The 576,716-nt window shown below is 42.3% G+C and overlaps 1 protein-coding gene and 1 long non-coding RNA gene across 2 annotated transcripts; both read right to left on the bottom strand.

Annotated features, from left to right (window-relative positions):
• Positions 1-186,570: 186,570 nt before the first annotated feature.
• On the bottom strand, positions 186,571-511,229 carry LOC115138781 (MAM domain-containing glycosylphosphatidylinositol anchor protein 1-like). The gene is made up of 18 exons (XM_065025612.1): positions 511,145-511,229; positions 417,362-417,501; positions 387,742-387,916; positions 349,937-350,133; positions 340,576-340,708; positions 308,788-309,057; positions 290,554-290,669; positions 288,426-288,639; positions 286,799-287,095; positions 264,056-264,322; positions 263,416-263,564; positions 250,729-250,915; positions 248,496-248,519; positions 244,545-244,697; positions 242,385-242,546; positions 209,334-209,464; positions 195,884-195,992; positions 186,571-186,665 (listed from the first exon to the last, which is right to left on the bottom strand). Exons 1-18 carry the CDS (start codon positions 511,209-511,211, stop codon positions 186,571-186,573), a joined length of 2,886 nt encoding a protein of 961 aa, XP_064881684.1. The 5' UTR covers positions 511,212-511,229.
• Positions 511,230-523,637: 12,408 nt separating this feature from the next.
• LOC115138924 (uncharacterized) lies at positions 523,638-527,152 on the bottom strand. Its single transcript, XR_003865028.2, has 5 exons — positions 526,768-527,152; positions 525,864-526,124; positions 525,577-525,768; positions 524,852-525,344; positions 523,638-524,731 (listed from the first exon to the last, which is right to left on the bottom strand). It is a non-coding gene; the product is annotated as an uncharacterized LOC115138924 (long non-coding RNA).
• Positions 527,153-576,716: the final 49,564 nt, after the last annotated feature.

Below are 576,716 nucleotides of genomic sequence, written 5' to 3'. Positions count from 1 at the left end.
GGATATATGGTTTCCAGTTTGCATAGAGTACAGTGAAGTTCCTTAAGGGCCGTCGTGGTATCGGCTTGAGCGGGGATATACACGGCTGTGACAATAACCAACGAGAATTATCTTGGGAGATATTACGGTTGGCATTTGATTGTGAGGAATTCTAGGTCAGGTGAACAAAAGGACTTGAGTTCCTGTATATTGTTACAATTACACCACAAGTCGTTAATCATGAAATATGCACCCCCCCCCCCCCGCCCTTCTTCTTCCCGGAGAGATATTTATTTCTGTCAGCTTGACGCACAAAGAATTTCGGTGGCTCTACCAACTCCAACACTGTATCCCCAGAGAGGCATGTTTCTGTGAAAAAAAGTATGTTACAATACCTGATGTCTCTCTGCAAAGCAACCCTTGCCCTAATTTAGTCTACCTTGTTATCTAGAGACTGGACATTAGAGAGTAATATACTCGGAAGCAGTGGGTGGTGTGTGCGCATCCGAAGTCTGGCCAGAAGGTCGCTCCGTCTACCTGGAAGAAGTTTGGAACCACCAAGACTCTTCCTAGAGCTGGCCTCCCAGCCAATCTGAGCAATTGGGGTAGAAGGGCCTTGGTGAGGGAGGTGACCAAGAACCCGATGGTAAGTGTGACAGAGCTCTAGAGTTCCTCTGTTGAGATTGGACAATCTTCCAGAAGGACAACCATCTCTGCAGCACTCCACCAATCAGGCCTTGATGGTGGAGTGGCCAGACGGAAGCCACTCCTCAGTAAAAGGCATATGACAGCCCATTTGGAGTTTGCCAATAGGCACCTAAATGACTCAGACCATGAGAAACAAGATTCTCTGGTCTGATGAAACCAAGATTGAACTCTTTTGCCTCTTGCCAAGAGTCAGGCCTGGACAAAACCTGGCACCATCCCTACGGTGAAGCATGGGGGTGGCAGTGTCATGCTGTGTGGATGTTGTTCAGTGGCAGGGACTGGGACAGTAGTCAGGATCGAGGGAAAGATGATCGGAGCAAAGTACAGAGAGATCCTTGACGAAAACCTGCTCCAGAGTGCTCAGGATGTCAGACAGGGGCGAAAGTTCAACTTCCAAGAGGACAACAACCCTAAGCACACAGCCAAGACAATGCAGGAGTGGATTTGGGACAAGTCTCCGAATGTCCTTGAGTGGCCCAACCAGATCCCGGACTTGAACCTGATTGAACATCTCTGGAGAGACCTGACAATATCTGTGCATCAACACTCCCCATCTAACCTGACAGAGCTTAAGAGGATCTGTAGAGAAGAATGGGAGAAACTCCCAAAATACAGGTGAGCTGAGCTTGTAGGGTCATACCCAAAAGACTCAATGCTGTAATCGCTGCCAAAGATGCTTCAACAAAGTATTGAGTAAAGAGTCTGAATACTTATGTAAATGTTTTTGTTTTTCTTATCAGTTAGAGAAACTTTCTAAAAACGTGTTTTTGCTTTGTCATTATGGGGTATTGTGTGTAGATTGATGAGGAAAAAAACCTTTTTAATACATTTTAGAATACGGCTGTAACGTAACAAAATGTGGAAAAAGTCAAGGGGTCTGAATACTTTCCGAATGCACTATGTAATATGTGCAGTATGTGTAACAAAAAAGCTGTAAAAACAATCATGTAAAACAAAGTTACTTTTGTCCCCCGAAGAGGATGTTTTTATTGGATCAGCCAGTACATATAAAAAATAAAAATAAACTTTTTCCCCTTGATTTGGAGCGACGCTCAGAATTTGAATGGATTATCATGTCACTCAGTATATCCACACTCCCTAAGTCCCAAACAGCACACTGTTACCGTCTCTATGCGCCAGTAGTTCAAGCCTGGGGATGAAGTTAAAAACGCCATAATGGGACAGATACAACATTGCGATCTCCATACATCTCTATTTCTGGAACGTTGCTGGCAGGCACTTCCCTTAAACTCGATCTAAACTGTCCAATGTAGACAAGCGAGTCTAATTTCACGGTGGTCTGAAGGCTATTCCATGAGCTGAGGGCATAAATTCAGAAAGCATTTCACCCCAGCTCAGTGGACCACCAAAACCACCCAGTCCAGAAAGCGGGTCTGACAATTGCTGGATCTCCAGTTAATACGTGAGCTGAGGTAGTGGGGGAGTCTCTGAAGAATCGCTTTATATACAGTGCCTTGCGAAAGTATTCGGCCCCCTTGAACTTTGCGACCTTTTGCCACATTTCAGGCTTCAAACATAAAGATATAAAACTGTATTTTTTGTGAAGAATCAACAACAAGTGGGACACAATCATGAAGTGGAACGACATTTATTGGATATTTCAAACTTTTTTAACAAATCAAAAACTGAAAAATTGGGCGTGCAAAATTATTCAGCCCCCTTAAGTTAATACTTTGTAGCGCCACCTTTTGCTGCGATTACAGCTGTAAGTCACTTGGGGTATGTCTCTATCAGTTTTGCACATCGAGAGACTGACATTTTTTCCCATTCCTCCTTGCAAAACAGCTCGAGCTCAGTGAGGTTGGATGGAGAGCATTTGTGAACAGCAGTTTTCAGTTCTTTCCACAGATTCTCGATTGGATTCAGGTCTGGACTTTGACTTGGCCATTCTAACACCTGGATATGTTTATTGTTGAACCATTCCATTGTAGATTTTGCTTTATGTTTTGGATCATTGTCTTGTTGGAAGACAAATCTCCGTCCCAGTCTCAGGTCTTTTGCAGACTCCATCAGGTTTTCTTCCAGAATGGTCCTGTATTTGGCTCCATCCATCTTCCCATCAATTTTAACCATCTTCCCTGTCCCTGCTGAAGAAAAGCAGGCCCAAACCACGATGCTGCCACCACCATGTTTAACAGTGGGGATGGTGTGTTCAGGGTGATGAGCTGTGTTGCTTTTACGCCGAACATAACGTTTTGCATTGTTGCCAAAAAGTTCAATTTTGGTTTCATCTGACCAGAGCACCTTCTTCCACATGTTTGGTGTGTCTCCCAGGTGGCTTGTGGCAAACTTTAAACGACACTTTTTATGGATATCTTTAAGAAATGGCTTTCTTCTTGCCACTCTTCCATAAAGGCCAGATTTGTGCAATATACGACTGATTGTTGTCCTATGGACAGAGTCTCCCACCTCAGCTGTAGATCTCTGCAGTTCATCCAGAGTGATCATGGGCCTCTTGGCTGCATCTCTGATCAGTCTTCTCCTTGTATGAGCTGAAAGTTTAGAGGGACGGCCAGGTCTTGGTAGATTTGCAGTGGTCTGATACTCCTTCCATTTCAATATTATCGCTTGCACAGTGCTCCTTGGGATGTTTAAAGCTTGGGAAATCTTTTTGTATCCAAATCCGGCTTTAAACTTCTTCACAACAGTATCTCGGACCTGCCTGGTGTGTTCCTTGTTCTTCATGATGCTCTCTGCGCTTTTAACGGACCTCTGAGACTATCACAGTGCAGGTGCATTTATACGGAGACTTGATTACACACAGGTGGATTGTATTTATCATCATTAGTCATTTAGGTCAACATTGGATCATTTAGAGATCCTCACTGAACTTCTGGAGAGAGTTTGCTGCACTGAAAGTAAAGGGGCTGAATAATTTTGCACGCCCAATTTTTCAGTTTTTGACTTGTTAAAAAAGTTTGAAATATCCAATAAATGTCGTTCCACTTCATGATTGTGTCCCACTTGTTGTTGATTCTTCACAAAAAATACAGTTTTATATCTTTATGTTTGAAGCCTGAAATGTGGCAAAAGGTCGCAAAGTTCAAGGGGGCCGAACACTTTCGCAAAGGCACTGTACAAAAAGTAGCCAATGCTGGGGCTTTCTGGTGGTCAAAGACTCCCAGCTAACAGAACTATACAAAATGCACTGATGTGTGTTAGAATTGTCCACAGTGATAAAATGCAGTGCTGAACCTAAAGGTTTTAAAGCAGAGGCTGCCACATGCATGTGGATTGTATCACCATAATGAAGTACTGAGAGAAGCGTTGCTTGAGCAATCTTCCTTCTACTTTCCAAAGTGAGGCAGAATTTATTTCTATAAAATAAACTAATCTTAATTCTCAACTTTCTTGTCACTGTGTTTTAAAATAGAGCTGATCGTCAATCCAAATACATAAGTAAAATGGGAACTTGCTCAATGTGGGCTCTCTTTAATGTGCAAATACGCAGGTCATCATGGTCAATATTACGAGACCTAGAGAACAACATAAACATGGTTTTATTAGCATTTAGCACTAGTTTAAAATCAGTAGGCGATTTATGAATGGAGTCAAAACCATGCTGAAGGTCATGAATGGCCTGCTGTACTGAAGGGGCACAGGAGTAAATAACTGTATCATCCACGTAGAGACCAATAACGACCCCTGCGGCAAGCCTTTCTTAATATTGAGGAAACTAGATTTGATGCCGTCAGTAAGCACATATTGTGTCCTGTTTGTTTGATGCTTTTTATTAAACAATTGGACGGTAGTTATCCAAGGCGGAAGGATCTCCGCCTTTGTGTATGCCGTTTTCCATATCTTAGGAATAACCCCAGAAATATTTGTGAAGACAAAATATAGGTTAATGATTCTGCAATAAGTGGGGCAAAAAGCTGCAGCAAAAAAGGGTCAAGTGAGTCAGCCCCGGCTAATGTTTATTTTTCATTTATTTTTTAACATCAATCTTCAATAAGGCACTTAGTACATCATAGACATCAAATGGTTGAAATGAAAATTAGGAATGTGTATCATTCTCTGCAACCTGGCTCAAGGTGAGTGAAAGACTCCCTCTGCTGGAATTATTAAGAAGCTATTTTATCAAATAGGTGGCCAGCTGAGGCAAAGTGGTTATTAAAAGCACCATAAATGTCCAACCTAGCTGTTATGTGACCAGAGGCTGTCGTAACCTGCTGGTGTAATGAGGGGATGGAGTTTTGTTTCAGAGGTTTTACTACCTTCCAGAAGGCAGCTGGATTCCCACATTTCTCAGACACACAGTTCAAGAAGTACTGTATGTCAGCTTTGCTTTTCTAATCAGGGATAGACATCTATTTCTCAAGCATCTGAAGGATTGGCTGTATACTTATGAGGGGCGTTAGTCAAAATAATACCTAAAATAGTTGATTGTTTTGGGGTGTTTACAGTTTGGCAGAGTTGACTCAGTTATCAGCTCAGTAAAATGTTGCTCAATGAAGATATCTTTCAGCATATCAGAAATGAGCATCAACCAATTCAGATTAAGATCACCCCAAAATTAATAATTCAGATTTAGCATAGTTAGATAGCAAGTCAGAGAGTTGGCTAATAGCACAGACAGAGGGCGATAAATTCCCACTAGTGTAAATTGGGCATTTTTACCAAGGCCCACAGTTAGGACTACATTCTAATTGCTTTGGGAGAGAGGTAGTGAGAGATACAGAAACATTTAAGTTTTCCTTTGTAAATATGGTGACACCTCCACCTCTGCCAACTGTCAGATCAAAAAGCACTATAACCAGCCAGAGGTATTAAATGAACAGAATGTCCACATTGGTTTGAGAGGCCAGAGTTATAATAAAACACATTTTTGAGATCAAACTTCTGGCATTTACATGAATCAGGCCAATGTCACAGCTGTCGTATTTCAGATCAGATGGAGTTTCTAATACAAGCATACTATGCTCAGTTTGTGTTCTCTCACTTGCTATTTGAAAATACCATAGGGCTAGCTTGAATTAGCATAGATACAAGATTTTCTAGAACTGTACCATTGGGCCTATGCTTTGAGTGAGGATATGGCCAAAAACAAAGTCAATGATGGTTATCAGTTCCGGGCCTGCAGTATGATGATAATGCTGCGCATTTATGGTTGTGATTACCTGAGTGGAACTTGAGGAAGTAGCTAGGCATACAAAGGAAAATATACTGTATGACTAAAGGAGCTCAGCTGAGGCCGAAATTCAGCACTACTGGATGGACACCACCGTCACATAGAAATACATGGTTTAAACCATGACAGAGAGGCGGGGGTGTTCGTTTCATTGGAAAATGTTCATATTTAAAAACATATTTACCACTGCATTTTAACAAATACGAGTGGTTGAATTAGCATTATTTAGAGACCCCTGCATTTAGTGGAGCTAACGTCTCATTCGGGAGAGCTGAGCCCCTCCTGGCTCCCCTGTAATTCCCACCATGCACAAATACACACCGTGGTCTCTAGATGGCAGGCGAGCATAACATCTTGCAGCCATCCTGCAGTTGAAGACCATCTTACAGTTTTTCTTGATTGTTTGAACACGGAATGAAATTAGGAATCACAGGGCCAAAACAATACATTTCTGTGCAACAGTTTGTAATATATCATTGGTTTCACACCGAATGCAAATCCTAAACAATTGTTTGCGAAACATTTTACAAAAACAGTTGACAACTTTACACAAGACAGAACAATCTATCGTGTAAAGTAAATAAAAAGACATTTCTCATAGTCAATAATAATTACTCCCATAATAGTAAATCTATATCTCCAACATGTAAACCCTCTTTGCATAATCACAATCAGTCATACACTGTCATACGCTCCCCCTCTCTGGCGCTCGTTGTCGCCAGTTTTCTCATTATTATGCACACCTGTCACCATAGTTATGCCCACCGACGCCTCATGAGACTCACCTGGACTCCATCACTTTCCTAATTACCTCCCCTATATCTGTCACTCCCTTTGGTTCTTTCACCAGGTGTTATTGACTCTGTTTCAGTGTCTCATGTCTGTATGTGGCTTGTGCCATGTTTATTTTTTTAAATTTGACTCCCTGTACTTGCTTCCTGATTATTAGGACACCTCAGCCGGCTCGTCAGGCTTCCAAGCCTCGGTTGGCTCATCATGCTTCTATGCCTCGACTGATTCTACAGGTTCCCGCACCTCAGCAGAGGCGACCGGCCCACTCCTGCTCCCCATGACCGTCCCTCTGATCAGTGTCCTGCGGCTGGAGTGACGTGTGAGGGGATACTGTCATGTGTTCTCCAGGAAAGGTTGTAGCCAGTTTTGTTCATTTATTAAATTCACATCTGTACTTACTTCACAATTCTTAGTGTACATGTTACATATACCCTAGATCATATTGTTATTTCTCAAATTGCCAGCTTCGAGAGAGACTATGGCCAAACTGCTAGTTAAACAAATGAGGTAATAAGTGTTCCAGACTTCCAAAATTGAGTGAAATTTTTTACATCTCGCCTATGTTGATGATAAATTCATGTAACATCTGATACTGTAACTTTGAAATAATAGAACTGCATTAGAACCATTTTCTAGGCACCAACATGAGGTGTAATTGGGGAATTTATCACCAACAGACCTCTGATGGGCAGAATGATAGTTGAGAAGGGGTTCTTCTGTTCACTCTCTCTTTCTGGTTATGTTGAGACTGCTGTGGCTAGGTGCATTACTCAATTTCTGATTACAGATGTCAGGGGTGTGACTTTCACTGTGGACAAGGGGACATGCCACCCCCCACACACACTTGTCCCCCCCCCTAACTTTATCATTGGAATGTGATACAAAACGTAGCACCTGTGTGCTTTAGGACCATGTGGACGGGTAGGCTGTTTGGCGTGTTTAAGTGACTGGATTTAGGACCATGCGGACACGAGTGGGCTGACAGGCTGTGTGAAGGCAAAGCTTCTGGAAGGCTGGCTGGACCAACAGAGTTGAACATGGTGTGTACGTGTTGTGCTCTTTCACCGAGTTGTAAAAGGAAGCAGAACAGAAACTGCCTATTCTTTAGTTGACTGATGTAGCTGGCAAGGTAACTGCTGTTTAACATAACAGAAAGTACTAAATGAGTGTTTATTCGTAGTGCTGAACTAGTATTGTAACTGACATGCAACGTTAGCTAATGTTTCCTCTCCTCTCGACTGAGGTGACTGAATAAGTTACCACAGCCAGGTCAGTTCTAGCCTCTAATCTGTCACATGGTAATGATAGCCACCTCATATCTCTAACAGCAGTTTTAATGGGAATGTTTTGTAGCTTTTGTCACGTTTCAGAAGTAAATTAACTTGACTAGCTTTTGCCAGGTGATGTACCGTTGGAGAACTGGTCAAAAGTTGGCTTACATTAGCTTTTATTTTTGTCTCAATCAAACTAGACCTGAATCAAATGACACCATCGGCCAACCAGTGCAATGTGAGTTGTATTAGTCAGTATGTCAATGTACTGTTATTGATCTTTCTGTTTCTCTAGCTAATTCCCCAGTTTTCACATTGACAGTAATAACCAGTTCTAAAGTTAGTCTTCACTGTCATGGTGCACAGTAGAGGTCTGCGCTGGACCATTTTTAAAAACTTACATCCTGCTCCCGCCTACACCTGCTGCCTTTCTGTAGGACTCCCACCCGCTACTGCAAGAACTAGTCCCAAACCCAACTACAGTCCTGCAATGTTATTTTAGGCGTATGTGACGCAGCTCACTTGCCAGCCAAGGTCACAATTTTGCACCCTATAGGAAGTGTCAAATGTGCAAAAATAACTAAAGAAATTGGTTAAATTACCAGAGATTCTCACATGGCCCTTACATTGTATTACTGGGCTATATCAGCCAATATGCTAGATGAGGAGAGCAGACTTGGACTTTCTCTTGCGCTGTTTTTATAGCCTACCTTTAAGGAGTGGGAAGATTTTCAGACGGAGGAATGTGTGATCAATATTTAAGCCTATTACTAGGCAATGTAATAAAACTATAGCCTAATCGGAGGCCTATTTAGGAAGTACGTTTCCCTAGCAAGATAACTGCCACATTCTTTTCCGCCCATGTATACATGGGCTATAGCTTACTCTATTTAATTGAGACCACACGCGCACCAGATCTTGCCTGTATGGCTACTGAACTGGGCAGCAGCAAGATTGACAGAGACACTTGCTACATTTGGCATAGTCCTATAGGACAGCCTGCCTTTTTAGGAGGATGATTTGCAGGTACAAATAAATTGGTAATCCATACTTATTGAAAACGAAAGGAGCAACTCTCGCTCACCATATTAGCCTAACCTATGTGCGCGTTGTGCCTTTTCATTTTCAAACATGATTGTGTTTTTTTGACTGTACTTTGACTCCCGTTGGTTGAGCTCCCTCCACTTTTTATTATCAATATTTAGACACTGTAGTAAACTAGTTTGTCATGACGTGACCCTTTCTGGGTGTAGATTGTGGCTTCCCTATCTCCTACACCCAGGTTCTGTTATCTCAGGCCATAAATTCCTGGCGGAGACTCTCTATCCCCCTGGTCTTGCAGAGAGAGCCCACAGAGTGACCAAAGGATGTCAATTGGCTGAATTTCTAAATCCCCAGAATTTGAGACTGGAACAATATTCCTATTTTGTAGAATGTGTAAACGGTGGGTGGAGAAGCCAGCTACGACCCGGTCCATTTTGTTTCATGTTTGTGACCTCATGAAAGACAATACAGCCACATTAGCCCAACCCTGTTTATGGGGTGGCAGGTAGCCTAGTGGTTAGATCATTGGACTAGTAACCAAAAGGTTGCAAGATCGACTCAAAAAAAGAAATCTCATTCTGCCCCTGAACAAGGCAGTTAACCCACTGTTTCTAGGCTGTCATTGAAAATAAGAATTTGTTCTTAACTGACTTGCCTAGAAAAAGAGAAATACAGGTGCCTCAGTTATGCGGTTTGGATCTAATTCTTGTATAAAATGAATGAGTAAAGATGTTACTATTTGTGAAATGATGTGAGGTTAACCTATAATTTGAGAGAATTGTATTCCCTGTAAAGTTTCACTAGTCAGCGGCAACGGCCTGTGAGCACAGGCGTGGTCTGGCATCATGGAACCGCCTTTTCTACTCTTACGAATAAAACCCACTCCTGAGGAAATTCACATCAGACCATGCAAACCCCGGTGTAAGCCAAGGTTGCAATGGTTTTTGAATTCTTAACCATACCACGTGGAGCATTGGTTACATGGCTGGAAATGATTAAACTCTGAGACTATCGATCTCTACAGACTAAGAGCAAATCAAAGATACTAATTACTAGACTGCAGCTAGAAATTATGTAAACCTAGGATGTGAATACCTGCAACCTCAAGCCTCTGTTTTATGGGAAAATTTCTGAATGGTACTCTGAAAATCCATTCTAACCACAAATGATTTGATCTTCGGGGAAACGCAACCAGAGACGCTGAACTCTCCAGCAGACAGACCGGATTCCAACAGAAGACTATGACAAAAATAAATATATACTTGCTATTTTTCTCAAATGAGCGGCTGTTCATGTGCGAGGGATTAGCACCTCAATGAATAGAAATATAGACTTTCCCGCTCCTTTCAGTCTACACCCCCTTTCCTTTGTATACCAAGCCGTCATATCGGTTTAGCCCACTAGGGGATCTTCCCTATCATTGTTAATAACCCATATCTACTGTTTTATGCATTTCTTTAGTTTGTAAATAATCTCAATTTTAGTCTCATCTGACCAGAGTTCCTTCTGTATGTTTGGGGAGTCTCCCACATGCCTTTTGGCTAACACCAAATGTGTTTGCTACTTTTTTTTCTTTAAGCAATGGATTTTATTCTGGCCATTCTTCTGTAAAGCCGCTTTGCAGCTCCTTCAGGATTATATTTGGCCTCTGTGCCTGGTCCATGAGTTTGTGGGCGGCCCTCTCTTGGCAGGTTGGTGGCGCCATATTCTTTCCATTTTGTTTAATGGTCCTCTGTGGGATGTTAAAGTTCCTGGTATTTTTTAGAACCTAACCCTGATCTGTACTTCTCCACAACTTTGTCCCTGACCTGTTTGGAGAGCGTCTTGGTCTTCATGGTGCCGCTTGCTTGGTGGTGCCCCTTGCTTAGTGGTGTTGCAGACTCTGGGGCTTTTCAAAACAGGTGTGTCGTTTGACACTTAGCTTGCATACAGGTGGACTTTATTTAACTGACTTCTGAAGGTAATTGGTTGCACCAGATCTTATTTAGGTGCTTCATAGCAAAGGGGTGAATACATATGCATGCACCACTTTTCTGTTTATTTAAAAAATATGGCGCTGTACAACGTGACCGGTCGGGAGTAGGATGAGGCTACTGAGTGAAGAGCAAAGAAATCCGAACATTTGACATACTAATTGTAGGCTAATCACTACCCAAATGGATATTCAGTGACAAATCTGATTTCTCAAGAGCAGTCTCTATGCTTGTCTCAGAGCAGCGCGGAAGTAGTTTACCACACATGGGTAGGCTATTGCTTGTAACTTCAATATGCTTTTAAAATAAGACCTATAACTCAATACTTGTGAGTCTCATGTCACATACAGTATATTAAAATCATTCAATGACCTATAATTAGATTTGGAGGATTCTAAATTAATATATGGGGTGTTTTTCATTAGGGCAAATCAGATCTGTGAGAATATTTAAGGGGCTTTTACATAATTCTAAATTAGTTAATATTGCTTTGTTTAAAAAATAATGATATTTTGGAGATTTAGTTTTCAAACCCTAAAGTGAGGACTAAGGCCATTCTTGAACATGGGTTGAGACACTGTTACTAATTTTTAAATAAACAAGTTATTTAGAATTATTTCTGTTTTTAGAGGGAGATAAACCAAAAGCTTATCGTCGCCTCATGGGTCTCCCGGTTGCAGCCGGCACGGGTATTGAACCAGCATCCGTAGCGACAGTTTGCACTGCTCATGCAGTGTCTTAGACTGCCGTGCCACTCAGGCACTGTACAGTGTGACTAGTCGGGAGTAGGCTACAGTAAGAGCAAAACTAATCTTAACATATCCTAATTGTAGTCTAAGTTTCTCTTAGAATAAAAACCTTTAACAGTTTTAGTAAGTAATATTGAGTAGTAACAAAGTGTTTTTCCGTGTGTGCGTCCAGGACCGAGGAATAGCAATTCTTACACTATTGTTCTAAATTCAATCATCCTTCATCCTCATCATTCAGTTGTAAATCAATTTTGAAGTCGTGCACAATTATCAGTTTCCGTTTGGTTTGCCGGCCTATCACTGTAAGACGCCGTAGTGCCTTGGGACCCAAAAGCATAATGCGCTGGTCTGGAGCAATGAAATAGTGACGCAGGGTACCATACTAAACCACACATTACTTCTAAATCCTGTAGCATAATCACAAAACTTTTAGTTGAGCAACCACTGTAGCGGAATTACTCCGCACTGTTGGAAAATATATGGAAAATAGTCAACTGGATGGTGTTCAGAGATGGAAGGAAGGGGTTGAGTGGAGCTGCAGGATGAGGCAAAACAAACAAAATATAACTATTGTAAAATATGTGTATATAGTATGTATAAGCTGGAAGTAGAACACTTAATGTTGTCTGTTACAAATCCCTTTTGGCCCGACAGTCTAGGGGGGTGGTAATGAGACCCGTAACATAACTCATGCAAATTCTAATTGTGACAAAGTAAAAGTGAGAACGAAATAACCACGACTACTGAAATCTACCGTCAAACTCAGGGTTTATTAATAAACACACGGTAATGGGGGAACAGGAAAAGGGGCTGAGCTGGACCCAAGGAAAGAAACAATAAGTATTCAAAAACACCCCTAAGCTAGACTAGCCTACTTTAACAGCTAACTAACTAACCAAAAATACAGTGGGTGGTCCACCCAGTTCTAACTAGTGTATTTAACAAAGTCTACCTACGGGTAGTGTATGCCCATGGGCGACTTGTCTTGGTTTACCCTTTTCCCACCAGCAAACAAACACAATAACCAAAAACAATACTCACAGGTGAGGACAAAGTGCTATGGAGGTGCTCAAACAAGAGAGGTTAATACACAAAGAGAGTGAACCACAGAGACCTACAGACATGGCATTTACAGAGCGATTGAGCTCTAGAGCAAACAATTGACAGGGTTTTTAAACCAAGGGAAAGGAACTGTGATAGGGTAGGAAACAGGAGGAGGTGTGTCTTCTGATTGATGATTGGATTGGTGACTGATTGGGGAGTGATTTTCACCTGTGAGGGGAGAAGGAGAGAAAAGCACACAGGATACACACACAGGATACTGGTATCCGTAACATTGTCCATTAGTTTACGGATGGTATGGTTAGGGGAAAAAGGAAAATATATTTATGTGTGGAAATGATGCGGGCAATTACGTTGATGGAAGCCACAATCTGTAATACTAAAGTTATGTCAGACGGCACCCCGATACACAAGGTTTCCCCTGACGGATAATTGGTAGAATATAATAGGCAATATGTGGCCCCTAATTCTGTTAGCTGCTCTATTTATTGGAAAATGTCCTCCCAAGGTCATTGTTGATTAGGGGAGCTGTGTTCTCTGGCATGCTCTAACAGCTTCCAACACAATGATGGCCAAGTTTGTCTCTCAGGGGTGATGTAGGTAGAATATCAGGACTCCGGTTGACCCAGATGCAGACACAGCAGGTTGAAGTACAAGTGAGTTTATCGGTCAAGGGGCAGGCAAAGGGTCATGATCCGAGTCAGGAAGGTACAGGACGGCGGTCAGGCCAGTCAGAACTGGGAAACAACTGGAGACAAGTTGCTGGCTCCAGGTGGTGGGGTTGGCGGAGACGAGGCAATGAAGAGCCAGGTCCTGATTGGCTCGCTCCGACTGGCTGTTGGTTTTCATCTCCAGTTCAGAGGACAGGCTGGCCGACGACCCAATGAGGGTGCAGAACGTCTTCCAGAACCGGGAGGAGATCTGAGGACTGTGATCGGAGACCATATCCACTGGAAGTCCATGGATCTGGAAGATGTGCTGGGCCATCTCCTTAGCTGAGGGTAACTTGGGAAGGGGAACAAATGGGACAAACATCTGGTTAGCAATCCTGGCTGGGAATGCTGCAGCACATGGACCTGGTTCACTATACACCAGATGAGTGCAGCCGCTAGACAAGAGGTAGGGAGGGTGGTCCGACGGCGTAACAGCGGGGCTAGAGAGGTGTGAGAGCGTGTCCGGCTTCACATTCCTGGACCCCGGGCGGTAGGAGATGGCGACGTTGAACTGAGTGAAAAGCAGGGCCCATCGCACTTGTCTAGAGTTGAGGTGCGGAGATATTCCAGGTTCTTGTGATCAGTCCACACTATGAATGGCTGTTTTGCACCCCACCTCCTTCTAACCAGTGCCTCCACTCCTCCAATGCCATCTCGACCGTGAGTAGTTCGCAATATCCCATGTTGTAGTTCCTCTCAGCGGAGTTAAAACCAGTTATGCATTAGGGGGCGCTATTAACATTTTGGGATGAAAAACGTTCCTGTTTTAAACAAGATATTTTGTCACGAAAAGATGCTCGACTATGCATATAATTGACAGCTTTGGAAAGAAAACACTGACCTTTTCAAAACTGCAAAGATATTGTCTGTGAGTGCCACAGAACTGATGTTATAGGCGAAACCCAGATAAAAATCCAACCAGGAAGTGCCGCATTTTTTTAAACCGCCTCATGCCAATGACTCTTTATATGGCTGTGAATGAGCTACGAATGAGCTTACGTTTTCCACGTATTCCCCAAGGTGTCTACAGCATTGTGACGTCTTTTTAGGCATTTCCATTGAAGTATGGCCGTAAGGGACCATGTATAGCATGTGGTCACATGGTGTCTCCCGCATTTCATTTGCGATTTTCATGAATAGGAAAAGTTTCTAGGGGTATTTATGTCCGCTGCGTTATGCTAATGCATTTGAGGCTATGATTACGCTCCCGGATACGGGATTGCTCGTCGCAAGAGGTTAACTTATTATGGTGTAGGGGACTGTTGCGTCCCACTTGGGCAAAAAAACAGGAAAATGCAGAGCAGCAAATTTTAAAAAATGATATAAAAATCTAACTTTCATTAAATCACACATGTAAGATACTTAATTAAAGCTACACTCGTTGTGGATCCAGCCAACATGTGAGATTTTAAAAAAGCTTTTCTGTGAAAGCATAAGCTATTATCTGATGATGGCCCAACGGTAAACAAAGAGGGTAGCATATTTCAACCTTGCAGGCGTTACACAAAACGCAGAAATAAAATATAAAACCTGCATTACCTTTGACAAGCTTCTTTTGTTGGCACTCAAATATGTCCCATAAACATCACAATTGGACCTTTTTGTTTGATTAATTCCGTCCATATGTCCATTTATTTGAATTGTTTGATCCAGAAAAAAACAGCTTCCAAAAAACACAACGTCACTACAAAATATTTCAAAAGTTGCCAAATATTTCAAACTACTTTTGTAATACAACTTTAGGCTTTGTCAGATTTCAAGAAGGCTTTACGGCGAAAGCATACCATGTGATTTATCTGAGGACAGCGCCCCTCTTACAAAAGCATACAAACATTTTGCAATCAAGTCGAGGAATGACAAAAGTCAGAAATGGCGATAAAATTTATTCCTTCACTGTCTCTGCTTCGCTCACCTCCAATTCCGCCCTGACCGGCTCTGGTTCCATCCTTGGCTCCTTACGGTAAGCACGGGGAGTTGGTTCAGGTCTGACTCCTGACCCTGCCACACACCCCATGTGCCCCCCCCCCCCCCCAAAATGTCTGCCTCTCGGGCTTCCTTGCCAGCCGTGTTCCCTGATATCGCTGGTTCCCCTTTCCTGCTGCCTCCGCTCTCCTGGCTGCCTCCACCTGTTCCCATGGGAGGCGATCCCTTCCAGCCACGATCTCCTCCCATGTGTAGGATCCCTTGCCGTTCAAGATGTCCTCCCATGTCCATTCCTCCTTTTCACCACGCTGCTTGGTCCTTTGGTGGGTAGTTCTAACTGCTGTCGTTGGGAGAGAGAGGACCAAGGTGCAGCGTGGTAAGTAAGGTGCAGGTGACCAAGGTGCAGTGTGGTAATTTAATAAAGAATGAATACTTAAACAAAAACAATACAAGACAAACAAACAGTGCAACAAAACACAGAACAGAAAATAACTACCCACAACATATAGTAGGAAAACAGGCTGCCTAAGCATGATTCTCAATCAGGGACATCAATTGACAGCTGCCTCTGATTGAGAACCATACTAGGCCGAACTCAAAAAACAACATAGAAAAACAGACTGCCCTACCAACTCATGCCCTGACCATAATAAAACAAAGATATAATAACAGAACTAAGGTCAGAATGTGACAGAATGTCATGGGTGGTACTGGTAACCCTAAAATTCACGTAAAAAATATGTAAATAAGGTTTTACACCTTCAGTGTTTTTCAGAGGTACATTTTTGCCACTTAAAAGAAACAAATGGATTTTTGTCACTGTGGTGGTACCCTAAAAAGGCATTTGTAGTGCTAGGGCAAAAAACAAAATGTGCACGCAGTGGGGGCCCCAGTACAGAGTTTGAGAAATTCTGTCCTACGGTACACTATTGGCTGTAAGGTACGAATTGCAAGGGTACAATTATGTACCTACAACTAAAGGTAGAAATGATCTACATTACAGCATACCAATAGTGATGAGCGTTAGTACCGCTTAAAGAATAATCTAAACCTTTTATTTCTGAATGTGTAGGGAATAGGATGCCATTTGGGACATGCCCATCTCATACCTGCCATGGCAAACGCCACACTAAAATAAAGGAAAGCGATTGAGAGGCAAGAGCCTATTCCTTTTTCCTGAAGTTATTTTTTTTGTTTTCCTCTGTGTATTCATCGTGGACAAGTTAAAATGATGAATGGCCAATCAGTGTGAATGGGGAATGCTCCCCATAGTATCTGGCCACATCTGGTTTAGTCAGATCTACCTGTCTTACCCTGAATATAGAGTAATTTCTGATCTCCTCCCTGTACGCTGTCTCATTGCCATCGCCACCGTGTCATCTGCAAACTTGATGGTGTTGGAGTCGTGCATGGCCACGCAGTGAGATGAAGATGGGTATATTTAGTCTTTCAGTGCACACTGCCATAGAGCACGAGCATGCTTTCAGTCTGCCTTTCTAGAGGTGTGAAAATGCCAGCAGTTTGAATTAGGCCTTGACCAAAGAGCTTTACGGGTATGTTAAAACAAAACGGGAATGTTTCTTGGGGTATATCAGGCGGTGTTTTTATTTGACCTGACAAGTTGTTTTGACCTGCTAGAAAGCAATCTAAATGTGAGACCTAGGTTGGGTTGGTGCTCTGTTTGTGGCTGGTTGAGGTTGGTCTGTAGGGGGTGTCCTGAGGAGTAGCTCTTCATGGTGGGTCTATCTGGATATTCTGATATACTGAGATGTGACATCTTGGAGCATAATAACCGGCCTACTATATACTTGATGGGAGGATGGAGATGCAATATTTGATTACTCTTTGTGAAAGAGTAGTCTCATGCCCCTAGACACTTACTAAAGTTTCAACAAAGGCCTTCATAACACAACAAAGTCTGAAAAAGTCCTGGATGCATATACATTGGCTTGTGTTAGGAATAGAGTACACCAGATGAATGACAACGGAGACAAAAATAAAAGCATTGTATGAAACACATCCGAAAAAGTGGAGGTGAGTTGTATGATGTACACTTATTTGTAACTACAAACTGAGCTCTGACTATTTTACCTGATGTTTACAATCCTATTGATATTTTTCTTGTTGATTACAGACAGGGAGGAGTACCAGGCGATAAAGCAAAAGGTAAACATGCTATCCTTGAAAGGTTATCTCAATAGGGTCATGATGTGTTTTCTTTGAAATAACAAAGTTAATATTTGTAATCCTTTTTGTTTGGAGCATATGCCATATGTGTTGGAGTTCCAATATAGTTTGTTATCTAGGACTGTGCCTAACAGCTGAAATATGCAATCTTCAAATTTTAACGTCAATGTACTTTGTTTGAGAGTATATGAATCGATAAAAGGTGTCTGGATTCTGAAGTAAAAGACAAACTATTTCCTACACCACTACCAGCTGGTCTATTCTTAATCAGTAGTGGTTCGTTTGGATGTTCAGGACCAAGGTGAGATGGGATCGGGAGGGATCAGTGACCCTCAGACAGGATCTCTATGACCAGTGAAGAAGAATAAGTAAGCAAGTATTGGATTTGCCGTTTCGGTCAGGAAGCTGGCATTGATCTCAACTAAACTAATGGTGTCTCTTGTCAGTTCAGTGGGAGACTGTATAGCCGCTTGACACTACAATGACTCATTGGTTGATCTTCGGTTCCACAGGATGAGCTATAGAGGGAGAGATGTGGAATTGACCCAGGGGTGACAGCAACTTTAGCACAAAGAAAATTGTGTGTTAGGTTTTTACAAAATGTGTAATTAACACAAGCAGGTGCAGATTTAACACAAGCGACAACAGGATTACAATTTACAATACAGGAGTTTATGTTCCCGTCCACCCACCCCTTTTCATGTAGCTGGGAAACTTAAGCACATTTGACAGGCAGACATTATGGGCCCTATTCAAGTAAACCTGTAAAATCAATTTATGTGGTGATAACAATAATAAGGTGGATTGGATCTCAATTGTATACTGAATCAAGTAGGAAAGCTGGAAGCTGATACGACAACGGCACCAAGAGAGGAAGCCCTCTGTATAGAATCTCCATCTCACCAAGAACTTTGATGGTTCTCTCTGGTTCCAACATGAGCTTACATATCTTCACATACACTTGGCTGGCCCGTTCGCTCTATTTTGGAAGAATCCCTCAACTGGGATTTATTTTTATGGACTTCTCTCCTTAGAAGCCCTCATGTCCTCCTCTCTCTGCTCCTCTTCTGACCTCCTCACCCTCCTGTCCTGCCTTTTTCCTTTCAGCCAACTCCTCTCTACTTCGCTCCTGGTCTGTCCTCTCTGCTCCTCTTCTGACCTCCTCACGTCCTGACTTTTTCCTTTCAGCCAACTCCTCTCTACTTCGCTCCTGGTCTGTCCTCCTCTCTGCTCCTCTTCTGACCTCCTCACCCTCCTGTCCTGCCTTTTTCCTTTCAGCCAACTCCTCTCTACTTCGCTTCTGGTCTCTCTTCATCTCTCTGCTCTTCTCCTGCCCTCTTCTCCCCCCGGCATACAATTGAGTATTATTGTTTATTTTTGTTTTACACATGTTGTTTTGTTGACCCTCCAGCATGACAATGCCATGTATAAATCCAAAACTGGTGTATTCTTGTAGTGCAAAAATACTTAACTTTTTTTTTTAATGAAACTTGTTTGGATTAACCGGGAAACTAGTTTTTTTGACTGTAATTCATAGCATATATGAAAATAATAATTTGGTTTTGGGTAACAATTTTTATTTTATTTCAAATAACACAATAGCATTTTCTTTAGTTTTGTTACTGTAGGCTATATGTAAAATATAAATTAATTAACTTTTTAGTATCAAAATTCTTTTTAGTGGAGTGCCTTTGTTACGACTATGAAACAGAAAACAACATGTGTTGGCACACAGTAACAGCCTATTTTTATTAACATTTAAATTACCTGGTCAAAAGACGCCAAGTGCCCCTGATAAATAGTGAAGCTCGGTACAAAAGCAATAATGGCATCATATATAACGTAAATGTCGATGTGAAAGCAGTCAAAAATAGTGAATTACTGTCAGGTTGTGTGCATCTTCATGCAATGGCATCAGTTCGATTTCACGTAGCTGTTATCCCTTGTACTAACAGTTGACACCATTTTTGTAATGTTCAATTGCTTGACACACTTTGACATACCTTTGTTTGGCTGTAGTGCATAGGTCTCCCTTTATTGTGTTCCTGTTGTCTTGTAATTCTTCAGCACCATTGTGAAGTACAACGGCTGTGCATGTGCCTTATTTTGATGGGCTGATATAGGGTACATACCATTTATAATTAGAATGGATCAATACAATAGAATGGCCACCCTGTTCTTCATTCACAAATGGTGATTATCAACTCACCCATTCTCCCACTTTCTCCCCATCATACTTTACTTCATTTATTTCATCTGTTATATGTGTGAAATTAGTTTCGGTTCAGCTTCGATACAATTATCGGGGTAATTATCAGCTGGGCACTGCACTTTCAACTGTCAGAAAAAGGAGCGTAGCAGGCTCTACTCTTAGGATAAGAAGGGGCAATGGGGCAAAACCATTAATAAAATGGCATGCTGGTGGCAGGGAAGTCAGGGGCAGGAGAATGAAATTGGTATAAACTGAGTTATTTAATAAATGCTTACAATCTCTAAAAACCAACACACAAAGTGGGTAAAAACCCGTTACACACCATAATACTTGGCACCAATACATACAACGAACAATTCCCGACAAGGACATTGGGGGAAAACAGAGGGAAAATATACAACATGTAATTTAGGGATTTGAAACCAGGTGAGTGTGAAAACAAGACAAAACAAATGGAACATGAAAAATGGATCGGCGATGGCTAGAAGACCGGTGACGTTGACCGCCGAACACCGCCTGAACGAGGAGAGGAACCGTCTTCGGTAGAAGTCGTGACAATGCCCTCCTAAAACATGTTATATAGCCTTATATAGGAAAAGTCAAAGACAGACAGGGGCATTACTTCTTTAGTGATTATAGTGTTAACCAGTCTCCTCTCCATCTACACTGATTGAAGTGGATTTAACAAGTGACACCAATAAGGGATCATAACTTTCACCTGGTCAGTGTATGCGTAGTGATTTAGTCGACTCAAACACTCCCTTTATCCCCCTCATCTCCATGGCATGAGATGGACCGATCCATAGCGTTCATTACGGGGCTGACAGATGGCCGCCTCGTTTCGCGTTCCTAGGAAACTATGCAGTTTTGTTTTTTTACGTGTTATTTCTTACATTGGTACCCCAGGTCATCTTAGGTTTCATCACATACAGTCGAGAAGAACTACTGAACATAAGAGCAGCGTCAACTCACCATCAGTACAACCAAGAATATGACTTTCCCGGAGCGGATCCTGTGTTCTGCCTTTCACCCAGGACAACGGAATGCGACCCAAAACAACGACGTCGTAAAAGAGGCAAACGAAGCGGTCTTCTGGTCAGGCTCCGGAGACGAGCACATTGCCCGCCACTCCCTAGCATACTACTCGCCAATGTGGGCGGCAGGGTAGCCTAGTGGTTAGAGCGTTGGACTAGTAACCGGAAGGTTGTGAGTTCAAACCCCCGAGCTGACAAGGTACAAATCTGTCGTTCTGCCCCTGAACAGGCAGTTAACCCACTGTTCCCAGGCCGTCATTGAAAATAAGAATGTGTTCTTAACTGACTTGCCTGGTTAAATAAAGGTTTAAAAAAAAAAAAAAAAAAAAAATGTCCAGTCTCTTGACAACAAGGTTGATGAAATCAGAGCAAGGGTAGCATTCCAGACGGACATCAGGGACTGCAACGTTCTTTGCTTCACGGAAACATGGCTCACTCGAGAGACCCTATCGGAGTCTGTGCAGCCAGCTGGTTTCTCCACGCATCGCGCCGACAGAAACAAACATCTTTCTGGTAAGAAGAGGGGCGGGGGCGTACGCTTTATGGTTAACGAGACGTGGTGTGGTCACAACATACAGGAACTCAAGTCCTTCTGTTCACCTGATTTAGAATTCCTCACAATCAAATGTCGACCGCATTATCTACCAAGGGAATTCTCTTCGATTATAATCACAGCCATATATATTCCCCCCCCCCCCAAGCAGACACATCGATGGCTCTGAACGAACTTTATTTGACTCTGCAAACTGGAATCCATATATCCTGAGGCTGCATTCATTGTAGCTGGGGATTTTAACAAGGCTAATCTGAAAACAAGACTCCCTAAATTGTATCAGCATATCGATTGCGCAACCAGGGCTGGTAAAACCCTGGATCATTGTTATTCTAATTTCTGCGACGCATATAAAGCCCTCCCCCGCCCTCCTTTCAGAAAAGCTGACCACGACTCCATTTTGTTGCTCCCTGCCTACAGACAGAAGCTAAAACAAGAAGCTCCCACTCTGAGGTCTGTTCAACGCTGGTCCGACCACTCTGATTCCACGCTCCAAGACTGCTTCCATCAGGTGGACTGGGATATGTTTCGTATTGCATCAGACAACAACATTGACGAATACGCTGATTCGGTGAGCGAGTTCATTAGAACGTGCGTTGAAGATGTCGTTCCCATAGCAACAATTAAAACATTCCCAAACCAGAAACCGTGGGTTGATGGCAGCATTCGCGTGAAACTGAAAGCCGAACCATTGCTTTTAATCAGGGCAAGGTGACCGGAAACATGACCGAATACAAACAGTGTAGCTATTCCCTCCAAGGCAATCAAACAAGCTAAGCGTCAGTATAGAGACCAAGTAGAATCGCAATTCAACGGCACAGACATGAGGTATGTGGCAGGGTCTACAGTCAATCACGGGATTACAAAAAGAAAACCAGCCCAGTCACGGACCAGGATGCCTTGCTCCCAGCCAGACTAAATAACATTTTTGCCCGCTTTGAGGACAATACAGTGCCACTGACACGGCCCGCAACCAAAACATGCGGACTCTCCTTCACTGCAGCCGAGGTGAGTAAAACATTTTAAACATGTTAACCCTCGCAAGGCTGCAGACCCAGACGGCATCCCCAGCCGCGCCCTCAGAGCATGCGCAGACCAGCTGGATGGTGTGTTTACGGACATATTCAATCGATCCCTATCCCAGTCTGCTGTTCCCACATGCTTCAAGAGGGCCACCATTGTTCCTGTTCCCAAGAAAGCTAAGGTAACTGAGCTAAACGACTACAGCCCCGTAGCACTCACTTCCGTCATCATGAAGTGCTTTGAGAGACTAGTCAAGGACCATATCACCTCCACCCTACCTGACAACCTAGACCCACTCCAATTTGCTTACCGCCCAAATAGGTCCACAGACGATGCAATCTCAACCACACTGCAAACTGCCCTAACCCATCTGGACAAGAGGAATACCTATGTGAGAATGCTGTTCATCGACTACAGCTCAGCATTTAATTAACACCATAGTACCCTCAACTCGTCATCAAGCTCAAGACCCTGGGTCTCGACCCCGCCCTGTGCAACTGCGTACTGGACTTCCTGACGGGCCGCCCCCAGGTGGTGAGGGTAGGTAACATCTCCACCCCGCTGATCCTCAACACTGGGGCCCCACAAGGGTGCGTTCTGAGCCCTCTCCTGTACTCCCTGTTCACCCACGACTGCGTGGCCATGCACACCTCCAACTCAATCATCAAGTTTGCGGACGACACAACAGTGGTAGGCTTGATTACCAACAATGACGAGACGGCCTACAGGGAGGAGGTGAGGGCCCTCGGAGTGTGGTGTCAGGAAAATAACCTCACACTCAACGTCAACAAAACTAAGATTGTGGACTTCAGGAAACAGCAGAGGGAACACCCCCCCCTATCCACATCGATGGAACAGTAGTGGAGAGGGTAGTAAGTTAAGTTCCTCGGCGTACACATCACAGACAAACTGAATTGGTCCACCCACACAGACAACATCGTGAAGAAGGCGCAGCAGCGCCTCTTCAACCTCAGGAGGCTGAAGAAATTCAGCTTGTCACCAAAAGCACTCACAAACTTCTATAGATGCACAATCGAGAGCATCCTGTCGGGCTGTATCACCGCCTGGTACGGCAACTGCTCCGCCCACAACCGTAAGGCTCTCCAGAGGGTAGTGAGGTCTGCACAACGCATCACGGGGGCAAACTACCTGCCCTCCAGGACACCTACACCACCCGATGTCACAGGAAGGCCATAAAGATCATCAAGGACAACAACCACCCGAGCCACTACCTGTTCACCCCGCTATCATCCAGAAGGCGAGGTCAGTACAGGTGCATCAAAGCTGGGACCGAGAGACTGAAAAACAGCTTCTATCTCAAGGCAATCAGACTGTTAAACAGCCACCACGACACTGACTCAACTCCAGCCACTTTAATAATGGAAATTGATGGGAATTGATGTAAAATATATCACTAGCCACTTTAAACAATGCTACTTAATATAATGTTTACATACCCTACATTATTTCTCATATCTATACGTATGTACTGTACTCTGTACTCTCATCTACTGCATCTTTATGTAATACATGTATCACTAGCCACTTTAAACTATGCCACTTTGTTTACATACTCATCTCATACATATATACTGTACTCGATACCATCTACTGCGTCTTGCCTATGCCTAGGTAAACATGTTATATATATTTTGCTGGCCCCCAGGATGCGTAATAAATACAAATGTGAGTTCAAGAGACATGTAGCCCAGTGTAAAATAAAGAAATAAGCCTTTGTATGTTTCCAGAAATATCAGTCTGTTTGGAAGGGAAAAGGCCCAGTCATGTCAGGAGAGGGGATGGCAGATAGCCTGGTCTCAGATCTGTTTGTGCTATAGTCAACTCCTACGGTTGTAGTCAGTGCTGTAATGGAGGATAAACACATGTAGAGTTGTATTTACAGTTTTTTATTTTGCACAATCGTTAAACAAAGTCCAATCCATTCCTTTTAAATCCATAACGGGGGATATAAACTCAGAAAAAACAAACATTGTTTTTTCAGGACCCTGTCAAAGATAATTTGTAAAAATCCAAATAACTTCACAGATCTTCATTGTAAAGGGTTTAAACACGGTTTCCCATGCTTGTTCAATGAACCATGAACAATTAATGAACATGCACCTGTGGAACGGTCATTAAGATACTAACAGCTTACAGACGGTTGGCAATTAAGGTCAGAGCTAAGAAAACGTAGGACAATAAAGAATGCTTTCTACTGGCTCTGAAAAACACAAAAAGAAAGATGCCCAGGGTCCCTGCTCATCTGCGTTAACATGCCTTAGCCATGCTGCAAGGAGGCATGAGGATAGCAAATGTGGCCAGGGCAATAAATTGCAATGTCCGTACTGTGAGATGCCGTAGACCGCGCTACAGGGAGACAGAACGGACAGCTGATCATCCTCGCAGTGCCAGAACAACACCTGCACAGGATCGAGAAACATCTGAACATCACACCTGCGAGACGGGTACAGGATGGCAACAACAACTTCTCGAGTTACACCAAGAACGCACAATCCCTCCATCAGTGCTCAGACTGTCCGCAATAGGCTGAGAGAGGCTGGACTGAGGGCTTGTAGGCCTTTTGTAAGACAGGTCCTCACCAGAAACAACGTCGCCTATGGGCACAAACCCACCGTCATTAGACCAGACAGAACTGGCAAAAACGTTTTTTGTCTCACCAGGGTTGATGGTCGGATTTGCGTTTATCGTCGAAGGAATGTGTGTTACACTGAGGCCTGTACTCTGGAGCGGGATCAGAGGTGGATTGGAGGTGGAGGGTCCGTCATGGTCTGGGATGGTGTGTCACAGGATCATCGGACTGAGCTTGTTGTCATTGCAGGCAGTCTCAATGCTGTGCGTTTACAGTAGCGAAATGCTTGTTAATTGATTAGAAGGCAGGGACTTTCTCTGTATGAAGCACATACTGTAATGTTTCGGAGTGCAGGTATTGCACTTACTGGGCCATGGTACTGTGATCCAAAACATGGCTTCTACAACTAAATCTGGGCTAGGATGTTTTCAAACAATGACCTGTATGTCAAATGAGTCATTTATTCTTGATGATATGAAGCTGTATGTGGAGAGACACTCAACTTGCCTCTCCATCTATCCTGCATTTGATAGTTTGTGTATACAACAAAGTAGATAAGTAGCCTTGAGCTGGAATGGTGAGTGCCAAGCAGAGACTCATGGGGTCCCATTTTTACAGTGTTTGGTATGATTCAGCCAGAGAACGAACTCCCAACCTTCCAATCTCAGGGCTGACATTAGCCTCAAGACCACTAACATACCATATTGTAAAACGGAAGTTCACTAACAGTGGTTTTATGGTGTCATGATTCTATCGCAGATAGATCTAATATTGCATCCACGTGTGGACGCTAGTAGAAAGCTGTACATAGTGACAGATGGAGGGACAGCAACAGACTGCTCCTGTATTTCTGTCTTCTCCTCCCTCCATATCAATCATCTTCAACCTGGGATTTGGATCCTTACAGAGGCTCCTGACAAGGGTAATAAATCACACTAACGATGCTTTGAATTTTATTTCAATATCTATGTCCCAAATTCATGAGGGAAGGACGAGGTTAGAACAACAAGATTTGGAATCATCTATCTCCATTATCCAGATTTTACAGTGACATACCAAGACATATGCAGAACTGCATAGGAATGCAATGGAACAAGACAAAAAGACAATGAATACAGTAGTTAGTCTGTATTTTACATTTATGGTACTTTACAGATCGTCGACACACACTATAGAGAGTTGATGAGACTTCAAATCTTTATGGTGATAAGACTTTGGGCACCTGTGTAGCCGATGCGGAATGGCTACCTAGTTAGTTGTGTGTGTGCGCTAGCAGCGACCATCCGTGATCACTGGTCTGCAACCTAAAAGTAGTTGTTTCCCTTGCTATTTTTGTGGAAAATAATTATAGTTGAGAACAGAACATTGCGGGTTCAAGCCCAGTAAGGGATGGCCTAAATCGACACTTTAAACCTGTACATGTCGACAAGTACAAGTCACGACATGGTGTGAGATGCAGATATGCAAGTGGGTTGCATCAACCTGGTTTAAATTCATCTAGGATTATAGCTAATCTAGGTTTTATAAATCTAGGTTTATAATTAATCAGAGATGTTGCACCACTTAAATTTATTGATCCAGATTTAAATCTATGATTAACTGTTTTAAACTATGATTAGTGACATGTTACACCAATATATGAGGTATTTTGTGAGTTGGAATGAAGTATCTAGCCTACTTGACAAAAGAGGCAACAAAGTTGCTGTTTCTTGATAAAATAATAGCAATGTAGCCAGTGGTGACCCTAATTTTTTTGGGAGGTGCTTTCATGCTTTGCATGTTATTTTACAAAAATACCTATCACATATCAGTTTGCAAACAATGTAAAATAAAATATATAATTGAATTAATAAAGCCGCATACAAACATGGTCTCTTTGTTTTCTTGAGTAAGGCAGCTCCAAAATGGTGCTTTCTGTTGCGGTGGGTCAAGCCAGCAGAAAATACGAAGCGTTGCGTGGTGATTGGCTCAGTGTTCTGTCACTCATGGGGACACTGTCACCGCCAAGTCTAAGGGTAGAGCTAGAAAATTCAAGCCATTTGGGTGCTGGCATTGAGTTACATTCAGTGGAGTTCACTACTATTCAGTGGAGTGGCTGTGTGGTCCCAGGTCTAAGATTAAGGGTAAATTATCTTTTCCTAGTTTAAAATTATAAACATTCAACATTGGCCATGCTGTCAATGAAGCATGATTTGTACTGCGCACAAAACAACTGATAACTCGGAACTGTAAAATCTGACTTTAGTGATTTCAAGACATGTCAGGATTTGGCCAGGATTGTTCCGAGTTTGGCCACTAGATGCCCCCATTGTGCTTTTTTTTATCCTTTTTGTTTTCCCTTGTTTCCAGTTATTATTTGCACCTGTGCCTCGTTTCCCTTTAATGTATTTAAACCCTTAGTTTTCCGCAGTTCTTTGCTCTGTTTGAATGTTAGCACCCAGCCCCAGCGATGCTGTGAACATTTGTTACTCCAGTTGGACTCTCTTGTGGTACTCTGTTTTTGTTCTTGTTTATTTATTTTTGATTTATCTTTTGAAGCTTTTTCCCTGCTGTACCTATCACCTTGTGAATTTACCTTTTGACTTAGAGGATTACCTTTTTCTCTTGGAATTACTTTTGACGTTGTCGATTTATATTTTTGCCTGAAGAACCTTCCTTTTACTTTATTAAAACAATGTCTCAAGTACTGCTGTGTCTGCCTCATCTTCTGGGTTCTGCCGACTATTAGTGGCTCAGTTTGCTAAGTGACTGTTTTTCACACCGCAGACCCGAGTTTGTAACCGGGTCCTGACAGAAACACAGAGCCAAAATGAACCCAGAGGCAGCCAGTTCCCAGACGCGCTCACGCTATCGAACCGGGTCCGAAAGGAGGTCCTGCCAATCGGTTATTTGTCCCCAAGGCAGCGAGGACCCAGGTCCTTCTGTGGGGGCACTCCTCTCGCCTCACCTGTCCTCCGGGCGTAGGTCCATCCAGCGAAAGTTCTGGTGGCCCACCATAAAAGAAGACGTTGCCACTTTCGTCATGGCCTGTCCCGTGTGTTGCCAGGGCAAATCTTCTAACCTCCGCCCTCAAGGACTCCTTCACCCTTTATCTATTCCCCACCGACCCTGGTCTCATATCTCGTTGGACTTTATTACTGGCCTTCCTCCGTCCCATGGTAATACTACTATCCTAGTCATCATCGACAGGTTTTCTAAGGCGGCCAGGTTCGTCCCCTTGACTAACCATGTGTTCCGAGTCTTCGGCATTCCTCAAGATATGGTTTCCGACAGAGGTCCCCAGTTCGCCTCAAGGTTTTGCTAAGTGACTGTTTCTCACACCTGAGACACGAGTTCGTAACCGGGTCCTGACAAGACAACTGTGAACTGGGAAGATACTGGGAAAAAACTCAAGCCTCTTTCTAGAGCTACAACCTGAAGATTACTGACATCATCATGATTCAACCTTTTTTTTCTCTAGTTCCCAGTTGTTTTGAAAGCACCATAAATCCAGAAAATGCCAAACTTTGATGATAATTTTTTTCCACAAAGGACCACCGCGCCACCTTCCTGTTCAAGTGTGCACAGCACAACAAGGTGAATCAAAAATGTCCTGTATTCTGCTGCAAAAAAATTATGCCAGGGAGATATGTATACTGCAGCTAAGAAAGTAATACTCCATTTAGGTTGAGCAGTAAGCTGTTAGTAGCCCATGTGCCTCACCCTAATGTAGTCCATTTTCACCTCTTAATTTTGCCTACTGTTCTGACTTGGTGGTGCACATGTAGCCTATTTAACACCATAGTACCCTCCAAACTTGTCATTAAGCTCGAGACCCTGGGTCTCGACCCGGCCCTGTGCAACTGGGTCCGGGACTTCCTGACAGGCAGCCCCCAGGAGGATCAGCGGGGTGGAGATGTTGTTACCCACCCTCAACACTGAGTCGCCACAAGGGTGCATCCTCAGCCCTCTCCTGTACTCCCTGTTCACCCACGACTGCGTGGCCATGCACGCCTCCAACTCAATCATCAAGTTTGCAGACGACGACACTACAGTGGTAGGCTTGATTACCAACAACGACCAGACGGGGAGGACGTGAGGGCCCTTGGAGTGTGGTGTCAGGAAAATAACCTCACACTCAATATCAACAAAACAAAGGAGATGATCGTGGACTTCAGGAAACAGCAGAGGGAGCAGCCCTCTATCTACATTGACGGGACAGTAGTGGAGAGGGTGCAAAGTTAAGTTCCTCGGCGTACACATCACGGACAAACTGAAATGGTCCACCCACACAGACAGCGTGGTGAAGAAGGCGCAACAGCGCCTCAGGAGGCTGAGGAAATTCGGCTTGTCACCAAAAACCCTCACAAACTTTTACAGTATCACCACCTGGTATGGCAGCTGCTCCGCCCATAACCGGAAGGCTCTCCAGAGGGTAGTGAGGTCTGCACAACGCATCACCGGGGGCAAACTACCTGCCCTCCAGGACACCTACACCACCTGATGTCACAGGAAGGCCAAAACGAAGGCCAAAACGATCATCAAGGACAACAACCATCCGAGTGGCTGCTGCCAACATACTGACTCAACTCCAGCCACTTTAATAATGGAAAAATGTATGTAATCAATTTATCACTAGCCACTTTATATTATATGTTTACTTACCCTACATTACTCATCTCATATGCATATACTGTACGCTATACCATCTACTGCATCTTGCTATCTTGATGTAATTAAATGTATCACTAGTCACTTTAAACAATGCCACTTTATATAATGTTCTCATACCCTACATTACTCATCTCATATGTATATACTGTACTCTATACCATCTACTGCATCTTGCCTATGCCGTTCAGCCATCACTAATTTATATATTTTTTTATGTACATGTTCGTATTCATTCCTTTACACTTGTGTCTATGAGGTAGTTGTTGTGAAATTGTGAGGTTATATTACTTGTTAGATATTACTGCATGGTCGGAACTAGAAGCACAAGCATTTCGCTACACTCGCATTAACACCTGCTAACCATGTGTATGTGACAAATACATTTGATTTGATTTATAACCTGTTTTTGAGAAATGTAATTATCGAATATTGTAAGAGCTTTCATTGTCTGCTTATATGCCCCCTTTATTTATCCTACGGTTCTGATTTGGTGTACAGGGAGAACACTAACGGCCCATGTTCTGAATTTTGTTGCTGAACAAATAGTTATATTGACTACATCCGTCCTAGCTCGCTCATTTTAATGTCTTAATCGAAATTATAGATTGCCTCTTATCCGCTTGTTGTCCCCTTATGCCATAGCTTGTACATATCAATTGTCAGTAGAAACCACATTTGTTTAAGCAAGTCAGGCATATCAGCTGTGTTTTTTAAAAGGCAGTAAAGGAGGCTGGTTTTGCTGCCAGACAAGGCTCCGCTAATAGCCAGTTGTAGCAGTGGTAAGGTGTTGGGACTGCTGTTGGGACTCTGCTGTTGGGAAAGCTTTATGTAGGCCCTAACAGTTTGTGGCCACCGGTTGTCACCATTATTGTGCAATTAATGTATGGTTTTGTGTAGTGGCTTTGCTGGCATGCAACTCCCATTGTTTGTTGTTGGCCCCATTAAGATTTACATGCTAAAATCTCCACTGAATGTAGCACTGCTGCAACTCTACCGTGAAAGGTTCTCATGGGTTGGATGATTTGACATATAATGCGTTATTTTCCAGTACTAGACAGAGAACTAGTTTGTTAGCTACTGTAGCTAGCTAGTTTATAAACCACGCTAGCATAAAATGTAAGATATTATTGTCATTACTTAAAGTTATTTAGCAGTTTTTATTATTTGTTTGCTAGCCACCTGATCATGGCATGTCGAAGGAGTCCACATTTGGACTCCGCTTATGAAAAAAAACTATTGTCGGAGGAATTTAGTAACGTACTGGAGGATAAAAACACTCAACACAACTGTCAAATTAGAAGGAAGAAACGAATTAAAGAGAACAAGGACTCAAATCAGATGAGGGCGTGCTGGAAAAATGTAAAAGCGAAAGCCAAAAAGGATGCGGCAGAGGAGAGCCAGGGGCTATTTCAGACCGGAATGGGGCCACCTTCCAAGGGAATTGATCCTCTCTAACCAGAATTTATGCAAGATTATTTTCCCAGCTGTTTGGCCCTCTCATTTTAAAGAAGATTGAATATTGGGACTACCTCACTCATCTAAACTGGAACATCCATCGCAGTAACAGGTGCAATAAATCCAACTACTAACAGATCGGATTACTTCTAAAAAATGTATGCTATTTATCAACCAATCAATGTTCATGCAAAAACACAGCTATTACAATTCCGAAAATTACCCTGCAATAGAGCATGCTTGGAAATATGATATATGGCTATATGTAGAACCAGTCTTATTTTCTTGCCTTTCAATGAATCATAAAATAACTATTTATTCCCAAAAATTACCTTAGGATGTTAAAGGTTCTAAGTAGAACCATTTGCCTTACAAAGAACACTTGTCTTCCAAAAAGGGTTCTTCAGATCAAAACGGTTCGTGGTAGAACCCAACCCCTCTGCAAATAACCCTTTTGGAACTACGCACTTCCATTCAAAAGATCCACTGAATGCTATAAACCACACTCCCTTTTAGATGCATAGAGCAAAAACTAATAGGCACAATTAAATGAAAAAATGTGCATGGTTGTTGAATGGTTACTTCAGGATTTTATTCTGCAATAATTGTAGTAAATAAATAATAGGAGATAGTATTTTTTAAATTTATTATTCAAAAGTGTGGGGTCACTTAGAAATGTCCTTGTTTTTGAAAAAAGCTTTTAAAAATTGTCCTTTAAAATAACATCAAATTGATCAGAAATACAGTGTAGACATTGTTAACGCTGTAAATTACCTGGAAACGGCTGATTTGTTATGGAATATCTACATAAGCGTACAGAGTCCCATTATCAGCAACCGTCATTCCTGTGTTCCAATGGCACATTGTGTTAGCTAATCCAAGTTTGTTTTAAAAGGCTAATTGATCATTAGAAAACCTTTTTGCAACTATGCTAGCACAGCTGGAAACTGTGCTGATTAAAGAAGCAATACAACTGGCCTTTAGACTAGTTGAGTATCTGGAGCATCAGCATTTGTGGGTTCGATTGCTGGCTCAAAATGGCCAGAAACAGGGAACCTTCTGAAACTTGTCAGTCTATTCTTGTTCTGAGAAATGAAGCCTATTCCATGCGAGAAATTGCAGAGAAACTGAAGATCTCGTACAACGCTGTGTACTACTCCCTTCACAGAACAGCGCAAACTGGCCCTAACCAGAATAAAAAGAGTGAGGCCCCGGTGCACAACTGAGCAAGAGGACAAGTACATTGGAGTGTCTAGTTTGAGAAACAGATGCTTCAAGTCCTCAACTGGCAGCTTCATTAAATAGTACCCGCAAAACACCAGTCTCAACGTCGACAGTGGAGAGGCGACACCGGGATGCTGGCCTTCTGGGCAGAGTTGCAAAGAAAAAGCCATATCTCAGACTGGCAAATAAAAATAAAATATTTAGATGGGCAAGACAACACAGACACTGGATAGAGGAAGATTGGAAAAAAGTGTTATGGACAGACAAATCTAAGTTTGAGGTGGTTCAGATCACAAAGAGGAACATTCGTGAGACGCAGAAAAAATGATATTTTGCTGGAGGAGTGCTTGACGCCAACTGTCAAGCATAGTGGATACAATGTGATGGTCTGGGGGTGCTTTGGTGGTGGTAAAAGTGGGAGATTTGTACAGGGCAAAATGGATCTTGAAGAAGGAAGGCTATCACTCCATTTTGCAACACCATGGCTTACCCGGTGGCGCCGCTTAATTGGAGCCAATTTCCTCCCACAACAGGACAATGACCGAAAGCACAGCGCCAACCTATGCAAGAAAGATTTAGGGAAAAAGCAGTCAAGCTGGTATTCTGTCTATAATGGAGTGGCCAGCACAGTAACCGGTTCTCAACCCTATTGAGCTGTTGTGGGAGCAGTATCATACTAAAGAAGTGCCCATCAAGCCAATACAACTTGTGGGAGGTGCTTCAGGAAGCATGGGGTGAAATCTCTTCAGATTGCCTCAACAAATTGACAACTAGAATGCCAAAGGTCTCTAAGGCTGTAATTGCTGCAAAGCAAAGTTTGAAGAACAAAATTATTATTTCAATTAAAAATCATTATTTATAACCTTGTCAACATCTTGACTATTTTTCCTATTCATTTTGCAACTCATTTCATGTATGTTTTCATGGAAAACAAGGACATTTCTAAGTGACCCCAAACTTTTGAACGTAAGTGTCTATATTTTTTTTAGGGGGTAGATCAGCTTTAATATTGCAGATTGTAGCTTCCATCAATATAGTCGTCTGCATCGCTTCCAATCCATCACAAGACCTTTTTTGATATATTTCCTTTATTACCCTCCAACTATACCACCCCTCCCCCAATTGGAGCAAACTAGTGAACAACAACGCTTATTAGGCTTGTATTTCCAGTTTATCCATACTATATACATTTTATGGACAGTCTATTTTACAATAGTTTTATTGTTTGTTTTTATCTCTTGTTCTTCCTCTAGCCTAAACCTCTCCCATATATTTATGTCCATCCGGTTTGATTTCCATTTTCCATATCTTTCAAACTGTACTCTTTCAAATAAGTTTCCTAACCTATATATGTTTTACAGGCACAGTATGTTTTACATTGATTCTTGTTTTTATTAGTCCCAACCTTCAGTTCCATTCAACCCCTTCCCATCTCTCTCTTATCATTATCCATATTGGATTTCTAATTGCCATATATTTTCCAACTGTGCTGTGATGTTTCACAAAAGCTCTGAACCTTTCCATTCTCATTGTTTTTGATAAAAGTATTATATTGTTGATCGATTGTACACTCATCTATATTTGAGTCTCAATGTCTGGTTGATTCTGCTGGTGCTGTTTCTCTGTGCATGACAATTCTCCCTAGGTGTTACCATCCTGTGATAGTGGACATGATTGAAATCAAAATCCAACCTTCCATTATCCAAGGATCTAGGAATGTCCGTTTCTCAATATGTCGCAAATCTCCGTTTTGGAGGATACGGACTTAATTACCAAATTATGCTATTTACACTTTTTTGGTTTCAACTCCTAAAACTGAATTTAGAGAACTGAATTTGAAAACTGAATCTGATTGCATCTGAGAAATGTTCAATGATGGTGTGTAAACCTCATACACAGACAATGAATGTGATATCTACCATATTGAAACTGAATATTGAATTACATTTAAATATAATTTAAACTCTAATATTCATTCAAATCAGTTTAAAATCATGAAATACAAGTTAAATGTATGAATTCAATGATAAAAACATTTTGCATTGCAAATTCAATATCTTAATTAATACAAATTTAAATACAATTCTGCTAGCACTGAAATCACTCAATATGGACGCCTGACATTGTAGAACTTGACCCACCAGCTAATATTTTGTGGAAATGTGTGACTGTAGTATGACTGTACCTCCATAGTAACCCACCATAGCTGACATTTTTTGTGATTTTACTATACAGTGATGCAAGATACAGCGATGCAGAATGCTCTCTAATTATTCCGCTAGCGTATGAACGGTATGAGGCAGAGGACAGAATTTTCTCTCAGGATGTAATCTCTGCGAAACAGAAAGGAGAGAATGTCGCCAATCTCTGTCAGACATCTCTGCATATGGACACCCCTCCACACAGTTCTCACCGCTCAACGAGCGCCATTGTTTACCTTGACTATTTCCACAATCCACTCCAAATAATACAAACCCAGTGACGTTCTCGTGTGTGTGTGTGTGTGTGTGTGTATATGTGTGTATCATGTGTCCCTGACTTTCTGAATGGTTCATCTGGTATTCGATGCATCCCAATTGCCCCTGTCAGGTTCAGCCTTTTCGTTTTTCATCAACGGCGTGGGAGCATCGTGAGCTAATGAGCTCCAGTGGAGAGGGTCAGATGTTAACATGGACCCTCTCTCTTGTAAAAGTCAGCACAGATGCCAAATACCACTGTTGATGTGCTCAGGATCAGATGGAGGAGGACAGGGTGAGGTCTATCTGGGCAAGGGATCTATTTGTTAGTTCCTTAGCAGACTTGCACCGATCACACATTGCCTGTATTGCGTGGACGAGCGACGCAAAGTCATTTTCCGTAGTGGAGTGGCGGTCGGTGCTGTTTAACATGAGGAAGGACGATTGCGTTTTTTTTATGAGCCTTATTTATTTTACAGCATGTTGGATGACTGTCATTCATGGTCCATTCACCAAGTTCAATTTAATATCGATAGGTTTAGGTTACTACTGAACAAAATATAAATACAACATGCAACAATTTAAACGATTTTACTAGTAAAGTTCATGTATGGAAATAAGTCCATTTAAATGATTTGATTAGGCCCTAACCTAATTTCACATGACTGGGCAGGGGTGTAGCCATAGGCCCACCCAATTGGTAGCCAGTTCCAAGCACTGGGGAGCAAGGCCCAGCCAACCATAATATGTTTTTATCCCAACAAAATGGCTTTATTACAGACAAAAATACGCTACAGTTTCATCACCTGTCCGGGTAGCTGGTATCAGACAATCCCGTAGGTGAAGAAGCCGTATGTGGAGGTCATGGGCTGGTGTGGTTACACATGGTTTGCAGTTGTGAGGCCAGTTGGACAATTTGCCAAATTCTCTGGCAACAGCTCTGGTGGACATTCTTGCAGTCAATGCCAATTGCACACTCCCGCACATTTTAGATTGGCCTTTTATTGTCCCCAGCAGAAGGTGCACCTGTGTAACTATCATGCTGTTTAATATGCTTCTTGATATTGTACACCTGTCAGGTGGATGGATTATCTTGTCAAAGGTGAAATGCTCACTAACTGGGATGTAAACAAATTTGTGCACAACCTTTTAGAGAAATAAGCTTTTTGTGCGTATGGAACATTTCCGGGATTTTTTATTTCAGCTCATGAAACATGGGACCAAAACGTTACATGTTGCTTTTACAGTGGGGCAAAACAGTATTTAGTCAGCCACCAATTGTGCAAGTTCTCCCACTTGAAAAAGATGAGGCCTGTAATTTTCATCATAGGTACACTTCAACTATGACAAAATGAGAAAAAATCCAGAAAATCACATTGTAGGATTTTTAATGAATTTATTTGCAAATTATGGTGGAAAACTTTTGTTATTGACCAAATACCTATTTATCTCAATACTTTGTTATATACTCTTTGTTGGCAATGACAGAGGTCAAATGTTTTCTGTAAGTCTTCACAAGGTTTTCACACACTGTTGCTGGTATTTTGGCCCATTCCTCCATGCAGATCTCCTCTAGAGCAGTGATGTTTTGGAGCTGTTGCTGGGCAACACGATCTTTCAACTCCCTCCAAAGATTTTCTATAGGGTTGAGATCTGGAGACTGGCTAGGCCACTCCAGGACCTTGAAATGCTTCTTACAAAGCCACTCCTTCGTTTCCCAGGCGGTGTTTTTGGGATCATTGTCATGCTGAAAGACCCAGCCACGTTTCATCATCAATGCCCTTGCTGATGGAAGGAGGTTTTCACTCAATCTCACGATACATGGCCCCATTCATTCTTTCCTTTACACGGATCAGTCGTCCTGGTCCCTTTGCAGAAATAACAGCCCCAAAGCATGTTTCCACCCCCATGCTTCACAGTAGGAATGGTGTTCTTTGGATGCAACTCAGCATTCTTTGTCCTCCAAACACGACAAGTTGAGTTTTTACCAAAAAGTTATATTTTGGTTTCATCTGACCATATGGCATTCACACAATCTTCTTCTGGATCATCCAAATGCTCTCTAGCAAAATTCAGATGGGCCTGGACATGTGCTGGCTTAAGCAGGGGGACACGTCTGGCACTGCAGGATTTGAGTCCCTGGCAGCGTAGTGTGTTACTGAAGGTAGGCTTTGTTACTTTGGTCCCAGCTCTCTGCAGGTCATTCACTAGGTCCCCCCGTGTGTTTCTGGGATTTTTGCTCACCGTTCTTGTGATCATTTTGACCCTACGGGATGAGATCTTGAGTGGAGCCCCAGATCGAGGGAGATTATCAGTGGTCTTGTATGTCTTCCATAATTGCTCCCACAGTTGATTTCTTCAAACCAAGCTGCTTACCTATTGCAGATTCAGTCTTCCCAGCCTGGTGCTGGTCTACAATTTTGTTTCTGGTGTCCTTTGACAGCTCTTTGGTCTTGGCCATAGTGGAGTTTGGAGTGTGACTGAGGCTGTGGACAGGTGTATTTTATACTGATAACAAGTTCAAACAGGTGCCAGTAATACAGGTAATGAGTGGAGGACAGAGGAGCCTCTTAAAGAAGTTGTTACAGGTCTGTAAGAGCCAGAAATCTTGCTTGATTGTAGGTGACCAAATACTTATTTTCCACCATAATTTGCAAATAAATTAATAAAAAATCCTACAATGTGATTTTCTGGATTTTTTTCTCTCTCATTTTGTCTGTCATAGTTGAAGTGTATCTAAGATAAATTACAGGCCTCATCTTTTAAGTGGGAGAACTTGCACAATTGGTGGCTGTTGAATTTATTATGGATAAATGAATAAACAATATCCCCATTTTAAATAGAATTGTATCTAGGTAAACTTATACTCTGTATGTTTAAATAGACAATATGAGTTCATAAGAAGAAATTGTGTGACAGGAGAAAGGAGTAATAAAATGTTAAAGAACACCATTCCAACTGGGCAGGAACAAATGGGTTGTGGACTGTGTAAACACATAAGGTCGTTAGCCTATGGTTGACCCAACCTGAAACTTAGCTCTGGGGTTTTTAGATAAGGCAGTGAGTGCATTCCTAGGGTTTCTGTTAATTAAAACTGTCAGTTCAGTGGTGATCGATAATGTTGAGGGGGTCAAAAGTTATCTGGGAGTGTGTTAGTAAGTTAGAATGAACTTTTCACCTTACTTTGTCCTGTCGAGAGGAGGGGGTTCGGTTAAGGCAGTGAAATTAGTCATGATCTGTATTTAAACTGATTCATGTGTTTGAGTGGTAGCGCGCTCCGAGAATAAATTCTAATGACCTATTATTTAAAGACTGGTCTGCGTCTATTTTATGCAAACAAGAAATCTTACAAATTCTCATAAAATAGATTAAGGGCTTTCAATTGATGAAAGCACATTGGCATAATTTAATTATACTAACAGTGGCTGACTAAATACTTTTTTTTACCCCACTGTATATCTGTTTATTATACCTGTTGATACAGGACTTGTATGTGAAACTATTATAACTGAACATTTTCTTTCACAGTGACACTGACTCCGAATGGGAGCCCCCAGTGCCAAGGTGCCCGTCCCCCACTGAAGCTGGTTCATCCAGCTCCTGCCACAAGTGGTGTTCATCTGCCCAAATGTATTTCTGCAGGCATGGTTGTGCCTCAGGGCCAAAAGGGCACAGCATGGAGGTGTCGCTGTGTTCTTTGCTAAATGAAGTCCCCCATCACCTGCACCACATGCTTGGTGACCCTCTGCTTTACAGCAGAAAGAGACTGCTATCGCACCTGGCATCAGCAGCACAATATTGTGTAGAGGACAGAGGGTCTTCTAAATATTGAAAGTGTTATTTAGTAAATGTATTTTTTTTTTCATGTTTTTTCTCAATTTTTTGGTGGGGTAGAATACCATTTTGGTATTTTGTGTATAGTTATTCCTTTCGAAATGTATGTTCACTAATTTAGCCACTTGGGTACATTTGGGCTACTTGTGTGGGACACCTGGGTGCATATCCTTGGTTCTGGGCCTGAGCTACAGGCAGTTAGATTTGGGTATGTCTTCAGGTGGAAATTGAAAAAAAGTAGGGGGGTAGCTGTAAGAGGTTAAAAAATGCACTGTTGGTTAGAGCCTGTAAGTAAGCATTTCACTGTATTCTGTGCACGTGACAACTTTGATTTGATGTTACTCAATGATTGTTGGCCAATGTTACAGTAATGTTATTTCATATTGAAAGAACAGATTATTTTAGTTTACTGTAACCAATCATACCATATTTGTGGATCTTCTGCAGACACCGGCTGTTCACACCAGAACAGGAGACCGCTATTGTGAACATGGTGGTGGCAAACAAAACCATTAGACTACGAGAAATCCAGAACCACATAATTGCAGACAACACAATATTCAATAACATTCACCAGGTGGGCTTGTCTACATTGGACCGTGAATTACAGCGCAACCGACTCCAGATGAAACGGGTCTACAGGGTGCCATTTGAGCGAAACTCAGAGAGGGTTAAAGAACAGCGCTATGAATATGTACAAATAAGTACTATACTGTGAATTACTATCATATCAGTATTGTATAGACATATTATAGTACTGTAATCCAGTGTATTGTGCTTCACCATATTGACTGCTCTAGGTCTATGTCACATGTTCTCTGTTTCGGAGAGTCTTGGAGCTGGATACCGCTGCAATTCAGCACGTTTATATTTACATTGACGAGGCTGGCTTCAACCTAGCCAAAAGATGGGAACTGGGACGGAACATTATTGGACACCATACAATTGTGAATGTCCCTGGACAGCGTGGAGGGAATGTTACCATGTGCGCAGTCGTTAGCCAGCAAGGCATCTTCCATCATCATGCCAACCTTAGTCCTTACAACACCGCCCTTCTCATCTCATTCCTGGACACACTACATGGCATCCTCACTCCAGCCGAGCAGAGGGGTGGACCAGAGCAGCCCAGCTATGTTGTCATCTGGGACAACGTGAGTTTCCACCAGGCTGCTCTGGTCCGCAACTGGTTCATCAACCACCCACCATTTTTGTTCTATACCTCCCAACATATTCCCCATTCCTGAACCCAATTGAAGAGTGTTTTTGGCACGCATGCCTCTTCTCCAGGCAATGGAGGATGCATATGGTGAAGTTGATGTGGGGGCTTTCGGCGGCTGGATCCATCATTTCAGAAGATTCTTTCCCTGCTGTTTAGCCAGGGAGAATGTCGCTTGTGATGTAGATGAGGTAGACCAAAATAGAAGGCAGGACGCAGCCTAATGTCTTTTTTTTTCTTACATTTTGCATGTGTTTTTGTGTTTAGAGTTTTGAAAGAATGAGCCACTTTCATGTTTTATTTTTGTACAGAAAACCCTTTATCTTACTGAATGTTTTTCCTGGTTTTCTCCTGTTGGGTATGGAAAGTGTCACATTAAAAAATACTGCATTTTTGGAATAAATGACGTTTGTTACTGTATTGCATTTGTGTGTTTGTTTATGTATATTTGAGTAGGTGTACATTACTGTAACAATCTTTTTCAACCGGCAACAGTGTAACACTGAAAATGCAAAAGGCATAAACCTACAGATGGGATATGCATAGTAGTATTTTTTTGTTGAGCACATCAGTGTGTTGTTGGTTGGTAGTCAGATCTATTCATATGACACGTCTGTGTGTCATTTTGATGCAAAAAAAAAACATTTTGGAAAGAGAAAACAGTTTTGAATGCAGCTTTTGCTAAAGATTTGTCGAGGTTTGTGGTTGTGTTTTGGGAAAATGGCCCAAAGATTGAGCAGACGTGTGTAAACAATTGTGGAAAACTGTAAGGGCAAAGAAAATGTCCTTTCCGATTCCTTGTCTTGCGCCCGCATGCCCTAGTTTTTTGGATAACTTGCCTGTCCTCTTCTGCAAAAAAAGTATTTATTCTAATTTCAAACTAACCCCATGCGACTGGATACCGAAGAAGGACGGAGAAAATATTGCCAAGCTAAGGTTGGTTGAAAATTCTCTGTGTAACACCAAACAGTGCCTATCCTGTAAGTCCCAGTACTGGATATAAAAAAATCTTTGGTTAAATCACGTTATCTGGTGCTACAGTTCTCTGCACTTCACTACACTTGAGACACACTCTGTGTAGTTCATACCATATTATTATGTATGTTACTTTTACCATACACTGTGCCAATCTGGTTGAATACCCAGTTCTCTTTTAGAGTTAGCATTAAATAGAGTACACTCCTCGATATTTTAGGTTTAGACAAATAAACTTTCTTTGGATATATCTGAATGTCAGACATCGGTTTGCTGTTACACAGCCCTGTACAGCTTATATGGATTCATAGAATATATTTATAAGAGCAGACCACTTTTAAAGGTTGATCGAAAAGTTGATTGGTCTTATGCTGAATCACACTGGCTGTGTTCACACAGGCAGCCCAATTCTGATAATTTTTCCACTTTTTTTCACAGATCAGTTCTGATTGGTCAACAGACCAATTAGTGGGAAAAATATCAGAATTGGGCTACCTGTATAAACCGAGCCATAGTCCTTTATCCCGCTTCAGTACACTGGCAAGGGTGTTTGGCATGGTGGGTTGTGGAAGCTGAGACTCTTTGTGCTTGTGGGGAATGGTTTTGTCCTGTCTGCGGTGTTTGACCAGCTGGATAAGATTTTAGAGCTACCAGCATCAGAAATTGCAGCCCAAATAAATGCTTCACAGAGTTCATGTAACAGACACATCTCAACATCAACTGTTCAGAGGAGACTGTGTGAATCAGGCTTTCATGGTCAAAATGCTGCAAAGAAACCATTACTAGAGGACACCAAAAAGAAGAGACTTGCTTGGGCCAAGAAACACGAGCAATGGACATTCGATCGGTGGAAATCTGTCCTTTGGTCTGAGTCCAAATATGAGATCTCCACATATGTGGTTCCCCCAGTAAAGCATGGAGGAGAAGGTGTGATGGTATGGGTGTGCTTTGCTGGTGACACTTGTCTGTGATTTATTTAGAATTCAAGGCACAGTGTTACGAATCCCTTTTGGCCCGACAGTCTAGGGGGGATGGTAATGAGACCCGTAACATAACTCATGCAAATTATTATTGTGACAAAGTAAAAGTGTGCACGAAATAACCACGACAACAGAAATCTACCGTCAAACTCTAGGTTTATTTATAAACACACGGTAATGGGGGGAGCAGGAAAAGGGGCTGAGCTGGACCCAAGGAAAGAAACAATAAGTATTCAAAAACACCCCTAAGCTAGACTAGCCTACTTTAACAACAGCTAACTAACTAACCAAAAATACAGTGGGTGGTCCGCCCAGTTCTAACTAGTGTATTTAACAAAGTTCACCTACGGGTAGTGTATGCCCATGGGCGACTTGTCTTGGTTTCCCCCTTTTCCCACCAGCAACAAACAAACACCATAACCAAAAACAATACTCACAGGTGATGACAAAGTGCTATGGAGGTGCTTAAACAAAAGAGAGGGGAAGACACAAAGCGAGAGTGAAACACAGAGACCTACAGACATGGCATTTACAGAGAGATTGAGCTAGAGATTGAGCGAGAGATTGCTCTAGAACAAACAAATGATGGGGTTTTTAAACCATGGGGAAGGAACTGTGATAGGGTAGGAAATAGGAGGAGGTGTGTCTTCTGATTGATTGTTGACTGATTGGGGAGTGATGGTTTTCACCTGTGAGGGGAGAAGGAGAGAAAAGGAACACACACACAGGATACACACACACAGGATAACTGCATCCGTAACACTCCCACCCTTAAAAGAGCAATCCTAGGGGTTGCGACTACAGTATTTCAATGAATACTCACAACAAACCTTGCAAAACATACAGAAATCATTTTCACACACGAGACAAAGCATCTGCCAACACATTATCAGAACCCTTTTTGTGGCGGATCTCCAAATTATCATTTTGTACAATCAGCGCCCAACGCATAAGGCGCTGGTTCTGGTTGTACATTCGGTGGAGAAAAACTAAGGGGTTATGGTCAGTATATACAATCACGGGTAGGGCACTGGAACCAATATATACTTCAAAGTATTGCAGAGCCATCAACAAAGCAAGAGCTTCTTGTTCTATTGTCGCATAGTTTGTTTGACATTTATTAAATTTACGTGAAAAATAACAAACGGGATGATCCACTCCACTCTTGTCCTGCTGCAGTAGAACAGCACCAGCACCTCTGGCACTAGCATCTACCTCAAGTTTGAACGGTTGTTCAAAATCTGGAGCAGCAAGTACAGGTGTACTACATAAGAGTGCTTTCGCAGATTCAAAAGCTCTCTTGCAATCAGGGGACCATACAAATGGTCTAGCTGGACTAAGCAAATCGGTCAATGGAGCAACTACCGCAGAGAAATTTTTACAGAAGCTACGGTAGTAGCCAACCATCCCTAAAAAGCGGCGTAGCTCTCGTCTGGTGGTAGGTGCAGGGAATGCAGTTATAGCCAAGACCTTGGCATCAACAGGGCGCACCTGTCCATGGCCAACCTCTTTGCCGAGATAGGTAACAGTAGCCTTCCCAAACTCGCACTTTGCCAAGTTCAGGGTTAGAGAAGCAGCTGCCAACCGTTCACATACTACCCTTAGCGAGTCAACATGATCTGACCACTCAGACGAATAAATCACTAGGTCATCAAGGTATGCACTACAATTAGGAACGCCAGCTAATACGGAGTTAACCAGTCGTTGGAAAGTGGCTGGTGCATTTCGCATCCCAAAAGCCATGACTGAGTACTGTAGGAAGTTGTCTGGGGTCACAAAGGCAGAAATCTCAGAAGCACGTGAAGTTAACGGAACCTGCCAGTAACCTTTTAAGAGGTCTAACTTAGTTACATACTTAGCAGCACCAATAGTGTCGATACAGTCGTCCAGTCGGGGTAACGGGAACGAATCTGGCATTGTGACAGAATTTACCTTTCGATAATCCGTACATAACCTGGACGTACCATCAGGTTTAGGAACCAAAATGCAAGGAGAACTCCAAGGGCTTGAACTTGGCTTAGCCAGGTCATTCTCCAACAAATATCTCACCTCATCCCTCATTATCTTCCTCTTGGAAGCGTTGATACGATATGGGTGTTGCTTGATAGGTGTAGCATTTCCAACATTAATGTCATGTTCCAACACATTTGTGCGAGTAGGAACGTCATTAAAGAGACATGGAAAACTGTGTAGTAGCCTCACAATATCATTGGCCTGTCCATCCGTTAAATGAACCAGACCGGATTGGATAGACAGCAGCATTTCTGAGTTGGGCAATCTAACACACTGCTGCTGAGTATTGCGCAACTCAAGCCATCAACATCATCAATATGACAGTCCACTATCATAGCAGTAGTAGCAGAGGAGACAGCAGTACCTTCCTCTGTTTTTGAACTCTCTAACTGTGTGATGGGTCGGGTGTGGTAAGCTTTCAACATGTTAATGTGACACACACGAGATTGGCGTTGTCTATCAGGAGTTTGAAGCACATAGTCAGTTTCACTTATTTTCTTTTCAATTAAATAAGGACCCGAGAAACGAGCTGACAGTGAAGATCCTGGAACAGGTAATAACACCAGTACTTGGTCACCTGGCTGTAGTGGACGAGAAACAGCCTCTTTATCATAGTGTCTTTTCATGCTCCTCTGTGAGGAAGACAGAGCTTCCTTTGCGAGAGCACAAGCTTGGTGTAGGCGCTCACGAAAGCGACTAACGTAGTCCAACACATTCTCATCTCTGGTACACAACTCTTGGGACAAGAACTGTTCTTTAAGGACTTTCATTGGTCCTCTCACTGTGTGATCAAACACCAGTTCAGCCGGGCTGAAACCTAGGGACTCCTGCACAGTTTCACGAGCAGCAAACAAAACTAGAGGAACTCCCTCATCCCAATCTTTCTCAGATTCCAAACAATATTTACATAGCATAGACTTCAGTGTCTGATGCCATCTTTCAAGTGCACCCTGAGACTCTGGGTGATAGGCGCTTGACACACGGTGCGTAATTGACAAGGATTTTAACACCTGCCTGAAGAGCTTGGATAGGAAATTGGTACCTTGATCGCTTTGTCCCACCCTAGGTAACCCGAATGTCGTGAAGAATTTTATTAAGGCTTTACTCACTACCGGGGCTGTAATCCTTCTCAGAGGAATGGCCTCGGGGTATCTTGTAGCCATACACATTATCGTTAACAAAAACTGGTTACCCGATTTTGTCTTCGGTAACGGTCCGACACAATCAACCACCACATGCTCGAATGGTTCACCTATGACAGGTATGGGACAAAGAGGAGCGGGAGGAATAACCTGATTTGGTTTTCCTGTTATCTGACATGTGTGGCATGTCCGACAGAACTGAGCCACATCTTGTTTTAAACCCGGCCAAAAGAAATGTCGAAGGATCCGATCATAAGTTTTTGTGATTCCTAAATGACCAGACCACTGGTGATCATGAGCAAGGGATAACACATTTTGTCGAAAGGCTGTAGGAATCACTATTTGGTAAACAGCATTCCAATCTCCATCCGCGTCAACATGGGATTTCCATTTACGCATGAGGAGATTACCATCAATGAAGTAAGCCACGTTCTTCTTCTTCACATCTTCCAATGAGACAACACTAGAAAAAACATTTAGCAAGCTTGTTGTCAACCTTTTGGTTAGCAATCAGCTGCTCACGAGTGACTGGTAACTGTATTGCATCAGCAATAAGTTCAACGTTCTTTGATTCTTTCCTGGGCTGTTTGTCAGAGGTGATCAGCTTCTCAGAGGTATCACACAATCCATCTTCTTGATCAACCTCTTTGAACAGAACAGTGTTCGACAAATCTATCACGTCACCCTCTTGTCGTGCCTGAGCACGAGTGACAGCACAAGCGGGGAACACATGTGGATAACTCTGTGCCAGCTCATTCGAGAGAGAGTGGTCACTTTTATCCAATACTTCCAATACTGGTACTACCTTTCCTCCGGCAATATCGTTACCCATTATAAAGGTCACACCTTTCACTGGCAACATAGGACGTACCCCCACTCTGAATATTCCACTGATTAACTCAGAGTGTACTTTCACAAAGTGCAATGGCACTGGGACAAAACCCATTTCAATACCCTGCACTAACACACTGGAACCACAATATGTATCGTCAGATAAGGGCAACACATCAGACAATATAAACGACTGCGCCGCACCAGTATCTCTAAGGATTTTAACCGGTCGCTGAGATGCTTCGTCATTCGTTAGGGACACAAACCCCTCGAAAATGAATGGTTCATAACTGCGGTCGGGGACTGAGACTTTCAAACTACAGTTACCCTGAGGCGCCTGTTTTGTTGCAGACCTCACAACCGTACGAATTAGAGCAACACCTGTTGGTGGCTTGGCACGAAGAGGCATCCCTTGTTTGCGTTTAAGCAGGAAGCAATCATTAATCATATGTCCTACTTTATGACAATAGAAACAGGGACGCTCATTCTTCTGGCGTGCTTGATATACTACTGCTGGCCGACTAGGGCTAAAGGTAGGAAACTCAGTGGCTCTACTCTCAGTTTGAGCCGAAAACACACTCTTGTGCGTCAACTCAAACTCGTCTGCCAACACAGACGCTTCTGCCAGGGAGGATACTTTCTGTTCGTTTAGGTAAACTACAATGCGTTCGGGTAAGCAATTTTTAAACTCTTCCAACAAGATTAACTCCCGGAGAGAGTTGAAATCAGTTACCTTACTAGCAGCATGCCATTTATCAAACAGATTTCCCTTGTCTCTAGCAAATTCCACATAAGTCTTACTAGAAGACTTTCTATGAGACCTAAATCTCTGTCGGTATGCCTCAGGCACAAGCTCATAGGCACGAAGAACAGTAGCTTTGACCACTTCATAATTCAAACTGTCCTCCAGAGGTAGCGCTGACAAAACCTCTTGGGCTTTACCAGTTAATTTACACTGAAGTAATAGGCACCATACCTCTTCAGGCCATTTCAATGCTACGGCTATACGCTCAAATACACAAAAATAGGAGTCAACCTCTGACTCTCTGAACAAAGGTACTAAGGCAATCTGCCTACTAATGTCAAACGTGTTTGAGGACACAGCAGGTGAGGACGGCTCACAAACAGGCACAGTAGGACCGGAGGCTAGCCTCGCTGTCTCTGCCTCCAGTTCCATCTGGCGCATTTTGAACTCCAACTGCCTTTGTTCTCTGTCTGCCTCAATTTCCAAATGTCGTTGTTCTCGTTCTTTTTCTGCCTCTATTTTACACATCTCCAACTGGAGAGTCTCTCGCCTAATTTGGGCTCTCTCTTCCACCTCCAGTTGGAACTGTGCTAAACGGACATCCCTCCTGGCATCACCATTTGACAGTGGGGAGAGTGGATCAAAACGGGACAATGTGGCTGGTGTTTTAGCCTCTCCCTCATTATCAGACACCAATGGGCTTACAGGAGCAGCAACATCCCCTACAGGGGTAGTAGGCTCAGGCAGCGGTAACACAAGCACCTGCTCTTCCAACAATACATTTAATACTAGCCGTTTAACCTCCGCCTTAACTAAACTCTGCGGAATCGATACTGAATAATGGTCAGCCAAGGTCATTAAATCAACTCTACGACATTTGTCAAAAACCTCCCACGAAGGGTTATCCAAAAAGGATCTCAAATCAAAAGTAGTCATTTTACACTACTTCAAGTGCCAAAGAAAATAGCAAACACTAATGCTACTTCAGCTATGACGCTCAACACTGAACTATACCACTACAACAATCTACATGAGCGGCATGGGTGTCAGTTATGACAGATCCCGGATGAGCCCCCACTTATGTTACGAATCCCTTTTGGCCCGACAGTCTAGGGGGGATGGTAATGAGACCCGTAACATAACTCATGCAAATTATTATTGTGACAAAGTAAAAGTGTGCACGAAATAACCACGACAACAGAAATCTACCGTCAAACTCTAGGTTTATTTATAAACACACGGTAATGGGGGGAGCAGGAAAAGGGGCTGAGCTGGACCCAAGGAAAGAAACAATAAGTATTCAAAAACACCCCTAAGCTAGACTAGCCTACTTTAACAACAGCTAACTAACTAACCAAAAATACAGTGGGTGGTCCGCCCAGTTCTAACTAGTGTATTTAACAAAGTTCACCTACGGGTAGTGTATGCCCATGGGCGACTTGTCTTGGTTTCCCCCTTTTCCCACCAGCAACAAACAAACACCATAACCAAAAACAATACTCACAGGTGATGACAAAGTGCTATGGAGGTGCTTAAACAAAAGAGAGGGGAAGACACAAAGCGAGAGTGAAACACAGAGACCTACAGACATGGCATTTACAGAGAGATTGAGCTAGAGATTGAGCGAGAGATTGCTCTAGAACAAACAAATGATGGGGTTTTTAAACCATGGGGAAGGAACTGTGATAGGGTAGGAAATAGGAGGAGGTGTGTCTTCTGATTGATTGTTGACTGATTGGGGAGTGATGGTTTTCACCTGTGAGGGGAGAAGGAGAGAAAAGGAACACACACACAGGATACACACACACAGGATAACTGCATCCGTAACACACAGCATGGCTAACACAGCATTCTGCAACGATACGCCATCCCATCTGGTTTACGCTTAGTGTATGTGTATTGTGTAGTGTCATGACTTCCAGAGCCTGCTGATTGCAGTGACGTCATTTCCGGTCACAACTTGCAGACTTGTTTACGTGTTGCTGTGCGTTTTGTTGCCAACCTATTTTGCTACCTGACAACTTTACGGTTTTTACTTTTTAATTACCGTTTATATTTTTGTTTTTTCCCTCAACTTTTTCACTCCGGACGCTTTATCTGGACACGGTTCGTCAGGACCTCCAACAGCCGAAGCTAAGTAGTAACATTATTATGATGCCTTCTAATTGCAGTCGCTGTACTCATAATATACAGGAGAACAATCGCCTTACGGCGAGGATAGCTGTGCTACAAGCCCAGCTTCAGACGTAATCGTTAGGCAAGGGTAATTTCAGTGTAGGAAAGGATGAAACAGCGTCTGTGCCACCAGTAAGTACAGATAGTAGTATAAATCCCCTGGCACAGTCCCCGTAGCCGGACAACTTTCTCACGGTTTCTGGAAGGAAATGCTGTAGGAACGCTCAACCGGTGTCGCTCATTCAGCCAACAAACTTTCAACCGGTTTTCCCCATTAAGCAGGGAGTCGGAGTCAGAGGCCGAGCCTTCTCTTGTCTCTACTCCTCCCGTTACTGGGTCTGAGACGCCGAAACTTCCCACCATTAGCTCTGACAAATTTAAAACTCTAGTCATTGGCGACTCCATTACCCGCAGTATTAGACTTAAAACGAATCATCCAGCGATCATACACTTTACCAGGGGGCAGGGCTACCGACGTTAAGGCTAATTGAGTTTTGAAGATGGTGCTGGCTAAAGCTAAAACTGGCGAGTGTAGAGAGTATAGAGATATTGTTATCCACGTCGGCACCAACGATGTTAAGATGAAACAGTCAGAGATCACCAAGCGCAACATAGCTTCTTTGAGGAAAAGATCATGATTATTAGAAAGCAAATTACGGACTCCTCTTTAAATCTGTGTATTCCTTCAAAGCTCAGTTGTCCTGAGTCTGCACAACTCGGCCAGGACCTAGGATCAAGAGAGACGCTCAAGTGTTTTAGTACTATATCGCTTGACACAATGATGAAAATAATCATGGCCTCTAAACCTTCAAGCTGCATACTGGACCCTATTCCAACTAAACTACTGAAAGAGCTGCTTCCTGTGCTTGGCCCTCCTATATTGAACATAATAATCTATCCACCGGATGTGTACCAAACTCACTAAAAGTGGCAGTAATAAAGCCTCTCTTGAAAAAGCCAAACCTTGACCCAGAAAATATTTTTAAAAACTATCTTCCATTCCTCTCAAAAATCTTAGAAAAGGCTGTTGCGCAGCAACTCACTGCCTTCCTGAAGACGAACAATGTATACGAAATGCTTCAGTCTGGTTTTAGACCCCATCATAGCACTGAGACTGCACTTGTGAAGGTGGTAAATTACCTTTTAATGGCATCAGACCGAGGCTCTGCATCTGTCCTCGTGCTCCTAGACCTTAGTGCTGCTTTTGATACCATCGATCACCACATTCTTTTGGAGAGATTGGAAACCCAAATTGGTCTACACGGACAAGTTCTGGCCTGGTTTAGATCTTATCTGTCGGAAAGATATCAGTTTGTCTCTGTGAATGGTTTGTCCTCTGACAAATCAACTGTAAATGTCGGTGTTCCTCAAAGTTCCATTTTAGAACCACTATTGTTTTCACTATATATTTTACCTCTTGGGGATGTCATTCGAAAACATAATGTTAACTTTCACTGCTATGCGGATGACACACAGCTGTACATTTCAATGAAACATGGTGAATCCCCAAATTTGCCCTCGCTGGAAGCCTGTGTTTCAGACATAAGGAAGTGGATGGCTGCAAACTTTCTACTTTTAAACTCGGACAAAACAGAGATGCTTGTTCTAGGTCCCAAGAAACAAAGAGATCTTCTGTTGAATCTGACAATCTTAATGGTTGTACAGTCGTCTCAAATAAAACTGTGAAGGACCTCGGCGTTACTCTGGACCCTGATCTCTCTTTTGAAGAACACATCAAGACCATTTCAAGGACCGCTTTTTTCCATCTATGTAACATTGCAAAAATCTGAAACTTTCTGTCCAAAAATAATGCAGAAAAATTAATCCATGCTTTTGTCATTTCTAGGTTAGACTACTGCAATCCTCTACTTTCCGGCTACCCGGATAAGGCACTAAATAAAGTTCAGTTAGTGCTAAATACGGCTGCTAGAATCCTGACTAGAACCAAAAAATTTGATCATATTACTCCAGTGCTAGCCTCCCTACACTGGCTTCCTGTCAAAGCAAGGGCTGATTTCAAGGTTTTACTTTCTAACCTACAAAGCATTACATGGACTTGCTCCTACCTATCTCTCTGATTTGGTCCTGCCGTACATACCTACACGTACGCTACGGTCACAAGACACAGGCCTCCTAATTGTCCCTAGAATTGGAGCTGGAGGCAGGACTTTCTCCTATAGAGGTCCATTTTTATGGAACGGTCTGCCTACCCATGTCAGAGACGCAAACTCGGTCTCAACCTTTAAGTCCTTACTGAAGACTCATCTCTTCAGTGGGTCATATGATTGAGTGTAGTCTGGCCCAGGAGTGGGAAGGTGAACGGAAAGGCTCTGGAGCAACGAACCGCCCTTGCTGTCTCTGCCTTGCCGGTTCCCCTCTTTCCACTGGGATTATCTGCCTCTAACCCTATTACAGGGGCTGAGTCACTGTCTTACTGGGGCTCTCTCATACCGTACCTGGAGGGGGTGCGTCACCTGAGTGGGTTGATTCACTGATGTGGTCATCCTGTCTGGGTTGCACTTTGAGATATCAGCTGATGTACGAAGGGCTATATAAATCAATTTGATTTGATTTGAGTGGGACTATCATTTGTTTTTCAACAGGACAATGACCCAACACACCTCCAGGCAGTGTATTTGACCAAGCAAGAAGAGCTAGAAGCAGAGCTGCTATGTCTGTCGACGCCATCTTACTGATTTACCAATCATGGTACCAATAATTGTTCTAATACACCAGATGTACAGTGCCTTCAGAAAGAATTCAGACCCCTTGACTTTTTCCACATTTTGTTAGGTTACAACATTGTTCTAAAATGTATTTAAAAAGAATCCTTATCAACCTACACACAATACCCCATAATGGCAAAGCAAAAATCATTTTTTGTCAATTTTGCTAATTGAAAAAACCCTGAAATATAACATTTACATAAGTATTCAGACCCTGTACTCAGTACTTAGTTGAAGCACCTTTGGTAGCAATTCCAGCCTCGTGTTTTCTTGGGTATGACGGTACAAGCTTGGCACACCTGTATTTGGGAAGTTTCTCCCCAGACCCTATCAAGCTCTGCTAGGATGGATGGGGAGTGTTGCTGCACAGTTATTCTCAGGTGTCTCTAGAAATGTTTGATCGGGTTCATGTCCGGGCTCTGGCTGGGCCACTCAAGGACATTCAGAGACTTGTCCCGAAGCCACTCCTACATTGTCTTGGCTGTGTGCTTAGCGTCGTTGTCATGTTGAAATGTAAACCTTGACCCCAGTCTGAGGTTCTGAGTACTCTGGAGCAGGTTTCATTTAGGATCTCTCTGTACTTTGCCTCAATCCTGACTAGTCTCCCAGTCCCCACCACCATGCTTCACCGTAGCGATGGTGCTAGGTTTCCTCCAGAGGTGACTCTTGGCATTCAGGTCATTCAGGTGAACTCCAATCAAGTTGTAGAAACATCTCAAGGATGATCAATGGAAACAGGATGCACCTGAGCTCAATTTTGAGTCTCATAGCAAAGGGTTTGAATTATTTTGTAAATACATTTTTTTATTTTTAAAACATTGGCAAAAAAATGTAAAACCTGTTTTTGCTTTGTCATTATGGGGTATGGTGTGTAGATTGCTGAGGAAGTTGTTTTATTTGATCCATTTTAGAGTAAGTCTAACGTCACAAAATGTGGAAAAAGTGAAAGGGTCTGAATACTTTCTGAAGGCTCTGTATGTCTTAGAATGGATTATTGTAAAATCGCACACAGAGGAAGTTATTAGAATAATTTAGTATTTAACGGCAGAATACAGTACCCCTGTCAGCCTTCAACTTTGAGCTAGCCTGCAACGTAACTTCCTGGAGTTGCTCAATCTTTGCATGTTATGTCTCCATGAGACGCCATCTTAACCAACTTAATTTGGCGTTAATGCGCTGTTGAGTCTTCACATAGGAATCATATGATCATTGGCTTTGTCCATTCATATACAGTCATTGGGAAGCAAACACTGGGCTTCGCCTTCGTCGATGAGCAAATAGACATTGGCCCAATGTTGGCAGCCTACAGGCCATTCGCTAATCATCTTACAGTTTTACTCAACTGCGTACAATTTTTTTTTGCTTGATAGAAGACACAAAACTCATCAAAACAGCAGTTACATTCACCAAAATGATAAAATACTGGCAAAAATGCATTTACATTCATCAAAAGAACACGACTGCCTGCAAAAAGATTGACAGAAATATATATAACTCTTGAGTCAAACAGACGAAATAAAGTTGGTCCCATTTAACCAATAGATTTTTTTTGCAGTGGTTAAATCATGATGATCAGAATGGAAAGAAAATCATCAAAAGGTACAGAGCTATGGGAAATGAATTGCTTTGTATGTATATTTCACCAAACAATTTCACACACAATATAGACATAGACCTCAAACTACACCAAAGCAAAGCTCTGTAAAAGACTGTTATGATGTTGGAGATGACAACTGGAGTTACCTAAAGTTACTTAGAACTAACCTAAATTCATTCTCTGCCTTTCCTCATACCTGTAATGTTGTTAAAAATCGAATGCCGAACTCAACATTGAGACAAAGCTGAAACATCAACCCATGGGCGAGTCAGTGCCACATTTTCAGTGGTACTGAAATAAAAAATAATCGAAAAGTTATCTTGCCAATTCAGGTGTGAAATAAGCCTTTAAAAGTGCAGTTTTTATTGTATTACTTATCGTTAATGCCATCTTTAGAGTGTTTATCAATGCACAAACACGTTTTTTACTAAGTCATACAAAAGTGTTGCATTGCGTGAAGTTTAAAATGCATTATGTCATTACTAAATGTTTAATATGTGACTCACCACCTGGATTCGGTCTTATGTAGCAAAACATGAAATGTTTTTTACATTGGATAAAAGTAGAGCACCAGAGCTACAAAATGGTCTATCCACTCCTTTTGAAGAACACTGGGAAAGTAATTCTGCTTTGAAATTTGATCAACTTGTAAACTCACTTTTCAGAAAATCGCTCTTGAATGTTATGGTATCTAGCGAAGAGCTCTTCTTTGTCTACACCCATTCAGCATCGTTCACACCCTCTTATCTCGTTTCGCTCTCGGAGCGCACACTTGACGTTCTGGACGATTATTTGTTTACCTCTGGATAACATGAAAACAGCCTAACCAGCTCTGCTGGCAAGAATTTCATTACGTTTTTTGCAGACGTTTACTGACAGTGGCCATATTCAATGAGTGTTGTACACACGACACGTAACGTTAGCTAACGAGCCAGCCAGCTAATTTTAGATACTTAAACAACAATGAACAAAGTGCCAACAATGCCTAACACTAGGCTCTAAAAAGAAAAGCAAGCAGCCGTGGGAAACAAATAATAACCTCTGCTACGGAGCCAGCCAGCTAATGTTAGCTAGCTAACAGTACACTTTAGCGTAAGACATATATCTAGTCAGCTAGGTAAACAATGAACCTAGCTAGGTAAACAACGATCGCACACGCCACGTAACGTTAGCTAACAAACCAGCCAGCTACCGTTAGCTAGTTAAACAACAATGAACAAAGTGCCATCAATGCCTAACATTAGGCACTAACTAGAAAAGCAAACAGCTCTGGGAAACAAATTACACAACGTTAGCTAACGAGCCAGCCAGCAACATTTAGCGAGCTAGCTAACAGTACACTTTAGCTTAAGACATGTAGCTAGCTAGATAAACAATGAACATAGCTAGGTAAACAACATTTAAGATCACACACGTCACATAACATTAGCTAACGAGCCAGCCAGCTAACGTTAGCTAGTTAAACAACAATGAACAACGTAACAACAATGCCACAGTGCTGGGAGCTAACCAACCAGGTCCAATGTTAGCTAGCTAACATTAGGCTTTAACTAGAAAAGCAAACGGCTCTGGGAAATGAATAATAACATCAGCTAGAGATCCAGCCAGCTAACATTAGCTAGCTAGCTAACAGTACACTTTCTGTCAAAATTAGAAATGTGTAATATCTGAAAATGTAGCTAATTATCTTACCTGTATACATCATTATTCATGATGGACGCATCTCTCTGTCAGGAATACCATACCACAGTTGCCCTTACTTTGAAGATGTAATCCGGAGACAGGTGTTTTCTCCATCTCTTTAGCTATCATACTCTAATTCCACTGGTTTCAAAACTTGATCCTCCAGAAAGTAGAGAGCAACACTCATGCAGCTCCACTACACAATACATTTTTTAAAAGCCGCGTTCGACAAGATTACCAACACAGACTGACCAGCTCAAATAGACAGTAGCCTTGAATATGGCAGACCAATCTGAACTCTTCTCTCGGCATGTCCAGCCCACTCATTATCTAAGCCAATCATGGCTAGTGGGAAGGTTACCAGCTTTTTCTGTGGCTTAACCAACAGTGCACGCAATTTAACAATTTTATTCATATTTACAGATGGCATACAAGTTTGTTATTAAGGCACATGAAAAGTTCACATGTTCGCAAAGGCATTTCTGCCCAAAAACGCATTTGAATTAAAAACACTTTCTTTTCGTTGAAACAGCTCTCCTGTGAAATCATGATTTGTGACATACGCCTAGTTTCCTGAATCGGTTCACAAATGATATATTTTAACCTTGTTTTTTGTTACACAAAGACATTTGATTAATAAAATATTTAATCAGTTGCCTTCCTCAAATTAAGGGGATTATGACACAATCTTTGCAAGAGGGAGGGAATCTGATTTCACTGGTCCTCAACTCGCAGCTCAGTCATTTAATTCAGGATAAGTGGAGTTAGACGTGAGTTAACCTGCCCCAAAGCAGGTTAGTTCTGAAGGATTCGTTGCCATATATATTTACCTGGCTAAAAGGTGAGCCACATTCATATGACTGGTTATGCCAAAATGTCCCCACTAAGTCCTTAAAGCTGCTTTGTAGGATACCCGTCTGGAGTTCGTCAAGGAACCATCATATTTGCACCTTTGGTGGGTTGAAGGTTTCTTGGAGGAACCTTTAATGTTTCAATGTAGCGAAGGGTTTCTGGAGGAGCCCTGGACTGGAGGTGTGGCTTATTAGGGGTGCGGCTTATAGATACATATATATTTTTAGGCTACCCATGGGAGTAAATGTCATTCTTGTTCATCCGGTCTGTTTCATTGTGAGCACAAGTTAAGAGTGAACACTGACAATGTCGTAGCTTTAAAGAGGTTTACAGATTCTCTAGCCTATGCAATTTATGAAGTTAGTTACTTCTGTTTTTTTACTCTATGTAATCAGCACTGTCATATTATCAACCTTATATATATATATATATATATGCATGAAAATTCAAGGCTATTTTTATTTGCAGTGTACAAACTTAACATGATGAACAATAATTACATTTACTCTAACAAGTGGCCAAAAACAGCTATGTGAAATCCACGCCTCCAATATGCCATCCCTCCAATTATTTAAAACGTTAAAAATTGAACCCTTTCCTTTACAAAAAAGTTCAGGTTTGAACCTTTAGATAGGGGTTCCTCGAAGACCATTTTCAGGGAAGTGAAAGCAGCCGATATCATTTGACAGAAGGTTGTGAAGAAAGCACGGAGAGACTACAGATTTGTAAATTGGGGTAAGGAACATGAGTTGGATTTTGGAGAAATGACATCAGTGCGTACTCTGCAAGCAATGCAGCGGATGAAGGTGCAGCAAGAGCGTTGTGAATGGATAGTGTGGTTATGGACAGCGAGGAAGAAGAAGAGCCGAGTGTTGTGGGAAGATGTGTGTTGAGGAAGAATGTCGTCAGACAACATAAAAAATAATCTGGACCAGTAGGAGTGACATTTTTGGAGAAAGTGGACTCTTGACTTCTGGCAGGTCCCTTTTTGGTTTTCAGGGTGGGTGAGAAAGGAGTTGGGTGCAGTTGAATCAGTGAGTGCAGTTGAATCGGTGAGTGGACTTCTCTGTAGTGGACTTGATATTTGTTTGCGTTTCTTTTGACCAGAGGGAGCAGGCACTCAACTTGGGTCAAGATCTGTTTCTTGCTTTGCATTTGGGAACAGGGCACCATTGAAAGGAGTGATTTCTGGGGTAGAGTGAAGTGTGGAGGTGGAGCGATCGAAGTAGGAAATTCCTGGTGTTTGTGACACCCATCGTTACTTCGACGCAGACATGGTAGGGAGTGTGGTGAAACAGAGCAGTCACAGTCAGTCCTTTGAGTTTTGAGTCAGAATCTCTACTAGACAAAGTCATGTTAGAATATATCAGTAATCCCGTTAGAGCTTTTGTGCAGAATCCAATGCTCTGTTTCATTTGGAACATTTATGTTCATGTTGCAGCAGTGTGTAGTAGGGAGATTCCAAGATGTGGGAAGTGTGCAGGAGGGCATGGGGCAGAGGATTGTGTAGGTTCGGTGGATAAAGTTTGCGTGTCAACTGTAGGGGTGCTCATGTCGTTGGTGATCAGAAGTGTCCAGTGCGAGAGAGGCAGGTTGATGTGGCCAGAGTCAGAGTAGTGCTGACAGTGTCATATTCTGAGGCAGTGAAGAAAGTAGGAGGATGATTGGTCAAGGATGAGGGATCCTGAGAGGATCCCAGTGAGTAGTAGATTTGTGCCAGCACAGAGGGTTAGGGCAACAAGTGATTCATGATTCAGTAAGGTTGGCTTCTTAGCGTTCATAGCTATGGTTATCAACTTTACTGCAGAAATGGAACCAGTTCAATCACAGAAAATAGAAGATGTTGTGGTGGCAGCACCGGAGAAGTTTTTGGGGTATACAATATTTGACTTGAGAAGAGTTACTTGGTGTGTTGGGAGGTGGTGTCCCGTCCTCCCAGGCCATTGGCATGGTGCAGGAGAAGATATGGCCAAAGTAGTGGAATGAGGGAGTAGGTTTTTAATGAGTAGATGGCAGCTGCAGAGAAGCACCAAGATTTTATTGCAGAAGAGTTAATGGTGTGGTGATTTTTATTTTTATTAAATAAATGGTGGTATATAGGGGTAGGGTTAATTGGTGGTGGAATTTTTCCTTTCTGAAATCTGAATAATGAAGATCATTTAATGTAGGTAGGCTGTGACTGGCCTCACACTTCAGTAGAGTAGGTGGCAGTGCATGCACATTAAAGTTGGATGCGATCCGCCAACCCAATCCCAAAGAAGAAGGCTTTTTGAACTGAAAAGGTTCCCCGTGTGGGTTCTTCCAGGCTCCTTAACTTCTAAGAGTGTATGAGAAAAACTGTAACATCATAAGGTTGTTACTTTCCCTTACATGTTCCTGACTCCAGCTGTTACAGATACCATACAGCGCACTGACAGTATAGGCCATTCACATGTAAGATGTTGATAAAATGTACATTTGTCAATTAGCGGGATCACATTCGACAACATCCGTTGAAATCAGAGTGCGCCAAATTCAAAATACAAAATGATAATATTAAACATTCATGAAAATACAAGTGTCATACATCATCCTTTAGCTTAGAATCTTGGCAATCGAACTGCATAGCACAGCGCCTCACATTAGCATATTTTCCAAAACAGCACAGGCGTCACGAAATAACAAATAGCGATAAATTAAATCACTTACTTTTGAAGATCTTCCTCTGTTTGCAATCCCAAGGGTGCCAGCTAAACAATTAGTGGTCATTTTGTTCGATAACGGTCTTCTTTATATCCCAAAAATGCTGTTTAGTTGGCGCCATTAAATTCAATAATCCAGTCCTTCAATATGCATACAAAGGATTCCAAAAAGTTACCAGCAAAGTTCTTCCAAATGAGTCAAACAACATTTTTTATTAATCCTCAGGTTGTCTAATACCTAAATAAATGATAATATTTCAGACTGAGATTACTATGTTCAATAGCAAAGGAAAAGAACGAAGAGCGCGCCCACGTTCACACGCGCAAAAAGACAACTCAACTTGGAAAGACTACAAATACTTCTTAATTTTTCAAAACAACAAGCCTAAAACCTTGTATAAACACTGTTGACATCTAGTGGAAGCCATAGGAACTGCAATCTGGGAGGCGGAAATTAGATCTTTCAATAGCATTGCCTTGAAGTCATTCGGGGCTCCAAAAAATACATTTCCTGATTGATTTTCCTTGGGTTTTTGCTTGCTATATCAGTTCTGTTATACCCACAGACATTATTGTAACAGTTTCAGAAACTTCAGAATGTTTTTTATCCAATTCTACCAAATATATGCATATCCTAGCTTCTGGGCTTGAGTAACAGGCAGTTTACATTGGGCACATCAGACAGGCGGAAATTCAGAATACTCCCCCGACCCTAGAAAGGTTAATCTGATATGTTTGACTTCTTAAAATTAAAAGTACTCAGTGGACTTGGAATGTGTAAACATTTTAAATACAATCCCAGTGATAGCAAAGGTGGATCATTTAAACTGCTTTACAGGTTCAGAGGCTTTTAATTGCTTTCTAAATCGAAAAACTATTCACGTTTACATATTTCTCTTCTCCCCATTACCTCTCCCTGAGACAATATGCCCTGATTTCATACAATAAAGGAATTCCTCATAAAGTCAATATTATTTTACGACGTATTAGCTCATTATCTGCTGCACAATGTTTGCTCTTTTATTAGGCATGAGCACAGGAAGCACTCATAAATGGCTAAAATAGTTAAACATGGGGCATTAGAAAAGAGTGGGGCAAGAAGCAACTGCTTCATTGAATCTTAGCCAAACTACATGTAGGTAACATTGTTGTTCCATGTAGAAATTGTGCACCAATATTGGATTTTTAAAGCCTGTTATGTTAAATGAAGTACCAAATGGAAATATAGACCACATGGATATTGTAACGGTTTTCTTCCTGGGAAGGAGAGGCGGACCAAAATGCAGCGTGGTTATTTATAAACATCTTTAAAGAAAGATGAAAACATGAACACTATACAAAATAAGAAAATGTGGAAAAACCGAAACAGTCCTAACTGGTGCAAAACACAGAGACAGGAACAATCACCCACAAGATACCTAAAAGAATGTGGTTGCCTAAATATGGTTCCCAATCAGAGACAACGATAAACACCTGCCTCTGATTGAGAACCACTCCAGGCAACCATAGACTTACCTAGAACACTCAACTGAACACAACCCCATAGACTACAAAAACCCCTAGACAAAACAAGACACATAAATCACCCATGTCACACCCTGGCCTAACCAACATAATAAAGAAAACACAGAATACTAAGGCCAGGGCGGGACAGATATAACCACATACAGTATATACAGACCACATGGAAAATTCTATAAATCAACATTTTTATATGAATTAAGACTTGCTGAAGTGCCAAAAATCAGCATTTTGACATGTCGCTCCTCAAGTTTTTCTGACAAAGATTTTAACCCATTTAAACCAAAATAATAACTTTTCACCATCCTGGTAAAGGCCTCGTTACTTTGACGAAGTAATTTCACGTGACTAGTGATTCATTTACATTTGTCCCTCATTTTATTTGTCCCTTATTTTTTTCCCAAAAGAAACATTGAACATCCAGTAGTCAAATCAGGTGAGCTGGTTCTACTCTTTATGTAAATGTTCCCATGTTTTGTAGTGGAAAACTGAGTTGGTCGAGCATAACATGTCATCCCTGTTTCTTTAATTGGCACTTATTTGACTATTTTTTCTTAATTTAACCTCTTGAGATGGGAAAACATGTTGTACAAGTGTCCTTTATGACAGAATGTTAATAGTAGCTGAAAGAAAGTTGTTTTTTAACCAAATTACACTACCCAAAAGGCACTCTATTGGTGGAATGACCCAACACTAGCAGAACCAAGCAGGCCAATTAACATGTATGTCACTTTTTCGTATCACGAGAGGAACAGGGATAACCCTTGAGAACCTTGTGATGTTTAAGCGCTGAGGACTGAACATATACAGTATATACTATGTGACTTCTATTAAGTGGAATGAAGCCGACAGGACTGGCAAAGGCCCCTTTGAAGCTGCCAGCCCTTTCCCTCTGTTGGCACACTGACACTGCTGTGGTCCATGGGTAATTTATTCAGACAAATAATTAAGTAGAAGTCAGTGGTAGAAAACCATGAATGGCAGTGGAAGAGGCTGGTCCTCCTGCGTCTTCTTAACAGCATGTGTGGGATAACGTCAGGTACACACATTCAATAGCAAGTCGTTATGAAAATTGACCAGCCGGGGAGGAATTGCTCAGAAGTCTGTGTGCATGGAATAGCCCTTAGGTGCAATTACTTCTGTATGCTGAGCCCAAGCCAGGGATGTGGAATGGAAGCAGCTTCCCTTTTCAGCTGGTAAATAGTAATACAAATGCCAACACATTCACACAATTATACTAACACACTCGTGTACACACACACACACACACACAGTAATGGAGGGTTCTCCCTCTCTCTGCCACTCACTCATTGCATATTCCCTTCCTTGCACTCCTGTTCTCTCTCCCTTTCTCTCTCTGATTGCATTACAGCACCTCTATACAATTGCTAGACTCAAAAGATCATAAATGATTCCAAACAAGCGATTGTGGCTTAACAACCTCTTCCCCCTCTCTTTCTCATTCGCACGCACGCACACACACACACACACGTATTTACCTGATTTCTTTAGTGCCAATGCTGTGCTTCTGAGAAAGAATGGTTAATCTCTTACAAGTTCACTCCCCACAGGTGGTCTAGGCGTGTAGTCAAGTACATGGGATAGAGATAAACTTGAGGAACAGATTGACCTGTATTGTTTACAAATCATCTTTGCTTCTGAGTAGCCTGGTCACACGGCATAAGACAAAGAGCCTCTGAGATTGAACACAGTTCTTTAGTCCATCTTGTTCTTTTAGAATCTTTCAAGAACACAAGTGTGGGGAGATAGAAGAGAACAGAGGGGGGGGGGTAGTGAGGTGCTAAAGAAGTATTTCTCTTTTGTGGGGAAAACTCATTCTAATTGGCTGGGGCTTGTTCCCCAGTGGGTGGGGCCTATGCCCTCCCAGGCCTACCCATGGCTGCACCCCTTCCCAGTCATGTGAAATCCATAGATTAGGGCTAAATGAATTGATTTCAATTGACTGATTTCCTTATATGAACTGTAACTCAGTAAAATCTTTGAAAATGTTGCATGTTTCGTTTATATGTTTGGTCAGTATACATTGATTGATTGATTATTCTTATGCTACACAAAGATAAAACATACCATTTTATAAACTAATCCAATCAGTTAGTTAGATTTATTGCACCCCTTTACCAGAGTCCCTAGCCCTTTTTTGCCTTCAAGTTGACTATTTTTCAAAAACTAAATCTATGGAATTATTTAGGATGCTTAAGACAAGCTTATACTATACAAAATTAAACAAATTATTTGAACAACAGTTCAGAAAGTGTGGTTTCACATAACATTTTTAAAACAGTGTCTTCAACGGGATTTGACCTCAATCCCTCAGGTTGCTGAATATTCCATAGTTCCCTACTCTACCCGCTAAGCTCATAGTCATATGAAATATTATGTAAAAATTCCTACCTATATTTATAAGTATGGTGTCCAGTAGAGGTCGTGTTTGAAAGCAGTTTGGATCTGAAGAAAGCACTGGAACCACTGGAACCAGCGAAGTCTGTGGGACTAAACGGTTTGAAAAAGCACGTTGATCAAACAAGCTTCGGATGTTGTTGATGGCGTACTTCTGATAAAGTGACACACACGCATCGGCACCCTGGTTCGAAGTTAGCTGCTTAGTGATGTTGACAAGTGCCTCAGGGCTGCGGTATCAACCGTAACATCACTACCAGCCAGCATACTGTGACTTGCAGACCTGATGGCGGCCTGTCATTTGTAAACCAGGATTTTCCTAACACCACTATGTTGGGATAAAACTAGTCTATCAAAATTACCCTTATGATATATGTAATGTATTGTCATAGTAAAAAAAAATGTATGGTAACATTCGCCTAAGTACTTATTTGGTGAAAGCCTCAAACCTTCAAAAAGAAATAATTCAGCAAACATGTCTCTGTCACTAGCAAATAAAATCATGAGTGGTTATTCTACTTTTCACTTGAGAAAAAAAGGCACCATGCACAATATGCAAATTACCACCCATGCGATAGTGTTAAAACAACACCCCAAATAATTTACTGTAACAGTGTTTTACTAATAGGAGTTAACTTTAGATTAACACTAATATTGAATAGAAATAACACTGTAAATATGAATTACCCTGTAGTGTCACATTTTAGTAACAATGGCAAGCGTAATACAGTATACAAAATGTAACTATGAAGTGTTACATTAACACTCAAAATGTAGCACCATAATAAGACTGCTTTTTAAACTCTGTAGAGTGGGGCCATATGTTATCTGAAGTAGTGTTAAAATGAACTTTTAAGTGTTGATTTAATACTGCGAAATGTATTGTGTAGTAACGAGTGACTCTGGTGTCGGATTACATTAACAAGTCCAGCCTATTTCCAGTCTATTTCATTCCCTGAAAGGCCCTAACTTCTTGGCAGAAAGAAACCGTACGCACTGTCAAATGAAGGACAATGCTGGAAATCTATCTGTATCCACATAAGATAGTCCCGGCATCGTTCTATGACAAACACATACGATTTTATATTTAATTCAATGGAAGAAAACAGAGAGACGGAGAGACTGCCAGTTCCTCAATGTAGCCATTGTCTGTATTATACACTGAGTGTGCAAAGTATTATGAATGATGCTCTTTCCATGCAGACATTTGCGCTGTCTTGCACGAATTGGCAAATTCTCTGGCTATCGCTCGCATTGCCTTCCTGGTTATTTTCCTTACAAATAATAATGTTGGACATGTGTGCGTTCTTATCACAGTAAGTGCCTTATTTTCTGTATATTGTGCTGTCGTTTCTACTGTAGCATACAGTATATATGTATGTATGGAGCATAATGTATTTACAGTTTATTCACGTTGACATAATGCATTCCGATTATTGTATAGATTGTAATAATGGACACCTATCTGTGTAAAATAATCTTTTGAAGATTGTACTGATTATAATGAGCTAATGCTAAGTTTGTTTTTTGCCAGCTATAGGTGGCTTCATGTTTGATGACATTATGCAATGCATTCTGGGTGTCATCTAAACTTCTGTCAGACCAAAGATGTTATAATGTAACCTTAATATAACTAGCCAAGTCAGTTAAGAACAAATTCTTATTTGCAATGATGTCATACACCGGCCAAACCCGAAGGATGCTGGGCCCTATTGGACTCTCAATCACGGCCAGTTGTGATACAGCCTGGATTCGAACAAGGGTGTCGGTAGTGACGCTTCTAGCACTGAAATGCAGTGCCTTAGACTGCTGCGCCACTCGGGAGTCCTGATAATGAGGTAAAGGTTAAACTTCCAGAAGTGAATGAAGGGAAGTGAATGATCGTAGACGACACACCACCTTCAACATGCATACTGCAAACAGACCAAACTCATCTTGTCTCCTCTTATCTTTGTTTGACACTAAAAAACAAATATGGTGGGGCACACAAACTACCCATCTTCGGATTACTTTAGATTCCTAGAAAGTGTTTTACTCAATTATTTAGATTAATGGTGAGCTCACGCATGATGTGATGAAATATAAATAGTAATTACGATTAGCTAATTCATATTGTGGTTTCTGTCAGCCGAGAGTTATCTAAATATGACCGCTTGTGTTAAGTTAATCTTTCCTCAGTTAGCGCTAGGACTAATGTAGCCTGCATTTTCTGGTTTGGACATTTTCCGGTTTGGATGCTGTCACAACTTCTGTGAATGTCTGAACACTGCATCCAAAAAGAAACTGGTCACATTCAGGACATAACTTTGTAAGGACTGTACTTGTGCAAAATGTTTCTGTGAAAAAACAGTGTTATCTAGCTTAAATGTTGACTGTTGCGTCAATCGAAACTAGACGTTCTAAATAAGCATTCTAATCACACTGGTTTGAGCGTACTCTTTAGGGACCATTGTAGAATGATCACACCCGTTTGTTGGTAATTGTGGAAAAGTTTAAATGGTTCCTTGGAGAACTCTTGCCCGATAAAGAACCTTTGAGTTAAGTGTGGGATTCTTGATGTGGCATCTATGGTTCTTCAGAATTCTCAAAGGTTCTTGAAATATATTGAAGCCTGCCGATGGGTCCCTTTTATAGCACACAGCAAATTGGCTAGTGTTAACTAGTGTTTACATACTCACTTTCCCTTCCTCCTCTCTTTCTATCTCTCACTATGTATATTTTTCACACACACACACACACACACACACACACACACACACACGATACAGCAATTGTTTAACGTGATCGCTTTGCATCTGTGATGTGCCAGCTGTCATGTCTACCCTCTTGCTGGGTCTTGATTGAGTCAAACTGAAGTGGACCTTGTGTACTCATGTTGATCTGGGGAGAGCCTGACCCTATCAATACATGCTTACAACCCAGATGCTACTCAACAGGCTGCAACAGAAGCCTGCTCTCTCACTACCAGCACTGTGTAGCCAGCACACACAGTCTCATCTGACAATTGAGGGGTTTTAGTCTCACAACTGACAACTGATATCCTAATATGGATGACGTGCAACATATGCTCGTATAGGCCTGCTCATTAGAATGAAAATTCTCCATTGACAATGATATGTCACCTTTTTTTATTACCCCAATGCAATAATATTGGCATTTTGGAATAATGAATCTGCGTCATCCGCAGAGGCCTCAAAAATATTGAAATGATATTATGATTTCCCACAATAAAATGTACCTTTGGCATAATTCTATCTCGCCGTCTCTTAGCTTTCCTCACTGTAATAACACTGTCACGGTATGAGGTGCATATCACCTACTTATCTGTCTGGAAGCATGCTAATAAAAATCCAGAATTTGAATGATTTGAACTGTCTCGCAGGCTCTTTATAAGGCTCTTTATTTGACATGCCACAGGGCCCTTCCCAACCATATAAGAAATATATAAGAAGGATACTGGACAGCTGGAGAGGAAGGAAAAAAGACCAAGAGAAATAAACCAAGATGGTGTAGCAGTGAAGACGTGTTTTGTTCATCCTCCCGTGTACTTTTGTATTTTTCGTATTTTTTGTATATATATTTCAATTTTATTCAAGAACCTCCAGAAGCTAACCAGCTAATTAGCTACAAGCTATTTAGTCATTGTTAGCCACTGCTAGCGGCTTTTACCTTCTGCACAGATACCAGCCCTGTTTTTAGCCTGGATAATACTCGCTAGTCTACCAGTATCGGACTGTCTCTCCACAACAATGCCGGATTCCTGCCGTAATCCCTGGACCACTACTTCTGATCTTCACAGCTAGCTTGCAGCTAGCTAGCTCACAGCTTGCACCGTGGCACCCAGTACCAAGCTATCCCTGAGGCCCACCTCCCGGTCTACTCAGCTGTTCACCCGAACCCCACTCATACATGGCTAGAGTCCAATACTCCACCGGATCCTTGCTGTAAACTCTGGACCTTGGCACCGGATCACCGCTGCTACCGATTAGCTATAGTGGCTAATGCCACTGCCACGAAGCTAGCACCAGTTAGCTGTTAGCCAGGCGCATCTCCCGGCTAGCAAACTAAATTCTACAAAACCTCTTTCGCCATCTGGCTTGGATTCTCTGTCGACACGGCTCCCCGCCGCACCACCACGACTGGTCTGCCGAAGAATACCCGATCCGCTGTGCCTTCAACCGGCCTCCGTCGCAGCAGACGCTCCTACTAGACCCGGGCTACTAACTTTAAACGCTGTGTCGCCCGCGTGCTAGCGTAGTGGCGGCTTCCCTGTTCCATCTACTGCTGCCCCCTGGACACTGATCACTTGGCTACATAGCTGATGCCTGCTGGACTGTCCATTAATCAGGGTACTCCATTCCGTTGATTTATTTTTTATCTGTCGGCCCCAGCAGCGAACTCAGGCTCTGTGTGTAGTTAATCCGACCCTCTCTGCCTAGTCATCGCCATTTTACCTGCTGTTGTTGTGTTAGCTGATTAGCTGTTGTTGTCTCACCTGTTGTTTTAGCTACCTCTCCCAATCAACACCTGCGATTACTTTATGCCTCGCTGTATGTCTCTCTCAAATGTCAATATGCCTTGTATACTGTTGTTCAGGTTCCTCCCACACATGCGGTGACCTCACCCATTACAACCAGCATGTCCAGAGATACAACCTCTCTTATCATCACCCAGTGCCTGGGCTTACCTCCGCTGTACCTGCACCCACACCATACCCCTTGTTCATTATGCCCTGAATGCCCTGAATATATTCTACCACGCCCAGAAATCTGCTCCTTTTATTCTTTGTCCCCAACGCTCTAGGCGACCAGTTTTGATAGCCTTTAGCCGCGCCCTCATCCTACTCCTCCTCTGTTCCGCGGGTGATGTGGAGGTAAACCCAGGCCCTGCATGTCCCCAGGCACTCATTTGTTGACTTCTGTGATCGAAAAAGCCTTGGTTTCATGCATGTCAACATCAGAAGCCTCTTCCCTAAGTTAGTTTTACTCACTGCTTTAGCACACTCTGCCAACCCTGATGTCCCTGCCGTGTCTGAATCCTGGCTTAGGAAGGCCACTAAAAATTCTGAGATTTCCATACCCAACTATATCATTTTCTGTCAAGATAGAACTGCCAAAGGGAAGGAGTTACAGTCTACTGCAGATATAGCCTGCAAAGTAATGTCATACTTTCCAGGTCCATACCCAAACAGTTCGAACTTCTAATTTTAAGAATTCATCTCTCCAGAAATAAGTCTCTCACTGTTGCCGCCTGCTACCGAGCCCCCTCAGCTCCCAGTTGTGCCCTGGACACCATTTGTGAATTGATCGCTCCCCATCTAGCTTTAGAGTTTGTTCTCTTAGGTGACCTAAACTGGGATATGCTTAACACCCCGGCAGTCCTACAATCTAAGCTAGATGCCCTCAATCTCACACAAATCATCAAGGAACCCAACAGGTACAACCCTAAATATGTAAACATGGGCACCCTCATAGATGTGGCCCTCCAAAAACACCTCCGCTGTCTTCAATCAGGATCTCAGTGATCACTGCCTCATTGCCTGTATCCGCTATGGGTCCGCGGTCAAACGACCACCCCTCATCACTGTCAAACGCTCCCTAAAACATTTCTGCGAGCAGGCCTTTCTAATCGACCTGGCCCGGGTATCCTGGAAGGATATTGACCTCATCCTGTCAGTTTAGGATGCCTGGTCATTCTTCAAAAAGAACTTCCTCAACATCTTAGACATCTCAAAAAATGCAGAACTAAGAATAGATATAGCCCCTGGTTCACTCCAGACCTGACTGCCCTCGACCAGCACAAAAACATCCTGTGGCGGACTGCAAAAGCATCGAATAGTCCCCGCAATATGCAACTGTTCAGGGAAGTCAGGAACCAATACACGCAGTCAGTCAGGAAAGCAAAGGCCAGCTTTTTCAAGCAGAAATTTGCATCCTGTAGCTCTAACTCCAAAAAGTTCTGGGACACTGTAAAGTCCATGGAGAACAAGAGCACCTCCTCCCAGTTGCCCACTGCACTGAGGCTAGGTAACACAGTCACCACCAATAAATCCATGATCATCGAAAACTTCAACAAGCGTTTCTCAACGGCTGGCCATGCCTTCCTCCTGGCTAATCCAACCTCGGTGAACAACTCCGCCCCCCTCGCAGCTACTCGCCCAAGCCTCCCCAGCTTCTCCTTTACCCAAATCCAGATAGCAGATGTTCTGAAAGAGCTGCAAAACCTGGACCCATACAAATCGCTGGGCTTGACAATCTGGACCCTCTATTTCTGAAACTATCCCCCGCCATTGTCGAAACCACTATTTCCAGCCTGTTCAACCTCTCTTTCATATCGTCTGAGATCCCAAAGGATTGGAAAGCTGCCGCGGTCATCCCCCACTTCAAAGGGGGAGACACCCTGGACCCAAAATGTTAGAGACCTATATCCATCCTGCCCTGCCTATCTAAGGTCTTCGAAAGCCAAGTCAACAAACAGATCACTGACCATCTCGAATCCCACCGTACCTTCTCCGCTGTGCAATCTGGTTTCCGAGCCGGTCACGGGTGCACCTCAGCCACGCTCAAGGTACTAAACGATATCATAACCGCCATCGATAAAAGACAGTCCTGTGCAGCAGTCTTCATCGACCTGGCCAAGGCTTTCGACTCTGTCAATCACCATATTCTTATCGGCAGAATCAGTAGCCTCGGTTTTTCTAATGACTGCCTTACCTGGTTTACCAACTACTTTGCAGACAGAGTTCAGTGTGTCAAATCGGAGGGCATGTTGTCCGGTCCTCGGGCAGTCTCTATGGGGGTGCCACAGGGTTCAATTCTTGGGCCGACTCTTTTCTCTGTATATATCAATGATGTTGCTCTTGCTGCGGGCGATTCCCTGATCCACCTCTACTCAGACGACACCATTCTGTATACTTCTGGCCCTTCCTTGGACACTGTGCTATCTAACCTCCAAACAAACTTCAATGCCATACAACACTCCTTCCGTGGCCTCCAACTGCTCTTAAACGCTAGTAAAACCAAATGCATGCTTTTCAACCGTTTGCTGCCTGCACCCGCACGCCCGACTAGCATCACCATCCTGGATGGTTCCGACCTAGAATATGTGGACATCTATAAGTACCTAGGTGTCTGGCTAGACTGTAAACTCTCCTTCCAGATTCATATCAAACATCTACAATCTAAAATCAAATCTAGAGTCGGCTTTCTATTTCGCAACAAAGCCTCCTTCACTCACGCCGCTAAACTTACCCTAGTAAAACTGACTATCCTACCGATCCTCGACTTCGGCGATGTCATCTACAAAATCGCTTCCAATACTCTACTCAGCAAACTGGATGCAGTTTATCACAGTGCCGTCCGTTTTGTTACTAAAGCACCTTATACCACCCACCACTGCGACTTGTATGCTCTAGTCGGCTGGCCCTCGCTACATATTCATCGCCAGACCCACTGTCTCCAGGTCATCTACAAGTCCATGCTAGGTAAAGCTCCGCCTTATCTCAGTTCACTGGTCACGATGGCAACACCCACCCGTAGCACGTGCTCCAGCAGGTGTATCTCACTGATCATCACTAAAGCCAACACCTCATTTGGCCGCCTTTCCTTCCAGTTCTCTGCTGCCTGTGACTGGAACGAATTGCAAAAATCGCTGAAGTTGGAGACATTTATCTCCCTCAACAACTTTAAACATCTGATATCTGAGCAGCTAACCGATCGCTGCCGCTGTGCATAGTCCATTGGTAAATAGCCCACCCAATTTACCTACCTCACCCCCATACTGTTTTTATTGATTTACTTTTCTGCTCTTTTGCACACCAGTATCTCTACCTGCACATGACCATCTGATCATTTATCACCCGTGTTAATCTGCTAAATTGTCATTATTTGCCTACCTCCTCATGCCTTTTGCACACAATGTATATAGACTTTTTGACTTGTTTATTGTTTACTCCATGTGTAACTCTGTGTTGTTGTCTGTTCACACTGCTATGCTTTATCTTGGGCAGGTCGCAATTGTAAATGAGAACTTGTTCTCAACTAGCCTACCTGGTTAAATAAAGGTGAAATTAAAAAAATAAAATATATATTAATAATACAAATACAATATTAAGATAGTGAGCTTGGTTACAAGAGTTCGGGAACCCAAGATATCTCCTACCGGGTTCCGTAGACTCAAAGGCAAGTTCATTATGTTTATTCCGTCAATGCCAATCATTCATATGTGAGGTGAGTCATTTAATCGCTAGAAAACAAGGCAGTGACATGTTTGATAACGACACTATTTCAAATCTAGAGCGGTTTTTAAATGTGATATCCCAATTTCTGTGACACAAACTTTCTCTCATGACTCGTATTACTTAACACAAGTGATTACATACCTTAAGGGAAGATTTCGGCAGTACCTGTATGGTTAGTGAGAAAGTCCATATTGCAAATGTACGGTCCCTTACTAGACGTCCGAAATCGTTTGTAAAATTCGCGGACGGCGTCGGGCCGAGCGGCAGGGCCGGACCTACCAGGAAGTCATCAAATAAGCTTTGTCGGACATTCGGTTTCCGTTTTACAAAAATAATAAGATTTTGGTCATTTTTCCGCTGTCCCGGAAATTCCCACAAGAGGGCATAAGCAATCATATTGCTATTGGACAAAACATCACGATTCACGACGGGGCCTTATCTCGAAAACTGAAAATATTTAGAAGCCGAAACTCGGTGAGCGTAGGGGCGACATAATGGGCAGTTGGCCCCGAACAAGATGGCGTCTAGGCCTCAACGGTTTTTGAGTTATGGCCATTTATCTGGGATTAAAGGTCCAAAATGAAAATAGAGAAATTATTTTTCCACTTCATGTCAAAGTCAAGGAGCCTCCGGTGTCAATAAAAAAAGAACCAGCCATTTATCTAAGGTCATTTAAGAGATATCGTACAACGACACCTTGGTGATGTTCATGGATAGGTGTTTTTTTTACAGATCCAGTTGCAGGGTGTTCTTACGAATCTTTTTAACTTCATACTACACCCCCCCCCCCCGCATGCGGGTTCCTGACTACAGCCTCAAGCTCATTACCATAACGCAACGTTAGCGATTTCTAAAAATCGCAAATGAAATGAAATAAATATGCCTGTTCTCAAGCTTATCCTTTTCTTAACAATCCTGTCGTCTCAGATTTTCAAAATATGCTTTAGAACCAGAGAAAATCAATAATTTGTGTAAGAGTGGTGATAGCTAGCTTAGAATTTAGCGTTAGCATTTAGCACGCAACATATTCACAAAAACCAGCCAAGGAATCAAATAAAATAATTTACCTTTGAAGAACTTCAGATGTTTCAATGAGGAGACTCTCAGTTACATAGCAGATGTCCAGTTTTTCCTGAAAGATTCTTTGTGTAGGACACATCGTTCTGTTTTGTTACTATGCATTTGGCTACCGAAACTAACCGAAAATTCAGTCACCTACACGTCAAACTTTTTTCCGAATTAACTCCATAATATCGACTGAAACATGGCAAACGTTGTTTGAATCAATCCTCAAGGTGTTTTGTCATATATCTCTTCATTGAAATGCCGTTCCTGGAAGCTTGCCTTGTTCTCAGAATCGCATGGAAAAATACTAGTAGCTGAGTTTTACGCACCAATTTCCACGCAGGACACCGTGCGGGACACCTGGTAAATGTAGTCTCTTATGGTCAATCTTCCAATGATATGCCTGCAAATACGTCACAATGCTGCAGACACCTTGGGGAAACGACAGAAAGTGCAGGCTCATTCCTGGCGCATTCACAGCCATATAAGGAGATCATGGAAAACGTAGCTTCGGAAATCCTGTTCATTTCCTGGTTGCTGAAACATCTTGGTTTTGCCTGAAGGTTTTGTTCTAGGGCACTCACAGTGAAAATCTTTGCAGTTCTGGAAACGTCAGAGTGTTTTCTTTCCAAAGCTATCAATTCCATGCATAGTCGAGCATCTTTTCGTGACAAAATATTGCGCTTAAAACGGGCACGGTCTTTTTATCCAAAAATGAAATACTGCCCCTAGAGTCTTAAGAGGTTAAAGTGTGTTGCGGAGCTCTGCGAGATTTCTGTGATTTTCTATGATTTTCTGAAATAACACACACTCACTAAACCCTCCGTAAATAACTCAGTTCTTAACGTAAAGACTTAAAACTCAGGATTCTGTAAAGGCATACCCCAATCATGATATGAGTTTATTTATAGCTTCCTGTGCCAACCGGAAGTGCCTTAAATGGTGTCACAGTGGCAGTTTCCAAGGGTTAAAAAGGTCAGATCATTTCAAAACTTCATATGTGTGATTAGGCAACCCCCATAAACTGTAAGTCAGTCATTTCTCCCAACAGATGTCAAAGAAAAGCTCTCTCTCAAACACACACACACACAGAAACACACACACAGCAAGGATGGAGTGACAAAGTGCGGTGCTTAAAGACACACAAGGCCTAAAAAGTGGGTTTGGTGTCAATTGGTATCAGTTTGGTGTCAGAATGACATCTAATTGACTGATGGACACTGACTTGCTAGTTGACTTTTGTACATTAGCAATATGCCCCGCTTGACCGTAGCTCGCTCTGAGTGCAGCGACCTTGAAAAAAAGAAGGCGCAAAAGGAAGGCTGGCCCTCAATGTCATTTGCTTTTGGGTGACAGTGAGAGAACCGTTAGGGTGAGAAGCACAATTCGACCTCAGGTACGTTCCTGAGGTCCTCCCGATCCGTGCAAGCCTAACCTTGACCGTGTGGCATTAACCCTTAACAGTTAAAAGAAGGTGTTTACTTCAAAGAGTTTGCATTGACTTCTCTCCCCATAGGAATACATTGCCTGCACCTCTAAATTCAACCTGAAGCCTATGTGGGTTATGAATGCCTAATGAACCTGTCTTCTATGACAGTCCATCAGACCACTATGAGGTCTACCTGTGTCGATTCTAAACTTCCTGGAGCAACCGGAAGTGGTTAAATTGACCCAAAAGGTGTTTTGATGTACATAACCTTCAAAGGTGAAAATGACTACATTCAACCCAGTGTAGATCGTAGATCAGTCAATTCTTAACTTAAAGACTTAAAACTCAGGATTCTGTAAGTTTCTATGTCAATCAAGACATGGGTTTACTTATAGCTTCCTGTGCCAACCGGAAGTGCCGTTAATGGTGTCACAGTGGCAGTTTCCAAGGGTTAAAAAGGTCAGATCTTTTCAAAACTTCATATGTGTGACTAGGTAACCCTCATGAACTGTAAATCAGTCATTTCTCCCAACAGATGTCAAAGAAAAGCGCTCACACGCACACACAGCAAGGATGGAGTGAAAAAGGGCGGTGCTCAAAGACACGGAGAGCAGGCAATGGCATAAACATAATCTCTAGGCCGTGCCGAGTTCAACGAGATATCCCGCTTGACCGTAGCTCGCTCGGTCTGAGCGCAGCGACCATGAGAAAAGTAGGCCCAAAATTAAGCCTGCCCCACCACGTCATTTGCTTTTGGGTGACAGTGAGAGAACCTTTAGGGTGAGAAGCACAATTTGACCTCAGGTACGTTCCTAAGGTCCTTCCGATCCGTGCAAGCCTAACCTTGACCGTGTGGCATTAACCCTTAATAGTTAAAAGAAAGTGTTTACTTCAAAGAGTTTGCATTGACTTGTCTCCCCATAGGAATACATTGCCTGCACCCCTAAATTCAACCTGAAGTCTATATGGGTTATGAATGCCGTATGAACCTGTCTTTGGTAACAGTCCATCAGGCCAGTATGAGGTCTACCTGTGTTGATTCTAAGCTTCCTGGACCAACAGGAAGTGGGTAAAATCACCCTAAAAGTGTTTTTCCATACCCTGCCTGCAGTTTGATAGACATAGTGCATTCAACCCTGTGTAAATCCGTCAGTTCTTAATGTAAGGACTTAAAACTCAGGATTCTGTAACAGCATACCCCAGTGAGGATATGTGTTGACTTATAGCTTCCTGTGCCAACCGGAAGTGCCATAATTGGTGTCTCAGGGGCTGTTTCGAGGGGTTAAAAAAGTCAGATCTGTCCAAAACTTCATATGTGTGATTAGGCAACCCCCATGAACTGTAAATCAGACATTTTTCCCATAAAATTTAAAAGGAAAACTAAATCACACAGACACACAACTTGGAAGGAGGGACGTATTGGGGTTTGTAGAGACAGACAGTGCCTCCAATAGTTAGCTTTGTTCGAGCTAAAAACGAACCGTCAGACCTAGAGTTCCGAAACTTTAGAAACCTGTTCTAGACCTCGGGTCGATAGTGCGTGGTGAGTTACGTGGCTCTAGAAGGTTCTCGGACCGCGAAACAGCTTCGTACATTTGCAATGACTTCAATTCATTTTGACCATTACGAAAATGGCGACATTTAGAAATGTCTCAGAGACACAAGACTAGGTGCATTGCGACCGTCTCGGCCCATATAGACAGACCCCAACGTTTCTGTCCGATAGCTCATTCAAGGACCCCGTAGCAAGTCATGGAAAAAATTGGATTTTCAGCACCAATTAGGGTTTTGCTCGGACACCAAATGACCGATCGAGCCGAAACTTGGGATTCGGGGTCGCCTCAGCTAGGCCTACACATAACATAAGAAATGGACCCACAGCTAGAACGTAACTACGTGTTTTATGTTTTTTTTATGGTTTGAACATAAGGCGTTGTGAATTTTGGGCCAGCTCTGAAGTATGTGATAGTTGGCTACTAAACGAGTTGGAAAAAGTGGGTTTAGTGTCAGTTTGTATCAGTTTGTTGTCAGAATGATATCTAATTGACTGATGGATGGTGACTTACTGGTGACTCTTGTCCATTTGCAATATGTTTAAACAGTGAGGTACCATCACCAAAAGTGACATTCTGAAATCAACCCTAACGAGCCATTGAGATGATCCAGAATCACTGCCCAGCCATCCCGAGTTCATCGGGCCAGTCAATTTCACATTCCTGCAGGGTTTTTATAGCATGACAAATTCGTGATGGTACCTGCCCATTGAACCATATTGCAAATGCACAGTGACTTTGCAAAAGTGAGAAAACATAAACAAATGGACATGATGAAATCAACACAACGAGTGATGGAAAGGTACAACTATCACTGCTCGGCCATCCTGTGTTCATCAGACCAGTCAATTTTGCATTCCTGCAGGATTTTTATAGCATGACAAAATTTGATGGTACATGCCCATTGAACCATATTGCAAATGCACAGTGACTTTGCAAAAGTGAGAAAACATAAACAAATGGACATGATGAAATCAACACAACGAGTGATGGAAATGTACAACTATCACTGCTCGGCCATCCTGTGTTCATCAGACCAGTCAATTTAACATTTTTGAGCATGTCAAATTTCATATGGTAATTGTCCATTGAACCATATTGCAAATGCACGTGCACTTGCAATATGATTCTATAGTGAAAAAACATCACCTAATGGACATGATGAAATCAACACAACGAGTGATGGAAATGTACAACTATCACTGCTCGGCCATCCTGTGTTCATCAGACCAGTCAATTTTGCATTCCTGCAGGATTTTTATAGCATGACAAAATCGTGATGGTACCTGCCCATTGAACCATATTGCAAATGCACAGTGACTTTGCAAAAGTGAGAAAACATAAACAAATGGACATGATGAAATCAACACAACGAGTGATGGAAAGGTACAACTATCACTGCTCGGCCATCCTGTGTTCATCAGACCAGTCAATTTTGCATTCCTGCAGGATTTTTATAGCATGACAAAATCGTGATGGTACATGCCCATTGAACCATATTGCAAATGCACAGTGACTTTGCAAAAGTGAGAAAACATAAACAAATGGACATGATGAAATCAACACAACGAGTGATGGAAAGGTACAACTATCACTGCTCGGCCATCCTGTGTTCATCAGACCAGTCAATTTAACATTTTTGAGCATGTCAAATTTCATATGGTAATTGTCCATTGAACCATATTGCAAATGCACGTGCACTTGCAATATGATTCTATAGTGAAAAAACATCACCTAATGGACATGATGAAATCAACACAACGAGTGATGGAAATGTACAACTATCACTGCTCGGCCATCCTGTGTTCATCAGACCAGTCAATTTTGCATTCCTGCAGGATTTTTATAGCATGACAAAATCGTGATGGTACATGCCCATTGAACCATATTGCAAATGCACAGTGACTTTGCAAAAGTGAGAAAACATAAACAAATGGACATGATGAAATCAACACAACGAGTGATGGAAAGGTACAACTATCACTGCTCGGCCATCCTGTGTTCATCAGACCAGTCAATTTAACATTTTTGAGCATGTCAAATTTCATATGGTAATTGTCCATTGAACCATATTGCAAATGCACGTGCACTTGCAACATGATTCTATAGTGAAAAAACATCACCTAATGGACATGATGAAATCAACACAACGAGTGATGGAAATGTACAACTATCACTGCTCGGCCATCCTGTGTTCATCAGACCAGTCAATTTTGCATTTTTGAGCATGTCAAATTTCATATGGTAAATGCCCATTGAAACATATTGCAAATGCACGTGCACTTGCAATATGATTCTATAGTGAAAAAACATCACCTAATGGACATGATGAAATCAACACAACGAGTGATGGAAATGTACAACTATCACTGCTCGGCCATCCTGTGTTCATCAGACCAGTCAATTTAACATTTTTGAGCATGTCAAATTTCATATGGTAATTGTCCATTGAACCATATTGCAAATGCACGTGCACTTGCAATATGATTCTATAGTGAAAAAACATCACCAAATGGACATGATGAAATCAACACAACGAGTGATGGAAAGGAACAACTATCACTGCCCGGCCATCCCGAGTTCATCAGGCAATTCAATTTTGCATTTCTGCAGGATTTTTGAGCATGTCAAATTTCTTATGGCATTTGGCCCCCCCAAAAAATCCTTATGCACAAGTAAAAAAAAAAAAAAAAATTATGATAATAAAATACGACTAAAGTATGTTGATACAGTTCTTGTGTGTAATTGACACAAAATTCGAAAGAATGTCGAAAAACGGTCCAGAAAGCACTTTTTTTAAGGGTGTGAAGTTTTTTCCAAAATTTTGACATTTTTGACTTTTGACTTTTGACTTCGTATGAAATCATATTGAAAATGGACAAAACATATTCCTTATGCGCATGTAAAAAAAAAAAAATTATGATAATAAAATTGGACATAAGTATATTCATACAGTTCTTACACATGTATAATTGACAAAAAAAATCGAAAAGAATTTCGAAAAACGGTCCAGAAAGCACTTTTTTAAGGGGTGATAAGTTTTTTTACAAAAAATTCGCTTTTGGACGTTGACTTGGGTTACATATCCAATATGAAAAACCACGGTGGAGCGGATTCGCCACCTGTTGAATTTTTAAAGTGTTACAACTGGCAATTGCCATATGGCATTTGCAATACACTTTGCATGAATCAACGCCGAATTGGGTGGTATTGGACAATGTGTATATGGTTTGTCCGATGCCAATGACTTGCCATTCATTTTTGTCCAATACAGGGGGGTATTCCCTTACATTTTTAGGGAAGGTTTTTTTATTTAACTTCTTGCGTTGAGCCATCCCGGATCCGGGATCGTGAATACAGCCTCAAGCTCATTACCATAACGCAACGTTAACCTCTTACCTCTACCTGGGACGCTTGCGTCCCAACTAGAGCTCTGGAAATGCAAATGCGCTACGCTAAATGCTAAAAGTATTAGTTAAAACTCAAAAGTTCATTAAAATACACATGCAGGGTATCAAATTAAAGCTACACTCGTTGTGAATCCAGGCAACAAGTCAGATTTTTAAAATGCTTTTCGGCGACAGCATGAGAAGCTATTATCTGATAGCATGCACCAATACACTACAACAGAAAAGCACCGCACAATAAAATAGAAAACAGTCATTACCTTTCACCATCTTCTTTGTTGGCACTCCTAGATGTCCCATAAACACTATTGGGTCTTTATTTCGATTAAATCGGGCCATATAAAGCCAAGATATCGTTATATGTAGACTGTGTGATAAACGAAAAAAACAGCGATTTCACAACGTAACGCTATTTTTTAAAATTCAAAGTAGACAATAAACTTTCACAAAACACTTGAAATACGTTTGTAATGCTACTTTAGGTATTAGTAAACGTTAATAAGCGATAAAAATCATCCGTAGGCGATGTACATTCATTAGCTGTCGTCTTGGAAAAAAATTCAGGAGAGAGCTCTTCCGGAATGATCTGGGCGGAGACCGAGGTACGTCGTGCCCCTCTTCGGTTCAACCAAGAATCAAAGAGGATTAAATTCACAAAATACTCGACTGCATGGGGATGCTGTGGGAGTTGAATGCTCGGTCTTATCTAATTCGGCTCACTGTTAACAATTGCTGGAAGTGGCGCAAGGATATTTATTTCCATTTTCTGTGATCAGGTTTTCCTGCGCTTTCCGATGTAACGCACGTTATGTAATAGCCACAGTCGTGATTTAACCAGTTTTAAAAACGTCCGAGGGTTTCCTATACACACATTCTAACCATATGAACGTACTATATTCCTGGCATGAGTAGCAGGGCGCTGAAATGTTGCGCGATTTTTAACAAAATGTTCAAAAAAGTAGAGGGTAGGAGCAACTAGTTAACTATTCATGAAAATCGCAAATGAAATGAAATTAATCTATTTGCTCTCAAGCTTAGCCTTTTGTTAACAACACTGTCATCTCAGATTTTCAAAATATGCTTCTCAACCATTGCAAAACAAGCATTTGTGTAACAGTATTGATGGCTAGCGTAGCATTTAGCGTTAGCATTCAGCAGGCAACATTTACACAAAAACCAGAAAAGCATTCAAATAAAATAATTTACCTTTGAAGAACTTCGGATGTTTTCAATGAGGAGACTCTCAGATAGCAAATGTTCAGTTTTTCCTGAAAGATTATTTGTTTAGGACAAATCGCTCCGTTTCCTGCGTCACGTTTAGCTATGAAAAAAAACCTGTATCCAGGATTGTGTAAATCTATCCGCAAGCTCATTAGCATAACACAACGTTAACTATTCATGAAAATCGCAAATGAAATGAAATTAATCTATTTGCTCTCAAGCTTAGCCTTTTGTTAACAACACTGTCATCTCAGATTTTCAAAATATGCTTCTCAACCATTGCAAAACAAGCATTTGTGTAACAGTATTGATGGCTAGCGTAGCATTTAGCGTTAGCATTCAGCAGGCAACATTTACACAAAAACCAGAAAAGCATTCAAATAAAATAATTTACCTTTGAAGAACTTCGGATGTTTTCAATGAGGAGACTCAGATAGCAAATGTTCAGTTTTTCCTGAAAGATTATTTGTTTAGGACAAATCGCTCCGTTTCCTGCGTCACGTTTAGCTATGAAAAAAAACCTGTATCCAGGATTGTGTAAATCTATCCGCAAGCTCATTAGCATAACACAACGTTAACTATTCATGAAAATCGCAAATGAAATGAAATTAATCTATTTGCTCTCAAGCTTAGCCTTTTGTTAACAACACTGTCATCTCAGATTTTCAAAATATGCTTTTGAACCATAGCTAAACAAGCATTTGTGTAAGAGTATTGAAAGCCTAGCATTGCATTAAGCCTAGCATTCAGCATGCAACATTTTCCACAAGAACCAGAAAATAATTCAAATAAAATAATTTACCTTTGAAGAACTTCAGATGTTTTCAATGAGGAGACTCTGTTAGATAGCAAATGTTCCGTTTTTACAAAAAATATTATTTGCCAATTTATTTGAATAGGGATTTACAATGAAATGGACAGACTGAAATCAACACCAATGAGCGAGGGAGAGGAATAACTAGCTCTGCTAGGCTGTCCCGAGTTCAACAAGTCCAATTTTGGAAATGGAAATGTAATTTAAAAGGCTAATTGATCTTTAGAAAACCCTTTGCAATTATGTTAGCACAGCTGAAAACTGTTGTCCTGATTAAAGAAACAATAAAACTAGCCTTCTTTAGACTAGCATCAGCATTTGTCGGTTCAAATACAGGCTCAAAATGGCCAGAAACAGAGACCTTTCTTCTGAAACTTGTCAGTCTAATCTTGTTCTGAGAAATGAAGGCTAGTCCATGCGAGAAATTGACAAGAAACTGTGAAACCCGTACAATGCTGTGTACAACTCCCTTCACAGAACAGTGCAAACTGAGAGACAGAATAACAACAAAAAAATCCAGAAAAACACATGTCAAAAATGTTATAAATTGATATGCATTTTAATGAGGGAAATAAGTATTTGGCCCCCTCTCAATCAGAAAGATTTCTGGCTCCCAGGTGTCTTTTATACAGGTAACGAGCTGAGATTAGGAGCACACTCTTAAAGGGAGTGCTCCTAATCTCAGTTTGTTACCTGTATAAAAGACACCTGTCCACAGAAGCAATCAATCAATCAGATTCCAAACTCTCCACCATGGCCTAGACCAAAGAGCTCCATAAGGATATCAGGGACATGATTGTAGACCTACACAAGGCTGGAATGGGCTACAAGACCATTGCCAAGCAGCTTGGTGAGAAGGTGACAACAGTTGGTGCGATTATTCGCAAATGGAAGAAACACAAAATAACTGTCAATCTCCCTCGGCCTGGGGATCCATGCAAGATCTCACCTCGTGGAGTTGCAATGACATTAAAAACAGTTAGGAATCAACCCAGAACTACACGGGAGGATCTTGTCATGATCTCAAGGCAGCTGGGACCATAGTCACCAAGAAAACAATTGGTAACACACTACGCCGTGAAGGACTGAAATCCTGCAGCGCCCGCAAGGTCCCCCTGCTCAAGAAAGAACATATACATGCCCGTCTAAAGTTTGCCAATGAACATCTGAATGATTCAGAGGACAACTGGGTGAAGGTGTTGTGGTCAGATGAGACCAAAATAGAGCTCTTTGGCATCAACTCAACTCGCCGTGTTTAGAGGAGGAGGAATGCTGCCTATGAACCCAAGAACACCATGCCCACCGTTAAACATGGAGGTGAAAACATTATGCTTTGGGGGTGTTTTTTTGCTAAGGGGACAGGACAACTTCATCGCATCAAAGGGACGATGGACAGGGCCATGTACCGTCAAATATTGGGTGAGAACCTCCTTCCCTCAGCCAGGGCATTGAAAATGGGTCGTGGATGGGTATTCCAGCATGACAATGACCCAAAACACACGGCCAAGGCAACAAAGGAGTGGCTCAAGAAGAAGCACATTAAGGTCCTGGAGTGGCCTAGCCAGTCTCCAGACCTTAATCCCATAGAAAATCTGTGGAGAGGGCTGAAGGTTCGAGTTGCCAAACATCAGCCTCGAAACCTTAATGACTTGGAGAAGATCTGCAAAGATGAGTGGGACAAAATCCCTCTTGAGATGTGTGCAAACCTGGTGGCCAACTATAAGAAACGTCTGACCTCTGTGATTGCCAACAAGGGTTTTGCCACCAAGTACTAAGTCATGTTTTGTAGAGGGGTCAAATACTTATTTCCCTCATTAAAATGCAAATCAATTTATAACATTTTTTGACATGCATTTTTCTGGATGGTTTTGTTGTTATTCTGTCTCTCACTGTTCAAATAAACCTACCATTAAAATTATAGACTGATCATTTTTTGTTGGTGGGCAAACATTCAAAATCAGCAGGGGATCAAATACTTTTTTCCCTCACTGTATGTTTCCACTACCACTACCTTCCACTACCTAGGTTGTCCACATATTCTAAGTCAGAACCGTCCAGAGTAGTGATGCTGGACGGACAAGCAGGTGCGGGCAGCAATCGGTTGAAGAGCATGCATATAGTTTTACTTGCATTTAAGAGCAGTTGGAGGCCACGGTAGGAGAGTTTTATGGCATTGAAGCTCATATGGAGGTTAGTTGTCCAACAAAGGGCCAGAGGTATACAGAATGGTGTCGTCTGCATAGAGGTGGATCAAAGAATCACCAGCAGCGAGAGCGACATCATTGATGTATACAGAGAAGTGAGTCGGCCAGAGAATTGAACCCTGTGGCATGTGTTCGACCACCCACCAGAGGGCCGACCGGCGGGTGAACGGCTGTTCCACCTTAGGCAGGAGACGAGGAGCACGCAGGACTTCGCACTGGTGTTTCGGACCCTGGCCGCTGGATCGGGGTGGAACGATAGGGCCCTGATGGAACACTACCGGTGTAGACTCTGGGAGGACGTCCGCAGGGAACTAGCTTGTCGGGACGCCACCCTCCAGATGCGCTCATAGACATGTCGATCCGACTGGACAACCTACTAGCTGCACCGCGGGCATCCAGGGCAGCCCTGTTTGTTCCACCCCCCAGCCCTCCCGCTCCAACACCCATGGAGTTAGGGGGGGCTGCATCTAGGGGAACCGGAGGAGGAGGGTCCTCCTGCACCAGTTGTGGTCGGAGAGGGCACACTGCCGATCGGTGCTGGAGGAGCTCATCTGGGAGTCGAGAGGGCAGGCAGAGCACTTATTGGACACCCCAGGTGAGTCAGTACCAGACTCACCCAGAGCTCCCTGTTGGTCACATGTTCATACCAATCTCTTTTCCTGAGTTTTCCCCCTCTTTCCAACATAAGGCGCTAGTCGATTCAGGTGCAGCTGGGAACTTTATGGATCGCGGACTCGCTCTTAGTTTAGGGATTCTGCTGGTGCCGATAGGCACCGTTAGGGTCAGGGCTGGTCAGGGAGGCCACGGTTCCACTGGACATGGTAACGCAGGGGTGTCATAAGGAGCAGATTAGTCTCTTCCTTATTGATTCGCCTGCGTTTCCAGTGGTGCTGGGGATTCCCTGGTTGGCTAGTCACAATCCTAGGATTTCATGGAAACAGGGGGAGTGTTCAGGTAGGTGTATAGGAGTTTCCATTGGTGCAACGAGGGTGGAGAGTCCAGACCAGGTTTCCACTGTGAGCATTCCCTCAGAATATGCCGATTTGGCTATCACCTTCTGTAAAAAGAGGGCGACCCAATTACCACCTCATCGACGTGTACCCACTATCACAGGAGGAGACAGTGTCTATGGAGACATATGTCTGGAGACATAATCTCTGGGACAGGGGTACATTCGGCCCTCCACGTCACCAGTCTCCTCGAGTTTCTTTTTTGTGAAGAAGAAGGAGGAGTTCTGCGTCAGTGCATTGATTATAGAGGTCTAAATTCCATCACAGTGGGGTTTAGTTAACCGCTACCTCTCATTGCTACAGCGGTGGAATCATTTCACGGAGCACGCTTTTTCACAAAACTGGATCTCAAGAGCGCGTATAACTTGGTGCGTATCCGGGAGGGAGATGAGTGGAAGACCGCGTTTAGTACCACATCAGGCCATTATAAGTACCTCGTCATGTCGTATGGGTTGAAAAATGCTCCAGCTGTCTTTCAATCCTTTGTAGACGAGATCAGGGTGTGGTGGTATATATCGATGATATTCTGATCTATTCCACCACACGCATGTGTCTCTGGTGCGCAAGGTACTTGGGCGACTGCTGGAGCATGACCTATACGTCAAGGCTGAGAAATGTGTATTCTCCAAACAAGCCGTTTCCTTCCTGGGGTATCGCATTTCCACATGTGGGGTGGTGATGGAGTGTGACCGCGTTGCAGCCATGCGTAATTGGCCGACTCCGACCACGGTAAAGGACGTGCAGCGGTTTTTAGGGTTTGCCAATTACTTCTGGAGGTTTACCCTGGGTTTTGGCCAGGTGGCTACTCCCATTACCTCACAGCTGAAGGGAGGGACGGTGCGTTTGTGGTGGTCCGAGGTGGACAGAGCGTTTTAGTCACCTGAAGGCGCTGTTTACCAATGCTCTCGTATTGGCTCATCCAGACCCCTCTTCGGCGTTCATAGTGGAGGTGGACGCGTCCGAGGCTGGGTTTGGAGCTGTGCTATCACAGCGCTCGGGCACGCCACCAAAGCTCCGCCCCTGCATTTTTTTTTAGGAATCTATGACGTGGGGGACCGGGAGTTGTTGGCTGTGGTAAAAACTCTGAAGGTGTGGAGACATTGGCTTGAGGGTCTAAACAAATTGATTCGGTGGGCCCATACACTACCCTCTTCAGGTCACGCGGGAAATGGGATGACATTGCGGGGTCATAGGGGGAGGTACTGGTGGCCCACTTTAGCGAAGGACGTGAGGTTTTATGTCTCCTCCTGTTCGGTGTGCGCTCAGAGTAAGGCTCCTAGACACCTGCCTAGAGGGAAGTTACAGCCCCTCCCCGTTCCACAACGGCCTTGGTCACATCTGTCAGTGGATTTTCTCACCGGCCTTCCCCCGTCTAAGGGGTAGTTGTGGATCGGTTTTCGAAGTTCTGCCGTCTCCACCCATTGCCCGGTCTCCCTATGGCCCTGCAGACTGTGGAGGCCCTGTTTAACCACGTCTTCTGGCACTATGGGGTGCCTGAGGACATCGTTTCTGATCTGGGTCCCCAGTTCACGTCCCGAGTTTGGAGGGCGTTCATGGAGAGTCTGGGGGTCTCGATCAGCCTGACCTCGGTTTTTCACCCCGAGAGCAATGGGCAGGTGGAGAGAGTGAACCAGGATGTGGGTAGGTTTCTGCGGTCGTATTGCCAGAACCGGTCGGAGAATGGGCGAGGTACGTCCCATGGGCCGAGGTGGCTCAAAACTCACTCCGCCACTCCTCCACGAACATGTCGCCTTTCCAGTGCATGTTGGGCTACCAGCCGGTCCTGGCACTGTGGCATCAGAGCTAGACAGAGGCTCCTGTGGTGGAGGAGTGGGTGCAGCGCTCAAAGGAGACCTGGAGAGACGTCCAGGAATCGCTAAAACAGGAGAGGAGCATTGACCGCTACCGCTGTGAGGCCCCGTGTTCGCACCGGGGGACCGGGTCTGGCTCTCGACCCGAAACCTGCCCCTCCGCCTGCCCAGCTGGAGGCTGGGGCAGTGGTGTGTGGGGCCATTTAAAGTACTGAGAAGGATAAACGTGGTGTGTTATAGGTTACAGCTCCCTTCTTACTATCACATTAACCCATCATTTCATGTGTCTCTCCTTAGGCCGGTAGCTGGTCCCCTGCAGGAAGGTGCGGTGCCGGAGATCCCTCAGCCCCCTTTGGACATCGAGGGGTCCCCGGCGTACACAGTATGTTCCATTCTGGACTCTAGACGCCAGGTAAGGGGCCTGCAGTACCTCGTGGATTGGGAAGGGTACGATTCGGAGGAGAGGTCCTGGGTACCGGTGGAGGACATCTTGGATCCATCACTGCTGAGGGATTTCCACCACCTTCATCCGGATTGTCCTGCGCCTCGCCTTCCGGGTCGCCCTCGAGGATGGTGTCGGCACGCTGCAGGAGCCACGCGTCGGGGAGGGAGGGGGGGGGGGGTGTATGTCACGACTTCCTCCTCTCCCTGTTCGGGAGTCGCTTGGCGGTTGTCGTCACCGGTCTACTAGCTGCCACTGATTTATTTTCCCTTTCTGTTGGTTTTGACTTTATTGTTTTCACATGTCCCTTTGTTTGTGGTTAATTCTGGGCTATTTAAGCCTTCAGGGCCCATCTGCTTTTGTGCGGGATTACTCTCTTTTCTGTCAGTGGAGGTTTGTGTTTTGTTCCATGTGGATTGTTTGGTGTCCTGTTTTGTCGTAATTTGTGCCTGTTGTTTTTGGCTTGACCATTTTTGGAATAAATACGTCCTTTCCAGTTGTGAAGGATTGGCAGGGTTCCGTGCCCCGTACCAGCAGTAAAAGGGGTTCGGATATTGTAGCCGAGGTGTGGGCTTCAGGAATAGCCCAGGAGCCCTAGCCGGGAGATGGGTCTAGCATAGGCTAGTTGGTGCTTGCTCCGGGACGGAAACGTTAGCCAGGAGTAGTTAACCCGGGTTGCGGTTAGCTAGCTGCCATGATCCAGATGAAAGGGTTCAGAGTTTGCGGTAGGAATCTGGGAATATGGAGAGAAAAATAGGTCCAGTATGCTCTGGTTTGAAACGCGTTGTACGAACTGGCGAGAGCTTTCCGAGCTAAAGGTTAGCTGATGACAGCTAGCAGTGATAGCTGCCTGATAGCAGGTAGCTAGTTAGCTATCTAGCTTCAGTTGAGGTATTCCAGTTCGGAGGTAAATAGAAATACTTAAGAAGAAAACACAGATCCACACCACATTGGGTGAGGCGGGTTGCAGGAGATTATTTTGAAGTTGAGCTTTAGGAAAAATATTATGAAGTAGTCTCCTGGAATGCATTTCAATTAACAGGTGTACCTTGTCAAATGTCCATTTGTGGAATTTATTTCCTTAACCTCTAGCGTCGAGCAATCCCGTATCCGGGAGCGTCATCATAGCCTCAAGCTCATTACCATAACGCAACGTTTCCTATTCATGAAAATCGCAAATGAAATGAAATAAATAATGAAATAAATATATTGAAACACAAGCTTAGCTTAACAACACTGTCATCTCAGATTTTCAAAATATGCTTCAACCAAAGCTACACAAGCATTTGTGTAAGAGTATTGATAGCCTAGCATAGCATTAAGCCTAGCATTCAGCAGGCAACATTTTCACAAAAACAAGAAAAGCATTCAAATAAAATAATTTACCTTTGAAGAATGTTGGATGTTTTCAATGACGAGACTCAGTTAGATAGCAAATGTTCTTTTTTTCCAAAAATATTATTTGTGTAAGAGAAATAGCTCCGTTTTGTTCATCACATTTGGCTAAGAAAAAAAAACGAAAATGCAGTCACTTACAACGGCAAACTTTTTTCCAAATTAGCTCCATAATATCGACAGAAACATGGCAAACGTTGTTTAGAATCAATTCTCAAGGTGTTTTTCACAATTCTATTAGATGAAAAATCACTCCTGGCAGTCGGTTTGTCGTCAGAGGCAAACGGAAAAATACTGCAGCTGGAGATTACGCAATAATTGCGACGGAGGACACCAAGCGAACACCTGGTAAATGTAGTCTCTTATGGTCAATCTTCCAATGATATGCCTACAAATACGTCACAATGCTGCAGTCACCTTGGGGAAAATGTGGAAAAGGTGAGCTGACTCCTAGCTCCTCCACAGCCATATAAGGAGTCATTGCCATGAGGCGGTTTAAAATAATTCAGACAGTTAGCAGACCGGGGCTAGCACTTCCTGATTGTATTTTTATCTGGGTTTTTTCTGCAACATCAGTTCTGTGGCACTCACAGACAATATCTTTGCAGTTTTGGAAACGTCAGAGTGTTTTCTTTCCAAAGCTTTATTATATGCATAGTCCAGCATCTTTTCGTGACAAAATATCTTGTTTAAAACGGGAACGTTTTTCATCCAAATATTAAAAGAGCGCCCCCTATATCGAAGAAGTTAATGCTTTTGTGTTGTGTTGTGACAAGTTAGGGGTGGTATACAGAATATAGCCCTATTTGGTAAATTACCAAGTCCATATTGTATTTGTATTTTGTATGGATCCCCATTACCTGCTGCCAAGGCAGCAGCTACACTTCCTGTGTCTGGCAAAATTAAACACTATTATTGCACACAGAGTACATGCACTTTACAGTATACGACTTGTTAAGAACATTTTTGCTCCTGAAAATATTTAGTCTTGCCATAAAAAAGGGGTTGAATACTTATTGACCCAAGACATTTCAGTTTTACATTTTTCTTAACTGTATTAACATTTCTAAAAACATAATTCCACGTTGACATTATGGGGTATTGCATGTGTAGGCCAGTGACACAAAATATAAATTTAATCCTTTTAAAATTCAGGCTATAACACCAGAGCATTTTTTTAAAGTCAAGGGGTGTGAATACTTTCTGAAGGGGCTGTATCTGATGCAACTGTCAAATGTAGTGTTTTATAAAAAGTGTTTTATACACATATAATGTCACATCTCTTATCCAGAGTGACTTACAGTTAGTGAATTCCTCTTAAGGTTACGGTTAGACGTTCCGCTAGCGGAACCCATCGACAACATCCGGTGAAATGGCAGAGCGCCAAATTCAAATTAAATTACTATAAATATTAAACTTTCATGAAATCACACATGCAATACACCAAATTAAAGCTACACTTGTTGTTAATCCAGTCAGCATGTCATATTTCAAAAAGACTTTACGGCGAAAATAAACCATTCGATTATCTGAGGATAGCACCCAACCAAACAAACACATGACATTCATATTTCAGCCCGCTAGGCGCGGAAATAACGATATAATTCATGCCTTACCTTTGAAGAGCTTCTTTTTTTGGCACTCCAATATGTCCCTAAAACATCACAACTGGTCCTTTTGTTAGATGCATTCCGTCAATAGATCTCCAAAATGTCCATTTATTTGGCGCGTTTGATCCAGAAAACACTGGTTCCAATTCACGCAACATGACTACAAAATATCTAATAAGTTACCTGTAAACTTGTTCCAAAATTTCAAACAACTTTCCTAATACATCTTATTTTTTTTTTAACCGTAAATAAATCGATAAAATTTAAGATGGGATAAACTCCGTTCAATAGCGGATAAAACCAAAGTGCAGCGACGTTTCAGGTCACATGCCCCTAACAAACAGTACACTACACTCAACCCTCATTCTGAACTGCCCTACTTCTTTGTTTCTAAAGACTGTTGACATCCAGTGGAAGCGATAGGAACTGTAAGCAAGTGCCACAAATCTAGATCCCCGTAGAAACCCACTGAAAAGAGAGTGACCTCAATTGGCTGTCATAGGAGAAAAATTAGGCTGGATCAATAAAATTGTAGTTACTGCACAATACTAACTTAAATGACAGAGTGAAAAAATAAGGCACTAATTTAAAACTGCACAAAATGTGGCAAAGAAATTAACTTGATGTCCTGAATACAAAGAATTACGTTTGGGCTAAATCCAACACAACACAATCACTAAGTGCCACTCTCCATATTTTCAAGCATAGTGGTGGCTGCATCTGGCTGTCATCGGCAAGGACCAGGGATGTCGGCGGTGGAAATCGGCAATGAGGGCCGGGTCCAAGATGTGCTGGGTTCCTGCTGAAGACCTCTCCTCTGTGCCATAACCCTCCCAGTCAATGGTAAAGTTGAATCTGGTAAACAGGAGGGCCCAAACGGGGCTGCCTTGAGTTGAGGCGCTTTGCTTAACGGAGATATTCCAAGTTTTTATGGTCTGTCCAGACCAGGAATGGCTGCTCCTTCCAGCCAGTACCTCCACTCCTCCAACGTCATCTTCACCACCAGGAGTTCTCGGTTGCCAACATCTTAGTTCCTCTCAGCAGGATTGAGACGATGGGACAGGAAGGCATGGGGATTAAGCTTCTGGTCCTGGGTAGATCACTGGGACAGGATGGTCCCCACACCAACATTTGAAGTATCCAATTCCACCACAAATTGACACGAGGGGTCCGGATGAATGAGGATGGGTGCTGTTGTGAACCGGTGCTTCAGGTCCATAAAGGCTTTGTCAACAGCTGGAGACCATTTGAATGATGAGAGGGGGCCGCCAGGGTGCTGTATTTCTGAGTTTACAAACCAAAGAAACCGTTGCAACTGCAACCTGGACGTTGGTTGAGGCCAATCCACCACTCCTTTCACCTTTCCAGGATCCATCTGAACATTGCCCTCAGCAATGACATATCCCAGAAAGGTGATAGAAGAGTGGTGGTGGCTTTCACAAACAATTGGTTCTCCAGGAGGCGCTGAAGGACCTGTCTGACATGGAGTACATGTTCTTGGCCAGATCGGGAAAAAACCCAGTATGATGTCCAGGTAGACGAACACAAACTGGTTTAGCATGTCCCGAAGCACATCATTGACCAAAGCCTGGAAGACAGCAGGGGCATTGGTGAGTCCAAATGGCATGACCTGGTACATTGCAGCCCCCTGGAGAAGTTCAAATGCAGAGGAGAGGAGAGGTAGGGGGGGAAATTTTTGACAGTGGTCCCCGGTAGTCAATGCACAGGCACAGGGTCTTGTACTTCTTCTCCAAAAAGAAAAACCCTGCGCCGGCAGGAGATGCAGATGGAAGGACGGCCCCAGTGGACAGAGACTCCTCTATGTACTCCCTCCATAGCTTTGGTCTCTGGTCAAGACAGAGAATACAACCGACCCGGAGATGGTGTAGTGCCTGGGAGAAGATAAATGGCACAATCATAAGGACGGTGTGGGGGAAGGGAAGTAGCACCTGCCTTACTGAACACTTCCAGGAGATCATGGTATTCAGTAGGAATAGCAGAGACGTCCACAGTCTTGCTAACATCCTGAGGAGGACAACTTGGGGAAGGCTGTGCAGCTTGAAGGCAGTGGGAATGGCAAAAAGGACTCCAACCTAGGATGGAGCATGTGGTCCAGTCAATCACAGGATTGTGTTTTTGTAGCCAGGAAATCACAACACAACCAGAACATGGGGAGATGCAATGAGGAGGAACTGTATGGTCTCACTGTGGTTACCAGAAACCTGTAATTGAACGGGCACAGGAATATGGGTGACATCCCCTATAGAGCGGCCGTCCAGTACCCTAGTATCCATGGGCACAGAGAGAGGCTGAGTGGGAAAACCAAACTCAGAAGCTATCTTGGTTCCATAAGACATTCATCATCCCTAGAGTCAATGAGCACTCGGATAGACTTAGATTGGTCTCCTCACAGCACAAGAGAAAAAATGGATGTGCAGGTGATGGGAATTAAGGAACTCCCAGTCTGACTCACCATTGTACTGGTACCCACTAGAGACAAGGGTTTCCTAATAGGGCAGGTAGCTATAAAATGTCCTGCCCCTCCACAGTACAGACAACAGTTATTATTCATCCTACGTGATCACTCCCAAACTGATAGCCTAGTTCTTCCCAACTGCATAGGCTCAGGAGTATCCAACTCACCCATCGTAGATTCACGAGACAGCTCGGGTGGCTTTGATTCCTTTCAGGAAGAGCTGCCTTGGGAAACCTCCGGATTACATAGGAGGTGAACGCACCATATCGGGTGCACGAATGTGCCCGAGACCAGACCTCCTCTCACTCTTGTGTTCCCTTGGGCGTCCATCTATTTTAATGGTTAAGGCGATAAGAGAGTCGAGGTCCACCTACAGTTCCCGAGCAGCTAGCTCATCCTTTAAACTCCTCAGATAATCCGTACAGAAAAGTATCGAAAAGAAATTCCGGATTCCAGGCACTCTCGGTGGCCACCACGTAATTTTCTACACTACGAGAGTTTTGACGTAAGTCAAGCAGTTTGCTGGCAGCCTTTCCACCGGATACCGGAGACTCAAAAAAAATCTCACCGCTGCCATGAATTCCTCCAAATAACTACAAATGGCAGATTGTTGTTCCCACACTGCCGTAGCCCAGGAGAACGCCCTTTCCGACATTAGCGTAATTATATACGCCATCTTTGATAGGTCTGAATAAAACAAAGATAGCTGTAGCTAAAAAAAAGCGAGCTTATCGAAAGAAAACCCTGTCAGGTACCAGGAATCCCGAATATCGCTCTGGAGGAGGTAAGCGGGGTTCACGGGGAGTCGGGATAGGCTGTACAAACTCACCACAGATGGGGAAGAAAATACTGGGTGACTGGGGTTTTTCAGAGGTAGCTCAGTCTCTGAACTAACTCCCTGATTTGCTCCATAATAGCCTTTAACCCATGATCATGGCGTTCCGCCAAGGAACGGAGCCCTTCCAAAAGGCCCTGTAACAACTCCTCATGTTTCCCAATGGTGGCTCTCTGCAGGGAGACAGCTTGGCGGAGCTAGTCCAAGTCTGCTGGGTCTGTCATGGCCAGTTCGTAATATCAAGGCACAAGGCTAGACCCAGATGTAGACACAGGAGGCAGATGGTGTTTGTGGAGATATTGAATCAAATATTTGTCAGATACTTGTGAATTCAAAAATACATTATAACAAGAGTAACAGAAGCTGAGCAATTCCATGGATTGACTGACTCTTCTTATTCAAAAGATCAGTATTTATACATTTCCCCCAGACATGTTCCCTCCTTTCTATGTAAATGATTAACTCCCCTTGGCCGTGCGCCACCATTATCTTTATGACTTAATTCTTGCTTGTGTACGCACACATCTGGCTCGGTTTAGATTATATTGGTGGTTCAACCACAGGTCCACTATAAAAAATAATACATTTATTTACATATTTTACCATTATAAGTACATTCCCAAACTATTTTAATGAACACAACCATGTCTTCCCAATACGTATACAGAGTTTGTGGCCCCTGTATTGGTTGGTAAAAATATATAGTTACTGTCCCACACCAGTTCAGGTCTGTGTCACTTGAAAATGATTATCCCATGTACCCTGTGGTTGCCTTGACCATATTCTATGTGGCTCAAAACAGTCTGTTCTTTGTTGGCTCAGCTTAGCTTATTCACATAGATACCACATTAACTTCCGGCGCCGACAGAGATGGCCGCCTCGCTTCGCGTTCCTAGGAAACTATGCAGTTTTTTGTTTTTTTACGTGTTATTTCTTACATTAGTACCCCAGGTCATCTTAGGTTTCATTACATACAGTCGAGAAGAACTACTGAATATAAGATCAGCGTCAACTCACCATCAGTACGACCAAGAATATGTTTTTCGCGACGCGGATCCTGTGTTCTGCCTTTCAAACAGGACAACGGAATGGATCCCATGCAGCAACCCAAAAAAACGACTCCGAAAAAGAGGGAAACGAGGCGTTCTTCTGGTCAGACTCCGGAGACGGGCACATCGTGCACCACTCCCTAGCATTCTTCTCGCCAATGTCCAGTCTCTTGACAACAAGGTTGATGAAATCCGAGCAAGGGTAGCATTCCAGAGGGACATCAGAGACTGTAACGTTCTTTGCTTCACGGAAACATGGCTCACTGGAGAGACACTATCCGAGGCGGTGCAGCCAGCGGGTTTCTCCACGCATCGCGCCGACAGAAACAAACATCTTTCTGGTAAGAAGAGGGGCGGGGGCGTATGCCTTATGGCTAACGAGACATGGCGTGATGAAAGAAACATACAGGAACTCAAATCCTTCTGTTCACCTGATTTAGAATTCCTCACAATCAAATGTAGACCGCATTATCTACCAAGAGAATTCTCTTCGATTATAATCACAGCCGTATATACCCCCCCCCAAGCAGACACATCGATGGCTCTGAACGAACTTTATTTGACTCTTTGCAAACTAGAATCCATTTATCCGGAGGCTGCATTCATTGTAGCTGGGGATTTTAACAAGGCTAATCTGAAAACAAGACTCCCTAAATTTTATCAGCATATCGATTGCGCATATCGAAAACCCTAGATCATTGTTACTCTAACTTCCGCGACGCATATAAGGCCCTGACCCGCCCCCCTTTCGGAAAAGCTGACCACGACTCCATTTTGTTGATCCCTGCCTACAGACAGAAACTAAAACAAGAGGCTCTCACGCTGAGGTCTGTCCAACGCTGGTCCGACCAAGCTGACTCCACACTCCAAGACTGCTTCCATCACGTGGACTGGAATATGTTTCGTATTGCGTCAGATAACAATATTGACGAATACGCTGATTCGGTGTGCGAGTTCATTAGAACGTGCGTTGAAGATGTCGTTCCCATAGCAATGATTAAAACATTCCCTAACCAGAAACCGTGGATTGATGGCAGCATTCGTGTGGAACTGAAAGCGCGAACCACTGCTTTTAATCAGGGCAAGGTGACTGGCAACATGACCGAATACAAACAGTGTAGCTATTCCCTCCGCAAGGCTATCAAACTAGCTAAGCGTCAGTACAGAGACAAAGTAGAATCTCAATTCAACGGCTCAGACACAAGAGGCATGTGGCAGGGTCTACAGTCAATCACGGACTACAAGAAGAAATCCAGCCCAGTCACGGACCAGGATGTCTTGCTCCCAGGCAGACTAAATAACTTTTTTGCCCGCTTTGAGGACAATACAGTGCCACTGACACGGCCTGCAACGAAAACATGCGGACTCTCCTTCACTGCAGCCGAGGTGAGTAAGACATTCAAACGTGTTAACCCTCGCAAGGCTGCAGGCCCAGACGGCATCCCCAGCCGCGCCCTCAGGCATGCGCAGACCAGCTGGCCGGTGTGTTTACGGACATATTCAATCAATCCCTATACCAGTCTGCTGTTCCCACATGCTTCAAGAGGGCCACCATTGTTCCTGTTCCCAAGAAAGCTAAGGTAACTGAGCTAAACGACTACCGCCCCGTAGCACTCACTTCCGTCATCATGAAGTGCTTTGAGAGACTAGTCAAGGACCATATCACCTCCACCCTACCTGACACCCTAGACCCACTCCAATTTGCTTACCGCCCAAATAGGTCCACAGACGATGCAATCTCAACCACACTAACCCTAACCCTGCCTTAACCCATTTGGACAAGAGGAATACCTATGTGAGAATGCTGTTCATCGACTACAGCTCGGCATTCAACACCATAGTACCCTCCAAGCTCGTCATCAAGCTCGAGACCCTGCGTCTCGACCCCGCCCTGTGCAACTGGGTACTGGACTTCCTGACGGGCCGCCCCCAGGTGCTGAGGGTAGGCGACAACATCTCCTCCCCGCTGATCCTCAACACTGGGGCCCCACAAGGGTGCGTTCTGAGCACTCTCCTGTACTCCCTGTTCACCCACGACTGCGTGGCCACGCACGCCTCCAATTCAATCATCAAGTTTGCGGACGACACAACAGTGGTAGGCTTGATTACCAACAACGACGAGACGGCCTACAGGGAGGAGGTGAGGGCCCTCGGAGTGTGGTGTCAGGAAATAACCTCACACTCAACGTCAACAAAACTAAGGAGATGATTGTGGACTTCAGGAAACAGCAGAGGGAACACCCCCTAATCCACATCGATGGAACAGTGGTGGAGAGGGTAGCAAGTTTTAAGTTCCTCGGCATACACATCACAGACAGACTGAATTGGTCCACTCACACAGACAGCATCGTGAAGAAGGCACAGCAGCGCCTCTTCAACCTCAGGAGGCTGAAGAAATTCGGCTTGTCACCAATAGCACTCACAAACTTCTACAGATGCACAATCGAGAGCATCCTGGCGGGCTGTATCACCGCCTGGTACGGCAACTGCTCCGCCCTCAACCGTAAGGCTCTCCAGAGGGTAGTGAGGTCTGCACAACGCATCACCGGGGGCAAACTACCTGCCCTCTAGGACACCTACACCACCCGATGTTACAGGAAGGCCATAAAGATCATCAAGGACATCAACCACCCGAGCCACTGCCTGTTCACCCCGCTATCATCCAGAAGGCGAGGTCAGTACAGGTGCATCAAAGCTGGGACCGAGAGACTGAAAAACAGCTTCTATCTCAAGGCCATCAGACTGTTAAACAGCCACCACTAACATTGAGTGGCTGCTGCCAACACACTGACACTGACACTGACTCAACTCCAGCCACTTTAATAATGGGAATGGATGGGAAATGATGTAAATATATCACTAGCCACTTTAAACAATGCTACCTTATATAATGTTACTTACCCTACATTATTCATCTCATATGCATACGTATATACTGTACTCTATATCATCGACTGCATCCTTATGTAATACATGTATCACTAGCCACTTTAACTATGCCACTTTGTTTACATACTCATCTCATATGTATATACTGTACTCGATACCATCTACTGTATCTTGCCTATGCTGCTCTGTACCATCACTCATTCATATATCCTTATGTACATATTCTTTATCCCCTTACACTGTGTATAAGACAGTAGTTTTGGAATTGTTAGTTAGATTACTTGTTGGTTATTACTGCATTGTTGGAACTAGAAGCACAAGCATTTCGCTACACTCGCATTAACATCTGCTAACCATGTGTATGTGACAAATACAATTTGATTTGATTTGGATTTGATTTGATTTACCACTTAGTTCTGTTTCTTTGTGTCTAATGCCTAACTCTATGTTGGACCACTCCTGCACATCCATATGGTTTCGACCTACATTCTGTTTACATATGTCTAATGTTTAACGTTACACTGCTTCTTCTTCCTACTTCCAAAGGAAATAGTATGTGCATTGGAAAATTACTAGGCGACCCGAGACTCTCCAACATGGGTACTGGAAAATTACCAAAGAGCTGGTTTTTTCACCAACGATGGTTGAAGTCTTACAATGTTTATTAATCCAAAGGGGTAGGCAAGAGAATGGTCGTGGACAGGCAAAAAGGTCAAAACCAGATCAGAGTCCAGGAGGTACAGAGTGGCAGACAGGCTCGTGGTCAAGGCAGGCAGAATGGTCAGGCAGGCGGGTACAATGTCCAGAAACAGGCAAGGGTCAAAACCAGGAGGACTAGAAAAAGGATAATGCAAGAAACAGAAGAACAGGAAAACCGCTGGTTGACTTGGAAATTATGCAAAATGAACTGGCACAGAGAGACAGGAAACACAGGGATAAATACACTGGGAAAATAAGCGACACCTGGAGGGGGTGGAGACAATCACAAGGACAGGTGAAACAGATCAGGGCCTGACAGAAACAGGAAAGGGTCTTCCCCAAACTGTTGGCACAAAGTTGGACGCACAGAATCGTCTAGAATGTCATTGTACACTGTAGCGTTAATAACATTTCCGTTGAAAAACAGCCCCAGCCTATTATTCCTCCTCCAACAAACTTTACAGTTGGCACTATGCATTGTGGAAGGTAGCGTTCTCCTGCATCAGTCAAACCTTGATTCGTCCGTCAGACTGCCAGATGGTGAAGTGTCATTCATCGCTCCAGAAAACACATTTCCACTGTTCCAGAGTCCAATGGCAGCGAGCTTTACGCCACTCCAGCCGACGCTTGGCATTGTGCATAGTGAGCTTAGGCTTGTGTGCGGCTGCTTGGCATTGGAAACGCATTTCATGAAGCTCCCGACGAACAGTTCTTGTGTTTATGTTGCTTCCAAAAGCAGTTTGGAACTCGGTAGTGAGTGTTGCCACTGAGGACAGACTATTTGTGGCTGAAATAGCCAAATCCACTAATTTGAAGGGAATTTGTCAAGAGGTTTGAATACTTTCTGAAGGCACTCTATGTTTTAATTTGCTAAGGCTTTACTTCTTCTATGGTGAATGAGGGCCAGATGAGGCAACATATGTCTGACTTAATGGAGTACACACCTGAGCTGAGCCCATTATTGCTAAGACATCTGATTGCGTTTGTTTTAATATCTCGCCATGGATTCTCAAAGCTGTCCCGAGGGTCTCCTCTCCATCCTATAGTTTATGTTGCTAAGCCTGAGTGGGACAGCTGTGCTGTTCACTTAGTCTGATCCAAGCTGTATCCAATCAAAAACACACATACACAGCACATCACTACTCATAGTATGTTGCCACTGTTCCGATTTGCTTCCTATTTTTGTCCCAATACTGTAGACATTTGCATTGGACGCTGTTATTCACTGATGTTGGTTTGGGGAACCTTGTTATAGTCACTGCAGGGCCGAGAGAGTTGCCAAGCTACGGGGCCCATAGGACGGCATTGTCCAGATGCTTCTCCCAAACTAGGGGCAATTCTCTGCCAAAGGGAACACCGTGCTCTCATTTTCTCTGTGTGCTCTGCCTCTGGGTCCCCAAAAGCAGGGCACACACAAACTTGATTTTCTCTTGGGTTCAAATACAGTATTAATATATTATCAATAATTTTATATTAATGATCAACTAAATGTATTTACATTTTACTGTAGCGTTAACTCTAAGTGGCATTATTATGTATGCCACTTAGAGTAAACAAAATCCAAAATACTTTTGTATTTTTTTGTCAGGGGTGATGGTTTATCCATTTTTACCAAATTGTTCTTTGAATATCAGGAAGGGTTATTTACTGCTGTGATGGTTGTGAAGATCCATCCTGTCCTTGACCTCTCCACCATGTTGTCCTTCATGCCATGAAATGCTACACTGTTTAAAAGTTACTGTAATTTTATGGTACACTACAGGCTACTGGTTGCAGTGAAAGTATGGTAAACAAGTTACTGAATTGTGAATATTTACCAGTTTAAGTGGTTGATGGTTATGTTGTCAAAGGTTAAGTACCTCTTTTAACACTGTCAGTTCTGCAATCCTTGTAAGAGCATGTGACAAAGAGTTGCACTGTTAAGAGGTTACTGTGTATTTCACAGTAACTTAATGGCAATTAGTTGCCTGGAAGTTGCTGTGAATTTTGAGTTACCTAACCTGCAACTAGCTTACTTAATAAACTGTAACTGCTAGTAACTTACCTGCAACTAGCTGCCAGTAATATATTGTACTTTAACTGAATGTGTCTGATTACAAGACAGCTTAACATTAGTAGACAACTACTAAGCATTCTTTGTGGTGAGCACACTTGGGACTCAGCCTCAACCTCTTGGTAGGCAGCAACCTGGCATTCATGCCACACAATTAAGTCAGTGAGCGTGACAGAGATCAGCCACAGTAAGTTACTGTGAATTTTACAATAGTTTCTCGATGGCAAGCTGACAGTAAATTTATAAAAAATAAACGTGAACTTCCTGCTGACCTACTACCATTAAATTAGTTGAAAATGCACGGTAACCTCTTAACAGTGCACTTCTTGATTGTCACAAGCTATTACAAAGATAGTATAACTGAGAGTGGACAACTGGCGTGCCTATTATACATAAGTGTTAAGGAATTAATAAGAATATGTACATAAAAATATATGAATGAGTGATGGCCGAACGGCATAGGCAAGATGCAGTAGATGGTATAGAGTAAAGTGTATACATATGAGATGAGAAATGTAGGGTATGTAAACATTATATAAAGTGGCATTGTTTAAAGTGGCTAGTGACTATTTATTACATCAAGATGGCAAGATGCAGTAGATGGTATAGAGTACAGTATATACATATGAGACGAGTAATGTAGGGTATGTAAACATTATATAAAGTGGCATTGTTTACAGTAGCTAGTGATACATTTATTACATCCATTTTCCCATTATTAAAGTGGCTAGAGTTGAGTCAGTATGTTGGCAGCAGCCACTCAATGTTAGTGATGGCTGTTTAACAGTCTGATGGCCTTGAGATAGAAGCTGTTTTTCAGTCTCTTGGTCCCTGATTTGATGCACCTGTACTGACCTCACCTTCTGGATGATAAGCGGGATGAACAGGCAGTGGTTGTTGTCCTTGATGATCTTTTTGGCCTTCCTATGACATCGGGTAGTGTAGGTGTCCTGGAGGGCAGGTAGTTTGTGATGCGTTGTGCAGACCTCACTACCCTCTGGAGAGCCTTACAGTTATAGGCGGAGCAGTTGCCGTACCAGGCGGTGATACAGCCCGATAGGGGCTCTCTATGTGCATCTGTCAAAGTTTGTGAGTGGTTTTGGTGACAAGCTGAATTTCTTCAGCCTCCTGAGGTTGAAGAGGCACTACTGTGCCTTCTTCACCACGTTGTCTGTGTGGGTGGACCAATTCAGTTTGTCTGTGATGTGTACGCCGAGGAACTTAAAACTCTCCACCCTCTCCACTACTGTCCCGTCAATGTAGATAGAGGGCTGCTCCCTCTGCTGTTTCCTGAAGTCCACAATCATCTCCTTTGTTTTGTTGACATTGAGTGTGAGGTTATTTCCTGACACCACACTCTAAGAACCGTCACCTCCTCCCTGTAGGCCGTCTCGTCGTTGTTGGTAATCAAGCCTACCACTGTAGTCTCGTCTGCGAACTTGCTGATTGAGTTGGAGACTTGCATGACCACGCAGTCATGGGTGAACGGGGAGTACAGGAGAGGGCTGAGAACGCACCCTTGTGGGGCACCAGTGTTGAGGATCAGTGGGGTGGAGATGTTGTTACCTACCCTCACCACCTGGGGGCGGCCCGTCAGGAAGTCCAGGACCCAGTTGCACAGAGCGGGTTCGAGACCCAGGGTCTTGAGCTTAATCACAAGTTTGGAGGGTACTATGGTGTTAAATGCTGAGCTGTAATCGATGAACAGCATTCTTACATAGGTATTCCTCTTGTCCAGATGGATTAGGGCAGTGTGCAGTGTGATTGCGATTGTGTTATCTGTGGACCTATTGGGGCGGCAAGCAAATTGGAATGGGTCTAGGGTGTCAGGTAGGGTGGAGGTGATATGGTCCTTGACTATTCTCTCAAAGCATTTCATGATGACGGAAGTGAGTGCTACGGGGGCGGTAGTCGTTTAGCTCAGTTACCTTAGCTTTCTTGGGAACAGGAACAATGGTGGCCCTCTGGAAGCATGTGGGAACAGCACGCTGGGATAAGGATTGATTGAATATGTCCGTCAACACACCAGCCTGCTGGTCTGCGCATGCTCTGTGGACGCGGCCGGGGATGCCGTCTGGGTCTGCAGCCTTAAAGGGTTAACATGTTTAAATGTTTTACTCACGTTGGCTACAGTGAAGGAGAGCCCGCAGGTTTTTGTAGCGGCCGTGTCAGTGGCACTGTATTGTCCTCAAAGCAAGCAAGGAAGTTGCTTAATCTGTCTGAGAGCAAGACATCGTGGTCCGCGACGGGACTGGTTTTTCTTTTGTTGTCCGTGATTGACTGTAGACCCTGCCACATACCTCTCGTGTCTGAGCCGTTGAATTGCGACTCCACTTTGTCTCTTGTAATGGTCTGGGTGTAGCTGGTGCAGAGGAGTCAGGCGCAGGACACCAGAGATGAGTAATTAAAGTAACTTTACTCTTAATACCAAGTACATGTACATGCCCCTCCCCTGATGCGTGGCTACAGCAGTGCGTCAACACCGACCTCGGGGACGACATGGAGGACGAGGCGCAGTGCAATCCGGATGGAGACGGTGGAACTCCCGCTCTCTCTCTTTGGCTAGAAAAATGGCTGTGTTTTTTTGTTGCTGACCTAACATAATCGTTTGGTGTGCTTTCGTCGTAAAGCCTTTTTGAAATCGGACACTGTGGTGGGATTAACAACAAGTTTGTCTTGCTGCCCCCTATCCCAAAAAGGTTAACCTGTTGGGGCAGTATGCAAACTGGGTCTAGGGTCGCCGGTAAGATGGAGGTGATATGATTCTTGACTAGTGGGTAGGCAGCAGTGGGTAGGTGGGTGAGATATTGTCACTAATTGCATAATGGAACTGTATGTGATTTGTATTTAAACTGTACTTCCAATTACAAAAAATACCTTCAGTAATCATCTCACCTGTTAGTTGGCAGTTAACTATGTGGCCATTGAGGGCAGCAGTGTCGATCAGATAGAAAAATACAACTACCACTTGGTTGTTTTCTGAGCACATTCCACAAAGCTGTTCATCATGTTCACCTTATCCACTGCCACAATTTTGCCGTTTTAGTCAAGCACACAGTCTGGATTGATCGTTCTCTCTCCCGTCAGGTGGTCCACCTTCCCTGTGGCTGACATGGTTGCAGTATGGACAGTGGAGAGGACATGAACGTCTCATTTGTCATCCCACTTTACTGCCAGCTGTTGACCATTTTCCTTGAACTTCACCTCCCCTCTCTGCATCTTCCTGCATCTGAATGCCTGCATCCCCTTCCTGTTCGACCTGACTGTGCCACTGGCCTCTGTGCTGTTGGAGTGCATATGTTGGAAGAGTATGGGACTGCTGTGCCAATTGTCCCTTGCCGAGATGAGGAGCCAGCATGGTCATCACCGTGGACCCGGACACCCCAAACCCCTCATAATGTTGGATGTCAGTGGTGGACCCTGTGTAGACTATAATGTCCTGGACAAATCCTGTCTTCATGTCGCACATGACAAAGAACTTGACCCCAAACCTGTGCCTTTTTGGAGGGAATATATTGACAGAACGCCAGACTACCCTTCCATAACACAAGGGACTCATCAATGCATAGCTCCGTGTATGGCACAAAGACACAACCAAATGCTGATGTCAGGCTGGTAAGAACATTTCTTATTTTGTTTAACGGTTCATTTAGGTTAGCAGTAGCATTGTTGATGAAATGCAGACGTCGCATTAGAACTAGGTAACGGTCTTGGAAAAAAGAGGGTGGCAAAGCAGGCAGTTGCGAACATAAGATCTGTGCTCCAGTATTCTCTTACAGGCTGACCCTCGCGAGCGTTGCAAAATACATTTTGAAATCTATATTATTCAATTATTGCACCCACACTGCTCGCACGTGCCAACGAGCGTCTGCGTTGCCAAGGGCTAAAATAGAAGTTAGTTCTATTTGTGACGCAGATCGCACTGCAAGTCCTGCCTCTCCCATCTCCTCATTGGTTTATAGAAGCAGGTACCCAGGTACCCACGTGGGTGACTGAAAAACGAGCGAGGTCAGTGGCGGTAATGCACCTAATTTATCAAAGTTGCCAATCGCAATATAAAGTCAAGTGTAGAAAAAGCCTAGAAGGAGGAGAGATGACTAGAAACTATTCGGTTGACCATTTTATGTGTGGATTAATTGTCGTGGTAGAGGACCTTGTGCATTTCAGGTAAAATAAAAACGAAACGTTTATATCCCATGACAAATTAGCTAGCAAGTGCAAGCTAGCTAGCTAAATTGCCATAAATGTTTAATGCTTTTCGACTTGTCCCCAAATTAATGTAATTGGTTCAGAGTTTGTTTTGATATTTTAACCTGCGTGTCGTGATCGCGTTTGGTGTGGGGGGACAAAATAAATGTCTGCATGATGGCATAGGATGGCGCACGCGCGCATACGGTTTGGGTTCCTTTACTATTCCCATGAGAGTGACTGTCACCAGGAAGGTATACATTTCACTAATTTTGGTTGTCACTCATTTAGTGAGTTTCCCCCTCACTCCTGGCTCTCTCTTCTCCTGTAGCTCAAAGGTATAGCTATTAGTCTCCCACCAGCTCCTCTGTCAGAAACAGCTTGAAGCACACTGCCTCAGAGGGAGAATGGCAAGGGGCTTTGCACTCTAGACTGGGACTCATCAAAGCAAACAGCAGGCCCAGGAGGGGTGAAATGGCTGGCAGTCTTCCAGCTACCACAGACCTCTTGTACTTCATCCACTGTCGGTCTGCCTCCATCACCACCACCACTGAGGGTCCTCAGATTCAAGGTTCTCAATAGCTACAAGGTTGTGGGGCAGCTCCTTGACTATCACTGTCAGAATCTGATTCCTGACTTTCATACTCAGACTCATTGTCAGAATTTATGAAAATCTCCAGAATTTCCTAATTTGTGAGTTGTCTCCTTTTGAATACATTGCTAATGCTACAGCTTAGATCACTAGCTACATACATAAACAACAACACTAACTGGCTTGGAGTCGGAGTCAAAGGTTACGTGATTGACTGCTAGCACGCGCCACTTGTATCAATAAATCACTATCAGACAACGTCTTGTGTGGTAATTCTTTATTTATTTACTGTTCTATTCACGTTTCAAGTACTGGTGACAAATATTGCATTCCGATTCTTGCATAGATTGCAATGGACACATATTATGTGTGTAAAACAGTTTTTTTAAAGGTTGTACTGATTATGATGAGCGAAGCTAATCTATGTGTGGAGCCATGTTTGTTGACATAAAATGCATTCTGGGTTTCACATAAACGTCTGTCGGACCAAAGATATTATAACGAAATGAGGTGAGGGAGAGTTCACACATTCTTTGAGTAAACTTCCAGAAGTGAATGACGGGATGTGAACGGTGGTCTACGACATACCCCCTTCAACATACATACTGCAAACAGACCAAACTCCTCTTGTCTCCTCTTATTATCTTTTACTCAATTATTTTGATCAATAGTGAACTCATCCATGATGTGATTAATTACAAATAGTAATTGCTATTAGCTAATTCATAATGTAGTTTCTGTCAGCAGTGATCTAAATATGACCGCTTGTGTTACTTCAATCTTTCCTCAGTTAGCGCTAGGACAAATGTAGCCTACATTTTGCCAGTTTGGATGATTGTGTTATACTGTAGCTACTTCTGTTAATGTCTGAGCATTGTATCCAAAAATAAACTGGTCATATTCAGGACATAACTTTGTAAGGACTGTATTTGTGCAAAATGTTTCTGTGAAAAAAACAGTGTGGCAAACTCAAATGCTGACTGTTGCGTCAATCGAAACTGGACATTCTAAATAAGCGTTATAATCACACCGGTTTGAACGTATGCTGCAGGGACCACTGTAGAATTATCACACCCCTTTGTTGGTGCTTGTGAAAAGGTTAAAGGTACTGACCAGTACCATGTGAGTACCCAACAGTGTGTGCCATAAGTACATCTGAAGTATAACTGTAGAACCTGTCATTGGTTTTACTTGGAACCAAAGGGTTCTTCATGAGAGTGTTCTAAATGGAACTCAAAAGGGTTTCCTTACAGCTGTCACCACCAACCGGTCGATCACGATCAAGGCCTTCCTAGTTGATCATCAAACATTTCTGCAGAAAAGCAAACTATAAAGGCATAAAGGCTTGCGCCTTTTGTTTTTAGTTGCACTTTTGACAGTATGTGCACTTTATTCAGAAGCCCTCATAACATAAAACCAGGAGCAGAGAGAGACTGTGAAATACAGCAAAGAGCTGGTGTTTTTATTCAACACTTTTCTCCACTCTGTGTCCCCTCTCACCGGAGGAAAGGAAGGAGAGAGCAGGGACACTCTCTCTCTCTCTCTCTCTAGGTAAATGCTGCCAGTAGGTGGCGGTGTTTCAAATAGGCTGTGCATCACTCTAGCTTGGTGAGCACGACTCGACCAAGCTAGAGCAGCTTGTGAAGTTGCTGGAGCCATTCGCAATCCACACCGACCAACCTCAAACTGACAGCCAGTTGCTGTCTGATGTGGTGCAGTACCTTCTCAACGTTGAGGCACACTTGCAGTCTGCTGTTGCAAATCTTCAAGCGTTTCAAACCTTCAACTCAAACAGTACTGCTGTTGTCAAATCAAGCAGGACAGCATGCTTACAGAGTCACCTCTCAAGTTATGGTAGGCAAGGATGGCTGTGGCACTGGATCTGGTTTCTTCCCCTGCATCCCAAGCATTCGTGGAGAGAATATTCTCTGTCTGTGGACAACTTTTTTTTCAGGTTTGAGAAACCGAACGACTACCTCAGGAACACAGAGGCTTCTTGGAGATAAGATAGTCTTGTTTGGTTGAACACACTGTTGGATTCTAGCTCGAAATATACTTATTCATGTTAACATACTATAACTTATTGATTACATATGTAAGGAATGTGTCACGCCCTGACCTTAGTTATCTTTGTTTTCTTTATTATTGTTGTTAGGTCAGGGTGTGACTGGTTTTGGTTTAGTTTTTGTATTGTCTAGGTGTTTTTGTCCTATCTAGGATTTTTGTATAGCTGTTTATCGTTGTCTCTGATTGGGGATCCTATTTAGGTTGCCATTTCCATTTTGGTTTTGTGGGTTATTGTCTGTGTAGTTGCATGTCAGCACTTTTGTCGTATAGTGTCACGGTTGTTTAGTGTTCTTTGTGTAATAAAAGAAGAATGTATTATTTTCACGTTGCGCCTTGGTCTCCTCGTTATGACGAACGTGACACAATGTATATTTTGGGATCAATGAAGGGTGGATAGGAATTTGGTGTATGGAAATTTACTGAGACAAGGGGAAGTGCAGAACGTTAATATTCCGTTCCTAAGGAGGGAGGCAAAGGGCAACAGTCTAGTTAATTTATAAAAAGAAGAGGAGCAAATAAATGTCCTGCCTAGCAACTGAGATGTATTGACTGTCTAGATGTGTAAGGAGTTGACCCCCCCCCTAGTAGGATGCTATAAATATATGTGCTTTTGTAATCATGCTTGGTCTTTGCAGCTGTATGACCCCATGGGTGGATAAACTTGGTTTGAGCTTTTTCTTGTCGCCCATTTGAGTTTTTACTCAGTTAGTTCAGAACCTAACAACACACAGACAACTACACACACACACACACACACACACAAGCTGGCTGGCTGTGAACAGATAGAAATTTTTGCTGTTGTTGCAGCCGTTTTTATTAACCTCGTTTGAAGGGATTAGTCAGTGACACATGTTTAATATTACATACACATAACATGTCAAATGTGCCATGACTTCGTTTGTTGTTTTTTCCTCTCTTTTTCTGCCAGGTAAAGGTACTTGAATCTTCTTACATCAACTACTAAAGTTTTTTTTAAAGCATTGGATTGGTGTAAACATGTGCAAGATAGTTTCCTTCCACCATATTTCTTGCACCAGTCTCGGAGCGGATCCTTTGAAATCCAAGTCACATTAGGATTGATTTATAATTTAAACCTACCAAACCTGACCCATCACCTTATGTATTCCTTTCCCCCAGTGGTAAGAGCTGACATGACCCCCTAAAAGCTATAGGCCTACAAAACATACATGCCTTCTAACCTCCCATGCATTGGCTACATTCTGTTCCTAACACTAAAACTGAAACTTTATCAAATAAAAAATAAATATGTTTTATCAAACTAAAACTAGCAAATCAAGGCTGAAAACTAACTGAAACTTAACTGAATTTCAAATACAAATCTACACACTAAGAAATAAAACTAATAGTCAATCACAAAACTATAATTACCTTGGTTTGACGTTCCATTCTCTGCTCAATTTCTTGTACTCTTGTGAGTTTTGGGGTCCATTGTCAGACTTTATTTTGTCTGGTATGCCATGTCTGGCTAGCATCGACTTTGTGAATCGAATGACAGTTGCCACTTTGGTGTTAGGTAGTCAAGCTATTTCCCAGTACCAGGAGTAGTAGTCCACTGTTATCAGAAAGTCCATGTCATATGAACATATCCGTCCCTAGGATTTGCCATGGCTGTTGTGGTGTCTCGTGTGGGAGGACTGTTTCCTTTTGTGTGGGAGTTCCTGTGTGTGAGACATATACTGCGTTTTTACAAAAATAATGATGTAATTGGACATCCCTGCGTCTTTGGTTATGAGCTTGCATGTTTCTATGCCAAAGTGTCCTGATTCCTGAATGGCCTTCAGCATTTCACCATGTAGTGCTTGTGGTATTATCACTTTGTCTCTTTTCATCATCAGTCCATCCACTTCACATATTTAGTCTCTGTGAGTACAGAAGTCTTTGGTTTTCCCTGTAACTTCCTTTCTTTCCAAAGACCATCTGTGTCTCACCATCATTTTCAACTTTGTCAATGTGTAATCCTTTAGTCTCTGTGTTAATTTGTTGCCACTCAAAAGAAGGTGATCGATGATAAGGTGTATCTGAGCATTTACGTCATACTCCAGTTTATCATCTGAGTTGGATTCCTCATCTGTGACTGAAAAATGCTCTGGAAAGCGTATCGGCCACATACACATACATTATTTTCCAGACTGGTAGGGTTGTAGCTTTATTACGTTGGATCCAACATTGAAAAGACGTTGAATTGACGTTTGTGCCCAGTGGGGGGTTTCTTGAAGATAGAAACCAGTGTTTTGTGGTCAGTCTCGATTTCTGTCTCTTTGCCATAAATTAATTAATACAATATTTGACATCCAAACACAATGGCCAGTGTTTCCTTTTCAAACTGAGCGTAGTTGGTTTAAGCCTTGGTTAGTGCTTTTGAAGCATATGCCACAGCTGATCCATTTTTGAAGTAGAACAGCTCCCAGGCCCGTTTTGGAGGCGTCCACTGATAGCTTCACTGGCTGTGTGACATCGTAGTATCTGAATGATGTTTGTGCGTTGTCCACTAGTCACTACATCTTCATGTCTCTCATTCCAGTGCCATGCAACAGTGTTGAGATGTGTGGAATAAACTTTGCCAGGTAGGCTTGTCCTTGTGTCTCCATTTCTGCGACTGCTCGTACTTTGCTGGGGTCTGGCTAGACTCGTTATTGGCTGAGTGTGTGACCTAAGTATTTCACCTCTCGAATGCCTATTTCCTTGTTGAACTTCAAGTTCATGCTCTTGGCCCTTTACATGACCTGTTCCAGTCTGCTGTCATGTTATTCCTTGTCTTTTCCAAAGATGAGTATATCATCTATGCATGTCACCACTACTTCAACGTCTTCGAAGAGTTGCACCATTCTCTTATGGAACACTTCTTGGGGGCTGTTTATTCCTGAAGGTAAGCAAAGATATCTGTACCTTCCGAATGGTGTGTTGAACGTAGTGAGGTGTGATGATTCGTATGTGAGTGGTGTTTGCCAGTAACCACAACTAGCGTCCAGTGTGCTGATAGCTTGCTCATTATTTCATATATTGTGGGGATTTTAAATTGTTGTCTGCAGATGACAGTGTTGAGCTCCTTTGGGTCCAGCCACAGTTGTAGGCTGCCATTGGGTTTCTCAATGATGACCACAGAGTTCCCCACTCAGTTGGTCCATCCTCTTTGATGAACACTTTAAGTTTCTCCATTCTCGGTCGGTCCTCTTTCAGCTTTTTGAGGAGAGTTTTCCATGAATGACAGGGGTGACATCGTTCTTTATTTGAATGTGCTATGGCTGTCACTCCCTGACCTGTTTCACTTGTCCGTGTGCTTGTTTCCACCCCCCTTCAGGTGTTGCCCATCTTCCCCATTATCCCATACCTGTGTTTTCTGTCTGTCAGTTGCCAGTTCGCCTTGTTTGTTCAAGCCTACATGCGGTTTGTCTCAGCTCCTGGATTTCCCTAGTCTCTCTTTTTCTGGTCCTTCTGGTGTTTTACCTTTGCCTTTACTTTACCCGCCTACCTGACCACTGCCTGTCTCTGACCCCGAGCCTGCCCGCCGCCCGCCCTGTACCTTTGCTCCACCTCTGGATTACCGACCTCTGCCTGACCTGAGCCTGCCTGCCGTCCTGTACCTTGGCCTCTGCTCTGGACTATTGACCCCTGCCCCTGCCTGCCTTGACCTGTCGTTTGCCTGCCCCTGTGTTTACAATAAACATTGTTACTTCACACAGTCTGCACTTGGGTCTTACTTTGATTCCTGATAATGGCTTAAGACACCCCTTTAACACATCCTTGTAGTTCTCCATTGTAGTCTTTAATGTTTCTTCCACACTCCTGATTAGCCTGACCAAGTCCACTTTCACACAGTCTGAGGCACAGGATTGGCTCGGAGGCTACATCAACAATGTATAATTCACACGTGTGAATTCACAAGCTTGTTGCCTCCGTATGAAGATAAACAGCTCCTGGTATGTCTGATATGAAATGTTAATGTCTTTTTGATTTGCAGGCTGTTTAGTGATAACATTTGCTTGTGCTCCTTTGTCTACCTTGGGTTGCCTTTAATGTTCAACTGTACATGCCATGTATTTGCATTTGTGCTATTAGTGACTGCATCAATGAGGGCTAGCTCCTCCCCGGAGTCAATGTTTCCTTGTAGCTCTTGTACATTTTTGCAAAATGATTAGGCTTTTGGCAGTTTGTAAATGTTTTTCCATAAGCTGGGCATCTTCATCCAGCATGTTTTTTCCACAGTATTTACAGTCAATAACACAGACCCCAAATCAAATCAGGGGGAGGAAAATAGATTTTTTCAAAGAGGACAAATCCTAGATGTTATGCTGAGAGGTAGATGTTCATTCTCCCCTGTCCTCAGTGATTCTCTCCACAGAACAAAGGGACAGCATGTAGGTATATAACCCAACCCTAGCCTGTGGTTGACCAATTAAAATTCCTTGCAAAGAAACTGGGCCAATGACCAAATAACAAGTATCCTGTTTCAGACTCAATGCCTAGACAAATTCCTCCAATGTCTCTGATCCATTGATCATTAATTCCCTATTACAGGAAATACACTATTTCCATTGATCGTTAGTACTCTTGACTTTTAGTCCTCTTGACCTTTACTGCGTTGTGTATTTATCTTAAAAATATTCTTACAATGTCTTGATCAGCATTGCTGTCATTTCTTCTCTCATTTTGATTTCACACTGTTTGTCCCTCTCTGCCTTGTGTAATGCGTCCAGATCTGTCTCTGTGTATGTGTCACATTGGGGTTGCGTGCGCTGCATGACTCCGTTAACACTCTTGTCTCCCGCAGTAGCGGCACCACTCGTTGGAAATCTAGCATCTGTTGTGTGCATTCCGCTGCACGGCAAATGTCAATACACTTGTCCAAGGTTAGTTTATCTTATTTCAGTAATTGCCTGTGAGTGTCACTGTCCTTTATGACTTCTATGATACGGTCTCTGATTACTCCATCCAATAAATGCTCATACTCACAGTTTCTCGATAGGATGCGTAGGTCGTTGACACACTGTTAGAATGTCACGAGGGGTCTTTGTGTTCTATTGTTGAACACGTGTCTTTCATAGGTTGTTTTTCTTGGACCTACAGTAGTCCTAAAACTTTTTGATGAGCAGTTTGATCTTCTCTCTCTGTTCACAAATGTGAATGTGCTGTGTTGCTCTTGCGCTTGCTCTACCGCACAGTGTAGCAGTAGAGGACATTGCAGCATATCCAGCTTTCTTCAACTTTTCTTGCTAGTGCGCAGATCTTGAACTTTTGTATCCATCTATCCCAATTTTCTGATATGTTGTCATCCAGGCTCAGTGTTTGTGGAGGTCGAAGTGGTTCGATAGTTTCACTGCAAGTTATTGTTTTCTTTTGCTTCTGATGCCATGTAATGTTATACTGGCTATTGCTATAAGAATCAGTTGTGTGTCTATACAGCCATCTTTATTAAACTGAACCATCAACTTCCTATTCTGCCAGGTGCCAGTATATTATAATAATAATAATAATAATAATAATAATAATAATAATAACCACAGTGGTGGCCTTGCAAGCACCATTGTCTTACAAGTTGATCCATACAGGATCAGAGGACAAGTATGGGACTTTATACTAATAAGTCTCAACACCCGACAGATTCATAGGAGACTTTTTAAGACATTTTAATCTACCAGAATGGACTCATGAACACATGACACATTCATCAACATGCAACATTATGGTCCAAGGCCTATATTGTGCCATTGCACTTTGGCAAAGGTCTATAGAGAGCATCGTCCTTCATCAGACTTTCCTCGCAAGTCCTCTGATTGAAAGCTACACAGTCACAAAGCACAGGTGTACAATATATCAGTCCTCCTGTGATAAAAAGTGACTGGTTTCATAAGCTCTTAGGTAACAAAATCAGTTCTAGCTGAACGGGTTCAGGGTTACCTTTCTTAATGATTGCGCTCAGACTCTCAATCCCACGCAATGTTGTCCTTTTACATCACAATGGAGGAGAGGAGACACTTTGTTCCGTCTGATTCCCTCTCTACCATCCGCCTCGTCTGCCGAGCTCATAAATATTCAGCTCCCTGGCCCTTGGGTTGCTGGGGGTCTGCCAGATACTATTAGGTCCTCACCTGAAGACATTGACCCTGACATCCCACTCTATGCAATCGCTTTTCCTTTCTTCTCTCCTCCTCTCCTCTTCTCCCCCTATAACCTTCGCCTGGTCCCAGCATTCCCCTAGTGTTAGAAATGCAAAGCAACACTCTCCATCCATCCCTCCCGAAGCCGGACTTATTTTGACGTTCATTCTGTTTTTCATCAGCTAGGTCGGCAAGAGCCTTGGAGGGCCAGGGCTGAAGGCGAAGGGTTAAGGAATACTGCATAAGGGGCTTGGGGTTGGTTAGCTGGTTGGTTGGTTGGCTGATGCAGGACATTTAACTTGGTGTGTCTCAGACATAAATCATGTCACATGGTTGGGCTCGCAGACACCAAAAGCAATCGTGTCCCTCTTCCGCTGCCCATGTCTACAGTTGAGGTGTTCCCTTAGACTTGCTGTGTGCTCGACCAAGTACAAGAGGATAATTTAGCTAATTCCTTGTCAGCAGTCAGTGTCGGTTTCTGTTTATTTAGGGGAATAAACACAGTCACACTTCCACAGTAGGCCTTGCTAGATATTATCTGCCTATGGTGCCGGTTTGAGCTGTTCCCATTGATGTTTGCAAAAACGTGGATGCCGAGACAATGCAGTTGCCAAGTGCTTTGATGCAATTAGCCAACAAACTGTGAAGCAGAAAACCTTTATTGCATTATGTGGCGTGTGGTACCAACAATCAACACAAAAGGGCGAGATCGCTTGTCAACTGAGCCGCTTTGTTGTCATCAATATCCTCTGTGTTGTTGTGTAACCAAGGGGAAATTACACATCATTTGTGTGAACAAACCCAATGACTGTCAGGGTACTGTTTCAGTGGTGCCCTCTTAATCTGTGAGTTAGCAGCTATAAAGTATATTTCTGTTTACATTGTGATTTTGTACATCTCGTCAGCCATTATGGTGTATATTTTAATGCACACTTGTCGATTGTGATCTTGGGCATATCTGGACATCAAGCAAGCAATTACATTAAGTTTCGAAGAATGCGTTTGGTGCCGCATTTCCTTGTGAGCTTCTGTTGTTGTTGTGGTGTATAGCCTCCACTTGTTCGTAAGCTATGTGCGGTTGTTCGCCCCTTGAGACAGGGGCTCTCCAACATAGGCAGCGACTGATTGTCTGTGGAGGAGAGTTGGACCAGATTGCCAGCCTGCCCCTGGAACAGGAGAAAGTGAGAGGGAAAGAGAGAGAGACAAATCCCAGGAGAGGAGTGAAGAGAGTTAATGAAGCCAGTCTCATGTGCTCTCATTAGAGCCCAGGACACAGCCATTCCCCGGAGAGACTGCCTAATTAAAGGTCTCTATCGTTTCTACGACAATATTCCAGCGTGAGCTGGCAAAGTGAGTGAATTTTGGAGTGAACACGGCCGCGGATTACGATGGGAAGATTTGGAGGTTAATGTGGCAAGTGTTTGCTATTGCAGCATTGTGGGAGTTCTGTAACAAGTAATAAGTCTGCACTGCCTGTCACAGAAGGGAAAAACATATTAAGCTCTTCAGTACTGTGGACTCCGGGGAAACACTATAGGGCTGGCACACACACACATCAACCGGTACCCATATAATTTGTTACTGTTCCATGACTATACGATGTCACATATTGCCATATACAAACAGTATATACAGTCCATTCGGAAAGTATTCAGACCCTTTGACTTGTTCCACATTTTGTTATGTTACAGCCTTATTCTAAAATTGATTACATGTTTTTTTCTTATCAATTTACACACAATACCCTATAATGACGAAGCAAAAAGAAAAAAAATGTTTTTTAGGCATTTTTGCAAATTTGGGGCGCTTCTCCCATTCTTCTCTGCAGATCCTCTCAAGCTCTGTCAGGTTGGATGGTGAGTGTTGCAGCTATTTTCAGGTCTCTCCAGAGACGTTTGATCAGGTTCAAGTCCGGGCTCTGGCTGGGTCACTCAAGGACATTCAGAGACTTGTCTCGAAGCCACTCCTGCATTATCTTGGCTGTGTGCTTAGGGCCATTGTCCTGTTGGAGGGTGAACCTTCGCCCCAGTTGGAGGTGCTGATCCTTTATCAAGGATCTCTCTGTACATTGCTCTGTTCATCTTTCCCTAGATCCTGACTACACTCCCAGTCCCTGCCACTGAAAAATATCCCCACACCATAATTTGCAAATAAATTCATTAAAAATCCTACAATGTGATTTTCTGGATATCTTTTCTAATTTTGTCTGTCATAGTTGAGGTGTACCTATGGTGAAAATTACAGGCCTCTCATCTTTTTAAGTGGGAGAACTTGCACAATTGGTGGCTGACTAAATACTTTTTTGCCCCACTGTAGGTACAGCAGATGCGCCTATTGTATAGGACATTTTTAAATGTGAATTTAGAGGCCATGAAATTCAATACTCATCTTTAAAACAAAAACAAATTAGGTCAGAGTGCATCTTAACAAAGGAAATAGAGGAACTAACAGTACAGCTAGTTTGTATTACTAACAGATGCACAGAAAGATCAAGTGTAATATACACTTGTAATATACACTTATACACTTATAAAATCAACATAGAAATGCTACCAATTTTAGATGAAAGAGGAAGCAAAGATTTCATTTCAGTCTCCTCCATCTCCACTAAATGCAGTTAACTGTATGTTTTTTTCTATTAATAGTGTTAAATGAACAGCTATACAGAAAGAAACATGTGAAGGCCTAATTACAGAGGAGGAACTTCTAGATGCAATTAAAGCCTTCAAGTTTGGGAAAACTTGATGGCATACTAGTAGAGGTATATAAAATATTTGTCAATGTACTCCAAGGTCAGTTATTAACATACTTCAAGTACTCCAATAGAAATGGTAGACTCAGCAAGAAGATCTGATTTCACAATTTCTTTGCTCCGTAAATATAAAGTCCACCTAAAAAAAAAATGGAGACCCCTTAGAATTATGACACCACACCACTGAATTGTATCAAAATGCAGACCGCATCAAATTAAAAAGTTATTCTTGGATATTATTAATCCTGTCTAGGAGCTCTATGGACATTTCCTTCGACATAATGGCTTGGTTGTACTGTCAACTGTGGGACCTTATATAGACAGGTGTGTGGCTTTACAATTCATGTTGAATCAATTTAATTTACCACAGATAGACTCCAAGTTGAAGAAACATCTCAAGGATAACGGAAACAGGATGCACCTGAGTTCATTTGAGTCCATTAGCAAAGGATCTGAAAACCAGTCAAAGGTTTGGACACACCTACTCACTCATTCAAGGGTTAATTACATTTACATTTTTACATTTAAGTCATTTAGCAGACGCTCTTATCCAGAGCGACTTACAAATTGGTGCATTCACCTTATGACATCCAGTGGAGCAGCCACTTTACAATAGTGCATCTAAATCTTTTAAGGGGGGTGAGAAGGATTACTTTATCCTATCCTAGGTATTCCTTAAAGAGGTGGGGTTTCAGGTGTCTCCGGAAGGTGGTGATTGACTCCGCTGTCCTGGCGTCGTGAGGGAGTTTGTTCCACCATTGGGGGGCCAGAGCAGCGAACAGTTTTGACTGGGCTGAGCGGGAACTGTACTTCCTCAGTGGTAGGGAGGCGAGCAGGCCAGAGGTGGATGAACGCAGTGCCCTTGTTTGGGTGTAGGGCCTGATCAGAGCCTGGAGGTACTGAGGTGCCGTTCCCCTCACAGCTCCGTAGGCAAGCACCATGGTCTTGTAGCGGATGCGAGCTTCAACTGGAAGCCAGTGGAGAGAGCGGAGGAGCGGGGTGACGTGAGAGAACTTGGGAAGGTTGAACACCAGACGGGCTGCGGCGTTCTGGATGAGTTGTAGGGGTTTAACCTCATAGTCCGCCCAAACCCGTATGCGGTAGCGTAACTACAGCCTCAAGCTCATTACCATAACGCAACGTTAGCGATTTCTAAAAATCGCAAATTAAATGAAATAAATATGCCTGTTCTCAAGCTTATCATTTTCTTAACAATCCTGTCGTCTCAGATTTTCAAAATATGCTTTAGAACCAGAGAAAATCACTAATTTGTGTAAGAGTGGTGATAGCTAGCTTAGCATTAGCGTTAGCATTTAGCACGCAACATATTCACAAAAACCAGCCAAGGAATCAAATAAAATAATTTACCTTTGAAGAACTTCAGATGTTTCAATGAGGAGACTCTCAGTTACATAGCAGATGTCCAGTTTTTCCTGAAAGATTCTTGTGTAGGACACATCGTTCCCTTTTGTTACTATGCATTTGGCTACCGAAACTAACCGAAAATTCAGTCACCTACATGTCAAACTTTTTTCCGAATTAACTCTATAATATCGACTGAAACATGGAAAACGTTGTTTGAATCAATCCTGAAGGTGGTTTGTCATATTTCTCTCCATTGAAAGCACCGTCCTTGTAGCCTGGTTTGTTCTGAGATTTGAATGGAAAAATAATGGGACTTGATTTTTGCGCACCGAATGCCACGCAGACACCAAGACGGACACTTGGCAATTGTAGTCTCTTATGGTCAATCTTCCAATGATATGCCTACAAATACGTCACAATGCTGCAGAGACCTTGGGGAAACAAGAGAAAGAGTCCGTTCATTCCTGTCGCATTCACAGCCATATAAGGCGATCATGGAAAACGTAGCCCAAGAAATCCTGTGCATTTCCTGGTCGGTCATACATCTTGGTTTTGCCCGAAGCATTTGTTCTAAGGGACTCACAGTGAAAATCTTTGCAGTTCTGGAAACGTAAGACTATCTTCTTTCCAAAACTATCAATTCCAAGCATATTCGAGCATCTTTTCGTGACAAAATATTGCGCTTAAAACGGGCACGTCTTTTTATCCAAAAATGAAATACTGCCCCTAGAGTCTTAAGAGGTTAATGGCACAGGCAGGGAGCCCAGCCAACAGCGAGTTGCAGTAATCCAGACGGGAGATGACAAGTGCCTGGATTAGGACCTGCGCCGCTTCCTGTGTGAGGCAGGGTCGTACTCTGCGGATGTTGTAGAGCATGAACCTACAGGAACGGGCCACCGCCTTGATGTTAGTTGAGAACGACAGGGTGTTGTCCAGGATCACGCCAAGGTTCTTAGCGCTCTGGGAGGAGGACACAGTGGAGTTGTCAACCGTGATGGCGAGATCATGGAACGGGCAGTCCAACCCCGGGAGGAAGAGCAGCTCCGTCTTGCCGAGGTTCAGCTTGAGGTGGTGATCCGTCATCCACACTGATATGTCTGCCAGACATGCAGAGATGCGATTCGCCACCTGGTCATCAGAAGGGGGAAAGGAGAAGATTAATTGTGTGTCGTCTGCATAGCAATGATAGGAGAGACCATGTGAGGTTATGACAGAGCCAAGTGACTTGGTGTATAGCGAGAATAGGAGAGGGCCTAGAACAGAGCCCTGGGGGACACCAGTGGTGAGAGCACGTGGTGAGGAGACGGATTCTCGCCACGCCACCTGGTAGGAGCGACCTGTCAGGTAGGACGCAATCCAAGCGTGGGCCGCGCCGGAGATGCCCAACTTGGAGACGGTGGAGAGGAGGATCTGATGGTTCACAGTATCGAAGGCAGCCGATAGGTCTAGAAGGATGAGAGCAGAGGAGAGAGAGGTAGCTTTAGCAGTGCGGAGCGCCTCCATGATACAGAGAAGAGCAGTCTCAGTTGAATGACTAGTCTTGAAACCTGACTGATTTGGATCAAGAAGGTCATTCTGAGAGAGATAGCGGGAGAGCTGGCCAAGGACGGCACGTTCAAGAGTTTTGGAGAGAAAAGAAAGAAGGGATACTGGTCTGTAGTTGTTGACATCGGAGGGATCGAGTGTAGGTTTTTTCAGAAGGGGTGCAACTCTCGCTCTCTTGAAGACGGAAGGGACGTAGCCAGCGGTCAGGGATGAGTTGATGAGCGAGGTGAGGTAAGGGAGAAGGTCTCCGGAAATGGTCTGGAGAAGAGAGGAGGGGATAGGGTCAAGCGGGCAGGTTGTTGGGCGGCCGGCCGTCACAAGACGCGAGATTTCATCTGGAGAGAGAGGGGAGAAAGAGGTCAGAGCACAGGGTAGGGCAGTGTGAGCAGAACCAGCGGTGTCGTTTGACTTAGCAAACGAGGATCGGATGTCGTCGACCTTCTTTTCAAAATGGTTGACGAAGTCATCTGCAGAGAGGGAGGAGGGGGAGGGGGAGGAGGATTCAGGAGGGAGGAGAAGGTGGCAAAGAGCTTCCTAGGGTTAGAGGCAGATGCTTGGAATTTAGAGTGGTAGAAAGTGGCTTTAGCAGCAGCGACAGAAGAGGAAAATGTAGAGAGGAGGGAGTGAAAGGATGCCAGGTCCGCAGGGAGGCGAGTTTTCCTCCATTTCCGCTCGGCTGCCCGGAGCCCTGTTCTGTGAGCTCGCAATGAGTCGTCGAGCCACGGAGCGGGAGGGGAGGACCGAGCCGGCCTGGAGGATAGGGGACATAGAGAGTCAAAGGATGCAGAAAGGGAGGAGAGGAGGGTTGAGGAGGCAGAATCAGGAGATAGGTTGGAGAAGGTTTGAGCAGAGGGAAGAGATGATAGGATGGAAGAGGAGAGAGTAGCGGGGAGAGAGAGCGAAGGTTGGGACGGCGCGATACCATCCGAGTAGGGGCAGTGTGGGAAGTGTTGGATGAGAGCGAGAGGGAAAAGGATACAAGGTAGTGGTCGGAGACTTGGAGGGAGTTGCAATGAGGTTAGTGGAAGAACAGCATCTAGTAAAGATGAGGTCGAGCGTATTGCCTGCCTTGTGAGTAGGGGGGAAGGTGAGAGGGAGAGGTCAAAAGAGGAGAGGAGTGGAAAGAAGGAGGCAGAGAGGAATGAGTCAAAGGTAGACGTGGGGAGGTTAAAGTCGCCCAGAACTGTGAGAGGTGAGCCGTCCTCAGGAAAGGAGCTTATCAAGGCATCAAGCTCATTGATGAACTCTCCGAGGAACCTGGAGGGCGATAAATGATAAGGATGTTAAGCTTGAAAGGGCTGGTAACTGTGACAGCATGGAATTCAAAGGAGGCGATAGACAGATGGGTAAGGGGAGAAAGAGAGAATGACCACTTGGGAGAGATGAGGATCCCGGTGCCACCACCCCGCTGACCAGAAGCTCTCGGGTGTGCGAGAACACGTGGGCGGACGAAGAGAGAGCAGTAGGAGTAGCAGTGTTATCTGTGGTGATCCATGTTTCCGTCAGTGCCAAGAAGTCGAGGGACTGGAGGGAGGCATAGGCTGAGATGAACTCTGCCTTGTTGGCCGCAGATCGGCAGTTCCAGAGGCTACCGGAGACCTGGAACTCCACGTGGGTCGTGCGCGCTGGGACCACCAGATTAGGGTGGCCGCGGCCACGCGGTGTGGAGCGTTTGTATGGTCTGTGCAGAGAGGAGAGAACAGGGATAGACAGACACATAGTTGACAGGCTACAGAAGAGGCTACGCTAATGCAAAGGAGATTGGAATGACAAGTGGACTGCACGTCTCGAATGTTCAGAAAGTTGAGTTTACGTAGCAAGAATCTTATTGACTAAAATGATTAAAAATGATACAGTACTGCTGAAGTAGGCTAGCTGGCAGTGGCTGCGTTGTTGACTTTGTAGGCTAACTGGCAGTGGCTGCGTTGTTGATTCGGGGGCTAGCTGGCTAGCTAGCAGTGTTGATTACGTTACGTTGCGTTAAAAGAACGACAATAGCTGGCTAGGTAACCTAGAAAATCGCTCTAGACTACACAATTATCTTTGATACAGAGACGGCTATGTAGCTAGCTATGTAGCTAGCTACGATCAAACAAATCAAACCGTTGTACTGTAATGAAATGAAATGAAAATGTGATACTACCTGTGGAGCGAGGCGGAATGCGACCGGGTTGTTAAGTTCTATTCGGTAGACGTTGGCTAGCTGTTGGCTAGCTAGCAGTGTCTCCTACGTTAAGGATGACAAATAGCTGGCTAGCTAACCTCGGTAAATTAAGATAATCACTCTAAAACTACACACTCTAAACTACACAATTATCTTGGATACGAAGACAGCAAAGACAACTATGTAGCTAGCTAACACTACACTAATCAAGTCGTTCAGTTGAGGGTAATAGTTACTACAGTGCTGCTATACGGTAGACGGTGGACGTTAGCTAGCTGGCTAGCTGCTGGGCAGATAGCAGTGTAGGCTACGTTAGGACGACGAAATACGATAATTACGCAATTATCTTTGATACAAAGACGGCTATGTAGCTAGCTAAGAAGAAATTGCTAAGATTAGACAAATCAAACCGTTGTACTATAATGAAATGTAATGAAAAGTTATACTACCTGCAGACCGAAGTGCGTATGCGACTGCTCGCTCCAACCCGGAAGTATAGCCACAATCTTTATTTAGACTATTTTCAACATTGTAGAATAATAGTGATGACATAAAAAAATATGAAATCACATATGGAATCATGTAGTAACCAAAAAAGGTCTAAACAAATCAAAATACATTTTATATTTGAGATTTTTCAAATAGCCACCCTTTGCCTTGATGACAGCTTTGCACACTCTTGGCATTCTCTCAACCGACTTCACCTGGAATGCTTTTCCAACAGCCTTGAAGGAGTTCCCACATATGCTGAGCACTTGTTGGCTGCTTTTCCTTCACTCTGCGGTCCAACTCATCCCAATCCATCTCAATTGGGTTGAGGTTGGGTGATTGTGGAGGCCAGGTCATCTAATGCAGCACTCCATCACTCTCCTCCTTGGTCAAATAGCCCTTACACAGCCTGGAGGTATAATGGGTCATTGTCCTGTTGAAAAACAAATGATAGTCCCACTAAGCGCAAACTAGATAGGATGGCGTATCACTGCAGAATGCTGTGGTAGCCTTGCTGGTTAAGTGTGTCTTGAATTCTAAATAAATCACAATACAGTGTCACCAGAAAAGCACCCCCAACACCATCAGACCTCCTCCTCCATGCTTCACGGTGGGAACTACACATGCGGAGATAATCCGTTCACCTTGTCTGCGTCTCACAAAGACACGGCGGTTGGAACCAAAAATCTCACATTTGGACTCATCAGACCAAAGGACAGATTTCCACTGGTCTAATGTCCATTGCTCGTGTTTCTTGGCCCAAGCGAATCTCTTCTTATTATTTGTGTTGTAATGAACGTATCCTCTGCAGCAGAGGTAAATCTGGGTCTTCCTTTCCTGTGGCGGTCCTCATGAGCGCCAGATTCATCATAGCGCTTGATGGCTTTTACAATTGTTCGTGAAACTTTCAAAGTCCTTGAAGTTTTCCAGATTGACTGACCTTCAAGTCTTAATGATGGACTGTCGTTTCTCTTTGCTTGAGCTTTTCTTGCCATAATATGAACTTGGTCTTTTTCCAAAGAGGGCTACCTTCTGTATACCACCCCAACACAACTTATTAGCCCCTACCTTGTCACAACACAACTGGGTGACGCTGGGCCAATTGTGCGCCACCCTGTGGGACTCCCAATCAATGTCGATTGTGATACAGTCTGGATACTTTGAAGATTCTCAAAAATAAAATATATTTTGATTTTTTTAACACTTTAATGTTTACTACATGATTCCATATGTGTTATTTCATAGTTTTGATGTCTTCACTATTATTCCACAATGTAGAAAATAGTTTAAAAAAATAAAGAACAACCCTGCAATGAGTAGGTGTGTCCAAACATTTGACTGGTACTGTACGTATCTAAATGAAATACAACCCCACCTCGCGTCAATGTATAGCAGATGGGGATTGCCACGTTTCATACACCCCTTCCTCAAATCCAGATTTCTCCTAGTTCAACTTGGATAAAAGGTTTAAAGCACACACTACAGTTGTCTAACACAATTGTCATTAAGCTTTTCATTCACAATTCCCCCTTTTGTGCTATGGAGTCTTCCATAAAAACAATTATACCAGCAATTCATCAAAGAGAAAATGTATCATAATCTTGCATTACTAACAATGAAAATAATAAACTTAATTTACAAGGATTTAAGGGAGTACAGGGTTTACCTTTCCAAAGGGGACAATCATTTATTTTACAAAAGGCACAATCATATGGATTAACACGACGGTAATGACCATTCTTTGTCTTGGAAAAGGTCTTGCTACACCATAAGCATTTATATCCTCTATAGGAACATTGGATCGGACAGGGAAATCTCTCTGGTAGGTGATTAGAAGAGGAAGATTAATGCATTAAAGCTAACGCTTTGACATACACATCATCATCTTCAGGTATGCATGTGCAGCACTCCGTTCCAATGATACTCACCAGCCAAAAGGTAGTCCAGAACGGCACAATTCTGCATTGCTACAGTTCTGATCACTTTGTTGTCGATAATGTCTCTGACATTACCTAATTCATGAGCCAACCATACCCTGAGGGCAATTTAGATTCCTCTGCTACTGGAATACATGTCTACTGCACATACACTGATACATTTCATTACAGTTGTAGCAAAGTCTTCATACCCCTGTGTCGCTAGGTTTCCATGTCACCTGTGCAAATATACACACTGCACAAATCTTCTCCAATATGCAGATTCTCTATGAAATTTCGGAGCAGCAAGTTAGGCACTACACACATTGGTAGCATAGAAGGCACAGCGGATTCACTTCCAAGTGTCAAAAGGTGCAAATCGACTTCCCCCTTTATTCCTATATCTGTCCTCTCCATCACTCGATGACCTTTTATTAACGAGGTGTTCTATAGGAAATAAGACAAGCCTGTCCACTGCTCTAGCCGACCAATCACGGCAGTTCCTCTGATACCGACGGGGGTGGGGGGAAAGTATTTTTATTAATGCTGACAGGCTGAGCACATTGTGCTGGCGCATTCATTTTATTAAACTTGTAAAATGCCTGTGTGCTTTTAAAAGAAGGTTACGGTCCGCAGAAAGATGGTGAGAGCAAGGGGAGGGACAGGAAATATGGTATTCTCACAACTTGCCCCATTTAAGGGTTTTTATAACAACAGATATTTTAGGTTTAATTAGCTTATTTTATTCAGGATAATAGGATGTTTTCGTATGTACAAAGTGCATAATTAAATGGCTTCTGCGTGTTCAGGCATTAATTGACTTGGCAAATTAACATATCTGCCTGACTACTTCCACCCTCTTAAATCTATAACTCTAAAATAAGAATACAAAAAGGTCCCTTGTTAACATAGAGAAATAAATGAGGTGGTGAACAACAAGATTTCTGAACAGACTAGAAAACAATGAGGTTTTCCCCTTCCCCTTGTCCCTTTACACTGCCTCAGTTTTGAAGGCCAAGGGTGATTACTTGTTTTCGTCCACATATACAGTATGTGTGTGATGGAGATGGACGATGGTGACTTGAGCTCGGGACACAGTAGTTGGCACACTAGTTAGAAAACTCAAGCTGCAGTGCATTTTTTTGTTTCTATTTGGTCCCAGTGCTGGTATGGGGGGAAATGGTTTGAGGGTGGGTGGTGGGACATGGGTGAGGAGACCCATTTTTTAAATATTGGTGAATTTTCTCCTACTTTCCAAAAGTATCTCAATTGATATTGAACTAGCGTTATGTTTGCTGCAGCAAATTGCCCTTCTTCCCTACTGAATTACCAATAGTATGGTACCAGCTCTTTCCTGGTTCACACACTGGTGTTGATCTTTACTCTCAATGCATTATATCACAAGACCGTGGCACTTTATTATTTTTTCACAATGCTTTCAGTTCCAAAACGATTTCTTGCCAACCAATCCAAGTATTCCTAACTGCAGTGTGCAGTTTGGGGCAGGGCTCAATGTGGGCGGAGTCAAACGTTTGACCCGGCAAATGCCCACGTTTGACCGCGCCCACCGGTGTTTTATTTGTCCACCTGAGGTTCGAGAGTCACACACTGAATACAAACACACACTTTTGTGCAAAGCACACTTTGAATACAAACGTATTTAATTTTTGTCGAGCGTAAGAAATATTATATGAAGTGGTACCAGCACGTGTTGTAACACTTTTTGCTTCATGCTATATTTGAGACAAGCTACTGATAGTCTTGCAGTGAACAACACTTGTTATTTGTGTTGATAAATGTTATAACTTCGTAATTATATTATTTAATTTATTAAGCATATACAGTTCAAGTCAGAAGTATACATACACTTAGGTTGGAGTCATTAAAACTCGTTCTTCAACCACTCCACAAATTTCTTGTTAACAAACTATAGTTTTGGCAAGTCGGTTAGGACGTCATTTTCCAACAATTGTTTACAGAAAGATTATTTCACTTATGATTCACTGTATCACAGTTCCAGTGGGTCAGAAGTTTACATTACACTAAGTTGACTGTGCCTTAAACAGCTTAGAAAATTCCAGAAAATGATGTCATGGCTTTAGAAGCTTCTGATAGGTTAATTGACATAATTTGAGTCAATTGGAGGTGTACCTGTGGATGTATTTCAAGGGCTAACTTCAAACTCAGTGCCTCTTTGCTTGACATCATGGGGAAATCTAAAGAAATCAGCCCCAAAATTGCGAAAAGTGCAAATCAATCCCAGAACAACAGCAAAGGACCTTGTGGAGATGCTGGAGGAAACGGGTACAAAATTATCTATATCCACAGTAAAACAAGTCCTATATGGACATAACCTGAAAGGCCACTCAGCAAGGAAGAAGCCACTGCCCCAAAACCAACATAAAAAGCCAGACTACGGTTTGCAACTGCACATGGGGACAAAGATTGTACTTTTTTGTGAAAAATAAAACTGTTTGGGCATCATGACCATCGTTATGTTTGGAGGAAAAATGGGGAGGCTTGCAAGCCGAAGAACACCATCCCAACCGTGAAGCACGGGGGTGGCAGAATCATGTCGTGGGGGTGCTTTGCTGCAGGAGGGAGTGGTGCACTTCACAAAATAGATGGCATCATGAGGCAGGGAAATTATGTGGATATATTGAAGCAACAGCTCAAGACATCAGCCAGGAAGTTAAAGCTTGGTTGCAAATGAGTCTTCCAAATGGACATTGACCTCAAGCATACTTCCAAAGTTGTGGCAAAATGGCTTAAGGACAACAAAGTCAAGGTATTGGAGTGGCTATCACAATGCCCTGACCTCAATCCCATAGAAAATGTGTGGGCAGAACTGAAAATGCGTGTTCGAGCAAGGAGGCCTACAAGCCTGGCTCAGTTACCCCATCTCTGTCAGGAGGAATGGGCCAAAATGCACCCAACTTAGTGTGGGAAGCTTGTGGCAGGCTATCCGAAATGTTTGACCCAAGTTAAACAATTTAAAGGCAATGCTACCAAATACTAACTGAGTGTATGTAAACTTCTGACCCACTGGGAATGTGATGAAAGAAATAAATGCTGAAACAAATCATTATCTTTACTTTTTTTCTAACATTTCACATTCTTCAAATAAAGTGGTGATCCTAACGGACCTAAAACAGGGAATTTTTACTCTGATTAAATGTCAGGAATTGTGAAAAAAATTAGTTTAAATGTTGTTTTTTTGCTAAGGTGTATGTAAACTGCCGACTTCAAAAGGTATATACAGCTACTACCTATCCTGATTTATAATGCTATTTACTTTCCTCATGAGAATGGAGACAGACTATACCATACAGACATACTGACAAGCTGAATGTGCTTTGTACACTAAGTTATACCAGCTCCAGTAAAGAGATCAGAGACTCCGGTGACTTTTACGTCATCTTTACTAAACAACATAACACAATTAACACAGCAGACATGGTTTGACCACTCCTCAAAAAGGGCTTCACTCCTGCTCCTCAAAAGAGGCAAAGAGGCATTTTCTTGTTGTCAACTGCCTCCACATAGAACATCTCAATCTTTCTGTAACATGAATGGTTCCTTGAGGAGAATATCATCCAGGCCATCATACAACCGTAGTTCTTTAAGGGTGTTAATGCGGTCGTCCCCGTCCATCCCAATTACACTATGGAGGGTAATAGTGCCTTTAAATGTTCGTACCACCTTGCTGCCTCTAGGGTGTCCCTTAGAAGAACATCTGTTTCCTTGAAGAAAAAGGAAGAATAAATATTAAGAGTAGGGCCTCATTGGGTGATAAAGACAAATTACACCCCACTTCACCGCCTTTTTCCATCTTTCAACCTCTCTTCTTCAGACCTTAGTGAGTGAATGACATACAAGATTCCCTCATTGTAAGCAATTAGCTAGCTCACGTGCAAATGGGTGCTAATTAACTCTATGCTAACATCGGTGCGGTAGTTGGTTATGTAAAAATATACCACTGCACTGGTACAACATGAATATTACAAAGTACATTTTGCATAATGACAGTATCACTTCCGTGGTTTATATTTTTATCCATGTAGGTTAGGTTAGATTCGATTAAGATTCGCTTTCGTTGACGTTGATACCTTCGACGTGAACCTCAACCTGGGTGACCTTGAAAGAGACGGGAAGGGTTTGGGTTAAACGCATTTGACTCCACCTACATTGAGCCCAGCCCCTACCTGCACACTGCGGTCATGGGCTTCTCAACAAATCAAATCAAACCTAAGGCGCAGTTGGTGCCGCCACTACTGGCCACTTTATTACTGCTCCCTGAAGCTGGTGTACATTTTTATTTTACAGGTCACAGTGTGGATTCTGCAGAAGCATGAGGGTTTCAGTTGGGCATAGCTGTACTTAGTTATCCTAACACATATTGCCTCCCCATAACTTTATTTTGTTAGCTATTTGGTTGCATCTGGATGTTCATTTGAGAGGCAGAGTCAGTGGCTAAGCGGGCCATATCAGAGCTAGCCAACCCTCATTGTCTGCCTCGTCAGATGTACATTGTGTTCAACTGTAATCATCCAGCCATATTCTGTGATTAGGTTCAATCTAAAACATATCGTTCCTGTATCATATTGGAGCCCATGTATTCAGCAGTGGATGCTCTTCGTAGGAGGAAGGGGAGGACCATCCTCCTCAGTGAATTTCATAAAAATGAAATGGTGACACATTAAAAATAATTTCCTTTTTAGATAAAACTATACTATAGTTTTTTTTGCATTGTTTGTAACGTATTTTGTTCATAATATTGCTGCTACCATCTCTTATGACCGAAAATAACTTCTGGACATCAGAACAGCTGTCACACCCTGACCTTAGTATTATTTGTTTTCCTTGTTATTTTGGTTAGGTCAGGGTATGACATGGGTGATGTATGTGTTTTTCGTCTTGTCTAGGGTTTTTGTATGTTTATGGGGCTCCTTTCTAGGTATATTGTATGTCTATCATTGCCTAGATTGGTTCTCAATTAAAGGCAGCTGTCTATCGTTGTCTCTGATTGGGAACCATATTTAGGCAGCCATATTCTGTGGGTACTTTGTGGGTGATTGTTTTCGTGTCTGTGTTTGTTTCACCACACGGTACTGTTTCGTTTTTTTCACGTTTCGTTTGTTTTGTACTGTTTCATTTTTTTCATTAAAATCTACTATGGACACTTACCACGCAGCATTTTGGTCCGATCCCTGCTACATCAGCCGTGACAACAGCGATTACTCACCTCAAACTAGAAGAAGCTTTTTTCTTTAATGAGTCTGATGAGTCCAACGCGAATGATATATTGCTTTCTAAAACGGGAACAGGCCCAAATCCCCGTCATTTGCGTGAAGAAAAGATGGGGAAAAGTGGGCAGAGGTCGGGGTAAACCCCCACTGACATCCCTTCTATTGGCCAACGTGCAATCATTGGAAATACAATCGATGAACTACGATCAAGATTATCCTACCAACAAGACATTAAAACTGTAATATCTTATGTTTGAGTCGTGGCTGAACGGCGACATATAGAGCTGGCATGATTTTCCATGCACCGGCAGGACAGAGAAGCTACATCTATTAAGACGAAGAGTGGGGGTGTCTATTTGTCAATAACAGCTGGAGTGCGATGTCTAATATTAAAGAAGTCTTGAGGTATTGCTCGCCTGAAGTAGAGTACATTATGATAAACTGAATCTACCAAGAGGGTTCTCATCTATATTATTCGTAGCTGTCTATTTACCACTACAAACCGATGCTGGCACTAAGACCGCACTCAACCAACTGTATAAGGCCATAAGCAAACAAGAAAATGCTCATCCAGGAGTGGCACTCCTGGTAGCAAACTTAACTCATTTCTACCAGCATGATACATGAAACCAGAGGGGGAAAAAAACTCTAGACCACCTTTACACCACACACAGCTCTCCCCCGCCCTCCATGTCGCAAATCTGACCATAATGCTATCCTGTTGATTCATGCTTACAAGCAAAACTAAAGCAGGAAGTACCAGCAACTCACTTAATACGGAAGTGGTCAGATGACACAGATGCTACGCTAAGGGACTGTTTTGCTAGCACAGACTGGAATATGTTTCGGGATTCATCCAATGGCATTGAGGAGTATACCACCTCAGTCACTGGCTTCATCAATAAGTGCATTGACGACGTCATCCCCATAGTGACCATACGTACAGTGCCTTGCGAAAGTATTCGGCCCCCTTGAACTTTGAGACCTTTGCCACATTTCAGGCTTCAAACATAAAGATATAAAACTGTATTTTTTTGTGAAGAATCAACAACAAGTGGGACACAATCATGAAGTGGAACAACATTTATTGGATATTTCAAACTTTTTTAACAAATCAAAAACTGAAAAATTGGGCGTGCAAAATTATTCAGCCCCTTTACTTTCAGTGCAGCAAACTCTCTCCAGAAGTTCAGTGAGGATCTCTGAATGATCCAATGTTGACCTAAATGACTAATGATGATAAATACAATCCACCTGTGTGTAATCAAGTCTCCGTATAAATGCACCTGCACTGTGATAGTCTCAGAGGTCCGTTAAAAGCGCAGAGAGCATCATGAAGAACAAGGAACACACCAGGCAGGTCCGAGATACTGTTGTGAAGAAGTTTAAAGCCGGATTTGGATACAAAAAGATTTCCCAAGCTTTAAACATTCCAAGGAGCACTGTGCCAGCGATAATATTGAAATGGAAGGAGTATCAGACCACTGCAAATCTACCAAGACCTGGCCGTCCCTCTAAACTTTCAGCTCATACTAGGAGAAGACTGATCAGAGATGCAGCCAAGAGGCCCATGATCACTCTGGATGAACTGCAGAGATCTACAGCTGAGGTGGGACACTCTGTCCATAAGACAACAATCAGTCGTATATTGCACAAATCTGGCCTTTATGGAAGAGTGGCAAGAAGAAAGCCATTTCTTAAAGATATCCATAAAAAGTGTTGTTAAAAGTTTGCCACAAGTCACCTGGGAGACACACCAAACATGTGGAAGAAGGTGCTCTGGTCAGATGAAACCAAAATTGAACTTTTTGGCAACAATGCAAAACGTTATGTTTGGCGTAAAAGCAACACAGCTCATCACCCTGAACACACCATCCCCACCGTCAAACATGGTGGTGGCAGCATCATGGTTTGGGCCTGCTTTTCTTCAGCAGGGACAGGGAAGATGGTTAAAATTGATGGGAAGATGGATGGAGTCAAATACAGGACCATTCTGGAAGAAAACCTGATGGAGTCTGCAAAAGACCGGAGACTGGGATGGAGATTTGTCTTCCAACAAGACAATGATCCAAAACATAAATCAAAATCTACAATGGAATGGTTCAAAAATAAACATATCCAGGTGTTAGAATGGCCAAGTCAAAGTCCAGACCTGAATCCAATCGAGAATCTGTGGAAAGAACTGAAAACTGCTGTTCACAAATGCTCTCCATCCAACCTCACTGAGCTCGAGCTGTTTTGCAAGGAGGAATGGAAATTTTTTTCAGTCTCTCGATGTGCAAAACTGAGACATACCCCAAGCGACTTACAGCTGTAATTGCAGCAAAAGGTGGCGCTACAAAGTATTAACTTAAGGGGGCTGAATAATTTTGCACGCCCAATTTTTCAGTTTTTGATTTGTTAAAAAAAGTTTGAAATATCCTATAAATGTCGTTCCACTTCATGATTGTGTCCCACTTGTTGTTGATTCTTCACAAAAAAATACAGTTTTATATCTTTATGTTTGAAGCCTGAAATGTGGCAAAAGGTCGCAAAGTTCAAGGGGGCCGAATACTTTCGCAAGGCACTGTACATATCCCAACCAGAAGCCATGAATTATAAGCAACATCCGCATCGAGCTAAAGGCTAGAGCTGCTGCTTTCAAGGAGTGGGACACTAATCCGGACACTTATAAGAAATCCCGCTATGCCCTATGACGAACCATCTAACAAGCAAAGTGTCAATACAGGATAATATTGAATCCTACTACACTGGCTCTGACGCTCGTCGGATGTGGCAGGGCTTAAAAACTATTACGGACTACAAAGGGAAACCCAGACGCGAGCTGCCCAGTGACGCGAGCCTACCAGATGATCTAAATGCCTTTTATGCTCGCTTCGAGGCAAACAACACTGAAGCTGCTCTGGACGACTGTGTGGTAACGCTCTCGGTAGCTGATGTGAGCAAGACCTTAAAACAGGTCAAAATTCACAAAGCAGCGGGGCCAGATGGATTACCATGACATGTATTCAAAGCATACGCGATAAACTGGCACGTGTCTTCACTGACATTTTCAACCTCTCCCTGACCGAGTCTGTAATAACATGTTTCAAGCAGACCACCATAGTCCCTGTGCCCAAGGAAGTGAAAGTAACCTGCCTTAATGATTACCGCCCCATAGCACTCACGTCGGTAGCCATGAAGTGCTTTGAAAGGCTGGTCATGGCTCACATCAACAGCATCCTCCCGGATACCCTAGATATCCACTCCAATTCGCATAACGCTCCAACAGATCCACAGATGACGAAATCTCAAATCACACTCCACACTGCCCTTTCCCACCTGGACAAAGGGAACACTTATATGAGAACGCTGTTTATTGACTATAGCTCTGCGACATAACATTGGTAGGCCTGATCACCAACAACGATGAGGCAGCCTATAGAGAGGAGGTCAGAGATGTGGCAGTGGGGTGCCAGGACAACAGCTTATTCCTCAATGTGAGCAAGACAAAGGAGCTGATTGTGGACTACAGGAAAAGGTGGGCCGAAAAGGCCCCCATTAACATTGACGGGAATGGAGTGGAGCGGGTCTAGAGTTTTAAGTTCCTGGGTGTCCACATCAAACTATTAAAACAGACAGTTGATAAGAGGGCGCGACAACACACTTTCCCCTCAGGAGACTGAAAAGATTTGGCATTGGTCCCCAGATCTTCAAAGTTCTACAGCTCATCGTGAGCATCCTGACCGGTTGCATCACCGCCTGGTATGACAACTGCTCGACATCTTACCATAAGGTGCTACAGAGGGTAGTGCGTATGGCCCAGTACATCACTTGGGCCAAGTTTCCTGCCATCCAGGACCTATATACTAGGTAGTGTCAGAGGAAAGCCCCAAAAATTGTGAGATACTCCAGTCACCCAAGTCATAGACTGTTTTCTCTGCTACCACATGGCAAGTGGTACCGGAGCATCAAGTCTAGGACCAAAAGCCTCATAAGGATCCACCCCCTTTTTTTTCCGTCTAAAATGACACACCCAAATCTAACTGCCCGTAGCACAGGCCCTGAAGGATATGCATATTCTTGGTACCATTCGAAAGGAAACACTTTTATTTGTGGAAATGTGAAAGGAATGTTGGAGAATATGACACAATATATCTGATAAAAGATATTACAAAGAAAAGACAACCCGTTCTTTTGTAAAAAAAATTGTACCATCTTTGAGGCAATTTAGATTTTGGCCACTAGATGGCAGCAGTGCACGCGCAAAGTTTTCAAATGATCCAGTGAACCATTGTATTTCTGTTCCAGATTTTGTATCAAGACTGCCCAAATGTGCCTATTTGTTTATTAATAAACTTTTCATGTTCAAAATTGTGCACTCTCCTCAGACAACAGCATGGTGTTATTTCACTGTAAATTGGACAGTGCAGTTCGATTAACAAGAAAAGCTTTCTGCCAATATCAAATATGTCTGTGTCCTGGTAGATGTTCTTGTTACTTACAACCTCATGCTTATCACATTAGCCTACGTTAGCTCAACCGTCCAGTGGGAAGGGACACCGATCCCGAAGAAGCGTCTACCCCCCCAAGTCATAAGACTTCTGAACAAATAATCAAATGCCCACCGGACTATTTACATTGACACCCCCCCTCCATTTATTTTGTACAGTGCTGCTACTCGCTGTTTAGTATCTATGCATAGAACTGCAATGTTGGTTAAGCGCTTGTAAGTAGGCATTTCACAGTAAGGTCTACATACAGTTTGATTTGATTTTATCATGGCAAGTTAATCTCAATGTGTAACGTTTGCACATTTCATTACTTTTGTTTTCTTAAATAAAGCCTATATTTCTTCTTGTTTAGGGGTCTGCTTCTTGTTACTTTGTTAGCACTTACACTTAGCGCAAAGTGTCCTACAGATTTGTTTACTAAAATAATTTAACGTACATGTGTCAAACTCATTAAATGGATGGCTGAGTGTTTGCGGGTGTGTTTTTCCTCCCTTGTACTTAAATGATGAATTAAGGTCACTAATTAGTAAGGAACTCCCTTCATCTAGTTGTCTAGGTCTTAATTGAAAGGGGGGTAAAACAGCAGACACTAGGCCCTCAATGGAATGAGTGACACTCCTGATTTAATGGAAACAACCAACATTCCAGCACCTTTTTCAGGGAGGGTTGAGGAAGCCACATGGGCTGCATTGACAGAGGCAGCCCAATTCTAATTATTTTCCTGCTGTCCTTTGACCAATCAAATTAAGTCATCATCTCACCTCTAAAGAGCTTCAACCTATGCTTTCTGACAAAATCACTATTGTAGTAGTTCTTCAAAGTAAATAAGGTAAACTTTTATGACTGCTGACTACCAACTAGGTTTGAATGGCGGGAACCCGGTTACCAAGATTTACTGCCCAAAACCACTCCCTTTTCCCAGGATAACTGAAAAACTGGTAAATTGTCTATATGAACAGCATAACGTGAAATGGAAGTATTAAATTATATGCAATGTCTAGATCTGGCTTCTCTAGGGCCTTCTCTCTGCATGATCAATCATCAAGGCTCAGGGTGGGGACATACAGCCTACCTCAGTATGGAGCGCAGTTCAGAATGCATGTAGACCCATCATCTCATCATGATAACTTTTTTTCTTGTGACAGGTAGGCCCTACATTTGACACAGGATGGCTATGCTACAGTAATATAAGAATGCATGTCTAATTTACACATCTCCATCTGGCTTTCAGAGGTCACCTTATTGTTTTATTTATTGCAGCTGCAGAGTTTTAAAAACAGCCTATCATTTGAATATTGTTGCTTTAAATCAGTGCACGCACGAGCTCTCTCTCCATCATTTCCATTCAAATTGCATCCAATCTATATCATCCTGTTCAAGATTGATATAGCCATAGAGTATGCATTGATGCCCTAGCCTATCTCTTTAAGGTAATAAATCCAATGCAGTATTAGCCTTATACTTAGAAGCTTATTATGCATAATACATAATTAATTAGCTAACAGCCTGTTTCTTGCGGAATATGCACGCACCTGTGCTTTGCTCCTTGGCGTCCCATGCAAGTAAAGCTAGACTAGAATAGCTTGCTGGACATTTTTTTCGTGCATTTCTTACACCGTACCCAAACCGGCATCACCCGTGCCCCATCATGAGCAAATAGATTTTTGTCCGCCCACACCAAATGCGATCACGACACGCAGGTTGAAATATCAAAACAAACTCAACAAATGTTATAAATTTGCGGATAGGTCGAAAAGCATTCAACATTTATGGCAATTTAGCTAGCTAGCTTGCAGTTGCTAGCTAATTTGTCCTATTTAGCTAGCTTGCTGTTGCTAGCTAATTTGTCCTGAGATATAAAGGTTGAGTTGTTATTTTACCTGAAATACACAAGGTCCTCTACTCCGACAATTAATACACACGTAAAACAGTCAACCTAATTTTTTATTTTCATCTCTCCTCCTTCCAGGCTTTTTCTTCTTTGGACTTTATATGGCGATTGGCATCTAACTTTTATAGTCAGCACGACGACCGACCGATCACCCACGTGGGTATAACCAATGAGGAGATGGCACGTGGGTATCTGCTTCTATAAACCAATGAGGAGATGGGAGATGCAGGACTTGCACCGCGTTCAGTATCACAAATAAAATTGGCTTCTATTTTAGTGCTTTGCAAAGCAGGTGCTCGTTGGCGCAATAATTGAATAACATGTATTTGTACATTTATTTTGCTATGCTCGCGCACCCGACGTGAGTGGTGTGGTCAGCATATTATACCAATAGACTATTCAAAGAGAGACGCAAGATCTTGTTTGCTGAATGTTGAATGTTAAAAAGATGAGGCCTGTAATTTAAATGTTAAATACAGCAGCCAATGTTAAATACAGCAGCCAAGAACTCACGGGAAGTTTGAAAGAAGAGCGAATGCGTGATGGCTGTAGGCTATATCAGTTATTTATTCAGACCCATAACTATAAAATCATTGTGAAGAGAAGTGAAGCCGCCTGCATCTAATTCTAGTCCTATATTATTCAATCGTGTCAGTCGAATGATGAAGATAAGGACAACAAACCTTTATAATTTAACACGAATAAAGCACAATAGAGAGAGAAAGCAGAGATATGCTATAAGACGTAGGCTATAATATATATACACACACATATTAGGGAAAATATTATAAAAAGGTATACAGTATATGACTCAAGGCCTATTTGCATAATTAGTGGGCTATTATATTTCAAAATTGTAATCAAATTCGCTAGCCCATAATTGTAACTTTGTAGGTTCCATGTGCTGCACCAGAATTGCATGTTCCAACTTTATCATGGTTTGAATGAGATGTTTAATTCCAGTCCATATACAGTGGGGCAAAAAAGTATTTAGTCAGCCACCAATTGTGCAAGTTCTCCCACTTAAAAAGATGAGAGAGGCCTGTAATGTTCATCATAGGTACACTTCAACTATGACAGACAAAATTACCAAAAAAATCCAGAAAATCACATGGTGGGATTATTAATGAATTTATTTGCAAATTATGGTGGAAAATAAGTATTTGGTCACCTACAAACTAGCAATATTTCTGGCTCTCACAGACCTGTAACTTCTTCTTTAAGAGGCTCCTCTGTCCTCCACTCGTTACCTGTATTAATGGCACCTGTTTGAACTTGTTATCAGTATAAAAGACACCTGTCCACAACCTCAAACAGTCACACTCCAAACTTCACTATGGCCAAGACCAAAGAGCTGTCAAAAGACACCAGAAATAAAATTATAGACCTGCACCAGGGTGGGAAGACTATCTGCAATAGGTAAGCAGCTTGGTTTGAAGAAATCAACTGTGGGAGCAATTATTAGGAAATGGAAGACATACAAGACCACTGATAATCTGCCTAGATCTGGGGCTCCACGCAAGACCTCACCCCGTGGGGTCTAAATGATCACAAATGTCAATTCTGCATTTCTTTAGTTTTATCTGTGAGCAAGAATAAATCATCTCAACCAAAAATGATAAATTATTTAAATCATGTAGTTTCAGGCAGAAATAGCTCAGAAAGCAACAGCATTCTATCCCTCTCGCACATTCGCTCTTCTTTCTGTCAATGAGGTCTGTGTCTGCTCCACACAGACCGGACAACTAAACTTGTGGGCAATGGATTATGTTGTAGTTAATTACCATGTTTTCTGATATAAACTAGGTAAAATATTGGCCTGTTGGAAACTACAACTCCCTACATCGTACAGTTTGTGCTTGACCTGATTTATCTCTATGGAAACTGAGCATCAAGCTGAAAACAAAAAATGAATGGAATTCAAATAATGTAACCAACATCGGTCAATAACATTACATTTTGGTTAATCGCACAGCACTATTAAATATGGCCATAGTCCTCAACATTGGCTCTTTCTATTACCCTAAATTAATGGAAGTATATGCAACGTATTACTGTGTTTCTTGGTCAGCATCTCAATTTGGTGTGTGTGTGTGTGGGGAGGTACTCAACTCATTTGATTTAACAGAGCCTGGTCTCAAAGACAGAATCTTTAGTGGCACAGCTAGCACTGTGATGCAGTGCCTTAGACCACTGCACCACTTGGGAGGCCAACCAAAGGTGATTCTAACATGTATTGACTCAGGTGTGTTAGTACTTATGTAAATTAAATATTTCTGTATTTCATTTTCAATGTGGAAACATTTCTAATAACATGTTATCACTTTGTCATTATGAGGTATTGTGTGGTGAGAAAAATAATCTATTGAACCCATTTTGAATTCAGGTAGTAACAACAAAATGTGGAATGTCATGGGCTTTGAATATTTTCTGAAGGCACTGTATGTTGTCCTATGAGTTGTGCAAAGTTGGTAGAGTCTTACTCAAAATTACTCACGGCCTTAGAAGGCTGCCTAAGAGGCTTCCACCAAGTATTAACTCTGGGGTGTAAAGACATATGCAATCAAGGCATCTTTTATCTATTAACTTGGAAAATGTTCTAGAATGTTCTATAACTTTCACTGAAAATCTTGAGCAGCTTGTTTAGATCGGCAGGAAAGAAGACTAATGTAATCCCTTTTTCAATTGAATTTTAAGGCAGCAAAATGTGAAACTGTGCAAGGGTTATGTAGACCTTTACTAGGCATTGTGTATCAAAGTTTACCGACAACCATACACAATCCTGGTATGCACATTCTAGTGCAATACCCACATTCCACTGAGAACAGAAGTCTCTTATTTTGTAACCAAACACAAGTCCATCTTATCTGGGAAGTCTATGAAATGTTTTAACCAAACAGAAGTGTATCATCATTTGTTACAGTGTGTGAGTAGGTCCATATGTTCTGGTGTCAAAGCTTGGCACTACCGGGTGTGATATATGCGGGCCCTTGCCCCCTGAGCCGCAGAGGTCCTATAGTGTAGAGCACACATGAACAGAGCATCCATCACTGCCACAGCATCCAAGCAGGGCAGGGAACAGGCCCAGAGTAGAGTAGAATTGTCCCAAAAACAAGACCATTCACCAGCAAGTATAATGGCTCAGCTGCAGTGCACGCAGAAAAGGAAAACAAGCTTACCAAAGTTTTGTTTTAGCACATGCTTTTAGCTAAAAGTAATGCACCCATGTTATTCACAAAGTGGAACATTGAATCTGGTTGAGGATACATCACCAATATACTAACCAACCATATGTAATAGGAACATTTCAATGACATCAATTCACTGTACATCATCAACATAGAATTTCAAAAGGTATTTTCCAGACTTGTCAATATAAATGATTTTGTATTCAAACACCAGTTACCACCTTATTCCTCTAACGAAATCATCAAAGACGAACAGATTGGTTCTGACACCAAGGCCTATCTCTGTCTGAAGAGAGAAAAACACAAACCATTAGCAGACAGCGCACAAGTAGTGATTCTCTCTTATATGGTAAAGTTGATGCCAAAATAAAGTGTTCCTTCCCACCACCCTTATTGGGTTGGGAGAGAATGTGTACCGCAGTGTTAGCCCCAATATCAAAATGATTTAGTTGGTATTTGTCACAAGCTCTCTAATATCTTTTGGAAGAAAACAACCACGTTTATATTTCCTTAGAAATTGTACTTGTGCCATAGACCACTTAAACGGTTACAATAATTCCACTCACAGTTGGCCAAAAATAACAAACTGAAAGCCACGCCCCCACTAAGCCACACCACCAATATTATTTACCAGTGTGCCTTTTCAAGTGAATTGTAGAGTTACCACCAAGGACTGTATTTGTTAGTGACTGGTTGTTGACATTTTTCCTTTTCAGTACTGTGGCCAACAATTGGGTTCCTAGATTGCAAATTTCCAGTAAATTTCCAAAATCCTGGTTGAATGATTCTGAATTCCTTGCCCGGTTCGAGGAATCTTCAGACTGGGATTTCTGAAAAACTTTCTGAAAAACTTTCCAGAACTTTGCCACCCTACCTGCTAGTCAGCATTATGCTGGTTTGACAAGCGATTTGTAAATTCATATCAGAATCCAGTTTGAGAGAGGTTATCCGACAGTTGGACTTTTTATTCACTCGCAACCTGCATTTTGAATGACTACAATGATAAGAAGTATTGAGGCATTGAGAGGAGATATAACATAACCCATTTCAACTGGAATAACCATTTCAGTAACGAGTGCAAAACAAATCTAACTGATTGGATTCGTTTAGAAACATTTATGATATTTATCTTTGGGTAGCATAAAATTAATCATTCAATGTACAGTACATGCAAAAACAGATATGATTATTTGTAAAAAATAATTTTAACTACCTACAGTAGAGCATGCTGGGAAATATGATAAAGAATATGGTACAAATTGACGTTTTTAGGGTACCACTACAGTGATAAAGCAGCTAGTCTAAATTATGTGTACCTCTGAAAAGGTACATTTTAAACATTTTGTACCCCGTGGAACAATAAACCCTAACCATACTCAAATGAAACAGATAAAATTGTGATCCAATGTGACTTTGATAGGCTCTGCAAAGGCATGTCCCTTAATGTGATCCATCCTCAGCTAAATAACAACATAAGACAAGGATGAATCAAGTTTCAGGAATAAGATTTAATAAACTAGTCATAAAAAGTGCATATACTGATTTTAGGCTTAAATAGAATTATATCACTATATTACTAATATACAGTGCATTTGGAAAGTATTCAGACCCCTTGACATTTTCCACATTGTTATGTTACAGCCTTACTCTAAAATTGATTAAATCAGTTGTCACGTAGAGTAGGCCAGAAGGCTGAACTGGAAAACCTAACCTCTATCAAAATGAAAAGATGGCGGAGCCGCAAAAGTTATTCTGTGCAAGGGTGTTTATTTACATAGTGATTCCGGAACAAAAACAACAGTACTGCCATCAAACCTTATATATACACCTTATGGGACAGCTAAAAACAATGCTGCCCCATCCACAACTCAAACCAAAATGCCCCTCTCCATGAACTGAAAGAGAGGCTCTTTTTGTAGGGGAAGCCCCGCCCATCAGAACAATTAACACAAATTAATTAAGCAATTATCTATTCAAACCTACATTTTCCATTCAACTAAACATACTAAAGTAGATACATTGCAACACGTTTTTTTATGAAACAATATCCCAATTTAACATTTACAAAATTACATCACTACTGACACTACTGAGTGTCTTTCAATATGTCCATTTGCATTAATGAGCCATTCGGGACAGGCACTACAAATTCAGCCCAATTCCCTTTGCTTGGGTCCTTATCCTGCATACCCGGAAGTTACAGATATGGAGAAAGAGAGGAACAGAATAAACAAACAACGCGCTCATCCATAACATTGATAAGTATAATAAATATTGCTTATATTAAATATGTCTAATAATAACACCTGTCTTATTTATTTATACCATTTCCGGTTACTGATGTGAGGATATGGACACTTCCCACGCTGCATTTTGGTCCGATCCCTGCTACACCTCCTCTTCAGAAGAAGAGGAGGAAATCTGCCGTTACAAGACGTTAATGTGAAGAACAACAAGATCTGCACCAAAGTCAAATTAGGATACAACGTTAGGCCACCGAGACAGTGTCCAAGGTCAAAAATTATTATATTTTGGACCACCAGGCTACTGATGTCATGCAGGCTGTCGTTTTTAAGTTTATACCTTTTCATAACCACAAGTTTGATGTCGGACGACAATAGAATGTTCATGATGACACTGTGACAACTATCTACAGACATGTTGATAGACATTGTACAGTCGTGGCCAAAAGTTTTGAGAATGACACAAATATTAATTTTCAAAATCTGCTGCCTCAGTTTGTATGATGGCAATTTGCATATACTCCAGAATGTTATGAAGAGTGATCAGATGAATTGCAATTAATTGAAAAGTCCCTTTGCCATGCAAATGAACTGAATCCCCAAAAATCATTTCCACTGCATTTCAGCCCTGCCACAAAAACACCATCTGACATCATGTCAGTGATTCTCTCGTTAACACAGGTGTGAGTGTTGACGAGGACAAGGCTGGAGCAACTCTTGCCCTAATTTCGTTTACTTTGTTTACTAGGGACTGGACATTAGCGAGTAATATACACGGGAAGCGATGGGTGGTGTGCACACATCCGATGCCTCACTAGAGGCAACCTCTCCTCCGACGGCGTTGTTTTGGGTTGGGCTCTGGAATCAGTTCAAATGCCCTGGAGGTGCAGACAAATGATCCGCTTTCGGAAAGTCGTATTCCTGGTCGTAGTGCTGGTAAATTGACGTCTCTGATATCCAATATTTCTTCCCGGTTGTATTTAATAAGGTTTAACAATGTAAAAAATAATACATAAAAAAAAACAAATAACTGCACAGTTTCCTAAGGAGTTGAAGCAAAGCTGCCATATAATTACAAAGAAAGTGTTAAATTTAACACTGTGGGTTAAAATTCCGATCACAAATGTAATGTGTACAGTCCCTAAGAGACTAACTCAGTCAGCTAGTTGCTGCTTTCTCAATGGACACAAAGAGTCAACAAAGCATATGACTCTGCGACCAGGCTAAATACAAATGTGTAAGCATCCATTGAATGGATGTGGAGAAAAGAGTCAAGTATACCTCTCATGGGGCTACGTCTGTATCCCAATTGGCAACCCATTTAATTTTGGTGCAATGCTTTTGACCTGAGCCTTATCGGCAATGTTTAAAAGTTGTGCACCATATAGGGAATAGGGTGTTATTTGGGAGGCAGGGTTTACATATCATTCATGGCCCTGCCAGGAGGTACTAAGCAGCCAATGAAGTGGATTCACACAAGGCAAGTGTTAGATCCAAGGCCAGTGTCAGAGGCTAGTGATAGTAAGGGATTGCATGTGATAGCAATGTACTGTAGTGTTGCAGAGGTCAAACGAGACATTACATCTGCTTCCAGCTTGCACCCTGTAACCCCGATATAGGCATGTGCTATTCAGGCCAGATCTTGACTACACACAAACACGTCAGTTGAGGCTGCTGAGGAGAGGAAGGCTCATAATAATGTCTGGAATGAAGTCAATGGAGTAGTATCAACCACATGGAAACTACATATTTGATGCCATGACTTCATTCCAGCCATTATTATGAGCCATCCTCCTCTCAGCATCCTCCACTGATACACATACGCACACACACACACACACACACACACACACACACACACACACACACACACACACACACACACACTATCTTCTGTGCAAATCCAGTTGCAGACAAGTATGATGAGTATGGATGTTTGAGCCATGCAAGTGTATGCCAATTCTGGATTCAGCCCTGTGGTTACATCAAACTGCATCTCTCCTTTTCCCACAACCCCTCACAAAAGGACCCCTAAAAGTAAGGCTTTGAAATACTGGGAAGTTTACTCTGTGGAACCGAGCCAACTCTCCTTTTAAGCTAATTTAGTTTTCTTTCAACTTAAGGTGAATGGCTTATCATTATCAATATGATCTTTGTGGGTCTATTAAAGTAAGACCAGTTGAATTAAATAATTACATTTAATGGAGGCCTTGAAATCCCACCGCTGGGAATTTGTGTTTTCTAAATGACTTAATGAAGGTCCCTCTGCTGTGTACTAGTAGTTTATTGATTGAAGAACTTTTATTTAAGGATCCCATTGAATTATCGTCAGTGGGAAGGCTGAGAGGTTTGGCAGGCCTATATTGGCGAATTTGATCAACAAAACCGAGAGATCGTATGACCCTCTCTCTGCAGGATTGCCACATATTCTCAGTTTTTCTATTTATTTTTGTTGTCATAGAATGCAACTGCACCATCAATGATGTCCTCATTATCAAACTGCTTGGAATGGTCTTAATTACAAACACATCATGCATTTGATTAAATAACGCATAGTACTTAAATTATCATGAAGTATCGGTACATACAGTACAAATCACTGTGTTACCTAATCTTTGGTATTCCAAATGTATTTTCAAAATAAGTCATAAGATGATACACTAAAAGTGATAATTGTTTTAAGATACACAAACAGGTGTCACAGATGTAACAATCCTTCGTATGAAGTGCCTAAATTAATACGCATATTATTAGTTAATTGTGGATATAAATTAATCCATGCAAGATTTTTTAATATGTATATTTTTTTAAATAAGAGTATACAATAAAATTGAGGTGAGGGTGTTGGAAATGCTTTTGGCTGTTAATCTGCTTCTGTTCTCTAGGTGGCACTCAGTCATGAAAGAATTAGCCAACTGTCATACTTGATTAAAAGTAAAGATACGTTAATAGAAAATGACTCAAGTAAAAGTGAAAGTCACCCAGTAAAATTCTAAAAGTATTTGGTTTAAAATATATTTAGGTATAAAAAGTAATTATAATTGCTGAAATATTCTTAAATTAACGAGTCACTGTGGTATGCAATCTAGGTTGACGAATCTACCGATGTCGGAAACATTGCAATTCTGCTTGTTTATGTGCGATATATATTTCTATTAAGATATGTCTTCGATGTTTATATTCAACCTCAATCCTTAGGATATGTCTTCGATGTTTATATTCAACCTCCACCCTTAGGATATGTCTTTAGACGGAAATTGAGAACAAGGGATGCAGCCATAAGAGGTTAACAGTTGGAGACTTTAGAGTGTTTTCTATCCAAAATCTACCAATTATATATGCATATCCCATCTTCTGGGCCTGAGTAGAAGGCAGATTCATTTGGGCATGCTTTTCATCCAAAATTCCAAATGTTGCCCCCTACCCTAGAGAAGTTAAAATGTGAAAACGTATTTTATCAAATCAATTATCTCGGTGTAATTATTACATGATTAAACTAATCATGTGAACTTTAATTAACTAGGAAGTCGAGGCACCACAGGAAAATGTTTATAGAGTCTCTATATCCCAAATCGACTCTTCAGATATTTTCATATCATCACATTCGCTTATTAATGAGTTGTACCTCATCAGTGCTAATTACGGAACATCGCAAACCCTTGGATATCTACACGAACCCTAGCCTCCATAATGAATCAGCAATATACAAATTGGCTTAATTATTTATTTACTAACTAACACAGAAATACATAAAACAATTGAGTTATTGGTTACTAACACAATGCATTGATAAGTCCCTAGTTGGCTAAACCGGTAAGCCAGCTTGATAGACAATGAAAAGGGTGGGGACAGACAGTGGGAAAGACAAAACGGATTCACGACACACAGTTGATAATAACATTAATCGAAATGGTAATCCTTTGCACATGAACGGCCGCTCATTCAAAACATAATTGCAATGTATATATTCACGCCCATATGTAGTTGTCTTCTCTGTTGGAATCACCGGTCCATCTGCTGGAGAGTCAGTTCATCAGAGAGTCTCTGGTTAACTTCCCCAGAATTCCCAATGTCTTTCATGGTTGTAGCTTTTTCTGCGGCTATGGATAGTGTCTGTTGCAATGGATACGTCAGGCATACAGATTGTCATTGCATAGAATTGAATCTTCCTGGGTTGTCTGTATCCTACTACTAGATATACATAATTTACAGCTGTAGACTAGTAATTCTATGTCTAGGATTTGCTATTATTCTGTAGTGATCGATAGTCTCAAGAGTTTAACCATTTCCAGCCTTGTAGCCAAAACTACACACTGTCTGGTCTCCTGGGCCTATAGAGTTGTAGTTTTTAAACATTTCAACATGTAGCGACAGCTCAATGTTTTCTAGTCTAATGTAAATTGTCAGGAGTGGATTTTATACTCACTGAGAAAAGGCCGATCCATGACGCCGTGGTAATGTCTATACTTACTTGGGCCTGGCCACTGACTTGGTTGACTTTATATGAAAACCCATATTTTCTCATGTAGAAGGTTAACATTACCCCTTTTCACAAATAGTTTAATGTTTGAATCATACATGTTTCACAATATTTAGATGTAAGCCCCATAATTAAGAAGTGTACACAACCAAAGATACAGTAATAAGTGTCTCCTGTCCTTCAAGAAAAAAAAGATCACCAAGTGAAGCACTTGTCAGGACTGTCCACGGACCACTCCCACATTCTCAAAAATATAAATATTGTTTACTTATTCAAACTTTTGATGTCCACGGGTCTCTCTGTGTTCCACAGTTTACATCTTGCATTACTCACCTCATATGTATATACACTATCTTTTGTATTTTAGCCTATTCCGCTCTGACATTGCTCATCCATATATTCTTATTCCTTTAATTAGATTAGTGTGTATTAGTTATTTGTTGTGGAATGGTTAGATATTGCTGCACGGTCAGAACTAGAAGCACAAGCAGTTCGCTACACTCACAATTTGCTAACCATGTGTATGGGACCAGTAACATTTGATTTTATATATAAGGTATTAGGAATACAGCACATGTAAGCTACAGTAAACATCTCATTGTCCTGTTGGTTTTTGTCACACCGCACAGTAGCCTAAAAAACATATGCATTTGATCTAATTCAATAATATATTTCTTCCACTGTATTTTTAGAACACAGTTCTCAGCTTACAGTAGCGATGGACTCACAGTTCACACATTGATGAGCAACTAAATTTGACAATAGCAAGCCGAAACCATCACAATAGCTAATTGGTGATTGAAACAAATTTGTATCTGGCCATCCAGATGACAAATGCAATAATCCCTACAAATATGTAAATGTCCAGCCTGTTAGACTGAGGTTGGTAAACTGGATGTAAGGCTGACCGTGGCCCCCAGCTTCTCCATGAAGGCTTTCCATACCTGTGAGGTGAATTGGGGCCACGGTCGGAGACGATGTCCTCCAGAAGGCCAAAGTGCCAGAAGACCTGCTGGAACAGTGTCTCGGCAACATGGAGAGCGGTAGGGAGACCAGAGAGAGGGATAAAATGGCAGGATTTAGAGAATCTGTCCACAACAACCATAATAGTGGTGAAACCATCAAACAGAGGGTGATGTATGAAATCTATGGACACGGGAAGAAGTTTCCCTGCTGGAGCGTGCCGGGGAGATTTTGTTTGTGCACATACGGAGCATGAATTGACATAGTGGGTGACGTCCTGTGCCAAGGTGGGCCACCAGTACTTTGCGGAGATGGATGAAATAGTGTGAGTAATACCTGGGTGTCCAGCACCGAGGGATTTGTGTGCCCACGTCAACAGCCGATCCCTCACCTCTGTGGGAATGTAGATACACTCAGGAGGGCAGGTAGCAGGCGCGAGTTCCCTCTGAGCCTACATCCCAAAACACGTGGCTAATGATATGGGAGGAGGAAATGGTGGGCTGGAGGTCACTCACAGGACTCTCAACCGACGTGGAATTACAACGTAAGGGAAAACAGGTCTTCCGACATCCAGGTGCCAATGCTGGGATTTTCATCCTTGATGGTGGGGTCATGACGCTGGAGCCACATGAGACTGAGGATGACTTTGTTTAAGGGTGCCGTGGTGATGAGAAAGGGAAGGCTTTCCACAGTGAGGGTGAGTGGTGCTGTAATGTGAATGATAGTGCAGGATCCCAATGGTTGTTTATCCCAGGCTTGGACCGTAAAAGGAGAGCGGGTATGTGGTGATGTTCAGCGGGTATGTGGTGATGTTCAGGGAGGAGACTAGGGCCTCGATAAAATTCCCCGCGGCACCCGAGTACGCTAGAGCCGTAAAGACAACACGAGGGACAGCCAACCAGTGAAATGGAAGCCAGGAAGGGTTTGGCAGAAAACGATTTAGGAATACTCACGCCTACCCTGGGAGACAAATTATCACGGGGCCATCCCTATGCCCCAGTGGACTTCGGGTTAGGATGCACTGGACACCACCTCCTGACCGCAAAAGGGACAGTTGTGTGACCCCTATCTCCATAGGTTCAGGCTCTGCCTCTGGACGGCCAAAGGAGGAAGAGGGGCGAGGGGGCACCGGCGCTCCCTAAGAAGGTTGTCCAGGCGGATAGCCATCACAATGAGAGCGTCCAGGGAAAGGTTGTTGTCCCGACACGCCAACTCCGTCTGTACCTCCTCAAGCAGTCCTCTTCAGAATAGGGTGCGGAGCGCCGGCTCATTCCATCCACTGGAGACTGCCACAGTGTGGATGGTGAGGGCATACTCCACAGTGGTCTGGGCACCCTGATAGAGTAGTCACTCACCTCCCACGCTGCCCTCCGGTGGATGGTTGAAGACCACCCTGAACAAAGCCATGAACGTAGGAACCCAGCTCTCCCTCTCTACCAGATGGCCGTAGACCACTAACGTCTGCCCGGTCAGCAGGGAAATGACCATGGCAAGCTTGGACCTCTCATGGTGGGGATCCCACTTGAGTAGGGAAATAGAGGGAGCACTGGAGTAGGAAGCCATGGCATTTGGATGAAGTCTTGTCATACTTGTCCGGGAGGGACAGTTGGTATCACTGACCCTGGAGGAAAGCTGTGTAGGATGGGGAACTGGCTCACTGGGACGACTCGTCGTAGAAGGCCCGTTATTTGAAGGTGAATCCTCTCAGGTGGTGTCGAGGCGATGGGGATGCGGAGGACCTCATTCATAGACGCACCCAGTTGCACCAGCTGATCGTGGTGTTGGTGGAAAAGGAGTCCCTGTTTGTTGATCATACGGGAGATGTCTTTTTCTTCTGCTGCTTCCATATTTTGAGGCAGTATTCTGTAATGGAGACTCAGGAAGCAGGTGGTGAGTATAATAATAATGCACACGTAGCGATACCAAACAAGTGCCACAGCTCGACATAAAAACATAACCAATAGTGCCTGATTAGTGAGGCTACAGAGTGCTAGATAAAGGGGAATCAATTAAGGTGGTGATGAAGTCCAGGTGTATGTAATGATGGTTGCCAGGTGTGCGTAATGATGAGTTGCCAGGACCGGTGGAAAGTAAACCGTTTTTCACAAGTGTAGCAGGTTGTGAAATCTGCAAAAAACTTTTCCACACTGAGAATGGTAAATGACTGTAATTAATGCATTCATTCAATACATTGGAATTCCAAAGAAGCCATCCACCCATTATGGGCTATTAGCAGGACAATATACTCTTGCCTAGTTGATATCTGTTTTAGGGATTTGAAATGTATTTGTGTGTGTTTAATTGATCGTCAAATCAAATGTATTTATACAGCCTGTCGTACATCAGCTGATATCTCAAAGTGCTGTACAGAAACCCAGCCTAAAACCCCAAACAGCAAGCAATGCAGGTGTAGAAGCACAGTGGCTAGGAAAAACTCCCTAGGAAGGCCAAAACCTAGGAAGAAACCTATAGAGGAACCAGGCTATGAGGGGTGGCCAGTCCTCTTCTGGCTGTGCCAATAATAATCTCAGTAGTTGTCGAGGGTGCAACAAGTCAGCACCTCAGGAGTAAATGTCAGTTGGCTTTTCATAGCCGATCATTAAGAGTATCTCTACCACTCCTGCAGTCTCTAGAGAGTTGAAAACAGCAGGTCTGGGACAGGTAGCACGTCCGGTGAACAGGTCAGGATTCCATAGCCACAGGCAGAACAGTTGAAATCAAATCAAATATTTATCTATTTGATATATTTATATATATCAAATATTTATTTATATATTTATGTATTTATATAGCCCTTCGTACATCAGCTGATATCTCAAAGTGCTGTACAGAAACCCAGATGTTTGCTTACTAATGGATAGATGGAGAGACGCCCCCCACTCAGAGAGAGAGACCCAGCTAAATGGGAGCTCTCATTTCTTTCAACATGTTTTTTACAAAAGGATAGATTTGGCGTTAGATAAACTTGGATGTTTCGGCAGGTACATATGCAGGATGCTACTCTCCACAGCATGGCCTTCGCTCCAGATCAAAACTCAAAACCTACAACCTAATTTTGACCAAAATGAATCAGAGAGATTACTGCTTCCAAGGTTATTTTTCCAAGCTATACAGAGGGTGCTCTAGCAAACAAACAGCAGAGACCTGAGGACACCATTCCATCCTAGAACTGAGCTCCCAGGCTTGAAAGGACAGGCCAGATACAAATTCAATTAGCACTAAGGTGTGAAGTAAAAGGGCTTTGGTGACAGGAGTCTTTGAAGCATCCTCTGAAGCCCACTCCTGCTGTTCAATGACCATTCACTGTCATTTTCTCCAAGAAATCTGCCTCCAGAAATAAAAGCTTCTTCTAAATGCTTCACTGCTACTTGGATTCCACCTGGCGATCTCTTCACTGTCTGCCCTGGCCTGTCTCCCCCTGTCTGGTACAGGTACCCCCGCCACACTCCCCCCTCTCCTGCTAGGTGACTTAAACTGGGACATGCTTAAACCACCTGACCAAGTCCTAAAGCAATGGGAGTCCCTAAATCTTTCTCAGATTATCACCAATCCCACAAGGAATGACTCCAAACACCCAGAAAAGACTACACTCCTCTATTATCCTCACAAATAATCCTCAAAAAGGTATCAGTCCAGTGTTTCCTGTAATGACCGTAGTGATCACTGTTTTACAGCCTGTGTTCATAATGGCTGCTCAGTGAAACAACCTGTGCTGATTTGTCTTAGATGCTTGCGAAAATACTTGAATGAGCAAGCCTTCCTTCATGAACTGGCCTCTGTGAAATGATATAGAATCCGCTTGATCCCCTCTGTCCAAGACGCTTGGACCTTCTTTTTTTATATTTTCAGTGGTATTGTTAACCTCTTAAGCCCACCCGACACGCAGGCTTGCCATCTAGCCATCTGGAAATGCAAATGCGCTACGCTAAATGCTAATAGCACTCGTTAAAACTCAAACGTTCATTAAAACACACATGCAGGGTACTGAATTAAAGCTACACTCGTTGTGAATCTAGCCAACAAGTCAGATTTTTAAAATGCTTTTCGGCGAAAGCATGAGAAGCTATTATCTGATAGCATGCAACACCCCGAAATACCTGAAGGGGACGTAAACAAAATAATTAGCATAGCCGGCGCTACACAAGAAACAACGCCCAGGCAATTGACAAGACTGGCGACATCGTGTGGAAGCTGTAGGACTTGCAATCTCAGCCCCATCCAATTTGCTGTCCCATAGACAATACATGCAAGTGGCGCATTGATATTTTTTCCAGTTTTCGGTGATCAGTTTTTCTTGCGCTTTTCGATGAAACACACGTTCTGTTATAGTCACAGCCATGATTTAACCAGTTTTAGAAACGTCAGAGTGTTTTCTATCCACACATACCTATCATATGCATATATTATATTCCTGGCATGAGTAGCAGGACGCTGAAATGTTGCGCGATTTTTAACAGAATGTTCGAAAAAGTAAGGGGTAGGCTTAAGTGGTTTTAACAGACACCAACCATGAAGAAAATTTGAATTAAAAACAGGTTCAGCCCTTGGTTCTAATGTGATCTTGCAGAGTTACTCCACCTCAAGAATTGCATTTGGTGAAAGGCTCGGCACACGCATACTCAGGCTGACTAGCTATCTTTCTGGCTATTGTTCAGGCAAATGAGAAATAAGTGCACTCAGGCCATCCGGAAGGGCAAAGTTAGTTACTTTAACTTCTTTGGGATAGGGGGCGGTATTTTGATGTCCAGATGAATAGCGAGCCCAAAGTAAGCTGTCTGCTACTCAGGCCCAGAAGCTAGGATATGCATATAATTTGTAGATTTGGATAGAAAACACAAGTTTCTAAAACTCTTAAAATAATGTCTGTGAGTATAACAGAACTGAAATGGCAGGCGAAACCCTGAGGACAAACCATTAAAAAAAAGCACACCACTGATTTCAATGCCTGGCACTTTTATAATAGTGTGAAATTGTGCCCGACTGCCGTTCCTAGGGCTTCGACCAGATGTCAACAGTCGTTAGAAAGAGTTTCAGGCTGGTTTTTGGAAAAATGAGGGAGAATAAGTAGTTTTTCTAGGTGGCTCCCATTTGGCTGTAGTGTTTCCAAGCACATTGCCAAGCGAGCGCGTTCTTTTTGTTTATCTCCGGTAAAGACAATAGCGATTCTCCGTCTTAAATTTGATTGTTTATTTGAGTATTAGGGTACCTAAGGGTTGATTATAAATGTTGATTGACTTGTTTGGATAAGTTTATTGGTAACGTTTGGGAATCATTTTGTATGCATTTTGACAGAGGGAAACCGAGCTGATTATTGACTGAAGCGTGCCAGCTAAACTAAGTTTTTATGGATATAAAGAAGGAGTTTATTGAACACAATGACAATTTGTAATGTAACTGAGACCGTTTGGAGTGCCAACAGAAGAAGATCTTCAAAGGTAAGGCATATATTATATCGCTTTTTCTGACTATCGTGTCACAACTCCCTGGTTGAAAATGATTTGTTATGCATTTGTGTGCTGGACGCTGTCCTCAGATAATCACATGGTTTGCTTTTGCCCGGAAAGCCTTTTTGAAATCTGACACCTTGCCTGGATTAACAACAAGTTAATCTTTACTTTGATGTATTGGACTTGTGAGTTCATGAAAGTTTAATGTTTACGCTACCGTTCCACCTATCCCAAAGAAGTTAAAACCTGTTAAGGAGGCTGCGAATTTCTTCAGCTTTTTGTTAAAAATCGCGCAAAATTTCAACATCCTGCTACTCATGCCAGGAATATAGTATATGCATATGATTAGTATGTGTGGATAGAAAACACTCTGAAGTCTCTAAAACTGGTTAAATCATGTCTGTGACTATAACAGAACGTGTGTAGGAGGCAAAATCCCAAGGAAAACTGTTCACAAAAAAACACAAAAAAAATATCCCTCCACCAGTCTCTGTATTGTCTATGGCAAGGGAAAATAGATAGCGTCCAGTTTAAAATGCCTACAGCTTCCACACGATGTCGCCAGTACTGGCAATTGGCCTGAAGTTTATCCTTGGTTAGATGAGGAATAGGCACTTCCTGTCTTCGGGTACACCAGAGGAAGTCATGAAAGGGAGAATATGGACCATGATTTCAAGACTTGCTGCTATCGAATACAGATCGCCCCGTGATCAATTTGATCGATTATTAACGTTTACTAATACCTAAAGTTGGATTACAAAAGTAGTTTGAAGTGTTTTGTCAAAGTTTATAGGCAACTTTTTTAATTTAAAAAAATGACGTTGCCTTTTTGAAAGCAGTTTTTTCCTGATCAGACGGGCTTCATAAATGGACATTTTGGGTATACATGGACGGATTTCATCGAAAAAAGGACCCAATTGTGATGTTTATGGGACATATAGGAGTGCCAACAAAGAAGCTCGTCAAAGGTAATGAATGTTTTGTATTTTATTTCTGCGTTTTGTGTAGCGCCGGCTACGCTAATTATTCTGTTTACGTCCCCTATGGGTATTTCGGGGGTTGCATGCTATCAGATAATACCTTCTCATGCTTTCGCCGAAAAGCATTTTAAAAATCTGACATGTTGGCTAGATTCACAACGAGTGTAGCTTTAATTGAGTACCCCGCATGTGTGTTTTAATGAAAGTTTGAGTTGTATCGAGTACTATTAGTTGTCACTCTGAAATTTCCGCTGATGTTGATCCCTGTTTTAAGGGAGCAGTTCTGTGGGTCTAACCCCAAGAAGACCTGGAGAATAAACCCTCCTCCTCACAGCTGCCTATGTCCCTTAAAAAGTTTACATACACTTAGGTTGGAGTCATTAAAACTCATTTTTCAACCACTCCACAAATTTCTTGTTAACAAACTATAGTTTTGAAATGTCGGTTAGGACATATACTTTGTGCATGATACAAAAAAGAATTCCAATTGTTTACAGACAGATTATTTCACTTATAATTCACTGTATCACAATTCCAGAAGATAACCACTATTTGTTCAGTCTTTTCAGGTGGATTAAACTGAAATTGCAACCAACCTTCTAAGGCTTGTTTAAAAAATAATGATAGTTTGGAGAATATTTCCTTTTCAAACAACCGAAAGTCAGCAGTTCTAATCTGAATAAAGGGAAAAGGAACATTCTTGAACATGGGATGAGACATTCCTACCAATTTACTAGAGAAATACAGTTTGGATTTACGTATAACTTCTGTATGACTGATGCCTTTAGTGAGAGGTCTAATGCTTTAATATTTCATAATTTCTGCCCTCCGAATTCATATTTGTTATATAAATAGTCCCTTTAAACTTATTTGGGATAGGGGGCAGCATTTTCACTTTGGATGAATAGCGTGCCCAGAGTAAACTGCCTCCTACTCAGTCCCAGGAGCTAATATATGTATATTAGTATTAGATAGAAACGTCAGCATGTTTTCTAAAACTGTTTGAATGATGTCTGTGAGTATAACAGAACTCACATGGCAGGCAAAAACCTGAGAAAAAAATCCAAACCGGAAGTGGGAAATCTGAGGTTTGTCGTTTTGTAACTAAGCCCCTATCGAATACACAGTGGGATATGGGTCATTTTGCGCATCCACTAGATGTCAACCGTCTTTAGAACATTGTTTCAGGCTTCTACTGTGAAGGGGGGCCGGATAAGAGGGGATTGAGTCAGAGGTCTGGCAGCAGCCTCGATCTCAGTCACACGCATTTCACATGAGAGGTAGATCTCGTTCCATTGCTTTTCTACAGACAATAGAATTCTCCGGTTGGAACATTATTTAACAATTATGATAACAACATCCTAAAGATTGATTCTATACTTAGTTTGACAAGTTTCTACGACCTGTAATATGACTTTTTAAATTTTCGTCTGATGTTCGGCTGGACCTGAACGAGTGTTTGGATTCGTTTACCAAACGCCCTAACAAAAGAAGCTATTTGGACATAAATTATGGACTTTATGGAACTAATCAAACATTTATTGTCGAACTGGGATTCCTAGGAGTGCATTCTGATGAAGATCATCAAAGGTAAGTAAAAATGTATAATGCTATTTCTGACTAATGTTGACTGCGCCACATGGCCGATATTTCTTTTGGCTGTTTTGGGCTCTGAATCCCGTACTCAGATTATGCTTTTTCCGTGAAGTTTAAAAAAAATCTTACACAGCGGTTTCATTAAGGAGAAGTTTATCTATATTTTCATGTATTTTCATCAACATGTATAATGAGCATTTCTTTAACCTGTTACTCCTACCCCCTACTTTTTCGAACATTCTGTTAAAAATCGCGCAACATTTCAGCGCCCTGCTACTCATGCTAGGAATATAGTATATGCATATGATTAGTATGTGTGGATAGAAAACACTCAGACGTTTATAAAACGGGTTAAATCATGGCTGTGACTATAACAAAACGTGCGTTTCATCGAAAAGTGCAGGAAAATCTGATCACTGAAAATGGAAAAATATATCAATGCGCCACTTCAACCGATTGATAAAGGTGAACCACATTAAATGGGGCCGAGGTTGCAATACCTACAGCTTCCACACGATGTCAACAGTCTTGTCATTTGCCTAGGCTTTGTTTCTTGGTCAAACGAACAAGAGACAGCCCATTTCTTCAGGTCTCCGACCGGATATTTTGGTTGAGATTTACCCAGACATTATTTCCAGACGTACAGCTATAGAATATACATCGCCTCGTGATCAATTTGATCGCTTATTAACGTTTACTAATACCTAAAGTTGCATTACAAAAGTATTTCGAAGTGTTTTGTGAAAGTTTATCGTCGACTTTTTTAATTAAAAAAAATGACGTCGCGTTATAAAACAATGTTTTTTTCCTTGATTACAGTCTTCATAGATTGATATCTAGGCTATATATGGACCGATTTAAACGAAAAAAAAGACCCAATAGTGATGTTTATGGGACATCTAGGAGTGCCAACAAAGAAGATGGTCAAAGGTAATGAATGTTTTATATTTTATTGTGCGTTTTGTGTAGCGCCGACCATGCTAATTATTTTGTTTACGTCCCCTGCGGGTCTTTTGGGGTGTTACATGCTATCAGATAATAGCTTCTCATGCTTTCGCCGAAAAGCATTTTAAAAATCTGACTTGTTGCCTGGATTCACAACGAGTGTAGCTTTAATTCACTACCCTGCATGTGTATTTTAATTAACGTTTGAGTTTTAACTAGTACTATTAGCATTTAGCGTAGCGCATTTGCATTTCCAGATGTCTAGATGGGACGCCTGCGTGTCAGGTAGGAGCAAGAGGTTAAATTGATGTGGCTCTCTGAAAAATCACTGCATGTTATGGAACTTCTGAACATAACATGCCAATGTAAAATTAGATTTTTGGATATAAATATTAACTTTACCAAACAAAACATACATATATTGTGTAACATGAAGTCCTAGAATAGAATAGACACCTTTGGAATAGACACTGTTAATTCAGTAGGCAAGGACTTGCAGAACTACAAACTCACTTCCTGGTTGGATTTTTTCCTGCCATATGAGTTCTTTATACTCACAGACATCATTCAAACAGTTTTAGAAAGTGATAGTGTTTTCTATCCAACTAATTATATGCATATTCTAGCTTTTATGTCTGAGTAGCAGGCAGTTTACTCTGGGCACCTTTTTATCCAAGCTACTCAATTACTGCCCCCCAGTGCCAAAGAAGTTAATGAGTTACCATTTCCCAAATTAACTCAAGAATGAATCAGAATCTCAGTATCATAGCAGTCAATCATTTCCTTATATCAGTCTCATTCTGAACGTCGCCTAGTCCTTTAAATCTGCACAAACCCGTTTCTCACTAGTCATTCCGTACCACACAAATTGAGTTGATTATTTATTTACTAACAAGCTAAATGATAACGTAAGATTTATACACACAGTCTAGGTTATTGATTAGAACTTAATACAATGACAACAGATCCCTAGCAGACCAACACAATATGACATGTGTTACATAAGATGGAGATTTAACTTCTTCGATATTTTAATTTTTGGATGAAAAACGTTCCCGTTTTAAACAAGATATTTTGTCACGAAAAGATGCTCGACTATGCAGATAATTCACAGCTTTGGAAAGAAAACACTGACGTTTCCAAAACTGCAAAGATATTGTCTGTGAGTGCCACAGAACTGATGTTACAGAAAAAACCCAGATAAAAATACAATCAGGAAGTGCCGCATTTTTTAAAACCGCCTCATGGCAATGACTCCTTATATGGATGTGGAGGAGCTAGGAGTCAGCTTACATTTTCCACGTTTTCCCCAATGTGTCTGCAGCATTGTGACGTATTTGTAGGCATATCATTGGAAGATTGACCCTAAGAGACTACATTTACCAGGTGGTCGCTTGGTGTCCTCCGTCGCAATTATTGCGTAATCTCCAGCTGCAGTATTTTTCCGTTTTCTTCGGATGAGAAGCCAGCTGCCACCACTGATAGATTATCGAATAGATATGTGAAAAACACATTGAGGATTGATTCTAAACAACATTTGCCATGTTTCTGTCGATATTATGGAGCTAATTTGGAAAAAAGTTCGGCGTTGTTCGGCGTTGCATTTTTGTTTTGTTTTTCTTAGCCAAACGTGATGAACAAAACGGAGCTATTTCTCTTACACAAATAATATTTTTGGAAAAAATTTACATTTGCTATCTGAGAGTCTCGTCATTGGAAACATCCGAAGTTCTTCAAAGGTAAATGATTTTATTTGAATGCTTTTCTTGTTTTTGTGAAAATGTTGCCTGCTGAATGCTAGGCTTAATGCTATGCTAGGCTATCAATACTCTTACACAAATGCTTGTGTAGCTTTGGTTAAAGCATATTTTGAAAATCTGAGATGACAGTGTTGTTAACAAAAGGCTAAGCTTGTGTTTCAATATATTGTTCATTTAATTTGCGATTTTCATGAATAGGAAATGTTGCGTTGTGGTAATGAGCTTGAGGCTATGATTACGCTCCCGGATACGGGATTGCTCGACGCTAGAGGTTAAAGAGAAAGAGCAAGAGAGAAAATCAACACTTGGATACATTTGTAAAATATGCTTGCTTTTAGCCCTTAACACTTTGCCCCGAACTGACTCTCTTATGGGTAAGAATTGTAATGCATGTATTTACGTGTTGAAGGTCTCCATTGGGTATTTCTTCGTGGGCCGAGTTCCGCTTAGTGGGATAGGTTCGGCCAATGCCATGTTCTTTCGATGGCCATCTTCGTTATCAGGTGTAAGTCTCTGATTGTCCACAAGCCGTCACAATGTCCTTTCTCTTAGTTGTCTGTTTCCTTGCACTCGTTCTGTGAAAGTGGTCTTCTGAGGAGGCTAATCAGCCTTGTCGATGATCCCAGTGTGGGGATGGAAGCTGTGTAGACAACCAATGATTTGACGATAATAGCCGGAGGGTCCTGCTTAAATTCACCTTCCTTGGTACAGTACTTAGAATATCTACTCCACCATAGCCTTGATTGTTCAGAGGTTGCCTTTGTCTTCAACCTCGTGTTGCGCGTGGCCCTCTAGTCTAGTATGTTAATTATTAACTCACATGCTTTATACCCTCAGGTCAAAAGGGGGCGTAGCTCGTTACAAGGATTTACTATGATCTTGTTTAGACAACTAAAATCAAAGTCTTATCGTCACAAAAACATGGCCTTTCATCTGAATATTTTCTACACAACGCACAGTATGTAAACATCATGTACACATTATGAAAACTCTTCAAGTTACAATTATTTTGTCAGAACATCCTCATTTAACTTTTAATGACGTCACAAAATCAATATTCATTTTCATATTCCATCTATTGTTGTTACCACCATTTTGGCTGATTAAATGTAATGTCCCAAAGTCCATTTACTGCATGGTACAGTTCTGAGGTAGACTCTCCATAAGGCACACAGACTTTCCAATCCCCAATAAGTGCTGATTTCCCTTTGCACAGACAGCATCCACATTGGCCTGAAAACTCAGTTTAATGTCAGGGAAAGTGCCAAGATGTGTATAGATCAACGGTCTCCACTGACTCACCATCTGTTCCCTGCTTGCTTGATCCCTTTCACTCCTCTCTGTCCTCCCTCCCTGCCTGCTCCGCTCTCACCACACCATCGGGCTAATCAGGGTAATCTCATATATCATTTGCTTCCCATTAAACTTTTGCTGTCATTTGTTTTACCATTACCCAGGCGTCTTAATTGCTTTCAGAACAAAATTTGAGTTTATTTCCAAATCATGGCTGAGATATCCACAGTTAACTAGAGGGTTTTGACTCTTTCCATCGCAACGGACACAAATGTTGGTGAGGTTCTGTCAGAGCTAGTACTGGATGGACAGTATGGAAGGAAAGAGAGGAAGGAGGGGTCAGGATGCGGGGGAGAGGAATAGGTGGGTTATGGGACAGCGACAACAATAAATGGCAATATCAGCCATAATTAGCTAAAATATATTTTTTGTAAATATGTTGTATTTTGATTAGGTTTATATTACTGCCTGTTAGTGAATTAATCAACAACGAATTATAGTGGTAAGAAAGTAGCTGTGTGCATTACTTGTCTGAAGGAGAAAGGAGAATATATGACACCTCCATGAACAATGATGTTTTGAATATTAAAGTTATCCAACACGGGAATCGTAGCCTATCACATTTAAAGCTTTGCTGTTTAATCACTTGACTCGAAGATGACAGGTTTGACTATTCAAAAGCATAAGCAGATAGAGAATAGGTTCACTCAACAAAGAAGGTAATTACGAATTGACTGAAGGGACTTGACTTTGTCACTTCCTCTTATTCCTCTCTCAGAACAACAAGGTAGCACAGAAAAAGTTTGACTTGAGAGAGAAAGCAAGAAAACACAGACATCCTAAAGCAGTGGTTCCCACACTTTTTATAGTCCTGTATCCTTTCAAACATTCAACCTCCAGCTGCTTACCCCCTCTAGCACAAGGGTCAGTGCACTCTCAAATGTTGTTTTTGCCATCATTGTAATGCACATAACGCTGCAATGTTGGGTTGTATTGGAGTCTCAGTCTTAAATGATTTTCCACACATTCTGTGCTAGTGTATTTAGTTTTCATGTTAGTGAGGGCTGAGAATCCACTGTCACATAGGTACGTGGTTGCAAAGGGCATCAGTGTCTTAACAGCCCGATTTGCCAAGGCAGGATACTCTGAGTGCAGCCCAATCCAGAAATCTGGCAGTGGCTTCTGATTAAATGCCATTCACAGAACAGCTTGTTGCAATTTTGATGAGGCTCTCTTGTTCAGATATTGGTAAGTGGACTGGAGGCAGGGCATGAAAGGGACAATGACTCCAGTTGTTTGTGTCATCCGTTTAGGGAAAGTACCTGCGTAATTGCGCACCAAACTCACTCAGGTGCTTCGCTATATCACATTTGACATTGTCCGTAAACCTGAGTTCATTTGCACACCAAAAAAAATCATACAATGATGGAAAGACTTGTGTGTTGTCCTTGTTATGGCTGCAATCCCGATACCGGGATCGATATGACAACTACCAGTGAAAAATAGAGGGCGCCAAATTCAAACCACAGAAATCTCATAATTACAATTCCTAAATCATACATTTGTCTTATATCATTTTAAAAATATTATTTTTGTTAATCTCACCAAAGTGTCCGATTTCAAATAGGCTTTTCAGCGAAAGCACTACAAACCACAATAAGCATAGCCATTTTCCGTCAAAATATAGCATTCACAAAAAACAGAAATAAAGATACAATTAAATCACTAACCTTGAATTATCTTCATCAGATGACACTCATAGGACTTTGTTACACAATACATGCAAGTTGTTTGATAAAGTTCATATTTATATAAAAAAAATCTGAGTTTACATTGGCTTGTTAGATTCACTAGTTCCAAAAACATCAAGCAATTTTGAATAGCCACATCATTCAACAGAAATACTCATCATAAATGTAGATGATAATACAAGTTATACACATGGAATTATAGATATACCTCTCCTTAATGCAACCGCTGTGTCCATTTTCAAAAGACTTTACGGAAAAAGAAATGCATGCAATAATCTGAGACGGCGCTCAAAAGTAAAAACACCACAGCCGCAAAGATGGCGTCAACATAAACAAGAAATTACATGATAAATATTCCCTTACCTTTGATGATCTACATCAGAAAGCACTTCAGGAATCCCAGGTCCATTTGTCCAAATACGTTTCTTTTGTTAGTGCGTTTGGTATACATATCCAAAAGCTAATTCTGGTCAGCGTTATATCAGACAAAAACTTCAAAAAGTGATGTTACCGGTCGAAAAAACATTTCAAACGAAGTACAGAATCAATCATTAGGATGTTTTTAACATATAGCTTCAATAAAGTTCCAACAGGAGTATTCCTTCTTGTCTTCGTGAGCAATGGAATGCAAGTGACTACCATGAGGAAAAAGCGCGATCACAAAATGGCTGCTTGATGGACATCAGCTCTCATTCACTCCCACAACAACATAGAAGCCTCTTTATAACCATCTATTGATGGTTGACATCTAGTGGAACCCCTAGGCAGTGCAACATCTTTCATATGTCAAGGCAATTTCATTGGGGACTCTGGTGAATACATACAAGCTCAGATTTCAGACTTCCTGTTTTGATTTCAACTCATGATCTTGCCTGTCAATATGAGTTCTGTTATACTCACAGACATCATTCAAACAGTTTTAGAAATGTCAGCGTGTTTTCTATCCAATAGTACTAATAATATGCAAATATTAGCAGCTATGACTGAGGAGCAGGCCATTTTATATGGGCACCTTTCTTCCAAGCTACTCAATACTGCCCCTGCAGACAGAGAAGAGCTCCAATTTCTTAAGTTCTCCTGTGAGGTTGTGACTTGCGACATACACCTCGTTTCCTGAATCAGTTCACATATGAACTGTAAATCAGTCAAATCTGATTTACAGTTCAAAGCACTAAATAATTTGTCTACCTACCTTCAGCTGTTAATCTGCAAATTAAATGTTTTATTTTTGGGAAATAATCTTGTACCAACCTTCCATTTGCTGGTTTCTGGTATTGATAAGGTAAGACAGTTGTACTAATCTCAGTAAGGCAATTGAAAGTCATATTCTTCCAAATTAAGGGTTAGACTATATCCACTTTTTTTTTACTGGAAAAATGACATTGTGTGGCTTTAAGTGGATACAGTAGTTTCCAAGTTTTTCCTCAGTCAGTACTTGACACTTACCGTCACATACAGAATGTCTGGTCGACTACCAGGCAGACATTGCATTGCATCAACTAACTATTGAGTGCCACGTCAACGACTGCGCAGTAAGGCATTAGATTGCAATCTCATATGATGCGGTTAGCTGATACAGTATGTTAAACACCTATCCAGACAAAATCTAGCAGACATCTGCAATATACAGTAGTCAGCCTGGAAAACAGCCTCTTTCTCTTAGTAGAATGTCAGTCTCTTAATACTACTGTCTTCAAATTCAGAGTTCATTTCTCTGTGTGAGTCAACTTTTTAAAAAGGTGTTTTGCTTCTGTCTCTGAACTGTAAATGGCTGTCTCATTAAACATCCATTTGCATTTGCTCTGTTTTAATTTTTACTCTCTTGTCTTTGATTACTACTTTTCATTCCCCTCATTACCAATGGCTTCTGACAATACTCTCTCTGTAACTGAACGAGGGTAATTTTAATGGGTGTATGGCTAAGCTTTCATAAGGCAGACCGAGGGAGAATAGTTGGGAGCTGCTAGAAAACTTACTGTCACGGAAACCAATGGTAAAGTCTAGAAGATCTAAGGTCTAGAAGAAACTGCCAAGTCGTTGCACGTTGCTTTCTTTGTCGCAAAGCCTTAATTAATTACCACCCACACAAATGACTCAATATCACAAACAGCAACATTCGTACATTTAAGGAAATCAAATTGACAAATTAACACAATGAAAACATTTATTTTTATGTTTTGATTGTGTGAATTATCAGTTTGATTTACTTAAATGTACGTATGTTTCTCAAATTGAGTCATTTGTGTGACTGAATTAAGGTTTTGCTACCAAGAAAGCAAAGTAATTTTCTTTGGGATATCAAATAAAATAATCTCTGTGTTATAACACACCGCACTCTGCACATGAGACTGAAGGCAATTACAGAACACCTAAAACGTGGCTTCATTCTTCATTCTGGCTAGATAGATCAGACAGTACGTCTTGAAAAATGGAAGGGGGTGTCCGTTCAGCAACTGGAGAGTGAATTTGATTCCATGCCTATGGATAGCCATGCAGTCTTATATCACTGTGTCCTCGCCCCTGCACAAACGCGTTTCCATGCAGTAATATGTAATACCTCGCAGCAAGGTTCTGTTCAACGATTGGGAACTGACAGTCCATAAATCCTGAGAGGGTGCATCACACACTTTGGAAAATAAATAACGAGGGATTACCTTTGTGAAAGAAAGGGAGGGGGGGTCTGTCTCTCACAATGTGGTCAAATTATCTTCGCCTAGCTCGTTGCTATGAGGGGAGAGAGGGATGCAAGCTAATAGGTGACTGAGAAGGAGGTCCGTTATCCGTACTCACTACGTTCACAGTAAATTGCTCTGAGACTTAACAGATTCACGAGTAGTGTTCTCACCTGGGAATCTCGCTGAGCTGCGCCTTTATGCCTCGTACACTTCCTACTTCTGTGCCTTGCCATCAACCCACCCAATTAAATCCTCTTGTCCATTCATTTTCATGCACCCTTTTTTTCTCAGGTTTGTTATTCAGAATGGAAATGGCAGACTTTTTTCACACATGGCCAAGCAGAACATATGGCTGGTTCGTACTTAGCTGTCATCGGTGTCGTTGTCATGATTTGTGATTAATCTTGGGGTTAATTATGGAAGCGCTTCCTATATAGGAATTGAAATTTCTGAAATTTCAAGTGCACCACGCATAGTTTATGATAAAAATCAAAATGTCATCAAAATTGACATCCAATATACCAAATTAAAGCTACACTCGTTGTGAATCTATTCACCAAGTCAGATTTGTAAAATGCTTTTCGGGGAAAGCATGAGACGCTATTATCTGTACCATGCAACCTCACAGAAATGCAGCATTACAAAAAACGACAGATTTTTCGTTAGCGCTCGCAAACGAAAAGGCTGAAATAAAATATAAAACATTCCTTACCTTTGACGAGCTTCATTCTTGGCACTCCTAGATGTCCCATAAACATCATTTAGGGTCTTTTTTCGATTAAATCGGTCCATATATAGCCTAGATATCGAGCTAGGAATACCTTGGGAATGGAGTAAAAAATTAGCATTTTATAACGTAACGTCATTTTTTAAAATGCCAAAAGTCGACGATAAACTTTCACAAAACACTTCGAAATACGTTTGTAATGCTACTTTAGGTATTATTACACGTTAATAAGCGATAAAATACCTCATGAGACCGTGTGGAATCGTTAGCTGGTCCGTTGAGAAATACATGTCTGAAAATGGTCGCTCGAAAATCTGGGCGGTGGCAGTAGGAAAGTAGTTCTCTTGTTTGGGTTAGACCAAGAATCAATTGCGAAACTAATGACGTAACTGTAGACAGCATGGGGAAGCTGGAGCCAATGAGAACGCGGCTCTATTTAATTCTGTTCTCTGTAAACAATTGCCTGCAGGCGCGGAAGAATATATTTTTACACTTTCAGTGAACAGATTTTCATGACCTATTCGACCGAAACGCACGTTCTGTAAATGGCACAGGCGTGATTTAAACACTTTTGGAAAGGTCTGACTGTTTCCTTTGCACACAAACTAACCAAATGAACGTACCATATTCCTGGCATGAATAGCAGGGCGCTGAAATGTTGCGCGTTTTTTTTTTTTAAGACTGCGAAAATTCGCTTGCTCCATAACAAGTACTCATTCTCGAACCTCATCAAACTAATTACAGGTCATTGTTTAACGCATGCCATACTGAACCGAGCAGGACTAAACAACCTAAATGAACCCTTCATGTGCTATGACCTTTACTCTACCTTTAAATTGCAATTGTGCAGTCTGAGCATTCAACTGCCCCCACCCATATAAAAGTTTCAGGAGAACTAATGTTAGGGATTTAGCTGTTGGATAGAAAGTGACTGGGAATGTGTCTGGCGAGTGTGGGTATATAGGGGTTCTGGAATTGTGTGTGTGTCTACCAGTGGGGGTCGGTGCCATTTAAGATGAGGGAGGATTATTATTTTTTTCATGAGCATGGTCTTATTTCTATTACAGCATATTGGATGAATGTCATTGAAATTCCATTCACCCAGCTTAATGTAACAGCGATAGGTTTAGGCTACTACATGATACTAACCATCATGAGGTTCCTACAACCTAGCCTTTGAATTACAGTTTACAATGTGGGTGCACACAGGTCAAGAGACACATTTGAGGTGACAGACAGTGATATTATACAGGGTGTAATAATTAGTACAAAAGTTGAAAACGAGAATTTCTATTGAACAAATTCAGGTATGTTTATCCCCGTTTTGTTCTGTTTGCTTCCATTTAAGAAACATTTTTTACCAGAATTGGCAGAATGAATACACCCCTGATCACACGTATGCAAACAGCCACATTGTATTCCTTCTTGTATCTATGACCTCTCGTCCTCTCACCTCTTCCTTTCGCTCGTGGACTTTAATGCAACACACATCACCAAGGTTCCAGTGTTGTGTTGGATAGTCATAGCCAGCTACAGTGGTTGCTCGACCAAAAGTTTTGCGATTATGCTGCGGGACATAGAGGTAATTTGTGGTTTAGTACGGTACCCTGCGTCACTACTTCATTGCTCCAGACCAGCGCAAGGGGGAGTTAGAGCATTATGATTATGCTTTTGGGTCCCAAGGCGATACTGTGTCTCTAACTGACAATGAATGGGCGACATAAACCATAGAAACTGATAATAATGATCGACTTCAGTATTACTTACTAAAACTGTTGTTACACTAAGGTTTTCATTCTAAAAGCAAATTAGATTACAATTAGGGTGTGGAAATGTTAGGATTATTTTGCTCTTACTGTAAGGTTGTGTGCTACTGGTAAGAAATCAGGTGCAGGAGAGCGGAGAGTTGTGATGATGCGCACACTTTAATTGGCAGAAGTAACAACAGACAGATGCAACGGTGTCAAATCTCCAGCCAAAATGGCAAAAGTGCAAAGTGCGACAACAGTCACAAATATGCACAAGTTTAACAATTAAACACACTCGGGTTCAACACGGAAAACCTGCCTGGCGTGTAACACGAAACATGTAGCAAAACAATTCCACACAAGACATGGGGGAAACAGAGGGAATATATATGTAGTGTGATTAGGGAATGTAAACCAGGTGTGTGGGGAAACAAGACACATGGAACAATGACAAGTGGAGCAGCTATGGCTAGAAGACTGGTGACTTGACCGCAGGAACGCAGCCAGAACAAGGAGAGGAGCCGACTTCAGTGGAAGTCTTGACACTTACTTTAGTAATGTAGCCTGACAGGTCACGTTGTTCACCAGGGTGGCTCCGAGGTCTAGTAGGCACTGCATCGCAGTGCAAACTGTGTTGCTACAGATGCTGGTCCAATACCATGCCGGCCTCGACTGGGAGAACCATGAGATGACTGTAGGCTTTTGGTTTCTCTCCCTCTAAAAACAGAAATAAATCATTCTAACTAACAAGCATGCTTTAATTACAAATGAGTAACAATGTCTCACTGAAATGTTCAAGAATGGCCTTTTTCTCAAAAACAAAATAATCTCAAATAGTTGTTTTTTAAACAAAGCGATTATTATTAATTTAGAATTAAATAAAAGTCCCTTGGATATTCTCACAGATATATTATTAACCCTGTTATTAGCAGGACAATATATATATATTGGTCATGGCTCCCGAGTGGCGACGATGGTATTGCCTTGCAGTTCTCCAGCTTTATCCGCTGAGATAACAGTGGGCGCACGAGGTTCAAGACACAAGGGCAGGGGGCACGGGATGGCCCACAGAGCCAAGGACAGAAGACGGGCCTATCCCATGGGGAAGGGAGGAGGGGGAAGGGGAAGAAGGGGTGGACCCCCACCCTGCCCCACTGGGTGGCACAGAGCAACACTTTAAGGGGCATTGCACTAATAATGGCGCTGACTAGGGAAACGTTCCTGCTGTTCTTAGTGAAAGTCTGTTTAAGTTTGAAGGTGCAATGTAACTAATAATGGCGTGAAATTCCCCTTAGATATGAATTCGGAGGGCAGATATGATTAAATATTAAAGCATTAGACCTCTCACTAAAGGCATCAGGCAGTCAAAAGTTATACTTAAATACAAACTGGATTTAAAGAAAAATGAAAAGCGCACATTTGAAAATCCCAAAATCTAAAAGTAAAAGTAATTGGAAAGGTAGATACAAATGACTTGTGACATTGTGGTTACAATAAATAATGTCAACACGATGCTGTGTTTTTATTTACAGTAGTGATGGACAGCTGGAGGCATTTTGTATTTCTTCATCAACATCGTCATGCTTTCATAAATAAAATATTGGAAAAAAATACATTCAAAATGAAAGAAATTCTGGTCCCAGAAACACCTCTCTGACATTTCTTCCTCAATCTCGAGCCATGATACCTGAAAGGAGACAACAGTGAATTATTGTGGAAACACTAGAGCAGTCCATGAGGTGTAGGCTACAAAATTGTATGCACCTTTTGCTTTGTAAATAGCCAAACTTAAATACATTTAAAAATGATATGTATATATATACACAGTGCCTTGCAAAAACAATCATCCCCCTTGGCATTTTTCCTATTTTATTGCATTACAACCTGTAATTTAAATTGCTTTTTATTTTGGATTTTATGTAATGGACACAAAATATTCCAAATTGGTGAAATTAAATGAAAAATATGAAAAGTTCCAAAAATTAAAACAAAAAACAAACAAACTGGAAAGTGATGCATGCATATGCATCCACCCCCTGTGCTCTGAAGCCCCTAAATAAGCTTCAGAAGTCACAAAATTAGTTAAATAAAGTCCACCTGTGTGCAGTCTAAGTGTTATGTGATCTGTCACATGATCTCAGTATATATATATATATATATCACACACACCTGTTCTGAAATGCCCCAGAGTCTGCAACACCATCAAGCAAGTGGCACCATGAAGGCCAAGGAGCTCTCCAAACAAATCAGGGACACAGTTGTGGAAAAGTACAGATCAGGCTTGGCTTATACAAAAATATATAAGAAACTTTGAACATCCCACAGAGCACCATTAAATCCATTATTAAAATAATTGAAAGAATATGGCACCACAACAAACCTGCCAAGAGAGGGCCGCCCACCAAATCTCACAGACCAGGCAAGGAGGGCATTAATCAGAGAGGCAACAAACTGACCAAAGATAACCCCGAAGGAGCTGAAAAGCGTCACAGCGGAGATTGGAGTATCTGTCCATAGGACCACTTTAAGCCGTACACTCCACAGAGCTAGGCTTTACAGAAGAGGGTCCAGAAAAAAGTCATTGCTGAAGTAAAAAAATAAGCAAACACGTTTGCTGTTCACGAAAAGGAATGTGGGAGACTTCCCAAATATATGGAAGAAGGTACTCTGGTTAGATGAGACTAAAATTGAGATTTTGTGCCATCAAGGAAAACACTACGACTGGCGCAAACCCAACACCTCTCATCACCCCGAGAACCCTATCCCCACAGAGAAGCACGGTGGTGGTAGCATCATGCTGTGGGTATGTTTTTCATCGGCAGGAACTGGGAAACTGGTCAGAATTGAAGAAACGATGGCTGGCGCTACATTTTTTATTTTATATTTTTCATATATCTCATTTACAACTGCGACCTGGCCAAGATAAAGCAACGCGGTGTTACAAACAACAACACAGAGTTACACATGGGATAGACAAACATACAGTCAATAACACAGTAGAAAAATATATGTACAGTGTGTGCAAATGTAGTAATATTAGGGAGGTAAGGCAATAAATAGGCCATAGTGGCGAAATAATGACAATTTAGCATTAACAATGGAGTGATAGATGTGCAGATGACGATATGCAAGTAGAGATGCTGGGGTGCAAAATGGCAACGAAAAATAACAATATGGGGATGAGGTAGTTGGGTGGGCTATGTACAGGTGTAGTGATTGGTAAGCTGGTCTGACAGATGATGCTTCAAGTTAGTGAGGGATATATAACACTCTAGCTTCAGTGACTTTTGCAATTCGTTCCAGTCATTGGCAGCATATAACTGGAAGGAAAGTGAGCTGAGATAAGCCAGGGCTTTACCTAGCAAAGACTTATAGATGACCTGGAGCCAGTGGGTTTGGCAACGGATATGTAGCGAGGGCCAGTCAATGAGAGCATACAGGTCGCAGTGGTGGGTAGTATATGTAGCTTTAGTGACAAAACAGTGGCTAGATGTGCCAAGCTTATAGAGACATACCTCAAGGAGACTTGCAGCTGTAATTTCTGCAAAAGGTGACTAGACAAAGTATTGTCTTTGGGGGGGGGGGGGGGGGGTGAATAGTTATGCACGCTCAAGTTCTGTTTTTGTCTTATTTGTTGTTTGTTTCACAATCAAAATATTTTGTATCTTCAAAGTGGTAGGCATGTTGTGTAAATCAAATGATACAAACCCCCCAAAAATCCATTATAATTCCAGATTGTAAGGCAACAAAATAGGAAAAATGCCAAGGGGGTGAATACTTTCGCAAGCCACTGTGTGTGTATGTATGTATGTGTGTATATATATCTAAATAAAACATGTCTTACCGAGCCTTTCATCCACGCAAGTTTCTTCAACTGTCCTCTGACTGTGATTAGAGTGATGTTGATGTGCCGTGAAGCCAGCAGATTACAGATGGCCTTTGCCGATCGCTCATCATCTTCATTCATCAGTGAATAGTCTCACTGGAAATACGGGCGACAACTGATGCATTGGTCCAGAGCCAGGTGGTATCGGCATGTTTATTACAGTATGTCCGACTGCACAGTAGCCCAATAAACAAATGCAGGCTGCTTCTATCTTCAAAATGCTTTAAATGCTTTATTATCCAAATGTTTAAAGTGTGTGTGGGTGACCTCATGCAACCGCAAAATGTCGGATAAAGCTGTACAGTACTGTATTTCTTCATCAGCATATTTATGCTTTCCTTAATAAAATAATGATAAAAATACTCTTTCAAAATGCAGATGTTTATTTAGTTATGGATCCATAACAAATTATTATGGGAATACATTTCACTGAATAACAGAAATATTGGAACAAAGTAGACTAATGAAGGTAAACAAATTGTTGCTTACTGGAAAATACTCTAACACACACGGTCATGTTGTACAGTGCCATTATGGCTATTAGCAGGTAGCTGGACATCTAGACTTGCCTAGAAGGAGGGTGGGGGGAGAATTAAATCATCAAATGTATTTCTTAGTTAGGTTGGCTGAATCACAACCAGGCATGATTGGTTGCAATTTCAGGCTAATCCACCAGAAAGACAAAACAAATAATGCAACAAATATTGTGAGTAAACTCAAATATCCTAATTTGAACCTTAATCATGTGGAAGGGGGAAAAAGTATTATTCTTTTGTATCACATCCGACCGTGATTGGGAGTCCCATTGGACGGTGCACAATTGGCCCAGCGTTTCTCTCCCTCGAGAAACAGAAATAAATGTTTTGGTCTTTACAAATATTACTTTGGCCTTTATTCAGATTACAATCGCTCACTTTCGTTTTTTAGTAAACTAAATCATCTCAAAAATACCGAGATATATAATCAAATTGATGGCACAATCAGACAGACCGGCACATACATAAAGCTGAGTGACTCACTCATTCATGTCTTTGGATCAAAATAAATATTAATAAAGAAATGTTTTGGTTATCCTGACCAGTATTATATTTTTTACCAACACCTCTCTGTATTTTGATCATTTGTGAATGGGGCCTCCCGAGTGGCACAGTGGTCTAAGATATTACATTGAAGAGCAAAATGCATTAAGACAGATGCAGGTTTGACACCTGTGCCAGGAGACCCACAAGGTGGCTTTTGGTTTTAATTTAGAATCATCCAATCCTCTGTAATTATTGGCAAAGAGTCATATTTTTCTATATACTGTAGGCCTCCAATAGGCGACACGAGTCTCACTAGTGTTGAGTTATGTGCTGTTAAAAGTGGTGTAGGTCTTGTTTATTTAAAGAGCATATTGACGTTAGAAGCAATAGGATGTGAAGCAATAGCCTACTACTATTTAAGCACCGTTTCACGCTGCTCTGAGACAAGCATGGGGACTGGTCTTGAACTATTATTTTCGGATCTTCATTGTTGGACATAAAAGGAACTACGAAAATGATGAGACAGCCTATAGGGAGGAGGTCAGAGACTTGACAATGTGGTGGAAGGACAACAACCTCTCCCTCACCGTTATCAAGACAAAGGAGATTGTTGACTACAGGAAAAAAAGGACCGAGCATGCCCCCATTCTCATCGGCGGGGCTGTAGTGGAGCAACAAACTAACATGGTCCAAGCACACCAAGACCGTTTTGAAGAGGGCACGACAAAACCTATTCCCCCTTAGGAGACTGAAAAGATTTTACAGCTGCACCATTGAGAGCATCACTGTCTGGTATGGCAACTGCTCAGCTTCCGACCGCAAGGCATTACAGATGGTAGTGCGTACGACCCAGTACATCACGGTGCCAAGCTTCTTGCCATCCAAGACCTCTATACCAGGCGGTGTCAGAGAAAAGCCCTACAAATCATCAAAGACTCCAGCCACCCTAGTCATAGACTGTTCTCTCTGCTACCGCATGGCAAGCGGTACCGGAGCGCCAAGTCTAGGTCCTAGAGGCTTCTAAACAGCTCCTACCCCACAAGCCATAAGACTCCTGAACAGCTAATCAAATGGCTACCCAGACTATTGCGAGAGTAACGGGCAGGTGGAGAGAGTAAACCAGGATGCGGGTAGGTTTCTGTGGTCATATTGCCAGGACCGGCCAGGGGTGTGGGCGGCGTTCATCCCTTGGGACAGAGATGCCCCAAAACTCACTCCGCCACTCCTCCACTAACCTCTCTCCTTTCTAGTGCGTACTGGGGTATCAGCCGGTTCTGGCACCTTGGCATCAGAGCCAGATCTAAGCTCCTGTGGTGGACGAATGGTTTAAGCGCTCGGAGGAGACCTGGGACGCTGCCCATGTGAACCTGCAACGGGTCGTGAGGCAGCAGAAGGCGAGCGCCGACCGCCACCGCAGTGAGGCCCTGGTGTTTGCACCGGGGGACCGGGTCTGGCTCTCGATCCAAAACCAGCCCCTTCCTCCTGCCCTGCCGGAAGCTGGGTCCGTGGTTTGTGGGGCCATTGAATGTCCTGAGAAGACTGAATGAGGTATGCTACAGGTTTCAGCCTCCCCCAGATTACCGTATTAATCCCTCGTTCCATGTGTCTCTCCTCAGGCCGGTGGTGGCTGGTCCACTCCAGGAGTCTGAGGTGTGGGAGGTTCCTCCGCCCCCTCTGGACATCGAGGGGGAGCCATCCTGGACTTGAGGCATCGGGCGAGGGACCTTCAGGTCATCGTGGAGTGGGAGGGGTACGGTCCGGAGGAGAGAAGCTGAGTGCCGGTGGAGGACGTCTTGGACCCTTCGTTGCTGCGTGAGTTCCACCGTCTCCATCCGGATCGCCCTGTGCCTCGTACTGCGGGTCGTCCCCGAGGTTGGTATGGATGCGCGTCAAGGGGGGCACTGTCACAACTTCCGCCGAAGTCGGTCTCTCCTTGTTCGGGCGGCGTTCGGCAGTCGACGTCACCAGCCTTCTAGCCATCGCCGGTCCACTTTTAATTTTCCATTTGTTTTGTCTTTGTCTTACACACCTTGTTTCAATTCCCCAATTACTTGTTCATTATTTAACCCTCTGTTCCCTCATGTTTGTGTGTGAGTGATTGTTTTTATGTAATACGGTCTGTTTATTTGGGTTCGCTTATTTTGTATTGTATTTGTCTATTTTGAGTAAAATACATTTATTTACTCGTATCTGCTGTCCTGCGCCTGACTCCTCTACACCAGCTACACACAGACTACATTACAATATCTTTATTCCCAGTCATGTGAAATCCATAGATTAGGGCCTAATGAATGTATTTCAATTGACTGATTGCCTTATATGAACTGTAACTCAGTAAAATCTTAAGTTGCTACGTGTTGCATTTATATTTTTGTTCAGTGTATAAAGTAACAGTTAAGTCAATTTATAGTTTGACCAGGTTTCCGGCAACCTTTACGGCTGGAATTTCAAATGGTACTATACCTAAATATACATGCCTGTAACCCTGGTTCTCCTTAAAAAAGTACAACACATCTACACTATCGGAGCATAAACAGAGGATAATTGCAAATTGCAGTCGCATAAAAGTAGGGGGAAATGCCTCAAGTGCTTGGCCTCCTAGATTGAAAACGGTTTCCAATTTCCCTCACCTACACAGCAAAAACATAGCTGAGTCATCAGAATAACTTCCAAACCTGAATGAAATGTGACAAGGCATTTGAATAACTTTCACTTGCTAATTGCTATACAAATGTGAATTCAGTTGTGTTTGATGTGCCAGGTGGAGCAAACACAGGGGTCTGTAACGGTACTTACAGCCACAGGATGTGAATGAACTCTGATTACTGAATTCAGTAATATGGTACACTCTAAACCCCAATGTGCTGTCATTACTCAAAACTTTTGAGGAAACCCTTTGCACTTAATATATCTGAGTACAGTTACTTAGTGATTTTGTAGTCATTACTCAAACCGATAGTCATGACCCCTAGGTTCCCAACCACTTGGAGACAGATTTTCAAGCGAATATTATAAAATCTGCATAAAAACAATATGTGCATTTTCCCACCAGAGATATGCTTCCATCAAACTTGACATGTAAATCAAATCAAATCAAATCAAATTGTATTTGTCACATACACATGGTTAGCAGATGTTAGTGCGAGTGTAGCGAAATGCTTGTGCTTCTAGTTCCGACAATGCAGTAATAACCAACAAGTAATCTAACTAACAATTCCAAAACTACTGTCTTATACACAGTGTAAGGGGATAAAGAATATGTACATAAGGATATATGAATGAGTGATGGTACAGAGCAGCATAGGCAAGATACAGTGGATGGTATCGAGTACAGTATATACATATGAGATGAGTATGTAAACAAAGTGGCATAGTTAAAGTGGCTAGTGATACATGTATTACATAAGGATGCAGTCGATGATATAGAGTACAGTATATACGTATGCATATGAGATGAATAATGTAGGGTAAGTAACATTATATAAGGTAGTATTGTTTAAAAGTGGCTAGTGATATATTTACATCATTTCCCATCAATTCCCATTATTAAAGTGGCTGGAGTTGGGTCAGTGTCAATGTCAGTGTGTTGGCAGCAGCCACTCAATGTTAGTGGTGGCTGTTTAACAGTCTGATGGCCTTGAGCTGGAAGCTGTTTTTCAGTCTCTCGGTCCCAGCTTTGATGCACCTGTACTGACCTCGCCTTCTGGATGATAGCGGGGTGAACAGGCAGTGGCTCGGGTGGTTGATGTCCTTGATGATCTTTATGGCCTTCCTGTAACATCGGGTGGTGTAGGTGTCCTGGAGGGCAGGTAGTTTGCCCCCGGTGATGCGTTGTGCAGACCTCACTACCCTCTGGAGAGCCTTACGGTTGAGGGCGGAGCAGTTGCCGTACCAGGCGGTGATACAGCCCGCCAGGATGCTCTCGATTGTGCATCTGTAGAAGTTTGTGAGTGGTTTTGGTGACAAGCCGAATTTCTTCAGCCTCCTGAGGTTGAAGAGGCGCTGCTGCGCCTTCTTCACGACGCTGTCTGTGTGAGTGGACCAATTCAGTTTGTCTGTGATGTGTATGCTGAGGAACTTAAAACTTGCTACCCTCTCCACTACTGTTCCATCGATGTGGATAGGGGGGTGTTCCCTCTGCTGTTTCCTGAAGTCCACAATCATCTCCTTAGTTTTGTTGACGTTGAGTGTGAGGTTATTTTCCTGACACCACACTCCGAGGGCCCTCACCTAATCCCTGTAGGCCGTCTCGTCGTTGTTGGTAATCAAGCCTACCACTGTTGTGTCGTCCGCAAACTTGATGATTGAGTTGGAGGCGTGCGTGGCCACGCAGTTGTGGGTGAACAGGGAGTACAGGAGAGGGCTCAGAACGCACCCTTGTGGGGCCCCCGAGTTGAGGATCAGCGGGGAGGAGATGTTGTTGCCTACCCTCACCACCTGGGGGTGGCCCGTCAGGAAGTCCAGTACCCAGTTGCACAGGGCGGGGTTGAGACCCAGGGTCTCGAGCTTGATGACGAGCTTGGAGGGTACTATGGTGTTGAATGCCGAGCTGTAGTCGATGAACAGCATTCTCACATTGGTATTCCTCTTGTCCAGATGGGTTAGGGCAGTATGCAGTGTGGTTGAGATTGCATCGTCTGTGGACCTATTTGGGCGGTAAGCAAATTGGAGTGGGTCTAGGGTGTCAGGTAGGGTGGAGGTGATATGGTCCTTGACTAGTCTCTCAAAGCACTTCATGATGACGGAAGTGAGTGCTACGGGGCGGTAGTCGTTTAGCTCAGTTACCTTAGCTTTCTTGGGAACAGGAACAATGGTGGCCCTCTTGAAGCATGTGGGAACAGCAGACTGGTATAGGGATTGATTGAATATGTCCGTAAACACACCGGCCAGCTGGTCTGCGCATGCTCTGAGGGCGCGGCTGGGGATGCCGTCTGGGCCTGCAGCCTTGCGAGGGTTAACACGTTTAAATGTCTTACTCACCTCGGCTGCAGTGAAGGAGAGTCCGCATGTTTTCGTTGCAGGCCGTGTCAGTGGCACTGTATTGTCCTCAAAGCGGGCAAAAAAGTTATTTAGTCTGCCTGGGAGCAAGACATCCTGGTCCGTGACTGGGCTGGGTTTCTTCTTGTAGTCCGTGATTGACTGTAGACCCTGCCACATGCCTCTTGTGTCTGAGCCGTTGAATTGAGATTCTACTTTGTCTCTGTACTGACGCTTAGCTTGTTTGATAGCCTTGCGGAGGGAATAGCTGCACTGTTTGTATTCGGTCATTTTACCAGACACCTTGCCCTGATTAAAAGCAGTGGTTCGCGCTTTCAGTTTCACGCGAATGCTGCCATCAATCCACGGTTTCTGGTTAGGGAATGTTTTTATCGTTGCTATGGGAACGACATCTTCAACGCACGTTCTAATGAACTCGCACACCGAATCAGCGTATTCGTCAATATTGTTATCTGACGCAATACGAAACATGTCCCAGTCCACGTGATGGAAGCAGTCTTGGTGTGTGGAGTCAGCTTGGTCGGACCAGCGTTGGACAGACCTCAGCGTGGGAGCCTCTTGTTTAAGTTTCTGTCTGTAGGCAGGGATCAACAAAATGGAGTCGTGGTCAGCTTTTCCGAAAGGGGGGCGGGGCATGGCCTTATATGCGTCGCGGAAGTTAGAGTAACAATGATCCAAGGTTTTACCACCCCTGGTTGCGCAATCGATATGCTGATAAAATTTAGGGAGTCTTGTTTTCAGATTAGCTTTGTTAAAATCCCCAGCAACAATGAATGCAGCCTCCGGATAAATGGTTTCCAGTTTGCAAAGAGTTAAATAAAGTTCGTTCAGAGCCATCGATGTGTCTGCTTGGGGGGGGGGGGGGGATATATACGGCTGTGATTATAATCGAAGAGAATTCTCTTGGTAGATAATGCGGTCTACATTTGATTGTGAGGAATTCTAAGTCAGGTGAACAGAAGGATTTGAGTTCCTGTATGTTTCCTTCATCACACCATGTCTCGTTAGTCATGAGGCATACGCTCCCGCCACTCTTCTTACCAGAAAGATGTTTGTTTCTGTCGGCGCGATGCGTGGAGAAACCCGTTGGCTGCACCGCCCGGATAGCGTCTCTCCAGTGAGCCATGTTTCCGTGAAGCAGAGAACGTTACAGTCTCTGATGTCCCTCTGGAATGCTACCCTTGCTCGGATTTCATCAACCTTGTTGTCAAGAGACTGGACATTGGCAAGAAGAATGCTAGGGAGAGGTGCACGATGTGCCCGTGTCCGGAGTCTGACCAGAAGACCGCTACGTTTCCCTCTTTTACGAAGTCGTTTTTTTTGGGGTCGCTGCCTGGAATCAATTCCGTTGGCCTGTTTGTAAGGCAGAACACAGGATCCGCGTCGCGGAAAACATATTCTTGGTCGTACTGATGGTGAGTTGACGCTGATCTTATATTCAGTAGGTCTTCTCGACTGTATGTAATGAAACCTAAGATGACCTGGGGTACTAATGTAAGAAATAACACGTAAAAAAACGCGAAGCGAGGCGGCCGTCTCTGTCGGCGCCGGAAGTATCTAAGCAGATAAAAGGCTGTGCGTGATGACATAGTGTACATAAAAATATATTTTCCTGGTAAATTCCCATGTACCAAATAAGAAATACGAGTTAAATGGATCTCCATCACATTTTCAACTCAACATTATTTTGTGTTATATAGCAAGTGTGCCCACTCAGATATTGGCATGTGAGTTCTATCCAAGTGCTCTGTGGCGAGAGTACATGTATGAGATTATTATGGACAAAAGAGCAAGATTATTTTATCAAACGGCAGCCAAGCATCTACGATCATGTCACCCGATCAGAGGACGTGGGCGGAATGGAGCAAGCAGCAGAGCATGCATCATTTGGCTGGAGCTTGGAGCGGATAAAACAAAACTATTTGGAGCCTCCAACTTCTCTCCTGCTCCAATTTCAATCCGGTACCGCTCAGCCACAAACTCTGGTCATCACAGTTCTTTTAAGAAGTTGGAGCTCTTCTCTGTCTGCATTAACAAGGACAACAAACAGGTTTTTCCATCAATGTGTGATTTCTTTGCGTGCAAATGAACTCAAGCTTACGGACAATGTCAAATGTGGTATAGTGAAGCACCTGAGTGAGTTGGGTGCGCAATTATGCAGGTACTTTTCCGAAATGGATGACAAAAACAACTGGATTCATTATCCCTTTCATGCCCTGCCTCCAGTCCATTTACCAATATCTGAACAAGAGAGCCTCATCGAAATTGCAACAAGCAGTTCTGTGAAAAATGTATTTAATCAGAAACCACTGCCAGATTTCTGGATTGGGCAGCACTCAGAGTATCCTACCAAGAAACTGATGCCCTTTGCAACCACGTACCTATGTGAGAGTGTCCCTCATTAGCATAAAATGTAAATATAGGCACAGACTTTGTGTGGAAAATGACTTAAGACTGAGATTCTCTCCAATACAACCCAACGTTGCAGAGTTATGAGCATCCTTTCTAGTACACCCTTCTCATTAACCTGTGGTGAGTTATTTACATTTTTCGATTAGGTTTTATATGTAAGATGGTTAAATAAAGAGCAAATATCTTGATTATTATTATTTGTGCCCTGGTCATATCTTTGTCAATCTATGTCATCAGGCTGCTGATTATCCCACACACCTGTCACCATCGTCTCGCGCACCTGCGCCTCATGACACTCACCTGGACTCCATCACCTCCTTGATTATCTTCCCTATATCTGTCACTCCCCTTGGCTCTTTCCTCAGCTGTTATTGGCTCTGTTTCATGTTGGTGTGCTTTGTTTTCATTGTTTATTTTATTTATTAAAACACACACTCACTGAACTTGCTTCCTGGATCTCAGTGCATTTGTTACACTCATTTTGTGTCCTGGTCCTATAAGAGCTCTTTGTCACTTCACATGGGCCAGGTTGTGACAAAAACTCACACTAATTCTTATTTAAAAAATGTATCGTATAGTGTGTTTGTGTCAGACTTACAATGATGGCAAAAAACAACATTTGAGAGTTTGCTGACCATTGTGCTAGAGGGGCTACCCAGCTGGAGCTTGAATGTTTGAAGGGGTACAGGACTATAACAGTTTGGTAACCACTGCTGTAGAGAATAATGCAAAAATATTTGAATATTGAATTTGTCTTTCAGCATCAGTAGAACACTCCACCAGTCATACAAAGAGAATTGTTTAATCCCTCCCATCAAAATGAACCAAAGGGAATGACATTACTTTAAGGCAGGTAATCAAGGATGTGATGGAGTCCAGGTGAGTGTCATAATGCGCGTACCGATGGTGACAGGTGTGCAGCATAACGAGCAGCCTGGTAACCTAGAGGCCGGAGAGGGAGCACACTTGACAGTAAGTGAAACTTACTTGCCAATGATGCATAAAAAAATGATATTGCATTTTATGTTCTTTTGTTGCTGCTTGGATCCTTCTGACCCTATGCAGCCAGGTCCCATGTACTTTTTTAACTCCTCGCAACTGCAGTGGCCAAAACAAGAACAAGTTTGTGCTCTGGTATTGTGCCTGTCGGACCATGCACAAGCTCCACCACAGCCTGGACCTTCACTTCCTGATCAAAGGCCACACCAAGTTTGCCCCCAACTGGTGTTTCAGCCTCTTCAACCAGCGCTTCAGAAAGACCAGAGTGAACACTTTGTCTGAGATTGCTGGTGTTGTGAAGGACAGCACTGTGACAGGGGTCAACATCCCACAGCTGGTTGGACTGGAGGATGGTACGGTGCTGGTGGAAAGCTATGGCTGGCAACAACATCTGCTGCCACAGTTCAAGCAGTACCAGCACTTCAGGTGAATATCATTTGCATTGCATTGTGTGAGGTTATTCTTCTTATCTAAACTTGAGGTGAATTGATGTTGTGCAAGGTTGTAATGTCTATTTCCTGTTTTAAAGCTTCAAAGCTCTGGAGCCTGGACGCCAAGGAGCATTCTGACTCCGTCAACACCAGGTTTCAGCTGCTGCGCAACACTGAAATCCTTCCTTCCGTAGATGGTCTCCCGGTATAAGCACCACCTGGACTGGACACAGCTAGACAAACTTAAGCTTTTGAGAAGATCAGAGTTTTGTGATGAGGAGGCTATGGACATCACATGCTCTGCACCAAAGTCAAGGGAAGGACAAACTTTGTTTACCTGGAATTTTTCCTTATTGTAGGCTACTACTTTCACCACTTTTAGGTTTAGTCTTTACTACACTACTCACTGATTAGCACATGACCTCACATGTGAATCCTTAAAGAGATGGGTGGGGCTGGCTTAAGAGGGTGTGAGCAATGCTAAATGGGTATAGACAAAGGAGAGCACTCCGGTAGGTACCAAATAAACTGCATGCTTTCCCAATGAGCCGTAGTGGGAGGACCACACAACATGTCATCGCGGGACTCCAAGTTTATTTCAATATTTGTGCATAAATGCTTTTTAACAGTAATTTCTTGCATAATTAATTTTACCAACACAAAAAGATCCCACCTTGTGTAGCGTGTTTTGTTGACAGAAAAATGTTATTTTCCATCAGGCCTGTCATTACATTTTTCATCTGACATATACTTTACTCGCAGAAAAAGGTTGGATGGAAGCCTGGTTAGTGACCCTGTAGCGGGTCCAGATTTGAGTTGTATCAGCTTGAAAATTTGGATTAATGCCCCCCACTAAGCCACACCTCCAATATACTTTCCCAGTGTGCTTTGCCTTTCAAGTGAATTGTAGAGTTACCACCCACGGCTGTATGTGTTAGTGTCAGAGAGGGTTGTTTATTTCATTCATTTTTGTTCTATGGCATTCACCAAGTTAGTTCCTAGGTGAATGTAATCATTAAAATGGAAGACTTTATGGCAATACATATATCATTAGGGCTTTTTTTGAGGCCCTCGCTTTATCCTAATGTAGTGGCCTAAAACTCGTGGTTTTACAGGCCTCATCAGTCCTCCAAGTTGTAGGATTCCAGGGACTTTGGGCCAGTAATCGAAAGGTTCCTAGATCAAATCCCTGAGCTGACAAGGTAAAAATCTGTCATTCTGCCCCTTGAACAAGGCAGTTTACCCACTGTTCCTAAGGTGTCATTGTAATAAGTGTGTTCATAACTGACTCGCCTAGGTAAAAAATAAATTAAAATGGATGAAAAAAATATAACAAAATACAATGACTTCTCATTTTGTTTTGAGTCAGTAATAAAAGTAATAATGATGTTTCATTGACTTTGAGTTCAACTTACTACTTGTGGTTCAACTTGGGGTTAAGTGTAATATGCAAGGCTTGAATACAAACAGGTGGATAGAGTGGTAGTTTGTCACATTCTGCATTTTTACACCCCATAGCAAGTCACTGGTGACTCAATGTGCGAGAAATGGTGACTCAATGTGCGAGAAACCACTGTGTATTAGCAAACATGACAAAAAAGACGCCAAAATCATCTCTTTTTGTTCTTTCATGATCATTAATTTATGGAGTCATATTTCAAATGTATTTTTCTTCTAAAAAATTTCAGTACATGACAAAGAATATGCAACACCCAGCACTGCTATACTTTTCTTCAATTATTCACTGAAGTGCATATACACACACTGTCTTTGTCTTGAATATGTCCCTATTGCACACATTTGCGGAGCCAGGCAGGAGATGCGTAGTTACTCTGACCAATCTGACTGCATTGTGGAGGGTTGGAGTGTGCTCCAAATACACAGATCCTGCACAGGTCTGAGCAGATTATAGTTTCATTACATCATGCTGATGTGGTTTATTAGATGTTAAAGACTTCACCAGGCATTTAAAGATTTGGTGTGACTTTACCAAAAACATAAGATGATCTTAGTGCTAAAGATGATTGCTAAGTCCTTTTTTAGGCAATTGATGAAGAATTCTCTTTAAAAGGCTAAAGATGATCTCTGTGTAAACTCACCCTGATCAACATTGCTGTGTCTGGAATGCACCCTTTCTGTTAACGGAGAATTGTCTGCACTGGTGGTGAGGACATGTGAAGACCTATACAGTAACACTGTGGGTCCTGCTGTTGAATTCGTGGAGTATCCACTGTGTGTGTCGTGATGTCTAATGGAAGGGGGTCCTTTCCAGTGACTGGGTGACTGCCCATCCCTTCTCAACATGGCCGCAGATATTGCTTGGATGCTACACCAACCAGCTGAAGTGTTTTTCTGGATGGTAGGTCACCTCACGGAGGAATACCAGGTGTGAGGCACTTACTTATTGGGGAGTTTGCTCTCCAAGCTGTATGACGGGGGTCCTTTCTAGCCTTCTTGTTTTAGACAGAACTACAGGGAAACATTTTGAAAGTACATACTGTAGACTTGTAAGAGAGTTTTGAAAATGTTCACGCATGAAATGGAGACCCCTTAGGTGGTCAAGGAGAAACCTTGAGGTGTGGCAATGCCAAATTAATTGTGATTGGGTTGAATGTTTCATTATTCTGGAAACTTTCCCAAATTTCCCCTCTTTTCAGATATCCTGGTTGGAGAATTCCCGGATCAGGAGTGAATAAGCAGGGAGGGAACTGGGAGTCCTCCAACCGCAATTCCTGAAAAACCTGGGAATTTTGGGAAAGGTTCCTGTAATGTACAACCATAAGGGACTATAGCAGTGAACTGGCATCATTTCTTGTAAATGCTATGTTGTATCCTAGAGGAATGTATTGATTAAGCCACTCCTTAATATATGGTACGGTGTACATTTTAGAACTACCTCAGCTAATGCGGGGGTGGTGTGACAATCATGAAGTATAAAAAAACTAGCATTAGTACATAATGAGCATCAATGGCATACAGGGCACATTTTGTGTCATTTAATTTCACATTAAAGTGCATGAAGAGCAAAACATTTAATTATACCTCAGACCACTCATTTCTGTACACAAATGAATGGATTTAAAATGACCTACAATTGGATATGCAGTGCATTCGGAAAGTATTCAGACCGCTTGACTTTTTACACATTTTGTTACATTACAGCCTTATTTTAAAATGGATTAAAAATCATTTCTTTCATCAATCTACACACAATATTCCATAATGACAAAGTGAAAACAGGTTTTTTGAAATGTCAGCTCGTTTATTAAAAATAAAAAACAGAAATATATCTTATTTACATAAGTATTCAGATTGTTTGCTATGAGATTCTGAATTGAGCTTGGGTGCATCCTGTTACCAGTGAAAATCCTTGAGACTGCAATCAGGGGAGAAGGGTCTTGGTCAGGGAGGTGACCAAGAACCCGATGGCCACTCTGACAGAGCTCCAGAGTTCCTCTGTGGAGATGAGAGAACCTTCCAGAAGGACAACTACCTCTGCAGCACTCTGCAGTGCCAAAAGGCACCCAAAGGACTCTCAGATTATGAGAAACAAGGTTCTCTGGTCTGATGAAACCAAGATTGAACTATTTGGCCCGAATGCCAAGCGTCATGTTTGGAGGAAACCTGGTACCATCCCTACGGTGGAACATGGTGGTGGCAGCATCATGCTGTGGGGATGTTTTCCAGTGGCAGGGACTGCGAGACTAGTCAGGATCGAGGAAAAAATGAACGGAGCAAAGTACAGCGAGATCCTTGATGAAATCTGCTACAGAACGCTCAGGACCTGACTGGGGCGAAGGTTCACCTTCCAACAGTACAACAACCCTAAGCCCACAGCCAAGACAACACAGGAGTGGCCTCGGGACAAGTCTCTGAATGTCCTTGAGTGGCCCAGCCAGAGCCCGGACTTAACCCAATCGAACATCTCTGGAGAGACCTGAAAATAGCTGTGCAGCGATGCACCCCATCCAACCTGACAGAGCTTGAGAGGATCTGCAGAGAAGAATGGAAGAAACTTCCCAAATACAGGTGTGCCAAACTTGTAGCATCATACCCAAGAACACTCAAGGCTGTAATCGCTGCCAAAGGTGCTTCAACAAAGTACTGAGTAAAGGGTCTGAAAACATATGTAAATGTGATATTTCCGTTTGCTTTGTCATTATAGGCTATTGTGTGTCGATTGTTGAGTTTTTTTATTTTTCATAAACTATTTCAAAATAAGGCTGTAACCTAACAAAGTGTGGAAAAAGGGGTCTGATGACTTTCTGAATGCACTGTATCTTATTTTCCAACACAAAATAGACTCACTTTCAGGCATTTCATGGTTTCATTTGGAGTATGCAGGCTAGTTTAATTTCCAATTGATCTGGTGAATGAACAGTAAAGAAAACCTAAGTTTTAGGGTTAGTAACATTTGTCAATGTCTAAAACTTACATCCAACTGAACATTGATCAGTTATGTGCACAATTCATATAGGAGGTTTGGAAAGAGAGGCCATTAAATAAAAATACCTTAATATTAATACCAATTACTGAACAATGGAGGCAACTTTACTATGAAAACAAATATAATATCTGTTCATACTTATTATCCCCCAAAAAGTGTACTTGCCCTTATTTCAGTGTTTTTGCCCATTTCATAGTATTCCTACCCACATATTAATTTCATTACCAAGGAATTCCCCTGAATTTACATCAGTGTTAACATTGAGAAATATTCTATAATAGAGAACACAGGAGACACAAAGATTAAAAATATACCATCAAACCTAGTCCAAGGCTTATAGTTATCCATCTCTGTGCTGTACCCTTTATTCCATTGTGTATTTAACATTATCAGTATAGGCCCTGAGAATTTCTATGCAGGTTACTCAACTGTAATCAGTGTCAGCAATGTTTCTGCAGTATATTGTAAATATATTCTGAAGTGGACCCTCCGACACTCTCCCGAATACAGCAGCATACTACAGTTAAAGCAGGATCCAGTACACATCGTGTGTCTCAAATGCTTGGTGTGTTGCAACTAACAGTAATGTTACACATACTGTACGTGCTTAGCTACACATAGATGATTATGGTAGAACTCATGAGTGTGAAAGACAACGTCCATTAATTTTCTAGTAAAGCACAAGACCATGGACAGGAACGTGTGTGGTCTCAAATTGATTTAGCTTGATATTATGGGCTTAGTTTGTAAAAAAAAAAGAGAAAAAAAAGGAAAAAAGTATATTTTTTGTTGAAATTTGCTGTCATATCCATAATTGCCAAATAGATGTGTGTAGAAACCACAAATGAATCATCATCAATTGCACCAAGTCTGTAAATTCTTTGGTTGTCAAAAACATTTAGTCACAGAATATTAGTTAAAATGTCCTAATGTTCTCTTATCATTTAAAATCATGTGATATTTTTCAGTTGCATCTGATTCCGATGCATAATTTTTCTGTCCTAAGTCAGGCATTTCCACCTTGCATATCTCCTGCCTATACCTACAGATAGTTGTAAATATACTGTATGTCCAACTGGCCTCACAACCGCAGACCACGTGTAACCACTCCGGCTTCTTCAGCTGCGGGATTGTCTGAGACAATCCACCCGCACAGCTGATTAAACTGAGGAGTATTTCTGTCTATAACAAGGCCCTTTTGTGGGAAAAAAAAAACATATTCTAATTGGCTAGGCCTGGCTCTCCAGTGGGTGGGGCTATGCCCTCCCAGGCCCACCCATGGTTGAAGTCCATAGATTAGGGCCTAATGAATTTATTTCAATTGACTGATTTCCTTATATGAACTGTAACTCAGCAAAATCATTGAAATTGTTGCATATGGACAAAAATGTGTTGACAGATAGGGCTTCTAGCTTTTAGGACACTTTGCAGTATTTTTTTTGTGTTATTACATACAGCTGGTAAGATATCACAGTGCCGGTAACTCACCAGCATTACAACTTTCCCGAATCGGATCCTTTCTTCATACCCCTTAGGGAAATTGAACTGATTCCAGAGGCTGACCCAAAACATCGCCGGAAGAGAAGAGGTACTCGGAGTGGACTTCTAGTTTGACCTAGGAGGCGCACACACCACCCACTGCTTCCGAGTATATTACTCGCCAATGTTCAGTCTCTGTATAATAAAGTTGACGAGCTCAGTGCGAGGATTTCCTTCCAGAGAGACATCAGGGATTGTAACATACTCTGTTTCACGGAACCATGGCTCTCTCGGGATATACCGTCTGAGTCCGTACTGCCAGTTGGGTTCTCAGTTCATCGCGCAGACAGGAATAAATATCTCTCTGGGAAGAGGAAGGGTGGGGGTGTTTCGTGATAACCTACAGGAACCTAAGTCTTTTTGTTCACCCGACCCAGAATACCTCACAATCAAATGCCAAGCGTATTACTTCCCAAGAGAATTCCCTTTTGTTATAGTCACAGCCATGTCTATTCCCACTCAAGTTCTATCAACACATTGACTGTAGTACTCACGTTACTCAAACACCCGACCACTGTTACTCCAACTTCCAGGATGCCTACAAGGCCCTCCCCTACCCTCCTTTCGGCAAATCTGATCACAAATCCATTTTTCTCCTCCCTTCCTATATGCGAAAACTCAAACAGAAAGTACCCATGTTAAGAACTATTCAATGCTGGTCTGACCAATCGGAATCCACGCTTCAAGATTGTCACACGGACTGGGAGATGTTCCAGGTAGCCTCCGAGAATAACATTGACAAATACGCTGATACGGTGACTGAGTTTATCAGGAAGTGAATAGGAGATGTTGTACCCACTGTGACTTTTAAAACCTACCCTAATCATAAACCGTGGATAGATGTCAGCATTCATGCTATACTGAAAACGGAAACCATTGCATTAACCATGGCAAGGTGACTGGAAATTTGGCCAAATACAAACAGTGTAGTTATTCCCTCCGTAAGGCAATCAAACAGGCAAAATGTTAGCATAGAGACAAAGTGGAGTCGCAATACAACGGCTCAGACATGAGACGTATGTGGCAGGGTCTACAGACAATCATGGACTACAAAGGCAAAACCAGCCACGTGGCGGACACCAACGTCTTGCTTCCGGACAAGTTAAACACCGTCTTCGCCTGCTTTGAGGATAACACAGTGCCACTGACGCGGCCCGCTACCAAGGAATGTGGGCTCTCCTTCTCTGTGGCCAATATGAGTAAGACATTTAAGCGTGTTAACTCTCGCAAGGCTGCTGGCATTCCTAGCTGCGTCCTCAGAGCGCAGACCAGCTGGCTGGAGTGTTTACGGACATATTCAATCTCTCCCTATCCCAGTCTGCTGTCCCCACATGCTTCAAGATGTCCACCATTGTTCCTGTACCTAAGAAAGCAAAGGTAAACTACTATCGCCCCGTAGCACTAATTTCTGTCATCATGAAGTACTTTGAGAGACTAGTCAAGGATCATATCACCTCTACCTTACCTGACACCCTAGACCCACTGCCATCGCACTGCACACTGCCCTATCCTATCTGGACAAGAGTAATACCTATGTAAGAACACTGTTCTTTGACTATAGCTCAGCATTCAACACCATAGTACCCTCCAAGCTCATCATTAAGCTTGAGGCCCTGCGTCTGAACCCCACCCTGTGCAACTGTTACCTGGACTTTCTGACAGGCCTCGCCCAGGAAACATCACCTCCATTTCGCTGATCCTCAACACTGGGGCCCCACAAGGATGCGTGCTCAGCCCCCTCCTGTACTCCCTGTTCACCCATGACTGCGTGGCCATGCACACGTCCAACTCATTCATCAAGTTTGCAGACGACACAACAGTAGTACAGTAGTAGGTCTGATTACCAACAATGATGAGACAGCCTACGGGGAGGAAGTGAGGGCCCTGGGAGTGTGGTGCAAGGAAAATAACCTCCCACCAATTGTCAACAAAGCAAAGGAGCTGGTTGTGGACTTCAGGAAAGACCAAAGGGAGCACCCTCCCATCCACATTGACAGGACTGCAGTGGAGAAGGTAAAAACCTTCAAGTTCCTGGGTGTACAAGTCACTGACAAACTGAAATGGTCCACCCACACAGACAGTGTGGTGAAGAAGGCGCAACAGCGCCTCTTCAACCTCAGGAGGCTGAGGAAAAAACCCTAACAGACTTTTATAGATGCACAATTGAGAGCATCCTGTCAGGCTGTATCACCGCCTGGTACTGCACCGCCAGCAACCGTAGGACTCTCCAGAGGGTGGCGCGGTCTGCCCGAAGCATCACTGCAGCAAACTACCTGCCCTTCAGGCCACCAAAAGCACCTGATGTCACAAAAAGCCAAAAACATCATCAAGAACAATAACCACCCAAGCCACTGCTTGTTCACTCCGCTATCATCCAGAAGGCGAGGTCAGTACGGGTGAATCAAAGTTGGGACCGAGTAACTGAAAAACAGCTTCTATCTCAAGGCCGCCAGAGTGTTAAATAGCCATCACTAGCACATTAGAGGGTGCTGCCCTATATACATAGATTTGAAATCACTAGTCACTTAAATAATGTTTACATATTTTATATTACTCATCTATTATGTGTATTCTGTATTCTATTCTATTCCACTGTATCTTAGTCTATGCCGCTCTGACATTGCTCGTCCATATATTTATATATTCTTAATTCCATTCCTTTACGTAGATTGGTGTGTATAATACTGCACTGCTGGAGCTAGAAATACAAGCATTTCGCTACACGCTCAATAACATTTGCAAAACACGTGTGACAAATAAATGTTTAGATTTTGCGTTTATATTTTTGTTTAGTATGAACAAGCCCACTGGGTATAGATGCCAGTTCAAATTATAGTTTTGATTTACATTTGCTTGAGTTGTCAACTAACGTGAATTAAACGTGAAATCAACAAAATAATTCCACTTTTTGGATTTAGGTTAAAAGTTGGGTAAAAAAATACAAAATGCCCTTACATTGATGACTTTTTGCTAATCCAATTAGTTTTCCAAGTTGATTAAATGTCATCACATTGATTTTGGGAGTTGAAATGACATGGAAATAACATTGATTAAACCAGTTTTTGCCCAGTGGGAGATTCCCTTTTATCACTGACCGATATGAAAAAAAAGCCTCATGCAGTAAAAGTACTTAAAAAAACACTTCTTTGGAAAAGAAAGAAAGAATAGATTGTATAAATTTGTGCTTCTTTAGTTCAGTTTTGTCGTAGCCTGTAAAGTCGTCCATGTCCATGAGTGTTTTTCTTCACTTAAATGTTATTTAAACTTTTGTAATATATATTATATAGAGAAATGTATATGTACAATCTAACGCAGGTCTTACTGCAGCGACTGGTAGAGGAGAGGCAAGTGGGAGCTTCTTTCTTTCTATTTTTCTTTCTCTGTCAGTCACTCAGTCTGCCTTCGTGATGCGGAAGCTACCTAGCACCCAGCCCAAGGAGGCAAGGGGGAGGGTTCAAAAACAGGGGGGAGACCACCCCTTCTCTTATAATCCTCAGCCCCTCCCGCCACCCATATTTTTTATTTTGTCATCTTTGGTAGAGTGTCCGACACTTGTGTCCCAGGAATACGGGGTTGGGAAAGAGTAGATGGAGGTGACGGAAGAGTGAGAGAGTGAAGAGAAGTATGAAGCCGGGTGAGTGTCTGCTGTGAGGGGTTGGATATTGGGTGTCAAAGGTCACAAGGAGATGAGTATGACTGGGGAAAACAGCAGCATAAGACTGTAAAAGTGTGAGTGTGGAAAAGAAGAATGCGAGAGAAGAAGTGGTACAAGAAGAGGTACAAGCTTAGCCAGGGTGGAATGGGAGATATGAAGGATGAATTGGCGATGAAAACAGAAAGGTGGACAGGTGACGCTGTGAGTTGTGCTCATCATCTGTAGAGCAGCAGTAGATAGGAGCAGAGGGCGAAGGTCAGTGAGGCGGCCAATGGTTGCGAGCACAGCACCGGGGCTCCTCCAATCAGAACTGTGGAAAACACAAACAGAACAAACTAAATTGTCGGAGCACAATAGACTATTGACCACAACCAACAAGTCACATTGATTGTTAAGAGTTGAAGCCTTTTGGCATTTAGTTACTGTACAATACTTTTATCTAGTCTAGTAATCCATATGTGAAAAAAGTATGAGAGAAATTAAAAATAAAGCCTTATGAGATATTGCAACTCAGTCCCACAGTGTTATGAAGAAAGAACATGTGAGGAGATGCGGTACAAAAACCACATCTGGAACTTTAAAAACCTGAGAGTGGAATGAGGGGAGTAAAGGCTTTTTATCACTTCAGAGGCAGGATTCACAATGGAGATTGGATGCGTTGTCATAAGTGCTTTGAGGTAGCATCTAAGAGACAATTTACCCATTGATGTCATCATCAAACTGTTCGCCCCTTGTTCGACATGAAGATCTCTACACCAAACCCTTTCAAAGAATAGCTGTTGTGTTGGGCAGGAAATTCAAAGCTCATAAGACAGATGATGTACTGTGCTTTTATAAAAATGTATGTCACTGCTTTTTTGGTACTCTGAGTAAGCATAGGGATTCAAAGAAATGTAATGGCAAAGCACCTACAGTTCATGAGACATTTGCAACCCTTTCTCTCCTTTTGTCAGATAGCATGCAAATACAGATACACACACACACAAACACACACGTGCTCTGTAACGCTTGTCGTCTGGGGAAAGAGAGGAGGACCAAAATGCAGCGTGATGATTATCCATTTTAATAGAATACTTTAACAACGAACAAAAAACAATAAACCGAGAAAATGAACGACGACGAAACAGTCCCGTAACGTGAACACAGGAAACAGGAACAATCACCCACAACCCACAATACAAAACAGGCTACCTAAATATGGTTCTCAATCAGGGACAACGATTGACAGCTGCCTCTGATTGAGAACCATACCAGGCCAAACACAGAAATAGAAAATCACAAGACAAACTAACATAGACAACTCACCCAATTCACACCCTGTCCATACTAAAACAAAAGACAAAACAAAGGAACTAAGGTCAGAACGTGACAAGCTCTTTATTCTTCCCGTCCTCGCCCATAGAGAACAAGTTAAGTAGGGGTCTGCGATGGCTAAAGATCTGGGGCTGTATGTATTTAGTGTCTTAGAGTAAAAGCTCTGATCTAGGATTGGTTTTGCCTTTTAGATCATATGGAGATAACTATTTTGGGATAGGGGACAGCATTTTCACTTTTGGATGAATAGCGTGCCCAGAGTGAACTGCCTCCTCTGTCCCAGATGCTAATATATGCATATTATTATTAGTATTAGATAGAAAACACTGAAGTTTCTAAAACTGTTTGAATGATGTCTGTGAGTATAACAGAACTCATACGGCAGGTGAAAACCTGAGAAAAATCCAACCAGGAAGTGGGACATCTGAGGTTTGAAGTTTTTCAAAGCTTGGCCTACCGAATACACAGTGGGATATCTATAACGTTGCACGTCCTACGGCTTCCACTAGATGTCAACAGTCTTTAGAAACTTGAATGAGGATTCTACTATAAAGGAGGGGCTCATGAGACATGTTGAGTCAGTGGTCTGGCAGAGTGTCTCAGGCTCGTGACGCGTGCTCCCGACAGAGTTACCTCTCGTTCCAGTGCTTTTGTTCCAGACATAGGAATTCTCCGGTTGGAAGCTTATTGATGTTTTATGTTAAAAACATCCTAAATATTGATTCCATACATTGTTTGACTTGTTTCTACGACCTGTAACGGAACTTTTTGAGTTTTTGTCTGAACGAAGTGCTTGCGCCTCATGAAGAATGAAGATGAATTACTGGGCTGAACACGCTAACAACAAGTGGCTATTTGACAATACATGATGGTACTTTATGGAACAAATCAGTAATTTATTGTCGAACTGGGATTCCTGGGTGTGCCTTCTGATGAAGATCATCAAAGCTAAGTGAATATTTATGGTGCTATTTCTGACTTCTGTTGACTCCAAAATGGCGGATATTTCTCTGGCTGGATTGGGCTCTGAGTGCCATTCTCAGATTATGCTTTTTCCGTAAAGATTTTTGGAAATCTGACACAGCGGTTGCATTAACTTCTTATGGTATAGGGGACGCTTGCGTCCCACTTGGCCAAAATCCAGGGAAAATGCAGCGCGGCAAGTTCAAATAAAATTATATAAAAATCAAACTTTCATTAAATCACTTATGTGAGATAGTAAATTAAAGCTACACTCGTTGTCAATCCAGCCAACATGTCCGATTTTAAAAAGGCTTTTCGGCGTAAGCATAAGACGCTATTATCTGATGATAGCACAACAGTAAACAAAGAGAGTAGCATATTTCAACCCTGCAGGCGCTACACAAAACGCATAAATAAAATATAAAACATGCCTTACCTTTGACGAGCTTCTTTTGTTGCCACTCCAATATGTCCCATAAACATCACAATTGGTCCTTTTGTTCAATGAATTCCGTCCATATTTATCCAAAATGTCCATTTATTTGGCGTGTTTGATCCAGAAAAAATAAGCTTCCAAATTGCGCAACGTTGCTACAAAATATCTCAAAAGTTGCCTGTAAACTTTGCCAAAACATTTCCGACTACTTTTTGTAATACAAATTTAGGTATTTTTAAATGTAAATAATCGATCAAAATGAAGACGGGTCTATCTGTTTTCAATAGAGGATGATAGGAAACTAACGCTACTTTTCAAGTCTTGCGCACTCTCAACAGCTTTTACCTTTTTCCAAGATGGCCATACTTCATTGCACAAAGGAATAACCTCAACGAAATTCCAAAGACTGGTGACATCCAGTGGAATCGGTAGGAACTGAAAACAAGTGCCTAAGAAATATCGTTTCCCAATGAACAGACGGAGACCTAACAACAACAAAAAAATTCTGAACGGTTAGTCCTCGGGGTTTTGCCTGCTACATAAATTCTGTTATACTCACAGACATGATTCAAACAGTTTTAGAAACACAGTGTTTCCTATCCAAATCTACTAATAATATGCATATCTTAAATTCTTGGCATGAGTAGCAGGAAGTTGAAATTGGTCACGCTATTTATCCAAAAGTGAAAATTCTGCCCACCATACCTTAAGAAGCTAAGGAGAGTCTCTTTGATTCTATGAATAACAACTGTATCTTTTATCAATGTTTATTATGAGTATTTCTGCAAAATCACCGGATGTTTTGGAATCACAACATTACTGCACACAACGCGCCAATGTAAACTGAGATTTTTGGATATAAATATGAACATTATCGAACAAAACATACATGTATTGGGCAACATGATGTCCTATGAGTGTCATCTGATGAAGATCATCAAAGGTTAGTGATTCCTTTTATCTAAATTTCTGCTTTTGTGATTCCCCTCTTTGTCTGGAAAATGGCTTTGTGTTTTTTTTGACTTGGCGGTGATCTAACATAATCATATATTGTGCTTTCGCTGTAAAGCATTTTTGAAATCGGACACAATGGGTAGATTAACAAGACAATTATCTTTCATTTGCTGTATTGGACTTGTTAATGTGTGAAAGTTACATATTTAAAAAAAATATTTTTGAATTTCGTGCGCTGCCTTTTCAGCGGAATGTTGTCGGGGGGTCCGCTAGCGGAACGCCTACCCTAGAAAGGACAAGGAGAGGAGGGGCCTGATCCTAGATCAGCATTCATACTCAAATTTAAAAAAATTGTGTTTGGTATAGTAATGGCTGCTTACAGTAATGGCGTAATGGAGAGAATGGCTGCCGTTTTATTGGCTCTTAACCAACCATGGTATTTTGTGTGTAACTTATTTTGTACATAATGTTGCTGCTACCGTCTCTTATGACTGAAAAGAGCTTCTGGACATCAGAACATTGATTACTTACCTTGTATTGGACAAATACATTTTCTTTAATGAATCCGACAGGAGGGATTTACTCCAGACACCCGAATAGGCCCTCATCCCCGTCATTCGCAGGAGAAAGAAGCTGAGATTTTGAGGCTAATCTGTTTTTGCCATTCGTATAGTTAGCCAATGGACAACCACTGGAAAATAACTGGGACGAACTAAAAGCACGTATATTCTACCAACGGGACATTAAAAACTGTAATATCTTGTGTTTCACCGATTTTGTGGCTGAACGACGACATTAATAACATACAGCTGGCGGCTTATATGCTCTATCAGCAGGATAGAACAGCAGCCTCTGGTAATACAAGGGGTGGCGGTCATTGTATATTTGTAAACAACAGCTGGTGCACGATATCTAAGCAAGTCTCGAGGTTTTGCTCACCTGAGGTAGAGTATCTCATGATAAGCTGTAGACCACACTATCTACCAAGAGTGTTTTCATCTGTATTTTTCGTAGCTGTCTACATACCACCACAGACCGATGCTGTAACTAAGACCGCACTCAATGAGCTGTAAGAAAACAGGAAAACACTCACGCAGGGAATTTTAATGCAGGGAAACTCAAATCAGATTTACCTGATTTCTATCAGCATGTTAAATGTGAAACTAGAGGGGAAAAAACTGTAGACCACCTTTACTGCATACACAGAGATACGTACTAAGCGCTCCCTCACCCTCCATTTGGCAAATCTGACCATAATTCTATACTCCTGATTCCTGCTTATAAGCAGAAACTAAAGAAGGAAGCACCAGTGACTCGGTCAATAAAGATGAAGCAGAAGCTAAACTACTGGACGGTTTTGCTAGCACAGACTGGAATATGTTCCAGGATTCTTCTGATGGTATTGAGCAGTACACCACATCAGTCACTGGCTTCATCAATAAGTGCATTGATGATGTCGTCCCCACAGTTACTGTACATACATACCCCAACCAGAAGCCATGGTTTACAGGCAACATCAGCACTGAGCTAAAGGGTAGAGCTGCCGCTTTCAAGGAGCGGGACTCTAACCCGGAAGCTGATAAGAAATCCCGCTATGCCCTCCGACGAACCATCAAACAGGAAAAGCTTCAATACAGGACAAAGATCGAAACGTACTACACTGGCTCCGATGCTCGTCAGATGTGGCAGGGATTGCAAACTAATACAGACTAAAAAGGAAAGCACAGCCAAGCTAAATAACTTCTATGCTCGCTTCGAGGCAAATAACACTGAAACATGCATGAGAGCATCAGCTGTTCCAACTGTGTGTTCACGCTCTCTGCAGCCGACGTGAGTAAGACCTTTAAACAGGTCAACATTCACAAGGACGCTGGGCCAAACGGATTACCAGGACGTGTACTGCGTGCAGGCGCTAACCAACTTGCAAGTGTCCTCACTGACATTTTCAACCTCTACCTGTCTGAGTCTGAAATATTAACATGTTTCAAGCAGACCACCATAGTCCCTGTGCCCAAGAACACTAAGGTAAATGGCCTAAATGACTACCAACCCGTAGCACTCACGTCTGTAACCATGCAGTGCTTTCAAAGTCTGGTCATGGCTCACATCAACATCATTATCCCAGAAACCCCAGACCGACTCCAATTTACATTCCGCCCCAACAGATCCACAGTTTATGCAATCTATATTGCATTTCACAGTGCCCTTTCACACCTGGAAAAAAAGAACAACTATGTGAGAATGCTATTCATTGACTACAGGTTAGCGTTCAACACCATAGTGGCCTCAAAGCTCATCACTAAGCTAAGGACCCTGGGACTTAACACCTCCCTCTGCAACTGGATCCTAGACTTCCTGACGGGCTGCCCCTGGTGGTAATGGTAGGTAACATCACATCTGCCATGCTGATCCTCAACTCGGGGGCCCCTCAGGGCTGCGTGCTCATTCCCCTCCTGTACTCCCTGTTCACTCATGACTGCACGGTCAGGCACAACTCCAAAAACATCATTAAGTTTGCCGATGACAGAACAGTGGTGGGCCTGATCCCCGACAACGACGAGACAGCCTATAGGGAGGAGGTCAGAGACCTGACCGCGTGGTGCAAGGACAACATCCTCTCAATATGATCAAGACAAAGGAGATTATTGTGGACTACAGGAAAAGGAGACACGAGCACATCCCCATTCTCATTGACGGGGCTGTAGTGGAGGAGCGTCCACATCACCACCAAACTAACATGGTCCAAGCACACCAAGACAGGCGATTAGGCATGACTTGCAGTCGGCGTTCCATTTTATCCCAAAGGTGTTCGATGTGGTTGAGATCAGGGCTCCTTGCATGCCAGTCAAGTTCTTCCACACCAATCTCAACAAACCATTTCTATATGGACCTTGCTTTGTACACGGTGGCCATTGTCATGCTGAAACACAAAAGGGCCTTCCCAAAACGGTTGCCACAAAGTGAAGAGGGCACGACAACACCGATTTGGCATAGGTCCCCAGATCCTCAAAAAGGCTGTTTTGTTAGACTTCTGTGTGGCTTTTGACATTATCGATCATAGTCTGCTGTTGGAAAAAAGTATGTGTTATGGCTTTACACCCCGTGCTATAGTGTGGATAAAGAGTTACCTGTCTAACAGAACACAGAGGGAGTTCTTTAATGGAAGCCTCTCCAACATAATCCAGGTAGAATCAGAAATTACCCAGGGCAGCTGTCTAGGCCCATTACTTTTTTCAATCTTTACTAATGAACTGGCTTTGAAAAAAGCCAGAGTGTCTATGTATGCGGATGACTCACACTGTACATGTCAGCTACTACAGCGACTGAAATGACTGCAACACTTAACAAAGAGTTGCAGTTAGTTTCAGAGTGGGTTGCAAGGAATAAGTTAGTCCTAAATATTACCCACATATATCATTCTTCATCATTGCGTCTGCTTATACATACAGGTTGCCCAGGTGTGTGGGCTGCATCTTTCCTCTACCCAATCTCTTCTATCCAATAATAACTAATCTGTCTCAGCTAATCTATCTGGGCTCCTGAGCGGCACAGAGGTGAATTTCTGTGCAAGTGGTGTCACTACAGTCCCTGGTTGAAATCCAGTCGGTATCACATCTTTCTGTGATTGGGAGTCCCATAGGGCAGTGCACAATTGGCCCAGTGTCATCTGGGTTTGGCTGGGGTAGGCCGTCATTGTAATTAAGAATTTGTTCTGAACTGACTTGCCAAGTAAAAATTAAAAAAAATAAAGAAAATAGCTGCACCACTGCGTCAATCACACGGGCTAGCGTAGCCTAGTTTCCTGTTTACACCCTCCATCAATAATTCACTGTATTCCTTTAGGATCCCTGCTATAACTCCTTTCTTCCCCACTAGCCCTCGTCTCTTTCGCTGCTATCTCAGATGAGGTGTTTTGGGGGAGGTAGAGTGGTTTTCTCGTTAATTATTTACTGACCCACCGATGTCTCTTGATCAAATCAAATCAAATCAAATTTATTTATATAGCCCTTCGTACATCAGCTGATATCTCAAAGTGCTGTACAGAAACCAAGCCTAAAACCCCAAACAGCAAGCAATGCCGGTGTAAAAGCACGGTGGCTAGGAAAAACTCCCTAGAAAGGCCAAAACCTAGGAAGAAACCTAGAGAGGAACCAGGCTATGTGGGGTGGCCAGTCCTCTTCTGGCTGTGCCGGGTAGAGATTATAACAGAACATGGCCAAGATGTTCAAATGTTCATAAATGACCAGCATGGTCGAATAATAATAAGGCAGAACAGTTGAAACTGGAGCAGCAGCACAGTCAGGTGGACTGGGGACAGCAAGGAGTCATCATGTCAGGTAGTCCTGACATTGATTTGTTTGGGTTGTCTTGGCCTGTTGCTTTCGGTTAGGAAGGCATCCAATGCACAGAGATTTGTAATGTGTTGGATAGTCAGGTCGCTTACCTCCCCATTTGATCTGTGGGGAAATGCATGTGCCTTCAGCTATGTTGGGCACACCCATAAGTGTTGAAAATATTAACGTGGGCACCCTCATGAGTGGTAAAAATACACAGATATCAACACTGTACCAGACCACTTTCTTTCCCAAATTATAGTCTACAGTATGTCTAACTTGATCCCTCGATATTGTGATAGTACAGTAGCTTTATCTTTTATAATTGACCATTTCCCAAGATCCCCCATTCATTTACAAATAAAATGTTAATGGTTCTCTATCTCTATTTCCCAGACTGCGCTTGAGGTCAGGGGCAGCTTCAAATCAGTTTAGTGCCAGCTTGATTCAATCACTGTGGTCAGTGGTGGTCAACGGACACAAGAATACATTGACAGTGAGAGCTTTCTCACTTACAGGTAAATAATTGTCAATAGAAGCCATCGTGTGGAGTTGTTCAATTGTGGCTGCCTATACATTGGCAATGAAGAGCTCTTTCAATTATGGTTAGTGCTTTGGTCAGGGCTGTATGAAGCCATTGTATGGAGTCTGGTGTGGGTAGCATGGAGGAATCCTATAGCAGTGTCAATGAAGGTCAAGGCGCGTTGTGCCTTGCTACACTAAAAAAATGCTAGGTTAAAAGCTACCCAGTTTTGGGTAAATAGTGGACAGAACACACTTTGGGTTATTTTTTAACTAGCCAGTCGGGTCACTGAGCTATGCACCACTGGGTCAGATCATAAGACTGGAGGTGTGGTTTAGTAGGGGCGTGGCTTTTAGATTATTATTTTTGGCCACCTGTGAAATTAAATGTCGTTCCGGTTAATCTGTTCTGTTGTACTGTCAACAAGTGTTATGGTTGAGTGCTGACATTTTTGATGCCCAATTGGGGGCAGCTCTTCCCCCCCACTACTATTTTTATGTCACATGTCTTCTGCAATTCGTTCTCCTCACTTCATCTTTCTTAATCTCTTGCTCTCTCGCCTTCTCTCTAATGCCTTAAATATCTCTCCTCATTAATATCACTCTGCCACCAGTTTCCATTATTAGGGTCTCTGCTCTCTGGTTAAAATTCCCCCTTCTATCCCTCTGTCTCTGGTTTCCCCAAATCTTAAAACAATTTGTAAATTCATCCACCTGCTGCAGAAAGCGTTTATTTATTGCATATTACATTTGCAAAGTAACCATACAGCATAGAGTATAGCTATGGAAAAAGGCCAGCGTCTGTGAAAGGGCAAGATCTCGACAATGTTTTGGTGAAACTGAACAATTCTTTCCTTATACTGTGTTTGGTTTGTAATGGTGAGAATGTGATAGACTGTGTCTGCCTTTAGTGAATTGGTGAGATTAATAGACAGATTTTGACCTAATATCTGCGTCAAGGGGCAACTTCCTCCTACACCTACAGTAATATTGTGACGTACATACCTGTGTTGGAAACGGAATTCTCCTGCTTGCATTTCCCTTTGGTGACTGATACATCATCGATGGCAATATCCCCTTCGTAGCCCGATCCCCGAATGGCCTGAAACACCACCTGGACAGGGAAAGAGAAAAACAGACTTTAAAAAGGGAATAACTTGGCTTTCCATAGAAAATCCACTTGCATTGCCAATACCACCAAAGTATTGTGCCAAATTGCTGCCATATATATATATATATATATTATTATTTTTGTCACTTAGAGCGTATTCCATTTGGAGAAAAAAGGAAACCACACCAACCACCACAGCAACAACAAGGAGAGTACACTTTCATCCATAATAGCATTCACCTCAGACTGGTGGGTAATCCATTCTTAATTCTCTTAATGAGAAAACAAAAAAGGGATACAGCATATCCATGGCGAATGATTGCGGCATATTGAGTGTGAGGCAACGGGCATTCATTGATGTTAGTGTATACTCTGGCTCGTGTGTGTTAGAGTGCCTTGATATTTCTGTGCGTGTCCATTTTTTAACTTTTCATTGCTGTGAGTGTATGCTTATTATGGTTGCATCCCTGCAGGTTGCAATTAAGGCACCACAGGACAACCCCCGCCACGCGTACTCGTCCATATAAGGACAAAACGCCACACAGCCTCTTGACCCACAGTTGACCAGGGGCTCATCAACTACCAGCTCTCTGACCACTCTCTCTCTCTTTCTTCCAATTTAGCACAAAGGTGGATGGCGCGGCTCTCTCGCTGCTATTCTCTAATTGAATCCCAGAATACACTCCTTGGAACGAGGGACTCCTTTGAATAAATAAAGAATGCCTGGAGAGGAGGTTTTGACAGGGATGGAGGGAGTGAAGGGGTGAGACTCTGATAGATGTGACCGGTCTACTCATTTGCGAGGGATCTTTATTTGATTTGTCCGCGAGGTGGAAGAAGGGCGGAGGGGTGGCTAGGCTAATTGGCCAAAGGGCCGTGGTGGGCGGACAGGTGGTGTTGAGGAAAAGGGCCCATTCACACAATGTCCAATTATACTCAACGGTATTAGTCACACTGCTATAAATGCACACGAACACACACACACCGTACAAACCTTTGTCCTTGTGTGCATATGTGTGTGTTTGTGTGTCTAGTCGGCCAGGTCTTGCTATTCATTTTTATTCATGTATTCACTTCTATAGCTCTTTCGAGTAAATCCCCTCATCTAATAGGCAGAGGCAACGCTGGCGACAGTACAAGCCTGATTTATTATAGGGCAGACAAGCCTTACTGGGGGCTCTGACACACACAAACACACACACACAAACACATGCACGCACACACGCAAACACATAAACACACACGCACTATGGCTACGAGAGAGAGAGCAAGAGAGGTGAAATTGAGAAGATTGAGAGAGACATGAGTGTGAAGAGAGAGGGAGAGGATTGAGAGGGAAGAGAAATAGAGAGATAGGAATAGAGCTACCAAGGCCCCATGAATTAAACAGCTATAAAGCTGTGTGTGTGTGTGTGTGCGTGTGCGTGTGCGTGTGCGTGTGCGTGTGTGTGTGTGTGTGTGTGTCTTTGTGCACGTGTATGTATGTCCATGTGGTGTGTGGTTGTTATTGATGTGTGTGATTTATCTTTGTAAAGATTGGGGTATCTGCGTGAGATTTTGAAAGCTTGTGTAAACATCTGTAAGTGGGGCTGTGTGTGTCTAAATTACTATGCTCTCCTCACTTTGTTTTCTCCTGCTGGAGGGGATACATTTGTAGCAGTAGAACAGGGCTGTCCCTAAAGTCTGGCTCAGCTCCCTATGACACACACCCACAGGCGCACACACACAGGCTTGAGGGCATGCAGATACATGCACACTTTACACACGTGCATGCACAGCAAATTTGTGTTAAGGTAAAAAGTGTTGTGAGTGTTATAACTGAGTGTTGATTCCAGTGGGGTTAACACCAGTGGGATTAACATTTTCACCATGTGGCTACCAAAATAAGTGTTATTTTATTCACAATGGAATCAACACTGCGTGGTTTTGTTGTATTTCAGTCAACTCTCTCAGAGTGAAAAAGACATGTGAGGGTCCTCATTATCATTCCTCCCTGAATGCTTTGTTGCAGGTTGAGGTTAAGAATAGTTTGTTCTAGTATCTATGTTTCTGCATGCACATTGATTATACTATACAAAGATAAACTCTTCTAAACTAATCCAATCTGGAATAGTGAAGGGTCGTTCGCAAACGAACAGCTCTTTTTTAACAGATCTTTTTGATGAACGTCAGGAACCGAATCACATCAGTGAAAGACCCGTACATTTGGATACTGCTACTACTGCTTTTTGAGCTCAAAACAAACGTTTTCTGCAGATAAGTTACAAAATAACTTTCTACAGAGGTTGAATTCTCACTGCAGAAACAATAAATAGCATGGAGAGTGCGTCTGGACCGTGCTGATTTTTTCATTGTGTAAAATAAGGGGCATAATTGTGAGAATGTCTAATAATTTGGCCAGGTAAAAATGTATTTGAACAACATTTCACAATCTGCCTATCTTTTGGGATATACATTGGTTCTAGGTCGATTTTTAAGCATTATTAACGAAGAGCTGTTTGGGAGCCACTCTTTTACGTGAATGTAGCAAAATGATTCGGCTCACAGAAAAGACTCATCACTAATCTGTAAGGGGTTGAACTTATTGCACCCTTTTTAGAGATGGATGTTCCAGTTTAGATGGTTTAGGTAGTACTGTTTGTCAAGTCCTTGACCATAGCAATCATTCTGAATGCATGTTGTGGGTGATAAATGATTCCAATTGTTTGATATTGTTAGCAGTTGATGTTATTCTTTAATAACACAGACCCCAAAGCAAATCAGGGGGAGGAAAATTGGTTTATTCAAATAGGACAAATCACTCCCCTGTTCTCAGTGATTCTCTCCTGTGATTCTCTCCACAGAACAAACAGACAGGATGTAGTTCATAACCCAGCCCCAGCCTGTGGTTGACCAATTAGAATTTCTTGCAATAAAACTGGGCCAAATAATTCTCTCTACTATTATTCTGACATTTCACACTCTTAAAATAAAGTGGTGATCCTAACTGACCTAAAACAGGGAATTTTTACTTGGATTAAATGTCAGGAATTGTTAAAAACTGAGTTCAAATGTATTTGGCTAAGGTGTATGTAAACTTCCGACTTCAACTGTAGATTTCCCTATGTAAACATGTCCTGATTTTCAGGAAAAAGTTGGACATTTCACCTAGATATCCCAAATATGATGACTACGGTGTACAACATAGAAGCTTATCAGGTTCTGATCATCTTACTATGCTTTTTCACCCGAGATTGGCCCCCGATTGCTAATCAATCAGTTCTTCATTCTCCAGGCTCTGCTTTGTCATCAAAATGACCAACCTTGCAATGAGTGGCATGTATCCATCGTGATTTTCCCTGGACTTTTACTGCTGACCCCGTTAGAAGCTAAACTTGATAAAGACCTTCCCATTTTGGCCCTAATGTCTCAATTATTTTGGCCCTAATGCCACTGTCCTGGTACTACGTCATGTCCCCCCTTGGGAGTTATTCCCCACACCTCTTTTACTTGTCTGTCTGCTTACCCTACTGCATTGTATGCAATAGTTAAGCATTGTGTCACTCATAAAGTGAACATCTGCTTTTCTCAAATCTAACGTGCCTGTCACTATCACATTGTCCATTGTAGTAACTGCCCATGCCCAGCCTAACTTCCTCATACCCTCTTCCACAATGCTTGAACCATCTGTGTGTAAAATAAACTCATGGTTTACCAACGGATGACTCTTAATAAACCCATCAAGGAGCAGATCCAAAAACAACTCAACAGTCATGTTCAAGTAATGTGGTCTCTGTGGGAAGCATCAGAGTAGCTGGATTACATGGTGTGCCACGTCACCTTCCCTTCAGAAATGTTCATGTAGAGTCAAGTTGCATAAGGCCCAAAATAGGTTGTTTAAATGAGCCTATCCACACCCTTGCATCAATCTTCAATGGACCAATAGAAATTGATAATGGTTCGGTCTGTTTCATATCTGTGTTCTCTCCCCCCCACTCCTGGGCAATACAGTGACTTCAGCACCAGTACCTACTAAAACATCTACTGCAAAGTTGTTAACCATCATGTTCACATATATTCCATCCGATTTCATATGTACACCAGCTGAGATCGGACGTAAGAGGGGTCTATTAGTTTCCCTCAACAGCATCCAGCAAACTCTGCTGCTGAGCCGGAGAGAGCTTCTTAAATTTCTGCATCAACATTGTGTCATTGGGGCTGTTGTCTTGATTCCATTTTCCCTTAGACGAACCGTGCTTCTCCTGGCCATTCCTCATAGAAACATGTTTTATTTTCTGAAATTCTCATTGCCGGTGACCAGAAATCCCGCAATAATGACATTCACCAGGTTTCTTTTTTGCTGAACTAATAATGTTGTTGGTTTCACTCGGAACCTGCACAACTCTGAACATTCATCCAACTGTTTTGGATATGCTGATTTTTGTATGATTACTGTCACTAGATGTTTGTCTTTACTTACTTTTACAGCCTGTGTTCTGGTTGGCCTAAGACATCATTTGTCACTACTGTCAGTATCTGTTGACTCAAAGCCAGGCAGTGCTGACCAGATGTTTGAAACCCGGTCATCCTTGCGCAACTCAGCCTGAGGGGAGATTGAGGGAACAAAGGGTCCTCCACATGTTGGAGCCAAGTCTGTTTTTACAACCCTTGCCTGTAATTGTTGAATTTCTTCATTTAAGTTTTTGATCTGTTCACCAAGAGTTTTGAAACTTTCCTCATCCTTCTTCATTGCCCTGTCATGATTCTCCAGAAATAATTTATCATCCCTTTTTCTTACTTTGGTTAAAACAGTTAAAGTCAATCGTGTCTTTGTCAACAATGATGAAATATGTATTTATTTTCAATTGCCTACACTTCTCTACTTTGAAATGTCTCCTGACCCCTCCTGTCTCAGCCTCCAGTATTTATGCTGCAGTAGTTTATGTGTCGGGGGGCTAGGGTCAGTTGTTATATCTGGAGTACTTCTCCTGTCTTATTCGGTGTCCTGTGTGAATTTAAGTGTGCTCTCTCTAATTCTCTCTTTCTCTCTTTCTTTTCTCTCTCTCGGAGGACCTGAGCCCTAGGACCATGCCTCAGGACAACCTGACCTGATGACTCCTTGCTGTCCCCAGTCCACCTGGCCATGCTGCTGCTCCAGTTTCAACTATTCTGCCTCATTATTATTGGACCATGCTGGTCATTTATGAACATTTGAACATCTTGGCCATGTTCTGTTATAATCTCCACCCGGCACAGCCAGAAGAGGACTGGCCACCCCACATAGCCTGGTTCCTCTCTAGGTTTCTTCCTAGGTTTTGGCCTTTCTAGGGAGTTTTTGCTAGCCACCGTGCTTCTACACCTGCATTGCTTGCTGTTTGGGGTTTTAGGCTGGGTTTCTGTACATCACTTTGAGATATCAGCTGATGTACGAAGGGCTATATGAATACATTTGATTTGATTTGATGAGAAACTGTTTGTTAACCAAGCCTGTATGTCCAGGATTTTATGCATTACAGGTGAACTACAGGTGAAGTCACTCAATCCAGTCCCAGAGGCTTGTTGGGGGGACCATACCAAGGACTCCTGGTGACAGCTAGCTGAAGGAGCTACCCGGATTCCTATCGCACGGCGGGAGGCTAAGAGACACTGACCCTGACGAACAATAAACAGTGTTCGAGAGGAGAACTGGAATTAACAGAATTCCGGGGGCCATCTCTCGAATGAAGTAACCCTCCCTGTCCTGTCACCCCTGTTTTTGTTCATAGAAGTGAAGATGTGTCTGGCTCTTGCTAAGTGATGTGTTCTCGGGGAAAGGGTGGGGCTTCACATGGAAGTTGTTTGTCTGAGCTGTCTTATCGTGGGTGACATATTCCTGATACAGCACGTCCTACTTGAGTATGCGGAGAGTGGTAATTTGGCCCATGGTTTAGACGATGAGGCTTTTGTTCCAAAATAAGCATAAGAGATCCCTAGATCTGGGTAGACAGGAAGTTAGAGTAGAGGTTGGGAAGGATCTCTCAATGGAGTTGTATGTAGATCAAAATGGAGTCTCTAACTACATGGCAGTCTAGGACTCTGAGCCATTATGGCATATATCGGTGCAGGTTCCCATATTAATCGTGGATACAGGTCATAGCTCATTTGGAGAGAGAGGGCTATATGAATCCACTCATCCAGTATGGAAGAAGGTAGAGTATAGTGAAGGTGAGAGTTTTTGATTGTAATCAGGAGAGAGGGATGTAATTGCATAAAGATACGCCTAACCCTTTAAACTGAAAATGAAGGAAGATCTAGGGTTGTGGTATGGATATGACCAGGTCTTGGTCGACACCCTAGTACGGTTCTGGGTAGAGGAGTTTAGACCGGTATGGTAAAGCTGTTCACGAAAGCAGGAATGCCAGATAATGACAGTTGTATTCATTTGCACTATTTAAATCCCCAGGTTCCTCCCTTTACAGTGACCGGAGGAGATTATTACCGTTTGGCCCGGTACAGTACTCTTGGGAAATTATGTCAGGGCGAGGTTTTACTGACAGATTGGACAGGATTATGCTCCATTGTAATGCCTTTCACACACATTCAACACCAAGACATGAAGTATAGCCAAATGGGAGAAAAGAGCTATTCCATCCAGGTCTCTTATTGACTAAGTATACATTGATAACATTGTGGTTCCAGGGGGGGTGCCAGATGAGTCAAAGCAAGAAATCAGATCCTAGCAGGATTAGAGTTAAGCATTTCCGGGGTCTACTCTCAATAAGAACGTGGACTGGATTAATTATATTTATGATAATCAATAGCGCTTTAACAAGTATACCAGAGATGCTATTAAAGGTTTTGCAGAACAGACTGAAGCAACCAGCTGGATGGCTTGGCAGAATAGAATTGCATTAGATATGTTAATGGCTGAAAAGGGAGAAGTATGCGTGATTATCAGGACCATGTTTGTGCTTACATCCCAAATAACACAGCTCCGGACGAATCAGTGCCCGAAGCCTCAGCTGGTTTGACCACCCTGGCTCACGATTTGGCAGAAAACTCTGGGGTGGATACTTCTCTGACTAATTGGGTTTGATAGTACGTTTGGAAAATGGAAAAATGTTATGATCACTGTGTTATGGACTACATTCACCTGTGTTACTGTTTTAGTTTTATGTGGCTGTTGTCTAATTCCCTGTGTACGAGGCCTTATTTCCAGGACTCTGGAGAAATCGATGACACAATAGATGGTGCGGTATGGGCCGATTCCAGGTTCTGACCCGTGGAGGACTGAATGCATGTCTACAGAACAAGTGGACGAATCTGGATCTTTTATTTGTGGGGAATTTATATTTGATGAGACCATTTTTGATGTTTAGGGAGGCTAGGTTGTATCCCATCTCAATATTAGACTGTTTTTTTTACGAAGATTGTAACGAAAATCGGGATAAGAAGAGTTATGATTCTGATGTAGGCCTGAGAAACAGTTATGGCGAATGCAAGTATGGGGTTTAGGTTTAGGTGATGTTTTGATGACAAGAAATATCTCTAATAAAAATAGAAATGGGCTTTTTAATATTATAATATAACTACATGTGTGATTGGATGTATAATATTTAATCAAAGGGTGGATATGTTAAGGGAATTTTTATCTATAATGACTAATTATGTATACATTTCAATCAGGATGAATTAAAAGACTTATGTTACTGTACATGTATGAATTTTCTCTGTTGCTCTCAGTATTGAATATGATGTAGTCAGGAGTTTAGTACAATGACGGTCTGTTCCTTTGTACAAATGAATGAACTATCTCCAGATGGCAGGGACGGACTATCTCCAGACTGTCTAGAATGCTAATCTACACTGGCTGACCTTGGCTCTAGGTGAGGAGGGAAGGCTTGAGAGCTATAGGGCCTTTCTACCAGTGTCAAGAAGAGACTGAACATTTAGAAAACGCTGACGTCATTTTCAGTTTTTAACCTGTGGCAAAATGTGTATGAACTTAGTACTCTCTTGAATTAAACGCTGTTACCTGACTTTTAAGACCGGGGCTCTCTCCATTCTTATAAAATATAGGGTCTTACAAACCCTTAAATGCATTGACAGAGTGTTTAATTTTGATTGGGAAATAAAACAGAGGAATTTAGAATTCCTTCAACAGGCGGCCCCTCAGGAAGTCCAGGACCAAGTTGCACAGGGCGGGGTTTGGACGCAGGGCCTCGAGCTTACAGATGAACTAGTCTAGAGCGATTTTCTAGGTTAGCTAGCCAGCTATTGTCGTTCTTTTAACGCAACGTAACGTAAATCAACACTGCTAGCTAGCCAGCTAGCCCCCGAATCAACAACGCAGCCACTGCCAGCTAGCCTACAAAGTCAACAAAGCAGCCACTGCCAGCTAGCCTACTTCAGCAGTACTGTATCACTTTAATCATTTTAGTCAATAAGATTCTTGCTACGTAAGCTCAACTTTCTGAACATTCGAGACGTGTAGTCCACTTGTCATTCCAATCTCCTTTGCATTAGCGTAGCCTCTTCTGTAGCCTGTCAACTATGTGTCTGTCTATCCCTGTTCTCTCCTCTCTGCACAGACCATACAAACGCTCCACACCGCGTGGCCGCGGCCACCCTAATCTGGTGGTCCCAGCGCGCACGACCCACGTGGAGTTCCAGGTCTCCGGTAGCCTCTGGAACTGCCGATCTGCGGCCAACAAGGCAGAGTTCATCTCAGCCTATGCCTCCCTCCAGTCCCTCGACTTCTTGGCACTGACGGAAACATGGATCACCACAGATAACACTGCTACTCCTACTGCTCTCTCTTCGTCCGCCCACGTGTTCTCGCACACCCCGAGAGCTTCTGGTCAGCGGGGTGGTGGCACCGGGATCCTCATCTCTCCCAAGTGGTCATTCTCTCTTTCTCCCCTTACCCATCTGTCTATCGCCTCCTTTGAATTCCATGCTGTCACAGTTACCAGCCCTTTCAAGCTTAACATCCTTATCATTTATCGCCCTCCAGGTTCCCTCGGAGAGTTCATCAATGAGCTTGATGCCTTGATAAGCTCCTTTCCTGAGGACGGCTCACCTCTCACAGTTCTGGGCGACTTTAACCTCCCCACGTCTACCTTTGACTCATTCCTCTCTGCCTCCTTCTTTCCACTCCTCTCCTCTTTTGACCTCTCCCTCTCACCTTCCCCCCCTACTCACAAGGCAGGCAATACGCTCGACCTCATCTTTACTAGATGCTGTTCTTCCACTAACCTCATTGCAACTCCCCTCCAAGTCTCCGACCACTACCTTGTATCCTTTTCCCTCTCGCTCTCATCCAACACTTCCCACACTGCCCCTACTCGGATGGTATCGCGCCGTCCCAACCTTCGCTCTCTCTCCCACGCTACTCTCTCCTCTTCCATCCTATCATCTCTTCCCTCTGCTCAAATCTTCTCCAACCTATCTCCTGATTCTGCCTCCTCAACCCTCCTCTCCTCCCTTTCTGCATCCTTTGACTCTCTATGTCCCCTATCCTCCAGGCCGGCTCGGTCCTCCCCTCCCGCTCCGTGGCTCGACGACTCATTGCGAGCTCACAGAACAGGGCTCCGGGCAGCCGAGCGGAAATGGAGGAAAACTCGCCTCCCTGCGGACCTGGCATCCTTTCACTCCCTCCTCTCTACATTTTCCTCTTCTGTCTCTGCTGCTAAAGCCACTTTCTACCACTCTAAATTCCAAGCATCTGCCTCTAACCCTAGGAAGCTCTTTGCCACCTTCTCCTCCCTCCTGAATCCTCCTCCCCCCCCTCCCTCTCTGCAGATGACTTCGTCAACCATTTTGAAAAGAAGGTCGACGACATCCGATCCTCGTTTGCTAAGTCAAACGACACCGCTGGTTCTGCTCACACTGCCCTACCCTGTGCTCTGACCTCTTTCTCCCCTCTCTCTCCAGATGAAATCTCGCGTCTTGTGACGGCCGGCCGCCCAACAACCTGCCCGCTTGACCCTATCCCCTCCTCTCTTCTCCAGACCATTTCCGGAGACCTTCTCCCTTACCTCCCTTACATCAACTCATCCCTGACCGCTGGCTACGTCCCTTCCGTCTTCAAGAGAGCGAGAGTTGCACCCCTTCTGAAAAAACCTACACTCGATCCCTCCGATGTCAACAACTACAGACCAGTATCCCTTCTTTCTTTTCTCTCCAAAACTCTTGAACGTGCCGTCCTTGGCCAGCTCTCCCGCTATCTCTCTCAGAATGACCTTCTTGATCCAAATTAGTCAGGTTTCAAGACTAGTCATTCAACTGAGACTGCTCTTCTCTGTATCACGGAGGCGCTCCGCACTGCTAAAGCTAACTCTCTCTCCTCTGCTCTCATCCTTCTAGACCTATCGGCTGCCTTCGATACTGTGAACCATCAGATCCTCCTCTCCACCCTCTCCGAGTTGGGCATCTCCGGCGCGGCCCACGCTTGGATTGCGTCCTACCTGACAGGTCGCTCCTACCAGGTGGCGTGGCGAGAATCCGTCTCCTCACCACGTGCTCTCACCACTGGTGTCCCCCAGGGCTCTGTTCTTCTAGGCCCCTCTCCTATTCTCGCTATACACCAAGTCACTTGGCTCTGTCATAACCTCACATGGTCTCTCCTATCATTGCTAAGCAGACGACACACAATTAATCTTCTCCTTTCCCCCTTCTGATGACCAGGTGGCGAATCGCATCTCTGCATGTCTGGCAGACATATCAGTGTGGATGACGGATCACCACCTCAAGCTGAACCTCGGCAAGACGGAGCTGCTCTTCCTCCCGGGAAGGACTGCCCGTTCCATGATCTCGCCATCACGGTTGACAACTCCACTGTGTCCTCCTCCCAGAGCGCTAAGAACCTTGGCGTGATCCTGGACAACACCCTGTCGTTCTCAACTAACATCAAGGCGGTGGCCCGTTCCTGTAGGTTCATGCTCTACAACATCCGCAGAGTACGACCCTGCCTCACACAGGAAGCGGCGCAGGTCCTAATCCAGGAACTTGTCATCTCCCGTCTGGATTACTGCAACTCGCTGTTGGCTGGGCTCCCTGCCTGTGCCATTAAACCCCTACAACTCATCCAGAACGCCGCAGCCCGTCTGGTGTTCAACCTTCCCAAGTTCTCTCACGTCACCCCGCTCCTCCGCTCTCTCCACTGGCTTCCAGTTGAAGCTCGCATCCGCTACAAGACCATGGTGCTTGCCTACGGAGCTGTGAGGGGAACGGCACCTCAGTACCTCCAGGCTCTGATCAGGCCCTACACCCAAACAAGGGCACTGCGTTCATCCACCTCTGGCCTGCTCGCCTCCCTACCACTGAGGAAGTACAGTTCCCGCTCAGCCCAGTCAAAACTGTTCGCTGCTCTGGCCCCCCAATGGTGGAACAAACTCCCTCACGACGCCAGGACAGCGGAGTCAATCACCACCTTCCGGAGACACCTGAAACCCCACCTCTTTAAGGAATACCTAGGATAGGATAAAGTAATCCTTCTCACCCCCCCCCCCCCCTTAAAAGATTTAGATGCACTATTGTAAAGTGGCTGTTCCACTGGATGTCATAAGGTGAATGCACCAATTTGTAAGTCGCTCTGGATAAGAGCGTCTGCTAAATGACTTAAATGTAATGTAAATGTAAATGAACTTGGAGGGCACTATAGTGTTGAATGCTGAGCTATACTCAATGAACAGCATTCTTACATAGGTATTCCTCTTGTCCAGATGGGATAGGGCAGTGTGTAGTGTGATACCGATTGCATCGTCTGTAGACATATTGGGGCGGTAAGCAAATTGAAGTGGGTCTAGGGTGACAGGTAAGATGGAGGTGATGTGATCCTTGACTGGTCTCTCAAAGTACTTCATGATGACAGAGGTGAATGCTACGGGGCGATAGTCATTTAGTTCAGTTACCTTTCTATTCTTGGGTACAGGAACAATGGTGGGGACAGCAGACTGGGATAGGGAGAGACTGAATATGTCTGTAAACACACCGGCCAGCTGGTCTGCACATGCTCTGAGGACGCAGCTAGGGATGCCACCTGGGCCCGCAGCCTTGCTAGGGTTAACACGTTTAAATGTCTTATGTTGGCCACGGAGAATGAGAGCCCACAGTCCTTGGTAGCGGGCAGCGTTGTTAGCACTGTGTTATCCTCAAAGTGGGCAGAGAAGGTGTTTAGCGTGTACGGAAGCAAGATGTCTTTGTCCGCGACATGGCTAGTATTTATTTTGTAGTCCGTGATTCTCTGTAGACCCTGCCACATACGTCTCGTGTCTGAGCCTGTGAATTGTTACTTAACTTTATCTCTATACTGACGTTTTGCCTGTTTGATTGCCTTGCGTAAGGAATGACTACTTTGTTTGTATTATGCGATATTCCAAATAGCAGGTTGCTGACTGGCAAACCAATATGTGCATGTTCCTCTACTGTAAATTCAAATACAGGCATATACACATACATAAGAGCCGTATATCCAAACTCTTACAATGACCCAGATAAGACACAGATGTACACACACACACACACATGCACACACACACGCATATACACACACAAACACACACATGCATGCACACCCACTCACCCACTCACTCACTCACTCACTCACTCACTCACTCACTCACTCACTCACTCACTCACTCACTCACTCACTCACTCACTCACTCACTCACTCACTCACTCACTCACTCACTCACTCACTCACTCAGGAACGTACACACACAAAGACACACACACACACACACACTATATAGACTTGACTCAGCACAAACAGGGGACCTGGGGAGATGAGATGGAGCCCTGAGCGGTAATCACTGCACACTACACACACCGCACACTGAGTCAGCGCTTCAGCATGCCCGACCTCCATAGGGATGAGTGGGAGTAAAGTGCAACTGAGGCTCCTGTGGAGCCGAGTGGACCTCCATAGCGTGCCAACCAAGAATATCAGGCTTACTCATGACCAGGTATGGGCAGGACGACTGCATTTGGTAAAACATATTTACATTTTTGCAAATTTTTGCTATTTGTTTTTGTTTACAAATGACTTTATTTTGTACAAAAAAGCACTGAACATTCTGTAGATTACGCATTCTCATCATAAATCATCGGCGTCCTGTAAAAACCTTGGTTAAAACTTTATTTGGACAATCCGGACTATCCAAATAAAGTGTGAGCAAACCTTGTGTCAGAATTGTTTTTGATTTCATTTTTTACATTAGTAGTCATCCCCCTACAATGTGATGTGGAAGTTTCTTGAACTCAAGTTCAAGAAAACTTTAAAATTAACATTTTTCCAGAATCCCGATGAAATCTAAAGCAGTCATTGGAATATTTTGTCAATACGGTACATTTTTGTCCAGGCATACTCGTGGACGGCCTTACCTGAAAGGGTCCGCTGGGGTTGACAATGATGTTGGCCTGGTTCCAGTCAGGACCCTGGTTCCCAATCAGGCTCAAGACCTTAGTGTCCACAGAGGCGATGCTCTTCACCCTCAGCCACACGTCCAGGGTACCTACATGTTTGGGTAGAGAGGGGAGAATAGAGCTAATTGAGGGGCTTTGGAGGCGTGTGTGTGTGTGTGTGTGTGTGTGTGTGTGTGTGTGTGTGTGTGTGTGTGTGTGTGTGTGTGTGTGTGTGTGTGCGTGTGGTCTTGTTCTTCTATCCTTGTAGGGACATTTCCCACATCCCCATGAGGACAAAGGCTATTTTAAAATTAGGAGTTAGGGTAAGGGTTACAATTAGGGATAGGTTTAGGGTTAGGGGTAAGGAAAAATAGGAGAAAAAAATGGTCGCCACGAGGCTAGAAAAACAAGCGTGTGTGTGTTTAGTTTCTGTTTATTTTCACTGTTGTGTTTTGTACCCCAATCTAAGTTTATTAGATGTAAGTTTATTAGAAGTTAATTTTCCTTTTCTGCTGAGAGCACTTCCCTTTGTTTCTGCACCCTGCCTAGATATGAGACTGAATAATATATTGGGTTCTCTTAAGCACATGTAGTAGCGGTAATTCAATGCATAAGTTAGGTTGGCTGTCTCCCTAGCTTAATTATGGCTAGAGGAACCCCTCGACAACATTCCGCTGAAAAGGCAGCACGCGAAATTCATTTTTTTTGTTGAAATATGTAACTTTCATACATTAACAAGTGCAATACACCAAATGAAAGATAAACTTCTTGTTAATCTACCCATCGTGTCCGATTTCAAAAAGGCTTTCCAGCGAAAGCACAACATATGATTATGTTAGGTCAGAGCCTAGTCACAAAAACACGCACATCCATTTTCCAACCAAAGAGAGGAGTGACAAAAAGCAGAAATAGAGATAAAATGAATCACTAACCTTTGATCAGATGACACTCATAGGACTTCATGTATGTTTTGTTCGATAAAGTGCATATTTATATCCAAAAATCTCATTTTACATTGGCTCGTTACGTTCAGTAATGTTTTGCTTCCAACACATCCGGTGATTTTGCAGAGAGCCACATGAATTTACAGAAATAGTCATCATAAACTTTAATATAAGATACAAGTGTTATTCACAGAATTTGAAAAATACTTCTCCTTAACTTTTTAGGGACGGGGGCAGCATTTTCACTTTGGATGAATTGCGTGCCCATAGTGAACTGCCTCCTACTCTGTCCCAGTTGCTAATATATGCATATTATTATTACTATTGGATAGACAACACTCTGAAGTTTCTAAAACTGTTTGAATGATGTCTGTGAGTATAACAGAACTCATATGGCAGGCAAACTTCCAAACAGGAAGTGGAAATTCTGGGGCTGGTTGATGTTAATGCAACCGCTGTGTCAGAATTCAAAAAAAGTTTACGGAAAAAGCAAATCATGCAATAATCTGAGTACGGCGCTCAGACAACAAATCAAGCCATACAGATATCCGCCATGTTGGAGTCAACAGAAGTCAGAAATAGCATTATAAATATTCACTTACCTTTGATGATCTTCATCAGAATGCACTCCCAGGAACCCCAGTTCCACAATAAATGTATGATTTGTTCGATAAAGTTAATCTCCAGCATTTAGCCCAGTAATCCAAATGCTCAATGCGCGATCGCTTGGTTCAGACAAAAAGTCAAAAAGTTCCGTTACAGTCCATAGAAACATGTCAAATGAAGTATAGAATCAATCTTTAGGATGTTTTTATCATAAATCTTCAATAATGTTCCAACCGGAGAATTCCTTTCTTCAGAAATGCAATGGAACTCAAGCTAACTATCACATGAACGAGCGTGGTCAGCTCGTGGCACTCTGACAGACCACTGACTCAAAGAGCCCCCCCCCCCTTCACAGTAGTAGCATCAAACAAGGTTCTAAAGACTGTTGACATCTAGTGGAAGCCTTAGGAAGTGCAATTTCACTGTATATTCGATAGGCCAAGAGTTGAAAAACTGCAAACCTAAGATTTCCCACTTCCTGGTTGGATTTTTTCTCAGGTTTTTGCCTGCCATATGCATTCTGTTATACTCACATACATCATTCAAACAGTTCTAGAAACTTCAGAGTGTTTTCTATCAAAATCTACTAATAATATGCATATATTAGCAACTGGGACTGAGTAGCAGGCATTTTACTCTGGGCACGCTTTTCATTCAAACGTGAAAATGCTGCCCCTATTCCAAACAGGTTAATGCTCCCCACCCACTTCACAGGAGAGCCATTTGAACATAACCTTTTTTTAATCAAAATGCATATTTTGTCTTCTGAAATGCCATCTTTCATGTGCCTTAATAACAAACTTGTATGCCATCTGTAAATACGAATACAATTGTAAAATTACGAGCTTAGCACCCGATGTCACAGGAAGGCCAAAAAGATAATCAAGGACAACAACCACCCGAGCAACTGCCTGTTTACACCACTACCATCCAGAAGGCGAGTACAGTACAAGTGCATCAAAGCCGAGAGACTGAAAAACAGCTTGTGAGAGGCTGCTGCCTACATTGACACCCAATCACTGGCCACTTTAATAAATGGATCACTAGTCACTTTATACAATGCCACTTTAAATAATGCCATTTTAATAATGTTTACCTATCTAACATTACTCGTTTTATGTATATACTGTATTTTATACCGGTTGGAATGTTGTTCTTCGGCTTGCAAGCCTCCCCTTTTTTCCTCCAAACATAACGATGGTCATTATGGCCAAACAGTTCTATTTTTGTTTCATCAGACCAGAGGACATTTCACCAAAAAGTACGATCTTTGTCCCCATGTGCAGCTGTAAACCGTAGTCTGGCTTTTTTTTATGGCAGTTTTGGAGCAGTGACTTCTTCCTTGCTGAGCGGCCTTTCAGGTTATGCACATATAGGACTCGTTTTACTGTGGATATAGATACTTTTGAACCTGTTTCCTCCAGCATCTTCACAAGGTCCTTTGCTGTAGTTTTGGGATTGATTTGCACTTTTCGCACCAAAGTGTCTCTAGGAGACAGAAAGCGTCTCCTTCCTGAGCGGTATGACGGCTGCGTGGTCTCATGGTGTTTATGATTGCATACTATTGTGTGTACAGGTGAAGTTGGTACCTTCAGGCATTTGGAAATTGCTCCCAAGGATGAACCAATTTTTTTCTGAGTTCTTGGCTGATTTCATTTGATTTTCCCATGATGTCAAGCAAAGAGGCACTCAGTTTGAAGGTAGGCCTTGAAATAAATCCACAGGTACACCTCCAATAGACTCAAATTATGTCAATTAGCCGTAGAGAAGCTTCTAAAGCCATGACATCATTTTCTGGAATTTTCCAAGTCAACTTAGTGTATGTAAACTTCTGACCCACTGGAATTGTGATACAGTGAATTACAAGTGAAATAATCTGTCTGTAAACAATTGTTGGGAAAATGACTTGTGTCCTGCACAAAGTAGATGTCCTAACCGACTTGCCAAAACTATTGTTTGTTAACAAGAAATTTGTGGAGTGGTTGAAAAACTAGTTTTAATGACTCCAACCTAAGTGTATGTAAACCTCCGACTTCAACTGTACATATTCTCACTATAAACCGTTTCTTTTGAATTCACGGTAATATAAAAAAATACAGTAACTTACAGGTGAAATACACTGTTAAAAAAAACATTTTTTTTACAGTAACTTACTGGCAGCCAGTTACCAGTAAGTTACTGTAAAAAAGGAACAGTATGTTACAGTATCGTATTTTACAGTGTCCAATACTGTTACTGTAATTGATTTAACAATAATGCCTAGTTTTACTTTAATACAGTGGCCTGAATCTCTTGGTTTACACCCTACATCAGGCCTGCAAACAGGGTTGCAAAACTCCAGTAACTTTCCCTAAATTCGCAGAAATCCACTCTGAGTACAGGAATGTCTGGAAAACCTAGGATAGTTAACAGAATTTTTCAACCCTACCGGCAAGTCGCATTATCTTAGCTTCCAGAGTGATGTTTAATTCCTATTGGAATCCAGCCAGAGTTATAACAATTGGAAATTATTCACCTGCAACCTGCATCAGAATGATTACAAGCGAAAGGAAAATTGTAAGGTGACTGACTACCTTAGCCATTTAAACTGGAACAACCATTTCAGTAATGGGTGCAAAAAAATCTAACTGATTGGATTAATAACATGTACAGTGCATTCGGAAAATATTCAGACAACTTCCGTTTTTACACAATTTGTTATGTTACAACCTTTATTCTAAAATGGATAAAACCTTTTCCTCGTCAATCCAAACACAATACCCCATAATGACAAAGCAAAACCTGTTTTTTTGAAATTTTTCAAATATATTAAAAATAAAAACAGATACATTATTTATGTAAGTATTCAGACCCTTTGCTATGAGACTAAAAATTGAGCTCAGTTGAATCCTGTTTCCAATGATCATCCTTGAGATGTTTCTACAACTTGATTGGAGTCCACCTGTGGTATATTCAACTAAATGGACATGATTTGGAAAGGCACACACCTGTCTATATAAGGTCCCACAGTTGACAGTGCACGTCAGAGCAAGAACCAAGCCATGATGTCAAAGGAATTGGCCGTATAGCTCCATGACAGGATTGTATCGAGGCACAGATCTGGGGAAGAGTACCAAAACATTTCTGCAGTATTGAAGGTCCCCAAGAACACAGTGGCCTCCATCATTCTTAAATGCTATCAAGAATACGCATATCCTTGCTTCAGGTCCTGAGCAACAGGCAGTTAGATTTGGGTATGTCATTTTGGTTGAAAATATAAAAAAGGGTCAGATCCTTAAGTTATGAGATCCTCTCTAAGCTTAAAACCTGTAATGACTGCAATCCCGATATCGGGATTGATATGACAACTACCAGTGAAAATAGAGTGCGCCAAATTTGAACCACAGAAATCTCATAATTACAATTCCTAAAACATATCATGTTAAAGCAATTCTCGTTGTTAATCCCACCGAAGTGTTCGATTTCAAATAGGCTTTTCAGCGAAAGCACTACAAACGATTATGTTAGGTCTCCACCAAATAAGCACAGCCATTTTCCAGCAAAATATAGCATTCACAAAAAGCATAAATAAAACTAATCACTAATCTTGAATTATCTTCATCAGATGACACTCATAGGACTTCATGTTACACAATACATGCATGTTTTGTTTGATAAAGTTCATATTTATATACAAAAATTGGAGTTTACATTAGCGCGTTAGATTCACTAGTTCCAAAAACATCAAGTGATTTTGCATAGCCACATTGTTTCAACAGAAATACTCATCATAAATGTAGATGATAATACAAGTTATACACATGGAATTATAGATATACCTCTCCTTAATGCAACCGCTTTGTCAAAGATTTCAAAAAAAGTTTACGGAAAAAGCAACCCATGCAATAATCTCAGACGGCGCTCAGAACAGTAGCCAAATTAGCCTCCATGTTGGAGTCAACAGAAACCAAAAAATACATGATACATGTTTCCTTACCTTTGATGAACTTCATCAGAATGCAGTTCTAGAAATCCCAGGTCCACAATAAATGCTTGATTTGTTCGAAAATGTCCGTTATTTATGTTAGCTACTTTGGTTAGCACGTTTGGTAAACAATTCCAAAGTCACAAAGCGGGTCCACTATAACGTGACGAAATGTCCAAAAGTTCCGTAACAGTCTGTAGAAACATGTCAAACGATGTACTGAACCAATCTTTAGAATGTTGTTTACATATATCTTGAATAACGTTCCAACCGGAGAATTAGAATTAGTTTAGATGAGCAGTGGAACGCAAGTCCTTCCCCCTGTGAATGCGCCTGGTGAAAGCATAGTCCACTCATGGCTGTGGTGACTATTTCCTGTGTCAATCGACCCCCATTCACATTAGAGTCATCAGACAAAGTTCTATTGACTGCTGACATATAGTGGAAGGCGTAGGAAGTGAAAACCCATCCACATCTCGCTGTAATTTCAATGAGACCTTGGTTGAAAATCTGCCACAAAAAACAGGAAGTGAAATTCTCAGGTTTTCCCTGCTATATGAGTTCTGTTGTACTCACAGACATATTTCAAACAGTTTTAGAAACTTCAGAGTGTTTTCTATCCAATACTACTAATAATAAGCAAATATTAGCAACTATGACTGAGGAGCAGGCCGTTTGATATGGGCAGCTTTTATCCAAGCTACTCAATACTGCCCCTGCAGCCATAAAAAGTTAGCAGGAATGTGGTTCAGAATACCACCCCATTGGCATTTCTGTATTTTCGGTGGATGTTATAACCATGTATTGCTCCCACTGCATCATCAAAGGTAATGTCTAAGTGAGTTTCAGGGATAGTCAGAATATGAATGTCACATGGTACAAGTAAATTATTGACTTAATGAACCTTGTTTCTTAGTCCACATATGTTAATATGGGCTACTTTCAGCACTTTTCTGGGTTGCTTGACTGTTTTTAATGCTTTTACTGGGAAGCTTACCAGAAGTAGACTTGCTCATGTTATGTACACTACCGTTCAAAAGTTTGGGGTCACTTAGAAATGTCCTTGTTTTAGAAAGAAAAGCAAATTTTTTGTCCATTAAAATAACATCAAATTGATCAGAAATACAGTGTAGACATTGTTAATGTTGTAAATGACTATTGTAGCTGGCAACGGCAGATTTTTTATGGAATATCTACATCGATGTACAGAGTAGAGGTCGACCGATTATGATTTATCACCGCCGATACCGATTATTGGAGGACCAAAAAAAAAGCTGATACCGATTAAACGGACAATTTTTAAACATGTATTCGTAATAATGACAATTACAACAATACTGAATGAACACTTATTTTACCTTAATATGTGCAGGAAAATCTGATCACTGAAAATGGAAAAATATATCCATGCGGGACTTGAACCCATTGATAAAGGTGAACCACATTTAATGGGGCTGAGGTTGCAATATCTACAGCTTCCACATGATGTCAACAGTCTTGTCATTTGCCTACCTTTTGTTTCTTGGGTCAAAAAGACGCAAGGCATTGCCTTTCTTCCGGTCTCCGACCGGATATTTTGGTTGAGATTTACCCGGACATTATTTCCAGACGTACAGCTATAGAATTTACTTCGCCTCGTGATCAATTTGATCGCTTATTAACGTTTACTAATACCTAAAGTTGCATTACAAAAGTATTTCGAAGTGTTTTGTGAAAGTTTATCGTCAACTTTTTTAATTAAAAAAAATGACGTCGCGTTATAAAACTATGTTTTTTTCCTTGATTACAGTCTTCATAGATTGATATCTAGGCTATATATGGACCGATTTAAACGGAAAAAAAGACCCAATAGTGATGTTTATGGGACATCTAGGAGTGCCAACAAAGAAGATGGTCAAAGGTAATGAATGTTTTATATTTTATTGGTGCGTTTAGTGTAGCGCCGACTATGATAATTATTTTGTTTACGTCCCCTGCGGGTCTTTTGGGGTGTTACATGCTATCAGATAATAGCTTCTCATGCTTTCGCCGAAAAGCATTTTAAAAATCTGACTTGTTGCCTGGATTCACAACGAGTGTAGCTTTAATTCACTACCCTGCATGTGTATTTTAATGAACGTTTGAGTTTTAACTAGTACTATTAGCATTTAGCGTAGCGCATTTGCATTTCCAGATGTCTAGATGGGACGCCTGCGTGTCAGGTAGGAGCAAGAGGTTAAGTGGTTAATGGAGTTAATTCACCTAGGGGAATGGCCTGTATGGTAAAGCTGTTCATGAAAGCAGGAATGCCAGATAATGACAATTGCATTTATCTGCACTATTTATATCCACAGGTTCCCCTTATATAGAGGCTTCCTCCCTTTACAGTGGCAGGAGGAGACTTTTACTGTTTGGCCCGGTACAGTACTTATGGGAAATATGTAGGGGAAGTTAGTACCTGCAATAGGACAGAGAATGTTACTACTGATGAGACTATGAGTGATCTGACAGGCTGGTTGAGCTCTGGGGATTTCAATAAGATAAAGTGGCCCAGGGCTGACATCTGGTGGTTGTGTTTGGGAATGACGTTATGGCTAAATTTACCTACGGAATGTACAAGCCTATGCGCTCCCGTGCATTGGGAATGCCTTTCACACTCATTCAACACCATGACATGAAGTTGGCCAAACAGGAGAAAAGAGGTACTCCATCTGGGTCTTTTGACAAGAGAGTATATATTGATAACATTGGGGTTCCACGGGGGTGGGGAGGGGGTACCGGACGAGTTCAAAGCAAGAAATCAGATCTTAGCAGGATTAGAGTCAAGTATTTTCTGGAGGTTCACTCTCAATAAGAATGTGGACTGGATCAATTATATTTATTATAATCAACAGGGCTTCATCAATTATATCTGAGATGCAATAAAAGGATTGGCAGCGCAGACTAAAGCGACCAGCCTGATGGCTTGGCAGAATAGAGTCGCATTAGATATGCTACTGGCTGAAAAGGGTGGGGGGGTGTATGAGATTCTGAGCAGAATGTTGTAATTTCATCTCCGATGACACAGCTCCGGATGGATCAGTGACCAAGGCCCTGGCTGGGTTAACCACCCTAGCTCACGAGCTGGCAGAAAACTCTGGGGTGGACACTTCTTTGACTAATTGGATTGACAGTATGTTTGTAAAATGGAAAAATGTCATGGTCACCTTATTGTGGGCTACCTTCACCTGTGTGACTGTGTTCGTTTTGTGCGGATGATTCCGGTGTGAAAGGTTCTCAATTCCAGGACTCTGGAGAAATCAATGAGACAACAGATGGTGAGATATGGACTGATTCCAAGCTCTGACCAGTGGAATGATGAATACATGCCTTAGACCTAGTAGATTAATGAATCTGGATCCTTCACATGTGAGGAACCTATAAGACTATTTTTGATGTTTAGAGATTTTAGGTTGTATCTTGTTTTGATGTTAGACTGTTTCTTTGATGGAGATTGTAACGAAAATCCTGATAAGAAGAGTTATGATTCTGATGTAGCCCTAAAACAGTCGGTGTGAATGCAAGTATTGGTTTCTGTTAGGTGGTTTGAGAAATATTTCTAATAAAAATAGATGTATGCCTTTTAATATTTTTAATAAAACTAGATGTGTGATTGGATGTATAATATTTAATCATAGGGTGGATATGTTAAGGGATTGTTATGAATAATGACTAAATTATGTACACATTTCAATCCGAACTATGACTAAACAGAATACTACTATGTTACTGTATGGATGTATGAATCTTATTATAATCATAATACTGAATGTAATGTGTGTAGTTTTCATTCAGAATTAGAAGGACTGTCTGTTCCTTGTTAGAAACGAATGGAGCTATCGTCAGACTGGCTGGAATGCTGTGTTCCTTACAGGACATTCTGTCTCTACACAGGGAGAGGAGAGACCATGGGCTAGTAGTAGATTATTTACCAGGTGGTGGACAATGTGCGAAGGCTTGTGAACTATACTGCCATTGTATCGGAGTGGAGGAAGGACAGTTTAAAACCAATGACGTCATTTTTAGTATATAACCTGTTGTGAATTGTACCATGGGCAGTACTCTCGAGAATAAACGCTATTGATTGATTTTGAGACTGGTCTCTGTCCATTTTATGCAAATAAGTATCTTACAAATTCTTAGAAATGGGCAGAGTGTTCTAATTGAATTGGTTGTTAACCTCTTAAGTCGACCCTCTACTTTTTTGAACATTCTGTTAAAAATCGCGCAACATTTCAGCGCCCTGCTACTCATGCCAGGAATATAGTATATGCATTTGCTTAGTCTGTGTGGATAGACAACACTCAGACGTTTATAAAACTGGTTAAATCACTGCTGTGGCTTTACCAGAACGGCATTTACATCGAAAAGCACAGGAAAAACTGATCACTGAAAATGGGAAAATATATCCATGCGCTACTTGAACCAATTGATAAAGGTGAACCACAATTAATTGACTGAGGTTGCAGTACCTACAGCTTCCACACGGTGTCTAGAGTCTTGTCATTTCCCTTCGAGTTTTTTCTTGGTCAAACACATGCAGGGCACCGTATCTCCTATGGTCTAGGACCGGATATTTTCGTTGAGTTTCTAGCCGGACATTTTTCCAGACGGACAGCTAATGATCTTTACATCGCCTCCTGATGAATTTTATCGCTTATTAACGTTTACTAATACCTAAAGTTGCATTACAAACGTATTTCGAAGTCTTTTGTGAAAGTTTATCGTCGACTTTTTGAATTTTAAAAAATTACGTTACGTTTTGAAACGATGTTTTTTTCGTTTATCACACAGTCTACATATAACGATATCTAGGCTTTATATGGACCGATTTAATCGAAATAAAGACCCAAATAGTGTTTATGGGACATCTAGGAGTGCCAACAAAGAAGATGGTGAAAGGTAATGAATGTTTTCTATTTTATTGTGCGGTTTGTGTAACGCCGAAATGCTAATTATTTTGTTTACGTCCCCTGTGGGTCTTTTTGGGTGTTACATGCTATCAGATAATAGCTTCTCATGCTTTCGCCGAAAAGCATTTTAAAAATCTGACTTGTTGCCTGGATTCACAACGAGTGTAGCTTTAATTCGATACCCTGCATGTGTATTTTAATGAACTTTTGAGTTTTAACTAATACTATTAGCATTTAGCGTAGCGCATTTGCATTTCCAGAGCTCTAGTTGGGACGCAAGCGTCCCGAGTAGAAGCAACAGGTTAAACATATAGGAATAAAATTCCTTTAACCTCTCTGCGCACTGAACCCGTTAGCGCGATTAAATTCGACAACATAGATGATCGCTACATAAATAGTCATATTAAACATTCATGAAAATACAAATGTCTCACATGGTTCGAAATCCTAGAATCTTGCTAATCCAACTGCGTTGTCAGATGTTTTACAATTATTTATTGCGAAAGAATACGCTCCGATACTCTGAGCACAGACCCCCATATCAAACTACTTATTCAGCCAGCACTTGCGTAACAAAATCACATATTGCATTGAAATAAATCGTTTACCTTTGAAGATCTTGCTCTGGTTGCAATCCCAAGGCTCATTGTTACACAATGAATGGTCTTTTGTTCGGTTAAATCCATTTTTTATAGCCTAACACAAATCATTTTGTGAACGCTTATCTCGTTGAATTTCGTGACATTCAATTTTCGACATAACATCCAACGTAAAATAGACAGACTTTCCCTGACTTTATCCAGTCATGTTTGGTTTCCTTGCAATCAACTGTTTGTTTTTAACACAACCAAACCTGATGGGTCATTTTGCGGGACGTATTGACCTGGAAAAACCGATTGGAAGACAACAAGTGACGAGCCCATTGTGCACCAATTATATGACCACTGTCTCGTTGATTGACTGTCTTTTAACCCAATGACCACTGATCATCTTGAAATCTAGCTGGGTAGATAGCCAATGAGCAGAGGTAAACGGCAATATCCCATGATTCTTTGTTGTAAGACAAACCTTACCATTGAACGCTGGCGTAAGGACCGTTTTTTCGCCATTGCCAATTCTACCGCGAAGGAGCAAAGCTTATTACGCACGCAGTATTTCGGTGACTTGAATCTTCAGCTGTTTATATAAATATGGTTTGCATTCATGGTTTGCATTCTACACAATACCATTTTATATAAAATGGGTTTGCATTCTACACAATATATATATATATATATACACACACACACAGACAAAGGCTATGGTCGTTCTCATACAAACAAACAGACTCTCACTCACAATGACTAGCTAACGTGTACTTTACCCATTTCATTTGATATAAAATGGTATTGTGTAGATTGCAAACCCATACATCTCAACACAGCCAGCATGCTTCCTCCAATCAGTCTACATTAGTGGGAGCATCAAGGAGCTTGCTGGCTACAGCACCACTGCACCAAGCCCTGTCCTTTCTGCTCCTGCCACAAGTGTTCATCTGCCCAAATATATTTGTGCAGGCATGGATGTGCCTAAGGGCCAAAAGGGCACAGCATCGAGGCGTTGCTGTGTTGTTTGCAAGATGGAGTCTCCCATCACATGCACCACATGCTCGGTGACCCTCTGCTTTTTTACATCAGAAAGAGACTGCTATGGCATCTGGCATCAGCAGCACAATATTGTCTAGAGTTTTGGCAAAGTTGGTGGGGTTATATGGCAAAGTGGGTGGGGGCTAGGGTCAGTATGTTATATCTGGAGTACTTTTCCTGTCTTATCCGGTGTCTTGTGTGAATTTAAGTCTGCTCTCTCTTTCTCTCCTTCTTTCTCTCGGAGGACCTGAGCCCTTGGACCATGCTTCAGGACTACCTGCCATAATGACTCCTTGCTGTCCCCAGTCCACCCGGCCTTGCTGCTGTTTCAGTTTCAACTGTTCTGCCTGCGGCTATGGAACCCTAAACTGTTCATTTTTACTCTTGAGTTGCTGTCATGTTGCACCCTCTACAACCACTGTGATCTCCACCCGGCACAGGCAGAAGAGGACTGGCCACCCCTCATAGCCTGGTTCCTCTCTAGGTTTCTTCCTAGGTTTTTTCCTTTCTAGGGAGTTTTTCCTAGCCACCGTGCTTCTACACCTGCATTGCTTGCTGTTTGGGGTTTTAGGCTGGGGCTATATAAATATATTTGATTTGATAGAGGACTGAGGGTCTTCCAAATATTGAAAGTGTGTAAATAGTTACCCATGTTATTTTGTAAATGTGTATATATATATATATATGTTTTTTTATCAATGTATTTTTTTCACAAAAAAATGTTTTCATTTATTTTTCTCAAATTTTGGGGGGGGGGGTGTGTTAGAATACCATTTTGATATTTTGTATATAGTTATTTGTTTCAAAATGTATCCCTTCACCAATTTGGCCACTTGGGTACATTTGGGCTACTTGTGTGGGACACCTGGGTGACTTCATGATAAATGTCATGTAGCACACTCATTTTGGAAGTTATCATTCTGAAACTTTGCACAAGTACTGTTGCTCTCTTATAATTTTCACTGAAATTGTCCCCATCATCCTATCTGAATGTTTGTTTTATCTTGTTCATTTTAAAGATGATACAAAAATAAAAAGTATGTTTTTTTCTCATTGTTTTATCTAAAACAGATCTATTGTGTTATATTCTCCTACATTCAATTCACATTTACACAAACTTCAGAGTGTTTTCTTTCAAATGGTACAAAGAATATGTATATCCTTGGTTCTGTGCCTGAGCTACAGGCTGTTAGATTTGGGTATGTCTTCAGGCGGAAATTGCACAAAGTAGGGAGGGCGCTCAAAGAGTTGAACAATTACTCGCTAATATTCAGTCTGGATATTAATGTAGACAAGCTCAGAGCGAGAATCTCTTTCCAGAGAGACATCAGGGATTGTAACATACTCTGTTTCATGGAAGCATGGCTCTCTCGGGATATACTGTCTGGGTCCGTACAGCAAGTTGAGCTCTCAGTTCATCACGCAGACAGGAATAAATATCTCTCTGGAAAGAAGAAGGGCGGGGGTGTATGGTTCATGATTAATAACTCATGGTGTGATTGTGATAACACAGGAACTCAAGTCCTTTTGTTCACCCGACCTAGAATACCTCACAATCAAATGCCAACCGTATTACCTTCCAAGACGATTCTCTTCGGTTATAGTGACAGCTGTGTACATTCCACGTACACCAACATTTTGTTTCCAGACAAGCTAAACACATTCTTCGCCCGCTTTGAGGATAACACAGTGCCACCGACGTGGCCCGCTAGCAAGGACTGTGGTCTCTCCTTCTCCGTGACCGATGTGAGTAAGACATTTAAGCATGTTAACCCTCTCAAGGCTGCCGGCCCAAACTGCATCCCTAGCCGCGTCTTCAGGGCGTGCGCAGACCAGCTGGCTGGAGTGTTTACAGACATGTTCAATCTCTCCCTATCCCAGTCTACTGTCCCACATGCTTCAAGATGGCCACCATTGTTCCAGTACCCAAGAAAGCAAAGGTAACTGAACTAAATGACTATCGCCCCGTAACACTCACTTCTGACATCATGAAGTGCTTTGAGAGACTACTAAACAATCATATCACCTCTATTTTACCTGACACCCTAGACCCACATAAATTTTCTTACCGCCCCAATAGATTCACAGACAATTCAATCGCCATCGCACTGTACGCTGCCCTATCCCATCTGGACAAGAGGAATACCTATGTAAGAATGCTGTTCATTGACTATAGCTCAGCATAGTACCCTCCAAGCTCATCATTAAGCGTTGGGCCCTGGGTCTGAACCCCGCCCTGTGCAACTGCGTCCTGGACTTCCTTACGGGCCACCCCCAGGTGGTGAAGCTAGGAAGCAACAGCTTCACTTTGATGATCCTCAACAATGGGGCCCCACAAGGGTGTGTGCTCAGCCCCCTTCTGTACTCCCTGTTCACCCATGACTGCGTGGCCATGCACGCCTCCAAATCAATCATCAAGTTTGCAGACGACACAACAGTAGTAGGCTTGATTAGCAACAATGACGAGACCGCCTACAGGGAGGAGGTGAGGGCCCTGGGAGTGTGGTGTCAGGAAAATAACCTATCATGCAACATCAACAAAACAAAGGAGCTGATCATGGACTTCATGGAACAGGGAGGGAGCACCCCCCTATCCACATCGACGGGAGGGAGCACCCCCCTATCCACATCGACGGGACCGCAGTGGAGAAGGTGGAAAGCTTCAAGTTCCTCGGCATACAAACTGAAATGGTCCACCCACACAGACTGTGTGGTGAAAAAGGAGCAACAGCGCCTCTTCAACCTCAGGAAGCTGAAGAACTTTGGCTTGGCACCTAAAACCCTCACAACTTTTACAGATTGAGAGCATCCTGTCAGGCTGTATCACCACCTGGTACGGCAACTGCACCGCCCAAGCTAGAAATACAAGCATTTCTCTACACGCACAATAACATCTGCTAAACACATGTATGTGACCAATATGATTTGATTTGATTTTGATGTTCTGTGTAAATGGATGAGCAAAATTGCTGTATTTACTTAAATTAGTTAAGAGAATATAATGTAACCATTGGTGTATTAAAATTTGATTTAAGGGGATGTCACCCTCTCTTTTTAATAATCCCGCCTCCTGAATCCAAGTATTTGATGTGGGGGAGGGGACCAGTAACTTTATAATCATACTTTATCAATGTAGAAGCAGTCATTTGTCATACTTTGATCTGGTTTTATCCAAATATCGTCACATTTCATGAAAAACATGATTTTTGACTGTTGACCTTTAAAGTTGAACCCCTCCCATGGTGGTTAGTTGTTGGAGTGTGTCTGAAAACCAAGTGTGACTTAACTTTGACCTATCCTGGCATGTTGGTCTGATAGGTGTCTGATTGATAACTCCATTAAAAACTGAGATCCTCATCTCAGTCATTTCTGTGGTAGTCTACATTCGGATTATCTACCCTTTTCCCAAAGTGTGCACTCATTTATGGATTTAAAGGGACGGAAAAATCCAAGGACCAGTAAGGACCAATCCAATGCATGGGGTTACTGAATGAGTACACACTTTTGGAGAAGTGTGGAGACTTCAATTCAGTACTCACTCACTAACTGGCTGAATCCCAGTGGCTGAATCTTAAATCTCTCCCTAATCAACTCATCATCAAGCTTTGATTATTTGAATCAGCTGTCTAGTGCAAGGCTAAAACCAAAACTTCCACCCAGGGGGGCCCCAGGACTGAGTTTGGAAAACCCTGGGGTAGGGGCTAATTATCCCAGGGTTTCCTAAACTCGGTCCTCGGGGATTCCAAGGAGTGCACATTTGGTCTTTTTGCCCTAGCCCTACACAGCTGATTGAAATAATCAACTAATCGAGCTTTGATCATTTCAATCAGCTGTGTAGTGTCAGGGGAAAACTAAACATGCATCCCTTGGGGTGCAGAGGACCGAGTTTGGGAGACGCTAAATTAGACCCTTCGACAACCACGTTGGCCAAAGCCGGCAAGGCTGCATGCGTCAAAGCGAAGTGCTATCCCGACATGCACCGCGGTATGTTTGAAATTTGGCCAATTTGATAAAAAAGTATGGATTAATTATATGTCACATTATATGTCACACTTGATTTTGAGACTTGACATATGTAACAGATTAAATAACTCCCAAATGAAATGTTTAACTGTTACTGAGGTTAATATCTTTTAAATTTGTAGTTTGAATTTCATGTTAATTTTCTTATTATTTAAAATTGGCACATCATTCAAGTCACGAGTGTGTTCCATAGTTGATGGGTTTATTGATTCCCTCGCCACTCCCTGGAAGTTACCCTCTGAGTTTCGTCAGCAACACGTGACAATGCAGGGCCCTCTGAGCGACTTGGTAGAGGAGAGGGATGGTTTAGGATTCACAGACTCACTCACTGCCTCCCTCTATCAGGTTTCAGATAAGACCCAAGTGCAGACTGTGTTGAAGTAACAATATGTATTGCAACAACAGCGGCAGGCAAACGACAGGTCAAGGCAGGCAGGGGTCGATAATCCAGAGTAGTGGGGCTAAGGTACAGGACGGCAGGCAGGCCCAGGGTCAGTTCAGGCATAGGTTGGTAATCCAGAGCAAGGGCAAAGGCACAGGACGGCAGGCAGGCAGACTCAGAGTCATGACAGGCAAGGGTCAAAACCAGGAGGACTAGAAACTAAATAACATTTAATGAGCTTTGGATCCATTAAAACAATTGTACTGATCTGGTTAGCCCAGAGAGAGAGAAAGAGAGACAGCCGCAGGACTGCCGAGGAATCATCACAATGTTTATCACTTTATGTTAATCACCGCTTCTAAAATAGAGGGAGAGATGGAGGGGATGGAGAGAGAAGTGTGGAGAAAGAAGGAGGGAGAAGGAGGGACAAACAGGACTAGGAATTGGAGAGAAAGATGGAGAAGGAAAGAAAACCAGGAGAGTGAGAAAGAAAGCGATAGAGAGAAAGAGAGCCTAGTTGCTATAGTGACACTAACTCTGACACTCCCTCACCCCCCTCCTTCCTCCCCAGGAGCTGAATCGTTGCATTCCTCCAGCAGTTGTCAACACTATTAAGAGTCACTCAATTTGTTATCTAGCACTTCATTTCCTGAGAAATGGGTTTTCTACAGATGACATGCAGAATTGTTGTTATTATCATTAGCCATGTTGCATGCGGCTCGACACAGGCCTCATGGGATTTCATATTCCTGCTGCCTGAAGGACACAGAGGATATAAATAGAACAGAGTAGCGATTATGAATATATATGGCCATCTCTCTCTTATGCTGAAATACTGTATATCATGGGATATCGTGACAAGGTTTGAATAGGAGTGGGAGATTGGCAGAGTGTGTGTGTGGCACGGCACCAGCTTTTGTAACCTCTCTTACCACGTGAATGGGGTGTCTGGCCACACAATACTGTAGTCCATTGTCAGCTTGCCTTTTGGGGCCTGTTCTAACTTGTTATAATAATGCGTATCTTTACATTTTTGTAATTTAGCAGACACTCTTGTCCAGAGTGCATACATACATTTTCATACTTTTTCGAACTGGTCCCCCATGGGAATCAAACCCGCAACCCTGGCATGCAAGCGCCATGCTGTACCGACTGAGCCAAACAGGACCTTTCTTCCTGTTGCCTTTGAACTTATTAACAAGGCCAGTAAAGAAGAAGTGTCAAGTTTTCAGACTTAGTAGTCATACCAAGCCGCTAAGTAATGAGCTGTAATCAGCAATCAAGGCCAGTATTCAATCCGAACTGCCGAAGATCCTCCATCTCAGCAGTGTTTACTTTGAACGCAGCAAAGGTGGGACCAAATCACTATTATTCGAGTCACAAGGTTTGAGTCTCAAGGCGAGTCACAAGTTTTCAATTCAAGTCTCATGTCAAGTAAAAAAAAAAATCTACACATGCAACGACTTGTTCAACTACAAATATTGTCTATTACCTATGACCAGACAGCCCTTTCCATTTATTTTATTTGAACACATGTTGATTAGCAAATGTAATTGTAAAATAGGGACCTTGTATCAGTTGTAAGGGCATGTAATCAGCAGAAGGCAAGGCAGGTTGACGTGCTCAGAGTGTAGATTTATTTACAGGTCTTGCTGATCCAATGGTGAAAGCATCATATCACACAAAATATACAAGTAGATTTAACAAATATACTCAAGAAATAGCACGAAAGAAATAGTTTGTCCTTTCTGAACGAAAACAGGTCGAGGGCAAAACTGTACAGCCTCCCCTTGAGAAAGCAAACCGAGTCTGTCTAACAGGAGATCAAACAGGTAGGCCCCCAGGACCATACAATTACCCAATTTGCAATTACAACTGATAAACTGGTTCTACAATGTAAAAAGCCATTTCCACATCCATTGCTACATTGGTGCATTCATCTTAATTAGACAATGATTATTAATGATATTTCAACACCATTAATACATGGAACAAAGTTCAAAGTTCTAACTCAAAAGCGTGGAGCGCAGGTCACATAGCCTTTTCAATGTGAACTGAGACGAGTGCTCCCTTATTATGCACTACAAAAATGACAGGGACATACATAGGACACAGACACACGGAACTTGAAGATTACCCGGGAAATATGAACAAAGGAAACCATTCATTGAATTAAATAAACACAACTTCTACTTCCAAACATTCATGTGCATGAATAAACATCGCACCCACTCAGAGCAGGGTAAGAAATGGTTGGCTAAATTAAAATGTATCGTGGCCCACCAAACATGAAATTAAATCAAATTCTATGCACCGCATAGAACAGGTTAAGCCCTTAAACAAACAATGCAGTTTTAAGAAAAATAAGTGTTAAGTAAAACATAGTGGGGCAAAAAAGTATTTAGTCAGCCACCAATTGTGCAAGTTCTCCCACTTAAAAAGACGAGAGGCCTGTAATTTTCATCATAGGTACACTTCAACTATGACAGACAAAATGAGAAAAAAATAATCCAGAAAATCACATTGTATGATTTTTAATTAATTAATTTGCAAATGATGGTGGAAAGTAAGTATTTGGTCACCTACAAACAAGCAAGATTTCTGGCTCTCACAGACCTGTAACTTCTTCTTTAAGAGGCTCCTCTGTCCTCCACTCGTTACCTGTATTAACCTGTTAAGACTCTAGGGGCAGTATTTCATTTTTGGATAAAAAGACGTGCCCGTTTTAAGCGCAATATTTTGTCACGAAAAGATGCTCGAATATGCTTGGAATTGATAGTTTTGGAAAGAAGACAGTCTTACGTTTCCAGAAATGCAAAGATTTTCACTGTGAGTCCCTTAGAACAAATGCTTCGGGCAAAACCAAGATGTATGACCGACCAGGAAATGCACAGGATTTCTGAGGCTACGTTTTCCATGATCGCCTTATATGGCTGTGAATGCGACAGGAATGAACGGACTCTTTCTCTTGTTTCCCCAAGGTCTTTACAGCATTGTGACGTATTTGTAGGCATATCATTGGAAGATTGACCATAAGGGACTACATTTACCAGATGTCCCGCTTGGTGTCTGCGTGGCAATCGGTGCGCAAAAGTCAGGTCCCGGTATTTTTCCATTCAAATCTCAGAACAAACCAGGCTACAAGGACGGTGCTTTCAATGGAGAGAAATATGACAAACCACCTTCAGGATTGATTCAAACAACGTTTTCCATGTTTCAGTCGATATTATGGAGTTAATTCGGAAAAAGTTCGACATGTAGGTGACTGAATTTTCGGTTAGTTTCGGTAGCCATATGCATAGTAACAAAAGGGAACGATGTGTCCTACACAAGAATCTTTCAGGAAAAACTGGACATCTGCTATGTAACTGAGAGTCTCCTCATTGAAACATCTGAAGTTCTTCAAAGGTAAATTATTTTATTTGATTCCTTGGCTGGTTTTTGTGAATATGTTGCGTGCTAAATGCTAACGCTAATGCTAAGCTAGCTATCACCACTCTTACACAAATTAGTGATTTTCTCTGGTTCTAAAGCATATTTTGAAAATCTGAGACGACAGGATTGTTAAGAAAAGGATAAGCTTGAGAACAGGCATATTTATTTCATTTCATTTGCGATTTTTAGAAATCGCTAACGTTGCGTTATGCTAATGAGCTTGAGGCTGTAGTTACGCTACCGCATACGGGTTTGGTCGGACTATGAGGTTAATGTCACCTCTTTGAACTTGTTATCAGTATAAAAGACATCTGTCCACAACCTCAAACAGTCACACTCCAAACTCCACTATGGCCAAGACCAAAGAGCTGTCAAAAGACACCAGAAATAAAATTGTAGACCTGCACCAGGCTGGGAAGACTGAATCTGCAATAGGTAAGCAGCTTGGTTTGAAGAAATCAACTGTGGGAGCAATTATTAGGAAATGGTAGACATACAAGACCACTGGTAATCTCCATCGATCTGGGGCTCCACGCAAGATCTCACCCCGTGGGGTCAAAATAATCACAAGAACAGTGAGCAAAAATCCCAGAACCACACGGGGGACCTAGTGCTGCAGAGAGCTGGGACCAAAGTAACAAAGCCTACCATCAGCAAGGGCATTGAAGATGAAACGTGGCTGGGTCTTTCAGCATGACAATGATCCCAAACACACCACCCGGGTAACGAAGGAGTGGCTTCGTAAGAAGCATTTCAAGGTCCTGGAGTGGCCTAGCCAGTCTCCAGATCTCAACCCCATAGAAAATCTTTGGAGGGAGTTGAAAGTCTGTGTTGCCCAACAACAGCCCCAAAACATCACTGCTCTAGAGGAGATCTGCGTGGAGGAATGGGCCAAAATACCAGCAACAGTGTGTGAAAACCTTGTGAAGACTTACAGAAAACATTTGACCTCTGTCATTGCCAATAAAGGGTATATAACAAAGTATTGAAATAAACTTTTGTTATTGACCAAATACTTATTTTCCACCATAATTTGCAAATAAATTCATTAAAAATACTACAATGTGATTTTCTGGAGAGAAAAAAAATCTCATTTTGTCTGTCATAGTTGAAGTGTACCTATGATGAAAATTACAGGCCTCTCTCATCTTTTTAAGTGGGAGAACTTGCACAATTGGTGGCTGACTAAATACTTTTTTTGCCCCACTGTATATACATAATATTGGAAATACTGTTAGCACCTATAACATTCATCTCTACGCAGCTGACACAGTTATTCATTCCTGCTCCTCTTCAGTGTTGCAGAACATTCAAGACCTTCAGCATGGTTTTGACTCAATCCCAAAATCATTTTCTGATCTTAAATTATGTTAAATGAAAATAAAACTAAGTATATGCTGTTCTCTAGGTATCGTAATGTTGACCCTGAGGACTTGCGTATTTGCACTCCAATTGGAGCCGAAATTGAGCAAGTGTCTCACTACAAGTACTTGGGTATCTGGATTGATGACAAGTTGTCTTTTAAAACACAAATTGAAAACTTGACAAAGCTAAGATCTATGATTGTTTTTTATATAGAAATAAATCCTGGTTCCGTTCTGAAAATAGAAGGAAGATTGTTCTCCGTGAAATGAGCTATTCTGACATTATTTATGTGCATGTGGCAGCCTCTGTTTATTCCATTCAGCAATACTTTCACTATCACCGGGACGATTTTAGGACTCTTATGCGTGGAACAATACACATAATTCATGCAATTAGATATTCGGTTGCCTTTCAGGCTTTTATGTTACGGAATGCGATTGCTTTTCTTAAATATGTTTAATGTTGTGTATTATGTGTTTTATTATAGTGCGTTTTATTTGTAATGTTTATGTAGGGCTGTTGTGTTTTATTTATGTATTAGGTTTTATTTGTAAACGTATACAGGGCTCTCTGGTAAAATATTTGTATCTCAATGTGACTCCCAGTTTAAATAAAGGTGAATAATAATAATTCTAAGAGTGTAGGGGAATTCCATCTAAAATAAGGGCCGGAATTAATGGCCTACTGTCTCTCCACTTCCATTTTGACCAGCTGATCTTCCTTGTCTTCTAGGGTCATGGCAGTCTGACTTAAAGAGTCAGCCCTTATTAAAAAAGCATTACTCTTGAGAAGTGAGTCGATAATGCCTCGGAACGGAGGGATGATATTTTGGTGTCTGGTCTGCCAATGGGCAGCCATTCAGAAGAGACCAAGGTAGTGCGGAAGGGAGAGAGATAGCAGGGAGGGAGAATGAGAGAATAAGGAAAGGGAGAAATTGTGTTGAGTGGTCTGGGTGAGGGTTCAGGGGCAGACGGTGGGCAACGACTAATTAAACAATTTGAGAATGGAGGGAGGGATAAAGAGAGATCGACAGAGAGATTCAATGCCAATTAAAGATTTGCAGGACTGAGGAACTGGAAGAGAGGTGTGCATCCGTTAACAGAATTAAGAGGTTAAGAGGTTGTGATCGATTTGGGATCTAGGCATCGGTTTTCCTCCTACACTTCCCTATACAACAGATATAACCCCTCCTCTATAATATAATAGATTAGAATCACTTTATTTTCTGCAGAGGGAACACCTCTAACTACACCACTTAGAGTACCTGTAGAGTGACGGGGGGACAATGGTTCCAAGGGGAACACACAACACACACAAACACACACACACACACACACACACACATTCACAAACAGCTTTGTTTTAACACACTCAGATCCTCCACACTCATAAATCAGCAGGTCCAGGTAGTTGACATGGATGAAGTGTGCCACAAGTGTGTGCTCAGCCCCCTTCTGTACTCCCTGTTCACCCATGACTGCGTGGCCATGCACGCCTCCAAATCAATCATCAAGTTTGCAGACGACACAACAGTAGTAGGCTTGATTAGCAACAATGACGAGACCGCCTACAGGGAGGAGGTGAGGGCCCTGGGAGTGTGGTGTCAGGAAAATAACCTATCATGCAACATCAACAAAACAAAGGAGCTGATCATGGACTTCATGGAACAGGGAGGGAGCACCCCCCTATCCACATCGACGGGAGGGAGCACCCCCCTATCCACATCGACGGGACCGCAGTGGAGAAGGTGGAAAGCTTCAAGTTCCTCGGCATACAAACTGAAATGGTCCACCCACACAGACTGTGTGGTGAAAAAGGAGCAACAGCGCCTCTTCAACCTCAGGAAGCTGAAGAACTTTGGCTTGGCACCTAAAACCCTCACAACTTTTACAGATTGAGAGCATCCTGTCAGGCTGTATCACCACCTGGTACGGCAACTGCACCGCCCAAGCTAGAAATACAAGCATTTCTCTACACGCACAATAACATCTGCTAAACACATGTATGTGACCAATATGATTTGATTTGATTTTGATGTTCTGTGTAAATGGATGAGCAAAATTGCTGTATTTACTTAAATTAGTTAAGAGAATATAATGTAACCATTGGTGTATTAAAATTTGATTTAAGGGGATGTCACCCTCTCTTTTAATAATCCCGCCTCCTGAATCCAAGTATTTGATGTGGGGAGGGGACCAGTAACTTTATAATCATACTTTATCAATGTAGAAGCAGTCATTTGTCATACTTTGATCTGGTTTTATCCAAATATCGTCACATTTCATGAAAAACATGATTTTTGACTGTTGACCTTTAAAGTTGAACCCCTCCCATGGTGGTTAGTTGTTGGAGTGTGTCTGAAAACCAAGTGTGACTTAACTTTGACCTATCCTGGCATGTTGGTCTGATAGGTGTCTGATTGATAACTCCATTAAAAACTGAGATCCTCATCTCAGTCATTTCTGTGGTAGTCTACATTCGGATTATCTACCCTTTTCCCAAAGTGTGCACTCATTTATGGATTTAAAGGGACGGAAAAATCCAAGGACCAGTAAGGACCAATCCAATGCATGGGGTTACTGAATGAGTACACACTTTTGGAGAAGTGTGGAGACTTCAATTCAGTACTCACTCACTAACTGGCTGAATCCCAGTGGCTGAATCTTAAATCTCTCCCTAATCAACTCATCATCAAGCTTTGATTATTTGAATCAGCTGTCTAGTGCAAGGCTAAAACCAAAACTTCCACCCAGGGGGGCCCCAGGACTGAGTTTGGAAAACCCTGGGGTAGGGGCTAATTATCCCAGGGTTTCCTAAACTCGGTCCTCGGGGATTCCAAGGAGTGCACATTTGGTCTTTTTGCCCTAGCCCTACACAGCTGATTGAAATAATCAACTAATCGAGCTTTGATCATTTCAATCAGCTGTGTAGTGTCAGGGGAAAAACTAAACATGCATCCCTTGGGGTGCAGAGGACCGAGTTTGGGAGACGCTAAATTAGACCCTTCGACAACCACGTTGGCCAAAGCCGGCAAGGCTGCATGCGTCAAAGCGAAGTGCTATCCCGACATGCACCGCGGTATGTTTGAAATTTGGCCAATTTGATAAAAAAGTATGGATTAATTATATGTCACATTATATGTCACACTTGATTTTGAGACTTGACATATGTAACAGATTAAATAACTCCCAAATGAAATGTTTAACTGTTACTGAGGTTAATATCTTTTAAATTTGTAGTTTGAATTTCATGTTAATTTTCTTATTATTTAAAATTGGCACATCATTCAAGTCACGAGTGTGTTCCATAGTTGATGGGTTTATTGATTCCCTCGCCACTCCCTGGAAGTTACCCTCTGAGTTTCGTCAGCAACACGTGACAATGCAGGGCCCTCTGAGCGACTTGGTAGAGGAGAGGGATGGTTTAGGATTCACAGACTCACTCACTGCCTCCCTCTATCAGGTTTCAGATAAGACCCAAGTGCAGACTGTGTTGAAGTAACAATATGTATTGCAACAACAGCGGCAGGCAAACGACAGGTCAAGGCAGGCAGGGGTCGATAATCCAGAGTAGTGGGGCTAAGGTACAGGACGGCAGGCAGGCCCAGGGTCAGTTCAGGCATAGGTTGGTAATCCAGAGCAAGGGCAAAGGCACAGGACGGCAGGCAGGCAGACTCAGAGTCATGACAGGCAAGGGTCAAAACCAGGAGGACTAGAAACTAAATAACATTTAATGAGCTTTGGATCCATTAAAACAATTGTACTGATCTGGTTAGCCCAGAGAGAGAGAAAGAGAGACAGCCGCAGGACTGCCGAGGAATCATCACAATGTTTATCACTTTATGTTAATCACCGCTTCTAAAATAGAGGGAGAGATGGAGGGGATGGAGAGAGAAGTGTGGAGAAAGAAGGAGGGAGAAGGAGGGACAAACAGGACTAGGAATTGGAGAGAAAGATGGAGAAGGAAAGAAAACCAGGAGAGTGAGAAAGAAAGCGATAGAGAGAAAGAGAGCCTAGTTGCTATAGTGACACTAACTCTGACACTCCCTCACCCCCCTCCTTCCTCCCCAGGAGCTGAATCGTTGCATTCCTCCAGCAGTTGTCAACACTATTAAGAGTCACTCAATTTGTTATCTAGCACTTCATTTCCTGAGAAATGGGTTTTCTACAGATGACATGCAGAATTGTTGTTATTATCATTAGCCATGTTGCATGCGGCTCGACACAGGCCTCATGGGATTTCATATTCCTGCTGCCTGAAGGACACAGAGGATATAAATAGAACAGAGTAGCGATTATGAATATATATGGCCATCTCTCTCTTATGCTGAAATACTGTATATCATGGGATATCGTGACAAGGTTTGAATAGGAGTGGGAGATTGGCAGAGTGTGTGTGTGGCACGGCACCAGCTTTTGTAACCTCTCTTACCACGTGAATGGGGTGTCTGGCCACACAATACTGTAGTCCATTGTCAGCTTGCCTTTTGGGGCCTGTTCTAACTTGTTATAATAATGCGTATCTTTACATTTTTGTAATTTAGCAGACACTCTTGTCCAGAGTGCATACATACATTTTCATACTTTTTCGAACTGGTCCCCCATGGGAATCAAACCCGCAACCCTGGCATGCAAGCGCCATGCTGTACCGACTGAGCCAAACAGGACCTTTCTTCCTGTTGCCTTTGAACTTATTAACAAGGCCAGTAAAGAAGAAGTGTCAAGTTTTCAGACTTAGTAGTCATACCAAGCCGCTAAGTAATGAGCTGTAATCAGCAATCAAGGCCAGTATTCAATCCGAACTGCCGAAGATCCTCCATCTCAGCAGTGTTTACTTTGAACGCAGCAAAGGTGGGACCAAATCACTATTATTCGAGTCACAAGGTTTGAGTCTCAAGGCGAGTCACAAGTTTTCAATTCAAGTCTCATGTCAAGTAAAAAAAAAAATCTACACATGCAACGACTTGTTCAACTACAAATATTGTCTATTACCTATGACCAGACAGCCCTTTCCATTTATTTTATTTGAACACATGTTGATTAGCAAATGTAATTGTAAAATAGGGACCTTGTATCAGTTGTAAGGGCATGTAATCAGCAGAAGGCAAGGCAGGTTGACGTGCTCAGAGTGTAGATTTATTTACAGGTCTTGCTGATCCAATGGTGAAAGCATCATATCACACAAAATATACAAGTAGATTTAACAAATATACTCAAGAAATAGCACGAAAGAAATAGTTTGTCCTTTCTGAACGAAAACAGGTCGAGGGCAAAACTGTACAGCCTCCCCTTGAGAAAGCAAACCGAGTCTGTCTAACAGGAGATCAAACAGGTAGGCCCCCAGGACCATACAATTACCCAATTTGCAATTACAACTGATAAACTGGTTCTACAATGTAAAAAGCCATTTCCACATCCATTGCTACATTGGTGCATTCATCTTAATTAGACAATGATTATTAATGATATTTCAACACCATTAATACATGGAACAAAGTTCAAAGTTCTAACTCAAAAGCGTGGAGCGCAGGTCACATAGCCTTTTCAATGTGAACTGAGACGAGTGCTCCCTTATTATGCACTACAAAAATGACAGGGACATACATAGGACACAGACACACGGAACTTGAAGATTACCCGGGAAATATGAACAAAGGAAACCATTCATTGAATTAAATAAACACAACTTCTACTTCCAAACATTCATGTGCATGAATAAACATCGCACCCACTCAGAGCAGGGTAAGAAATGGTTGGCTAAATTAAAATGTATCGTGGCCCACCAAACATGAAATTAAATCAAATTCTATGCACCGCATAGAACAGGTTAAGCCCTTAAACAAACAATGCAGTTTTAAGAAAAATAAGTGTTAAGTAAAACATAGTGGGGCAAAAAAGTATTTAGTCAGCCACCAATTGTGCAAGTTCTCCCACTTAAAAAGACGAGAGGCCTGTAATTTTCATCATAGGTACACTTCAACTATGACAGACAAAATGAGAAAAAAATAATCCAGAAAATCACATTGTATGATTTTTAATTAATTAATTTGCAAATGATGGTGGAAAGTAAGTATTTGGTCACCTACAAACAAGCAAGATTTCTGGCTCTCACAGACCTGTAACTTCTTCTTTAAGAGGCTCCTCTGTCCTCCACTCGTTACCTGTATTAACCTGTTAAGACTCTAGGGGCAGTATTTCATTTTTGGATAAAAAGACGTGCCCGTTTTAAGCGCAATATTTTGTCACGAAAAGATGCTCGAATATGCTTGGAATTGATAGTTTTGGAAAGAAGACAGTCTTACGTTTCCAGAAATGCAAAGATTTTCACTGTGAGTCCCTTAGAACAAATGCTTCGGGCAAAACCAAGATGTATGACCGACCAGGAAATGCACAGGATTTCTGAGGCTACGTTTTCCATGATCGCCTTATATGGCTGTGAATGCGACAGGAATGAACGGACTCTTTCTCTTGTTTCCCCAAGGTCTTTACAGCATTGTGACGTATTTGTAGGCATATCATTGGAAGATTGACCATAAGGGACTACATTTACCAGATGTCCCGCTTGGTGTCTGCGTGGCAATCGGTGCGCAAAAGTCAGGTCCCGGTATTTTTCCATTCAAATCTCAGAACAAACCAGGCTACAAGGACGGTGCTTTCAATGGAGAGAAATATGACAAACCACCTTCAGGATTGATTCAAACAACGTTTTCCATGTTTCAGTCGATATTATGGAGTTAATTCGGAAAAAAGTTCGACATGTAGGTGACTGAATTTTCGGTTAGTTTCGGTAGCCATATGCATAGTAACAAAAGGGAACGATGTGTCCTACACAAGAATCTTTCAGGAAAAACTGGACATCTGCTATGTAACTGAGAGTCTCCTCATTGAAACATCTGAAGTTCTTCAAAGGTAAATTATTTTATTTGATTCCTTGGCTGGTTTTTGTGAATATGTTGCGTGCTAAATGCTAACGCTAATGCTAAGCTAGCTATCACCACTCTTACACAAATTAGTGATTTTCTCTGGTTCTAAAGCATATTTTGAAAATCTGAGACGACAGGATTGTTAAGAAAAGGATAAGCTTGAGAACAGGCATATTTATTTCATTTCATTTGCGATTTTTAGAAATCGCTAACGTTGCGTTATGCTAATGAGCTTGAGGCTGTAGTTACGCTACCGCATACGGGTTTGGTCGGACTATGAGGTTAATGTCACCTCTTTGAACTTGTTATCAGTATAAAAGACATCTGTCCACAACCTCAAACAGTCACACTCCAAACTCCACTATGGCCAAGACCAAAGAGCTGTCAAAAGACACCAGAAATAAAATTGTAGACCTGCACCAGGCTGGGAAGACTGAATCTGCAATAGGTAAGCAGCTTGGTTTGAAGAAATCAACTGTGGGAGCAATTATTAGGAAATGGTAGACATACAAGACCACTGGTAATCTCCATCGATCTGGGGCTCCACGCAAGATCTCACCCCGTGGGGTCAAAATAATCACAAGAACAGTGAGCAAAAATCCCAGAACCACACGGGGGGACCTAGTGCTGCAGAGAGCTGGGACCAAAGTAACAAAGCCTACCATCAGCAAGGGCATTGAAGATGAAACGTGGCTGGGTCTTTCAGCATGACAATGATCCCAAACACACCACCCGGGTAACGAAGGAGTGGCTTCGTAAGAAGCATTTCAAGGTCCTGGAGTGGCCTAGCCAGTCTCCAGATCTCAACCCCATAGAAAATCTTTGGAGGGAGTTGAAAGTCTGTGTTGCCCAACAACAGCCCCAAAACATCACTGCTCTAGAGGAGATCTGCGTGGAGGAATGGGCCAAAATACCAGCAACAGTGTGTGAAAACCTTGTGAAGACTTACAGAAAACATTTGACCTCTGTCATTGCCAATAAAGGGTATATAACAAAGTATTGAAATAAACTTTTGTTATTGACCAAATACTTATTTTCCACCATAATTTGCAAATAAATTCATTAAAAATACTACAATGTGATTTTCTGGAGAGAAAAAAAATCTCATTTTGTCTGTCATAGTTGAAGTGTACCTATGATGAAAATTACAGGCCTCTCTCATCTTTTAAGTGGGAGAACTTGCACAATTGGTGGCTGACTAAATACTTTTTTGCCCCACTGTATATACATAATATTGGAAATACTGTTAGCACCTATAACATTCATCTCTACGCAGCTGACACAGTTATTCATTCCTGCTCCTCTTCAGTGTTGCAGAACATTCAAGACCTTCAGCATGGTTTTGACTCAATCCCAAAATCATTTTCTGATCTTAAATTATGTTAAATGAAAATAAAACTAAGTATATGCTGTTCTCTAGGTATCGTAATGTTGACCCTGAGGACTTGCGTATTTGCACTCCAATTGGAGCCGAAATTGAGCAAGTGTCTCACTACAAGTACTTGGGTATCTGGATTGATGACAAGTTGTCTTTTAAAACACAAATTGAAAACTTGACAAAGCTAAGATCTATGATTGTTTTTTATATAGAAATAAATCCTGGTTCCGTTCTGAAAATAGAAGGAAGATTGTTCTCCGTGAAATGAGCTATTCTGACATTATTTATGTGCATGTGGCAGCCTCTGTTTATTCCATTCAGCAATACTTTCACTATCACCGGGGACGATTTTAGGACTCTTATGCGTGGAACAATACACATAATTCATGCAATTAGATATTCGGTTGCCTTTCAGGCTTTTATGTTACGGAATGCGATTGCTTTTCTTAAATATGTTTAATGTTGTGTATTATGTGTTTTATTATAGTGCGTTTTATTTGTAATGTTTATGTAGGGCTGTTGTGTTTTATTTATGTATTAGGTTTTATTTGTAAACGTATACAGGGCTCTCTGGTAAAATATTTGTATCTCAATGTGACTCCCAGTTTAAATAAAGGTGAATAATAATAATTCTAAGAGTGTAGGGGAATTCCATCTAAAATAAGGGCCGGAATTAATGGCCTACTGTCTCTCCACTTCCATTTTGACCAGCTGATCTTCCTTGTCTTCTAGGGTCATGGCAGTCTGACTTAAAGAGTCAGCCCTTATTAAAAAAGCATTACTCTTGAGAAGTGAGTCGATAATGCCTCGGAACGGAGGGATGATATTTTGGTGTCTGGTCTGCCAATGGGCAGCCATTCAGAAGAGACCAAGGTAGTGCGGAAGGGAGAGAGATAGCAGGGAGGGAGAATGAGAGAATAAGGAAAGGGAGAAATTGTGTTGAGTGGTCTGGGTGAGGGTTCAGGGGCAGACGGTGGGCAACGACTAATTAAACAATTTGAGAATGGAGGGAGGGATAAAGAGAGATCGACAGAGAGATTCAATGCCAATTAAAGATTTGCAGGACTGAGGAACTGGAAGAGAGGTGTGCATCCGTTAACAGAATTAAGAGGTTAAGAGGTTGTGATCGATTTGGGATCTAGGCATCGGTTTTCCTCCTACACTTCCCTATACAACAGATATAACCCCTCCTCTATAATATAATAGATTAGAATCACTTTATTTTCTGCAGAGGGAACACCTCTAACTACACCACTTAGAGTACCTGTAGAGTGACGGGGGGACAATGGTTCCAAGGGGAACACACAACACACACAAACACACACACACACACACACACACACATTCACAAACAGCTTTGTTTTAACACACTCAGATCCTCCACACTCATAAATCAGCAGGTCCAGGTAGTTGACATGGATGAAGTGTGCCACAAGATCTATGCACTCGATAAACCCATCCGATAGCATGCTCTATGATGAACCACCTCCCCAGTGACTGATTGCATCATGCCCCCTCTCGTAAATCACCCAGTGACAACCCCTCTGCCCCCTTCTCTTACCACCACTACCTGCTTTTGAGGAGTACATACACATGCATGCAGGGACACACACCTGACAGACAGATGTCAAATACACCCTATGTCCTTATTGTCCAATCTATCTATGTCCTTATGTGCTTATTGTCGTCTCCTGTCCAGTCCAAGTAAGACAATGATAAAGTAAGCATGCCCACTTTATCTTGGCTAGGGAGACTGTCTCACGGCAGCAGCAAGGGCTATGCCATTTGTCTATGTGTGTGTTTGTGCTGCGTGCGTGTGTGTATGGTGTATGTCTGGCTGTTTGCGTGGGTGTGTGTGTGTGTGTGTGTGCGTCCATGCATGTATATGTGTGTGTGCACGTCTATGTACACTCAGGGGTTAAATTGGTCCAGGTCCCCACCCTGCACTTAAAAAAAGGTTTTGAATCTTTTTTTCAATTTTCACCAAAAATTACATACATGTATCCAAATCTAACTGCCGCTAGGTCAGGACCTGAAGCAAGGATATGCATATTCTTGACACCATTTGAAAGGAAACACTTTGAAGTTTGTGGAAATGTGAAATTAATATAGGAGAATATAACACATTAGATCTGGTAAAAGATAATACAAAAAAATGCATTTAAAACAATTTTGTACCATTTAGTTTGAAATGCAAGAGAAGGCCATAATGTATTATTCCAGATCAGGTGCAATTTAGATTTTGGCCACTAGATGGCAGCAGTGTATGTGCAAAGTTTTAGACCGATCCAATGAACCATTGCTTATCTGTTCAAAAGGGTGTATCAAGACTGCCCAAAAGTACTTCATTGGGTTATTTTTTTTTCCAAGTTCATAATTGTGCACTCTCCTCAAACAATAGCATGGTGTTATTTCACTGTAATAGCTACTGTAAATTGAACAGTGCCATAAGATTAACAAGAATTTAGATTAACAAGTACTTTCTGCCCGTATCAGATATGTCCTGGGAAATGTTCTTGTTACTTAAAAACTCATGCTAATCACATTAGCCTATGTTAGAGACCATGCTTTTACAATGGAAAGTATAAGGGCATACTGGAAATTAGCTCCCTGGATGCAATTCCTATGGCTTCCACAGGGTGTCAGCAGTCTATGTTCAAGGTTTCAGGCTTGTAATTTCAAAAACGAATAAGAAATATCAGTTTTAGTACAGGAACACAGTCTTGGAAATTTGTGTTTGCGTGCCATGAAGACAGAACACACCTGCTAAAATTGGTTTCCTATTGAACATACTTCTTTCCATAAGAAATAGTATAGTTTACATTTTAGGGTATCTGATGAGTAAAGAGAAACATATTTTGACTTTTGAAATAAAATTTAGGGGTAGATTTTCGGATTCCTTTGTCTGTTGAACAAGTGGATTACTCAAATCGATGGCGCCAAATAAACAGACTTTCTGGGATATAAAGAGGGATTTTATTTAACAAAATGACACTACATGTTATAGCTGGGAGCCTTTGGATTACAAATCAAAGGAACATTTTTAAAAAGTGAATATTTAATCGCTATTTGTGAATTTATGAAACCTGTGCCGGTGGAAAAATATTTTGATGTGGGGCACAGTCCTCAATCACATGGCATGCATTCGCTGTAATAGCTACTGTAAATCAGACAGTGCATTTAGATTAACAAGAATGTAAGCTTTCAACCGATATAAGACACTTACATGTACCTAAATGTTTAATATCCATTATTTGTATGATTATTTATTGAATTGCGCGCACTCCAGTATCACCGCTTGCGGGACGCCTAGCCCTAAAAGGTTTAAGGCCCTGCGAAAAAAAGCATCCTGTCCAGGGGGTGTACCTGTCCAGGGGGTGTACGCTACAGAAACATTCTAGCTTAGACAAGGCTACTAACTTTTACTTCTGAACCGGTGTGGCTTATGTACTCACCGGTCTGCTTGCCCTTCATGTGGTAGAAGAAAGAGATGCAGTAAGGGAGACGACCAGAGCCCTTGGGGCCCCTGGCAGCAGTCACGTTGTAGAGGGGGGACAAGAGACGGGCAGTGTCTCCCGGTACCCGGGGACTAGAGGCCTCAATGTACATGTAGCAACCTAGATGGGTGGTAGAGGGGGGACAGAGGATTTGGTACCCTTTTATATGTGGGTTTATCTGTAAATCATTGTGAATTCTGCATGCCACAAATAGGTATGACAGTTGTAAGTGCTATGAAATAATGTGTACCTACATTAGTATATTCTCATCGGCCCCGTGTAAAAAGTTTCAAAAATATGTTGAGTAGGTTTTAGGTCCTGGGCCCATATACCAAAGTGTCTAATAGTAGGAGTGCTGATTAGTATTACCTTTTAAGCCATAAACAATAAAAGGGGGGACCTGATCCTAGATCAGAAATGCTGCAGGAGTAAAACTTGAAAATGAGAATAAAGGTTGCTTATCATTATCCATTCTGAAGATTCCCCACAACAAAATCCCCTCCGAGGCTTTACATTAAGGTTGAACACTAACAGTTCTGTAGCTTCAATGAGGCTTAAAACCTGTTAAGCCTACCCCCTACTTTTTCGAACATTCTGTTAAAAATCGCGCAACATTTCAGCGTCCTGCTACTCATGCCAGGAATATAGTATATGCATATGATTAGTATGTGTGGATAGAAAACACTCTGACGTTTGTAAAACTGGTTAAATCACGGCTGTGACTATAACATAACGTGTGTTTCATCGAAAAGCGCAAGAAAAACTAATCACCGAAAACTGGAAAATATATCAATCCGCCACTTGCATGTATTGTCTATTGGAAAGCAAATTACATGGGGCTGAGATTGCAAGTCCTACAGCTTCCACACGATGTCACCAGTCTTGTCAATTGCCTGGGCTTTGTTTCTTGGTCAAACGAGTAAGAGAGAGCCCATTCCTTCCGGTCTCCGACAGGATGTTTTGGAGTAGAAATTTCCGAACATGATTTCAAGACGTGGAGCTATTGAATACACATTGCCCCGTGATCAATTTGATAGATTATTAACGTTTACTAATACCTAAAGTTGGATTACAAAAGTATTTCGAAGTGTTTTGTGAAAGCTTATAGTCGACTTTTTTTATTTAAAAAAATTACGTTGCGTTTTAAAACACTGTTTTTTCCTGGATCACACACCTTTCATAGATCGATATTTAGGGTATATATGGACCGATTTAATCGAAAAAAAGACCCAATAGTGATGTTTATGGGACATCTAGGAGTGCCAACAAAGAAGATCGTCAAAGGTAATGAATGTTTTATATTTTATTTCTGCGTTTTGTGTAGCGCCGGCTATGCTAATTATTTTGTTTACGTCCCCTTCAGGTATTTCGGGGTGTTGCATGCTATCAGATAATAGCTTCTCATGCTTTTGCCGAAAAGCATTTTAAAAATCTTACTTGTTGGCTGGATTCACAACGAGTGTAGCTTTAATTCAGTACCCTGCATGTGTGTTTTAATGAACGTTTGAGTTTTAACGAGTGCTATTAGCATTTAGCGTAGCGCATTTGCATTTCCAGATGGCTAGATGGGACGCATGCGTGTCGGGTGGACTTAAGAGGTTAAAGACTTGTGTTAGTTCCTCAAGAGCCTATGCAAATCCCAATGTTGGAGTAACTAACACTTTATTACTCTATAAAGAGGTCATTGCATTTTGGATGACTGTCATGGGGCTCTATGTAATCCACAATGCTAATATTATATTAGCATGTGTAATATGGATAAACATTCAAGGACATTTTGTATTTGTAGTGTACAAACTTTATATGATGAACAGGAATGACATTAGGCCATGCCTCACGTCTTCTGATATGCTACTGCTACAATATATTATTAAAAATGTAAAATGTTTTACCCCTTCAATCACAAAAAGGTTTCCTGTCTGAACATTTACACAGGCAGCTCAGTATATGCGTATTTTGAGAAAAGATATGCATCATATCACAGGAGTTCCTTGAAGAACCTGTTAAGAGGAGTTTCTAGAGAAACCTTTGTGACCTGGGAAGGATCCCCCTTTGTGGCAATTTTTAGAACCTCAAAAAGTTATTCCAGGCTCCTTTACATCTAAGAGTGTAACCTACCTTCTTTGGTACCACTCCTGTCCATCTCTGGGCCGGTATTGGATGAACGCTTGGGGTTCTGTGTCAGGTGGTTCTGTCTTGTCCAGTCAAAATTGTCACCCCGGTCCTGGGAGAAACCGCAGATGTGTTTGTCCTCAAAGCCACAAACATGGTCTGTCAGAAAGAGAAATGTGAAGAAAGAAGGTGTTATAGAAAGAGTGATTCAGAGATAATGAGCAATAACATTGAGAGACGAAAAAGAGGGAAGAGTGAGGGATCACAGAGAGGGGAAGAGGGAAGAGTGAGGGATCACAGAGAGAAGAAGTGAGAGAAGAAGTGAGAAAAAAGAGGGACACATTATCAAGACAGTATGACCGAAAACAATGAGAGATATAGTAAGGAAAGCCATAGCGGGAGAGACTAACAGAAAAACAACTTAGGAGAGACAGTTTGAAAATAAAAAATGACCAGTTAATCACATGGGCAACCCCCCTTCAATCAGCATTTAGCATTTCAGCAATAATTCGCTGTCTGTTTCAACTCAATTACACAAACTAATGAAAAGCAATCCTCCAACCATCCACACAGTTGCTACAAACAACAACTATCACATCAATTTCAACCCATTACATGAATCCATTGTGTTGTGGAAAACTACTGTCATGACTGTCTGTGAGGATCACAATGGGTCAAATAAGCTTGGCAACGGCTGACAGTAACCAGACCCTCTCTCACCCGCAAAGGGGGGAGGAGGGAACTGCCGGGTTGAAAGCTCACACTTGGTTGTAAATTAAGCAGGAGAGGACTCTCCAACTCTAGTATCAACCAAAGGAATGTCTGTTCCCACCCAAACTCTAACATTCAAAAAGTGAATAATGTAATGATATTTCTAACATAACAATATGAATGTAATGTTGTTTTTCAAATTGTGATGTCCTTAAAAACTGTATGGATGAAATGCTGTAACTTGAAAAGTACAGTTGAAGTTGGAAGTTTGCATACACTTAGGTTGGAGTCATTAAAACTCGTTTTTCAACCACTCCAAAAATGTGTTGTTAACAAACTATAGTTTTGGCAAGTCGGCTAGGACATCTACTTTGTGCATGACACAAGTCATTTTTCAGACAGATTATTTCACTTATAATTCACGGTATCACAATTCCAGTGGGTCAGAAGTCAGAAGTACATAGAAGTACATACACTAAGTTGACTGTGCCTTTAAACAGCTTGGAAAATTCCAGAAAATGATGTCATGGATTTAGAAGCTTCTGATAGGCTAATTGACATAATTTGAGTCAATTGGAGGTGTACCTGTGGATGTATTTCAAGGCCTACCTTCAAACTCTTTGCTCAACATCATGGAAAATCAAAAGAAATCAGCCAAGACATCAGAAAAAATGTGTTGACCTCCACAAGTCTGGTTCATCCTTGCGAACAATTTCCAAATGCCACGTAACACGTTCATCTGTACAAACAATAGCACGCAAGTATAAACACCATGGGACCACGCAGCCGTCATACCGCTCAGGAAGGAGAAGCATTCTGTCTCCTAGAGATGAACGTACTTTGGTGCGAAAAGTGGAAATCAATCCCAGAACAACAGCAAAGGACCTTGTGAAGATGCTGGAGGAAACAGGTACAAAATTATCTATATCCACAGTAAAATGAGTCCTATAACCTGAAAGGCCGCTCAGCAAGGAAGAAGCCACTACTCCAAAACCGACATGAAAAAAGCCAGACTATGATTTGCAACTGCACATGGTGACAAAGAATGTACTTTTTGGAGAAATGTCCTCTGGTCTGATGAAACAAAAATAGAACTGTTTTGCCATAATGACCATCATTATGTTTGGAGGAAAAAGGGGGAAGCTTGCAAGCTGAAGATCCTCATCCCAACCATGACGCACGGGGGTGGCAGCATCATGTTGTGGGGGTGCTTTGCTGCAGTTGGGACTGGTGCACTTCACAAAATAGATGGCATGATGAGGACATGAAAATTATGTGGATATATTGAAGCAACATCTCAAGACATCAGTCAGGAAGTTCAATCTTGGTCGTTAAAATGGGTCTCCCAAATGGACAATGACCTCAAGCATACTTCCAAAGTTGTGGCAAAATGGCTTAAAGACAACAAAGTCAAGGTATTGGAGTGGCTATCACAAAGCCCTGACCTCAATCCCATAGAAAATGTGTGGGCGGAACTGAAAAAGTGTGTGCGAGCAAGGAGGCCTACAAACCTGACTCAGTTACACCAGCTCTATCAGGAGGAATGGGCCAAAATTCACCCAACTTATTGTGGGAAGCTTGTGGAAGGCAACCTGAAACGTTTGACCCAAGGTTAACAATTTAAAGGCAATGCTATCAAATACTAATTGAGTGCATGTAAACTTCTGACCCACTGGGAATGTGATGCAAGTAATAAAAGCTAAAATAAATGATTCTCTCTACTATTATTCTTACATTTCACATTCTTAAAAGAAAGTTGTGACCCTAACTGAACTAAGACAGGGACTTTTTACTTGGATTAAATGTCAGGAAAACATGTGAAAAACTGAGTTTAAATGTGTTTGGCTAAGGTGTATGTAAACTTCCAACTTCAACTGTATATCCTCTTTATCTGTCAAGTTTTCATCCAGCATGTTGTGCTTATAATAAGAACAATTATGAAAGTATATTTGTTAAGATTGGAATGTGATTTAAGTTTTCTAATAAGATAATTGTTTTTGATAATACTTTGTACAAGTAAGTAACCACGCCCGAAGTGAGGTCAGGGAGCTTGTCAGCATGACAGAAAGCCCCCTATAACCAGGAGTACATAAAGGATCAACCTTTAGACCAGGAAACGTGAAGCAAGAGCTACATGTTTGAAATGGTTGAAACTTTATCCTCAAAACGAAGTGAAGAAAAAAACTCACCATCCTTTAGACCAGAGACGAAGAGCTGCAGCTCATGTCAATAGTGGTCTGAATCCTGAACCCTGAATAATCAACATGAGGAGGAAGAGGCGACAAACTCCCCTCTCAGACAATCACTGGTACAGCTGATTATCTGTCCTGAGTCAAATATCTCAAACTCTTCAAACCATCCCATCCTGCTACGAGTCTCAAATCGCCGTATGCTACACTCAGTGGAACCATCGGCACGGCTGGCTTATCTTCAAATGAGCAGCTTCAGGAGCCAATGGAAGAGTGAAGTCTGTGAACTATTCAGGACTACACGATGGACAAAGCCAACCATACGTAAATAAATTCAAGATTTCTTATTCCAAACGGGCTGCGGTTCATGTGCAAAGTATGTGATTAATGTGAGAAAAGTTATAGAATGTATAGACAAATCGTCTCTCTCTCTCTCTCTTTCTCTCTCATTGGGTAAAATGCCATATTGTGTCAGTCCGCTATGGACCTTTGCCTCATCTATTAATTGTGTACGTTATCCTGTTATTAATTAGTTAGCTAGTAAATAAATAATTAAAACCATTTGTGTCGTACTGAATTATGAGTAGGGCTGGGGTTTATGCAGATGCATGAGGTAACATCTGTTTAGAATGATGATATGATAAGAGGTAATGATTAATAGGATGACTGTTTATCGATGTAATATATACCTTATAGAGTTTAATTTGGGAGATGGTAACTCTTTAAACAAATTCCTAATGAGTTAATTGTTACATGATTCATTTAATCAGGCAACAATTAAACATAGTTAGTAGATTAAATAAATAACAGTCATCAGATTAATGAAAGTAAAGTCAAGACACTACAGTACACACACAACAACCAACCCACTCACTCAGACAAACACTAATTATGCCCGCCACACAAAGTCAGCCCTAGGGTTCCAATTGGGAAGAAGCCTGTATCTCTCAGTTCACCTTTCATGATGGTGTTATAATCAAAACATAATCTATTACAATTTACATTCCACTCGGCGAAGTTCATACACTTCCTAATTCTTTTTTTAGGGCACTCTTACCTGAAGGTCTTGGGTAATTGTAGGCTGTAAAAGAGGAAATACACATTGATTACCACAATACACTTTCATAAAACTTTGTAGTAGCCGGGGTTGAAGAGTTACGGATTACAAATAAGGGAATACAAAAAAATGGTAACTCTAATTACCAGCAAAAATATTGTAATCAGAATACAGATACTTTTGAAAAAGCTATGTGACTGCTGTTGTAATCCAAAGATGATCCAGTTTGAAAAAACACTTGGAGTTAAGGATGACAGCTGTGATGTAGTCTACAGCGATACAGATATCACTTATTATTGATATCTACATAGCGCATTAATGTGAAATACATTTAGCTATTTGCACCTTACTGATTGTGGTTGTTGTGGATGGCAGTTCACAAATCTAAATGTGTATTTCAACCCAATAATGGTTGAATTCAAAAAGTTGAACCTGACTATCAGTCATTGTTTTTGAAACCAGTGGACAGCCAGGGAAAAATGCACTCTTGCAACAGCTGAATAGTGCGGATCCAAGCCTATGGAATAAAATTTGTGCTTTATTGCTCAATCTAATTCATTCTGATAAAAAAATTCCACACAAACTTGCACACTTTTGATATATTTAAAGGGCAAATCTGTAGTTGCAAAATCCATTTTTGGACTAAATTATATATACAGTACCAGTCCAAGGTTTGGACACACCTTCGAAGGACACACCTTCTACATTGTAGAATAATAGTGAAGACATCAAAACTATGAAATAACACAAATGGAATCATGTAGTAATGAAAAAAGTGTTTGAGATTCTTCAAAGTAGCCACCCTTTGGCTTGATGACAGCTTTGCACACTCTTGGCATTCTCTCAACCAGCTTCATGAGGTAGTCAATTGGAATGCATTTCAATTGACATGTGTGCCTTGTAAAAGGTTAGTGGAATTTCTTTCCTTCGTAAAGTGTTTTAGCCAATCACTTGTACAGAAGGTAGCACTATTTGGTAAAAGACCAAGTCCATATTATGGTAAAAAAAAAACAGCTCTAATAAGCAAAGATAAACAACAGTCCATCATTACTTTAAGACATGAAGGTCAATCAATCTGGAAAATGTCAAGAACTTCAAGTGCAGTCGCAAAAACCATCAAGCGCTATGATGAAACTGGCTCTCATGGTGACTGCCACAGGAAAGGAAGACCCAGAGTTACCTCTGCTGCAGAGGATAAATTCATTACAGTTACCAGCCTCAGAAATTGCAGCCCAAATAAATTCTGTACAGAGTTCAAGCAACAGACACATCTCAACATTAACTGTTCAGAGGAGACTGCGTGAATCAGGCCTTCATGGTTGAATTGTTGCAAAGAAACCACTACCAAAGGACTCCAATAATAATAGAAAGAGACTTGCTTGGGCCAATAAACACAAGCAATGGAGATTACGCCGGTGGAAATCTGTCCTTTGGTCTGATGAGTCCAAATGTGAGATTGTTGGCATAATCTATACTTCCATATTTCCAAGTCCTATTCTTGAAGATCAAGGGGTTTAACATGAATTGGAATTGCTGGAATTCTGATAGAGTTTGGTTTTCAATGTAAAGATATAATTTAATTGTATTATTACATGTAGTAGAAAGCAATGGGTTAGAAGAAGCCTACATAACCAAGCCATGAAGTGAAATTTAACATCCATATATGGCCAGCTATGTAAACTTTAATGTTGATTTCAACTGCAATAGATGTGGTTCAATTGATAACATTCATTTTTGTCTTCTTCAAATGCCTCTTAAGGGGAAAGTCATCTAAAAGTAACTGAATGTAATCAGATTACGTTACTGAGTTTGGGTTATCCAAAAATTACGTTACTGATTACAATTTTGGACAGGTAACTTGTAACTGTAAGAGATTACATGTAGAAAGTAATCTACCCAACCCTGGTAGTAGCACACATTTTAAAATGTATTTAAATAATTGCTTAAATTAACATAACAAAAGGGCCTACTTGGCCACATGGTTGGGGTCGATTCCATTTCAATTCCAGTCTATTCAGGAAGTATAATGAAATTCAAATTAAATGCTTTTCAAATAGGAATATTTGGAATTGGAATTTGGTTAACTTTCTGAATTGACTGTAATTAAAATGCAATTGAACCCAACCCTGCTTGGCCAGCTACGGATGAGTTATTATTATTATTGTCATTAGACACTAACTAAAGAGTGTCCATTTTGGCTCCAGGTGCAAGCCAGTCACCGTGCCCTACTCACGCTCTGAGTACTTGATGGTGCGACTGACATAGTCTCCTGTGCTATAGGTGGTGATGGGGGCCAGGCGGATTTCATAGGAGAGGGGGATCTTCAGGTCAGTCAGGATGTAGGACATGAGGCCTCCCTTCACCGGCTCCTTGTCGATCTGCTTGGAGAACAGGTTCATCTGATTCATCTTTTCATTCTGCTTCATCAGGAGTAAACGGAGAGTGGGATAGAAAGAGGGGGGGAGAGGGAGATGGTGAGAAATGGGACCCAACAGATAATGGTGGGTTTAACTTGCCTAACTGATATATATAGTAAAGCCGTTTTTAAACCTACCTCCCAGTAACATTTAAATGAGTGGAATGGAATGAAAAAAACACGTTCACATTACAAAGTGCATTATAACTTCTTATGGCTAGGGGTGCCTCAACAACATTCCGCTGCAAAGGCAGCGCGCAAAATTCAAAATTATTTTTTTGAAATATGTCACTTTTACACATTAACAAGTGCAATACACCAAATGAAAGATACAATTATTTTTAATCTGCAAATTGTGTCAGATTTCAAAAAGGCTTTACAGCGAAACCACAACATATGATTATGTTAGGTCAGAGCCAAGTCACAAAAACACACACAGCCATTTTTTCCAGCCAAAGAGAGGAGTCACAAAAAGCAGAAATAGAGATAAAATGTACCACTAAATTTTGATGACACTCATAGGACATCATGTTACACAATACATGTATGTTTTGTTTGATAAAGTGCATATTTATATCGAAAAATCTCAGTTTACATTGGCGCGTTACGTTCAGTAATGTTTTGCTTCCAAAACATCCGGTGATTTTGCAGAGAGCCACATCAATTTACAGAAATACTCATAATAAACATTGATAAAAGATACAAGTGTTATTCACAGAAATAAAGAGACTTCTCCTTAATGCAACCGCTGTGTCAGATTTTAAAAAAACTTTACGGAAAAAGCACACCATGCAATAATCTGAGGACGGCTCTCAGACGACAAATCAAGCCAAAGAGATATCCACCATGTTGGAGTCAACAGAAGTCAGAAATAGCATTATAAATATTCACTTACCATTGATGATCTTCATCAGAATGCACTCCCAGTAATCCCAGTTCCACAATAAATGTTTGATTTGTTCGATAAAGTTCATAATTTATGTCCAAATTCCTCCTTGTTGTCAGCCCAGTAATCCATCTTCATGAGGCACGAGCACTAGGTCCAGACAAATTCCAAAAGTTCGGTTACAGTCCATAGAAACATGTCACACGATGTATAGAATCAATCTTTAGGATGTTTTTAACATACATTTTCAATAAATTCCCAACCGGAGAATTCCTTTGTCTGTAGAAAAGCAGTGGAACGAGAGCTACCTCTCAGATGACCGCGAGTCACGAGCTCGTGGCCCTCTGCCAGACCACTGACTCAAAGAGCCCTTATGAGCCCCTCCTTTACAGTTTGAAGCCTCAAACAATGATCTAAAGACTGTTGACATCTAGTAGAAGCCTTAGGAAGTGTAATTTGACCCCATAGACACTGAATATTCAGTAGGCCAAGAGTTGAAAAACTACAAACCTCAGAGTACCCACTTCCTGGTTGGATTTTTCTCAGGTTTTTGCTTGCCATATGAGTTCTGTTATACTCACAGACATCATTGCAACAGTTTTAGAAACTTCAGAGTGTTTCTGGATGTATTGCTGGATGGTTCTCCCATCTACACAGAGGAACTCTGGAGCTCAGTCAGAGTATACATCGGGTTCTTTTTCACCTCACTGACCAAGGCCCTTCTCCCCCGATTACTTAGTTTGGCCTGGCTCGAGGAAGAGTCCTGGTGGTTCCAAACTTTTTCCATTTAAGAATGATGGCGACATTGTGTTCTTGGGGACCTTCAATGCTGAAGAACTGTTTGGTACCCTTTCACAGATCCGTGCCTCAACACAATCCTGTCTCGGCACTCTACAGACAATTCCTTCAAACTCATGGCTTGATTTTTGCTCTGACATGCACAGTCAATTGTGGGACCTTATACAGTGGGGCAAAAAGTATTTAGTCAGCCACCAATTGTGCAAGTTCTCCCACTTAAAAAGATGATAGAGGCCTGTAATTTTCATCATAGGTACACTTCAACTATGACAGACAAAATGAGAAAAGAAAATCCAGAAAATCACATTGTAGGATTATTAATGAATTTATTTGCAAATTGTGGTGGAAAATAAGTACTGTAGTAGGGAAATCGCAACTCCTGGCAGGTCTCCTGTCAAATCTGCTGTATTGGGAGTGGTAGATGCCCTTAGTGCATGGACATATAAGTACAGCAGTGGTGTGGGCAGAATCAGGGCTAGAACAAGTGGGGGAAATGAGTCAGAGTAGTGGCGGACAAGGCAAGTTGTCCGCCTAGCAGGAAGCGGGGGAAAAAAACTATAAATCTGGAAAGCCTGCCAGGGGTGGAGAAATTGGTTGTTTTAAGTGTTGGAATACGACACACTGGATAAGAGAGGGTCCTTCAGTTGAAGTGAGAAGTTTAAATACACTCAGGTTGAAGTCATTAACCTCTTCAGTCGACCCTCTACTTTTTTGAACATTTTGTTAAAAATTGCGCAACATTTCAGCGCCCTGCTACTCATGCCAGGAATATAGTACGTTCATATGGTTAGAATGTGTGGATAGGAAACCCTCGGACGTTTTTAAAACTGGTTAAATCACGACTGTGGCTATTACATAACGTGCGTTACATCGGAAAGCGCAGGAAAACCTGATCACAGAAAATGGAAATAAATATCCTTGCGCCACTTCCAGCAATTGTTAACAGTGAGCCGAATTAGATAAGACCGAGCATTCAACTCCCACAGCATCCCCATGTTGTCTAGAGTCTTGTGAATTGAATCCTCTTTGATTCTTGGTTGAACCGAAAGAGGGGCACGACTTACCTCCGGTCTCCGCCCAGATCATTCCGGAAGAGCTCTCTCCTGAAATTTTTTCCAAGACGACAGCTAATGATATTTACATCGCCTACGGATGATTTTTATCGCTTATTAACGTTTACTAATACCTAAAGTAGCATTACAAACGTATTTCGAAGTGTTTTGTGAAAGTTTATCGTCTACTTTTTGAATTTAAAAAAATGACGTTACGTTGTGAAATCGCTGTTTTTTTCGTTTATCACACAGTCTACATATAACGATATCTTGGCTTTATATGGCCCGATTTAATCGAAATAAAGACCCAATAGTGTTTATGGGACATCTAGGAGTGCCAACAAAGAAGATGGTGAAAGGTAATGACTGTTTTCTATTTTATTGTGCGGTTTGTGTAACGCCGAAATGCTAATTATTTTGTTTACGTCCCCTGCTGTGCTTTTCTGTTGTAGTGTATTGGTGCATGCTATCAGATAATAGCTTCTCATGCTGTCGCCGAAAAGCATTTTAAAAATCGGACTTGTTGCCTGGATTCACAACGAGTGTAGCTTTAATTTGATACCCTGCATGTGTATTTTAATGAACTTTTGAGTTTTAACTAATACTATTAGCATTTAGCGTAGCGCATTTGCATTTCCAGAGCTCTAGTTGGGACGCAAGCGTCCCAAGTAGAGGCAACAGGTTAAAACTCGTTTTTCAACCACTCCACAAATGTCTTGTTAACAAACTATAGTTTTGGCAAGTCGGTTGGTACATCTACTTTGTGCATGACACAAGTCATTTTTCCAACAATTGTTTACAGACAGATTATTTCACTTATAATTCACTGTATCACAATTCCAGTGGGTCAGAAGTTTACATACACCAAGTTGACTGTGCCTTTAAACAGCTTGGAAAATTACAGAAAATTATGACATGGCTTTAGAATATTCTGAAGGGATAATTGACATAATTTGAGTCAATTTGAGGTGTTCCTGTGGATGTATTTCAAGGCCTACCTTCCAACTCAGTGCCTCTTCGCTTGACATCATGGAAAAATCCAAATAAATCAGCCAAGACCTCAGAAAAAAAATTGGAGACCTCCACAAGTCTGGTTCATCCTTGGGAGCAATTTCCAAATGCCTGATGGTACCACGTTCATCTCTACAAACAATAGTATTCAAGTATAAACACCATGGGACCACGCAGCCGTCATTCCGCTCAGGAATAAGACTCCTAGAGATGAAAATACTTTGGTGCGAAAAGTGCAAATCAATACCAGAACAAAAGTACAAAAGTATACAAAAGTATCTGTATCCACAGTAAAACGAGTCCTATATCGACAACCTGAAAGGCCGCCCAGCAAGGAAGAAGCCACTGCTGAAATGTTTTCTGGTCTGATGAAACAAAAATAGAACAGTTTGGCCATCATGACCATCGTTATGTTTGGAGGAAAAAGGGGGATGCTTGCAAGCCGAAGAACACCATCCCAAACTTGAAGCACAGGGGTGGCGGCATCATGTTGTAGGGGTGCTTTGCTGCAGGAGGGGCTGGTGCACTTCACAAAATAGATGGCATCATGAGGAGGAACATTTGGTGGATATATTGAAGTAACATCTCAAGACATCAGTCAGGAATTTAAAGCTTGGTGAACTGACAGTTCACGGTAGGTTCCACAATGATTCAATATTTGGATGATTTGTTATTATGTTCAGATTCTCAGACAGCCCATGAAGAGGTTCTTGACATCCTCCTGAGACACCTAACAAAAGTTGGTCTGAAGGTGTCCTGTGAAAAGGCACAAATTGCGCTCCCAGAGGTAACATATCTGGGGGACACTATCTCTCAGTGCAAGAAAACTCTGACGGTTGTCCGAAAATACACAATCCAGCGATTGCCAATTCCAACAACAATTAGAGGGGTTAAGAAAACACTGGTACTATTTGGTTATGTCCGCAGACTTATACTGTCATTCTCATTAATGGCTGCACCATTAATGGTGGTAGGGGGTGGAAACGGGTACCTTTCAGCCCAGGTGGACCGGACCCCACACTGTCCTACTAGTGACTGACACAGTAGTGAAGGTGTCGGGAGGAAGGCCTGGATCCACGTGTCCCAGGTGATAGCTGCATCAACACCTACTGACTTGGGAGAGGCTAGAAGAGCAGGTTTTGATAGAGGAGGTGAGGATGGAAAAGGAGTGTAGATCACACTGTAAAACGGCAATAATATGGGGCATAGAGACATTTTTAGTTGGGGTAGTGTTTGTGGTGGCTGCTATAATCCCTACCACCACAAGGGGAGAAAATTAGATAACACTTTATATAGAGTGGATAGCTCGATACGAAGATACTCGGGTTCACTGGGAGAGGGTCACATCAAACGTTGCTGAAGCTGTTAGTGTAACTAAGCATAAGGGCATGGTGATATGGGTGGCAGCCCCCACTGCTCAACCCCACTGCTCTCTCCTCCATATCAAAGACATACCACCCAGAGAACTGGGACCAAGACACGGAAACAGGAATTTATGGAGGGATTGCGGAAAAACTTTAGGCCCTAAAATCTATGTCACACAGGGTTTTCACAGGGAGGTGGGGTATGGGTATAGTGTGGGATGAGAGATGTGATCCAGATCTGAGTAATGGTAATTATTACCCGCCAGCTCCTACTGTAGCACAACATAAGGAAGCAATAGATAAGCTGGTCAAGAAAACGTTAGCAGAGGACTGGGAAAAAGGTATAGAATATCTCACAAACTCAATCATAGATCTAACGGTAAAGCAGGTGATGAAAATCACTGACTGAGTTAAAGTGGGACATCTCTTGTGATCCTGTAGCCCTTAATGGAAGACTGAGGAAAAGAGCCCTACTTTTTGTGGACCTTAGCAGAAAAGCTCAGCTGACTGTATTCTTGGTAATAAACACTTCTCTTGAGCTATTGGTCTCAATTCCTTATTGCAAAGAGGTTGCAATAGCATTTTTCTTTGTAACAGTGGCTAGCAATTAGCCAAAGCCCCCTTCCCTTAGCAACCATGGCACTGTTTTACACAAGGTGCTTTCAAGAGTTGCCAAAGATAACAGTGACGGATATACATTGTCTGGCCAATGCAAGTAGCAATGCACCGACCTCCAAGTTAGAAAAAGGATTCAAACTTTATCTCCAGTTACCTTTTCAACTATGAAGGTAAGTATAGCCAAGTTGCCTATCAGACCAGACAAGAATGTTTACTCAAAGCTGTAACGTAGTTTAAGACATGCTTTTTACAGTAGCTAGCTAACATTATGATTGCTAATTATTTTTATTCCAAAGAGTTTTAAACAGGGACAAGGTGACAGGAGAGGTCAGCACAAGGGATTGCTGCTACAGGTGCATGAGGAAAAATGAGAAACCACACAGTTTGAGTGTAGGGTGAAAAGTGAAACCGTTCTCAATGTAGTAATTGTTCAGGTGTCTCGGAAAATTGCAAGATTATGTTATAATGCTATTATTGTATCAAATGTTTGTTTTATGCAACATAATAAGCGCATCTGTGAGTGTTCTACTGAGGATGGGCCTGCGGGAGATAACACTGACAGGAGATTTATGCTGTCTTTTGGGTGATAAAACCTAAAGAGACCGCATTCCAGAGAATGAGTTAATGTTTCTGTTCTATATGGTACAAGGGAGAGATGACCCCATTGCCAGACCCTGGTCTGTACAATGAAAGATAACTGTTGACACAGCAGATACTGTCTGCTGTGAATTATAAGTATCTTTCATACAAATCTTAACCCTGTGACACATTCTATACTGTTGTTCGTCATGTAATTTTGAAATTTGAAAGGGGTGTGTCTTGGCTATAAAATACCTTTGTACTTTTGTCTCGGAGCTCTCAACGAATCATCTGAGCGTGATTCGTCGACCAGCCATCATTATCGTAGAGTAATCAATTGATTCACTTTTTATGTGTGCGTTGTATTGACCTGCTCCTTTATTAATAAATGATTAAATATTTAGTTCAAGTATAACTCTGACTTGTGTGATAAGTTTGTCTCTCCTCATTTGATAGTAAAGAAATTAACCACCACAGCAGACTTGCACATTTTCTGTCTGGCGCTTGCATTCCCATCGTTGTTGTTTTATGTATGCGTTCCAATAAAAGTATGTGCCTTATTTTCTGTGTATTGTGTGGTTGTTTCTACTGTAGCATACAGTATCTATGTATGTATGTACACTACAGTTCAAAAGTGTGGGGTCACTTAGAAATGTCCTTGTTTTTGAAAGAAAAGCACATTTTTTGTCCATTAAAATAACATCAAATTGATCAGAAATACAGTGTAGACATTGTTAGTTTTGCAAATGACTATTGTCGCTGGAAATGGCTTCTTTTTAATGGAATATCTACATAGGTGTACAGATGCCCATTATCAGCAACCACACTCCTGTGTTCCAATGGCACGTTGTGTTAGCTAATCCACGTGTATCATTTTAAAAGGCTAATTGATCATTAGAAAACCCTTTTGCAATTGTGTTAAAACAACTGAAAACTGTTGTTCTGATTAAAGAAAATAAAACTGGTCTTCTTTAGGCTAGTTGAGTATCTGGAGCGTCAGCATTTGTGGGTTCGATTACAGGCTCAAAATGGCCAGAAACAAAGACCTTTCTTCTGAAACTCGTAATTTTATTCTTGTTCTGAGAAATGAAGGCTATTCCATGCGAGAAATTACCAAGAAATTGAAGATCTGGCTCTAACCAGAATAGAAAGAGGAGTGGGAGGCCCCGGTGCACAACTGAGCAAGAGGACAAGAACATTAGTGTGTCCACTTTGAGAAACTGATGCCTCACAAGTCCTCAAATGGCAGATTCATTAAATAGTACCCGCAAAACACCAGTCTCAACGTCAACAGTGAAGAGGCTACTCCGGGATGCTGGCCTTCTACGTAGTGGCAAAGAAAAAGCCATATCTCAGACTGGCCAATAAAAAAAAAAGATTAAGATGGACAAAAAAACACAGACACTGGATAGAGGAACTCTGCCTAGAAGGCCAGCATCCCGGAGTCGCCTCTTCAACGTTGACGTTTGAGACTGGTGTTTTGAGGGTGCTATTTATATTTACTGATGGTGTTGGAGTCGTGCCTGGCCGTTTAGTCATAAGTGAACAGGGGGTACAGGAGGGGACTAAGCACGCACCCCTGATGGCACGCACGCACCCCTGTGTTGAGGATCAGCGTGGTGGATGTGTTGTTACTTACCCTTCCCACCTGGGGGCGGCCCGTCAGGAAGTCTAGGATCCAGTTGCAGAGGGAGGTGTTTAGTCCCAGGGTCCTTAGCTTATTGATGAGGTTTGAGGGCACTATGGTGTCGAATGCTGAGCTGTAGTCAATAAATAGCATTCTAACATAGGTGTTCCTTTTGTCCAGGTGGGAAAGGGCAGTGTGGAGTGCAATGGAGATTGCATCATCTGTGGATCTGTTGGGGAGGTATGCAAATTGGAATGGGTCTAGGGTTTCTGGGATGAGGGTGTTGATGTGAGCCATGGCCAACCTTTCAAGGCACTTTAAGGCATTTGCCAGCTACGTGTGGCGCCATGTTTGTTGACATTATTCAATGCAATCTGGGTGTCATGTAAACGTCTGTCAGACAAAAGATGTTATAATGAGGTGAAGGTATGGTTCACTCATCTTTCAAGTAAACTTCCGGAAGTGAATGATCGTAGATGACACACCCCCTTCAACATGCAGACTGCTAACAGACCAAAGTCATCTTGTCTCCTCTTCTTGTCTTTGGTTGACGTTAAAAAAATAAATATGGTGGCGCGCACAAACTACCCATCATCGGATTAATTTAGGTTTTTAGAAAGTATTTTACACAATTATTTAGAGCAATGTGAGCTCACCCGTGATGTGATGAATTGTAAATAGTTATTGCTATTAGCAAATTCACATTGTGGTTTCTGTCAGCCGAGAGTTATCTAAACATGACTGCTTGTGTTACTTCAATCTTTCCTCAGTTAGTGCAAGGACAAATGTAGCCTACATTTTCCGGTTTGGATGACTGTGTTATGCTGTAGCTACTTCTGTGAATGTCTGAACATTGCATCCAAAAATTAACTGGTCACATTCAGGACATAACTTTGTAGGACTGTGTTTGCGCAAAATGTTTCTGTGAAAAACAGTTTGGCTAGCTGAAATGCTGACTGTTGCGTCAATCGAAACTGGACGTTCTAATCACATTGGTTTGAGCATAAGCTGCAGGGACCACTGTAAAATGATCACACCCATTTGTTGGTATGTGTGAAATGGTCTGAGAAAATGTCTTTAATTAGAAACTTTTAGGAAATGTTACGCTCAAGTACTGAAATTCCCAGCTAAGAAATATTCCCATCTCAGAACGTTACGTGTAGGCTGGGTATCCGCAACCATTTCCAGAAGATTGTGGGAAGGTTGTGTGCAAAATAACCATAGGACAACCATGCTGTCACCATGCTCTAAGAATCATAAGGTTCTCAGAACATTATGTGCTAGTTGGGCATCAACAACAATGCATACTGTACATGTCCAAGCAGCAGAAGGAGTGTGCAAACTCATTCACGAAACTTATCCTACCAACTAGCATGCAAGATGCTAATTCCTATGTCTCCCAGCAGATGCTTACTAAAGGAATGAGTTTTAAAGAGCATGGCGTTTAGCTTTCAGCAGCACAAAGCCAAGCTGACTTTCCAGCCCCCTAACTCCCTCTCTCCCTTTCTGGCTCCAAATGTGTGTGTGCACTTTTTTGCTTTGAATACTGCCGCTCTTGTATAATTCATCAACATACTTCCTCTCTTCCCCTCTCCCTCTCTTTCCCTTTATTTCCCTCTCTTCCCCATCTCCCTTATTTACCCCTCTCTCTTTCTCTCTCTTTGTCTTTCTGATAGAGGAAAATATGTTTGAAATGACTAATTATGTATACATTCCAATCAGAAACTGACTAGTCCAAATGCTATAATGTACTGTCCCTCTTGCTCCCTTTCACAATTGTATATAATGTAGTCAGGAAGTTTAGTAACAATGAAGGTCTGTTCTTTAAGTTCATTCAGTTGTACAAATCTCCAGGTGGTGGGAACGGACCATCTCCAAAATGGTCGGGAATGTTGATTTATGCTGACTGGCCTTGACTTCGTGCTGATAACGCGGAGGCTTGAGAATTAGAGGGGCCCTCTGTTTGTGAAACGGAACGTTTGGAAAACGCTGACGTCATTTTCAGTTTATAACCTGTGGTAATGTGTGTAAGCATTTAGTACTCTCTGGAATTAAACGCTCTTTACCTGGCTTTTAAGACTGGTCTCGATCTACTTCATGCATAATTAATGAACTTACACCTCATTATTGAATAGAAACGAGTGTGAAATTGGTTTTGGCAATTAAAGCATAGAGTAATTTAGAATTTCTCTATCACTTTCTCTCTCACATTTTCTTTCTTTCTTTGTCTTTCCTTCTCTTAATGTGGGCCAAGGTTTCTATGAATAGCTGATTACATTGTTTAACGGGGAAATTAGGAGGCCATCGGGAAGAGTGAGAAAGAGAGTGAGATAGAGAGTTGCTAAGGGGGAACATTGCGATGACCTGTCAACTGTCACATGTCCTGTCAACTGCCAAACCTGAAATGTACAAATTTACAACAAGAAAGTAAGTGGTCAAACCAACATTTCATGTGCATGTTCAGAGTGTTTTTACCCATGGAGTACTTTAGACCACTAGGCTACGTTGGATCATTGATGGAAGACAACTTCAGGCCATTCCCAGTGAACAAACAACCACCACACAACGTTGCCTCAATGCCTTACACCGATGCTTAGAAAGACCAGCTCAGGGCTGTTGCAATCCGTTTTGTCACCAAAGCCCCATATACTACCCACCATTGCGACCTGTACGCTCTCGTTGGCTGGCCCTCGCTTCATACCCGTCGCCAAACCCACTGGCTCCATGTCATCTACAAGACCCTGCTAGGTAAAGTCCCCCCTTATCTCAGCTCGCTGGTCACCATAGCATCTCCCACCTGTAGCACACGCTCCAGCAGGTATATCTCTCTAGTCACTCCCAAAACCAATTATTTCTTTGGCCGCCTCTCCTTCCAGTTCTCTGCTGCCAATGACTGGAACGAACTACAAAAATCTCTGAAACTGGAAACACTTATCTCCCTCACTAGCTTTAAGCACCAACTGTAAGAGCAGCTCACAGATTACTGCACCTGTACATAGCCCACCTATAATTTAGCCCAAACAACTACCTCTTTCCCAACTGTATTTTATCTATTTATTTATTTTGCTCCTTTGCACCCCATTATTTTTATTTCTACTTTGCACATTCTTCCATTGCAAAACTACCATTCCAGTGTTTACTATATTGTATTTACTTTGCCACCATGGCCTTTTTTGCCTTTACCTCCCTTCTCACCTCATTTGCTTACATTGTATATAGACTTGTTTATACTGTATTATTGACTGTATGTTTGTTTTACTCCATGTGTAACTCTGTGTCGTTGTATCTGTCGAACTGCTTTGCTTTATCTTGACCAGGTCGCAATTGTAAATGAGAACTTGTTCTCAACTTGCCTACCTGGTTAAATAAAGGTGAAATAAATTTTTTTATAAAAAAGGTGACCACTTACGCAATATAGTTGCTTACGCTCATTCTTCAACATAAATGCGTGAAACTACGTCAAAATGCTGTAGACACCTTGGGGAATACGTAGAAAAGGGAATCTGGTTGTATGATGATTACAGTAGGTGGCCAGGTTGGGAAGTTAACCAGGACACCAGGGTTAACACCCCTACTCTTACGATAAGTGCCATCGGATCTTTAGTGACCACAGATAGGACCCATTTAACATCCCAATCCCGCACCCTACACAGGGCAATGTTTTTTAAAACCCACTTCCAGCAGTATCTGGTCTCCCATCCAGGATCAACCCTGCTTAACTTCAAAGGCAAATCATTAGTGGAATGCAGGGTGGTATGCTGCTGGGTAATAATTAATTGTGGGGCTGAACACATCTGCATGTTTTTGTTACACAACTATACAGGATTGCCCTTTTGCATAGCTACATAGGTATAGATTTTGCAACACATGCAATGTCATGACGTATCACCTTCAAGACAGGAAATACATTAACGTATAATACATTTAAGATTACATTTACATATAGAACTAAACACTCTCAGATGTGTTTCCCATATTCCAACAACCAAAAGTTAGGGGGGAGGTTCATTTTTCATCACAGGCTTTAAAACCTGTTGTAACTACCCATTCCGTGTCCGGGATCGTTGTCATCATCTGACACTAGTTAGCATAACGCAACAGACATAAATATTACTAGAAAATATTCCTATTCATGAAATCTCAAGTGAAATATATTCACTGCTCAATAGGGACGCATCGGAACGCAGAGCTTTCAAAACATGAGTCACTTCCGGATTGGATTTTTCTCAGGCTTTCGCCTGCAATATCAGTTATGTTATACTCACAGACAATATTTTTACAGTTTTAGAAACTTTAGAGTGTTTTCTATCCCAAGCTGTCAATTATATGCATATTCTAGCATCTTGTCCTGACAAAATAGCCTGTTTACTCTGGGAACGTTATTTTTCCAAAAATGAAAATACTGCCCCCTAGTTACAAGAAGTTTTAAGAGAAAGGGAGAAAGGAGAATAAAGGAAGGAGATGGGGAATATGAAGGGAGGATAGAGAGGAAGAGAAAAGGAAAGGAGAATATTCAAAACCCTGTGCACATCCCTAGTGAGTGAGTGAGTGTCTGTACGAGTGACTCACATTGCGAACGTTGACCCAGTAGCCAATGATCCGGTCTGTAGCCACGGGCTCTCTCTGGGTCCACTGGAGGTTGTAGGAGAAGTTGTTGCCCTTCAGATTGCGGATGGGGTTGGGCGTGTCAAAGTAGAACTCAGCGTTATATGGACGGGCTACAGCGTTGGGGGAGGGAGAGGTGAGGGAAAGGTGAGGGAGGGAGAGAGGGAGAAGAACAGGGGGAAGGAGAGAGGGGGAGAGTTAGTTGGTTGGTTGGTTTAATACTTTTATCTATTGCGTATCAGTGGGTCAGATTAAGTCCATTAGTAAAAGTTTTCAAACTTTTCATGTACTTAATTTTCAGTCCTATATTTTACACAAAGCGAAACTCTCTTTTGTAGGTGTAGCCATAACGATATACCTGCTCCCCACCTATCCAGCCTTTTTTCTAACCTGTCAACACCAAAGAAGTCAAGTCAATGTGCTAATGTATGAAATGAAACCAGGAAACAAGGTCAAATCAATTTCCAGTAACCTGGGACAATTCCATTTCAATTTAGCCCATTCAGGAAGTATATGGAAATTCCAATTTACATCCCGAATTGATTGAATTTAAATGGAATTGACCACAACCCCACCAGAAACTTCAGCAGCTTCTGGTACTCACATGAGATGTTGAAGGTGCAGGTAGAAGAGCCCACGCCGTTGTTGACACGGCACTTGTACGTGCCGTTGTTGCTGGGGTCCAATTTGAATTTCAGCTGCGGGTTCTCCCGGGGGTTTGGGGTCAGGGAGGTCAGGGGCTCGCCGTTTCGCGTCCAGCGGATGCTGGCCATGTGTGGCGGGTTGGACTTCTGAATGATGCAGCGCAGGGTTACAAACTGGTAGTTGGGCGAGCGAACATCCTGGAAAACCGGGTCCAGGACTGGAGCATCTGAGTGTAGGGAGGAAAAATGGTGTTAATGATTTGATTATGTATGCGTTATAAACGGGTAATGATTTCCTTATGTAGGTACCCTTCAAATAAAGTGTCCCCACATAGTCTAGTAGTAGAAGCAGCTCCTCTCCTAGGTTTAACTGCTTAAGGTATAGGGGGCAGCATTTTCACTTTTGGATAAATAGCGTGCCCAATTTCAACTTCCTGCTACTCCTGCCAAGAATATAAGATATGCATATTATTAGTAGATTTGGCTGGTAAAAACTCTGAAGTTTCTAAAATTGTTTGAATCATGTATGTGAGTTTAACAGAACTTACGTAGCAGGCAAAACCCCGAGGACTAACCGTTCAGAATTGTTGTTTTTTGAGGTCTCTGTCTGTTCATTGATTTCCCATTGGGAAACGATATTTCTTAGGAACTTGTTTTCAGTTCCTACCGCTTCCACTGGATATCACCAGTCTTTAGAATTTGGTTGAGGTTATTCATTTGTGCAATGAAGAAATACAGCCATCTAGGAACTGCGTAACACTGTTGAGAGTTGCGCAAGTCTTGAAAAGTAGCTTGGTTTGTTGTCTTCCTGTATTGAACACAGATAGACCCATCTTCAATTTAATCGATTATTAACGTTTAAAAATACCTAACGTTGTATTACAAAAGTAGTTTGAAATGTTTTGGCAAAGTTTACAGGGAACTTTTGAAATATTTTGTAGTGACGTTGCGCAATTTGGAAGCTGTTTTTTTCTGGATCAAACGTGCCAAATAAATTGATATTTTGGATATATATGGACAGAATTAATCCAACAAAAGGACCAATTGTGATGTTTATGGGACATATTGGAGTGCCAACAAAAGAAGCTCGTCAAAGGTAAGGCATGTTTTATATTTTATTTCTGTGTTTTGTGTAGCCGAAAAGCCTTTTTAAAATCTGACATGTTGGCTGGATTCAAAACGAGTTTAGCTTTAATTTAGTATCCTACATGTGTGATTTAATGAAAGTTAGATTTTTATATCATTTTATTTGAATTTGCCGCGCTGCATTTTCCCTGGCTTTTGGTCAAGCGGGACGCAAGCGTCCCCTATACCTTAAGAAGTTTTTAAAGGAGAGAAATATCAATATTGGAAGATAGAGAGGGAGGGAGAGATGTAGTAATGATAATAAATACATTATGTGAGCTAAAACCCCAGCCTCACAGCAGTGCGCTGTAACAGAAAACTGTAAATTATACAAAGTAATTTTTGGCATGATCAACAGTAAAATACTCTGAAACATTTTACTGCAGCATACTGGTTTAAATGATGGTGCATTGTGGGAGAATTCTCTGGGCTGGGGAAAGAATTGCAATATTTTAATTGGTACTGTAATTCCACCCCACAGAATATAGTTCCTTAAAGTCATTTTGAAGCGCCAAAAACCTTTTGACCACTAGTGGGTGCATGCTATTGTTGTTTCTGGCTTATTACCATATTTTGAGGCATGCTTTGAAATATGCTGTATTTGTTGCTCCCGTGAGTGAGAATGCTGTACAAATTTCACTCGTATGTCTTTATGGTGCCCCATCAATTGAAAATGTACAGAGAACAGAGTGGCAGCAAGTCTTAAACTTTAAATGTGACCTGTTTCAGGAAACTAGGCATATGTTGGCGGGTCACTAATTCACAGGAGAGCTGTTTGAACATAAACTTTTTCACAGAAATGCCTTCTCAAACTTTCATGTGCCTTGATAACAAATTTGTATGCCATCTGTAAATATTAATAAATTGTTAAATTATGAGCCTAGTTGGTTACGCCACAGAAAAAGTCAGCAACCTTCCCACTAACCATGATTGGCTGAGATAATGAGTGGGCTGGACATGCAATGAGATGAGTTTGGATTGGTCTGCCATATAGCACACTTCTGTCTATTTGAGCTGGTCAGTATGTGTAGGGAAGTCCTGTCTAACGCGGCTTTTTTATGCATAGCTTATTGAAACTTAACAAAAGACTAGAATATGCAAGCATCCATTTCAATAGAACATCACTGCACCAACTGTGTACCAGAATGCAGAATAGCTAATGAATTTACGAAGTTTCATTGAAATTACAGCGAGATATGGATGAGTTGTCACGTCCTACGCCTTCCACTAGATGTCAGCAGTCAATAGAACTTTGTCTGATGACTTTCATGTGAAGGGGGGTCGAATGACACCCGAAATAGTCACCACTGCCTCGAGTTGACCATGCATTCACTATGCGCGTTCACAGATGAAGGACCTGCGTTCCATCGCTCATCTGAAGTCATTCTAATTCTCCGGTTGGAACGTTATTCAATATTCTAAACAACATTCTAAAGATTGATTCAGTACATCATTTGACATGTTTCTACTGACTGTTACGGAACTTTTGGACATTTCGTCACGTTATAGTGGACAAGCTTTGTGACTTTGGAAATGTTTACCAAACGCGCTAACCAAAGTAGCTAATTGGACATAAATAACAGACATTTTCAAACAAATCAAGCATTTATTGTGGACCTGGGATTCCTAGGTCTGCATTCTGAAGAAGTTCATCAAAAGGTAAGGAAACATTTATCATGTATTTTCTGGTTTCCGTTGATTCCAACATGGCGGCTAATTTGGCTACTGTTCTGAGCGCCGTCTCAGATTATTGCATTTGTTGCTTTTCCCATAAACTTTCTTTGAAATCTGACACAGCGGTTGCATTAAGGAGAGGTATATCTATAATTTTTATATAAATATGAACTTTATCAAACAAAACATGATGTATTGTGTAACATGAAGTCCTATGAGTGTCATCTGATGAAGATAATTCAAGGTTAGTGATTAATTGTATCTTTATTTCAGCTTTTTGTGAATGCTATATTTCGCTGGAAAATGGCTGTGCTTATTGTTGTTTGGTGGAGACCTAACAAAATCGTTTGTAGTGCTTTCGCTGAAAAGCCTATTTGAAATCAGACACTTTGGTGGGATTAACAACAAGATTACCTTTATAATGATATGACACATGTATGTTTTAGGAATTATAATTATGAGATTTCTGTGGTTTGAATTTGGCGCCCTCTATTTTCACTGGTAGTTGTCATATCGATCCCGGTATTGGTTTTGCAGCCATAACAAGTTAGGGCACAAGGAGAGACCCAGATGCAGACACAGGAGGCAGATGGTTGGAGTCTTTTACATTTTTACATTTAAGTCATTTAGCAGACGCTCTTATCCAGAGCGACTTACAAATTGGTGCATTCACCTTATGACATCCAGTGGAACAGTAGTGCATCTAAATCTTTTAAGGGGGGGGGGGTGAGGGGGATTACTTTATCCTATCCTAGGTATTCCTTAAAGAGGTGGGGTTTCAGGTGTCTCCGGAAGGTGGTGATTGACTCCGCTGTCCTGGCGTCGTGAGGGAGTTTGTTCCACCATTGGGGGGCCAGAGCAGCGAACAGTTTTGACTGGGCTGAGCGGGAACTGTACTTCCTCAGTGGTAGGGAGGCGAGCAGGCCAGAGGTGGATGAACGCAGTGCCCTTGTTTGGGTGTAGGGCCTGATCAGAGCCTGGAGGTACTGAGGTGCCGTTCCCCTCACAGCTCCGTAGGCAAGCACCATGGTCTTGTAGCGGATGCGAGCTTCAACTGGAAGCCAGTGGAGAGAGCGGAGGAGCGGGGTGACGTGAGAGAACTTGGGAAGGTTGAACACCAGACGGGCTGCGGCGTTCTGGATGAGTTGTAGGGTTTAATGGCACAGGCAGGGAGCCCAGCCAACAGCGAGTTGCAGTAATCCAGACGGGAGATGACAAGTGCCTGGATTAGGACCTGCGCCGCTTCCTGTGTGAGGCAGGGTCGTACTCTGCGGATGTTGTAGAGCATGAACCTACAGGAACGGGCCACCGCCTTGATGTTAGTTGAGAACGACAGGGTGTTGTCCAGGATCACGCCAAGGTTCTTAGCGCTCTGGGAGGAGGACACAATGGAGTTGTCAACCGTGATGGCGAGATCATGGAACGGGCAGTCCTTCCCGGGAGGAAGAGCAGCTCCGTCTTGCCGAGGTTCAGCTTGAGGTGGTGATCCGTCATCCACACTGATATGTCTGCCAGACATGCAGAGATGCGATTCGCCACCTGGTCATCAGAAGGGGAAAGGAGAAGATTAATTGTGTGTCGTCTGCATAGCAATGATAGGAGAGACCATGTGAGGTTATGACAGAGCCAAGTGACTTGGTGTATAGCGAGAATAGGAGAGGGCCTAGAACAGAGCCCTGGGGGACACCAGTGGTGAGAGCACGTGGTGTGGAGACGGATTCTCGCCACGCCACCTGGTAGGAGCGACCTGTCAGGTAGGACGCAATCAAGCGTGGGCCGCGCCGGAGATGCCCAACTCGGAGAGGGTGGAGAGGAGGATCTGATGGTTCACAGTATCGAAGGCAGCCGATAGGTCTAGAAGGATGAGAGCAGAGGAGAGAGAGTTAGCTTTAGCAGTGCGGAGCGCCTCCGTGATACAGAGAAGAGCAGTCTCAGTTAAATGACTAGTCTTGAAACCTGACTGATATGGATCAAGAAGGTCATTCTGAGAGAGATAGCGGGAGAGCTGGCCAAGGACGGCACGTTCAAGAGTTTTGGAGAGAAAAGAAAGAAGGGATACTGGTCTGTAGTTGTTGACATCGGAGGGATCGAGTGTAGGTTTTTCAGAAGGGGTGCAACTCTCGCTCTCTTGAAGACGGAAGGGACGTAGCCAGCGGTCAGGGATGAGTTGATGAGCGAGGTGAGGTAAGGGAGAAGGTCTCCGGAAATGGTCTGGAGAAGAGAGGAGGGATAGGGTCAAGCGGGCAGGTTGTTGGGCGGCCGGCCATCACAAGACGCGAGATTTCATCTGGAGAGAGAGGGGAGAAAGAGGTCAGAGCACAGGGTAGGGCAGTGTGAGCAGAACCAGCGGTGTCGTTTGACTTAGCAAACGAGGATCGGATGTCGTCGACCTTCTTTTCAAAATGGTTGACGAAGTCATCTGCAGAGAGGGGGGGGGGGGGGAGGAGGATTCAGGAGGGAGGAGAAGGTGGCAAAGAGCTTCCTAGGGTTAGAGGCAGATGCTTGGAATTTATAGTGGTAGAAAGTGGCTTTAGCAGCAGAGAGAGAAGAGGAAAATGTAGAGAGGAGGGAGTGAAAGGATGCCAGGTCCGCAGGGAGGCGAGTTTTCCTCCATTTCCGCTCGGCTGCCCGGAGCCCTGTTCTGTGAGCTCGCAATGAGTCGTCGAGCCACGGAGCGGGAGGGGAGGACCGAGCCGACCTGGAGGATAGGGGACATAGAGAGTCAAATGATGCAGAAAGGGAGGAGAGGAGGGTTGAGGAGGCAGAATCAGGAGATAGGTTGGAGAAGGTCTTACAAATCACATGTGCTGAATACAACAAGTGTACACCTTACCGTGACATGCTTACAATGTTTAATAATTTAAAGGGGTAGGCAAGAAAAATGGTCGTGGACAGGCAAAAAGGTCAAAACCAGAACAGATTCCAGGAGGTACAGAGTAGCAGACAGGCTCGTACAGTAACAGGCAAGGGTCAAAACCGGGAGGGCTAGAAAAAGGAGAATATCAAAAAACACACTGGTTGATTTGACTAAACATACAAGACAAACTGGCACAGAGAGACAGGAAACACAGGGATAAATACACTGGGGAAAATAAGCGACACCTGGAGGGGGTGGAGACAATCACAGGAACAGGTGAAACAGATCAGGGCGTGACAATAGCCTAATGTTAGCTACCTAACCAGCTATTATTGAACCTATTTGGTTAACTTTAACTAGCTATGACAATCGGTTTGTATTGCTAGCACTCTATGGATTAGGATTATGGTTAATTGTTTTGCTAAACAAAAGACTCCACTTTGCCAGATGATTCCATGACCCATCAAGGTAGCCAGGTGTGTCTGACAGTGACTACGGCTATTTATTGTATAATATTGCAAAAATATTTGTGTCTGGAATTTGTCTTTCAGCATTAGTAGAACGCACCTGACTCTCCTCCACCAGTCGTACAAGGAGAATGGTCTAATGCCTCCCATCAAAAAGAGAGCTGGCCCAAGCAAGCACAGGTTAGACCTGAAGCATGAGGACTTGCAGCGAGTGGTGAAATTCATCAAATCACATGTGCTGAATACAACAAGTGTACACCTTACCGTGACATGCTTACTTACAAGCCCTTATTAACCAACAGTGTAGTTCAAGAAGAGTTAAGAAAAGATTTACCAAATAAACTAAAGTAAAAAAATATAAAAACAAACACAATAAAATAACAATAACGAGGCTATATACAGTACTGGTACCAAGTCAGTGTGCGGAGGTACAGGTTAGTTGAGGTAATTTGTACATGTAGGTAGGGGTGAAATGACTACGTAGAGATAATAAACAGTGAGTAGCAGCAGTGTTCAAAACAAATGGAGAATGGGTGTCAATGTAAATAGTCTGGTGGACATTTGATTAATTGTTCAGAAGTCTTATGGCTTGGGGGTAGAAGCTGTTAAGGAGCCTTTTGGTCCTATACTTGGCACTCTGGTACCGCTTGTCTATGACTTGAGTGCCTGGAGTCTCTGGCAATTGTATTGGCTTTCCTCTGACTTTCCTATTGTTTTTACTATATATTTTACCTCTTGGGGATGTCATTCGAAAACATAATGTTAACTCTCACTGTTATGCGGATGACACACAGCTGTACATTTCAATGAAACATGGTGAAGCGCCAAATTTGCCCTTGCTGCAAGCCTGTGTTTCAGACAGGAAGTGGATGGCTGCAAACTTTCTACTTTTAAACTCGGACAAAACAGAGACACTTGTTCTAGGTCCCAAGAAACAAAGAGATCTTCTGTTGAATCTGACAATTATCCTTAATGGTTGTACAGTCGTCTCAAATAAAACTGTGAAGGACCTTGGCGTTACTCTGGACCCTGATCTCTCTTTTGACGAACATATCAAGACTGTTTCAAGGACAGCTTTTTTCCATCTACGTAACATTGCAAAAATCAGAAACTTTCTGTCCAAAAATGATGCAGAAAAATGTATTTATGCTTTTGTTACTTCTAGGTCAGACTACTGCAATGCTCTACTTTCTGGCTACCCGGATAAAACACAAAATAAACTTCAGTTAGTGCTAAATACGGCTGCTAGAATCCTGACTAGAACCCCAAAATTTGATCATATTACTCCAGTGCTAGCCTCCCTATACTGGCTTCCTGTCAAGGCAAGGGCTGATTTCAAGGTTTTACTGCTAACCTACAAAGCATTACATGGGCTTGCTCCTACCTATATGTCTGATTTGGTCCTGCCACACATACCTACACGTACGCTACGGTCACAAGACGCAGGCCTCCTAATTGTCCCTAGAATTTCTAAGCAAACAGCTGGAGGCAGGGCTTTCTCCTTTCTCCTATAGAGCTCCGTTTTTATGGAATGGTCTGCCTACCCATGTGAGAGACGCAAACTCGGTCTCTTTAAGTCTTTACTGAAGACTCATCTCTTCAGTGGGTCATATGATTGAGTGTAGTCTGGCCCAGGAGTGTGAAGGTGAACGGAAAGGCTCTGGAGCAACGAACCGCCATTGCTGTCTCTGCCTGGTCGGTTCCCTTCTTTCCACTGGGATTCTCTGCCTCTAACCCTATTACAGGGACTGAGTCACTGGCTTACTGGTGCTCTTTCATGCCGTCCCTAGGAGGGGTGCGTCACTTGAGTGGGTTGAGTCACTGATATGATCTTCCTGTCTGGGTTGGCGCCCCCCCTTGAGTTGTGCCGTGGCGGAGATCTTTGTGGGCTATACACGGTCTTGTCTCAGGATGGTAAGTTGGTGGTTGAAGATATCCCTCTAGGGGTGTGGGGGCTGTGCTTTGGAAAAGGGGGTGGGGTTATATCTTTCCGGTTTGGCCCTGTCCGGGGGTATCATCGGATGGGGCCACTGTGTCTCCTGACCCCTCCTGTATTTATTCTGCAGTAGTTTATGTGTCGGGGGCTAGGGTCATTTGTTTTATCAGGAGTACTTCTCCTGTCCTATCCGGTGTCCTGTATGAATTTAAGTATGCTTTCTCTAATTCTCTCTTTCTCTCTTTCTTTCTCTCTCGGAGGACCTGAGCCCTAGGACCATGCCTCAGGACTACCTGGCATGATGACTCCTTGCTGTCCCCAGTCCACCTGGCCATGCTGCTGCTCCAGTTTCAACTGTTCTGCCTGTGATTATTATTATTTGACCATGCTGGTCATTTATGAACATTTGAACATCTTGGCCATGTTCAGTTATAATCTCCACCCGGCACAGCCAGAAGAGGACTGGCCACCCCACATAGCCTGGTTCCTCTCTATGTCACGCCCTGACCTGAGTATTCTTTGTTTTCTTTATATATTTTGGTTAGGTTAGGGTGTGACATGGGTGATGTATGTGTTTTTGTACTGTCTATGGGTATTATAGGTTTATGGGGTTGATTACCATCTAGGTGTTTATGGATGTCTATGGTTGCCTAGATTGGTTCTCAATTAGAGGCAGCTGTTTAACGTTGTCTCTGATTGGGAACCATATTTAAGGCAGCCGTCTTCTTTGGGTATTTCGTGGCTTATTATCTATGTCTATGTCTAGTTGCCTGTGTCTGCACATTTAGATTATATAGCGTCACGTTCGTTTGTTGTTTTGTAAGGTTATTTCAGTGTTCTTTCTTCATTAAATATAGAATAAGTATTCATATCACGCTGCGCCTTGGTCTCCTTACTTCGACGATCGTGACAGAATAACCCACCACCAAAGGACCAAGCAGCGTGGTAAAAGGCAGCAGCAGCGATCGCAGGACTCATGGACTTGGGAGGAAATTCTGGACGGCGGAGGACCCTGGGCACAACCAGGGGAATATCGCCGCCCCAAGGCAGAGCTGGAGGCAGCGAAAGCAGAGAGGCGCCGGTATGAGAAGGCAGCACGGCAGCTCGGCTGGAAGCCCGAGAGACAGCCTCAAAAATGTATTGGGGGGGGGGGGGGGGGGCGGTACACTTGGAGCAGTCGCGAAGTTGAGGGGTGAGTCTGAGATTGTCAAGGAGTTATTGGACAGATTGGAGGAGAGTGAAAGGAGAGTGAACAGAGGGGAGATTATGAGACATTCGAGGAGTTATTGACGAAATTGGAGGAGAGTGAAGAGAGAGCTGTTGGTTTGGCGTAGTATGCACGGCATTCGCCTTGAGGAGCGTGTTAGCTGTTCGATGCCACCTATGTCAGTTCCTCGTACTCAGCCTGAAACTTGTGTTAAAGTTCCGGAAGATTTGATGCCAGCTATACACACCAGGTCTCCGGTACACCTTCACAACCTGGTGTGTCCTGTTCCTGCTTCTCGCACTCATCCTGAGGTGCGTGTTCTCAGCCCGGTACCATCAGTACCGGTACCACGCACCAGGCCTATAGTGCGCCTCGACAGTCCAATACGCCCTGTTCCTCTTCCCCGCACTCGCCCTGAGGTGCGTGTCCTAGGCCCAGTACCACCAATGCCAACACCACGCACCAGGCTTCCTGTGCGTCTCCAGAGCCCTGTACCTCCTCCCCGCACTCACCCTGAGGTGCGTGTCTCCAGCCCGGTACCACCAGTGCCGGCACCACGCACCAGGCCACTAGTGCGCCTCCAGGGTCCAGTACTCCCTGCTCCTCGCCCTCGCCCTGAGGTGCGTGTCCCCAGCCCGGTACCATCAGTGCCGGCACCACGCACCAGGCCTATAGTGCGCCTCGGCAGTCCAATACGCCCTGTTCCTTCTCCCCGCACTTGCCCTGAGGTGCGTGTCCTCGGTCCAGTACCACCAGTACCGGCAACAGTACCCAGTCCAGAGCATCCGGCAACAGTACCCAGTCCAGAGCGTCCAGCAACAGTACCCAGTCCAGAGCGTCCGGCTACACTACCCAGTCCAGAGCGTCCGGCTACAGTACCCAGTCCAGAGCGTCCGGCAACAGTACCCAGTCCAGAGCGTCTGGCAACAGTACCCAGTCCAGAGCGTCCGGCAACAGTACCCAGTCCAGAGTGTCCGGCAACAGTCTACAGACCGGAACCTCCTATGACGGGCCGCAGACCGGAACCTACCACGACGGGTCACAGTCCGGAAGCTACCAGACCGGATCTGCCAGAGTCTCCCGTCTGTCCTGAGCCGCCAGAGTCTCCCGTCTGTCCTGAGCCGCCAGAGTCTCCCGTCTGTCCTGAGCCGCCAGAGTCTCCCGTCTGTCCTGAGCCGCCAGAGTCTCCCGTCTGTCCTGAGCCGCCAGAGTCTCCCGTCTGTCCTGAGCCGTCAGCCAACCAGGAGCTGCCAGAGCCGCCTGTCACCCGGAGCCTCCCCTTTAGATTAGGTTTTTGTGGCCGGAGTCTGCACCTTTGTGGGGGGGTACTGTCACGCCCTGACCTGAGTATTCTTTGTTTTCTTTATATATTTTGGTTAGGTCAGGGTGTGACATGGGTGATGTGTGTGTTTTTGTACTGTCTACGGGTTTTATAGGTTTATGGGTTGTTTACAATCTAGGTGTTTGTGTATGTCTATGGTTGCCTAGATTGGTTCTCAATTAGAGGCAGCTGTTTATCGTTGTCTCTGATTGGGAACCATATTTAGGCAGCCATCTGCTTTGGGTATTTCATGGGTTATTATCTATGTCTATGTCTAGTTGCCTGTGTCTGCACATTTAGATTATTTAGCGTCACGTTTGTTGTTTTGTAAGTTTGTTTCAGTGTTCTTTCTTCATTAAATATAGAACATGTATTCATATCGCGCTGGTCTCCTCACTACGACGATCGTGACACTCTAATTTTCTTCCTAGGTTATGGCCTTTCTAGGGAGTTTTTCCTAGCCACCGTGCTTCTACACCTGCATTGCTTGCTGTTTGGGGTTTTAGGCTGGGTTTCTGTACAGCACTTTGAGATATCCGCTGATGTACAAAGGGCTATGTAAATCATTTTGATTTGATAGTATATAGGTCCTGGATGGCAGGAAGCTTGGCCCAAGTGATGTACTGCACCACTCAGGAGGCTCCATTCAAAGTTTTTAATTCTCATCAATTGCGTTGAACAAAGTATCAAAATACTAAAATACTACTCAGGTCTCTTAAAAAAATATGTAAATGTTAATAGTATTTTTTGATCACAGAAACAATGAGAAAATATGGAAAAATAAATATCTTATATTATATATATATATATATATAAATATATATATATATATATATATAAATATATTAAAGCAGCCCGTGTAATCATCAGCCAGAGTAGCCCCAATTGGCCCAAGCACCAAATAATACATTTGGGCCAGATAACTCGGAATCAGCCAGAGCTCAATCTTTGCATTCTAGCCATAAGAAATAGTGCCGAAGGCGGCCCAGACTCGGGCCAGATCCACTGTGCTAGCTGGGTTATGTGTCTGCGCTTAGTTTATTAATTATAGCACTCAGAGGCTGTGGTGCAGTGAAGCCTATCACATCACAACAATTTATATCTGTGTAAGTTTTTTCTAGGTTGCACAGCAAGATGTTTATGAGCAATTTAGAGCAAACCAAAATGGCTTCGGTCAACTTGAGCTAGCTATCCTACAGACCTTAGCCAGCTAACTAGCTAGGTTAGCTAAGTTTACATAAACTTAGGTAGGAGTCATTAAAACCTGTTTTTCAACCAAATTTCTAATAGTACGCAAGTATAAACACCATGGGACCATGCAGCTGTCATACCGCTCAGGAAGGAGAAGCGTTCTGTCTCCTAGAGATGAACGTACTTTGGTGCGAAAAGTGTAAATCAATCCCAGAACAACAGCAAAGGACCTTGTGAAGATGCTGGAGGAAACAGTATCTATATCCACAGTAAAACAATATCTATATACCTATATCGACATAACCTGCTCAGCAAGGAAGAAGCCACTGCTCCAAACTCGCCATAACAAAAGCCAGACTAAGGTTTGCAACTGCACATGGGGACAAAGATTGTACATTTTGGATAAATGTCCTCTGGTCTGATGAAATAAAAATAGAACTGTTTGGCCATAATGACCATCGTTATGTTTGGAGGAAAAAGGGGGAGGCTTGCAAGCCGAAGAATACCATTCCAACCGTGAAGCACGGGGGTGGCAGCATCATGTTGTGGGGGTGCTTTGCTGTAGGAGGAACTGCTGCATTTCACAAAATAGATTGCATCACGAGGAGGAAAATTATGTGGATATATTGAAGCAACATCTCAAGACATCAGTCAGGAAGTTAAAGCTTGGTCACAAATGGGTCTTCTAAATGGACAAGGTATTAGTGTGGCCATCACAAAAACCTGACCTCAATCCCATAGAAAATGTGTGGGCAGGACTGAAAAAGCTTGTGCGAGCAAGGAGGCCTACAAACCTGATTCATTTACACCAGCTCTGTCAGGAGCAATGGGCCAAAATGCACCCAATTTATTGTGAGAAGCTTGTGGAAGGCTACCCAAAACGTTTGTCCCAAGTTAAACAATTGAAAGGCAATCCTACCAAATACTAATTGATTGTATGTGAACTTCTGACCCACCGGGAATGTGATGATGGAAATTAAAGCTGAAATAAATAATTATCTCTACTATTATTCTGACATTTCACATTCTGAAAATAAAGTGGTGATCCTAACTGACCTAAGAAAATGAATTTTTACTAGTGATTGTGTTACTGTAGCTGTGTTGTTTGCTAGCTCCGCTGAACAACATTTTCCTGACGAGTGAAATCGCGCCTCATTAGCTCATTCTTATGGCTGTATATAAAATACCACTATAAAAAAGGTTAAACAAATGCAAATGCAGCTACTTTGCTGTTATTCTGGCTGCACTGTTTGACGTGACTATAAGTTAGCCGTAGATGGCTAGCTAGCAAGCAAGGGATAAGAACGTTGCCAGACAGTATGGCAATGGAACATTGAGAACGAACGACTGGGTCGCATCCATAGATAAAGAACGAAAAGACTGAGTGACTGGGTCGCTTCTCTAGCAACCCTAGATTTGTGTCGGGACTATATCTTGTAGAGGGATGAAATAGTATGAATAAATAATTCCAAAGAATGTTTTTCATGAAAATATGTTAATCATTCCTTGACTTTTCCTAAAAGAGTACATAGCACACTGTTAATAAGTGATAATTCCCTCCAAGCCGGTGGTTGGAGGATATATTGGCACGGTTTGCCGGCCCTCGACCAACACCGTGCCAATATATCCTGTAAACACCGACTTCAAGGGCATTATCACTTAACAGTGTGCTATGGACTCTTATTTAAGAAAAGTCAAGGATGAGGGGGACATGACTTTAAAAATGGCAGAGTATCTAACAAATCCATTAATATTTTGTTTAGGAAGGTCATAAAAACATGATACAAGACAACAGAATAGCATGTTTTCAGTTGTATTTATCTGTGCTTAGTAGCCAAGTCTATGGCTGTGCCATGCCAATCTATGGCTGTGCCATTTCAATCAAATCAAATGTATTTATATAGCCCTTCTTACATCAGCTGATATCTCAAAGTGATGTACAGAAACCCAGCCTAAAACCCCAAACAGCAAGCAATGCAGGTGTAGATGCACGGTGGCTAGGAAAAACCCTCTAGAAAGGCCAAAACCTAGGAAGAAACCTAGAGAGGAACCAGGCTATGAGGGGTGGCCAGTCCTCTTCTGGCTGTGCCGGGTGGAGATGATAAAATAACATGGCCAAGATGTTCAAATGTTCATAAGTGACCAGCATGGTCAAATAATAATAATCACAGTAGTTGTCGAGGGTGCAACAGGTCAGCACATCAGGAGGAAATGTCAGTTGGCTTATCATAGCCGATCATTTAAATTAAAATCAATTTGTTCATTTAGCAGACATCATTGACCCTGCCCTACTACAGTCAACACATATATATTTTACAGTAAGAATGATATAGAATATAACAGATCTTTTTCACAAATGGCTATTGCTGATTGTCACCAGTAGCCTACTTACACGAGTAATGCACAAGGAGCCACGGTTATTCTACAAACAAACTATATTTCGAAGCAGAGACCATCCACACAATTTGTAGAGTAGTTTGGCAAAAAATACTGTAAGTTCACTAGAAATCTACTCTTTCTGACAGGGTAGAGCAATCAAAAGGTCAAGCCTGCATGGACCTCTGTCGAATTCTATGGAAGAAGTGCTGGGCAGGTAGCGTAGTGGTTACAGCGTTGGGCCAGTAACAGAAAGGTTGCTGGATTTGAATCCCTGAGCTGACAAGGTAAAAATCGGTCTTTCTGCCCCTGAGCAAGGCAGTTAACACACTGATCCCCGGGCGCCAAAGACGTGGATGTTGATTATGGCAGCCCCCTGCACCTCTCTGATTCAAATGTGGAAGACACATTTCAGTTGAAGGCATTCGGTTGTACAACTGACTAGATATCTCCCCTTTCCCCTTCCCTATTTGGTAAGTTCCGTTCCCTTCTATCCACACCTATTGGATGTAGTGATTGTAGTATAATAGCTATATCTATAAAAAATAAAGTTACATAGACTGGACCTAAAATGGTGTAGAAACTATCATGTGCAATGATTCCTATGTCGAAGATGTGAAAAATATTTGTTGGTCTGATGTGTAATGAAGAACATCCTGAAGCTGCACTTTTATGAAACTGCTTCTTCCGGTTACTGATAGGCACGCGCCCATCAAGTAACTGACTGTTAGAACTGACAAATCCCAATGGATCGATGATGAATTTAAAAAACTGTATCGCTGAGAGGGATGAGACAAAGGCAATAGCAAATAAGTCTGACAACACAGCAGACTGGCAAACATACAGTAAATTGAGAAATCACATAACTAAAATAAACAAAAAGAAGAAACTATACCACGGAACAAATTATATGAAGAATGATAGTAAAAATCTTTGGAGTACTAGTTTTATTTTCTAACAACAGTTTGAATTGAGGTGTGTTCTGCCTCCTCATTAATTCACATAGAAGTAGCCCATTTCACTGTTGCGTACAATTTATGTTTGAGGCAATAATGAGCCGGACAAACAAGGTGTTTCCGCAGATCAAGAATGCAGACATTTGCACAGCCTTGCATATACTTTTCCCCCTGCGGCACATTTTCTGGCTGGCGCTCATATTGCATTCATTGTTGTTTTACTTACAAATAATAACTTTGGACATGTGTGCATTCCTATCAAAGTTAAGTGCCTTAATTTCTGTATATCGTATTGAAGGTTTACTGTAGCATACAGTATGCATGTATATGAATATAATGTATTTACAGTTTTATTCACATGTTTTCAAGTACTGGGGACAAATATGACACCTGTGATGTGTGTAAAACACTTCCTTAAAGATCTACTGATTATAATGAGCTAATGCTAAATTATTTGCCAGCTATGTGTTGCAACATGTTTGTTGACATTATACACTGTATTCTGGGTGTCATGTAAACATCTGTCAGACCAAAGATGTTAAAATTAGGTGAAGGAATGCTTCACTTATCTTTTGAGTAAAGTTCTGGAAGTAAATGAAGGGAAGTGAATAATCGTAGACGACACACTCCCTTCAACATGCAGACTGTTAACATACCAAACTCATCTAGTCTCCTCTTCTTATCTTTGGTTGACACGAAAAAACAAACATGGTGGCTATTACTTTCGATTTTTAGAAAGTGTTGTGCACAATTATGTTGAGCAATGGTGAGCTACCCCGTGACGTGATTAATTGTAATTGCAATTAGCTAATTCATATTGTGGTTTCTGTCAGCCGAGAGTTAGCTAAATATGATCTCTTGTGTTATGTCAATCTCTTCTCAGTTAAAGCTAGGACTAATGTAGCCTACATTTTTCAGTTTGGATTATTGTGTTATGCTGTAGCTACTTATGTGAATATCTGAACATTGCATACAAAAACTTTGCAAGGACTGTGTTTGATACAAAATGTTTCTGTGAAAGAAAAATATGGCCATCTTAAACACCGACCGTCAATCGAAACTAGACATTCTAAATAAGCGTTCTAATCCCACCGGTTTGAGCGTATGCTGCAGGGACCATGGAGAATGATCACACCTGTTTGTTGGTATGTGTCAAGGGGTTCAATGAAATTTTAGGCAAAAAAGGAAGCTCGGCTCCATCCTTCATTGAGGCAGATGGCTTGTTCATAACAAAACCCTTTGATATTGCCAACCACTTGACTAACATTTTGGTTGAGAAGATTAACAAATTTAGGCATGACATGCAAACAAAAAAATTGGAGTCTTCATATTCATGCATAATGGACCAAATAATGAAAAACCAGCACTGTAGTTTTGCGTTCCACCAAGTGGGTGTGGAAGGGGTGAAACAATTATCAATAAATAAGGACCTGGTACCGACAACCTGGCTACCCCAACCCCGGCCAACAGCTCTGCACCCCCTGCAGCAACTGGCCCAAGCCCCCAACGCTTCTCCTTCACCCAAATCCAGACGGCTGATGTTCAACTGAAAGAGCTGTAAAATATGGATCCCTGCAAATCTGCTGGGTTAGACAATCTGGATACTCTCTTCCTAAAATTATCCGCCACCACTCATCTGAGATTCCCAAACATTGGAAAGCGGCCGAGGGCTTCCCCCTCTTCAAAGAGGGAGACACTATAGATCCAAACTGTTACAGACCTATATCCATCCTACCCTGTCTTTCTAAAGTCTTCGAAAGCCAAGTGAACAAACAGATCACCGACCATTTCGAATCCCACAGTACCTTCTCCGCTGGTGACGGGTGCATCTCAGCCACGCTCAAGGTCCTAAACGATATCATAACCGCCATCGATAAAAGACAGTACTGTGCAGCCGTCTTCATCGACCTGGCCAAGGCGTTTGACTCTGTCAATCACCACGTTCTTATTCGCAGACTGCCTCGCCTGGTTCACTAACTACTTCTCAGATATAGTTCAATGTGTCAAATCGGAGGTCCTGTTGTCCGGACCTCTGTCAGTCTCTATGGGGGTGCCACAAGGTTCACTTCTCGGGCCGACTCTTTTCTCTGTATATATCAATGATGCCGCCCTTGCTGGGGGTGAATCTTTGATCCACCTCTACGCAGACGACACCATTCTATATACATCTGGCCCTTCTTTGGACACTGTGTTAACAAACCTACAAATGAGCTTCAATGCCGTACAACACTCCTTCCGTGGCCTCCAACTGCCCTTAAATGCTAGAAAAACTATATGCATGCTCTTCAACCGATGACTGACCACACCCGCCCGCCTGACTAGCATCACTACTCTGGACGGTTCTGACTTAGAATATGTGGACAACTATAAATACATAGGTGTCTGGCTAGACTGTAAACTCTCCTTCCAGACTCATATTAAGTATCTCCAATCCAAAATTAAATCTAGAATCAGCTTCCTATTTCGCAAAAAAGCCTCCTTCACTCATGCTGCCAAACATACCCTCGTAAAACTGACTATCGTACCGATCCTTGACTTCGCTAATGTCATTTACAAAATAGTCTCCAACACTCCACTCAGCAAATTGGATGCAGTCGTTCACAGTGCCATCCATTTTGTCACCAAAGCCCCATATACTACCCAGCATTGCGACTTGTATACTCTCGTTGGCTGGTACACGCTACATATTCGTCGCCAAACCCACTGGCTCCAGGTCATCTATAAGTCTTTGCTAGGTAAAGCTTCGCCTTATCTCAGCTCACTGGTAACCATAGCAACACCTACCCGTAACACGCGCCTCAGCAGGGTATATTTCACTGGTCATCCCCAAAGCCAACACCTCTTTTGGCCGCCTTTCCTTCTCATTCTCTGCTGCCAATGACTGGAACGAATTGCAAAAATCACTGAAGTTGGAAGTTACCTCCCTCACTAACTTTAAGCATCAGCTGTCAGAGCAGCTTACTGATCGCTGCAGCTGTACATAGCCAATCTGTAAATAACTACCTACCTGACAACACTGCATCTTTTTTATTATTTTCACCAGTTGTCATTTTCTGCAAATAAATGCTCTAAATGACACTCTTTTTATTTGGAATTTGGGAGAAATGTTTTCTGTAGTTTATAGAGCAAAATAAAAATGTAAATTTTACCCAAACAGATACCTATAAAACCAGAGAAACTGATCATTTTGCAGGTGTCTTTAATTTTTTTCCAGAGCTGTGTATTGTATTTTATTGAACTAGGCAAGTCAGTTAAGAACAAATTCTTATTTACAATGACGGCCTACACCGGCCAAACCCAGACGACGCTGGGCCAATTGTGCGCCGCCCTATGGGACTTCCAATCACGGTGGGTTGTGATACAGCCTGGATTCGAACCAGGGTGGAAAGACAGACAGAGAAATGGACAGACATAAAGGCAGACAGACACTCTCTCACAAACACAAACACAAATCCACACACAAACACACCCAGACATATTACTTAGTCCCCAGACATTTACAGTATGGTAGACAGGGTAGATTGATCTGCATTGAGTGCAAGGGAGAAAAGGTGGTATGTGTGTGTGTGTGTGTGTGTGTGTGTGTGTGTGTGTGTGTGTGTGTGTGTGTGTGTGTGTGTGTGTGTGTGTGTGTGTGTGTGTGTGTGTGTGTGTGTGTGTGTAGTGAAAAGAGAAAGTGATGGAGGAAGACTGATGACGGAGAGAGTGTAGTGTTAGAGTGAATGAGAGAGACTGGAGATGATTGAGTCAGCTAGACGGAGCGAGGGAGGGAGGAAAAGCAAAAGGGACACAGAAGGGAGAGAGGTGATAAGGCAGGAGACAAGAGTGAGAGAGCGATAGAGGGAGACAGAGTGAGATGCTGCCTAATTGATGATGAGAATAGCAATGAGGAACAACATCCATGTCATGGTAAGAGGAGCTAGAAAGAGAGGGAGGACTAGGGAGTATAAAAGAAGGAAGAGGAGAAAAGGAGAGAAGGATGGAGGAAGAGAGAAAGAGGGGAGTTCCCTTAACTATAGAGGAGCATCTTCCCCGGGTATCGATCAAAAATGCTAAATGAAGGGTACAAAAACAAATGAAGGGTACAAAACAAAATCAATAAACAAATCAATAAATACAAACCAGGAGGGAAGGAGGGAGGGAGGAAAGGAAGGGGGAATCGTTGGTTTCCAAAGCGCCAATTGCTCCCTGGCAAAGGGGTTCTGCAACTTCTACCTCACTCTCTCTTCCTCTCCGTTTTTTATTCTCTCCCTTCTCCCTCCTCTCCCTGGTTCTCTTTTCTCCTTCCATTTCTCTCTCCTTACCTCTCTTGATCACTATCTTCTCTCAGTTACACTTTATCTTCTTCTGTCTCTCTCTCTAATCCCTCTCTCTCTCTCTCCAATAAATCATTGAAGTGGACTGGTGTCGCCCTTCCGCCCCACCTGCATTAGCCAGTCTTGTAAATCTAGCAGTATCCTTCTTAGGATGTGGACGGACAGTGGATGTGGGTTGCAAGGGTTTGGAATGACAGCTCCATGTCATAGTAGTCTTTACTGAAGCTAGCATGCATTTGGGGCTAAACTAGCTTCATTCGCTAAGCAAGCTAGTTTGGGCATATCCTTTACCATGAATTCCAAACAAACTTTAAGGCCCTATCCACAAGGCACTTGTGGAGATCTGAGAGGATTGAATAGGTGTCTGCAACAACAACCCATCTAGCCTATCCAGTGGCAATTTTAGCTGGACAATCTTGGTGGGGCAAAAAAATAAATGTTTAGATGCATGCCAGCAAAGTCACTACACAACACTAAACAACACATTCATTGCACAATAACGGTAACAAACCGTGCCCACAAACTGTTAGGGCCTACATAAAGCTGTCCCAACACCTTACCACTGCTACACCTGGCTATCAGCGGAGCCTTGTCTGGGAGCAAAACAGTTCATTCAGACTCATTTACTGCCTTTTAAAAACATAGCTGATATGGCTGACTTGCTTAAACAAATGTAGTTTCTACTGACAATTGAGATGTACAAACTATGGCATAAGGGGACTACAAGCGGATAAGAGTCAATCCGTAATTTCGATTAAGAGGGAGCGAGTTAGGACAGACATAGGCAATATAGCTATTTGTTCAGCACTTTTGAAATTTACAATGACAGAACTCAGAACATGGGCCGTTCTTACAGTATTCTCCCTGTACACCACATCAGAACCGTAGGATAAATAAAGGGGGCATATAAGTTGACAATGAAATCTCCTACAATATTCAATGATTACATTTTTCTAAAACAGGCTATAGGCTACATTTGCTGGGATGTGGGGAAAAGGGACACAATTATTAGGGCGAGTCACATGGGCTACTAACAGCTTACTACACAACATACACTTAGTATTACTTTCTTAGCTACAGTATACTGGTCATATCTCCCTGGCATATTACATCATTTATGCAGTAGCATACAAGACAATTTTGAACTCACGTTGTTGTGCTCACTTCAAAGGGACAGTGGCGCAGGGGTCCTTCATGGTCAAATTTTGTCATCAAACTTTGTCATCAAAGGCTGGCATTCTATGGACTAATGGTGCTTTCAAGACAACTGGGAAATCAGAAAAAAGGTTGAATGATGATGATGTCAGAGATTTCAAGGTCGAAGCCTGAGAAAGAGGCCCGAGTTCCCAACTTCAAAACGTATTTTCCCAGTCGGTGCTAGTTTTTTGGGGGAGTTCCCAGTTGTCTTGAACTCATTCAAGTCTGAGACAACTTCCAGTTGTTTTGAGCATGGCAGAAGTCATGCTGGATTGACAGCATGGCAAATGTCCTTTAAAGCTTGGAAAATATACCCTTAATCCCAGACTTGGACAACACACCCACTCCACTGAATAGCAGAAATGGATTGCTTTGCGATTTCCAACTTGTTGTGTAATGTTTATGTCCAATGGCCAATGAGCACCGATACGTATTATATATAATTTCTCTTCATTATTTCTCTTCATATGACAAGGAATGAAAAGGATTTGCCAGTAGATTGTTGACTTAATTCATGATGATGACTGCTATCTTGCTAGCTAAGATTTTGAAAGTATGATGTTGACATGATCAGTCCAATCAAAGAATTCACGGACAACCAATCCATCAAAGGTAGAAATGAGTTGCATTTTTGACAGGACCACATAGAGTTTCCTTTCTGTTTGGCCCCATGGTCCTGACACAATTGAATACTCCTCTGTTCCTTATTCTTCAGCGGCTAAGGGTATAGTTGGGTGGACATCAAGGGGGCCATACTGCACATCACATTTCATGGGAAATACAGGCAACGGAACAATGTGCGTTTCAGGGCTATCCTTTGAGCCTCTGTTTATCTATGGACAGGATTGTATTGTTCGCCTCACCTACCGATTTATATTATTTTATTTCACAATTTACACAATAACGCATTATAAAGTGAACTGTATAGGACGGTGAGAAAACGAGGACACATTTCTTTTCAACAATGGCACAGCTCACATTGAAAACAAAACACACCAACACACCTTCAATGGCACCAATTACAAAACTGTAAAGTGGGAAGATGTATTTTCATGAGCGTCAAGTAACATCACATACCATACAGTTAATGAATAGGCTCTCTGGCTTGCCTTTGTGATGGTGCCAAGAGAAGAGAAATCTTCATGAATTCTAAGGCTTTTAGGGTTTTGAACTTTATGAACGAGCCCGCTTCACAATGGAAGCATTATTGAAGCGCAGCAGGCAAAAGCACTCTTACTGCAGACCACCAAGAAGTCTAAATGTAACCAAGGGGAGTGTTTGTTAATAGATTAGTCGCTAATTGCTCACACAAACAAACAGGGTATGCACACTTAGACGCGTTGGTTTCTGATACCATTTGTTAATTAGCAACGTTGTTGTGTATGTTAGTAACAGTGCATTCGACCCCATTTAAGCGTTATCGTTAGCTTACTTCGGTCCAGTGTGAGTTTGAAAGTGAATTGAGACAGTGTCTGCAGTCCATTCTAATCTAATACAACTAGCTATAGATTTGAACAAATTGTTGATTGAGTTACAGAAAACGTTTGACCTATATCATTGCCAACAAAGGGTATAAGTATTGAGATAAACTTTTGTTATTTACCAAATACTTATTTTCCACCATAATTTGCAAATAAATTCAAAAAAAATTCTGGGGCGGCAGGGTAGCTTAGTGGTTAGAGCATTGGACTAGTAACTGAAAGGTTGCAAGTTCAAATCCCAGAGCTGACAAGGTTCAAAATCTGTTGTTCTGCCCCTGAACAGGCAGTTAACCCACTGTTCCTAGGCTGTCAATGAAAATAAGAATTTGTTCTTAACTGACTTGCCCAGTACAATGTGATTTTCTGGATTTTTTTTCCTCATTTTGTCGGTCATAGTTGAAGTGTACCTATGATGAAAATTACAGGCCTCTCTCATCTTTTTAATTGGGAGAACTTGCACAATTGGTGGCTGACTAAATACTTTTTTGCCCCACTGTAGGTCACCAGGACCAGGAGAAACACTTGGGAAATACTTTTTATTTCCATCCAGAGCTCAATAAACAGACATCTCATGGAAAATGTAGCACTTTGCGACTCACATTGTACATTCAGGTGAACCTGTGCCTGACGTGGCTTGACGTTGAGGCCATTGTATGGCGCCGTCTGGCAGCGGTAGGCACCCATCAGGTCGCGGGTGACATTGGTCAGGCGGAGGCGCCCGTCGCGTGTTTCCACCGCCCACTCACCCGTGGGCATGGTCAGGTCCTTGTCGGCACGCGACCAAAGCACGGGTGGGCGGGGCTTGCCATCAACCAGGCACACCAGGTCGGTGGTGCCTCCCTCCCTCACGCTCACCACCTGGCCCCCTTCTGGCACCGTTAAAATTGGGGGAGTAACTGTGAGGGGGGGCAGAAAGGGGGAAGGGTGTAAGAGGGAGTGTGAAGGGAGTGGGATGGGAGAGAGGGGGAGTGAGGAGGGAGATGGAGAGATAAAGAGAAGAGTGGAAGAGAGAGGAAGAGGGAGGGAGGGAGGGAGAAAATATTTTAGAAAGGGTTGCCCAAAAGGAAACCAGGGTTTATAGAAAGAAAGAAAAAGAAAGAAAGATGAGGACAGCACGAAGGGTGGAGGGGGAGAGTGAGTGAGGTTAAATGTTGACATTGGCAAGGCCATTTTTATTGGATATTAAAGTGGTTATATATACAGTTGAAGTCGGAAGATTACATACACTTAGGTTGGAGTCATTAAAACTCGTTTTTCAACCACTCCACACATTTCTTGTTAACAAACTATAGTTTTGGCAAGATGGTTAGGACATCTACTTTGTGCATGATACAAGTAATTTTTTTAACAACCGTTTACAGACAGATTAATTCACTGTATCACAATCCAGTGGGTAAGAAGTTTACGTTACACTATTGACTGTGCCTTTTAACAGCTTGGAAAATTCCAGAAAATGTTGTCATGGCTTTAGAAGCTTCTGATAGGCTAATTGACATCATTTGAGTCAATTGGAGGTGTACCTGTGGATGTATTTCAAGGTCGACCTTCAAACTGAATGCCTCTTTGCTTGACATCATGGGAAAATCAAAAGATATCAGCCAAGACCTCAGAAAAAAAAAGTTTTAATTTATAAAGCCCTTTTACTAAAAGTCATTGGTAAACTTTAGACATATGACATACCACACCCTGTCTCAGGGATGGCTAACTCTGGAAATTGCTTTTGTCTCTACTGAGTTATAGAAATCAGCTTTTAGTTTTCTTCAAAATGTTCTTCAATTTGATGTTCTGGTGCCTCCAGGGTAATTCAGAAAGCTGATTGAGGACCTTATTACTGATGAATGTGTTCGTTTTTTATGACTGTGTTCTTCTTTCTGCTTGCATTTTGAATTTATATTTGATGTGTGTATTTTCTGTCATTTATGTAATTAATCTGTAAAAGAGACCTTGGTCTCAGTATGATTCCCTGATCAAATAAATAAAATGATCCCTACTGATAAGGTTGTAATTATCATAAATGGATTTGTTGTCATCTTTTGGTTGAAAAGGTGAAAGGTCAGTGGTGAAACGTCACTACTCGGCAACTCGGGTAACAACATTCTCTCTGCGTTTCCCACTTGTAATTCCGACTTGGATGGTAATGTGAAATTTCCCACTTGGAACTAGGAGCGTCCAATAACTCTAATAGCATGTGAACATGGTAACAGAACAAAGGAACAGTTCCCTTACCGCTGTTCTGGGTGATGTTGACATCTACCCTCAGCTCGGGCACTGTGCTCCCGGGGAAGTTGGCCACGCAGCTGTAGGTGGCCTGGTCGTGGAACTTCATGTCCACGATCTCCAGACTGCTAGTACCAGGCGCCATGTCTGGGTCGCTGTGCAGCACAATCAGGCTGTCCGAGTTGTAGATGAGCACCGCGTTCTGGTACCACGTGTAGTTCACCTAATAGTATAATAATATAGCAAGATGTTATTTAATTGTGTTAATATATTCACACACACACACACACACACACACACACACACACACACACACACACACACACACACACACACACACACACACACACAGTACCAGTCAAAAGTTTGGAAACAGCTACTCATTCAAGGGTTTTTCTTTATGTTTAAACATTTGTACATTGTGGAATAGTAGTGAAGACATCAACACTATGAAATTACACATATGGAATCATGAAGTAACCAAGAAAGTGTTAAACAAATCCAAATATATTTTATATTTGAGATTCTTCAAAGTAGCCACCCTTTACCTTGATGACAGCTTTGCACACGCTTGGCATTCTCTCAACAAGCTTCATGAGGTAGTCACCAGGAATGCATTTCAATTCATGTGTTTGTGAGGACCAACGGCAGACAGGAGAAGCAGGTACAGGGAGTCAAACATTTATTCAGGAACGGACAAAGAACAAGACAGGAACAGCATCAGCACATGGGTAAACAAGGACATATGACAAACAATCCCGAAGCAGGAAACAGAGCTAGGAAACAGACAGATATAGGGAAGGAAATTACACAAGTAATTGAGTCCACGTGAGTCCAATGAGCGTTGATGCACATGACGGGGAGAGGCAGGTGTGCGTACTGAAAGTGCCTTGAGTGTGTAATGTTGGGAAGTCTGGCGCCCTCGAGCACCAGAGGGAGGAAGAGCGGGAGCAGGCATGACAGTGTTTGAGCCAATCACTTGTGTTGTGACAAGGTAGAGGTGGTATACAGAAGATTTGGTAAAATACCAAGTCCATACTATAGAAAGAACATCTCAAATAAGCAAGGAGAAACGAGAGTCCATAATTACTTTAAGACATGAAGGTAATTTAATTCGGAAAATTTCAAGAACTTTTAAAGTTTCTTCAAGTGCAGTAGCAAAAACCATCAAGCGCTATGATGAAACTGGCTCTCATGAGGACTGCCACAGGAATGGAAGACTCAGGGTTACCTCTGCTGCAGAAGATACATTCATTAGAGTTACCAGCCTCAGAAATTGCAGCCCAAATAAATGCTTCACAAAGTTCAAGGAACAGACACATCTCAACATCAACTGTTGAATTGCTGCAAGGAAACCACTACTAAAGGACACCAATAATAAGAAGAGACTTGCTTGGGCCGGGAAACATTCTGCAGTGATACGCCATCCTATCTGGTTTGCACTTGGTAGACTATCATTTGTTTTTCAACAGGTCAATGACCCAACACCCCTCCAGGCCGTGTAAGGGCTATTTGACCAAGAAGGCGAGTGATGAGGTGCTGCATCAGATGACCTGGTCTTCACAATCACCCGACCTAAACCCAATTGAGATGGTTTGGGATGAGTTGGACCGCAGAGTAAAGGAAAAGCAGCCAACAAGTGCTCAGCATATGTGGAAACTCCTTCAAGACTGTTGAAAAAGCATTTCAGGTGCAGCTGGTTGAGAGAATGCTTAAGAGTGCGCAAAGCTGTCATCAAGGTAAAGGGTGGCTACTTTAAAGAATCTAAAATCTAAAATATGTTTAACACTTTTTTTGTTGCTACATGATTCCATATGTGTCATTTCACAGTGTTGATGTCTTCACTATTATTCTACAATGTAGAAAATAGTAAAAATAAAGAAAAACCTTTGAATGAGTAGGTGTCCAAACTTTTGACTGGTACTGTACTTTACTGAATTCATTGTAACTTGTTATAAGCATGTAATAGCCTTTTATAACGTATTTTAACAAGGCATATGTCTCTTTAAATAAAATGTTCATCCCTCTCAATTCTCTCAACTTATTTAGTCTGCATCATTATGAGACCATTATAAGACATTATAAAGAGGTCATACCCTATTATTATTATTATTATTATTATTATTATTCAGTTGACCTTGTCCTGGGGCTCCGCATCCACGTGGCAGGAAAGCTTGAGGTCACGGCCCATCTGGATGCTCTCACTGTCCTTGTTGGAGTCAGGTGTGATCTGGAAGGTAAGGTTACCCATACCTGAAGTGAGAGATGGAGGGAAGGGGAATAGAAGGGGGTTGAGGAAGGGGAGAGAAGGAGGAGGGGTGTAGGGAGGGAAGGAGTTGGTTGAAGGAGGAAGGAGAGAGGGGTGTGTAGGGAGGGGAAGAGGAGGAAAGGAAGGCAAGAGGAGGGAAAGAGGGGTAAGGAAGGAGAAAGGGAGAGATGGGTAAGGAAAAATGGGGTGGGAGAAGGTGGAAAGTATAAGAGAGAAAGAAATAAGGAGGAAGGAGAGAGCATAAGAAAGAGAGGATGGGAAGAGGATGAAAGAAGAGGAAAAGGTAGAGGGAAAGTGATGAAGTAAGAATGAGGGAGGGAACAAGCAGGGCACGTAGGTGTGAGCAGGGAGTGAGGGAGGGAGGGAGAAGAATAGAGGGAAATTAAAAAGAGAATAAACAATGAGAAAAGGAGAGAGATCCACCCTAACAACAATGACTGTCCCATCGAAAATATCAAAATACACATAATGAACCCTCAGGTACTGTGCAGTACCTTTTAGTAAAATGTGATATAGAGTATAATGGTACATTTATGTAGCCAATATTTTCAATTAAAAAAGGTACAGTCATCACACTCTCACTCTCAAAAAAGGGGTACATGTGAAGGTACATTTCTGCCAAATAAATTGAACTAATGGCTTTGTCACTGAGGTGGTACCCTTAAAAGCCAAATGTGTACCATAATCATGCTCAATTACAAAATAGTTTTTTTATATCTGTGTTTTTGCATAATGCTACACAAAGATAAATAACATACATTTCTCAACTATCCAATCAGTAAATTTTTTGTGCACCCATAACTGAAATGGTTGTTCCAGTTTAAATGGCTTAGGCAGTCACCTCACAATGTTCCTGGTAGTCATTCTCAAAAATCCTAACTATTGCTGGATTCCAATAGGAATTAGACATCACTTTTAAAGTGGTCTATGGTAGAGGCTTATTTTTGTCCTCTACTATAGGAAAATATGGCTTTGTCACTGTGGTGGAACCCTATGAAGACATAATGTACATTTTCTAAAAGTACATTTTGTACCTGTGGACTATATGTAAGAAATGTACTATCTGAGGTATGAACTGTACATAAAACTAAAGGTACAAATGAGGACCTTATAGGGTGCCACCTAGGGGTGGGAAACCAAGGCTTTCTGAAGGCTTCGGCGATTTCACCAAATTGTTTCCGAAAAACAGTTAATTAACCAGAGTTTCATTATCTGTTTACAACGCATATTAAATACATCTGCTGGTCAGCAATAAATAGCAGTGTGTGATTGACAGATAGAAGTATTTTTTCTCCAATTTCATTTAAACACTGTGGAGCCGCGGTAAAGTCATTGGCTTTAGTAGCTTATAATCAGATAGAATACCAGGTTTGGATCTTACATCATGCTTCTCTTTTTTGCCTTCAAGTTGACTATTTAAAAGAAACTGAATATATGGCAATATTTAGGATGCTTAAGACAGAAGCTTATACTATACTAAATTTAAAAAATAGTTTGCCTTCAACAATATTCCACCTCATACCCTTACATCGCTGAATGTTGCATACCAGTCAGGTGATTAATTTTGTACAGAATCCTAACTATATTTGTAAATACACGTGCAGTAGAGGTCCGTGTTTGAAAGCAGCTGGAAATCAGAAAGGGCCACGGCGAAATAAGTGGGATCTCGCATTTTGCAACACACAGTTTGAAAAAACAGGTGATCAAAACAAAGCTTCATTGATGACGTGCTTCTGATAAAGTGATACTGCACACATCAGCACACTGCTTGGAAGTTAGCTGCTTTGATGTAACATCTCTAGTACCAGTGAGAGTGCAGGAAAGGAAAAATAAAAACATCGCAACTCCATGCTTTGCCAAGCATGCAAACTAGCTTGGCTTCATGAGGAATGCTTTTCCATTTCGAAGGAGTTCCCACATTTGGTGAGCACTTGTTGGCTGCTTTTCCTTTACTCTGAAATCCAAATCATCCTGAACCATCTCAATTGGGTTGATGTCGGGAGATTGTGGAGGCCAGGTCATCTGATGCAGCACTCCATCACTCACCTTCTTGGTCAAATAGACATTACAGAGCCTGAATGTGTGTTTTGGGTCACTGCCCTGTTGAAAAACAAATGATAGTCCCACTAAGCGTAAACCAGATGGGATGGCATATCGTTGTAGAATGCTGTGATAGCCATGCTGGTTAAGTGTGTCTTGATATCTAAATAAATCACAGTGTCACCAGCAAAGCACCCCCACACCATCACACCTCCTCCTCCATGCTTCACGTTGGGAACCACACATGCAGAGATCATAAGTTCACCTACTCCACCGGTTTAATGTCCATTGCTTGTGTTTCTTGGCCCAAGCAAGTCTCTTCTTCCTATTGGTGTCCTTTTGAAGTGGTTTTGAAGTGATTCACGCAGTCTCCTCTGAACAGTTGATGTTGAGATGTGTCTGTTACTTGAACTCTGTGAAGCATTTATTTGGGCAGCAATTTCTGAGGCTGGTAACTCTAATGAAGTTATCCTCTGCAGCAGAGGTAACTCTGGGTCTTCCCTTCCTGTGGCGGTCCTCATGAGAGCCAGTTTCGTCATAGCGCATGATGTTTTTTGCGACTGGACTTAAAGTTCTTGAAATGTTCCGTATTGACCGACCTTCATGCCTTAAAGTAATGATGAACTGTCATTTCTCTTTGTTTACTTGAGCTGTTCTGCATAATATGGACTTGGTCTTTTACCAAATAGGGCTATCTTCTGTATACCACCTCAACCTTGTCATAACACAACTGATTGCCTGAAACACATTAAGAAAGAAAGAGTCCACAATTTAACTTTTAACAAGGCACCCCTGTTAAATCAAATGTATTCCAGGTGACCACCTCATGAAGCTGGTTGAGAGAATGCCAAGAGTGTGCAAAGCTGTCATCAAGACAAAGGGTGGCTTCTTTGAAGAATCTCAAATGTAAAATAAAATCTGTTTGGTTTATCTGTTTGACACTTTTTTGGCTACTACATGATTCCATATGTGCGATTTCATAGTTTTGATGTCATCAATATTATTATTAGAAAATAGTAAAACTAAAGATAAACCCTGGAATGAGTAGGTGTGTCCAAATGTTTGACTGGTACTGTATGATTACTATTGTGACACATTAAAACTAGTTTTTCAAACACTCCACAAATTTATTTTTAAAACTATAGTTTGGACAAGTCGGTTAGGAAGTTTACGTTACATTATTGACTGTGCCTTTTAACAGCTTGGAAAATTCCAGAAAATGTTGTCATGGCCCCAGAAGCTTCTGATAGGCTAATTGACATAATTGGAGTATATTGGAGGTTTATCTGTGTATGTATTTCAAGGCCGACCTTCAAACTCAGTGCCTCTTGCTTGACATCATGGGAAAGTCAAAAGAAATCAGCCAAGACCTCAGAAAAAACATTGTAAGCCTCCACAAGTCTGGTTCATCCTTGGGAGCAATTTCCAAACGCCTGAAAGAACCACGTCCATCTGTACAAACAATAGTACGCAAGTATGAACACCATGGGACCACGCAGCCGTCATTCAGCTCAGGAAGGAGAGAGATGAACACACTTTGACAACAGCAAGGAAGAAGCCACTGCGCCAAAACCGCCATAAAAACGCCAGACTACGGATTGCAACTGCAAATGGGGCAAAGATCGTACTTTTTGGAGAAATATCCTCTGGTGTGATGAAACAAAAATAGAACTGTTTGACCATAATGACCATCGTTATGTTTGGAGGAAAAAGGGGGACGCTTGCAAGCCGAAGAACACCATCCCAACCATGTAGGCATTTATATATAAACTCCAATTTGTAAGTCGCTCTGGATAAGAGCGTCTGCTAAATGACTTAAATGTAAATGTAAATGTACTTTATCAAAAGCCTTTTCAAAATCAGCTATGAAAACCAGGCCTGTTGTACCCGATATTTCATAGTATTCTATTGTTTCCAGTACTTGTCTTATATTATCTCCAATGTATTGTCCATGTAAAAAAACCTGTCTGATTAGGATAAATAATATCTGAAAATACTTTTTAAATTCTATGCGCCAAGCATTTTGCTAGGATCTTTGCATCACAACACTGAAGTGTATGAGGTCTCCAATTTTTAAATGGACTGGATCTTTATATATACACCACTTGGGTCCTGTTTCAGTAATATTGATATCAGACCTTCTTGTTGCGTGTCTGATAATCTACCATTTATATATGAGTGGTTAAAACATGCTAATAATGGTCCTTTGAGTATATCAAAACAAGTTTTGTATACTTTCACTGGCATGCCATCCAGCCCTGGACTTTTCCCATTTTCCACCATAATTTGCAAATATATTCATTAAAAATCCTACAATGTGATTTTCTGGATTTTTTTTTTCATTTTGTCTGTCATAGTTGAAGTGTACCTATGTGTACCTACAGGCCTCTCTCATCTCATCATAGTTTTTTGCCCTACTGTATATTTTCAAAGAAGCTTGGATCATCATTATTCGGACTGTATAGTTTTATAAGCCATATCTGTTTATTGTCCAATAACATTTAAAATAATCCATCTACCTTGATAATCTGTTTGGACAATTTGCACATTTGGATCAAAATGACTGTTAATTAAAACCATCACCCCTTTTGAATTTCTTTGCCCATGGGAGAAATATATTTCTCCCCTCCCCCCAGTTCTTTTTCCAAAAAACGTAATCTACATTTTTTAAACATTTATTTTAATTTTACCTTTATTTAACCAGGCAAGTCAGTTAAGAACAAATTCTTATTTTCAATCACGGCCTAGGAACAGTGGGTTAACTATTATATATTCCTTCTCTTTTATCCAGGTAAATACTGATAGTCTCTTCTTCCTTTTTGCTAGGCCATTACAATTGTAACTGGCTACACTTATTTCACCACTTACCATAATGGGACACAACTTTCAATTCTATTTATGAAAATATATGTTTGTAAACGTACCATTAAAAAGTAACATGATGATTGAGTGTCTATATAGCTGTACCATGATATTTGCATTGCTACTAAGTAAACCTCCAATTGGTCCCCATCATTCCACCCGCTAAAAGCCCTCCTCATCCCGAGCTGGGCCGTCATCCCAATGCCCGGCAGACCACCTCCGACCCCCCGCATCCCATAGCCCTGAACAGACTGGGATCCATCCTTCAAAAAGAGCACACAGTGCCATTTACCGAATTGAAGTAGATCAACTGCCAAATGCATTTCCATCACCCTCACCTCGATTTGTATTATATATAGCTGTGGATCATCCTCTATTGTCCCTAACATATTTTACTCCTTCGCAACATTTGTGGGATACACACATACACCGACACACACTCAACCCTTTCCCCCCACACAACCATAAACTCACATTCTCAACAGTTGCACAATCCCAGAGCCCAACTCATGAAAGGTCCTGATTTACAAATGCACTTACTGTTGCAGCTGCATGAGAAGGCCTGCAAGACCGCGCAAAAAAATGGGCAGAAATTGAGAGATTTTATTAACCATTGTCACATCCTAGATGATGAAGGTCAAATGTACAGGTGTACTGACACACCCACAACACGGTCACCCGTATTGACCATATTCCCAAGCATCTCCATGCAGTCAGACTTTTGATTTTGTGCCACCAGTATGCTCTCCCTTTAGTGGGCTTTGGCTTTGCAGGACCAACCCTGCCAAGCAGGCTCAGAATCTTGAGGGGGCAGTCCTGCTCTTGGTCTCTGACCGCACTTTGGCTGCATATAGACCGCTTACAGCAGACCCATTCTCCTTAGTATCTGGGTCATTCAGGTGGGTGTCTAGGTTATAGGGTTGTGGACCGTACCATTAAATTAGGATCATAAATAAATATTAGATATCATTTATTTTAAATCTGTTCCACGATTGGACAATAAATAAATAAGACTTATAATTTATTATAAAAGTATATCCATCATCTGAACAACATTGAAAGCCCTCTCATACCCCGGCTCACAGCAATACATTGGTTCTGGGATATGCTATGATACTATTTCATTACTCACTCACTCAACTTTCCCAAACATGCAACCATTTCATTACTCACTCACTCAACAAATATAATAAAAAAATAAACACACACCACACCATCCACACATACTGTGCCTTCTGTTTACATAGATTTTATCTTCACCATGTTGAATTAGTGCTTGTGTAACGGATGTGAAACGGCTAGCTAGTTAGCGGTGGTGCACGCTAAATAGCGTTTCAATCGGTGATGTCACTTGCTCTGAGACCTTGAAGTAGTGGTTCCCCTTGCTCTGCAAGGGCCGCGGCTTTTGTGGAGCGATGGGTAACGATGCTTCGTGGGTGACTGTTGTTGATGTGTGCGGAGGGTCCCTGGTTCGCGCCCGGGTATGGGCGAGGGGATGGTCTAAAGTTATACTGTTACACCTGTGTGTTCCAATTAGTTATATGTGAACATATATTCAAAAGCTTTTTTTTATTGTATTGTTACAATCCATAACCGGGCTAGAATTGTGTTTCATTATTTTCCTCATCTATGAGAACTTTGTCATTTTTAAAATAACCGTTGTCTCTGAACAACTGGTTATCAATATATATTTCATCAACGACGAGAGTTACTCGTTTCCCTTCTAATCTATTTTCTTAGAAAATTGGATACAGAACTTTACGCCGTTCTGCAATTTCCTTCAGAAACTGATCATTAATGTCAATTTTGGTCCCAGCAAGTCTTTTACCCAGGCTTTTAACCATTATTTTATCTTTAAATTAAGCAAATTTGGCAACGATTGGGCATTCATACGTTGGCTTCTCTGTCCAAAGCGGTGTACACTTTCAAGTTGGATTTTGTCGATAGCTTCGCGTGGGATCTGAAGCGCTGTAAGGAGGAACTCTCTAACTACAGATTCAGGAACTTCCCCTTCTTTCTCCTGGATACCTGTAAGCACCAGATTCTCTCTCATGGATCTAGTTTGTATGTCCAGTAAGGCTTCTCTCAGAATCTATGTTCTCCTTTTTAATTTAATTGACTTCAGTTTCAATCTTATTGACTGTCCCTTTTAGTTTGTTTGTTTCCTTCTCCAAAGTCACAGCTTTTTCATCTCGAGGCTTGCCTTCTCTTTTCTACTCTTTTATATCCTTACTAACCAATTCAAGTATACCCAGTTTGTCATTTATTGACTTTAACAGATCGGTTTCGACCTTCACCATTCCCGGTGGTGAAAATATAAAATAGTCTGTGTCTGTAGAAGAGTCACGTTTTCGTTTTGGAATCGGTTCCCCTGTCTTACTCTCCGTCATGTTTGGGTTTTGCTTGTTTTCGTAATATTTGTCGATAAATGTCTCTAGTCTTAAGATTTGTTTTGTGTTATTATCCAGATTGAAGGTTATCCCCCACCAGATTGTGTAGTGCTAATATTTGAGTCTAAATTGCCGATATTGAATATTACGTTTTATCTTGAGGTGCTCTATATAACTTTGTTCAGTCTGCCATTACCTGTCCTCCATTAACGGTAGTGTCTTAGCTAGCATCAAAACAAGTGCATAAAATGCTGTACAATTGTGAAAATATGACTAAAACATTGACAACTTCATCAGGAGTTGCATTCACGCACAGTAAAGGATAAAACAGAATAATATTATTCGAAAACCGGAGAATCTCTGCTCAGCCACAAAGGGCATGCTGAATTTTGGAGTTGGGTTAATTAACACTGAGCTAGCTGCAATGTCGTTAGTCACTCTTAAAGGGACAGGCTTTCTTACAGGTGAATAAAACATAAATTAATATAGAACTGTTGTGTCTGATCAATGAAAATGTTGTAATTGATGTTGATGTATTGTACTGGAACTAATGACATCAAAATATATTTTATGGGTTTACTTATTCGCACTAAAGAAAACAAGTGATAGACAACAACATAGATAACAACAAAAAAAATGGGTTGCAGGTGTGGTTGGAAGCCCGAGGGCTGATATGAAAACCACACCACAACAAAACAATATACAACACATAAGTACACAAATAAAAAGGTTTGTTAAAACTGATAACAAAACCTACTAATTCTAAATATATAAATGAATTGATTAGTAATCATGAAAAATAAATCATGTTTTGTTTAAATGTGTTTGTGTGCATGTGAGAGTTAGATTATATGGAGTTGATTACTGAATAGCTTGGTTTATCAGGTTGACCCCCAGTCTTTTCTTGAAGCTATTGAGGGATGATGTTTTGTCAATGTGAAGATAAGAATTCCAGAGTATGGTACCTCTATATCTGATAGAGATTTGACTATGTGAGGTGCAGCATTGGGGAGGGTGAAGGATATCACAGTGTCTTGTGTTATATACTGTAGATGCACTTCAAAATTAACCTGGATGAATCCATTGAAGGGTTTAGGTAACCTGGGAGGTATGAGTATTTGTAGATTAAATCATTAGTGTTTCTTAAACAAAGGTGCAGATGGAGCAAGGTAATTAGAGAAGGTGTCTAGCCTTGGATGATGAGTAATTTGTATAGGTAGGATGCATATGTACTGGCCCAGACAATATTATAGTAAATTAGATATGGGTAAATTAAGCTATAGCATAGAGTTAGAACGCAAGCCTGATGAACCAAAGCACTAATCTTTGTGATAATACCAACAGATTTCATCACTTTGCTGCAGACAGCGCATACAACCTGATTTACCCCCTAATCAGTATGAGTGATGAATTGCCATTTGTCAAAACAACAGGGTTTTTGGTGCATACAGTTTATAAGGTGCTTGTAAAAAAAAATATATATATATATATATATATATATATACACTAGAAGGTCAGCATCCCGGAGTCGCCTCTTCACTGTTGATGTTGAGACTGGTGTTTTGCGGGTACTATTTAATGAAGCTGCCAGTTGAGGACTTGTCAGGCATCTGTTTCTCAAACTAGACACTAATGTACTTGTCCTCTTGCTCAGTTGTGCACCGGGGCCTCCCACTCTTTCTATTCTGGTTAGAGACAGTTTGCACTGTTCTGTGAAGGGAGTAGTACACAGCATTGTACGAGATCATCAGTTTCTTGGCAATTTCTCACATGGAATAGCCTTCATTTCTCAGAACAAGGATAGACTGACGAGTTTCAGGAGAAAGTTATTTCTTTCTGGACATTTTGAGCCTGTTATCGAACCCATAAATGCTAATGCTACAGATACTCAACTAGTCTAAAGAAGGTCAGTTTTATTGCTTCTTTGATCAGAACAGTTTTCAGCTGTGCTAACATAAGTGTTTTCTAATGATCAATTAGCCTTTTAAAATGATAAACTTGGATTAGCTAACACAACGTGCCATTGGAACATAGGAGTGATGGTTGCTGATAATGGGCCTCTGTACGCCTATGTAGATTTTCCATTAAAAAAATCTGTTTCCAGCTACAATAGTCATTGACAAGATTAACAATGTCTACACTGTATTTCTGATCAATGGTCTTTCCAATACAATGTTTCATCAGGGCTCCTGAGTGGTGCACAATTGGCCCACCGTCATCCGGGTTAGGGTTTGGCCAGGGTAGGCTGTCATTGTCAACTGACTTGCCTAGTAAAAAAAAGGTTATGTCAAAAAGTATCTATTAGGAGTCTAGTGGATGTGACTTTTTTCAACAACATTTCTTATTCTTGGATTTTTTTAAACATTTAAATATGTTTGTTTTTATCTGGAACCATTCAGAAAATATGGGCATGCCTGAGTTGGCTTCATTAATTAGTGAATCAAAAATCTAATTGGTATCATTAGCAAAGAGAATAGGAAGTACGGTAGAAGACACAGCAGCAAGGTCTTAGATATAGATTAACCTCTCTAGGGTAGGGGGCAGCATTCGGAATTTTGGATGAAACACATGCCCAAATTCAACGGCCTGCTACTCGGGCCCAGAAGATATGATATACATATAGTAGATTTGGGTAGAAAACACTCTAGAGTTTCCGAAACTGTTGAAATAGTGTCTGTGAGTATAACAGAACTGATTTAGCAGGTGAAAACCTGAGAAAAATCCATTCAGGAAGTAGTTTCTTTTGGTTTTGTAGTTTTCTATTCAATGCCATTACAGTATCCATTGACCTTAGGACTCCATTTGCAGTTCCTATGCCTTCCACCAGATGTAAACAGTATTTAGAAATCGTTTCAGGCTTGTATTCTTATAAATGAGGGAGTAAGACCAGTCTGAACGAGTGGACCCTAACGTGTCGCAGAGCTTTTTCAGGTTTCTTGTTTACCTTTTATATTGACGACGTTATTGTCCGGTTGAAATATTAAAGATAATTTAGGCTAAAAAACAACCTGAGGATTGAATATAAACATCGTTTGACATGTTTCTATGAACTTTACGGATACAATTTAGATTTTTTTGTCTGATTGTTTTGACTGAGTTTGAGCCTGTGGATTACTGAAGAAAACGCGCTAACAAAACGGAGGTTTTTGGATATAAAGAGACTTCATCGAACAAAAGGAACATTTATTGAGTAAATGAATGTCTTCTGATTGCAACAAAATAGGAAAAATTCCAAAGTGGATGAATACTTTTGCAAGGCACTGTACCCGACACTGCCGTTCTGTCCTGCGGATGCATATAAAAAAATAGCTAGAATATTATTCATGTCCTTGTTCAGCCGAATTTTCAGAGAAACATAGGGTATTCCAGTTCTTCAGTTCCCGTTGAGGAAAGTAGGAAAGTCTCGAACAAAGCTTATCCAGTTTGTTCTCCAGTGATTGTACATTCGCCAATAGAACAGATGGTAGAGGTGTTGTATTTCATCGCCGCCGTAGTTTCATCAGGGTACCCGCACGTCGGCCTCTATATTGCCATCTCTTTCTCTTCCGAGTGTCAGGGATTAGGGCCTGGTCCGGGGTGAGCAGTATGTCCTGCACCGCCAGTTCATTGAAATAGAAATCTTCATCCAAATTGAGGTTAGTGATAGCTGTTTTAATAATGTCCAGAAGCTATTTTCGGACATATGAAACAATAGAAGAAACAAGTTAAGATCAGCTCAAAAATAACACAAACCAGCAGAATTGGTCAAGAGCCCGAGAATCGTAGAAATGTATGGTAAGTTGAAATACATGTGCAGATATCAGAGGAGAGTTGGGGGAGTGTATGGAAAACACTATATAAAGCCACTACATAACCAAACAAAGGCATTCCAATTCAAAGTACAAAATCATTTTTTTATGAGTCCTGATAAAATTAATAAAATGAACAAAGAAATATCTGCTATGTGTTGGACGAAGTGTGGATCAATAGGTACTTTAACACATATATTTAGGCAAAATCAAGTAATTTGGTTTAGAAATTCTGCATGTTATCCTTTTGTGAGTAGGGGGCAGTATTTTCATTTTTGGGAGAAAAAAAACGTTCCCGTAATAAACGGGATATTTTGTCAGGACAAGATGCTTGAATATGCATATAAATAACAGCTTAGGATAGAAAACACTCTAACGTTTCCAAAACTGTAAAAATATTGTCTGTGAGTATAACAGAACTGATGTTGCAGGCGAAAGCCTGAGAAAAATCCAATCCGGAAGTGCCTAATGTGTCTCTATTGAGCAGTGAATGGGCTATCAACCAGATCACTCTTTCTCCGTATTCCCGAAGATGTCTCCAGCATTGTGACGTAGTTTTACGCATTTATGTTGAAGAATACCCGTAGGCGGCTACATTGCGCAAGTGGTCACCTGATGATCCCAGAGAGATCATCTTGTAAAATACAGAGGTAGCCATTACTCCAATCGGTCCTACTGAAAAACGAATTGTCCCGATGGATATATTATCGAATAGATATTTGAAAAAGACCTTGAGGATTGATTATAAACAACGTTTGACAAGTTTCTGTCGATATTATGGAACTAATTTGGAATATTTTTCGCCGTTTTCGTGACTGCAATTTCCGGGCGATTTCTCAGCCAAACGTGAAGAACAAACGGAGCTATTTCGCCTACAAAAATAATATTTCGGGAAAAAAGTAACATTTGCTATCTAACTGGGAGTCTCGTGAGAGAAAACATCTGAAGCTCATCAACCGTAAACGATTTGATTGCTTTTCTGATTTCCGTGACCAAGTTACCTGCTGCTAGCTGGACAAATGCTATGATAGGCTATCGATAAACTTACACAAATGCTTGTCTAGCTATGGCTGTAAAGCATATTTTGAAAATCTGAGATGACAGGGTGATTAACAAAAGGCTAAGCTGTGTCTCAATATATTTCACTTTAGATTTTCATGAATAGGAATATTTTCAAGTAATATTTATGTCCGTTGCGTTATGCTAATTAGTGTCAGATGATGACAACGGTCCCGCTCACGGGATGGGGTGTCACTAGAGGGTATACAGGATATCACATGCATTGATATTCACCCAGACACATTTCATCTCCTTCTAGGTATTGTTCCTGTGCATACACTCCACTCCACTCCTATCCACTTAAACTGATACACATTTCTTTGCTTTGGCTAAAAGATTATCTAAAAAAAATGCTGGAAAAATGAACATGCATCCTCAAAAGATATGTAGTTTACAAAAGTTCAATCAGTAAGGCTGGTCTGATTTGGATCTCTTTTAGTCGTCATTTGGACTAATCTTCCAAGAGTCGTTAAACATTAAAATACAATTTATAATACGTTCACATTATCACATATAACACACTGTTACAAACAGACACAATACACTGACGTATTGACCAGATAAATAGTGGTCTGAATGGATCGTCACTTTTCATTCATCAAGTAAAGTCGTATAATTCAAATCAAATCAAATTGTATTTGTCACGTGCCAATTACCAACCTTTACAACCTTACTTACAAGCCTTTAATCAACAATGCAGTTTTAAAAAATACAACAAAGAGTAAGAGATAAGAATAACAAATAATTAACCTCTTAAGCCCACCCGACACACATGCGTCCCATCTAGCCATCTGGAAATGCAAATGCGCTATGCTAAATGCTAATAGCACTCGTTAAAACTCAAACGTTCATTAAAACACACATGCAGGGTACTGGATTAAAGCTACACTCGTTGTGAATCCAGCCAACAAGTCAGATTTTTAAAATGCTTTTCGGCGAAAGCATGAGAAGCTATTATCTGATAGCATGCAACACCCCGAAATACCTGAAGGCGACGTAAACAAAATAATTAGCATAGCACAAAACACAGAAATAAAATATAAAACATTCATTACCTTTGACGAGCTTCTTTGTTGGCACTCCTAGATGTCCCATAAACATCACTATTGGGTATTTTTTTTCGATTAAATCGGTCCATATATACCTTAAATATCGATCTATGAAAAGTGTGTGATCCAGGAAAAAACACTGTTTTAAAACGCAACGTCATTTTTTTAAATTAAAAAAGTCGATGATAAACTTTCACAAAACACTTCGAAATACTTTTGTAATCCAACTTCAGGTATTAGTAAACGTTAATAATCTATCAAATTGATCACGGGCGATGTGTATTCAATAGCTCCACGTCTTCAAATCATGGTCGGAAATTTCTCTGCCAAAACATCCTGTCGGAGACCGGAAGGAATGGGCTCTCTCTTACTCGTTTGACCAAGAAACAAAGCCCAGGCAATTGACAAGACTGGCGACATCGTGTGGAAGCTGTAGGACTTGCAATCTCAGCCCCATGTAATTTGCTTTCCCATAGACAATACATGCAAGTGGCGCATTGATATTTTTTCCAGTTTTCGGTGATCAGTTTTTCTTGCGCTTTTCGATGAAACACACGTTCTGTTATAGTCACAGCCGTGATTTAACCAGTTTTAGAAACGTCAGAGTGTTTTCTATCCACACATACTAATCATATGCATATACTATATTCCTGGCATGAGTAGCAGGACGCTGAAATGTTACGCGATTTTTAACAGAATGTTCGAAAAAGTAAGGGGTAGGCTTAAGTGGTTTTAACCTGTTAGTACTCTAGGGGCAGTATTTCATTTTTGGATAAAAAGACGTGCCCGTTTTAAGCGCAATATTTTGTCACGAAAAGATGCTCGAATATGCTTGGAATTGATAGTTTTGGAAAGAAGACAGTCTTACGTTTCCAGAAATGCAAAGATTTTCACTGTGAGTCCCTTAGAACAAATGCTTCGGGCAAAACCAAGATGTATGACCGACCAGGAAATGCACAGGATTTCTGAGGCTACGTCTTCCATGATCGCCTTATATGGCTGTGAATGCGACAGGAATGAACGGACTCTTTCTCTTGTTTCCCCAAGGTCTCTGCAGCATTGTGACGTATTTCTAGGCATATCATTGGAAGATTGACCATAAGAGACTACAATTGCCAAGTGTCCCTCTTGGTGTCTGCGTGGCATTCGGTGCGCAAAAATCAAGTCCCATTATTTTTCCATTCAAATCTCAGAACAAACCAGGCTACAAGGACGGTGCTTTTCAATGGAGAGAAATATGACAAACCACCTTCAGAGCTGCAGTAAATAACAATAGCGGGGCTATATACCGTCGTGGCCAAAAGTTTTGAGAATGACACAAAAATGAATTTTCACAAAGTCTGCTGCCTCAGTTTGTATGATGGCAATTTGCATATACTCCAGAATGAATTGCAAAGTCACTCTTTGCCATGCAAATTAACTGAATCCCCCAAAAACATTAAAACACACAAAAGGACCAGCTGACATCATGTCAGTGATTCTCTCGTTAACACAGGTGTAAGTGTTGACGAGGACAAGACTGAAGATCACTCTGTCATGCTGATTGAGTTCGAATAACAGACTGGAAGTCCAAAAGGAGGGTGGTGCTTGGAATCATTGTTCTTCCTCTGTCAATCATGGGTACCTGCAAGGAAACACGTGCCGTCATCATTGCTTTGCACAAAAAGTGCTTCACGGGCAAGGATATTGCTGCCAGTATGATTTATCGGATCATCAAGAACTTCAAGGAGTGCGGTTCAATTGTTGCAAAGAAGGCTTCAGGGCGCCCAAGAAAGTCCAGCAAGCGCCAGGACTATCTCCTAAAGTTGATTCAGCTGCGGGATCGGGGCACCACCAGTACAGAGCTTGCTCAGGAATGGCAGCAGGCAGGTGTAAGTGCATCTGCACGCACAGTGAGGCAAAGACTTTTGGAGGATGGCCCGATGTCAAGAAGGGCAGCAAAGAAGCCACTTCTCTCCAGTAAAAACATCAGGGACAGACTGATATTCTGCAAAAGGTACTGGGATTGGACTGCTGAGGACTGGGATAAAGTCATTTTCTCTGATAAATCCCCTTTCCGATTGTTTGGGGCATCCGGAAAAAAGCTTGTAAAGAGAAGACAAGGTGAGCACTACCATCAGTCCTGTGTCATGCCAACAGTAAAGCATCCTGAGACAATTCATATGTGGGGTTGCTTCTCAGCCAAGGGGGTGGGCTCACTCACAATTTTGCCTAAGAACGCAGTCATGAATAAAGAATGGTACCAACACATCCTCCGAGAGCAACTTCTCCCATCCATCCAGGAACAGTTTGGTGACGAACAATGCCTTTTCCAGCATGATGGAGCACCTTGCCATAAGACAAAAGTGATAACTATGTGGCTCGGGGAACAAAAACATCGATATTTTGTGTCCATGGCCAGGATCTCCCCAGACCTTAATCCCATTGTGAACTTGTGGTCAATCCTCAAGAGGTGGGTGAACAAACAAAAACCAACAAATTCTGACAAACTCCAAGCATTTATTATGCAAGAATGGGCTGCCATCAGTCAGGAGGTGGCCCAGAAGTTAATTGACAGCATGCCAGGGCAGATTGCAGAGGTCTTGAAAAAGAAGGGTCAACACTGCAAATATTGACTCTTTGCATCAACTTCATGTATTTGTCAATAAAAGCCTTTGACACTTATGAAATGCTTGTAATTATACTTCAGTATTCCATACTAACATCTGACAAAAATATCTAAAGACACTGAAGAAGCAAACTTAGTGGAAATTAATATTTGTGTAATTCTCAAAACTTTTGCCCACGACTGTACAGGGGGTACCGGTACAGAGTCAATGTCAATGTGCGGAGGCACCGGTGTCGAGGTAATTGAGGTAATATGTACATGTAGGTAGAGTTATTCACATCGCTACCTATCTCACTCATCAGCATAGCAGGTATGGTAGTGGTTATAATGATACCTCATCAGCATAGCAGATATTTATAGGGTAGTATTTGTAATGTTACCTCATCAGCATAGTAGGTATTTATAGGGTAGTGTCATAATGGTACCTCATCAGCTTAGCGTCACCTCTCTCCTTCTATAAGCAAGCGTGTGGAATGTCATTCACCTATTAAATTTGGCCTATGAGTGTGGCACACTAAGGCAATTACACCATCATTAATGATTAACCTATGGGCTCACATGCAATAATCACTTTCCTTTCTTTCAACCAATGGGCATGAAGCTAGTGGAGTATTTATGTTAACTCAAACCTTGTGTCTCCCACTTACTGTTTTGCAACAAGTTTTCCAACGACCTTCCACCTCCCCACCACCAACTGGAAGCCCGTCATCGGATCCCCATTTTCCCAGTACAGTTAAGTGTGTACTAGATTGAAATGTGGTTAGGTCTATGCAGGGAACTTGCTGACATGGAGAGAATTACATCAATCTTGCAACAAAGACAGCATAGGTAAGAAGATGTCTGGTCAGAGTTCCTGACATTGTACTGGTTTCATTTTGTAATTTCTGGATTTCTGTTTTTTTCTGATGTGGCTTTATCCATATTGTATTCTTATTCAGACTCTATGCTCTATAGAGACAAAAATGTACTCAACATATGAATCTCATTATGCACTTGTGAAAAGACTGAAGCGTTATGTTTTGTATGTATTGTACATGCTCTTTGTGTGCTCTTGAATAAAAAATAAAACATCTGGACTCTTCACTGGCCACTCTTTTATGTGTGTTTGGGGTTGTTGTCATGCTGGAAGACTCACACAGTTTTTGGACTCTGGGTTGAACATTGTGTTTTGAAGTGTAATCATGATGTCTTGCACACATTCAAGGGCCGTAGTAGTACCAGAGGCAGCAAAGAAATCCCACAGCATTTTCTAACCTCCACTCTAATTGATTGTAGGGATGGGGTTCTTTTCTTTGAACACTTAATTTGGTCATTGGTAAATATAGGAAGATACAACTGCTGAAGGAGACACAAGAAAGCCTGATTGACCTTCTCAAAACCCCACCTAAACAAGCTTAAATCCTGGGGCAACTGTTCTGTGGACCTGGCAAGATAGCCACAAAACAAAATATCCACCACCTTATTTTACAGTAGGTATGGGGTTATTTTTCTGCTTATGCATTCTTATTTCGATGCCAAACCCTCCACTGGTGTGTGGCCAAAGAGCTCTATTTTCATGTCATCCAACAAATGTAAAGTTTGCTTAAAGCACCATAGTCAGATGACATGAAAATAGAGCTCTTGGTGTTGAAATAATGATGCATGAGAAAAAATAACCTCAAAGATGGTGGTGGATCTTTGATGTTGTGGGCCTATTTTGCTTCCACTGGTCCTGGGGCACTTAAGGTCAATGGCACACTGAACTTTATCCATTACAAGGACATTTTAGCCAAAAACTTCGCAAGTGGATCTTTCAGCAAGACAATAACCCCAATCACACACAAAATCCACAAAGAAATGGTTAATTGACCACAAAATCAAAATGTTGCAATGGCCATAAGTTTTTGGAACCCCATTGAAAACCTCTGCTTTAAATTGAAGAGGGCAGTCCAAGGATATCAAGGATCTGCCAAGATTCTGTATGGAGGAAGGGTTTTTAGAAAAGGCACAGTGCCATTATCCTCGCAAGGATACAATAATTTTGACCCCTTTCTTTTTGAGAAAAATATTACTTGTTAACAAAGTATCTTTCTCTGAGCAATTGTATTAGTATAAAATAATATAATTTCCCCATCATTTTAGCATACAATATACTGTAGCTCAGTTTTTGTGTTGTCTTTTTTGCTCAACTTTATCAAGGGTGCCAATAATTTCAGATCCAACTGTATATCACTGCAAACAGTCAAACACACACATACTACTGTGTATCAGTGCAAATTCAAACCCTCTAGACATGCCCAAACAGTCAAACATAAACACACACTGACTTCGGACGAGGAGGTTGACGTTCCTCTTGGCTGGGTTCCCCACATTGTTGACTGCAGTGCAGTTGTAGAAGCCCGAGTCGGCGGGCGTCACCGAGCGCAACTCCAGAGTCCCGTCTCTTACCAACGAGTTTCTCGGCAACGGGTTGAGGTAGCGCGACCAGGTGACGGTGGGTTTAGGCAATCCGGCGGTCACCTCGCATGACAGGGTCACGTCCTTCCCGGGGTCTACCACCAAGGATTCGTTGACAGAAAGCCGTAGAGCAGGGGGAGCTGAGGGAAGAGGAGGGGAGAAGAGTGGCGAAGGTGTGAATTTGTCATTGTTTAAATATGTATTCATTAAATTTTCTACATTGTTGTTAGACAGAAAGCAGGGGGAACTCAGGAAGAGTGGAAGTGGAGACAGTGATGGCTCACAGATCCATGTACGCATTCCATACGCATCCGCGCACACACACACACACACACACACACACTGTAAACCCAGAGCTGTGTAGACATTAAATGTAGCTTATATCTTTAGCTCTGTGTCTGTCTTCAACCACATTCATTAAAGACTGGATTTACAAGCATCCCTCTCTTGGAGTCCCCAAACAACTAGACACTGACAAAGTGCACCGAACAAGTAATCTAAAGCAGATTCAAAATACTCTTCACTAATAAGATATGAGCTAAATCAATATAATTTTCTAAGAGTAAGATTATGGCAGTGCACTCACTGTATCATTTGATAACTAAATAGCAACATGTGGTATTTGAAAGGGTTAAAAACATACAGTTGACCTGTTGGATACATTTGTATTGATTTGTAAAGCAAGCTCTATTAAATGTTCCCTTTACCTCTCATTTATGTTGATCCAGAGACAGATGGAAAGAATGTGGGCATCACACTCACTCCCTTAAACAGACAGATTATTCATTTTGAAAGGATGTCCATTTGGTCTTGATACCTATACACCCCATACAGCATTAGTCGGAAATACTTTACATTAAGTTTCTCATAACTTTGTAGTAAAACTAGTAATAACATTATATTAACATTTGTTACATAGTACTTGAATAGCTGCATCTATTGCAAATTAATTCCATGGCAGGAATTGTGACCGCCGTCAAGTCATAAGCCACCAAAACAATTAAAAAGTCAAGTTTTTCTAATTTCATAACTGTCCTTTATGGAACAACTGTAGAATGAACTTAAATACAGTATGCAGAGAACATAGAGAGGGCAAAAAACATCAGAACGCCTGTCAGAGATCGATAGCAGCTCAACACATTGGAAATACAGAAGGCAAGGCCGGGAAGAGTGAAACAAAACACTCAAGAGCAGACAAAGGGAGGAAAAAAAGACAGGGTCGCGTTTGGGAGGAGAAAAAAGGGCAACTCCAAAGGGACATTAATCGTCGAAGATGCAGTTCAACATGGAATTTTGTGCCTTGACTGTGCCCCGGCCCCCTGTGCTGTTGAAGAGCAGATGCTGGAAGAGTGTGGGACTGCTGTACCAATTGTCCACATAAAAAGTGTGGCCCATCCCGAGATGAGGAGCTGTGATATTTACAAAAACTTACAAACACTTGGGTGCCAGTTAGGTAATGCAAAATTCACAGGCAACTAACTGCTATTAAGTTACTGTGAAATGTGATGAAAGGTGCTCAACCTTTGCAACATAATAGAACACACTTAATTTGGATAGTCCGGATAGTCCATCTGTAGATGCTCTACAGATGGACATATTGTTAACAAACTATCTGTTGATAAGCAACTGCTTGATAAAGTTACAGTTAGAATAAGGTTTAGGGCTGGTAAATGTTACTGATAGTCTGTAGAGCATCTACAGATGGATTATCCAAAAAAAGTGTTACCCATAACCATTTAAACTGGTACACTTCCAAGACCATTGGCACAAATACAAAAAATCAGTAACTTGTTGTTTACCGTGCTTTCACTGTAACCAGTAGCCTGTAGTGTACGGTAAAACTTTTTAAACCATCACAGCTGAAAAGAACCCTTTCACTGCAACCAGTAGCCTGTAGTTTACGGTAAAACTTTTTAACCATCACAGCTGTAAAGAACCCTTTCACTGCAACCAGTAGCCTGTAGTTTACGGTAAAACTTTTTAAACCATCACAGCAGTAAAGAACCCTCAATGATATGCAACAACAAAAAATTGTTAGACATATCACCCTCACCCCTGACAAAGAACCGCTCAATAACCTTGTTTTTGTGTGGTTGTACAACCAGTCTGTTCTTTCGCTCTTTACCATCAATCCAAGATGGCATAGCAGTCAGACATCCTTTGTCCTCGTCTTGTCGTGTCCAGTGTATATATATATTTACATCTTTCTTCGCATATCTTTTATATATTTCCTTTTTCAAAAACTCAACTTCAAAACACTCTCCTGCAACCCGCCTCACCAATTTAAAAAAAAGTATTATTTACCTCAAATCTGAAATCCACAATAGAAGCTAGCCTGAAGCTAACCAGAAGCTAACCAGAAACTAGCCAGAAGCTAGCCAGAAGCTAGCCAGGAGCTAACCAGGAGCTAACCAGGAGCTAACCAGAAGCTAGCCAGAAGCTAGCCAGTTTACTGGCTAACGTTAGTATTTAGCTAACCACGGTTGATGGTCATCAGCTATCCTTTAGCTCGAAAAGCTATCGCCAGTTTTGTACAACGCGACTCATACCAGAATATACCGGACCTATTTTTCTCTCCATATCCCCGGATTTCAACCGAAAGCTCTGGACATTTACACCTGGATCTCGCAGCTAGCTAGCTGCTATCCGTGTGACTATTGGCTTACGTCGGTCCTGGAGCAAACTTCAATTATTCCGGAGCTAGCCAGCTGAAGAGTTCCATCAACCACTCCTGGGCTACAATCACCTATCCGGACACGTTTTACTGCCGATGCGGAGCCCCACCGAGCCTTCACGACTGTACTAACGACGTTATCTGCACGAGGGAGTTATCCGACTGGCTCCTCCATCGCGACGTTACCTGAACGGCCATCTGCGGCCCGCTAATTGTTAGCTGTCTGCTATCTGAATAGGTCTCTCGGACAATTTTTCTTGGGTCACTATAACTATATCTATTTTGCCAATTGGATTGATCCCCTCTACCACACGGAACCCCACTAATCTACTAATGGAAACGCACTAAGTGGCTAAAAACAGAACACCGTCCTACGCTAGCTTGCTACCGATTGCCCGGCTAGCTGTCTGAATCGCCGTTACCCCAACCAACCTCACTACTAACTGAACCCTTATGATCACTCGACTAAGCATGCCTCTCCTTAATGTCAATATGCCTTGTCCATTGCTGATCTGGTTAGTGTTTATTGGATTATTTCACTGTAGAGCCTCTAGCCCTGCTCATTATACCTTATCCAACCTATTAGTTCCACCACCCACACATGCAATGCCATCTCCTGGTTTCAATGATGTTTCTAGAGACAATATCTCTCTCATCATCAATACCTAGGTTTACCTCCACTGTATTCACATCCTACCATACCTTTGTCTGTACATTATCGTACTTAAGCTATTTTATCGTCCCCAGAAACCTCCTTTTACTCTCTGTTCTGGACATTCTAAATGACCAATTCTCATAGCTTTTAGCCGTACCCTTATCCTACTCCTCCTCTGTTCCTCTGGTGATATAGAGGTGAATCCAGGGCCTTCAGTGCCGAGTTCCACTCCTATTCCCGAGGTGCTCTCTTTTGATGGCTTCTGTAGCCGTAATAGCCTTGGTTTCATGCATGTTAACATTAGAAGCCTCCTCGCTAAGCTTGTTTTATTCACTGCTTTAGCACACTCTGCCATCCCGGATGTTCTAGCCGTGTCTGAATCCTGGCTTAGGAAGACCACCAAAAAGTCTGAATTACAACATTTTCAGACAACGGCCAAAGGGGGCGGTGTTGCGATCTACTGCAGAGATAGCCTGCGGAGTTCTGTCCTACTATCCAGGTCTGTACCCAAACAATTTGAACTTCTACTTTTAAAAAACCACCTCTCTAAAAACAATTCTCTCACTGTTGCCACCTGCTATAGACCACCCTCTGCCCCACGCTGTGCTCTGGTCAACATATGTGAACTGATTGCCCCCCATCTGTCTTCAGAGCTCGTGCAGCTAGGCGACCTAAACTGGAACATGCTTAATACCCCAGCCATCCTACAATCTAAGCTTGATGCCCTCAATCTCACACAAATTATAAATGAACCTACCAGTTACCACCCCAAAGCCGTAAACATGGGCACCCTCATAGATATCATCCTAACCAACTGGCCCTCTAAATACATCTCTGCTGTTTTCAACCAAGATCTCAGCGATCACTGCCTCATTGCCTGCATCCGTAATGGGTCAGAGGTCAAACAACCTCCACTCATCACTGTTAAACACTCCCTGAAACACTTCAGCGAGCAGGCCTTTCTAATCGACCTGGCTGGGATATCCTGGAAGGACATTGACCTGATCCCGTCAGTAGAGGATGCCTGGTTATTAAAAAAAATGCCTTCCTCACCATCTTAACTAAGTTAACCATTCTCACTGTAGTGAAAAACATATTTCAAGCTGTCAGGCATTCCCTTGGCAGCAAGAGCCTCTCAGTGGATGCTGCAGTGTACCCAAGTGGCGTCTGAAGCAACTGCTTGCACTTGCGTTACCACTCCACTATATCTCCCTGTCATGGCTTTTGCACCATCAGTACAGATACCAACACATCTTGACCACCAAAGTCCATTTGATGTCACAAATCTGTCCAGTACTTTCAAAATATCCTCTCCTGTTGTCCTGGTTTCCAGTAGATTGCAGAAGAGGATGTCTTCCTTAATTGACCCCCCATAAACGTAAACGGACATATACCAAGAGCTATGCCGGGCCCGCCACGTCTGTTGACTCATCCCGCAGTAACACATAGATTTCACTGACTTGTATGCAAAGAAGTAATTGTTTTAAAACATATCCTGCCATGTCACTAATGTGTCTTTGAAACAGTGAAACGATGCTACTATGGAATATAACATTGCAGATAAAGTTTGGAATGACACAATTTCATGTGTACAACCTGCATCACTATACTGCTAGGCTTGTCCATTTCTAAAAGGACATATTTTAGGTGTTTTGTAGCAAAGTGTAGTAAAGTGTAGTAAAGTGTCTGGACCCTCTACAACATTGCTATTTACATCAAAAATAGTGATTTGGTTGTAATAAAGCTAAATTATCCTTCAAGATGAAATCATCAACCCTGCTACGGTCAACCCTGTTACTGTATTTGACACTTGCTAATTTGGTTATTTAACCTCTTGAGATGGGAACACTTGTTTTTTATGAACTTGAAAATGTGCTCTTTGTGACAGAATGTTAAAACTAGCTGAAACCAAGTTACACTTCTTAAAATGCACCGAATTGGTGGGATGAGCCAGTTATTTGTCATGTTACTGCAAAGAATATGGGACTCTAACTGTAATATGAAGCCATGTTGGACTTCAATGAAAACTGTCTAATGCTAAGGCCCCAAAACCTTCTCTAGCTTGAAGAAAAAAGCGAAACACTCCAAAACATCAAGTCAATTGAATAGTGTACAAGGGGCAAAAAAAACTGATTTAGCTTGCTTTGTCCTGATCTTATGATCTCTTGAACATTAGTCACAGTCTTGTGTCCCAAATGGCACCGTATTACTATAATGCACTACTCTTGACCAGAGCCTCATGGTCCCTTCAAATGTAATGCACTAGACAGGGATTAGGGTGCCATTTGGGTCACAGAATCTGTCTGTCGGGTTCACTAGAGCAGTGGTTCTTAAACCTCTCCTCGGGGAGAGAGATTTGTTCCATGTATTTGATCTATTCCAGAGCTAGCACACCTGATTCAACTTGTCAAATAATCATCAAGCCCTTGATGAGATGAATCAAGTGAGCTAGTGTAACCGATGTGAAATGACTAGCTAGTTAGCGGGGTGCGCGCTAATAACGTTTCAATTGGTGACGTCACTTGCTCTGAGACCTTGCAGAATTTGTTCTCCTTGCTCTGCAAGGGCTGCGGCTTTTGTGGAGCGATGGGTAACGGTGCTTCGAAGGTGGCTGTTGTTGATGTGTGCAGAGGGTCCCTGGTTCGACCCCAGGTAGGGGCGAGGAGAGGGACGGAAGCAATACTGTTACTCTAGTTCAGGGCTAAAACTAAATTGTGAAACGTCTGGGATACACGAGGAGAGGTTTGAGAACCACTGCACAAGAGAAACAGCCGCTTATATACGTCTCAATAATGTGCTACCTCTCTTATTCGTCCATCACATTAAAACAATTGATTCACAGGAACAGGAAGGTAAAAAAAAAAATTGACAGAAAGAGAGAAGGAAAAACTCCACAGAGGAGGAGGCTGGGTGAGAAGTATCGCTTCAATTTCTTGGTGAAGACAAAATAAGAGAAAGAAGGTGGGAAAACCCCCACAGAGGAGGCCTGGGTGGAGAAGTATTGCTTCAATTGCCCACTAGTGCGGGCGGGCAGACGTGAGAAGATTAGGTTGTGTTTGTCCCAAAGTAATGGAATTGATGTGTTCCTAGTGGGGTTTACAGCGATGTAACAAATGGGAAACATTTGTAAAGTAATCTCGCAGCGTTCACACACACACAGACAGACACAAACACACAGTCACACACACGTTCATACAAGAGCAATCCATGGGGATTAGGTCAAATCTAGTGGATAGAGTGATGAGAGGGGGGGGGGGTGGTTTACATTTACATTTAAGTCATTTAGCAGACGCTCTTATCCAGAGCGACTTACAAATTGGTGCATTCACCTTATGACATCCAGTGGAACAGTAGTGCATCTAAATCTTTTAAGGGGGGGTGGAAGAACACAGGGAAAAGAGGAAGAACACAGGGAAAATGGAGAGGAGGAGAGCTAATAATGATAGCGGAAGGAGGAGAAGAAAAAGCACTGTGTCTAGAGAGAGGATGGGAGAGATGGAGAATGCCAGAGAGACAGAGATAGATAGGTGAGGGAATACAGAGCTGAGGAAGTAGAGAAATAAGTGGTAAAAACATGAGAAAGAGGTGGGTGTTTTCTGTCCGTTATGCATGTGGCACATTTTAAAGTAGTTTACTATATGAATAAGCGGTAACACTTTATCTTACAGTAAATTACCTTAAAGGTGCCAAACAGTCATTCTGATTCCCAGTCATTCTGATTCCCAATAGCATTTTGAAAATATCACCCATAAACATTTTTGGGAATAGAAATTCTCAACATTTTTGACAAATGTAAATCTCTCATGGCTAACTACCAAGAAGTTTGAAAAGACAGGCTGAGTGGGCTGGGAGCTTATATTCATAAACTCACCTTGACAGGCATCTCTTTGATACGCAAACTTCAAGAAACTTAGATGCAGTTAGCATTAACATAATCTCAAACAAATTTTGTAATACACAAAGCAATTTAAACAACATCGAATTTGCATCACCGATGTCTCGGATGCGTGTCTCACCCTTTTGTTCCATGCTGGCTGAAGACCTAGCTAGCCAGCAAACTAGCTAAGACCAGACACAGATGAAAGGGAAGCATATACAGTAAGTATATTTGCCATAAATTAATAGTGTAAACTTGTAATATTTGCTGACACACTACAGTCAAATTTTGGCACCAGTAGAGTAGCTATCTAGCTATATAAACCACGCCCGTTTGCAAACATGCCTTCTCCGATGTTCGTTACAATGCTGATGTTATGTAATTTAGGTAAGAGAATATTATGTTACCATTGGTGTATTAAAATTGTGGCGAAATCTGCTCGGAGCCTTCACCGTGCACTGCCACTTTAAGAGCGCATGAGCAGTAAGGAAGGAGGAGATAAAGAGAGTTCGTTCAGCTCTTTGGGGAGGAGCTCTTGGGTGGCGCGACAGTTTGATTGTGTGTGCTGTGCTGCAGAAGTTTTGTTTGTTTTCAGCGTTTGTAGTTTATAATGTAGTTAACTCAATCATCGGTGTGATCGCTTTAGATCGTGGTTGTTTTTGTTTGGGACCGCGCCCGTTATGGATCGCATGGATTCGTAGCAACATTGTTGCGAAGCTTTAACATACAAACCAACAAACCATCGGACAGTCAGACGGTACACGGCAGGCCTGAAGACCACAGCTAAGATTTCTCTTTTTCTCTCTCTTTCTCTTCCCTCTCGTTCCAGTGCTTTACCCTGCAACAGACTCTCTATTTTTCAAATGCACTTCCCCTTGAAGTTCATTAGAGCTGAACTATTATTTCCCTGCCAGAAGTATTTGGACATTTTAGTAGGTTGCTTGCCAGTTGTATATTATGTGAACTGTATTGAGGTGGGGTGTACTAATGACATGTGGCCGAGAAGACTGTGGACATTTTTAAGGCCTTTGTTGTGTCGATGAACACCCCCCACATTCATACCCTCTGCACTCACCCACTAGAAAATAATACAGATTATTGCAAATCCTATGTTGATGACTGGGTTTGTTCTTGTATGAAGTTGCTGTTGAATTGCTCTGCCATTATTAGTATTAGTATTATTGTATGAGGTATTCTTGTTTGGGTTACCCCTGTGCTGTGATGTGGGTTTTATATGGTGTGTATTCTCTTTTCTCTCCACTGGCTATCTGGTAAACAGGATACACTCTAGGCAGTCTCTTCTGCTGATGTGTGTGGGTCTGGTAGTGGTACTCTCTCTATTCTACTCTTTTCCTTTCGGCATGGTTAATACCTGCCTGGCGCCCGAACAAAATCTTTCTTTACCCCTCTCTAATAAATACCGCTACAAAATGAGAGTTGGAGTGATGTCACCCGATCCCCTTAATAATCCCACCTCCTGAATCTAAGTATTTGACGTGGGGGAGCAGTCCAGTAACTTTATGATCAAACTTTATCAATGTGGAAGCAACATTTTTGTCACGCCCTGACCTTAGAGAGCATTTTTATTTCTCTATTTGGTTAGGTCAGGGTGTGATTTGGGTGGGCATTCTAGTTTGTCTGTTTCTTTGTTGGCCGGGTATGGTTCAAAATTGGGAATCATACTTAGGCAGCCTTTTCCCCACCTGTGTTTATTATTTATTTTCTGTGAGTGTTTGTGTACGCCACGGTTGCGTCACTTTCGGTTTCTGTTTACCTGTTTTTTTGTGAAGGTTTCACAAAAATGCGCCTTGGCTTATTTATGCGCCTTGGCTCATTTATGACAGGGAGTATGAAGACAGTGAACGTGACAATTTTTCATACTTTAGTCAACAAAGTATGGTTTCATCCACATATCATCCAATTTCATGATTTCGACTGTTCATGGCCTTTAACTTCACCTTCATTTATTACTGTAGATACAGAAATAAGTATAGGTAGAAGAGCTACAATTTTACCAGATAAACAATAGTTGGAATTCCATTGTTCTGAAAACAGCCCCCCACTAAGTCTCAAGACTCATCAATTAAATTATGTCTACATCGTCACCCCTCCCCATGCACCTGTTGATGACACTACCAATTAGCTACCATAATCATAACTACATTGTACATGTGCTGTGGTGTAGCTATAGTTATATGCTGTCACAGTCTTCAACAGAACATATGAACTCTTAACTATGAAGTCAGATACCTTCCAGAATATATCGTGACAGGTTGAAAACCTTTTGTATTCACACACACCAGTGAGAACCCGAAAATAGCCATGTCAAATGAGGTGTCATTATAGCCGCTGCACACAGCAACAGATGAAAGTGATTAATGCACACACAAACCGATGTAAAACACAACAACCTCATTAAACCAATCTATCATCGGCAGCAACTCAATACTGGCTGTCTCAATTAGCCAAAGACTTAATTAAATTGCTGCGATGCGCGGTGAGCAAGGAGGTTATTTTCTTTTTCTTGATAACGTTTGGTCTCTTCCTCAATGTAACCTGAAGAAAACGAGTCTATTCCCTTTAATAAAGTGCACTACTTTTGACCGATAGGGGGAATAGGGTGCTATTTGGGATGCACACTTATGCTACACTGTACAATATCTGACAGCTCAGCCTAACAGTGAGACATATGTAACGGGTGTTTTTATATACTTTGCATAACATACAGTAAACAAGCTTGGCTATGTATGGCACTCAATGTTTAACAGGCGTTGGCGTGGAGGTAAGTGAATGGCTCTGATGTGAAACACTTCTATACAAATATGTCCTATTTTTATCTCAATATCAAATCATTTCTGGGTAACAATTAAGTAAATTACTGTGATTTGTTTTTCAATTAAAATGGTCAAAAATAATTTTAAAAATGCTTCTTTGCAAAGAGCAATTTCTCAAGCAAGAAGTTTGCTAGGGATGTCTGAGTGGGGAGGGGAAAACTGAAAACTAGCTGTTGTTGGCCGAGAGTTTTGGAACTCTCTTTCTAATTAGCCTATTAACTAATTTCCACCATGAATGTCACCAGGTAGGCCAAAACTCTATCCCAACAAACAAGCTGACATTTCAGGTGGTCCATTCAAACAGGTCTTATCATAATTTTCATGATCATAATTTTCTCAGTATTATTCCAACCTCATAGTGTGGAAATGCTCTGTATATGTAAAACACAGGCAGGAAAAAGTAATCCTTCAACCTGTGATAACTATACAACAGAACAGACTAACTGAATTACGTTTACTCTCATGGTTGGCTAATGTAACAATCTGAAAGCCCCGCCCCTACTAAACTACACCTCCAGTCTTCTGATCTGACCCGCTGGGTCATATTTAAATAACCCAGCACCAATAACCCAGCATCAACAATCCAACACTGTTCTTTTTAAAGAAAACAACCCAACTAAGTGACCCAATGCCAACAACCCAGCATTTTTTTACGTGGCCCAATGCCCTTAACCGCTAGGCTACCTGCCGACACCCCACACAGAGGACACATGCACGCCTTTATACCATTATCTTTGGGTCCCGAGACGCCATCTAAGTGTTCTAGCAGTGTCTCTGTCGTGAGTGTTCTCCGCCCACTCTTATCACCACGGCAACTAGGACTGAGCGTTGTGGCACTATTTATCATCTAGTCACTAATTAGGGGCCCAGACAATTACTGGTGGCTAATCGGCCCCAAAACACAGGGGGAAGTGGTGGAGGGGAGGAGGGGAGGAATTCTTTGGGTATAAAAAAAAGATAAAAAAATAAATAAAAAAAATTGATAAAATATTGAATTTGGCCTTTACTGCGATAGCTCAGAGAAACACGTTAAATAACACATTCTTAAATTTGACCAACCACCTTGATTCGATCTGATGTAGCAAACTTTGAAATTGTGTTTTTTACATTGGATAAAAGCAGAGACAGAGCTACAAATGGTATATCATACACTGCACTTGTAACCTCACTTTTGAGAAAATTGCCCGTGAATTATTTGGTACCTACTGGAGAGCTCTCCTTTGTCTACACCCATTCAGTATTGTTCACTCTCTTAAGCTTTAGCCCCACCCATCTCTTTAAGGATTCACATGTGAGGTCATGTTCTAAACAGTGAGTAGTGTAGTAAAGATTAAGACTAAAAGTAATAGCCAACAACAAGGAAAAAAATTCAGGTAAACAGGAAGTGTTGAGATAAAAATATTTTATACATATGACACACTTGTCTAAATTGATGGGGAATGTGAATGAAATGCTATAACCTCCAGCCACATCTTGCTAAGTGAATGGGTCTCTACAGAAGGTGTAAACGGTACAGTGAAATGGTTGCTTGCATAGCAGCAAAATCAAAAATAGATAGTGTTGATATAAAGAAAATAATATCAGTAACAATAACAGTGATAGATGAGGTAGTCACAGTGGGGCAAAAAAGTATTTAGTCAGCCACCAATTGTGCAAGTTCTCCCACTTAAAAAGATGAGAGAGGCCTGTAATTTTCATCATAGGTACACTTCAACTATGACAGACGAAATGAGAAAAAAAATCCAGAAAATCACATTATAGGATTTTTTATTTATTTATTTGCAAATTATGGTGGAAAATAAGTATTTGGTCAATAACAAAAATGTATCTCAATACTTTGTTATATACCCTTTGTTGGAAATGACAGAGATCAAACGTTTTCTGTAAGTCTTCACAAGGTTTTCACACAATGTTGCTGGTATTTTGGCCCTTTCCTCCATGCAGATCTCCTCTAGAGCAGTGATGTTTTGGGGCTGTTGCTGGGCAACACTGACTTTAAACTCCCTCCAAAGATTTTCTATGGGTTTGAGATCTGGAGACTGGCTAGGCCACTCCAGGAATTTGAAATGCTTCTTACGAAGCCACTCCTTCGTTGCCCGGGCGGTGTGTTTGGGATCATTGTCATGCTGAAAGACCCAGCCACGTTTCATCTTCAATGCCCTTGCTGATGGAAGGAGGTTTTCACTCAAAATCTCACGATACATGGCCCCATTCATTATTTCCTTTACACGGATCAGTCGTCCTGGTCCCTTTGCAGAAAAACAGTCCCAAAGCATGATGTTTCCACCCCCATGCTTCACAGTAGGTATGGTGTTCTTTGGATGCAACTCAGCTTTCATTGTCCTTCAAACACGACGAGTTGAGTTTTTATCAAAAAGTTATATTTTGGTTTCATCTGACCATATGACATTCTCCCAATCTTCTTCTGGATCATCCAAATGCTCTCTAGCAAACTTCAGACGGGCCTGGACATGTACTGGCTTAATCAGGGGGACACGTCTGGCACTGCAGGATTTGAGTCCTTGGCGGCGTAGTGTGTTACTGATGGTAGGCTTTGTTCCTTTGGTCCCAGCTCTCTGCAGGTCATTTACTAGGTCCCCCCGTGTGGTTCTGGGATTTTTGCTCACCGTTCTTGTGATCATTTTTACCCCACGGGGTGAGATCTTGCGTGGAGCCTCAGATCGAGGGAGATTATCAGTGGTCTTGTATGTCTTCCATTTCCTAATAATTGCTCCCATAGTTGATTTCTTCAAACCAAGCTGCTTACCTATTGCAGATTCAGTCTTCCCAGCCTGGTTGCAGGTCTACAATTTTGTTTCTGCTGTCCTTTGACAGCTCTTTGGTCTTGGCCATAGTGGAGTTTGGAGTGTGACTGTTTGAGGTTGTGGACAGGTGTCTGTTATACTGATAACAAGTTCAAACAGGTGCCATTAATACAGGTGACAAGTGGAGGACAGAGGAGCCTCTTAAAGAAGAAGTTACAGGTCTGTGAGAGCCAGAAATCTTGCTTGTTTGTAGGTGACCAAATACTTATTTTCCACCATAATTTGCAAATATATTCATTAAAAATCCTACAATGTGATTGTCTGGAATTTTTTTCCCCCTCATTTTGTCTGTCACAGTTGAAGTGTACCTATGATGAAAATTACAGGCCTCTCTCATCATTTTAAGTGGGAGAACATGCACAATTGGTGGCTGACTAAATACTTTTTTGCCCCACTGTATATGCATACAATCGGGGGTAAAGTGGCTGAGCAGCAGGATATAAAACAAATTGTAGCTGCAACATGTGTAAGGAGAGAGAGTCATTTGAATATAGGCACTGCAGATAGTGCTGATGACTGGGAATTTGCCCCCAGTGATGAACTGGTCCATCTGAACCATGCATGAACAAGGGAATTTATATTTTAAGAGCCTGTTTCTGTCCTGCCCTTGACTTTGGTGCAGGGCATTGGATGTCCATAGCCTCTTTGTCGCGAAACTCCCTGATATTCTCAAAAAGATACGTTTGTCTAGCTGTGTCCAGTCCAGGTGGTGCTTGTACAGGCAGACCCTCTATGGGAGGAAGGATGTCAGCGTTGAGCAGCAGCTGAAATCTTGTCCGAACACTCCTTGATGACAACACCAGGCTCCAGAGCATCAAAGCTGTAAAACAGGAAATAAGAAAAAAAATTGAGAAGACATTACAACCTTGCATAACATCAAATCCCCTCCCAAGTTTAGACAATAAGAATAACCCCATACAATGAAATGAAAATGATATTCACCTGACATGATGGTACTGCTTGAACTGTGGCAGCGGCCTGAAGTACGGAAGTACAGTGTTGTTGCAACCCATAGCTTTCCCCCAGCACCGTACCATCCTCCAGTCCAACCAGTTGTGGGCTGTTAACCCCTGTCTGGCAAATTGGCAGATCTGAAGACCTGAAAGCTGTTCCTCTGGCACTGCCAGCACAGGTCTGGCCTGGGCTTAGTGCTTGAGATGTGGGGCAGCAATTTTCTCCACAGATTCTTTAAGGCAGACATCCCGACTACACGTACCTCTGGAAAATACAGAAATAATTTGAGATCAATAAAAGGTCAATTAAGTAATCAAAACGTGATGTTTATGCTTTACATACCAAGTGTTGTGTTCGATTCCTTGTAAAGACGTCTCACAGCTGCTTTTGTCACATGGGATGGCAGCAGCTTTCCACCAAAGTATTTGTGTCCTGGGTGGTGTCCTGGTATTACAATTGCATTATCCTCTGTGTAGTTGTTGATGAAGTTCACAACTCACTGCAAGTCCTAATTTCTTCATGTGTAACCATTGCTTGCTTGGGCCAGCTGTTTTGATGGGAGGCATTAGACCATTCTCCCTGAGTGGTAGAGGAGAGTCAGGCATGTTCTACTGATGCTGAAATACAAATTCCAGATATAAATATGTTGGCATTATCACACAATAAATAGGCGTAATCACCGTCAGACACACGTTGCTAACTTGATGGGTCATGTAATCATCTGCCGAAGTGGAGTCTTTTGTTTAGCAAAACAATGAACCATAATCCTAATCCATAGAGTACTAGCAATACAAACTGATTGTCATAGCTAGCTAAAGGTAACCAAATAGTTTCAATGTTAGCTAGTTAGCTAGCTATAACTATCAATGCAAATGGAATACTGAGAACATTACTACACAGATCATACACGTAATGTTAGCCAGCGAGACAGCCATCTAATGTCAGCTAGCTAGCTCACAGTAAGCTTTAACCTCTTCCCTCTACTTTTTTGAACATTCTGTTAAAAATCGCGCAACATTTCAGCGCCCTGCTACTCATGCCAGGAATATAGTATATGCATTTGCTTAGTCTGTGTGGATAGAAAACACTCAGACGTTTAAAAAACTGGTTAAATCACTGCTGTGGCTTTACCAGAACGGCATTTACATCGAAAAGCACAGGAAAAACTGATCACTGAAAATGGAAAAATATATTGCTGCGCGACTTGAACCCATTGATAAAGGTGAACCACAATTAATTGACTGAGGTTGCAGTACCTACAGCTTCCACACGGTGTCTAGAGTCTTGTCATTTGCCTACGAGTTTTTTCTTGGTCAAACACATGCAAGGCACCGTATTTCTTCAGGACTAGGACCGGATATTTTCGTTGAGTTTCTAGCCGGACATTTTTCCAGACGGACAGCTAATGATTTTTACATCGCCTCCTGATGAATTTTATCGCTTATTAACGTTTACTAATACCTAAAGTTGCATTACAAAAGTATTTCGAAGTGTTTTGTGAAAGTTTATCGTCGACTTTTTGAATTAAAAAAAATGACGTTACGTTTTGAAACAATGTTTTTTTCTTTATCACACAGTCTACATATAACGATATCTAGGCTTTATGGACCGATTTAATCGAAATAAAGACCCAAATAGTGTTTATGGGACATCTAGGAGTGCCAACAAAGAAGATGGTGAAAGGTAATGAATGTTTTCTATTTTATTGTGCGGTTTGTGTAACGCCGAAATGCTAATTATTTTGTTTACGTCCCCTGTGGGTCTTTTGGGGTGTTGCATGCTATCAGATAATAGCTTCTCATGCTTTCGCCGAAAAGCATTTGAAAAATCTGACTTGTTGCCTGGATTCACAACGAGTGTAGCTTTAATTCGATACCCTGCATGTGTATTTTAATGAACTTTTGAGTTTTAACTAATACTATTAGCATTTAGCGTAGCGCATTTGCATTTCCAGAGCTCTAGTTGGGACGCAAGCGTCCCAAGTAGAAGCAAGAGGTTAATAACAAACTTGTATGCCGCCTGGAAATGCGAATAAAGTTGTTAAATTACGAGTCTAGTTGGTTTAGCTACTGAAAAAGTCAGGAACCTGGTGTTGGACATTCATTGACTGAAGATGGCAGAAACTGAGGTTTTGTTTGAAACTGCTAGTGAGTCGAGTGAAGCTAATAGTACAGAAAGTGAGAATGAGTGGGTTACAGTCGCAAAGAAGAAGGGAAAGTATTTAAAGCTATAGGAAACCATTAGACTCGGTTTTGGTCAGGGTTTTGGATGAATGCTACTTAGGAAATCCAATTAACATCTCCAGGAAAATCTGGAATGTGTTAGAAGAAAGTGTGGAGTTGGTGAGTGTCACAAGAAGTGGTTTTCTTTAGATTTTCTTCTGTGTCTGTGGTGTTAAGAGATATCAGAGTGGAACATTTCCTGCATGGATTTTCATAGCAGGGCACCTATCAAGGGGGTTATTTCTGGGGTGGCGATAGAAATAAAGGCAGAGGATGTAACTGAAGACAACGATGGAGTGGTTGGTGCACGTCGACTGACCTGTATGGTGGACGGAGAAAAGAAGTTCACTTCATCCATGCTACTGTTCTTTGATAAAGAGTCTCTGCACATCCATCACTCCAGTGTTAATGCTAAATTGTAATTATTTCGCCACTATGGCCTTACCTCCCTAATCTTACTACATTTGCACACACTGTATATAGATTTTTCTATTGTGTTATTGACTGTATGTTTGTTTATTCCATATGTAACTCCGTGTTGTTTTTGTCACACTGCTTTGCTTTATCTTGGCCAGGTCGCAGTTGTAAATGAGACCTTGTTTTCAACTGGCCTACCTGGTTAACCTCTTGAACCTCTGGGGGCAGTATTTCATTTTTGGATGAAAAACGTTCCCGTTTTAAACAAGATATTTTGTCACGAAAAGATGCTCGACTATGCATATAATTGACAGCTTTGGAAAGAAAACACTGACGTTTCCAAAACTGCAAAGATATTGTCTGTGAGTGCCACAGAACTAATGCTACAGGCGAAACCAAGATTACATTTCATACAGGAAGTGAGCCAGATTTTTGAGGCGCTGTGTTCCAATGGCTCCTTATATGGCTGTGATTGCGCAAGGAATGAGCCTACACTTTCTGTCTTTTCCCCAAGGTGTTTGCAGCATTGTGACGTATTTGTAGGCATATCATTGGAAAATTGACCATAAGAGACTACATTTACCAGGTGTCCTCCGTCGAAACTATTGCGTAATCTCCAGGTGCGTGCATTGTTCCATTTTGAACAGAGGAGAAACCAAACTGCCACGAGTGACTTATCATCTAATAGATATGTGAAAAACACCTTGAGGATTGATTCTAAACAACATTTGCCATGTTTCTGTCGATATTATGGAGTTAATTTGGAAAAAAGTTTGAGTTGTGGTGATTGAATTTTCGGGAGTTTTTCTTAGCCAAACGTGATTAACAAAACGGAGCGATTTCTCCTACACAAATAATCTTTTTGGAAAAACTGAACATTTGCTATCTGAGTCTCCTCATTGAAAACATCCGAAGTTCTTCAAAGGTAAATGATTTTATTTGAATGCTTTTCTTGTTTTTGTGAAAATGTTGCCTGCTGAATGCTAGGCTTAATGCTATGCTAGCTATCAATACTCTTACACAAATTCTTGTGTAGCTATGGTTGAAAAACATTTTTTGAAAATCTGATGACAGTGTTGTTAACAAAAGGCTAAGCTTGTGAGCCAATATATTTATTTCATTTCATTTGCGATTTTCATGAATAGTTAACGTTGCGTTATGGTAATGAGCTTGAGGCTATAATTACGCTCCCGGATACGGGATTGCTCGTCGCAACAGGTTAAATAAAGGTGAAATAAATCAAAATAAAACATGTGTCAAGTGTGTGCAGAAGGGAATAATATCATATGGCAGATGAAGGGAAATGCTGCAACTGTGGAGATGAACATGCGCCTGAATTGTTGGAGTGCCCTGTTAGGGTGAAGGAGGATGAGGTGGCAAGGGTAAGGAGTGTCTCCTATCTGGTGGCGGTGAGAAAATTGGAAGGAACTAGTGGCGGGGAAGAAGCAATGGTAGTAGAGCCACCAAGACCAGTGAAGGTTTTTCATCAACCGAGGGATAGTGAAATGCTACATGTTATGAAAAAGGTGGACTTGTATTATTCATTGCAATGGTCGTAAACTGTACAGCACAAACTGTGGAGAAAACTGTAATCATTGTGAATGCCGCTGAACATTTTCTGTGTCTTCATGATTTTACAACCGAGGCGTTGCAGGAAATCCTGTTGGTGAATGTAGCTCCATCACAATACCCTGGGCCTGTGTAGAGCTGTAATTTTGGAGTGGACTGTGATTGAAGAAGTATGGTTTTATTATTTATTTTATAGTTGACGTGTTTTATTTTGTATGATGTCATTTTACCCCTTTCCAGGAATGTTTTTTATTAAATTCCCCATCCAGCTGGTGTCGGTAATGTACCATTAACATTGGTTGTCAACCGCCATTAAACCTCACCAAAGAAGCATAAACAAAATAAAAACGGAACATATTGATACACACCAAAATTCGGGACTCCACAGATTATGAGGATGTCTTATTTGCTTCAATTTGATCTGTGTTTGAGCTATACCTACATGGCAGGTATGACATTAATTCTTAGGTTGGTAGGAACAAATCCAGCCTATTGTCAATGTTATCTGAGGATGTATGACTTAATGGCTACATAGAATTTCCACAGTGGCTATATCTTTGCACAAGAAAAATATGATGTTTCCTGCTTAGGCATCCATTACACAGGGGATTGGCTACTTTGCACCTTTACAGTCTTGTAGCCAATGAGAAGATTTCCAGGGATATGCAGTTGACCTGGGTGGGACAAAGCAAGGCCTAGAACCTTTTAATGCGTAATGCGAGCTATTGCTACCTGGCTCAGAGACAAGACCCACCGAGCATGCTACATTACATTGTAAACAGATTTCATCGCTTTAATTTCATTGCTTTAGCATAAAAGATGTCTTAAGTGGGGAAAAAAGGTAAAAGCTAAGAATATCAAACAAGCTAAAAAAAAGCAGCTATGACGAAGTACACCAACACAGAAGATTTTAATAAAATACTGGAGTAGCTTGTGGCACCTTTCGTCCAAACAGTATCGTTTTCCCCCAACACCAAGGTAAACGTCATGACAAAGACAGCAGAGAGGGGGACCATAGTTTGATCAGAACTAACAAGCTTCTTTTTGTGAAATGGAAGGACACTAGGGAAGTAACCATGCTCACCACAAAGCATAAGGCATTCAATAACGACCATGTCTCAAGGAGGGTGAAGGTTTCTGTGAAAAACTGCAATGCCAGCATGGGGGGTGTCATGACTCTCCTGTGAAGATCTGAAGGATCAGGTTACAGTGGGTCCTCTCTACAGCGCCCTCTCTCTCCCGCAAAGGGGGAGAGGGGTGAAGTTGGCCATTTTATGATGGTCGTAAATACAGTTGAAGTCAGAGGTTTACATACACCTTAGCCAAATACATTTAAACTAGTTTTTCACAATTCCTGACATTTAATCAGAGTAAAAGTGTCCTGTCTTTGGTCAGTTAGGATCACCTCTTTAATTTTAGAATGTGAAATGTCAGAATAATAAGAGTGAATGGGTCAGAAGTTTACATAAACTTAATTATTATTTGGTAGCATTTTCTTTAAATTGTTTAACTTGGGTCAAACGTTTTGGATAGCCTTCCACAAGCTTCCCACAACAAGTTGGGTTTATTTCGGCCCATTCCTCCTGACAGAGCTGGTGTAACCGAGTCAGGTTTGTAGGCCTCCTTGCTCGCACACACTTTTTCAGTTCTGCCCACAAATTTTCTAGAGGTTTGAGGTCAGGGCTTTGTGATGGCCATTCCAATACCTTGACTTTGTTGTCCTTAAGACATTTTGCCACAACGTAGGAAATATGCTTGGTGTCATTGTCCATTTGGAAGACCCATTTGCGACAGAGCTTTACTTATTGACTGATGTCTTGATGTTGCGTCAATATATCCACATAATTGCTCATGCAGCCATCTATTTTGTGAAGTGCACCAGTCCCTCCTGCAACAAAGCACCCCCACAACATGATGCTGCCACCCCCGTGCTTCACGGTTGGGATGGTGTTCTTCGGCTTGCAAGCGTCCCTTTTTCCTCCAAACATAATGATGGTCATTATGGCCGGAGGACATTTCTCCAAAAAGTACAATCTTTGTCCCCACGTGCAGTTGCAAACCATAGTCTGGGTCCTTTTGGCGGTTTTGGAGCAGTGGGTTCTTCCTTGCTGAGCGGCCTTTCAGGTTATGTCGATGTAGGACTCGTTTTACAGTGGATATAGATACTTTTGTGCCTGTTTCCTCCAGAATATTCACAAGGTCCTTTGCTGTTGTTCTGGGATTTATTTACACGTTTCGCACAAAAGTACGTTCATCTCTAGGAGACAGAACTAATCGCCTCCCTGAGTAGAATAACGGCTGCGTGGTCCCATGGTGTTTATACTTGCGTACTATTGTTTGTACAGATGAACGTGGTACCTTCAGACGTTTGGAAATTGCTCCCAACAATGAACCAGACTTGTGAAGGTCTACAATGTTTTTCTGAGGTCTTGGCTGATTTCATTTGAATTTCCCATGATGTCAAGCAAAGAGGCACTGATTTTGAAGGTAGGCCTTGAAATATTGTACATCCACATGTACACCTCCAATAGGCTAATTGACATCGTTTGAGTCAATCAGAAGCTTCTAAAGCCATGACGTAATTTTCTGGAATTTTCCAAGGTGTTCAACCTCTTGCTCCTACCTGACACGCAGGCGTCCTATCTAGACATCTGGAAATGCAAATGTGCTATGCTAATAGTACTCGTTAAAACTCAAACGTTCATTAAAATACACATGCAGGGTACTGAATTAAAGCTACACTCGTTGTGAATCCAGGCAACAAGTCAGATTTTTAAAATGCTTTTCGGCGAAAGCATGAAGCTTTTATCTGATAGCATGCACCCTCAAAATACTGCAACGTCACCTAACACGACAGATTTTGCGGTAGCCGGCGCTACCCAAAACGCAGAAATAAAATATAAAACATTCATTACCTTTGACGAGCTTCTTTCTTGGCACTCCTAAATGTCCCATAAACATATGTTGATATGGCAGAAATGGTGTTTTTATACTGAACAAATAGCATTTAGGGATTATAAATATGTAATGGCACAAGAATTGTCTAATTTACAGACGTGCCACTTTGGAGAGGTTTAAGGACATGTCCCGTGACCACACCCGTGACCACACCTGACATGTCCCGTGACCACACCCGTGACAACACCTTACATGTCCCGTGACCACACCCGTGACCACTTACTAAAACATATGCCCATTTCTAGATGTTAGGTCTAACAATCCCATTTTTCTGATATTGTTCCCATGTTGTGGAAGCCATCTGATGTGTTTCCAGCTCTGGGCATCAATAATTCACTTATAGCTTGTCAATGAAAGATGACTTTCAAAATAAAAATATAAATAAACTGTTATTTTGTGTGTGTTGGATCTTGTGTATTCTGAACTATGTAACTCCTATCTGTCTACTGATCATTTCCTCATATCAGGTGTGCTAGCTCTGGAATAATAAGAGCTGTGAGTAAACCACGCCCCAAAATATTCTAATGAGCCACCACATTTGAATTATCGCTAAAAGAGGAAAGAACTTTGAAGGGCTTAAATTGTTATTTGGGTCAGTATGGTTACACATAGATCCATCACCCATTCAAAAGAATCCTTGAGGAACCCACATTTTTAAGTGAGTAGACATTGTGTCACTTGTCCCTGTGGGGTAACCCTTTTGGGGACCACGTAGAAGCCTTCGATTTTTTTAGAACCCTCTCACAAGGAAACCTCATGGGTTCTACGTTTTGTCACTAGTGGCACTCTTTTGGGTTCTACGTAGAACCCTGTCATGAAGATTCCTCTGGTTACAGAGTTCTATCAAATTTCCCAGCATGCTATATTGTAGTTAGATTTTTAGAATCGTTTGCATTTTTTAATCTATTAATTTATCATCTGCTGCTCAAAGGTAAATAACATACATTTTTCTAAACGAATCAAATCTGTTAGTTAGATTTATTACACCCATTACTGGAACCGTTGTTCCAGTTTGTCTTCTGATTTTGGTAGTCATTCTGAGTGTTCATTGGAGGAATCCATTCTGTCTGGATTCCAATAGGATTTAAACATTACTTTGCAAACCAGCATAATGTGACTTGATACTGGTCTTGCTTTATGTTATGCTGGTCACCAGGGGTGGCAGGCAGCCTAGCGGTTAGTGTGTTGGACTAGTAACCGAAAGGTTGCAAAATCAAATCCCTGAGCTGACAAGGTAATAACATATCTGTTGTTCTGCCCCTGAACAAGGCAGTTAGCTCACTGTTCCTAGGCCGTCATTGAAAATAAGAAATTGTTCTTAAACTGACTTGCCTAGTTAAATAAAGGTAAAATATATATTTTTTATAAAAACCAGTGTCCAAAACACAGTGAAGGCCTTTTAACGGAATGCAGCAAGTGTTTGACAGTGAATACACAAGGAATGTGTAATATGAATGAGGGCAAATGTTGTTTGCAACCTCTGTTTAGTGTAGTAACCTTTGTGTCTATCCTCAATTCAAAATAACTGGAACAAGGAGGCGCTCCAAAAATGTATGAGTATTTTTCAAGTGCGTATGTAGGATATAGGAGTATACAACAAGGTACAAAAGAAGAAGCTCCACCTAACTTGAAGAGTTTTGCTTATTTCATTCAAGTGCTGTCATTGGTTGCGTTGTGCCGACCTGCATTGGAGCTTGGAAGATGAACTATGGGGCATTTGTATACCTTGTTTCAATTGCACATCCGACAGCAAAGAAATCACAAAGCCTCCAAAAAATAATAAAAACAAAAAACAAAGAATAATCTGTGTTTGGTTCCTCCTGTCCTGCATCTCTATCCAGTGGTTCTTCCTGTAAAAGTTGCCATACTGCAGCACACCTGCGGGCTACCACATAATTCTATGGCACGTTATTTAATTGTCAGCCATTGTTACAATTAATACTAGTTAGTGCTAGTTTGATCACCAGAGGTAATCTTTGTGAACCATTTCATAACTTTCGATATTGACTGTACTAGAGCATTTTAAACCTTTTTTTGTAAGAACAAAGTGTACAGGGTTGATTTTAAGAAGTTTAGCTGAATTAATTTGATTTAATATTATCGTGTTTGTATTCAGAGTCCATGAGTCCCTTTCTCCACGCTGCTTGGTCCTTTTGTGGTGGGTAGTTCTGTCACGCTCGCCGAAAGGAATGGACCAAGGCGCAGCGTGGTAGGCGTAAATTTGAGTTTATTTATAATGTCCCCAACAAAACAAGAAATCACAAACGAACGTAAAGCTACGTAGTACTCACAGGCCACTACACATAGACAACTACCCACAATCCCAGGTGGGAAAAAGGCCTGCCTAAGTATGATCCCCAATCAGAGACAACGATAGACAGCTGCCTCTGATTGGGAACCACACTCGGCCAGAAACAAAGAAATAAAGAACATAAAATGCCCACTCAAATCACACCCTGACCAAACAAATAGAGACATAAAAAGGCTCTCTAATGCCAGGGTGTGACAATGAGTAGGTGTGTCCAAAAGTTTGACTGGTAGTGTGTGTGTATATTTTTTAATTTCTTTTTATTTGGGGGGGTTGCCTGTTTTGAATGTTATTTTGGCATTAGTACGTGTCTGATATTGTTTGCAAACAATGTCAAATAAAAATTAAAGCTGCATACAAACGTGGGTCTCTTTTTTGCTTTCTTGAGTAAGGCAGCTCCAAAATGCAAGTGTTTCTGCCTAGCTCAGTGCTTTCTGTGATGGTGGGGCATGTTCTCTAGTTGCGCCATGATTGGCTTAGTGTTTTGTCACTCATGGGGACATTACATCACCGCCAAATCTAAGGGTAGAGCTCGAAAATTCAAGCCCCTTGGGTGCTGCGATAGAGTTATATTATAAGTTCCCATCCAAAAATGCTCAAGGTTGTTGCCCATAGATAAAATGATGTCAAATCATGTTATATCTACAGCAGCTTTGATTGGACTGATCATGTCAACATCATACTTTCAAAATCTTAGCTAGCAAGATAGCAGTCATCATCATGAATCAAGTTGACAATCTACTGGCAAATCCTTTTTAATCCTTGTCATATGAAGAGAAATAATGAAGAGAAATTATAGATAAAATGTATTGGTGCTCATCGGCCATTGGGCATAAACATTACACAAGTTGGAAATCGTAAATTCAACAATGAGTGGTTTGGAAGGAATCAGTGGCTAACTGCAAGCATTGCTAAGCAATTACTACTGTGCTATTCAGTGGAGTGGGTGTGTGGTCCCAAGTCTGGGTTTAAGGGTCTCTTTTAAAATGATAATCATTCAAAGTCGGCCATGGTGTCAATCCAGCATGATTTCTGCCGCGCTCCAAACAACTGGAAACTCAGAACTGTGAAATCTGATTTAAGTGAGTTCAAGACAACTGGGAACTCAAAAAAAAAAACTAGTTACAACTGGGAAAATATGTTTTGAACGGTCATCCAACTCGGAATTGCAAGTCAGGAACTCGGGCCGCTTTGTAGAACTCCGAGTTACCAGTTGTCTTGAAAGCACCATAAATCCAGAGAGTGCCAGACTTTGATGACAAAGTTTGATGACAAAATTCAAATAGTAATGAGAACTATAGGCTACTCAGTACATGTAGCTTATGTAATAATGTAGTAGCGTCTGTTTCTGTACTGCGTAGGGTATAGTTCTCATTCCTATTTTGTTAGTGTCTAGTATACCAGGGCCAGGTCAGGTGACAAACACTGGGTGTAACGTTATTAGGTTTGTCTTTGGTGACATCAATGGCTCTTGCTGTGGCGGAGTGCTCCAGGTAATGCAGTAGCCGAACGCCATGCAGACGATTAAGGAAGCGCATGAGGACTTGACATTTTCTACTGGTCCCACTCCAGCCTTCACGTGGATGCAATATATACACAGGTATACCTGGCTACCCTACCACTTTTAATTAGATTCCTTCAGAAAGCATTCATATCCCTTGACTTATTCCACATTTTATTTTGCTACAGCCTGAATTCGAAATGGATTAAATATATTTTGTTTCTCACCTATCTACACACAACACCCCATAATGACAAAGTGAATACATGTTTTTTGACATTTTTGCAAATGTATTGCAAATGAAATACAGAAATATCTCATTTACATAAGTATTCACAGTCATTAAATGTTAGAATCGCATTTGGCAGTGATTACAGCTGTGAGTCTTTCTAGGATAGTCTGTAAGAGCTTTGCACATCTGGATTGTACAATATTTGCACATCGTTATTTAAAAAATTCTTCAAGCCCTGTGAAGTTGGTTGTTGATCATTGCTAAACAGCCATTTTTAAGTCTTGCCATTGATTTTCAAGACGATTTAAGGCAAAATTGTAACTAGGCCACTCAGGAACATTCAATGTCGTCTTGGTAAGCAGCTCCAGTGTATGTTTGGCCTTGTGTTTTTGGTTATTGTCCTGCTGAAATGTGAATTTATCACCCTGCGTCTGTTGGAAAGCAGACTGAACTAGGTTTTCCTCTACGATTTTGTTTGTGCTTAGCTCTATTCTGTTTCTTTTTATCCTAAACTCCCTAGTCGTTGCCGATGACAAGCATATCCAAAAACTGATGCAGTCACCTCCATCCTTGAAAATATAAAGAGTGGTACTCAGTGATGTGTTATCTTAATTTATTTATTTGCCACATTTTTTAAAGTTTTACTTTAGTACTTTACTGCAAACAGGATGCATGTTTTGGAATATTGTTATTCTGCACAGGCTTCCTTCTTTTCACTCTGTCATTTAGGTTAATATTGTGGAGTAACTACATTGTTTTTGATTCATTGGTTTTCTCCTGTCACAACCATTAAACTCTAACTGTTTCCTTCCTCTTGCTGGCATCTGAGTTAGAAAGGACGCCTGTATCTTGTAAGTGTGCGTATTGATACATCATCCAAAGTGTAATAAATAACTTCCTCATGCTCAAAGGGATATTCAATATCTGCTTTTTATTTTTACCCATCTACCAATAGGGGATTTACTTTTAATTCCAATTCAAGGGTACCTTCCCAAGTCTGAGCATGGCCCCACCTGATTTAACCGTTAGATGATCTGATTAATAATTTTCATAACACTACATTTAATTTGTCTAGATTCTCACAAGGTTTGGGCATGCGGCAAGATGTGATTTCTAAGAACAGCACCACGCTCTCCAGTATGGCAAAGAAACTTCAGAGTATCTGTCTCAAAGGCATGAAAAAGTGGTGTAAGAGAAAAAGACAGAATAGGCGGAGGTAATGTCCTCATCCGCAGTTCTGCCACTGTGTCATTCCAACAAAAAGTGCTTGACAAAAAAACAACTTTAGTGATAACCCACTTTTTTGGGGCCTAATAGTAAAGACATGTAATTTACTGGTAAATGTATTACATTTGAATATGGCATGAACACAACCAGTTATCTTTTAATCTGATTGTCAAACAAATCACTTTAAAAAGTAGGCTGCACATGTTCGTCCACTCCAAAATAATATCAGCATACAAACCGTACACTGTGCACGTGGCATTTGATGAATGGAAAGACGCATCTGTTACACACACCATAAATCTAATGACATTCGGTGATTGTCATTAGGCTTTGTACAGTGGTGTGTATTCATGGTTGCCAAGGGAAGCCATGCTTCCCCAAAAATAAAATAAAGAAAATGTATAAAATAATGTTTTATAATTTTCCTTCAATTTGCAAGTGGCTGAATCTATCTTATGTCGTACTCATTTTATCCAGACAGCATCGGATATATGGGCTACACTTACTGAGACAGAGGGGCGCTGTTTCGCTCGCTCAGATGCTTTCTCTTGTGTCTTGCTGTCGGCGTGCATCTCGGTCAAATGATCAATATTTAGAGAGCCCCAAAGTTTGACTTTTGTTTCCTCCCCTGTAATATGCACTCGAATGAATGGTCAGTCATTACATCCTTAGCTCTGTCTAGGAATTTGAGTGCTTACAGCTCCATCCGTCAACTGTTTACCAAAATTGTGGCAGGGTGTCCAATTTGTTTAAACTACAGATTGCCTCTTCAATGGGTAGGTTGAATCTTTGTTCACAAATTATACTTTTAAGTTATTTTATTCCAGTACGCCAGAGGACGCTTTCACAATACATGTAGGAGAAAGGAAGGTGTGTTTGGAATGTTGGTGATCCGGGGCAACTCCAGATGTCCCAATTTACAGCTGTGAAGAAAGGGAACAAGTAGATGGTTGTTCCTATCAAGAAGTATGTGAAAAATGTGTCTTCCTTCAGATGGTGGCATTTTTTAATTGTTTCGCCCACCAAACAAGGACTTTTTGTAGGAAGATGACGGACTGAAGATGGCGGTGCGGAATGCCTCATGATATATGTGTAAAACGGACTAAATATTAACACTTCAATCTAACTTTGATCCACTTACTCGTGAGAAATAACCTTCAATCTGGATATCAACAGAAAACCAATTATAAGGCTAGAGAAATGTATCTACAAATATTACCAACGCCAAAACATGTCGGAGAGTAACCAGGGTAAGTATGGAGAACTAATCCCAAAAGAAAACGAGACTCCTCGACCAACACAGACGATTCATGCTTTTCACCACCTGGTATGGTAAGAATGGAAACCGACCTGCTAACGTCGATAAATTATCAATTGGGCATACTTGAACTAGTCAGTAAAGATATAAAGGAGTTGAAGGCGAGCCTCGAGATGAGTGACGAGAAAGCCACGACATTGGAGAAAGAAACTAAAAAGCTAAAAGGTACTGTCAATATTATTTAAATGGATGTTAGTGAACCTAAAAAAGAGAACAAGTTTCTAAGAGAAGCCTTACTTGATATACAGACTTGGTCGATGCGAGAAAATCTGGTGCTTACCGGAATTAGAGGATGAAGGTGAAGAACCAGAGAGATTGGTGAAAGAATTACAGATCCAGATCTACAGATCCCAGGCGATACAGTCGTCAAAATCAAACTAGAACGTGTACACCGCTTCGGACAGAGAGGACAATGGTATGAGTGCCGAAACGTTGCCAAATTTGCATTCTTTAAAAATAAAATAATGGTTAACGGCGAGTAATGGAACACTGAACTCTTAAATACAACAACTGATAAAGAAATACACTATACTATTCAAGTTAGGGACTGTTGTAAAATAATTCGTATTCAATATTGTATTTGTAGTATTTATCAATAGATAAAAGAAAGCATTGTAAGAAAGGACAATTCATGAAATAATACATCTTCAAAAGCCCCAAATTAAGCAGGAATCAACATGGTAGAGATAAAAATAGCAAATAGAGGACATAGAAGGCACGGTATGTGGGTATGTGGGGGGAGTGTGGGTGTGTTGGAAGATGGGGTACCTGTGCACTTGGAAAAGTGTGATGACAGGTGAGAGTCTGAGTCTGCCTGGCAGGGTTTGTCCAACAAAGCCAAAACCCCCAGATGGGAGAGCATAATATGCAAGGAGTTTCTCAAGGCTGCTAATGAGAACCTCGACGACCTGGTACATAGCCAGTGGGATTTCCGGTGAAGTACCGAACCCAGGTAGTGGCTGTGCTGGCAACACTGGCTGCAGTAACCTTGGTGGCACAATAATAATCAAATGGTCTGATTGCACAGAGGTGCTGGGGAAGGAAAAAGAGGGAGGCTTGCAAGCTGAAGAACACCATCACGGTTGAGATGGGAATTACGGGGGTAGCAGCATCATGTTTTGGAGGTACTTTGCTGCAGGAGGGACTGGTGCACTTCACAAAATAGATGGCATCATGAGGCAGGGAAAATTATGTGGATATATTGACACAACATCTCAAGACATCAGTCAGGAAGTTAAAGCTTGGTCGCAAATGGGTCTTCCAAAATGGACAATGACCCCAAGCATACTTCCAAAGTTGTGGCAAAATGACTTAAGGACAACAAAGTCAAGGTATTGGAGTGGCCATCAGAAAGCCCTGGCCCTATTCAATCCTATTGAACATTTGTGGGCAGAACTGAAAAGCATGTGCAATGACGAAGGCCTTACAAACCAGACTCAGTTGCACCAGCTCTGTCAGGAGGAATGGGTCAAAATTAACCCAACTTATTGTGGGAAGCTTGTGGAAGGCTACCCAAAACGTTTGACCCACGATAAACAATTTAAAGGCAATGCTACCAAATACTAATTGAGTGTATGTAAACTTTTGACTAAATCTAAATCTAAATTAAATCTGAAATAAATCATTCTCTCCACTATTATCCTGACATTTCACATTCTTAAAATAAAGTGGTGATCCTAACTGACCTAAGACGGGAAATTTTTACAAGGATTAAATGTCAGGAATTGTGAAACTGAGTTTCAACGTATTTGGCTAAGGTGTATGTAAACTTCCAACTTCAACTGTATATATATATCTTGGATAAATCTTGGTTTCATCAGACCAGAGAATTGTGTTTATCATGGTCTGAGAGTCCTTTAGGTGCCTTTTGGCAAAATCCAAGCGGGCTGTCATCTGCCTTTTACTGAGGAGTCGCTTCTTTCTGGCCAATCTACCAAAACGCCTGATTGGTGGAGTGCTGCAGAGATAGTTGTCCTTCTGGAAGGTTCTACCAACTCCACAGAGGAACTCTGGAGCTCCGACAGAGTGACCATCGGGTTCTTGGTCACCTCCCCGACCAAGGCCCTTCTCCCCCAGTTGCTCAGTTTGGCCGAGAGGCAAGCTCTAGGAAGAGTGGTTCCAAACTTCTTCCATTTAAGAATGATGGAGGCCACTGTGTTCTTGGGGACCTTCAATGACACAGAATTTGATTTGCTAAACTTCCCCAGATCTGTGCCTCGATTCAATCTTGTCTCGTAGCTGGTCGGACAATTCCTTTGACCTCATGGCTTGGTTTTTGCTCTGACATGCACTCTCAACTGCGGGACCTTTTATAGACAGGTGCGTTTCTTTCCAAATCATGTCCAATCTATTTAATTTACCACAGGTGGACTCCAATCAAGTTGTAGAAACATCTAAAGGATAATCAATGGAAACAGGATGCACTTGTTGTGGCTGCTTTGTGTTATATATTGTTGTCTCTACCTTCTTGCCCTTTGTGCTCTTGTCTGTGCCCAATTAATGTTTGTACCATGTTTTGTGCTGCTACCATGTTGTGTTGCTACCATGTTGTGTGGTTGTCATGTTGTGTTGCTACCATGCTGTGTTGTCATGTGTTGATGCCTAGCTATGTTGTCTTAGGTCTCTCTTTATGTAGTGTTGTGTTCTCTCTCTTGTAGTGATGTGTGTTTTGTCTTATATTTATATTTTATTTTTGTATTTTTAATCCCAGTCCCCGCAGGAGGCTTTTGTCTTTTGGTGGGCCGTCATTGTAAATAAGAATGTGTTCTTTAACTGACTTGCCTAGTTAAATAAGAGTTAATATAAATAAAATAAAAACCCAAGCTCAATTTTGAGTCTCATGGCAAAGGGTCTGAATACTTACATTATTGTGTGTGGATTGATAAGGGGGGACAATTATTTCATCCATGTCAGAATAAGGTGTATTGTAACAAAATGTGGAAAAAAGTCAAGGGGTTGGAATACTTTCCATCTACAGATATACAATATACTATTTGTAGACTGTCCGCAGCATTTCCACAGCATGTCTTTAGCCTTTCAGTAGCACCACCACAGTATACAGACACTTTCTTGTTGAAAGTCAGCAGACATGCAGTTGACATGTTACTGATTGTCTGTAGATAGTGTGTAGAGCATCTACAGATGGACCATCCAAATAAAGTGTTACCAAAAATAAGCGCAGCATTAAAACAGCCAATATCTTTGAAAGGGAGGCGGGGTAGCGCGGGGGTTTGCTGGATGACATTTGAAATGAGGCGAGAATCTGAGAAAGGGAATAAAAGAAGATTGGGCTCAGATAGGATTCTGGCTTTCGTTTGTTGAACTATTGGCCTTTGGAGGCAGGCTGCAGTGGAACTGGCAGCGTTGTCGACAGCAACAGCGTTGCCGGTGGTAACATGGCACTGCCGTGGTGACTGGTCTGAGTGAAGGGAGATAACAGAGTCTTCTGACAGGTCAATTTGAAGTGAAGGCCTGAGATGTGTCACACATCGAGGGAATAACAAGACCGATAGACAGTGTAACACACGGAGGAGAGGAGCAAGGGAGTGAGAGATGTACGTCAATGGATGGAGAAAAAATAAAGAGAGAGAGTGAGGGAATGCTACAGACAGAAGGAAAGGGGAGATGGAGTGATTTAATAGGAAGGGGAGAGATGAAGTGCGAGGCTGAAAGGAGGGAAATGGAGAGGGGGAGTGAGAGATGGAGGAGGAGGAGGAAAGTGGGAATGAGGGAGGACGAGATGGAGTGTCTGTGTATGAAAGATGGGAGGGGGAGTGAGGTGGAGTGAGACATAGTGAGACAAGGGATGAGCAAGTGAGGGATGGATTCACACAGAGAAAAGGGGAGATTCAAATAGAGAGGGGTGTGGCGTGGGGTGGTCTAGTGGTTAAAGAAATAGTTTGGGATTTTGGCAATGAAGCCCTTTATCTACTTCCCCAGAGTCAGATGAACTCAGCTGCTTTTGTCTTCTACTCACTTCAGGCCTTCACTTCACACCTTCTACACCGGCTTGTCTCCATTAAAAACACACACCAAAAAATGAAAGAGGGGTGTAGAAAAGTGGTAGCAAGGAAAACGTGGCACTTACTGGTGCCGATGGTGAGGAGAAAGGTGACAGAGCTATCAGGGATTTCACACACGTTGCGAACGGACACCTGGCACGTGTAGTTGGCAAAGTCCTTCAGCCTCAGGTTCTTCAGCTTCAGAACCTCGGTCTCCCCCTGTGTGACAAAACATTGACTGGTTACACAGATATAACAGTAACAGACTGACCGCATGTGAGTATTCTTCACAAACACACATGCATATGTGCACAAACACAGTACAGTTACACAATCTCTTACACACACCATAAATACCCTTATACACATGTTGGTACATTCATTAATGCACTGTCATTTGAACACAGTGTATACACTCTCACACACACACAAACACGCGCTCCTACACATGCAAATCTACAAAATAAATATAATCTCTCTCAGACACAGCACACACACTCTCAGAAAAAAAGGTTTAGATTTGTTCTTAAAGGGGTACAAATGCTTGTCACTGTAGTGGTACCCTGGAAGGTACTGTACGTGCTTTGTACCTTTCAGTTTTATTAGTAGTATGTACTGGATACATAGGGTAGACACCGTCCAACAAACTGCTTACTTGCAGGTTCATTCTCAACAATGCAACAACAATAAGAAATAAGAAACGATAAGAATACGAACGAAAAGTAAATGGCTCACTTTATAGTCCAGTATTTACACGCATTTTGGGAAAGCGGGGATTGGGGTGCAAGTGTTTTAAATTGTGCAGTATTTAGCAATAATAATAATAATGTGGTGGCAGCAGTTGTGATGTGTGTGTAGCATGCATCTATATGTGTATGTGTGTGTGTAGATGAGTGTATATCTGTGTGGGTCAGTGTGGAGAGTCAGTGCATGTGGTCAGTCCAATTCACTCTTATAGATAGAAGGTATCAGACCTCATGCTCCGTTGTTATCAGATCTCATGTTCCGATACCGTCTGCCCGAGGGTAAGGAAGACAAACAGCTCGTGGTTGGTGTGTGTGGGGTCCTTGATGATCCGGTCCTTCTTCAGGCACTGTTTCGAGTAGATCTTCTGGATGAGTGGGAGCACAGTCCCAGAGATGTTCTGGGCCTTCTTCACCACCCTCTGGAGATCCTTGCGGTTGTGGACGGAGCAATTCCAGTACCAGGCCATGATGTAACCGGTCAGGACAGAATACATTTTTTCTTTAGCCGCCTTAGGAAGTAGAGACGCTATTGCGCCCTCTTGACAAGAGTGGTGTGTTGTTGATGCATTTCAAGTCCTCGGGGATGTGGATGCTGACTCTCTCTACTGCAGTACCATTGATGTGGATCAAGACATATTTACTCCTCTGCTTTCTGGAGTCAACAATCAACTCCTTCATTTTGCTGACATTAAGGGAGATGCCAGTTCACTTACCTTTTCCCTATAGGCTGACTCGTCATTATTGGTTATTAGGCCTATAAACCTGGTGTCATCAGCAAACTTGATGATGGAGTTGGTGTCGTGCAAAGCCACGCAGTCGTTGTTTTTCTCATTTTTATTTAATTCAACTTTATAAGTACTGTAAGGGGCCAAAGTTAAGGGGTGGTGGGGTGTGTTAGGGATAGTGGAACATATACTGTATATAGGTGTTTTGTGAACAAGTGTGCAATGCACTTTCCAAACTGTGAAAGGCAGCAATAAACCAGAAAGTTTTCCAAAGCTACGCTTTTGTGCCTATACTATCTTTTCCCCTAAGGTACATTATTGGCAATTTTAAGGTGCAACATCAGAGAAGGCGTGTTTCCAAAGAGGCTTGGATTATATAGCTAGAACTACTCTACTGGTGCCAACATTTGACTGGAGGGTGTCAGCAAATATGATTAAAAGTTTACACTATTCATCTATGGCAAAGATGCATATGTTTCCCTTTTCATCCATGTCTGGTGTTTGTTAGTTCCTGGCTAGCTAGGTCTTCAGCCAGCATGGAACAAAAGGGGGAGAAGGAATGATTAAAACTCAGACGCAGTTGTCAAGTAAACACATCTGTCAGTGCTGATGTGAACCACATCACAAAAGACACGCCAAACGGGAGATGTATAAAAAATATACAGTATATACATTTAATTATTTTATTTAACCTTTATTTAACCAGGTAGATTAGTTGAGAAGAAGTTCTCATTTACAACTCTGACATGACCAAGATAAAGCAAAGCAGTTTGACACATACAACAACAGAGTTACACATGGAATAAACAAACATACAGTCAATAATACAGTAGATTTAAAAAATAAGTATATACACAGTGTGTGCAAATGAGGTAGGATGAGGGAGGTAAGGCAATAAAATAGGCAATAGTGGCGAAGGAAATTATGATATAAGAATTAAACACTGGAGTGATAGAAGTGCTGAAGATGAATATGCAAGTAGAGATACTGGGGTGAAAAGGAGCAAAATAAATAAATACAGTGTGGGGATGAGGGAGTTGGATGGGCTATTTACAGATGGGCTATGTACAGGTGCAATGATCTGTGAGCTGCTCTGACAGCTGGTGCTTGAAGTTAGTGAGGGAGATATGAGACACTGGCTTCAGTAATTTTTTGCAGTTCGTTCCAGTCATTGGCAGCAGAGAACTGGAAGGAAAGATGGCCAAAGGAAGAGTTCGCTTTGGGGGTGACCAGTGAAATATACCTGCTGGAGCACGTGCTGCTATGGTGACCAGTGAAATGAGATAAGGCAGGGTTTTACCAAGCAAAGACTTGTAGATGACCTGGAGCCAGTGGGTTTGGCATACAACAAGAGCATACAGGTTGCAGTGGTGGGTAGTATATGGGGCTTTGGTGACAAAACAGATGCACTGTGATAGACTGCATCCAATTTGTTGAGTAGAGTGTTTTTGTAAATGACATCGCCGAAGTTGAGGATCGTTAGGATAGTCAGTTTCACGGGGGTATGTTTGGCAGTATGAGTGAAGGATGCTTTGTTGCGATATAGGAATGATTCTAGATTTAATATTGGATTAGAGATGCTTAATGTGGGTCTGGAAGGAGACACCTAGGTATTTGTAGTTGTCTTACATATTCTAGGTCAGAACCGCCCAGAGTAGTGATGCTGGACGGGCAGCAATCGGTTGAAGAGCATGCATTTAGTTTTACTTGCATTTAAGAGCAGTTGGAGGCCACAGAAGGAGAGTTGTATGGCATTGAAGCTCATCTGGAGGTTAGTGTCCAACGAAGGGCCAGAGGTATACAGAATGATGTCGTCTGCGTAGAGGTGGATCAAAGAATCACCAGCAGCAAGAGTGACATCATTGATGGATACAGAGAAGAGAGTCGGCCCGAGAATTGAACCCTGTGGCACCCCCATAGAGACTGCCAGAGGTCCGGACAACAGGCCCTCCGATTTGACACACTGAACCCTATCAGAGAAGTAGTTGGTGAACCAGGCGAGGCAGTGATTAGAGAACCCAAGGCTGTTGAGTCTGCCGATAAGAATGTGGTGATTGACAGAGTCGAAAGCCTTGGCTAGGTCAATGAATATGGCTGTACAGTATTGTCTCTTATCGATGGCAGTTATGATATCCCTACCCCGGTCAACAGCCCTGCGCCCCCCACAGCAACTCGCCCACGACTCCCCCATTTCTCCTTCACCCAAATCCAGATAGCTGATGTTTTAAAAGAGCTGCAAAATCTGGACCTCTACAAATCAGCCGGGCTAAACAATCTGGACCCTCTCTTTCAAAAATGATCTGCCGAAATTGTTGCAACCCCTATTACTAGCCTGTTCAACCTCTCTTTCATATCGTCTGAGATCCCCAAAGATTGGAAAGCTGTCGCGGTCATCCCCCTCTTCAAAGGGGGAGACACTATAGACCCAAACTGCTACAGACCTATATCTATTCTACCCTGCCTTTGTAAGGTCTTTAAAAGCCAAGTTAACAAACAGATTACCGACCATTTCGAATCCCACCGTAACTTCTCCGCTATGCAATCTGGTTTCAGAGCTGGTCATGGGTGCACCTCAGCCACGCTCAAGGTCCTAAACGATATCATAACCGCCATCGATAAGAGACATTACTGTGCAGCTGTATTCAGACTCAACACCCTTGGTTTGCACTTACTGTATAGTCAGTTGTGTTGAGGAGGCACAAAACACACAATGCAAGAGGCATATAAACCATTTTCATTGTTTATGTTGCAAAACTGTTTACATTGTCACCTACTGAGCATGATCCAGGCAAACATGGCCTCTTCTACCCTCTCTACCCTTCTCCCCTCCCGCTCCCCTTCTATTGGCAGCCCCTTGGCGTTTCGGCGTTGCCCACTTCACCCCGAGCTGTGTGGTCACTCTGCACCCAGACAGCCCTCTTTTTTCCTTGGCCAGGGCTCCCCCAGAGCCCCAGATAAAAGGAGGTTTCCTTTGATTCATGCCCAACAGCGGGGACCGCTGCTGGGGTAGCTGTTCTAGCATGTGCCCTGGTGTTTGTTTTGCTGTCAGAATGGATTGGAGGCACTAACTAGACTGCTTTTATGTTGCTGTTTGGTGACGGATGCTGGGGTTCAAAGGGACCTGTGGTTTTAAAGATAGAGGTTCTGCTGCAGAAGATGAGTGCTTATGTGTGTGTTGTGGTTGAAAACGGTATAGGAGCATTGTGTACTGTATCAATAAGGGTTTGTGTAGAGGGGAGAGAAAAATGGTGAGAAAGTTCAAAGGGAGAGAGAATGAGGTCATTGACAGTCAGGCTTAGGTTCAGACACACCGTTCCCCTTTCCATCCTCTTTTCCCTGATCACAGAGGTAGGGGGCAGAGAAGTGGACATTTGGGTTCAGCGTCACATTTTCAGATGCTCGGAAAGCTGATGATCCTGGCTTTGTTTATGTCCCAAGTCTCCCCCTTCTCTCAGATCCTTCCAGCGACACTCTAAAACACAGGACACACACACACAGGACATCACAGATGTGCCCCGGACTCAGAGGTGCAGGCAGGAAGCAGGGATTCTGGAAACGCCATTAAAGTCATAACTCTGTACATGAACTTCGCTTATTCCCAGCGCAGATACGGATATACTGTAGTCGCTTGTAAGGACTCATGCGCAAAGGCAGGAGAATGCACACGCACACAATACCATTCTTGCTCACCGACACACATCACTCAGATCCACACTGCATTCTCACACACACACACACACACACACACACACAATGGATAAATACAAGACACACATCACTCTCACTCAGATCCGCACCTCATTCTGACACACACACACACACACACACATACAGTTGAAGTCGAAAGTTTACATACACCTTAGCCAAATACATTTAAACTCAGTTTTTCACAATTGCTGACATTTAATCCTAGTAAGAATTCCCTGTTTTAGGTCAGTTTGGATCACCACTTTATTTTAAGAATGTGAAATGTCAGAATAATAGTAGAGAGAATTATTTCTTTTAGCTTTTATTTCTTTCACCACATTCCCAGTGGGTCAGAAGATTACAGACACTCAATTAGTATTTAGTAGATTTGCCTTTAAAATTGTTTAACTTGGGTCAAACGTTTCGGGTAGCCTTCCACAAGCTTCCCACAATAAGTTGGGTGAGTTTTGGCCCGTTCCTCTTGACAGAGCTGGTGTAACTGAATCAGGTTTGTAGGCCTTGCTCGCACAGGCTTTTTTAGTTCACGCACACATTTTCTATAGGATTGAGGTCATGGCTTTGTGATGGCCACTCCAATATTTTGACTTTGTTGTCCTTAAGGTATTTTGCCACAACTTTGGAAGTATGCTTGGGGTCATTGTCCATTTGGAAGACCAATTTGCGACGAAGCTTTAACTTCCTGACTGATGTCTTGAGATGTTGCTTCAATATATCCACATATTTTCCTCCCTCATGAGGCCATCTATTTTGTGAAGTGCACAGACCCTTCTGCAGCAAAGCACCCGCCACAACATGATGCTGCCACCCCCACAACATGATGCTGCCACCAAAATGCTTCACGATTGGGATGGTGTTCTTCGGCTTGCAAGCCTCCCCCTTTTCCTCCAAACATAACGATGGTCATTATGGCCAAACAGTTTCATCAGACCAGGGGACATTTCTCCAAAAAGTAAGATATTTGTCCCCCGTGTGCAGTTGTAAACCGTAGTCTGGCTTTCTTATGGCGGTTTTGGAGCAGTGCCTTCTTCCTTGCTGAGCAGCCTTTCAGGTTATGTCACTATAGGACTCGTTTCACTGTGGATATATTTACTTTTGTACCTGTTTCCTCCAGCATCTTCACAAGGTCCTTTGCTGTTGTTCTGGGATTGATTGCACTCTTTGCACCGAAGTGCATTCATCTCTAGGAGACAGAATGCGTCTCCTTCCTGAGCGGTATGAAGGCTGCGTGGTCCCATGGTGTTTATAATTGCGTACAATTGTTTGTACAGATGAGTGTGGTACCTTTAGGTGTTTGGCAATTGCTCCCAAGGATGAACCGGCCTTGTGGAGGTCTACCATATTTTTTCTGAGGTCTTGGCTGATTTCTTTTGATTTTCCCATGATGTCAAGCAAAGAGGCACTGAGTTTGAAGGTAGGCCTTGAAATACATCCACAGGTTCACCTCCAATTGACTCAAATGATGTCAATTAGCCTATCAGAAGCTTCTGAAGCCATGACATCATTTTCTGGAATTCTTCAAGTTGTTTAAAGGCACAGTCAACTTAGTATTTGTAAACTTCTGACCCACTGGAATTGTGATACAGTGAATTATAAGTGAAATAATCTGTGTGTAAACAATTGTTGGAAAAATGACTTGTGTCATGCACAAAGTAGATGTCCTAACCGACTTGCCAAAACTATAGTTTGTTAACAAGAAATGTGTGTAGTGGTTGAAAAACGAGTTTTAATAACTTCAACCTGAGTGTATGTAAACTTCCGACTTCAACTGTACATTGTCCACAGATGTTCCGGATTAGCTGATTAGCTATCCTGATTAGTTTCTTGCCAGTGTCATCTGCCAAAATAAAGAGAAAGAGAGAGAGGGAGAGAGAGAGTGACAGGGAGATGAGGTAAGAAGTCGCAGAGATGGAAATGAGTTGCCAATCAGTAGGTGGAAGTTCAATTGTGTTTGTGTGACTGAGCATGCCGTCAATATGCCATATAGGCTGGCAGCAAGTTGGCAGGAAGCAAGTAAGCACTAATTTTCTACATTGAAGAATAAAAGTGAAGACATCAAACTTTTAAATAACACAAATGTAATCATGCAGTAACCAGGAAAGTTTGAAACAAATTAAATTTGATTTTAGATTCTTCAAAGTGGCCACCCTTTGCCTTGACAGCTTTGTATTCTCTTGGTATTCTCTCAACCAGATTCACCTGGATTGCTTTTCTAACAGTCTTGTTGGAGTTCCCACATACGATGAGCACTTGTTGGCTGCTTTCCCTTCACTCTGCAGTCCAACTCATCCCAAACCATCTCATCTGTGTTAAGGAGGCCAGGTCATCTGATGCAGCACTCCATCCTTCTTCGTCAAATAGTCCTTACCCAACCTGGAGCACTAACCAGATGGGATGTCGTATCGCTGCAAAATGTTGCGCTAGCCATGCTGGATAAGTGTGCCTTGAATTCTAAATAAATCACAGACAGTGTCACCAGCAAAGCACCCTCACACATCACACCTCCTCCTACATGCTTCACGGTGGGAACCACACATGGAGAGATCATCCGTTCACCTACTCTGCGTCTCACAAAGACACTGTGGTTGGAACCAAAAATCTCACATTTGGCTCATCAGACCAAAAAAACAGATTCCCACCGGTCTAATGTCCATTGCTCGTGTGTCTTGGCCCAAACAAGTCTCTTCTTATTTTTGGTGTCCTTTAGTAGTGTTTTTTTAAGTAATTCGACCATGAAGGCCTCATTCACAGTCTCCTCTGAACATTTGATGTTGAGATGTGTCTGTTACTTGAACTGTCAAACATTTATTTGGGCTGCAATCTGAGGTGCAGTTAGCTCTAAAAATCTTGGTTGACCCAACTGCTGGGTTTCAGGCATTGGATCACTTAAAGCCAAGTCATGGTTGATCCGAAAATGTGGTCAGGCTCCATATGGAGGGTGTGACACAATTGCAGAGCCTCCAAAGGCCAATTTGAGCTCCGTACCGCATCGCCGTGCGCCTCACAAGTTTTGTAACAATGCGTATGGCTAAGCATAGCTCTATATAGCGCCACATTGACATGATTGATGGGCAGGAGGTCTTGTATAAACACAAAATCACTTCCTTGACAACTTCCTTCACAACAGCTCTGCTCCGCGAAACACAAAAAGTATGATTCTGACTTCGACTGAGTCCGTAGCACTGTATATGCTGCATGGCCAATGTAGACGTCGGATTGAACATGCAGCACCTTTTAGTTGGGTTGATTTCTTTAAAAATTGCTGTGTTATTGATGCTGGGTTTTTCAGATATGACCCAGCGGGTCAGCTCAAAAGAATGGAGGCATGGCTTTCAGGGGCATGGCTTTTGTCCACTCGTGAGAGTAAATGTCATTCCAGTTCATCTATTCCATTGTATTGTTATCACATGTTAAGGTTAAACAACTACACTTTTGAAGCTTTAATTAGGCTTACAGAATTGTATGAGTTCCCCAAGGGCCTATGCATATCCATATGGATTAAGATTTAGAATTAAAACAAAAATATCAAAAACAACTTCCTATCGCTGGATTTGAACGTGCAACCTTTGGACGCAGAGGCAGATGCTTACACCCATCCCCCATTCCTGTCCACAACACCATAGTGCAGGTTTTCCCAAATTTGGTCCTCGGGACCACAAGGGGTGCACGGGGTGCACGTCTTGGTTTTGCCCCAGCGATACACAGCAGATTCAAATAATCAACTAATCATCCAGCTTTCATCATTTGAATCAGCTGTGTAATGTTAGGGCAAAAAAATAAACGTGCATGCCTTGGGGTCCCGAGGGCCGAGTTTGGGAAACTCTGCCCTAGCAAAACTGCAACCTACTTGAAGGTAACAATGCTCACTGTTACCCCTAGTGGCCAGTTTCCACATCATCTCCCGACATTGTATCACGGGTGACCTGGATAAAATTAACCCATGTTTGGGTGATCCAAACAACCCAACATGCTCTGTTATTAACGCTACCCAACTTTTTGGGTCAAAATAACCCAGCATGTGTTCAGTCCAGCATTTAAATTGGGTTGTTTTTAACCCAGCATTTTTTAGAGTGTAGATGTCCACTCAGTTATCCTTTCTTTGTTGCGGTTAATTTGTGTGTGGGTATGTAGTGAGCCTGCACATATACTATTCTATGGGTTGTGGGTCTGTTATCCTTGCTCTATGGGTCTGTTATCCTTGATCTGTTGCATGGGGTACAATGCTAGTAGCTTAAGAGTGTAAATGTGTGTTTGTGGTCCTCGTACCATACCTGTGTGTATAGCGGTTCGTAGATGTCCACTCCTTGATCCTTGCTCTGCTCTATGGGAATGGTGCCTCGTTTCCAGATGAAGCGGGCCGGGGGGTTGGAGTTGACAGTACAGCGGAGGAACACCGTCTTCTCCTGATAGAAGCTCCCGCGCACATCGCTGATGGTCTGGTGCACCGTCAGAACTGGTTTGTCAAGGTCTGGGCACAGACACACAGATGCACTTCATCAATATCAAGAATACGTTCATCCAAACTATACTAAATTCCATCAATCATATTTGATAGACTATGTGGGGACCTTCCTCACAATGGTTAGACATTTGTAATGTACACAGCCTTCACCTACTGTACCTTACACCACACTGAGACACTCCACATATTAATCAGGAAAATATCTACACGAAAGGTTTGCCTGCCCAAAACCATTTTAATCACACATAAATGTCAAGAAATCAAAAGGGGATGAATACTTATGATAGGCACTGTAGATTCAGCAGGGAACTGTGTGTGTGTGTCTACGTGACTCAGGCACTTGTGGCTTCCTTGCTGTGTTATTTAGGAGCAGCCCTCTATTCTATTGTGACTAAGAGATAAAGATAGAAGCACATCTAAACACTAAATACAACTTGATAAGGCTGAAGGTTGATTGGGACCAGTTGATTAGCCGACTACTCACTGTTATTAGGAAAAGAGCCATGCTAAATTGTCTCTTTTAGATGACTATCCCAGAAAAGACAGTATTGTTAAAAGGCTTCTCTTCTTCAACTGGGGAGAAATGGAACAGTACACAATGCACAAGTAGATTCTCTCTCTTTCTTTCCGTTCCTCTCTCTTTCTCTCTCTCTCTCACGCACATTCTCTCTCCCACGCACACAGAAACGCACACACATCCTGTCCCCTAACTCATCTTTCAACACAAAGGCAAAAGGAATTTGGGGTCAAAAGGTCAATTGAAAAAGGTCAATTGCAAAGCCTTCTCCAAAAATGACACAGGAGGAGATTAACAAACACAAATTAAAATATCTCAAGAAATGAATGTCCTATCAACATGACATTTTCAGGGGTTATGCCGTCATTGAAAATAAGAATTTGTTCTTAACTGACTTGCCTGGTTAAATAAAGGTAAAAAAATATATTTAAAAATATATATATACAATAATATGAGCATAAAATGAAATACAATTACATGCATACACAGTACCAGTCAAATGTTTTTACACACCTACCCATTCAATGGTTTTTTTTTGTTTTTTGTAAAATAATAGTGAAAACATCAAAACAATGAAATAACACATATACAGTTGTGGCCAAAAGTTTTGAGAAAGACACAAATATACATTTTCACAAAGTCTGCTGCCTCAGTTTGTAAATCAAATCAAATCATTGTATGATTGTATGATGGCAATTTGCATATACTCCAGAATGTTTTGAAGAGTGATCAGATGAATTGCAAATAATTGCAAAGTCCCTCTTTGCCATGCAAATTAACTGAATCCCCCCCCAAAAATATTGACTGCATTTCAGCCATGCCACAAAAGGACAAGCTAACATCATGTCAGTGATTCTCTCGTTAACACAGGTGTGAGTGTTGACACAGACAAGGCTGGAGATCACTCTGTCATGTTGATTGAGTTTGAATAACACACTGGAAGCTTCAAAAGGAGGGTGGTGCTTGGAATCATTGTTCTTTCTCTGTCAACCATGGGTACCTGCAAGGAAACACGTGCCGTCATCATTGCTTTGCACAAAAAGGGCTTCACAGGCAAGGATATTGCTGCCAGTAAGATTGCACCTAAATCAACTATTTATCGGATCATCAAAAACTTGAAGGAGAACGCTTCAATTGTTGTGAAGAAAAGTCCAGCAAGAGCCAGGATCGTCTCCTAAAGTTGATTCAGCTGTGGGATCAGGGCACAACCATTACAGAGCTTGCTCAGGAATGGCAGCAGGCAGGTGTGAGTGCATCTGCACGCATAGTAAGGCGAAGACTTTTGGAGGATGGCCTGGTGTCAAGAAGGGCAGCAAAGAAGCCACTTCTCTCCAGGAAAAACATCAGGGACAGACTGATATTCTGCAAAAGGTACAGGGATTGGACTGCTGAGGACTGTGGTAAAGTCATTTTCTTTGATGAATTCCCTTTCCGATTGTTTGGGGTATCCAGAAAAAAGCTTGTCCGGAGAAGAGAAGGTGAGCGCTACCATCAGTCCTGTGTCATTCCAACAGCATCCTGAGACCATTCATGCGTGGGGTTGCTTCTCAGCCAAGGGAGAGGGGTCACTCACAATTTTGCCTAAGAACACAGCCATGAATAAAGAATGGTACCAACACATCCTCCGAGAGCAACTTCTCCCAACCATCCCGGAACAGTTTGGTGATGAACAGGTCGCAGTTGCAAATGAGAACTTGTTCTCAACTAGCCTACCTGGTTAAATAAAGGTGAAACAAAAAAAATAAAAAATAAAATGAACGATACCTTTTCCAGCATGATGGAGCACCTTGCCATAAGGCAAAAGTGATAACTAAGTGGCTCTGGGAACAAAACATCAATATTTTGGGTCCATGGCCAGGAAACTCCCCAGACCTCAATCCCATTGAGAACTTGTGGTCAATCCTCAAGAGGAGGGTGGACAAACAAAAACCCACAAATTCGAACAAACTACAAGCATTGATTATGCAAGAATGGGCTGCCATCAGTGGCCCAGAAGTTAATTGACAGCATGCAAGGGCGGATTGCAGAGTTCTTGATAAAGAAGGGTCAACACTGCAAATATTGACTCTTTACATCAACTTCATGTAATTGTCAATAAAAGCATTTGACATTTATGAAATGCTTGTAATTATACTTCATTATTCCATGGTAACATCTTACAAAAATACAAAAAAAGATTCTTCAAAGTAGCCACCCTTTGCCTTGATGACATCTTTGCACACTTGGCATTCTCTCAACCAGCTTCATGAGGTACTCACCTGGAATGCATTTAAATGAACTAGTGTGCTTTGTTAAAAGTTCATTTGTGGGATTTCTTTACTTATTAATTTTTCAGGCTTAGGTCTATTTTTCTCCACTTCCTGTCTGACTGACGTGCCCAAAGTAAACTGCCTGTTACACAGGTCCAGAAGCCAGGATATGCATAAAGTCAGTACCCTTGGATAGAAAACACTTTGAAGTTTGTAGAAATGTTAAAATAATGCATGAGACAATAACACAATTGATATGATAGGACGAATATTGTTTTTGAGAGCCAATGCTCTTACAATGGAAAGCCATGTGTCATATGCAATTCCAACTCCCATATCGCAATTCCTATGGCTTCCACTAGATGTCAACAGTCTATGTTCAAGGTTTCAGGCTTGTTTCTTCCCAAAAGAGGAAGAATTTTGAGTTTTGGTACTGGGAGTCAGAGACGTCTGTGCGAGAGACTAAGTAGACATGCAACTGCTCATTTTTACTTTCCTATTGAACATACTTCTTTCCGATTTAAACTATAATATTTCAATGACATTTTAGGGTACCTGAGATTTAAATAGAATAGAAAACACTCTAATGTTTGGATGGAAAACACTCTAAAGTTTCTAAAACTGTTAAAATAATGTCTGTGAGTATAACAGAACTTATGTGGCAGGTGACACCCCGAGGACAAATCATCCAGGAAAATTGTTTTTTGAGTTCACTGTGTTTTCAATGGGTTTTCTATCTAGATTTCTAAGGCACTGGCTTGCAGTTCCTATTGCTTCCACTAGATGTCAACAGTCTTTAGAAATTGGTTGGTGTTTTTCTCTTGAGAAATGAAGAAGAAGCCCTTTCAGTTCTGGGTGTATAGCCAAGTGTACTGTTTTATTTGGGGCACGCGACCTGAAGCTCGCTCCACTTTCATTTTTATCCACTATTGAACGCAGTGTATCCCATCTTAAATTTTTATTGATTATTTACGTTTAAAAATACCTAAAGTTGGATTAGGAAAGTTGTTTGAAATGTTTGGACCAAGATTACAGGTAATTTATTAGATAATGTGTAGTCATGTTGGAACAGGTGTTTTTCTGAATCAACCGCGCCAAATAAATTGACATTTTGGGGATATAAGGACGGAATTAATCAAACAAAAAGACCCTTTGTGATGTTTATGGGACATATTGGAGTGCCAACAGAAGAAGATATTCAAAGGTAAGGCATGAATTATATCGTTATTTCTGAGTTTTGTGTCGCACCTGGCGGGTATAAATATGATTGTCATGTGTTTGTTTGATGGGGTGCTGTCCTCAGATAATAGCAGGGTTTACTTTCGCCGTAAAGCCTTGTTGAAATCTGGCACGATGGCTGGATTAACAACAAGTGTAGCTTTAATTTGATGTATTGCATGTGTGATTTCATGAAAGTTTAATATTTATAGTAATTTCATTTGAATTTGGCGCTCTGCCATTTCATCCGATGTTGTCGAGGGGTTCCGCTAGCGAAACGTCTAGCCGTAACAGGTTTTCACAAAGTTTAGTGGTAGCTTTTTGGAATCCTTTCTCTGCATGTTGAATGAGTGGATTACTCAAATCGATGGTGCCAACTAAACAGTCTTTTTGGGATAAATAGAAGGATTTTATATAACAAGCATTTTGTAGCTGGGACCCTTTGGATTGCAAATCAGAGGAAGATTTTCAAAAAGTAAGTGAATATTTAATCGTTATTTGTGATTTTACAAAGCCTGTGCTGGTTGAAAAAATTTTTGATGTGGGGCACCGTCCTCAAACAATCGCATGGCATGCTTTCGCTGTAAAGCCTATTGTAAATCGGACAATGCAGTTAGATTAACAAAAATGTAACCTTATAACCGACAAGACAAAAACAGACCTACATCCTATGCTAGCTTGCTACCGATGGCCCGGTTAGTTGTCTGAATTGCCGTTATCCCAACCAACCTCACCACTCACTGGACCCTTAATGATCACTCGACTAAGCACGCCTCTCCTTAATGTCAATATGCCTTGTCCATTGCTGTTCTGGTTAGTGTTTATTTGCTTATTTCACTGTCGAGACTCTAGCCCTGCTCATTATACCTTATCCAACCTTAAAGTTCCACCACCCACACATGCGATGACATCACCAGGTTTCAATGATGTTTCTAGAGACAATATCTCTCTCATCATCACTCAATACCTAGGTGTACCTCCACTGTATTCATATCCTACCATACCTTTGTCTGTACATTATACTTTGAAGCTATTTCATTGCCCCCAGAAACCTCCTTTTACTCTCTGTACCGGACATTCTAGGCAACCAATTCTCATAGCTTTTAGCCGCACCCTTATCCTACTCCTCCTCTGTTCCTCTGGTGATTCCCCAGGTGCTCTCTTTTGATGACTTCTGTAACCGTAATAGCCTTGGTTTCATGCATGTTAACATTAGAAGCCTCCACCCCAAGTTTGTTTTATTCACAGCTTTAGCACTGCTTTAGCACACTCTGCCAACCTGGATGTTCTAGCCGAGTCTGAATCCTGGCTTAGGAAGACCACCAAAAATTCTGAAATCTCCATCCCTAACAACAACATTTTCAGACAAGATAGAACGGCCAAAGGGGGCGATGTTGCAATCTACTGCAAATATAGCCTGTAGAGTTCTGTCCTACTATTCAGGTCTGTACCGAAACAATTTGAACTTCTACTTTTAAAAATCCACCTCTCTAAAAACAAGTCTCTCACCGTTGCCGCCTGCTATAGACCACTCTCTGCCCCCAGCTGTGCTCTGGACACCATATGTGAACTGGTTGCCCCCCATCTATCTTCAGAGCTCGTGCTGCTAGGCGACCTAAACTGGAACATGCTTAACACCCCAGCCATCCTACAATCTAAGCTTGATGCCCTCAATCTCACACAAATTATCAATGAACCTACCAGTTGCCACCCCAAAGCCGTAAACACGGGCACCCTCATAGATATCATCCTAACCAACTTGCCCTCAAAATACACCTCTGCTGTTTTCAACCAAGATCTCAGCGATCACTGCCTCATTGCCTGCATCCGTAATGGGTCAGAGGTCAAACGACCTCCACTCATCACTGTCAAACGCTCCCTGAAACACTTCAGCGAGCAGGCCTTTCTAATCGACCTGGCCGGGGTATCCTGGAAGGATATTGATCTCATCCCGTCAGTAGAGGATGCCTGGTTATTTTTTTTAAATGCCTTCCTCACGATCTTAAATAAGCATCCCCCATTCAAGAAATTTAGAACCAGGAACAGATATAACCCTTGGTTCTCTCCAGACCTGACTGCCCTTAACCAACACAAAAACATCCTATGGCGTTCTGCATTAGCATCGAACAGCCCCCGTGACATGCAACTTTCAGGGAAGCTAGAAACCAATATACACAGGCAAAAAAGCCAAGGCTAGCATTATCAAGCAGAAACACAAACTCAAATAATTCCTGGACACTGTAGCTGCCCACTGCACTGAGGATAGGAACCACTGTCACCACCGATAAATCGGTGGTGACCCCTACCCTGGTCAACAGCACTGCACCCCCCACAGCAACTTCTCCGCTATGCAATCTGGTTTCGCTATGCAATCTGGTGCACCTCAGCCACGCTCAAGGTCATAAACGATATCAAAACCGCCATCGATAAGAGACACTTCTGTGCAGCCGTATCAATCAGCCTGGCCAAGGCTTTCGACTCTGTCAATCACAGCATTGTTATTGGCAGACTCAACAGCCTTGGTTTCTCAAATGACTGCCTCGCTTGGTTCACCAGCTACTTCTCCGATAGAGTTCAGTATGTCAAATCGGCGGGCCTGTTATCCGGACCTCTGGCATTCTCTGAGGGTGCCACAGGGTTAAATTCTCGGGCCGACTCTCTTCTCTCTATACATCAATGATGTCGCTCTCTTCTTTGATCCACCTCTACGCAAACGACACCATTCTGTATACCTCTGACCCTTCAGTGGACACTGTTAACCTCTTGGAACACTAGGGGCAGTATTTCAATTTTGGATGAAAAAACGTTCCCGTTTTAAACAAGATATTTTGTCATGAAAAGATGCTCGACTATGCATATAATTGACAGCTTTGGAAAGAAAACACTCTGACGTTTCCAAAACTGCAAAGATATTATCTGTGAGTGCCACAGAACTGATGCTACAGGCGAAACCAAGATGAAACTTCAAACAGGAAGTGAGCCAAATGTTTGAGGCGCTGTTTTCCATTGTCTCCTTATATGGCTGTGAATGCGCCCTGAACGAGCCTACACTTTCTGCCGTTTCCCCAAGGTGTCTGCAGCATTGTGATGTGTTTGTAGGCATATCATTGGAAGATTGGCCATAAGAGACTACATTTTCCAGGTGTCCGGCCAGTGTCCTTTGTCGAAATTGGTGCGTAATCTTCAGCTGCAAGCATTCGTCCATGTGATTCAGAGGAGAGAGCAGACTTCCACGAACGATATATCATCGAAGAGATATGTGAAAAACACCTTGAGGTTGATTCTAAACAACGTTTACCATGTTTCAGTCGATATTATGGAGTTAATTTGGAAAAAAGTTTGGCGTTTTGATGACTGAATTTTATTTTTGGTAGCCAAATGTGACAAACAAAACGGAGCGATTTCTCCTACACAAAGAATCTTTCAGGAAAAACGGAACATTTGCTATCTAAATGAGAGTCTCCTCATTGAAAACATCCGAAGTTCTTCAAAGGTAAATAATTTTATTTGGTCACCCCCAAAGCCAATTCTTCTTTTGGCCGCCTCTCCTTCCAGTTCTCTGCTGCCAAATGACTGGAACGAACTGCAAAAATCTCTAAAGCTGGAGAATCTTACTTCCTTCTCTAGCTTTAACTTCTTGGTGACAGGGGGCAGTATTTTCACGTCCGGATGAAATGTATGCCCAAATTCAACTGCCTGGTACTCATCCCCAGAAGATAAGATATTAATATTTTATTTGGATAGAAAGCACCCTGAAGTTTCTCAAACTGTTTGAATCATGTCTGTGAGTATAACAGAACTTATGTAGCAGGCGAAACCCAGAGGAAAAACCATTCAGATTTTTCTTTTTTGAGGTCACTCTCTTTTCAATGGATTTTCATTGATGAAACCAGATTTCTAAAGGACCTTCTTGCAGTTCCTACCGCTTCCACTGGATGTCACCAGTCTTTAGGAATTGGTTGAGGTTTTTCCTTCGTGTAAGGAAAACCTGCCTCACCCAATGTGATACGGAATCGCTATTACTTTTAAGTTTTTGAACACACTCAAGAACCTCCAGAAGCTAACCAGCTAACTAGCTACAAGCTATTTAGTCATTGTTCGTTTTTTTAAACCTGGATAACACTTGCCAGTCCAGCTTCCCTGCCCCATCCATCGCTGCCCCCTGGACACTGATCTCTTGGCTACATAGCTGATGCACGCTGGACTGTCCATTAATCACGGTACTCCATTCTGCTTGTTTGTTTTATCTGTCGGCCCCGTTGCCTAGTCAACGCCATTTTACCTGCTGTTGTTGTGCTAGCTGATTAGCTGTTGTCTCACCTACTGTTTTAGCTAGCTTTCCCAATTCAACACCTGTGATTACTGTATGCCTCGCTGTATGTCTCTCTCAAATGTCAATATGCCTTGTATACTGTTGTTCAGGTTAGTTATCATTGTTTTAGTTCACAATGGAGCCCCTAGTTCCACTCTTCATACCCCTGATACCTCCTTTGTCCCACCTCCCACACATGCGGTGACCTCACCCATTACAACCAGCATGTCCAGAGATACAACCTCTCTCATCATCACCCAGTGCCTGGGCTTACCTCCGCTGTACCCGCACCCCACCATACCCTTGTCTGCACATTATGGCCTTAATATATTCTACCATGCCCAGAAACCTGCCCCTCTTATTCTCTGTCCCCAACGCTCTAGGCGACCAGTTTCGATAGCCTTTATCCGCACCCTCATACTACTCCTTCTCTGTTCCGCGGGTGATGTGGAGGTAAACCCAGGCCCTGCATGTCCCCAGGCACCCTCATTTGTTGACTTCTGTGATCGAAAAAACCTTGGTTTCATGCATATCAACATCAGAAGCCTCCTCCCTAAGTTTGTTTTACTCACTGCTTTAGCACACTCTGCTAACCCTGATGTCCTTGCCGTGTCTGAATCCTGGCTCAGGAAGGCCACCAAAAATTCTGAGATTTCCATACCCAACTATAACATCTTCTGTCAAGATAGAACTGCCAAAGGGGGAGGAGTTTCAGTCTACTGCAGAGATAGCCTGCAAAGTAATGTCATACTTTCCAGGTCCATACCCAAACAGTTCGAACTACTAATTTTGAAAATGACTCTCTCCAGAAATAAGTCTCTCACTGTTGCCGCCTGCTACCGACCCCCCTCAGCTCCCAGCTGTGCCCTGGACACCATTTGTGAATTGATCGCCCCCCATCTAGCTTCAGAGTTTGTTCTGTTAGGTGACCTAAACTGGGATATGCTTAACACCCCGGCAGTCCTACAATCTAAGCTAGATGCCCTCAATCTCACACAAATCATCAAGGAACCCAACAGGTACAACTCTAACTCTGTAAACAAGGGCACCCTCATAGACGTCATCCTGACCAACTGGCCCTCCAAATACACCTTCGCTGTCTTCAACCAGGATCTCAGCGATCACTGCCTCATTGCCTGTATCCGCTACGGAGCCGCAGTCAAACGACCACCCCTCATCACTGTCAAACGCTCCCTAAAACACTTCTGTGAGCAGGCCTTTCTAATAGACCTGGCCCGGGTATCCTGGAAGGACATTGACCTCATCCCGTCAGTTGAGGATGCCTGGTCATTCTTTAAAAGTAACTTCCTCACCATTTTAGATAAGCATGCTTCGTTCAAAAAATGCAGATAAGCATGCAGAACTATCCGCCGCCATTGTCGCAACCCCTAATACCAGCCTGTTCAACCTCTCTTTCATATCGTCCGAGATCCCCAAGGATTGGAAAGCTGCCGCAGTCATCCCCCTCTTCAAAGGGGGAGACACCCTGGACCCAAAATGTTAGAGACCTATATCCATCCTGCCCTGCCTATCTAAGGTCTTCGAAAGCCAAGTCAACAAACAGGTCACTGACCATCTCGAATCCCACCGTACCTTCACCGCTGTGCAATCTGGTTTCCGAGCCGGTCACGGGTGCACCTCAGCCACACTCAAGGTACTAAACGATATCATAACCGCCATCGATAAAAGACAGTACTGTGCAGCCGTCTTCATCGACCTTGCCAAGGCTTTCGACTCTGTCAATCACCATATTCTTATCGGCAGACTCAGTAGCCTCGGTTTTTCCGATGACTGCCTTGCCTGGTTCACCAATTACTTTGCAGACAGAGTTCAGTGTGTCAAATCGGAGGACATGCTGTCCGGTCCTCTGGCAGTCTCCATGGGGGTTCCACAGGGTTCAATTCTCGGGCCGACTCTTTTCTCTGTATATATCAATGATGTTGCTCTTGCTGCGGGCGATTCCCTGATCCACCTCTACGCAGACGACACCATTCTATATACTTTCGGCCCGTCATTGGACACTGTGCTATCTAACCTCCAAACGAGCTTCAATGCCATACAACATTCCTTCCGTGGCCTCCAACTGCTCTTAAACGCTAGTAAAACCAAATGCATGCTTTTCAACCGATCGCTGCCTGCACCCGCATGCCCGACCAGCATCACCACCCTGGATGGTTCCGACCTTGAATATGTGGACATCTATAAGTACCTAGGTGTCTGGCTAGACTGTAAACTCTCCTTCCAGACTCATATCAAACATCTCCAATCGAAAATCAAAACAAGAGTCGGCTTTCTATTCCGCAACAAAGCCTCCTTCACTCACGCCGCCAAGCTTACCCTAGTAAAACTGACTATCCTACCGATCCTCGACTTCGGCGATGTCATCTACAAAATGGCTTCCAACTCTCTACTCAGCAAACTGGATGCAGTCTATCACAGTGCCATCCGTTTTGTCACTAAAGCACCTTATACCACCCACCACTGCGACTTGTATGCTCTAGTCGGCTGGCCCTCGCTACATATTCGTCGCCAGACCCACTGGCTCCAGGTCATCTACAAGTCCATGCTAGGTAAAGCTCCGCCTTATCTCAGCTCACTGGTCACGATGGCAACACCCATCCGTAGCACGCGCTCCAGCAGGTGTATCTCACTGATCATCCCTAAAGCCAACACTTCATTTGGCCGCCTTTCGTTCCAGTACTCTGCTGCCTGTGACTGGAACGAATTGCAAAAATCGCTGAAGTTGGAGACTTTTATCTCCCTCACCAACTTCAAACATCAGCTATCTGAGCAGCTAACCGATTGCTGCAGCTGTACATAGTCTATTGGTAAATAGCCCACCCATTTTCACCTACCTCATCCCCATACTGTTTTTATTTATTTACTACCTGTACATGACCATCTGATCATTTATCACTCCAGCGTTAATCTGCAAAATTTTTATTATTCGCCTACCTCATGCCTTTTGCACACATTGTATATAGACTCCCCTTTTTTTTCTACTGTGTTATTGACTTGTTAATTGTTTTTCTCCATGTGTAACTCTGTGTTGTCTGTTCACACTGCTATGCCTTATCTTGGCCAGGTCGCAGTTGCAAATGAGAACTTGTTCTCAACTAGCCTACCTGGTGAAATAAAAAAGAAAAGAAAAGACAAATGTTAAGTTTGCTGAAAATAAACAGTTGATAGTGAGAGGGCGTTTCTTTTTTTGCTGAGTATGTGTGTGTCTGCGTATGGAAAATGAGCTTTAAAAGATGGATGACGAAGTCAAGATTCTCTCTATCGCTCAAACTACAATACATCTACACTAGTTTTGTTTTGTTTTTGAGTATTTTTTCCCTTTGTTTTGGAGATATAATCATACTCTATTTGTTCCTAGTCAGTTTCTGGCGGCCCATTGTGTAGGCCTGCGGATCAATTCCGCCCCCAGGGGTCTGAACTTACTGCTGAGAGTTAGAATAGTAGAATACATATGGTGCAATTTCGAAATTGGCTTGTGCATCTGCAGTTTATTTATTTTTAAATAAAACTGTCACTGACAGTCACTCAATTAGCCCATGTTGGCTAACACTTTTTAGATTTGTAAGTTAGTCTAGCCAACAAAATTTTGCTAATCCAAAGTGACATTTTATTTTGTCACGTGCCGAATAAGACTGGTGTAGACTTTACCGTGAAATGCTTGCTCACAAGCCCTTCCCGACAAATAGTAGCACTATATACAGGGAGCACCAGTACCAGATCAATGTGCAGAGGTATGAGGTATTTGAGGTAGGTACAATATGTACATGAAAGTAGGGTAAAGAGACTAGGCTTCAGGATAGATAATAATAAGAGTTTCAGCAGCAAATAATGAGTGTAAAAGTGAGTGTGTGCTATGTGTGTGTGTGCATATGTAGTGTATGTGTGGTTTTGTGTGAGAGTGTCAATGTAGTGTGTGTATATGGTGTGTATATACAGTATCGTCTAGCTAAAAGGCTAAGGTCGGCTCAGACCTGCAAGCCACTGCGGCCCATCAAGACAAGTTCAGAATTTTTTGTTGCTCCCACACCCATGAATGTGGTCTAGGTGAATTCAATCCGAAGCCACATAGTTTTAGGGCCTTGGTTTAGAGCCCCCCACAGCAGGGGACTCCCTATGCACTAACCATGTCTCACTTTGGAGATTTGAAATTACACTTAGCCACTCCAACCTAGTTGTGGTGAAGAAAGCCTCAGGCCTACCTCTCTCCCTCGATTGAGAACTCGTCGAAAACAATTAAAAATGATATTGTTGAGGAACACAGTAAAATGGCGAGGCGAGTGTGTGGATAGAGGGACTTAAGTGACCACAAACTGTCTCAGAAGTCCACATCATATGTTCTCATCAAAGGGAAGCTAAGGTGAGGGTCCCTGTTACGGATAAGTATTCTGTGTGTATTTCTTTTCTCTCCTTCTCCCCTCACAGGTGGCAATCATCATTCCCCAATCAGTCATCAATCAGACGCTAATCAGAAGACACCTCCTCCTGTTTCCATCTACCCAATCACATCCCCTTTCCCTTGGTTTAAAAACCCATTCAGTTGTTTCCTCTGGAGCGCCATCTCTCTGCCAATCTCTCGGTAGTTCTCTGGTTTTGTTTTTGCAACTAAATGTCACTTTGTCCCCCCCTTGAGTATTGTTTTTGTTATGATGTTTGATGGTGGGAAAAGTGGGTATTAAGATTAGTCGCCCATGGGCATACACTACCCGTAGGTAAACTTTGTTTTTAAAACACTAGTTCGAACTGGGCGGACCACCCACTGTATTTTTGGTTAGTTATTTAGCTGTTAGTAGTAGGCTAGTCTAGCTTAGGGGTATTTTGGGATATTTGTTTCTTTCCTTGGGTCCAGCTCAGCCCCTTTTCCTGCACCCCTTTACCGTGTGTTTGCAAATAAACCCTGAGTGTTTGATGGTAATTTAGTTGTCTGTGTTTTTATTCGTTCTCACTGTTACTTTGTCGCTATTATACTTTGCATGAGTTGTTACGGGTCTTGATACCATCCCCCCTAGACTGCCGGGCCAAAGGGATTCATAACAGTCCCCAAAGGGAACACTATTTCAAACAGTATCCACACCCAATATAACATTCATGTAATATCAGTCGAATGGACTAAGTCCGCCAACATGGAGCGTTATCCCTTGATACATCCTAGACAGCTGTTCCATTGCGCCTATGGCATATTAGGGAACAAAATCGTAGCAGCATCACTGGCGATCACTATGCCGCATGCTTGCGGAGGATTGGGTTGAGCAGGCAATGAGACGTCGACAAGATGAGACCGGAGCGATCACATCATGTTAAGTGGGTTCAGGGCAATGTTCAGTGAAGGGTTATGCTAAGTTAAGTGCCACAGCTTCCGTGTAATTAGGATGCAAAGCACGTTCGGATAAGGATGCAGCCATTTGGTGCTACGAGTCAAAAGAGATGTGTATCAAGGAAGGCCACAATGCTAGGGGCAAGTAAATCAATTGAAATGAGTTAAGACAGAAAAAGAGCTGTAGATCAGGCAGGGAGCGAGCAGTCTTGTGGTGATCATGGAGACACAGGTTCAAACCCAGCTGGACCAGTCACACTAAGCTTACGTCAATGACTAATGATGAGAACATGGCTTTTCTTCCAGAAGGGTGCTCCTAAACAAAGTTTCAACCCATGTTGTGGGGACAGGAGGGCTAGGCCCTTCTCTACGAGAGGCTCTTGATTAGTGGGAGGGGTGTCCTAATTCAAAACCTTTACAAGACATAGCACAGCATTTGTGTGGTGTGGTGGCCAGCGATCCCTTGCTTCGCCACCCTATAATGACGGCAGATGTAACCAGGTGAGAAACGCACACTCAGCGAGATGCGATAGGTAATTAGGAAGCAGACGACCCCCTCGGCCGTCACAGGGTGTTTCTTACAGTCCCCGCGGAGCCTGTCCATGGAGTCAATCAATAGCAATCCATACCCTCCTGGCTTACAAGCAGGGGAAATGGTGTTAAGGTAGGGGCTGGGGGACTGGTAAACCAAATAAAATGTTATTGGATGCATACACATATTTATCCGATTTTATTGTGGGTGTACCGAAACGCTTGTGTTCCTAGCTCACTGCAATATACATAGGTCTGAAAGAATGGAATTAATTTAGAAATGCATATTAGGATGAGCAATGTCAGAGTCCGGAGTATAGCTATACAGTGAGGGAAATAAGTATTTGAACCCTCTGCAAAACATGATTTAGAACTTGGTGGCAATCACAGAGGTCAGACGTTTCTTGTAGTTGGTCACCAGGTTTGCACACATCTCAGGAGGGATTTTGTCCCATTCCTCTTTGCAGATCTTCTCCAAGTCATTAAGGTTTCGAGGCTGACGTTTGGCAACTCGGACCTTCAGCTCCCTCCACAGATTTTATATGGGATTAAGGTCTGGAGACTGGCTAGGCCACTCCAGGACTATAATGTGCTTCTTCTTGAGCTACTCCTTTGTTGGTGTGGCTGTGTGTTTTGGGTCATTGTCATGCTGGAATACCCATCCACGACCCATTTTCAGTGCCCTGGCACGGAGTGTTTGGCTTGCGATGCTGGATGTGAGACTCAAGTGAGCGGTGGAAGATTCTGAAGGATTGATTCCCTGGATACGGGTAGGACACAATATTGACTGTGTGAGGGGAGAAAGAATCGGAAAAGATGGCTTTGGCAACAATAGGCTCGCTACCACCGTTTGATCCTAAAAATCAGGAATGGGAGGAGTACTGTGAAATAATGGAACATTTCTTTCCTGCTAATGAAATAACTGATGCCGCTATACAGAAATCCATACCCACAAGCGTTGTCGGTGCACAGATGTACAGCTTAATGAGAAACCTGTTGAGAACGCACTCAAACTGGCCCAGGCCATGGAGTCCGCAAATAGAAATGCACTGGATTTGCAGGCAAGGGACGCAACTGTGTGCCATACAGTAAAAGAGAGCAGCTCTGCACGAGTAGAATTTCAAAGAACGGAAAGCTGTGGTGCAGCAGCCAATAGAGACTGTTATCTTTGCAAAGGCAAACACGCAGCGTTTGACTGTAAATTTAAACACGAAAAGTGTAATGCATGTGGGATAATGGGCCACATTGCGAGGGCGTGCAGTATAAAGAAAACGCCACGGGCTGCAGAAATGAGAACGGACAGAAAACCGAATACCTCCAGATGCTCTAGCTACCCTCTAATCAGGTGATAGAAAGTGAGTGCGCAGACGCAGAGCAAGCATTCTCAATGTACAGTGTACAGGGGGTGAATATGAAAAAGGTGACGCCTTTCATTGTGGAAATGGGAATAAATGCATTTAAGGTACCATTTCAAATAGACACAGTATGTTGTGTCACGCTAATGAACAGGTCTCAATTCTACATGAAGTGGAAAAATGTGCCTAAACCGAGAGACACCCCACATTAAACTCAAAACGTACACCGGGGAGAAGATCACTGTGATTGGAGTTGCTGATGTTCAAGTGGAATATCAAGGACAAAAGAAAAGTCTGCCACTCTTAGTAGTAGAAGGTACTGGCCCCAGCTTACTAGGAAGAGGGTGGTTGGAGGAAATGAAATTGAACTGGGATGAAATCAAACATGTCACGACAGAGACGTTGACACAACAGCAGGTGCTTTCAAAGCATGACTGTGTTTTCAAAGAAGAGTTAGGGACATTAAAAGGGGTCCAAGCTACCATTCATGTTGCTGCTGATGCTACTCCCAGATTCCAGAGGCCGCCAAGATCAGTTCCATATGCCATGAAGCCTAAAGTGGATGTGGAAATTGACAGACTCTTAGCAGAGGATACAATTGTACCTGTCAAGTTTTCTGAGTGGGCAGCACCAGTTGTTCCCATACTAAAACCAGATGGTTCAATCAGATTATGTGGTGACTATAAGCTGACTGTAAAAAGAGTTTTCTCTCTGGAGCAGTACCCCATACCCAAAGTGGAGGATTTGTTTTCAACGTTAACCAGAGGGCAACAGTTTACAAAACTGCTAATGGATAAAGCTTCACAGAAGTACCTGACCATAAACACCCACAGAGGGATGTTTACCTATAAACGCTTACCTTTCGGGGTGTCTTCTACACCAGCTATCTTCCAAAGAACTATGGAGGGAATTCTGCAGGGGATACCCAAGGTAGCGGTTTACCTCGACAACATTCTTGTCACGGGAGTCACGAAGGAGGAACATCTCAGAAATGTAGGTGAAGTTTTGAGGATGATGGAGGACCCCATCTCCAGCTCCGACAAACGTTACAGAGCTGAAAGCCTATCTAGGCTTACTGAATTATTATAATCACTTCCTCCCGAACCTCTCTACCCTCTTAGCTCCTCTGCATCAACTGTTAAGGAAGGATGTGGCCTGGAAATAGTCAGAGAGGGAGAAGCTTTTGCAAAGTCAAAGGTGTTACTGCAATCAGCTGAAGCGCTAGTGCACTAGTCAGCATGGTTCATGTCAAGAACATTGTCGCCAGCGGAGAAAAAGTACTCTCAGCTGGACAAGGAAGGACTCTCTGTCATTCGGAATACAGAGATTCCACAAGTACTTGTACGGGGGAACATTCACTATTGTGACCAACCATAAGCCTCTGATCTCTCTGTTCCATGAACAAAAGCCAGTACCACAAATGGTCTCTCCAAGAGTTCAACGTTGGGCTAATTAATTTAGAATGATATAAAAGCCCCTTAGATATTCTCACAGATCAGATTTGCCCTAAAGAAAAATGCCCCTTAGATATGAATTTAGAATCGTCCAATCCTCTAAATCATATTATTGGCGGAGAGTCAGGTCATTGAAAAAATAAAATCCATTATACTGTAGGCCTACCGTAGGCGGACATGAGTCTCACTAGTGTTGATTAATGTGCTGTTAAAAGTGCTGTAGGTCTTATTTATTTAAAAAGCATATTGAAGTTTGAAGCAATAGGACTTGAAGCAATAGTCTACCCGCGTATGGTCAACTATTTTTAGCACCGTTTTGCGCTGCTCTGAAACAAGCATGGTGACTGATCTTGATAAATCAATGAGATGTTTATTTTCACTGCATCTCCGTTTGGATATTGGTTAGACTACAATTAGGGTGTGGAAATGTTATGCTCGTAGTACTGTAGCCTACTCCCAACCGTCACGTTATACAGCTCCATATTTTCTATTCCATCCAAACAGAAACCCTGAGGTTTGGAATAGAAACACCATAATATTAATCAAATTAATTAAGCTACAATTCTTAAAAGCAATCCCATATACTATGTTCTTACAAAAAAGTGTTTTCATTTTCTAGTACAGCCAATATTGAAAGCTATAAAATACTTCTCAAAGATGCCCTCTGTTGGTCAAACTAGCACTAACGCATGAATGGTAACAATGGCTGACAATTAAATAACGTGCCATAGAATTCTGCAGAAACCAGCAACGTATGCTGCAGTATGACGCACCGTTTAAAGGAAGAACCACAGTACCTCCACAACTTGATGCTGGCACAAGGACAGCACACAATGAGCTGTATACGGCCATAAGTAAACAGGAAAATGCTCACCCAGAGACGTCACACTTAGAGGCCAGGGACTTTAATGCAGGAAAACTCAAATCAGTTTTACCTCATTTCTACCAGCATGTTATACAGTATGTGCAACTAGTGGGGGAAAAATAGACCACCTTTCTCCACACACAGAGACGTGTACAAAACTCTCCCTCACCCTCCATTTGGCAAATCTGACCATAATATTACAGACTACAAAGGGAAGCACAGCCGAGAGCTGCCCAGTGACACAAGCCTACCAGACAAACTAAATTACTTCTATGCTCGCTTCAAGGCAAGTAAAATTGAAGAATTCATGAGAGCATCGGCTGTTCCGGATGACTGTGTGATTATGCTCTCCGTAGCCGATGTGAGTAAGACCTTTAAACAGGTCAACATTCAAAACGCTACAGGGCCAGATGGATTACTGCACTGACCCTGTCTGAGTCTGTAATACCAACGTGTTTCAAGCAGACCACCATAGTCCCTGTGACCAAGAACACTAAGGTAACCTGCCCAAATGACTATCAAACCGTAAAACTCAAGTCTGTAGCCATGAAGAGCTTTGAAAGGCTGGTCATGGCTCACATCAACACCATTATCCCAGAAACCCTAGACTCACTCCAATTTGCATACTGCCCCAAAAGATCCATAGATGATGCAATCTCTATCGCACTCCAGACTGCCCTTCACACCTGGACAAAATCAACACCTATGTGAGAATGTTATTCATTGACTACAGCTCAGCGTTCAACACCATAGTGCCCTCGAAGCTCATCAGTAAGCTAAGGACCCTGGGACTATACACCTCCCTCTGCAACGGAATCCTGGACTTCCTGACGGACCACCCCCAGTTGGTAAGGTTAGGGAACAACAGATCCGCCACGCTGATCCTCAACATGGGGGCCTCACAGGGGTGCGTGCTCTGTCCGCTCCTGTACTCCCTGTTCACTCATGACTACATGGCCAGGCATGACCCCAACCCCATCATTAAGTTTGCCAATGACACAACAGTGGTAGGCCTGATCACCGACAACGACAAGAGAGCCTATATGGAAGAGGTCAGAGACCTGGCCGTGTGGTGCCAGGACAAAAACTCCCTCAACGTGATCAAGACAAAGGAGATGATTGTGGACTACAGGAAAAGGAGGACCGAACATGCCCTCATTCTCATCCACAGGGCTGTAGTGGAGCAGGTTGAGAGAGCTTCAAGTTCCTTCGTGTCCACATAACCAACAAACTAACATGGTCTAAGCACACCATGACAGTTGTGAAGAGGGCACGACAAAACCTATTCCCCTCAGGAGCTTGAAAAGATTTTGCATGGGTCCTCAGCTCCTTAAAAGGTCCTACAGCTGCACCATCGAAAACATCCTGACTGGTTGCATCAATACCTGGTGTGGCAACTGCTCGGCCTCCGACCGCAAGGCACTACAGAGGGTAGCACGTACGGCCCAGTACATCACTGGGGCCAAGTTTCCTGCCATCCAGGACCTCTATACCAGGCGGTGTCAGAGGAAGGCCCTAAAAATTGTCAAAGACACCAGCCACCGTAGTCAGACTGTTCTCTATGCTCCCGCACGGCAATTGGTACCTGAGTGCCAAGTCAAGGTCCAAGAGGCTTCTAAATAGCTTCTACCCCCAAGACATAAGCCTCCTGAACATCTAATCAATTGGCTACCCAGATCATTTGCATTGCCTCCCCTTTTTACTCTGCTGCTATTCTCTGTTTATTATGTATGCATAGTCACTTTAGCTCATACTATTACCTCAATTACATTGACTAACCAGTGCACCCGCACATTGACTCTGTACTAGTACCCCCCGCAGATTTCCACTGGTCTAATGTCCATTGCTCGTGTTTCTTGGCCCAGGCAATTCTCTTCTTCCTTATTGGTGTCCTTTAGTAGTGGGTTATTTGCAGCAATTCGACCATGAAGGCCTGATTCACGCAGTCTCCTCTGAACAGTTGATGTTAAGTTGTGTCTGTTACTTGAAATATTTCAAGCATTTATTTGGGCTACAATTTCTGAGGCTGGTAACTCTAATGAACTTATCCTCCGCAGCAGCGATAACTTGGTTTTCCTTCCCTGGGTCGGTCCTCACGAGAGCCAGATTCATCATAGCGCTTCATGGTTTTTGCGACTACTCTAGAAGAAACTTTCAAGACTCTTGAAATGTTACAGATTGACTGACCTTCATATCTTAAGGTAATGAGGGACTGTCATTTCTCTTTGCTTATTTGAGCTCTTCTTGCCATAATATGGACTTGGTCTTTTACCAAATAGTGCTATTTTCTGTATACCAGCCCACCCTTGTAACATCACAGTGCATTGGCTCACACGCATTTCCACAAATTTACTTTTACAAGGCATACCTGTTAATTGAAACACATTCCAGATGACTACCTCATGAAGCTGGTTGAGAGAATGCCAAGAGTGTGCAAAGGTTTCATCAAAGCAAAGGGTGGCTAATTTGAAGAATCACAAATATAAAATATGTTTAGATTTGTTTAACACTTTTTTGGTGCCTACATGATTACATCATTTTGATGTCTTCCCTATTAATCTACAATGTAGAAAATAGTAAAAAATTAAGAAAAACCCTGGAATGAGTAGGTGTGTCCAAACCTTTGACTGATACTGTATGAACAAAAAAATAAACGTCCGTTTTTCAGGACCCTGTCTTTCAAAGATAATTCGTGAAAATCCAAATAACTTCACAGATCTTCATTGTGAAGGGTTTAAACACTGTTTCCCATGCTTGTTCAATGAAACAAACAATTAATGAACATACACCTGTGGAACGGTTGTTAAGACACTAACAGCTTACAGACGGTGGACAATTAAGATCACAGTTATGAAAAAGTAGGACACAAAAGAGGTCTTTCTACTGACTCTGAAAAACACCAAAAGGAAGATACCCAGGGTCCCTGCTCATCTGCGTGAATGTGCCTTAGGAGGCATGAGGACTGCAGATGTGACCAGGGCAATAAATTGCAATGTCTGTACTGTGTGAAGCCTAAGACACCGCTACAGGGAGACAGGACGGACAGCTGATCGTCCTCGCAGTGGCAGACCACGTGTAACAACACCTGCACAGGATTGGTATTTCCGAACATCACACCTGCAGGACTGGTACAGGATGGCAACAACAACTGTCCAAGTTACACCAGGAAAACCCAATCCATCCATCAGTGCTCAGACTGTCCGCAATAGGCTAAGAGAGGCTGGACTGAAGGCTTTTAGGCCTGTAGGCCTCACCAGACATCACCAGTAACAACGTTGCCTATGGGCACAAACCCACCGTCACTGGACCAGACAGGACTGGCAAAAAGTGCTCTTCACTGACGAGTCTCGGTTTTGTTTCACCAGGGGTGATGGTCAGATTTGCGTTTATCCTCAAAGGAATAAGTGTTACACTGAGGCTTGTACTCTGGAGCGGCATTGTTTTGGAGGTGGAGGGTCCGTCATGGTCTGGGGCGGAATGTCATCAGACTGAGCTTGTTGTCATTGCAGGCAATTTCAACGTGGTGCATTACAGGGAATACATCCTCCTCCCCTGTTGGATTGGAGGGTGAGGGGTAGGGCCATTCCCCCCAGAAATGTCCGGGAACTTGCAGGTGCCTTGGTGGAAGAGTGGGGTAACAAATCTGGTGCAACCCATGAGGAGGAGATGCACTACAGTACTTAATGCAGCTGATAATACACCAGATACTGACTGTTACTTTTGATTTTGACCCCCCCGTTGTTCAGGGACACATTATTCAATTTCTGTTGGCCACATGTCTGTGGAACTTCGATTTATGTCTCAGTTATTGAATCTTGTTATGTTCATACAAATATTTACACGTTAAGTTTGCTGAAAATAAACGCAGTTGACAGTGAGAACTTTTTTTTTTTTGCTGAGTTTATATATATATTTTTTTATGGCACACAAAACACTTGTCTGATTCGCACCTGTGTCAGTGGACTAATCTATTGCAGAGGCCGCAGGGAAGGCACAGTCCAAGAAAAAGGGGATTGTGGCTAAGATGCACAATTTACATCTCTTTCCAGAATGTGCTTTCTCCCGCCATTTCGTGTACATTCAGTGTTTAATAACTTTGTTGTTTGAATTATTTGCCAAGTCCCCATTACATATATCACCAGTAGTACATGTACTGTTAATTCCGATAATTTTGAATATACAATGTTTTTTTGGTTACGGTCATTTCTGTTACTGCATTCAATATATTATTATTACTCCAGTCTTTTAATGTTCACATTGTCGGAGTGGAGACATTGTTTGCAGAGTGCACAACTTATGCTACACGTGAGAAAGAAGTTTTGGTTTATTTCATTCCATTGAGAAGTTTTGTCAATTTATTAAATGTTTTGTCTTTGGAGCGCTCCTGTCAATGTCTCGTAAGTAAGGACGCGCACCTGATTATGCATAAAAGCAGACCTAGGCTTCCTGGCCTTCGTGCAAATGTAGGTAAATAAATGTGCCCACAAATAATGAGCTGTGGAGCTTCTCAGTTTGTTAGTGTGAGCTTTAGGACGGACCAGTTGATAGTTGATACTATGTTTTAAGTTAATTGCAGAAAGGCCATGCGCAGCCAATGTGATTTATAGGATATTTATTTGTATCAGGATATTTTCTACCTGCAGGCTGCAATGTTTTTATTTATACATAGTTGCCAATGGCAATAGAAGTTACAAATCTAAAAGTATCATTTTCATTTAGATTAACCACATGACAATGATTTTGAGATACGAAGATGTTATTATAAATTAAATTAAACTGTTCCATGAAAATGTGTATATGAAAACTATAACTGGCACACAGCTCGGTAGAAATGGTCAAATAAATTGGCATTCCACAGGAAAAAGGTTGCCAACCCCTGATGTAGCCTATTACCGGCAACTTCAGGAACATAATGGCAAAATCTGTGAAGGCCAGCAGGAGCGGGTGGAGGATGGTCGGGTACAGTTTTTTTTCTTCTGGTTATCCTGATGTCTGGCTCCCTCTTGAGTTACGTGTGTCTTATGTAATCAAACAGTGCGCTTAAAGCATCAGGCAAGCTCAGTGCATTTAGATTATTTTATTTAAACACATATGGTGTATATATGGACAAATACACATTGAAAAATGTCTACCAATCGATTAAACCTCTATTATGGCTCTGTTTGGCATAATGATACATAGCCAAGTTTCATTCTAATTGAATACATTGGGGGCTTAATTCAAATCACATTGTTGCTCAGAGTTTGAATTGTAAAAGGCATCTCTTCAAATGTACCATTTAACAAGGCCCCTTCATTGTTTATTTACCAGCCTAACACCACCAAGCTTGCATAGGTGCACATCACTTCAATGAAAGGCACATACACACAAGCACTTCCGAATGAAAGGCACACACATAAACACACTTAAAATACCCACCTGGAAATTACCCTCTGTTCAACCTTGGAGTGCTTCTGGAAATCCCTCCAAGGTCGGCCAGCGTGGCATAAGGGGGCTGTGCTAAATACAGATTAATTAGCCTAATTTGGTAAACAATGAGCAGATTCCTGATTAGTTTCCTACTCACTGTGGAAAGAATAATCTCCTGTGCAACCCTATGAACAGTAGCATGTTTTAGGCCATTTTAGACGAGGGCAGCATCAGTGGGGATTCGGTGGCTATTGTGGTATTTGATAGCATAGTTTAACATGTGTGCTTATGATTTTTTTATTTTTTTTTATTTCACCTTTATTTAACCAGGTAGGCTAGTTGAGAACAAGTTCTCATTTGCAACTGCGACCTGGCCAAGATAAAGCATAGCAGTGTGAACAGACAACACAGAGTTACACATGGAGTAAACAATTAACAAGTCAATAACACAGTAGAAAAAAAATGGGCAGTCTATATACAATGTGTGCAAAGGGCATGAGGAGGTAGGCGAATAATACAATTTTGCAGATTAACACTGGGGTGATAAATGATCAGATGGCCATGTACAGGTAGAGATATTGGTGTGCAAAAGAGCAGAAAAGTAAATAAATAAATAAAAAAACAGCATAAAAACAGTATCGGAATGAGGTAGGTGAAAATGGGTGGGCTATTTACCAATAGACTATGTACAGCTGCAGCGATCGGTTAGCTGCTCGGATAGCTGATGTTTGAAGTTGGTGAGGGAGATAAAAGTCTCCAACTTCAGCGATTTTTGCAGTTCGTTCCAGTCACAGGCAGCAGAGTACTGGAACGAAAGGCGGCCAAATGAGGTGTTGGCTTTAGGGATGATCAGTGAGATACACCTGCTGGAGCGTGTGCTACGGATGGGTGTTGGGTGATGTGGATGCTAGAGTTGGTATGCATGGGTAAGGATGCTACGAGGTAAGCAACAGTATGCAATGATGATGAGAGAACATTCCAGAATAGACTCCTACGAGCACATTATAGTAACTTTGGCAAAGTAAACAACAGTGTAAGAGACAATGCTATGCAAAGCTCCGCAATCAATGCTATGGATGACGGTCATGGTCGTAATCTGGGACGAGATCTGTCAGGTGAGATTAATGGGCCGTCAACAAACTGCTCACAGGCGATGTCACTAATTAGGCCCCAAACTCTCCCCCTCTGTTTGAAAGATGGTTCATTAGACATAAGACTGTATATACCGCACCTCCCTGGTTTTAAAGGCAATCAATGTCTCATTACAATGCCCCCATACATCTTAAACCAATTTGGTTTGGGATTAGGGAAGGAAGGTTTGTAGTCTCAACCCCTCCTTGGTCAATATATTGGTTCCAGGTGCAAGCATGTGTGAGTGGGTATACAAACATACTATATACTCCCACACTCACATAGTGATGTTACATTTGATACTTGAGCTACGGGGCATACGTAGAAATTGCCGATGTGTGTACCACTTTATCAGAAGTACGTCATCACATTTAACCAAGGTGAGGTGACTGTGAACATGAACATGAACAAGTACAAACAGATCAGCTATGAGATGCATAAATCAATCAAAGAGGCAAAAATACTTTATGGGGACATAGTGGAGTCGCAACTCAATGGCTCAGACAAGAGATGCATGTGGCAGGGACTTCAGACAATCATGGATTATAAAGGGAAAACCAGCCGGGTTGCGGACACCGAAGCCTCACTCCCAGAAAAACTTAACACCTTCTTCGCCCGCTTCGAGGAAAACAACACAGCACCACCTTCTGGGGGCCCTGCTGCTCACGAGGACTGCGGGCTACCAATGTAGGTAGAACTTTCAAAAGTGTTAACCCTCTTAAAGCTGCCATCACGGACGGTATCCCAAGCCATGTCCTCAGTGCATGCGCAGACCAGCTGGTTGGAGTGTTTAAGGCATATTCAACCCCTCCCTATCCCCCACTTGCTTCAAGATGTCCACCATTGTTCCTGTACCCAAGCAAGCTATGGTAACTGAACTACATGACTATCGCCTCGTAGCACCCACTTCTGTCATCATGAAGTGGTTGGAGAGGCTAGTCATAGACCATATCACCTCCAGCCTGCCTGACACCCTAGACCCATACCGCCCCAACAGATCCACAGACAACGTAATCGCCTTTGCACTGCACACCGCCCTCTCTCACCTGGACAAGGGATACCTATGTGAGAATGCTGTTCATCGACTACAGCTCTGCTTTCAAAATCATAGAGCCCTCCAAGCTCGTCACTAATCTCATTAAACAGTACACGTAAAACATCAGTCTCAACGTCAACAGTGAAGAGGCGACTCCGGGATGCTGGTATTCTAGGCAGAGTTTTTCTGTCCAGTGTCTGTGTTCTTTTGCCCATCTAAATCTTTTATTTTTATTGGCCTGTCTGAGATATGGCTTTTTCTTTTCAATTATGCCTAGAAGGCTAGCATCCCGGAGTCTCCTCTTCACTATTGACATTGAGACGGGTGTTTTGCAGGTACTATTTAATGAAGCTGCCAGTTGAGGACTTGTGAGCCATCTGTTTCTCAAAGTAGACACTAATGTATTTGTCCTCTTGCTCAGTTGTGCACCGGTGTCTCCCACTCCTCTTTCTATTCTGGTTAGAGACGGTTTGTGCTGTTCTGTGAAGGGAGTAGTACACAGTGTTGTACGATATCTTCAGTTTCTTTGCAAGTTCTCGAATGGAATAGCATTCATTTCTCAGAAGAAAGTTATTTGTTTCTGCCCATTTTGAGCCTGTAATCGAACCCACAAATGCTGATGCTCCAGATACTCAACTAGTCTAAAAAAAATGTATGACTATAATCAGAACAGCAGTTTTCAGCTGTGTGAACACAATTGCAAAATAGTTTTCTAATGATGTTCTTGAGCTTTTTAAAATTATACACTTGGATTAGCTAACACAACGTGCCATTGGAACACAGAAGTGATGGTTGCTGATAATGGGCCTCAGTACGCCAATGTAGATATTCCATACAAAATCTGCAGTTTCCAGCTACAATAGTAATTTACAATATTAACAATGTCTGCACTGTATTTCTGATCAGTTTCATGTTACAAGGACAAGGACATTCCGAAGTGACCCCAAACTTTTCAACGGTAGTATAAACAATTGAAGTCAGAAGTTTACATACACCTTAGCCAAATACATTTAAACTCAGTTCTTCACAATACCTGACATTTCATCTGAGTAAAAATCCCGTTTTAGGTCAGTTAGGATCACCACTTTATTTTAAGAATGTGAAATGTCAGAATAATAGTAGAGAGAATGATTTATTTCAGCTTTTTTTTCTTGGGTCAAACGTTTCCGATAGCCTTCAACAAAATTCCCACAATAAGTTGGGTGAATATTGGCCCATTCCTCCTGACAGAGCTGGTGTAACTGAGTCAGGTGTGTAGGCCTCCTTGCTCACACACACTTTTTCAGTTCTGCCCACAGATGTTCTATAGGCACGAGGTCAGGGCTTGGTGATTGCCCCTCCCATACCTTGACTTTGTTGTCCTTAAGCCATTTTGCTACAACTTTGGAAGTATGCTTGGGATCATAGTCCATTTGGAATACTCATTTGCGACCAAGCTTTAACTTCCTGACTGATGTCTTGAGATGTTGTGTCAATATATCCACATAATTTTCCCTTCCTCATGAAGCTATCTATTTTGTGAAGGGCACCAGTCCCTCCTGCAGCAAAGCCCCCCCCACAACATGATGCTGCCACCCTGTGCTTCACGGTTGGGATGGTGTTCTTCAGCTTGCAAGCCTCCCTCTTTTTCCTCCAAACATTACAACGGTCATTGTGGCCAAACAGTCCTATGTTTGTTTCATCAGACCAGAGGACATTTCTCCAAAAAGTGCAATCTTTGTCCCCATGTGCAGTTGCAAACTGTAGTCAGGCATTTTTATGGCCGTTTTGGAGCAGTGGCTTCTTCCTTGCTGAGCGGCCTTTTTAGGTTTTTTTATGTCGATATAGGACTCGTTTTACTGTGGACATAAATACCTTTGTAGCTGTTTCCTCCAGAATCTTCACAAGGTCCTTTGCTGTTGTTCTGGGATTGATTTGCACTTTTCACACCAAAGCACGTGCGTCTCCTTCCTGAGGAGTATGATGGCTGCATGGTCCCATGGTGTTTATACTTGCGTACTATTGTTTGTACAGATGAACGTGGTACATTCAGGGATTTGGAAATTGTACAAGGATAAACGATACTTGTGGAGGTCTACAATTTTTTAACTGAGGTTTTGGCTGATTTTTTCACTGAGTTTGAAGATAGGCCTTGAAACACATCCACAGGTACACCTCCAATTGGGGCGGCAGGCTAGCCTAGTGGTTAGAGCGTTGGACTAGTAACTGGAAGGTTAAAGTTCAAACCCCTGAGCTGACAAGGTACAAATCTGTCGTTCTGCCCCTGAACAGGCAGTTAACCCACTGTTCCTAGGCCGTCATTGAAAATAAGAATGTGTTCTTAACTGACTTGCCTAGTTAAATAAAGGTAAAAAACATTAAAAATAAATAAATTGACTCAAATAATTAAATTAGCCTATCAGAAGCTTCTAAAGCCATGACATGTCTTCTGTGATTGTGCAAGCTGTTTAAAGGCACAGTGAAATTAGCGTATGTAAACTTCTGACCCACTGGATATGCGATGAAGTGAAATAATCTGTCTGTACACAATTGTTGGAAAAATGCACAAAGTAGATGTCCTAACCGACATACCACAACTATAGTTTGTTAACAAGAAATGTGTGGAGTGGTTGAAAAACAAGTTTTAATGACTCCAACTTAAGTGTATGTAAACTTCCGAATTCATCTGTATACTATTACATAACATGGTTCTCCCCAAAGAATGTAAGAGGAGCACGGTGCCACCTTGTGGACTGGCTCGGCCACTATGTAAAAAATAAATACATGTAAAGTACAAATAATAATAATGACAATAATAATAAAAAATAATATATAGCACCAGTCAAAAGTTTGGACACACCTACCCATGCCAGAGTTTTTATTTATTTGACTATTTTCTCATTTGTAGAATAAAGACATCAAAACTATGAAATAACAAATATAGAATCATGTAGTAACCAAACAACTGTTATTTTTTTTTAGATTCTTCAAAGTAGCCACCCTTTACCTTGATGACACTTTGCACACGCTTGGCATTCTCGCAACAAGCTTCATTATTTATTTCAATTAACATGTGTGCCTTCTTAAAAGTTAATTTGTGAAATTGATTTCCTTCTTAATGCATTTGAGCCAATCAGTTGTGTTGTGACATGGTATGGGTGGTATACAGAAGATAGACCTTTGCTGGTGACACTGTCTATGATATATTTAGAATTCAAGGCACACGAAACCAGCATTGCTACCACAGCATTCTGTAGTGATACGCCATCCCATCTGGTTTGGCTTAGTGGGACTATCATTTGTTTTTCAACAGGACAATGACCCAACACACCTTCAGGCTGTGTAAGGGCTATTTGAACAAGAAGGAGAGAGATGGAGTGCTGCATCAGATGACCTGGCCTCCACAATAGTAGTAGGTGTGTCCAAACTTTTGACTGGTAAGGTAGGTGCAGGTCCAGTACTACAATGCAATCTAATTACGAGCATAGACCAATAACAGCACTAAATTGGCGCCCATATCTCCAATCACACACATTTACACTTCTCATTCACACTTTTCTGATTTCCTATCCATCACAGGAAGTTGACCAGTGTCCCAGCTCAACTTACATCACTCAGTCCCGTCCACTACGCTTGTATAAGACCAGAATGACAGACAGACAGATACCATTGAGGCTGGGCACTCTAAGCTCCCTCCCTCCCTCCCTTCCCCTCATTGTGTTAGTCTCCCGGCGGACGGCCCCTGGAGGGTGGTAATTGCAGGGCGAGTAAACTGGGCGATGGCGGCGCTGACAGGGGAGGCTGAGGGTAACCAGTAGTGACAGGTGACGCTTGTTCAATTTTCTCTCCCCGCCGCACCTCAGCGCGTGCTCGCCAAGTGACTTAGTGTGACTATAATTTTTTTTTTCAACAGGACAATGACCCAACTCACCTTCATGCTATTTATAGGGGCTATTTGACCAAGAAGGACAGTAATGGAGTGCTGCATCAGATGACCTGGCCTCCACCTTTTAAAAATATTTTATTTATCCTTTATTTAACTACGCAAGTCAGTTAAGAATAAATTCCTATTTACAATGACGGCCTACCAAAAGGCAAAAGGACTCAAGGGGATGAATAAAATAAAAAAATGTTTTAATTAAATTAAATGCACAACCTGGTTCTCCACATTAAACAACGGGTCGGAGTCAGAGGCCCCCACCCAGTTAGGGGGAGTGATTAGCTTTACAGCAGTCTCACAACTCAATCGCTGGTTGAAAACCGTTTTCTGCCCCTCCCAAAAGATAGAATTTGTAGATAATTGTCCCTCTTTCTGGGACTCACCCACAAACTGGCCTGCTGAGGAGTGACGGACTCCATCCTAGCTGGAGGGGTGCTCTCATCTTATCTACGAACATAGACAGGGCTCTAACTCCCCTAGCTCCACAATGAGATAGGGTGAAGGCCAGGCAGCAGGTTGTTAGCCAGCATGCCAGCCTGGTGGAGTCTGCCACTAGTACAGTCAGTGTACTCCGCTCACCTATCCCCATTGAGACCGTGTCTGTGCCTCTATCTAGGTTGGGCAAAACTAAACATGGCGGTATTCGCCTTAGCAATCTCACTGGAATAAAGACCTCCTGGAATGGTCCTGTCATTATAGAAAATAGGGCTACTTAATGTTAGATCCCTCACTTCCAAGGCAGTTATAGTCAATGAACTAATCACTGATCATAATCTTGATGTGATTGGTCTGACTGAAACATGTTTTAAGCCTGATGAATTTACTGTGTTAAATGAGGCCTCACCTCCTGGTTACACTAGTGACCATATACCCCGCAAAGGCGGAGGTGTTGCTAACATTTACGATTGCAAATTTCAATTTACAAAAAAAAAACGACCCGTGTTTTCACCTTTTGAGCTTCTAGTCATGAAATCTATGCAGCCTACACAATCACTTTTTATAGCTACTGGCTGTATACAGCGTTCCTCACTGAGTTCCTATCGGACCTTGTAGCCATGGCAGGTAATTTTCAAATTTTTGGTGACTTTAATATTCACATGGAAAAGTTCACAGACCCACTCCAAAAGGCTTTCGGAGCCATCATTGACTCAGTGGGTTTTGTCAAACATGTCTCCGGACCTACTCACTGCCACAGTCATACTCTGAACCTAGTTTTTTTGCCGTGGAATAAATGTTGTGGATCTTAATGTTTTTCCTCATAATCCTGGACTATCGGACCATCATTTTATTTTGTTTGCAATCGCAACAACTAATCTGCTCAGACCCCAACCAAGGATCATCAAAAGTCGTGCTATAAATTCTTGGTCAACCCAAAGATTCCTTGATGCCCTTCCAGACTCCCTCCACCTAGCAAAGGACGTCGGAGTACAGATATCAGTTAGAACTTCTTCAGCTAATGCGATTAGCATGAGGTTGTAAGTAACAATAACATTTCCCAGGACATAGACATATCTGATATTGTTAGAAAGTTCAAATTCTTGTTAATCTAACTGCACTGTCCAATTTACAGTTGCTATTACAGTGAAATAATACCATGCTATTGTTTGAGGAGAGTGCACAGTTTTGATTATGAAAAGTTATTAATAAACCAATTAGGCACATTTGGGCAGTCTTGATGCAACATTTGGAACAGAAATACAATGGTTCATTGAATCAGTCTAAAATGTTGCACATTAACTGCTGCCATCTAGTGGCCAAAATCTAAATTGCAGCTGGGCTGGATTAAAACATGATGGCCTTTCTCTTGCATTTCAAAGATGGTACAAAAAAATACATTTTTTTCTTTGTATTATCTTTTACCATATCTATTGTGTTATATTCTCCTACATTCCTTTCACATTTCCACGAACTTCAAAGTGTTTCCTTTCAAATTGTACCAATTATATGCATATCCTTGCTTCAGGGCTTGAGCTACAGGAAATTAGATTTGGGTATGTCATTTTAGGAGAAAATTGAAAAAAGGGGCCAATCCTGAAGAGGTTTTAATTAACTACCTAACTGAGGAACTCAATTTAACCTTAGATGCAGTCGCACCCCTAAAAAAAAAAACATTTGTCATAAGAAACTAGCTCCCTGGAATACAGAAAATACCAGAGCTGGTGCTACACCAAACTGGAAGTCTTCCGACTAGATTGGAATGACAGTACCGTGCAGTATCGAAGAGCTCTCACATCCTATTTTTCCAATTTACTTGAGGAAAATAAGAACAATCCTTAATTAATTTTTGATACTGTCGCAAAGCTAACTAAAAATCAGCATTCCCTAAGAGAGGATGGCTTTCACTTCAGCAGTGATAAATTCATGAACTTATTTGACCAAAAGGTCATGATCATTAGAAAGTAAATTACGGACTCCTCTTTAAATCTGCGTATTTCTCCAAAGCTCAGTTGTCCTGAGTCTTCACAACTCTTCCAGGACCTAGGATCAAGGGAGACACTTACGTTTTTTAATATCATATCTCTTGACACATTGATGAAAACAGTCATGGCCTCTAAACCTTCAAGCTGCATACTGGACCATATTCAACTGAGCTGCTTCCTCTGCTTGGCCCTCCTATGTTGAACATAATAAATGGCTCCCTATCCACCGGATGTGTACCAAACTCACTAAAAGAGGCAGTAATAAAGCCTCTCTTGAAAACGCCAAACCTTGACCAAGAAAATATAAAAAACTATCGGCCAATATCGAATCTCCCATTCCTCTCAAAAAAATTGAAAGAGCTGTTGCACTGCAACACTGCCTTCCTAAAGACAAACAATGTACATGAAACGCTTCAGTCTGGTTTTAGACCACATCGGAGCACTGAGAATGCAGAATTCTTTTGATACCATTGATCACCTGTCACGATCGTCGTAAGAAGCGGACCAAAGCGCAGCGTGGTGTGAATGCATAATTTTAATGGATGACGAACACACAAAGTTAAGTGAACAAAACAATAAATTAACAACGACCGTGAAGCTATATTCGAAATGTGCTGACACAAACACTACACATAGACAATCACCCACAACCCACAATGACAAAACAGGCTACGTAAATATGGTTCCGAATCAGAGACAACGACTAACACCTGCCTCTGATTGAGAACCATATCAGGCCAAACACAGAAACAGACAAACTAGACATCCAACATAGAATGCCCACCCAGCTCACGTCCTGACCAACACTAAAACAAGGAAAACACAAAAGAACTATGGTCAGAACGTAACATCACCACATTATTTTGGAGAGATTGGAAACCCAAATTGGTCTACACGGACAAGTTCTGGCCTGGTTTGGATCTAATCGGTCGGAATGATATCAGTTTGTCCTCAACTGTACATTTCGGTGTTCCTCAAGGCTCTGTTTAAGGAACATTCTTGTTTTTAATACATATTTTACCTCCTGGTGATGTCATTCGGAAACACAATGACAACATTCCCTGCTATGTGGATGACACACAGCTGTATATTTTGATTGAAACACGGTGAAGCCCCAAAATTGCCCTCCCTGGAAGCCTGTGTTTCAGACATGAGGAAGTGGATGGCAGCAAATGGTATACTTTTAAACTCAAACAAAACAGAGATTCTAGTTCTAGGTCCCAAGAAACAAAGAGATCTTCTGTTGAATCTGACAAGTAATCTTGATGGTTGTACAGTCGTCTCAAATAAAACTGTGAAGGACCTTGGCATTACTCTGGACCCTGATCTCTCTTTTGACGAACATATCAAGACTGTGTCAAGGACAGCCTTTTTCCATCTATGCAAATATCAGGAGCTTTCTGTCCAAAAATGATGCAGAAAAATGAATCCATGCTTTTGTCACTTCTAGATTAGACTACTGCAATGCTCGACTTTCTGGCTACCCGGATAAAGCACTAAATAAACTTCAGTTAGTGATAAACACGGCTGCTAGAATCTTTACTAGAACCAAAAAAAATTGATCACATTACTCTAGTGCTAGCCTCTCTACACTGGCTTCCTGTTAAGACTAGGGCTGATTTCAAGGTTTTACTGCTAACATACAAAGCATACAATACAATAAATATTACTATACATATTTATATTCATGAAATCACAAGTGCAATATAGGAAAACACAGCTTAGCCTTTTGTTACTCCACCTGTCATGTCAGATTTTGAAATTATGCTTTACAGCGAAAGCAATCCAAGCGTTTGTGTAAGTTTATCGATCGCACGATAAAACATTAAGTACACTTAGCATCAGGTAGCTCGGTCACGAAAATCAAAAAAGCAATCAAATTAATCGTTTAGCTTTGATGATCTTCGGATGTTTTCACTCACGAAACTCCCAGTTACACAACAAATGTTCCGTTTGTTCCATAAAGATGATTTTTATATCCGAAATACCTCCGTTTGTTTGTCGCGTTATGTTCAGAAATCCACAGGAAAGAGCGGTCACGACAATGCAGACGAAAATTCCAAATAGTTTCCAAAATGTCCACAGAAACATGTCAAACGTTTTTTATAATCAATCCTCAGATTGTTTTTAAAATATATAATCGATAATATATCAACCGCAAATGTCTTTCACAGTAGGAGAGGGGAAAACAATGGCTGTCCAAATTCTGTTGCGCAAGCAAAACTCATGTGACCACTTGACATGATATTATCGTTCTGGCTCATTTTTCAAAATAGAAGCCTGAAACTTTGTCTGAAGACTGTTGAGCACTTGAGGAAGCGATAGGAAGATGAATCTGGTTCATATCCCTTTAAATACAGCAAAGGGAGGCTATGGAACATGGAGTTTTCAAAATAGGAGCAGGCCGTTTACAATGGGCACCTTTTCATCCAAGCTACTCAATACTGCCCCTGCAGCCATATGAAGCTAAGGGCAGAGAAAGCCTGTCGGACACTAAAAAAAGCTTTGTTGTAGAGCATTTAACACAAAATCCAGGAAGGGGCCAGTTGAGTATAAGACTGTATCATCTGCATATACAGTGGGGCAAAATAGTATTTAATCAGCCACCAATTGTGCACATTCTCCCACTTAAAAAGACGAGAGAGGCCTGTAATTTTCATCATCATCTTCAATGCCCTTGCTGATGGAAGGAGGTTTTCACTCAAAATCTCACAATACATGGCCCCATTCATTATTTTCTTTACATAGATCAGTCGTCCTGGTCCATTTGCAGAAGAACAGCCCCAAAGCATGATGTTTCCACCCCCCAAGCTTCACAGTAGGTATGGTGTTCTTTGGATGCAACTCAACATTCTTTGTCCTCCAAACACGACGAGTTGAGTTTTTACCAAAAAGTTATATTTTGGTTTCATCTGACCATATGACATTCTCCCAATCTTCTTCTGGATCATCCAAATGCTCTCTAGCAAACTTCAGACGGGCCTGGATGTGTACTGGCTTAAGCAGGGGGACACGTCTGGCACTGCAGGATTTGAGTCCCTGGCGGCATAGTGTGTTATTGATGGTAGGCTTTGTTACTTTGGTCCCAGCTCTCTGCAGGTCATTCACTAGGTCCCCCCATGTAGATCTGGGATTTTTGCTCACCGTTTTTGTGATCATTTTGACCCCACGGGGTGAGAGCTTGCGTGGTGCCCCAGATTGAGGGAGATTATCAGTGGTCTTGTATGTCTTCCATTTCCTAATAATTGCTCCCACATTTGATTTCTTCAAACCAAGCTGCTTACCTATTGCAGATTCAGTCTTCCCAACCTGGTGCAGGTCTACAATTTTGTTTCTGGTGTCCTTTGACAGCTCTTTGGTCTTGGCCATAGTGGAGTTTGGAGTGTGACTGTTTGAGGTTGTGGACAGGTGTCTTTTATACTGATAACAAGTTCAAAAAGGTGCCATTAATACAGGTAACGAATGGAGGACAGAGGAGCCTCTTAAAGAAGAAGACAGGTCTGTGAGAGCCAGAAATCTTGCTTGTTTGTAGGAGACCAAATACTTATTTTCCACCATAATTTGCAAATAAATTCATTAAAAATCCTACAATGTGATTTTCTTTTCTGATTTTCTTTTCTCATTTTGTCTGTCACAGTTGAAGATTGATGAAAATTACAGACCTCTCTCATCTTTTTAAGTTGGAGAACTTGCACAATTGGTGGCTGACTAAATACTTTTTTGCCCCACTGTAAATGGACGAGGAAGCTTCCTACTGCCTGATCTATGTTGTTGATCTAAATTGAGAAGAGCGTGGGGCCTAGGCTCGAGCCTTGGGGTACACCCTTGGTGACAGGTAGTTGCTGAGACAGCAGATGTTCTGACTTTATACACTGCACTTTTTGAGAGAGGTAGTTAGCAAACCAGGCGAAGACCCCTCAGAGACTTCAATAGTCCTTAGCCGGGCCCACAGGAATGGAATTGTCTACCGTATCAAAAGCTCTGGCCAAGTCAATAAAAATAGCAGCACAGCATTGCTTAGAATCAAGGGTAATGGCGACATCATTGAGGACCTTTAAGGTTGCAGTGACACATTCAAAACCTGAGTGGAAACCAGATTGCATACCAGAGAGAATACTATAGACATCAATAAAGTCAGTCAGTTGATTATTGAAGTTTTTCCAACACATTTGATAAACAGGGCAAAATAATAATAGGCCTATTTCTCAACCAGAGTGAGATGGTTTGGGATGAGTTGGACCACAGAGTGAAGGAAAAGCAGCCAACAAGTGCTCAGTATATGTGGGAACTGCTTCAAGACTGTTGGAAAAGCACTCCAGGTGAAGCTGGCTGAGAGAATGCCAAGAGTGTGCAAAACTGTCATCAAGGCAAAAGGCGGCTACTTTGAAGAATCTAAAATCTAAAATATATTTTGATTTGTTTAATTTTTTGGGGTTACTACATGATTCCATATGTTTTATTTCATAGTTTTGATGTATTCACTATTATTCTACAATGTAGAAAATAGTAAAAAATAAAGAAAAATTAGTAGGTGTGTCTAAACTTTTGACTGGTACTTTTGCTGCCATTAGCTGGTTAGTTTCTTGGTCAAAGCAGCTTACATGCTATGGAATTTGTGATGCTCTTTGCTGTAGGATTATGGACAAGGCGTTAGTGGATGAAACATTATGTACAATGTTTTAAAAAAATCATGTGCTCATAACATGTCCTGTTCTGTGTTGTGCTGTGTTTGGGGTGAATGACAGGTCTGGTAATAGCACTGTATCATTTTATAGGGTTGAATAGATATCACCTCCATGCAATCCTGTAAGAGGCACTATAGCAAGCTTGGCTGAGGGCCCTGACCTGGCCCCTTTTCAGGGGGAAAGTGGGACAGTGGATACAGGCAGCAGCACGAGGCCCTGTTCACAGAAGGACCCAGTGCCACCTGGACCAACTCTCCCATTCTCTATTTTAGACCCCTCCATTCCACGCCTCTGCTAGATTATCCATATGTTTCTTTATATTTATCTTATTCCCTTCTTCTTTCCCATAGCTAAAACAGTGAGAGGAAATACACCTCACTTATACCCAACTAACTTTTACCCTACAAACTGTTGAAGGATTTTTATCAATAATGACTAAATAATGTATACATTCAACGTGGAATTATAACTAACGTTAATTAACAGAACTCTATGCTGTCTGAAGAATAAAATGTTTATACATAGACCAGAGGAAGTGTTAACAGACAACTTGTGACCACAGTGAAACTAACAACAGGAGAAATGTCTGGTCCCCATCCAGGGAGGGGAAAAACCGTTGGACTTGCAATAGATTGCGTAACATGTGGTAACATAAGATAAGCAATATGTGTGTGTTGGAATTGCATCGAAAAGTAGCTAAGTCATTGTCCAAGAGGAAGAGAGACAATGTCCAAGAAGAGGAGGGACATATTAAAAGCTATGACACTGTATGTGATATATAAGCCAATGTACATGTAATTATGGGAGAGCTCTCGGAAATAAACGCTACTGATTACTTTTAAGGCTGGTCTCTGTCCATTTTATGCAAGTAAGGATCTTACAAATTCTTAGAAACGGACAGTGTTTTACTTGAATTGATTAATGAACATATAGGAATCAAAATTCCTCAAACACAAACACACTAGCCCTTTGATGTTTTCCCAAACAAAAGCTACCAAACTTCCATGTCAAAACTTCCACCGATTTTACCATCTAAATAACCCCCATGGATACTCCTGGAGAGCATATTCCCATTTTGAAATGTACCACTATTCCTGCCCATAATTCTGGGAATGACTTATTTTGGTAATGTTTTAGGGGGCCCGTGGAGTGATCGATCGCAGCGTTCTCTGACGACTTACACTGCACGTCTACCCGGATGGACTTGATGGCAGCCACCCCCACCCCGTTGTCGGCCTTGCAGTAGTAGCGGCCGCCCTGCACCCGCTGGATGCCCTCGATGCGCAGCGTCTCGTTGTAGATGGACGTCTCCTGGAACTTGTCAGAGGCGCTGCCTGCTGTCTTTGTCCAACGCACCTGGAGAGGAGATGAGTTGGTTAGTTAGGCATAGAGTATAGTATATTATAGAGTACATTTATACTATATCCAACCCAAAACCTTGATGTACAACTTTTCTGCATTGGAAGTGCTTCAAGCGTAAGGTAATCTGGGAGATTTGGGGGCAAAAGTGTCTGGTGGACATGGCAGTCAACATTTTGGCCTAGTGGCCTTTCTCAAGACAAATATACAAATGGAGATACTAGACACAAGTTTGGATTGGCTTACTTCTTGAGTAATGACAACCAATGGCACTCCAGCGCCTACCGTAATAGCCATTGTGCACTTCATCCAGTTTGTTTAGTGATTTCATTACTTTCACTTTGTGAAAAAGCAGCTAGATGCTTTCATGTTTTTACAAGAAACCAAGCTCTTCGAGTAAACTAATAAGCTCAAGAATCCACAAACCCTCTACCTCTATACAGTGATCTTTGCTCAATTATCACCGTGACCGATGTCAATTAAACCAATTAAAGCCTCATTAACCACTTTCCTGTCATCGTCTACAGGACAATTAACTCGGTCTTACTGTCAGAGGACATTCCTGATATCAATGTGAGCTGGGCATGTCGATAGTTAGTGACATAGTGTGTGTGTGTTTTTCAGTGTTTGTGTATACGTGTGTGTGTGTGTAATGTCGATGATTAGGGTGTGTGTGTGTGTGTGTGTGTGTGTGTGTGTGTGATCGTGCGTGTGTGCGTACTGTCTATCGTTAGGGTGGGTGTGTGCGTGTGTACGTACTGTCTATGGTTTGGCTGCATTAAACCCTCTCCAATCATCCTCTACAGGACAATAAACGATCTCCTACTACTAGCCATTCCTGATAAAAATGTGAGCTGGGAGTGTCAATGGTCTCTCCCTCTCTGTATGTGTGTGTGTGTGTGTGTGTGTGTACATACTGTCTTAGGTTAGGGTGTGTGTGCGTTGTTGTGGCTGAAATTACAAGATTATGTTATAATACTGTTATTGCATCAAATGGTTGTTTTTTGCAACAGAATAGGGGGTCATCAGAACTATATTTTGTCTGTGTGAACTGAGAGTGGGCCTCTAGGGCTTAATGCTGACGCCCATGGAGCTGGGAGTTGCAGCACTTAGGGCAACCAGAGGAGGGGCCATTCCCTGCACCATCTGTGGCCCAGAGGGCATACTGCTGGTCGGTGCTGGTGGGGTCACTCAGGAAGTCGAGGCAGCAGGCAGGGCACTGTCGTGTCACCCCAGGTGAGTCGGCACCAGGCTCACCCAGAGCCCCCTGTTGCTTACATGCATGTGTTTGTTTCATTTCCTGAGTTTTCCCCGCATTCCCAGCATAAGGCACTAGTAGATTCAGGCGCTACCCGCTGCCCGTCATCGCCAGTACGATCGAGTGAATGCACGGGGCGCGCTTCTTCACAAAGTTGGATCTCAGGAGACCTTACAACCTGGTGCGTATCCGGGAGGGGGACAAGTGGAAGACCACATTTAAAACCACCTCAGGGCACTATGAGTACCTCGACATGCCGTATGGGTTGATGAATGCTCCATCAATTTTCCAGGCCTTTGTTGACGAGATTTTCCGGGACCTGCACAGGCAGGGTGCAGTGGTGTATATTGATGACATTCTGATATACTCCACTATACGCACCGAGCATGTGTCCCTGGTGCGCAGGGTGCTTGGTAGACTGTTGGAGCATGACCTGTACGTCAAGTCTGAGAAATGTCTGTTCTTCCAACAGTCCGTCTCCTTAGGGTACCGCATTTCCATGTCAAGGGTGGAGATGGAGTGACCGCGTTTCAGCTATGCGTAATTGGCTGACTCCCACCACGGTAAAGGAAGTGCAGCGGTTTCTGGGGTTTGCCAACTACTACCGGCGGTTTATCCTGGGTTTTGGTCAGGTAGCAGCTCCCATTACCACACTGCTGAAGGGAGGACCGGTGCGGCAGCAGTGGTCGGCTGAGGCGGACAGGGCTCTTGGTCACCTGAAGGCTCTGTTTACCTCGGCTCCCGTGCTGGCTCATCCGGATCCCTCTTTGGCGTTCATAGTTGAGGTGGACGCGTCCGAGGCTGGGATAGGAGCTGTGCTCTCTCAGTGCTCGGGTACCCCACCAGCCTTCTTTTCGAAAAAGCTCAGCCCGGCGGAGTGAAACTATGATGTGGGGGACTGGGAGCTGTTGGCTGTTGTCAAGGCCCTGAAGGCGTGGAGACATTGGCATGAGGGGGCTAAACACCCTTTTCTCATCTGGACTGACCACCGCAATTTGGAGTACATCCGGTTGGCTTGGAGACTCCCCCCCAGTGTCCAGCTGGGCACCTGTACGTTTTGTCTACTGTTCGCGACCGTTTGATCTATTGGGCCCATACGTCAACCTCCTCTGGTCATCCTGGCATTGGGCGGTCGGTGCGTTGCCTTCGTGGGAAGTATTGGTGGCACACCTTGGCCAAGGACATGAGGGTTTATGTTTCCTCCTAATTCATGTGCGCCCAGTGCAAGGCTCCCAGGCACCTGCCCAGAGGGAAATTACAACCCCTACCTGTTCCACGACAGCCGTGGTCGCACCTGTTGGTGGACTTCCTGACGGATCTTCCTCCCTCACAGGGCAACACCACGATCATGGTCGTTGTGGATCGTTTATCTAAGTCCTGCCGTCTACTCCCTTTCTTCGGTCGCCCTACAGACTGCGGAGGCCCTGTTCACTCATGTCTTCCGGCACTACGGGGTGCCTGATGACATAGTCTCTGATCGAGGTCCCCAGTTCACGTCCAGGGCCTGGAGAGTGTTCATGGAATGTCTGGGGGTCTCGGTCAGCCTCACCTCAGATTTTCACCCCGAGAGTAAGGGGCAGGTAGAGAGAGTCAACCAGGATGTGGGTAGGTTTCTGCGGTCATATTGCCAGGATCGGCCGGGGGAGTAGGTGGCGTTCATCCCCTGGGCAGAATGGCCCAAAACTCGCTCAGCCACTCCTCCACTAACCTCTCTCCTTTCCAGTGTGTATTGGGTTATCAGCCAGTTCTGGCACCGTGGCATCAGAGCCAGATCCTCAATGTCCTCCTTGTCTGATTTTGGTGGGTGGCCCTCTCTTGGCAGGTTTGTTGTGGTGCCATATTATTCCCATTTTTTAATAATGGATTTAATGGTGTTCTGTGGGATGTTCAAGTTTCAGATATTTTTTTATAACCCAACCCTGATCTGTACTTCTCCACAACTTTGTACCTGACCTGTTTGGAGAGCTCCTTAGGCTTCATAGTGCCGCTTGCTTGGTGGTGCCCCTTGCTTAGTGGTGTTGCAGACTCTGGGGCCTTTCAAAACGGAACATACACTGAGATCATGTGACAGATCATGTGACACTTAGATTGCACACAGGTGGACTTTATTTAACTAATTATGTGACTTCTGAAGGTAATTGGTTGCACCAGATCTTATTTATGGGCTTTATAGCAAAGGGGTGAATACATACAGTGGGGGGAAAAAGTATTTAGTCAGCCACCAATTGTGCAAGTTCTCCCACTTAAAAATATGAGAGAGGTCTGTAATTTTCATCATAGGTACACTTCAACTATGACAGACAAAATGAGGGAAAAAAAATCCAGAAAATCACATTGTAGGATTTTTAATGAATTTATTTGCAAATCACGGTGGAAAATAAGTATTTGTTCACCTACAAACAAGCAAGATTTCTGGCTCTCACAGACCTGTAACTTCTTCTTTAAGAGGCTCCTCTGTCCTCCACTCGTTACCTGTATTAATGGCACCTGTTTGAACTTGTTATCAGTATAAAAGACACCTGTCCACAACCTCAAACAGTCACACTCCAAACTCCACTATGGCCAAGACCAAAGAGCTGTCAAAGGACACCAGAAACGCGTCCCGGGACAATACGGAGAACACCATCGTGTTCGTGAGAGTCTCATCTTTCTATAGAGTGGTCATATTAGTTTGTACAGAAACTACAGACGTTTTCATGAGAAGACTGAGTTTCGGGATGTCTCTTCGTCTGACAAAAAGCGATGTAGCTCGACCACTTTCCATCGCAGATGCAGAAGGCTGACGTAGGTTGATGTGGTGGATTGAGACGCAGCTCATGAATGATATCTCTAGTGACGGATTTTGATGGGGACTATTTTATGATGTTAATTACATTGACTCACCGGTGCATCAATCGACTCTATGGGGTTATGAAAAGGAAATAAATGTAAGTTCATACCTCAACGTCTGTAGTCTGTCAATCAAATTGCAACATTTAAGTCATAGGTCTACTGTAGTTGATGCAGTAGACACTACAAATATACATTTAAAGCCAAAAATTGTATTATGTTTACAAAATGTGTTTACAAAAAAATTTACTCCTCAAACTTGTTTTACGAATCACAATCTATACCTCCGACATCCCAAATAAAGAAAGAAAAGCTTTAGCCCCAAAAATTGAAATAACTTTATTTACAGAACAAAACACAATTTCGTAGTCAAGAGCTCTGGAAAGGGCAAAATAGTGTTAGCGTTTAAATAAAAACTCATCAACTCTAGTCTAGCTCGAGCAGTCAAACAAAGTAATGTTTTAATACTTGGTAACGCTAAGATGTTGAGTCTTTCTTCCTCAGCTTCCGGTCATCAGATGTAAAACACACTGTTAAAATTGTGAAGGCCAAGGGTATCCAACTCTGATCTTGAAAAACAATTTGATGTGTAGGTTTTCTTTCCAGCCCTGCAGGAACACACTTGATAAAGATAATTGTAGACCAGTCTTCAGACCATGATTCTTTGAATGTGTGTTAGTGATGGACTGGAGCAAAAGTCTGCACACAGTAGCTCTCCAGGACCAGAGTTGGATAACCTTGGTTTAATCAGTGGTTGTAGAGGGTGCAACAGGTCAGCACCTCGAGTAAATGTCAGTTGGTTTTCATAGCCGGGCATTCAGAGGTCGAAACAGCAGGTGCGGTAGAGAGGGATGAGAGAGAAGGCCTTCTGGCTGCAGAGCGACAGTAAAAACTAACATAACCCATCCGGGTCCCATTTTCGATTCCACTGCACGGACATAAGACTATTGACTCTGAAATATTCAAATCAAATCAAATTTGATGTCAAATCAAATTTTATTTGTCACATACACGTGGTTAGCAGATGTTAATGCGAGTGTAGCGAAATGCTTGTGTTTCTAGTTCCGACAAGCAGTAATAACCAACGAGTAATCTAACCTAACAATTTCACAACAACTAACTTATACACACAAGTATAAAGGAATGAAGAATATGTATGTAAACCTATATGAATGAGTGATGGTACAAAACGGCATAGGCCAGATGCAGTAGATGGTATTGAGTACAGTATATACATATGAGATGAGTAATATAGGGTAGGTAAACATATAAAAGTGGCATTGTTTAAAGTGGCTCGTGATACATGTATTACATCAAGTTGGCAAGATGCAGTAGATGGTATAGAGTACAGTATATACATATGAGATGAGTAATGTAGGGTATGTAAACATTAGTGGCATTGTTTAGTGGCTAGTGATACATTCATTACATTTTTCCATTATTAAAGTGGCTAGAGTTGAGTTAGTATGTTGGCAGCAGCCACTCAATGTTAGTGGAGGCTGTTTAACAGTCTGATGGCCTTGAGATAGAAGCTGTTTTTCAGTCTCTCAGTCCCTGCTTTGATGCACCTGAACTGATCTCACCTTCTGGATGATAGCGGGGTGAACATGCAGTGGCTCGGGTAGTTGTTGTCCTTGATGATCTTTATGGCCTTCCTGTGACATCGGTGGTGTATGTGTCCTGGGGGGCAGGTAGTTTGCCCCCGGTGATGCATTGTGCAGACCTCACTACCCTCTGGAGAGCCTTACGGTATTGGGCGGAGCAGTTGCCGTACCAGGCGGTGATACAGCCGACAGGATGCTCTCGATTGTGCATCTGTAAAAGTTTGTGAGTGCTTTTGGTGACAAGCCAAATATATTCAGCCTCCTGAGGTTGAAGAGGCACTGCTGCGTCTTCTTCATCACGCTGTCTGTGTGGGTGGACCAATTCAGTTTGTCCGTGATGTGTATGCCGAGGAACTAAAAACTTGCTACCCTATCCACTACTGTCCCATCGATGTGGATAGGGGGTGCTCCCTCTGCTGTTTCCTGAAGTCCACGATCATCTCCTTTGTATTGTTGACGTTAAGTGTGAGGTTATTTTCCTGACACCACACTCCGAGGGCCCTCTCCTCCTCCCTGTAGGACGTCTCGTCGTTGTTGGTAATCAAGCCTACCACTGTAGTGTCGTCTGGTCATTCTGCCAACTATGCGAGCGGTCGCATCTGCACTCGGTCCGCAGGTAGTATTACATTTCATTACATTTCATTATAGTACAACGGTTTGATTTGTCTAATCTTAGCAATTTCTTCTTAGCTAGCTACATAGCCGTCTTTGTATCATAGATAATTGCGTAATTATCATATTTCGTCGTCCTAACGCAGTCTACACTGCCCTGCAGCTAGCCAGCTAGCTAACGTCCACCGTTAGCTAGTCCACCGTCTACCGATTAGCAACGGTTTGATTTGTCTAATCTTAGCAATTTCTTCTTAGCTAGCTACATAGCCGTCTTTGTATCATAGATAATTGCGTAATTATCGTATTCCGTCGTCCTACCGCAGTCTACACTGCCCTGCAGCTAGCCAGCTAGCTAACGTCCACCGTTAGCTAGTCCACCGTCTACCGATTAGCAGCACAACTATTACACTCAACTGAACGACTTGATTAGTGTAGTGTTAGCTAGCTACATAGTTGTCTTTGCTGTCTTCGTATCCAAGATAATTGTGTAGTTTAGAGTGTGTAGTTTTAGAGTGATTATCTTAATTTACCGAGGTTAGCTAGCCAGCTATTTGTCATCCTTAACGTAGGAGACACTGCTAGCTAGCCAACAGCTAGCCAACGTCTTCCGAACAGAACTTCCGCACTCAACAATCCGGTCGCATTTCGCTTCGCTCCACAGGTAGTATCACATTTTTCATTTCATTTCATTACAGTACAACGGCTTGATTTGTTTGATCGTAGCTAGCTACATAGCTAGCTACATAGCCGTCTTTGTATCAAAGATAATTGTGTAGTCTTGAGCGATTTCCTAGGTTAGCTAGCCAGCTATTGTCGTTCTTTTAACGCAACGTAACGTAATCAACACTGCCAGCTGGCCCCGAATAGCAGCACAGTAGCTCAGTAGAAACTATTACACTCAACGGAACGACTTGATTAGTGTAGTGTCAACAACGCAGACACTGCCAGCTAGCCTACATAGTCAACAACGCAGCCTCTGCCAGCTAGCCTACTTCAGCAGTACTGTATCATTTTAATCATTTTAGTCAATAAGATTCTTGCTACGTAAGCTTAACTTTCTGAACACTCGAGACGTGTAGTCCACTTGTCATTCCAATCTCCTTTGCATTAGCGTAGCCTCTTGTGTAGCCTGTCAACTATGTGTCTGTCTATCCCTGTTCTCTCCTCTCTGCACAGACCATACAAACGCTCCACACCGCGTGGCCGCGGCCACCTAATCTGGTGGTCCCAGCGCGCACGACCCACGTGGAGTTCCAGGTCTCCGGTAGCCTCTGGAACTGCCGATCTGCGGCCAACAAGGCAGAGTTCATCTCAGCCTATGCCTCCCTCCAGTCCCTCGACTTCTTGGCACTGACGGAAACATGGATCACCACAGACAACACCGCTACTCCTACTGCTCTCTCTTCGTCTGCCCACGTGTTCTCGCACACCCCGAGAGCTTCTGGTCAGCGGGGTGGTGGCACCGGGATCCTCATCTCTCCCAAGTGGTCATTCTCTCTTTCTCCCCTTACCCATCTGTCTATCGCCTCCTTTGAATTCCATGCTGTCACAGTTACCAGCCCTTTCAAGCTTAACATCCTTATCATTTATCGCCCTCCAGGTTCCCTCGGAGAGTTCATCAATGAGCTTGATGCCTTGATAAGCTCCTTTCCTGAGGACGGCTCACCTCTCACAGTTCTGGGCGACTTTAACCTCCCCACGTCTACCTTTGACTCATTCCTCTCTGCCTCCTTCTTTCCACTCCTCTCCTCTTTTGACCTCACCCTCTCACCTTCCCCCTACTCACAAGGCAGGAAATACGCTCAACCTCATCTTTACTAGATGCTGTTCTTCCACTAACCTCATTGCAACTCCCCTCCAAGTCTCCGACCACTACCTTGTATCCTTTTCCCTCTCGCTCTCATCCAACACTTCCCACACTGCCCCTACTCGGATGGTATCGCGCCGTCCCAACCTTCGCTCTCTCTCCCCCGCTACTCTCTCCTCTTCCATCCTATCATCTCTTCCCTCTGCTCAAACCTTCTCCAACCTATCTCCTGATTCTGCCTCCTCAACCCTCCTCTCCTCCCTTTCTGCATCCTTTGACTCTCTATGTCCCCTATCCTCCAGGCCGGCTCGGTCCTCCCCTCCCGCTCCGTGGCTCGACGACTCATTGCGAGCTCACAGAACAGGGCTCCGGGCAGCCGAGCGGAAATGGAGGAAAACTCGCCTCCCTGCGGACCTGACATCCTTTCACTCCCTCCTCTCTACATTTTCCTCTTCTCTCTCTGCTGCTAAAGCCACTTTCTACCACTCTAAATTCCAAGCATCTGCCTCTAACCCTAGGAAGCTCTTTGCAACCTTCTCCTCCCTCCTGAATCCTCCTCCCCCTCCCCCTCCTCCCTCTCTGCAGATGACTTCGTAAACCATTTTGAAAAGAAGGTCGACGACATCCGATCCTCGTTTGCTAAGTCAAACGACACCGCTGGTTCTGCTCACACTGCCCTACACTGTGCTCTGACCTCTTTCTCCCCTCTCTCTCCAGATGAAATCTCGCGTCTTGTGACGGCCGGCCGCCCAACAACCTGCCCGCTTCACCCTATCCCCTCCTCTCTTCTCCAGACCATTTCCGGAGACCTTCTCTCTTACCTCACCTCGCTCATCAACTCATCCCTGACCGCTGGCTACGTCCCTTCCGTCTTCAAGAGAGCGAGAGTTGCACCCCTTCTGAAAAAACCTACACTCGATCCCTCCGATGTCAACAACTACAGACCAGTATCCCTTCTTTCTTTTCTCTCCAAAACTCTTGAACGTGCCGTCCTTGGCCAGCTCTCCCGCTATCTCTCTCAGAATGACCTTCTTGATCCAAATCAGTCAGGTTTCAAGACTAGTCATTCAACTGAGACTGCTCTTCTCTGTATCACGGAGGCGCTCCGCACTGCTAAAGCTAACTCTCTCTCCTCTGCTCTCATCCTTCTAGACCTATCGGCTGCCTTCGATACTGTGAACCATCAGATCCTCCTCTCCACCCTCTCCGAGTTGGGCATCTCCGGCGCGGCCCACGCTTGGATTGCGTCCTACCTGACAGGTCGCTCCTACCAGGTGGCGTGGCGAGAATCCGTCTCCACACCACGTGCTCTCACCACTGGTGTCCCCCAGGGCTCTGTTCTAGGCCCTCTCCTATTCTCGCTATACACCAAGTCACTTGGCTCTGTCATAACCTCACATGGTCTCTCCTATCATTGCTATGCAGACGACACACAATTAATCTTCTCCTTTCCCCCTTCTGATGACCAGGTGGCGAATCGCATCTCTGCATGTCTGGCAGACATATCAGTGTGGATGACGGATCACCACCTCAAGCTGAACCTCGGCAAGACGGAGCTGCTCTTCCTCCCGGGGAAGGACTGCCCGTTCCATGATCTCGCCATCACGGTTGACAACTCCATTGTGTCCTCCTCCCAGAGCGCTAAGAACCTTGGCGTGATCCTGGACAACACCCTGTCGTTCTCAACTAACATCAAGGCGGTGGCCCGTTCCTGTAGGTTCATGCTCTACAACATCCGCAGAGTACGACCCTGCCTCACACAGGAAGCGGCGCAGGTCCTAATCCAGGCACTCGTCATCTCCCGTCTGGATTACTGCAACTCGCTGTTGGCTGGGCTCCCTGCCTGTGCCATTACACCCCTACAACTCATCCAGAACGCCGCAGCCCGTCTGGTGTTCAACCTTCCCAAGTTCTCTCACGTCACCCCGCTTCCTCCGCTCTCTCCACTGGCTTCCAGTTGAAGCTCGCATCCGCTACAAGACCATGGTGCTTGCCTACGGAGCTGTGAGGGGAACGGCACCTCAGTACCTCCAGGCTCTGATCAGGCCCTACACCCAAACAAGGGCACTGCGTTCATCCACCTCTGGCCTGCTCGCCTCCCTACCGCTGAGGAAGTACAGTTCCCGCTCAGCCCAGTCAAAACTGTTCGCTGCTCTGGCCCCCCAATGGTGGAACAAACTCCCTCACGACGCCAGGACAGCGGAGTCAATCACCACCTTCCGGAGACACCTGAAACCCCACCTCTTTAAGGAATACCTAGGATAGGATAAAGTAATCCCTCTCACCCCCCTTAAAAGATTTAGATGCACTACTGTTCCACTGGATGTCATAAGGTGAATGCACCAATTTGTAAGTCGCTCTGGATAAGAGCGTCTGCTAAATGACTTAAATGTAATGTAATGTAAATGTCTGCAAACTTGATGATTGAGTTGGAGACGTGCATGTCCACGCAGTCGTCGGTGAACAGGGAGTACAGGAGAGGGCTGAGAACCCACCCTTGTGGGGCCCCCGTGTTGAGGATCAGCGGGGTGGAGATGTTGTTACCTACCCTCACCACATAGGGGCAGCCCGTCAGGAAGTCCAGTACCCAGATGCACAGGGCGGGGTCGAGACCCAGGGTCTCGAGCTTGATGACTAGTTTGGAGGGTACTATGGGCGTTAAATGCTGAGCTGTAGTCGATGAACAGCATTCTCACATAGGTATTCCTCTTGTCCAGATGGGTTTGGGCAGTGTGGTTGTGATTGCCTCGTCTGTAGACCTATTGGGGCGGTAAGCAAATTGGAGTGGGTCTAGGATGTCGGATAGGGTGGAGGTGATATGGTCCTTGACTAATCTCTCAAAGCACTTCATGAAGACAGAAGTGAGTGCTACGGGGCGGTAGTCGTTTAGCTCAGTTACCTTAGGTTTCTTGAGAACAGGAACGATGGTGGCCCTCTTGAAGCATGTGGGAACAGCAGACTAGGATAAGGATTGATTGAATATGTCCGTAAATGCGCATGCTCTGAGGACACGGCTGGGGATGCCGTCTGGGCCTGCAGCCTTGCGAGAGTTAACACGTTTAAATGTTTTACTCACGTCGGCTGCAGTCAAGGAGAGTCCGCAGGTTTTGGTAGCGGGCCGTGTCATTGGCACTGTATTGTCCTCAAAGCGAGCAAAGAAGTTGTTTAGTTTGTCTGGGAGCAAGACATCCTAGTCCGCGACGGGGCTGGTTTTCGTTTTGTAATCCGTGATTGACTGTAGTCCCTGCCACATACCTCTCGTGTCTGGGCCGTTGAATTGCGATTCTACTTTGTCTCTATAATGATGCTTAGCTTGTTTGATTGCCTTGCGGAGGGAATAGCTACACTGTTTGTATTCGGTCATGTTTCCGGTCACCTTGCCCTGATTAAAAGCAGTGGTTCGTGGTTTGGGAATGTTTTAATAGTTGCTTTCGGTACGACATTGCCGATGCACATGATAATAAACTCACTCACCGAATCAGGGTATTCGTCAATGTTGTTGTTTGACGCAATGCGGAACTTATCACAGTCCACGTGATCAAAGCAATCTTGAAGTGTGGAATCAGACTGGTCGGACCTGCATTGAAGAGACCTGAGCGCGGGAGCTTCCTGTTTTAGTTTCTGTCTATAGGCAGGAAGCAACTAAATGGAGTCGTGGTCAGCTTTTCTGAAAGGAGGGCGGGGGAGGGCTTTATATGCGTCGCAGAAATTAGAATAACAATTATCCAAGGTTTTACCAGCCCTGGTTGCACAATCGATATGCTGATAGAATTTAGGGAGTCTTGTTTTCAGATTAGCATTGTTAAAATCCCCAGCTACAATGAATGCAGCCTCGGGATATGCGGTTTCCATTTTACATAGAGTAAAATGAAGTTCGGTCAGGGCAATCGATGTGTCTGCTTGGGGGGAATATATGCGGCTGTGATTATAATCGAAGAGAATTCTCTTGGTAGATAATGCGATCGACATTTGATTGTGAGGAATTCTAAGTCGGGTGAACAGAAGGACTTGAGTTCCTGTATGTTGTTATGATCACACCACGTCTCGTTAATCATGAGGCATACTCCCCCGCCCTTCTTCTTACCAGAAAGATGATTGTTTCTGTCGGCGCGATGCGTGAAGAAACCAGCTGGCTGTACCGACTCCAATACCATGTCTAGAGTGAGCCATGTTTCCGTGAAGCAAAGAACGTTACAGTCTCTTATGTCTCTCTGGAATGTTACTCTTGCTCGGATTTCATCTACCTTGTTGTCAAGAGACTGGACATTGGCGAGTAGTATGCTCGGGAGCGGTGCGCGATGTGCCCGTTTCCGGAGCCTGACCAGAAGACCACTTCGTCTGCCCCTTTTACGGCGTCATTGTTTTGGTTCGCGAGCTGGGATCCGATCCATTGTCCTGGGTGGTGGGCAAAACAGAGGATCCGCTTCGGCAAAGTCGTATTGCTGGTCGTAATGTTGGTGAGTTTACGTTGCTCTTATATCCAATAGTTCCTCTCGACTGTATGTAATAAAACCTAAGATTACCTGGGGTACCAATGTAAAGTATGTAAAGGTACGGCTGACTATGTCAGTTGTGGATGGTTTATTTTTTGACCAGCAGTGCTTAGCAATATAATCTTGAGGCTATATCTTGCTTATCTCTGGGATTGACCCAGGATGACGCTTAAATGCGCAATATGTTTAAGTTGCAACTTATTCGGTTTAGGTTTATTAGATGCTAACTGAACACTTAACTCGCGGGAGCCTCCTCAGTTCATATGTTAGTAGAAGTTCTAGGATAGTGAGAGGTGAACGTATGGTTGGGATTTTATTTATGTTTTACCTCTTGTTCGAGGTCGCGCCGTGCTTTTTTGGCATCGGCCAGACAATGTGTTTATTATTTTTATTTTTCCTTTTTTTTTCTCCTGTTTGTACATGCCTGTTAAATGTGGGTTGATGGGGGGGTAAGTGTTGGGGAAATTAGGGGAACAGGGTGGGAAGTAAAGGTGCTTGCAGGGGGGAGGGGTGGGTTGGATACTGCTCGGGTGTAGGTGCTACATATGCTGATCGTGATGGTTTGGTGCGCTTTCTTACCTTTTTATCAAGTTACATGGTATGCAGGCCACCATAGGAACTACAAACGAGAGGAGGGCGGGGCTTACATTCACTTCCTGGAATGTCAAGGGTTTAAACGAACCAATTAAGAGGGGCAAGGTCCTAGCCCACTTGAAAGCGCTCTCGTCTGATATTATATTTTTGCAAGAAACCCATCTGAAGAATAACTCTCATAGCAGACTTAAGTGTAGGTGGGTGGGGCAAGTGTATCACTCTAACTTCTCTGCCAAAACGAGAGGCACAGCGATTCTGGTACGGAAAGGAATTCCCTTTCTACATAAAACCACTATTGCGGATAAAGAGGGTCGGTATGTGATCGCAATAGGAGAAATCCACTCTACCTCAGTAACTCTACTAAATATCTATGGGCCAAACATTGACAACCCCTCTTTTTTCAAAGGAGTCCTTGCCCTGAATCCAGATATCTCCCATACTAACCTGGTCATTGGAGGGGACCTTAACTGTGTGCTAGACCAATATTTGGATAGATCCTCTACCCGGCGAACCCCTACCTTCTATTCAAGCGAATTCTTGAATACCTACATAAAAAATTCGAACTTATTTGATATATGGAGGATCGCTAACCCTACGGGTAGGGAATACTCCTTTTACTCTCATGTTCACAAGGTTTACACTCGAATTGATTACTTTTTGTTGGATGCTAGACTACTCCCCTATACCTGTAATGTGAGGTATCATGATATTATAATCTCGGACCACAGTCCACTCAGCTTCTCCCTGAGATTGGGTGACATTGTACCAAACGAGAGGGTCTGGAGGTTGAATCCTCAGCTCCTCACAGAACCAACATTCTGTGAATATCTTAAAGACCAAATTACATTTTTCTTTGATACCAACGACAACACAGAGACCTCCCCAGCATTATTGTGGGAAACACTGAAGGCCAGGAGTAGGCAAAACAGAGGAAAACTGGAAGAACTGGAGGGACAAATTCACTTACTGGATAGGGAGAATGCTGGCCACCCATCTATCTATGGAGAAACATAAAAAAAATTACCTATTTAAAATTTGAATATAATCAGATTCTCTCAGCTAAAATTGCTAAATCTTTTCTCTATGCCAAGCAAAAATATTTTGAGTTTGGTGACAAACCACACAAATTACTCGCCAGACAACTTCGAAAAAATGTGAGTGACCGAATGATTCACAGGGTTAAATCTGCATCTGGGGAATTACTCTCTTCCCCCAAAGACATCAATGACAGATTCCGGCAGTTTTATGAGACTCTATATTCATCTAAAGCGGATCCTAACCCCTTAATTATGCAAACATTTTTGGAGGACTGTAATCTTCCTGCCCTGAACCAGGAAGATTCTAACTTCCTGAATAAGGAAATATCTCTTGATGAAATTCGAGAAACAATTAAATCTCTAAAGAGTGGCAAGACCCTGGGCCCAGATGGATACCCTGGTGAATTCTATAAAACATTCAGCAACATGCTCTCTCCCTATCTGCACAAAATGTTGGTTCAGGCCAATGAGGATGGAGCTCTCCCTTCTACTTTGGACGAAGCGTTCATTACAGTTATACATAAGAAGGGTAAAGATCCAGAAGAGGTAGGGTCATGCAGACCAATATCTCTCCTTAATACAGACCAAAATATTTTAGCAAAAACTCTGGCTAACAGGCTTAGCACTTTAATTGGCAAATTGGTCCATTCGGATCAGACCGGCTTTATCCCTAACAGAAACTCATTCTTCAATCTCAGGCGCCTCTTCAATATTATGTATTCTCAGAGGTTACCCAACGTGGACCTTGCCGTCATATCTCTTGACGCCGAAAAGGCCTAGTTGAGTGGCCCTATCTATTCAAGGTCCTACAGAAATGTAATATTGGAGATAGGTTCATAAATTGGATCCAGCTTTTATATAGGAACCCCTGTGCCAGAATACTCACTAACCAATCATATGTCGCCCCGATTTAACCTCAACAGGGGGACAAGGCAGGGTTGTGCGCTGTCGCCTATGCTCTTCACCCTAATTATCGAACCGCTCACTCAGACGATTAGATCTCATGCAGCAATACACGGCTATAATACTAAAGATACTCTAAATAAGATCTCCCTATACGCAGATGACATCCTCCTCTATGTAACAGAACCCCAGGCTAGTAATCCCAGCTATTCTTGATGTGATCAATTTGTTTGGTACCTTCTCGGGATACAGAATAAATTGGAACAAGAGTGAATTACCTCCTGGCTAGAACATCTCCCATTTAAGTTATCTTCAGAAAAATGTACCTACCTAGGAATTGTAGTTACCAAACAATACTCCTTACTATTTAAAGAGAATTTCCCCTCTCTGATACAAAAACTCAAAGCAAACATACTATTTTGGAGAACTCTCCCAATTTCTCTGCTCGGAAGAATTAATGCCATTAAAATGGTCTTCCTCCCACAACTGCTCTACCTATATCAGAACATCCCAGTATTCATACCTAAATCCTTTCATAAACAACTGGACTCAATTATCAATCCTTTCATCTGGGATTATAAAACACACAGGATAGGTAAAAAACACCTCTGTAAATCCAAGATGGAAGGAGGATTGTCTCTCCCAAATGTTATATTTTATTACTGGGCCGCTAACCTCCGCATTGTTACGTTTCTGTTGGATGACGTACTTCCGGCATCCAGCTGGCTTAGTATGGAGCGTGAGGAGTGTCACCCCTTCTCTATTGGCGCTGTGATTTTGTCGCCTGTCAATCTGGAGATGTCACTTTATTGTAACAATCCTATTATACATAGCACAGTCCGAATCTGGAAGCAAATTAAAGTCCACTTTGAGCTTAGACCAATGTCATTCATGCTCCCTGTCGCCAGGAATCCCTCCTTTGCCCCTTCTAACCTTGATAACACCTTTGAGCGATGGGGAGAGTTGGGGAAAATGTACCATAGGGGATCTATACATAGAAGGGACCTTTGCTTCCTTTGAGTTGCTGAGGGAAACTTATAATCTTCCCAGAAGTAATTTTTTCAGATACCTACAAATTAGAAACTACGTTAGAAAACACCTCCCAACATTTGGGAATGCTAAACCTTCCATGTTTGACGGATGCGTGAAAATATGCCCCACCTCAGATAAACTGATATCGCGTCTATATGATGCTTTTCAATCTGTTAGCACACCTTCTACTGATGCCATCAAGGCAAAATGGGAGGAAGAACTAGGGACTGACATCTCGGTGGCAGACTGGGAAGAGAGCTTGGAGTATATCCACACATGCTCCATTAATTCCAGACATCGTCTCATACAATTCAAGGTATTACACAGATTACACTATTCCAAAACTAAACTGCATAGGATATTTCCTGACACATCCCCTACATGTGATAAATGTCAGGCTACGCAGGGTACACTACTCCACTGCTTTGCCCTATGCTCTACCTTGCATGGTTATTGGTGTGGAATTTTTGGGATCCTCTCTGAAGTTTTGGAGACTTCAAATAGGTCCAGACCCGCTTCCCTAAACGGATTAACCAACCCCCAAAAACAACTAATCTCGTATGGTCTCATCTTGGCAAAAAAACTAATCTTGTTGTTTTGGAAAAGGAGGGAAGCACCCTCTACCAGATTATGGCTCAGTGAATTGGCAAACACTGTACACTTAGAAAGAATTAGATATATTCTGAACAATAAATTATCAACATTTGATCAAATCTGGCAGCCTTTCCTCTCCTACTTGGACGAGTCGGCGCTGTGAATTTGTACTTATTAACGCACTCTCAATTGTAATATTTTAATCTACCTTTGGGCAGCATGTGCTGGCCCTGCCACCCGAGCAGTTGGGAGGGGGGGGGGTAGGGGATGGGGGGGGGGGTAGGGGGGACATCTTCCCTCTTTCTTTCTACGTGTCCTTGTTTTGTATGTCGTGTTTTGTATTATTTGTTCTGCACCCAGAACTCTGGGTCTTGTTGTTCCTGTATTCTCTTTTATGTTTAGATAAGAATTGTATACCTGTCTTGTATACCTATACACCATTCTTGTGTGTGTTTAATAAAAAATATTTGAAACAAACACGTTGAGTTGATGCCAAAGAGCTCCTTTTTGGTCTCATCTGACCACAACACCTTCACCCAGTTGTCCTCTGAATCATTCAGATGTTCATTGGCAAACTTCAGACGGGCATGTATATGTGCTTTCTTGAGCAGGGGGACCTTGCGGGCGCTGCAGGATTTCAGTCCTTCACGGCGTAGTGTGTTACCAATTGTTTTCTTGGTGACTATGGTCCCAGCTGCCTTGAGATCATTGACAAGATCCTCCCGTGTAGTTCTGTGCTGATTCCTCACCGTTCTCGTGATCATTGCAACTCCACGAGGTGAGATCTTGCATGGAGCCCCAGGCCAAGGGAGATTGACAGTTCTTTTGTGTTTCTTCCATTTGTGAATAATCACACCAACTGTTGTCACCTTCTCACCAAGCTGCTTGGCGATGGTCTTGTAGCCGATTCCAGCCTTGTGTAGGTCTACAATCTTGTATCTAACATCCTTGGAGAGCTCTTTGGTCTTGGCCATGGTGGAGAGTTTGGAATCTGATTGATTGATTTAATGCTTCTGTGGACAGGTGTTTTTTATACAGGTAACAAACTGAGATTAGGAGCACTCCCTTTAAGAGTGTGCTCCTAATCTCAGCTCGTTACCTGTATAAAAGACACCTGGGAGCCAGAAATCTTTCTGATTGAGAGGGGGTCAAATACTTATTTCCCTCATTAAAATGCAAATAAATGTCTAAACATTTTTACATACGTTTTTCTTGAGTTTCTTGTTGTTATTCTGTCTCTCACTGTTTAAATAAACCTACCGTTAAAATTATAAATGGATAATTTCTTTGTCAGTGGGCAAACGTACAAAATCAGCAGGGGATCAAATACTTTCCCCCCCTCACTTTAGATGTCCCAGGCAAGTTTTTGAGATCGGAGACAAAATCCCCATGAAATTGCCTACTCAGGGCGCGTGGCCGTCACCAATGCTTGATTAATGTGCGGTGGTCCTGACTGCAATCTGAGGGCTACCGATCCCGTCTTTGCGCCGTCCCAGACGTCCCGATATTTTCAAACGTTTGATTTTATCGGCACAAAATCTGCAATTCTCTTGTAGTGTGAGACGTGCAACGACAAGTTCTAAGAACGATGATCAGCAATAGCCAATGAGAACTCGCAAGAGAAAAAGCCATCACCCAGAATGTGTAGACTCTTGAGCAGGAGCAATGACCACCACCAGTACACATTTTTATTTGCCTTTATCCAAAGCTAAGATGTCAAATCATTACAGCTCTGATGTTCACAAGCTATGGTATTCAATTCAGAATGTATTGGCTAGATATTTCAACCCTTAATGGCAAGTGTGAATGTCTGACTGAAAATGTTTATGAGGCTGCTTTGAGCCACAATTCGTCCTAGCTACGTTAACAATCTAATCACATCATTGCATTATTGTTTCCGTGAGACAGCATGGAATGAAGTGAAGAATCTTGTAGCGTGTGATTCCTCATCTGTGTCACATAGTGAGTGCACCACTATGTTGGCAAGAAAGAACGACAGAAAATACAGTTGTTTAATGTGAGGCTCAGCGATGTTAGGATTTTGAAAGTCGTGTAGTGTATGGCCGGCATTAGCTGTCCCCTCTCACTCCCTCTGTCCCCTTAATCTCCCCTCCCTCATTTTTCACCCCATCCCATAACTGCACATTTTAATTAACTTAACTGATTCAAGTCGATGATCCTGGAGAAGACGTTTATTAATGCCCATTGTTCTCCAAGTGATCCTTTCCCCCGTCTCTTTCCCAACACAGCAAAATCAATTGTGACAATTTAACTCTGAAAGTGTTACATGTAGCCATTTTCAGTGAACATATGGGTACACTGAACTGATATTGAAATAACACCTTAGAAAGTGTTAAAGATGTAACTGTGTTGCAGTGTTCCCTTTTCAACTCTTAAAGTGGTCAAATTAACTTGATTGTGGTGTTTGCATAGCTCTACAGTAGAGTAATACGCGGTACCTTCAGTGTAAAACATAACACTTGATTGAGAGTAAACTGGACTCACTTTGCTTAGTGCTGACACTGTTACACTTTTTCACTGTAAGAAATAAACACCTGTAATGTGACAGTAAATCATTGTGGGGTGTTTTAACACGATGTTGTAAAGCCAATTTTGCATATTTCCCAGGGTGCTTTTTCTTTTCGAATGAATTTGTTTATTTCTTAGTGACAGACATGGTTATTGAATGCTTTCATTTTAAAGGCCTTTGGCTTTCACAAAAGTGAGTACCTAGGCAAATATGAGCTCAATGAGCTTCATGAGGTAGTCACCTGGAAAGCAGTTAAATTAACATGTGTGCCTTGTTAAAAGTTAATTTGTGGAATTTCTTTCCTTAATGCGTTTGAGCCAATCAGTTGTGTTGTGACAAGGTAGGGTTGGTATGCAGAAGATAGCCCTATTTGGTAAAGGACCAAGTCCATATTATGGCAAGAGCAGCTCAAGTAAACAAAGAGAAATGACATTAAATCATTACTTTCAGACCTGAAGGTCAGGTAATCCGGAAAATTTCAAGAACTTGGAAAGTTTCTTCAAATGCATTCTCAAAAACCATCAAGCGGTATGATGAAACTGGCTCTCATGAGGACCGCCACAGGAAAGAAAGACAAAGAGTTACCTCTGCTGCAGAGGACAGGTTAATTTGAGTTACCACCTCAGAAATCGGCTATTAACTGCACCTCAGATTGTAGCCCAAATAAATAGTTCACAGAGTTCAAGTAACATTACACTTACACAAGTTAATCTTATCAATAGTGAACATTCATGGAAACACAATTGCATTGATGGCATCAAGTAGGCCACCTTGAATATAGTAACACATATTGAGAATAAGAAACATAGATTAAGCCTAGTCCTGTACTAAGAGATTGTATGTTGAAAATGTTTAGCTTTTGAGTCTAGGACTAGGTTAAGTGTCCAGGCAACCAGTCCAAAATGTAATTCTGTAATATAGTGGTAAAAATGTAGTTGCATACCGTACATACAGTGCATTCGGAAAGTATTCAGACCCCTCGACTTTTTCACATTTTGGCACGTAAGACAGATTCGAAAGAAAAAAATCCTCATCAATCTACACACAATACCCCATAATGACAAAGCAAAAACAGGTTTTTAGACATTTTAGCAAATTTATTAAAAATAAAAAACGGAAATATCAAATTGACTTAAGTATTCAGACCATTTACTCAGTAGTTTGTTGAAGCACCTTTGGCAGTGATTACAGCCTTGAGCATTCTTGGGTATGATGCTACAAACTTGGCACACCTGTATTTGGAGAGTTTCTCCCATTCGTCTCTGCAGGTTTCCTTGCCTCGGTTGGCTCGGCGGCTACCCATCCCACGTCACACTCCACCAGACATTCGGGCTCCCTCTCTGTAGCGGGATCAAACAGGCGTCTCGCCTCAGCCGGATTGTCGGGCTTCCATGCCTCAGCCGGCTCGCCAGGCTCTCACGCTCCTGCCGGTTCGTTGGGCTTCCACGCCCCAACCGGCAGGTGGAATTCAGGGTGGTCGCCCCTAGAGGGGGGGTACTGTCACGTCTGCCCCCCCCCCCCCCCCCCGGCACTTGAGGGCGCCAGGCTGCCCTGCATCATGCACTCCTATCATCCATTACGCACACCTGCCTTCCCTCGTCACGCGCATCAGCGATATTGGACTCACCTGGACTCACTCATCACCTGTTATTACCTCCCCTATATTTGTCAGTGCCCCAGCTCTGTTCCCTGCTTCTGCATGAATAGTTTATTGTCTGTATTATTAGTTTGCTGATGCTGTTTCTGTCTTGTTCCATGTCCGTTCTTCATTAAATGTTTCACTCCCCATACTTGCTTTGTCTCGCCAGCGTCATCCCATGTGACAGAAGAGGACAAAGAAACCACTTAACAATAAAGGTTACGGTTGATTACTGCACCTAAAAAAGGGAATTCAAGAAGAACCAGCCAGTTATTCTCTTCAAATCATCGGTTGTCTACACGGCCCTCCTACCCAAGCTGGGAGCATCAACGCGGCTGATTAGCCTCCTCAGAAGTCCACTCTCACAGAACGAGTGCAAGGGAACAGACCACTAAGAGAAAGGACACTGACATCGTGTGGACAATCAAAGACTAACACCCGGTAACAAAGGAGGTGCTATCGGAGCAGAAGGTCTTCGGCAAAACCTCCTAAGCGGAAATCAAGTCAACGAAGAGATACCCATGGAGACCTTCAACAAGTAATTACATTTACATTACATTTAAGTCATTTAGCAGACGCTCTTATCCAGAGCGACTTACAAATTGGTGCGTTCACCTTAAGACATCCAGTGGAACAGCCACTTTACAATAGTGCATCTAAATCTTTCAAGGGGGTGAGAAGGATTACTTTATCCTATCCTAGGTATTCCTGAAAGAGGTGGGGTTTCAGGTGTCTCCGGAAGGTGGTGATTGACTCCGCTGTCCTGGCGTCGTGAGGGAGTTTGTTCCACCATTGGGGGGCCAGAGCAGCGAACAGTTTTGACTGGGCTGCGCGGGAACTGTACTTCCTCAGTGGTAGGGAGGCGAGCAGGCCAGAGGTGGATGAACGCAGTGCCCTTGTTTGGGTGTAGGGCCTGATCAGAGCCTGGAGGTACTGAGGTGCCGTTCCCCTCACAGCTCCGTAGGCAAGCACCATGGTCTTGTAGCGGATGCGAGCTTTTACATCATTATAATTCTGACCCATAAGAGCGGAAGTTCAGGGCAAGCTGTCGGGGTTAAACTAAGCATAGTTTACAAGTGTGCTTTTCTCTTGTGCACGTTCTCTCTCTTTCTAAATCCCCATATTGTGTAACACATGTCATATTGTGTTGGTCCGTTAGGGACCTGTTTCCTTGTATTACGTTTTAATCAATAGCCTAGACTGTGTGTTTGTGTATATTATATTATCATTTAGCTTGTTAATAAATAAACAATCAACTAAATTGGTGGTGCGGAATGATTTAGTGAAACCCGGGTTGTGCAGATTTACGAATTGTGCGACGGTCAGGGTGAGACTGTAGAGGAAATGTATTAATTAGTCACTGCTGTAAAACCTATATTCTGATATTCTTTGAATTAATTTGCGGAAACTCGTTAAACAAACTTTTCCCATGGTGCCGCAGGTTACTGAGTTAATGATTACCTGATAAATTTAATCACGTAATTATAAACATAGTTAATTATTCGATAAAAAGCAGTCGTCACATTAATGATACAAGGTTACGACAGTGCATAGGGTTGCTGTCCTGTTGGAAGGTGAACCTTCACCCCAGTCCGAGGTCCTGAGTGCTCTGGAGCAGGTTTTCATCAAGGACCTCTCTGTACTTTGCGCCATTCATCTTTGCCTCAATCCTGACTAGCCTACCAGTCCCTGCAACTGAAAACCTTCCCCACAGCATGATGCTGCCACTACCGTCCTTCGCCGTAGGAATGGTGCCAGGTTTCCTCCAAAAGTGACGCTTGGCATTCAGGCCAAAGAGTTCAATCTTGGTTTCATCTGGTCTGAGAGTCCTTTAGGTGCCTTTTGGCAAACTCCAAGAGGGCTGTCATATGCCTTTTTATTGAGGAGTGGCTTCCATCTGGCCACTCTAACATAAAGGCCTGATTGGTGGAGTGCTGCAGAGATGGTTGTCCTTCGGGGAGGTTCTCCCTGTCAGAGTGACCATCAGGTTGTTGATCACCTCCCTGACCAAGACCGAGCCTCCCCCGATTGCCAGGCGACCAGTCTTGGTGGCTCCAAACTTCTTCAATTTAAGAGTGATGGAGGCCACTGTGCCTCGACACAATTCCTTCGACCTCATGGCTTGATTTTTGCTCTGACATGCACTGTCAACTGTGGGACCTTATATAGATAGGTGTGTGCCTTTCCAAATCATGTCCAATCAATTGATTTACCCCATGTGGACTCCAATCAATTTGTAGAAACATCTCAAGGATGATCCATGGAAATAGTATGCACTTGAGCTCAATTTCGAGTCTCATAACAAAGGGTCTGAATACTTATGTAAATAAGGTATTTCTGTTATTTATTTTTAATACATTTGCAAGCATTTCTAAAAAAACTCTTTCATTTTCATTATGGGCAATTGTGTGCAGATTGATGAGGGAAAAAATAATTTAATAAATTTAAAGAACAAGGCTGTAACGTAATAAAATGTGAAAAAGTGAAGGGGTCTGAATACTTCATGAATGCACTGTAAACAGTAAGTGAGGGGCCTTACACCAAATAGTATTGTTAAAAGATGGGTTAGCCTTTTAGACCCCAATATAATTATAGAATGATGCAGTAGATTACTGAGAATTATCCAGATAAAGCACATTTTCTCACATATTTCAAACAAACAGATATAGCTAAAAAAAACTAAGAACAAATTACATTTACAAGTTCACATAGTTTTAAAAGCACAAAATGTTTTTTTAAAGAAGAATGTTTAAGCCTTGAGACAATTGAGACATTAATTGTGTATGTGTGCCATTCAGAGGGTGAATGGGCAAGGCAAAATATTTAAGTGCTGCTGTGTTTTTCACACTCAACAGTTTCCCGTGCTTATTAACAATGGTCCTCCACCCAAAGGACATCCAGCCAACTCCAAACCACTGTGGGAAGCATTGAAGTCAACATGGGCCAGCATCCATGTGGAACGCTTTCGACACCTTGTAGAACATTGCCTTACCTCTCTTATCCTACCTCATTTGCACATGCTGTATATAGATTTTCCTACTGTATTATTGATTGTATGTTTGTTTATTCCATGTGTAACTCTGTGTTGTTGTATGTGTCAAACTGCTTTGCTTTATCTTGGCCAGGTCGCAGTTGCAAATGAGAACTTGTTCTCAACTAGCTTACCTGGTTAAATAAAGGTGAAATACAACACAAAAAAATAAAACATGCGCTGGCGAATTGAGGCTGTTGTGAGAGGGAAAAAAAGAGTGTGCAACTCAATATTAGGAAGGTGCTCCTAATGCTTTGTACACTCAGTGTATGTTCATTATAATGTCCTTATTGCAATTATGCTGGTTTTCACTGTTTATCAAGCACACTTGGCGCTTATAATGATGTTAAGGCTACTGATGTTTTTGTCATTTGACCGCGTGTCTTGCTGACTGTGCATCTTGGTGGTTTGGATATTTTTCTTTTGTTGTCGTTATAAAAAGAAGCTGTTACCGCCGCGTTCAGTTTCATAGTGGTAACAAAGGCACTCCTAAATAAACATTATTGAACAAATTATTTTTGTTGTTGTTGTGTTATAAAAAATACTATAAAACATATTGTAATGATACCTAAGACCTTCATAAACACACATGCCGTTTGTGTGCAGTAGTCTATGTATCACTACTTTGCTTGTGAGAAGGCCAGCTGATTGCCATTGCCTGGTTACCAGGATAGCAGACAGATCAGGTCAAGGGAAAGCAAAAATATACAAGCCTTGATGAACACAGTGCTCTTTACCTACATTTTTAACTTTCTGTCTGTTTATTATTTCACAGTCTCTCTCTCTCTCTCTCTCTCTCTCTCTCTCTCTCTCTCTCTCTCATACACACAAGCGTCTCATTCTCGCATGGTTGAGGAAATGCAACTGCTGTCTTTACAGTCTCCTTAAGTCCCCACCGTTGTCTAGTCATTTGAACTCTGACATGTGACCCAACAGCCCATCCAGCTCTATATTTCTCTCAGCAGCATTTGTCTACCTCAATCCACATCAACACTGTGCCACTGAACACGCTGGACATTCAGTTGAGATGACTCAACATTTTCTCAGATGGGCTGTTTGAACTGACCTTAACTGAACCAGGGTTGCAAAATTACAGTAACTTCCCAAATTCTTCAGTTTTCCAGAAATCCTGGTTGGAGGATTCCCAGATTTCCTGCTTATTCCCTCAAAATTTCATGAATCTTCCATTCAGGATTTTGGGTAAGTTACCGGAATTTTAGGGTAAGTTATCCTAAACTGCACAATGACCTTCTAAAGAACATTCCCGGGTTCTGTATTCACAAAGCGTCTCAGAGTAGGTGTGATCTAAGATCATGTCCCCCTGTCCATGTCTAAATATATTATTGTTGATCTAAAAGAAAAAACTGACCCTAGATCAGCACCCCTACTCTGAGACGCATGATACAGATCCCCCTGTCCATGCACTCTTACTCATTATGACTAAAAAGGCAAAGTTGATCTTAGATCAGCAATCCTAGATCAGCCATGATCTACTTAAATTCACTGATCACATTCTGGAGACATCCGGCCAACTGAGTGGTGTTAAGATGCGAAGCACAGCTGGCTAAAATCAGATGAAAGTGAAACATTGACACGGAAAGAGAAAATCAAAGTCTTTCGAGTTCAAATGAAAAATGAACGAGTATACCATAACATTTTAGTGATGGGACTGCATGGGAAAATAAATAGATAAAAGTGCACTGCTTGAGGAAGAGAAATGTCTCAAGGAAGGTTGACTTGACCGAAGCATCAACGGAATAAATGCGTGAAGGACTAATTTGTGTGCAGCAGGGAGTCGTTTTTATATCAGTAATGAAAGGAAAAAGCTCCATCTTATACAACGACCTGAAGTATGATGTTTTTATCCTCAGCACTATTAACAAAAAGCACTCTAAAATCCCTATTACTTTATGCCTACTGAGCAGAGCCAGGCTATACTGCGTTGGCCTGGTTACACATCCACAATAGTTTCTATTTCTGTGCTGGAAATGAAAATTTGAAAGAAAAATACATCAGCCAGCACATTAAGGTTCAGGATGGCACGATATTGTGAAAAGAGAGTGTAGTGTACATGTTAAAATGAGCCTTTAACACTAAAACCTCTGGGCGTCTTCGAACTAATGAGTATTCATTTTGACTGCAACATTCTAATAGTGTCATTTCATTTTTGATATCACAAAAATAATCAATACATTTTATTTGTGGAGTGCCTTTGTCAGAACTATGAAACTATCAAGGCACAAGGCAAGACCCAGATGCAGACACAGGAGGCAGATGGTTGGAGTCTTACAATGTTTATTAATCCAAAGGGGTAGGCAAGAGAATGGTCGTGGACAGGCAAAAAGGTCAAAACCAGATCAGAGTCCAGGAGGTACAGAGTGGCAGACAGGCTGCCAGCCAATCATTTGTGGGTCAAAGCAGGCAGAATGGTCAGGCAGGCAGGTACATAGTCCAGAAAAAGGCAAGGGTCAAAACTGGAAGGACTAGAAAAAGGAGAATAGCAAAAAGGAGTATGGGAAAAACACACTGGTTGACTTGACTAAACATACAAGACAAACTGGCACAAAGAGACAGGAAACACAGGGATAAATACACTGGGGAAAATAAGCGACACCTGGAGGGGGTGGAGACAATCACAGGAACAGGTGAAACAGATCCGGGCGTGACAGAAACAGAAAGAGTAGGTGTTGGAACATAGTAACAACTTATTTTTATGAGGATATTAAAAAAAATGTTTAAAAAAATTCCCCAACCACCAAGACACACATCAGCAAGACTCGCGGTCAAAATGAAAGCATCAGTAGCCTGAACATCATTAGAAGCACCAAGTGTGCTTGATAAATAGTGAAATAAACACAAAATCCATAATGCCATTATAATGAATATAAGTGTCAATATGATGCCAGTGAAAAATAGTCAATTATTTATAGGTCGGTGTAACGGCAGATTTCCTCTTCGTCTGAAGAGGTGTAGCAGGGATCAGACCAAAACGCAGCGTCGTAAATGTCCATGTCGTTTATTATAAAACATAAACTGAACACTAAGAAATACAAAACAATAAATGTGAACATGAACGAAAACCGAAACCGTGTGGCTAACAAACACAGACACGGAAACAAACACCCACAAACCAACAGTGAAACCCAGGCTACCTAATTATGGTTTTCAATCAGGGACAAAAAAGCGGCGACCCTCGCCACCGACCTTGGACTGGGAACCCTAGACATGGGTCCTGAATGGACGGGGGATTCCGGCAGCGCCGGACAGCGGGGGATTCTGTTGGCGCCGGACAGGCGGGGGACTCCGGCGGCGCCAACAGGCGGAGTCTAATTTGTAATTAAGGTATGATTAATTCTGTGTATATGTAATGTTGTGTGATTAGTTAGGTATTTAGTAAATAAATAATTAAACCCAATTTTGTATTGCTGATTCAACTTGTTAGCCAGGGTTCGTGAAGATAACCAAGAATTTACAACTTTCAGATGAGATTGAATTAACGTGATGATTAATATTGACTGCTATTGATGTAAAATATTACTAGGTCTTTAAGAGTTTATTCGGAAGATAACAGCTCTATAAATTGTATTTTGTGGTGCCCCGACTCTCTAGTTAATTACATTTACATGATTAGCTCAATCAGGTATTATTAATTACAGAGAAATTATTTTATAGAATAGCATGTCATATCATAGCATAGCCAAAGACACAACACCATCAACACCACAGCCCCTGGGTTTTGTATTTTGTCCTGTAGTTCATCCAATGTAGTTTGAGTTTCCAGTGGATTCTGGTAGTCTTTAGTCATTGAGTCTGTCACACCCTGACCATAGTATGTTTCTATGTTTTGTTGGGTCAGGGTGTGATCTGAGTGGGCATTCTATGTTACATGTCTAGTTTGTCTATTTCTATGTTTGGCCTGATATGGTTCTCAATCAGACAATTAGTCAATTAGTCATTGTCTCTGATTGGGAACCATATTTAGGTAGCCTGTTTGGTGTTGGGTTTTGGGGGTTGATTGTTCCTGTCTCTGTGTTTTCACCAGATAGGGCTGTTTTGGGTTTTCACGGTTCTTGTTTTGTTAGTTTGTTTGTTCATGTGTAGAGTCTTTATTAAAGAACCATGAATAGAAACCACGCTGCATTTTGGTCCGCCTCTCCTTCAAGTCAAGAAAACCGTTACAGAGTCTAAGATTTGTATCTGATCATGTATATGTTTTGGCTGTTTTTCTTTGTTATAGGTCCAAAAAGGTTTGGATAGATAACTCTCTTGTTTTTTTGTGTGTTTTCCCATTTTCCCAGAAGTGGTTAGAGTCTATGGATTCTTCAACTACACTGAGCTGATTTCTGACGTGCTGTTCCTGGGGCTCTATTCAAAAACACAAACAGACCCGACAGAGCACCAGGACAGCAACACAAATAGACCCAACCAAATGAGAAAACAAAAAGATAATTATTTCCAATGCGTCATGTAATTAACAAAAAAATGTAGAAAAATATAATGCTATTTGGCCCTAAACAGAGAGTACACAGAGGCAGAATACCTGACCACTGCGACTGACCCAAACTTAAGGAAAGGTTTGACTGTGTACAGACTCAGTGAGCATAGCCTTGCTATTGAGAAAGGCCACCGTAGGCAGACTTGGCTCTCAAGAGAAGACAGGCTATGTGCACACTGCCCACAAAATGAGGTGGAAACTGAGCTGCACTAAAAATATATATATTTTGATGAACTCCCTTATCTATTGGGTGAAATACCACAGTGTGCCAGAGAGAGAGAGCTAGAGAGAGAGAAAAAGAAAGATGCAAGTGTGAATTGAGTTCTAAAACAACATTTACAGATCTATTTAATACTAATAAAACACCTTGAATTGACATTGAATTGGCAGAAAGACAAATTGCATCAGTCCCTAACTATTCTACCAGGTACAATCTGTGCCTTTGAGAGAGCACATCACAGGAGCTGTGTGTGAGTGTGTATTAATGAAGTGTGTGTTCAAACGTTGGTGTTGGTGGGGGGTTAGAATACTCAGGGAATCGGGCACAGAGGAATCTTCTGAGACAGTTTTGGTTAGTAGTTGACGTGGGCAGCGGAGGTGGGGGGAGAACACCTGGGCACAGTCAAATTGGCACAGACACATACCCCTGTTTTATTCATGGTGACCTAATGCCCCCACACAGGTGGGTACCCTGGGGGAGCGCACTTCTTTTCTCACATCTCACATCTCACACACTCATATACACACACACACACACAGCCTATTGTCAACGTGATCTGTATTAGCACTCGCTCAAAAGAGATCTCAAAACAGCTCACACCAGAACTCTCCCCTGTAACCTTGACCAACACGAGGAGGTCTGAGAGAAAGAGAGATAGAGAGAGAGTGAGTGAGGGTCATTGCACCTCAAGCCTCATGCTCTACTGGCATTGCAAGCCCCATGCTCTACCAACTGAGCGACAAAGTCTTGTTATGTCGTGTTACCTGTGGTCGTGGGTGTCCTTTGACCAGACATTTGAGCACCAGGTGGTCTCCCTCTCTGATGGTGTAGATCCTCTCACTGATGTTGTCGTCCTTCACCACACACGCCTGGCCCTCATGCACGATCTTGGCATTGGCAGGGGCTGCGTCAACACATAAGAAAAAAGACAAAGGGTCAATTTTACAGGCTCATAAGTTCACATACGAATTAACAAATACGTTTTTGTTAAGGTTCATGAAAGTTCCCGATTTGGAAGGCATTCTTGGAAAAAAATAATGATTTCTTAGTTTCGAACGGCTTTGCTGTATGTTACAGTTGGTAGACGGCCCAAGGCTTTAATGTTGATCTGCAATAGTAGTGTAAAAGACAGGACAGGAACACATCAGTCTTTAATGCACCATCTGACAAGTTTGTCTATACGGGAGCATGAAGAAAGGTAAAACACATATCCTGTCTCACATCTCCAATACATTGCTAGGTGATTTCAGTGTTGACAGTACCAAAATACAACAACTCATGTACAAAAACACTGCAACACAAACAAGTTACAACGTGAAATCGCCTCTATCCCATTCAGACCTTAGAGGACCAAATCTCCCATAATGCAACGCCAGCACCAGTCGACAACTCTGCTAACCATCTGAATCATAGAAAGGCATGCTAGCTAGCAACAGCAGCACTTTTAGCACTCTGTAAACTATATTAATAACAACAATACAACTCTGAAAGTTACATGTTTCAATAGTCTCACAGTCCCTTATAACAATATCTAAAGCATTAATCTTGGGATGTTTTACTTATTTCACGTTATGGACTTCTACAAAGGAGTAATCTGAAACACATACCTTTCTCTCTGTGTTTTCTTGGACTGAGGAGAACGGGAGATACGGGTAGTACCAGGGTGTTAGTAGGTGACTCAAGCACCCAGATTAAATAAAATACATTTAATGAAACACAAGCCGAAGATGTTAACATTTATTTACTGTAGTTGCCTACCTAACATCAACAGGCAGCACCAGTAGCGCAACAATTAAAAATAGACTCCAAAAGTAAAGTTCCTGACGATCATAGCGATCTTACTGCCCCTTCTGTCTGAACTTGGAATATTCCTGTTATCGGGCTTTGGCCACTGACCCTCAACCTGGTTGTTCTGTTCTGCTTTGTGTATTATTCTAATAATTTGAAGTTGATGGAATAACCTTTTAAACTCTCCTACATGTTGGCCTAGAACAAACATGTGCACAGTACACACCTAGTAGATTGAGAAACACTGAATGAAGTGACAGGTACAAGAGAACCCTAGTAAACACCATGGCCTCAAGAACTAGGACCGAAGATGTCTGACTTATCACGGCCTACAAGGCTCGTCATAGAAGGCGATCAAGATTGCATGCGATTTTTTCATGTAACGTCAGCCAGGACAAGTGAAGGGAGACAGGAGGGAGGTGGGGAAGAGAGGGAGCGGGACAGAGATGAGGAGAAAGAAATAGCAGTTGATGGAGGGGGAAGAAGAAATTAAAGAGAAAGAGAGAGAAAGAAAATAAAAATACTAAGGACTACTCAGAAACCCACAAAGAGAGAAAATATTAGGGCAGCACAATGTAAACACCGATATAGACCCCAAACGTATCCTTTCCTCTAAAATCAGACCGCTCCCATTGAAGGCAACCCCATTGCCACAGAGTAAATTAGTATAGCATATTAGCACGTTAGTGCAGGCTAGCCACCAAAACTAGTGAGAGGCAGTGGTATAGCATCCCCGCGTCCCAGGGCCCGTTCTGGGGCAGATCTGGAGCAACAAGGCCCCTGACAGCTACCACGTGGCAGAGGGAACTTGAGTGGTGTTCGGCTTTACACAGGCACCACGGCGCATGACAAACCGCTAACCTGACGTGAACTTCACAGTGTGAATGGTAGAGGAGAGAAGGTGCAGAAGGGGGGGTGTAATGCTCCACACTCGACTGCCGCTAGCTGTGTGTGTGTGTGTGTGTGTGTTGTTGTTGTGGGCGAAGGCAGGGGAAGCACTTGAGAGACGCGCTCTGGCGCCCATTCAGCAGTTCTCGGTCGTGGTGCATCAACCATTGAAACAGGGTGATTATAAACTGGGTGGTTCGAGCCTTGAATGTTGATTGGCTGACAGCCATGGTATATCAGATTGTTTACCACGGGAATGACAAAACATTTATTTTTACTGCGCTAATTACGTTGGTAACCCATTTATAATAGCAATAAGGCACCTCGGGGGTTTGTGGTATATGGCCAATATACCCTGGCTAAGGGCTGTATCCAGGCACTCCGGGTTGCGTCGTGCTAAATAACTCCCCTTAACCTTGGTATACTGTCCATATACCACACCCCCTTGGGCCTTATTGCTTAACTATGCCATGGCAGAGGAGTCCTGTTTTAGCATTTACTGCTGCTATTCTGGAACTCTCTCTTTCGCCGTCTTTCTTGCTTCTCTTGCTTTCTCTCCCTCTTCCTAGTCATCTCTACTTCTCTCTCTTTCTCTTCCATCTCTTTATCAGTCACTCTCTCTTGCCGTATTTCCATCTTTTACTCTCCATATCAGGCTCCGTTTCTCTCTCTTCCTCTCTTTTCCTCTTAATCTCTGTCTCTCTCTTTTCCTCTCTCTCTCTCCCACCCATCTCACTCTCTCTTTCTCTCCTTCTCAGTCTCTGTCTCCTATCGAGGTTAACTTATGATATCTCTGTGCCCTCTGTGATTGCCGATGAGACAGTGTGGGTGTGAGAAGAAGCCCAGAACGGGTCTGCATTAGTGGGATAGAGGGCACAAAGTGGGCGGTCAGAAGTGGCACAAGGGCAGAACTTTGGTGGCAGAGCCAAAGGCGGTGAGGGGCTAACTGGACAACTCAACTTTGAGGTGAGGGCACAGGGCACAAATGATTTAAATGATGAACAACTGTCTTTTTCAGCGCGTTGTTAGCACGTCAGCGCTAGTGCGGCCTCTCCGGAGAGGGAGAGAGGTTGACCTGCAGCATGCAGCTCCTCCACTATTCTTGCATCGGGCTAGAGGCTGCCTGGCAGTCTGACTCACTGTAGCAGCCAAGGTTGGTTAAAGATGAGGGATAGAGGAAGGGAGGGATGGAGAGTGGGGTAGGACTGGGGAATGAATAAGGGAGAAAGAGAGAGCCATGATGAAGAAAATACAGCACAGACCAGCCTTTGTTGTGTTTTTGCTGGTGACCAGCATTGTGTTTTCACTTGTTATGATTTCTTTGGTGACCAGCCTTCGCTGTGTTTTGGACACTGATCACAAGCATCAGAATGACTACCAGGGTCAGAAAGAAGAATGAATGAGACTACCTAAATCATCCAATCTCCAACAACCATTTCAGGAATGGGTGCAAAAAGGACAACTAACAGATTGGATTAGTTTACAAAAATTTGGGGGAAGTTACAGGGGAAAGGAGGGGGGATGAATGATGGATTAATACATGCAAAATAAGTAAATGCAATAATAGACATTGAAACAAACAATTATAAAAATCAAACTGCAATAGAGCATGTTGGGAAATATGACAATGATGGGTGTGGTTTTGCAGACCAGCATGACCGGACCATGCTGGACCAGCAAACAAAACAACAACAAAAGGTTCTTGAGGGTTATTTTTCAGGGGTGATAGTGATGTGTAACCATTTTTGGGGAGCATATCAGGAATGATTCTTTACTACTGTGATGGTTCTGAAGAACCATCCTGTTGTTTCCCACTCCACCAGGTTTTCCTTTTATGCAAATTAAATGCTACACTGTTAAAAAAGCTCCTGTAATTTTACGGTACAGTACAGGTTGCAGTGAAACAAGTTACAGAATTTTACATTTTAGTCATTTAGCAAACACTTATCTAGATCGATCGATATTTGGTGCCTTGCTCCATTGCACATCAACAGATTTTTCACCTAGCTCTGGGATTTGAACCAGCGACCTTTCGTTTACTGGCCCAACACTTTTTACAGCTGAATTAAGGTGTTATTGCTGTAAAAGGACAGCATGTTGCAGAATTTAATGGCAATAATACATTTCTGCACATTGCTAAAGTTGCCCAAAATCAAGTCAATAATTGTCAGATTGTCTGACAACAACCACATAAAAAAATGTATCTGTGCTCAGGGACATATAGTGTACAGTCGTGGCCAAAAGTTTTGAGAATGACACAAATATTAATTTCCACAAAGTTTGCTGCTTTAGTGTCTTTAGATATTTTTGTCAGATGTTACTATTTTTTTTTATTTATCCATTATTTTACCAGGTAAGTTGACTGAGAACACGTTCTCATTTACAGCAACAACCTGGTGAATAGTTACAGGGGAGAGGAGGGGGATGAATGAGCCAATTGTAAACTGGGGATTATTAGGTGACCGTGATGGTTTGAGGGCCAGATTGGGAATTCTAGCCGCTTAACACCCCTACTCTTACAATAAGTGCCATGGGATCTTTAATGCCCTCAGAGAGTCAGGACCCGTTTAACATCCCATCCGAAAGACGGCACCCTAAACAGGGCAGTGTAAACAGGGGAATTGGGATATTTTTTAGACCAGAGGAAAGAGTGCCTCCTACTAGCCCTCCAACACCACTTCCAGCAGCATTTGGTCTCCCTGGCAGGGACTGACCAGGACCAACCCTGCTAAGCTTCAGAAGCAAGCCAGCAGTGGTATGCAGGGTGGTATGCTACTATGGAATGCTGAAGTATAATTACAAGCATTTCATAAGTGTCAAAGGCTTTTATTGACAATTACACCAAGAACTCTGCAATCCGCCCTGGAATGCTGTCAATTAACTTCTGGGCCACATCCTGACTGATAGCAGCCCATTCTTGCATAATCAATGCTTGTATTTTGTCCCGAATTTGTGGGTTTTTGTTTGTCCACCCGCCTCTTGAGGATTGACCACAAGTTCTCAATGGGCTTAAGGTCTGGGGAGTGTCCTGGCCATGGACCCAAAATATCGATGTTTTGATCCCGAGCCACTTTTGCCTTATGGGAAGATGCTCCATCATGCTGGAAAAGGCATTGTTCGTCACCAAACTGTTCCTGGATGGAGAAGTTGCTCTCGGGGGATGTGTTTGTATCATTCTTTATTCATGGCTATGTTCTTAGGCAAAATTGTGAGTGACCCCACTCCCTTGGCTGAGAAGCAACCCCACACATGAATGGTCTCAGGATGCTTTACTGTTGGCATGACACAGGACTGATGGTAGCGCTCACCTTGTCTTCTCCAGACAAGCTTTTTTTCTGGATGCCCCAAACAAACTGAAAGGGGATTCATCAGAGAAAATGACTTTACCCCAGTCCTCAGCAGTCCAATCTCTGTACCTTTTGCAGAATATCAGTCTGTCCCTGATGTTTTTCCTGGAGAGAAGTGGCTTCTTTGCTGCCCTTCTTGACAACAGGCCATCCTTCAAATGTCTTCGCCTCACTGTGCGTGCAGAAGCATTCACACCTGCCTGCTGCCATTCCTGAGCATGCTCTGTACTGGTGATGCCCCGATCCCACAGCTGAATCAACTTTAGGAGACAGTCCTGGCGCTTGCTGGACTTTCTTGGGCGCCCTGAAGCCTTCTTCACAACAATTTAACTGCTCTCTTGAAGTTCTTGACAGAGTGATTCCCAGCCTTGTCCCCATCAACACTCACACCTGTGTTAACGAGAGAATCACTGACATGATGTCAGCCGGTCCTTTTGTGGCAGGGCTGAAATGCAGTGGAAATGTTTTGGGGGGATTCGGTTCATTTGCATGGCAAAGAGGGACTTTGCAATTAATTGCAATTCATCTGATCACTCTTCATAACATTCTGGAGAAAATGCAAATTGCCATCATACAAACTGAGGCAGCAGACTTTGTGAAAATTAATATTTGTATCATTCTCAAAACTTTTGGACACGACTGTATATACATGCTTTGGGAATTTGAACTGGGTGGAAGTGCATGAATGTTTCAGCAGTGTCAAAGGTACACATAAGGTACCTTCATATGGTACTGGTCGGTTCCTTTTAGGATACATGCGCAGTGGGGCTCATTAGCATATTTGGGGCATGACCTAGTATATGTGCATTTGTGCCAACCGTCAATTGAAGTGTTGTACAAGTTTAAGTGCTTGATTGCTATGTTCTCATAGTTTAAGAACAAATTTGAACTCAGTTAGCTGACTAACTTTTGTAAGAATAGTGGTTATCAAAGCGCTGAACTGTTAAGATAACTGTGGATTTGACATTACGTTAATGTTAATTAAATGCTTGGAAGTTGCTGTGAATTTTGTGTAACCTAATTGACATTCAGTTGTCAGTAAGTTATTTGAAAATTCACACAGACTAAATAGCCAGCAACTGCTAATAACTTACTGACAGCTTAACTGGCAACCTGATCAAATTGTATTTGTCACATAAACGTGTTTTGCAGATGGAGCGAAATGCTTGTGTTTCTAGCTCCAACAGTGCAGTAATATCTAAAAAGTAATATCTAACAATTACACACAATCTAAAGTAAAGGAATGGAATTATGAATATATAAATATTTGGATGAGCAATGTCAGAGCAGCATAGACTAAAATACAGTAGAATAGAATGTATATATATAGAGTACATACAGTGCCTTGCAAAATAATTCATCCCCCATGCCTTTTTTCCTATTTTGTTGCATTACAACCTGTAATTTAAATGTATTTTTATTTGGATTTCATGTAATGGACAAACACAAAATAGCCCAAATTGATGAAGTGAAATGAAAAAAAATACTTATTTCAAAAACGTACACAAAAAAAACCCCGGAAACGTGGTGCGTGCATATGTATTCACCTTTGCTATGAAGTCCTAATAAGATCTGGTGCAACCAATTACCTTCAGAAGTCACATAATTAGTTAAATAAAGTCCACCTGTGTGCAATCTAAGTGGCACATGATCTGCCACATGATCTCAGTATATATACACCTGTTCTTAAAGGCTGCAACACCCCCAAGCAAGCAGCACCATGAAGACCAAGGAGCTCTCCAAACAGGTCAGGGACAAAGTTGTGGAGATGTACAGATCGGGGTTGGGTTATAAAAAATATCAGAAACTTTGAACATCCCATGGAGCACCATTAAATCCATTATTAAAAAATGGGAAGAATATGCACTACAACAAACCTGCCAAGAGAGGGCCGCCCACCAAAACCCACGGACCAGGCAAGGAGGGCATTAATCAGAGAGGCAACAAAGAGACCAATGCTAACCCTGAAGGAGCTGCTAAGCTCGACAGCAGAGATTGGAGTGTCTGTCCATTGGACCACTTTAAGCCCTACACCCCACAGAACTGGGCTTTACGGAAGAGTGGCCAGAAAAAAAGTAATTGCTTAAAGAAAAAAATAAGCAAACACGTTTGGTGATCACCAAAAGGAATGTGGGAGACTCCCCAAACATATGGAAGAAGGTACTCTGGTCAGATGAGACTCAAATTTAGCTTTTTGGCCATCAAGGAAAACGCTATGTCTGGCGCAAACCCAACACCTCTCATCACGCCAAGAACACCATCCCCACAGTGATGCATGGTGGTGGCAGCATCATGCTGTGGGGATGTTTTCATTGGCAGGGACTGGGAAACTGTTCAGAATTGAAGAAATTATGGATGGCTCTAAATAAAGGTAAATTCTTGAGGGAAACCTGTTTGTCTTCCAGAGATTTGAGAGTGGGACGGAGGTTCACCTTCCAGTAGGACAATGACCCTAAGCATACTGCTAAAGCAACACTCGAGTGGTTTAAGGGGAAACATTTAATTGTCTTGGATTGGCCTAGTCAAAACCCAGACCTCAATCCAATAGAAAATCTGTGGTAGGACTTAAAGATTGCTGTACACCAGCGGAACCCATCCAACTTGAAGGAACTGGAGCAGTTTTGCCTTGAAGAATGGGCAAAAATCGCAGTGGCTAGATGTGCCAAGCTTATAGAGGCATACCCCAAGAGACTTGTAGCTGTAATTGCTGCAAAAGGTGGCTCTACAAAGTAATCATTTGTGGGGTTGAATAGTTATGCACACTCAAGTTTTATGTTGGTTTGTCTTATTTCTAGTTTGTTTCACAATAAAAAATATTTTGCATCTTCAAAGTGGTAGGCAGGTTGTGTAAGTCAAATGATATAAGGCAACAAAATAGGAAAAATGCCAAGGGGGTGAATACTGTAGATATGACATGAGTAATGCAAAATATGTAAACATCATTAAAGTGATTAGTGTTCCAATTATTAAAGTGGCCAGTGATTTCAAGTCTATGTATATAGGGCAGCAGCCTCTAATGTGCTAGTGATGGCTATTTAACAGTCTGATGGCTTTGAGATAGAAGCAGTTTTTTAGTCTCTCGGTCCCATTTTTGATGCACCTGTACTGACCTCACCTTCTGGATGATAGAAGGGGTTCCGGGTTGGAGCGAGCAGTCGCATCCGCACTTCGGTCTGCACTTCGGTCTGCAGGTAGTATAACTTTTCATTACATTTCATTACATTTCATTATAGTACAACAGTTTGATTTGTCTAATCTTAGCAATTTCTTCTTAGCTAGCTACATAGCCGTCTTTGTATCAAAGATAATTGCGTAATTATCGTATTTCGTCGTCCTAACGTATCTGCCCAGCAGCTAGCCAGCTAGCTAACGCCCACCGTCTACATAGCTAGCTACATAGCCGTCTCTGTTTCAAAGATAATTGTGTAGATAATTGTGTAGTCTAGAGCGATTTCTAGGTTACCTAGCCAGCTATTGTCGTTCTTTTAACGCAACGTAACGTAATCAACACTGCTAGCTAGCTAGCCAGCTAGCCCCTGAATCAACAACGCAGTCAGCTATTTGTCGTCCTTAACGTAGGAGACACTGCTAGCTAGCCAACAGCTAGCCAACAGCTAGCCAACGTCTACCGATTAGAACTCAACAACCCGGTCGCATTCCGCCTCGCTCCACAGGTAGTATCACATTTTCATTTCATTTCATTACAGTACAACGGTTTGATTTGTTTGATCGTAGCTAGCTACATAGCTAGCTACATAGCCGTCTCTGTATCAAAGATAATTGTGTAGTCTAGAGCGATTTTCTAGGTTACCTAGCCAGCTATTGTCGTTCTTTTAACGCAACGTAACGTAATCAACACTGCTAGCTAGCCAGCTAGCCCCCGAATCAACAACGCAGCCACTGCCAGCTAGCCTACAAAGTCAACAACGCAGCCACTGCCAGCTAGCCTACTTCAGCAGTACTGTATCATTTTTAATCATTTTAGTCAATAAGATTCTTGCTACGTAAGCTCAACTTTCTGAACATTCGAGACGTGTAGTCCACTTGTCATTCCAAGCACAGACCATACAAACGCTCCACACCGCGTGGCCGCGGCCACCCTAATCTGGTGGTCCCAGCGCGCACGACCCACGTGGAGTTCCAGGTCTCCGGTAGCCTCTGGAACTGCCGATCTGCGGCCAACAAGGCAGAGTTCATCTCAGCCTATGCCTCCCTCCAGTCCCTCGACTTCTTGGCACTGACGGAAACATGGATCACCACAGATAACACCGCTACTCCTACTGCTCTCTCTTCGTCCGCCCACGTGTTCTCGCACACCCCGAGAGCTTCTGGTCAGCGGGGTGGTGGCACCGGGATCCTCATCTCTCCCAAGTGGTCATTCTCTCTTTCTCCCCTTACCCATCTGTCTATCGCCTCCTTTGAATTCCATGCTGTCACAGTTACCAGCCCTTTCAAGCTTAACATCCTTATCATTTATCGCCCTCCAGGTTCCCTCGGAGAGTTCATCAATGAGCTTGATGCCTTGATAAGCTCCTTTCCTGAGGACGGCTCACCTCTCACAGTTCTGGGCGACTTTAACCTCCCCACGTCTACCTTTGACTCATTCCTCTCTGCCTCCTTCTTTCCACTCCTCTCCTCTTTTGACCTCTCCCTCTCACCTTCCCCCCCTACTTACAAGGCAGGCAATACGCTCGACCTCATCTTTACTAGATGCTGTTCTTCCACTAACCTCATTGCAACTCCCCTCCAAGTCTCCGACCACTACCTTGTATCCTTTTCCCTCTCGCTCTCATCCAACACTTCCCACACTGCCCCTACTCGGATGGTATCGCGCCGTCCCAACCTTCGCTCTCTCTCCCCCGCTACTCTCTCCTCTTCCATCCTATCATCTCTTCAATCTGCTCAAACCTTCTCCAACCTATCTCCTGATTCTGCCTCCTCAACCCTCCTCTCCTCCCTTTCTGCATCCTTTGACTCTCTATGTCCCCTATCCTCCAGGCCGGCTCGGTCCTCCGCTCCCGCTCCGTGGCTCGACGACTCATTGCGAGCTCACAGAACAGGGCTCCGGGCAGTCGAGCGGAAATGGAGGAAATCTCGCCTCCCTGCGGACCTGGCATCCTTTCACTCCCTCCTCTCTACATTTTCCTCTTCTGTCGCTGCTGCTAAAGCCACTTTCTACCACTCTAAATTCCAAGCATCTGCCTCTAACCCTAGGAAGCTCTTTGCCACCTTCTCCTCCCTCCTGAATCCCCCTCCCCCTCCCCCTCCTCCCTCTCTGCAGATGACTTCGTCAACCATTTTGAAAAGAAGGTCGACGACATCCGATCCTCGTTTGCTAAGTCAAACGACACCGCTGGTTCTGCTCACACTGCCCTACCCTGTGCTCTGACCTCTTTCTCCCCTCTCTCCAGATGAAATCTCGCGTCTTGTGACGGCCGGCCGCCCAACAACCTGCCCGCTTGACCCTATCCCCTCCTCTCTTCTCCAGACCATTTCCGGAGACCTTCTCCCTTACCTCACCTCGCTCATCAACTCATCCCTGACCGCTGGCTACGTCCCTTCCGTCTTCAAGAGAGCGAGAGTTGCACCCCTTCTGAAAAAACCTACACTCGATCCCTCCGATGTCAACAACTACAGACCAGTATCCCTTCTTTCTTTTCTCTCCAAAACTCTTGAACGTGCCGTCCTTGGCCAGCTCTCCCGCTATCTCTCTCAGAATGACCTTCTTGATCCAAATCAGTCAGGTTTCAAGACTAGTCATTCAACTGAGACTGCTCTTCTCTGTATCACGGAGGCGCTCCGCACTGCTAAAGCTAACTCTCTCTCCTCTGCTCTCATCCTTCTAGACCTATCGGCTGCCTTCGATACTGTGAACCATCAGATCCTCCTCTCCACCCTCTCCGAGTTGGGCATCTCCGGCGCGGCCCACGCTTGGATTGCGTCCTACCTGACAGGTCGCTCCTACCAGGTGGCGTGGCGAGAATCCGTCTCCTTACCACGTGCTCTCACCACTGGTGTCCCCCAGGGCTCTGTTCTAGGCCCTCTCCTATTCTCGCTATACACCAAGTCACTTGGCTCTGTCATAACCTCACATGGTCTCTCCTATCATTGCTATGCAGACGATACACAATTAATCTTCTCCTTTCCCCCTTCTGATGACCAGGTGGCGAATCGCATCTCTGCATGTCTGGCAGACATATCAGTGTGGATGACGGATCACTACCTCAAGCTGAACCTCGGCAAGACGGAGCTGCTCTTCCTCCCGGGAAGGACTGCCCGTTCCATGATCTCACCATCACGGTTGACAACTCCACTGTGTCCTCCTCCCAGAGCGCTAAGAACCTTGGCGTGATCCTGGACAACACCCTGTCGTTCTCAACTAACATCAAGGCGGTGGCCCGTTCCTGTAGGTTCATGCTCTACAACATCCGCAGAGTACGACCCTGCCTCACACAGGAAGCGGCGCAGGTCCTAATCCAGGCACTTGTCATCTCCCGTCTGGATTACTGCAACTCGCTGTTGGCTGGGCTCCCTGCCTGTGCCATTAAACCCCTACAACTCATCCAGAACGCCGCAGCCCGTCTGGTGTTCAACCTTCCCAAGTTCTCTCACGTCACCCCGCTCCTCCGCTCTCTCCACTGGCTTCCAGTTGAAGCTCGCATCCGCTACAAGACCATGGTGCTTGCCTATGGAGCTGTGAGGGGAACGGCACCTCAGTACCTCCAGGCTCTGATCAGGCCCTACACCCAAACAAGGGCACTGCGTTCATCCACCTCTGGCCTGCTCGCCTCCCTACCACGGAGGAAGTACAGTTCCCGCTCAGCCCAGTCAACTGTTCGCTGCTCTGGCCCCCCAATGGTGGAACAAACTCCCTCACGACGCCAGGACAGCGGAGTCAATCACCACCTTCCGGAGACACCTGAAACCCCACCTCTTTAAGGAATACCTAGGATAGGATAAAGTAATCCTTCTCACCCCCCCCCCCCCTTAAAAGATTTAGATGCACTATTGTAAGTGGCTGCTCCACTGGATGTCATAAGGTGAATGCACCAATTTGTAAGTCGCTCTGGATAAGAGCGTCTGCTAAATGACTTAAATGTAAATGTAAATGATAGCAGGGTAACAGGCAGTGGCTTGGGTGGTTGTTGTCCTTGATTATCTTTTTGGCCTTCCTGCGACATCGGGTGCTGTAGGTGTCCTGGAGGGCAGGTAGTTTGCCCCCGGTGAGGCGTTGTGAAGACCACACCCCTTGTGGAGAGCCCTGCGGTTGTGGGCAGTTCTGTTGCCATACCAGCAACCTTAAAGCGGACAAAGAAGGTGTTTAACTTGTCCGGAAGCAAGACTTCGGTGTCCGCAGCGTGGCTGGTTTTCCTTTTGCAGTCCGTTATTGTCTGTAGACCCTGTCACTTATATCTTGTGTCTGAGTTGTTGAAATGCGACACCACTTTGTCTCTAAACTGACATTTTTCCTGTTGGATTACCTTGCAGAGGGAATAACTACCCTGTGTGTATTCTGCCATATTCCCATTCACCTTGCCATGGTTAAATGCGGTGGTTCGGGCTTTCAGTTTTGCACAAATGCTGCCATCTAACCACGGTTTCTGATTAGGGTAGGTTTTAATAGTCACAGTGGGTACAACGTCTTCTATACACTTCCTGATAAACTCAGTCATGTATCAGTATATTTGACAATGTTATTATCGGAGGCTACCCGGAAAATATCCCAGTCCTCGTGATCCAAACAATCTTGAAGCTGAATTCTGACCGACCAATTAAAGTTTTTAGCGCAGGTACTTTGAGTTTGTGTCTATAGGAAGGGAGGAGCAAAATGGAGTCAGATTTGCCAAAAGGTGGGTGGGGGAGGGCCTTGTAGGCATCCCGGAAATTGGAGTAGCAGTGGTCGAGTGTTTAAGTAGCACGAGTACTAGAACTTGATATAACTTCGGCAGCCTTTTTCTCATATTTTCTTTGTTAACATCCTCAGCTACAATAAATACGGCCTCGGGGTATGTGGTTTCCAGTTTGCACAAAGTCCAGTGTAGTTCTTTGCGGGCCGTCATGGTATCAGCTTGAGGGGGGATATACACGGCTGTGACAATAACCGAAGATAATTCTCTTGGGAGATAATACGGTCAGCATTTGATTGGGAGGTATTCTAGGTCGGGTGAACAAAAGGACTTGTGTTCCTGTATGTTACCACAATCACACCATGAGTCTTCATCTAACTGCACACTGCCCCCTCTCCAATCCGAGCAGCTATTCTATGCGCACCTAAACTCAGCAAAAAAAGAAACGTCCCTTTTTCAAGATAATTCATAAAAATCCAAATAACTTCACAGATCTTCACTGTAAAGGGTTTAAACACTGTTTGCCATGCTTGTTCAATGAATCATAAACAATGAATGAACATGCACCTGTGGAACGGTCGTTAAGACACACAGCTTACAGACGGTAGGCAATTATGGTCACAGTTATGAACACTTAGGTCACTAAAGAGGCCTTTCCACTGACTCTGAAAAACACCAAAAGAAAGATGCCCAGGTTCCCTGCTCATCTGCGTGAATGTGCCTTAGGCATGCTGCAAGGAGGCATGAGGACTGCAGATGTGGCCAGGGCAATAAATTGCAATCTCCATACTGTGAGATGCCTAAGACAGCACTACAGGGAGACAGGACGGAGAGCTGATCGTCCACACAGTGGCAGTCCAAGTGTAACAACACCTGCACAGGATCGGTACATCCGAATATCACACCTGCGGGACAAGTACAGGAGGGCAACAACAACTGCCCGAGTTACACCAGGAACGCACAATCCCTCTATCAGTGCTCAGACTGTCCTCAATAGGCTGAGAGATGCTGGACTGAGAGCTTGTTGACCTGTTGTAAGGAAGGTCCTCAAAAGACATCACCGGCAACATTATCGCCTATGGGTACACAACCACCGTCGCTGGACCAGACAGGACTGGCAGAAAGTGCTCTTCATTGACGAGACGGTTTTGTCTCAACATGGGTGATGGTCGGATTCGCCTTTATCTTCGAAGGAATGAGCGTTACACTGCGGCCTGTAGTCTGGAGCGGGATCGATTTGGAGGTGGAGGGTCCGTCTTGGTCTGGGGTGGTGTGTCACAGCATTATCGGACTGAGCTTGTCATTGTAGGCAATCTCAATGCTGTGCGTTACAGGGGAGACATCCTCCTCCCTCATGTGGAAGGTACCCTCATGTGGAAGGTACCCTTCCTGCAGGCTCATCCTGACATGACCCTCCAGCATGGCAATGCCACCAGCCATACTGCTCATTCTGTGCGTGATTTCCTGCAAGACAGGAATGTCAGTGTTTTGCCATGGCCAGCAAAGAGCCCGGATCTCAATCCCATTGAGCACGTCTGGGACCTGTCGGATCGGAGGGTGAGGACTAGGGCCATTCCCCCCAGAAATGTCCGGGAACTTGCAGGTGCCTTGTTGGAAGAGTGGGGTAACATCTCACAGCAAGAACTGGCAAATCTGGTGTAGTCCATGAGGAGGAGATGTACTGCAGTACTTAATGCAGCTGGTGGCCACACCAGACACCGACTGTTACTTCTGATTTTGACCCTCCCTTTTTTCAGGGACACATTGTTAAATGTCTGTTAGTCACATGTCTGTAGAGCTTGTTCAGTTTATGTCTGAGTTGTTGAATCTTGTTATGTTCATACAAATATTTACATATGTTAGGTTTGCTGAAAATAAACTCAGTTGACAGTGAGAGGACGTTTCTTTTTTTGCTGAGTTTAGATCCAAACGCTTCAATATAACCTAAATATTAATAATTTAACTCTTAAAATGTATACTTTTTATATGTGGCATTAACACTATCAGTCACAATGTTTTAATCTGATTAGACTACTTCAAAAGACTCCTGTAGGCCTGCACACATTCATCCAAAATATAATTTCAGCATTAATATCAAGGGTCTTATTCTGGTGAATGATGATCGACGCTTGGCTGCCATTTGACAAATAAAAATAGTCTTGCACTTTTGTCCATAATAATCTCATTATATAGTGAGCCTCCCTGCACTGTATCTGCAAACTGTTGACGAAAGCGGCACGTGCCAATACAAGAGTGGGCATATTCGCCATAGCCTACCTATATAAAAAAGTGTGACAAAACCATCAGCAGGAAGGAGTTGAAAATGCAATGGAAACCCATTTGATTGGATACAGTATATTTGTGTTATACTTTTGTTTTAATTCCTTTTTTTTCTTCACAATTTCATGGTATGCAATTGGCAGTAGTTACAGTCTTGTCTGAACTCCCATATGTCTTGCCGTAACTCCCATATGGACTTGGAGGAAACACTGTACACCTGGTGACCTGCACTGTGCCCAGCTTGCCACAGGAGTCACTAGTGCGCGATGAGACAGGTGTATCCCTGCTGGCCAAGCCCTCCCGAAAACAGACAACGCAGGGCCAATTGTGTGTCACCACATGGACCTCCCGGTTGCAGCTGGCTGCGACAGAGCCTAGGCTTGAACGCAGAATCGATGCAATATGCGATGCAGTGCCTTAGACCACTGCGCCACCCGGGAGGCCCTGTATACAGTATATTTAACATGTATTTATTCTTTGGTACCTCAACATTATTTTTATTTTTATGTGATTTACATATTCACACACAGACTTTAATCCGAAACAACTCTGATGGGAAAATGTGCCAGGATTTCTCTTAGCTGGTAGACCTAATTGCCAGCTTTTGGCCCCCAAAACTATATAAAGCTGATAACAATATAATGCTTATCTTTATACAAAATATTCTGATGTAAAATTATTAACAAATTAGCCTACTTCTGTATGTCTGTATCTGTATAGCAGACGCACTAATCATCGGACATAAAGAAATGCATATCGGTGTTGTAGCATGCAGGCAGCATACAGTATCTCTATCTCTCACCTCTCTGGTGCTAGGCCTAAGCTTCTCTTCTTTTATATAGGCCATTTCTTATAAGAATATCCTACAGTTGACACCTAAGCCTATAGGCCTATGCATGCAATACCCTGATGCATTTAGTGCTTGAATCTGGACAACTGAACCATGAGGTGAACAAATATTGCTTTAGGAAAGTAACCTAATAAACACAAAACACAAAACAAATAGGCTATAAAGTTTTGCATAAGCTTCTCACCAAAATCCAAGGAATAATGTTTTTCTAATTTGTTATAGGCTGTTTTTAAGGACCCGTAAATGTGGTTCATTTGGCCAATATCCCTCTTTTATGAAATCGGATCTGAATGGCCTGGTAAATTTCTCAAACGTCCGATAAATTAAAATCTTCACAGTCGTGTTGTCCAGCGTATTGTTTTATACATATTTTGGAATATTCACATGAAATTGAATGGAAACCTAGCTATAGACACCTGTGTGCTAGTCCAGTGTCACTTTTTGATTATGCCTGCACATTATGGTTCACCAGCATCTAAAGAATAGCCTAAAGCTACAGACCAGCTAAACAAGCTTGAAAGAATTGTACTTAAACAAGTTCTCATTTACAATAGCGACCTGGCCAAGATAAAGCAGTTCGACAGGTACAACAACACAGAGTTACACAGGGAGTAAAACAAACATACAGTCAATAATACAGTAGAAAAATAAGTCTATATGTTGGCAAATGAGGTGAGATAAGGGAGGTAAAGGCAAAAAAGCCATGGTGGTGAAGTAAATACAGTATAGCAAATAAAAAACACTGGAATGGTAGATTGCAGTGGAAGAATGTGCAAAGTAGGGATAGAAATAATGGGGGTGCAAAGGAGCAAAATAAATAAATAAATACAGTAGGGGGAGACGTAGTTGTTTGGGCTAAATTATAGATGGGCTATGTACAGGTGCAGTAATCAGTGAGCTGCTCTGACAGCTGGTGCTTAAAGCTAGTGAGGGGGATAAGTGTTTCCAGTTTCAGAGATTTTTGCAGTTTGTTCCAGTCATTGGCAGCAGAGAACTGGAAGGAGAGGTGGCCAAAGTAAGAATTGGTTTTGGGGGTGACCAGAGAGATATACCTGCTGGAGCGCGTGCTACAGGTGGGTGCTGCTATGGTGACCAGAGAGGTGAGATAAGGGGGACTTTACCTAGCAGGGTCTTGTAGATGACCTGGAGCCAGTGGGTTTGGTGACGAGTATGAAGCGAGGGCCAGCCAACGAGAGTGTACAGGTCGCAGTGGTGGGTAGTATATGGGGCTTTGGTGACAAAACAGATGGCACCCTACCAATTTATTGAGTAGGGTATTGGAGGCTATTTTGTAAATGACGTCGCCGAAGTCGAGGATCGGTAGGATGGTCAGTTTTACAAGGGTATGTTTGGCAGCATGAGTGAAGGCTTTGTTGTGAAATAGGAAGCCAATTCTAGATTTAACTTTGGATTGGAGATGTTTGGAAGGAGAGTTTACAGTCTAACCAGACACCTAGGTATTTGTAGTTGTCCACTTATTCTAAGTCAGAACCGTCCAGAGTAGTGATGTTGGACAGGCGCGCAGGTGCAGGCAGCGATCGGTTGAAGAGCATGCATTTAGTTTGACTTGTTTTAAGAGCAATTGGAGATCTCGGAAGGAGAGTTGTATGGCATTGAAGCTCGTCTGGCGGGTTGTTAATCACCCTGTCATCTCAGATTTTCAAAATATGCTTTACAACCAAAGCTAGACAAGCATTTGTGTAAGTTTATCGATAGCCTAGCATAGCATTTTGTCCAGCTAACAGCAGGTAACTTGGTCACGGAAATCAGAAAAGCAATCAAATTAAATTGTTTACCTTTGATGAGCTTCAGATGTTTTCACTCACGAGACTCCCATTTAGCAAATTTATCCAAAAATATTATTTTTGTAGTCGAAATAGCTCTGTTTGTTCTTCACGTTTGGCTGAGAAATCGCCCAGAAATTGCAGTCACGAAAACGGCAAAAAATATTCCAAATTATCTCCATAATATCGACAGAAAATGGCAAACGTTGTTTATAATCAAACCTCAAGGTGTTTTTCAAATATCTATTCGATAATATATCCATCGGGACAATTAGTTTTTCAGTAGGACCGATTGGAGTAATGGCTACCTTTGTATTTTACACGAGAATCCCTCTGGGAGCATCAGGTGACCACTTGCGCAATGTAGCCGCTTACGGGTATTCTTCAACATAAATGCGTAAAACTACGTCACAATGCTGTAGACACCTTCGGGAATATACGGAGAAAGAGTCATCTGGTTGATAGCCCATTCACTGCTCAATAGGGACACATTGGAACGCACCGCTTTCAAAACAGGAGGCACTTCCGGATTGGATTTTTCTCAGGCTTTCGCCTGCAACATCAGTTCTGTTATCCTCACAGACAATATTTTTACAGTTTTGGAAACTTTAGAGTGTTTTCTATCCTAAGCGGTCAATTATATGCATATTCTAGCATCTTGTCCTGACAAAATATCCCATTTACTACGGGAACGTTTTTTTCTCAAAAAATTTAAACAAGGCCCCCTAGTCACAACATTAACACAGAGTCCAAAGAAGGGCCAGAAGTATACAGAATGGTGTCATCTGCGTAGAGGTGGATCAGAGACTCACCAGCAGCAAGAGCGACATCAGTGATGTATACAGAGAAGAGAGTCGGTCCAAGAATTGAACCCTGTGGTACCCCCATAGAAACTGCCAGAGGCCTGGACAACAGGCCCTCCGATTTGACACACTGAACTCTATGAGAGAAATAGTTGGTGAACCAGGCGAGGCAATCATTTGAGAAACCAAGGCTATCGAGTCTGCCGATGAGGATGTGGTGATTGACAGAGTTGAAAGCCTTGGCCAGGTTTGTTTCTTATCGATGGCGGGTAAAGATATCGTTTAGGACCTTGAGCGTGGCTGAGGTGCACCCATGACCAGCTCTGAAACCAGATTGCATAGCGGAGAAGGTATGGTGGGATTCGAAATGGTCGGTAATCTGTTTGTTGACTTGGCAGTGCCCTTAACCACTGCACCACCCGGGAGGCCCCACCACTGTGTTCTTGAGTACCTTCAATGCTGCATAAATGTTTTGGTACCCTTCCTCAGATCTGTGCCTCGACACAATTACTTCGACTTTCTGGCGTGTTTTTTTTCTCTGACATGCACTGTCAACTGTGGGACCTTATATGGACAAGTGTGTGCCTTTCCAAATCATGTCCAGTCAATTGAAACTACCACAGGTGGACTGCAATCAAGTTGTAGAAACATATCAAGGATAATCAATGGAAACAGGAAGCACCTGAGCTCAATTTCGAGTCTCATAGCGAAGGTGCTGAATACTTACGTAAATAAGGCATTTCTAAAAACCTGTTACCACTCATTAAGTGGTATTGTGTGTCGATTGCTGAGGATTCTTTTTAATTTAATCCATTTTAGAATTTTTAAAAAGTCAAGGGGTCTAACCAGGACCCCACTGTAGGAATGTAGGAATGTCCACCAGAGCTGTTGCGAGATAATTGAATGTTCATTTCTCCACCGTAAGCTGCCTCCAATGTCATTTCAGAGAATTTGGCAGTATGTCCAACTGGACTAAATAATGCAGACCATGTGTAACCATGCATGCCCAGAATCTCCACATCCAACTTCTTCACTTGCAGAATCATCTGAGACCAGCCACCCGGATAGCTGATGAAACTGAGTATTTCTGTGTGTAATTAAAGCCCTTTTGTGGGGAAAAACTCATTCTGATTCGCTGGGCCTGGCTCCCCAATGAGGCCCACCCATTGCTGTGCCCCTACCCAGTCCTGAAATCCATAGATTAGGGCCTAATGGATTTATTTCAATTGACTGATTTCCTTATATAGGACTTTAACTCAGTAAAATCTTTAAATTGTTGCATGTAGCGTTTATATTTTTGTTCAGTAAATCATTTTCTTCCGACCATTTGGAAGAGTGTAAATTAAACGAAATAATTCTAAATGTACCACAGAGTCTTTTCTAACAAAACAACAAAATTGTAAGGCCTTTATTACTGCAAAGACTTAAAACAGTTGCGTGAATTTGTGTATGTTCAGGCTAATTGTTCGAGGCTCCCTTTGTTATTTCATTTTAAAACAACAAAAATGCTTGATGGCATTTCAAAGCATGAATGACTCCTATACTGTGTGATGACATGAACAAATTAATGATTTATTTATTGACACAGTAGCCTTTAGGCTATATTGAAATATAGGCCTAAGTTACGGTGTTAAGACGGCTAAACAGGATGCATGCACTCTTAGGCCTAACCAAACATGGTGGTAATGACTACTTATTATTATAATGATGATCAATAAGAAGGAGATGAAGAAAAATTAGGGTATAGGAGCTAGAGATGCGTTTGTATGACAAATAGGTGCTTTAAGATTACAAAATTGTAATGAGTACATTGAGTCGGTAAGCAAGTTCAGGTAGTGAGTGGTTTAAGAATGAAATAAAAACAAACACATAACACAAACAACGCAACGACATGAAACAGAGTCAATAACACCTGAGGAAAGAGCCAAGGTGAGTGACAGATATAGGAAAGATAATCAAGGAGGTGATGGAGTCTATGGGTGTCATGAGGCACAGGTGCGCGAGATGCTGGTGACAGGTGTGCGGGATAATTAGCAGCCTGATGACCTAGAGGCCGGAGAGGGAGTATACGTGACAAATATTAATATATTTCTGACCGTTTGGAACAGTGTAAACAACACTAAATAAATGATAAGTAATACCAGAGAATCTGTTCTAACGGGAAAAAAAGTAGTTATTACAGCATAGCAAATGCTTAGAGCTCACGGAATCAGTAGGCTATTAAACAAACACTCAAACAGGCAACAGAAGCAGGATCTGTATTATTGCTGTAGATATATAGATGATTTATAAAGCCAGGCACATTTAACAGTTAGGCTATTGATTACAGACCTAATTAAATGTGTTTTCTCTCTCCTCGCTTTTCTTAGACAATAAGGGAAGGTCTGTTTTATTTTCTCACTCTGCTTCTGCCACTAATATGTTATTATGCACAAAGCAACATGGTCTAGGAAATGGTACCAATTAAACTGTGCACTGAAGGTAAGCCTATGTTTCAGAACCGCCGACAGCGACCTCTCAACGCGGGTGAAAGCACATTGGTCATACAATTATATTATTTTGTATTACTGTTGCACCTAGGGTTGCAAAATTCCAGAAATGTTCTATAAATTCATTAGTTAATCCAAAAATCATGGTTATGAGGATTCTGGATTTCCTGTTTATTCCATCCTGATTTGGGCACACCTCCAACCGGGATTTCAGGAAAACCAGGGAATTTATTGAATGTTTCAGTAATCTTGCAACCCTAGGTGCACTATTGTTCTTACTAGGGATGTGACAGTTGGACAATTTTGCCTAACGTTTCAAACTGCCATTTTTTTAAATCAGTTTTCCGTGGGCTCCCGAGTGGCGCAGCGGTCTAAGGCACTGCATCTCAGCGCGAGAGATGTCACTGCAGTACCTGGTTCACATCTGGCTGTGATTGGGAGTCCCATAGGACGGTGCACAATTGGCCCAGCATCGTCTGTGTTTGGCTGGGGTAGGCCATCATTGTAAATAAGAATTTGTTCTTAACTGACTTACCTACTTAAACATTTTTTTTTAATACAATAAGAAAAAATCATAAAACTCTAAGTCAACTTACAATGCAGAATAATGGTCCTATTACATATGATTGCTAGGGCGGGGCAAAGAAGTTACACTACATGACCAAAAGTATGTGGACACCTGAACGTTGAACATCTCATTCCAAAATCATGGGTATTAATATGGAGTTGGTCACCCCTTTGGTGCTATAACAGCCTCCTCTCTTCTGGGAAGGCTTTTCTCTAGATGTTGGAACATTGCTGCAGGCATTAGTGAGGTCAAGTACTGATGTTGGACGATTAGGCCTGGCTCGCAGTCGGTGTTTCAATTCATCCCAAAGGTGTACAATGGGGTTGAAGTCAAGGCTCTGTGCAGGCCAGTCAAGTTCTTCAACACCAAACTGACAAACCATTTCTGTATCGACCTAGCTTTGTGCACGGGGGCATTGTCATGCTGAAACAGGAAAAGCCCTTCCCCAAACTGTTTCCATAATGTTGGAGGAATAGAATTGTCTAGAATGTCATTGTATGCTGTAGTGTTAAGATTTCCCTTCACTGGAACTAAGGGACCTAGACCGAACCATGAAAAACAGCCCCAGACCATTGTCATGACGTTGGCCTGGGGGGTAGGTTTATGACAGTCACAAATACCTCTTCCCCCCTTTTCCTCTCTCTACCCTACTGATGTGAAATTTGAAAACCCCTTGGTTAACATAGAGATTCTGGGAACATCAGAAGGTGGGGGGAAATTAATTATATTTGGGTAATTCAACCTATTGAACATGTGCGGTACTTAATGAATATGATGTCAGTTCGGTTGTCATTTGAGACATTCTCATCAATGATAAGATGACGTAAACTCTACAGTGGAAAGTCTACACATTGTAGTTATCGGATTCACATGGAATTGTTGTTCAATTTAAATGTTTGAATGTTTGAATATAAAATTATTGGTGAAGAGATTAAATGTAATTTTAGCTTCCAAATGAGAGATTTGGGTTTTCACAAGGTTAGGGCTCTGCTCAATCAGTGGTCCGCACCTGAGAAGGGACATGGGTTATAAAACCTTTCAAACACGCACTCCTCTCCCTTCATATATAAAGCCTTGATGACAATATAACCTCCTGTTCCAAGTACATGAGGTCTGCAGCCTCTGCGTTAAAAGGACTAACATGTCAACTACAGAACTAAGCCAACCTCAGCATGAGCTTTGGTTGCGAATGGTATGAACTTTGAACTCTTATTCACTACAGAAGTGATACCTCCTAGCCGTTGAGTTAGCAACAGCAGCTGGAAACGCAGGCTAGGAAAGAACAGACAGAGTATTCCGTCTATCACACAACGACGTTACTACAACATATCCAATTGACCACCAGAGACATTCTTCAAAGGACAAAGGACTCGGTTTGGCAACACGGCCTTCCATCTACCACCAACCGCAGCTCAGAGTAAATATATATTGCATTTTCCTTTTCCAAATGGGCGGTAATTTAGAATGCATAAGATACTTGTATTTACGATAGCACAGCTTCTCCCTTTGTCCCTCAGTCTTCCCACTCTTTCACTCAAACCCAGACCCTTTTCTTTTGTGTAACCAGCTGTCATATCTGTTCCGCCCGCGCAAGGGACGATTTCCTTTATGACGTAATTTGTAATCAAGGTATGATTAATTCTGTGTATATGTAATTCTATGTGATTAGTTAGGTATTTAGTAAATAAATAATTCAACCCAATTTTGTATTACTGATTCAACTTGTTAGCCAGAGTTTGTGAAGATAACCAATAATTTACAACTTTCAGATGAGACTGAATTAGGGTGACGATTAATATTGACTGCTATTGATGTAAAATATTACTAGGTCTTTAAGAGTTTATTCGGAAGATAACAGCTCCATAAATATTATTTCGTGGTGCCCCGACTCTCTAGTTAATTATATTACATGATTAGCTCAATCAGGTAATATTAGTTACAGAGATTTTTTTAATAGAATAGCATGTCATATCCGGCATAGCCAAAGACACGACACCATTATCCCTCCTGCACCAAACTTTACAGTTGGCTGTCACGTTCTGACCTTAGTTATTTTGTTATGTCTTTGTTTTAGTATGGTCAGGGCGTGAGTTGGGTGGGTTGTCTATGTTAGTTTTTCTATAATTTGGTATTTCTGTCTTTGGCCTGGTATAGTTCTCAATCAGAGGCAGCTGTCAATCATTGTCCCTGATTGAGAACCGTATTTAGGGAGCCTGTTTCCATTGTGTTTCGTGGGTGATTATTTTCTGTCTTTGTGTATGTCACCAGACAGGACTGTTTCGTTTCGTATCATTCTCGTTATTTTTGTTTTAGTGTTCTGAGTTGAATAAATATCGTCATGAACATGTACCACGCTGCGCTTTGGTCCGATCCTTGCTACTCCTCGTCAGAAGAGGACGAGCGTGACATTGGCACCATGCATTCGGGCAGGTATCATTCTCCTGGCATCCAGCAAACCCATATTCATCTGTCGAACTGCCAGATGGTGAAGCGTGTTTCATCACTCCAGAGAACGTGCTTCCACTGCTCCAGAGTCCAATGGTGGCGAACTTTACACCACCAGCTAATTCTTTGTATTGTGCATGGTGATCTTAGGCATGTGTGTGGCTGCTCGGCCATGGAAACCCATTTCATTAAGCTTCAGACGAACAGTTATTGTGCTGACATTGCTTCCAGAGGCAGGGGACTTCCAAAGGAGGGACCAACTCCATATTAGTGCCCATGATTTTGGAATAAGATGTTCGACGAGCAGGTGTCCACATACTTTTGGTCAAGTAGTGTATCTACCGCAACCCTTGTACAGACTAGAATGCAGCTATAGTAACATGTCAACAGCTACAATTAATAACGTTTCAGACAATTTAAAAAAGTGCCGCATCAGGCTTGTACCTTTTCCGACAGTAGAATTCTGCTCTGATGTAAAATGTTCTGTATTTTCTCAATGACAACAATAAACGTCGCTGATTGATGTGCTGTAATGAAACAGGCAGGAATGAGTGAGCTCATCCGTTGTGGTCACAAACCCTCAACCTTACAAAAGCATACTGAAGTGGCAAAGTCAATATCAACATGTATAAACACAGGGTCGCTACAGTTATTGTTATTTGTGCTCATAAACATTATTTTGAGTTAATTCTATGAGGTAGAGAGTGTTCAAAATACATTTTAGAGTACAAGGGGAGGGTCATGTGGAGGGGGGCTGCATTTTCTTATGACACCTTGAGTTGGACCAGCCCCCCTCCCACACCCAGTAAATGTAGATCTGTCCCTAAGTCAGTTGGATCATCCTTCATACATGGTCTAACCTTCTCTGTCACCAATACTCTTAATTTTAGCCACTCTTAGCGGACAGTGGGAGTAGAAAGTTGTGTAGAGAATGCCTTTTTTTGCATATAGCCAAAATAATCAAAGCCACTCACTCACAAATGTCAATGTACCCTGATAAAATTTGATCACTCTTCTGTTGCTGAGAATATTTCTGCAGGTCAGGAAATGCAAACTTGTAGTGTATTCAACGTTTAAAAATGCTTCTAAAGTTTCTAATTACCACTTTAAAATGTCAGACTTGATTTGCCCTAATGAAAAATGTACCAACCCCCGCAAAAAAATGTCCATGAATTATAATCCACAATATAATTCACATTTCCTGTTGCTGTATTCCTGCTGAAGCAACAATAATAGTTTAATTGTTACATATATAATATTATCTAATATAAAATACACAATAAATATAAAATATTATATGTAGTATATATATACTGTGTATTCCCTCCACTGTGGCACAGAGGAAAGACATCAAAGTCTGTCTGGGGTGACTGTGTCTGTAATTAACTCCTCCTGAGAGGATCTGCTGTCCATCACACAGACAGAGAAAGAAAGACAGAGAGAGAGGGGAGAGAGAAAGATAGGACAGAAGAGAGAGTGAGGAAGCGAGAGATGGGAAAGAAAGAGAAAAGAGAGGGAGGAGAGAAAAAAGAGTGGAGACAGAGAGATGGAGAAGAGAGGGGAGAGACAGCAGAGAGAAAGAGAGAGCAGAAGGGAGTGGGAGAGAGAAGAGGGAGAGTTGAAGAGACAGGCAGAGTAGATAAAGGAAAGGCCAGCAAAGAGGAAGAGAAGAGAGAGCACACTACCTCTGGAAACCTCCCTGGCCAACCAGTGTGAGAGAAATTGGGGCCTCAGGCCATATCGCTACTTCTATTCATACACACACACACACACACACACACACACACACACACACCAACCCCTCATCACTGTGTCCGGATACACATACACAGAACCACACACCCCTACACTCACACACAACCCTACACCCACACACACCAACCCCTCATCACTGTGTCCGGATACACTTGACAGCACAGGGGCTGAAACACTGATAGAGACTATCACCTGAACATCAAGCCCACTAGAGCGAGAGCCGAGTCTCCCAACATGAAACATACATTTTTATAACAAAGTGATCTCATAATCGCTTAGCGCGCAGTGTTCTGTTAATACATCGCTAAATGCTTTGTTATAAATTCTTAATGAGTGTATGAGAGCCTGGAACAGTTGGTGGAAGACTACTTTGAAGAGCTACAATCACAGACAGAATGTGTGTCCAACTACCTGACGCAGCCCGTGTAGATTCTGAGCTTATTACACTGTTACACAATATGATACAATAACATTTGATTGACCATTTGTTAGAGCGAACAATGGAAATGTGTCTTCTGCTCAAACCCCCCAGATAGCACATATCGCACACAGTTGAGAGGAGCAAAGGGTAAAGCGGCAGTGCAGTGCTCCTGGATGGAGAGCTTGTTGTGTGGTTAAGTGCCTTGCTCAAGGGAACAACTAGGGGATTGTTGAACCCAGCAGTTCTCTAGTTGTCGGATAAATTCCCTGTTTTTTTTTTACCAGTGCCCAGACCTGGATACGAATCCGGAAGGAAGGGTCACAAATGTGAAGTGTACCAAAACTTGCTATGTAACACCACTTTTGGTTATAAATAGGTCATTAAATGGTAATAAATGCTTAATTAGAGTGTGACATTGTTCAGAGCAGACTTCTCTGAGGGCTCATGCAAATTTGGAGAGCAGCAAAGAGTAACAAAGCGCAGCAAAGAGGGAGCCAGTGGCATTGCTTTGGATAGGTCACAAATAATGAGGGAGACATGTGGTGTACAGTGGGCATGGGCCAGAAATACACACACATACACTCAGGAATGTGAGTGCGCACACACACGCACACACACACACACACACACACACTCACAAACTCTCTCTCACACACACACACACACACACACACACACACACACACACACACACACTTCCTCTCTCTCACACACACTCAAGCATACACATATAGCAAAGCACTTGGTGTTGTCATTTGAACTCTTCTGTAGTTTCACTCTTTGGCACAAAGCTCAGAAGCTGTTTTTTTTAAGTGGTTTCGGGGTATTTTTTTCTACTTCTCTTTGATGTTGCGGTTCTGCACATTGGGCACATGCCACATCCTGAAAAGAAGCAGACCAACGAAGTTCTAAATTCTTATGACACTCTGATTCCACTACAATCAGGTTATAGGATGGGATTTATTCCCAAGAGACATGAGAGCATGACAGAATAGAGACATGAAAATAGAATATAGGAGAGGAAGTGAAAGAATAATTGAAAAAGTGTGAGACATAGAGTCACTGTTAGGGGCTCCAATGCCACCCAGCCTGTCACATCTCTCTCCACAATATGAATTACATCAGCCCAGGTGGTGAATAATTACGCAGGCCTATTTAATGAGAGTTAATTATTTAGGATATATGCATATGGCCAACTGTTGAGTGAAAAACATAGCAGCGTTGCAGTTCTTGACACAACTGTGTGCCTGGCACCTACTGCCATACTCCGTTCAAAGGCACTCTCCCTCTGAATGGCACACATATACAATCCATGTCGCAATTGTCTCAAGGCTTAAAAATCCTTCTTTAACCTGTCTCCTCCCCTTCATCTATTTAACAAGTGACATCAATAAGGGATCAAAGCGTTCATCTGGATTCATCTGGTCATGTCATGGAAAGAGCATGTTTTGTACACTCAGTGTTAGGTTTCTTATGCCAAAATTAGGACCCAATCTTCATTGTTTATGCAGCCAATAGTGATGCTAATAGAGTAGCTAGTGTCATAGGCTGATGGATTAACATGAAATGCTTTCGTCTTTAGAGTTAGCATATAAACTATTTTGTTCTAGATTGAACATTCAGATGTCGAGTCTCCCAAGAGGATAAGAAGTCTCCTCTCCTGTCTTAGAAGGTAAAAGCGATAATGGCACTTTCCTATTTCCCCTCTGGGACTCGTGTGTGTGTGTGTGTGTGTGTGTGTGTGTGTGTGTGTGTGTGTGTGTGTGTGTGTGTGTGTGTGTGTGTGTGTGTGTCTGGGACACAGCATGCTGGTGGAGCACGGCGACGTGAACCTCTTCAAGGTTAATCAACCCTACCATTGTGTACGCTTCTTGGGAAATTGATGTAAGCAAAAAGTTAAGAGACTTAATTCATAAATAAATCACACAATAAACAATGGTGTTTGTGTTGTCTGTGGCAGGGCGATGCAATACGTTAGCAAGGGAAAGCAGATTTACACTCACTGCACATTACGAATTAGTAAGACCGTGGGAGACAATAAACAAGCATTACGGTACAACAGGACAGAAAAAAAGGAGAGTGAAAAAGATATGAGATGAAAGCCAAAAACATTTACATTTACATTTACATTTAAGTCATTTAGCAGACGCTCTTATCCAGAGCGACTTACAAATTGGTGCTTTCACCTTATGACATCCAGTGGAACAGCCACTTTACAATAGTGCATCTAGGTCTTTTAAGGGGGGGGGGGAGAAAGATTACTTTATCCTATCCTAGGTATTCCTTAAAGAGGTGGGGTTTCAGGTGTCTCCGGAAGGTGGTGATTGACTCCGCTGTCCTGGCGTCGTGAGGGAGTTTGTTCCACCATTGGGGGGCCAGAGCAGCGAACAAATCTTGGGAAGGTGAGTCAATGCCACAGGCAACGGCAGGGTGTGTAAATGTAATGTTTCAGCAATTACTTTTACCCTTTTCACACCACTGAACCAAGCTGAGCTGTACTGCACAGGCGTGATTAGGCATCCACCATAGTTGCTGGACCGTGCTGAATCCCCCCCCCCACACACACACACACACAAAAGACAAGGAAAGAAAGATAAAAAAAAATTAAAAAGTAAAAAATACATTTAAAAATATTTGTAATTGTAAAGACATTTTTATATATCTTTAAATCAAATCAAAATGTTTTAGTCACATACATGTGTTTAACAGATGTTAATGCAGGTGTAGCGAAATGCTTGTGTTTCTAGCTCAGACAGTGCATTAATATCTAACAAATAATATCTAATGTCACAACATATACTGTACCCAATACACACAAATGTAAGTAAAGGAAAGGAATTAAGAATATATAAATATATGGACGACCAATGTCAGAGCGGCATAGACTTAGATACAGTAAAGTAGAATAGAATACAGTATATATATATATGAGATGAGTAATGCAAAATATGTAAACATTATTAAAGTGACTAGTGTTCTATTTATTAAAGTGGCCAGTGATTTCAAGTCTATGCAAATAGGAAACAGCCTCTAATGTGCTAGTGATGGCTATTTAACAGTCTGATGGCCTGTTTTTCAGTCTTTCGGGCCCAGCTTTGATGCACCTGTGCTGACCTCGCCTTCTGATGATAGCTGGGTGAACAGGCAGTGGCTCGGGTGATTGTTGCCTTTGATGATCTTTTTGGCCTTCCTGTGACATTGGGTGCTGTAGGTGTCCTGGAGGGCAGGTAGTTTGCCCCCGGTGATGCATTGGGAAGACCGCACCACCCACTGGAGAGCCCTGCGGTTGCAGGCTGTGCAGTGGCCATACCAGGCGGCGATACAGCCCGACAAGATGCTCTCCATTGTGCATCTGTAAAGGTTTGTGAGGGTTTTAGGTGCCAAGCCAAATTTCTTCAGCCTCCTGAGGTAGAAGAGGCGCTGTTGTGCCTTCTTCACCACACTGTCTGTGTGCGTGGATCATTTCAGTTTGTCAGTGATGTGTATGCCGAGGAACTTGATGTGTATGCAGAGGAACCCGTCAATACTGTTCGGGTCGGCATGATAATGTGAAAAGGGTAATGGTGTTTGGCAAACTGTTTTTTTATACAAATGTTCAAGTGGTCATGTTGGCACCAAAAGTTAATGGCAGGACCAAAAATTCATGTTGGCACCATAACACCATAATTTGAAATAAAATAAAACATAATTTTGCGACAGCGTCCTGTCCAGGGAGCATACTTGTACAGTGCCTTCAAAAAGTGTTCACACAAATAGTTTCCTTATAGGCTGAATTTAAAATGGATTAAATTGAGATTTTATGTCACTTGACTACGCATAATACCCCATAATGACAAAGTGAAAACATGTTTTTAGAAAGGACCCTATCCTTCAAAGGTAATTTGAAAAAAATCAAAATAATTTCACAGATCATCACTGTAAAGGGTTTAAACACTGTTTCCCATGCTTGTTCAATGAACCATAAACAATTAATGAACATGCACCTGTGGAAAGGTCGTTAAGACACTAACAGCTTACAGACTGTAGGCAATTAAGGTCACAGTTATGAAAACTTAGGACACTAGAGGCCTTTCTACTGACTCTGAAAAACATCAAAAGAAAGATGCCCAGAGTCCCTGCTCATCTGCATGAACGTGCCTTAGGCATGCTGCAACGAGGCATGAGGACTGCAGATGTGGTCAGGGCAATAAATTGCAATGTCCGTACTGTGAGACGCCTAAGACAGCGCTATAGGGAGACATGATGGACAGCTGATCATCCTCGCAGTGGCAGACCACGTGTAACAACACCGGCACAGGATCGGTACATCCAAACAACACACCTGCGGGACAGGTACAAGATGGCTACTACAACAACAATCAATGCTCAGACTGTCCGCAATAGGCTGAGAGAGGCTGGACTGAGGGCTTGTAGGCCTGTTGTAAAGCAGATCCTCACCAGACATCTTTGGAAACAACGTCGACTATGGGCACAAACCCACCGTCGCTGGACCAGACAGGACTAGCAAAAAGTGCTCTTCACTGACGAGTCGCAGTTTTGTCTCACCAGGGGTGATGGTCGGATTCGCATTTATCTTCGAAGGAATGAGCATTACACCGAGGCCTGTACAATGGAACCTTTGGAGGTAGAGGGTCCATCATGGTCTGGGGTGTTGTGTCACAGCATCATCAGACTGAGCTTGTTGTCATTGCAGGCAATCTCAATTATGTGCGTTACAGGGAAGACATCCTCCTCCCTCACGTGGCACCCTTCCTGCAGGCTCACCCTGACATGACCCTCCAGCATGACAATGCCACCAGACAGGAATGTCAGTGTTCTGCCATGGCCAGCAAAGAGCCCGGATCTCAATCCCATTGAGCACATCTGGGACCTGCCGGATCGGAGGGTGAGGGCTAGGGCCATTCCCCCCAGAAATGTCCGGGAACTTGCAGGTGCCTTGGTGGAAGAGTGGTGTAACATCTCACAGCAAGAACTGGCAAATCTGGTGCAGTCCATGTGGAGTAGATGCACTGCAGTACTTAATGCAGCTGGTGGCCACACCAGATACCGACTGTTAGTTTTGATTTTGAGTCCCCCTTTGTTAAGGGACACATTATTCCATTTATGTTCGTTACATGTCTGTGGAACTTGTTCAGTTTGTCTCAGTTGTTGAACCTTGTTATGTTCATACAAATATTTACACATGTTAAGTTTGCTGAAAAAAACGCAGTTGACAGTGAGAGGACATTTATTTTTTTGCTGAGTTTATAATTTAAATAAGTATTCACACCCCCTCAATACTTTGTAGAAGCACCTTTGGCAGCGATTACAGCGGTGTCTTTCTGGGTACGACTAAAACCTTTGCACACCTGGATTGTATATTATTTGCACATTATGGAAAATATGTGGTACTCAGTGATGTGTTGTGTTGGATTTGCCCCAAACATAACGCTTTGTATTCAGGACAAAATCCATTCTCAGTTATCGCTGATCACAGCCATTAAACTCTGTAACTGTTTTAAAATCACCGTTGGCCTCATGGTGAGATCTCTGAGTGGTTTCCTTCCTCACCGGCAACTGATGTAGGAAAGGCGCCTGTATCTTTCTAGTGACCATCCAAAGTTTAAAATAAAACATAACAGCACCATGCTCAAAGGGATATTCCATGTCTGTTTTTTTTTACCCCTCTACCAATAGGCACTCTTCTTTGTGATCCATAGGAAAACCTTCCTGGTCTTTGTGGTTGAATCTGTGTTTGAAATTCACTGCTCGACTCCATGAAATTTATTACGTGACTTGTTAATCACATTTTTACTACTGAACTTATTTAGGCTTACTTATTGACTCAATACATTTCAGCTTTTCATTTTTTATTCATTTGTAAGCATTTCTAAAATATAATTCCACTTTTACATTGTGGGTTATTGTGTGTAGATCAGTGACACAACTTCTCAATTTAATCCACTTTAAACTCAGGCTGTAACACAACAAAATGTGGAAAAGTAAAAGGGTGTGACTACTTTCTGAAGGCGCTGTCCTCAAGCTCCTTCACACCACAGAAACAGGAGATGGGCCCCTTATGAGACGTTCTGGCTCGGACAAGGATACTTTCTTACTGTATATTTGTGGGTTGCAATTCTTTCACTTGGTTGCGTCATGCCATTGTTGTCTGAACGTTCTAAAGACGTCTCAGCCATACTGAAGTCAATCTGACAACATGACAATGAGCTTTTCCTACTAATTATTTTAATCCTTTAGAAATGTCATCATATTTCCAAGCCACTATAATGCACTTTTGACCAAATCTTCATCATTGACAATGCAATTGAACGTTCAGTCGGGAGTCAGTCTTCAAAAGAACATTCAACACAATATTGTGACAAAACATGCAACCCATGAATAAAAGACTCTGGGTAAAACAATTGGACATAGTCGAATGTCCGATCCAGTATAAAATACATTTAATTTCCCCATTTGCTGTTCTGTCTCGAGACTACGTACACAGTAAGATTTAAATTGTGCTTTTATTATCATAGAACCCTTTTCTTCAGAAGTGGATGGTATAACAAAAACAAAACTAATAGCACAGAACTGCAATGTCTTGTCCCGTCCCTTGTATATATTGTTTCTTTCATCAAAATCCGTAACCATGGGCACCCTCTTAGATATCATCCTGACCAACTTGCCCTCTAATACATCTCTGCTGTCTTCAACCAGGATCTCAGTGATCACTGCCTCATTGCCTGTGTGCATAATGAGTCTGCGGTCAAATGACCACCCCTCATCACTGTCAAACGCTCTCTAAAACACTTCAGCGAGCAGGCCTTTCTAACTGACCTGGCCCAGGTATCCTGGAAGGATATTGACCTCATCCTGTCAGTAGAAGATGCCTTGTTGCTCTTCAAAAGTGCTTTCCTCTCCATCTTAAATAAGCATGCCCCGTTCAAAAAATGTAGAACTAAGAAGAGATATAGCCCTTGGTTCACCCCAGACGTTACTGCCCTTGACCAGCACAAAAACATCCTGTGGTGTTCAACATTATTATTGAATAGCCCCCGCGATATGCAACTCTTCAGGGAAGTCAAGAACCAATATACTTAGTCAGTTAGGAAAGCTAAGGCTAGCTTTTTCAAACAGAAATTGGCTTCCTGTAGCAGTAATTTCAAAATGTTTTGGAACACTGTAAAGTCCATGGAGAATAAGAGCATCTCCTCCCATCTGCCCACTGCACTGCAGGATAGGAAACACTGTCACCAACGATAAATCTACGATAATCGATAACTTCATTAAGTATTTTTTCACGGCTGGCCATGCTTTCCACCTGGCTACCCCTACCCCGGCCAACACCTCAGTACCCCCTGCAGCAACTTGCCCCCCCGCTTCACCTTCCCCCAAATTCAAAAAGCTGATATTCTGAAAGAGCTGCAAGATCTGGATCCCTACATATCAGCTGGGCTAGACAATCTGGAACCTCTCTTTAAAATGATCCGCCAAAATTGTTGCAACCCCTATTACTAGCCTATTTAACCTCTCGTTTGTATATTCTGAGATGCCCAAAGATTGGAAAGCTGACGCGGTCATCCCACTCTTCAAAGGGGGAGACACCTTAGACACAGCTGACAGAGATGGCCGCCTCGTTCCTAGGAAACTATGCAGTATTTAGTTTTTTATGTATTATTTCTTACATTGTTACCCCAGGAAATCTTAAGTTTTATTACATACAGCCGGGACTAACCATTGGATATAAGAGCAATGTCAACTCACCAACATTACGACCAGGAATACGACTTTACCGAAGCGGATCCTCTGTTTGGTCCACCACCCAGGACAATGGATCGGATCCCAGCCGGCGACACAAAACAACGGTGCCGCAGAAGGGGCAGACGGAGCGATCTTCTGGTCAGGCCGCATAGACGGGCACATTGCGCACTGCTCCCAATGTCCAGTCTCTTGACAACAAGGTAGACGAAATACGAGTAGAGGTTGCCTTCCAGAGAGACATCAAAGATTGTAATGTTCTTTGTTTCAAGGAAACATGGCTCACATGGGATACGTTATCAGAGTCGGCACAGCCACCTGGTTTCTTCACGCATCGCGCCGACAGAAACAAACATCTCTCTAGTAAGAAGAAGGGCGGGGGTGTATGCCTTATGATTAATGAGACGTGTTGTTCCGCTGACCTAGAATGCCTTACAATCATACGTCGACCGCATTATCTACCAAGAGAATTCTCTTCGATTATAATCACAGTCGTGTATATCCCCCCCCCAAGCAGACACATCGACGGCCCTGAAAGATCTTCATTGTACTCCATGTAAACTGGAAACCACATATCCTCAGACTGTGTTTATTGTAGCTGGGGATTTTAACAAGGCTAATCTGAAAACAAGGCTCCCTAAATGTTATCAGCATATTGAATGCGCGACCCGGGCTGGCAAAACCCTGGATCATTGTTATTCTAACTTCCGCGACGCATACAAATCCCTCCCCTGCCCTCCTTTCGGAAGATCTGACCATGACTCCATTTTGTTGCTCCCAGCCTATAGACAGAAACTAAAACAGGAAACGCCCGTGCTCAGGTCTGTTCAACGCTGGTCTGACCAATCGGCTTCCACGCGTCAAGATTGCTTCGATCACAATGGACTGGGATATGTTCCGCTTAGCGTCGGTGTGGATGGAATTTATGTTTAAATGAATGATTAGAATATTCCACCCTGAAATGATATGATTGTATGTAATTGATTAGAATCATCAATGAAATACATTAGAATCATCAAATCATTCTTAATGATGTGTGTAGTGTTAGTCAGTAAAATTATAATAAATGATGTGTGTAGTTTTAGTCATGTGTGTAGTTTTAGTCAGAATTAGGGTAAAACTATATAACAATAGTTCTCTGAAGTGTCTTAAACACAGACTGTCTGAGCAAGAATTCGGTGTCACACCCTGACCTGAGTATTCTTTGTTTTCTTTATATATTTTGGTTAGGTATGTCTATGGTTGCCTAGATTGAAGTACGCCTTCACAGTCCGGTCTATCCGGTGCCACCTCCACACACCAGCCCTCCTGTGGCAGCCCCCCGCACCAGGCTGTCTCTCCGTCTCATCCCTACAGGTTCTCCCGACTGTACAGCGCTGCCAGAGCCTTCCTCCTGCCCAGCGCCGCCAGAGTCTCCCGTCTGTCCTGAGCCGCCAGAGTCTCCAGTCTGTCCTGAGCCGCCAGAGTCTCCAGTCTGTCCTGAGCCGCCAGAGTCTCCCGTCTGTCCTGAGCCGCCAGAGTCTCCCGTCTGTCCTGAGCCGCCAGAGTCTCCGTCTCCCGCCAGAGTCTCCCGTCTGTCCTGAGCCGCCAGAGTCTCCCGTCTGTCCTGAGCCGCCAGAGTCTCCCGTCTGTCCTGAGCCGCCAGAGTCTCCCGTCTGTCCTGAGCCGCCAGAGTCTCCCGTCTGTCCTGAGCCGCCAGAGTCGCCCATCTGTCCTGAGCCACCAGAGTCTCCCGTCAGCCAGCCAGGAGCTGCCAGAGCCGTCAGCCAGCCAGGAGCTGCCAGAGCCGTCAGCCAGCCAGGAGCTGCCAGAGCCGTCAGCCAGCCAGGAGCTGCCAGAGCCGTCAGCCAGCCAGGAGCTGCCAGAGCCGTCAGCCAGCCGGGACCTGCCAGAGCCGTCAGCCAGCCGGGACCTGCCAGAGCCGTCAGCCAGCCGGGAGCTGCCAGAACCGTCAGCCAGCCAGGAGCTGCCAGAGCCATCAGCCAACCAGGAGGTGCCAGAGCCGCCTGTCACGCCGGCAATGCTGGAATCTCCCTCCTGTCCGGAGTTGCCAGAGCCGCTCCTCAGTCCAGAGGTGCCTTTCCGTCCAGTGGCGCTCTCTACGATGATCTTCAGTCTGGGGCCCGCTGCAAGGGTCCCCGCTCCAGAGGCGCCACCTAAGTGGGCCAAGACTGAGGTAGAGCGGGGTCCACGTCCCGCACCGCCGCCGTGAAAAAGGCCCACCCGGACCCTCCCCTTTTGATTAGGTTTTTGCGCCCTGACCTGAGTAGTCTTTGTTTTCTTTGTATATTTTGGTTAGGTCAGGGTGTGACATGGGTGATGTATGTGTTTTTGTACTGTCTAGGGATTTTTGTAGGTTTATGGGGTTGTTTACCATCTAGGTGTTTATGTATGTCTATGGTTGCCTAGATTGGTTCTCAATTAGAGACAGCTGTTTATCGTTGCCTGATTGGGAACCATATTTAGGCAGCCGTCTTCTTTGGGTATTTTGTGGGTTATTGTCTATGTGTAGTTGCCTGTGTCTGCACTCGTTGTCATAGCGTCACGTTCGTTTTGTTGTTTTTGTTTAAGTGTTCTTCGTGTTCTTTATTCATTAAAAGAATAATGTATTCTAATCACGCTGCGCTTTGGTCTCCTCTCTACGATGATCGTGACAGCCAGCCTGGCTAGGGCCTCTGAGATTGGGGAAAGAATGGGAAGTACTTCCCACTGTCTTCCTATCTTGAGGGAGATTGGGGAGTGATTTTCACGGTCTCTGTAATCTATGTCGGCTGGGTAGCAGGACAGTGGATACCTTAATGTTGTATGTGAAAGTATGTGCGTAAAGAAGCCAGTATAAAATTAATGGTTTTGCGCTCTCGTGAATAAACATTTGACTATTGTAAACATATTTATATCCAAAAATCTCAGTTTACATTGGCGCCTTATGTGCAGTAATGTTTTGATTCCAAAACATCTATTGATGTTGCAGAAATACTCATAATAAACGTTGATAAAAGATACAAGAGTTATTCACAGAATTAAAGAGACTTCTCCTTAACTTCATATGGCTGCAGGGGCAGTATTGAGTAGCTTGGATGAAAAGGTGCCCATTGTAAACGGCCAGCTCCTCAGTCTCAGTTGCTAATATATGCATATTATCAGTAGTATTGGATAGAAAACACTCTAAAGTTTCCAAAATTGTCCAAATATTGTCTGTGAGTATAACAGAACTGATATTGCAGGCAAAACCCTGAGGAAAATGGCTTCTATTTTGAAAACTCCATGTTTCATAGCCTCCCATTGCTGGATTTAAAGGGATATGAACCAGATTCCTTCAAGGTGTCAACAGTCTTCAGACATAGTTTCAGACTTTTGTTTAGAAAAATGAGCCAGAACGATAACATTGCGTCAAGTGGTCACATGAGTTTGGCTTGCGCAACAGAATTTGGACAGCCATTGTTTTCCCCTCTCCTACTGTGAAAGACATTTGCGGTTGATATATTATCGATTATATATATTTTTTTAAACCTGAGGATTGATTAGAAAAAACGTTTGACATGTTTCTGTGGACATTATGGACACTATTTGGAATTTTTGTCTGCGTTGTCGTGACCGCTCTTTCCTGTGGATTTCTGAACATAACGCGACAAACAAACGGAGGTACTTTGGATATAAAAATCATCTTTATGGAACAAACGGAACATTTGTTGTGTAACTGGGAGTCTCGTGAGTGAAAACATCCGAAGATCATCAAAGGTAAACTATTCATTTGATTGCTTTTCTGATTTTCGTGACCGAGCTACCTGATGCTAAGTGTACTTAATGTTTTATCGTGCGATCGATAAACTTACACAAACGCTTAGATTCCTTTCGCTGTAAAGCATAATTTCAAAATCTGACACGACAAGGTGGATTAAAACCTCTTGGAACTACCCATCCCGGATCCATAGCACAACGGTCAAAAAATATTACTAGAAAATATTCATATTCATGAAATCACAAGTGAAATATAGTGAAACACAGCTTATCCTTTTGTTTATCACCATGTCATCGCCATTTAGGAGTCAACAAAGTTAGAAACAAACACCATAAATATTCACTTACCTTTGATGATCTTCATCAGAAGGCACTCCCAGGAATCCCAGTTTGACAATAAATGACTGATTTGTTCCATAAAGTTCCATAAAGTCCATCATTTATGTCCAAATAGCCACTTGTAGTTAGCGTGTTCAGCCCAGTAATCAATCTTCAAGAGGCGCAGGCACTTCATCCAGACAAAAACTAGAAAAGTTCCGTTACAGTCCTTTAGAAACATGTCAAACAATGTCTGGAATCAATCTTTATGATGTTTTTAACATAAAACATCAATAATGTTCCAACCGGAGAATTCCTTTGTCTTCAGAAAAGCACTGGAACGAGAGGTAACTCTGTCGGGAGCGTGCGTCATGAGACCAAGGCTCTCTGCTTGACCACTGACTCAAAGAGGTCTCATGAGCCCCTCCTTTATAGTAGAATCCTCATTCAAGTTTCTAAAGACGGTTGACATCTAGTGGAAGCCGTAGGAACTGCAACTTTATCCATATCTCAATGTGTATTCGGTAGGCCAAGCTTTGAAAAACTACAAACCTCAGATGTCCCACTTCCTGGTTGGATTTTCTCAGGTTTTCGCCTGCCATATGAGTTCTGTTATACTCACAGACATCATTCAAACAGTTTTTGAAACTTCTGAGTGTTTTCTATCCAATACTAATAATAATATGCATATATTAGCATCTGGGACAGAGTAGGAGGCAGTTCACTCTGGGCACGCTATTCATCCAAAAGTGAAAATGCTGCCCCCTATCCCAAAAAGGTTAAAGCCGGGATTTAAATAGGTGTTAAGAGAGAGGATGGGGATTTTGTACAAATAGGATAACTTAAATGGTTCATTAACATGTAGTATTAGCCATAGATCAAATTCAAAAGACATACCTAAATAAAGTCCTCAAGAAACGGGTTGATATACAGCGAGGATATAAACTGGGTTTCGTCTTTGTGAAATAGACAGTAATTCTATGCGAACAGGATAACCCAACCAATTAAGACAATACTGAAATAGATTCCAGAAATTGAAGAGAAGCCTGATATAGCGGAGTAAGTTATGAGATATTAACTTTAAAGGTCCTTTGATACAACAGAAAATAGGTTGTTAACTGGGACTTTACGACCCCTGGGAAATAGCTTATAGTTGTACGGGTAAGATTTAATGTCTGTACGGGTAAGATTTCATGTCTGCACCTCTATAGATAAGGATTCCAGAAAGGAGAAACACACATCGAGATAGCAAAATATCCATAGATTGTGAGCAGAGAAGGTGAGCACACACATAGGGAGTAGTGCCATATACATCAATTGTGAGACATAGATTGTGAGGATATACTGTAGAACATAACTATAGTAATTGGATAACGGTAGAAAAAACACACACATAGAAAGTAAAAAGCACATACACATAGAAGAAGATGAGACAGAAAAAGGATTTGGTGGCTGTAAAAGGAGACGGGACCCCAGGACATGGGGTAGCAGTTGTTTTACAGTTGGCTGTAGATAGAGAGCAGAGAGAGAGAGAGAGGACAGACAGGAGTCAAATATGTATTGCGGCTCTTGGGGAAATAGCAGGAAAGAGCAGGAAAGATTTTAAAAAGAAAGGGAAAAAGTCGAGAAAAGTGGACAAGAGTCAAGAGAGGAAAGGAAAAGAGAAAATAAGGGGACATACAGGGAAAAAGAGAGAGGCAAAGACAACGAGAGAGAGTAAGGAGAATCCTCGATGGGGAAACGCTTGGACCTTTAAATTAGGGCTATTGTCTGGGAATTGTCTCGGTAGTACATGCCGGAGTTTACGACTACAGACAATTATAATAATAGGGTTATTTGCGTATATGGTGTTGGTGGCCCAGGCATAGAACTCTTGCCTACAATGTGGAAGACTCGGGTTCGCATCTCAGCCTATGCACCAATAGACTAAAATGAATTCTGATTGTAATTCAACTATTTAAATGTTTTGCCGGGAGAGGTACAGTTGTTAGTGTTTGTTTAAGATATAAAAATAATATTTTAATAGCTTGTTTAGGTTAAATTGAAAGACTAATTCATTCTAAATAATACCGAGGCGATTTCGATGGAATACGTTGTCTTGCCTAAATGGTCCGCTGGAATAACGTATTGAGAATGGAGTCGTATTTAAATTACTGAATCATAGAAGAGACAGTTACCTAAATCTAATGATTTCTAAATAATAGCGGAGAGATAATTGCGATAGAGTTGTGCCCATCTAATTGTGTTTTTTATTCTTATGGATTGACTGATGTAGGTTATCAATCTGGCGATTTTCATGTTACTTTTAAGTATTGGACATTTCATAAGGGTGAAGTCTAAAGAGAAGGGACAGTTGTAAAGTTTGGTTTTAATCGTACGATAGTGGTAAGGCAGAACGTTGTTGGAGGGGAGGTTATATCTTTGGCCACTGGTAAGAAGAGGACAGTTAGTCGCGCTCACTGGGCTATATTTGGCTGTAAGCGATTCAGGTCTGAATAGTTGAATTGTAAAAGTTTTGTGATAGTTTCTGGTTATTGATTCTTGGTTTGGCTGTTTAGGTAACACCAGTGAAATTGAACAGGAAGTTAAGGTATTCTAACATTATAATCTGTTTCCATTACGTGGAACCATGACAGGTCCGCAAAGTGGATTGCAGGTTGAGTTAATTTTATTTTAAAGAGACAGTGCACATTAATCACAGTTGTGGGTGTCTAATGGCAGGGTTTAAATATCGAGCACTTTGAGAGACGGTTTGTAGACAGACTGAATGGGTTTTAATGTTGCAAAGCAAGCTTGGGCTAAACTTGTATCCAAGGGTAGAGCATGTTCGATTAAGTACATATAACCCCTGAGAAAATGTAAAACTAATAATTAGAGGGAGTACAATTTAATTATCATTATTATTAGGTTTTATTTGTGGTCAACATTTGGGTTTCTGAATCGGGGTAGTATAATTAATGCTGACCAAGTGTGTGTGTGTGGGGGGGGGGTTGTTTAGAGTGCATTCTGATGAAGATCATCAAAGGTAAGGGAATATTTATAATGTTATTTCTGATTTCTGTTGACTCCAACATGGCGGATAATTAAATGTATTTTCTGAGCGATGTTCTCAGATTATTGCATGGTTTGCTTAATCCGTAAAGTTTTTTAAAATCTGACACAGCGGTTAAATTAAAGAGAGGTATATTTATATTTCCATGTCTAACAATTGTATTTTCATCTACATTTATAAGTAGTATTTCTGTAAAATTATGTGGTTCTCTGCAATATCACCGGATGTTTTTGGAACTAGTGTGTCACGACTCCTACCGAAGGTGGCTCCTCTTCCTGTTCGGGTGGCGCTCGGCAGTCGTTGTCACCGGTCTACTAGCTGCCACCGATCCATTTTCCTTTTCTGTTGGTTTTGTCTTATTAGTTACACCTGTTTCTTGTTTAGGTTTTTTAGTTGGGCTATTTAAACCGGTATGCACGCCTGCTCTTTGTGCGGGCTTGTTTTTCCCACTGTGTTATTGTGTGATAGTGCGTTTCAGTTTTGGGTTGTCCTCCAGACATGTTTAGTCCAGGTTTCGGGCGATCGTGTATGTGCGCCCAGTAGCTTGGCACTTACGATTGTCCTGTGCGTAAATAAAGCACTATTTCTGTATCTTCGGCCTCCTGCGCCTGACTCCGCACCCACTACGCCTAAGAGCGTTACATAGTGAACGTAACGCGTCAATGTATACTGAGATTTTTGTTATATTAACTTTATCAAACAAAACATACATGTATTGTGTAACATGAAGTCCTATGAGTGTCATCTGATGAAGATCATCAAAGGTTAGTGATTCATTTTATCTCTATTTGTGCTTTTTGTGACTCCACTCTTTGGCTGGAAAAACAGCTGTTTTTCTGTGAGTTGGTGGTGACCTAACATAATAGTTTGTGGTGCTTTTGCAGTAAAGCTATTTTGAAATCGGACACTGTGGTGGGGATTAACAACAAGATTACCTTTAAAACGGTATTAGATACATGTATGTTTGAGGAATTTTAATTATGAGATTTCTGTTGTTTTGAATTTGGCGCCCTGGACTTTCGCTGGCTGTTGTCGTATCGATCCCATTAATGGGATTGCAGCCCTAAGAGGTTTTTACCAACAATGCAGTTCAAGAAAGAGTGAAGAAAATATTTACTAAATCAAATAAGGTTAAAAAAAATGAATAAAGAAGTAACACAAAAAATAACAATAATGAGGCTATATACAGGTAGTACTTGTACCGGGTCAATATGTAGGGGTACAGGTTAGTCGAGGTAATCTGTGCATGTAGGTAGGGGTAAAGTGACTAGATAATAAACAGTGAGTAGTCAATGTAAATAGTCCGGGTGGCCATTTGATTAATTGTTCAGCAGTCTAATTGCTTGGGGGTAGAAGCTGTTAAGGAGCCTTCTGGTCCAAGACATGGTGCACCGGTAAGGTGTGGTTGCAGAGAGAACAGTCTATGACTTGGGTGACTGGAGTATTTGACAATCTTTTGGGCTTTCCTCTGACACCGATTAGTATATAGGAAACTTGGCCCCAGTGACGTACTGGGCCGTACGCACTACCCTATGTAGCGCCTGATGGTCAACTGCCAGGCAACCGGTCAGGATTCTCTCGATGGTGTAGCTGCAGAACTTTCTGAGGATTTGGGGACCCATGCCAAATCTTTTCAGTGTCCTGAGGGAAAAAAGGTGTTGTCTTGTCACAATTGTCTTGGTGTGTTTTGACCATGATAGTTCGTTGGTGATATGGACACCAAAGACCTTGAAACTTTAGCCGCTCCACTAAAGCCTTGTCGATGTTAATAGGGGCCTGTAGTCCACGATCAGCACCACACTGCCAGGTCTCAGACCTCCTCCCCATAGGCTGCCTCATCGTTTTTGGTGATCAGGCCTACCACTGTTGTGTCATCAGCAAATGATATGATGGTGTTGGAGTCGTCTTTGGCCATGCAGTTCTTGGTGAACAGGGAGTACAGGAGGGGACTAAGTACGCACTGCTGAGGGGCCCCAGTGTTCAGGATCAGCCAGGCAGATGATTTTCATTTTTTATTCTACTACAGGACGAGGCTGTATCATGACATGCGAGTGCACGTAGGCATTGAGTAAGCACGAGTAGGCACAGACATAGAGATGTGGCCATGGCACCCTTTCACTTTCCTTCAGTAATTCCCTATTTCTTCTTAGTCTGTCATTGAAAGAGCAGGTGTTCATAATGTTTTGTACACTCAGTGTAGCTATAATGTTCTACTTCTGTTTGATGAAACTCTCAACGCATTATGCTATTGTATGTAATTTGAGTATTTGGGTTGATTAGCTAACTAGCTAACAAGCTACGGTGGAGTGGTCGATTTGATGCAACAAAATTAACGTTTGCAGCCTATCTGAGTTTATGCCTGTTAGATAGTTAATCTGCCTTGAATTTTATTGTGATTATGGCTGAGATAACTGAACAAGAGAAATATGTTGAGGGTCATTGTTGTCAAGGTAAAACAAGTTAGCTAGCCAACTAGCCATCTTGTTCTATAGCTGGGCTGCTCAGATCAGACATGAACCCAGGGTTGTATTGCATTAGTGAAAACTGGGCTGGTTTCCCGGTTTTCACTAGCAGAAGATACTTTTCGTGGCACAGGTTAGGAGAATATAAGCAGCAGGTCAGACGATTTAATATGGCAGGTTAGGAGTATTAGGTTAAGGCTAGGAAAAGGGTTAGGGTTAGCTAAAATGCTACAATTTCCCCAACGTGACTCGAACATATCTAGCTACAACCATATCGAGCCCCCAGTCTTGGTTTCAACAAAAAAAATGCCTGGTAGGCCCTATGTTATTAATTCGCTTTCCCTTGTTGTTTTCTGTAAAAGATAGCAGAGAAAATACTGTTTTTCATTAAATCAACATCTTTCTCAAAGGAAGCTGTCATAATTAATCGTTCTCTGTGATTCGAGTCACTGTTGACAACTTCGTGGAATTTTTGGGGGGTCATTTTAAAAAGTGCATATTGGATAATGCTAATAAATTAAACCTCCTTTTCGCAAGAATGCTAGCAAACCGATCGCAGCACCATCTGGTCACCATTTAGGGAATGGAGTTCTCAGTATCAAATGTTGTTCAGGAATATGGAGTACTGACGGAGAAAAGAAGAGATGCATTAGCTAATCAAAACCTAATATAGACTATAATATAATATTTATAACATTATTATTTAAACATTAAAACAAAGTGGTTACTATCCCGACGTTGAGATATGGATATGCATAGGCATCATGGCAGAACCTATGGTTTATTGCTAATGATCCCAGCTAGTCACATGTACTACACCCCACTGGAGACAGGTTCAATCCATGAATCCTCCCTTCCTTCTTTCCCCTCTGTTTCCACCTGTCTAAATAAAGAAGCACCATCAATGCCACTGGCCCATAAAATACATGGTCTGGGGTTAAAGTACTTTTCTGTCTGTTTTCTAGTGTGTGCATGTGTGCGCGGGCATGTGTATGCACGTCTACCTAACTGCCTGTGTGGGTGTGTGTGTGTGTTGTCGTGGAAATTCTAATCAATAATGAGGAGAGACAAGGTCAATCACCAATCAGGATATTACTTTATTCAAAACACATTAATAACATGAATTATTGCAATAATGAAGCTGGTCGACGAATCACCCCTAGATGATTCACTGAGAGCCCCGACACAAAGGATACAAACTCCTTTTATAGCAAAGATACACCCCCTTAGTCTACATGACAAACAACAGATGTGCAGAATGGGTCACAAGGATAGACTTGATATGTGAGAAAGGAGTATCCCCCAGCCAGACAGCATTTGGCATGAAGACTGTTCTTATTGTACAGAGTTTGGCACCAAAGATAAGGCTCTACAATCAATTGTCAGATCCCCTATCTCAAGAAAAACCCATGTCCTAGACGAGCTCACTGAGGGGAGTGAGCCTCTAGGTCATACACTGTTTCAGGATAGGTGCAACATCAGAGATGACGTACAACGGTTCCAGACACTACCCCACACATCCTGTTTCAGACCTTCTCCCCCGAAGCCAGAAGGAGGGGGTGACTGGTGCGCAGACATTGTGGAGACAAGTAATTGGTTCTCCATTAATAGCGCCATCCCTTCAATGGTTTAAAATAGTTAAAGACACATTCACATAAGACAATGTTCCCTCCTCTCCTCTTCTCTTTCTGATATTCTGCATAGCACCAAGGACATGTGATATACAAGCCTGACTTCTCCCCTCTCTGGGTCCCAGGTGACTGAGCCCCAGCTAAGGGAAGAAGTGCAACTGCCAACACCAGAGTCCGAAGGGATACATTCTAATAACAAGAGTTCAACAGTTTAATCATATAAGCATATTATGCAGATAAGACCTCTTTAATTATCTATGTTCCAAGATCATTTGGATTCTTCCGCCACAGTGTGTGCAAAGTGTTAACATGGCAGGAGAGCATCTAGAGAACAAACTGGAATTAATCAAAGGTACTTAATCAAACACAAATTAAGGCAAACAATAGTTAATCAATGGAAGACTCAGTATTGATAAACGACTGCAGAGGGAGAGAGCGAGGTCGGACTGGAAAGAGTGAGACAGAGGTTGAAGTAAGTAAAAGCGACGTATGAGAAAAGATATGGAAGAGAGAGAGAGAAACACCAAAATGAGACTCTGCACACAGAATTCTACAAAAAATATCCTCCGTATACAACGTAGAACACCAAATAATGCATGCAGAGCAGAATTAGGCCAATACCCACTAATTATCAAAATCCAGAAAAGAGCTGTAAAATTCTACAACCACATAAAAGGAAGCGATTCCCAAACCTTCCATAACAAAGCCAACACCTACCCTGGAGAAGAGTCCCCTAAGCAAGCTGGTCCTGGGGCTCTGTTCACAAACACAAACCCACCCTACAGAGCCCCAGGACAGCAGCACAATTAGACCCAACCAAATCATGAGAAAACAAAAATATAATTACTTGACACATTGGAAAGAATGAACAAAAAAACAGCGCAAACTAGAATGCTATTTGGCCCTAAACAGAGCGTACACAGAGGCAGAATACATGACCACTGTGACTGACCCAAAATTAAGGAAAGCTTTGACTATGTACAGACTCAGTGAGCATAGCCTTGCTATTGAGAAAGGCCGCCGTAGGCAGACATGGCTCTCAGGAGAAGACAGGCTATGCGCACACTGCCCACAAAATGAGGTGGAAACTGAGCTGCACTTCCTAACCTCCTGTCCAATGTATGACCATATTAGAGAGATATATTTCCCTCAGATTACACAGATCCGCAAAGAATTCGAGAACAAATCCAATTTTGATAAACTCCCATATCTACTGGGTGAAATTCCACAGTGTGCCATCACAGCAGCAAGATTTGTGATCTGTTGCCACAAGAAAAGGGCAACCAGTGAAGAACAAATACCATTGTAAATACAACCCATATTTATTTTATCTTGTGTCCTTTAACCATTTGTACATTGTTAAAACACGGTATATATATATAATATGACATTTGTAATGTTTTTATTGTTTTGAAACTTCTGTATGTGTAATGTTTACTGTTAATTTTTATTGTTTAATTCACTTTTCTATTTTATATCCCATGCCAATAAAGCTCTTGAATTGAAGAGAGAGAAAGAGAGAGAGAGAGAGAGAGAGAGAGACTGTCCATTCTCAGGACTTTATAAAAATCAGGAACATCTGAACGGCTCTCATTAACACTCACACACATCTTAAAGTGTGGATGCTATGAATAATACATCAATAGCGCAATGCATCGGTCAAATTAGAAGTGGCATTTTGATAAATCCAAACTTTGAATTGAACTTTGATCTTTCCAAAGTTTCTCCACAGTGACACCTTAAGACAGCATCAATTTCATGATATTATCTAGTCTAGTGGCATCAGAAGTGTCAAAACCGATTTCTTTGTAAAAAATGTTTACCGTCTAGTCTTTTCCTGTTTTGTTGACTCACTTAGGGAATGGGGGTTTTCAATTTTCATAAAACACAAATTCGATGTCAACTAATTTTCCTTCTCACCACAGATCCATCTACAATCCATCCACATTTAGCATTAGTTTAAACAATCTCACTCTATGACACAATAAACCACAAGAATCCTTTAATGTTAGAAAAAAATAACATGATCACCTCCAGGAAGATACAAATTTAGACAAAACCATCCCCCAAATAACCATCTCTTTGCTTCGGTAAGATACGTCCTCCTCCCATTTGCACTTGTCACCTTCCCTGCTTTTGTGAGTTTTAACCTTGGCAGCGCCTTTCACTGGCTAGGTTGACCCATTTCAGGAGCGGAGGGACTCATCGGGAGAGAGGCAAGTGACAATAACTAACAGGGTGCTTCTGTCCCAAATGGCACCCTATTCCCTGGTGCACTTCTTTTGACTAGAGCCCTATGGGCCCTGGCAAAAGTAGTGCACTAACAAAAGAATATGGAGCTATTTAGGGAGTACTCAGTCTCAGGTCATGCTGGTGATTTATCACGTATACCAATAGAGACTGTGTGTTATTCTATTGTGATGTAATAGAAATAATACGGGCCACACGAGTGTCGCAGTGGTCTGAGGCACTACAGCACAGTGCTGAGACGCCACTAAAGCCTGGCGTTCGATCCCAGGCTATGTCACAGCCAGTCGTGACATGGAGCCCCATAGGGCGATGCACACTTGGCCTAGTGCCGTCTGGGTTAGGGGAGGGTTTTTGCCGGGGAACTTTCCTTGGCTCCTTACACTCTAGCTACTCATTGTGGCGGGCCGGGCGCCTGCAAGCTGACCTCGGTTGTCAGTCGAAGAGTGTTTCCTCCGACACATTGGTGCGGCTGGCATCTGGGTTAAGCGAGCACTGAGTTAAGAAGCAGCCCGTTGGGGAGTTGCAGCAATGAGACAAGATTGTAACTAGCAATTGGATATCACGAAATTGGGGATGAAAATGGGGTAAAATTACCACAATTTTTTAAATAATAATTACAATGAAATAGACATAAAACATAGAGGGTTGTGTGTGGGGTGGGTTGTGTGTGGCGTTGGAGTGTAAGTGTCGGTATGTGTGCGGCTGTGGTCTTTGTTTTGCTGTGTACATGTGTACACTTCCCACAGGTATTGCATTTCTTACTAAAATCCAAAAACAAGCCCAAGCTATGATTCTCATGACAGAAAACATTTTCGGCAATCTCAAAACTCCCAGCGCCAACATAACAGCCGTCAACTACTTTTGAAACATCTACATTTTTCATAGAAATCTGCTGCATAATCACTCAACAAAACTGAGAGTCAAATCTATGATTCAAAATGTGTCAAGTGAAACCTTCCCTATGCACCATGTTGCCGATTGATTGTATACAGTATATTTAAAGAGCCGCCATCTTTGGATGACTCACCCTCCGATGTTGGACATAAAGCGTTTTAAATATCTAAGTATATATATTTTCACTTAAGTTTTAGGAACATCAAAATATGGCAAAAAAATCGGACAAAAGGAGGCAATGAATTTCAATCAAATATGGCTGATTGAAGGCTACTCCAGCCAATGAAAGTTACAGGACATTAAGTGGTTGTAGCACCCCCAGCCAACCAAATCTCTGGACCATTAGTGAATGTATCCGGTAATGTTGGTCTGTATTATGTTTCAGATCCTGACTGGTCTTTCGATAAAGGGTTTTTCAAGAGGATACATTCACTAACACCCACAGGCTAGAGACAACATCAGTGCAAGAACAAAACTAATACCGGTTCAATTAACCCTAGATACAACCATGTAACATAATATTACCAGCAAACCAAGAACATGCTCAGAACAACCTAAATGTTCTGGGAACATTCACAGAACTCATTTTGAAATGCTGGGTCTGCTCCAGGCTAGAAAATCGCAGTCTTCAATAGCCCGGCTGGCCAGTGCCCAAAAATTCTGTTACTGTATTCCAGCTAGGGGGAGAAACACTAAGTCACACTGACACTAAACCAGTTAGTTACTTACATAGAGTGCACCTGTAGACACCTCAACAGGGTACAGCATGGTATATCTACCCTGAGGAAGACTTTCTTCCTTTCTGAAGGCGTGCCTATATACCCCTTCATCCCCCTCCTCTCTCCATCCCTCACTCCCTTCCCAGTTCTATTACCGGGGGAATGACAGGGGAGGAGAGATGGTGGCGGGGAGGTTTTACAGGCTCCTAACCAATTATGCTACTGTGTGTGTGTTTTTTTTTGCGTTATTTGTAACTTATTTTTTCACTCCGGACGCTTTATCTGGACATGGTTCGTCAAGACCTCCAACAGCCGAAGCTAAGTAGTAACATTAACATGATGCCTTCTAATTGCAGTCGCTGTACTCATAATATACAGGAGAATGATCGTCTTACAGCGAGGATAGCTGTGCTGCAAGCCCAGCTTCAGACGCAATCGTTAGGCAAAGGTAATTTCAGTGTAGGAAAGGATGAAACAGCGTCTGTGCCACCAGTAAGTACAGATAGTAGAATAAATCCCGTCGCATGGTCCCCACAGCCAGACAACTTTCTCATGGCTTCTGGAGGGAAATGCTGTAGGAATGATCAACTGATGTCACTCTTTCAGCCGACAGAAACTTTCAACCGGTTCTACCCATTAAGCAGTGAGTCGGAGGCTGTTAGCCAGCCTGCCAGCTTAGTGGAGTCTGCCACTAGCACAGTCAGTGTAGTCAGCTCAGCTATATCCATTGAGACTGTGTCTGTGCCTCGACCTAGGTTGGGCAAAACTAAACATGGCTGTGTTCGCCTTAGCAATCTCCCTAGAATAAAGACCTCCTCCCTTCCTGCCATTATTGAAAGAGATTGTGACACCTCACATCTCAAAATAGGGCTACTTAATGCTAGATCCCTCACTTCCAAGGCAGTTATAGTCAATGAACTAATCACTGATTATAATCTTGATGTGATTGTCCTGACTGAAACATGGTTTAAGCCTGATGAATTTACTGTGTTAAATGATGCCTCACCTCCTGGTTACACTAGTGACCATATCCCCCGTGTATCCCGCAAAGGCAATTTACAAAAAAACCCAGACGTTTCTTCTTTTGAGCTTCCGGCCATGAAATCTATGCAGCCTACTCAATCACTTTTTATAGCTACTGTTTACAGGCCAACTGTGCCATATACAGCGTTCCTCACTGAGTTCCCTGAATTCCTATTGGGCCTTGTAGTCATAGTAGATAATATTCACATTTTTGGTGACTTTAATATTCACATGGAAATGTCCACAGACCTACTCCAAATGGCTTTCGGAGCCATCATCGACTCAGTGGGTTTTGTCCAACATGTCTCCGGACCTACTCACTGCCACAGTCATACTCTGGACCTAGTTTTGTCCCATGGAGTAAATGTTGTGGATCTTAATATTTTCCACATAATCCTGGACTATCGGACCACCATTTTATTACGTTTGTAATCGCAACAAATAATCTGCTCAGACCCCAACCAAGGATCATCAAAAGTAAGTGCTATAAATTCTCAGACAACCCAATGATTCCTTGATGCCCTTCCAGACTCCCTCTGCCTACCCAAGGATGTCAAAGGACAAAAGTCAGTTAACCACATAACTGAGGAACTCAATTTAACCTTGCGCAATACCCTAGATGCAGTTGCACCCCTTAAAACTAAAAACATTGGTCATAAGAAACTAGCTCCGTGGTATACAGAAAATACCCGAGCTCTGAAGCAAGCTTCCAGAAAAATGGAAAGGAAATGGCGCTACACCAAACTGGAAGTCTTCCCGACTTGCTGGGAAAGACAGTACTGTGCAGTATCGAAGAGCCCTCACTGCTGCTCGATCATCCTATTTTTCCAACCTAATTGGGGAAAATAAGAACAATCCAAAATGTATTTTTGATGCTGTCGCAAAGCTAACTAAAAAGCAGCATTCCCTAAGAGAGGATGGCTTTCACTTCAGCAGTAATAAATTCATGAACTTCTTTGAGGAAAAGATCATGATCATTAGAAAGCAAATTAAGGAAAATCTTTAAATCTGCGTATTCCTCCAAAGCTCAGTCTGCACAACTCTGCCAGGACCTAGGATCAAGGGAGACACTCAAGTCTTTTAGTACTATATCTCTTGACACAATGATGAAAATAATCATGGCCTCTAAACCTTCAAGCTGCATACTGGACCCTATTCCAACTAAACTACTGAAAGAGCTGCTTCCTGTGCTTGGCGCTCCTATGTTGAACATAATAAACGGCTCGCTATCCACCGGATGTGTACCAAACTCACTAAAAGTGGCAGTAATAAAGCCTCTCTTGAAAAAGCCAAACATTGACCGAGAAAATATTTTAAAAACTATCGGCCTAATTCGAATGTCCCATTCCTCTCAAAAATGTTAGAAAAAGCTGTTGCGCGGCAAAGCACTGCCTTCCTGAAGACAAACAATGTATACGAAATGCTTCAGTCTGGTTTTAGACCCCATCATAGCACTGAGACTGCACTTGTGAAGGTGGTAAATGACCTTTAAACCTCTTGGAACCACCCCCTTCGGATCTGGGATAATTGTCATCAACTACGCTAAGTAGCATAGCGCAACGGTCAAATAATCTTACTAGAAAATATTAATATTCATGAAATCACAAGTGAAATATAGCGAAACACAGCTTAGCCTTTTGTTAATCAACCTGTCGTCTTAGATTTTTAAATTATGCTTTGCAGCGAAAACAATACAAGCGTTTGTGTAAGTTTATCGATATACCAGAAAAACATTATGTACACCTAGCGGCAGGTAACTTGGTCACGAAAATCAGAAAAGCAATCAAATTAATCGTTTACCTTTGATGAGCTTCGGATGTTTTCACTCACGAGACTCCCAGTTAGACAGCAAATGTTCCTTTTGTTCCATAAAGATATTTTTATATCCAAATACCTCCGTTAGTTTGATACGTTATGCCTAGGAATCCACCGGAAACGCAGACAAAAATGCCAAATTATATCCATAATATCGACAGAAACATGGCAAACGATTTTTATAATCAATCCTCAAGGTGTTTTTCAAATATCTATTCGATAATATATAAACCGGGACAGTTGGCTTTTCACTAGGACCGGGAGGACAAATGGCCACCTCTCTGTTTAGCGCAAAAATCACACTGAGAGCCAACAACTGACCACTTACGCAATGTGGACGTTTACGCTCATTCTTCAAAATAAAGGCCTGAAACTACGTCTAAAGGCTGTAGACACCTTAGGGAAGCCACAGAAAAAGGAATCTGGTTGATATCCCTTTCAATGGGCAATAGGGATGCATAGAAAGACAGTGGATTCAAAATAAGAGTCCCTTCCTGATTGGACTTTTCTCAGGATTTCGCCTGCAATATCAGTTCTGTTATACTCACAGACAATATTTTTACAGTTTTGGAAACTTTAGAGTGTTTTCTATCCTAAGCTGTCAATTATATGCATATTCTAGCATCTGGTTCTGAGAAATAGGCAGTTTACTTTGGGAATGTTATTTTTTCAAAAATAAAAATAGTGCCCCCTAGCTTCAAGAGTTAATGGCGTCAGACCGAGGCTCTGCATCTGTCCTCGTGCTCCTAGACCTTTGTGCTGCTTTTGATACCATCGATCACCACATTCTTTTGGAGAGATTGGAAACCCAAATTGGTCGACATGGACAAGTTCTGGTCTGGTTTAGATCTTATCTGTCGGAAAGATATCAGTTTGTCTCTGTGGATGGTTTGTCCTCTGACAAATCAACTGTACATTTCGGTGTTCTTCATGGTTACGTTTTAGGACCACTATTGTTTTCACTATATATTTTACCTCTTGGGGATGTCATTCGAAAACATAATGTTAACTTTCACTGCTATGCGGATGACACACAGCTGTACATTTCAATGAAACATGGTGAAGCCCCAAATTTGCCCTCGCTGGAAGCCTGTGTTTCAGACATAAGGAAGTGGATGGCTGCAAACGTTCTACTTTTAAACTCGGACAAAACAGAGATGCTTGTTCTAGGTCCCAAGAAACAAAGAGATCTTCTGTTGAATCTGACAATCTTGATGGTTGTACAGTCAACTCAAATAAAACTGTGAAGGACCTCGGTGTTACTCTGGACCCTGATCTCTCTTTTGACGAACATATCAAGATTGTTTCAAGGACAGCTTTTCTCCATCTGCGTAACATTGCAAAGATCAGACATTTTTTGTCCAAAATGTTTGCAGAAAAATTAATCCATGCTTTTGTTACTTCTAGGCTACCTGGATAAAGCACTAAATAACCTTCAGATAGTGATAAATAGTGCTGCTAGAATCCTGGCTAGAACCAAAACCTTTGATCATATTACTCCAGTGCTATCCTCTACACTGGCTTCCTGTTAAGACAAGGGCTGATTTCAAGGTTTTACTGTTAACCTATAAAGCATTACATGGGCTTGCTCCTAACTATCTTTCCGATTTGGTCCTGCCGTACATACCTACACATACGCTACAGTCACAAGACGCAGGCCTCCTAATTGTCCCTAGAATTTCCTCGTAGACCACAGTGTCTGCTAGAAGACTTACTCATAGGCCACAGTGTTGCTAGACCTTATAGACCACGGTGTCTGCTACTAGACTTACTCATATACCACAGGGTCTGCTAGTAGTCTTACTCATAGACCACAGTGTTGCTAGTTGACTTACTCATAGACCACCGTGTCTGCTAGTAGTCTTACGCATAGACCACAGTGTCTGGTAGACCTCATAGACTACAGTGTCTGCTTGTAGTCTTAATCATAGACCACAGTGTCTGCTTGTAGACATACTCATAGAGCACCGTGTCTGCTAGTAGACTTACTCATAGACCACAGTGTCTGATTATAGTCTTACTCATAGACTACAGTGTCTGCTAGTAGGCTTTCTCATAGACCACAGTGTCTGCTAGTAGTCTTATTCATAGACCACATTGTCTACTAGTCATCTCACACAGACAACAGTGTCTGCTAGTACTAATAAACCACAGTCTCTGCTAGTAGTCTTACTCATAGATCACAGTGTCTGCTAGTAGGCTTACTCATAGACCACAGTGTCTGCTAGTAGACTTACTCATAGACCACAGTGTCTGCTAGTTGACGTACTCATATACCAGTGTCTGCTAGTAGACTTACTCGTAGACCACAGTGTCTGGTAGTAGTCTTACTCATAGACCACAGTGTCTGCTAGTGGTCTTACCCATACACCACACTGTCTGCTGGTAGTCTTACTCATAGAACACAGTGTCTGCTAGTAATCGTACTCATAGACCACAGTGTCTGCTAGTAGACATACTCATATACCAGTGTCTGCAATTAGTCTTTCTCATAGACCACAGTGTCTTCTAGTAAACTTACTCATACACCAGTGTCTGCCAGTAGTCTTTCTCATAGACCACAGTGTCTGCTAGTAGACTTACTCATAGACATCAGTGTCTGCTAGTAGTCTTACTCATAGACCACAGTGTCTGCTAGTAGGCTTACTCATAGACCACAGTGTCTGCTAGTAACTTTACTCATAGACTACAGTGTCTGCTAGTAGACTTACTCATACACCACAGGGTCTGCTACTCATTATAGACCACTGTGTCTGCTAGTAGACTTAATCATAGACCACAGGGTCTGCTAGTCCACATAGACCACAGTGTCTGCTAGTAGTCTTACTCATAGACTACAGGGTCTGCTAGTCCACATAGACCACAGTGTCTGCTAGTAATCTTACTCATAGACCACATTTTCTGCTAGTAGACTTACTCATAGACCACAGTGTCTGCTAGTAGTCTTTCTCATAGACCGCATAGACCACAGTGTCTGCTTGTAGTCTTACTCATAGACCACAGGGTCTGCTTGTCATCATAGACCACTGTGTCTGCTATCAGTCTTACTCATAGACCACAGGATCTGCTAGTCCACATAAACCACAGTGTCTGCTAGTAATCTTACTCATAGACCAGTGTCTGCTAGTAGACTTACTCATAGACCACAGTGTCTGATTATAGTCTTACTCATAGACTACAGTGTCTGCTAGTAGGCTTTCTCATAGACCACTGTGTCTGCTAGTAGTCTTATTCATAGACCACAGTGTCTGCTAGTCATCTTACACAGACAACAGTGTATGCTAGTACTAATAGACCACAGTCTCTGCTAGTAGTCTTACTCATAGAACACAGTGTCTGCTAGTAGTCTTACTCATAGACCACAGTGTCTGCTAGTAGTCTTACTCATAGACCACAGTGTCTGCTAGTTGACGTACTCATATACTAGTGTCTGCTAGTAGTCTTACTCGTAGACCACAGTGTCTGCTAGTAGTCTTACTCATAGACCACAGTGTCTGCTAGTGGTCTTACCCATACACCACACTGTCTGCTGGTAGTCTTACTCATAGAACACAGTGTCTGCTAGTAATCGTGCTCATAGACCACAGTGTCTGCTAGTAGACATACTCATATACCAGGGTCTGCCAGTAGTCTTTCTCATAGACCACAGTGTCTGCTAGTAAACTTACTCATATACCAGTGTATGCCCGTAGTCTTTCTCATAGACCACAGTGTCTGCTAGTAGACTTACTCATAGACCACAGTGTCTCCTAGTAGACTTACTCATAGACTACAGTGTCTGCAAGTTTCTTACTCATAGACCACAGTGTCTGCTAGTAGACTTAATCATAGACCACAGGGTCTGCTAGTCCACATAGACCACAGTGTCTGCTAGTAGTCTTACTCATAGACTACAGGGTCTGCTAGTCCACATAGACCACAGTGTCTGCTAGTAATCTTACTCATAGACCACATTTTCTGCTAGTAGACTTACTCATAGACCACATTGTCTGCTAGTAGTCTTTCTCATAGACCACATAGACCACAGTGTCTGCTTGTAGTCTTACTCATAGACCACAGGGTCTGCTATCAGTCTCACTCATAGACCACAGGATCTGCTAGTCCACATATACCACAGTGTCTGCTATTAATCTTACTCATAGACCAGTGTCTGCTAGTAGACTTACTCATAGACCACATTTTCTGCTAGTAGACCTACTCATAGACCACAGTGTCTGCTAGTAGTCTTTCTCATAGACCACAGGGTCTGCTAGTCCTCATAGACCACTGTGTCTGCTAGTAGTCTTACTCATAGGCCACAAAGTCTGCTAGTAGACTTACTCATAGACCACAGTGTCTGCAAGTTTCTTACTCATAGACCACAGTGTCTGCTAGTAGTCTTACTCATAGACCACAGTGTCTGCTAGTTGACGTACTCATATTCTAGTGTCTGCTAGTAGTCTTACTCGTAGACCACAGTGTCTGCTAGTAGTCTTACTCATAGACCACAGTGTCTGCTAGTGGTCTTACCCATACACCACACTGTCTGCTGGTAGTCTTACTCATAGAACACAGTGTCTGCTAGTAATCGTGCTCATAGACCACAGTGTCTGCTAGTAGACATACTCATATACCAGGGTCTGCCAGTAGTCTTTCTCATAGACCACAGTGTCTGCTAGTAAACTTACTCATATACCAGTGTATGCCCGTAGTCTTTCTCATAGACCACAGTGTCTGCTAGTAGACTTACTCATAGACCACAGTGTCTGCAAGTTTCTTACTCATAGACCACAGTGTCTGCTAGTAGACTTACTCATAGACCACAGTGTCTGCAAGTTTCTTACTCATAGACCACAGTGTCTGCTAGACCTCATAGGCCACAGTGTCTGCTAGTTGTCTTACTCATAGACCATAGTGTCTGCTAGTAACTTTACTCATAGACTACAGTGTCTGGTAGTAGACTTACTCATAGACCACAGTGTCTGCAAGTTTCTTACTCATAGACCACAGTGTCTGCTAGACCTCATAGGCCACAGTGTCTGCTAGTAACTTTACTCATAGACCACAGTGTCTGCTAGTAACTTTACTCATAGACTACAGTGTCTGCTAGTAGACTTACTCATACACCACAGGGTCTGCTAGTCATCATAGACCACTGTGTCTGCTAGTAGACTTAATCATAGACCACAGGGTCTGCTAGTCCACATAGACCACAGTGTCTGCTAGTAGTCTTACTCATAGACTACAGGGTCTGCTAGTCCGCATAGACCACAGTGTCTGCTAGTAATCTTACTCATAGACCACATTTTCTGCTAGTAGACTTACTCATAGACCACAGTGTCTGCTAGTAGTCTTTCTCATAGACCACATAGACCACAGTGTCTGCTTGTAGTCTTACTCATAGACCACAGGGTCTGCTATCAGTCTTACTCATAGACCACAGGATCTGCTAGTCCACATATACCACAGTGTCTGCTATTAATCTTACTCATAGACCAGTGTCTGCTAGTAGACTTACTCATAGACCACATTTTCTGCTAGTAGACCTACTCATAGACCACAGTGTCTGCTAGTAGTCTTTCTCATAGACCACAGGGTCTGCTAGTCCTCATAGACCACTGTGTCTGCTAGTAGTCTTACTCATAGGCCACAAAGTCTGCTAGTAGTCTTACTCATAGACCACAGGGTCTGCTAGTCCTAATAGACCACTGTGTCTGCTTGTAGACTTACTCATAGACCACAGTGTCTGCTAGTAGCCTTAAAATTAAATTAAATTAAAACTTCTTCGGGATCGGTGTCCCTTCTACGGGACCCTTGTGCTAACGTAGGCTAATGCGATTGGCATGAGGTTGTAAGAAACAATAACTTTTCCCAGGATATAGACATATCTGCTATTGGCAGAAAGCTTAAATTCTTGTTAATCTATCTGCACTGTCCAGTTTACAGGAGCTATTTCAGTGAATGAATACCATGCTATTGTTTGAGGAGATTGCATAATTTTGAAGATGAAAAGTTATTAATAAACAAATTAGGCACATTTTGTCAGTCTTGATACAACATTTTGAACAGCAATGTAAATGGTTCATTGGATCAGTCTATAACTTTACACATACACTGATGCCATCTAGTGGCAAAAATCTAAAATTGCACCTAGACTGGAATAATACATTATGGCCTATCTATTGCATTTTTAAAAAAGGTTGTTTTTTACTTTGTATTATCTGTTACCAGATCTATTGTGTTATATTCTACTACATTTCTTTCACATTTCCATAAACTTCAAAGTGTTTCCTTTCAAATGGTACCAATACTATGCATATCCTTGCTTCAGGGCCTGAGCTACAGGCAGTTAGATTTAGGTATGTCATTTTAGGTGAAAATTGAAAAAAAAGGGCTAATCCTTTATTAATATTCCCAACCAATGCACATTGTGACACACAGGTGAAGTATGTAATACTCTAAGCCTGTTGCATTATTGTAGTAATAATTAGGAGGGAGAGATGGTGGTGTCTGAAGTAAGCAATGTTCTCACTGCGGCTCACAACCCTCCTTTCGCCCTCATGTATAAGTCATGGCCTGCCAGCTGTTCCAACACACACACACACACACACACACACACACACACACACACACACACACACACACACACACAGATGCCTGTTATTTCTGCCCCTTGGCCATGAAAAGTATCACCACCAACCCCACCTCTCTTGATAACATCTGACCGATCAGAAGAAAGAAAATAACTACAAAACTTTCTTTGACAGTTCCCACCGAAAGGCAACTGTACCTCTCTCTCAACCCACTCTATTTTCTCTTTCATCTCGAGGTCTGTGTTTTCTTTCTTCCCCAGCTATGTAAAACACTTCATTTCAAGTTTGCTGGTGGGATACGCACCTTGGTGGAAGCTTTAGGGATAAGCCGACCCGTTTGGAAGTAGCCCGGGCCGCCGCGACACCACTAGCCCCTGCTAGCCCTTAGCCATGAGCCTGTTGGGCCAGTAAACCACGATGGATCTGGACTTGGGCTCTGACCCACGGGTAATAGAATTTCTGTGTACCAACCGGCCACACTGCCAGGGCCCAATGAAATGACAGGGACTATTTTCCACATAATCCTGGACTATCGGACCACCATTTTATTACGTTTGTAATCGCAACAAATAATCTGCTCAGACCCCAACCAAGGATCATCAAAAGAGGTACTATAAATTCTCAGACAACCCAAAGATTCCTTGATGCCCTTCCAGACTCCCTCTGCCTACCCAAGGATGTCAAAGGACAAAAGTCAGTTAACCACATAACTGAGGAACTCAATTTAACCTTGCGCAATACCCTAGATGCAGTTGCACCCCTTAAAAATAAAAACATTGGTCATAAGAAACTAGCTCCCTGGTATACAGAAAATACCCGAGCTCTGAAGCAAGCTTCCAGAAAAGGAAAATCTTTAAATCTGCGTATTCCTCCAATGCTCAGTCTGCACAACTCTGCCAGGACCTAGGATCAAGGAGACACTCAAGTCTTTTAGTACTATATCTCTTGACACAATGATGAAAATAATCATGGCCTCTAACCTTCAAGCTGCATACTGGACCCTATTCCAACTAAACTACTGAAAGAGCTGCTTCCTGTGCTTGGCGCTCCTATGTTGAACATAATAAACGGCTCGCTATCCACCGGATGTGTACCAAACTCACTAAAAGTGGCAGTAATAAAGCCTCTCTTGAAAAAGCCAAACCTTGTCCGAGAAAATATAAAAAACTATCGGCCTAAATCAAATCTCCCATTCCTCTAAAAAATGTTAGAAAAAGCTGTTGCGCGGCAAAGCACTGCCTTCCTGAAGACAAACAATGTATACGAAATGCTTCCGTCTGGTTTTAGACCCCATCATAGCACTGAGACTGCACTTGTGAAGGTGGTAAATGACCTTTAAACCTCTTGGAACCACCCCCTTCGGATCTGGGATAATTGTCATCAACTACGCTAAATAGCATAGCGCAACGGTCAAATAATCTTACTAGAAAATATTAATATTCATGAAATCACAAGTGAAATATAGCGAAACACAGCTTAGCCTTTTGTTAATCAACCTGTGACTCCCAGTTAGACAGCAAATGTTCCTTTTGTTCCATAAAGATATTTTTTATATCCAAATACCTCCGTTAGTTTGATACGTTATGCCTAGGAATCCACCGGAAACGCAGACAAAAATTCAAAATTATATCCATAATATCGACAGAAACATGGGAAATGATTTTTATAATCAATCCTCAAGGTGTTTTTCAAATATCTATTCGATAATATATCAACCGGGACAGTTGACTTTTCACTAGGACCGGGAGGACAAATGGCTACCTCTCTGTTTAGCGCAAAAATCACACTGAGAGCCAACAACTGACCACTTACGCAATGTGGACGTTTACACTCATTCTTCAAAATAAAGGCCTGAAACTACGTCTAAAGGCTGTAGACACCTTAGGGAAGCCACAGAAAAAGGAATCTGGTTGATATCCCTTTCAATGGGCAATAGGGATGCATAGAAAGACAGTGGATTCAAAATAAGAGTCCCTTCCTGATTGGACTTTTCTCAGGATTTCGCCTGCAATATCAGTTCTGTTATACTCACAGACAATATTTTTACAGTTTTGGAAACTTTAGAGTGTTTTCTATCCTAAGCTGTCAATTATATGCATATTCTAGCATCTGGTTCTGAGAAATAGGCAGTTTATTTTGGGAATGTTATTTTTCCAAAAATAAAAATAGTGCCCCCTAGCTTCAAGAGTTAATGGCGTCAGACCGAGGCTCTGCATCTGTCCTCGTGCTCCTAGACCTTTGTGCTGCTTTTGATACCATCGATCACCACATTCTTTTGGAGAGATTGGAAACCCAAATTGGTCGACATGGACAATTTCTGGTCTGGTTTAGATCTTATCTGTCGGAAAGATATCAGTTTGTCTCTGTGGATGGTTTGTCCTCTGACAAATCAACTGTACATTTCGGTGTTCCTCATGGTTACATTTTAGGACCACTATTGTTTTCACTATATATTTTACCTCTTGGGGATGTCATTCGAAAACATAATGTTAACTTTCACTGCTATGCGGATGACACACAGCTGTACATTTCAATGAAACATGGTGAAGCCCCAAATTTGCCCTCGCTGGAAGCCTGTGTTTCAGACATAAGGAAGTGGATGGCTGCAAACGTTCTACTTTTAAACTCGGACAAAACAGAGATGCTTGTTCTAGGTCCCAAGAAACAAAGAGATCTTCTGTTGAATCTGACAATTAATCTTGATGGTTGTACAGTCGTCTCAAATAAAACTGTGAAGGACCTCGGCGTTACTCTGGACCCTGATCTCTCTTTTGACGAACATATCAAGATTGTTTCAAGGACAGCTTTTCTCCATCTGCGTAACATTGCAAAGATCAGAATTTTTTTGTCCAAAATGTTTGCAGAAAAATTTATCCATGCTTTTGTTACTTCTAGGTTAGACTACTGCAATGCTCTACTTTCCGGCTACCTGGATAAAGCGCTAAATAAACTTCAGTTAGTGATAAATACGGCTGCTAGAATCCTGAATAGAACCAAAACCTTTGATCATATTACTCCAATGCTAGCCTCTACACTGGCTTCCTGTTAAGGCAAGGGCTGATTTCAAGGTTTTACTGTTAACCTATAAAGCATTACATGGGCTTGCTCCTAACTATCTTTCCGATTTGGTCCTGCCGTACATACCTACACATACATTACATTACATTACATTTAAGTCATTTAGCAGACGCTACAGTCACAAGACGCAGGCCTCCTAATTGTCCCTAGAATTTCCTCATAGACCACAGTGTCTGCTAGAAGACTTACTCATAGGCCACAGTGTTGCTAGTAGTCTTACTCATAGACCACAGTGTCTGCTAGACCTTATAGACCACGGTGTCTGGTAAACCTCATAGACTACAGTGTCTGCTTGTAGTCTTAATCATAGAGCACCATGTCTGCTAGTAGTCTTACTCAAAGACCAAAGTGTCTGCTAGTAGTCTTACTCATAGACCACAGTGTCTGCTAGTTGACGTACTCCTAGACATCAGTGTCTGCTACTAGTCTTACTCACAGACCAGTGTCTGCTAGTAGACTTACTCATAGACCACAGTGTCTGCTAGACCTCATAGACCAAAGTGTCTGCTAGTCGTCTTACCCATTGACCAGTGTCTGCTAGAAGACTTACTCATAGACCACAGTGTCTGCTAGACCTCATAGACCAAAGTGTCTGATAGACCTCATAGACTAGTGTCTGCTAGCAGTCTTACTCATATACCACAGTGTCTACAAGTTTCTTACGCATAGACCACAGGGTCTGCTAACTTCATAGACCACAGTGTCTGCTAGTTGTCTTACTCATAGACCACAGTGTCTGCAAGTTATCTTACTCATAGACCAAAGTGTGTGCTAGACCTCATAGACCACAGTGTCTGCTAGTAGTCTTACTCATAGACCACAATGTCTGCTAGTAGGCTTACTCATAGACCACAGTGTCTGCTAGTAAATTTACTCATAGACCACAGTGTCTGCTAGTAGACTTACTCATAGACCACAGTGTCTGCTAGTAGACTTACTCATATACCACAGGGTCTGCTAGTAGTCTTACTCATAGACCACAGTGTCTGCTAGTAAATTTACTCATAGACCACAGTGTCTGCTAGTAGACTTACTCATATACCACAGTGTCTGCTAGTTGTCTTACTCATAGACCACAGTGTCTGCTAGTAGGCTTACTCATAGACCACAGTGTCTGCTAGTAGATTTACACATAGACCACAGTGTCTGCTTGTAGACTTACTCATAGACCACAGTGTCTGCTAGTCCACATAGACCACAGTGTCTGCTACTAATCTTACTCATAGACCACAGTGTCTGCTAGTAGTCTTACTCATAGACTGCAGGGTCTGCTAGTCCACATAGACCACAGTGTCTGCTAGTAATCTTACTCATAGACCAGTGTCTGCTAGTAGACTTACTCATAGACCACATGTTCTGCTAGGAGACTTACTCATAGACCACAGTGTATGCTAGTAGTCTTTCTCATAGACCACAGTGTTCGCTAGTAGTCGTACTCATAGACCACAGGGTCTGCTAGTTCTCATAGACTACAGTATCTGCTAGTAGTCTTACTCATAGACCACAGTGTCTGCTAGTAGTCTTTCTCATAGACCACAGTGTTCGCTAGTAGTCTTACTCATAGACCACAGGGTCTGCTAGTTCTCATAGACTACAGTATCTGCTAGTAGTCTTACTCATAGACCACAGTGTCTGCTAGTAGACTTACTCATAGACCACCATGTCTGATAGTAGACTTACTCATAGACCACAGTGTCTGCTAGTAGACTTACTCATAGACCACAGTGTCTGCTAGTAGACTTACTCATATACCACAGGGTCTGCTAGTAGTCTTACTCATAGACCACAGTGTCTGCTAGTAAATTTACTCATAGACCACAGTGTCTGCTAGTAGACTTACTCATATACCACAGTGTCTGCTAGTTGTCTTACTCATAGACCACAGTGTCTGCTAGTAGGCTTACTCATAGATCACAGTGTCTGCTAGTAGATTTACTCATAGACCAAAGTGTCTGCTAGTAGATTTACTCATAGACCACAGTGTCTGCTAGTAGATTTACACATAGACCACAGTGTCTGCTTGTAGACTTACTCATAGACCACAGTGTCTGCTAGTCCACATAGACCACAGTGTCTGCTACTAATCTTACTCATAGACCACAGTGTCTGCTAGTAGTCTTACTCATAGACTGCAGGGTCTGCTAGTCCACATAGACCACAGTGTCTGCTAGTAATCTTACTCATAGACCAGTGTCTGCTAGTAGACTTACTCATAGACCACATGTTCTGCTAGGAGACTTACTCATAGACCACAGTGTATGCTAGTAGTCTTTCTCATAGACCACAGTGTTCGCTAGTAGTCGTACTCATAGACCACAGGGTCTGCTAGTTCTCATAGACTACAGTATCTGCTAGTAGTCTTACTCATAGACCACAGTGTCTGCTAGTAGTCTTTCTCATAGACCACAGTGTTCGCTAGTAGTCTTACTCATAGACCACAGGGTCTGCTAGTTCTCATAGACTACAGTATCTGCTAGTAGTCTTACTCATAGACCACAGTGTCTGCTAGTAGAATTACTCATAGACCACCATGTCTGATAGTAGACTTACTCATAGACCACAGTGTCTGCTTGTAGTCTTACTCATCGACCACAGTGTCTGCCAGTAGGCTTCCTCATAGACCACAGTGTCTGCTAGTAGTCTTACGCATAGACCACAGTGTCTGCTAGACCTTATAGACCACAGTGTCTGGTACACCTCATAGACTACAGTGTCTGCTTGTAGTCTTAATCATAGACCACAGTGTCTGCTTGTAGACATACTCATAGAGCACCGTGTCTGCTAGTAGACTTACTCATAGACCACAGTGTCTGCTAGTAGGCTTTCTCATAGACCACAGTGTTTGCTAGTAGTCTTATTCATAGACCACATTGTCTACTAGTCATCTTACACAGACAACAGTGTCTGCTATTACTAATAGACCACAGTCTCTGCTAGTAGTCTTACTCATAGACCACAGTGTCTGCTAGTAGTCTTACTCATAGACCACAGTGTCTGCTAGTAGTCTTACTCATAGACCATAGTTTCTGCTAGTAGTCTTACTCATAGACCATAGTTTCTGCTAGTAGTCTTACTCATAGACCACAGTGTCTGCTAGTAGGCTTACTCATAGACCACAGTGTCTGCTAGTAACTTTACTCATAGACTACAGTGTCTGCTAGTAGACTTACTCATACACCACAGGGTCTGCTAGTTGACATACTCATATACCAGTGTCTGCCAGTAGTCTTTCTCATAGACCACAGTGTCTGCTAGTAAACTTACTCATATACCAGTGTCTGCCAGTAGTCTTTCTCATAGACCACTGTGTCTGCTAGTAGACTTAATCATAGACCACAGGGTGTGCTAGTCCACATAGACCACAGTGTCTGCTAGTAGTCTTACTCATAGACTACAGGGTCTGCTAGTCCACATAGACCACAGTGTCTGCTAGTAATCTTACTCATAGACCACATTTTCTGCTTGTAGTCTTACGCATAGACCACAGTGTCTGCTAGACCTTATAGACCACAGTGTCTGGTACACCTCATAGACTACAGTGTCTGCTTGTAGTCTTAATCATAGACCACAGTGTCTGCTTGTAGACATACTCATAGAGCACCGTGTCTGCTAGTAGACTTACTCATAGACCACAGTGTCTGCTAGTAGGCTTTCTCATAGACCACAGTGTTTGCTAGTAGTCTTATTCATAGACCACATTGTCTACTAGTCATCTTACACAGACAACAGTGTCTGCTATTACTAATAGACCACAGTCTCTGCTAGTAGTCTTACTCATAGACCACAGTGTCTGCTAGTAGTCTTACTCATAGACCACAGTGTCTGCTAGTAGTCTTACTCATAGACCACAGTGTCTGCTAGTTGACGTACTCATATACCAGTGTCTGCTAGTGGTCTTACTCGTAGACCACAGTGTCTGCTAGTAGTCTTACTCATAGACCACAGTGTCTGCTAGTGGTCTTACCTATACACCACACTGTCTGCTGGTAGTCTTACTCATAGAACACAGTGTCTGCTAGTAATCGTACTCATAGACCACAGTGTCTGCTAGTTGACATACTCATATACCAGTGTCTGCCAGTAGTCTTTCTCATAGACCACAGTGTCTGCTAGTAAACTTACTCATATACCAGTGTCTGCCAGTAGTCTTTCTCATAGACCACAGTGTCTGCTAGTAGACTTACTCATAGACATTAGTGTCTGCTAGTAGACTTACTCATAGACCACAGTGTCTGCAAGTTTCTTACTCATAGACCACATTTTCTGCTAGACCTCATAGACCACAGTGTCTTCTAGTTGTCTTACTCATAGACCACAGTCTCTGCAAGTTGTCTTACTCATAGACCACAGTCTCTGCAAGTTGTCTTACTCATAGACCACAGTGTGTTCTATACCTCATAAACCACAGTGTCTGCTAGTAGTCTTACTCATAGACCATAGTTTCTGCTAGTAGTCTTACTCATAGACCACAGTGTCTGCTAGTAGGCTTTACTCATAGACCACAGTGTCTGCTAGTAACTTTACTCATAGACTACAGTGTCTGCTAGTAGACTTACTCATACACCACAGGGTCTGCTAGTTGACATACTCATATACCAGTGTCTGCCAGTAGTCTTTCTCATAGACCACAGTGTCTGCTAGTAAACTTACTCATATACCAGTGTCTGCCAGTAGTCTTTCTCATAGACCACTGTGTCTGCTAGTAGACTTAATCATAGACCACAGGGTGTGCTAGTCCACATAGACCACAGTGTCTGCTAGTAGTCTTACTCATAGACTACAGGGTCTGCTAGTCCACATAGACCACAGTGTCTGCTAGTAATCTTACTCATAGACCACATTTTCTGCTAGTAGACTTACTCATAGACCACAGTGTCTGCTAGTAGTCTTTCTCATAGACCACATAGACCACAGTGTCTGCTTGTAGTCTTTCTCATAGACCACAGGGTCTGCTTGTCATCATAGACCACTGTGTCTGCTATCAGTCTTACTCATAGACCACAGGATCTGCTAGTCCACATATACCACAGTGTCTGCTAGTAATCTTACTCATAGACCAGTGTCTGCTAGTAGACTTACTCATAGACCACATTTTCTGCTAGTAGACCTACTCATAGACCACAGTGTCTGCTAGTAATCTTACTCATAGACCACAGTGTCTGCTAGTAGTCTTTCTCATAGACCACAGGGTCTGCTAGTCCTCATAGACCACTGTGTCTGCTAGTAGTCTTACTCATAGGCCACAAATTCTGCTAGTAGTCTTACTCATAGACCACAGGGTCTGCTATTCCTAATAGACCACTGTGTCTGCTTGTAGACTTACTCATAGACCACAGTGTCTGCTAGTAGTCTTACTCATAGACTACAGGGTCTGCTAGTCCACATAGACCACAGTGTCTGCTAGTAATCTTACTCATAGACCACATTTTCTGCTAGTAGACTTACTCATAGACCACAGTGTCTGCTAGTAGTCTTTCTCATAGACCACATAGACCACAGTGTCTGCTTGTAGTCTTTCTCATAGACCACAGGGTCTGCTTGTCATCATAGACCACTGTGTCTGCTATCAGTCTTACTCATAGACCACAGGATCTGCTAGTCCACATATACCACAGTGTCTGCTAGTAATCTTACTCATAGACCAGTGTCTGCTAGTAGACTTACTCATAGACCACATTTTCTGCTAGTAGACCTACTCATAGACCACCGTGTCTGCTAGTAATCTTACTCATAGACCACAGTGTCTGCTAGTAGTCTTTCTCATAGACCACAGGGTCTGCTAGTCCTCATAGACCACTGTGTCTGCTAGTAGTCTTACTCATAGGCCACAAATTCTGCTAGTAGTCTTACTCATAGACCACAGGGTCTGCTATTCCTAATAGACCACTGTGTCTGCTTGTAGACTTACTCATAGACCACAGTGTCTGCTAGTAGCCTTACTCATAGACCACAGTGTCTGCTAGTCCTCATAGACCACAGTGTCTGCTTGTCCTCATAGACCACATTGTCTGCTAGTCCTCAGAGACCACAGTGTCTACTGAGACCTTAATTAATTAAAACTTCTTCGGGATCGGTGTCCCTTCCACGGGACCGTTGTGCTAACGTAGGCTAATGCGATTGGCATGAGGTTGTAAGAAACAATAACTTTTCCCAGGATATAGACATATCTGCTATTGGCAGAAAGCTTAAATTCTTGTTAATCTATCTGCACTGTCCAGTTTACAGGAGCTATTTCAGTGAATGAATACCATGCTATTGTTTGAGGAGATTGCATAATTTTGAAGATGAGAAGTTATTAATAAACAAATTAGGCACATTTTGTCCATCTTGATACAACATTTTGAACAGAAATGTAAATGGTTCATTGGATCAGTCTATAACTTTACACATACACTGATGCCATCTAGTGGCAAAAATCTAAAATTGCACCTAGACTGGAATAATACATTATGGCCTTTCTATTGCATTTTTAAAAAAGGTTGTTTTTTACTTTGTATTATCTGTTACCAGATCTATTGTGTTATATTCTATACTACATTTCTTTCACATTTCCATAAACTTCAAAGTGTTTCCTTTCAAATGGTACCAATACTATGCATATCCTTGCTTCGGGGCCTGAGCTACTGGTAGTTAGATTTAGGTATGTCATTTTAGGTGAAAATCGAAAACAAATGGGCTAATCCTTAATTAATATTCCCAACCAATGCACATTGTGACACACAGGTGAAGTATGTAATACTCTAAGCAAACAACGTGCCTACATGAAAGCCTGTTGCATTATTGTAGTAATAATTAGGAGGGAGGGAGAGATGGTGGTCTCTGAAGTAAGCAATGTTCTCACTGCGGCTCACAACCCTCCTTTCTCCCTCATGTATAAGTCATGGCCTGCCAGCTGTTCCAACACACACACACACACACACACACACACACCTGTTATTTCTGCCCCTTGGCCATGAAAAGTAACATCACCACCAACCCCACCTCTCTTGATAACATCTGACCGATCAGAAGAAAGAAAAGAACTACAAAACTTTCTTTGACAGTTCCCACCGAAAGGCGACTGTACCTCTCTCTCAACCCACTCTATTTTCTCTTTCATCTCGAGGTGTGTGTTTTCTTTCTTCCCCAGCTATGTAAAACACTTCATTTCAAGTTTCCTGGTGGGATACGCACCTTGGTGGAAGCTTTAGGGATAAGCCGACCCGTTTGGAAGTAGCCCGGGCCGCCGCGACACCACTAGCCCCTGCTAGCCCTTAGCCATGAGCCTGTTGGGCCAGTAAACCACGATGGATCGGGACTAGGGCTCTGACCCACGGGTAATAGAATTTCTGTGTACCAACCGGCCACACTGCCAGGGCCCAATGAAATGACAGGGACTTTGGAATAGTATGGGGAGAGGAGAGAAAACATGATGATGGATAGCAGAAAACGATCCCTCTCTCTCAATGATTTGAATGTGTGTGTGTGTGTGTGTGTGTGTGTGTGTGTGTGTGTGTGTGTGTGTGTGTGTGTGTGTGTGTGTGTGTGTGTGTGTGTGTGTGTGTGTGTGTGTGTGTGTGTGTGTGTGTGTGTGTGTGTGTGGAGAGAGAGAGAGAGATAAAAGGAGGAAAGGCAACCTGATGGGTGCCACAAATGGAGAGGAAGGCCCAATAACCCCAAGTTGTTATCCATACTCCCACCCCTGACAACAGAGCGGCATTAACTAGATGGCACACACACACACACACATACACACACACACACACACACAGAAAGAGAGAGAGAGAAACACACACTGTCTTTTTGACACACACATACAGTATACACACACATTCTCTCTCTTCCACTTCTCTTTCACTTCATTTTGCCTATAGGAGGATATTACAAAGTTAGAGGGACTGAGAGAGTATGAAAGGAGAGAGGGTGAGAGAGTATATAGATATATATAGAAAATAGAGAGAAAAAAAGAGAGGAGCTGAATCAGAGAAAAAGAGAGGATAGAGAATGAGAGACGATAGAAAATAGAGGATAGAGATAGAGAGCGAGGAAGAATAGCTCAGCTCTCGACCTTCCAAGGCCCCAGACACTATTGTCTCTCTCCTCCACTGTCCCCCACTCTTTCCCCGCTAAAAATAAATACATTTTGGACCCTACAGTGGAAATAGCTCCTAACTGACATTGTATAGTTTGGGGCCTAAATACCATCAAATCAAATTTTATTTGTCACATGCGCCGAATACAACAGTGAAATGCTTGCTTACTTCAATCTCCCAGCAGGGCCTGGAGTAAATATATGAGTCTTTACATTAAAAAATAAATCTTCCTTCTATACAAGTGAATGCAACAATAGTCATTTCTCAAACATTATAGAATGCATTTCATTACAATGTCATTAATTTAAAAAAAACTTTACTTTATTTTAGACAGTAATTAAATCACAGAGGAGTAAACAGGCAGGTGGGAGAAACTGTATGAAGGGTTGGAGTGGGTATTGAACCCCAGTCTCAGGTGGGGAGAAGTGTATGTGTGACCACGGGCCATGCAACTTTTATTACATAGTTAACTTGAGACAGAGTATGGTTTGGCCATCGAAAGTAAGCAGCTCAGAGGCTGATGTCCATTCATTGTGGACTTTGTCACCTTGTTTTATTATTCAGAGTCTGATGCTTATATACTGCATGAACATGTAAACAGAGAAAGAAATAGAAAGGAGGGCAGAAAAGCAAGAAGATTGTCATCCCTAGCTCATGTGGCTTCGCTCCCCCCTCTCTTCCTCCATCCCTCCCTCGCGCTCCCCCGCCTCACAGCTACGGATAAATTATGAATGGTTATTAAAAAAAGGGCAATTTTCAGCATCCAAAAAAACCGCATGTGGCGGTGAGAGACATAAAAGAGAGAGATAGACAAAAAAAGTGCTGAGGATGAGGAAGACGAAGAGTCAGTCACTGGAGGCCCTGGTGGTCACGGGCACTATAACTCTGATCTTTCTAGGCCACAGGCCTTTACGAAGCAGTTCAACTCATGAATACAGTAGTAGATGAAGTGTGTGTGTGTGTGCGTGCCTGCGTGGGTGTGTGGATCAGTAATGGAGAAAACACAAGTGTGTTCCAAGAAATGTGAAGTGTGTTAGTGCTGGGTTGTACAAGAATACCGGATAGTCTTCCATTAGTGAGAGAGCGTAAATTCAGGCCTGCACATTGAGATGGAGGTCAATGCCACAATTGATGTTATGTTGCACAGAAACTATTTCTTAATGTAATTACATGTTACTACACAGTCTAGTGAACCTTTATGACAATCCAATCATTGTTTTAAATACATCATCTGCGGTAAGAAAAGAGTGCCCATGTTCTCCACACTCTGGATATACATTTTCCTTTTCAGGCACAGATAAAGAGTCAGCCTGCCACTGCCCAAATCTTAACCATTAAGTGTAAAAATGCATAACTAATCTTAGATAATTGTATTTGTACAGTGGCAACTACTGGCACATGTTGCCATCTTTGGCATGCATTGTGCCTAAGCAGTACAAAATATTAGCTCTCTTCCTCTCCTGTTAGCACCCCTTTTGATTGACAAGACTGTGTTAGAAGCTTTAGACAATTGTTTCGAAATACAAAAGTGTGACAGGTTAAAGGACATATTCATAGCCTGTTATACATTGAAAAGTATTAGTAAGTTCATAGTATGTGAGGATCTTAAAACATCTAAGGTTAAAAAGATGCATTCAGTATTAGTTGATAGAGATTGATAACATTCATATAATTGTGTTAAAGTTCAAATCTGTCAAAGGGTACGAATTGTGAGAGTAATGTGTAAACGTTATATTGATTACTTTATTTTGTGGTGCCTAAAAGTGTTAATCTGTGATCTACGAAATGCTCTTAATCTATGAGCCGGAGATCAATTGCTCTGGTCTCCACCCATATTCCTGGGGAAATTCGTGGTCTTAGAGTTAAGTTTGAAGAGAGTAATATTAGCCCTGCTCGGTTGAAGTGAAGGATAGCATCGTACTGAGAGTAGCTGCCATTTTATGTCGATTGTGAATGAACATGCGTGTTGTTAATAAGATATTTTGCTGTGTTATTTGTATAATGGGTTTTCTGTTATGTAATGTGTTACTTTTGTGAAATGATTGAACTAAATGTTGACTTGAGAATACAACACCGTATCACTCTCGTGATTATTTCTCCCCTGTTTTCAGGTGCGTAACATTTTTGGAGGCTCCGCTGAGATAGCTGCTCAGATGTCCAGTTTCCACATCCTGGTCACTGAATTCCGAGCCAGCTAAATCTCCACATAACAACTCAGGCAGGCTGCAGTGAGGAAAGTGTTGCTGTTTTGGGGAAGTTTAAAGTTAGTGGATAAGTACGTGTCAACTGAGGCCATTGATCGACCATCAGAGACAGTAAGGACCATCTAATTCAGAGTCAACTCCTGCACAGTAAAAGTTCCTCCTGTTCTGTCAACATGACAAGCGCCTTGGAAGAACTACAGGAAGAGGTAGTAGGAGAATTGCACACCCTGACTAAAGACAAATTACTAGAGATATGTGATTTCCTTGAAATATCAGGCGAACAGAGGAGAGATGTTAAAGATAAATCCCGCATATCATTAATGACTCGCATTATGATGTTCCTTGGAAGAGAGGAAGTCGCAGAGTTAGAAGATGGCGGCATGTCGGAATTGTTGCTACTTAGAGACGAAATGACAGAGATGATCAGTGGCATAGATAACAAAACAGGGCAAGTTGACCATGATATTGAACCAGCCGGAACACATCACAGAATAGAGGAACTGAGAACTGTAACCCCACAACAAGGGGCGGGAACTGAGCAGATTACTGCAGCCAAAGTCAGTGATTCTCTGCGTCAGCCCCAACACCATGCCAATCTTCAGGGGAGCGTGCCGCTCTCACCCAATGCACAGCCCAGCTCATACTGGCGCAAAGAGTTTAACATTTCTGGTCAGATAGGTGAACCGGGCCAAAAAGAAAAACTGATTTTTTCCAGCCTTGCCCATCAGATTGAAAATGGACTTAACAGAGGATATCCTGAGGTAGAAATAGTAGACGCAGTAGTCAGGGCTATTTCTCCAGGCTCACAGCTACGCAGCTACTTGGAAGGTAAACCCCAGCTAACTCTTCCCACACTTAGATGTATCCTGCGTTCCCACTTCCAAGAGAAGAGTGCAACAGAGCTTTACAAACAGCTAGCTTCAGAAGCACAGCATAGCAAGGAGACCCCTCAAAGCTTCCTGATGCGCGTTTTAGATTTGAGGCAAAAGTACTGTTTGCATCCCAGGAGTCAGAATCAGGGCTTAAGTATGACCCTGCTCTAGTCCAGAGCATGTGTTTACACACAGTCCTTACGGGTCTCCAGAGTGACAGTATCAGGATAGACATGCAGCCTCTCCTGCTAGAGAGCGAAACATCAGATGAGGTTTTGCTAGAGAAGCTTAACATTGCTTGTGCTAAAGCGGTTTAATGCCCCACAGCCTGCTACAACTGTAAGTGTAGTCCAGTTAGAGGATATGCCATCTGCAAAGTGTCCTGTGAAGGAAGCCAAAGCTACGATACCCGCAGAACTGTTAACAGAGTTAGCTGAACTTAAGACAGGTGTAGCTTCTCTAAAAGGTCTCAGTGCAGAGATTGCTCAGATTAAGGAGACATTACAGCAGCCTATGTTTCAGTCACAGCCTTGTGCCTATGCCCCACCCCCAGTTAGGAGGCCAGATAGGGACCCCCAGCCACCTGTTTCCCAGCAGCAGTATTACAGCAACTACAGTCGGTCCCAAGCACTTGACCCTGCACAGCATCAATATGCACCTAACCGGTATACCAACCACTCTGCTCAAGCTCCAAGGAGGTGTTTTGTCTGCCATCAGGCCAGAACAGATGCACGCTGCACACACTGCTTCCGATGTGGGAGTGGAGAACATTTTCAAGCTGGATGTAAAATCCGGGGAGCCAGACCATCAAGGGAGGCCCCTTTAAACGGAAACGGGTTACCGCTGAGGGACGAGTGTTAACCGTAGCTACCAAAAAGTCCCAGAAATGTGCAAATTGTGCCAGAGAAGAGTCATTTGAGAACCTGAAACAATGTTCATCATGTAAAGAGACACTGTACTGTTCCAAAGTATGTCAAAACCAACATTGGACTAAACATAAGAAAAAATGCACTCACCTGAAAATTGACTCTACCAGTGAAAGGTTTTCCTGCACAGAGAAAAATGCCCACTCCCTACCATCCCTAGCTCAAGGTTGCCACCCCCGTAAGGTCACCTCGCTAGTCGGCAGACAGTGCCTTATTGAGTGTCACCTGAATCGCCACCACCTCCAAGCTTTATGGGACACAGGCTCTCAGGTATCGGTCATTGATGAACGATGGAAAGAGGAATCTCTCCCAAACGCAAGGCTGAGAGATGTTTCAGAAATCCTGGACTCACCTGATGATCTAAGGTTGACTGCAGCAAATGGGACTGAAATGCCGTACCTGAGATGGATTGAAACAACTTTTCGTCTAGCCTCTGAAACTGACCAAACAAAGGAACTGATCATCCCAGTGCTGGTAATGAAAGGCTGTCACCTATCTCATCCCATCATAGGTTTCAATGTTATCGAGCACATCCTGACAATGACCGAAAAGACTAAACGATACAGTACAGTAAAAACAGCTTTCCCAAGCCTCAAAAGAAACAAGGTGAGGGCTTTTATACAGGCTGTTAGCGCAGAACAGACAGATGAATACGCAGTGAAAACCAAGAAAGAGAAGGTTGCTGTACCAAAACACAGTAGCATTCAGATTGAGTGCTGTGTAGCTTCCCAGCCTTTCAAAGATGACATGACAATGCTTTTCCAGCCAGACCTGAACCCGCAGTGGCCAGATGACCTTGAGTTCTTTGACACACTAGTCAGAGTCAGTAAAGGTGTTTTTCCAGTTATCCTGCTTGATGTCTCTAACCCCACTGACCACGACATTGCCCTGCTAGGACGCACAATAATCGGTACAGTACAAACCATTATGACTGTGTTACCTGCCCAAGTCTTTGAAAAAACTGTCACCCCAGCCACAGTGAATCACACCAGCGTTCGAACCCCATGTACTGTTACTGAACAGTGGGATCCACCAGTAGATTTAACTCACCTAACCGAAGAACAGAGAGAGGTTGTTAGGCAAATGCTTAGAGAGGAGTGTCACTCCTTCTCCAGATCAGACAATGACATTGGCTGCATTGAACGATTGAAAATGACTATTTCTCTAAAGGACTAGTAAAGCGCACATACATGTCAGTGCCCAGGCCACTGTATCAGGAGATGAAGGGTTACATTTATGACCTCATAGTCCAGGACTGGGTTAGGAAGTCAAACTCTTCATATTCTTCACCTGTCGTTTGCATTCGTAAGAAGGACGGGACCCTCCGGTTGTGTATAGATTACAGAGATCTGAACAGAAAGACACATCCCGACCGCCAGCCCATCCCTCGGGTCCAAGACATCATGGACAGTTTAGGTGGTAATTCCTGGTTCTCCCTCTTAGATCAGGGGAAAGCGTATCACCAGGGGTTCATCTCTGAAGAAAGCAGACCACTGACAGCATTTGTGACACCGTGGGGACTCTATGAGTGGATACGTATGCCATTCGGCCTCATGAACGCTCCTGCAGCTTTTCAGCGGTGTATGGAGGAGTGTTTGGAAGGGCTCCGGGATAACATCTGCATTCCTTATCTGGACGACACGCTAGTCTTCAGTAAAACATTCAACAGCCATGTGAATGATGTGCGAAAAGTTTTGCAGCGTCTCAGTGAGTATGGCATTAAACTCAAACCAAGTAAGTGTGATCTCTTTAAACCCCAGGTCCGTTATTTGGGCAGAATAGTGTCTGCAGAGGGCAGCCGAGTTGACCCAGCCGATTTTGAAGCAGTAAGAGCATTGAAAGAAATCAGACCAGAGACTGTGGGCCAGCTCAGAAAAATGCTTGGTTTACTCACTTACTACAGACAGTACATCAAAGACTTTTCTAGGAGTGCCGGCTGCCTGTATGACCTCCTGAAAGCAGATTCAGAGAAATTACCTGACCACCCACGGAAAACAAAAACAAAGAAAGTAAGTCATGTGGTGCCCTCAAACAAGCCAATCCTGTGGACTGACCAGCATCAACAGGCACTTGAACAGCTGATTGAGTGTTTGCTTCACCCACCAGTTTTAGGTTTCCCTGATTTCACTCAGCCATTTGTTGTACACACTGATGCGTCACACCAAGGCTTGGGAGCAGTTCTTTATCAAAAGCAAGAGGGGAAGCTTAGGGTCATTGCTTATGGCTCTCTAACCTTAACAGCAGCTGAGAAGAACTATCACTACCACTCGAGCAAGCTAGAATTTCTAGCTCTAAAATGGGCAATCACTGATAAGTTCCATGACTATTTGTACTATGCTCCGACCTTCACTGTATACAGCGATAACAACCCGCTCTGCTACATTCTGTCTACTGCAAAACTGAACGCAACCACTTCCAGGTGGGTTGCAGACTTGGCTGATTTCCACTTTACAATAAAGTACAGGCCAGGCAGAGAGAATGGTGATGCAGATGCTTTGTCAAGGATGCCACTGGATGTAGAGTCACTGATGAGAGAATGTTCTGAGGAGCTTCCACCAGACACCATTGCCGCCACGATACAAGCAGTTGAGGTACAGAAAGAGGCTGTTGTACCTTGGTCATTTTCAGCTGCATCGATGTCAGTATCAGCTGAAGGTGAGACAACCACTGCAACAACCAGCTCGATCCCAAAAGATGGGATAAGAAAAGCACAAGAATCTGATCCGGTCATCCGTCCTGTGCTCAATTTCAAACTGTCGGGTTCCAAACCGCCAGTTAAAGAGCAAAAGAAATTCAGTCCAAAGACAAAATGCCTATTCAGAGAATGGGACAAATTGACAATAGACAGTGATGGCATTTTGTACAGAATCACTACAGCCCGCAAACAGTTAGTTCTACCAGAGCAGTACAAAGGTAAAGTGATGGAAGAGTTGCACAATAACATGGGACACCAAGGTACTGACCGCACTGTATCACTAGTACGTGACCGCTTCTTCTGGCCATATATGCAATCTGACATCGAGCACTATGTGACTAAAACTTGTAGCTGTGTCAAGCAGAAAAAGCCAGCCCATGCAACAAGATCTCCTCTGACAAACATTGTGACAACACAGCCATTTGAACTGGTATGTATAGACTTCCTTCATCTTGACAGATGCAAAGGGGGATATGAGTACATCCTCGTGATTGTTGATCATTTTACACGTTTCACTCAAGCCTACGCCACCACATCAAAGTCAGGTAAAACTGCTGCAAATCTCATCTTCAATGATTTTGCCCTGAAGTTTGGGTTCCGTCCCGCATCCACCATGACCAAGGGGAGAATTTGAAAATCAGTTGTTCCATCAGTTAAAGACACTCAGTGGCATGGCGGGGTCCAGGACAACACCCTATCACCCGATGGGAAACGGTCAAGCGGAACGCATGAACAGAACATTGTTGCAAATGTTAAAGACACTAACCGAGACACAAAAGTCAAACTGGAAGGAGTCTCTGAACAAACTGGTTTATGCCTATAACTGCACCCGTTGCGAAGTGACTGGCTATTCACCATTTTATCTTCTGTTTGGGAGATCACCCAGGCTTCCAGTTGATATGCTCTTTGGATTGTGCACAGAGGCAGGTTCCAGTAACCAGCGAGAATACGTGGAGAACTGGAAACGAGGGATGGAAGAAGCATACGCCATTGCAAATGAAAATGCTCAGAAAGCCGCTGAAAGAAGTAAGAAGTACTATGACACTAAAGTTAGGAGTTCAGTGCTACAGCCTGGCGAGCGAGTTCTGATTAAAAACCTGACACCAAGAGGAGGACCAGGAAAACTCCGTAACTATTGGGAAGATACAATTCACACAGTGGTGAGCCAAATGGGTTCAGACCTGCCGATTTATGAATTGAGACCAGAAAAGGGTAGGGGACGCTCCAGGGTCCTGCACAGAAATCTGCTCATGTCCTGTGACCACTTACCTTTTGAGACACAACCAGAAATGACCAAAGTGGACAAAAGTCAGAAAACGAGGAGACACCAGCCTGCATCACAGACGCTAGATTCTGATGAAGACAGTGGGGATGAATATGACCTTCATTATGAGCCGCTACAGGTTCCCACATCTCCTACAGTACCTGAGGAGAGGAATGCTGAACCAGCGAGAGAGTGGGAACACAGGCCCTCAACAGTGAAACAGACAGTTGCAGTGCCAGTCCCTGATACGCTACCAGCACAGCCTCTTGTTGAAAAGCGGCTGGAGGAGACAACAACAGTTAAAGACCTGCCTGCTGAGGAGATTAACTTGCCTGCTGAAAATTTGCCTGGTGATCGTCCACCAAGTGCCTTTCCTTCATATACTGATGCTGCTGAACCTGAGGAATCAGCCTACCAGCTGCCACAAAGAGAGAGACACCCACCAAGACGTATCACCTATGATCAGCTTGGTATCCCTTCCTGCTACAGTATACAGCCACAGCCACAGTTGTTCCCTGTCTACTCTGCACCAGGACTGGTTCCATGGCTGCCATCACTACAGCAATGTTACTTTCAGCCACCTTACATGTATGGGCTTCAGCAAACATGAGGCTACAGAGTTGACATGTTTGACCATGGACTACTGTCAGATTTCACAGACTGTCAAAAGAGACCATTTGCAGACTATGCATATAGATCATTAAAATTGATGGACTGTTGATCAATAGTATGAGAAATACTGCTTATGTTATATAGCTGGTCAACAGATATGGACTGTGAATATAACTTCTTAGTTATATTTGAACTGTGACCCTTGACCTCTGCTCAAGTACTACCTGTGTGTGTGTGTGTGTGTGTGTGTGTGTGTGTGTGTGTGTGTGTGTGTGTGTGTGTGTGTGTGTGTGTGTGTGTGTGTGTGTGTAGAGAGAGAGAGATAAAAGGAGGAAAGGCAACCTGATGGGTGCCACAAATGGAGAGGAAGGCCCAATAACCCCAAGTTGTTATCCATACTCCCACCCCTGACAACAGAGCGGCATTAACTAGATGGCACACACACACACATACACACACACACAGAAAGAGAGAGAGAGAAACACACACTGTCTTTTTGACACACACATACAGTATACACACACATTCTCTCTCTTCCACTTCTCTTTCACTTCATTTTGCCTATAGGAGGATATTACAAAGTTAGAGGGACTGAGAGAGTATGAAAGGAGAGAGGGTGAGAGAGTATATAGATATATATAGAAAATAGAGAGAAAAAAAGAGAGGAGCTGAATCAGAGAAAAAGAGAGGATAGAGAATGAGAGACGATAGAAAATAGAGGATAGAGATAGAGATAGAGAGCGAGGAAGAATAGCTCAGCTCTCGACCTTCCAAGGCCCCAGACACTATTGTCTCTCTCCTCCACTGTCCCCCACTCTTTCCCTAAAAAGGGAAAGGGGAAGAAGAGGACCAAAGCGCAGCGTGGTAAGTGTTCATTCTATATATTTATTTAATGAACACCGACAACAGCAAAACAAATACGAACATGATGTTCTGCAGGGCAAAATAACAACCAATGAAAAAATTAGATCCCACAAATGAAGGAGGGAAAAAGGACTGCCTAAGTATGATTCCCAATCAGAGACAACGATAGACAGCTGTCCCTGATTGAGAATCATAACCGGCCAAAACAAAGCAATAGAAAGCATAGATTTCCCACCCGAGTCAAAAAGTTTGGACACACCTACTCATTCAAGGGATTTTCTTAATTTTTACTATTTTCTACATTGTAGAATAATAGTGAAGACATTAAAACTATGAAACAACACATATGGAATCATGTAGTAACCAAAAAAAGTGTTAAACAAATCAAAATATATCTTAGATTCTTCAAAGTAGCCACCCTTTGCCTTGATGACAGCTTTGCACACTCGAGGCACTCAGACCCTTTTGCTAATCGTGCCTCATTAGCTCATTGTTATGGATGTATCCAAATAAATGTCACTAGAAAACAGCTTAAACAAATGTAGCTACTTTGCTGTTATTCTGGCTGCACTTTTTGACGTGACTGTAAATTAGCCATAGTTGGCTATCTAGCAAGCAAGGGATAAGATCATTGCCAGCCAGTATGACAATGGAACATTTAGAACGAACAACTGGGTAGCGTCTATAGATATAGAACAAAAAGACTGAATGACTGGGTCGTGTCGATTTGTGTCGGATCTTGTGGAAGGACGAAATAGTACAAATAAATTCATCAAAATAAAGTTTTTAATGAAAATGTTGATTATTATTTGAATATGTTGGTAACCTGTTGTTTAAAAGTGATAATGCCCTTGATGCCGGTGTTTGTTGGATATATTGGCGAAGTCTTGGGCCTAACAACACCCGTGCCAATATAATATAACAATAATATATCCAACAAACATCGGCTTCGAGGGCATTATCACTTAAATATGGACACTTAGATTGTGTATATGTTTAGTGGCCCCTTTCCTATGATGTAAATTGTCATCATTTCTGAATGGTCATGTTGGCTAGCTAAGCTCGTTTTCTTGTTGCTAACTTGTGATTGAGATGCTGTTCTATATTTGTATCCATTTGTGTGAATGTACAGTATACAGTGACTTTTTCCTCACACGTTTTCTTCTTTCTGTATCTGTTACATTTTAACAAACAAAATATATTCTACTAAAGATTCTTAACGGTACTAGTGCCTCCTGATACTTTATTGGAAGAGTGTAAGCTGTCTGCCAATCTTTGTAGCTTACATATTGTGAGGGCAGAACAATTGGCCTGCAAAACGATTCTATATGTCGCGCAGCTGAGAGCTGAGTGAACCGAATCATACAGGGTTGTGACAGCTAAGGACACGGTGTCCTAGTGTGGTTCCTGTTCACATGTTCATGCTCTCCCCAATGAGTAAACTGTAGAGTACATCTAGATGACATCTAGATGGCTACCAATATTAGTTATGTATTGTCTAGGCTGCTATCCTACTTAAAATATAATCCTGGGAGCTACCATCGGCAACTCTGTGATACAGCTGCCAAGTGGAAGAAGCACCTAGGCCAGCAGAAACCTCGATATAACACCAGTGCACTGGTCATTCGCAATGGCTTTAGTGGTCCATGACGTGTTTTATTTGTAAAATGCGGCCTGTTAATCCCCACAAAAAATGTTGTGCCAGTAATATATGTACTATTTTTTTAACTGCTATAAACAAGCCATCGGTCACGAATCTGCACTCAGTTTATTCTCTATGGCACTCAGAGGCTGCGGTTCAGCAAGCCTATCATCACAACAATTATTATGGATTTTATCTAGGTCGCAAAGCAAGATATTTACAAGCAATTTAGAGCAAACCGAAATGGCTTGTGTCAACTTTATCTAGCTAATTAACTAGCTAGCAAACGTTAGCCAGCTAGCTAGCTAGGTTAGCTAAGAAAAAAAATTCAGTAACTCAACGTTGGCTAGGAATAAAGATACTTATAAACAAGTGAAGGTACATATCCAGTAGCTGCTAAAAATATTCTTCCACTTCAAGAAGATATTTACTAATATAGTCTGAGCTTCATGTTTCTTACCCAACAGCATGAGGTTGGCGCCTAAAGCTGATCATTTGAATCTACGGTAGGCATAAGCTATTACTGTAAAGAAATACAGAATGTTAGACACATTTTTACAGGAGGCTTCCAATTACAGTTAATAACAGTATTTTTCAGCATGTTCAGCATGCTGTAAAACACATTTACAGTGTTTTTTACTGTTGAAATTACAGAAAAATCTTTATTTTTAAGTTTATTTTTAGGTTGCAGGGAGGTTCTGAGAATGTTTTACTCTGGTTCCTTCAAAGTTTTGTCTGGGAGGTTTTCCTTTCTTTCAATTTTTTAATAATGGATTTAACAGTGGTCCGTGGGATGTTCAAAGTTTTGGACATTTTTATATAACCCAACCCTGATCTGTACTTCTCCACAACTTTGTCCCTAACCTGTTTAGAGAGCTCCTTGGTCTTCATGGTGCCGCTTGTTTGGTGGTGCCCCTTGCTTAGTGGTGTTGCAGACTCGGGGGCCTTTCAGAACAGGTGTATATATACTGAGATCATGTGACATATCATGTGACACTTAGATTGCACACAGGTGGACTTTATTTAACTAATTATGTGACTTCTGAAGGTAATTGGTTGCACCAGATCTTATTTAGGGGCTTCAAAGCAAAGGGGTGAATACATATGCACGCACCACTTTTCCATTTAAAAAAAATAAAAATAAAAGTTATTTTTTGTCATTTCACGAAACCAATTTGGACTATTTTGTGTATGTCCATTAAATGACATTCAAATAAAAATATATTTAAATTACAGGTTGTAATGCAACAAATATAGGAAAAACGCCAAGGGGGAGGAATACTTTTGCAAGGCACTGTAACCAAGGTAGCAGGAGACCAGACACGTCCAGTTTGTTGATTGCACATTGAATCATTATAACATCTGGTGTATTTTTCATCATCACATTTTAGTCATTTAGCAGACGCTCTTATCCAGACCGACTTACAGAAGCAATTGGGGTTAAGGGCACATGAACAGATTTGGCACCTAGACGGCTCAGGGATTCGAACCAGCAACCATTTGGTTACGACCAATGAATCATGACCAATGGGTTCTTTAAAAACTGCTGGATTATTGATGCTGGGTTATTGAGGAATGAACCAGTGGGTCAACTCAGAAGACTGGAGGTTTGGCTTAGTAGGGGCGTGGCTTTCAGCTAGTTATTTTTGGCCACTCATTATTTTTGGCCCTGAGCGTAAATGTAATTCTGGTTCATCTGTCCTGTTGTATTTCTATCACATGTTTAAGTTAAACACTGACACTTTTAAAGCTTTAATGAGGCTTATACAAGTGTATGAGTTCCCCAAGAGCCTATTGTCGTGTCTCTGACTGATTAAATGAGATGACAGGCTATTTTATCAAAGCGATTACCTAACGTTTAATTGATTACGTGATTTGAATTAAACCATGCAACAATTAACTCATCAATAACCCGGGGCACCATAGAACTGCTGTCTTCCCAATAAACTCTCAATAGCAGTCAATTATTAATCGTCTCCTTATTCAGTCTCATTCTGATTGTCGTAAAGCACTTGGTTATCTGCACGAACCCTGGCTAACAAGATGAATCAGCAATACAAAAATTGTCTTAATTATTTATTTACTAAATACCTAAATAATCACACAGAATGACATATATATACACAGGATAGATCATACATCGATTACTAATCATGTCATCAAAAGTCCCTAGTGGACTAACCCGCTATGACGGCTGGTTACACAAAGGTAGGGGGTTGGGTTTGAATGAAAGAGCGAGAAGACTGAGGGACAAAGGAATTTGGTCTCTTTCGGACCTTGAGAAGCTATGCTACCATAAATACAGAATCTTACACATTCTAATAACTGCCCATTCGAAAAGGAAAATGCAAAATATATATTTACTCTGAGCTGCGCTTCGATAGCATCAAGGATGAAAGACTGTTTTGCCCAGCTGAGATCGCCATTGTGCTTTGAAGAATCTTTCTGGTCGTAGTGTTGTAGAGCGGATACGTTGAAGTACCCTGTCGTTCTTAGGAGATTGTCTATTCTTTCCTAGGCCACATACATTTACAGCTGCAGCTGATAACTCCACATCTAGGATGTATCACTTTTTCTTTAGTGAATAATAGTTCAAAGTTCATACCAAGTTGCCATAATCAGCTCGTGCTGTATTCTGGCTGGTCTAGTAGAAATGTACCATTCCAGCATGGTGATCGTCAACCCCACGTTGAAATTCGCACATTTCTGGAACTAAATGATAATGATCGTTTCAGGAGCTTTTGTGCTGGGGAGGAGAAGGGACATGTTTCATCCTTCTATCTAATGTCTGTGCTCCCGTGGGTGGGGTTACTGATTGAGCATAAGTTTACTTATGAAACAATTCTCTCATTTAGAAGCTAAAATCAAATTTGATCTTCTCACAAATAGTTTCATGTTTAATCACATACGTTTTGCAACATTTTGATGTAAATCTGAACTAGAACGTGTAGACTTTCAAAGACACAATTCTGTCGTCCTATCAACAGAAACGATCTACAAAAAAGACAACAGGGACAGCAGGGTTTCAAATTGTAGAACCCAGTTCCTACATCTGAATATAAAAAATGATTTTATCAAACAAAACTATGCTACATTTTATCTCTGGGAGCCGCAGGTTGACAAATCAGAGCAAGATTACTGAATGTAAGTACATTATTTACCTTCAGAGGTGAATGTATTAAACCAGTTCCCGTGATAAAGGTTTTTGTTGTTGTCCACTCTCCTCAAACAATAGCGTGTTTTTTTGTTACTGCAATAGCTATTGTAAATTGGACAGTGCAGTTTGATTAACAAGAATTTAAGCTTTCTGCGCATATAAGACATGTCTATGTCCTGGACAATTTGCTGTTACAGTTGAAGTCAGAAGTGTACATACACTTAGGTTGGAGTCATTAAAACTAGTTTTTCAACCACCACAAATTTCTTGTTAAGAAACTATAGTTTTGGCAAGTCGGTTAGGACATCTACTTTGTGCATGACACAAGTCAATTTTCCAACAATTGTTTACAAACAGATTATATCACTTATAATTCACTGTATCACAATTCCAGTGCGTCAGAAGTTTACATACACTAAGTTGACCGTGCTATTAAACAGCTTGAAAAATTCCAGAAAATGATGTCATGGCTTTAGTAGCTTCTGATAGGCTAATTGACATAATTTGAGTCAATTGGAAGTGTGCCTGTGGATGTATTTCAAGGCCTACCTTCAAACTCAGTGCCTCTGCTTGACATCATGGGAAAATCAAAAGAAATCAACCAAGACCTCAGAAAAAAATTGTAGACTTCCACAAGTCAGCCATTTCCAAATGCCTGAAGGTACCACGTTCATCTGTACAAACAATAGTACGCAAGTATAAACACCATGGGACTATGCAGCCGTCATACCGCTCAGGAAGGAGACGTGTTCTGTCTCCTAGAGATGAATGTACTTTGGTGCGAAAAGTGCAAATCATTCCCAGAACAACAGCAAAGGACCTTGTGAAGATGCTGGAGGAAACAGGTACAAAAGTATCTATAGCCACAGTAACACGAGTCCTATATCGACTGAAAGGCCACTCAGCAAGGAAGAGGCCACTGCTCCTAAACTGCCATAAAAAAGCCAGACTACATGGGGACAAAGATCGTACCTTTTGGAGAAATGTCCTCTGATCTGATGAAACAAAAATAGAACTGTTTGGCCATAATTACCATCTTTATGTTTGGAGGAAAAAGGGGAGGCTTGCAAGCCGAAGAACACCATCCCAACCGTGAAGCACGGGGGTGGCAGCATCATGTTGTGGGGGTGCTTTGCTGCAGGAGGGACTGGTGCACTTCACAAAATAATAGAACATCTCAAGAAATTTCTTCTGGAAAATGTGAAGTCCAAGATGGACAAAGGGGGCGTTGTTGGGGCTGTGTTTCTGGACCTAAGAAGAGCTTTTAATACTGTTAACCATGAGATTCTCATCACAAAATTGTCCAAGTTCAACTTTTCCCCTGATGCCTTGAAATGGATGAAATCATACCTTGAAGGCAGAACTCAGTGTGTCAGAGTGAGCACTCTTAGCTATGATGTGGGCGTGCCCCAAGGGTCAATACTGGGGCCCCTCCTGTTCAGCCTGTACATTAATGATCTGCCTTCTGTCTGTACTGGGTCTGAAGTTCAAATGTATGCAGATGATACAGTGATATATGTGCATGCAAAGAACAAACAACAAGCTGCACAAGAACTCACTACTGTAATGGTCCAGATTACAAAGTGGCTCAGTGACTCGTGTTTGCATTTCAATGTGAAAAAAACAGTTTGCATGTTCTTCACAAAGAGGGCCCAAGCTTGCTGTACAACATTAAGACCTATTCAGTCTGTCTACAAACAGGCTCTCAAAGTGCTTGATTAGGAAGCCCAATAGCCATCATCACTGTTACATCCTCAGAAAGCATGAGCTCCTGAGTTGGGAAAATCTTGTGCAATACACCGACGCATGTCTTGTATTCAAGATGCTAAATAGCCTGGCTCCCCCTCCACTCAGTATTTTTGTTAATAAACAGAAAACCCAAACATATGGCAGCAGACCCACAAGGTCTGCCATGAAAGGTGACTGTATAGTTTCCTTAAGGAAAAGCACCTTTAGTAAATCAGTTTTCTCTGTGAGAGCTTCCCTTGTCTGGAATACACTGCCATCAGACACACATACAGTGGGGAGAACAAGTATTTGATACACTGCCGATTTTGCAGGTTTTCCTACTTACAAAGCATGTAGAGGTCTGTCATTTTTTATCATAGATACACTTCAACTGTGAGAGACGGAATCTAAAACAAAAATCCAGAAAATCACATTGATTTTTAAGTAATTCATTTGCATGTTATTGCATGACATAAGTATTTGATACATCAGAAAAGCAGAACTTAATATTTGGTACATAAACATTTGTTTGCAATTACAGATATCATACATTTCCTGTAGTTCTTGACCAGGTTTGCACACACTGCAGCAGGGATTTTGGCCCACTCCTCCATACAGACCTTCTCCAGATCCTTCAGGTTTCGGGGCTGTCGCTGGGCAATATGGACTTTCAGCTCCCTCCAAAGATGTTCTATTGGGTTCAGGTCTGGAGACTGGCTAGGCCACTCCAGGACCTTGAGATGCTTCTTACGGAGCCACTCCTTAGTTGCCCTGGCTGTGTGTTTCGGGTTGTTGTCATGCTGGAAGACCCAGCCACGACCCATCTTCAATGCTCTTACTGAGGGAAGGAGGTTGTTGGCCAAGATCTGGTGATGCATGGGCCCCATCCATCCTCCCCTCAATACGGTGCAGTCGTCCTGTCCCCTTTGCAGAAAAGCATCCCCAAAGAATGATGTTTCTACCTTCATGCTTCACAGTTGGGATGGTGTTCTTGGGATTGTACTCATCCTTCTTCTTCCTCCAAACACGGCGAGTGGAGTTTAGACCAAATAGCTCTATTTTTGTCTCATCAGACCACATGACCTTCTCCCATTCCTCGTCTGGATCATCCAGATGGTCATTGGCAAACTTCAGACGGGCCTGGACATGCGCTGGCTTGAGCAGGTAGACCTTGCGTGCGCTGCAGGATTTTAATCCATGATGGCGTAGTGTGTTACTAATGGTTTTATTTGAGACTGTGGTCCCAGCTCTCTTCAGGTCATTGACCAGGTCATGCCGTGTAGTTCTGGGCTGATCCCTCACCTTCCTCATGATCATTGATGCCCCACAATGTGAGATCTTGCATGGAGCCCCAGACCGAGGGTAATTGACCATCATCTTGAACTTCTTCCATTTTCTAATAATTGCGGCAACAGTTGTTGCCTTCTCACCAAGCTGCTTGCCTATTGTCCTATAGCCCATCCCAGCCTTGTGCAGGTCAACAATTTTAGCCCTGATGTCCTTACACAGCTCCCTGGTCGTGAACATTGTGGAGAGGTTGGAGTCTGTTTGATTGAGTGTGTGGACAGGTGTCTTTTATACAGGTAACAAGTTCAAACAGGTGCAGTTAATACAGCTAATGAGTGGAGAACAGGAGGGCTTCTTAAAGAAAAACTAACAGGTCTGTGAGAGCCGGGACACCGATCCCATAGATCCTTAAGTTAGTTGACTTGCCTGGTTAAATAAAGGTTAAATCAAATAAAAAAGGTCTAGCTGCTGGGTCAACCCAACAGATGGTAAAAAAATGTTTACTCATGTTTAAATTAATCCATGTTTGGGTAATCCAAACAACCCAACATGTTTGGGTTTTTCACACAACCCAACCGGTTGGGTCAAAATGACCCAGCTTATGTGTTCTGTCCGATATTTACCCAGCACTGGGTTATCAAATAACCCAAATGTTGTTGTTTTTAACCCAGCATTGTTTAGAGTGTATGTAGGTTTCAATAGATTAATTATGCAATACTAGGAATCCTCCCGAAGCCATGCTCTTCTTGCTGACTTAATAGACATTACCAAGGACTGAGAAAGCCTCCAACTTTTCGAATTACTGTTAAAATTTCATGTCAAATAGATTTTATGTCAGAGCATTTGGATGCACGAAGCAAGCCGGAGGTGGAAATGCATTAGGCCCATTATTATTATCATTGTTAATATTAATAATATTATAACTTGTTAATCTCTTGTGGCGCCAAGAAAGAAAATGTACTGGGACAAGACAATTAAGATCAGAAGATGAATGAGAAAGAAGTAACCAACCTGGACTCAGGGGTAGACGTCACATAGTAAACACAAATCTGGAATTTTGAAATTAGTATGATATGTTATGTATTCATTTGTGGACGTATGGTATATATGTATTCATTTGTGGATGTCCATCATCCATTTCATATGATATTTTATGAATTACAATTCATATGATATGTTACAAATCACAATTTGTATGATATGTACAAGTTAGAATTTGTTCAGGCGAATGCTAGCGTTAGCTAAGTGACTAACATTAGCTAGGCTATGGCTTAAGGATAGGGGTTAAGGTTAGAAGTTAAGTTAAAGGGTTAAGGTTAGGGGAAGGGTTAACAAACATGGTAAGTAATTGCTAAGTATAAAAAAAGTAGCAATTAGTTGCAAAGTTACAATTTAGCTAAAATGTTAAAGTTTTCCGTGATAAGATTCAAACATGCAACCTTTGGGTTGCTAGGTATTCGCGTTCTACGCCCATCCACCCACCCTCCTTTAATTTAAACTATCTTTTGGCATTTGTTTCATTAGTCCATTGTTGACATAGTCACAAAATGATTTGCTTGTCAGCCATCAAGTTTTGCATCATATGATGAAAGACACAGCATCAAATTATGCAAAATGCATCATAGGGGGAAGATTTCTGTATTTTTAAAGTAACACATCTTGAAAACTTGATTGCTGACAAGCAAAACATTTAGGGAATATGTCAATAATGGACGAACGAAACAAATACCAAAAGATAGTTTTTTGGGTGGAGTTGTCTTCTAAGTAACCTTCTGTCTCATGTATCCATACCAAAAATAACATATCATACCAATCTGAGTGTCCCGGATTTTCATTTACTATGTTACGTCTAGTCTATGAAACCAGCACGGTACAACTGTGCGTATTTTTTGTTGTTGAAATAACTCAATATTTGTGTTGTTTATTACCATCATGTTACACTGAATGGACAGTGTAACACACACACAGACACACACACTTTATTACGAGGGGGCAGGGCTACCGACGTTAATGTTCATCTGAAGATGGTGCTGGCTAAAGCTAAAACTGGTGTAGAGAGTATAGGGATATTGTTATCCATGTCGGCGCCAACGATGTTAGAATGAAACAGTCAGAGGTCACCAAGCGCAACATAGCTTCAGCGTGTAAATCAGCTAGAAATATGTGTCGGTATCGAGTAATTGTCTCTGGCCCCCTCCCAGTTAGGGGGAGTGATGAGCTCTACAGCAGAGTATCACAACTCAATCGTTGGTTGAAAACTGTTTTCTTCCCCTCCCAAAAGATAGAATGTGCAGATAATTGGCCCTTTTTCTGGGACTCACCCACACACAGGACCAAGCCTGGCCTGTTGAGGAGTGACGGACTCAATCCTAGCTGGAGGGGTGCTTTCATCTAATCTACGAACATAGACAGGGCTCTAACTCCCCTAGCTCCACAATGAGATAGGGTGCAGGGTAGGCAGCAGGGTGCAGGGTAGGCAGCAGGGTGCAGGCTAGGCAGCAGGGTGCAGGCTAGGCAGCAGGGTGCAGGCTAGGCAGCAGGGTGCAGGCTAGGCAGCAGGGTGCAGGCCAGGCAGCAGGGTGCAGGCCAGGCAGCAGGCTGTTAGCCTGCTAAACATGGCGGTGTTCGCCTTAGCAATCTCACTGGAATAAAGACCTTCTCCATTCCTGCCATTATTGAAAGAGATCGTGATACCTCACATCTCCAAATAGGGCTACTTAATGTTAGATCCCTCACTTCCAAGGCAGTTATAGTCAATGAACTAATCACTGATCATAATCTTGATGTGATTGGCCTGACTGAAACATGGCTTAAGCTTGATGAATTTACTGTGGTAAATGAGGCCTCACCTCCTGGTTACACGAGTGACCATATCCCCCGCGCATCCTGCAAAGTCGGAGGTGTTGCTAACAAATTTCAATTTACAAAAAAAACTATGTTTTCGTCTTTTGAACTTCTAGTCATGAAATCTATACAGCCTACTCAATCACTTTTTATAGCTACTGTTTACAGGCCTCCTGAGCCATATACAGCGTTCCTCAAGGAGTTCACTGGATTCCTATCGGACCTTGTTGTCATGGCAGATAATATTAATATTTTTGGTGACAAAAATATTCACATGGAAAAGTCCACAGACCCACTCCAACAGGCTTTCGGAGCCATCATCAACTCAGTGGGTTTTGTCCAACATATCTCCAGACCTACTCACTGCCACAGTCATACTCCGGACCTAGTTTTCCCCCGTGGAATAAATGTTGTGGATCTTACTGTTTTTCCTCATAATCCTGGACTATCGGACCACCATTTTATTACGTTTGCAATCGCAACAAATAATCTGTTCAGACCCCAACCAAGGATCATCAAAAGTCGTGCTATAAATTCTCAGCCAACCCAAAGATTCCTAGATGCCCTTCCAGACTCCCTCCCAGGGACATCAGAGTACAAAAATCAGTTAACCACCTAACTGAGGAACTCAATTTAAACTTGCACAAAACCCTAGATACAGTCGCACCCCTAAAAACAAAAAACATTTGTCTTAAGAAACTAGCTCCCTGGTATACAGAAAATGCCCGAGCTCTGAAGCAAGCTTCCAGAAAATTGGAACGGAAATGATGCTACACCGAACTGGAAGTCTTCCGATTAGCTTGGAAAGACCGTACCATGCAGTATCAAAGAGCCCTCACTACTGCTCGATCATCCTATTTTCCAACTTAATTGAGGAAAATAAGAAAAATCCAAAATGTTTTTTTGATAATGTCGTAAAGCTAACTAAAATGCAGCATTCCACAAGAGAGGATGGGTTTCACATAATTTCATGAACTTCTTTGAGGAAAAGATCATGATCATTAAAAAGCAAATTACAGACTCCTCTTTAAATCTGCGTATTCCTCCAAAGCTCAGTTGTCCTAAGTCTGCACAACTCTGCCAGGACCTAGGATCAAGAGAGACACTCAAGTGTTTTAGTACTATATCTCTTGACACAATGATGAAAATAATCATGGCCTCTAAACCTTCAAGCTGTATACTGGAACCTATTCCAACTAAACTACTGAAAGAGCTGCTTCCTGTGCTTGGCCCTCCTATGTTGAACATAATAAATGTCTCTCTATCCACAGGATGTGTACCAAACTCACTAAAAGTGGCAGTAATAAAGCCTCTCTTGAAAAAGCCAAACCTTAACCCAGAAAATATTAAAAACTATCGGCCTATATCGAATCTCCCATTCCTCTCAATATGCTTTGAAAAAGCTGTTGCGTGACAACTCACTGTCTTCCTGAAGACAAACAATGTATACGAAACGTTTCAGTCTGACACGCGACCCCATCATAGCACTGAGGCTGCACTTGTGAAGGTGGTAAATTACCTTTTAATGCCGTCAGACCGAGGCTCTGCAGCTGTCTGACCTTAGTGCTGCTTTTGATACCATCGATCACCACATTCTTTTGGAGAAATTGGAAACCCAAATTGGTCTACACGGACAAGTTCTGGCCTGGTTTAGATCTTATCTGTCGGAAAGATATCAGTTTGTCTCTGTGGATGGTTTGTCCTCTGACAAATCAACTGTAAATTTCGGTGTTCCTCAAGGTTACGTTTTAGGACCACTAATGTTTTCACTATATATTTTACCTCTTGGGGATGTCATTCGAAAACATAATGTTAACTTTCACTGCTATGCGGATGACACACAGCTGTATATTTCGATGAAACATGGTGAAGCCCAAAAATTGCCCTCCCTGGAAGCCTGTGTTTCAGACATAATGGCGGGAAATGTTCTACTTTTAAACAAGGATAAAACAGAGATGCTTGTTCTAGGTCCCAAGAAACAAAGAGATATTCTGTTAAATCTGACAATTTATCTTGATGGTTGTACAGTCGTCTCAAATAAAACTGTGAAGGACCTCTGCGTTACTCTGGACCCTGATCTCTCTTTTGACGAACATATCAAGACTGTTTCAAGGACAGCTTTTTTCCATCTATGTAACATTGCAAAAATCTGACATTTCTGTCAAAAAATTATGCAGAAAAATTTATCCAAGCTTTTGTCACTTCTAGATTAGACTACTGCAATGCTCTACTTTCCGTCTACCTGGATAAAGCACTAAATAAACTTCAGTTAGTGCTATAAACGGCTGCTAGAATCTTGAATAGAACCCCAAAAATGTATCATATTACTCCAGTGTTTGCCTCTCTACACTGGCTTCCTGTTAAGGCTAGGGCTGATTTCAAGGTTTTACTGCTAACCTACAAATCATTACATGGGCTTGCTCCTACCTAGCTTTCCGATTTGGTCCTGCCGTACATACCTACACGTATGCTACGGTCACAAGACGCAGGCCTCCTTACTGTCCCTAGAATTTCTAAGCAAACAGCTGGAGGCAGGGCTTTCTCCTATGGAGCTCCATTTTTATGGAATGGTCTGCCTATCCATGTGAGACGCAGATTTGATCTCAACCTTTAAGTCTTTATTAAAGACCCATCTCTTCGGTAGGTCATATGATTGAGTGTAGTCTGGCCCAGGAGTGTGAAGGTAAACGGAAAGGCACTGGAGCAACGAACCGCCCTTGCTGTCTCTGCCTGGCCAGTTCCCCTCTCTCCACTGGGATTCTCTGCCTCTAACCCTATTACAGGGGCCGAGTCCGTCCCTAGGAGGGGTGCGTCCCTTGAGTGGGTTGAGTCACTAACGTGGTCTTTTTGTCCGGGTTGGCGGCCCCCCTTGGGTTGTGCCATGGGGGAGATCTTCATGGACTACCCTCGGCCTTGTCTCAGGATGGTATGTTGGTGGTTGAAGACATCCTTCTAGTGGTGTGGAGGCTGTGCTTTGGCAATATGGGTGGGGTGATATCCTGCCTGTTTGGCCCTGTCCGGGGGTATCGTCGGACGGGGCCACAGTGTCTCCCGACCCCTCCTGTCTTAGCCTCCAGTTTTTATGCTGCAGTAGTTTGTGTCGGAGGGCTAAAGTCAGTCTGTTATATCTGGAGTATTTCTCCTGTCTTATCCGGTGTCCTGTGTGAATTTAAGTATGCTCTCTCTAATTATCCCATATTTCTCTCTTTTTCTCTCTTTCTTTCGTTCTTTCTCTCTCTCGGAGGACCTGAACCCTAGGACCATGCCTCAGGACTACCTGGCCTGATGACTCCTTGCTGTCCCCAGTCCACCTGGTCGTGTTGCTGCTCCAGTTTCAACTGTTCTGTCTATGGCTATGGAACCCTGACCTGCTCACCTGGACGTGCTACCTGTCCCAGTCCTGCTGTTTTCAACTCTCTTGAGACAGCAGGAGCGGTAGAGATACTCTGAATGACCGGCTATAAAAAGCCAACTGACATTTACTCCTGGGGTGCTGACCTGTTGCACCCTCGACAACCACTGTGATTATTATTATTTGACTCTGCTGGTCATCTATGAACATTTGAACATCTTGGCCAAGTTCTGTAATAATCTCCACCCGGCACAGCCAGAAGAGGACTAGCCACCCCTCATAGCCTGGTTCCTCTCTAGGTTTCTTCCTAGGTTCTGGCCTTTCTATGGAGTTTTCCTAGCCTCCTTGCTTCTACACCTGTATTGCTTGCTGTTTGGGGTTTTAGGCTGAGTTTCTGTACAGCACTTTGCGATATCAGCTGATATAAGAAGGGCTTTATAAATAATTTTGATTGATTGATTGATTATTTCTTACCGTACACTCCTTGCCCTTGCGCATATGGGTAGATGATAGAAAATACCAAAATCCAGAAAAGCTCCATCTTCAGCTCCGATCCCTCATAACCTGGAAAGAGTCGGAGAGAGAGAAGAGCAGGTTTCTCAGTCTGAGTGAATAGGGAATTATGAGGGCATGAGAGCACCATGACTAGATTGACGGAGCCACGGTTGATTATAGTGAGTAGCGTGTAACAGCGACAGTAAACTAGTTAATAATCCAGACAAGAGAATAAGTGAGGAGTATTACATCTATGTTTGTTCAGCCCCGTAAATCATTTAAACTCGCACAGGTAATTAAATCGTAATAATTCTTGGGTTTGACAGGATTGCCTAAAGTTATAATGGTGTATTTCAGAATTTGCTAACAGGTAAGTAAGGGCAGCGAGCATAACACGATTTCACCCACCAGCATATCACCACACACATAGCCTATTACACATGTGGGTGCATACACACGCGCACACACATACACAGGACTTGTGGACAATAGCAGCAATATTCATTCAGAACATTTCCAAAAATACAAATAGATTACATTCCTCACGGAATAGGGGATAAAACAAAATAATAAATAAGCAATAGACAACCGTGCCAAATCAATCATGTTAACTGATATTTTGTGTCATATTGTGTTTTAATTGAATGCCTATTAAAGGAACGTAAACGAGTCAATCAAAATGATAGAATGATTGATGCACTTTGTCACTCAATTTGTCAGCTGATTTAGCTTCGCCTAGCATGATGAATTCATTGTGAATTCATACACTTGTCTTTTTCAGAAAAGTAACCCATTCGGGAAGTATTCAGATCCCTTGAAATGTTTTGTTACGTTACAGCCTTATTCTAAAATTGATTAAATACATTTTATTCCTCATCAATCTACACACAATACCCCATAATGGCAATGTGAAAACAGGTTTTAAGAAAGTTTTGCAAATGTGTTAAATATAAAAAACAGAAATACTTTATTTACATAGTAATTTAGACCCTTTGCTATGAGACTCGTCACATCCTGAACATAGAGAGCCCTTATTTTCTATGGTAGAGTAGGTCAGGGCGTGACTGGGAGTTAGTCTAGTTTATTATTTCTATGTGGGGTTCTAGTTTAGTTTTTCTATGTTGGTGATTTTGTATGATTCCCTATTAGAAGCAGCTGGTAATCATTGTCTCTAATTGGGGATCATATTTAGGTAGCTTTTTTCCACCTGTGTTTGTGGGATATTGTTCATGTGTAGTTGCATGTTAGCACTCCATTATCGGAACGTTTCATTTAGTCTTTATTGTTTTGTTGTGTGGTTCACTTATTTCAAATAAAAGATGTGGAACCCAGATCACGCTGCACGTTGGTCCGAGTATGCTTCCAACGATCGTGACACTCTAAACTGTTTCCATTGCCCATCCTTAAAACGTTTCTACAACTTGATTGTACATTATTTAGAAAGGCACCCAACTGTCTATATAAGACCCCACAGTTGACAGTCCATGTCATAGCAAAAACCAAGCCATGAGGTCGAAGGAATTGTCCGTAGAGCTCCGAGACAGGATTGTGTTGAGGCACAGATCTGGGGAAGGGTAGCAGAAAATGTCTGTAGCATTGAAGGTCCCCAAAAACAGCGGCCTCCATCATTCTTAAATGGAAAAGTTTGAAACCACCAAGACTCATCCTAGAGCTGTCCGCACAGAAAAACTGGGAAATCGGGGCAGAAGGGCCTTGGTCAGAGAGGTGACCAAGAACCCCATGGTCACTCTGAAAGAGCTCCAGAGTTCCTCTGTGGAGATGGGAGAACGTTACAGAAGGACAACCATCTCTGCAGCACTCCACCAGTCAGGCCTTTATGGTAGTGGCCAGACGGAAGACACTCCTCAGTAAAAGGCACATTACAGCCCACTTGGAGTTTGCCAAAAGGCACCTAAAGGACTCTCAGACCAGGAGAAACAAGATTCTCTGGTCTAATGAAACCAATATTGAACTCCTTGGCCTGAATGCCCAGCGTCACATCCCTACGGTGAAGAATGGTGGTGGCAGGGATGTTTTTCAGCGGCAGGGACTGGGAGACTAGTCAGGATTGTGGGAAGGATGAACGGAGCAAAGTACAGAGAGATCCTTGATGAAAACCTGCTCCAGAGCACTCAGGACCTCAGACTGGGGCTAAGGTTCACCTTCCAACAGGACAATGACCTTCAGCTCACAGCCAAGACAACACAGGAGTGGCTTTGGGACAAGTCTCCGAATGTCCTTGTGTTGCCCAGCCAAGTCCCGGACTTGAACCCGATTGAACATCTCTGGAGAAAACTTAAAATAGCTGTGCAGCGACGCTCCCCATCCAACCTGACAGAGCTTGAGAGGATCTGCAGAGAAGAATGGGAGAAGCTCCCAAAATACAGGTGTGCCAAACCTGTAGCTTCATTCCCAAACCACTCAAGGCTGTAATCGCTGCCAAAGGTGCTTCAACAAAGTACTGAGTAAAGGCTCTGAATACTTTTGTAAATGTGATATTTCCATTTTTTTTGTTTATAAATTTGCCAGAATTCTTAGGAAATCGACTTTGTGCATGACACAAGTAATTTTTCCAACAACAGGCAGATTATTTCACTTTCACAATTCCAGTGGGTCAGAAGTTTACAAACATTAAGTTGACTGTGCCTTTAAACAACTTGGAAAATTCCAGAAAATGATGTCATGGCTTTAGAAGCTTCTGATAGGCTAATTTGAGTCAATTGGTGGTGTACCTGTGGATATATTTCAAGGCCTACCTTCAAACTCAGTGCCTCTTTGCTTGACATCATGGGAAAATCAAAAGAAATCAGCCAAGATGTGGACCGCCACAAGTCTGGTTCATCCTTAGGAGCAATTTCAAAATGCCTGAAGGTACCACGTTCATCTGTACAAACAAGTATAAAAACCATGGGACCACGCAGCCGTCATACTGCTCAGGAAGGAGACGTGTTCTGTCTCCTAGAGATGAATGTACTTTGGTGCGAAAAGTGCAAATCAACCCCAGATCAACAGCAAAGGACCTTGTGAAGATGCTGGGGGATAAGAGGTACAAAAGTATCTGTAGCCACAGTAAAACGAGTCCTATAACGACATAACCTGAATGGCCGCTCAGCAATGAAGAAGCCACTGCTCCAAAACCGCCATAAAAAAGCAGACCACAGTTTGCAACTGCACAAAGATCATACTTTTTGGAGAAATGTCCTCTGGTCTGATGAAACAAAAATAGAACTGTTTGGCCATAATGACCATCGTTATGTTTGGAGGAAAATGGGGGGTGGCTTGCAAGCCGAATGAACACCATCACAACCGTGAAGCACGGCGCTGCCAGCGTCATGTTTTTGGGGTGCTTTGCTGCAGGAGGGACTGGTGCACTTCACAAAATAGATGGCATCATGAGGGTGGGAAATTATGTGGATATATTGAAGCAACATCTCAAGACATCAGTCAGGAAGTTAAAGCTTGGTCGCAAATGGGTCTTCCAAGTGGACAATGACCCCAATCATACTTCCAAAGTTGTGGCAAAATGGCAGGACAACAAAATCAAGGTATTGCAGTGGCCATCACAAAGCCCTGACCTCAATCCCATAGAACATTTGTGGGAAGAACTGGAAAAGCGTGGAGGCCTACAAACCTGACTCAGTTACACCAGCTCTGTCAGGAGGAATGGGCCAAAATTCACCCAACTTATTGTTGGAAGCTTGTGGAAGGCTACCCAAAATGTTTGACTAATTGAGTGTCTGCAAACTTCTGACCCACTGGGAATGTGATGAAAGAAAGAAATCATTCTCTCTACTATTATTCTGACATTTCACATTCTTAAAATAAAGTGGTGATCCTAACTGACCTAAAACAGGGAATTTTTACTTGGATTAAATGTCAGGAATTGTTTAAAACTGAGTTTAAATGTATTTGGCTAAAGTGTATGTAAACTTCCGACTTCAACTGTACATATGAGATGAGTAATGTAGTGTATGCAAACATTATATAAAGTGGCATTGTTTAAAGTGACTAGTGATACATATATTACATCCATTTTTTTATTATTAAAGTGGATAGAGATTAGAGTCAGTATGTTGGCAGCAGCCACTCAATGTTAGTGATGGCTGTTTAACATTCTGGTGGCCTTGACATAGAAGATATTTTTCAGTCTCTCGGTCCCAGATTTAATGCACCTGTACAAGAGGTCGACCCATTATGATGTTTCAACGCCAATACCTATACCGATTATTGTAGGACCAAAAAAAGCCGATACCGATTAATCTGACGATTTTATATATATATTTGTAATAATGACAAATACAACAATACTGAATGAACAACACTTTTATTTTAACCTGTTACTCCTACCCCCTACTTTTTCGAACATTCTGTTAAAAATCGCGCAACATTTCAGCGCCCTGCTACTCATGCCAGGAATATAGTATATGCATATGATTAGTATGTGTGGGATAGAAAACACTCAGACGTTTATAAAACTGGCTAAATCACGGCTGTGACTATAACAGAACGTGCGTTTCATCGAAAAGTGCAGGAAAATCTGATCACTGAAAATGGGAAAATATATCCATGCGCCACTTCAACCCATTGTTAAACGTGACCCACATTAAATGGGGCCGAGGTTGCAATACCTACAGCTTCCACACGATGTCAACAGTCTTGTCATTTGCCTACGATTTGTTTCTTGGTCAAACGGACACAAGGCAGCGCAGTTCTTCCGGTCTCCTACCGGATATTTTGGTTGAGATTTACCCGGACATTATTTCCAGACGTACAGCTATAGAATATACATCGCCTCGTGATCAATTTGATCGCTTATTAACATTTACTAATACCTAAAGTTGCATTACAAAAGTATTTCGAAGTGTTTTGTGAAAGTTTATCATCGACTTTTTTAATTTAAAAAAATGACGTTACGTTATAAAACGCTATTTTTTTCCTTGATCACACAGTCTTCATAGATCGATATCTAGGCTATATATGGACCGATTTAATTGAAAAAAAGACCCAATAGTGATGTTTATGGGACATCTAGGAGTGCCAACAAAGAAGATGGTCAAAGGTAATGAATGTTTTATATTTTATTTGTGCGTTTTGTGTAGCGCCGACTATGCTAATTATTTTGTTTATGTCCCCTGCGGGTCTTTTGGGGTGTTACATGCTATCAGATAATAGCTTCTCATGCTTTCGCCGAAAAGCATTTTAAAAATCTGACTTGTTGCCTGGATTCACAACGAGTGTAGCTTTAATTCAGTACCCTGCATGTGTATTTTAATGAACGTTTGAGTTTTAACGAGTGCTATTAGCATTTAGCGTAGTGCATTTGCATTTCCAGATGTCTAGATGGGACGCCTGCGTGTCAGGTAGGAGCAAGAGGCTAACTTAATATAATACATCAATAAAATCAATTTAGTCTCAAATAAATAATGAAACATGTTCAATTTGGTGTAAATAAAGCAAAAACAAAGTGTTGGATAAGAAAGTAAAAGTGCAATATTTGCCATGTAAAAAAGCTAACGTTTAAGTTCCTTGCTCTGAACATGAGAACATATGAAAGCTGGTGGTTCTTTTTAAACATGAGTTTTCAATATTCCCAGGTAAGAAGTTTTAGGTTGTAGTTATTATAGGACTCTATATAGGACTCTTTAGGTTATAGTTATTATTTCTCTCTATACCATTTGTATTTCATATACCTTTGACTATTGGATGTTCCAATAGGTACTTTCGTATTGCCAGCCTAATCTCGGGAGTTGATAGGCTTGAAGTCATAAACAGGGAAATGCTTGAAGCATTGCGAAGAGCTGCTGGCAAACTGAGTAAAGTGCTGTTTGAATGAATGCTTACGAGCCTGCTGCTACCATCGCTCAGTCAGACTGCTCTGTCAAATCATAGACTTAATTATAATATAATAACATAAATAAATACGAGGTAATTAATATGGTCAAATCCGGACACTATCATTTCAAAAGCAAAATGTTTATTATTTCAGTGAAATACGGAACCGTTCCGTATTTTAGCTAACGGGTGGCATCCATAAGTCTAAATATTGCTGTTACATTGCACAACCTTCAATGTTATGTCATAATTATGTAAAATTCTGCCAAATTAGTTCGCAACGAGCCAAGTGGCCCAGACTGTTGCATATACCCTGACACTGCGTGCAATGAACGCAAGAGAAGTGACACAATTTCCCTAGTTAATTTAATATTGCCTGCTAACATGAATATCTTTTAACTAAATATGCAGGTTTAAAAAATATATACATCTGTGTATTGATTTTATGAAAGGCATTGATGTTTATGGTTAGGTACATTCGTGCAGCAGTTGTGCTTTTTTCGCAAATGCGCTTTTGTTAAATCATCCCTCGTTTGGCGAAATTGGCAGTCTGTGTTAGGAAGAAATGGTCTTCACACAGTTCGCCAAACTGCTGCATATACCCTGACTCTGTTGCAAGAAAAGTGACACAATTTCCCTAGTTAAAAGAAATTCATGTTAGCAGGCAATATTAACTAAATATGAAGGTTTAAAAATATATACTTGTGTATTGATTTTAAGATAGGCGTTGATGTTTATGGTTAGTTACACATTGGTGCAACAACAGTGCTTTTTTTGCGAATGCGCTTGTTAAATCACCCGTTTGGTGAAGTAGGCTGTGATTCAATGATAAATTAACAGGCACCGCATCGATTATATGCAACGCAGGACAAGCTAGATAAACTAGTAATATCATCAACCATGTAGTTAACTAGTGATTATGTTAAGATTGATTGTTTTTTATAAGATACGTTTAATGCTAGCTAGCACCTTACCTTGGCTCCTTGCTGCACTCGCATAACAGTCTCCCCTGGAGTGCAATGTAATCGGCCATGATCGGTTTCCAAAAATGCAGTTAACCGAACTTGAAATCGGCCCTAATTAATCGGTCAACCTCTAACCTGTACTGACCTCGCCTTCTGGATGATAGCAGGGTGAACAGGCAGTGGCTCGGGTGGTTGATGTCATTGATGATCTTTTTGGCCTTGTGTAGGTGTCGGTGTCCTTGAGGGTAGGTAGTTTGCCCCTGGTGATGTGTTGTGCAGACCTCACTACCCTCTGGAGAGCCTTACATTATTGGGTGGAGCAGTTGCCGTACCAAGCGGTGAAATAGCCCGACAGGATGCTCTCAATTGTGCATCTGTAAAAGTTTGTGAGTGTTTTTGGTGACAAGCCGAATTTCTTCAGCCTCCTGAGGTTGAAGAGGCGCTGTTGCATCTTCTTCACCACGCTGTCTGTTTGTCCGTGATGTGTACGCCGAGGAACTTAAATCTTTCCACCTTCTCCACTACTGTCCCGTCGATGTGGATAGGGGGGTGCTCCCTCAGCTGTTTCGTGAAGTCCACGATCATCTCCTTTGACGTTCAGTGTGAGTTTATTTTCCTGACACCACACTCCGAGGGCCCTCACCTCCCTGTAGGCCGTTTCGTCGTTGTTGGTAATCAAGCCTACCACTGTAGTGTTGTCTGCAAACTTGATGATTGAGTTGGATGCGTGCATGGTCACGCAGTCATGGGTGAACAGGGAGTACAGGAGAGGGCTGAGAACGCACCCTTGTGGGGCCCCAGTGTTGAGGAACAGCGGGGTGGAGATGTTATTTCCTACCCTCACCAACTGGGGGCGGCCCGTCAGAAAGTCCAGGACCCAGTTGCACAGGGCGGGGTCGAGACCCAGGGTCTTAATGACGAGCTTGGAGGGTACTATTGTGTTAAATGCTGAGCTGTTATCGATGAAGAGCATTCTCACATAGGTATTCCTCTTGTCCAGATGGGTTAGGGCAGTGTGATTGGGATTGCGTCGTCTGTGGACCTATTGGGGCGGTAAGTAAATTGGAGTGGGTCTAGGGTGTCTCTCAAAGCACCACATAATGACGGAAGTGAGTGTCGTTTAGCTCAGTTACCTTAGCTTTCTTGAGAACAGGAACATGAGTTGCTCGGTATGTGTAGATAATCCTTTCCACTGCAGCTTTTTTGAAAGATATCATGGAGAACTGCAAAAGTGTTTCTCCGGATTACGTCTTCAACTAAAGGCAACCATGGCATCCGTGACAGAGAGGGAGAAAGATCTGATTATTCTGCCATTGCACACGATCTGTGTGAACCAGAATGACTTGACACAATGGGCCAAGCAAGATGTACAAAGAAAACAGAAACGACACTGGACGTCTTATTTAATGAAAGGGGTTGCAGTCTGCCGTGAAGCGTTCTTCCAATAATACGGGTAAGAGTCTAGCTACATTTTCAGATATTATACATTTCTAATTTTGACAGAAAGCTATGATAATCGGTTTGTATTGCTAGCTAGCTACAGTACATGTCTAAATAAAAGACTCCAAGTTAAAGTGTACTGTTAGCTAGCTAGCTAACGTTAGCTGGCTGGCTCACTAGCTAACATTACGTGTATGATCTCTGTAGTGTTGGATTCTAGCTACCAAGTTTTCTACCTATGATGAAAATTACAGGCCTCTCTCATATTTTTAAGTGGGAGAACTTGCACAATTGGTGGCTGACTAAATGCTTTTTTGCCCCACTGTATATATGGGAAGCAAGCAAATGCCTTTCACTGAGCTGTGTAAAGACAGACTGACAGGGAAGAGACAATTAATTGTAATGTATCTTCATGTTCTTTTGCTTTTGTTTGCAGCAACTACGGGGTTGGGGAAACACGTGTGGACCTGAATTGTGATAACTGCAGTGGCCAGAACACGTTTGTGCTCTGGTATTGTGCCTGGCGGACCATGCACAAGCTCCACCGCAGTCTGGACATTCACTTCCTGATCACAGGCCACACCAAGTTTGCCCCCGACTGGTGCTACGGGCCACATCGAGCAGCGCTTCAGAAAGACCAGAGTGAACACTTTGTCTGAGATTGCTAGTGTTGTGAAGGACAGCACTGTGACAGGGGTCAACATCCCACAGCTGGTTTGACTGGAGGATGGTACGGTGCTGGTGGAAAGCTATGGCTGGCAACAACACCTGACTCTGCTGCCACAGTTCAAGCAGTACCAGCACTTCAGGTGAATATAATTTCCATTGCATTGTGTGAGGTCATTCTTCTTATCTAAACTTGGGAGGTGAATTGATGTTATGCAAGGTTGCTTGCATAACATCAACGTGTTTTTAAATGGTTTTTGTTATTTCCTGTTTTACAGCTTCGATGCTTTGGAGCCTGGTGTTGTTATCGCGAAGGAGCGTTTGACTCATTCGGGACCAGGTTTCGGCTGCTGCACTATGCTGACGTCCTTCCTTCCATAGATGGTATGCCTGTACAAGCACCACCTGGACTGGACACAGATAGACAATGTATTTTTCTGAGAAGATCAGTGAGTTTTGCAATGAAGAGGCCATGGACATCACATGCCCTGCACCAAAGTCAAGGGCAAGACAGAAACATGCTCTCGGAATATAGATTATCTTGTTCATGCGTGGTTCAGGCAGACCTGTTCATCACTGGGGGTGAGTTACCAGCCATCAACACTATCTGCAGTGCCTCTATTCACGTTGCTGTTACTATTTATTTTTTTATCCTGCTGCTCAGCCACTTTACCCCTTATTGTATGCATATAACTACCTGATCTATCACCAGTATCACTGATATGGTTATTGATATTGTTATTGTGCATGCTGTACATTACGTTTTTCTTTCTCTACTGGCATTGACAATTGTTCTTTTTTTATATTAACACTATCTATTTTTGATATTGCTACTATATCATCTAATATTTATAAAATATTTTTATCTGGACACTTTGTTTACCTGAAATGTTTCCTTTTTGTAGGCTACTACTTTTACCACTTTTCCACTACTCACTGTTTAGCACATGACCTCACATGTGAATCATTAAATAGATGGATGGGGCTGGTTTAAGAGGGCATGAATAATGCTGAATGGTATGCAATTGTGGCTGTTTCAACTTGTCAATTTCAAATGATTTTCTAACAAGTTCTTTTTTCTAACAACAGTTTGAATTGAGGTGTGTTCCGCCTTATTTATTCACATAAAAGTAGGCCATTTCACTTTTGCGGACAATTTAGTTTTTAGGCATTACTGTGCAGGACAAACTTCCCCAAGCACTTCCCCATTATTTCCGCATCTCCAGTCAGAACAGGGCCTGCACAAAGTTTTTCATTTTCCGGCTGGTGCCCGCTTCGCCTTAATTGTTGTTTTTTATTACTACATGATAATAACTTTGGACATGTGGGCATTTCTATCAAAGTAAGTGCCTTATTACGTTATATTAGTTTCTGTATGTCATTTCGACTGTAGCTCACTGTATGTATGGAGCATAATACATTTTTGTGTAATTCCTTATAACTGGGGACACGCAGAGCACCGTTATTAATTTCATAACCTTCATGGTGTTGTACTCAATCGTGCTTATGTAGCTAGCTACATTATTCTATTAGCTCTGTAAAACAATGCTAATTGCGTCAGAGAAGTATTAGCTTTAGTCTTTTGAATTTACCCTGGCCTTATGACCATGGTTTATTTTAATTTGGCCGGTTTAGCACAGCTCTGTTCTGCCCTCTGTTCTGCCCTGTTCAAGTAGTTTCTTACCATTATAACTCATATTCGTGATTTTGTCAATGCAATTTATTATTTTTTTAGCAGTGTTATTACGTTTCTTTATCAAATCATGTTATTGCTATATCCTGATATTGTATTCTAATTACTAATGATTCTTCTTTATTCTGTACTTTGAGAAATCACACACACATAAACAGTACCAAACATTATCCGCTAATATGTGACTCACCACCTGGATTCGGTATTATGTAGCAAAATTTGAAATTGTTTTTTTTACATTGGATAAAAGTAGAGACTCAGAGCTACAAAATTGTATATCATACACTGCATTTTTGAGGAACAATGGGAAAGTAACTATGCTTTGAATGTTGATAAACTTACTTTTGAGAAAAGCGCCTTTGAATGCTTTGGTACCTACTGGAGAGCTCTCCTTTGTCTACACCCATTCAGCATTGTTCACACCCTCTTAAGCCAGCCCCACCTATCTCTTTAACTTCTTGACGCTACCCATCCCTTTAGCTGGATAATTGTCATCAACAACTGCTGAATTGCATAGCGCCACATTCAAATAATATTACTAAAAATATTTATATTCATGAAATCACAAGTGCAATATAGCAAAACACAGTTTAGCCTTTTGTTAATCCACCTGTCGTGTCAGATTTTGAAAATATGCTTTACAGCGAAAGCAATCCAGGCGTTTGTGTAAATGTTTCGATCGCTCGACAAAACATTATGAACACCTAGCATCAAGTAGCTTGGTCACGAAAATCAGAAAAGCAATCAAATGAATCGTTTACCTTTGAATGATCTTCGTATGTTTTCACTCACGAGACTCCCAGTTACACAATAAATGTTCCTTTTGTTCCATAAAGATGATTTTTATATCCAAAATACCTCCATTTGTTTGGCACGTTATGTTCAGAAATCCACAGGAAAGAGTAGTCACGACAACGCAGACAAATTCCAAATAGTATCCGTAATGTCCACAGAAACATGTCAAACGTTTTTTATAATCAATCCTCAGGTTGTTTTTAAAATACATAATCGATAACATATCAACCGCAACTGTCTTTTTCAGTAGGAGAGGGAAAGGCAATGGCTGCCCAAACTCTGTTGCGCCAAGCAAAATGCTGCTGGCACCCGGCCATACAATGACGCAATGTTATCTTTCACGCTCATTTTTCAAAATAAAAGCCTGAAACTATGTCTAAAGACTGTTGACAACTTGCGGAAGCGATAGGAAAAGGAATCGGGTTGATATCCCTTTAAATGGAGCAAAGGCAGGCTATGGAACATAAAGTTTTCAAAATAGAAGCCACTTCCTGGTTTGATTTTCCTCAGGGTTTCGCCTGCAATATCAGTTCTGTTATACTCACAGACAATATTTTGACAGTTTTGGAAACTTTAGTGTTTTCTATCATAATTTGTCAATTATATGCATATTCTAGAATCTGGTCCTGAGAAACAGGCCGTTTACTTTGGGAACGTTATTTTTCCAAAAATAAAAATAGTGCCCCTAGCTTCAAGCGGTTTAAGGTCATGTGCTAAACAGTGAGTAGTATATTAAAGATTAAGACTAAAAGTGGTAAAAATAGTAGCCTACCATAAGGAAAAATTCCAGGTAAACAGAAAGTGTCTAGATAAAAAAATATATAAATATTAGATGACGCTTACCCAGACATTATGAGTCATGTGAAAAGAAATGCTATAACCCCCAGCCACATCCAGTGGTGGAAAAAGTACTGAATTGTCATACTTGAGTAAGAGTAAAGATATCTTATTAAAAAATGACTGAAGTAAAAGTCACCCAGTAAAATATTACTTATGTAAAAATACTTAAGTACCAAAAGTAAATAGAATTGCTAAATGTACATTAGTATCAAAAGTAAAAATAATTTCAAATTCCTTATAAACCAGACATATTTTTTTATTAACGAAAAGCCAGGGGAACACTACAACACTCAGACATAATTTACAAACAAAGCATTTGTGTTTAGTGAGTCTGCCAGATCAAATGCAGCAGAGATGTTCTCTTCATAAGTGTTTGAATTAGACAATTTTCCCATCATAATGTAACAAGTACCTTTGGGTGTCAGGGAAAATGTATGGAGTAAAATGTTAATTTACTTTTGGAATGTAGTGAAGTAAAAGTTGCCAAAAATATAAATAGTAAAGTAATGTACAGATATCCCCCAAAAATGCCTTCACATCCATTAATTAGCATACTTTATATACTGTTACACACACACACTTATCATATAGTATTCCATACATAGGTTAAGGCCATGCAACCTGAGTGAGGTGCACATGTACAGTACATATACAGATGCATGCACATTTACATTTACATTTAAGTCATTTAGCAGACGCTCTTATCCAGAGCGACTTATGCACCATATATTTATGTGGTGAACACTTGATACGGTCACATGATATTGTGGTATGTTACAAAATCATGTTACGACCACACGTCAAAATTAATTTTATATATCAATATTTTGCTAAGTCTTGCTAAGTGGATGGGTCTCTACAGAAGATGTAAACGGTACAGTCAAATGGTTACTTGGATTTTCAGAAATGGATAGTGTCAATATCAATAAAATAATATACAGTATGCACAAGAGCAATATCAGTGATAGATGAGTAGTTATATGCATACAATCAGGGGTAAAATGGAAGCAGAATAAAATAAAATAGTAGCAGCAACATATGGCGTGCGTGTTAGGAGAGAGTCATGAATAGAGGCACTGCAGATAGTGCTGATGACTGGTCCGTCCAAACCACGCATGAACATGGGAATCTATATTCGGAGAGCCTGTTTGTCCTGCCTCTGACTCCGGTGCAGGGCATATAATGTCCATAGCCTTATTCGCAAAACTCCCCAATCTTCTCAAAAAGATACGTTTGTCAGGTTGTGTCCAGTTCAGGTGGTGCATATACGGGCAGACCATCTATGGAAGGAAGGGTGTCAGCATTGTGACAACACCAGTCTCCAGAGCATCGAAGCTGGAAAACAGGAAACAACAACAAAATCTGAAGACATTACAACCTTGCACAACATCAATTCACCTCCCAGGTTTATATAAGAAGAATAACCTCATACATTGCAATGAAAATGATGTTCACCTGAAGTGCTGGTACTGCTTGATCTGTGAAACAGAGTCAGGTGTTGTTGCCAGCCATAGCTTTCCACCAGCACCGTATCATCCTTCAATCCAACCAGAGGTGGGATGTTGACCCGTCACAGTGCCGTCCTTCACAACACCAGCAATCTCAGACAAAGTGTTCACTCTGGTCTTGAGGAGGTCCAAGTACCAGTCGGGGGAAACTTGGTGTGGCCTGTGATCAGGCAGTGAAGGGCCAAACTGTGGTGGAGCTTGTGCATGGTTCACCAGGCACAATACCAGAGCACAAACATGTTCTTATTTTGTCCACTGCAGTTATCACAATTCCGGTCCAGACTTGTTTCCCCAACTCCGTAGTTGGTGAAGAAATGGTGCATGTAGTTGATGACTGCGCTGCTGCCTTTGCTGGATGGCGTGTTGACTTGTGGTATTCCTTCACAGCAGACACCAAACAAGACACACTTGCGAGGAGTTCATAAGTAGATGGGGCCTGGCTGCATAGGGTCAGAAGGATAGCGCACATGCAAACAACAAAAGACCAGTAAGATAAATTAGAATTCATTGTCTCGCTCCTGTCAGTCTGTCTTTACACAGCTCAGTGAAATGTATTTGCCTGCCTCCCACATACATACATGTTTTTTATTTGTTTTTTATGAGTGCATATCTATCCATCCATCTATCTATCTATGTCCTTAATCAGTATATAAAATAGGAAATGTTGCTTACTTGTTGAGCAAAATCAAAGCTGTAATGCATCCTGATGTCTTTGCTTGCTGGTTCAGTAGGGGCCCCCAGAGACAACTGCAGGTCTTGACAGGTGGTCTTGTAGTCAGCAGCCATCTTCTGGTAGACAGACTGCTCACTGAACAAGCTGGAGATGCTTCTCTTGCTTCTTCAGCTTGGCTGACTTAACAGCTTCTGGAAAATACAGAAATAAAGTGAGATCAATAAAAGTAGTGCCAATCATGTTGGAGGTAAATTAAATAATCAAAACATGTTTATGCTTTACATACAAAGAGTTGTCATCGATTCCTTGTAGAGACGCCACACTGCTGCTTTTGTCATATGAGATGGTAGCAGCTTTCCACCAAAGTGTTTGTGTCCTGAGTGGCGTCCAGGTAATACTAGTGCATTATTATCCTCTGCGTAGTTGTTGATGAAGTTCACCACTCGCTACAAGTCCTCATGCTTCAGGTGTAACCTGTGCTTGGTTGGGCATTAGACCATTCTCTTTGTATGACTGGTGGAGGATTGTCAAGTGTGTCCTATTGATGCTGAAAGACAAATTCCATGTACAAATATTTTAGCATTACTATACAATAGATGCGAAATGACATTCTGAGATATCACTACACATAGTTCATCTAACGTCAGCTAGGTTGGGCATAACAGCAAGCTTTGATTTTGGGTGTTTTGTTTAGACATCTAGCTAGCTAGCCAGCTAAACAATTAACCATAGAGTACTAGGCTAGCAATGCAAACCGACTGTCATAGTTTGCTAAAGTTAACCAAACATAGTAGGTTCAATGTTATCTAGCTAACATTAGGCTATAACTAGCCATGCGAAATGGCAATCTGAGAACATCACTAACGTTACACACAGTTCATAAACGTAAATTAATGTTAGTTAGCAAGCCAGCCATCTAACAGCAAGCTTTAATTTGGGGTATTTTGTTTAGAAATGTAACGTTAGCTAGCTAAATAATTAACTATAATCCCACACCATAAGAGTACTGACAATTGAAACCGATTGTCATAGCTAGCTAAAGTTAACCAAACATAGTAGGTTCAACGTTAGCTAGCTGAGGTTCGATGGGTGGCTTGCTAGCTAACTAACATCAAGCTTTAACTTCCAATGAACACAACTTTCTGACTAAATTAGAAACGTACAATATCAAACAGTAACTAGACTCTTACCCGTACACGTTAATGTCACATGGATTAAAGCTTCACGGCAGCCTGCAACCCATTTAATGAAATAAGAAGTCCTGTGTTGTTTCCGTTTTGTATTTACAGCTTGCTTGTCCCGTTGCTGTGTCAAGTCACTCTGGTTCACACTGACCGAGTGCAATATCATAAGAAACATCCACACCTTTAGCCCCCACCCAAATTCTGACCATTTTACTCGCCCTAGCAGAGTTGGTTAGGCTGTTTTCATGTTATCCAGAGTGTTGGTGACTGTAACTGTGCTCCTGACAACAATTTACTGTAATGAGCTTTTTTGCCGACGTTTATTGACACCTGCCATATTCAACCGGTGTTGAAACTCATCTCTCGGCAATGTCCAGCCCATTCATTCTCTCAGTCAATCATGGCTAGACGGAAAGGATGCCGGATTTTTCTGTGGCTTAACCAACTAGGCTCTTAATTTAACAAATGCATTCGTATTTACAGATGCCATAAAAGTTAGTTATTAAAGCACATGAAAGTGCTCATGTTCAAGAAAAAATTTCTGACAAAAAAACTAATTTAGATTTTTTTTTTAACAACATTAAGATGAACGGAGCAAAGTACAAAGAGGTCCTTGATAAAAACCTGCTCCAAAGCACTCAGGACCTCAGACTGGGATGAAGGTTCACCTTAAAACAGGACAATGACCTTAAGCACACAGCCAAGACAATACAGGAGTGGCTTTGGGACAAGTCTCCGAAGGTCCTTGAGTGGCCCAGCCAGAGACTAAACATGAAACCTGGAAATAGCTGTGCAGCAGCTCTCCCCATCCAACCTGACAGAGCTTGAGAGGATCTGCAGAGAAGAATGGGAGAAGAGCCCCAAATACAAGTGTGCCAAGCTTGTAGCGTCATACCCAAGAACACTCAAGGCTGTATTTGCTGCCAAAGGTGTGTCAACATAGTACTGAGTAAAGGGTCTGAATACTTATGTAAATATAATATTTCAGTTTTTGATGTTAGAAACACGTTTTTGCTTTGTCATTATGCGTTATTGTGTGTAGATTGATGAGGGGGGGAAATGATTTAAGCCATTTTTTATTAAGGCTGTAATGTAACAAAATGTGGAAAAAGTTAAGGGGTCTGAATACTTTCCAAATAAACTGTATGTTATTGTGTCACTCACTGTTAATACATTGTTGTTACCAGATGGAAAAGACTGCTCGCTGACTTTTGTGGCACATGGACTGAGGAAGGCTTGTGTTCAGGGACACAGTGGTAATCAAGGCTGCATCAAACGTGTTCCTCCTGCATTGATGATTGTGAACTGCAACACTTTTCCATTCATCAGAAAAGTTACATAATCGTGTGTCTCTTTCTGCAGGGTTAGTGTTTGATGTGCTGGCCCCTTGCCTCTCCTCCTGCAAAAGGTGTGGCAGAGAGGGTGTGCTGGAAGCTGCTGGAGAGCGTATTCACTGGGCTGGTGCAGGCTGTCAAAGGGTAAGGGAAGGGGAGATAGCTAGAGGTTATAAAAAGGTGTCAAACTGTCTGCATCTCTTTCTCTCGTAATGTAAGTGTTATTTTTCCTCTAGGCCTGACAGAGGTCCAGGATCATGGGGAACCTGGTGTTAAAGAACAAAAAGCCTGTGTTTGTCATCACCCATAAACTACTGCTGCTCCAATACAAGTATGAGGTGAGACGTTGAACTGGGCAGTCAGTCATTCATTCAACTTCATTCCAAGAATTGTGTTTGGGAATGAACTTGTACAGGTGAGTGTACACCGAAGTCTTTAGTGGTGTGATGATATGTGTATTTATGACAATGTTGTTGATTGTGTGTGTGACTGTGCATGCGTGTGTGTCCAGGTATTTTGTACATAAATAAGCCGCACATGTCTATAAGCCGCAGGTGCCTACCGGTACATTGAAACAAATGAACTTTACACAGCCTTTAAACGAAACACGGCATGTAACAAAAAACAATGCTCCACGCTGTCAGGACCCACTGGCAGACTTAACCATAAGTTGCTCTTCGCATGCGGCCCGTTTTAGTGAAGGATTTCTCCCCAGTTGTCATCCAAGCCTCCCACTGAACAAGGAGCGCCACCTTAAATGCACGATTTACACTGATGTCGAGAGGCTGCAAATACTTTGGGCCATCTGCTTTTCTTCCCTCTGAAAGCTTTTGTTGTCTTTTTGCACTGAGTCAGTTCCTCACGCTGCTTTCCAACGTCGTATCATCGACTCATTAAGGCCAAGCTCCCGTGCAGCAGCTCTATTTCCTTTTCCAACAGCCAGATCGATCGCCTTCAACTAGAAAGCTGCATCATATGCATTTCTCCGTGTCTTTGCCATGATGAGGGTGACAAAATTACTACCGTAATCAGAATGATGGGAAGTTTGAGCACGCTCGATTTACATCACATTATGTGACGGTGCTCAGTTTTTTGGCGGCATGAATCTTTTGAAAGCGGGAAAAATCCATAAATTAGCCGCGTCATTGTATAAACCGCGAGGTTCAAAGCGTGGGAATAAAGTAGTGGCTTATAGTCCGGAAATTACGGTATTGAGGGGCACCCCTACAGTAGGCTATGACTGCCTTCTCATGTGTGTTCAGTCTTTCTTTTCCTCAGGAGGAGGAGATCAAGGAGCTGCTCTCACTGATTGACATAGAAACGGAGCCACATGATCTTCCTCGAGAGGTCAAAGGGCAGACTGTACCCTCTCAGGCAGTATTATGCAAGGGTGTTTCAGTTGCCCAGAAATCAGGAGATGACTCAGAGCTGGATAGGTAAGAGATAGCATAATCAAAACCCCTAACACTCTGTAATACCTTTTGTTATATACTACATTTATTAATATAATGTTGTCTGTGAGACAGAAGTTTTATATTTAATTCAAATCATTACAACTTAATTCATCTTCCCACGGGCAGTTAAGAAGGCATGGTATAGAGCTCGGCAGCTTTTAGTCCTTAAAAAACGGACATGAGTTACGTCTGGTTAGTTCAGCCATTCCTATGGGGATAAATGCCGAAAACAAGGTCTGAGGTTAACACAGGCTTAGGAAATCTTATACTTAACCTTTAATATAACCTTTATGAATTATGAAGCCTTTATTTTTTTATACCATTATTTAACTAGGCAAGTCAGTTAAGAACAAATTCTTAATGACGGCCTAGGAACAGTGGGTTAACGAGAGATTTGTACCTTGTCAGCTCGGGGATTTGAACTTGCAACCTTTCGGTTACTAGCCCAACACTCTAACCACTAGGCTACCCTGCCGCCCCTTTATGTGCTTTTTATGATTATAATAAAGATTATCTCATAGAACAAAACATGGTTTAGATCGTCAATATTTGTCACCATAGCGGTTCATCTCGTAAGCAAAAGGGAATATGTTCCATCATCTGCATTAATTTACATTAGTGCAAATTGTTCATCTACATTCATGTATTTCTCGGCCCTTTTGGATTTATGAAAAATATTGACATGCGCTGTCAACTGTGGGACCTTGTATAGACAGGTGTGTGCCTTTCCAAATCATGTCCAATCAATTGAATTTACCACAGGTGGACTCCAATCAAGTCGTATAAACATCTCAAAGATGCTCAATGGAAACAGGATGCACCTGAGCTCAATTTCAAGTCTCATAGAAAAGGGTCTGAATACATATGTAAATAAGTTATGTTTTTTTAAATTTTCTATACATTTGCAAACAATTTTAAACCTGTTTTCGCTTTGTCATTATGGGGTATTGTGGGAAGTTTGAGGGAAAAAATTATTTAATAAGGTTGTAAACGTAACAAAATGTGGAAAAAGTCAAGGGGTCTGAATACTTTCCGAATGTATTGTATAGGTCTCTCCATGGGTCGGAGATGTACATTTACACTTATCAATGCTCTCTGTATTTGACTGACATGTTGAATGATTGATCCATTCATGATTCCGTCCCTTCATCTCTACCCAGCCGTCCTATCCTCTGAGGACCCAGTGAGGATGGAGCTCTGTCAGAGAGCTGTTGAGAGACTGGTTAGGGAGAACACTTCTACAGCCAGTGAGGTTACATGTTTTAGATGGTCAATATTTGTCACCATAGCAGTTCATCTTATAAGCAAAAGGGAATATGTTTCATCATCTACAGTATGTTCATTTACATTAGTGCAAATTGTTCACCTATATTCATGTGTTTCTCGCCCCTTTTGGCTTTATGAAAAATATTGTCCCCTCAGGCACACACATTTGTTCTTTGTTATTATGAAAGTAATTTGTGTGAATGTAATTTGTGTGAATGTACAACGCTAGGCCAATTGTGCATCCCTCCACGGACCTCCCAGTCACAGCCAGCTGCGACAGAGCGCGAACCCAGAGTCTCTGGTGGCACAGCTAGCGCTGCAGTGCCCAAGACCACTGCAACACCTGGGAGGCAAGATACCTTTTAATAGAAAATGACAAGTAAAAGTGAGTCACCCAGTAAAATACTAATTGAGTGAAAATCTAAAAGTATTTGGTTTTAAATATACTTAAGTATCAAAGGTAAAAATCATTTTGAAATTCCTTATATTAAGCAAACCAGACGGCACCATTTTCTTGTTTTTTAATTTACGCATAGCCAGGGACATACTCCAACACTCAGACATAATTTACAAACTAAGCATGTGTGTTTAGTGAGTCCCCCAGATCAGAGGCAGTAGAGATGATGGGGGATGTTCTCTTGATAAGTGCATGAATTGGACTATTTTCTTGTCCTAATAAGCATTCAAATGTAACTACTACTTTTCTGTCTTAGGAAAAATGTATGGAGTAAAAAGAACATTTTCTTCAGGAATGTAGTGAAGTAAAAGTTGGCAAAAATATAAATAGTAAAGTACAGATACCCCAAAAAATGACTTAAGTAGTACTTTAAAGTAGTTTTACTTAAGTACTATACACCACTGATTTTAACTGAAAAGTGATACTGAACATACACACTGAGTGTACAAAACATTAAGAATATCTTCCAAATATTGGGTTGCACCACCCCCCATTCACCCTCTAAATGGCACACATACACAATCCATGGCTCAATTGTCTCAAGGCTTAAAAATCCTTCTTTAACCTTTCTCCTCCCTTTATCTACAATGATTGAAGTAGATTTAACAAGTGACATCAATAAGGCATCATAGCTTTCACCTGGTCAGTCTGTCATGGAAAGAGCAGGTGTCCATAACATTTTATACACTCCGTGTACATACCATGCACGATTTTGATAGGTGGAAGAAACATACTGAATTTATACTGTTTTTCATACTAAGATGGACCAAGATATGTTGGTTTTTCACTTATTTGTTCATTGATTTTGCATGAGTTGGATGATTGAGTTGGATGATTGGTTGGTTCATTGGTTTTCCACTATGTTGATGCCATTGACCAAAAGAGAATAGGATGCAATGTCCAAAATATAAGCTTGTTTTACTCCACTGTTTGTAAACAATATAATTGTACAAAAAAAAATCTCAGTTGGTTGCATAAATAATGAAGATCACAAAAAAAATGTTTTGTTTTTGTGTGAATGCAACAGCTCTAAGTGGTCAAGCTGAGATTTATTGACCAATTCTGAAACATGTACCTGTTTTTTTTTCTCAAAATACACAAAATCCCCTGTACACACACACACACACACAGCCCCAGTCAAAAGCGTGGACATTGTAGAACAGCGAAGACACCAAAACAACACACATGGAACCATGCAGAAACCAAAAAAACTATCAAACCAATCAAAATACACTACATTTGAGACTCCTCAAAGTAGCCCCCAGATTACAGCCCCGAAAAGCTTCTTATATGAATCATCTTTATTAGCCTACACTATGCCAGTTTATACCTAAGCTATTTTTGACGGAGCGTCAGGTCAAGGTTCTTGTGTTGCACTAACATGCATAAGAAAGTGTTAACAATCTCAGTAAATTGGATCGCGGACAGACATTTTTGATAATTATATTTACCTTACTCCAAGTGTAGCAGAGCTTCTTAAAACTACTCCTATACCCCGATTTTTTGAACCCTTGCACGGCTCAGAGTCGATAGATAGCCCAATTCCGTTATAAGACCGCTTAAAAATGTCTCACCATAAGTGCGTTGTAAATTTAAGTATACCCACTTAGGTATTCCAGTTTCGTAGCCTTCTTAGTTCAAATATCGAATTGACCAGTTCTCAAAAGAAAGTAGAACTGTGATCAAAATCCACCGGGTAACTTTTAACGCATTGGAACATTTGTTGGGGATTCTTCAGGGCACAAAGCAGTCCTCATAAGCACATGCAGTCCAAAATGACTCCGCTTCTCAACCGTCGGAGATGAATCTGTGCCTTTTCTGTAACGCCTCTTATTGCTTTACACGGTTCTCAGTCCCACGTAGGTTGTTGGAATCTTCGAACATGTGAAACTGTATAAGGTGTCAAAATAAGTCCCCACTCTCCATACACTACACCGCTCCTCCTCTCGCGTCTCTAAGTATCCTACTGTTTGCCAGTAGAAATATGTGCACAAACTGAGAACGATGTGACGGACACCGTGGCCAAAAAACGCACGGCTTAGATGCGCTCGTCTCACTGAACAGGTTGTCAATGAAAGGCTCATGTAGCTCCTGCTTCTCTCTCTGTCGGACATCAGTTCAACTCCAAGTTCGCATCTCCTGCTCCATATAACATGACGGGGTTTGATTTGTTTTGGGGTGGTTTTGGTCGAATTTCGTGACTGTGGTTTCACTCGTGGAGGATTGCCAATTATAGACAGTGCAGCTGCAAACGGGTCCTGCCTACTGAACACTTGCCCCTGCTCCCGATGGGCCAATTAGATCAGAAAGAGATAGGGAAAATAAAAATCTCAAGCTCTCCCTCCCTCTCCCTTTCATTTCTGCCTCAGTCAGTTTCTCTCAGCGTGCTTCTCAAGCTCTCCCTCCCTCTCCCTTTCATTTCTGCCTCAGTCAGTTTCTCTCATCGACTTTTTAGAGTCCTACTCAAAGCTACCACAAGGCGACGTATTTTAGCTACTTTTATTTAAAGTGTGACCTCTCCCCCATTGATAGAGTTGGGGGTCACTTAGAAATGTCCTTGTTTTAAAAAAAACAAACATTTTTTGTCCATTAAAATGACATCAAATTGATCAGAAATACAGTGTAGACAATGTTAATGTTGCAAATAACTATTGTAGCTGGAAACGGCTGATTTTTAATGGAATATCTACTAAGGCGTACAGAGGCCCGTTATCAGCAACCATCACTCCTGTGTTCCAATGGCACGTTGTGTTAGCTAATCGAAGTTTATCATTTGAAAAGGCTAATTGATCATTTGAAAACTCTTTTTGCAATTATGTTAGCACAGCTAAAAACTGTTGTTCTGATTAAAGAAGCAATGAAGCAAAACTGGCCTTCTTTAGACAAGTTGAATATCTGGAGCAACAGCATTTGTGGGTTCGATTACAGACTCAAAATGGCCAGAAACAAAGAACTTTCTCCCTTGAAACTCATCAGTCTGTTCTTGTTCTTAGAAATCAAATGCTATTCCATGCGAGAAATTGCCAAGAAACTGAAGATCTCGTACAACACTGTGTACTATTCCCTTCACAGAACAGTGCAAACTGTCTCTAACCAGAATAGAAAGAGGAGTGGGAGGCCTCAATGCACAACTCAACAAGAGGACAAGTACATTAGAGTGTCTAGTTTGAGAAACAGATGCCTCACAAGTCCTCAACTGGCAACTTCATTAACTTCTTTGGAATAGGGTGCAGCATTTTCACTTTTGGATGAATAGCGTGCCCAGAGTAAACTGCCTCCTACTCAGTCCCAGATGCTAATATATGCATATTATTATTACTATTGGATGGAAAACACTCAGAAGTTTCTAAAACTGTTTGAATGATGTCTGTGAGTATAACATAACTCATATGGCAGGCAAAAACCTGAGAAAACATCCAAACAGGAAGTGGGAAATCTGAGGTTTGTAGTTTTTGAACTCAGCCCCAATCGAATTCACAGTGGGATACGGGTTATTTTGCACTTCCTAAGGCTTTCACTAGATGTCAACCGTCTTTAGAATGTTGTTTCAGGCTTCTCCTGTGAAGGGGGACCGGATGAGAGCTGTTTGACTAAGGGGTCTGGGAGCAGCCTCGTTCTCAGTCACATGCATTTCACGTGAGAGGTATCTCACGTTCCATTGCTTTTCTACAAACAATGGAATTCTCCGGTTGGAACATTATTGAACATTATTGAACATTTATGATAAAAACATCCTAAAGATTGATTCTATACTTAGTTTGACAAGTTTCTTCAACCTGTAATATAACTTTTTGAACTTTTCATCCAACTGGACCTGAACACGCTTTTGGATTTGTTTACCAAACGTTCTAACAAAATAAGCTATTTGGACATGAATGGACATAAATTATGGACATTATCGAACAAAACATACATTTATTGTGGAACTGCGATTCCTGGGAGTGCATTCTGATGAAGATCAAAGGTAAGTGAATATTTATAATGCTATTTATGACTAATGTTGACTGCGCAACATGGCGGATATTTCTTTTGGCTGGTTTGGGCTCTGAGCGCCGTACTCAGATTATGCTTTTTCCGTAAAGTTATTTTGAAATCTAACACAGCGGTTGTTGTAAGGAGATGTGTATCTACATTTACATTTACATTTAAGTCATTTAGCAGACGCTCTTATCCAGAGCGACTTACTAAAGTTCCATGCATAACACTTGGATTTTCATCAACATTTATAATGAGTATTTCTGTGAATTCATGTGGCTCTGCAATATCACTGCATGTTTTTGAACTACTGAACATAACACACCAATGTAAAATGAGATTTTTGGATATAAATATGCACTTTATCGAACAAAACATACATGTATTGTGTAACATGAAGTCCTATGAGTGTCATCTGATGAAGATCATCAAAGGTTAGTGATTAATTTTATCTCTATTTTTGCTTTTTGTGACTCCTCTCTTTGGCTGGAAAAATGGCTGGGTTTTTCTGTGGCTTGGTGGTGACCTAACATAATCGTTTGTGGAGCTTTTGCTGTAAAGCATTTTTTAAATCAGACACTGTGGCTGGATTAACGAGAATTGTATCTTCAAAATGGTGCCTAATACTTGTATGTTTTAGAAATTTGATTAATGACATTTCTGTTGATTTGTATTTGGTGCCCTGCAATTTCATTAGCTGTTGGCGAGGGGTTCGGCTAGCAGAACGGGGTTCCCCAGTCCTAGATAGGTTAAATAGTACCCGCAAAACACCAGTCTCAACGTCAACAGTGAAGAGTCAACTCCGGGATGCTGGCCTTCTAGGCAGAGTTGCAAAGAAAAAGCCATATCTCAGATTGGCCAATAAAAAAAGTAAGATGGACAAAAGAACACAGACACTGGGCAGAGGAACTCTGCCTAGAAGGCCAGCAACCCGGAGCCGCCTCTTCACTGTTGACATTGAGACTGGTGTTGTCTTTCTCTCTCTTTGAGTCTACTGACCATATTTTATCTACTGCAGTGCTAGCTAGCTGTAGCTTATGCTTTCAGTACTAGATTATTCTCTGATCCTTTGATTGGGTGGACAACATGTCAGTTCATGCTACAAGAGCTCTGATAGGTTGGAAGACGTCCTCCGGAAGTTGTCATAATTACTATGTAAATCTATGGAAGGGGGTGAGAACCATGAGCCTCCTAAGTTTTGAATTGAAGTCAATGTACCAAGAGGAGGACGGAAGCTAGCTGTCCTCAAGCTACACCATGGTGCTACCCTACAGAGTGCTGTTGAGGCTACTGTAGACCTTCTTTACAAAACAGTGTGTTTTAATCCATTATTTGGTGATATGTGAATACACTGCATTTTATATAGTTTTATCTAAAAATGATAACTTTTGAAATGTTTCACGATTTTATTTTTTCGAATTTTACTGTGCATGTACCGAACTCTCTCTCTCTCACCCACCCACCTGCACACGCACACGCACACACACACACACACACACACACACACACACACACACACACACACACACACACACACACGCCAGATACCAATTTCAAAAAGCATTACTGTTAAATATCTCAAACGTTGACAAGGATTTGCATACACAGGTCCAGTGTCTGTGAAAGAATAGCCCACTACCACTCACGTCAGTAGCCATGAAGTGCTTTGAAGGCTGGTCATGGCTCACGTCAACAGCATCCTCCCGGATACCCTAGACCCACTCCAATTCGCATACCACCCCAAAAGATCCACAGATGACGCAATCTCAATCGCACTGCACACTGGCCTTTCCCTGGACAAAAGAAACACCTATGTGAGAATGCTATTCACTGACGACAGCTCAGCGTTACACACCATAGTGCCCACGAAGCTCATTACGAAGTTAAGGACCCTGGGATTAAACACCTCCCTCTGCAACTGGATCCTAGACTTCCTGACTGACCGCCCCAAGGTGGTAAGGGTAGGCAACGCTGATCCTCAAACCTTTTCAGGGAACCAATATACACAGGCAGTTAGGAAAGCAAAGGCTAGCTTTTTCAAACAGAAATTTGCATCCTGTAGCACAAACTCCAAAACGTTCTGGGACACTGTAAAGTCCATAGAGAAAAAGAGCACCTCTTCTCAGCGGCCCACTACACTGAGGAAACACATTTTTCTATGGCTGGCCATGCTTTCCACCTGGCTGCCCCTACCCCGGTCAACAGCCCTGCACCCCCCACAGCAACTTGCCCAAGCCTCGCCATTTCTCCTTCACCCAAATCCAGATAGCTGATGTTCTGAAAGCGCTGCAAAATCTGGACCCTACAAATCAGTCGGGCTAGACAATCTGGACCCTCTCTTTCTAAAATTATCCGCCTAAATTGTTGCAACCCCTATTACTAGCCTGTTCAACCTTTCTTTCCTATCGTCTGAGATCCCCAAAGATTGGAAAGCTGCCGCGGTCACCCCCCTCTTCAAAGGGGGAGACACTCTAGACTCTAGACCCAAACTGCTACAGACCTACAGTGGGGCCAAAACAGTATTTAGTCAGCCACCAATTGTGCAAGTTCTCCCACTTAAAAAGATGAGAGAGGCCTCTAATTTTCATCATAGGTACATTTCAAATATGCAAATTATGGTGGAAAATAAGTATTTGGTTAATAACAAAAGTTTCTCAATATTTTGTTATATACCCTTTGTTGGCAATGACAGAGGTCAAATGTTTTCTGTAAGTCTTCACAAGGTTTTCACACACTGTTGCTGGTATTTTGGCCCATTCCTCCATGCAGATCTCCTCTCGAGCAGTGATGTTTTGTGGCTGTTGCTGGGCAACGCGGACTTTCAACTCCCTCCAAAGATTTTCTATGGGGCTGAGATCTGGAGACTGGCTAGGCCACTCCAGGACCTTGAAATGCTTCTTACGAAGCCACTCCTTCGTTGCCCGGGTGGTGTGTTTGGGATCATTGTCATGCTGAAAGACCCAGCCACGTTTCATCCCTTGCTGATGGAAGGAGGTTTTCATTCAAAATCTCACGATACATGGCCCCATTCATTCTTTCCTTTACACGGATCAGTCGTCCTGGTCCCTTTGCAGAAAAACAGCCCCAAAGCATGATGTTTCCACCCCCATGCTTCACAGTAGGTATGGTGTTCTTTGGATGCAACTCAGCATTCTTTGTCCTCCAAACACAACGAGTTGCGTTTTTACCTGGATCATCCAAATGCTCTCTAGCAAACTTCAGACGGGCCTGGACATGTACTGGCTTAAGCAGGGGGACACGTCTGGCACTGCAGGATTTGAGTCCCTGGCGGCGTAGTGTGTTACTGATGGTAGGCTTTGTTACTTTGGTCCCAGCTCTCTCCAGGTCATTCACTAGGTCCCCCCGTGTGTTTCTGGGATTTTTGCTCACCGTTCTTGTGATCATTTTGACCCCACGGGGTGAGATCTTGCATGGAGCCCCAGATCGAGGGAGATTATCAGTGGTCTTGTATGTCTTCCATTTCCTAATAATTGCTCCCACAGTTGATTTCTTCAAACCTAGCTGCTTACCTATTGCAGATTCAGTCTTCCCAGCCTGGTGCAGGTCTACAATTTTGTTTCTGTTGTCCTTTGACAGCTCTTTGGTCTTGGCCGTAGTGGAGTTTGGAGTGTCACTGTTTGAGGTTGTGGACAGGTGTCTTTTATACTGATAACAAGTTCAAACAGGTGCCATTAATACAGGTAACGAGTGGAGGACAGAGGAGCCTCTTAAAAAAGAAGTTACAGGTCTGTGAGAGCCAGAAATCTTGCTTGTTTGTAGGTGACCAAATGCTTATTTTCCACCATAATTTGCAAATAAATTCATAAAAAATCCTACAATGTGATTTTCTGGATTTTTTTTCTCATTTCATCTGTCATAGTTGAAGTGTACCTATGATGAAAATTACAGGCCTCTCATCTTTTTAAGTGGGAGAACTTGCACAATTGGTGGCTGACTAAATACCTTTTTGCCCCACTGTATATCTATCATACCCTGCCTTTCTAAGGTCTTCGAAAGCCAAGTTAACAAACAGATAACCGACCATTTAGAATCCCACCAAACCTTCTATGCTATGCAATCTGGTTTCCGAGCTGGTCATGGGTGCACCTCAGCCACGCTCAAGGTCCTAAATTATATCATAACCGCCATTGAAAAGAGACAATACTGTGCAGCTGCATTCATCGACCTGGCCATGGTTTTCGACTCTGTCAATCACCACATTCTTATTGGCAGACTCAACAGCCTTGGTTTCTCAAATGACTGCCACGACTGGTTCACCAACTACTTCTCAGACAGAGTTCAGTGTGTCAAATTGGAGGGTCTGTATTATTGACTGTATGTTTGTTTATTCCATGTGTAACTCTGTGTTATTGTTTGTGTCACACTGCTTTGCTTGATCTTGGCCAGGTTGCAATTGTAAATGAGAACTTGTTCTCAACTAGCCTAAAGGTGAAAATAAAAAAATATAAAAAAATAAACATCACTGGGGCCCCTCAGGGGTGTGTACTTAGTCCCCTCCTGTACTCCCTGTTCATCCACGACTGCGTGGCCAAACACGACTACAACACCATCATTAACTTTGCTGATGACACAGCAATGGTAGGCCTGATCACCGACAATGATGAGACAGCCTATAGGGAGGAGGTCAGAGAACTGGCAGTGTGGTGCCAGGACAACAACCTCTCGCCCAATGTGAGCAAGACAAAGGAGCTGATCGTGGACTACAGGAAAAGACGGGCCGAACAGCTCACCATTAACATCAACAGGGCTGTAGTGGAGCAGGTCGAGAGTTTCAAGTTCCTTGGTGTCCACATCACCAACCAACTATCATGGTCCAAACATACCAGACAGTTGTGAAGAGGGCACAACAAAACCTTTTTCCCCTCAGGAGACTGAAAAGATTTGGCGTGGGTCCCCAGATCCTCCAAAAGTTCTACAGCTGCACCATCGAGAGCATCCTGACCGGTTGCATCACTGCCTGGTATGGCAAATGCTCGGCTGGTATGGCAAATGCTGTCCATTTACATTGACACCCCCCCATTTGTTTTGTACACTACTGCTACTCGCTGTTTATTATCTATGCAAAGTCACTTCAGTTTGTACAAATTACCTCAACTAATCTGTACTCCCACACACTGACTTGGTACCGGTACCCCATGTATATAGCCTCGTTATTGTTATTTTATTGTGTTACTTTAGTTTATTTGGTAAATATTTTCTTAACTCTTCTTGAACTGCACTGTTGGTTAAGGGCTTGTAAGTAAGCATTTCTAGATTTGATGTATTTGGCGCATGTGACAAATAAAGTTTGATTTTATATTGTTCTGTGTTTTGTCAGTAGGCTAGGTATTTATCTTTGATCATCTCTGAAAAGTATAACGTAATAATTACAGGTGCCCTGAGGCAAATACTTTGATCCTGTCCTCAAGGAATGTCCTTCCTTTGAAAAACACCTTTGATATTTATAAGTGTGTGGACTCAAGTACCTAGCTCTCACACACATAATAAGTCAACACTCATGCTGCTACAGGTGGCTCCTTTTATAGTGAAACGAGACCGCTGTTGTCACGCCTTGGTCATAGTGTTTTGTGTTTTCGTTATATAGTTGGTCAGGCCAGGGTGTGACATGGGTTTATGTGTTGTGTTTCGTATTGGGGTTTGTATTATTTGGGATTGCGGCTGATTAGGGGTGTGGTATAGGTTTGGCTGCCTGAGGCGATTCCCAATCAGAGTCAGGTGCTTGTCGTTGTCTCTGATTGGGAACCGTATTTAGACAGCCTCAGTTTCGCTTTGTATTTCGTGGGTGTTTGTTCCTGTCTCTGTGTTGTAGTCACCAGATAGGCTGTAATTAGTTTCACGTTCTGTTTGTTGTTTTGTATTCTGAGTTATTTCATGTACCGCATTTCATTCATTAAAGTCATGAGTAACCAACACGCTGCATTTCGGTCCGACTCTCTTTCCACAAACGAAGAACGCCGTTACAGCTGTTAACAATTAAACCTAATTAAGTAGAGATTGTGTTGGCATAGAGCCTGAAAATTGAGTGATACTTGATTACTGCAAATCTAGGGCAAATCTACTCGCCATATATCCAATACGTGATTTGTGGGATTTTATTGACATGCTACAACCGAGAGATGAGAGCAGAAAACAAAGCAGAAATTCCATGCCGCTAACGAGGAGAGTCCTCTAAAAGTTAACTAAACACGTCCTATGAATACCCTCTTCATAATGCATTATAAACACAATATTATGAGTACTGAGCTTTGCATTATGCACTTTAATGCACAACATAAGTGCTAATAGCTAACATTGTCTAATGGCAGTACATCAATGTTACTTAACATGTATAAATCTGTTAAAAATCTGTAAAAAATGTACAAAGTTGACCTCATTTGAATTAAAAAGTGTATGTGAGTATGTGTATATGTGAGTTCAACCATAGTATTTGATATATTTGTCCTGTCTTTTCTAGTGGATTCAACTGAAATTGCAACCAACTTTCTATGGCTTGTTTAATAATAGCGATATTTTGGAGATTATTTCATTTTCAAATAACCGAAATTGAAAGGATGTAATCTGAATAAATGGATAAAGGCCATTCTTGAACATGGTTTGAGACATTCTTACTAATCTGCTAGAATACCAGTTCTGATTTCAGTATAACTTTTGTATGACTAATGCCTTTAGTGAGAGGTCTAATGCTTTAATATTTAATCATTTCTGCCCTCTGCATTCATATTCATTATATCAATAGGTCTGGTTTGCAGTTCCAAATAAAACTGAATATATTTTGCTCAAATAGGTCAACTGGGATATGACTAATCAGGTTGATTTTTCCACAAATAGACAGGTATGTATTTTCCTTTCCACGGTAGCAAGGTGTTAATCTATTTCTGATAACTTTCTATTAAAATGTATTGCAGTGAGATCATTTTCTTTCTTTGGGGATATGAATTCCAAGTATGTCCACTTTACCGTGAGAATTTTTTTGGTAAACTACACGACAATGTAAAAGTTTTATTTTTTTGTGATCTAATATGTAATATAGCACATTTATCATAATTTGACTGTAATCCAGAGGGTTATTTGGTGCCTTTTTCCCCATATTCCATCCAGTTCACTTTATTTTTATAATATATTACACTTAAACTTTCTTGAATAATATCCTCCATTTCTTTAAGTCTTTTCCTCTGTATTTGGCTCTATGGTACATATTTTATTGTGGTCTATCTGTACTGTTAGTCCCTCTATTTACTTTGTTAATGTGAATTATTTTGAGCTAAATTACTTTTGTTTTAAAGATGAGTATTGAATTGCATGGCCTCTATAGGCTGCCAAAGTTCTATCAACACATTGACTGTAATACTAAAACACTCGACAACTGCTACTCCAATTTACGGGACGCATACAAGGCCCCCCCCCCCTCCTCCTGGCAAATCTGACCACGACTCCCTTTTGCTCCTCCATTTCTATAGGTAGAAACTCAAACAGGAAGTACCCGTGCTAAGAACCATTCAATGCTGGTCTGACCAATCGGAATCCACACTTCAAGATTGTTTTGATAAAAGCAGACTGGGATATGCTCCGGGTAGCCTCCAATAATAAGTTTATCAGGAAGCGTATAGGAGATGTTGTACCCACTGTTAAAACCAGAAACCGTGGATAGATGGCAGCATTCCAGCAAAACTGAAAGCGCGAACCACCACATTTATCCATGGCAAAGTGACTGGGAATATGGTAGAACACAAACATAGTAGTTATTCCCTCTGCAAGGCAATCAAACAGGCAAAATGTGAGTATAGAGACAAAGTGGAGTTTCAATTCACGAACTGTATGTGGCACAGTCTACAGACAATCACTGATTACAAAATGAAAACCAGACACAGTCTTGCTTCCGGACAAACTAACACCTTCTTCGCCCACTTTGAGGATAACACAGTGCCACCGATGCGGCCCGCTACCAACGACTGTGGGCTCTCCTTCTCCGTTGTCCAAAGTGAGTAAGACATTAAATCTTGTTAACCCTCGCAGGCGGCATTCTTAGCCGCAAACCTCAGAGCATACGTAGACAAGCTGGCTGGTGTGTTTATGTACATATTCAATCTCTCCCTAACACAGTCTGCTGTCCCCACATGTTTCAAGATGGCCGCCATTGGTCCTGTACCCAAAAAAGCAAAGTTAACTGAACTAAATGACTATCGCCCGTAACACTCACTTCTGTCATCATGAAGTGCTTAGAGAGACTAGTCAAGGATCATATCACTTCTACCTTTTTAACTGTCACTCTAGCCTCTCTGGGATAAGGGGCAGTATTTTCAAGTCCGGATGAAAAGCGTGCCCAAAGTAAACTGCCTGCTACTCAGGCCCAGAAGCTAGGATATGCATATAATTCGTATATTTGGATAGAAAACACTCTGAAGTTTCTAAAACTGTTAGAATAATGTCTGAGTATAACAGAACTGATTTGGCAGGAGAAACCCTGAGCACAATCCATCCAGGGGATTATTTTTTGGGGGGTCACTGTTTTCCAATGGATTTCTATGGGAGACCTGATTTATTACGGCCCAGATTGCAGTTCCTATGGCTTCCACTAGATGTCAACAGACTTTAGAAATTGTTTGAAGTAGGGCTGTTCTTTGTAGGTGTCACTCTGAAGGGCTTTAGTCTTTTGTTGCGCATGAAACGGAGTGCGCTTCACGTTGTTTTTATCCGGTATTAGAAACAGTTATTCAGTCTTAAATTTTAGCGTTTATTTACATTTTAGGATACCTGAGGTTGGATTAGGAATGTTGTTTGAAATGTTTGGACCAAGTTTACAGGTAACTTATTAGATACTTTGTAGTCATGCTGGAACCGGTGTATTTCTGAACCAAACGGGCCAAATAAATGGACATTTCGGGGATAAAAGTAGAAATTTATCAAACTAAACGACCATTCATTGTGTCACTGAGACATTTGAGATTGCAAAAAGAAGATCTTCAAAAGTTAAGGCATTTATTATATGGCTATTTCTGACTTTTGTGTCGCACCTGCCTGGTTGAAAAATTATTTTCATGTGTTTGTATGCGGGGTGCTGTCCTCAGATAATGACAAGGTTTGCTTTCGCCGTAAAGCCTTTTTGAAATCTGACACAGCAGCTGGATTAACAAGAAGTTAAGCTTAATTTTGATGTAGTACACTTATATTTTCGTGAAGCTTGAATATTGATATTTCTGTGGTTTGAATTTGGCGTACTACAATTTCACTGGATGTTGTCAAATCAATCTCGCTAAAGGGATTCGAGCGGGATTCGCGCTTAAGGGATCCATAAGAGGCTAGACCCCCTTCAATTTGCTTACCGCCCCAATAGATCCACAGATGATGCAATCGCAATTGCACTGCACGCTGCTCTATCCCACCTGGACAAGAGGAATACCTATGTAAGAATGCTGTTCATTGACGATAGCTCAGCATTCCTCACCATAGTACCCTCCAAGCTCATCATTAAGGTTGAATTCCTGAGTCTGAACCCCACGCTGTGCAACTGGGTCCTGGTCTTCCTGACGGGCCGCCCCCAGGTAGAGAAGGTAGGAAACAACACCTCCACTTCGCTGATCCTCAACACTGAGGACCCACAATTGTGCGTACTTAGCCCCTCCTGTCCTCCCTGTTCACCCATGACTGTGTGGCTACGCACGCCTCCAACTCAATCATCAAGTTTTCAGACAACATAACAGTTGTAGGCCTGATTACCAACAATGACAAGAAAGCCTACAGGGAGGAGGAGAGGGCTTTGAGAGTGTGGTGCAGGAAAATAACCTCTCACTCAACATCAACAAAACAAAGGAGATGATCGTGAACTTCAGGAACTCAGAGGGAACACGCCCTTATCTACATCGACGGGACCGCAGTGAAGGTGGAAAGCTTCAAGTTCTCTGCATACACATCACTGACAAACTGAAATGGTCCACACACACAATCGGTGTGGTGAAGAAGGGGCAACAGTGCCTCCTCAACCTAGAGACTAAAGAAATTTGGTTTGGCAACTAAAACACTCCGCCATAAGCACATGGGAACACACTCATCCAGAGGCGGCGCTCCTAGTGGCCAGGGACTTTAATGCAGGGAAACTTAAATAAGTTTTACCTAAATTCTATCAGCATGTTCTCCACCAGATGGAGAAAAAAAAATCTAGACCACCTTTACTCCCCACACGGAGACGTGTACAAAGCTCTCCCTCACCCTCCATTTGGTAAATCTGACCATAACTCTGTCCTCCTGATTCCTGCCTTACAAGCTCAAATTTAAGCAGGAAACACCAGTGGCTCGGGCCATTAAAAATAAGTGGTCAGATGAAGCAGATGCTAAACTACAGGACTGTTTTGCTAGTGCAGATTGGAATTTGTTCCGGGATTCTTCAAATGGCATTGAGAAGTACTGGCTTTATCAATAAGTGCATTGAGGACGTCGTCCCTACAGCGACTGTACGTACATACCGCAACGATAAGCCATGGATTACAGGCAAAATTCGCACTGAGCTAAAGGGTAGAGTTGCCGCTTTCAACGAGCGGGACTCTAACCCGAAAGCTTATAAGAAATCCTGCTATGCCCTCTGACGAACCATCAAGCAGGCAAAGCATAAATACAGGACTAAATTCGAATCGTACTGCACCAGCTCCGACGCTCGTTGGATGTGGCAGGGCTTGCAAACTATTACAGACTACAAAGGGAAGCACAGTCGAGAGCTGCCCAGTGACACAAGCCTACCAGAAGAGCTAAACTACTTCTATGCTCGCCTCGAGTCAAGTCACACTAAAACATGGGCGACTGTGGGATCAAGCTCTCCGCAGCCGCTGTGAGTAAGAGCTTTTAAATAGGTCAACATTCACAAGGCCCCTGGGCCAGATGGATTACCAGGACGTGTACAATGAGCATGCACTGACCAACTGGCAAGTGTCTTCACTGACATTTTCAACCTCTCCCTGTCTGAGTCTGTAATACCAACATGTTTCAAGCAAACCACCATAGTCCCTGTGCCCAAGAACATTAAGGTAACCTGCCTAAATGACTACCGACCCGTAGCACTTACGTCTGTAGCCATGAAATGCATGGGAAAGGCTGGTCATGGCTCACATCAACACCATTATCCCAGAAACCCTAGACCCACTCCAATTTGCATACCACACCAACAGATCCACAGATGATCCAATCTCTATTGCACTCCACACTGCCCTTTCCCACCTGGACAAAAATAACACCTATGTGAATGCTATTCATTGACCACAGCTCAGTGTTCAACAGCATAGTGCCCTCAAAGCTTATCACTAAGCAAAGGAGCCGGTGACTAAACACCTCCCTCTGCAACTGAATCCTGGACTTCCATATGGTTTACCCCCAGATTGTAAGGTTAGGTTACAACACATCCGCCACGCTGATCCTCAACATGGGGCCCCCTCAGAGGTGCGTGCTCAGTCCCCTCCTATACTCCCAACTCCAACACCATCATTAAGTTTGCTGACGACACAAGTGGTAGGCCTGATCACCAACAACGATGAGACAGCCTATAGGGAGGAGGTCAGAGAACTGACCGTGTGGTGCCAGGACAACAACCTCTTCCTCAATATGTTGAAGACTAAGGAGATGATTGTGGACTACCGGAAGAGGAGGACGGGGCATGCCCCCATTCTTATCGACGGGGCTGTAGTGGAGCATGTTGAGATTCATGTTCCTTGGAGTCCACATCACCAACAAACTAACATCCAAGCACATCAAGACAGTCATGAAGAAGGCATGACAAAACCTGTTCCCCCTCAGGAGACTGAAAAGATTTGGCATGGGTCCTCAGATCCTTAAAATGTTTTACAGCTGCACCATCGAGAGCATCCTGACGGATTGCATCACTGCCTGGTATGGCAACTGTTTTTTATTGATCCAGACACTGGTGCTTCCTGCTTAAATGTTTTGCTTGTAAGCAGGAATCTTGAGGATAGAATTATGGTCAGATTTGCCAAATCTGTTTCAGCCTGGAGAAAAGGTTGAAGGCCATGGAGAAGAGAAACTGGATTGTATGCTGGTTTCTTCAACATTGTGCAGCAATTTTGGAAGGTCTGCAGACTAAGATGACTCTCTGTCTGCTGGCTACAATCCATAGGCTGGTCCTGGAGTGCTCATTCTATTTTGGCAGAAAGTATGCAGGTACTGCAGCCAATTCAGTGTTGTTGAACACTGCATCACACCCTGGCATCACACTGCTGTTGTTATCAAAGTCTTACTCACCCAGGTGTTTTGAACTATATGAAAGATTTCTATCAAACTTCAAGATTTTCATTACCATTTCGTAAAATTGTTTTTCAGATGGAAAACCATTGCTGTGCGTGCGTCTCTCCAGTAAAATCAAGCGGACGTCGGAGAGAATAAAACAGCAGATCAACACCTACTATGGAAGGAACAAATCGCCTCACGTTCTCCTGCAAAACCATCCAGTCTGATGCCAGGTGTCCAACATATTGGGGGACAGTCTGCTCTGGGCAAGGCAGTGTGCAATGATGCTGCATCACATGTGCATTAGGGCAGTGGAGGAGAGGCACCTTGTACAGGCAGACCTACAAAATGGCCTTTTGTATTGCCAGCGAGAGCTGGGGATTTTGAAGTGGCCATGCTTCTCTTGGGCAGTGTGAGGCTGAACATATTCAAACAGCTGATAAAGGCTGCCATGGTGGTTCTCTGACAAACTGTTTTAGTGAATAATTGTAATTATCTGATAATTATATACAGTTGAATTCGGAAGTTTACAAACACTTAGGTTGGAGTCATTAACTCGTTTTTCAACCACAAATTTCTTGTTAACAAACTAGCAAGTCGGTTTGAACATCTACTTTGTGCATGACACAAGTAATTTTTCCAACAATTGTTCACAAACAGATTATTTCACTTAATCACAATTCCAGTGGGTCAGAAGTTTACATACACTAAATTGACTGTGCCTTCAAACAGCTTGGAAAATTCCAGAAAATTGTGTCATGGCTTTAGAAGCTTCTGATAGGCTAATTGACATCATTAGAGACCTGTGGATGTATTTCAAGGCCTACCTAACCCAAACCGTACCTTCCACGTTCATCTGTACAAACAATAGTATGCAAGTATAAACACCATGGGACCACACAGCCGCCATACCACTCAGGAAGGAGAGGAACGTATTTGGTGCGAAAAGTGCAAATCAATCCCAGAACAACAGCAAAGGACCTTGTGAAGATGCTGGAGGAAACAGGTACAAAAGTATCTATACCCACAGTAAAATGAGTCCTATATCGACATAACCTGAAAGGCCACTCGGCAAGGAAGAAGCCACTGCTCCAAAACCGCCATAAAAAAGCCAGACTACAATGGGGACAAAGATCGTACTTTTTGGAGAAATGTCCTCTGATCTGATGAAACAAAAATAGAAATGTTTGGCAATAATTACCATCTTTATGTTTGGAGGAAAAAGGGGAGGCTTTCAAGCCGAAGAACACCATCCCAACCGTGAAGCACGGGGGTGGCAGCATCATGTTGTGGGGGTGCTTTGCTGCAGGAGGGACTGGTGCACTTCACAAAATAATCAGTCAGGAAGTTAACCTCTTCAGTCGACCCTCTACTTTTTTGAACATTCTGTTAAAAATCGCGCAACATTTCAGCGCCCTGCTACTCATGCCAGGAATATAGTATATGCATTTGCTTAGTCTGTGTGGATAGAAAACACTCAGACGTTTAAAAAACTGGTTAAATCACTGCTGTGGCTTTACCAGAACGGCATTTACATCGAAAAGCACAGGAAAAACTGATCACTGAAAATGGGGAAAATATATCCATGCGCTACTTGAACCCATTGATAAACGTGAACCACAATTAATTGCCTGAGGTTGCAGTACCTACAGCTTCCACAGGGTGTCTAGAGTCTTGTCATTTCCCTTCGAGTTTTTTCTTGGTCAAACACATACAGGACACCGTATCTAATCCGGTCTAGGACCGGATATTTTCGTTGAGTTTCTAGCCGGACATTTTTCCAGACGGACAGCTAATGATCTTTACATCGCCTCCTGATGAATTTTATCGCTTATTAACGTTTACTAATACCTAAAGTTGCATTACAAACGTATTTCGAAGTGTTTTGTGAAAGTTTATCGTCGACTTTTTGAATTTTAAAAAATGACGTTACGTTTTGAAACAATGTTTTTTTCGTTTATCACACAGTCTACATATAACGATATCTAGGCTTTATATGGACCGATTTAATCGAAATAAAGACCCAAATAGTGTTTATGGGACATCTAGGAGTGCCAAAAAAGAAGATGGTGAAAGGTAATGAATGTTTTCTATTTTATTGTGCGGTTTGTGTAACGCCGAAATGCTAATTATTTTGTTTACGTCCCCTATGGGTCTTTTGGGGTGTTGCATGCTATCAGATAATAGCTTCTCATGCTTTCGCCGAAAAGCATTTTAAAAATCTGACTTGTTGCCTGGATTCACAACGAGTGTAGCTTTAATTCGATACCCTGCATGTGTATTTTAATGAACTTTTGAGTTTTAACTAATACTATTAGCATTTAGCGTAGCGCATTTGCATTTCCAGAGCTCTAGTTGGGACGCAAGCGTCCCGAGTAGAAGCAACAGGTTAAAGCTTGTGGATATGTAGGAATATTTAAATAAAAGCTGAAATAAATCACTCTCATTTTATTCTGACATTTCACATTCTTAAAATAAAGTGGTGATCCTAACTGACCTAAAACAGGGAATTCTTACTCCGATTAAATGTCAGGAATTGTGAAAAACTGAGTTTAAATGGACTTGGCGAAGGTGTATGTAAACTTATGACTTCAAATGTATTTTATATCAAGTATTTTATATACAGTTTTATTTATTTTTGACCCAGTGACGTGGCTAGCCACAGTGGTGGGACCGCTAGATTTAGTCCCTGGATCCTTTTAGTAGCCTTTTAGTAGCCTATTGGCTAGCAATCAAAATGGCTGAATTGAGTAAAGGGTGTTCTCCTGCTTCTACACAAAGCAGTGAAAACTACTTTGACTCTATTACCGACCATAAGGTCATGTTCACAGTCATCCCAGTGAAGGACTTTTCTGAAAACTTCATCTGTGTCAAATGCCACGAACTAAATTCTGCCAAGAAGATGATCATTACTTTACTTGGATGAGGGTTTAATTTTGAATAAGGAATTTGTTGATGCTTCTTTACAAAGAGACGACTGTAATGGAACTTTTATGGATCTTGAGCATTTCCCCACCTTATGGCCTTCTGAACCTAGCCAAAAGTCGGATGCTATCAGCTCTATCCTTGGCGGGCCTGAATGAGGTGTGATTGGATCCAAGGAGGAGGAAGAGACCCGCACTCCAGAATTACGTATTTTTCTTGTAGCATTGTGATATTAAACTCTCAAATCATTTTGAGCCACTGTCCCCGATGTTCCTCAGGGCGTACAGACACCGGGTACGTAGATGCTGTAGCTTCTACACTGACGCTGTTTTCCTCAGGATGTCAAGTCGTTTGTTTGTGACTAGTATATTTTAACCTACTAATAACCTATTAATTTATGGTTGAGTAAATCCACAATTTCCTTGTTGTGTAGTGCAAACTATTTTGTTTTGCTGGTGTAAAGATCAGGGTCTCCCTCAACTCGGATGAACCAGACTTGTGGAGGTCTACACATTTCTTTCTGAGGTCTTGGCTGATTTCTTTTGATTTTCCCATGATGTCACGCAAAGAGGCACTGAGTTTGAAGGTAGGCCTTGAAATATATCCACAGGTACACCTCCAATTGACTCAAAGGATTTCAATTAGCTTATCAGAAGCTTCCAAAGCCATGACATGACTATCTGGAATTTTCCAAGCTGTTTAAAGGCACAGTCAATTTAGTGTATGTAAACTTCTGACCCACTGGAATTGTGATTAAGGGAAATAATCTGTCTGTAAACAATTGTTGGAAAAATTACTTTTGTCATGCACAAAGTAGATGTCCTAACCAACTTGCCAAAACTATAGTTTGTTAACGAAATTTGTGGAGTGGTTGAAAATGAGTTTTAATGACTCCAACCTAAGTGTATGTAAACTTCTGACTTCAACTGTATATACAACGGTGACTAACCCCATTCCGTACAAATTTGCGCAACCGCATCATTCAAACAAGGCAGCAATGAGAACTAAATGGGACTGTAGTGACTGTGTTGGCATCAAAATCCGGGGTGTGAACTACATTTCTATTCAATCGTTGATTGACATGGTAATGGTGCGATAGTATTGGAGAAAAGTTGAAAATTCTGATCCCTCTGACGATGTACGTTAAATTGTGATGTGTCATGAGGTAACGTACGCATTATGCTACTCATTCTGTGTCATACAGACTCTTTCCACCAGGTGTAGCACTTCTCTCGCAGATTATAAAAAAGTAAGGGACAGGGTACGGGGACACCTAGTCAATTGTACAACTGAATGCATTCATTTTTTGTGTCACCACTGCAAGCCATCTTGACACTCAAAAGCCGCTACAACCGCTGTTTATTTCTGAATATAACTTTAGTGCCGCCCTAAAAACCTGATTCGACACAAACCTTTAAATAGGCATGTAATGACACATTATATAAACTCTTTATAGTGTTTTCTTTACATTTTAGAGGTAATAAATTGGACAGATCAGGTGAAAAAAAGCTATTTCCCCACACAACATATCTCCCCTTTCACTATCACGCAGTAGGTTTCGCTTCCCCACCCATCATTTTTTAAAGATTGCCTTCTTCAATCATGCAGAGACTGGCAGCATGAAGGTCTCGTCATTGATTTTGCTAGAAAGGGGGGAAAATGTGCTTTACTGTCACGTTGGTAAGAATGATTCGGGAGACAGGTGCAGGAATGCATAATATGGGTTTTTATTAAGCCCAAATTACAGTGTGCCGTGTAAAGGGACGAAGACCAAACCAACACGTAACAAAGCACAGGGTAGAAACCCAAAACAAAAGATTGAGGAGTACCTCGAATAAATAACACACGCGCACAATGATTAACACACGGGATGAGACCCGTAATAATCTGTTCAATCCACAAAGGCATGAAAGCCAAAACTCACAGCACCAACGGACATTAACAACAATGGACAGCCCAATGGAAACCAAAGGGCACACTTATACAAGTTCTAATCAGTGGGAATAGGGGACAGGTGTGCAAAATGAAAGTTCCGGAGGGATCCGTGACATTTACAATGGTATTCAAATTAGTATTACGCTTTGAGCGTTAAAATAAGGTAAATTGTACGGAATAGTGCGATGTACAAAGGTATGTTAGTTACAGTTATTTGTATATATATATATACCTTTTTAAAATATATTTTACTTTATTATTTCCTACAAGCCCTACTACCCCTTACCTAATTGTAATTTAAATTGACATTTATTTGGATTTCATGTAATGGACATACACAAAATAGTCCAAATTGGTGAAGTGAAATGAAAGAAGAAAAAAAATGTATTCAATGGAAAAGTAGAGCTTGCATACGTATTCACCCCCTTTGCTATGAAATCCGTAATTAATATCTGGTGCAACCAATTACCTTCAGAAGTCACAATATTAGTTAGATTGCACACAGGTGGACCTTATTTAAGTGTCACATGATCTGTCACATGATCTGTCACATGATCTCAGTATATATACACCTGTTCTGAAAGGCCCCAGAGTCTGCAACACCACTAAGCAAGGGGCACCATGAAGACCAATGAGCTCTCCAAACAGATCAGGGACAAAGTTGTAGAGAAGTACAGATCAGGGTTGGGTTATAAAAAAATATCAAAATCTTTGAACATCCCACACAGCACCATTTAAATCCATTATTAAAAAATTGGAAAGAATATGTCACCACAACAAACCTGCCAAGAGAGGGCCACCCACCAAAACTCACAGACCAGGCAAGGAGGGCATTAATCAGAGAGGCAACAAAGAGACCAAATATAACCCTGAAGGAGCTGCAAAGCTCCTCAGCGGAGATTGGAGTATCTGTCCATAGGACACCATCCACAGAGCTGGGCTTTACAGAAGAGTGGCCAGAAAAAAAGCCATTGCTGAAAGAAAATAATAAGCAAACTTGTTTGGTGTTCGCCAAAGGGCATGTGGGAGACTCCCCAAACATATGGAAGAAGGTACTCTGGTCAGATGAGACTAAAATGTAGCTTTTTGGCCATCAAGATAAACGCTATGTCTGGTGCAAACCCAACACCTCTCATCACTCTGAGAACACCATCCCCACAGTGAAGCATGGTGGTGGCAGCATCATGCTGTGGGGATGTTTTTCACCGGCAGGGACTGGGAAACTGGTCAGAATTGAAGGAATGATGGATGGCGTTAAATACAGGGAAATTCTTGAGGGAAACCTGTCTCAGTCTTCCAGAGATTTGAGACTGGGACGGAGGTTCACCTTCCAGCAGGACAATGACCCTAAACATACTGCTAAACAACACTCAAGTGGTTTAAGGGGAAACATTTAAATGTCTTGGAATGGCCTGGTCAAAGCCCACACCTAAATCCAAAAGAGAATCTGTGGTAGGACTTAAATATTGCTGTACACCAGCAGAACCCATCCAACTTGAAGGACCTGGAGCAGTTTTACCTTGAAGAATGAGCAAAGATCCCAGTGGCTAGATGTGCTAAGCTTATAGAGACATACCCCAAGAGACTTTCAGCTGTAATTGCTGCCAAATGTGGCTCTACAAGGGGGTGAATACTTTCGCAAGCCACTGTACATGTCTATATCTTTTGGTGTGTTTGCAAGTGACCTTAGTGATCATTGTCTTATGGCCTGTATTATAGATACTAGACAACGTAGTTCTGATCCCTGTATTATCAGGAAGGGACATTTTAAAAATGTTTATCCCCAAGTGTTTATGCATGACTTGTACTTTTCTGAACCTTCCTCCAAGTGTATACCTGTCCCTGAATTAGCCCCCTATCATTTATCTATTTTTTTAATCAATGGTAGTTAAACATGGTTCTTTTAAATGCTATAGACTAAAGAAATAGATCAAATCCCTGGTTTTCTTCAAATAGCTTTAGAACAAGAAAGCATGCCTTGGCCAAGGCTAGACTAACTGATGCTGTTATGAACTGGCAGCTTTTCAGGCAACTGAGAAATACATGCACGTCCTTAGTAAAAAATAAGTCTAAATCAAGCTACTTCCTACGTTCTATCGCTGACTCTGCTGGTGATCCATCTAAATTTTGTAAAACAGTTAAGGCGCTAAATACTTATTTTCCACCATAATTTGCAAATACATTTTTTAAAACTCCTACAATGTGATTTTCAGGATTTTTTATTCTCATTTTGTCTGTCGTAGTTGAAGTGTACCTATGATAAATTACAGGCCTCTCTCATCTTTTTAAGTGGGAGAACTTGCACAATTGGTGGCTGACTAAATACTTTTTTGCCCCACTGTATTTTTAACTTGACAATTATATTAAATGACGATAGATAAATGGCTGCTTTTTTATTGACACCAGAGGCTCCTTGACTTTGACGTGAAGCGGAAAAAATATTTCATTTTGGACCTTTAATCCCAGAAAAATGGCCATAACTCAAAAACCGTTGAGGCCTAGACGCCATCTTGTTCGGGGCCAACTGCCCATTATGCCAAACCTACGCTCACCAAGTTTCGGCTTCGAAATATTTTCAGTTTTGGAGATAAGGCCACGTCGTGATTCGTGATGTTTTGTACATTTGCAATATGATTGCTTATGCCCTCTTGTGGGATTTACCGGGACAGCGGAAAAATGACCAAAATTTGATTATTTTATAAAACCGAATGTCCGAGAAAGTTCGTTTGATGACTTCCCGGTAGATCCGGCCCTGCCGCACGGCCCGACGCCGACCGCGAATTTTAGAAACGTTCTCGGACGTCTAGTAAGGGACCGTACATTTGCAATATGGACTTTCTCACTAACCATCAATACCAATACCACTCTGTGATACCAATAATAACCCCCACCAGTGAGCCAGCCAGCTAACGTTAGCTAGCTAGCTTGAAATGAAATCACTTTGTCAAAATTAGAAACTTATATCTGAAAATGTAGCTAGCTAAGGCTAGACTATCTTACCTGTATACATCATCATGCATGATAGACGCGTCTCCCTGTCAGGAATGCCATACCACGGTCCTTAGTTTGAAGACATAATCCAGAGACAGGTGTTTTCCCATCTCTTTAGCTATCATACTGTAATTCCACTGAATTCAAAAACTTGTTCCTCCAGAAATTGGAGAGCAACAATTACTGTATGCAGCTCCACTACACAATACATACCCGCCGGGTTGGTGACAGGATTGCCAACACAGACTGACGAGCTCAAATAGACAGAAGCCTATATGGTAGACCAATCCGAACTCATCTCTCGGCATGTCCAGCACACTCATTATCTCAGCCAATCATGGCTAGTGGGAAGGTTGCTGTATTTGTCTATGGCTTAACCAACAAGGCTCATAATTTAACAATGTTATTTGTATTTACACATGGCATACAAGTTTATTATTAAGGCACATTAAAGTTCACATGTTCCAGAAGGCATTTCTGGCCAAAAACACATTTTGAAAAAAATAAAAATACTTAAAATGGCTCTCCTATGAAGTATTGAGTTGCGACACACGCATAGATTCCTGAATCGGGTCACATTTATTATAGTGTCAAAATATACTGCAAAGTGTAAATAGGATCATTTGGGCCATCCTGAGTGGCGCAGCGGTCCAAGGCACTGCATCTCAGTGCAAGAAGCGTCACTACAGTCCCTGATTTGAATCCAGGCTGTATGACATCTGGCTGTGATTGCGAGTCCCATAGGGTGGCGCACAATAGCCCCAACATCGTCTGGGTTTGGCCGGGGTAGGCCGTCGTTGTAAATAAGAATTTGTCTGTCATGGTCTGACTTGCCTAGTTATATAAATAAAAATTAGGCTAGTCTCATCTAAAACAGAGTTTGGAACTTCAGTGCATCACAACGAGAAAATGAACGTTTTCTTTGGATTGCAATTATGTCAACAAAACATGCCACCTTTTGCAAAGATCCACGTGCAATTCGCCCCTCCCTCCACTTCGCTTCCCTTCATTGAGTGGGGCTCCATTGTTCAAAGGACGGCAGACTGAAAAGCCTCCTCAGCCAAAGTTTTATGGTTTGCATTCCCTGCCGATGGACCCTAGTATGCTGACTAGCTAGGTGTTTGGAGTTTGTCAGTACCCAAGTCTGCACCAGTAACGCTCGCTTGGTGTGCAACAACTGGTGGTGGTGAGTATAACCAGAGATACTGGAATATAATGACCTCTCTGGTATAATTTAGGTAACGACATTAGATTACATTATTGATGGTGATTTAGGTGAAATAGTTATTTTAATAAAGCGCGTCAGGCTAGCTAACATTTTAGCAATGTCAGCATAGTTACTGTAAATAGACAGCTAGCTACCGCATTACAACTTAGGTCGTAACTCATGAGTCTGACTAATACAGTGAACTAGGATAAACAAACCGTAACAACGTCACCGGCCTGAATCTAATCCAATCTGAAGCTACAGTCAGTCTACATTTGCAAAGCATAGAATTAGAGGTTCCACGGGTTGCTACAGACAAAATTGGCTACATTGTAAAAACATGAAAACAAAAATGTGCTTTTTGGCCTTAATTTAGGGTTAGGCATAAGGTTAGCAGTGTAGTTCGGTTTAAAATCAAATTTAAGAGAAATTGTAGAAATAGGCTAAACTGTATGACTTCGTGGCTGTGGTAACTAGTGACAACCTAGAATTAGCTTGACCTGAGTTACTGCCCTTGATGACACACACAGCTTAATCAACAACGGTAATGTGTGCTATGTGTAAAGTTGTATTAAGTTGTATTAACAAATACCCGGTTTGATAAACTAGTAGGTTACTCAGACAAGGAGATACGAGTAATTTTGGTTGTGAAGTGCATTATTAAAATGTTTCTTTATAAACAAATCCACTTGACTGTTTATCCACTTGACTGTCACAGGCCCTCCCAGTCAACACCACCTCATAAGATGAGGAAGTACATTGCAGATGTCTAATTGGCAGCCGAACAGCCGAACACCATCAGCATCACGCAGACATGCCCTCGCTGTGAGCATTCCTATTTACTTTTTAGCAGTTTAGCAAACGCCCTTATCCACAGCAACTTGCATTCATCTTAAGATAGCTAGGTGAGAACTGAGGAGGAGGTTATTTAAGATACTGTTTGAAGAGGTAGGGTTTTTAATGTTTTCGGAAGATGGGCAGGGACTCTGCTATCCTAGCTTCAGGGCGAAGCTGTTTCCACCATTGGGGTGCCAGGACAGAAAAGAGCTTGGACTGGGCTGAACAGGAGCTGCCCTCCCATAGGGGTGGGAGAGCCAAGAGACCTGAGGTGGCAGAAAGGAGTGCTTGGGTTGGAGTGTAGGGTGTAAGCATAGACTGACGGTAGGTAGGGGCAGTTCTTCTTGCTGTTCCATAGGTAAGTACCATGGTAGTGGATGCGAGCTTCTACTGGAAGCCAGTGGAGTGTGTGGAGTAGCAGGGGTGACATGAGAGAACTTGGGAAGGTTGAATACCAGGCAGGCTGCTGTGTTCTGGATAAGTTGCAGGGGTTGGATGGCACGAGCAGGGAGCATAGCCAAGTGCCTGGATGAGGACCTGCGCCGCTTCCTGTGTGAGGCACAGGCAAGGAGCATAGCCAAGTGCCTGGATGAGAGCCTGCGCCGCTTCCTGTGTGATGTTGTAGAGCATGAACCCGCAGGAGTGCGTCACTGCTTTGATGTTTGCACAGAATGACAGGGTGTTGTCCAGGGTCCCGCCAAGGTTTTTTGCACTCTGGGAAGGTGACACTGTGGAGTTGTCAATCTTGATGACTTGGTATATAGAGAGAAGAGGGCCTAGAACTGAGCCCTGGAGGACACCGGTAGTGAGAGTTCGTGGTGCAGACACAGATCCTCTCCACATCGCCTGGAGCGGCCTGCCAGGTAGGATACAATCCAATAGTGTACAGAGCTTGAGACGCCCAGCCCTGAGAGGGTGGAGAGGAGGATCTGATGGTTCACAGCGTCAAAGACGGCGGATAGATCAAGGAGGATGAGAACGGAGGAGAGAGTCAGCTTTGGCAGTGCGGAGAGCCTACGTGTCTGGAGCAGAAAATGAACGGTTCCAACGCTATAGAAGCTTTATCTATGACTCTTTGTTTCGGGACAAACTGGATCACTCAGAGTTCCAATGCAGCAATTGTTTGCTTGTCGAGAATTATAGGTTTGAGGTGGCTTCCTTGATCACGCAACTAGCCAGCCTACGTAAGAAACTGGGGAAACGCAGAGCGGAATATTTACCTTTTACGCCGGTGGCTGAACGGTGTTCGCACATGTTGGATGCAACTCTGCCTTGTCGGTCCCAGGCGTGCTTAATGGGATTGAGATCCGAGCACGTCGCTGGCCATGGCAGAACACTGACATTCGTGTCTTGCAGGAAATCACACACAGAACGAGCAGTATGGCTGGTGGGTCATGTCAGGATGAGCCTGCAGGAAGAGTACCACGAGGGAGGAGGATGTCTTTCCTGTAACACACAGCGTTGAGATTGCCTGCAATGACAAGGTCAGTCCGATGATGCTGTGACACACCGCCCCAGACTATGACGGACCCTCCACCTCCAAATCGATCCGTCTCCAGATTACAGGCCTCGGTGTAATGCTCATTCCTTCAACGATAAACGCGAATCCGACCATCACCCCTGGTGAGACAAAACCGCGATTTGTCAGGGAAGAGCACTTTTTGCCAGTCCTGTCTTGTCCAGCGACGGTGGGTTTGTGCCCATAGGCAACATTGTTGCCGGTGATGTCTGGTGAGGACCTGCCTTACAACAGGTTCTTGACAGAGTTCTTGACCGCAGATCAGCATTTCCACATGCTACCAGAGACCTGGAATTCCACATGGGTTGTGCAAGCAAGGAACATTAAATTAGAAGTGTTTCAGCCAAGGGGTGGGGAGCGTCTGTAAAGCATACAGGGAGAGGTGCGAAAAGGTATACAAAACACAAACATAGTTGACAAAGCTACAAAATAGCAAAATGAGAATCTGTATATAACTAGGTAAGATACTCAAGTGAGAGTGTGGATCTGCGACGGTCTTTGTTGAGCGACAAAAAACACCACTGACACGGCCACCACTGAGAAAATAGGGGAGACTGAAGAACTAACAATAATTGCTAATTGCCTAGGAGACCCTAAAATCAGAAGTGGAGAGCACGCCTCCCTGTACTAATTGCTGATTGCCTAGGAGAGGTGAAACCAAGCACAGATTCACGAAACAAGTCACAAATTGCCCTGCCCCTTGATCCTGGTTGATATGTCAACAACTATCGGCAAATGATGAGCAGTCAGCAGTTCAAATCAAATCAAATCAAATTTTATTTGTCACATACACATGGTTAGCAGATGTTAATGCGAGTGTAGCGAAATGCTTGTAGGCCACTTGGAAAACAGACAGCACTTAAAGTAGATCGCCCTAGCTAGAAAAAAGACCGTACTAGACCACAATAGATAAAGACAAAAAATATATATACTTATCACTCTTGGAGATATCAGGAGTCCCCGATCCATTGAATGAAGCACCTATCAATGGAACAGGGAGGACACTTGAAACAGGTTGGTTACATTTGACCTGGTCAAATGTTTTGTCCCAATTCACCTTCTTAACCTAGCCTGGTGAAACCAGCCTGATCACTGCATTTACTATTCTATTTCACTTCACGTATTGTGATATCTGAAGTGAAATAGAAAAGCAAATGCAGAGATCAGGTTGGTTCCACCATGCTAATTATAACCACAATTGATAGTGTAATCAGTGCTCTGTTTGTGTGTGACCGACCAGTATCTACGCTGCCATGCCCATCAATTGGGCACTGGCAAAGACCTTTACCTCCAGTCTCACCTCTTGCCTGCTCACCAGCGGTCGTCAATGGGGAGACCAGAATTGGGTAGGTTTAGTCTGACCTGTTCAAACTTCAAAATAGTATATGTTTGTAACTCAGATGCCACCTATCCTGACTGCTTACATTTACCTTGTGGAGGATTCAAGGCAGCCAAGTGGGCAGGCAAATTTCTTCAGGAAGACTCATGTAGCGGTGCATTTGCGAGCATAATGTATTTTCAAAACTGGTTGAATGGCTATTTCTATATAGGCACCTGTAACTGACTACAAGTGAGAAATTACACAGTAAACGAGAATTACCTGCCTCCATCCAAATGAATGTGAATTCTTCTGAATTCCGAGGAATTTAATCCAGGCCATTTAAGAAAAATCTCAATATTGTCCAGTGCGGTTGTACATTTTATCAGGACTGTTGAAAAGTATTTTGTATTTTGAAAATACAAATTACAGCTCTCGAAATTATATTGATACAAAATACATTGAAGTGTAGTTAAAATCAGTGTAATACAAATGACAAAACTCAACTTAATTGAAATACTGTACAATACTGTTCAACCTTCCCAAGTTCTCTCACGTCACCCCGCTCCTCCGCTCTCTCCACTGGCTTCCAGTTGAAGCTCGCATCCGCTACAAGACCATGGTGCTTGCCTACGGAGCTGTGAGGGGAACGGCACCTCAGTACCTCCAGGCTCTGATCAGGCCCTACACCCAAACAAGGGCACTGCGTTCATCCACCTCTGGCCTGCTCGCCTCCCTACCACTGAGGAAGTACAGTTCCCGCTCAGCCCAGTCAAAACTGTTCGCTGCTCTGGCCCCCCAATGGTGGAACAAACTCCCTCACGACGCCAGGACAGCGGAGTCAATCACCACCTTCCGGAGACACCTGAAACCCCACCTCTTTAAGGAATACCTAGGATAGGATAAAGTAATCCTTCTCACCCCCCCCCCTTAAAAGATTTAGATGCACTATTGTAAAGTGGCTGTTCCACTGGATGTCATAAGGTGAATGCACCAATTTGTAAGTCGCTCTGGATAAGAGCGTCTGCTAAATGACTTAAATGTAAATGTAAATGTATATTAACTACTGCACATCTCTGGTTGTGGGAAGGTTGTGTACAAAATAACCAAAGGACAACCACACTCTCACCAAGCTCTAAGAAACATATGGTTCTCAAAATGTTGTGTGCTAGCTTGGTAAGCTAACCTGGAAGAGGAAATTATTGTCCAATTTGCTTTCCAAAAAGTTGTTTTTCCGCTATTGTTTTTTGAAATATTTCAATATGCCTGGCTGGGTCCCCCTGCTTTTCACTGACATTCGCAACATCGATTTTGGTAGGCTATTTGCTGCACAAATTACAGGACCTTTCCCGAATGTAGGTTATGCAATGTAAAACAATCCACAGCTTATTTTTTTTAATGAAGCTAATGAACCTCAGGACAAATTATGCTTTCTGGTGTAGTAGCTGATTTTCAAAGATTTTATTTCTGTATAGACAGGAGTAGGCTACTTAGGTTATATCATTTTGGCAATTTAATTCAATTTACTTAAGGGGAAGCTATCCCTACGCCCAAGGCTATAAATTCCTACTGCTAGTGGGGTGAGTTGGGTTTGCCTATCAAGAAATTATTAGCATTTTCTGGTATTTATCCTCTCCTAAGAGGACAGCTATGCAAGCCATTAATTTGAAAGTCAATAGCAAGGCATTTCTCTCATCTCAAATTCAGCCTGCCACATTCCAGCTAAACACAGCCAGCCAGAGGCTCCAAGAGGTTAGCTCCCGCTCAGCCCAGACAAAGCTCTTCTCTGTCCTGTCACCCCAATGGTGAAACCATCTTCCTATCTGAAACCCCTTCCTCTTCAAAGTCACTTGTCAGTCTTAGGGGTTTTCCTACTATTACAAACTTTGCTTATAACTTCGTGTTGATGAAAAATGTACTTGATACGACTGTGAAATGTGGTTGTCTCACCTAGCTATTTTAAGATTAAAGCACTAATTGTAAGTCGCTCTGAATAAGAGCATCTGATAAATGACTAAAATATAAAATGTGAAAAGGCGTTGAGGAGATATGATAGAAGGAATCGAGGAAAGATTAATTAATATTGCATGTCCTCTCCCTCGTCCTATTTTCCAATTACCTCTCCCTTCCTTACCTGGTGTTTAGGTAATGGAGGGTATTATGAATACAATAAAAATAAAATGTGGGAAACGTGGATGATGGATGATTATGCACGTAGTAAATACATTTAGCTTGTTCTTTGGGCCAGCTAAATACAATCAATGAATGGATCACACCCAAACAAGCCTAAGTAGCTTCTGTAATTGAATTCTATTTAATTTGATATATTTTTTAATAATGGGTGAATTGAGGATCAATTACAAATGCAAGCAACTGCTTTTTGGGTCATGCACAAACAGCTTATTTTCATTTGGCCTTTGTCGTGGAAATTATAATCAATAATGCAGAGAGACAAGGTCAATCCCCAATCAGGATATTACTTTATTAAAAACGTACTAATAAGGAAAGCATAGAGTAATAACGATGGCTGATCAACACAACATTCTTGACTGATGGGTTGAGAGCCCTGAGACAAAGAATACAAATACCCTAGAGCAAAGACACACCCCCTCAGTCTACATGACAAACAGATGTGTAAAATGAGTCAAGGTTAGGATTTGTATGAAATAAATTAATAATTCAGTGCCGACAGTATCTGCTGATAAAGACATTTACATTTAAGTCATTTAGCAGACGCTCTTATCCAGAGCGACTTACAAATTGGTGCGTTCACCTTAAGACATCCAGTGGAACAGCCACTTTACAATAGTGCATCTAAATCTTTTAAGGGGGGAGGGGGTGAGAAGGATTACTTTATCCTATCCTAGGTATTCCTGAAAGAGGTGGGGTTTCAGGTGTCTCCGGAAGGTGGTGATTGACTCCGCTGTCCTGGCGTCGTGAGGGAGTTTGTTCCACCATTGGGGGGCCAGAGCAGCGAACAGTTTTGACTGGGCTCATTGTAAAAGACAGTTCTCATTGTAAGGAAACATCATTATCCATACCCGAGCCATCTCAACACTGGTACCTCCCAGTACACAAACACCAACTCATGCCATTGAATGCGGTATTTAGGTTTTATCACCACTGTCAGCATCAAACCACCAGAGGCTGTAGAACACACACAGATTAAATTATTCTAAGAACCCTATTCTATTCCATAAAACAACCATTTGATGCAATAACAGTATTATAACATACTCTTGTCAGTTCACCGCCACACCTTTTATTTATATATATTTTTTTCCACCTTTATTTAACCAGGTAGGCTAGTTGAGAACAATTTCTCATTTACAACTACGACCTGGCCAAGATAAAGCAAAGCAGTGCGACACAACATAGAGTTACACATGGAATAAACAAGTGTACAGTCAATAACACAATAGAAAAAAAGAAAGTCTATATACAGTGTGTGCAAATCGCGTGAGGTGGTAAGGCAATAAATAGGCCAAAGTAGCAAAGTAATTACAATTTGGCAGATTAACACTGGAGTGATAAATGAGCAGATGATGATGTGCAAGTAGAGATACTGGTGTGCAAAAGAACAGAAAAGTAAATAAAAACAATATGGGGATGAGGTAGGTAGATTGGGTGGGCTATTACAGATGGACTATGTACAGCTGCAGCGATCGGTTAGCTGCTCAGATAGCTGATGTTTAACTTCTTTGGGACTGGGGGGGCATAAAAAGGTGCCCAGAGTAAACTGCCTGTTACTCAGGCCTAAAAGATAGAATATGCATATAATTAGTAGATTTGTATAGAAAACTCTGACGTTTCTAAAACTGTTTGAATGATGTCTGAGTATAACAGAACTCATATGGCAGGCAAAAAGCTGAGAAAAAAATTCAACCAGGAAGTGGGAAGGTTTGTAGTTTTTCAAGTCATTGCCAATCTAGCATACAGTGTCTATGGGGTCATACTACACTTCCTAAGGCTTCCACTAGATGTCAACAGTCTTTAGAACCTTGTTTGAGTCTTCTACTGTGAAGTTGGGGCAAATGAGAGCTGATTCAACCAGAGGTCTGCCAGAGTGGCATGAGCTGATCACGCGCACACACGTGAGAGCTACCTGCGTTCCATTGCATTTCTGAAGACAAAGGAATTCTCCAGTTGGAACATTATTGAAGATTTATGTTAAAAACATCCTAAAGATTGATTCTATACATCGTTTGACATGTTTCTATGGACTGTAAAGGAACTTACAGTCCATAGATTCCTGGGAGTGCTTTCTGATTAAGATCTAAGGTAAGTGAATATTTATAATGCTATTTATGACTTCTGTCGACTCCACAACATGGCGGATATCTGTATGGCTTGTTTTTGTGTCTGAGCGCTGTACTCAGATTATTGCATGGTGTGCTTTTTCCGTAAAGGTTTTTTGAAATTTGACACAGCGGTTGCATTAAGGAGAAGTCTATCTAAAATTCCATGCATTACACTTGTATCTTTTAGCAATTTATGAGTATTTCTGTACATTTCCATCCATTTCCATTATTAAAGTGGCTGGAGTTGAGTCAGTATGTTGGCAGCAGCCACTCAATGTTAGTGGTGGCTGTTTAACAATCTGATGGCCTTGAGATAGAAGCTGTTTTTCAGTCTCTCGGTCCCTGCATTGATGCACCTGTACTGACCTCGCTTTCTGGATGATAGCGGGGTGAACAGGCAGTGGCTCGGGTGGTTGTTGTCCTTGATGATCTTTATGGCCTTCCTGTGACATCGGGTGGTGTAGGTGTCCTGGAGGGCAGGTAGTTTGCCCCCGGTGATGCGTTGTGCAGACCTCACTACCCTCTGGAGAGCCTTACGGTTGTGGGCGGAGCAGTTGCCGTACCAGGCGGTGATAAGTTTAAGTGCTTTTGGTGACAAGACGAATTTATTCAGCCTCCTGAGGTTGAAGAGGTACAGCTGCGCCTTCTTCACCACGCTGTCTGTGTGGGTGGACCAATTCAGTTTGTCCGTGATGTGTACGCCGAGGAACTTAAATCTTACTACCCTCTCCACTACTGTCCCATCGATGTAGATAGGGGGTGCCCCTCTGCTGTTTCCTGAAGTCCACAATCATCTACTTTGTTTTGTTGACATTGAGTGTGAGGTTATTTTCCTGACACCACACTCCGAGGGCCCTCACCTCCTCCCTGTAGGCCGTCTCGTCGTTGTTGGTAATTAAGCCTACCACTGTAGTGTCATCCGCAAACATGATGATTGAGTTGGAGGCGTGCATGGCCACGCAGTCGTGGGTGAACAGGGAGTACAGGAGAGGGCTCAGAACGCACCCTTGTGGGGCCCCAGTGTTGAGGATCAGCGGGGTGGAGATGTTGTTACCTACCCTCACCACCTGGGGGCGGCCCGTCAGGAAGTCCACTAGTCTCTCAAAGCACTTCATGATGACGGAAGTGAGTGCTACGGGGCGGTAGTTGTTTAGCTCAGTTACCTTACCTTTCTTGGGAACAGGAACAATGGTGGCCCTCCTGAAGCATGTGTGAACAGCAGACTGGGATAAGGATTGATTGAATATGTCCGTAAACACACCAGCCAGCTGGTCTGCGCATTCTCTGAGGACGCGGCTGATGATGCCGTCTGGGCCTGCAGCCTTGCGAGGGTTAACACATTTAAATGTTTTACTCACGTCGGCTGCAGTGAAGGATAGCCCGCAGGTTTTGGTACCGGGCCGTGTCAGTGGCACTGTATTGTCCTCAAAGCGAGTAAAGAAGTTGTTTAGTCTGTCTGGGAGCAAGACATCCTGGTCCGCGACGGGGCTGGTTTTCTTTTTGTAATCCGTGATTGACTGTAGACCCTGCCACATACCTCTTGTGTCTGAGCCGTTGAATTGCAACTCTACTTTGTCTCTATACTGACACTTAGCTTGTTTGATTGCCTTGCCGAGGGAATAGCTACACTGTTTGTATTCGGTCATGTTACCGGTTACCTTGCCCTAGTTAAAAGCAGTGGTTCGCGCTTTCAGTTTCACGCAAATTCTGCCATCAATCCACGGTTTCTGGTTTGGGAATGTTTTAATCGTTGCTGTGGGTATAACGTCGCCGATGCACTTTCTAATGAACTCGCTCACCGAATCAGAGCATTCGTCAATGTTGTTGATGGACGCAATGCAGAACATATCACAATCCACGTGATCGAAGCTGTCTTGAAGCGTGGAATCAGATTGGTCAGACCAGTGTTGAACAGACCTGAGCGCATAAGCTTCTTGTTTTAGTTTCTGTCTGGAGGCTGGAAGCAACCAAATGGAGTCGTGGTCAGCTTTTCAGAAAAGGAGGGCAGGGGAGGGCCTTATATGCATCGCGGAAGTTAGAATAACAATGATCCAGCGTTTTACCAGCCCTGGTAGCACAATCGATATGCTGATAGAATTTAGGGAGTCTTGTTTTCAGATTAGCCTCGTTAAAATCCCCAGCTACAATGAATGCAGCCTCAGGATATGTGGTATCCAGTTTACATAGAGTCAAATAAAGTTTGTTCAGGGCCATCTGTGTCTGCTTGGGGGGGGGATACTGTATATACGGCTGTGATTATAATCGAAGAGAATTCCCTTGGTAGATAATGCGGTCGACAGGTGAACAGAAGGACTTGAGTTCCCGTATGTTGTTATGATCACACCACATCTCGTTAATCATAAGGCATACCCCCCCGCCCCTCTTCTTACCAGAAAGATGTTTGTTTCTGTCGGCGCGATGTTTGAAGAAACCAGCTGGCTGCACCGACTCCGTTAGCGTCTCTCGAGTGAGCCATGTTTCCGTGAAGCAAAAAACGTTACAGTCTCTGATGTCTCTCTGGAATGCTACCCTTGCTCGGATTTCATCAACCTTGTTGTCAAGAGACTGCACATTGGCGAGTAGTATGCTAGGGAGCGGTGCGCGATGTGCCCATTTCCGGAGCCGCTTCGATTGCCCCTTTTACGGCGTCGTTGTTTAGGGTCGCCGGCTGGGATCCGATCCATTGTCCTGGGTGGAAGGCAAAACACAGGATCTGCTTCGGGAGAGTCATATTCCTGGTCGTAATGATGGTGAGTTGACGTTGCTCTTATATTCAGTAGTTCCTCCCAACTGTATGTAATGAAACCTAAGATTATCTGGGGTACCAATGTAAAATAACACTATGTGTTATTGTAAAAATACTGCATAGTTTCCTAGGAACGCGAAGCGAGGCGGCCATCTCTGTCGGCGCCAGAAGTTGAAGTCCTATGAGTGTCATCTGATGAAGATCATCAAAGGTTAGTGATTAATTTTATCTCTATTTCTGCTTTTTGTAACTCCTCTCTTTGGCTGGAAAAATGGCTGTGTTTTTCTGTGCTAAGGCGCTGACCTAACAATCGTTTGGTGTGCTTTTGTCGTAAAAGCCTTTTAATTATGGGATTTCTGTTGTTTTGAATTTGGCGCCTTGCAATTTCACTGGCTATTGGCGAGGTATCCCAGAGAAGTTAAAGTTAGTGAGGGAAATATAAGTCTCCAGCAATTTTTGCAATTCGTTCCAGTCACTGGCAACAGAGAACTGGAAGGAAAGGCAGCCAAAGGGGATGTTGGCTTTGGGGATGACCAGTGAGATATACCCACTGGAGCGCGTGCTATGGGTGGGTGTTATTATCATGACCAGTGAGCTGAGATAAGGCAGAGCTTTACCTAGCATAGACTTATAGGTGGGTCTGGTGACAAATATGTAGCGAGGGCCAGCCGACTAGAGCATACAGGTCGCAGTGGTGGGTGGTATTAGGGGCTTTGGTAACAAAACGGATTGCACTGTGATAGTCTGCATCCAGTTTGCTAAGTAGAGTATTGGAAGCTATTTTGTAGATGACATTGCTGAAGTCGAGGATCGGTAGGATAGTCAGTTTTACTAGGGTAAGCTTGGCGGCGTGAGTGAAGGAGGCTTTGTTTTGCGAAATAGAAAGCCGATTCTAGATTTGATTTTGGATTGGAGATGTTTAATATGAGTCTGGAAGGAGAGTTTACCGTCTAGCCAGATACCTAGGTATTTGTAGTTGTCCACGTATTCTAGGTCAGAACCGTCCAGAGTAGTGATGCTAGTCAATTGCCAGGGAAAATGCAGAGCGCCCAAATTCAAATAAAATGCTATAAAATTCAAACTTTCATTAAATTACACGCGTAAGATACCAAATTAAAGCTACACTCGTTGTGAATCCAGCCAACATGTCAGATTTCAAAAAGGCTTTTCGGCGAAAGCATAAGAAGCTATTATCTGATGATAGCACAACAGTAAACAAAGAGAGAATAGCATATTTCAACCCTGCAGGCACCACACAAAACGCAGAAATAAAATATAAATCATGCCTTACCTTTGACGAGCTTCTTTTGTTGGCACTCCAATATGTCCCATAAACATCACAAATGGTACTTTTGTTCGTTTAATTCTGTCGATACATATCCAAAATGTCCCTTTATTTGGCGCGTTTGATCCAGAAAAAAACTGCTTCCAATTTGCGCAACGTCACTAAAAAATCTCAAAAGTTACCTGTAAACTTTGCCAAAACATTTCAAACTACTTTTGTAATACAACTTTGTGGATCAAAGAATCACCAGCTGCAAGAGCAACATCATTGATGTATACAGAGAAAAGAGCCAGCCTGAGAATTGAACCCTGTGGCACCCCCATAGAGACTGCCAGAGGTCCGGACAACAGGCCCTCAGAGTTCACTGTGTCAAATTGATCTGTGAAGTAGTTGGTGAACCAGGCGAGGCAGTCATTTGAGAAACCAAGGCTATTGAGTCTGCCAATAAGAATACGGTGATTGACAGAGTTGAAAGCCTTGACCAGGTCGATGAAGACGGCTGCACAGTAGTCTTTTATCGATGGCGGTTGTGATATCGTTTAGTACGTTGAGCGTGGCTGAGCTGCACCCGTGACCAGCTCGGAAACCGGATTGCACAGCAGAGAAGGTACGGTGGGATTCGAAATTGTCAATGATCTGTTTATTAACTTGGCTTTCGAAGACTTGAGAGAGGCAGGGCAGGATGGATATAGGTCTGTAACAGTTTGGGTCACCCCTTTGAAGAGGTGGATGACCGCGGCAGCTTTCCAATCTTTAGGGATCCCGGACAATAAGAAAGAGAGGTTGAACAGACTGGTAATAGGGGTTGCAACAATGGCGGCGGATAGTTTTAGAAGGAGAGAGTCCAGATTGTCTAGCCCAGCTGATTTGGCCGGGGTTGGGTAGCCAGGAGGAAAGCATGGCCAGACGTAGAGAAATGCCAATTGAAATGTTTGTTTATCATGGATTTATCGGTGGTGACCGTGTTACCTAGCCTCAGTGCAGTGGGTAGCTGGGAGGAGGTGCTCTTGTTCTCCAAGGACTTTACAGTGTCCCAAAACCTTTGGGAGTTAGAGCTACAGAATGCAAATTTCTGTTTGAAAAGGCTAGCCATTGCTTTCCTGACTGACTGTGTGTATTGGTTCCTGACTTCCCTGAACAGTTGCATATCGTGGGGACTATTTAATGCTATTGCAGTCCGCCACAGGATGTTTTTGTGCTGGTCAAGGGCAGTCAGGTCTGGAGTGAACCAAGGGCTATATCTGTTCTTAGTTCTACATTTTTAGTTCCATGCTTATTTAAGATGGTGAGGAAATTACTTTTGAAGAACGACCAGAAGTCCTCGACTGACGGGATGAGGTCAATATCCTTCCAGGATACCTGGGCCAGGTTGATTAGAAAGGCCTGCTCGCAGAATTGTTTTAGGGAGCGTTTGACAGTAATGAGGGGTGATTGTTTGACCGCGGACCCATAGCGGATGCAGGCAATGAGGCAGTGATCACTGACATCCCGATTGAAAACAGCAGAGGTGTATTTGGAGGGCAAGTTGATCAGGATAATATCTATGAGGGTGCCCATGTTTACGGATTTAGGGTTGTACCTGGTGGGTTCCTTGATGATATGTGTGAGATTGAGGGCATCTAGCTTAGATTGTAGGACTGCCGGGGTGTTAAGCATATCCCAGTTTAGGTCACCTAACAGAACGAACTCTGAAGATAGATGATGGGCAATCAATTCACATATGGTGTCCAGGGCACAGCTGGGAGCTGAGGGGGGTCTATAACAGGCGGCAACAGTGAGACTTATTTCTGGAAAGATTCATTTTTAAATTAGAAGCTTGAACTGTTTGGGCAAACACCTGGAAAGCATGACAGAACTTTGCAAGCCATCTCTGCAGTAGATTGCAACTCCTCCCCCTTTGGCAGTCCTATCTTGACGGATAATGTTGTAGTTGGGTATGGAAATCTCAGAATTTTTGGTGGCCTTCCTAAGCCAGGATTCAGACACGGCAAGGACATCAGGCTAAAGCAGTGAGTAAAACACACTTAGGGAAGAGGCTTCTGATGTTGACATGCATGAAACTAAGGCTTTTTCGATTACAGAAGTCAACAAATGAGAGTGCCTGTTGGCACACAGGGCCTGGGTTAACCTCTACATCACCCGAGGAACAGGATGATGGTACAGCTAAAGGCTATCAAAACTGGTCATCTAGTGCGTTGGGGACAGAGAATAAAAGGATCAGATTTCTGGGTGTGGTAGAATAGATTCAGGGCATAATGTGCAGACGGGTATGGTGGGGTGCAGGTACAGTGGCGGTAAGCCCAGGCACTGAGTGATAAGAGAGGTTGCATCTCTGGACGTGCTGGTTATACTGGGTGAGGTCACCGCATATATGGGGGGTGGGACAAAGGAGGAATCTGAGGCATGTAGAGTGGGACTAGGGGCTCCACTGTAATCTAAAACAATGATAACTATCCTAAACAACATTATACAAGGCATATTGACATTTGAGAGAGACATAAAGCGAGGCATAAAGGAATCACAGGTGTTGATTGGGAGAGCTAGCTAACAATGACTAAATAGCTAGTAGCTAATTAGCTGGTTAGTTTCTGATGGCTAGCTTCTGATGGAGGTTCTGGTTATATATATATTTTTTACATTTAAATTTATTTTAAATAGCGGATCCGTGTCACATTGAGTGAGGCAGGTTACCGGAAGGTATATTTCATTTAGAAATAGAAGATTGAAATATACACAAAAGACGAAAAATAGAAAAAGTAAAACGAGAGGACGACAAACCACGTCTGCACTGCTACGCCATCTTGGATTACACAGGTCCCAGGTGTGGGACACTAAAACAGGATAAAACATATCTGCTAAACATTCATTTAAATTCAAAACACATTACATACAGTCCCAGTGAAAAGTGTGGACACACCTACTCAATCCAGGGGTTTTCTTTATTTTTACATTGTAGAATAATAGTGAAGACATTTGAAATCATGTAGTAACCATAAGTGTTAATAGATATATATTAGATTTTTCAAAATAGCCACCCTTTGCCTTGATGACAACCCTTTGTTTTGATGTCTGCACGATTATTCTACAATGTAGAAAATAGTTTTTTTTAAATAAAGAAAAACCCTTGAATGAGTAGGTGTTCTAAAACTTTTGACCGGTGGTGTATGTTTAAATAGTGGAGTTGTGTGGTGATTTATTTTCCTTTTTTCCAGAAAAGGGAGTTATACTCCAGTCTAGTAGGTGGCTTTAATGCAACATTTATTGGATGCCAACCGCTGTGAAGTTGTCCATCAAACCCAGTTTTAGCTCCACCACGGCTCGAGTTGAACTGAAGCGCACGTCTTCATATTTTTATTATTGGGTTCTTTGCCAAACGCAATCAAGTTAAGTTGCACTTTAATTACCTTCCGCTTTTGTAATATTATACACTGCCTTTCAAAAGTTTGGGGTCATGCACAACAAAAACCTACTTTTACTATTCTCCAAGCAGAATTTGAAGACTGAAAACCATTGGATATATAATTATTTTATGGGGTCACTTGTTTTTGAAAGGAAAGCACTTTTTTTTGCCCATTAAAATAACATAAAATTGATCAGAAATACAGTGTAGACATTGTTAATGTTGTAAATGACTATTGTAGCTGGAAATTGCAGATTTTAAATGGAATATCTACATAGGCGTACAGAGGCCCATTATCAGCAACCATCACTCCTGTGTTCCAATGGCACGTTGTGTTAGCCAATCCAGGTTATAATTTTAAAAGGCTAATTGACATTAGAAAACCCTTTCCCGATTATGTTAGCACAGCTGAAAACTGTTGTTCTGATTAAAGAAGCAATACATCTGGCCTTCTTTAGACTAGTTGAGTATCTGGAGCATCAGCATGTGTGGGTTACATTACATGCTCAAGATGGCCAGAAACAAATTACTTTCTTCTGAAACTCATCAGTCTATTCTTATTCTGAGAAATGAAGGCTATTCCATGCAAGAAACTGCCAAGAAACTGAAGATCTCGTACAATGCTGTGTACTACTCCCTTCAATGAACAGCGCAAACTGTCTCTAACCAGAATAGAAAGAGCAGTGCGAGGCCCCGGTGCACAACTAAGCAAGAGGACAAGTACATTAGTGTCTAGTTTGAGAAACAGACACCTCAAGTCCTAAACTGGTGTAGTGGCAAATCGGTTCAAATATGACACAACCAAGAACTTTGTGAAAATCAATATAGACTTTTAATACAGCAGTATCATAAGCCGGAGCGCCCCGCGGGACCCACACCCTCCAGAGCTCTCGCTCTTCCTTTTATATCCATGCATACATCATCAGTTCATTCCCCAATGCAAATACAGTTACATCCCAATCTGTGCGTCCTGCTTGTTCAGCCCAGTAACGCTCACATCTGCTTTCGGCAGATGACAAAACCTTTGCTTTGACCTAAAGATAATATACATCCCCCTTTCCTGTGGCCTTTATCTCTAGTTTTTAGTGTGTTCAGCTGCCCTGGTCGCCTTCTCTTCATATGGTTGTCTAAGATCAAACAGACTTGTGTTTCCCCTGTGATGTGATTGATGCCTGCAATCCATCAGTTGGTAATTTGGCTGACCCCCTCCTTTTTTCTATCCTTCTGATCTTTGTATATCCAGCTGGTCTAGGAGTGTTTCTCAGCTATCCCATACCTCCACGGCCTCCATCCGCTTCCTGCCCCACACAACAGACAATGCACTTACCAGAACAGGAAATGAACCCATATGTGTACCTTTCTCTTGTGTTACCAAATCATGTATATAATCTCTCCCACATAACCAATTTCTCCCACACTGGCAGCTTCATTAAATAGTTCCCGCAAAACACCAGTCTCAACGTCAAGTGTAGAGGCGACTCTGGGATGCTAGCCTTCTAGGCAGAGTTCCTTTGTCCAGTGTCTGTGTTATTTTGCCCATCAATCTGCCCATTAATCATTTATTTTTATTGGTCAGTCAGATGTAGGCAGTTTCAAAGAAAAAGCCATAAGGCTAGCATCCCATGGTGCAACTGACGACCGAAGTCAGCCTGCAGGTGCTAGGCCCGCCACAAGGAGTTGTTAGAGCGCGATGAGCCAAGTAAAGTTTTTGCTACCTTTTTTCACCTGTGTAATGCTGTCCTCTTCCTGCTTATTCTGGGGTTCAGACTGAATGCAGCTGCTCATAATTGACAGCAGCAACATGGACCTGTTAAATTGACAAGAAGGGTCAGATTTAGCTACATTTAGGCATGGCTTCCTTGTTTTGAGTTTGAGTTGTTGACCAAGTATTTCATATTAAACCTACCTCACATGGTGACTAGAACAGGCGCCATCTTACACATATAGATTTTTTCCATCCCCACCAGACACGATAAGGACACACGAATGTTGAAATATCAAAACGAACATGTCCTGAAATTAACTTTTTGTTCCCCCCAGTGTTGTCATTGGAGTGTGATACAAAACATGGCAACGGTGTGCTTTAGGACCATGCGGTCGGAAAATAAGTGCAGGCAAAATCCTAGAGGAAAACCTGGCTCAGTCTTCTTTCCAACAGACAAATTCACCTTTCAGCTGGACAATAACCTAAAACTCAAGGCCAAATATACACTGGACTAGCTTACCAAGACGACATTGAATGTTCCTGAGGAGCCTACTGTAGTTACAGTTGTAACTTAAAATTGGCTTAAATCTATGGCAAGACTTGAAAATGGCTGTCCAGCAATGATCAATAACCAAATTGACAGAGCTTGAAGAGTTAAAAAAAGAAATGGGCAAATATTGTACAATCCAGTTGTGCAAAGCTCTTATAGATTTACCCAAAAACACAGCGGTAATCGCTGCCAAGGGTGATTCTAACATGTATTCACTCAGGGGTTGACTACTTATCTAATGAAGATAGTTTAATTTTTTTATTCATCTTAAAAAGACAAACAAAAATTGAGTATTTTGTGTAGATCATGAAAATAAATACAATTAAAATCCATTTAAATCCCAATTTGTAAAAAAAGCCAGTGAAACAAGTCTACTCAGGCGAGAAAAAAATCTAAATGTATATCCCCATTGGAAAATATAAATGGACTGATGGTATTGTGACTGACAAAAACAAGATAACTTTTGATGAACAACTACATTTTGAAATTGCACCTAGTGTATTTTATCAACTATTCTTTCTCTCAATAGTAAATTGAGACCCAGACTGAGTTCCCCTAGCGGCTGGGAGCCCTAAGCAACTGCCTTTGTTGCTTATGCATGGAACAGGCCCTGCTGCCACCAAAGGTGTCAGCTGGAGAGGACATGCACGAACAGGGAATTGTACTTTGAAGTAAATCGAGCCAAAGGTCACCTTGTCTAATATTTTTCCAGTTATCAAAACGTCACTCCAGGGAAAGCCTACATGAAACACAGATCTTACTTGAAGTGGTTTCAAAATCCAAGGAAAAAATTTTTAAAACCATTTCCATGTTTGACTACTAGGTTTTATGGGTATTATGAAACATACACTGTTTCTTTGTGATGTTTTCTGTATGCTGATACAGAGAGCAGTGAAACCCAGTTTGCAGTTACATTTTTATTTATTTAACCTTCACCTGGAACCAAAAGGGGTTCTTCTATGGGGACAGCCGAAGAACCACCTTTTTTTCTGAGAGTACTTGTTACTAACATGTCTAACCTTTACATACAGTATTTCCTTTAGGAATATAGTGGAGTAAAAGTTTTCAAAAATATCAATAGTAAAGTAGACACCCCCCAAAATAACTTAAGTAGTACCTGAAAATATTTTTACTTAACTGATTTACACCACTGACTACTCGTGGCACCATTAAAGCTTTGTATTGTGAAGATAAACACATTGGGCTTAATGTTTCCTGGACAGATTAAACCTACATAGTCCTTGACCAAGCATTTTAGCTCAGAATTAGGTTGAATTTGTCCTGGAAACCGGCCCAGTCTTTTAATGATTGTTTTTACTCATTTTGAGCCTGCATGCAAAACACATTTCACTATGTGATAAGAAAGACTACCTTGAAATGTTCTACTCAAATATCTTATTAAAATAGTAAAATAACATACCATTGTGTGGCTTTGATCTGTAGACAAGTGTCTTCACTCTAATATAGTTCAGAATGAGACAAGAAAACACATGGAGCTTTCATATCATTCAGAATATGAGACAAGGAAACACGTGGAGCTTTCATATCGTTCAGAATATGAGACGAGGAAACACGTGGAGCTTTCATATCATTCAGAATATGAGACAAGGAAACACGTGGAGCTTTCATATCGTTCAGAATATGAGACAAGGAAACACGTGGAGCTTTCATATCGTTCAGAATATGAGACAAGGAAACACGTGGAGCTTTCATATTGTTCAGAACATGAGACAAAACACATGGAGCTTTCATATTGTTCAGAATATGAGACAAAACACATGGAGCTTTCAGATTGTTCAGAATATGAGACAAAACACATGGAGCTTTCATATTGTTCAGAATATGAGACAAAACACATGGAGCATTCCGCCAGGTGCTTTATGACGTTACATCACTTCAAGGAGTGACAAAAACAAAAAATCTCAAAAGTACTGCATCTGGTAAAAGAATGAAGTTTCTTGAAGGTTATAAATCCATTGAGCAAGGAGCATACAGCCATTAATACAACAGTCTATGTTAATGTGTCCTTTGCGGCTCATTTCGGTTTGAGTGCATTGTTGAAACAGGTCAACACTGATAGGATTGAAAGGAAGACCGAACTGCTCCCGATTCTGCTTTCTCTCTTCAAATTCTTCACCTTCACAGCATGAACACACAATCCTGACGACAGATCAGCTGCTGGATAGACAATTATCATATGGCTGCAAATATTGATGTAGTTTATTCTAATGGAATTGCCTATAACAGTGGTAACCAAACCTTTTAGTCCTGTACCCTTTCAAACATTCAACCTCCAGCTGCATACCCCCTCTAGCACCAGGGTCAACGCACTCTCAAATGTTTTTTTTGCCATCATTGTAAGCCTGCCACACACAAACACAACACATTTATTAAACACAAGAACGAGTGTGAGTTGTCACAACCCAGCTCTTGGGAAGTAAACAAAGCTCTTATAGGACCAGAGCACAAATAATAATCAATAATTTTGCTCTTTATTTAGCTATCTT

This window comes from Oncorhynchus nerka, linkage group LG12 (genome assembly GCF_034236695.1).
Source record: "Oncorhynchus nerka isolate Pitt River linkage group LG12, Oner_Uvic_2.0, whole genome shotgun sequence".
NCBI lineage: Eukaryota > Metazoa > Chordata > Actinopteri > Salmoniformes > Salmonidae > Oncorhynchus > Oncorhynchus nerka.
The sequence above is the reverse complement of the archived record's forward strand: the minus strand, read 5'-3'. Positions and strand labels throughout refer to the sequence as shown.

Bases quoted from the DNA above. Each gene is read 5' to 3' on its own strand.
- LOC115138781 (XM_065025612.1), bottom strand. From the start codon at position 511,211: ATGGAGCTTTTCTGGATTTTGGTATTTTCTATCATCTACCCATATGCG. The intron at 264,323-286,798 runs GTGAGTCGCAAA...CCCTACACTCAG, and splicing joins GGTTCACCTGAATGTACAAT to ATGCTCCAGTCCTGGACCCG. The intron at 209,465-242,384 runs GTGAGTACATAA...CCAAACATGTAG, and splicing joins CATGAAGGGCAAGCAGACCG to GTACCCTGGACGTGTGGCTG.